This window comes from Choloepus didactylus, chromosome 1, assembly GCF_015220235.1.
Source record: "Choloepus didactylus isolate mChoDid1 chromosome 1, mChoDid1.pri, whole genome shotgun sequence".
Lineage (NCBI taxonomy): Eukaryota > Metazoa > Chordata > Mammalia > Pilosa > Megalonychidae > Choloepus > Choloepus didactylus.
In genome coordinates this window covers 192,271,977-192,806,875 of record NC_051307.1, presented here as the reverse complement: position 1 = coordinate 192,806,875, position 534,899 = coordinate 192,271,977, and the positions used below count along the sequence as shown (strand labels likewise).

The following is a 534,899-nucleotide window of genomic DNA, read 5'->3' as shown; positions in this document are numbered from 1 at the left end:
AATTTGTTGGGAGTAGAGTTCCCTATATATCCATTGTATCAAGCTTATTAATTGTGTCATTCACTTATTTTACAGTTTTAGAAAGTTCTTGTCAGCTGGATCCATCACATTCTGGGAGAGGGGTGTCATAATCTCCCATTATAACAGTCTATTTGTCATTATCTCCTTGTGACTTCTGTGATGTTTTCTTTATATACTTGAACCTATGTTAGACATGTATAAGTTATTGTATCTTCCCAGGGAATTGTTCTTTTTATCATTAATCAATGCTTCTCTTTACTCCTAATAATGATTTTGGCTGTACAGTCCATTTCGTCAGACATGAACACTGCCACACCAATCTCCTTCTGTTTAGAATGCTCCTGGATTCCCTGGAGACTGGTTTGACTACCTTTGCCCACCATAGACATTGTCTGTCCTCTTCCCCACTGTGGCCTGGGAAGGGGGCGGGCTTGCCCTCGGACTGCAGCATCCAGGCTTTCTTGCTTGCTGCCTCGTGGTCAGGTTGGCTGATGGGAAGCAGGAGATGGGGGTGGGAGTGGGGGGACAGAGAAGAGAGAGGCTGGGTATTTCTTGCCCTCCACCCCTCACTGTGAGCTGCATTGCCTGCGAGGCTGCCTGCCTCCATGACTGGACTCCTGCCCATCGCTTCTCCTGCAGAGCTCCCTCTGGGCTCTGTCACAAGCATTCTCCCCTTGTCCCCCCACCCCCCCCCACCCCAGCTCAAGAGTGGCAACAGCGTCCCTCTGTTTCTTGAGGGAGGCCAACATCCCTGTGTTATTTTCTTACCCCACCTCACATCAGTGGGTACTCCCTAAAGTCTTTTGAGCCACCTGATCTAGATTCTGTTAGGACCTAGACTGATCCACTTGGTAGATTTTTTTCCCATCCTTTTACTTCAACCTTGCTGGGTCATTAGGTTTTATGTGCCTCTTAAATCCTCTCCATCTTTTAAAGTGAATTTGTGATTACTGATACAGTTGCACTTGTTTTTCTATCATCTAATTGTGTGATCTTTATTTACTGTGCTTTATCTTGCTTCCTTTTTCTTCTTCTTTGCCTTCCACTACATTTCATTGAGTTTTCTTTATTCCCTTGTTTTTTTATCCAGCAGTTTTGAATGTATACATTCTATTTTCATTCTTTTATTGGTTTCTGTAGGTTTTTAACTTGTATGCTGGATATAACAAAGACTTAACATGGACACTTGAAAAAAATCAGTATCCTTATTTTATTCCCAAGCAATGTAAGGTCTATAGAATGCTTTCCCTCTGATCCCCAATCCCATTTCTCATTTTTGTTTCTAAATATCTGTATATTTATCTAGTGTACTCTCAGGACACTTTTTAAAAAAAATAATTATTCCTGAGATCAGATCCATCTCCAATGATTTTGATTTAAGTGATCTGGAGTCAGTATTGCTATTACTTCAATTTTATACATTTTTTTAACTTCCTCAGAAACAGTTATTAATTTTTAAAATAACCTTTTAATTTTAGAATAGTTTTAAATTTACAGAAAAATTGCAGATTTTCCCCCTTTTTACCTAATGTCCTTTTTCTGTTCCAGGATCTCACTTAGGATACCATATTACATTTGGTTGTCCAATCTCCTTTAGTTCCTCTTGGCTGTGACAGTTTCTCAGAATTTTCTTGTTTGGGATGACCTTGATAGTTTTGAGGTATTTTGTAGAATATCCTTCAGTTTGGGCTTGTCTGATGTCTTTTCTTTTCTTTTTTTTTTTTTTTTTTAATGTTTAGAAGGGATTGTGGGCTTTGGGGGAGGAAAAAAATGGATGCACTAAACTATTGAATTGATTTCTAAAAGCTATGTGTCTGTGGTGGTTTGAAGCTGTGTGTACCCCAGAAAAACATGTTCTGAAATTTATTTCATTCCTGTGGGTGTGAACCCATCGTGAGTAGGACATTTTGATAAGGTTGCTGCAGTTAAGGTGTGGCCCAGCCCCATCAGGATGAGTCTAAATTCTATTACTGGAGTCCATTATAAGCAGAGTGAAATTCAGACAGACAGACAGAGACAGCCACAAGAAGCAAGAGGCTGGACATCAATGGAACCTGGAAGAGAAGGGAGAGACCAGGAAATGCCACCATGTTCCTTGCTGTGGGACAGAGGAGCCAAGGATCACTGGCAACCAGTTCCAGAATGCTGGTCTTTGGGAAGAGAGCATCACCTTGATGACGTCTTGATTTGGCCTTTCCTTTAACCTCAAAACCGAAATCTAATAAATTTCCATTGTTTAACTTGGCTCAATTTCACGGTATTTGCTTGAGTAGCCCAGGAAACTAAAACAGTGTCTTACTTTACCTGAGCTGATATGCCAAATACCACACAATGGGTATTATTTGCTGAAATAATAAGTATTTATTGGCTTACAGTTTGAAAGCTAGATGTCAGACATCAAAGTCTTGACAGACCATGCTTTCTCCCCAAAGTCTGTAGTCTTCTGGTGCTGGCTTGCTTCAGTCTTTGGGTTTCCTTGACTTACATCTCAACTTCCATCACATAGTCTCCTCCTATGGCTTTCCTTGACTTCTGGCTTCTATGTCTTCTGGCTTTTCCATTTTCTGATGTTCATTGATTGACTGCATCTGAATTTCCTCTCTTTATAAGGCCTCCAGTAATACAGCTTAAGACCCACCCTGATTCAATTTGGCCACACCTTAACTAATAACAACATCTTCAAAAGGTCCAAGTAGGTTCAAACCCACAGGAGCACAGATTAAGAATGTGTCATTTGTTGGAGTACATGATTCAATCTACCACACTAGGTGTGCCGGTTTGGATGTATTATCTTTGACACAATCTTGTGGAGGTAGATGTATGAGTGTTGATTAGGTTGGAACCTATTGATTGAGTGTTTCCATGGAAATGTGACTCAATCAACTATGGGCAAGACCTTTGATTGGACAATTTCCATGGAGGTGTTACCCCACCCATTCAGGGTGGGTGTTAATTGGATCACTGGAGTCATATAAAGGAGTTCATGGACAGAAGAACCTCAGTGAAGCTGTGAGTGACAATTTGGAGAGAGCAATTGAGAGTGCAAAATGCCCCAAGAGCAACATTTTGGAGAACGCTATTTTGAAATGCAATCTGGGATCAAGCAGACACCAGCCACACACCTTCTGAGCTAACAGAGCTTTTCTGGATGCCAATGGGCATCCTTCAGTGAAGGTACCCTATTGTTGATGCCTTACCTTGGACACTTAATGGCCTTAAGACTGTAACTTTGTAACCAAATAAACCCCCTTTATAAAAGTCAATCCATTTCTGATATTTTGCATAATGACATGATTAGCAAACCACAACACTAGGCAATCATTAGTTTCTTTCTTTCTAAAATTAACATGTTTCTAGAAGGAAGAAAACAGGAATTTAATGGAAGGAGAAAGCATCCCTTCTCTTAACCCCTCAAGGCCTGGCTTTACCCCCTCCAACTCCCAAAAGATCTAAATGTCATCACTAGGAGGATTTATAAGCCCTTGTAAGGTTCCTCTTTCCTGTAGCATGTGGAATGAGACAATAAAAGTCAGTTTTGCCCCTTTGGAGAAAACAGCTTTGCTTTCTGTTTTCATTTTGGTTCATTACTTTTTTTTTTTTTTAATTCAGTTTTATTGAAATATATTCACATACCATGCAATCATCCATAGTATACAATCAGCTGTTCACAGTATGATCGTATAGTTATGCATTCATCACCACAATCTATTTCTGAATATTTTCCTTACATCAGAAAGAATCAGAGTAAGAATAAAAAATAAAAGTAATAACAAGAACACTCAAACCATCCCCCCATCCCACCCTATTTGTCATTTAATTTTTGTCCCCATTTTTCTACTCATCCATCCATACACTAGATAAAGGGGGTGTGATCCACAAGGTCTTCACAATCACACTGTCACCCCTTGTAATCTACATTATTATATAGTTGTCTTCAGGAGTCCAGACTGCTGGGTTGGAGTTTGGTAGTTTCAGGTATTTACTTCTAGCTATTCCAATACATTAAAACCTAAGATGTGTTATCTATATAGTGCATAAGAATGTCCACCAGAGTGACCTCTCGACTCCATTTGAAATCTCTCAGCCACTAAAACTATGTTGTCTCATTTTGCATCCCCCTTTTGGTCAAGAAGATATTCTCAATCCTATGATGCCAGGTCCAGATTCATCCCTGGGAGTCATATCCTGCGTTCCAGGGAGATTTACAACCCTGGGAGTTGGGTCCCACATGGGGGGAGGGCAGTGAGTTCACCTGCCAAGGTGGTTCAGTTAGAGAGAGAGAGGGCCACATCTGAGCAACAAAGAGGTACTCACAGGGAGACTCTTAGGCACAATTATGTGCAAGTTTAGCCTCTCCTTTGTAGTAATAAGCTTCATAAGGGCAAGTCCCACGATCGAGGCTTGGCACATCAAACCACCAGTCCCAATGTTTGTGACAACATCAACACCAGTCCAGGTGAGGAAGTCCAACACTTCTGCACCTTCCCCCAGCTCCTCAGGGCGGGGTGGGGGGAGGCTGTAAATATATTTTTTATTCTCTGTCCAAATTACTTTGGGATGTGTCACTATTTCACTCTAACCTATACTAACCTACCATATCTCACTTACTATTCAAAGTTCCATGTCATTGTAGTGTTTGAACAAACCGACTGTAGAGTTATACTGTTTGGAAAATATAGATCCTGCACCAAATAGACATCTCTTCCCTTGGTCTCACATGGAAGTTGAAGTTTTAAAACACAGTCAGTTTCGACCTTTACCCTTTGGCCCGGTTTGCCCTAGTCTTAACCAGATCTGCTTCATTCATATCACTAATTGAAGTCTGGGCTCTTTTTCAGCTTTTTTTTTAACAGATGCTGTATGCACTAATACTGACATTCATATCTGCTGAGCTCTAGCTCTGAGTTTCAGGTGTCTTAGAGATACACATTGTTCCAGAGACCAATCAGGTTATACACTAAGGAACCAGCATCTCAAAGTTTAGAGATAGGCATTGCAATTCAGGAATAGAGTTGATACTGCTGTAAGAGCTTACAGTCTAGGGACCATTACAATAGTCATGTCCACGTTAGGCTATGTTGTAAGAATCAATTCTGAGTTTACACATTGTAGTTAGTCCATATTGGTGAGGCATTATAGTGTTTGCCTTTATTTCTGGCATACTTCACTCAAATACTGTGTACAGGATCCATTCACCTTGTTGTGTGTCTCACAGCTTCACTCCTTCTCGTAGTTGCTCAATGTTCAATTGTATGCATACGCCACAGTTCACCATTCTGTTCCTCAGTCTATATACGTTTAGGTCACCTCTACCCATTGCAAATCATGATTACTGTTTCCATGAACAACAGTTTGCAAATGTCCATTCATGTCTCTGCTCTCAGATCTTCAAATGACATACCCCATAATGAGGTTGCAGGACCTTATGGTCCCCACATACTTAACTTTTTGTGGAACCACCACACAGACCTTCAGAAAGGCTACACCATTCTACCTGCTCATCGACAGTAGACAGGTACATCCCTCTCACCATATTTTCTCCAATACTTTTACTCTTATATATATTTTTTTCTACAATTTTATAGAGTTATATTCACATACGATACATTTATCCACAGTGTACAATCAGTTGTTCATGGTATCATCATAAAGTTGTACATTTATCACCACAATCAGCCCTTGAACGTATTGATTACTACAAGAAAAATCATTTTTTTTTTAGCAATAATAAAAAAGATGATAAAAAGAAAAATAACATGTCATACAATACAATATAATAGTAAGGACAGAAAATAACACCACTACCAAGAGTCCCATATTCTTCCCCTATATCCCCCTCTCATATACACTTAGCATTGGCATATTGCCTTTGTTACATTTAATGGAGTTATATTACAATGTTACTGTTGACCATAGACTCCAGTTTGCTTTATGTTTTAAAAAAATTTTTTTTAAATATTTGGATTTTAGAAACTTTTCATTTCTAATTTACCAGATAGTTAGGGGATTGGGAAGTTTTGCAAAAAGTTTGCAAAAAAAAATGGATTTAATTTTTCTGATGCTTTACAAGTTAAAAAATGCAGACATTGATGAGTTCTTGTATGATAAGTGCTCAGTCCTTTGTCCAACTTTTCTGGGCAACCTTAGAGTATTTTGCTCCTCAAAGTCCCCAATAAATCACAGTTAGAGGTTTCAACAGTCAAATAATAATACTATTATCAGCAAATAAAATGGAATGTGTGACACTAACCACAACTCAGTTCAGGAGTCAGCCCCACCCCAGTACAATTTCACACCTGCAGCCCCATGGGTGCCCAAGAGCACAAAAGGGTGAGATTTCCCGGGTTATTATTGAATAAGGGTGTTTATTTATTTCTATATTTTTTCTGTAGATGAATGGGACACTCAGATAGGGCTGAAACAAAGTCCCACCACAGTGATGGGCTCTGTTCCTTTGAGAAATCACCAGGTGGAAGGCTGACGCAGCCAAGATAAGGCTCTGAGAGAGGTTCTCCTCCTGGACAAGGCTGCACAGTCTGACATAGATCCTGCACAGCACAACTTCAGGGGGCATCATTCACAAAAACCACAGCCCTGGAGTTGTGCAGTGTCCACCCTACACAATCAAACACAGTGGCCCTCATGTTGGCCAGACCCACGGGCTTCCAGAGCAGCAGGGCTCTCCACACTCCCCACTTCTCACCTTTTTGCCTGGATAACTTCTGTAGAGTCAGTTCCTAAGCTTGGGGTCCCGGGTCTCTACCCATATGTTCCCTTCCCCAGACATCTCTGGAACTCTTTTAAGATTAAGTTCTTCTTACCTTCAGTTAACACTGAGCCAGTTTTTGGATGCTAATGATTTTGTCTGCAAAATAACCATCAAGGGTTATTATATTAAAATATATACATATATAAATACTTACATACACACATACATATATACACACACACTTATATATGTGTATATATATACATATGTACACACACACATATATGTGTATATATATACATATATACACACATGTATGTATGAATGACTAGAGCATAGAGTTTTCTGTGTTTTGGACTAAAGGGGGTATAAGGAATACCTGGAGATAGGGACAGTGACTAGACCCTTTTTTTATGGATGTGGAAGTTGGGGCTTAGAGAGATTAAGTGAATTGTCCTGGTTTGTGTCACCACAGTGTGATGGAATCATATACTACCTGATTATTGACTTTTGGGGCAGATGGGGAGATAAGTAAGTTTATGCAGTCAAGTGCACAAATCTTAAGTGTTTAGTTCAATGAATTTTTAATATGTAGACACCTGTGGAAACACCCAGTTCAACATCTGAAACATTTCCAACACTCTAGAATGTTCCTTTTCCAAGGGCAACTATTATTCCGCTATCACCACAGTTAAGTTTTGCCTGTTCTTGAACTTCATATAAGTGGAATCCCACCATACGTGCTCTTGAGTCTGGCTTCTCACTCTAGGTAATGGCACATACATGTTAGCACATGCTTGCATGCTGCTGGGTCTTATTTGCCCTTCTTGGTGATACACTTCATACAAAACCAGACATTAGCAACATGCACTGTGACTGGACGTGCTGAGTCATGAGTATTTTGCAGAGCTCTAATTGCCAGATTTGTTTCTGGCACTGTAATGAAAATCGTTGCCTTGGTGAAATGTTTTTGTTTGTTTAATAAATCCTGTTCTTTAATTACATTAGATGTTCATTTGGAAAAAAAAAAAGTTCCATTGGAACAGCCCTAGTTTAGTAACTGCTTCATCCCATTGTATCAGAATTCAGACAGTGGTGGGTCTTGCAATCTCAAGCTTTTAGAGGATGAGGACCATCTCCTATCTCTCCTCTCTCTTTATAGCACTGGGGCAGAAACACCCAGAAGAAAAGGAGAGCTCCTCACTAAGGTCTTGAATTGGCAGATAGAGTCTTTGCTTTTCTTCTCTTTTTTCTCCTCTTTCATTATTGTTGCCATAAATGTTGGTACAGGCAGAAAAGAGAGCTCCATGGGTTGTTTTATCATCCTTCATGCCTTCAAGGAAGTGAAACTATGTGGTACAAACTCAGCATTGCCATTTATGAGTTGTGTGACTTAGGGCAGGTTACAACCTTTCTGTGGCTCCGTTTCCTCAGCTGAAGAAGGGGGATGGGAACAGTACCTATGTCACAGGGTTTTTGTTAAAAGTAAACATATTAGGGTTCTCTAGGGAAACAGAACCAACAGGAGAAATCTGTAAATATGAGATTTTATAAAAGTCTCTCATGCAATGTGGGGATGCATGAGTTCAAATTCCGTAGGGCAGGCTGCAAACTGGCAACTCCGGTTAAGATTTTAGATAAATTCCTCCGGAGAGGCTGGCTGGCTCAAGTAGAGAAGGAAATTCTCTCTTCTGACTTCTGAAGTAATCACTTCTCCCTTTAAAGCCTCCAACTGATTGGGTTAAAGTTTTCTCACTGTGGAAGACACTCCCCTTAGTTGAGTGTAGATGAAATCAGCCATAAATGCAATCCCTTACTGATGATTTAAGCCCACGAAATGTCCTCACAGTAGCAGCAGGCCAGTGCTTGCTTGACCAGATAACTGGGCACCATCACCTGACCAAGTTGACACATGAATACAACCATCACAGTAAATGAGTGGCCAATTTATGTACATATAGAAAGCAACTAAAACAGTGCCTGGAACATAAGTTTTCAGTAAATGCATACCATTAAAATGATAGACAGTGCTCAGGGTTTATGAGCTCTTCATAAAAATATTAGAGACCCTAAAACACATTTATTGGCTCCAAAACCAAAAAGTAAAACTGCAAAATATAACTTGATACATGTTAAATAAGTTTTGCCGCAAGGATATTTACTGCTCACAAACATCCCTGGAATCTCCTGCATTTCCCAGTCCCCCTGTAGTCAGGCAGGGCCGTGTGGCTTGTTCCAGCCAGTGGTGTGAGCGGAAGTGGGCTTTGTCACTTCTAGTGTGAAGTGCATGATTCTCCAGCTTATTCCTCTTGTGCATAGAGACTGACGAGGTCATCTGTTTCCATTGGTGCAGCTACAAGCTGGTGATGCCTTCTGAAAGCTGGGTTCCTGAGTGACTGCATGGAGCAGAGCACTTCATCAGCCTACACTGGACTTGGAGTGTGAGTCAGAAATAGATTTTGTGATGTCACTGGGATTTTTGAGTTTGTCTGTAACCACAGCATAGTCTAGCCTGCCCTGACCAATACAAGTGTCTAACTAATGTGTCAACCATTCAATTATACTCAATTCAACCGAATTCTTCCTCAGTTGAATATTAATTATATAAAATCAAGACCCCCACAAAGGTAGGGGTCTTAGTTTTGTTCACTAATGCAGCCCAACTGCCTAGAATGATGCCTGGGACAAAGTAGATGCTCAGTACATATTTATGATATGGGTACATTTTAACAAATTTGATAAGAATATGGGTGGGGCTTTCAAAGATAAGAATGCTTAGGACCTATAAAAGGCTTAAAATATTGCAAATGGATTTGGATACAATTAGGGAAGCTGGTTATGTTGCCTGTTGATGAAAGGGAACTCTAATTTTTCAGGGTCTCACCCTAAAGTCCAGTTGATGGCATGAAGGAGACAATTCATGTTCTTCTATTTTTAAATTCCTCTATTTCCTATTGATCTTTACAGAGAAGAGGAAAGAGCAAAATACATTCCTCTGAATAATGTAATTTAAAAATTACTCCAGAGCAGTCAGAAGAGGCAGTAGTCTGTGAAGTGGTTGTAAAGATGTTATATGGAGCTTGCTAGCCTATATTTTAACATTTAAAACTTTAGTTTTAATCGTGAAATATTATACTGTTTTTAAATATAGAAATGTTAAGCTTTAAAACCATCACCATAAGATGACATCAGTAATTACACTGACAGTCACAGATAATAGAGTGAATTCAATGCCCAAAATAAATCAGACCATGGACAATGGGAATCATTATGGGAAATGAGAAAACAGGCAGTGGATCTAAAGAAGAGATTATATTTTGGTTCTTCTTTCTTTGAGTTAGGCTTTACTTTGAAATTGTGAGCCTACCCCAAACTTGCTCAGCAAGTTTTGAATTCTCTCAAAAGGTATGACACAGGCTTGATAGGGATCATAAAGGAATTTTGGGGATCTTTTGCAGAAATGGTCTAAAGGAGAGGGGAGGTCCAAGTCTAAAATAGGGTCTGCTGGTCAACCCATTTTTTGTGACCAAAGCCTTCTATGGCTTCCTCACAGGACATTAGAGATGGTGACATGAGGATCACCTAGAAACAGCCTTCACTCTGGAAGTCTCATTTGGATGATTTATTTGGTGCCTGGTGGTGCCTTTGAAGACTTCTGCTCCCAGCTGAATGATGAGGTTTGTGTTTTCATTATTCCCAGAAGAGTGTTTAGCGTTCCCGGGTTCCCATAAACTGGGTAAACTTGGTGGTGCCTGGACCATGGTGGGGGGTGGGAGTAGAGGGTGCACAGCAGCCTGGGAGGACTTGAGAATCAAGCTAGTTTGCCTCACTGGATGCCACACACACACTTCCTTCCACCCCACCCCAGGTCATCCCTGGGGGTTCCAGTTCCTGTAGAAGATGGTGTGAGGCTTGGGGCTGAAAAGGGGGATAAACTGAAAGTGTGTTTTCAGAGTGATTAGAACCTCTAGCCCCATTCTCTCCAGTCCTGCACAGCCAAGCCACTGGAGAAGAAAAGCTTATTCTCTGGAGAAGTCAAATCTGAGGGGCCTAAGACTTGGCGTCACCTTGCACAGTGGAACGCATGGTGAGGCACTGGGCTGAAAATGGGAAAACTGACAGATTAGGTAAAATTTTGCATACTGAATTATGGGACTCTCGGGTCCCTTTTGCTGGCCTGGTCCTAGAATATGGGCAGCCAAATTTACACCCCACTTCCACCACCCATGCCCCACCATGACCAGGAAACAATGGGGATTTGGATAAACTGGCACCAGAGAGACCCACATACTGGGATTTTGGGATTTCCCAACAAAAAAGCCAATTACCTTGCAGTAAAGCCCAGTAGTTGACAATTTTTTCTTTTACACACATAAATCTTAAACATGATCCCATAGGCAAGGCTAAGCAGAGGAAAGCCACCAACATGAATGACAGAGGTAGAGAAAACAACAACAGCAACACAAATCTGCAATAACAAGAAAGAAACAGAAAAAAGGAACTCAAAGAAAACTAAGACAATGCAGGCAGTAAAAGAAAAGATAAAGAAACAAAAGCAAAAACAAAAACCTGCAATCATTAAGCTCTTCAGGGAGAAGAGAAGTTACTATATCCAGTAAGCAAGAAAGAAATGCTATGAAATAAACTATTAGAGTGCACTAAACACTCTTGGGCATTAAAAACGTAGCAGCTCAACTGAAGAAATCAATAAACAGTTGGAAGATAAAGACAAGGAAATCCATTAGGATTTATTATAGAAAGATAAAGATATGGAAAATGAGAGAGAAATGATAAGAAAATTAGATCAACATAGGAAGCACAGCACCCAATAAAAATTTCCAGAAATAGAAAAGAGATGATGGAGGGAAAAAAAATTGCCAAAGTAGTACCAGAAAAACATACAGAATTAGAGAAAAAAAATCTTTATCCTTAAAGTGCTAAACTGAGTGCCCAGCCCAATGGAAGCTAAAAGAGCCAACCAAGACACATCACTGTGAAACGTCAAAACATTGATGATGGAAAGAATACTGAGTTTCCAGAGGGGAAAAAAAACAGATCACTTTTCATGGAATGGAAATAAAATTAGCATTAGACTTCTTAACAGCAACCCTGGATACTAGAATATGGTGAAATGATGCTTTAAAATTCTGGAGGATTACTCCTTCCATGGCCAAATAAAATGATGATGATGGTAATTAACAATAATTGTAATATACAAACAATAGCTAATATTTATTAACAGTTTACCAAGTGTCAGGAACCAGGCTAAATTCTTCACATTGATCTTCTCAATGCTCACAACAATTTTATAGGATAATGTTTATTATTATCATTTATTATCATTTTACATATGAAGAAACTGAGGTACAAGAAGATTAATCGACTTGGTGAAGGTCATTCAGAGAGTAAACTTTGAAAGCAAAATGAGTTCCCAAAAAATTATAATACCTAGATTATGCAGTGGGATGTTAATATCTGGCATCCAGGGTAAGAGAATAAAGAGATAGAAGAACAAAAGGGGAAGAATTTTGCAGAGGTTACTACATTTAAGATGTGAAAGAACTATCAATCAGAGATGGAAAAGGAAAAAGACCGTCAGCTTTAGTAGCCCTTATTCATTGTTCACCTCCTTGTTTTCTTAGATCAGCCAGACTGCATTCTTTGACCTTAGGAACATGTCAGATCCTTTCCATCCCTTATTATACCAGACACATAAATAAATACTTATTTGCTAGTTAAGCAAAATTGCTAAGTTGAAATGTGTTCTGGTGGTGAATGAAGTGTGTTTACACCTTGAGGTCCACTTACCTTGTGAAGCAAGAGAGAGAGTTCAAGTGAAGAATATTCAGGGTGTTTTAGCACACCCTGGCAAGGCGGGCGTACCCCTTGAGGAAATAAAATTTAATTTATCTTTTTTCAAAGGTAACAGAGTCATGACTAAAAGCCAGTGTGAACAAAGGAGACTTTTGGGAAGTCTTCTTTGTGAGTCACTGTGGATACTGCAGCAGATAAACAGGATAGATAATCTCAGGATGACCAGATTTAAAAGAAAAAAAAAATTCTGGAGGAAATCTGATGTATTTGGACACTGGGAAAAATTATTGCTAGACATGTAACAGATCTATTAGATCACTTGAAAAACTGCTAAAGAAAATTAAACAAATAAAAAGTGAGAAAAAATAGAAAATTACAAGAGAAAGGAAGCAAATCATAGAACTACTTGACTCACCAGTGCACAATATTTACATTGGCTATTTGTTAAACCAAAAAATAAAACAAAAAACAAACAAACCAAAAAAAAACCACTATTATATAATCATATTGCAAAGATGAAGAAGGGGAAGCAGGTAGTCATGGTGTGTAAGAGAACTAAACTGTCAAATACTATAATTGGAAATCAACAGATACTCTCTGAAACCAATAAATCTAAAAGTGGTAATAAACACATCCTATTTAGAAATGTGGGGTAAGGACTATAAATAGCAGTGAGAAGAACTGTAAGTAGATGCTTCTGAAGAAGGAGGAGTAGGGGGTAGGAATAGGTAGGACAGAGGATTCTCTTTTAATACTATGGATTATTAAATTATATGCCTATATTTTTAATTATTCATTTTGTACAATTAAAGTATTTCATATGTTTCAAAATTCAAAAGATACAGTAAAAAGTCCACTTCCCTCCTTGCTCTCTGCCACCCAGTTCTCCTCTGCAACGGCAAGCAATGTTGTTGGTTTCTTGTGTTCCAAAGATAACTTACTTCTATTGTTCTCAGAAAATAAAAATTAACTTAAAAGGAGGAGTTAAGGCAAAAAGAAAATCTGCTGAGGTGTGTCGTTTTCATGGTCCCGTAAAATAAATTTAATATCAATGCAATGATGCAGCTCTTGTGGAAAGTGAATATAATGTCATAATTCCATACACCATCAATAGTCATTTGTATCATTGCTTTAATAACAGTTTTTCTGGAAAAGATAATCAGGTCCTTAAAATTTTAAAACACCAACAAATTCATAAAAACTACAACTTCCTTTTCTTTCTCAGGGGCATGGACCCCAACTTTTTTTTTTAATTCATATTTATTGAGATATATTCACATACCATGCAGTCATACAAAACAAAGCGTACATTCAATTGTTTACAGTACCATTATATAGTTGTGCATTCATCACCAAAATTAATTTTTGACATTTTCATTACCACACACACAAAAACAATAAGAAGAATTAAAGTGAAAAAGAACAATTAAAGTAAAAAGGAACACTGGGTGCCTTTTTTTTTTTTTTGCCCCCATTTTTCTACTCATCCATCCATACACTGGACAAAGGGGAGTGTGGTCCACATGGCTTTCCCAATCACGTTGTCACCCCTCATAAGCTACATTGTTATACAATCGTCTTCAAGACTCAAGGGTTCTGGGTTGTAGTTTGATAGTTTCAAGTATTTACTGCTAGCTATTCCAACTCATTAGAACCTAAAAAGGGTTGTCTATATTGTGCGTAAGTGTGCCCACCAGAGTGACCTCTTGGCTCCTTTTGGAATCTCTCTGCCACTGAAGCTTATTTCATTTCCTTTCACATCCCCCTTTCGGTCAAGAAGCTGTTCTCCATCCCAGCATGCCAGGACCCCAACTTTTAATCCTCTTGTATTTGTTGCCACTTTTAGAATGGGACACTGTTGAGTTCCAGCCAAATGTTCTCCCTCCAACTTAACAATAGACTCCTCTCCCAGAGCTAATGTGAGTTTGGCTGCTGGTTTATGTAAAAGGCAATTACAGCTATTGGTAAAGACAGGATGCAATTTTTTGGCAGCTACCTTGTTATTAAGAATGATGTGTTTCATCCAGTGCTTGGTAAGCGCTTTTCCCCAGAGCTCCCAGGATTCGTTCCCAAGTGTGATAGCTAGAGGCCAGAGGCTAGAGGAGACCCTGAGGTCCAGAAGTGGGGCAAAGGGCTGGGACTGAGGAAGAAGAGCAGCATCTCAAAGGCTGCCCTGTTTAATGACAGAGGGAGACCAAAGAAGCCTGGACCTTCTAACTCCTTGGCCATCATGTCATTTACTACATCCACAACAAAGTGGGCTCCAGAAAGTCTGTTAAATTCTGCCATGCATTCATTTTTTCATTCACCCAAACATTAATTTTTTTTTAAATTCAGTTTTATTGAGATACATTCACACACCACACAGTCATCCATGGTGCACAATCAACTGTCCACAGCACTATACCACAGCTGTGCATTCATCACCCCAATCCATCCCTGAACATTTTCCTTACACCAGAAAGAACCAGAACCAGAATAAAAAATAAAAATAAAAAAAAGAACACCCAAATCACACACCCCCCATCCCACCCCTCCTTCCATCTAGGCTCTGTCCCCATTTTTCTACCCATCCGTCCATACACTGGCCAGAGGGAGTACGATCCACGGGGTTTTCACAACCACACTGTCCCCCCTTGCAAGCTACATTGTTACACAATAGTCTTCAAGAGTCAAGGCTCCTGGGTTGGAGTTTGATAGTTTCAGGTATTTACTTCTAGCTATTCCAATACATTAAAACCTAAAAAATGTTATCTATATAGCACGTAAGAATGTCCACCAGAGTGACCCCTCTACTCCATTTGAAATCTCTCAGCCACTGAAGCTTTATTTCATTTCATTTTGCATCTCCCTTTCAGTCAAGAAGATGTTCCTAATCCTGTGATGCTGTGTCCAGATCCATCCCTGGGAGTCACATCCTGCATTGCCAGGGAGATCCACACCCCCCAGGAGTCAGGTCCCATGCACGGGGGAGGGCAGCGAGATCACCCGCCAAGGTGACTTTGTTAGAGAGAGAGGGCCACATCTGAGCAACAAAGAGGCACTCAGGGGGAGACTCTTAGGCACAATTATAAGCAGGTTTAGCCTCTCCTTGCAGCAACAAGCTTCATAGGGGCCAGCCCCAAGACAGAGGGCTCAGCACATCAAGCTGCCAGTCCCCAGTGTCTGTGAGAACATCAGCAACAATCCAGGCGAGGAAGCCCAACACCTCTGCATCCTCCCCCAGCTCTTCAGGGGTACCCAAATATATTTTATTCTCCACCTAAATTACCGTAGGCTGTTTTGCCATTTCATTCCAATCTATACAGACCTACCATAGCTCACCTCCTATTCAAAGTTCCATGCAATCGTAGTGATCCAAACATCAAATTTTATTGAACGCCTACCATGTGTCAGTTCTAGGCTCTCTATGTTCAGGGACTATAGAGATAAGTGAGGCAGATGGGGGCTCAGTGGCAAGCTGATCTTTATTTGTTTTAATAAACCTTGGAGCTGGAAACTATCTTGAAGTTGTCTTTCCAGCTGGAACCCAGAGATGTTAAGCAACTGGCCCCAGGTCTCATTGGTGTTTGCAGAACTGAGATGAGAACTATCTTCCAATCTGGTTGGAGTCTATGCAGATTATTAAAGTATAAAAGAGCAGTAGACAATGAAATTCTGCAACTCCTTTTACAATAGGGTTCTTGAAAACAGACAGTTAGAGCTCCCCAATTCACTGAACAGCTGTACCAAGTACAAGGAAACTGCCCACTCAGGAACCTCCCTGACCCTCTGGGCCAGCTGAAACGACTGTGCAAGTGGACATGACAATAGGCAGGCTGGGAGGTGACCATGGCAATACAACCTCAAGAAGTGAGGGATAGACAGTGGAAACTGCCAGAGGAGAGACACAGAAATGCAACAACCTGAAACAAAGTTAAAAAAAAAAAAAAAAAAAAAAGGCCACAGTGACATCCATAGACAAGGTAGAAAAAAGGGGAAGTGGAGGGATATGTGGAAAGAAGGGAGACCTAAAGACTGTCATCACTTAAGGCACTCCGCACTAACCTCTGGGTGCGAGGTCTCCATGAGAATGAAAAGCATTGTCCCCAGGTGAAAAGTGTATACTTTGGTATATTCAAGTCAAGAACTGGAAACCTACTACCTTGTCAAGAGCTTCTGATCCATGGGGAATAAACAATCAGGCATTTTTTAGAAGTAAACTAACTGAATTACACTTTTCTTTTCTTTGAGACAGCAAGAAATAAACACATTTCACACAACTTTCAGACGTAAGAATTAGGAAAACCTGAAATACTAACATATGCTATTAACAGTAGAATATATTTATTAGCTCAGTATTGATGCTAATTTAGTCACAGGGATCAAGGGGAGAGGAAACAATAGGAAGAGGAAGAAATTCAAAGAGGGATTTAGACAGGGCTTAGACAGAATTAGAGAAGGAAAAGGGTGGCTAGAGGCACAAAGAGAAAGAAAAGGAAAGCTAGAAAAATAGACATGCTCCGGAGAGACAGGCGACATTTCTAAGGAATAGCATGAAGATTCTGCATGTCTGCCATCACCCCTTCTCCACTGCCCCCAGCAGCTGTGGAGTCGGAGGTTTCTAGCTCCACCATCATCCATTCAGACAAACCAAGTTCCCACCAGTTCCAGTGGGCAAGCCCAGCCTCTATGCTTGTTTTCTTCAGTTGGCACCCACTGCCCAGCCTTTTACTGCAGTTATCTTCAAGTTCTTCTGCCTAAAGAATATTGTAAGTCTATGTATTCTTTGCACATTTTGAAGTTAACGTCTACTTTTTTCATCTTAATATTAAATGACAAAGGACACGATTCCCAGTTTACATACATTATATATGAGCCTTAAACACATTTTTGTCAAAACAATGTTGCTGCAGATTTAGCTCATTCAATTTATGGAAATGTCTGCCATATAATCTAATTGGCAAATCCAGTCTTCAAAGTCAAAACCATCTGCCAAACCAGGCATCCTTTTTCTCAGAAGAGGTCTGATTGCACTCTTAAATTCAAATAAATATGCTAATACCTGCTCCTTGACAACCACATCACTATGTGGAAAAGATAGGGCCAGAGTCTCTACTTGTCCAGATACCCCAGGGGGTTTTATGCTCCAAGACCATTCCTTTGGAAGCACTGGGAGAGGCTAGTGGTAAGGTTTTTCTTGGCATAGTGGGTGAAGGAGAAATGGAAAACTGCAGGCTCCTTCTCCTCCTCAGACAGATCGGTGTGCAGAAGGGGGACATATGGAAGCTGAGGATCTGGAAACCCACATGTGGCCCTGATAGCTCTCAGTACCTCCCAGGAACACAAGCAGCCCAAACAAAGATGATCATTCTCTTGTCCCACAGCTCTGTCATATTCTACTCCTCTTTGCTCTGGATGCAGCTCCCACTCTTCTCCATTTCCCCAAATCCAGTCACTTCTGGGAATGTTCCCCCATATCCTTGCCTTTCAAAACTTGCTTTCCCCCTACTTTCTACAGCCCTCCCCAAAAGTGACTTTTCTCAGAACCCAGAGTGGAGATGTAATTATTACTTTTTCACCCTGTCCTCTTGTAAAAACCTCTTCTCTGTCACTGGGGAAATAAACATTGGGACAATTTCTGTACCAAAACTGCAAATGCGGATATCTCTGACCCAGAAATCTGCTTCCTGGCATTTATCCTACAAATACATTCACATACGTACAAAATGATAAGTATATGAAGCTTATTAACTGCAGCACTGCTGGTCATAGCAACAGTGTGGAAATAATTCTCTCAGTAGAGCAACAGTTGAACAAATTTATGATATATTTATCCAATGTGATGCTTTTTTAGCCAGAAAAATGAGGAAGTTTTTTATGTACCAATGTAGAACAGTATATTGCTGAAGAGCAAAACCTGTGTATATTACCATTGTATTAAAATACACACACACACACACACACACACACACACACACACATATATACAAATATGTATACAAATTTGCTTGCAAAATGCATAGATTAGCTCTAGGAAGATACCCAAGAAGCTGATAATATTGTCTCTGAGGAGGGCAACCAGGTGGCTAGAGGATGAGTTGGGAGAGAGGCTTTTCACTCTTTGCCTTTTAATATCTTTTGAATTTTGAAGAATGAAACATTTTATCTACTAATAAATTAACTTAAAATTTAAAAATCAAAAAGCAAAAGCCCGTATTCTTTGAGGGCCACCTCTGTTTATGCCTCTTCCCCGTCTTGTTGGCTGCAGATTCTTGGAAGGTTGAGGTTATCAGGTTAAAGGAGTTTCCTTTCATTCCTATTTTGCTAGGAGATGCTTTTTTTTCTCTTTAAATTTAATTAATATAAGAATAGATGTTGAATTTTATCAAATTTTTTTTTGGCATCTAGTGAGATGATTTTTTTTTTCCTTTAATCTGTTAATTTACTGAATTATAATAATAGATACCTTAATGTGGTGTCATTTTTTCATTCCTGGAATAAACCAATGATATATTATTCTTTTACTTTACTGCTGGATTTAATTTGCTAGGAATTTATTAGGATTTTTTTTCATCTGTATTCTTAAGTAGAATCAATTGATTACTTTTCATTTATAAATTTGATATCAGACTCATAAATCAGTTGAGGAGATGTGCATCTTTTTCTATGCTGTAGAACAATTTATGTAACACAAATTCTCTGGGCTTTTATTATCATTTAGCCCCAGGTGACTTGTTTAGGGGTAGATCTTTGACTGCATTTTTGTTTCTGGTTGTTTTCTTTCTCTTAAACCAATTTTGATAATCCATCTTATCATAGAAAATTATCCATCTCCTCTAGATTTCTCAAATTTATTGGGAAAAAGTTTCACATAATTGTATTATCTTTAATAAAAAAACCTCTTCCATTTGCAATTGTTTCTCCTCTTCTAATATTGTTTTGAGTGTGTATGTCTTTTCTCTTTTTCTTGTTGAGACTTGACAAAAAGTTGTCTATTTACAGAACAATCATATATAAAATACAGAATTGCCATATACCACCTCAACACCAACACCTTGCGTTAGTATGCAAGATATTTGTATTTGTATTTGTTAAAATTGATGATAGCACATTTTAAAAATTGTACTATTAATTAAAGTCCATGGTTTAACTTAGGGTTCACTGTTTGTGTAGTGAAGTTCCACGAATTTTTAAAATTATTTTTATTCTATTACCATATATACAATCTGACATGTCCTATTTTAATCATATTCAGATATATATTTCATTGCTGCTAACTGCATTCACAATGTTTTGCTACCATCACCACCATCAATTACCAAAACATTTCCATCATTCCAAATAAGAAACCCGTACATTTTAAGCCTTAACTACCCATTCTAAATCCCACCCTGTTCCCTGGTAACCTATAACCTAGATTCTGACTCTATGAATTTGCTTATTCCAATTGTTTCAATTCTGTGAGATCATACGATATTTGTCCTTTAGTGTCTGGTTTATTTTGCTCAACTTGATGTCTTCAAGGTTCATCCATGTTGTCGCATGTATCAGGACTTCATTACTTTTTATGCTGAATAAGATTCCATTGTATGCATATACTACATTTTATTTATCCATTCATCAATTGATGGACACTTGGGTTGCTTCCATCTTTTGGCAATTATGAATAATGCTGCTATGAACGCTGATGTGCAAATATCTGTTTGAGTCCCTGTTTTCAATTCTTTTAGGTATACACCTAGTAGCAGGACTGCCGGGTCATATGTTAATTCTATACTTAGCTTTCTGAGGAATCACCAAACTAAACTGTCTTCCAGAGTAGCTGCACCATTTTAATTTTACATTGCCATCAGCAATGAATGAGTGTTTCTATTTCTCTGCATCCTCTCCAACTCTTATTTTCCATTTTTTTTAATAGCAACCATTCTAATGGGTGTGAAATGGTATCTCATTGTGGTTTTGATTTGCATTTCCCTGATGGCTAACGATGTTGAGCATCTTTTCTTGTGCTTTCTGGCCATTTGTGTATCTGCTCTGGAGAGATGTCTGTCCAAGTCTTTTGCCTACTTTTTAAAATTTGGTTGTTTGCTTTGTTTTTAAGTTGAACAATTTCTTTATACATACTGGATATTATCCTTTATCAGATATGTGGTTTCCAAATATTTTCTCTCATTGTGTAGGTTGTTGTTTTACTTTCATGAAAAAGTCCTTTGAGGAAAAAATATTTTTATTTTTCATGAGGTCCCATTTATCTATTTTTTCTTTTGTGGCTTGTGCTTCTGTTATAAGGTCTTAAGAAAACATTGCCTAACACAAGGTCCTGAAGATGCTTCTCTACATTTCTAGCTCATATATTTAAGTCTTTGATCCATTTTCAGTTGGCTTTTGTATATGGTGTGAGGTAGGGGTTATCCTTTTTTTTTTTTTTTTTTTTTTTGCAAATGGAGATAACAGTTTTCCCAGCACCATTTGTTGAAGAGACTGTTCTTTCAATTGAGTAGTTTTTGTCACTGTGTCAAAAATCAGTTGGCCATAAATGTGAGGGTTGATTTCTGAGCGTTCAGTTCTATTCCATTGGTCTATACGTCTGTCCTTGTGCCAATACCATGCTGTTTTGATGACTGTGGCTTTGTAAGAAGTTTTAAGATTGGGACGCATGAGTCCTCCAACTTCATTCTTCTTTTTCCAAGATGGCTTTACCTATTCAGATCCCCTTACCCTTCCATATAAATTTGATGGCTGGTTTTTCCATTTCTGCAAAGAAGGCTATTGGAATTTTGATTGGGATTGCATTGAATCTATAAATTGCTTTGGGTAGTATTGACATCTTAATGATATGTATTCCAATCCATGAACACAGAATATCCTTCTATTTATTTCAGTCTTCTTTAATTTCTTTTAGTAATGTTTTGTAGTTTCTGTGTACAAGTACTTTACATCTTTGGTTAGATTTATTCCTAGATATTCTATTCTTTTAGTTGTATTGTGAGTGGAATTTTTTTCCTGAGTTCTTGTTCCGATAATTCATTGCTTGTCTATAGAAACACTACTGATTTTTGGGGTGTTGATCTTGTACCATGCCACTTTGCTGAATTCATTTATTAGCTCTAGGAGCTTTGTTGTGGATTTTTCAGGATGTTTTGTATATAGGATCATATCATCTGTAAGTAGGAAAAGTTTTACATCTTCCTTTCCAATTTGGATGCCTTTTATTTCTTTCTTTTTTTTTTTTTTTTTTTTTTTTTTTGCCAAATTGCTTTCCAAGAACTTCCAGTACAATGTTGAATAACAGTGCTACCAGTGGGCATCCTTGTCTTATTCCTGATCTTAAAGGGAAAGCTTTCAGTCTTTCACCATAAAGTAGGATGCTAGCTGTGGGCTTTTCATATATTTCATTTTTTATCATGTCGAGGAAGTTTCCATCTATTCCTAGTGTTCTAAATGTTTTTATCAGGAAACAGTGCTGGGTTTTGTCAAATGCCTTTTCTGCATTGATTGATATGATCATATGTTTTTTCCCCTTCATTCTGTTAATATGATGTTTTTGTGTTGAACCAAACTTACATACCGGTGATAAATACCACTTGATCATGGTGTATAATTCTTTTAATATGCTGTGGGATTCAGTTTGTTAGCATTTTGTTGAGGATTTTCACATCTATATTCATAAGAGTTATTGGTCTGTAGTTTTCTTTTCTTGTAGTATCTTTACCAGCTTTGGTATGATGGTGATGTTGATCTTGTAGAATGAGTTAGAAAGTGTGTCTGTCTCTTCAATTTTTGTGGAAGAATTTGGGCAGAATTGGCATTGTCTTCTTGGAATGTTTGGTAGAATTCCTCTGCAAAACAAGCTGTATTAGTCAGGATTCTCCAGGGAAACAGAACCAATAGGAGATGTCTGTAAATATGAGATTTTATAAACATGTCACATGTAACTAGGGGGATACATAAGTCCAAATTCCATAGGGCAGTCTGCAAGCTGGCAACTCTCGTGAAGGTTTTCAATGAATTCCCCAGGAGAGGCTGGTTGACTGAAGTAGAGACGAAAATTCTCTCTTCTGACTTCTGAAGTCATTACTTCTCCTTTTAAAGCCTTCAAATGATTGGATTAAACATCTCTTATTGTGGAAGACACTCCCCTTAGTTGATTGTAGATGTAATCAGCCATATATGCAATCAACTTACTGATGATTTAGGTCCACAAAATATCCTCACAGTAGCAGTTAGGCCAGTGCTTACTTGACCAGACAACAACTGGGCACCATTACCTGGCAAAGTAGACACATGAACCTAACTATCACAACATCATCTGGACCTGGACTTTTCTTTGTTGGGTCTTTTTTTTTTTTTTTTTTTTTTTTTACTACTGATTCAATCTGTTTACTAGTAGTTGGTGTATTGAGATCCTCTCTTTCTTTTTGAGTCAATGTTGGTAGTTTGTATGTTTCTAAGAATTTGTCCATTTCATCTAGGTTATCTGATATATTGGCATACAGGTGTTCATAGTATCCAGTTGTAATCCTTTTTATTTCAGTGAGGTTGGTAGTAACATCTCCCTTTTCATTTCTGATTTTCATTATTTTCATCCTCTTTTTATTCTTTGTCAGTCTAGCTAAAGGTTTGTCAATTTTGTTGATCTTTTCAAAGAACCAACTTTTGATTTTGTTGATTCTATTGGTTTTTATTTTCCTGTTTCATTTATCTCTGCTCTAATCTTTGTTACTTCCTTCCTTCTGCTTGTTTTGGGTTTAATTTGCTCTTCCTTTTCTAGTTCTTCCAGTTTTGAGATTACATTTCTGACTTGAAGACTTTCTTCTTTTTTAATATAAGCTTTGAGAGCTATAAATTTGCCTTTCAGCACTGCCCTCACTGCATACCATAAATTTTGGTTTGTTGTATTTTCATTTTCATTCACCACAAGATATTTCCTAATTTTGCTTCTGATTTGCTCTTTAACTCATTGGCTGTTTAAGAGTATGTGTTTAATTTCTTTATATTTGTAAATTTTCCCTTTCTCCTGCTGTTATTGATTTCTAGCTTCATTATGCTGTGGTTGGAGAATATATATTGTAGGATTTAAATATTTTTGAATTTATTGAGACTTATTTTGTGACCCAACATACAATCTATCCTGAAGAATGACCCATGTGCACTTGAGAAGAATGTGTATTCTGTTTTTGTTAGTTGCACTGTTCTATATATACCTGTTAAGTCTAGTTGGTTTAGTACATCACTGAAGTCTGCACTTCCTTATTGATCTTCTGATTAGATGTTCTATCCATCAATGAGAGTGGTATGTTAAAGTATCCTACTATTAATGTCAATTTCTCCCTTCAAATCTGTTAGTATTTGTTTCATGTATTTTGGGACTCTGCTTTTGGGTGCATATATATCTATAATTGTTATTTCTTCCTGTTGAATTGTCCCATTTATCAGAATGTAATGACCATCATTGTCCCTCAAAAAACAAAAATTGTTTTTGTCTTAAAGTCTATTTTATCCCATATTAGTATAGCCACCCAACTCTCTTTGGGTTACTGCTTGCATGATATATATTTTTGCATCCTTTTGCCATCAACTTACTTGCATTTTTTGACTTTAAGGTGAGTCTCTTGCAGACAGAATATTATTTTATTGCATTGTTTGGTATGTTTTTTTCCACTCTGCCAATCTCTGACTTTGGACTGGAGAGTTTAACCATTTACATTTAACACCACTAGTGGTAATATAGGTGTTTCTTCTGCCATTTTGCTAGTTAGCCTTTGTAAGTCTTATACTTTTTTTGTCCCTCACTTCCATTAAAGCCTACTTTTATATTTATTGCTTTCTTGTGTTGTACCATATAGAGTGCCTTCTCATTTCTATCTGGATATATTTTTCATCTGTTTTCCTTGTGGCTACTGTAGGATTAAAATTTAACATCCTAAATATATAACAATTGGTTTGATACCAACTTAACTTCAGTAGCATGCACATATAATTTTCCTATGCCCTTCTGTCCCCTCAACATTTTTTTTGTTCTTGTTACCACTTATATTCTTGTACATTGTATGTCCAAAAACCTAAATTTGTTGTTACTTTTTATGTCTTTGTATTTTAGCACCTGCAGGAAGTAAGAAGTGGAGTTACATACCAAACAATACAATACAATAATACAGAATTTATAATTACTCAAATGGTTACCTTTATTGCAGGTCTTTATTTTTTTTACATTGCTTTGAACCACTGTAATAGTATTCTTTCATTTCAGTCTGAAGACCTCCCTCAGATTATGTGGTTATGTACTCCCTCACTCAGCTTTTGTTTATCTGCGAATGTCTTAATCCTGTCATTTTTGAAAGAAAGTCTCACCATATATAAAATTCCTTGTTAGCAATTGTTTGTTTCAGCACTTTAAGTATTTCAAGCCACTGCCTTCATGCCTCCATGGCTTCTGATGACAAGTTGGTCCTTAATCTAATTGGAACTCCCTTGTACTTAACACGGTGCTTTTCTCTAGCAGTTTTCAGAACTGTCTCCTTGTCCTCTGCATCAACAGTTTGATCAATATGTGATGGGGTATATTTTTCTTCATGTTAATCCTGTTTGGTGTTTTTTTGAGCTTCTTGGATGTGCTTATTCATGTTGTTTGCTAAGTTTGGGAAGTTGTCTGTCATTATTTCTTTGACTATTCCTTCTGCCCCTTTCTCTCCTTCTTCTCCTTCTGAGACTCCCATTATGCATATATTGGCGTGCTTATTGGTGTCCCACAGCTGTCTTAGGCAATTTTCACTTTTAATATTTCTTTTTTCTTTCTGCAACTCAGTGTGACTCATTTCAAGTGTCTTGTTTTCGAGTTCACTGATTTTTTTTCTTCTTCCAGCTCCATTCTGCTCTTGAAACCCTCCTGGACACTTTTCATTTCAGTTATTGTTGTCTTCAACTTCAGTAGTTCTTTTCATTCCTTTTTAAATTTCTGTCTCTTTACTTAGACTCTCATAGTGTTCACTCATTATTTTCCTGATATCCTGTAGTTTTTTCTCTGAACTTCCCTTCATCTTCTTTAGCATTTTAAAGATCATTTTTAAAGGCTTTGTTTGGTATGTCCACATTCTCATCTTGTTCATTGGTGTTTTCTGTATTTTTATCCTCTTACTTTGGATAGGCCATCATTTCTTGTTTGTTTGTTTGTCTTGTACTCTTTTGTTACATGATGTGCATTTTAATATTTTAAAATGTTAATTCTGGGATTGACTCCCTGGGATGTCTGTTTCTTGGTTTTATAACCAGCTGGTGATAAGACACAGATTTTCTTGAGCGTCAGCCCTCTTGTCGGGAAGTCTGTCCAAGGTGAACTTCCTGTGCAGGTTTTAGCCTGCTTTACTGGCCCTCTGTCTTGCCCTGGGATTTTGCTTGTTAGTTGTTTTGGAGTTCCCCTGTTTACAGGGTTTGGTTGTCCCCTCTGTTTCCCAGGGGACAGATCTCCCTCTCCTGGATATCTGAAGCAGGCCTTTGTCCCAGACTGTCCACCTCTATAGTTTTTACACTCCTTTCATTGTCTTATGCTGCTTTTGCCTGGAGGGCAAATTTTGGGAGGAAGGTCACCCTGGGGAGGACTTTCCCATTTCAGTCTTTCTCAGACAAAATTGGGCCAGGTACCCATGAAAGGGGCACAGCTTGGCTCCAAAGTGCCCTGTAGAGGGGGTCAGGAAGGGTGACAAAAACCTCTCCAACAGAACCCAAAAGCTGAAATTTCCCAACCTGCCCAGCACATGTAGCCCTTCAGCTAGCTTACCCCTGCAGTCCTGAGGAAGCCCTGTATTTTTAAACATCCACCTCCTCTGCCCCTGTCCAAGGAGGATCGAAACTATAGCTGCAGTTTCTCTTGTCTGGGATGGGGTGGAAACAATGGCTGCCTCTGCCTGTGTCCCAGATGAGTTGGAACAATAGCTGCCCTCAGAGCTGGGACCCAGAGATCTGAATTTGCTAATCAAAAGCCATGATCAGTGAATGTTCTAGTTTGCTAATGCTGCCAGAATGCAAAACTCCAGAAATGGATTGGCTTTGATAAAGGGGGCTTATTTGATTACATAGTTACAGTCTTAAGGCCATAAAGTGTCCAAAGTAATGCATCAACAATCGGGTACCTTCACTGGAGGATGGCCAATGGTGTCTGGAAAACCTGTTAGCTGGGAAGTCACATGGCTGGTGTCTGTTCCAAGCTCTGGTTTCAGAATGGCTTTCTCCCAGGACATTCCTCTCTAGGCTGCAGCTCCTCAAAAATGTCACTCTTAGTTGCTCTTGGGGTGTTTGTCCTCTCTTAGCTTCTCTGGAGCAGGAGTCTACTTTCAACAGCTGTCTTCAAACTGTCTCTCATCTGTAGCTCCTCTCTCAGCTCCTGTGCCTTCTTCAAAGTGTCCCTCTTGGCTGTAGCAAGATCGCTCCTTCTGTCTGAGCTTATGTAGGGCTCTAGTAAACTAATCAAGGCCCATGCTGAATGGGCGGGGCCACAGCTCATGGTAATTATCCAATCAGTTATCACCTACAGTTGGGTGGGTCACATCTCCATGGAAACACTCAAAGAATTACAATCTAATCAACACTGATATGTCAGCCCACACAAGATTACATCAAAGATAATGGCGTTTTGGGGACATAATACATCCAAACCAGCACAGTGAATGACCATGCCCGCCTCTGTTCTTGTGGAAGAGGATTTTTAGGTCCCTTTCTGTGAGCAGCAGTTAGCCAGGGACTGACCCCACAGTGGTCTGCGGCAAGAATGGGGGATGGGTGCCAGTAGTCACCACACACAGAGAGCAACTTACAGTCCTTTACCATAATTTATTAGCCTCTTCCCCCTGCCCTTCCCTGGATGCTGAGTTTCAAAATAGTTATTTCAGACAATTCCTGACTCTATAATAGTTGTTTTGGTGGAAGAACTAGGTCCTGGAGCTCCCTACTCCAGCACCTTCCCTGGACGTACTGCCAAAGTACTTTTTAAACATAATTTATGTTTTATATTTTAATTTTTGTGGAGCTGTTGCTGTCAGGAAACAACAGCTGGCACACTCAAATTGGATAATTTGAGGAGAGTTTAATAAAGGGACTCTTCACACAGATGTGGAGAGGGTGTAGGGGAATGCAAGATTAGTAATATGGGCATCCTCAGCCCGAGACCTGAATGGGCAGGAGACAGCAGGGACCAAAATTTGGAAAGGGAGAGTCATGGAGAGGGCCTTCTTGAGAGGAGCTCAGCCCTGAGGATGAGAGACACAGGCAGACACAGCCTGCAGAGAGGAGACAAGGAGTGGAGGGTGGAGTCTGACTCTCTTCTCTCCCTCACAGCTCCAGCTGGTGCTCCCCACAGGCTAAACCCAATTGACAGAGATCCTCCTCCTATGATACAGTGCAGGGTGGAGACGGTGAAGGCACTAAGGGACCAAATGGAAGCTACCCAGTGCAGGATGCTTTTTTCAAAGAACAAGCATTTGATTTTATTGATGTTCTATCCTTTTTTTTTTTTAATTTCTAGTTCATCTTTCTTTTGGCCTTTATGTTTATTAATTCCTTTTCTGTAATTTTTTTGCTTTGACTTAATTGTTTTTTATAGATTGAGTTTATTTTCAATCTGCTTTTTGAAATGTGTTGAGTTTCCCTTTGTGACCCAATACTTGGTCAAAATTTGGTGATGTTCCATGTTAACATGGGAAAATGAATATTCATTCAGAAATGTTTATTGAGCATCTACTGTGCACCAAGAACTGTTCTGGGTTCTTAGGATCCATCAGAGAAGAAAAGAAAAATCCCTCCCCTTGTGGAACTTTCATTTTAGTGGGAGGAGGGAGATGATAATCAATACTTGTAATAAATAAGCACATTATAGAGCAATATTAGATGTTCTATGGAAAGTGATACATATTTTCAAAAATAGTGGAGCAGGATAAATGGGACCAGGAGTGCAGAGTGGGGGTACAGATTTCAATTTAATATAGGATGGTTGGGGCAGGTATCATTGAAAAGATGACATGGGGATGAGCGGACGGGAGGGGTGTGCGTGTGTGTGCATGTGTGTGTGCAATTCTTGCAGGGCCTATTAGAACTCTGTAGGACTTTTAAGACTTTGACTTTAACTCCCAGAGAAATGTTTTTGTGTGTGTATGTGTGTGTCCAGAGTTTTTATTGGGGTTCAATCACACAAACCATTTGGCTGCCCACTTAGCTGACCTCAATCCTCAGCCCCTTAGGAAGTTGAACAAAATGATATGACCCAAAACCCCCACCCTAAATCACATTGTTAGACTCTCCAGTGACCCAAGATCCCCAGACAAACAAAGCGTTCCTATTAGGTGTGAAACTCCAAGAGCTTAGAGAGTGCTCCTCAATCTGAGAATAAAGGCAAGACCTCTTTTGGGGCAAGGTTAAATTCTTTACTCTACATCTTCCTAAGTGAGTACTTAATGGCTCCACATTTCTTTAATGCCTATAAAATAGTTATAGTCAATGAAGCAGCAATTTTCAATGAGCAGAGTCATCTTAAAATAGAAGAAGGCATACAATTTCAAACAAACCTCTTATTGTTCATCTGCAATGGTTGTCCCAATAGACATCACCTTTTTTCCATTATTTACAAATTAGATTTGACGTTTTCGACTCTCATTTTTTTCGGTTATAAGCTTTCAGTTACAAATGATTAAAGGCTATAATTGTCCTGATTTCATCATACAGTGCTTCCATTTTAGGAAGCAAAGATTTCCTGTAGGCATGGCGCTCCCCAGCTGTCCAGCACAGTTCTCAGTATTCAGTCTCATTCCCTTAATTCTTCTTGCAAACCTTACAAACCTTACAAGAATTACAATGTAATTCTTCTTACATTGTTGAGAAAGACTCAGCTTACAATGATGCTTTGATTTATGTTATATATATATTTACCAAAAATGACCTCCAAGTTCCTTCAGAAGCCTTAAAAAGAGTTTTAATTCATCTCATTTTTTATTTTTTATTTTTTATTTTTGGTAGTATTATTGCTGCTTGCTCTCCGGTCATAGCATGTAACTAATTGAATAATAATTGAATTAAAGCTGCTATCCAATACACAGATAGGCTTTACACATTGCATAATGAAAATTGTAACTGACATCGTCCTCCTGGTGTCCTTCCCAGATGCCTCCCCAGGGCAGTGGACCATATCAGCTGCTGGAAGTGTTAGCAGCTAATGGCTCACAGCTGCCCACCTCAGAGACTTTCCCTGGCAGAAAAGGACCACTGACATGGAGGATTAAACCTCCAACCCACCCAGGGCAGACCCCAACCCATGGTTGACTGACATGGGGATACAAAAGGCTGGGATCAACTCTGTGGTACAATTCATGCTCCTGAGCTCTCCATGGAAGCAAGATGAAGCCAACTCCAGCTGAGACCACTTTCTTACTCAGCTCTTTCCCTTGCCCCATCTTGTTTCCCTCCCTCCCCTTTCTCCTGAGAACACTCCCTCCGTAAATCATATGTCTTTAAATACGTCTCAGGCTCTGCCTGGAGGCAACCTGGCTGCAACACTCTCTCCACCAGCTGTTCTGCCTTGTTCCATGAAGAAAGGAACCAGTCTGGCTGAAGTCATAGGAAAGTACATTGATCTTAAAATGCAAACTCCATGGGAGAAGAGAGAATGTCCATTTTGCTCTTCATGTATTCCCAGCACTTAGCACAATCGCCACCACACAGAAGATGCTAAAGGCATCCTGGGATCAGGCAACGTGGTTTTTCTCAGGGCGAGTGTCATGGAGTTACTTTTTAAAAGATACACAGGAAATGCCCTGTGGTGGAATCTTTTGTTTTAGACTAATCTAAAATCGTGACTTTTATTTTAGAGAACTACCCCTCTCTGTCTTTTGGTTCAGGTGGGGCTGGCCTCACCCCAGTCACTGCCGAACTGTGATGACACCACCAAAGAAGGCAAAATTTATAACCTAGTTGGAGCTTTCAGATTCAGTTGTGACTGAAGAACCTATAACTTTAAATCCTCAGTCTAATGAACCAATAAATTGTCTTTTTATGCTTAAGTTAATTTGTGTTGTGTTTCTGGCACATGTAACCCAAACAGTCTGGATTAATAATATATGCCCCTGTTTACATTGCAAAATATCTTCCCTTTCAACCTACCCCATCCCTGTAACAGCTTACATCTCCAGCAGGTGGTGGGATGGACGACAGGAGAAAGCTTACCTATGAAACCTTCTGATCTTTGCTGCCAATTCGAAGATGCTCATCCAAGGAAGGTATTTGTCCTTAGGCATCTTATCTGATAATCTCTATTATCTTTGATCAGCACTTGAAAACTCCCATCTAGATCAAAACACTCTATCTGACCTCTTGGGGCCAGAAAATATTGCATAGAATCCTAAAGTGACCTTCCTAGTGTCTACTTCAGAGAAGGAGAGTTAGTAGTCATATTTAACATATCCAGATAATTTTGGCTTAAATTGTTCAATTGATCAGGAAGAAACAAACAACAAAACCTAGAACTGGTCAGTGAGATTTGGCCAAAAATATGTTTTCACTATTAAGCTTTAGTGAACTTGTTCTCCCTAAAACAAAACAGCAGAGTCAACTGTATTTAGCCCTCCTTGGAGTAGGTCTTAGAAGGAAATAAGTAAATGAGCCATAAGCCCTTAATTCTGATGTCTCAGTCACAGCCCCATCAAGTTTCCCATGGATCCAACAATTGAAAATGAAGAATAGGGTGGCAGCAGTTTAATTATAGTTAAATCACATCTACCATGTACTACCATCACATGTTATGAGAGGCCTGTGTTTGAGGTTAGGGGTGGGAAAATGGGCTGAGTAGAGAGAGTTCTTTGGCCTCTTTGTTCTGACACTCAAATGACTGACTTCTCTTTTTAGTTGAGAGCTCAATTTATCAAGCCACAAGAAAGGACAAAGGGGAGTTTTTGTAACCACTTCTCCAGCTAAATCAGAAATGCCTCCTAGAACTCTATGATTTGAGAGGATCCAAGATGGCGGCTTAGAGAGGAGTGGAAGCTAAGTAGTCCCCCTGGAACAACGAAAAAAAAAAAACCAGAAACAACTAGTAAATTATCCGGAATAACTGCAGGGCGACAAACATGACCATCCACTCATTATACACTAACCTGAATTGGGAGTAATGCCAGAGATCACAGCATAAAATCTGTAAGTAAGAACTGCAGATCCAAATCGGGAGACCCCCTCCCCCACAGCCCGAGCTACAAAGCCTCATGGTGCCAGAGAGAAGCTTTCTCCCAGAGAGTGAATATAGCTCAGCTGAGCTCCAACTGGGGTTTTAATTAGCAAGTGTGAACTGCTCACTACGAGGTACGAATCCCCAATAAGTAGACAGAGGCTTTGGGTGACGACTGACCTTGGACGGCCGGAGGATCGCCTTGGACTAGCTCTGTTCCTTTTTCAACTCAGTGGAGAAAGCCTCAGCCATTTTCAGTTCCCAGTTCTGTGACCCAGACAAGGGTGTGGCACAGGCAGAGAGAGACCACTGAAATGCTAATGACCTCCCCCTAAGGTGTCTATCTTCTCTAAGAGGAAAGGGGTGGGGCCCAGGTCTACTACCTGCCTTTCATTCAGAACTTACACCAGTCAAGAATTATAGGCTAATCTTTGCATCAGGCAGAGAGCGCCCCTGCATGGCCCGGTGGCCCGGGGCTTCCCTTGAGGAGCGTCACGCACTAGTGACATAGCACAGCCTTCCTTCAGCAGAGGTCCTGGAAGATCACAGCAGAGAAGGGGGGCCCGCTCAGAAAACCCAGGGATGCTACATCAATGCCGGTGGTTTGTGGGTCAGCAACAGAGAAAATCTGGGGCAAAACTGAAATGAAGGCTTAGACTATTGCAAAAAGCCTTGAATCTCTGGGAACACCTGGGAGGTTTGAATATTAAAGCTGCCCTGCCTGCCTAACCACCCAGACACACGCCCCACATTCAGAGCAGACAGCACCAAAAACACACCCAAACTGAGTTCTCCAACTGAACCCCACAAAAATCATTTCCCCACGCACCACAGAGACAGAGTTGGGGAGAACTGACTTGAGGGGTATAGGTGACTCACAGACACCAACTGCTGGTTAGTTGGAGAAAGTATAAGCCACCAACTTGTATTTCTGAAAAATTAGATTGGTATTTTTTTTTTACAACTTGAAAGAACCCTATCAAGCAAAGCAAATGCCAAGAGGCCAAAAACAACAGAAAATTTTAATTCATATGATAAAACCAGATGATATGGAGAAGCCAATCCCAAACACCCAAATCAAAATATCAGAAGAGACACAGTACTTGGCACAATTAATCAAACAATTACAATCGAGGAACGAAAACATGGCACAGGTTATAAAAGACATGAAGAAGACCATGGAACAGGATAAAAGGGACATAAAGAAGACCCTAGAAGAGCATAAAGAAGAAATTGCAAAATTAAATAAAAAAATAGAAGATCTTATGGAAATAAAAGAAATTGTAGGCCAAATTAAAAAGACTCTGGATACTCATAATACAAGATTAGAGGAAGTTGAACAATGACTCAGTGTCCTAGAGGCCTACGGAACAGAAAAGGAAAGAACAAAAGAAAGAATGGAGAAAAAAATCAAACAAATTGAAAAGGATCTCAGGGATACTATAGATAAAATAAAACATCCAAATTTAAGACTCATTGGTGTCCCAGAAGGGAAAGAGAAGGGTAAAGGTCTAGAAAGAGTATTCAAAGAAATTGTTGGGGAAAACTTCCCAAACCTTCTACACAATATAAATACACAAAGCATAAATGCCCAGCGAACTCCAAATAGAATAAATCCAAATAAACACACTCCAAGACATATTCTGATCAGACTCTCAAATACTGAAGAGAAGGAGCAAGTTCGGAAAGCAGCAAGAGAAAAGCAATTCACCACATACAAAGGAAACAACATAATACTAAGTTGTAACTACTCAGTGGCCACCATGGAGGCGAGAAGGCAGTGGCATGACATATTTAAAACTCTGAGAGAGAAAAATTTCCAACCAAGAATACTTTATCCAGCAAAACTCTCCTTCAAATTTGAGGGAGAGCATAAAATTTTCACAGACAAACAACTGCTGAGAGATTTTGCCAATAAAAGACCTGCCCTACTTCAGATACTAAAGGGAGCCCTACCAACAGAGAAACAAAGAAAGGAGAAAGAGATATAGACAATTTTAACAGACATGTATAGAACATTACATCCCAAATCACCAGGACACTCATTTTTCTCTAGTGATCATGGATCTTTCTCCAGAATGGACCATATGCTGGGACATAAAACAAGCCTCAATAAATTAAAACAAACAAACAAACAAACAAAAGCAATTGAACATATTCAAAGCACAATCTCTGACCACAATGGAATACAAATAGAAGTCAATAATTTTTGAATTGTAACTCCACTGTTTACTTCCTACGTGATATAAAATACACAAACTTTAATGACAAATCAGTGGTTTTGAACTCAATGTAAAATATGTAATTTTTGACAAGAACTATATAAAGTTGGGGGAATGGAGGAGTATAGGTACATAGTTTATGGGTCCTATTGAAATTAAGTTGGTATCAAAGAAAAACAAGATTGTTATGGATTTAAGAGTTTAATTTTAAGCCCCACAGTAAACACCAAGAAATTATCAGAAAATATGACCATAGAGATGAAAAGTAGAGTATGGGTTAAAAGAAATGGGGGAAGGGGAAATGGGGAGTTAAGAAATGAGTTTTGGGTTGCAGTTTGAGGTGAAGAGAAATTTCTGGTAATGGATGGTGGGAAGGTGATAGCTTACAGCATTCTAAATGTGATTAATTCCACTAATGGAATGCTAGGGAGGGGGTGGAATGAGAAGATTTAGGCTGTATATATGTCTCCATAATTGAGGAAAAAAAAAAAAAGACAGTCTAAATAGATGACAATTGAATGCCAAGGATGACCCTGGATGGGATCTGAGGATGGAGGACAGGAGGCTCAAAGGGACACAGTTGAGACATAAGGAAAAGGAAATATAGAATGTAAGCCTTGTATCATTGTTGAATCTCTTGTACTTCTTAGCTGCGCTTAATGGGATTGCATAAAAGAATGTTCTTGTTCCTGGGAATTGTATATGTGAATTATAGTGTTTGTTCAGGGATGTGTGCAGCTAGCTCTCATATGTTCAGAAGACAGAGCAATAGATGATGGATGATAGACAGGGAGAGAGGGAGGGACGTAGGGAGGGAGGGAGGGAAAGAAATAGTGGTGTGACAACATGTTAAAGTTAGTGGATTGGGGTATTAGGGTGGGGGTCAGGGAATGCTGGAGTTCTGTGTATGGGGTTTGTATTGTTTTTGCAACTGTTCCTATAACTTTGAATTTATTTCAAAATAAAATGTAAAAAAAAAAGAGTAAAGGTCAGCAAAAGAAAGTTGAGGGAAACATTGGGGACTGATGGCTTGGTATGCTGAGCCCTATCTCTTGGGGCTTGCCCTTATGAAGCTCCTTACTGCAAAGGAGAGGTTAAACCTGCTTACAATTGTGCCTAAGAGTCTCCCCCTGAGTACCTCTTTGTTGCTCAGATGTGCCCCTCTCCCCCAGCTAAGCCAACTCAGCAGGTGATCTCACTGCCCTCCCCTCTATGTGGGACCTGACTCCCAGGGGTGTAAATCTCCCTGGCAACGCAGGACGTGACTCCCGGGGATGAATCTGGACCCAGCATCATGGGATTGAGAACATCTTGACCAAAAGGGGGATGCAAAATGAAATGAAATAAAGTTTCACTGGCTGAGAGATTCCAAATGGAGTCGAGAGGTCACTCTGGTGGGCATTCTTATGCACTATATGGATACCCTTTTTAGGTTTTAGTGAATTGGAATAGCTAGAAGTAAATACCTGAACTATCAAACTCCAACCCAGTAGCCTTGACTCTTGAAGATGATTGTATAGCAATGTAGCTTACAAGGGGTGGCAGTGTGATTGTGAAAACCTGTGGATCACACTCCCTTTATCCAGTGTATGGATGGATGAATAGAAAAATGGGGACAAAAACTAAATAAAAATAGTGTGGGATGGGGGGATGATTTGGATGATCTTTCTTACTTTTATTTTTTATTCTTATTCTTTCTGGTGTAAGGAAAATGTTCAAAAATAGATTGGAGTGATGAATACACAACTATAGGATGGTACTATAAGCAGTTGATTGTACACCATGGATGACTGTACACCATGGATGGTATGTGAATATATCTCAATAAAACTGAATTTAATTTAAAAAGAAAAGAAAAGAAAGTTAAAGGATGATGTGGGGTCCTTGAGGAGACACAACCATTCTTCATGAACACAAGGTGGACCATGAACAAGAGAGAGGGTAAGCTTTTGTCTTCTGAGAAAGAAGGAGGAGAAGGATGGGCAAGGATAGCCATAAGCGTGTGGGGAGAGAGTCAGGAAGTCGATTGAAACACTACCTGATGACCTTGGTTTTCTCAATAAGGGAGGAGGCTCTAAGAGAGGACTGAAGGTGGTGAATTGACCAATCTTTCTGTCCAGGATTCCCTGATGGCCTTCATACTGGTCATAGTATACTGGTGATACCAGATCCCACTATCACACTACCTTCTGTAGACTTACATTTAAAAAGGTCAGTCCTCCTTGGATTCCACCTGAAAGAGCATAGTTATTTAAAGTGTTGATTGCTTTTAGGAGGGCTCAGGGGTATGCAGGTTTTTAACATCCATTTTTTTCCTGTTTTTAACTGGGGCATAACATACAGTAAAGTGCATTAATCAAGTACACTAATCTTAAGCTCAGTGAAATCTTATACATGTATACACCCATGTAACCACCATGCAGGTCAAAATGTAAAACATTTCCAGCACCCCAGAAGGTTTTCTCGTGCCCTGCCCCAATTTATACCCCACCCCACACAGGTAACCACTATTTGACTTGTTATCATCCATGATTATTTTTATGTTTTTGAGCTTCATATAAATGGAATCATAGATTATTGTCTCTGATATTTTGCTCAATTTAATGTCTATGAGATTCATCCATTTTATGACATGTATCAGTAGTGTGTTCTCTTTTTCTTTTTTCTTTTTGCTGTGTTATATTCCATTGTATGAGCAGATCCTAATTTATTTATCCATTCTCCTGTTGATGAACATTTGCATTGTTTCCAGTTTGGAGCTACTAACTATGAATAAAGTTGCTAAAACAACAACAACAAAAAAAAGAACACTATGATTTGCCTCAACTCCATTTGAATAACTTTTTAAAGCTTGTCCTCTCAAAAAATATTTTGAGTTCCTCTATAGTTGCCTGATAGACTGTATGGAAAGATTTTAATTTTGTTTAGAATGGAAGAAATTGATTCTAAGTCAAGTTAAAGGAGGGCTTGAAATTTTTTCAATGTGATTTTATTGAAATATATTCACATACCATACAATCATCCAAAGTGCACAATTGTTCATAGTATCATCATATAGTTGTGCATTCATCACCAAAATTTTTGAACATTTTCACTATTCCAAAAAAGAAAAAGAAAAAGAACACCCAAGACATCCCATACCCTTCCTCCTCCTATTATTCATTTACTTTTGTCCCCATTTTTCTACTCATTTGTCCATACGGTTTTCACAATTACACAGTCACACCATGCAAGCTATATAGTTACACGATCGTCTTCAAGAATCAAGGATACTGAATTGCAGTTCAACAGTTTCAGGTATTTCCTTCTAGCTATTCCAATACACTAAAATCTAAAAAGTAATACCTATATAATGCATAAGAGTTATCTCCAGAATGACCTCTTGACTCCATTTGAAATCTCTCAGCCACAGAAACTTTATTTTCTTTCATTTCTCTTCCCCCTTTTGGTCAAGAAGACTTTCTCAATCCCATGATGCTGGATCCAGGCTCATCCCTGGGAGTCAAGTCCCATGTTGCCAGGGAGATTTACACCCCTGGGAGTCATGTCCCACATAGAGGAGAGGACAGTGAGTTTACCTGCCTAGTTGGCTTAGAGAGAGAGAACACATCTGAGCAACAAAAGAGGTTCTCTGGGGATGACTCTCAGGCACAATTATAAGTAGGCTTAGCTTCTCCTTTTCAGTAACAAGCTTTATAAGGTGAAGCCCCAAGATCAAGGGCTCAGCCTACTAAACTGGTAGTCCCTGTGCCAGTTTGAATGCATTGTGTCCCCCAAATGCCATTATCTTTGTAGTTTTGTGGGGCAGAAGTTTTGGTGCTGGTTAGATTTGCTTGGAATGTGCCCCACCCAGCTGTGGGTAATGATTTTGATGAGATGTTCCCATGGAGGCGTGGCCCCGCCCATTCGAGATGGGCCTTGATCAGTGGAGCTATATAAATGAGCTGACTCAGAGAGAGAAAACTCACGGAGTGCAGCTGGGAGTGATGTTTTGAAGAGGAGCAAGCTTGCTAGAGAGGAACGTCCTGGGAGAAAGCAGTTTTGAGGCCGGAGCTTTGGAGCAGACGCCAGCTGCCTTCCTAGCTAGCAGAGGTTTTCCGGACGCCACTGGCCGTCCTCCGGTGAAGGTACCCGATTGCTGAGGTGTTACCTTGGATGCTTTGTGGCCTTAAGACTGTAACTGTGTAGCGAAATAAACCCCCGTTTTATAAAAGCCTATCCATCTCTGGTGTTTTGCATTCTGCAGCATTAGCAAACTGGAACAGTTCCCAATGCTTGCAAGAATATCAGGAATTCCCCAGCTGGGGAAGTTTAATAATTCTACATTTTCCTCCAGTCCCTCAAGGGGGCATTGCAAACACTTTTTATTCTCTGCCCAAATAACTCTGGGTTGTATCGGGGCTTCACACTAACCTGTACAAACCAACTAGTTCTCAACCCTATTCAAGTTTTCTTATAATTATGGTGTTTGAGTAAATTGACAATACAAGTTAAATTATATACTGTGCTACATAAAATATAGATTTTGCCCCAAATAAATATCTTTTCCTTTGGTCCCACACAGAAGTTGGAGTTTTAAAACACAGTTAAAATCATCTTCTACCCTTTAGTCTGATTTACTCCAATCTCTAATGCTGCCAGAATGGATTGGCTTTTATAAAAGGAGGTTTATTTGATTACACAGTTACAGTCTTAAGGCCATAAAGTGTCCAAGATAATGCATCAGCAATCGGGTACCTTGACTGGAGGATGGCCGATGGCGTCTGGAAAACCTCTGTTAGCTGGGAAGACATGTGCTGGCATCTGCTCCAAGTTCTGGTTTCAAAATGGCTTTCTCCCAGGATGTTCCTCCCTAGGCTTCAGCTCCTCAAAAATGTCATTCTTAGTTGCTCTTGGGACGTTTGTCCTCTCTTAGCTTTTCCAGAGCAAGAGTCTGCTTTCAAAGGCCATCTCCAAAATGTCTCCCATCTGCAGCTCCTGTGCTTTCTTCATATTGTCCCTCTTGGCTGTAGCAAGCTTGCTCCTTCTGTCTGAGCTTATATAGTGCTCCAATAAACTAATCAAGGCCCATGCTGAATGGGCGGGGCCACACCTCCATGGAAACTATCCAATCAGAGTCATCACCCACAGTTGGGTGGGGCACATCTCCATGGAAACACTCAAAGAATTACAATCTAATTAACACTGATAAGTATGCCCACAAAAGATTACATCAAAGATAATGGCTGTGGGAAACAGGGTCTGAAGTTTCTCCTCTCCTTCCCACATGCTTGAGGTGGGGGCCTGGAACACTAGGCCCCTGCTGAGACAGAACACTGTCAAGGCACACCTTGTTAAAGTATGCAGGGATGTGAGAATGCAGCTTGGGAACTGTTGTCTGTTATTGTCCTTGAGATTAAGATAAGACCCATTTTGCAGACAGATGTAAACAACCATGTGAAAATGTCTACGTGCACAGAAAAGCATTTCTCTACCCTAAAAGCATAATAAATAAGGGTCTCAGGAACAGGACGCACACACTCGCCCAACAGGCAGTGTGTCCCCTGCTCCCAGTCTCCAAAAGATATTTTTGTCTCTAATCTTAATTTCTGCATCACCCCTGGCAACAAATGGCATTTGGGGGGATATAATACATTCAAACTGGCACATCAACCAAGTTCATTTAATTCAAATCTCCAATCAAATCTGATCTCCTTTTCAGCCTCTTTAACAATTGCTACACTGGACAATGCTGACAGTCACAGCTGCTGAACCCTGGCTCCGAGCCCCAGGTGCCACACTGACACTCGAAGCTCCAGGGACTGACCAGGTAACACACAAACAGCTCTGCATCTCAGAATTTAGAAATAACTGTTCTAGCTCTTGAATAGATGTGACTGCTGTAGGAACTTACAGTCTAGGAACCTTTACAGTAAGCCTTCCCCTGATAACTCATGCTCCCAGATTCCATTCTCAGAGTTTGCACATTATTGTTAGTCCATATAGTGAGGTATTATAATGTTTGTCTTCTCATTTCTGGCTTATTTCACTGAACATACTTTCCTCAAGGTCCATTCACCTAGTTGCTTGCCTCACAACTTTATTCCTTCTTGCTCTTGCCACTGCTCAATATTCCATTGTATGTATGCTTTCACACACTCTCATACACTCGTAGTGGGAATATAAATGGACTCAGTCATTCTAGGGAGCAATTTAGCATTGTGTTTCCAAACCTTTACAGTGATCATATCTTTGGGCCAGTTGTTGCACTTCTATAATTTATTCTTAGGAAAGAAATGGTTAATTAGGCAAATAATCAGCTATATGGAAGTTCAGTACAGTGTTATTTACAATAGCAAAAAATTGGAGACAACATGAAAGCCCCTGAATAGGGAATTATGATATATCCATGCAGTGCAATACTGCATTAGCTCTCTAACAAATAATGATTTATTATCTCTCAAGGTTTCTGTCAGATAAGACAGAGTAGGGATGACTTATCTCTGCTCTGTGATGTCTGGGACCTCAGCTTAAAGGCTGGAACGTCTGAAGGCTTGTCTGCTCCCATGTTGGCAGTTGATATAGGTGTCAGTTAATGGTCTAACTGGTCTGTTAGCTGAAACACACACATGTGGTCTTTCCACGTACCCTGGACTTCCTCGTAATACAGTGGCATAGTTCCAAAGGCAAAAAGAAAGAGAAAGCCAGGCAGAAGCCGTGCTGCCTCAGAAGTCATATGGTGTCACCTATGCTACTTTCTACTGATTGTGACAGTTACAAAAGTCTGACCAGGTTCAAAGGGAGGGCTATAACTAATCCTATTTTAGAAGAATATTTAATGGCATGGGAAAATGTTCATGATATATTATCAAGTAAAATGATCAGATTACAGAACAGTATAATCTCAGTTTGGAGGAAAATGGTATAGATGCTAAATATTAACAATGGATATCGTTAGATTGTGGGATTAAAGGAAATTTTTGCTGTTTTCTTTATGCTTTTCTGTATTTTCCAGTTTTCACAATAAGCATACCATCAATTTTGTAATTAGATAATAAAAGTAATATAATAATAATAATAACAAAAACCTAATAAATGTTATTTTAAATGGAATGAGCCACTCTTCCTTGGGGAACTACAGAACATCTTTACCTTATGTTGTCACATATTCACCCTCTCCTATCAAAGAATTCTGGGCTTTCCTCGTGTTGAAGGCCAACCCCACTGCTAGCATTCTTGAGTCCATTCTCACCTTTTTTTGAGGGATGTCACTCAATTAGCTATCCCTTTTCTCTCCTGTCTCTTCAACTACTTCTTCATTACTAAATCTTTCCTCTCTCTTTGCAAATATTCTCATGTGTCCAAACCTTAAAAATTAAAATGTTTCTTTGACTTCAATAGGTACTATTCCATGTCAATTCTGAAAGAACCAGTTTCTTACCTCCAATTCTTTTCTCAACTCTCCACAATACGGTTTCTTGCCTATTTAAGATGCTCTGCAGGAGGTCATCAGTGGCTGCCTGATGGACAAATGCGATGGAACCAGAGGTCACAACCAGAGGACTGTAGGTAGTCTCTGGTCCACGGATAGGTTTCTTCTGGGATTCGTAGCACTTCTAAAATTTCGAATGGATTCCAGCACTTAAAAATTGGGAAAGTTCATATAAAAATGCAGATTTCCAATCTGTTAAAAATGGAAACATCTGGCAATATTGGCTCCCTCTTCTTGCGTGGTGCTAGCAGGCTCTCCAGGACTTCTGAGGCTCCACTTGGATTCTTCACTGGTTGGCCTGTAGATACTTGAGCTTTTAGTAAAGCGACATTGAAAATGTCGTAATTACTGAATGTTATGGGTTGAATCCTGTCCCCCACAAACACATGTGCAGGTCTTAACCCACAGTCCTTAGTGGGTGTGAACCCATTTGTAAATTGATCTTTGAAGATGTTATTAGTTAAGGAGAGGCCAAACTGAAGTGGGCGGGCCTTAGTCTAATGTGACTGGAGTCCTCATAAGCAAAGGAAATTGGAAAAAGGAGCACTAGGAGCCGGGAAGAGGCAGTTGGGGAGAGAGACAGCCACGCGACAGAGGCAGAGGCTGAGCTATGGACAGCTCGCCAGCCGCCACCAGAACCCTGCAGTCTTCAGAGAAAGGATAGCCCTGCCAACACCTTGATTTTGGACTTCCAGCCTCCAAAACGGTGGGAACATGAGTTCCTGTTGCTTAAGTAAATTAGCCTATGGTACTTTGCTATAGCAGCCCTGGAAGCTAAGACACCGAGGTTAAGCTAAAATGTATATTAGTTTGAATTCCCCCAAAGAAGACCCTGAGACTAGCTTTGGGTGCAAGTAATTTATTTGAAAAGTGACCCCAGAAAGCGTGGTATGGGAGAGAGGAAGTGAGTGAGAGAAAGAGGAGCGCCAATAAAAGGTGCATTAATGAGCAGGATGCGGCTTTGGGCAACTGGGTTCTGCCCCTCTGGAGACTTCTGGGAGACTAAGTTGAACGGAAGGTGAGGAAGTGGGGGTTTACCCACCAGCTCCTGTCCCTCACTGCACCCCTCCAGGGGGCATTTACCCAGGGGACTTCTGCACCGTCCTGTTCCCCCAGCGAGTGAACGCCCCAGTCAGGCGGAGGCAGCTGTGCAAGGTAGGAAGCCGTGTGCACGTGTGGGGACCACAGGTGACCTCCAGGTCCCGAGACTGGCAGTGCCATTTCCCCCACAGTGCCTGGCACCAAGTTAGCGCTCAATACCTGTGGAAGGAGTGAGTGGCTGCAAGCTCTTGTGTTTCTCATCCTCATCCTGCTGGTTGACTTCCCACTAGAAATTAAAGGAATTTAAACCAGTAATTGTGTAACCTAAACTGTCTGTTCAAATCTAGGGTTGGGGGAGAGAGAGGGGAGTCGCTGAAAGCATCTGTTCCCTCCCCTTGGGCAGGCCACGGCTCCCTTTGGAAGTGCTTTCATTGGCTCCCCATGTGGAGTGTTGGATTTAATAGGAAAATCTATTTTTACTTGGTGATGCCTCTGGGTGTCCTTCTGCAAGGCCCTGGCCTGGGTCCAGGTTGCTGTGGAGCAGATTCCCATTAGCATGTGACCGTTGGGACAAGGCATGGGTGAATTAAAGCTTAATTAAAGGTGAAACCTCAGTGTGCATAAAGTTGCTTCCTCCAGGGTAGTTGGTGGTAGCTGAGGGTTTGAAAGGGCAGCAAAAGAGTCCTGGGTGACATGTAACCTTCCTCCTAGGCATGTGGGTAATGATCAGCCCCCACCAGGCGTTTTTGTGGGACACATTTCTTTCTCCCTTGCAAAGGGGACAAAAAGATGTTGAGGAATAGGGTAGTAAGAATAAAGACAGCCAGTGGGGAGGTATGGAATAGAAAATGCAGAGTGGCTTCTCATAGATTTATGATTAAGTTGGCACTCTGTTCCCATGATTTCCAGGCTCCAAGTCTCTTAAAGCAGTGACATGAGTTAAATCTTGGGCCTCTCAAGCAGCCGTCTTTGAAAAAGTATACAGACAAGAATTTGGGTGGATGGAACCGACTTCCATAGGCATCAGTGAGACTTTGCCCAGGGCCCTCCCTGCTGCAGGGGTAGTGGTATGGAGTCTGGGGTGGTTGATGCCTGCAGCTTCTGTCTCCCACAGCAGGTGCATTCAGTTTCTGCTACTTTGGACTTCCATGGCCAGGTCGTCCTGAGCACAGCCATGCTATGCTGCCCTCACTCACAAACCACTTAAAGCCAACCGAATTATTTACAGTGGGAAACGCAATTGACAAAAGGACCAACAGGAAGGGTTCCTTGGTAAGTCAAATTAAGAAAGGAAGGCACCTTGATGAATATACAGAAACAAAACAAAGAAGGCACCACGGGGTGACCATCCAAGCCTCTGAGTGCAGAGGTCAGCAGAACCCAGCACCCCCTTCCCCAGCCCACATTTTCTCCCCCTCTTCCCCAACAAGACTCCAAGCATGGCCATGGAAGGTGTTGCGGATTGAATCATGTCCCCTATAAAGACATGTTCAAGTCTTAACCCTGGGTCCTGTGGGTGTGAACCCATTTGTAAACAGGATCTTTGAAGATCCTATTAAGATGAGGCTAAATGGAACCAGGGTGGGCCTTAATCCTATATAAATTTTCCTTAAGCCAAGGAAATTTGGACACAGAAGTAGAAGCCAAAGGAGAAGACAGAAGGAGGTAGATGGTCAGCAAGCCATCACCCAAACATTACAGACTTCAGAAGAGGATGGCCCTGCCAACCCCTTGATTTTGGTCTTCTAGCCCCAAAACTGTTGTTTAAGCCAACCAGTGTGTGGTATTTGTCATAGCAGCCCTGGAAAACGAAGGAGACCTCTGCTTCTGGGAGACATCCTTTTCTGAGTTACTTTGTATCCATAATCAGGGAACATAGACTTCCCCCTCCACTTCTCTCAACCCTCAGTTACTGGAGAAGCAATATAGTTACAGAGAAAACTACTCAATACTTTTAATGGAGACTGATAATCTGGCTTTTACATTCACTGCCAAGCTGATTTAACTTCTCAGGCAAAATTCACTGGAAGATCGGAAGAGCCACGTTCCAGTCCTGGTGTCAGCCTCATCACATACTGGCTGTGAAACTATGTGCAAGGCCCAGAAGCTCCCAAACCATAGTTTCTTCATCCGAAATAGGGGTGAGGGCACCTGCCATAGCCACCTCACAGGACAGACTGGAGGCTCAAGGCCTGCAGAGTTAGGCCCTTTTCACAGCAAGATGGGAGTACATCATAAAAATATTATAGAGCAATGAAGACGACAGATTTTCACAGAAATTTGCAAAAGAAACCTTAGTCCAGCTGGGTCTGAGAGTGGCTGGACCTGGATGGACGGCAACAAAAGGTCCTCAGCAAATGGAGTTCGCAGATCTTGACAATAACTTCAACCATTGCAACAACACTGATGATAATAACAAAGTTTCGCAAGCGCTGACTCTGAACCTAGCCCATGCTCAGACCTTTGTTCATATAGCCTCATGTTCTCCTCACCGCAACCCCATGAGCATTTTCACCTTTGTGTTGGAGAAATTACGACTTCTCCTAACCCAGCCTAGTAAACTTCGGCTTGCCTACTGCTCCTGCTTCCTCACGGCCTCTCTCAATGCTTCCTCTCCTTCTAACTGCTTACTTCCCTATTTCCCTACTCCAACTTCTGAGAGGAAGAAAGCCCCTGGTGTGTAGGGAACTGATGTTTATGAAATTTTAGGGACCCTCTGTGAGAAAGGAATAAAAACACGTGAAGGCAAAACGAGGTACAGGGACTTGGAAGGATATGGACAAGTGGGAGACTTGGAGCTCACAGCACATCGTCTCAGGGTAAATCAGCCTCTGCTGAGCTCCAACAGGTTTTGGTTTTGGTGGCTTTGGGGGAGGTGACATCCTATAGTGCCAAACCTGATGGTTGAAAGTTGGTGCATTTGAGCATGGTCATTTCTGATGTTATCCTCTCAACCACACAGGGAAACCTGGTCTTCTTGGGGCAGACTTGACCATTGTGCCATCTCATGAATCCCACTTATCTTCTCCCAGAAGCTGGACTTCAAAGAAGTCTAAAGCCTGCACTCCCCAAGGATGTGCAGTGAGAGCTGCAGGCACCGGGTGGTGCAGGTATAAGGCGGGTGATGGTCAAGTGGTCATTTGGTGTCCTGCGTGTTCCTTGTTCCTTGTGTGTGCAGCTCCTTCAGGGATAATGTGGGGATAAAGGATGGTTGGACCCAGTCAAGGTGGGCTTTTAGAGGGCGCATGGATAGATAACATATTAAAACTATCACAGTCTTTCCATAGTTCCTAACACCCAGCTCTGTTTTTCCTTGGATAAATGCCTGGAAGTGAAAAGTTCTGAACATTTTAAGGCCCTTGACACACACTTTCACTTAAATGAAATTCGCTCAAATTTCATTCCAGAAAGTTGTATTAATTTACACTTCCATCAAATTGGATGAATGTGCCCATTTTACATCATTCTTATCAACAATAGATGCTATAATCTAAAACAATTGTATTGTATTTGTATTTCTTTCCATACAAAAGTAATAACAATGTTCTTTATAAAAATTCAAATGTGACGGAAACATACAATGGAGAAAATGAAAGCCCACCACAGTCCAACCATCCAGAGATAACTACCATGACTAACTTGATGAATATTCATCCAGATTTTTTGGTGCATATACTAAGATGTAGTTTTTGTTGTTGTTTTTAAAGCAAAAAAGGATGTCATACCAGATATACTGCTTCTAAACTAGCATTTTTTGGTGTTCTGGAATGATTATTTTCTGGGCCCTCTTCTCAATAAATTCTCCCCCTAAACAATCTCACACACTCCTGTGGCCTTAAGAATATTCTATGGACTGACGTTTCCCGAATTTTGTCATCTCTAAGGTCTAGACTTATGTATTAGTTAGGATTCTCTAGGGAAACAGAACCAACAAGAGATATCTGTAAATATAAGATTTTATAAAAGTATCTCACACAACTGTAGGTATGCACGAGTCCAAATTCCATAGAGCAGGGAGTGAACTGGCAACTCCAATGAAAGTATCTGATGAACTCCTCAGGAAACACTTCGCTGGCTAGCCGAAGAAGTGAAGGTCCTCTATCTGTCTCACTTATAAGTCTGCAGCTGACTGGATTAAATCCAGCTGATTGAAATCTCTCATTGTGGAAGACATGCCCTTCGTTGATATAATCAGTCACAGCTGCAGCCAATTGACTGCTCATTTACTAAACCAGCCTTCTGGTTTATTAACCAGCCACAAATGTCCTTGCAGTAACAGTTAGGCCAGTGCTTGCTTGACCAGACACCTGGGCACTGTCACACGGCCAAGTTGACACATGAACCCAACCATCATAACTTATAAATCCAGCTACTTGCTTGACATGTCTAATCGGATGTCTCTTAGGCATCTTAAACTTAACATATCCAAGACATCATTCTTGTTTCCTCTCCTGTCCCTCTACCCTAGTCTTCCTCCTTTCAGTAACATGACGCCCAGCCACCCAGCACTGAAGATTGGAACCTGGGAGTCATCTTTTCCTTGCCCCTTAGATTCAATATATCAGCAAATCCTGTTCTTTCATCAGAAGAAGTCTCTGATCCACCCTCTCTGCATCTTTTCTGCCATCGTCTCACCTGGACTATTGCAGTAGCCTCGAGTTGGTTTCCACACCCCCACTCCTGCCAGCCCTCCACTCCCCTCTCTGCGACCAGCTTCTTAGAATAAGTCACATCATGCCACTCCCCTGCTTAGAAACTGTCAAGGCCTTCCATCGATGTAGGATAGAAGTGGTCTATGAGGCCTGTCTGATCTGCCCACCTCTCTAACTTCACGCCTCTCTCTCCTTGCTGCCCTGTTCTCTAACGCTGGTCAGCTTCTCTTCTTGAAGCTTGCCACCTTCCATTCTTTGCCTGCCTGAGTCCTTCTCAGTTTTAATTTATTTAAACACTCAGTCTCCTATTGGTTGCTTCCTATTTTTTGGTGGTATAAATAATAGTGCTTCGAATATCTGAGTCCATTCAACTGTGTCACATTGTCTGATTCTTTCCTTGGTATAAATTCCCAGAAGTGAAATTGCTAGTGAGGGGAAGGAATACTTATGTTAAATTTTGATGTGAGAATGACAAAACACCCTTTACAAAGTTGTAATAGCTCCACAATCCTGCTGATTTTCCCCCATTTACGTCCTCATGAAGAAGCAGCAGACCGGAGACAAGGATTGTGACAGTGGTTTCTGCTGTTGCCAAGCAGGGAGTCATAGTGATACTAGGCGTAATTATCCTTAACTTACTGTTGAGGAAACGGAGGCTCTGAGAGCTTAACTGGCTAGCGCAGGCCACACAGCTGGAAAGTGGTGGATCCTGGATTTGAACTCAGGGCTTCTAATTCCAAATTGTGAGTCTTCTCTGAAGCCATTAAATTGATTCCTGTTGTTATGCCACTGCCACAAACCCTTGCTACCCAAAAGTGTGGTTGGCAGAACAGCATCACCAGCATCACCTGGGAGCTTGTTAGAAACGCAGAGTCTTGGGCCCACTCAGACCTCCTGAGTCAGAAGCTGCAAGTTAATAAAATCATCAGGTGATTGTCATTCACATTAAAGCTTGTGCAGTGCTCAGGAAGCTGTGGAGGGGTTCAAGTAGAGGTCACCTGTGAGAGTGTGTGTGTGTGCGTGCGCACGTGTGTGAAATGTGTCACTTGGAAAGGTATAACAGTTAAAAGATGCCACGTCCTTTCTCAGGTACCATTAACTATTTCCTCATACACCAGCCTGTTTTTCTGGTGGAGAATCATTCCCATCTAGTGACTCTAAACTTTTTAACTCTTGAAAGTCAGGTTTGGGAGAAAGGACCACTCATTTGTGATCCAAAAAGTCAGCCAGGTGGTTGAGCAAAGGAAAGCATCTCCAGGGAAGGTTGAGCAGCTCGCCCCGATGTAGGGAGGCAAACACTTCTTTCTTCTGCAAAGTCTCTGGACCTGTGGAAAAAGAGATCCTCAGAGGTGGCAATGCTGGACTTTTCACCTTTTAAACCAAAGCTTTTATGTTTTGTTTTCCCTTGAATGCCTGAAGCATCTGAGAGTTTAGCTGGTATCATATAATCTCTGTATCACTTCTGACTCTTGGCTCTCCTATAAAACAAACTCAAAAGCAAGCAAACAAATAAGCACATGAGAAATTAACTCGAAAAGGTTACTCGTAATTTAAGGGCCGGTCGTAAAAACAGGTCAATGTTGCCATCTCGTGACGACATATGAGTACTGCAACTACTCATTTTTCAACTAGTACAATTTAAAAATACAACAGGGCAATTGTGAATTACGCCACTATGAACGTTGGTTTGCATGTATCTGTTCAAGTCACTGCTTTCAATCTTTTTGAGTATATACCTAGAAATGGATTGCCAGGTCATATGGTAATTCCCAGGTGTCCATCAACAGATGAATGGATAAACAAAATGTTATATATAACTATATATGTTATATAAACATGTATATATCTATATATCTATATCTATATATATCTATATAAAAACAATGGAAAAGTACTTGACCTTAAAAAGGAATGAAGTTCTGATGCATGCTACAACATGGATGAATCTTGAAGACATAATATAGAGTGAAATAAGCCAGAAACAAAAGAAAAAATATTTCTTTATCTCACTGATATGAAATATTAGAATATGCAAATTTGTAAAGTCAGAAACTAGAACACAGGTTTACAGGGGCTGGGGTGGGTGGGAAATGGAGAGTTAATGTTTAATTGATACAGACTTTCTTTTTGGGATGATGGAAAAATTTTGGCAATGGAAAATGGCAATAGAGGCACAAATTTGTGAATGTAATTAGCCACCACTGAACTGTATATTGAAAGTGGATAAAATGGGAAATTTTAGGTTGCAAAGAAGTTACATAGAACTGTACTATATAACACAAACAGTGAGCCCTAATGTAAACTGTGGACTATAGTTAATAATATAACTATGATAATAAAGTTCCATCAATTGTAACAAACTTACCACATTCATGAGAAATGTCAATAAGGAAAACTGAGCATGAGGTGGGGGCATATGGGAACTCTGTACTTTCTACATGAGATTTCTGTAAACCTACACCTGCTCTAATAAAAAAAAAAGAAAAAGTACAATGTGGGATTTGTGGTTATTTTAGGCAGAGTAAAGATATCTCTGACACGCTTTCCTTTATGTAACAAAAACAACAAAGAGAACAAGAAATGCTAAGGAAATTCTGTCTTCAAGGAAATCAGTTAACAGCTGATATCCCCAAATACAATTATTGAAGAGAGTTTGCTAAGAGCAGGGGAGTGAACCAGGTTGAGGAGCATGTCAAGAGCAGGTGCATACTTCTGTAGATTTTGAGTAGAATGGGTAGAACACAGAGTTCCCCCATGAACATTCATTATTTAATGGAAATTAGAAAATATTTTGAAGTGAATAATAATGAAAATACTAAATATCGAAACCTCTAAGCATCTAGCTTTAGAAGTTAAAAAAAGAATATGACAAAGAAAGTGTAGGAAGGAGATAAAGAAAAGGATAGTAAATAGTGAAGCAGAAAGCAAACACATACTAGGGAGGATCAAGAGTGCTAAAAACTTTGTTCTTTGAAAAAATTAAAAACTGACAAGCCCCTAGCAATTCTGATCAAGGAAAAAAGAAACGTAGATAAGAATAAAACAGGCGTCATAACCACAATTCAGCAGCTCAAGGAGGTTAAAGCTCACTCTTTGTTCTCTAAAGGTAAACCAGGGGCTGCTGTACCTGGCCACAAGACTAATTAGTTCATTTTGTCCTTAGGCCAGTGTGTTGGTTTGAATGTATTATGTCCCCCAGAAAAAGCAATATTCTTTGATGCAATCTTGTGGGGCAGACATATTAGTGGGGATTAAGTTGGAACATTTGAATTAGGTTAATTGCATGGAAATGTACCCCATCCAACTGTAGGTGATAACTCTGATGAGATAGTTCCATGGAGGTGTGGCCCCACCCATTCAGGTGGGCCTTGATCAGTGGAGCCATATAAATGAGCTGACAAACAGAAGGAACTCAGTGCAGCTGTGAGTGACATTTTGAAGAGGCGCTACAGCCAAGAGGGACACTTTGAAGAATGCACTGGAACTGAGAGAGGAGCTTCAGCTTACAGAGACATTTTGGAGCTGGACTTTGAAGCAGACTTTTGCTCTGGCGAAGCTGAGAGAGGACAAATGCCCCAACAGCAACTAAGAGTGACAGTTTTGAGGAGCTGAAGCCTAGAGAGGAATGTCCTGGGAGAAAGCCATTTTGAAAACAGAACTTGAAGCAGACACTGGCCACGTGCCTTCCCAGCTAACAGAGGTTTTCCGAATGCCATTGGCCATCCTCCAGTGAAGGTACCCAATTGTTGATGCATTGCCTTGGACACTTTATGGCCTTAAGACTGTAACTGTGTAACCAAATAAACCCCCTTTTATAAAAGCCAATCCATTTCTGGTGTTTTGCATTCTGGCAGCATTAGCAAACTAGAATAGCCAGAAACAAGTCTTGTCTCATAAAAAGCCAATTGAAATTTCATTTTAGATTTCACCCTTTTAAATTTTTACATCTTTACCTTTTTATTTCCATAAAGTCAACATTTTCTCCTCTATTTTATACCTAATAAGTTAGCATTTATTATATAAATGCTAATTATGTGTCAAGCCCTGTGCAAAGTAATCTCCTTGGTGAGTCCCTGGGTTATTATCTTCATGTCCATTTCATAGATAAGGAAACTAAAGTTTGATAGACACAATAACCTGCAGCCAGAATGAGGTGGCACCATCGAGAAGTCAGGCCTTGGAGAAGGTCCCAGAGGGAACTGACAGCAGACTCAGGATTGAATCCAGGTCTTCTGACAAAACGTCCTAGTTGTATCCATCCTGCCTTGTGCCAAAAAGGCCACACTGAATGCTGTTCTTTTTTTCCCTCTCCTTTTCCAAATGGAGTATGAATATGCTTTGTGACTCGATGAATCCATGGATGCAACTTTGTTCCTTAGACCCAGGTACTAACACAGTCTGACTGCCCACAAGAAGGTCCCAAAGGCCTTTGTGGCCAAGTGGCCTCTAACTGAGGTCACCCTCTCTTGCCTGTTTTGGCAATGTTTATTTGAATAGGGCAAACATATTTTTACAGGTTTTAGATAAAACCAGATGCCACCTTAAGGGGAACTGTAGTTCTGCAAATGCCATTTTAATCAGAATAGGCTGTTCAACCAAACATTCTTGGTACACTGTGTGGTTTCTTCAAATGCAGTGATTCCCTATGTCATATTAAATCAGACAGACAATAGAGAAAATATTTAAACACCTTTAAACACCTTTTTTTAAAAAAATTTTATTTTGAAACAAATTCAAACTTACAGGAACAGTTGCAAAAACAATACAAACCCCATACACAGAACTCCAGCATACCCTGAACCCCCTCTCGATACCCCGATCCACTGACTTTAACATCCTGTCACACCATTTCTTTCTTTCCCTCCCTCCTTCCCTCCCTATCATCCATCATCTATTGCTCTGTCTTCTGAACATATGAGAGCAAGCTGCACACATCCTTGAACAAACAATATAATTCACATATACATTTCCCATGAACAAGAACATTCTTTTATGCAATCCCATTAAGCACAGCTAAGAAGTTCAAGAAATTCAACATTGATACAAAGCTTACATTCTATATTTCCTTTTTTTTTTCTTATGTCCCATCTGTGTCCCTTTGAGCCTCCTGTCCTCCATCCTCAGATCCCATCCAGGATCATCCTTGGCATTTAATTGTCATCTATTTAGACTGTCTTTTTTTTTTCAATTGTGGAAACACATAAACAGCCTAAATCTTCCCATTCCAGTCCCTCCCTAGCATTCCATTAGTGGGATTAATCACATTTAGAATGTTGCAATGCTATCACCTTCCCACCATCCATTACTAGAAATTTCCCTTCACCCAGACAGAAACCCTACACTCATTTCTTAACTCCCCATTGCCCCTTCCCCCACTTCTCATAACCCTACTCTACTTTTCATCTCTATGGTCACATTTTTGTATACTTTCTTTGTGTTTACCGTGGGGCTTAAATTTAACCTCTTAAGTCTACAACAATCTTGTTTATCTTTGATACACCAATTTAACTTCAATATGACTCATAAACAATATGACTCCATTCCCCCACCCTTATGTAGTTCTTGTCAAAAATTACATATTTTACATTGAGTCCAAAACCACTGATTTATCATTACAGTTTATGTATTTTAGATCCTGTAGGAAGTAAATAATGGAGTTAAAAATAAAAAATACAGTAGTATTGGTATTTATATTTACCATGTGATCTTTACTGGAAATCTTTATTTCTTTATTTCTTCATGTGGTTTCAGTCAATTGTTTAGTGTCCCTTCCTTTCAGCCTACTTAACTCCCATTAGCATTTCTTATAGGGCTGATCTACTGGTGATGAAGTCCCTCAGCTTTTGATTATCTGGGAATGTTTTCATCTCCCCCTCATTTTACCCTCCAGGTGTTTGTGAATTCTCCAGCTCTCTGATGGTTATTGGCTTCTATTTGCATTCCATTGTGGTCAGAGATTTTTAAATTTATTGAGGCTTGTTTATGTCCCAGCATACGGTCCATTCTGGAGAAAGATCCATGATCACTAGAGAAGAATGTGTGTCCTGGTGACCTGGGATGTAATGTTCTATATATGACTGTTAAATTTCTCTGTATCTCTCTCTCCTTTCTTTGTTTCTCTGTTGGTAGGGCTCCCTTTAGTATCTGAAGTAGGGCAGGTCTTTTATTAGCAAAATCTCTCAGCATTTGTTTGTCTCCCTCAAATTTGAAGGAGAGTTTTGCTGGATAAAGTATTTTTTGTTGGAAATTTTTCTCCCTCAGAATTTTAAATATGTCATGCCACTGCCTTCTTGCCTCCATGATGGCTGCTGAGTAGTCACTACTTAGTCTTATGTTATTTCCTTTGTATGTGGTGAATTGTTTTTCTCTTGCTGCTTTCAGAACTTGCTCCTTCTCTTCAGTACTTGACAGTCTGATCAGAATATGTCTTGGAGTGGATTTATTTGGATTTATTCTATTTGGAGTTTGCTAGGCATTTATGCTTTGTGTATTTATATTGTGTAGAAGGTTTGGGAAGTTTTCCCCAACAATTTCTTTGAATACTCTTTCTAGACCTTTACCCTTCTCTTCCCCTTCTGGGACACCAATGATTCTTAAATTTGGATGTTTTATTTTATCTGTCATATCCCTGAGATCCATTTTGATTTTTTCAATTTTTTTTCCCATTCTTTCTTTTGTTCTTTCATTTTCCATTCTGTGGTCCTCGAAGATGCTGAGTCATTGTTCAACTTCCTCTTATCTTGTATTATGAGTATCCAGAGTCTTTTTAATTTGACCAACAGTTTCTTTTATTTCCATAAGATCTTCTATTTTTTTAATTTACTCTTTCAATTTCTTCTTTATGCTCTTCTAGGGTCTTCTTTATGTCCTTTATATCCTGTGCCATGCTCTTCCTCGTGTCCTTTATATCCTGTTCCATGCTCTCATTGTCTGTCTTTAGTTCTTTGATTAATTGCGCCAAGTACTGCGTCTCTTCTGATCTTTTGATTTGGGTGTTTGGGATTGGGTTCTCCATATCATCTGTTTTTTTAATAGTTTAAGATTTTCTGTTGTTTCTGGCCTCTTGGCATTTGCTTTACTTGATAGGGTTCTTTCAGGTTATAAAAAATACCAATCTCTAATTTGTCAGATCTACAGCTTGGTGGCATACGCTTTCTCTAACTAACCAGCAGATGGTGTCCACGAGTCACCTATTCCCCTCAAGTCAGTTCTCCCCAACTTTGTCTTTGTGGTGTGTGGAGATCTGATTCTTGTGGGGTTCAATTGGTGCACTAAGTTTGGGTGTGTTGGTGGTGCTGTCCACCCTGAATGTGGGGCATGTGTCTGGGTGGTTAGGGAGGCAGGGCACCTTTAAAAATCAAAGCTCCCAGGTGTCCGCAGAGATTTAAGGCTGTTGCAAGAGTCTAAGCCTTCATTTCAGTCTTGCCACAGATTGTCTGCCACTGACCCACAAGTCCTTGGTATTGGCGTAGGGTCCCTGGGATTTCTGAGTGGGTCCCCCTTCTCAGCCGTGCTCTTCCAGGACCTCTGCTGAGGGAAGGCTGTGCCACATCACAAGTGTGCACTGGCCCTCCAGGGAAGTCCTGGGCCACCAGGCCGTGCAGGGAGTGTTCCCAGCCTGATGTAAAAATGGTTGAATGGGGCATGTTAATTTCCCCTTTTTCACACAGCTCCACCTTCCTAGCTCTGGGACAGTTAGCTGTGGGTGCACTAAAGGCTACCGTCCATGGCCGATATTGTGGCATGTGTGTGTGGTGCTGTGGGAAACACTCTCCGTCATACTGGGTTTCTTGGGGCAGCTCTGAGCTGTGGGTCCAGCCCTGGGCAGGAGTGTCCCCAGCCCACTGGAGAGATGGCTGCAAGGGGCGCAGTTTCTTTCTCATTTTGGCTCCCCTCTGCCCCCCTGGCCCTGAGACAATCAGCAATGGATATGGGAAGGGCTATCCTCCACGCCAGACACCAAGGCGTTGGTACAGCCCGCTCCGACCATGCTTCACTGCGCAGTTCTCCCTGTCGTATCCGCAGCTGCTCCCGGGGTTTTTTTTTTAAAAAAGAACTAGTCCATCTCCAAACGCCAACCTATGGTTTCCCCACACTGTAGCATGGCCGTCAGACTTTCAGCCAGCTCACTCACTCGTTTCAGAATGCAGACTCCCGGTTTCACCAAATGCACAGTCCCTGTGGATTTAACTGACCTCGTCCGGCTGGTGCATTGCTGGAACTGGTGTTCTGGGTCACTTTCTGGTTCTTATCTAGTATTTTTCACGGAGGTATTTTTTTTTTGCCCTGTCTCACCTAGCCACCATCTTAGGTTCCTCTCTAAACACCTTTAAACATTCATTCCTAGAAGATATGGCCTAATTAATGATCTAGAATGTGACCAATCACACTCTTGGAGGTGGTGAGAATAAGGGCAGGGCTAAGCAAAAGGGCAGGGAGGGGCATTGAACTCTTCCTACTAGAGGCCAGTGTAAAGTTCTAGAACTCTGAGCAAAGGGGAGCATGGACAATGGCCTGGGCTGAATGGTTTCAGGAACCCCAGGGGCAAACAGGGCATACAGGGATGTAAAACCAGGCCTAAAGGAAATAAGGAAATAGTCAGCCACAGTTCTATAGGACACCTGGCAGGAACATTCCCAGAGCAAAAATCATCCCCTTCAAAAATGTATATGCATTAGTAAGTTTAAATGTATCAATAAGTTCAAATATATCATCAATGTTCTCAATGAGACTATTTTGATAAATATGACTTCTTTTGTTAAAAATGAAAATAACTTTAATTTCAAAAGTTAGAGGTACTTGTGAAACACTCAGTACAGACGTGTATAAAGTTAAAATCTACTTGCAACCTCCTTCTTTCTTATTTGATAAAGCCCTTTAAGGACCACCAGCATCTCTGCTGCAGCACTGAGTTCCTTCTGTTTGTCAGCTCTTTTATATGGCTCCAGTGATTTAATTAGGACCCACCCTGAATGGGTGGGGTAACACCTCCATAGAAATTAACCAGTCAAAGGTCTTGCCCACAGTCAATTGGGTCACATCTTCATGAAAACATTCAATCAAAAGGTTCCAACCTAATCAACCCTAATACATCTGACCCTACAAGATTTCATCAAAGAGCATGGCATTTGGGGGGACATAATACATTCAAACCAGCACATGACCATTGCTTCCACGTCCCTCTCTCCTAACCACAACCAATGAAACTCAGAAGGAATGCAGGGGAGACAGTGGGGTGACTGACTTTGTATATTTAGCCAACAATGTAGTGTTTAAGGTATTAAGCATCTTACATGAATGATATCCTTTAATTCTCATGGGCGCTCTGGGAAAGAGGGACTATTTATTATACCCTAAGCTTCAGATGAGCAATTAACACTCTGAGCGGTTCGGTGACTTGTACCCGGTCTCACAGCTCTGAGTGACATCTGGAATTCAAACTTGGGTCTGCCTGGTTCCAGTTTGACTTCTCCAAACTGCAAGGGATATATCCCTACTCTCCCTGCCTAAACAGGCTGAGTCTGGAGGCAGGGTCTTGGGAAGTAGGGGCTATCAACCACTTTAGGAAGAATAATTAATGACATGGGAAATCGTTAATGAGAGTGAAAAATCAGCAAAATGGGTTATGAAATATACTGAACAGATTGATCCTACTTTCTTTATAAAACTAATGCACGAGGAAAAGACTATAAGGCTATAACACTAAAATGATAACAAAGGTTTCCTTGCAACCTCCTTCTTTCCTATTTGATAAAGCCCTTTAAGTCCATGGACCACCAGCATCCCTGCTATAGATAATTTTCATTCTTGTGAGTTTTTATGTATTTTTTGTTTTCCAAAAGGTCTGCAATAAAGACACACTACAGAGATAATCATAAAAAAGTTTGTCTTCTAATGATTTGTACGTCTAAGATCCAATATATAAAGCTGTCCCCTTCAAAGTGTAGCTAATGGATATTTATTTTCTTCTTCTATTTTTTTGAAGGGCTGATTTGTACATGCTTTTCAAAAATTGATTTGTAAGAAAGGACAGAACCCTTAGATATATATTGAAAATATTTCTTCCCTTATTTTGACTTTCAACTTTGTTTACTATCATTGTTTTAGATTTTATTTATATATTTTCACAAAACTAAAATTAAAAGTTTTTGCCAAATCAATTAATTTTTAAAGGTGGACACCACTGAACATTTAGGAAATGGGGGGGGGGGGGCAAGGAGGGAGACCCTCCCATAAGCATTAGGGAAAATAAAGTCATCCTTAAGTATAAAAGTCTTTCTTGATGATTTTTAAGTGTCTCTCATGTATTCTAGAATCAAGCTCAAAACTTTTTGTTGGTTTTAAGCTTTGTAATATCTTCTCTCGTCTATTAACTTTGCCTAGTGTGTATTTCATATAACAGAAGTCTTCAATTTTAATGAAGTTCAAAACATCAACTTGTTGCCTTATAGTTTGTGGTTTGGGGATCCTGCTTAAAAACTTCCTTTCCACCCAAAATTCACATAACATTATATTAGATTTTTTTGATTAGCTCTATATTTTTGCCTTTCACAGTCAGGTTGTTAATAAGCCTGGAATCCACCATTATTTATGGTGTAAAATAGGGACCCAACTTTTTCTGCATTTAGCCAAATTTCCCAACACCTTCAGATAAATAATCCATTCTTTCCCCCATGGACGCCACTTGCACATGTAGAAGGACTGTAATATGAAGATAACTAAGTCTCATCCAGCATCTAGGCAGGCTGGGGGGCACTAGGAAAATATCAGCCAATGGCCAAGGGACCTAGACCCCAGATCTTTCCAAGGCCCAGGTAGAATGTCAGGCATTTATCAGTTTTCTTTCTCTGGAACTGAGCTCTTCCCTCCTTCCCCCACTCCAGGGAGATGGTGGATAAGATGGAAGAGGTTAGCAGATTGCCAGTAATAGTTGAACTGAAACACTCCTATGACAAAAACCCAAACCATTTCCCATTTTAAGGGTAGATGCACAGGTTCCAAATGCCTTCAAAATTGAAAAGAACCCCAAACAACTTTATGTGATAATTAGACTGGAATTCCCCAAATGGTTAGTAGAGGTCAGAGAGAGGGAGATGTAGTCATTTGTTCAACAAATATTTATTGAGCATTTACTGTGTTTTAAGCACTGGGGGTGAGAGATAACAGAAGTATCTAAGGTTGGGTTTCTGTAGAGGGAGGCCCTAGATAAGATATACAGACAAATGGAATAGAATTGAGATCAAGAAATTAACCCATACATCTATGGCCAATTAATTTTAAAAAAAAATTTTTAATTAGTTTTATTTATTAAATAAAAAAACATTTTTTAATAAGGGTGCCAAGTCTATTCAATAGGAAAAAAAATAGTCTCTTCAACACAGGATGCTGGGAAAATTGGATATCCACATGCAAAAGAATGACATTCTTGACTGTTCGGATTACTGTGCATTTTAGTAACTTTTGAAATTGGTAAGTGTGAGACCTCCAACTTTGTTTTTCTTTTTCAAGATGGTTTTGGCTATTTGGAGCCCCTTTAATTCCATATGAATTTGAGGCTTGGCTTTTACATTTCTGCAAAACAGGCTGTTGGACTTTTGAAAGGGATTGTGTTGAATCTGTAGATCACTCTGGGTAGTACTGACATCTTAACAATATTAAGTCTTCCAATCCATGAACATGGGAAGCCTTTCCATTTATTTAGATCTTCTTCAGTTTCTTTCAGCAATGTTTTGTAGTTTTCAGTGTACAAGTCTTTCACCTTCTTGGCCTAAATTTATTCCCTAGATATTTTATTCTTTTAGACACTATTGTAAATTGATATATAGAAGATTTCTGTATGTTCATCTTGTACCCTGTAACTTGACTGAATTTGTTTATTAGTTTTGGTGGCTTTCATGTGGATTATTTTTGGACTTTCATGTTATTTCCAAATATAGTTTAATTCTTCCTTTCCAATTTTGATGCCTTTTATTTCTTTTTCTTGCCTAACTGCTCTGGCTATAGCTTCCAGTATAATGTTGAACAGTAGTGGTGAAAGTGGGCATCCTTGTCTTGTTCCTGATCCCAGAGGTAAAACTTTCACTCTTTCATCATTGAGTCTGATGTTTTCATATGTGTCTTTTATCATGTTGAAGTAAGTCCTTTCTATTCCTAGTTTCCTGAATATTTTTATTATGAAAGTGTGCTGGGTTTTGTCAAATGCCTTCCGTATGTCAAGTGAGATGATCATGTGGCATTTTTTCCATCATTCTATTAATGTGATATCTTACACTGATTGATTTTTGTATGTTGAGCCACCCCTGCAGGCAGAATAAATCCCACTCAGTTGAGGTTCATAATTCTTTTTTATTTTTTTCCCCAATTATTGATGCAGCCCAGCTTGGCCAGTATCATACCTGGGCCCACTTTGCTCTCCAGCTGGAAGGAGAGACCTGCTCTTGGCAGAGTAAGGAGTTAAGGCCCTGTCCCTCCCATGGTACCCGTGTCCTGACCCAGGCCCTCCACAACTTACAGACACCAGTCAGTCCTCCCCTTGTCCCCTTGGACTCCATTCAGACCCCACCCACAGACTGAGGTCAAGTTCCACCTTGAAGACAATTTTGCCAGTTAGAGAATTCTTCGTTAACAATTTTACCTTTTAGCCCTTTAGATGTCATCCCATTTCATCCCATTGCCTTCAGCCCCTAATGGTATCTGATGAGAAACTGGCTGTTAATCTTACTGAGAATGTGATGTGTCTCTTTTCTATTGCTGTTTTCAAAATTCTCTCTTTGACTTCATTTGTAATTTGTCTTGATATGGATATCTTTGAGCTTATCCTATTTGGAATTCACTGAGCTCCATGGATATGTAGATTCATGCCTTTTGTCATATTTGGCAAGTTTTTGACCATTATTTCCTAAAATGTTCTTTCTGGCCCCTTCTCTTTTCTCCTTCTGGGACTCCCATATGCATATGTTGGTTTGCTTGATGGTGTCCCAGTGGTCCCTCAGACTTTGTTCATTTGTCTTCATTATCATTTTGAGCATATTTAAGACAGTTGTCTGAAAAGTCTTTGTCTAGTAAATTCAATGTCTGGGATTCCTCAGGGATAGTTTCTTTCACCTAATTTTGTTCTTTTGAGTTGGCCATCATTTTCCATTTCTTTGTGTGCCTTGTGAATTTTCATGAAATCTGGATATTTGAATATTATAGTATGCTAACTCTGGAAATCAAATTCTACCCCTTCCCCAGGAATTTCTCTCTCTCTCTCTCTTTCTCTCTGACTATTGAAGTCTGTAGTGGTCTGTTCAATTTTTGCCAAGACTGTATTCTGTGTTGTGTGTGGTCACAGAAGTCTCCATTTCTTTAGCTTGTCTTCAGCTAATTTTTTAACAGAGATTTCCTTGAATTCCTGAAGCATTTTTAAGTTGCCTTTTTCCCAATTCAGTATTTCTTGATTTCTATAAACCTTTGATTGTTTTCCAGAGTTCTGGGAAAGTTGGTTCTGACAGTTTCTGCTTATTTTTCTGTTTCTTTGGGGTTACAGGAGTTTGGAACTGCCTATTCCACCATTTTGATGACCCATAATGAGGGGCTGATTTTGATGGAGCAAGTACACTTCATCCAGTATAAACTGGAAGACAGAGAGAATGCACCATTGGCTTAGATGGGTGGATCTGGAGTTGAAAATGTGAGGGAGCTTCAAAAATCTCAATGATGGATGAGGCAAAGCCTACAGCTACACAAGGTAGAACATGGAGGGTGAAGGTTAAAGGAGAAAAACCACTGTTTATTTCTCTAGCCACCATCAGCTGTTCTATGCAGATGTGTAGTAGTCATATGGTTGGATTTAACCAGGGTGGGGTTTTGACAAATGAGTACAAAGGAAGGAGAGGGAATCAAGAGAGATGAAGGTGTGTGCAAGGGGGAAATAGTGATGGTAAGTCAGGCTATTTCTGCTGGGTCATGAAGTCTGTGAAGAGAATTTTATAAGCTGATGCATGTAAAGCACTCACAGCAGGGAAGATCTAAGATACAAGTGTTGCGAAGAGGTTAGCAATTTTTATTACTATTGCAGGGAAGTGAGAAAATGAGGGGGCAATACTTGGTTAAAAAAAATGGAGAAGGGTGAAAAGATCAGCTGTTATGTAAGTTTTCTAAGGTAATACCTCTCCAGAGGGAATTTCCTGACCAGGAGCTCATCCAATGATGCCATCATTGATTCATGTAGAACCAAACCAAATCAAATTCCTAATGTACCATTTCCAGCTTACCACTAAGGTTTCATTAGCCATTCCCTACCTGTGGAAGTGAGATTTGCCAGAGACTCTCCCAGATTGATCTTCCAAGTGAGTACTATTCTGGGTTCTTCGGGCCTAATGGAATGGCATCATGTATTGTGCCTTAAGGACTTTTAGGGGATCCCAATCACTACTTTTCCCAGACAGTTGCTGAAAGTGACCCTACCAATGGGTGTGCCTCCAGTAGCCAAAAAGGTATACTAGCCTAGGTATTGGTCTAAGACAGAAGTTTAAATTGAGAACATTGTATATTTAGGTTATGTGTGTAGGTGTGTGTTTGTAGAAATTCCAGATTGTAATTCTTCAACAGGTGACATCTTAGGAAGTGACTTGTTTTCTAGCTTAATCACTCATTTTCTGGAGGCTTTAAACAGATGTCTCTGTTTACATTCAAATTTAATTCCTTCTAACAACACCGTGATAGACAGTAGTTGAAGTGACTTGATATATAACCAGGGTAAGACCATGAAAATTTTTTTTTCTCTCTCCAAGGTAAAAAGCAAATTGCAGTATTTTTATGAATTGTAATAATAAAGGATTGGCTAGATCGATTTCTGCACAACATCTGAGGAATGACAAAATTAAATCTGTTAGCTGGTGCTTTAGTGATAAGAGCAACAATTTAAATCTCCATAATTTATTGTGCCAAGAGCCAACAAGTATTTTAAAATTGGCCACAAGGGGGTGTTAAAGGACTACATATGTGCCCTAATCATCCTCTCCTCCCCACCCAGTCCTCCATTCCTCCACTCCAGTTCAATTCCTTACTTCCTGAATAATATCATTTCCTGGCAGCCTATGTTGTTTCTTATCACCAAATCTTGGTCCACCAACCAGGACACTAGGGGCTTACATTCAGTGTGCCTGACAACTCATGCAATGTTCTTCCTGATATTGGTATTCTGATTATCAGACTAATGTTTCCTGTGGTTTTTTTTTTTTCCCCATGTTTTTAACAAGTCGGTGACAATAAAGCCCTCAAGAGCGGACAGTTGTAACCGGGGAGTGGATGGGCCTCCTTTTCCTATTTGAAGAGATTATACCTTTAAAATTTGTCATGGTTGATATGGATTAAAATAATTTTGATTCTTTAATACATCCATCTCCAACATAGAGACAAACCTGTAGGCATGGAGGACCTTCAAAACCCTTCAGGCTAGAGCACAGGGTTGCAGCTGAAGCCTAACTTTGAGACTGGGTTCACTTAGATTCCCTGTATAGAATGGGGCTTCGAATTTTAGTCCCCTTTTGTGGCTTGAATGAATGGTGGCTACCTCTATATAATTGCTTTTTTGCATGAAAAGACAGTTCATTAATTTGGGATGAAGGTGCCATGATTCAGCATCATGCCCTCACAGGGAACAGAGCTACAGATCTACTGTTTCCTCTGCAATGCTCAGATTAGACTTATGAGCCACCTGATCCACACTGGCCTCCTCAGGAGCCAACACTGAATTTAAATTGTTGCTTTTAGATACTTTGTTTAGGTCAGATAATTCCACGGACTACATGTCATCTAAAAAACAATAATGCCTGGATTAGTAACATTCAAGGATGGTTTGGTATTCCCTCCTCTTACCAGAAATAATTTCACTGATTGGTTTTCTAGGAGGAAATGCAGCCATTCCATTGATTTGTGACTTTTCCCCCCTCCATGCTTCCACTATCCCCAAAAAACGGAGTATGTGCCCACACAACCACATGAAGGGGGTTGTCAATACTGAGGGTCCCTTATATGGGATTGCTCCTGCTCAATTCTAGTTGATTCACTGATCCCAGACAAGCACCATGTTGCCTGGCTCCTACCTGCCAGTCAGGTGAGAACTTGTTGCAATCTGCTGCAAATGAAGAATCCCCTGGTTTAGTTACAGCAGGACCACAACTCCCTCATTTCCTTCCCATGTGAATTTCTGACTAGTTCCTTAACTAGCCCACTCATAGGCCCACTGGAAAGAGGTCTGTTTGGGTGATTAGAGGTTGATTTTTCCTCAGCTGTATCCATCCATTCCTTTATGAGAGTTTCTAAGCAGGTAGAGCAGAGTGCTTCCTCAGGGTTTCTTCTGCCTTGGGGTGGGGGTTGTTGGCATGTTGGGAAGACAGAAAGTAGAGGACAATGACAATGCTGCCAATAGCCTTTTAATCCTGCTGGTCTCAATATAAAATTTCCTAAGGGCTTCTCCCCCCAAATCCTTGCCAAGTATAGAGGTTCAGGGACAAATTTACTTGTCCTCTACTTATTATTTTTCCATTTTGCACTCCAAAGCACTGGCAACTAAGAAAACTACAGAAAATTGTCCCAGATAGAAGGCACAGGAGGTAACCCAGTTTGTTACTTTTGCAGCATCTTTAAGACTATATTCCCTCCTTAAGTTATCCAATGCTTCCTAATATCTTTTCCTCTTAAGCCGGACAAGAACAGTTAACTTTACTTCCATGTTCTCAGGAACCTCAGAGGATCCTCTCATGGCTTTTCCACATGTATGGAGATCCCAAGTTTATTCTTTGACTAGTTTCAGTAAAACTGCAGAAATCTGTAGATATCCTTAATTATATCCTCTATTTCTATTGCACTGCTTAAAGGAAGAAGATAAGGGTACATGATCTGTTCTTGCCCTAAGAATAGGACTACCCTATAGGTGACAAGCCCAATCAGGTCTTTGGGATGCATAACCTAAAAGGAGAGTCAGGAGAAGAGTGTCTCATAAAATCCAAAGATTTTCATCCCATTCCTGGGTGAGGCCTGACACATGAAGTGGCAAGCAGTAGTTTTATTGGACAATGCCCAAGAGGTCTTTTTCTCCCCTTCTACAAGGCCTCCATGTCCGCTACCTCCTTTGTACAACAAATCACATCTTAACAGATAATTTTTTTCCTGGGCACTAGCTCAGCTCTTAACAGAAGTATTTAGGCAACATCTGAATATGCATATTAATGTAACTTTCTGCTTTATAATTTCCATAAAATATTTACTTTATCCATAGCACCTCTCAATTAGAGGTGGAATCACTAAATGCTACATGTAGAAAAATGGAGGGTTCTAATAAGTTAGAAAATTCTCCCAAACCTCCCGACCTAGATCAAATTTCATTGATGTTTTCCAGAAATGAGTTTACCAAATTTGGCACTATATTCTAGTGTACTCACCTCTTACAGTCCCAGTCTTTCTTGATTTGGGGTAAGATGCAGTGAAGAACGTTAAGAAAATCTATTACTTAACGCCTTTAAGAAGCAAACTATTTGGGGGCTGTTTTTGTTTTCCCAAAAGCAGTATCATCAAAATGTGGGGAAGGGCTCAGGTGGTACAGAATGTAGTGACCCAAGTGATGGACCTTCTTTTACACTATAATCATCCTACTGCATTAAGCTAAAAAGTATGAATTTGTGGGTGCATTTCTTTTTACTGTGGCTAACTGGTTTTAAGGGCCTACATAATTGAACAAACTAACTCCTGTTCAATGAAGACTAGAAGCTTGGAACCTAAGACGAGTTGCAGAAAGCTCATAATTAAGAACTACAAATTGTTACTTTTCCCATGTATTGTCACATGTGGCTCTCCTACCACTTCCCTTTGATGAAACACATACTAAAACCCATGTTACAGAGACCAAACATGGTTTTTCTGTCTGGAAGCCCTGGATTGGCACCCCAATTTTCTAGCACTTCCAGGGAAGTTAACCTGAACCCCCAAGTCTTCCATAATTCTGTATTTGCAAAGCTGTGTGCCTATGACTACACATACTTTAAGAGCCTATTGTAGTATTTGGAATTCAGAGATTTATGATGGCAGCACAGTAACATAATAAAAACACATAAAAGAAGTCTATCTGCAAATTTTAAAGTGTAAGCTATACTTTATACTCTTTTTAAAAATTTAACACTGCATTCTATGACAACTGCTAGAGGCTTGCAAAGAGCAGCAGCTCTGGCTGAGTTTATACTACTTTTCTTATTCTTCAGTCAGTAAATTTAAGGACACAAGCTTTGGAAGTTTAATACAATAAAGGTTCTCTTCTATCTTTGGATTTAACAGCAGCTAAAGCTAATTAGAAAGAATACTTTGCATAACAAAAATTCCAATTATGAAAGGCAAAATATAGGCATGTCTTGCTTAGATTTGGGAGCATAACTGCTCACAAAAGGATTCACAGACTTTTTTTATTGTTAAGCTGCAACATACATGGTTTAATACAACAAAAAATATTTAATCAAGTGAAAAGTAATAAACCAAACAATAAACACACAAAACAAAATATTTTCCATTGGAAACACGTTAAGATGAATACGGGGCTTCATTACCATCTTACTGCAATTTTCTTATGTGTTACTAAGCTACATACCCCATGTTTTCTGTAATCATGCAGATATGAATGGAAGTTTGAATGATTAAATAAATGAAAAGTCCATTTACTGCAGAGAATCATTTCACAAGGCAGCCAAACTGGATCTAGAGAACAAAAATCATTCAAGAAATTCTCCACGTATTTGGGTTCATTTTAGAATCCATGAACCTTAAGCTGTTCCTCCTTGACAATGCCAACCTGTAAAATAGAATCTAGTTTAGCAGAATCACTCTAAGGAATATATAAATTCACCTCTAAAATAGCATGGAGAAGTCATTAGAAAGCATCATTGTTACCAGCTTAAAGCAACAGTTACTTGCGGCATATATTGTTAGTAACAACGTGATACACATTTGAGAACCCTTCTGCATAGACCATTCTAATGTTGAAATAAACTGGATAAAGGTCCAGTTTAATAAATAGCAAATAGGTATTAAATATATATTTCACTCAATTAATTGATTTACTTCATTCACATGATTTTTAATAAGTAGGAAGCAAATTCACATTGCCTTTAAATATAACTTTAGAAGAAACCTCAAGGTTGCAGATAAATCACCCAATCACTCACCTCCAACAGAAACTGGCAAATATTTTTTCTTTGGTCACCTTGAAGCTGAATAACCTCTCCGTATTCAGGATGCTCAATCACAGTACCATTACAGGCAAATTTCTGGAGAAATATATAAATGTACAACGTAACTGAGCTGAATACAATGAATTTTGAGTTCTACCATACAACTAAAATTAACTATTTCAGTAGGCTTGAGTCTATATACATTTAAGAAACAGGTTTTGTCACCTGTAGTCCCCAAATTAAGTTAATTTGAAAATGATTCAGCAGATCCCACAAAACTAAAGGAAATGATTTCATGTGGAACATTAAGAACTAAGCATTTCACATGTTATGAGATTTTAACTGTTTATCTTGGAGGCCATGTAAATCTTAGATAGCAGACCAAACTGGGAGAATAACCAAATATATTGAGTGTTAATTTCAAGAAAGAACACAACTTTCCAGTCATTTTCACCCACACTGATATATTTATGTAAATGTGAAAACCATATTCAAATTCAAAGGTGTGAATCAATAACTAAACTTTAATCTTTCCTTCCTTATACCTTTACCTTTTTGAAAGCTTTCACAAGTTTCTTTTTGTCATAATCATCTGCAATGCCCTGAACAGTAGTCAATGTCTTTCTGCCGTTCCGTTGCTGGATTCTTATATGAATGTAATCCTCAGTCCCTGCCGGGAGTAAGTCGTCACCCTTAGTTGCATCAGCAAAGGGGTCTGCAAAGGGATACAAAAAAATTCAAGGAAGAAAAATATCTTTCCAGAAGTAATTTCCAGAAATATGATACACTACAAATCTAGACAGTAAGCAAAGAAGGTTTTAGTGCCTATGCTTTTTTTGTGGGTGGGGATGAGAGTGAGGCATCAATAAAACCTCAGAGGTACCCTACAAAAAGAAACATTTAAAGAAATATGTCCCTTGTAACTTGAATATTAATAAAATTTACAGGTGGATAATGTTTCGTTGAACATGGTCCTCTAATGAGGGAAAAGAGACTTTAAAACCTTAATTTTATAGCGACTATAAAAACGTGCGTCATCGTGATTACATTCTGATGTCAACAGAAACATTAAAATGAATCCAGCCTGATCATTTAGTAACTTCTTGCAAAACAATCAAATTAAAATATATATATTGCAAGAGATGTAATTTTACAAACTACTACGCAAGTACGTAAGACTGGACCACTGCCCTGTGACAGATCAGAGGCCTGTATCAGCATCTTTTACTTTACGTTCCCAAGAGCTGCTCAGAAACTGCTCTGACCCCGAATGGATGCTGATCCCCTAAACCCCTACACTAGCCTGGCATCCCCCTTCCGAGGGGCAGCGCACGTCCAGGAGGGTCGCTGAGATGTCAAGGATCCGGGGCGGAGGCGGGAGCCGCGTCAAGGCGGGGATAGGGCAGCGTGGGGTCTCCAGCCGGATCACCGGGAGGAGGGGTCGGGGTCGGGCGGCCGTCCTTGGGGCAGGGGTCTGAGACACCGAGGGTCAGGGTAGCCAAGGGCCCAGTCGCCATTTTCTGGGCGCCGAGACAAAGCCCCACTCGGGGTGCGGGGAGGACAGACAGGGGAGGGGACCCTTCCGGACGGTGGTCGGGGATGAGCGGCCCCGGGGAGGACAGGAAGGAGAGGCCAAGAAGCGAGCAGAGGAAGGGAGGGGGGCGGCGGCGATCAGATCTTACCGAAAGATTGGAGGTTCTGGATAGTGGACATGCGATACTAGTGTGAGGCCGGTGAGGGGATAAAATTCCTGCGGGGCCCGCCCGGATCACCGTGTCAGGAGCCTGTCTGACCAGAAAACGGAAATAAATAAGGAGATGCTTCGCCCGGGGGCTGGGATTCGACTGAAGTGGCTACGGCGGCGGAAGCCGGGAGGCGGCAGGAAGAGGCGACGGAGGAGGCGGAGGAGGCGGAGGAAGAGGCGGCGGCGTCGGCTACTGGGAAGCGAGAGAAGAGGCGGCGCTGCGGCTTCTCCCACAAAATGGCCGAAGGAGACTATTTAGCCGCGCCCGCTGCCTTCCCACGTGACGCTCCCGCGCCACGCATTCTGGGACTTGTAGTTTTCCATAGGTAGCAGGGCTCGGAAAATCTGGGGCGCGTGGATTTCTGAGACCGCAATTCCCAACAAGGAGTGCGGTCGCCGGCGCTGGGCGGCAGAGGAGGCACGGTATGGCGGGGTACAGTCTGGGGAGCTGCAGATGCGGCAAGAAGTAGCAAGTGTGGAGCTTGGTTCGTCACGCGCCGGCAGAATACTTTTGGACTCCCTTTCGGTCTTCCTTTTCTCCGTCCCGCGTACAGCGGCAGCTCCGACGGTTGGGGACTGGGGGGTGGGGAGGAGAGTATCCGTTAGTCAACTTGGAAAGTCCTGGTAGTGTAAGTAAAATCAGAGTGCCTAGTAGGCACTTGCAGATGCAAAACAAGCCTGTAGCTCCGGCTTTCTACTCGCCGGCCGCCCCCCGCATTCCTGCTTCGAAATTCCAGCTCCCTATTGCTGGAGCCATGTTGGTCCCCATAAAGGTTCGAGGTGGGAGTCTTTCCCCCCCGTTTACTCCGACCTTTGATTCCCTAATGCTGTGGTTCTCAAACTCCAGCGTTCATATCTGAGAGAGCTTGTTGAAACAGATTGCTAGACCTCAACCGCAGAGTTTCTGTTTGAGGAAGTCTGGTTGCGGGCCGGGAATTTGCTATTATAACATATCCCAGGTGATGCTGATGCTACTGGTCCCGAACCAAGGCTGAGGACCACTACCTGAACGTCTCCAGGGGTCTGGCATCTAGTGGGGGCCAGGTGTGTGTCAGCTGAACCTCTCGTCTTATATGCTTCATAAGGTCAAACATAGAGCCTTGAACAGGGTGGGTACCAGATATAAATTAAGGGTGAGCTCAACAAATACGTTAATTAGTAAAACCCCGGGTGTCAGAACTGTAATGTCTTCATATCAAGTCATACACATTCGCACTCAGAAAAACAAACCTGAGACTTTGCGAGTGGGTTCACCAGGCAGATATGCAGTCGTCAGACTTGGGTGGATTTCTGGAAGCAAAGGAAAGACTAAAATTTAGTGATTCTTAACCTTTTTTGTGTGTGCTGAAGCAGTCTTGTGAAACCTGTGGACACCAGTCCAAGAATAATGTTTTTAAGTGCATAAAATAAAGCATATAGTATTACAAGGGAAACCAATTATATTAAAATTAAAAACATTACATTCAATATGCAATTGTGTAAAGGCCAGGAACCACATGATCATTTGTCTGATAGAGGGAATGAAAAAGTGTACCACCAAACCCATAAATTATAATATGTTAGAAAGTATAACTCAGGAGGATAAAGAAAACCCTGCTCTATATCGTAGGCTGGTGAAAGCTATGAAAAAGTACAGCCAGGTAGACCCTGATTCCCCAGAGGGGCCAATGATGCTTAAAACCAATTTTATTGGTCAATTAGTTCCTGATTTAAGGAGGAAACTCCAGAAACTGGCCACAGAGCCACAGATCCCTGTAAATGATCTCATGAACACCACTTTTTCTGTCTTTAATAACTGGGACAGGGCTGCAGAGGAAGAAAAGGTAAGGAGGGACAGGAACAAAGCTCAGCTCATAGCGCTTGCCAAGAATGGCAAATAGGCTGCCTCAGGGCCACTCGGGGTCGAAGTCAGCCAGAACCTGCTATAAGTGCAAAATAATGGGGCACAGGAAGAAGGAGTGTCCTCAGGGATGCCAAGAGCTTCCGGGGCTTTGCCCTAGGTGTGGGAAAGCTGGACATTGGGCCCAGGAGTGTGTTGAGTTCCAGAGGGGAGTCGAAGCCCTCCCAAAAGCCTTGATGACCACTCCTGACCTAGACTGAGGAGGCCCAGGGGCCATTAGTGGCTTCCTGGACATCACCAAAGAATATCAGTTTTGACACACCCCGAGTGACCTGTGATGTGGCAAGTAGGACAGTTGATTTCTTAGTTGATACTGGAGCTGCTTAATCTGTTTTGACCTGTCACTCAGGCCCGTTGTCCCCGTGAACCTGTCCTATAGTAGGGGTAGATAAGAAGCCTAAATCAAGAACCTTTTACTCAACCTCTTCTTTGTTGAATTGGCTGTGTATTTTTAAATCACTAGTTCCTGGTGGTGCCAGAGTGCCCTACCCCTCTTCTAGGAAGGGTCTTGCCACAGGCATTGGGCACGCAAATCAACTAATAGGCTGCTTGTCCCCCCAAAGTCCTGAGGACCTTGGAGAAGAACCTGTAACCATGTGTCTGGCTTTTGCTGGAGCCAGAAACCCAGACAAGCTCATCCTTCCTGAATTAATCAAATCAATCCAGTAGTATGGGAAATGGAAATACCCAGGAGGGCCACTCATATCTCCCCAATCATAACGGTTATAAACAGGACCAACCCTTCCCCAAGAAAACTGAAGATATAATGGGTATCAAGCTCCTTATCCAAAAGTTCCTAAAAGTTGGCCTCCTAGTTCCTTGTCAGTCTTCCTGTAATATCCCCATCCTGCCTGTGAAGAAGCCGAATGGGACATCTGGTTGGTGCAGGACCTTAGGACTGTGAACAGCTTTGTCATTCCCCTTCATCCTGTAGTTCCCAACCCTTACACCCTTCTTAACAAAATCCCTAGCTCTGTCCTGTGGTACTCAGTCCTCGATTTAAAAGATGCCTTCTTCTGGATACCCCTATACTCAAACTCCCAAGTTTTGTTTGTCTTTGAGTGGCAAGGGCCGAGGAATACTACCCTGACCAAGCTTACTTGGACAGTTTTACCTCAAGGGTTTAGAGATAGCCCTCATCTTTTTGGAAATGCCTTAGCACAGGTTTTAGCTCATCTACACCTGGAATCTTCAGTATGTTAGATGATTTACCAGTATGCAGCCACACTTGGGACACCATCACCACACTTCATTTTTTGACTGAACAAGGATATCGGGTTTCAGCTTCCAAGGCTCAAGTTGCCTTACAAAATGTTCTTTATCTCGGGTTTGTCCTTACTGCAGGGGAACATTCTTTGTCATCCCAGAGAGTCCAGGCCATACTCTCAGTGTCTCTCCCTGGAACCAAGAAGTATATAAGAACCTTCTTAGGAATGGTGGGGTATTTCAGAATCTGGATACCTTGATTCAGGGAAATAGTACGACCCTCATATGAAGCCTCTGGGGGCTAGATAGTGCCCCCTTGGAATGGGAAGTGGAGCAAGCTGCTGCCTTCACTGGCCTTAAAAGGGCCCTTACCTGCCCACCTGCCTTAGGCCTGCCAAACGTGGAGAAGCCCTTTTACCTGTATGTTGTTGAGAAAAACGGAATAGCTCTAGGAGTTTTAGTACAAAAACTAGGGAATGTCTCTTGACCAGTAGCATATTTTTCAAAACTGTTAAACACCACAGCCCAGGGTGGCCACCATTCCTCCGAGCAGTGGATGCCACCACCCTACTTATAGAGCAAGCCACCAAGCTGATGTGGGGACAGACCCTAATAGTATGCACACCCCACCAAGTCAGACATTCTAGAGGCAAGAGGACATCAATGACTTTTAAACAGTAGACTCCTAAAATATCAAACCCAACTATTAAACACCCCCGAAGTCCAAGTGCAAGTCTTTACTACCCTAAATCCAGCCACCCTGTTGCCCATAGGCCCAAGCCAAGAGAATGCACCTCTTGAGCACTCAGATACAGAAACCTTAGCCCAAAATCACTCTAGTCGACCAGACCTAAAAGATCAACCCCTGCCCAATCCAGAGTTAGAAAGGTTTACAGATGGGAGTAGTTTCATGAGAGAAGGAATCAGGAGAGCAGGGTAAGGATATACTGTAGTATCCTTGCATGAGGTTATTGAAGCAAAGCCTCTACCTTCTGGGACCTTGGCACAAAAGGCCAAGTTTGTAGCACTTGCCTGTGAACTAACACTAGCAGCTGGGAAAAGTCAATCTTTATACCAACTCTTAGTTTGCTTTCCTAGTGTTACATGCTCACTCTGCCATCTGGAAAGAAAGGGGTCTGCTCACTAATGATAAGACCGCTATCAAGCAAAAGCAAGAAATTCTCCACTTGCTGGAAGCTATATTGTTTCTTCAGAAGGTTGCAGTAATCTACTATCAAGGGCACCAAAAGTCTGACTCCCTTGTTGCTAAAAGAAATGCCAAGGTAGACAGGGTTTCCAAAGCAGCCTCAGAAGGTATGACCCCCATAAAGACATTAATACCTAATATTTCTCTCCCACCTACACCCTCTGCTTACACACAGGAAGAGGAAAAACTAGCAAATAGGTATGGGTGTGCACAAGAGGTGGGTGGATGGCCTACTAAGGAAGGAAAAATTTTCCTACCTAGTGAGATTCAGTTTCTTAGGATGATGTGTTTAGCACTGAGGAAACCTCTTCAATTCGGTCTCTTTGAAATGATGTATGGGAGGCCATTCTTGATCGAAGACCTAGTGTTAGATCCAGAAAGCCATCATTTAACCATATACTTTACCTCATTAGGAACAACTCAAAAGTTTGTTCAGTACCTAGGAGCTCCATTCCTCCCAGCTCCAAGCCCCAATTTACCTCTACCTAAAATAAAACCTGGACAGTCTGTCCTAATTAAGACCTGGCATAAAAGTGAGCTGGACTCCCAACTCAAACCTAAATGGAAGGGGCCTTATTCTGTAATTCTTATCACCTCTACAGCAGTCAAGGTTAGTGGAATCTCCAGCTGGGTGCATCTATCCAGAGTCAAGCCTGCCTGTGAAAAGCTCCTCGACTCTCCAGTACAGAAGTCTTTTGAGTACCAACCGCTAAGGACTAAAACTTTTGTTTAAAAAACAAAGCTAAGTATACCTCTTTGCACCATGCTCCCTAAATCAAGCCTCCTTTTCATTCTTTTAAGCAGCCTCTCCATAACTGCTTCTGAACACGCCTTAAAAACCCACCAACTAAACCTGTCCAATTGCTCGATCTGCATGCACCAATATTTGGCTACTGTAGCATGGCCTGCTAACAGTACTTACTGGGGAACTGCAAATCTTACCATTTCCCCAACTCTACAACATACAAAACCATGGTCGCATTATACATGGGATCCTTTAGCTAACTTTCCAGGGGCACTTTCCTACCTTCTAGAGCAACTGAAAGTTCATCAACCTGCAACACCTCCTGTTACAGGAGTATACTCCAAAGTAATAATAGCCCCCAATTCTACCTTCCCTTTTTGTGTCAAATCCAATTCCACAAATGGTCCATACCTGGGGGAAATACCACCTAATCTGTGCAAGTCCATAATATACATCTGTCCAAATGGTCGCACGTGGGAACTTGAAGTAGCAAGCTCGGGCACCAAAACCCAAGCCCAAGGACACCCCCGGTCAGGAAGTCCTGCCTTCTGTCGCAGTCCCCACTATTTTCTTACTGCCAGGTTAGACGAGGCGGCAGCTATTTTTTTAAACCAGTCCTTAATTAATTGCCAGGACAAAACACAATTTTGTCAAAATAGACCCAATCCAAAGTTTTTTCTGAAAACTACTACTCAACAGGAGGAATGCTGCAAAGTAGATCCCAGTATAACTGGCCCCTTTGTTAATATGACCTGGCAAAATAAGAAGCCACCCGGCATTCTTTTTCATGATCACCCTGAAGCACCATCACCCCCTCTTTCCCCCTTAATTGCCATTCGTATGAGCCTCTCCAAAATACGCCTCCTCGCCCCAGAGGCCGACCCTAACCAACGTACTTGTGGAGTAGGAAGAGGTAGAGGCTGCATTACCTCAGTCTGTGGACATCTTGCTACCCTGTTCTTTGATGTCACCCTCAAAACAGAAGAGGGGCTGTTTTTTGTCTGTGGAAATAATACATACCTAACCCTGCCCAGCAACTGGACAGGCTCTTGCACTTTAGCCTATGTAAGCCCCAGCTCTACTACCTAGATGGTTCTACCCAAGTACCTCTCCCTGCCTTTCACTCGTTTTCTCGTCAAAAAAGAGCAAGCAATCCCCATCTTAATACCCCTTTTTGCTTCAGCATTCAGAACTGGTTTGGGAATTGGGGGTTTAGTCACTAGCCATCAGTTTCATCACAATGTTTCTCTTGAATGATCTCACAGTTTGCTACCCATGGCACAGGCCTTAGGTCTCCTTTGAACCCAAGTAGAGTCCCTAGTCCCAGTAGTTCTTCAGGATAGATGTGCCTGAGACCTGCTCACAGCAGCCCAAGGAGGAACCTGTCTCTCTTTAAAGGAAGAATGCTGTTTTTATGTAAATCAATCAAGACAATTCCAACAAAATATCAAACACCTAATAGACCAATCAACACGTCTCTGTGAAAATGCGGAAACAGATTGGGAGCAGCTTTCTTCCCTCCCTGGTCTGTTATCTTGATTCTTTCCTTTCTGGGACCTCTAATACCTTTGCTCACTCTCCTCTTATTCAGACCATGCATCTTTAACCTTCTTGTCAAATTTGTCTCCACCAGGTTACAAGCCATTCACAGTAAACTCATGCTGACTCATGGGTTCTGCCAACGCTGACTAAGGGCCTCCCGTCTCTAGCCCATCTAGAGTAGCTAGAGAGTTCTACACCCTGTCAGGCAGGGACTACGACCCCTGGTCAGCAGGAAGAAGCTCCAGAAGATAGACCGCCGCCCCTCAAGTACCCCATAAGAATAAGGGTGTATAACTCTCTCAGGGGGAAGTTGAGGCAGGTTAGACACAGAAAAAAGGCCTACAGCAGACCTTGAGGTGCCTTTGGGTTCAGCAGCAGGGTAGAAGCATCTGGAGATAACAGTTAAGTTCCTGAAACCCAGAGCTCAACCACAAGTGACAGACAACAACCTCTTGGAAACAATTGGTTGCTTAAGATAAAACAAGGATGGGAAAAAAGGGGTGGGGGGGCAGGAATGGAAAATTCCAGTCCCCAAACTGTACAGCTTGCCCATAAAAACCCATGTGCCAAACAACCTGGGGTGCATCTCTCCCGTGAGCATGCCCGCACTCACCCCTTGAACATGTAGTCTCTTTTCTTTAATAAATTTTATCGTTCCCTCATACCTGCTCATCTCAACTTTGAATTCCTTCTTGTGTGGAGACATTGAGCCTGGAACAGGGCTCTGGTGACACAGGAGCTCCAGTAACAGGTGTGGCCCGAGAATTTGCTATTATAACATGCTCCCAGGTGATGCTGATACTACTGGTCCCAAACCAAGCCTGAGAACCACTGCCTGAATGTCTCCAGGGGTCAGGCATCTGGGGGGGCCAGGTGTGTGTCAGCTGAACATCTTATTTTCCTGATATGGTCAAACATAGAGCTTTGAACAGGGTGGGTACCAGATATAAATTAAGGATGATTTCAACAGATAGGTTAATTAGTAAAACCCTGGGTATCAGAATTGTAATGTCTTCATATCAGGTCATACACATTCACACTCAGATAAACAAACGTAGAGACTGGGAATAGGTTCACTAGGCAGATGTTCAGTTGTCCAACTTGGGTGGATATCTGGAAGCAAAGAGATAGATGAAAATTTAGTGATTCTTAACCTTTTTTGTGTGTGCTGTAGCAGTCTTGGGAAGCCTGTGGACCCCAGTTTAAGAATAATGTTTTTAAGTGCATAAAATAAAACACATAGGATTACAAGGGCAGCCAATAATATTAAAATTAGAAACATTTCATTTAATACTAAAAGTATGCTTCTTAATGCATTAATTAACAAGATCTAGCAGCAGGTCTAATAACTGTTATTTCAAAAAGGTGATAAACATAAAAGACATTTTGAGATGTTTGCAGCATGAGAAATGGAATATGAAAATATTTGTAACTTCTATTGGTGCAAAGTGACAGGTCCTTCTAATACTACTGTACTGTTGCCTACATTCATAGTGTAAGGAAATGTTAAATGTTTTCCCATCCAATTTTAGGATCTTCCCCAATTTTATCCATGGACTAAGGGATCTGTAGACTTATGCCGGTTTGAATGTATTGTGTCCCCCAACTGCCATTATCTTTGTGGTCCTATGGGGCAGACATTTTGGTGATGGTTAGATTTGCTTGGAATGTGCCCCACTCAGCTGTGGGTGATGATTTTGATGAGCTGTTCCCATGGAGGCGTGGCCCCACCCATTCGGGGTGGGCCTTGATCAGTGGAGCTATATAAATGAGCTGACTCAAAGAGAGGAAACTGAGTGCAGCTGGGAGTGATGTTTTGAAGAGGAGCAAGCTTGCTAGAGAGGAACGTTCTGGGAGAAAGCCGTTTTGAGGCCAGAGCTTTGGAGCAGACGCCAGCTGCCTTCCCAGCTAGCAGAGGTTTTCCAGACGCCATTGGCCATCCTCCGGTGAAGGTACCCGATTGCTGAGGTGTTACCTTGGACGTTTTGTGGCCTTAAGACTGTAATTGTGTAGTGAAATAAACCCCCGTTTTATAAAAGCCTATCCATCTCTGGTGTTTTGCATTCTGCAGCATTAGCAAACTAGAACAAGACTCAAGGTTAAACATACCTGCATGTGATAGTCTTTTGTGATTAACGATGCTAAATTGTACCATTTATTGCAGGTTTACTATTTCTCTATCATAAGGCTTAAATACCGTGTTATTAATCTTCATAGTTACTCTGTGAGGTAGCTGCTAATCCATTTAGCAGTTGTAGAAATGGAGGCTTGTCTAAGTTAAATAACTTACCCCCCAGAAATCAAACTTTTAGGGATCTAAGTACATTTTTGGTCTTCTAGCCCTAATTTTCAAATGAAAAACACTTGTTATCCAAATTAAGGTGTAATGTTCTAGAGCTGGTTCCAAAACAAGGAAAGTTAAAAAAAAAATGCTGTTCATTTGTTGATTTCAGATACAGTGGTTTCTGTTTGTTCTTATACCTTCATTAAGTGTGTTTTAAAGTAAATTTTAAAACAGCTCTAGATGAAGTGCAGAATAAATAAAATACCTATTTCCTTTTTCATTTTTTTTACTAGATACCTATAAATATTTTGCATTACATTGTTTCTCAGAAGGAGCCAAGGGTGGTCCAATAAAGAAAAAGAAACATACATAAGTTAAAAGAAAAAAAAAATCCAGAAATCTTAGGGTTTTCCTGGCCATGCTCATCAGAACTCATTCTTTTTTAGACCTAGTGTTTGCATCAGAAACCCACAAGCTAAAAATCTTCGCTCAAAGCCAACTGTAAATACTGGTTGGATACAATTGTGCGTACTATCTTAAAGGCTTTTCTGAATCTGGTCATTCATAGCTTTTGTGTTTAAGACTGTGCTGTACAACTTAAAGTGCCTCTAGTCACATGTGGCCATTGAGTACTTGAAATGTGGCTAGTGCAAATTGAGGTGTGCTGTAAGTCTAAAATGCATATTAGCCTTTCAAAGACTTAAATTGGAGAGATGAAAGAAGACGGTGGCATAGAGAGGAGTGGAAGTTAGTTTAGCCCCCCGGAACAACTAATAAACAACCAGGAACAACTAGTAAATCTGCAATAACTGCTGGGGGACAACCGTGACTGTCCACACATCATACACCAATTTGGATTGGGAGGAATGCCTGAGATCGCAGCATAAAATCTATAAGTAAAAACTGTGGACTCAAGCTGGGAGCCCCTTCCCTCCATGGCAGCTGGAACTGCAAAACCTCACTGTGATAGAGAGCAGCACTCTCTGAACAAGCAAATATAGCTCAGCTGAGCTCCAACTGGGGTTTTAATTAACAAATGTGGACTGCTCGATACAAGCTACAAATCCCCAACAAGCAGACAGTGGGTTTTAGTGACAACTGACCTTAAAGAGCCAGATGACTTCTCTGTCCTGGGAGGGGGTTGCCAAGAGGACCAGGTGCTATCTCTGGCCGACCGGTGAAACTGGGGGGGGAGGAGGGGAGGGCATGGACTGGCCTGAAAGGGGGCTTTCTGTCCCTTTTTCTCTCTCTCAACCTGAGCAGCTCAGTGGAGAAAGCCTCAGCCATTTTCAGTTCCCAGTGCTCTGACTCAGATAAGGGTGGAGTAACAGAGTCAGAGAGACAAAGAACATATTTAAATGCAGATGATAACTCCCTAGGGGGTGTATCTTCCCTAAAAGGAAGGAGATGTTGCCCAGCTCTACTTCTCACCTTGCATTCAGAACCAAACCCCAGAGCCTGGGGGAAAATAGCCAAAACAGAAACTAAGTGGGCCACACCTCCTTACACCAGTCAAGAGTGACAGGCTGACAGGCACAGGAAACGCACAGTGGCTTGAGGCCTCACAGGGTATGTCAGTCTTCTAAGACACACCCTCAGGGAAACCTGATACTAAACATTTTCCCCTTCTGAGACCTGAGCCCATTCTGGAATGGGAAAACCCGACAGGGTTAACCAAGGAAACCAGATGCCTAGACAACAGAAAACTACAACCTACAGTAAGAAAAACAAAGTTTTGGCCCAGTCAAAGGAACAAACTTACACTTCAACTGAGGTACAGGAATTGAAACAACTAATTCTAAATCACTTCAAAAAGTTTAGGGAAGATATGGCAAAAGAGACGAAACATATAATGAAACACTGGGCATATGTAAGGTAGAAATCGAAAGTTTGAAAATACAACTGGCAGAATCTATTGAAATTAAAGGCACAACACAAGAGATGAAAGACACAGTGGAGACATACAACAGCAGGTCTCAAGAGGCAGAAGAAAACACTCAGGAACTGGAGAACAAGACATCTGAAATCCTACACACAAAAGAAAAGATAGGGAAAAGAATGGAAAAATATGAGCAACGTCTCAGGGAATTGAATGACAGCATGAAATACATGGATGTACATGTCATGGGTGTCCCAGAAGGAGAAGGGAAAAGGGGCAGAAGCAATAATAGAGGAAATAATCAATGAAAATTTCTTATCTCTTATGAAAGACATAAAATTACGGATGCAAGAAGTGCAGTGTACCCGAAACACAAAAGATCTGAATAGGCCTATGCCAAGACACTTAATAATCAGATTATCAAACGTCAAAGACAAACAGAGAACCCTGAAAGCAGCAAGAGAACAGTGATCCATCACATACGAAGGAAGCTTGAGAAGACTATGTGCGACTTCTCAGTAGAAACCATGGAGGCAAGAAGGAAGTGGGGTGATATATTTAAGATACTGAAAGAGAAAAACCGCCAACCAAGAATCCTATATCCGGCAAAACTGTCCTTCAAATATGAGGGAGAGCTTAAAATGTTCTCTGGCAAACAGACAGTGACAGAGTTTGTGAACGAGATACCTGCTCTACACGGAATACTAAAGGGAGCACTACAGACAGATAGGAAAAAACAGGAGTGAGAGGTTTGGAACACAATTTTGGGTTGGTAGTACAGCAATGTAAGCACACTGAAAAAAGATGACTGTGAGTATGGTTGAAAGAGGAAGGTTAGGAGCATGTGGGACACCAGAAGGAAAGAGAAAAGACAAAGACTGGGACTGTGTAACTCAGTGAAACCTATAGTGCTCAACAAGTGTGATAAAGTGTACAAATATATTTTTACGTGAGGGGGAACAAATGAAGGTCAACCTTGCAAGGTATTAAAAATAGGGTGGGATTGGGGGAAAAATACAGTCAATGCAAACTAGAGACTAATTAACAGAAACATTGTATTATGCTTCCTTTAATGTAACAAAGGCAATATACCAAAGCCAAATGTATATAAGAGGGGGACATAAGGGAGGGGTATGGGACTCTTGGCATTGGTGATGTTTTCTGACTCTTTATTCTACTTTGGTTTAATGTTCTCTCTTATTGTTGCTTCCTAGCTGCCATGTTTTTTTTTTCTTTTTTTTCCTCTTTATTTTTTCTTTTTCTTTTGTCTCTCTACCTTCTTGGACTCTTCCTCCTTCTTTGTAGAAGAAATGGAGATGTCCTTATATAGATAGTGGTGGTGGTGGTGAATATATAAATATGTGACTATACAGGGAACCATCAATTGTTTACTTAGGATGGAATGTATGGTGTGTGAACAAAACCGTCTTTAAAAAATGGGTGGATGAAGAAACCTTGAGGTCACTATATTGAGTGAAATACGTCAGACACGTAAGGACAAATATTGCAGGGTCTCACTGATATGAACTAATTATAATATGTAAACTCATAGACATGAAATGTTAAGTTATCAGGATATAGAACAACGCTAAAGAATGGGGAGCAGTTGCTTATTATGAGCAGAACATTCAACTAGGGTGAACTTATATGTTTGTAAATGGACAGAGGTGATGGTAGCACATTTTGAGAACAACTAAGAGTGATGAATGGTGTGTGAATGTGGTGGAAAGGGGAAGCTCAGAGTCACGTATGTCACCAGAAGGAAAGTTGCAGATTAAAAGATGGGTATGTATAAAACAATGAATCTTATGGTGGACAATGTCTGTGATTTAGTGTACAAATATTAGAAATCTCTCTCATGAACTACAACAAATGTATGACTGTGATGGTTAGGTTCATGTATCAACTTGGCCAGTTGATGGTACCCAGCAGTCTGGTCAAGCAAGCACTGGCCTAACCATTGCTGTGAGAACATTTGTGGCTGGTTAATAACCCAGCAGGCTGGTTTATTAAATTATCAGTTGGCTGCAGCTGTGACTGATGACTCAGTGAAGGGCATGTCTTCCACAATGAGAGAATGCAGTTGGCTGGATTTAATCCAGTCAATCAGTTGAAGACTTTTAAGTGAGACAGATAGAGGACCTTCACTTCTTCTTCGGCTGACCAGCGAAGCGTTTCCTGAGGGGTTCATTGAAGTTGACAGTTCGTTTCCTGAGTTCATGGAACATCTTCATTGGAGTTGCTAGTTTGCTGGCTACCTTACAGAATTTGGACTTATGCATACCCACAGTTGCATGGGACACTTTTATAAATCTTATATTCATAGATATCTCTCATTGATTCTGTTTCCCTAGGGAACCCTAACTAATACAGTGACACTATAACTAGAAGTTAATAATAGAGGGGCATATAGGAAAAAAAATAACTATTGCAAACTGTATACACAGTTAGTAGGATGTTAACATTTTTTCATCAACAGTAGCAAATGTACTATACCAATACTATGAGTCAGTAGTGGAGGGGGGATGGTTAGGGGTATGAAGGATTTGAGTTTCCTTTTTTTTTGTCTTTATTTCTTTTCGGGAGTAATGAAAGTGTTCTAAAAATTGTAGTGATGGATGCACAGCTGTATGATGGTACTGTGGGCAATTGATTTTACACTGTAGATCTTTGGATAATTGTATGGTATGTGAACAATCTCAAAAAAAAAAGACAAATCATCTTAATTTCACCTTTTTTTAAAAAATTTTATTTTGAAATAAATCCAAAGTTATAGGAAAAGTTGCAAAAACAATACAAACCCCATACACAGAACTCCAGCATACCCTTACCCCCCTCCCCCAATACCCTGATCCACCAACTTTAACATGCTGTCACACCACCGTTTCTCTTTCCCTCCCTCCCTCCCTCCCTCCCTATCATCCATCATCTATTGCTCTGTCTTCTGAACATATAAGAGCAAGCTGCACACATCCTTGAACAAACATTATAATTCACATATACAATTCCCATGAACAAGAACATTCTTTTATGCAATCCCATTAAGCACAGCTAAGAAGTTCAAGAAATTCAACAATGATACAAAGCTTACATTCTATATTTCCTTTTTTTTTCTTATGTCTCAACTGTGTCCCTTTGAGCCTCCTGTCCTCCATCCTCAGATCCCATCCAGGATCATCCTTGGCATTTAATTGTCAGTATCTATTTAGACTGTCTTTTTTTTTTTTTTTTTTCAGTTGTGGAAACATATATACGGCCTAAATCTTTCCATTTCACCCCCTCCCTAGCATTCCAATAGTGGGTTTAATCACATTTAGAATGTTGTAATGCTATCACCTTCCCACCATCCATTACTAGAAATTTTACTTCACCTCAAACAGCAACCCTACACTCATTTCTTAACTCCCCATTGCCCCTTCCCCCACTTCTCGTAACCCATACTCCACTTTTCATCTCTATGGTCATATTCTCTGATAATTTCTTTGTGTTTACTGTGGGGCTTAAAATTAACCTCTTAAATCCATAACAATCTTATTTTTCTTTGATACCAACTTAACTTCAATAGGACACATAAGCTATGTTCCTATACTCCTCCATTCCCCCTCCTTTATATAGTTCTTGTCAAAAATTACATATATTACATTGAGTCCAAAACCACTGATTTATCATTAGAGTTTGTGTATTTTATATCATGTAGGAAGTAAATAGTGGAGTTACAAATAAAAAATTATTGACTTCTATTTGTATTCCATTGTGGTCAGAGAATGTGCTTTGAATATATTCAATTGTGGTTTTTTTTTTTGTTTGTTTGTTTTTGTTTGTTTTTAATTTATTGAGGCTTGTTTTATGTCCCAGCATATGGTCAATTCTGGAGAAAGATCTGTGATCACTAGAGAAGATGTGTGTCCTGGTGATTTGGGATGTAAGGTTCTATATATGTCTGTTAAATTTCTCTATGTCTCTCTGTCCTTTCTTTGTTTCTCTGTCAGTAGGGCTCCCTTTAGTATCTGAAGTAGGGCAGGTCTTTTATTAGCAAAATCTTTCAGCATTTGTTTGTCTGTGAAAAATTTAAGCTCTCCCTCAAATTTGAAGGAGAGTTTTGCTGGATAAAGTATTCTCGGCTGGAAATTTTTCTCTCTCAGAATTTGAAGTATGTCATGCCACTGCCTTCTCGCCTCCATGGTGGCCGCTGAGTAGTCACTACTTAGTCTTATGTTGTTTCCTTTGTAGGTGGTGAATTGCTTTTCTCTTGCTGCTTTCAGAACTTGCTTCTTCTCTTCAGTATTTGACAGTCTGATCAGAATATGTCTTGGAGTGTGTTTATTTGGATTTATTCTATTTGGAGTTCGCTGGGCATTTATGCTTTGTGTATTTATATTGTGTAGAAGGTTGGGGAAGTTTTCCCCAACAATTTCTTTGAATACTCTTTCTAGACCTTTACCCTTCTCTTCCCCTTCTGGGACACCAATGAGTCTTAAGTTTGGACCTTTTATTTTATCTATCGTATCCCTGAGATCCATTTCAATTTTTTCGATTTTTTTCTCCATTCTTTCTTTTGTTCTTTCATTTTCTGTTCTGTGGTTCTCTAGGATGCTGAGTCATTGTTCAACTTCCTCTAATCTTGTATTATGAGTATCCAGAGTTTTTTTTAATTTGACCAACAGTTTCTTTTATTTCCATAAGATCTATTTTTTTATTTACTCTTGCAATTTCTTCTTTATGCTCTTCTAGGGTCTTCTTTATGTCCTTTATATCCTGTGCCATGTTCTTCTTCATGTCCTTTATATCCTGTGCCATGCTCTCATTCTTTGATTGTAGTCCTTTGATTAATTGCGCCAAGTACTGTGTCTCCTCTGATATTTTTGATTTGGGTATCTGGAATTGGGTTCTCTGTATCATCTGGTTTTATCAGATGCTTTAAGATTTTCTGTTGTTTTTGGCCTCTTGGCATTTGCTTTGCTTGATAGGGTTATTTCAAGTTGTAAAAAATTCCAATCTCATTTTTCAGAACTACAACTTGGTGGCGTACACTTTCTCTAACCAACCAGCAGATGGCATCTGCAAGTCACGGATTCCCCTCAAGTCAGTTCTTCTCAACTTTGTCTTTGTGGTGTGTGGAGAAATGATTCTTGTGGGGTTCAATTGGTGAACTCAGTTTGGGTGTGTTGTTGGTGCTGTCCGCCCTGAATGTGGGGCGTGCGTCTGGGTGGTTAGAGAGGCAGGGCAGCTTTAATATTCAAACCTCCCAGGTGTTCCTGGAGATTTAAGGCTGTTGCAAGAGTATAAGCCTTCATTTCAGTTTTGCCACAGATTTTCTCTGCCTCTGACCCGCAAGTCGCCGGCATTGATGTAGCGTCCCTAGGTTTTCCGAGCGGGCCCCCCTTCTCAGCTGTGATCTTCCAGGACCTCTGCTGAGGGAAGACTGTGCTATGTCACAAGTGTGCACTGTCCCTCAAGGGAAGCCCCAGGCCTCCGGGCCGTGCAGGGGCACTCCCAGCCTGATGCAAAGATGGCTGAACGGGCCATCTCCACCCCCCCCCCTTTTCGCACAGCTCCGCCTTCCCAGCTCCGGGACTACTAGCTGTGTATGCACCCAAGGCCACTGTCCACGGCTGATATTGTGGCATGTGCGTGGTGCCGTGGGATACATTCCCCGTCACACTGCGTTTCCTGGCATGGCTCTGGGCTGTGGGTACGGCCCCCGGCAGGAGCGTCTCCAGCCTGCCAGGGAGCTGGCTGCAAGCAGCGTGGTTTCTTTCTCCTTTTAGCTTTCGCCTCTGCCCCCCTGGCCTGAGGGAATCAGCAGCGGTCTCTCCTCCACTCTAGACACCGAGAGGTTGGCACAGCCCGCTCCTGCCATACTTCACTGCCTGGTTCTCACTGCCGTAACTGCAGCCGCTCTTGGGTTTTTTTGTTTTTTTTTGTTTTTAAAAAAGAACTAGTCCATCTCCAAACGCCAATCCCTGGTTTCCCCACACTGCAGCGCGGCCGCGGGACTTTCAGCTGGCTTACTCACTCGTTTCAGAATGCAGACTCCTGGTTTCACCAAGTGGTCCCTGTGGTTTTAGCAGAACTTTCCAGCTGGTGCATCGCTGAAACTGGTGTTCTGGGTCACTTTCTGGTTTTTATCTAGTATTTTTCACAGAGGTGTTTTTTTTTTGCCCTGTCTCACTTACCTGCCATCTTAGATCTCACCTTTTCTTTTTAATTACCTTTTTTAGTGTGGACAAGAAAACTTAAAATTACATGTGGTTTTCATTCTATTTTTATTAGCACTGGTTTAGAATGAAAAGATTTGACCCATATCTAAAGTCATCACAAAAGAAACAAACTGAAGCATTTAAAATTTAGTATTTTTAGTTCTGAGTTTAAAAGGAGATTAAAAGCCTAGTTTAAAAGGAGATTATTTCCTGTCTTATTTTAGAAAGGAGTTTAAATCACTTGTAGAGAACAGAAATACTGGCAAAAGAAATCATGGAAGATAAAATAAAAGTAGAATACTTGAAAAATAAAAGCCTCAAAAACTGGTGGTAGATCCCATCTGTGGCTCTGAACTTCCCAGCCATCAAGACAGAGGAGAACAGCTAGAAAAGCTATCTGTGTACAATATGAAAACATACCAGTTGAACAGGAGGAATGACTTTTCCTGGCCCTGAGCCACAAGACAGGTTTTTCTTGGGCCTTCCTGAAGAGGATACTGTGATGCAGTAGAGAGTATCCTTAGCAGTTTATCTACAATGAATATGATGGTGGGTTTTATGCAACTATTTCTTACATCTGCTATTCATGAAGAGGTGCTACCTGGTTAGAATCTTGGCTCCTCATCCATCCATAACTTGTTTACTACAGTGGGCATATAAATGCACCACTCAATGTTGCTTGCTGCAAACACAACCCTGAAAAACGGCCTGGGTAAAGAGTGGTCAGGCCCTTGCATTCTTGGCATACCCAGCAAGAACACGCAGGCACTCTCAGGGCCCATGAATGGGTTGCCTCTCCCAAAATTTGTTACTCTCCTTACTCTCCTTGCTTGAGGGAGAGCTGCTAATATGAGTGATCAGCTGTTGGGACATTAGATTGTCCATGTTTGCTAGTGGACAGCGCCGTTGTGTATTGAAAGGTCAGGCACCTGGATCTGTCTCACTTTTTCTCCTCTTTTCTCAAATGCCTGGGAGTGACAAGGGGCAGACCTAGCAATCTTCCTTCTCCCTTTTCTCTCCCGTGTCCTTGCACTCTCTCATCTCTTCAGATTCCTGCTTCCCATAGATCCAGCTGGTTCTGTGCGTTGTGTTTGGGGGAAAGGGAGGGAGATGGCCCCATAGGCCTCCAGCCTTTGCTTTCATAGTCCAGCTCAGCTTATCTAACAGCTCGCTGTTGGGGTTTCACAAACTTGGCTAACAAGAATGGTATTTTTCTTTTTGTCACTGACTCTTGAGAATATATCTTCCTGTGAATTTCTGGGGAAGTCAAGTGTATAGTTTGAATATACCTGGATCTAATGTATTATTTATGATGTAGAATTTAAGGATCTAGATTTAAGAGTTAGAGCTGCCATCTATCACTGTTCAGCATAACTAGCTGTGTACACTTTACCTTTCTAAATCTCAGTTTTCTATGAAAAAGGTCATAATAATTTCTACCTCATAGTGTTTTTAATTATTGCATCAAAAATCGTGTAATAAGCACTTGCTATAGTGCCTGGAACAGAAACCAAAGCTTTAGTTGTCCAGCACATTATTTGTCCAATGTATTTTCTGGTAGTTGTACGAAATGAGAATGCTTGGAGATTATTTCTGATATGTTGCTAAGGTGGTTGATAGAGCTTTATACATTGTCCTGCAAAAAATATATATATTTCTCTTTTCATTTCCAGAAATTCTGTGCTCTCTTGAAATTTCATTACAGCCACATTCACTTTGGCTTTTAGAATAAAATTTTGCTTGGAATGGTGGTAGTCCATTTATGCAACCTGATTACATTGGAACAGGCCAGGAAAGGAGTCTATATCTACAGAAATAAAACCCGTTTTGTGGGTATAGTTTGTGGCTATAAACTTCCAACATAGGAAAGGACAAAACACGCATTGTGAGGTGCCTGAAGTAAAAAGGCCCACCCTTTCTATGTTCAGGGAGACACTGGACAGCACATTCTGTTTTTCCCCAAAGGTTATTTTGTGCCTATTCCTCAATCAGACATGACCTTAGCATTGCCAGATCCATTCCTAGCAATACATGCTACTTTCTATTTAAAAATATATGCTCTTGGAATCATATTTGTTTACATAAAAAGTGTTTAAGTCTTTAGTTAAATAATTTTATTAATTGTAGGGATTTGTTATGAATGAACATGGATGACTGCCGATTTGGTCTTGATTGTAATCTCAGTTGAGCTGGAAATGGAATCATCTTAGTCCTTTATTTGGACCATAGAAATAGCTTTAATGGTAATATGTAGAAATATTCTTTTTCCACAAGCATATAATTACTTATCATTCAAACAAAGTGGCATCTTCTGTCATTTTTTCCATAATACATTTCCAGTGTAGAATTGAAACATTTAAAAGAAGGTTACTTTAAACAAGATGTCCTGCCTTGCAGTTTTTCTGCTAGTCACTTCAAGCAAAAAAGCCGATTAAGCTTCCTGAGAGACAGTAGGAGTAAATGTCTCAAGGAAGGGGATTAAGTTGTTTCCATCACTGTGACTAGTGCCTAACAGTGTTTGTCCATGGCCATTGTGGATTGCCCGGAATACCACCTGGGTATCTTTGCTGAAGGAATTTGATTTGCACATCCTCTTGCTATAGATTTAGAGAAGGCACTATGGATGCTTTTTTACATTTGCTTTAGCTGTGAGCTTCCTGAAAGTCAAGGGAAAAATAAAAGAAATGGGATAGACTGACTTTGGATATTGAAACTAGATGTTATGGAACGATGTCGTGAAACATATGACAACATGGATGAACCTTGAAGACTTAATGCTGAGCGAAATAAGCCAGGCACAAAAAGAGAAAAATTATATGCTACCACTAATGTGAACTTTGAAAAATGTAAAACAAATGGTTTATAATGTAGAATGTAGGGGAACTAGTGATAGAGAGCAGTTAAGGAAGGGGGAACAATAATCCAAGAAGAACAGATAAGCTATCATGGATAAATTTAACGTTCTGGGAATGCCCAGGAATGACTATGGTCTGTTAATTTCTGATGGGTATAGTAGGAACAAATTCACAGAAATGTTGCTATATTAGGTTACTTCCTTGGGGTAGAGTAGGAACATGTTGGAAGTAAAGTAGTTATCTTAGGTTAGTTGTCTTTTTCTTATTCCCTTGTTATGGTCTCTTTGAAATGTTCTTTTATTGTATGTTTTTTGAAATTTTTTGAAATTTTTTTTTATTTTTCATACAGTTGATTTAGGAAAAAAAAAACAAGGAAAAAAATATGTAGAGCGCCCTTGAGCAGCTGGTGGAGAATGCAGGGGTATTGGCCTGCCCTACCTCGATGGTTGCTAACATGCCCACAGACATAGGGGACTGGTGGTTTGATGGATTGAGCCGTTTACCATGGGATTTCCCCTTGGGAAGACTGTTGCTGCAAAGGAGAGGCTAGGCCTCCCTATAATTGTGCCTAAGAGCCTCCTCCCGAATGCCTCTTTGTTGCTCAGATGTGGCCCTCTCTCTCTAGCTAAGCCAACTTGAAAGGTGAAATCACTGCCCTCCCTGCTACGTGGGATCAGACACCCAGGGGAGTGAATCTCCCTGGCAACGTGGAATATGACTCCTGGGGAGGAATGTAGACCCGGCATCATGGGATGGAGAACATCTTCTTGACTAAAAGGGGGATGTGAAAGAAAATGAAATAAGCTTCAGTGGCAGAGAGATTCCAAAAGGAGCCGAGGGGTCACTGGTGGGCACTCTTATGCACAATATAGACAACCCTTTTTATGTTCTAATGAATTGGGGTACCTGGTGGTAGATACCTGAAACTATCAAACTACAACCCAGAACCCATGAATCTTGAAGACAATTGTATAAAAATGTGACTTATGAGGGGGGATAGTGGGATTGGGGGGGCCATGGGGATCACATTCCCCTTTGTCTAGTTTGTGGATGGATGAGTGGAAAGGTGGGGGAAGGAAACAAACAAACAAACAGACAAGGGCGCCCAGTGTTCTTTTTTACTTTAGTTGCTCTTTTTCACTTTAATTATTATTCTGGTTATTTTTGTGTGTGTGGTAATGAGGGTGTCAGGGATTGGTTTTGGTGATGTATGTACAACTATGTAATGGTACTGTGAACAATCAAATGTATGTTTTGTATGACTGCGTGGTATGTGAATATATCTCAATAAAATGAATATTAAAAACAAGCAAACAAAAAAAACACTGGATGTTAAGAGGACAGTGTTAATCAGAGAGGTCTTTCAGAAAAGTAATCTGTAGAAGGAGGGAAAGGTATCAAGATCAGTAGAAAGAAAATTAGTTAATTTGGTAAATAAAGGTATTTAGGAAGATAGATGAATGGATGGTTGATAGCTGAAAAAAAGAAAGAGAGAGAGAGAGAGAGTAGAAGAGCCAGAGAGAAAGGAGAGAGAAAGAGAGGAAGGGAGAGAAAAGAAGGAACAAAGAGGAAGGCAGCCAAGATTTTCCATGGAAAGGATTGCATCCACAAAAGGGAGGTGAGCCAAAGCACAGTGGATACATAACAAGTCGAGTTCAGGTCTTGGTCAAGGCTGATGTGTCAATACTTCACTCATGATTGCACAGGTGTACAACTTCGCCTTATGTTAATGGATTATGACGAGAAAAACTACCAATGAATTCAGTCAGCGGTAGTTAGAGGTGGAACCAAATGTGGTCTAGATTGTGCCACCTCGGGACATTTTGGGAAGAGTTAGTTCCAAGTAAAATGGTGAAGTCGTAAAGGAAAGAATTTAAATTTTGTATTAAAAAAAAGAGTTAAATTGTACCATTTTGCTCAAGAGAGCATCTGGTGCTTCTGAACTTTGGTTCACCTGCCTTGGGTTGGGGCCAGTGTAGGAAATAAACCATGTAGTTGCAATTGTTTGTTTTGCTGTTCTAGTCACTGGAATTTGTGGCATGGATTGTTGGTTGCTACTTAATAACTATTCTCCCTACAAGAAAAGTAAAACAGAATCCCAGTTTTATTCTGGGTTGCAGTGTGCCCAGCTAAAAGATTGTTCCACCTTTCCCAGCTTTCTTTGCTAGATGTTGCCAATGGGAGTAGGCTGAAGTGTTGGGTGGGATTTCCAAAAGGATCACTTAAAAGAAACTGACTCCGTTAGGAAAAGTTCCCCTTTTGCTTTTCTTTCTTCTCCCCTCCTGCTGCAGGGAGTACAGGCATGATATTGTAAATCCAACAGCCATCTTTGACCATGAAGTGACTGTGCCTACATGGATGTGCTGCAGCTGCTGGCGCAGAATGATTGAAGAAACATGGGGCCTTGGACTGTCTGTCTCTGGACTTGTCATGTGAGAGAGAAGTAATCCCACGTTTAAGCTTCTGGTATTTTGGGTTTTCATTTAAATGAAGCTGAACCTAACCTTAGCCTGAAGAGCATTGCCACCTGAATGGAACCCAGGACTCTGAAAGCTGAACTTGCACTCTCCCAGTGCCCTGTTGGAGTTGGCTGTGGCTTGGATTGTGCTCCCTATCCTAACCATCGTCCAGGAGAGTTGGGCCAGCTTAATGTGGGTTGTAGGAGGACACACTAGAAACAAACTGACTTAGTACATTGTGTCTCAGCAAACTTCAGAGGCCACATGGCAGGGCAGATGTCCTTTAACTATCTTGGGCTCAGCACATCTTTTCAATAAGCAATGATGACAGTATTTTAAAGGGAAGAATTAATCAAATTCAGCCTTGTTTATTACTTGCCTTGCAAGCAACACAAGCAATGCACCTGAACTGTCACCATGAAACTAGCAGTAGAGTCCCTGAAAGTTTTTTTTTTTATAAATCTCAAATTAAATAATCATTCTTTGATTTTTTATAAAACTTTGGTTTAATGTTGGAGATAGGCAAAGTTGACAACAAGAGCTGATGCAAACTGCTGTATCCCTACCAGATGTTAAATTATTAAAATACTTGCATACTGGATGGCAAATAGCTACTGCTCAACCTCCTCAACACCTGGCTTCTCCCTTTCAACCTGCCAAACTTCTCTGTGAATCAGCAACTAAAAGGTTAATGCCTGGCAGCCACGCAGTCACTACTCACTTGCAAAACTAGGCATTTGAGTCCACACAGCTACCCAATGTTTGTCTATGGTTTGATTGAAAACAGTACAGAGGAGATTTTGCTCTAGATAGTCAAAAATCCACCTCTGGGTCCAGTCAGGTCAGCATAAAAACTGAGAAGGTCAATCGCATTTCAGTTAGCCCCTGCTACCTTATGCCCTCTGGGGAACTGTTCTAACCAAACTTTGCGTTGGGTGACGTCATCAATCCAGAAGACAGGGGAAGAAACGGTACAAATGACACCCATCACTCCTGTCTTATAGGGATGTTGTTAAGAATATGTTTATTATATCACATTTTCTATTTGTAAGTATCCTTAGAAATCTGTTTATAAAGTGCCAGTTTTCCCTTCTCCCTATCTTTGTAAGTAGATTTACTCCAATTCTAGAATGTAGCAGAGAACAAATAAATGAATAAACAAACATATCACTTTTAAATATAATCATGAAAAAATCAAAGCATACAATCAAAGGAAACTAAATACGCAGGAACTTTGAATTCTTTTTCCTTAGGGGAATTACAATAGTATATTGAATTATAATTATGAAACTCAATTTTCAAAGCTGTGAAATAAAAACAATAACTTGTTACTGAAGAGAATTTTCTCTGTAAATTTTCAATTCCACAGACTTCTAAGATCTTCCTTTTTTACTACCATGTAATTGCAAATAAATACCTCAGGAAAGGAAAGTCCTTGAAGAATAAAATTTGGAAACTTTGCCTTAATTCTAAGATAGACAAAATAAATGCATATATTCATAAAAATGTTTTCATAGGCTTTGTTCTGATTTGCCTCTTACCAAATATGGGGAAAGAGTCTCTGTTCTTCATAATTTTCATAAATATGTAATCTGGGCATATTCAAGTATTTTATCTTCTGGGATTACATTTTCCTTTTTTCCTTTTCTTATTAAATGGATTCAACTCTCATGCATTGTAACTCTGAGATATTCTGTGCCTCTCCTAAGATTTCTAAGGATTCCCCAAGGGCTTACATTCTCATGGTCATCTCCTACTCTAGGTTCTTACTCTGGTTGAATTCTTTGTCCCAAATTATTTTCCAAAACACTACTAACAAGAGTTTTTATGTCTACCACTTTTATGGGAAAATTGGAGATAACTGAGGAGGCTATAGCATTGCACAGAAGGGAAAACAAAATTCAGTATTAGGCAATGGCTATTTCCATTACAGGGAAAAAGTTTTCTTCCTCCTGAGACCCCTTCCTGCCATCATGTTGCAGGTCCCCTCCTCTTTTCCATGTGTTTTGGGCAGCAAACCCACTCACCAGGAAAGATTAAAATGTTGTTACTTTGCAGGGCAATTTCATTTTCTCCCTCGTCCCTCTGTCCATCCCAGAATAGTGGTATATGCTGATGTCCCTGCCTTTAGCAATACTAAATAGTGGCCATGTGTGCTGGTTTGTATATATTATGTCCCCCAGAAAAAGCCATATTCTTTAATGCAATCTTGTGGGGGCAGATGTATTAGTGTTGATTAAGTTGGAGCCTTTGGATTAGGTTGTTTCCATGGAGATGTGACCCACCCAGTTGTAGGTGATAACTCTGATTAGATAATTTCCATGGAGGTGTGGCCCCACTCATTCAGCGTGGGCCTTGATTAGTTTACTAGAGCACTATAGAAGCTCAGACAGAAGGAGCTTGCTGCTGCAACTTACAGAGATGTTTTGAAGATGGCCATTGAAAGCAGAGTTTTGCTGACACTTTGGAGGTACTCCCCAGAGTTTGCCCTGAGAAGCTGACACAGAGACATTTTAGAGAATGCCATTTTGAAATACAACCTGGGAGCAAGCAGACGCCAGGCACGTGCCTTCCCATCTAACGGAGGTTTTCCAGATGCCAATAGCCTTTCTCCAGTGAAGGTACCCTATCGTTGATGCCTTACCTTGGACACTTTATGGCCTTAAGACTGTAACTTTGTAATCAAATAAACCCCCTTTATAAAAGCCAACCCATTTCTGGTGTTTTGCAAAACAGCAGCATTAGCAAACCAGAACACCATATTTTTGCGGTTAATTTTAATGACCGGCATTCTAAATATGTAACTTCACTGGAGCAATATGTGAAATGGAGAAGCTGAGTGACCTGTGGATTGTCCTGAAAATGAGTTGCCTTTTCCCAGATACAAATAGCAACCTTTCCAGTTTCCAGTTTAAGAAGTAAGCTTGGTTCCAGTTATAAATTAAGATGTGATGTTTGACCTGGCAATGCCATGTCCCCCAAATAAAAACAACTTTTATTTCTTATACCATATATGTAATTTAGCTTCCAATATTTAAGACTCTAATGGTGCTGTCTATACAGCCATTCTGGTTAAAATTTTCCAAACAAGTGTTTTAATATATATTATTTCATTTAATGAAGGTAAATATGGTAAGTGATAGTATTATTATCATTATTATCATCATCTTTTTTTTACATAGAAGGAAGGTGAGGCTGAGAGGGATAAGGACATTGTTTAGGCTCATGCAGCTTGTGATAAGTGGTTGTGCTGAGACTGAATGCGGGGCTTTTGATTCCAAATCTCATAATGTCTCCAACTAAACTCTTTGGATGACAGAAATTGTATAAATATGTTTCGTGATTCACAGAACTGGAGCAAACAGTAGACATAATTTACTGGGTGTTTGAAAAGTCAAGAAATGTTGGGATAAATTCATTTTTAAAAGTGTGTTAATTACATTTTCAAATAATGTGCTCATTATGATTTTCTTCAACCTCCAGAAACCTTTTCAGGTGAAATACCTCTAAATTTAAAGCAACAGGTCCAATTTTATTTTGAAAAAATACAATAAATTTGCTGTTTGTGTTTCTTAACTTTTGGACACACTGTAGTCTCCAGGTCAGTTAGAAAATATCAGTGAAAATCTCAACATATTATCATGAACACTTGATTGCCATGTTTATAATTTATATTAGCAATGTGTGATATAAATAAAATACTAATTGAAACATTATAAGGTAAGAAGATTTAAATGCTTATCATTCAGCATAGTCTAATTCTGTTACAGCAAAATTCATTATTAGGAAAATTTGCCTAGGCCAAAAGTAAAATCATGTCTTAAGACCTACCTACCTACTGTGGGAACTTGAGTGATAGTTCATTAAAAGCAACAGAAATATAAAGATTTATACTGTTTTTTTTTTTATCATTTTTTTATTGTGGAATATAACACATATACATGAAAGTGATAACTTTCCAAGTACAATTTAACAAGTCACTAGAGAGCAAATTTCAAAGAATATTATGGGTTACATTTCCCCAGTTTCAGTTATTTTCTTATTGTGAAATATAACATATATAAAAAAGGCCATAACTTTCAAATTACAATTTAACAAGTAGCTATTTAACAACTTTCAAGGAATGTTATGGGTTACAATTCCACCATTTCAGTTCTTTCCTTCTAGCTATTCTAATACCCTAGCAACTAAGAAAAAGAAAATTATATAGAGATTTAGTATTCATAATCCTTTGTTAAATTCTGTCTTGTCTGTTGCCACCCCTTCCTCTAGTTTAATCACTTTCCCGATCTTCAGGGATGTCTAGGCAGTGACCACCCTAACTTGTTCATGTTGAAAGGGGGTGTTGACATTATGGGAAAAGGGGATACATTTGATTGAGATTCTTGAAGAATTGTCTCTGGATTTGGGGACTTAGCTGGCATAGGAGCTCTCTAGAGGATTTAAGTTTCTGAAGAATAATCTTAGTGAGTAAAACTTTTATAGTGTCTCAGATGGGGACCTGGGTATTCTTTAGGGTTTAGAGGACTACTTTTGACTTGGACTTACCATACTATGGCCATTTGGCATTCTAGCTGAAGCTTGCATAGGCGTAACCTCCAGGAGAGCCTCTTGACTCTATTTGAAATATCTTAGCCACTGAAACCATATTTGTGTTGCCTTTGTTTGCCCCCTGTTGGTCAAAAAGGCATTCTCAACCCCTCAATGCCAGACTCAGTCTCATTTCTGGAATCTGTGTCCCACGTTACCAGGGAAACTCACTCACCCGGGGCGGGGGGCTGTCCCATGTTGTGGGGAGGGTGATGAATTTATTTGCAGAGTTGGGCTTAGAGAGAGACAAGCCACACCCATCTCCTTAAATAAATATATAAACATATATTTTTAGATGCTAGAGAGAGAAAGTCCACATTTGAGCAACAAAAGAGGTTCTATGGAGGTGACTCCTAGACATGATTGTAGGTAGACTACAATTTATGGCCCTTTATAACCATAAATTTCACGAGAGCAAGCCTCAAGATCAAGGGCTTGACTTATAAAGTAGGGGGTTCCTAATTTCACATAGCATATGTTCTGTCCATGATAATCAATCAATATCTCACATTATCATCACTTAGTTGTACAATCCTTATTGCTCTCCATTTTAAACAATTCTCATGACCTGAAACACCCCATAGTTCTTTTCAACTCTTAATTATTTGTCCCTAGTATTTGTGTGGTACTAATAAGGTATTCTTATTAATTATAGTCCCTAGTATGCAATAGGTAGATTTTTCCCATATACCTCTCTGTTGCCAACTCTCTGTACCATATACTGTCTTTTAGGAGAAGAGAATGGTGATTGGCTCATGATGACAAACTAAGCATCTTCACCATCAAAAATCCCTAATGGAATATATAATGGTACAACCAGTGTGGAAGACAGTTTGGTGGTTCTTCAGAAAACTAGATATTGAGTTACTTTATGATAATTTCACTTCTCAGTGTATATCCATAAGATCTGAAAGCAGTGACACAAACGAACATTTGCACACTGATGTTCACAGCAATATTGTTCACAATTGCCAAGAGATGGAAACAATCCAAGTGTCCTTCAACAGATTGAGTGGATAAACAAAATGTGGTATATGCATACGATGGAATACTATGCAACAGTAAGAAGGAAGGAGCTCCTGAAACATATGACAACAGGGATGAACCTTGAAGGCATAATGCTGAGTGAAGTAAGTCAGACATAAAAGGAGAGGTATTGTGTGTTACCAATAATGTGAACTCCCTGAACAATGTAAACTCAATGTCTTATATTGTAGAATATATGAGACCTAGAGATAGACAGAAGCTAGTGACAGGGGAATGATAACCTAACATGTACAGACATGATAATAAGGGTGAACTTAAAGGTATGGGAATGGACAGGCTGATGATTGTTCATTAATGGGATTTTAAGTATCAATGCCATGTTGAAAGCAGACATGATTGAAAGTGATTGTATAAAGGCAGGTATCCTACAGATTAGTGTTACAAATGTAAGTGTTTGCATGATATACTTCTAAGTTATGACACTGGTACAAAGAGTTTACAACAAAGTGGTATATGCGAAAACTACCCATTGTATATTATAGACTATATTTAACAGGAATACCTTACCAGTACTACACTAATACTAGAGATGAATAATTAGGGGTTGATAAGAGCTTTGGGATGTTCTGTGTTATGATAATTGTTTAAAATGGAGAGTGATGATGATTGTACAACCAAGTGAAGATAATGTGAGATACTGATTGTTTATCTTGGACAGAACACAGGTTATGTGAAATTAGGAACCCCCTACTTAATAAGTCAAGCCCTCGATCTTGAGGCTTGCTCTTGTGAAATTTATGTCTGTAAAAGGGAGGCTAAGCCTTACTATAGTTATGCCTAAGAGACACCTCCAGAGAACATCTTTTGTTGCTCAGATGTGGCCTTTCTCTCTCTAAGCCAAACTCTGCAAATAAATTCATTACCCTCCCTCCTTGGGACATGACTTCCAGGGGAGTGAACTTCCCTGGTGACACAGGACATGACTCCCAAGAATGAGCATGGCCCTGGCATTGAGGGATTGAAAATGCCTTCTTGACCAGAAGGGGGAAAAGAAAGGTAACAAAGTAAGGTTACAGGAGCTAAGAGATTTTAAATAGTGTTGAGAGGCTATCCTGGAGGTTACTCTTATGCAAGCTCCAGCTAATCATCCCAAATGGCCACAGTATGCCAAGCCCTATCCATCAGAAGTCCCAAAATACTTGGGTCCCTGTCTGAGACTCTATTAAATTTTCACTCACCAAGTTTATCTTTCAGAAACTTAAATTCACTGGAACATTCCTATGCCAGATAAGTCCTGAAACCCAGAGGCAATAGTTTCTTTAAGAACATCAACCAGATGCAATCCCCTTCCCCATAATGTCAACACACCTTTTCAATATGAACAAGTTAGGATGATCACTGCCTAGACACCCCTGAAGATTGAGAAAGTGATTAAATGAGAGGAAGGAGTAGCAATAGACAAGATAGGATTTAACAAAGGATCACGAATACTGAATCTTTGTATAAATATTTTTTTAGATGCTAGGGTTTTAGAATAGCTAGAAGGAAAGAACTGAAATGGCGGAACTGTAACCCATAACAGCCTTTGAAATTTGCTCTCCAACTATTTGTTAAATTATACTTTGAAAGTTATCACTGTTCTGTATATATGTTAAATTTCACAATAAAAAATGTATTAAAATAAATTTTAAAATATCCCCAATAATGTCAGAGACTTATATATTTGGAAAGAATAATTCCAGTGCAGGATAGCAAGATGTACCATCAATGGATTAGACATTTCCTTCCTCTTGAAAGGAAAAAACAGAAACAGGAATCAGTTGATTGAGGAAACCATATCCCTAAACACTTTCATCACTGAATTCTTGAAGAACATAGAGTAGGGAAGATGATTTTGAACCTGAAATCCTATATTCAGGCAAACTAACATGCAGAAAGGAAGACAAAAAAACACACATTTACAAAACATGCAAGGACTCAGAAAGTTTACTTCTCCATATGATCTGTGATGTTTATTCCCACAGACAGTAATGTGGAAGAACTCCAGAAGAATAGAAAATAAACCCAAGGAAGAAGAAGACATGGGATAAAAGAAATACAGGTGTATGAAGAAACTGGTAAAATTGTGGTTATGTCTAAATCTAAAATTATATGTAATGCAGGTGAAATATATTATGCATAATTTCTAGAACAGAAATTTCATGTCTATTTCAACTTAACAAAAGGCAGGAAACGGGAAAAAAGCAACAAGAAAGCATATAAATTAAAAGCACTAAATCATAATAAAGAAGTAAAAAGTCCACAAATACTAATATTCACAAAAAATGAGAATACGTTGTGAATTTCTATTAAAAGTCACGAATTGAGTTAAAAACTGTCTTGAAATTTGACAGTTAAGGTCAAATGACAGATTTTAAGAGGAATTGAAAGGGACATACTAAGCAACTGCTAATTGAAAAGTAGGGTGTAATGATCAGGAAAATGGTTTCAAGGAAAATCACATTAAAGAGGATAAAGAATATTTTATGTAGATCGAAATTAAGCCACACCAAGAATGTGAGTCATGAACTTTCATATTCCTAATGGCTCAACAAAAGTACATATAAAACAAAAAGGGAGAGAAATATAAGGAGAAATTGACAAATATGCATGTGACAGGTGTTTCAGAAATGGACAGGTAAACAGCAATTAAATAAAAACATAGATTTTTAAAGAATACAGTTAACATATTTGGTCTAATAGATATATATAAAACTTTGACCAAATGCAAATCATACCAGTTATTTTCAAACATCCATTACAAGTTTACAGAAAATGATTATGTGTTATTTCATAAACAGTCTCTACAAAATTTTTAATGTGGAAATCATATGGGACATATTTTCTGATAAAAATTCAATAAATTACTTATTGACAAAAGAATGCCTAAACAAACTATCTACTTGGAAATGTTTTAAAAGCCCTTCTAATTAATTCTTAGATTAAATAGGAACTCAAAATTGAAATTTTAAACTATAATAATATGATGTTTCTAATGCTTTGAATAAAATCTTGGTAAAAGGTCAAAGAAAAAAAACATTAATTTTAAAACTAGGACACTACACATTCTTACTTAGGAGATGCAGCCAAAGCAGTATTAAAGGGAAATGTGTAACATTACTTGTACTTATGAGAAAATATGGAGCATTTTCAACTATCTTTTCAATTCCAGAGCTAGAAAAAGAAGAGCAAAATAAGTCCAAAGAATGTGTAAAAACTAAAATAATAAAAAAACAAAGTTAATAAGTTATGAAAAATAAGAGTAGTGATTAATACAATATATTGATAAATGAACTAAATTTTGTTCTTTTAAAAAACTTAAAATAGACAATCCTTTGGTAGTTGTGATCAAGAAAAAGGCTGATAAAACTAACCTTGATAATAAGGAGAAGACATAACTGTAGACACAGATGAATTTTTTTTGATAATGAGGATTTTTATGATTTTAGGAATACATTTGAAAGCATAGATGCAAATTATGGCTTTTGATGAATTCTTGTAGTTAACTTACAAGGCAATAGAAAGTAGGAAAAGATCCTGTCCTAAAAAGGAACCTGGTCCAAACAGTTTTACAGTCAAGTTCATCAAATGTCAAGGATCCCAGTTTTGTATAATGTTACAAAGCATAGACAAGGCGGAAAACCTCCCAATTTATTTTATGATTCCAGTACAAAAGATGATATAAAAGAAATAGTTTACAAAAGCATGAAAATGAAAAACTAAGGAATAAATTTAACAAAAGAAGTGCAAAACTTATACTCTGAAAACTACATAACATTCTTGAAAGAAATTAGATAAATGGAAAGACATCCCATGATCATGGATTAGAAGACTTGATATTGTCAAAATGGTAATTCTCCCCAAATGGATCTACAGATTCACCATTGTCTCCATCAGAATCTCAGCTGGCTTCTTTGCAGAAGTTAACAGTCTGATCCTTGAATTCATTTGAAAATAAAAGGACTCAGAATAGCCAAAAGAGTCTTGAAAAAGAAGTTGGATTTCAAATATTACTACAAAGCTACAGTAACCAAGACAGTGTGGTATGGACACAAATATAGACATCTAGATCAATAGAATAGAACTGAGAAATGAACTCATATTTATGGTCAATTGGCTTTTTGGTATGGACACAAATATAGACATCTAGATCAATAGAATAGAACTCATATATATGAACTCATATTTATCGTCAATTGGCTTTTGACAAGGGTGACAATGAAGAATGAATAGTCTTTTCAACAAATGGTGCAGGGACAATTGGATATTCAGATACAAAAAGTGAAGTTATATGCCTACTCACACCATACACAAAAAATAACTCAAAGTGGATCATAGACCTAAATATAAGAGCTAAAATTATAAAACTCTTAGAAGAAAATATAGGTATAAATATTTGTGACTTTGGGTCCTGCAATGTTTCTTAGATATGACACCAAAAGCACAAAGAAAAAAAGAGTAGATAGATTGGCCTTCATCAAAATTGAAAACTTTTGCACTTCAAAGGACAACATAAAGAAAGTGAAAAGAATCTACAGAACGGGAGAAAATATTTGTAAGTCAAATATCTGGTAAGAGACTTGTATCTAGGATATGTAAATAATTTTACAATGCAATAATAAAAAACAACCCAATTAAAAAATAGGCCAAGTTTGAGTAGACATTTATCCAAAGAAGATACATAAATGGCCCATAAGCACTTGAAAAGATGCTCAATATGCTCAATATCATTAGCCATGAAGGAAATGCAAATCAAAACCATAATGAGGTTCCACTCAGATAGCTATAGTGAAAAAGACAGATAATAAATGTTGGCAAGGATGTGGAGAAATTGGAACTATCATACACTGCTGGTGGAAATATAAAATGATACAGCCCTTTTGGAAAATAGTCTGGCAGTTCCTCAAAAGGTTAAACATAGGTTTACCATATGATCTAGCAATTCCACTCCTAGGAATGAAATGAAAACCTAAGTCCACACAAAAATTTATACATGAATGTTTATTACAACATTATTCATAATAGCTGAAAATTGGTAACAATCCATATGTCCAACAGCTGATAAATAATAAACAGATAAATTGTGGTCTATCCATACAATAGAAGATTATTTGACCATAAAAAGGAAGGTAGTACAGATACATGCCATGATATGGATGAACTTTGAAAACATGTCAAGTGAAAGAGGCCAGTCACAAAAGATCACATATTGTATGAATCTGTTTATGTGAAATATCTAGATAGGAAAATCTATAGAGATAGAAAGTAGTTTAGTGATTGTCTATGGCTGGGGGTGTGTTGGGGGGGAATGAGGAGTGATTGCGTTTGGGGGTGAGAGTGTTCTAAAAACTGATTGTGGTGATGTTTGTACAAACCTGTGAATATACTTTAAACCATTGAATTGTACACTTTAAATGGTGAACTGTATGGCATGTGAATTACATATCAATAAAGCTGTTGCAAAAAAGTAAACAAAAATTAAAGGCCAGTTCCAGTTATTCACTGTCAATATATTAAATAAAATATTAGCCAATCAAATCAGCAGTGTATCAGAAAGTATCATTAACACAGAAGTGTCAGGATAATGGACCATTAGTAAGTATATCATCATAATTGTAGTAAAAGAAATTAGTATACAAGCGAGTCCACTTCCTAGAGTTGCCTTTCAATCAGTTCAGTTGGCGAGGCCTTGGGACTCTCAGAAGGGGAATGGAGGCCTGGTGACCTGTGAGTGGATGAGATAGAGACCTTGTATCTTTCATGTGGAGGAAATGAGTGCCCTTGACAGTGTGGACGAGAAAAGTTGACATCATAGTCATAAGTCAGCAAACTGCCAAAAGGCAGTCTGAATGGGGTACTGATAATATACATTTGGAAAGTCTCTTAGTATCATTTTGTTGAGACTTTGATGTTTCTGTTTACAGATATGAAGCACTATCATGTTGCTTTATACTGTAATTGTATCATTACATTGACAACTTAAAGGACCCAAGCTGTGTGACCATCTCAAGAGATGCAAAAGAGCATTTGATTTAAATAAATCACCTAGTTCTGCTCTCCAAGGTGCCCTCCTCCCACTCCTTTTTTCCCCAGTGAGGGAAGGGCCAAGGGCCACAGTGTAGGCTTAAGGCTGCCTGTCATCTTATCTCATACAATTTCTGGAAGTGGGATGACACAAGAGGTTGCTGCGTCTCATTTCAGGGATAGAGCAGTGACCTTTCCAAGTCTCAAATGTTTGCTGATAATTTCAATGTAATAAGAGCTTCCCTGAATTCTTTTCTTAGTTTACTTGCTATAAAAGCTAATTGATTCTGATTCTATTACTCTTGTTAAACAAGCCCTCAATATTTTTTTATATGTGATATACCGGCTTTGACCTCCATATTTCAATTCAGTGCCATTTCACTATTCTTTTTTTTTTTTTTTTTTTAATCTCACTTGCCCTTCCTATAGCATTTCACAAAGCTAACTACTCCCTTCTCTGTCACCACCCTTTACTGTGTTTTTTTCCCATATCACAGAGCACACTATTTCCAACTCCTTTGCTGGCTCCTTTGCTCAACCTGTGCTAGTGTCATCATTGGGACTGGAGGAAAACCAGGAGAGGATGGAAGTGTCCACATCCCCCCTGGGGTGAAGTGAAGACCCTCACCCTCTTAGAACTTGTGCATCAGTCAAAACTACCCAATCACAAAAAAAAAAACAACACAAATCTAGCATATCAAAGTAAACACATTATTTTCTACTTAATTGCTATAATTAGCTGTAAGGACATCATTAACCCATTAGCAGAATAAACAGATGGAATGAGATTTGTCTTCATGCATGAGTTAAGATGTGAAAATATTATAAATTGTTAGCCATAAACTCACTCACCATGCTGTATAGGTAGGGCACTAAGTTAGAAATAGTGGCAGAAATGGTTATCACCGGTCTATAACCTCTCTTAGTTACACAGAATGATACCTTTAGGTATCTCTCAGGGTAGCTAATTAAAAAGTGTGGAGATTGCAAAATCATTTCAAGTAAACAGCTGAGCAAAACTGAGTGCAAAAGGAAGTACCACTATTCCTCAGACCAGTTCCCCCATTTCAGCTAATAGAGCTGCCATTGACTCAGCAGCCCCAGGGGGAAACCTGGCTGCCTCTCCACACCCATTGCCCCCCTCACCACTCTGCTTCATCTGTCAGTCCAGTTTCAACCACTACATACCTACCTTCAGCCTCACCATTGCCCTGGGCCTGGGTGAGGAGATGGTTAGGGAATAGGGTTGTATGAAATATTAAGATTTTGGAAGGAACATGAGGGCTGTCATTTGTATTCTTAAAAAGCACCCCAGAGGATTCCGATTCTCCCCTATTTCCACACAGTTTAGCATCTTGAGGTATTACATAGAATCTCACATCTTCATAACAAGAGTAGACTTGCCAAACACCCAAATTCGAGAGAAATAAAGGAGCAAAAAGGCACATTGAAGGAGACATGAAAGATTGTGAAAGAATTTAGGGCAAGCCAGAGATGTGGTTTTGAGATACTTGACCTCCTGAACCTGTCTCTGAGTGATATGACTGCCAAGTCTGAAGGACATGACAACATTAGTGAAGTCTGTCTTAGTTCCCTTCCTGAATAGCAAGCTCCCAGAAGTCAAGATTGTATTTTTCTTTTTCTACGTATCTAGTGCCAAGTACCATGCCTGGCAATGGAGAGACATGTAGCACCTGTTGCTGAATTCAGTGAATGAATGTAGGTCTGTAATCTACATATGGATATTTTCATCAAGATGTTGCAGAAGCACTTTAAAATCAATGTGACCCAAAATTTATCTTTTTGTCTAGATTCTTCCATTTCCCATATTAATTAGTGGAATCCAGTCACACAATCAGAGCCCTTGATGTTTTCTAGTCTTCTTACTGCTTGACCTCTCAGTAGCCACTCACTCACTTCCTTCTTAAACTTCCCTGTTTCCTGAGGCATTACTCTCTTCTGGCTTTCCTTCTACCTTTGTGACTTCCCTTTCTCTGCAATGCAGTTCCACAGGTCCAGGACCCTTGGTGAGGGTGAGCTCATTTACGTACAGTTTCCAGTGCCATCCATATCTCAATAACTCCCAGATCTCTAACTCCAGCTCTGATATTTCCAAATGTAGATTCACCTACCTCCTAGACTCTCCACTTGGCCAACATCTCAAATTGAACATATCTAAAACGGAATCAGTATTCCTTGACTGTCCCCCAGCTCAATGAATAGGACCAATGTTTTCCATATTGTTCCAGTCACACCTGAGGCATCTTTCATACCTCAATCTTTCCCACCACCCATATTCTACCAATCCTCAAATCCTGTTTTTCACCTTCAAAATGTCTCTTGAATCCATCAAATTCTTCTTCTCTCCTGCCAAAGTTTAAGCCACCTTGATTCCTTTCTGGACTCTACAGGAAATCTCCTAATTAGTCTACTCACCATCACTTTGCCTGGCTCCAGTGAATTCTTTACACAAAAAATCAGAGGGATTAAAAGAAGTAAACCCACAAATAGGATCAGGTCATGTCCCATCTCAACTTTTGACTGGCTTACCATTAATCATAGATTAAAGATAAAATGTACTATCAATCCAGACATGTATGTGCAGTAAAGTGTTAACTTACTAGGTTTGGGATGCTCAAGCCCTGCATGTTCCAAAGAAAGGACTGGCCCTTGACAGCTCCTAGGAGGGAACTTCCAGGTTCTTTAAATAATGTGCCTGCTAAGAATGTCTTTGTATACCTGGAGCCTTCAGTTATGCTAGATAGCTTATACCAACAATGTGATTTATGGTGGGAGCCTTGGTTCACACTGTGTTAGTTTAATTTTTGGAGGTTCTAGAGACTGAGTAAATGAGGTCAGTCACACAGGTGCTGAATGACCCCCAATAAAAATCCTAGACTCCAAGGCTCAGGCAACCTTCCCTGGTTGGCAATACTTTGTAAGTGTTGTCACACCTTTTCTGGGAGAATTTAGCACTGTCCGTATGACTCCTCTGGGAACGGACAACTGGAAACTTGTACCTGGTCTTTCCTGGACTCTGCCCTATATGCCTTTATCTTGATTTTAATCTGTAACCTTTCACGGTGAACAGCTTTTCTTACTCTTGTGAGTCCTAGTGAATCATCAAACCTGAGGGTGGTCTTGGGGAACCCCTGACACAAATCAGGTCGCTTCCCTTCTGAACTTTTCAGTAGGTTACTATTAGTAATAGGTTAAAGTCAAAATGCTGTGTATCCATCCAGACATGCACATAAATGCACATAAGTGATACACTATGGTAAACAGGGTGATGATGGAGGAACACACAAAATGCTCTGCAGACGAAGGAGTGATTTACGCAGCTAGGTGGATAATGATGTCTTAAATAGTAGGTTCCAGCCCTCTGCTCAGGTGGAGAACTGTTTCTGGGCAAATGCCTTGGTAAGTGCTTAGCATGGAAAGTGGGATGCCAATGCTCCGAGTTTTCAGTGGAGCCACGGCTTCAGGGTGCCTTGAGGAGTTGGCCAAGCAATCCTGGAAGTCAGCGAGGAGGATGCAGGGCACTGCAGGAGTTTGGGTCTGTATGGAGATCCCACGATTGGGAGGGCAAAGAAGACTTTTGAAGAACAGGAATGTCTAAATTGGATTTTCAGCTGTTAGGTGATATGCTATGTATTCCACCCCACCCCCTGCCAGCTTCTGATCTGACTGCCAATCCACTCTTCAGTGAGGTCTACTATTAGAGGTAGTTGATGTTTTTTTCTTGTTGTTTTAAGTGAAAATGGTGAAGGGGTTGAATTTCATGCTAGGATTGTTTTGTTGCAGAGGCTACACACAAAGGAACAAAAGAGCAAAAACCATTGGTATCCATGGGCAGAAATTCACAGGTTTGGGAAAGGCGTCACAGGGAATAGAATTAGGGGTTTGAACCAGTGTGGGTTTGGACCTAGATTTTGTGCGGCATGGAGGCTTTCCCCCACCCCAGTCATTTAGTTACACTAGGATTCTCCTGGGCAGAGACCATCACAGAGGAGGTAACATTTGAGCTGAACTTTCTTAAAGTTCTAATTCTCTGATTTTCAAGTCAGAGGACGCAGTAGAGAGGACTCAACATAAAGTGGAAAGACAGAGTGGAGAGAGATTCTAGCTTGTTCAAAAGCCTGTTTTGAACAGAATGGTTTGTGAACCACAGAGGATAATTGGAACCCTTCTAGGATCAGTGGTCCAGAATTCCTGTAGGGTTACAGCCCAGCTCTCACCATGTCTGGAAAAGGCTTTCCAACCACATTTAAATTTGTCTTTTTAGTATGAGCCAAGAAGTCCATTTCCCTTAGCAATCAGGGACAGAGTGGAGGCCAAGAGAGCAGCATCCCATTTTGAGTCAAGATGACTCCTTCGTCACCAGTCATTTCAACAGTTGATGGGCACCAAGCTGACATCTGGCCAAGTGACATCAGCAGAGCTGTTGTGCCCCAGACAGTCAGCAGCATTTCAAAGGCCAGAGTCACTAGGAAAAATTGCTACAGGATACAGGAAAGACATTAAGAGTGTCATTTAAAGACAAAGAAGAACCTCTGTTTTGCCAGACCAAAGAAGATCTATTCAACACCAGGATAGTTCTACAAAGACCTAAGTTACAGATGGGATGGAAATGCTCCTTCATAAAGTCTGTTCTCAGTGGCGCGTTCATTGAATATTGTCTATGTTTGTTAGGACAAAAAATGCTTGCCCAGCCTTCCTCAGAGATGAGCATCTTTCACTGACTTCCCAGTGAGTTTGTCATGAAAACGAATGAAATAGTAGAGTAGAATAAATCTGAAAGGACAGGCTCTGAAAGTGCAAATTATTGTTGTTCCCAGGAAACAGGAGAAGGCATGTTGAAGACAGAAGTGCAATAGGAAACATTCATCAGCACCACTGCCTGCTAATAGCCTTTTCATCTTCAATTAAGTAATTACCACAGTGCCTAGTGAGTGGGGACAGCAATTACCTGCCTTTTCATTATGTCACTTCAGCCCCTAATGCCTCACGGTTGTGACACATTTACGGCTTTAACAGCATTGTCGCCTTTACACTCTCAGTCCTGTCTCCTCAGACCTCCGTGAGCAAGTTCAAGGCTGAAAACTTGGCAAGCTTGGTGGGGCTGTTTGGGAAGCACTGAGGGCATACACCCCAAGTTGCTCTCCTGGACCCGTGGAAAATTTTTAAGAGTTGACAGATGTGTGGGATACTCAGTGCACTTTTCCTGCCCAAGATGACTGCAGAGATTCTCAGGTGGCTTGACCTATAAACTTGCTGCCACCACCTGGCTGCTGGCTTTGGGCACCATGAACATGGGGGTGGGGGAGGCAGAGTGGGATGGGAGAGGAGGCTTTTACCTGGTTCACCAGCTGCACAATGCCATGGCAAGATTGAAGTTTAGCTCCTGACAGAGAGCCGCCAGGGTATTTGACGGAAATCCTTACACCTCAAGGGAGTCCATTGGATTGTTTATGGGCAACAGTAGTCTGATATCTTTCAAGAACTTTGGTTAATGTAGCTGAGTAAATAGATAGTCTGTTGCTGGGCTGGGGAGGGGAGACCAGGGAAGACAGACAAGACTGACAGAAAGCTTTTCTCCAGAGGGATGGAATGACACTCATCCAAGGGCCCTAATCCTTTTCTAAGGGTCACTAAGGAGGTTGGGACTCACTGGATTACCTCCTGACCTCTGTCCTTCTTTTAGCTGCCCTTTAAGCATTTAGTCAGATCTAGAGAGTTAGCACTGCTCCTGGTAAGGGTGAGGGTGGAGACTAGTCATATGGTGATTCTGAGTCATTAGAGGCTAGCTAGGTTTTCTAACAGGTAAATGGTCTCCAAATTTTTTGATCACATACTCCATTAGTAAAAACTGTTTGACAGTGCTCCACCAAAAGATGAATATATTCATTCATAAATTATTTACATATATACTCATCTATCCTTACACTGAATATCAAAAAAAGTTTTCAGATAAAAGTAAATATGAATAGACACTCTAATATTTCTTTCATCTATCTCAACTGGCTACCTTGTACAGCCCATATGCAGTCTGTACCACTTTGAAAACCACTGTTCTAACCTTTGGGCTTCCTGAGTCTCAGCTTTCTATGGGCAAAGGAAGGAGGGGAGGGCTCCACCCAGAGAGGAGATGGGTCATGGCTGGACATATGGGCTGTGTTAAAAAAAATCAGTTTTTAAAAAAGGGTGAACTCTTCTTTGGTTTACCAATGATGGCAGGATAGGGTGATGGCATTCAAGAACTTGGCATTAACTCTTGCTCAGTCCAGACATAACTTTTTTTTTTTTTTTTTTTTTTTTTTTTAATCATCATTTTATTGAGATATATTCACATACCACGCAGTCATACAAAACAAATTGTACTTTCGATTGTTTACAGTACCATTACATAGTTGTACATTCATCACCTAAATCAATCCCTGACACCTTCATTAGCACACACACAAAAATAACAAGAATAATAATTAAAGTGAAAAAGAGCAATTGAAGTAAAAAAGAACACTAGGTACCTTTGTCTGTTTGTTTGCTTCCCCTACTTTTCTACACATCGATCCATAAACTAGACAAAGTGGAGTTTGGTCCTTATGGCATTCCCAATCCCACTGTCACCCCTCATAAGCTACATTTTTATACAACTGTCTTCGAGATTCATGGGTTCTGGGTTGTAGTTTAATAGTTTCAGGTATCCACCACCAGCTACCCCAATTCTTTAGAACCTAAAAAAGGTTGTCTAAAGTGTGCGTAAGAGTGCCCACCAGAGTGATCTCTCGGCTCGTTTTGGAATCTCTCTGCCACTGAAGCTTATTTCATTTCCTTTCACATCCCCCTTTTGGTCAAGAAGATGTTCTCCATCCCACGATGCCGGGTCTACATTCCTCCCCGGGAGTCATATTCCACGTTGCCAGGGAGATTCACTTCCCTGGGTGTCTGATCCCACGTAGGGGGGAGGGCAGTGATTTCACCTTTCAAGTTGGCTTAGCCAGAGAGAGAGGGCCACATCTGAGCAACAAAGAGGCATTCAGGAGGAGACTCTTAGGCACAAATACAGGGAGGCCTAGCCTCTCCTTTGCAGCAACCGTCTTCCCAAGGGTGAAACTTATGGTAGAGGGCTCAACCCATCAAACCACCAGTCCCCTATGTCTGTGGTCATGTTAGCAACCATGGAGGTGGGGTAGGCGAATACCCCTGCATTCTCCACAGGCTCCTCAAGGGGGCACTACATCGTTTTTTTTTTTTTTTTTTTTTTTTTTTTATCCTTGTTTGTCTTTTTTCTTTTTTTTTTTTTTTTAACTTTCCCTTCTTTTTTCAAATCAACTGTATGAAAAAAAAAGTTAAAAAGAAAACAAACATACAATAAAAGAACATTTCAAAGAGACCATAGCAAGGGAGTAAGAAAAAGACAACTAACCTAAGATAACTGCTTAACTTCCAACATGTTCCTACTTTACCCCAAGAAAGTTACATACTATAGCAACATTTCAGTGAACTTGTTCCTACTACATCCATCAGAAATTAACAGACCATAGTCATTTCTGGGCATCCCCAGAACGTTAAATAGCTTATCTGTTCTTCTTGGATTATTGTTCCCCCTTCCTTAATTGCTCTCTACTGCTAGTTCCCCTACATTCTACATTATAAACCATTTGTTTTACATTTTTCAAAGTTCACATTAGTGGTAGCATATAATATTTCTCTTTTTGTGCCTGGCTTATTTCGCTCAGCATTATGTCTTCAAGGTTCATCCATGTTGTCATATGTTTCACCAGATCGTTCCTTCTTACTGCCGCGTAGTATTCCATCGTGTGTATATACCACATTTTATTTATCCACTCATCTGTTGATGGGCATTTGGGTTGTTTCCATCTCTTGGCAATTGTGAATAATGCTGCTATGAACATTGGCGTGCAGATATCTGTTCGTGTCACTGCTTTCCGATCTTCCGGGTATATCCCGAGAAGTGCAATCGCTGGATCGAATGGTAGCTCTATATCTAGTTTTCTAAGGAACTGCCAGACTGACTTCCAGAGTGGCTGAACCATTACGCAGTCCCACCAACAATGAATAAGAGTTCCAATTTCTCCACATCCCCTCCAGCATTTGTAGTTTCCTGTTTGTTTAATGGCAGCCATTCTAACCGGTGTTAGATGGTATCTCATTGTGGTCTTAATTTGCATCTCTCTAATAGCTAGTGAAGCTGAACATTTTTTCATGTGTTTCTTGGCCATTTGTATTTCCTCTTCAGAGAACTGTCTTTTCATATCTTTTGCCCATTTTATAATTGGGCTGTCTGTGCTATTGTCATTGAGTTGTAGGATTTCTTTGTATATGCAAGATATCAGTCTTTTGTCAGATACATGGTTTCCAAAAATTTTTTCCCATTGAGTTGGCTGCCTCTTTACCTTTTTGAGAAATTCCTTTGAGGTGCAGAAACTTCTAAGCTTGAGGAGTTCCCATTTATCTATTTTCTCTTTTGTTGCTTGTGCTTTGGGTGTAAAGTCTAGGAAGTGGCCTCCTAATACAAGGTCTTGAAGATGTTTTCCTACATTATCTTCTAGGAGTTTAATGGTACTTTCTTTTATATTGAGATCTTTGGTCCATTTTGAGTTAATTTTTGTGTAGGGGGTGAGGTAGGGGTCCTCTTTCATTCTTTTGGATATGGATATCCAACTCTCCCAGCCCCATTTGTTGAAAAGACCATTATGGCTCAGTTCGGTGACTTTGGGGGCCTTATCAAAGATCAGTCGGCCATAGATCTGAGGGTCTATCTCTGAATTCTCAATTCGATTCCATTGATCTATATGTCTATCTTTGTGCCAGTACCATGCTGTTTTGGCAACTGTGGCTTTATAATAAGCTTCAAAGTCAGGGAGTGTAAGTCCTCCCACTTCGTTTTTCTTTTTTAAAGTGTCTTTAGCAATTCGAGGCATCTTCCCTTTCCAAATAAATTTGATAACTAGCTTTTCCAAGTCTGCAAAGTAGGTTGTTGGAATTTTGATTGGGATTGCATTGAATCTGTAGATGAGTTTGGGTAGAATTGACATCTTAATGACATTTAGCCTTCCTATCCATGAACATGGAATATTTTTCCATCTTTTAAGGTCCCCTTCTATTTCTTTTAGTAGAGTTATGTAGTTTTCTTTGTATAGGTCTTTTACATCTTTGGTTAAGTTTATTCCTAGGTACTTGATTTTTTTAGTTGCTATTGAAAATGGTATCTTTTTCTTGAGTGTCTCTTCAGTTTGTTCATTTCTAGCATATAGAAACATTACTGACTTATGTGCATTAATCTTGTATCCCGCTACTTTGCTAAATTTGTTTATTAGCTCTAGTAGGTGTATCGTTGATTTCTCAGGGTTTTCTAGATATAAGATCATATCATCTGCAAACAATGACAGTTTTACTTCTTCTTTTCCAATTTGGATGCCTTTTATTTCTTTGTCTTGCCGGATTGCCCTGGCTAGCACTTCCAGCACAATGTTGAATAACAGTGGTGACAGCGGGCATCCTTGTCTTGTTCCTGATCTTAGAGGGAAGGCTTTCAGTCTCTCACCATTGAGTACTATGCTGGCTGTGGGTTTTTCATATATGCTCTTTATCATGTTGAGGAAGTTTCCTTCAATTCCTACCTTTTGAAGTGTTTTTATCAAAACGGATGTTGGATTTTGTCAAATGCTTTTTCAGCATCTATTGAGATGATCAATTGATTTTTCCCTTTTGAGTTTTTAATGTGTTGTAATACATTGATTGTTTTTCTTATGTTGAACCATCCTTGCATGCCTGGAATGAACCCCACTTGGTCATGGTGTATGATTTTTTTAATGTGTCTTTGGATTCGATTTGCAAGTATTTTGTTGAGGATTTTTGCATCTATATTCATTAGGGAGATTGGCCGGTAGTTTTCCTTTTTTGTAGCATCTTTGCCTGGTTTTGGTATTAGATTGATGTTAGCTTCATAAAATGAATTAGGTAGTGTTCCATTTTTTTCAATGTTTTGAAAGAGTTTGAGTAAGATTGGTGTCAGTTCTTTCTGGAAAGTTTGGTAGAATTCCCCTGTGAAGCCATCTGGCCCTGGGCATTTATTTGTGGGAAGATTTTTGATGACTGATTGGATCTCTTTGCTTGTGATGGGTTGGTTGAGGTCTTCTATTTCTTCTCTGGTCAGTCTAGGTTGTTCATATGTTTCCAGGAAATTGTCCATTTCTTCTACATTATCCAGTTTGTTGCCATACAGTTGTTCATAATATCCTCTTATAATTTTTTTAATTTCTTCAGGATCTGCAGTTATGTCACCTTTTTCATTCATTATTTTGTTTATATGGGTCTTCTCTCTTTTTGATTTTGTCAGTCTAGCTAGGGGCTTGTCAATCTTGTTGATCTTCTCAAAGAACCAACTTTTGGTGATATTTATCCTTTCTATTGTTTTTTTGTTCTCTATTTCATTTATTTCTGCTTTAATCCTTGTTATTTCTTTTCTTGTACTTGGTTTAGGATTGGTTTGCTGTTCATTTTCTAGCTTCTTCAGTTGATCCATTAGTTCTTTGATTTTGGCTCTTTCTTGCTTTTTAATATATGCGTTTAGTGCTATAAATTTCCCCCTTAGCACTGCTTTTGCTGCATCCCATAGGTTTTGGTATGTTGTGTTCTCATTTTCATTCATCTCTATATATTTAGCAATTTCTCTTGCTATTTCTTCTTTAACCCACTGATTGTTTAGGAGTGTGTTGTTTAACCTCCAGGTATTTGTGAATTTTCTAAGTCTCTGATGGTTATTGACTTCTAATTGTATTCCATTGTGGTCAGAGAATGTGCTTTGAATAATTTCAATCTTTTTAAATTTATTGAGGCTTGTTTTATGTCCCAGCATATGATCTATTCTGGAGAAAGTTCCGTGAGCACTAGAAAAGTATGTGTATCCTGGTGATTTGGGATGTAATGTCCTGTAGATGTCTGTTAAATCTAATTCATTTATCAGATTGTTTAGGTTTTCAATTTCCTTATTGGTCTTCTGTCTGGTTGATCTATCTATAGGAGAGAGTGATGTGTTGAAGTCTCCCACAATTATTGTGGAAACATCAATTGCTTCCTTTAGTTTTGCCAATGTTTCTCTCATGTATTTTGTGGCACCTTGATTGGGTGCATAGACATTTACGATTGTTATTTCTTCTTGCTGAATAGCCCCTTTTATTAGTATGTAGTGGCCTTCTTTGTCTCTCAAAACATCCCTGCATTTGAAGTCTATTTTATCTGAGATTAATATTGCTACACCTGCTTTCTTTTGGCTGTAGCTTGCATGAAATATTTTTTTCCATCCTTTCACTTTCAGTTTCTTTGTGTCCCTGTGTCTAAGATGAGTCTCTTGTATGCAACATATTGATGGTTCATTTTTTTTGATCCATTCTGCGAATCTATATCTTTTAATTGGGGAGTTTAATCCATTTACATTCAACGTTAAAACCGTGAAGGCATTTCTTGAATCGGCCATCTTATCCTTTGGATTATGTTTGCCATATTTTTCCCTCTCTCTATTAATATCCTTTATTGTACCCATACCGAATCTCTTTAGTACTGAACCTTTCTCCAAGTCTCTCTGTCCTGTCTTTGTTTCTCTGTCTGTAGGGCTCCCTTTAGTATCTCCAGTAGGGCAGGTCTCTTGTTAGCAAATTCTCTCAGCATTTCTTTGTCTGTGAAAAATTTAAGCTCTCCCTCAAATTTGAAGGAGAGCTTTGCTGGATAAAGTATTCTTGGCTGGAAATTCCTCTCACTCAGAATTTTAAATATATCGTGCCACTGCCTTCTCGCCTCCATGGTGGCTGCTGAGTAGTCACTACTTAGTCTTATGCTGTTTCCTTTGTATGTGGTGAATTGCTTTTCTCTTGCTGCTTTCAGAACTTGCTCCTTCTCTTCTATGTTTGACAGTGTGATCAGTATATGTCTCGGAGTGGGTTTTTTTGGATTTATTCTATTTGGAGTTCGCTGAGCATTTATGATTTGTGTATTTATGTTGTTTAGAAGATTTGGGAAGTTTTCCCCAACAATTTCTTTGAATACTCTTCCTAGACCTTTACCCTTTTCTTCCCCTTCTGGGACACCAATGAGTCTTATATTCGGACGTTTCATATTATCTATCATATCCCTGAGGTCCATTTCGAGTTTTTCAATTTTTTTCCCCATTCTTTCTTTTATGTTTTCATTTTCCATTCTGTCATCTTCCAGGTCACTGATTCGTTGTTCAACTTCCTCTAGTCTTGTACTATGAGTGTCCAGAATCTTTTTAATTTGGTCAACAGTTTCTTTAATTTCCATAAGATCATCCATTTTTTTATTTAGTCTTGCAATGTCTTCTTTATGCTCTTCTAGGGTCTTCTTGATTTCCTTCATATCCCGTACTAGGGTCTCATTGTTCATCTTTAGTTCTTTGAGTAGCTGCTCTAGGTGTGTCTCTTCTGGTCTTTTGATTTGGGTGCTTGGGCTTGGGTTATCCATATCGTCTGGTTTTTTCATATGCTTTATAATTTTCTGTTGTTTTTGGCCTCGTGGCATTTGCTGACCTTGATAGGGTTCTTTTAGGGTTTGTAGACCAGTTGAAGTCCTTATCTCTAATTTATCAGATCTACAGCTTCGTGGAGTACACTTTCTCTAACTAACCAGCAGGTGGCGTCCACGAGCCACCTGTTCTCCACAAGCCAGATCTCCCCTGCTTAGCCTTTTTGGTGAGTGGGGGAGTGAGTCTTGTGGGGCCCAATTGGTGTCCCAAGCTTGCGTGTGTAGTTGGTGTTGCCTGCCCTGTATGTGGGGCGTGTTTCTGGGCAGTCGGGGAGGGGGGGTGGCCCTAACAATCAAATCTCCCTGATGATCCTAGAGTTTTAAAGCTACTGCAATAGTCTAATCCTTCAGTTCAGTCCTGCCACAGTTTGTCTCTGCCACTGACCCACAAGTCTTTGGTATTGGCGTATGGCTCCTGAGACTTGCAAGTGGGCCCCTCTTCCAGGCTGTGCACCCCGGGTCCTCTGTTGAGGGATGACTGTGCTATGTCGCAGGTGAGTGCCGTCCCCCCAGGGCAGTTCTGGGCTGCTGGGCTGTGTTGGGAGGCTCCCAGTCTGCTCAAATGATGGCTGAATGGGGCTCTGTTAATTCACACTGCTCCCCCTTCCCAGCTCTGGGACATTCAGCTGAGGTTGCAGGGAAGGCTAATGTCCACGCCCAGTTTTGTGGTGTGTGCCTGTTATTTGAAGCACTTCCGTCACACTGGGTTGTCTGGGGCAGCTCTGGGCTATGGGGCTGGCGATGGGCAGGAGTGTTTCCTGTCCACCAGGATGGTGGCTGTGAGCGGACACCCCCCTTTTCTTGGGAAGTTGTGTTGTTTAGTGAATTTTCTCAGCCACTGGATTATTGCCTTTTGTCTCAGAGCTCTCTTAGTTCTGCTCTTGACTTGATGTGCCCAAATTTCATTTCTTTGAAGCTTTCTGTATTGAGCTTCTTAGAGTAATTGTTTTAGAAAAAGCAAAAAGGATTTAAAAAAAAAAAAAAAAAAAAAAAAACGGCCCTCCTCAGAGATCTAATGGGTTATTGAAATGCTAATAGACAAAGCAACCAGGGCCATTAAGGAAAAGTGCCCAGGGCAGAGAGATCAGCCTTGCTTCGGGATTTGCATATGCGCCTCAAGGCCTGATCTCCGCCCTTCCCCTTTCTGTGTTCACCAGAACTCCAAAAATCCTCTGCTTTTATTTTGGAGTTTTTCGTGTTGTTTTTTTTCTATGCCTGTCTCCTCTCTGCTGGGCTGGCTGCTCTCAGAGTCTCTGGTGTCTGGCCTCAGTCTATCTATGGTTGGAGTTTGAATCAGTAGAATGAGTTTCCGGTAAGAGCAGCCACTGCAATTCTCCCTTCTCCTTCCTGGAGCTGACAGCCCCTCCTTCCCCGGGACTGAGCCTGGCAGGGAGGGGCGCGGGTCCCCTGGCCGCAAAAACTTACAGATTTCGCTGATCTCAGCAGTTCCACGTTTTCATGAGTGTTGTATGAAGTATGCCCAAAGACAGATTGCTCTGTGGTGTCCAGTCCACGCAGTTCCTGCCTTTTTACCTACTTTCCTGGAGGAGTAACTAAAACATACAGCTCACCAGTCTGCCATCTTGCCCCGCCTCCCCAGACATAACTTTTTAAATGCCATGGCTAAACTTTGGCTAAACCAAAGTTGCTGGTGTATCTCATGGGGCTCACTGGGTATAAGAGTCTGTGGATACAAGGGTTTGTGCTTTTAGACTTTGAGGGAGCAGACACCTGGACTTTTCATTCTCTAGAAGAGGGGCAGGTGGAGTAGAGGTTTTGTGGAGTCTCCTTCTCTCCCACCTTGATGTTGGGATTCCCCCCATACCCTTCAATTTTTGGGGGATACTCACCCCACCCCTGGGATGGACAGGAGAGGGATTGCTCCCAAATTGTGTAGGATGTTCAGTTTGGTCCCATGAGCATGGGGAAGCCACAGCCCAGAGCCAGGACAACTACTGCCACCCAAGGTGAACCAAACATGTTTCAAGCATGTGCTCTGTGCAAGGCTCTGTGCAGGAGAAACATAATCCAGTTCCTAAAGAAGCATAGAGGCCACTGCAGGAGAAAGATGTGCAAACACATGCATGCAGTGGAGGGGATGTCTTGGTTTGGGTTTTCCTAAAAGCAGACCCTGAGTCAAGCAGTTTATTTGGGAGGTGATTTCAGGATACATGCTGAAGATGTAGGAACGTGAGAGAGTGGAGGAAGAAAAGTCCACAGAAGAGGTACAAATGAGCCTCTGTGGGTATCTGGGCCTCAATTCCACAGAAAACCCTTTGAGAGACTGTGTTAAACCTCACTACTCAAGGTGTGGTCCAGCAGCACTGGTCTCACCCGGGAGCTTGTTATAAATGCAGTATCTTGGGCCTCACTCCGGACCTGCTGAATCAGAATTAAAGTTCGAGAAGCTCTGCCTTAAATCTTTCATCCTTACCAAACATGTCAACTTTGATATAAAATATGTTTTGGTATATTTTAGGATTTTGGATCCTTATGAATCATTCCTTTAAGGTTTCTGATGTTTGAAATAAATATAAAGTTTCCCAGCACCTTAGAAAGCTCTTTAAAATGCATCTCCATTTACCTGCACTTTATCATAATTATAACTCAATTGTGGAGACAGAAGGCTCACTCAACCAAATGTTCTGTAAAATGCAAATTTTGTATGGGAACTACTTTCCCTGGAGAAAACAGAGCGGCTGTCATGCAAGAAGATATTTCTAAAGGAACACACCAAATGTCTCCTGTTACTTGAGCAAAAATTTCCATGAATATAGGGCCCTTTGGAAAGGGCAACACACACACACATTAAGAGAGAGAGAGAGATCCTCTCAAAGATGTACCAGGAGTTTCATTATAGATTATAAAATGTCAAAAACAAGTAGCTGGATAGTTTGCTTATACTTCCTTTTTACTGATATGTGACTTTGCTTTTGCTATTGACTAATCATCTCTTCAGCCCTAACACAAGGCTTAACGAAAGGCGCTAAAATTAATTTTCCAGGTAGTGTATTTGCTATGACCACCATAATGCTGCGTACTAAACCATCCGAAAGTTCAGTGGTTTAAAACGGCAATCATTTATTCTTGCTCATGTGTCTTCAGGGTGGATGGGGTGGCTCTGCTGGTCACGGCTGGGCTCTGCTGAGGTTGGACCAGCGGGCTACCTGTAGCATGTTCTCATAGTGAATGGCAAAGCGTTTTGGATAAGGGCAACTCTGAAAAACACATTTTCAGCCTCTTATTTATCTCTTCTTCTAATGTCCCATTGGCCAAAGCAAGTCACATGGCCATGCCCAAGGTTAAGGGTTGGAGAAGTATGCTTCACCCAGTGTGAGGCCAAAGCAAGTCACATGGCCAAGCCCAACTTCAAGGGGGAGGGGAGACCACCCCTCCCATAGAGTTGGGTGATAAAGGAAGTGAATGTTTGCAGAACAATAATCTTTTCTACCATGAGCAAGAAAATTGAGACAGTGTTTCACTTGATAAGACATGGTGCTGATATTCAAATGATTTCATTATTCCAAGAGAAAAAGGAGGAAAGCGATCATCTAGTACCTATAATTACCAAACATTTTGCTGAAGATTTTCTCATGTGTTATTTCATTTAACCTTTTAACAAAACCATGAGGAAGATATCTGTAACCCATTTTACAGATGAGGTAAGAGGCCATAGAGCTGGTAAATGGCAAGTCAAAGAACTGAGCCTGTTTTTTTTTTTTTTTTTTTTTTTTTCTGGCAGCCTACAAATGTTTTAAATATTTGGTTACCTTTTTTTTTTTTTTTTTTTGTCGTGGCAAATCAAGCACTTATTGCCTAGGGAAAAACATTATCTTCACCCATTTATTCCAGAAGCTAGAAGAGCTGTAGATTTTCTCTGAATATAGCTGACTGTCAACCCCTAGTCTCTTGATACAGAGATTGTTGATACGGAGATTTTTGAGGCACATGCTTTGTGGGTTTCTGGGTTTTGGAAGCTGAATGCTCATATAACTTGGGTTATGGAGGCTGAATGCTCACGTAACTTCACTGTCTCACATGTCTTGCTATCCCATAGGGTTGTAGGTGTGGGTTGTGGGGATGGGGAAATGAGGAGTTTTGGCCAGGAAATGCCTGTCTGGAGAGGATTTCAGATGGATCTATTGATGCTCTTCTCTCTCTGCACTCCCATCTGAAATCTAAATGCTGGCTGGTTTGTTATTAATGTTCAGCAAACATTACTGTGTATCCTCTCTGTGGCAGACACAGTAATGCTAATGTAGAGGAAGGGAGATTAGTGACTGAGGATGACCAGATTCCTCCCATGAATCTTGCTTTCCCATTACAAAAGCAAAATCTTACATATTACTCCAGAAAGGAGAGAATATTGGGAATAAGAAGAGCCATTAGGAGAACATTTTCCTGATCCACCTTAAAGTTTATGTTAGGAAATAGTTTAAATAGAAGGCTGAGGGGTTGGGATGGGGCCAGACTCTCTGCAATGTCTAGGGCACAGGCTCTACCCTCTCCGAGCACCAGGGCAAACTCACCCTTTCCACACATATGGGTGGGCTAGCTCTTTTGGTCCAAGAAGACGTCTTTGGTCCAGTCCTCAGCTTCCATGATTCTGCCCTTGAAGAGAGTTTTTCCTTCAATTTGTCCCTTCTCTGTTCCTTTTAGTTCAGGCTGGCAATGGTTCCATCCATACAAATTACACAAAAAAACTTGCTGGTTTTGTATGTAGATTACAGGGGTTCAAACCATTAGACAAAAGAACTTCCCACAGATCCTTCCTGGATAATGCATTTCTAATACTTACTTCCATGGAAATTGCTGATAGGTTCCATGTTCAGTTAAACGCTCATGTGGATCACTGTTCTCTGGGACTTGCTTTCCAGAAACTTTGAATTTTCCAAACCATCAATTTATGTTTTTTTGTGTGTGTGTGTCCAGGAGTTCAATTCTCAGCTTATCCCTTGCGTCTCTCATTTTACTATAAGCTGCAAGGAGAAACCAGGCTGCACTTTCCACACTTAGCTCAGAAATCATCTCAGCTAAATAAATAAGTACATCGCTCTCAAGTTCTGCCTTCCATCTTACATCAGAACTCAATTTTGACAAGTACTCTGCCACTTTAAAACAAGGATCACCTTTCCTCTAGTTTCCAACAACACATCTATTATTTCTGTCTAAGGTCTCACTGGAAGTACCTTTAGCATCCACATTTCTACCAACAGTCTCTTCAAAGCAATCTAGGCCTTTTTTATCAAGCACCTCACTGTTCTTCCAGCCTGTACCCATTACCCAATTCCAAAGCCGTTTCCACATTTTTGGTATGCGTCATAGCAGCACCCCACTTCTGGTACCAATATCTGCTCAAGTAAATACCATGAAATAGTTTGGGTTAAACAATGGGAATTTATTTGCTCATGATTTTGAGGCTAAAAGAAAGTCCAAATCAAGGTGTCATCAAGGCAATGGTTTCTTCCAAAAGGCTGAGGCGTTCTGGGCTGGCTGCTGGCTATCCTTGGTCCTTGGCTCCTCTATCATGTGGCCATGCACATGGCGGCCTCTACTCGCCTCTCTGTTCTCTTCTGTGTTCTGTTGGATTTCAGCCTCTGGCTGCTCCTTATGACTTTCTCTCTCTGTGTCTGAATTTCACTCCATTTATAAAGGACTCCAGTAATAGGATTAAGACCCATCTTGATAGAGGTGGAACACACATTCTTAACTGAAGTAACCTCACAAAAAGGTCCTACTTAGAATGGGTTCACATTCACAGGAATGGAATAAAGAACATGTTTTTCTGGGGTACATACATATTCAGACCACCACAGTTAGGTGGAACACATTGCTAGGGTCCAGCAAGATAAGTGAAATATGACTGATGGATTTAGCAACATAAAGTTGTTGGTGACCTGGCAAGAGTAGTTTCAGTGAAGCAGTTGGGGAAGAAATAAGAAGGGGCAGAAGATGGGTTTTAAAATTAGTGAGAGAAAACAAAAGGAACAAAATTAGTGGGAGATCAGAAAGTGGTAGTCAGTAATATGCACAAGTTGTCAATAGGCTTAGCTGTGATGAGGGGAGGGAGATAATTGCAGGTTGAGAGAAGTCTTGGAGTGGGTGTATGATGGATCCAGAAGACTGGTTTGTTCACTCTGTTTGGATCTTCTGAACTACCTGGAGAAGGGTTCATGGTAAAGATGAGAAGAAATAACACTTCTTGAGCACCACCATATACTGAGAATCAAGGTAGGTGCTATGCTTAATTTCATTTAATTCTCACAAGAGCCCTATTTTAATCCACATTGAAAAAGATATAGAAATGGAGACTAATAAGGTTATTTGTCCAAGGCACTGCTGCCTATAACTTCATCCTCAGACTGGTAACAAGATGGCTGTGGAGATTTCAGGCATTACCTCCAGACCTAGAAAATTAAGAAATAACATTTCTTTATTTATTAGGAGCAAGGTAACATTTTCCAGAAGCCCCTAGAAGACTTCCCCTAAGTATCACTGTCCAGAATTGGTAGCATTCACTGACATACATCCCATCAGCATGGAGATGGGTCAACCATAACCTGTTTGACAAATTCAGATCTACAACTTGGAGTTGGGAATGGTGACAGCTTTCTCTGAAGCATTTGGCTTAATAGGGGAGAAGTGGTGTCTTAGTTTCCTAGGGCAGCTGTAGCAGAGTACCATGAAGGGAGTGGCTTAAAACAACAGAAATTTATTTTCTCACAGTTCTGGAGGCTGGAAGTCTGGATCATGGTGTTGGCAGGGCCATGCTTCCTCCGAAGTCCGTAGGGTTCTGGTGGTGGATTGCTGTCAATCTATGGTGTTTTTTGGCTTGTGGAATAACTTAATCTCTGCCTCTGTCACATGGCTGTCTTTTCTCTGTCTGTGTACAAATTTCCTCTCCTTATGAGGACACCAGCCAAATTGGATTAGGGCCCACCATAATCTAGTTTGGCCTCATCTTAATAACATCTTCAAAGATCCTATTTCCAAGAGGATCACGTTCATAAGACCAGGGATTAGGACTTCAACATATCCTTTTGGTTGACACAGTAATAGGTGGATAATAAAGCAAACTTGGGTTTCTTTTAGGAAAGAGGAGGGGGTTGGGAGGACATTGGATAGAGCAACAGTGTATCCCATCACAAGGCATTATGAACTTGAGCAGCATGATCAGATGTTTCAGAAAGATAATTGAGGCTGCAGCGTGAGGGGTCAAGATTGAGGGTGGTCAAGGTTAGAAGCCATGAATGCAATCTAGGAGAGAAAAATGATGTGGGATTGAACCAGGGCATGAGGGATTGGGATTCAGAGGAGGCAAAGGGTTTCAAAAGTATTTAGGAGAAGGCAATGAAGTCGACAGGAGTTGTTGATTGATACAATGAGGTGGGTAAAAATTAGAGAGGGTAATTAGATCTTGCAGGAGGAGCTAGTGGGAACAAAGGGTGCTGATTCTGGTTTCGGACTAGTTGAGTTTTAAAAGTCTATAGGTAGACAAACTCCAACCCAGAAGTCTGGACTCCTGAAGACAATTATATAATAATGTAGATTACAAGAGGTGACAGTGTGATTGTGAAGACCTTGTGGATCACACCCCCTTTATCTAGTGTATGGATGAGTAGAAAAATGGGGATGGAAACTGGAGGACAAATGGGGTGGAATGGGGGGATGATTTGGATGTTCTTTTTTCACTTTTATTTTTTGTTCTTGTTCTGGTTCTTTCTGATGTAGGGAAAGTGTTCAGAGATAGATCGTGGTGATGAACGCATAACTGTGTTATCATACTGTGGATGGTGGATTGTGTACCATGGATGATTGTACGGTGTGTGAATGTATTTCAATAAAACTGAATTTAATTAAAAAAAATTGCTGTGTAGAGTGGGTGGAGAAGGCGCATACATGAAAGAAATGGACTCATTCTCCCATGCAACTTCTCCCATGAATTAGAATATCTACAAGATCATATCCTTATGATTGAATAAGCTTCTCATCTCTGCATCTTTGGCCAGATTTATTCAACACACTAGAATAATTGCAGCCCCAGCATATGAAAGATGAAGATGTTTTTAAGGATTTAGACTGTTCTTGGGACAGAAGAGGGAATTAATTTGTCTCTATGGTCCTTTGAATAAATATGGAATTTTCACTTTACCCTAAAAAAAAAAAAAGTCTATAGGTAGAGATTGCAGCTACTATCCAGCAGACAGTTGTGTGTACAATTTGGAAGCTTGGGATAAAAATCCAGTGTCTGTGATTTCTAATTTACTGCTCCTTGCACCACATAGCCTGGGTTTTAGTTATGTTCAAAATGATTCACGCTATTAGCATTCTTGAAATATGAAGTCACTCTGTTGTTGGTTTGGGATAGCCAAATTAGAGTGGGCCAGCTAGGCAAGTGCAAGGAATGCCAAACTACAGTGGGCACTAACACATCACAGGAACTACAACTAACTGGAAAAACTTGTAGGTACCAGAACTCCTTCCAAAGAAGGTCCTGACAGGTGGGGAGGAATATAATAATAAGCTGCTGGAAGTAAGGGTGGAATAGTGAACCACCCAGGACCTCTATCACTAATGGGCATGCAAAAATAACCTTACATGTTGCTCTACTGCGTTCACAAGTGCAGAGGGACATCCCCCACTCCCACCCCCCAAAAGCGCCATGTGACTTTGAGGCCAAAGGTGATTTTCTTGGGAAAAGAGACGGTAAATGCTGCTGCCAGGGCCCACTTCTCCTCTATCCTTGCCCTTTGTGGACTCTGCTTCTCTTCTAAATGAACACAGAATGAATATTTAAAGAATATCCATATGGAGGGATGTACAATTATTAGCTTGTCTGGACACCCACAGATTTGGTTGATTGGCCTGAAGAAGTCAGGATAAATTCCACCTACCATATTTCCAGGACATTTAATTATCCTCCCTCCCTTAGCCTGATGTCTATCAAAGAAGTGCTACATTCCACTTTTGTGCTGTGAGGGGCCGGCTATGTGTGTATGCAAATCTTGGTCTACAATCCCACATCAATTTCATTCAGATTTATCGTGGTAGAGTAAGTCAATTAGAGATAAGGTAATCACAGAATAATTTTGTTTGATTTTGTGTTACCCTGAAGTACATATAATAATTGTAACTTGGAAAACCACACATTTTCTTGCTGGGGGCCTTATAGAATTTTCTTTTATGAATAGATAGGGATGATTTGTGGTTAGTGTACCAGTTATTTTATGCACATTGTGGCATCCCCATCCACTGTAATGAGTCCCTTGTTCTTTAATAAAATAAAGATACTGTAATGGTTGAAGCAACTACATATTTTTTCAGTCCTTAGACTTGTTGAGGATCAAGAATATTTCTTTTTCTTTTTTTCTATTTCTTTTAAAAATTCATTTGAAAATGCTGACTAAAAAAATATATATTTAACAGGCAATAGGTAATATAGTTCCTAGTGGTCAAAGAGCAAATGGCACAAAAGGGAATACAGTGACAAATTTCGCTCCCACTCCAAGCCACCCAGTGCCCCTCTCTGGAGGCAACCAGTATTACTGTGTTTTGTTTTGCATAACCTTAGGACTTTTCTTTATATTAAATTATGTTTCAGAAAAAGTCCCATCTCAACCAGACATAATATAGCTTTACTATATCCTCAGGAAAACTTGGTTCTGGGGCTTTGATTTTCTCAGGTGTAAAATGGGGTTGCAACAATCCTCAGAGGAATGGATGCATGGCACAAGGATGCGCAGTGCCTGGCACATAGCAGGAATTTATTAAGGAAGATTGCCTTTCTTTCCTTGCCATGTTAACAAATGGAATGTTTTCCCAGCTTTGTGCTGGATCTCTAATTTGAATCCGGGCATTCCAGCTGCTTTTGCTTGACTGATTTCTGCATCCCACTGTCTTTTGGTATTCAGCCGAGAAGCTGCCCAGGGGTTGGTGGTACCCGCCTGCATTGCGCCTCCACTCTGCGCTGCTTGCCTGCCGCAATATCTGCAGCCTGACACTTCATAGATGAACATTTTCAACCACATCCTATCACTTCTCCCCCTGCTGCTAGACACAATTAAAACATATTTTTACCTCGGACCACATGACACTGCTGGCTGTGGTCCACCATGTGCCTGAACACTCTGGTTATTCTAGAAGCTGTCTGAGTGAAATATTACTTGGAATACGGTGGGGAGAAGGTGCAGTAGCTAGGGTTTGGTTGGGTTGTCGCTCACTGAAGGACATGTTCTGTCTCAAATTCCTCTTTGCCCAGCAGCCCAGTTAGAGACAGCCTTTCTCATGAATGGGAAGGAAAGGGCTGGTTTCCAGGATCTGAAGGAGCTTGGTTTGAATTCCAGTCCCCCCCGGCTTCCTAGCTCTGTGGCCCAGGACAATTATTTTAACTTCTTCAGGCATCAGTTTCCCTTTCTGATATGGGGAATTGGATGGGTGGCCCTCTCATATGGGACAGAGAAATTTTCCATTTTCACTGTCCTCCTTAGATCTGGAGTATCCCAGGTGTAGGTGAAGGTCTTAAAATAAGTTGATTCCTTTTCCCTTTCTCCTAGGTCCGAGGTTCTCAAAGTGTGGCCCTTGGACCAGCAGCATCAGCCTTACCTGAGAGCCTGTTAGAGATGCAACTATCTGAGCAGCAATTCAGGCCCACAGAGTGAGAAACTTGTGTGGGGTCCAGCAATCTATAGGTTTAACAAGCCCTCCAGGTGATTCTGAGGCACACTCAAGTTTGAGAACTACCATGTCAGGCCACCAGGCAGAGCAGGCTCTTGACTTCTGTTAGTATTTTCATTCACTCATTCATTTCAGGTTAGTGGAGTGTCCTTATTCCTATTTGGGGATGGCAGGGGCCAGGGTCTTGCTTGAGTGCTGTGGGTAGGCCACTTCAGAAGCCCAGCAACTTCCACTGAGCCTGCAAAACACTCTGGGAGAGTAACTGTCCTCCTTCCTGCTCAGTTACTGAATCCTCTTGGGGGTTGGCAGGGGCTTCTCCATGGATGTCCAGGTTTACCTCCAGAGTCTAACATAGGGTTTCTCAATCTCAGCACTATGGACATTTTGGGCTGGATAGTTCTTTATTGAGAGAGGCTGTCTTGTGCATTGTAGGATGCTTATTTAGCAGCATCCCTGGTCTCTACCCATTAGATGCCGGCTCCTACTCCCAACCTCCCAGTTGTTACAATGAAAAATGTCTCCAGACATTACCAAATATCTCCTAGGGGGCAAAATCACACCCCTCCCCACCATGAGGACCTAGGTTTCTTCCTGAGTTACCACCCTAGTGGCATTGGTCACTGGAGGAGTCTTATGTCTTGGGAGACTCTGCAATGGAGAGGTGAGTGGTACAACTGGAAGGAGCATGGGTGTGGGGCAACAGTGACTTTGAATCTTGGCCCCTCCAATTACTAGCCATGTGACCTCTTTCCCTATTCCCTCCTCACTCCCAGTCTTCTCTAAATAGAAAGTCACAAACATGCAAACTTTATTTTCATAAATGACTTTTACTTCTTTATCATTTCTCTTGACAGTAATTTTTGGCAATGTGCATATAACATGAAGGCAAGCATAACTTTCAGAAGTCATCAAAGATAGTGCTCTATTGTCCTCATTTTCTTAAACCATTAAAATATTTCATTTATAAAAATTAATCTAAATATAAATATTGACACTAAAGATCAAAATCACTTGATGACAAAATAATTCTTCTGGAGCTATAACATATGCTTATGGTTTTTAATAGTAAAGTAAATCTTTGCACTTATTTGGCACAAGGAAACCTTTATAAAAATTCAAAAATGCCATAGAGCAGGCTTCTTCAGTTTTTTTTGCAAGGCTTACACAGTACACATTTGTCAAAGAAAACCAAATATTTTAACACTAACACACCAATTGTTGCTTTTCATGCCACTTAAAGAAAACACTCTATTTGGAACTCAGATCTTTTTGTTGTTGTTGTGTTTTTAAAATTTGTTTTGCTCTGAATCACACCAACAGAACAAAAAGCCAAAGATTTACTTAATTTCAAATGAGTCATTTCTGTTGGAGAACACGTACACAGCATTAGCAAGGCTCATAACACACATGTGGGGCAGCAACTCAAACGTCTAGAAATGTGCATAGCAGCAAAAGAACACAGACATTGACAACAGCACAAGGTGAGGCTTTGTATGGCATTCCAATTGTGATTAGCCTAGAGGTGTGACTTGGGGCAAACAAATCTCTCTGGCCCTCAGCTTCCACATCTGAAAAATGGGGATGCCTACTGAAGAGGCTTGCGATAAAGATTAAAATGAGGGGGGTACGCTGCTTCCTATAGAGCAGGCACTCCACAAACATCAGTCATTCCATTCCCTTGCCTCCCGCCTTTTGCCTCCTTCTGCAGATTCAGAATATCTCAGGGTGAGCGTAATAAAACATTGCCAATGCCCAATTAAATGAGTGCAATTCCAGTTCCATTTGCTTTTATAAACATACTCTAAATAGTCATGCATTCGAGATGGGTATAAACAGACTAGAACCTTCTGGAGCCAACTTGTGTCCATTACATCACATTTTGCCCTCACTCTATTCATACCTGTAAGGCTATTCTGTAACCATATTTATCTTTAAGATCATTTTGCTACTTTGATGAATATTTATTTATTGGGAAATAAATTTTGGAGGACAAAGACTTTCTCATGTCATCTTCTGTGATAATCCATTTACCTAAACCTCATTCAGATATATATGGTCACTGATAAATCATCCTGTGTTGGTTTTGGACAGTGCCCTAAAATTGAACCAATGGTGACCTTTCTCTAGCCTTTAGAGTAGAGAAACTCTCAGGAAGTCCAGCGAACAACCATACTGGTGCATTCTCAAAGACATGTTGTTTCAGATAGACCTGGGGCTGGGAGCAAGTATGTGGTAACTTCTAGGCATGGCATGGGTAAGTCACAGCATTCCATTCTGTGATTTGTGATTGAAAAGCAATGGAAATGACAGGTAGTGTGGTGGGCTGGGAGCTTAGAAGTAAGGAGGTGACTGAAGGGAGACCTGATTGTTGAGTACTCCCCAAATTAGACTGTCCCTAGGACTCACTACAGGGGCATTTTTGTTTTTTATTTTTTCCTTAACATTTGCAAGACAAAGATGCTTGTGAGAGATTAATAAGCACTGATGATGAATTAAGTGGTAATTCCCACCTCCCTTCCCCCACCCTCCAATAATTTTCCTTTGGATGAATTGTTGACTTGTAATTGTAGTTGAATCAAAAGGATCAAAGGGAAAAACATAAGATCTTAAAAAGACAACACACACAGTAGCAAAGCGAACAGGGAAAAGATGCATCTGTTGAACATGGAGCTCTGCTGTTGGAAGCCAGCATCTCGGTTTTCTGTCTTGGATTCCCCTGGGAGCCTAAGGCAGAGAGCAGGCAAGCCCGCAAAGCTCAAGTCTGGGCCTGCTTTCGGGGTGAGGTATCAGGGCGGCCCTGTGCGATGGTGCACCGTGGCTTCCCCAGGCCCTCTCCTTGGCTGGAAATCCACACAGTATTCGATGGCTGTTGGGTCAAGGCACTGTCGTGTACGGCCGGAGGCAGTGGGTCACTGGCAGTGGAGCTCCCTGGCACTAATACAGCAGAGTGGGCTCCTGCGGTGAGACATTGAGTGCAGTCATCAGCCACTAGCAAAAGGAGACTAGGCCATTAAAAGCAATGTTTCTGCTTTTAATATCAAAAAAGGAATTCATGCTCATTGACCAGCTAAATATTTCACAGCAATTAAAAAGTGATGTCAGTTTGTACCTGGACTTCTTAATCCATCTGAAATTTCTTTTGAATATGGCAATAAATAATTATTTAATTTGATTTCCTTCCCATTCACCACCCCATTGCCAATCTCCCAGTATAGTTTTTTTTTTAAATAATCCATACCTTCCCAACTAGTTTCTAATGTTTTTTCCCTTTGAATTGTAGGTTTACAGAACAATCATGCTCTAATTCTTTTTTTTTTAAAACCATACAACACATTCTTACATGGGCTTGTACCTACTCTGAGCTTTCTATCCTATTTCATTAATCTGTGAATTTCTTTCTTACAGCATTTTCTTTGTTTTAAAATCTGGCAAGAAATCACTTTAATTTTGTAAAATGCTTTTACCTATTCTTGCCTACTTATTCATATCTGAACTTTAGATCAAAGTAAATTCCACTGAGATTGGGATGAAAATTGGATTAAACCATAAATTAATTTGGGAAGAAACAGATTTTCTTATTAACTGTTGATGTGATTTATTAATCAATATCCCAGTATTAAATGTATCCTTGCATTTCTATAAAATCTACCTGGTGATTTATTGTTTAATGTACTGCTGGGTTTAATTTAGTAATACTTTATTTAATCAGTTTCATCCCCCTAAAGAAGTAGGCTTGGCCTGTGGTTTGTGTGTGTCTGTGCGTGCCTTTGTGTGCCTTGGCGTATGTGTGTGGGTGTGGAGCATGTGTACATGCTTACCAGCCATGGGAGGTTTTCGAAGTTGTGGGTTATGATGGCTTTACAACATGAGTTTTTTATTTTTTTATTTTTTTCATGCTTTGGAATATTTTACATAGCACAGGAATGAACTCTTTCTTAAAAGTTTATCAGCAAAGCTGTCTGATCACAGAATCTGTTTTTGAAGATTTAATAAATTTTTCAATTTATTTTAATTTCTTATGTCACTTTTTACTAATATTCTGATTTCTGATTCCAATTTTATTAGAATTAAGATCTTAAAATTTATTAGCATGTTTTATATCTCATTGTATATTTAAATAAAAATTTATATCTCTGTCATGGTCTTTAATTTTTTCTTGATTTGACTTACAAAAAATTTCTATTTTAATTTTTCCAAAGAAAAAACAATAGGGCAACACAATTTATAATGCCATGGTAGGGAGGTAGGCCAGAAATAAAATATGAATTAGAGAATTTGAATAATATAATTATTAATATTTAATTAAGATGTTTATCTAACTTTATACCTTACAGAGGATTCACTTTCATTCCATATATCAAAGGACCTTTTCCACAAATTGATTTTACTGCAGTTCACAAAGAAAAATCTCATTAAATTCCAAAAAGTAGAGAGACTAAAGTTACATTCTGTGACCTCAATGTCAAAAATGGTCTAGAACAGTGCTGTCCAATAGAACTTTCTGGGATAATGGAAATCTTCCGCCTCTGCACTGCCCAGTGTGGCGGCCAGCTAAGCATGTGTAACTGTTGAGCACTTGAGATGCAGCTACTGGGTCAGAGGAACTACTTTTAAAATTTTACTTAATTTTAAATTTAAATAGCTACATCCCATTTGTCTTGATGTATGCAATGTCTTCATTTTCTAATTACTCAGTGGATTTGCACACTCTCACACTCACATTGCCCAGGGACTACTGAATTAAAGAAAAAAGCAAATCCATAGAGGACTTAGAAAATGAAATACTGCATATATCAAAACACAATGGATACACATTAAACAACACAGAGTCAAATTCATAATATCAAATATTTCCTTGTTAGTAAAGAAGGAAGAAGCAAAACAAATGAGCTAGATATTGAATTCAAGATAGAAAAGATAAATGCAGGAGCTAATTAAAACAGAAAACTTATAGAAATAATCATAAGTCTAAGAGTTGGTTCTTCGGAAAAAAGAGGGATGCATACAAGACAGCTGAATAATCTGCGTTTGCGTCATTCTTAATCTAGACGTGGCCTGCCTTTAGCATAACTATTATCACTGAAGCAGCTTCCCTGGATCATCATTTTCTAGCATCAAGTGTTTGCCAAAATTCTGCAGCTGTTTAGGCAAACAATCCATTAGCCCTCTTTATATGACCTCCAGAGTTTGTGCAAATTATCTACTGCCCATTGCTTTGCCACATTTAGGGGCAGCTGCTGACTGTGATCAGAAACACAGCGAGTAATTAATGGCTCACAAGAAATTTAAGGAAGAGTAAATATGGATTGAGAACAGAATAAGAACTCTTATACCTCAACCAGATCTTACACTCCTGAGGACATAATTTGATTTCTCGTATATCGAACCGGGTTCCTACGAGGAGCTGGAGTTAAGAGTTGAGAGGGTGTATCACATAGCAAAGGGCATTCTCTTAGCCTCCCCACTCTCCAAATGGACCACAAGACCATGAAGGCTTCTGATGGGGAACCTACAGAGGTAAGGGCTACAGGATGGAGGTGTAATCAACAGGGAAAATAATGGTCATTAAGACAATGATGACATTTACCATCAAATCCTTGGTGGTACTTTTCTTTTCTTTAGTCCTGTCTCTTGAGGAGCCTTGGAAAATGAAGTTGCGGTTAAATGTTTTGATGGTGGTCACTGAAGATGCTTCAGTTTTTTCAGCTAAGAGGAAACAAATGGAAACGAGTGTTACCTAGAAGCTGGACTGATTGAGGACCAGCTGGCCAGACTGCCTGGGTTTTTTTTCTAGATTTGGAATCTCATTGCTGTGCACAGGTCTGACTGTAGAATCATTCTATTTTGTGTTTGTTTATATGATGGATCATATAAGTCAAGGCCTTGTTGGCCACTTTCTGGGAAAAGTTAACTCAGAGATAATCTAATACAGTCCATAAATCCTTATTTGCAACTCTGAACTAAATAGGGCTCTAAAATTTACAAATCTTCATAACTCTGGAGCCAAAATTCATCTGATGGCAAAACCTGACCTTAACTGACATGTGGCCATTTAAAGTCCTTGTCTACCCTACTGTGAACATTTTTATGCTTTGCTGTGGAACATTAATGTGTTTGATTATCAGATGCTGCTCCAGACACCATGGGGGGGTGTTATGAAATATATAGTACATGTACCATATTACCTTTTTAAAATTCAAGAAATTAAGAAATCTGAAACACATATGGACCCAAGGTTTTAAATAAGGGATTGTGGACTTTGTATAGAGTTTTATAGAATAAAAAGTAAAATACAAAGTTAGGCACTCAGTAAATTTTTTTTTTTCTAGAACATCTTAAATTTTTAATCCTTTCTTTACAGGTACCTAGACCACTTTTGATTAAGAAAACTGTAGAAAGTTAGTAACTCCCACGAACGGGACACCAGGCGGTGGCACGTGTCAATTCTCCACAGAGTCCTGCTTTGTGGGCTGTCTGACTGCAAGGCTCGCGGTCTCTGCTCACCCTGGCTGGAGTCAGTCGCGGCAGGTTTCAGTCCACATATTTCTTTGTAAACTCTTCTGCGTTCTTACAGAATTTTTTATGGTCCTTACGAGTATTCTCCGGCTAGTATTCTCCAAAGCAGGTGCTCGGGCTGGGGGTCGTTCACCAGTGCAATGAGGGACTGCATGACTTGGTGGGTTTTGGTGGCTGGCTTCCAGTTTTCAGCACTAATTACCGGCAGACAGACCTGCCCCTTTTCATCGATGTTTGGGTGGTAGATCTTTGTTTTAAATGTGATCTTCGGTGGTTTGAATGGGTACTCTGCTGGAAAGTGGATTTTGATTCTGAAGGCCCCCTTATCATATGGAGGGTTGTCAGGAACAATAAGCCCTTGCCAAGTCAATATAGCTTCATCAACCTGGATGTTACGGAAGTTTTTCATCCCACATTTGCAGATTTCTTCAAGCTCCTTCATCAGCCTCCTGCTGGCTGCCATCTTGGATCTCAGTAAATTTCGTTGAATGATAACTGGCAGCACCAATACTCAAAATACTCCTCTGACTTTATTCTCTAATTTGTAAATCTAAATTTCTTTTTTTGGAATCATTACTGCCTGGCTCCTGAATCTGGGGAAATTGTTGAAAATGTCCAGCAGATGAGGGTGACACCACTGGCACTGCTGGATTCCCTGCTAGGTGGGGCACTGTGACAGACGCTTTCGGTGTCCTGCCCACATATCCCTGGCAGTCACGGTTCCAGCACATTCTGGCAGCAGCCCACTGCAAGCACCGTCAGCTCTCTGGTTGAGGGTTTCCCCTGGTCCCACGCACAGGTCAGGTCGGAAGGACCAGGGAGTTAAGGCCTCAGGAGTAACTCTCAGTTGATGATGGGGGAGTTGAAGGCCAAATGCCCCAGCTTCCTACCTTTTGAGCAGGAAACTCTGTGTAGCCAACACAGTCCCCCAGAGGTCCCCAGCAGGACTGAGCCTCAGAGGCCCATAGAAGTCCTCTACTAATTAAAGCACCTTGTATTGGCCTACTTTCCTTCCCTGAATAATTTCTCTCCTCCTCTACCAGAGCTTCCTGGAATCACCTCCCAAATAAACTACTTGCACTCACATCCTTATTCCAGGGTCCACTTCTGGGAGGGGACCCAAATCGTGACTAGATTCTCCACAAGAGCCATTCTGGATGAGCCTCCCTATTTGCTCAGGTCCTTAAACCCAGATCTCTGAGTTCCTCAAAGGAAATGATTCAGGCTTAATTCTTGGGTAGCTTTGTTGATTTTAATGTAAACATACCTTTCAGTGGTGGGGCAGGCAGTTTTCTCCTTTGCTGCCTTGATGTGTCTATGGTTTGTACCTGTAAACAGAACACAGTGATCAGCGCACCCTTAAAAAGCCAAAAGGTATTTTACCTTCTGAGTTTCCCAGGGAGTGAGGGAGTGAAGGGTAAATGCACCTGGTTCCTTTGCTTCTGTTCCCGTTTTCTTGTGAGGCGCCCGCACGGAGCTATGTTTAATCCTGCAATGGTCAGGGCTGAAATCCGGCTCTCGATATCGGAAATCTTAATGCAGCAGAAAGAGAAAAAACAGAAGGGGAGAATCTTTATTAAAAGTATTATGAACCTACTAAAAACAAATCTGCTTCAATATATGCTCATTCACGCATTCATTCAACTTCTACCAAGCACTTCTCTATTTAGTACTGTAGAAAATAAAACATAGGCCTTTCTTTGTAAACTTAAATTTCTAGTGTGCCAGCTCTAGAGCATGTCAGTAACCCTGTGAGTGCGCCCAGGGATAAATGGTACACTTTGGGTACCATAGCCCGGGGCCACCTCAGAGCAGGGACGGCCTGGGAAGGTGGCCAGGGGAGGTGTCCAAAGGACACAATAATGGAATCGAGCTTTAAAGGGCAATAGCTCCTGGTTCTTCCACAACTCCATGGATCCCAAACCACACTGTCAGGTTTTAGAACAGAGGTCCAACAGTCCCTGGTTCAAGTCCATCTCACCATTAAGAGGCCTTGAGAAACTCCTTCCCCTCTCTGGGCATCATTTTCTTATCTATACCATGGGAAGGTTAGAGGAGAGCTCAGATTTCCTACCAACAGCGTCTGAAGGCAGATATAGACAGTAAGAGCCTGCTCTTTGCCAGGAAAGGACCCTGGTCCTCCCCTGTCCCAGGGATAAAGAGGACACAGGCCCTGCTCTTAAAAAAGGGAGTTACTACATGCTAAACACCATGCTAAGCATTTTAAATACATGCACTCATTTATCTCTCAAAATAATACTATGAAGTAAGTACTATTCCCCTGGTTTTACAGATGAAGAAACTGTGACTCAGACGGTTAAGTGGTGTACTCAATATCTTACAGCCAGTCTGGGGCACAGCTTGGAGTTAACCCCAGTGCCCAAGTACTTGTTGCAATGCTACATTCTCAGAAGTCTTGGCAGGGCAAAACATGAGGACACTGAAACTGGCTGGAAAAATCCAGCCCGGTGGAGGGAAGAGGTATGGATCACAGCTGTCCTGTTGAGACAGCACAGCCTGAGCATTGCTGGGGCAACAAACCTGTCACCTGAAGGTGGCCCAATGGCCTGTGTACCTACCCTAGGTTCTCCCTGCCTCCACTATCCCCTCAACTGTTTTGTGCTGCATAAGACAAATCCTAATTCTACTGTCACTTACTGAGGGCTTCTTTGGACAAAGGTGGTATGGTGGATGTAGAGAGAAGGGGGTTGAAGGGTCAGCAAATATAGGAGATGCTCACCCCTACCCCAGGGCTGGCAGTCTTGGTCAGAAAAAGAGAGGAGGGAGGTGAAAGCCAAGTCTGTGGCAGCTGGTGAAAAAACAGACTGAAGTTTGGCCCCAAGAAGGGGCAACTGCGCAGCCCCAAGTCCCAGATGTCTTTCTATTCTGACTCTGTAAGTTTCACATTGAGAGTTGTATTCCTTTGGTTTGTAGACCAATAAATTGCACAAGTCTGAGAAAGGTTACAGGCTAAACTTTTATCAGTCAATTGTGGAATCAGATGCCCACATTCTTTCCTGGGAGCAATTTTGCAAGCAATTTTGCTCAGAGGACCCTGGGAGACAGGTCAAAGGCAAAGCAAATTGCTGACCTCCTGATTTTGTTGTCTATAGAAGTATCAGTGAACCAAGGATCTTGTACTGAGCTTATGTTGCAGAGACCAGTGTTTTTCAAACTTGAGTAACATATGGGCTCCTTTAAAAGGAAAAAATTATCATGGTCCCCTGAGTATATGTCTGCAGACACCAGTTTGAGAATTAGTGGCTTAGTCCATGATCAGATCTGATCCACAAAGTCAGAGGCCAAAGTAAGATCCATGAAAACTATAAACCAGTGACTTCACAAGTTGTGGAAAATATATGGTCCAGTTCTGAAATAGCCAGATCTAAATCCTGCTTGCTCCGCATGCAAATATTGGCCTGAGAAATCTATGCTTCCAACTGCATTCATTCACTGAACCCATTTTTTATCAAGAGCCAAACCTGTTCCAGGTATTGTGCTAGGCACTGGGGTTACTGTAATAAACAATACTGCTATAGTCCTGCTCTCATGGAGCTTTTAGTCTATTTTGGGGGGGTGGCATGGCACTAAATAATTCATCAACAGTGTGATAAAGGCTCAAGAAGGTGGTCTTGGGTGGAAAGGGAACGCACACAGCAAGGAGCCCTCCTATAGGTCAGGGAAATTGTCAAAGAGGAAACTGACGTAAGGTTTTAAAGGGAAGTCCAATATATTAGCAAGACTTGCTATTTGGAATAGAAGATGACTGCACTTTAAAAAGAGGGGATTCATTGGATCCACATAGAAAGGCCATAGCCATGTAAGCATGGTGGAGATGACAGGAACTGACAGACACATGGCCTTGAAAAATGATTCTTGTGGAAGCTGGGCTCCCTCTCCTTTTGCCCAGTGGCTCCCCATCTGGGTGGAGAGGAGAGTTCTCACCTGGAGCTCAGCATGGTGGACCTGGGCTGCCGCTGTGGCCACCTGGTCCTCCAGAGCTGTCAGTTCTGTCTCGTCAGTGCCACTGTGGATGCTGCGGGCAGTGTCCTCCAGCTCATTCAGCTGGCCCTCCAGTCCGTACACAGTGCCTGCCGCCAGGTACACCTGCAGAGAAGGGCACAGTCTTCTTTGAGCTCAGGTCTGTGGACTCGGGACTAGTGGGCCTCTTCAGGGCACCCTGGTAATTCCGGGTAGTGACAGAAAATGGGGCTCAAAATTGGGGGAAAAAGACGAGGATCCCCAATTTCCCAATTTATAAACATTCTTCACACTTACATGGTAGCATGAGGTCTTGCCACCCCTCTCACTGTCAACCACACTCCCCTCCCAACTTCTCTGCAAGGGAAAGCAATTTGTACATTTTGAAAATATAATAAAACAGTACAAAATACATGGCATCTGCTACATAGATTGTGAATTTTATTTGTCTATGCAAACCATAATGTCAAGACAGAAAAAACAGAGGGGAACCTCATGATTTGGTTTTTCCAACAAAAATTTCAATTGGTACTTAGTAATTGAGAAAAATTCAGGAAACATGAAAGAAGTGAAATTAATGTAAAATAATTACAAATTTTGGGTGAATTATCTCTGAGTAATTATCTTCTGCTTGCTTGAAACAGGTTAAGGGAATTAAAATGAATCTGAAATTTGTAGTAGAAAAATACTTTATTTCTTAAAGAAATAAGTAAGATGAAATAAAATAAGAGGCATATCAAATCAGTTTATCTATCAGGACAATTTTGTTGAGTTATTGAAAATTAGAGAGCAAGTCAGGTAAAGGAAAAGAAATATTTTCACTTATGAGTTTATAAGAGGATTCACATAAAAATGAGCAAACAGACAGTAAAATCACTGAAAAGTTCAGACACAGGGATGCTGGCCAGAGTGAATGAAACAAATGCTTCCTCGGTCTAATCAACAATGTGATGAAACAACCAACAACACAAGGAAGGAGACTTATCTAAAAGGAGATTTGTCCTAAAGAGAGGTTTTGAGGTTTAATCAATGTATAGAAAGTTCTAAAGACATAATTGCAGCAATTCAGAGTTGATTTGAATGAAACACATGGCCAGGCCTTTCACAGTTCCTCTAACTTGAGTTAAAAATGGAACAGAGTTGGAATGAGAGAATCGAAGATGAGCCAAGGGCTTACGCACACGTTATGCACATCTTTTTGCACTGGGTGATGGCTGAGTGTTGATGAGGAGGGGAAAGTGCCCTGAGCTGCTCTGACTCTGTCACTGTCTTGGCATGATTCACGGATCTGTGTTAAAACTGATGAGTTTACAGAACATTTCCAAGTGGAGTAAAGGCAGCAGCAGGAAGCTATACAGTTTGATGAAAACAAATTTGACTGTGCATCACCAGGCACAATTAGCTGAGCTGCAGGAGGTTCCAGCAGTGACTGACACAGTGGACACCGCGTTAAATGCCTCCTTGACCATATAGGGGGCCAAAAATCAAACGTTGGCTGGAAATTGCCATTTTTCAGATTGCCTTTTGTTTTACTTTTTTTTTTTTTAACAGATGCATTTATCATTTAAAGAAATACTGTTTCTAAAAGATCTTCACAATTTTACTGTATCCTTTGTCTTCAAAATGAGAAACAACTTTTTAATGTTTGTCATATGAGATAAATGATGAATATTGCAAAGCTATTTGAGTAGATAAATTATTCAAATAAATTAGGTCTAAAAAGTTTGCAGTTGAAAAATTTTCCTTCAGAGGGGAAGAAAATTGGGGAGTGGGGGGAGAGGAGAGAAAGAGAGAGAGAGATAGAGAGACAGAGAGGGAGGGAGGGAGAGACGAAGAGAGGAAGAGAGAAGAAGACAACAATTTGGAGTTTGGTTACTTTGCTTTTCCCTGTCCACACCAAAAAAAGGTAAAATTATTTTCATAAGATAATTTAAAATATAAACTTACAGTTTTATACCATGAAACAAAATTGGAATTACTATTTGTAAATGAAAAGTTGAAGTGTGGAAATAGTTAAACATAATGTAACTTTGGTCTTGGAACCTGATTTTACCAGAAACATGCAAAGTTCAATGTCATCACACTCTATGGCTGTATGATCCTACTAACATCTTGCTATTTACAACTTCAACATGGTCATCTGCTAATTCCTTGTTTTTTTTCTGCCAAGACAAGACAATATGAAACAACTCCAAGCCCTCAGCAAGGCCAGAATATTCATCTTTTACTTTTTGTTCCCCAACACCCTATTTTCCTGGTGCCAGAGGGAAAGGGAGATTCAGTGGTTTGGCACTAGAACCTGCTGAATAGGAAATTATGGCCAAACTGATCGTGACTAAAGGACTGCAAGTGGATGGGTAGGTGGAGGATGATGGTGACAACGGTGGTGATGCTAACACTTATTTATGGTTCCAGGCATTGAGCCAAGGGTTTTATGTGGCTCATCTCATTTAATGCTCACGGAAACCCTTCAGGAGGTATCATTATAATCACTGTGGTAAAGATGAGGACCTTCTGACACAAGGGGGTTCCCTCAGCTGGGAAACGGTGGAGCCTGGATTTGAGCTCGGGACGGTGATGCCAGATCCCACACTTTTATCTGCTCTGCCCTCTGATGCTGTGATACTTAATCTCAGTTGGACTGTTATGATATTTTACATATCAAACTTTAGCTTATAGTTACAAGAGTTCTTGTGGTCATAGATGGTCATGGCATTGGCTCTGTTGCTGGGTGGAAATAGCAAACGTTAATATGCTATTTAATGAAAATGTTATTCCAGCCTTAAAAGATAACTCATTTGAAAATATTAACCTGGAATTGCTTGCTTCGTGAGTCCACTCTTGGAAGGACTCATGGTTACCATGTCTGAATAATCTGTCTTCTCCAAACACTAGTCCGCAGCAACTGGCCTCTATTTCAACAAACCTTTCTCAAAGAGGTTTGAGGGATGAGAATAGGTGTTTCGTTAAATAAATACTTTGTGATCATACACACTAAGATAAATAGTATTAAGCACATTACTGTGGGACTACTCAGAGCCTTTAATGTGCTAATATGTATCTCAATTTTCCTAGAGAGCATATGCAGATTTTCCAAATTTATTTGACTTTAGAGTGTCTCGTTGGACTTGGGTTCCATGAAATGTGCTTTAGGGAACTAAGGTTAGACAATAACTGATAGTATTTCTTTTCTTTCTCTCTGAGGGCAGAGAGGCCACCTAAATAACCATGACCATATCCACAAGTTCTACTGTCACTTCTCTCTTGTGCTGTGGGGTTGTAGAAGAGCCTGGAGAAGGAGGACAAATATCTTCTGCCAGGTCCTGAAGTTGGTGGCAGAGTGGGGCTCCCTGTGGGCCGATCCACGGTGTCTGCTGCTGCAAGTGTATATCATTTGGGCAAAGCCTTTGATGTTGCTGAGGATTATGGAGCAGGGCTAAAAGGAAGTTGGGACTGTCCCTCCACTGTCTCTGGGGAGTGGGGATTAGGGAGTGCAGCATGCTTTCTCTGTCAATTAGCAAAGATGAGAATGAGGGGGTCCCTCAGATGGGGCTGGGGAGAGAGAAGGAGCCAACCTGTCCCTCCCACTCACAACCCTGCATAACTCCACACAGTGGCCTCCCTACTACTCATGCCTCAGGTCTGAGAGGGGGGATGCTAGTTATTCTTTGTCCATACCCAGATCCATTTTCCACCCCTCTGTCCTGTTCTGTTCCATGTGCGGCCACCTGTAGGAACTTCAACACCAGGGCTCCCTGGCTGGCTGGGCTAGAGACACCTGCAGCAGGAGAAAGGCAGGAGAAGAAGAAAGCTAGACTATTTCTTCTCTTGCTTTCCTCCTGCCAGGGCATCAGGGTTCCAGTTGGCCATGATTACAGGTCCTGCTGACTGGCCCTCATCCAGACTCCAGCCTCCTCAGGGGCATCCTTTCTTTAGGGGAGACACGAGCTGATTTCATGCTGCTAATACCAGGCTATGGGTGAGAAGTGCCAAAGCTGAGAGACAAAGGGGATTCTAAAATTCTAGTGCCATCTCCTCTCCTTTGCTGTGGGGAGTGGACAGCCTTGAAAAGGAGGACAATCCCCTAATTAAGTAGATTAACAGGGCAGTTTATGAAGATAAGAGATTCAACATATGAATATGACATTTATCTTTATCTTACAAAGCTCTGCAACCTTCAGAAGTATTTTTAAAAGGGAACATTCTCAATCAATTGTTCTCCTTTATCTCATTGTCTTGGTCTATGCTATGGTAGCCAGTGTTTCCGAAGGCAAGAATAAGTTTTGCTGAGAGGCAGCTGAGGAATGAGGGAGAGCTCTTTATAGCACAGACCAAAAGAAGCCACAATTTAATTAAATCCACTGCATCCAGAGACCAGTTTAGAACCAACCCGGCCCTTCTCCCGCTGCCCCTCTGAATTCCATCCTGGAAAGGGCAGAATCGAGCAAGGTGCCCTTGGCTCTGTGATCTGGGAAATTAAAGAGATGAAGAAAAGAGCCTTCTCTTTTCTGGCTCAAAAACCTACAGAATTCAAAGCCCCAGGAATATTTACCGAGCTCCTTCTGAGATGAAATTGAAAAGCTGGGGGTAGGGGAAGCCAGGAGGAGGGAAGGAAGGGAAGGCAGTTAACTCTCTGGGAGCAGGAGAGGCAGCGGAGAGGGTGCCGGGCAGGGGGGGAGTCAACTGCAACATCTGGCCTCTCCAGCCATGTGTCCCTGCTGGGGTTTCTGACATCTTGAATGAGTGGGTAAGTGGATGTGTTTAGAACTGAAACTGTTAATGAACCCAAGAAAAGAAACATAATGTGCAAACAAAAGGATTTCATAAAACAAAAACTCTGAACAAGGTCATTGCATTTTTCAACATTCTCCTTGGAGAATGTTTTGTTTTGTTTTGTTGGGTGTGCCATGAGAACTGACCATTGCCATTTAAATCTGGATATATTCATACGGGAGCCTAGCTGTAAGTTTTTTGATGGCACACGTTGTAAAAAATACATTCCTTTCCTGGTGAACCATATCTTTACTTTAATGTTTCCAATTTTGTGTGCCCAAGATTAGGGCTGTCTAAGGACCACCAACCCTGAAAGAATTGTATTATAGACACATTTAGAGAACAGAGATCCTGAACATCAGAGGTAAAGCATTTCTGTGTGTGTGTGTGTGTCCTATTGTCTCATGTGATGAGATACAATGTCATCAGCTTCTTTGCATATGTTCGTCCTAGACAGGGTATGTCCACACCCTCTTACGTTTTCCTCCAGGGAAGTCAGCTGCTCATCCAGTCTCATTTGGTCCGTCCCAAGAGGAAACGTCCCCTTCTCTCTGTCAGGAGGGACTGATGAGAACTCCAAGGGTCCTGTAGTCTCTGCTATCAATTCCTCTGTGGCATTGATGACTTTCAGGACTTTTGTGGAGATGTTGCAGAGAGAAACAGCAGAAAACTTCTGTTTGGTCCAATAACAGAAGGGGACAAAAGACAAGAACAACACATTAACGATGACATGGAAATTTCCTCGTTATCATGGTACTTGCCTTTATGGACTGAGTCCATCACAATACACATGTGTGCCACTATGCTGAAGAAATGAGAAGATAAAAACTCTACTCAGTCTCTAAGCCAACACTGCAAATAAACTCACTACCCTTCCCCCTACATGGGACATGGCTTCCAGGAGTGTAAGTCTCCCTGGCAAGGTGGGACATGACGCCCAGGGATGAGACTGGTCCTGGCATTGTGGGATTGAGAAAGCCTTCTTGACCAAAAGGGGAAAAAGAAATAAACAAAATAAAGTTTCAGTGGTTAAGAGATTTCAGATAGAGTTAAGAGGTCATTCTGGAGGTTACTCTTATGCAAGCTTCAGCCAGATATTGCAGATTGCCAGAGTATGCCAAGCCCCAACCAACAGTATTCCTGAACACCCTAAAGAATACTCTGGGCTCTAAGACTCTATAAATGTATTACTTAATAAGTGTAATTTTTTCAGAAACTTAAGGCCTCCAGATTGTTCTTCTGCCAGATAAGCCCTGAAACCCAGAGGTACCAGTCTCTCTAAGAACATCAACCAATTTCATTCCTCTACCCCATAAGGTCGACACCCACTTCCAGCACAAAGAAGCTAAAATGGTCATTGCCCAGATATCACTGAAGATTGAGAGAATGATCAAATGAGAGGGAGGAGGTATAAATACGAAATTAGGTTTTAACAAATGATTATGACTACCTACTCCTTATACAGATATTTCATTTTAGTTTCTAGTGTATCAGAATAGCCAGAAGGAAACATCTGAAATTGTTAAACTGTAATCCAGTAGCCTTGATCTTTGATAATGACTGTATAACTATATACCTTTTATCATGTAACCATGTGATTGCAAAAACCATGCAACTAACACTCTATATCCAGTGTACGGGTAGATGAGTAATAAAATAAAGACATGCATAAAAAAATAATAGGTTGGGAATATGGGGAAAATTACCCTTATGTAAATTATGGGCAATAGTTATAGTACTACTTTAATAAATCTTTCCTCAATTGTAACAAATGTAACTACTGTTAAAAAATAGAATTAAAAAAACATGCTATCATCAATTGTGACAAATTTTCCATGCCAATGCAGGTATTGGTGGTGGGGTGGTGTATAGGAATCCTTTATTTTATGTATGATTGTTCTGTAAACTCACAACTTCTCTAATAAAAAAATTAAAAAACAAAACAAAACAAAACTCTACTCAGGAGAAGGGAACTTGGATGAGGCCTGACTGGACCTGACCTAAATTCCAAGACTCACAATGAATAATTTCAGATTCTTGTGGGGGGCAGAGGGAGGGATGGGGGAGCACTGAAGTGGAAGCTATTACATCTTCTGCCCACCACTGACAGTTTTATATCTATCACCTTATTTACCAGATAATATTGTATTTCCCCAACATATCTTCAGTCAAACTGTCCATGCTATATGGCCCAGTGGATAGCTTTCTGGACTGGGAGTTAGGAGATCTGGACTCTAACTTCATCTAGTCGTGGGGTTGTGGTCTAGTTACTTCCCATTTCGGGAACTCTAATTTATCACCCGTGCAATGAAGTGTATGGAAAGAGTTTCTTTGTAGTCTTTTGGCAGACACTGTGTGTTAGCTCACACAAACCTTTTCTCAAGTCCCTTCTCCCTTGTTTCCTCTACCATAGGGGTTGAACAGATAAATACTCCATTTCCCAGCCTCCCTTGCAGCTAGGGGTAGCCATGTCACACACTTCTGACCAGTGAGCCTGAAGGGGAAAAATACTGTGGGGATTTCTACAAAAGTTTTGTTTTGTAAATCAGGGAAACTGGTATAGCTGATGCCACTCCTCCCCCACTTCCTTCTGACTTGAATATACATGTGCAACTGTGAGCCAACAAGAGTAAGGATGAATGCCAAGACACGGAGTAAGGTGGAACAGAAAGATTGAAAGAGTCTGGGTCCCAGCAGCACTGGATCAGCAGAACCTCTGTGAGTCACTGTCTGCCTCTGAACAACCTGTTACATGAGAAAAATAAATCCCTATTTATTGAAGCCATTGTTGGTCAGATTTTCTGTTACTTGTGGCCCAAATATTAATGATGGCCATGGCTTGATTTTGCAAGTTTGTTCTTCCGAGGGGATTCTACTGCAGTTTTTGTCTTACTAGAGGAGGTTTTTCGATAGCATCCCACCTCACTGGAGAATTAGAAGGGAAGAGGGGATTAAAGGATGAGTTAGTGGCTGAGTTCATAGTCGAGAAGCTGGCTCCAGGCTTCTACGCTGTGAGGCACATGTGGTCTCTTACCTGTCAACCCATCCTAGAGTTGGGACACGTGCTCACAGGGCTCCTTCCTAGCCTGTCTGGTCCACAACAGGGGTGGGATAGAAAAACAGTCATGTTCCTTTGTGCTTCAAGGGTCTTTGCTGCATACCAAAAGAATTTTGTTTCAAGTGTCAGGGGACTTGGACAGAGGGAAAGTGGCACAGATTCCTCAGAATGGGAAGGCTCTTCCTCTGTTATCCAGGACCCTGTAAGTTGGCATGGCAGATTTGGGGCATGAATTGGACTCCAAATTACTCTGGCATGAACTAGCTGCCACTGTTTGCTTAAATCCATTTTAGAAAAGGCAATTTTGTATATATGCAAGCATATTTTTCACCCTTCTAGTATCAATAAAGCATGTATTTGGCCCTTATTTGCTATAAGTGGTGCCTTTGCATGTCTTTTGGAAAGAAACAAATGTGACTAAGGGTTTCAGAAAAAAGAAAGTTAGACCAGAAAGTGTGAAACATTACACTAATCTCCTGTCAGTCCAGGGTCATTAATGGGCCAAGGTCATTAAAGAGAACGGCTTAAGAGGTGCTGAAACACAAACAGTTATCTCATTCTGACTCCAGCTGAGCATGTTTAATAATGGAATAAGTTGTGCACCACTGTCGCTTGGAAGTCATTGTTCTACTCCATCCCTAAACACCTTGTTTATTCAATCACAGGAGTTGCAAGTTGGAAGCCAAATACTGTCTGCAGGCATGCTTTTTTGACCACAGTGCCTTCTGTGAGATATGCACTTCCCAGACCCTGCCTTTTATTCAACATATTATATTGAGGCCCTATGGTGGGCCAGGTGGGGATTGGTGTTGGGATAAAGCAGTAGACAAGATGAATGAAATCCCTGCCCTCCAGGCCCGCCTTTGGCCCTGCTGGAGCCACTTGACATGCTGACAACCTTTCCTGGCCCATGAAGGCATTTGCATTTACCAGTAAGTCAGTGAGGAGTCCAGAAGCTGGCCTGAGGGGAGCATCACAGTGTCACCTGGAAGGTCTGTGGTGGAAGACCTGGAACCCCTTCAGGAGGGAAACTAGCTTCTAGCTGGGGGAAGTGACTGAGAGAAAAATTAAATGAAAACTGGACAAAATCTCTGGTTGGCTGGTGTCCCAGTTTTGCTCTCCACTGGGAAGTACAATCTGGAATTCACAAGCAATGTCCCACCAGTAGGGAATCAAGTGTTTCTTGTCTGTTATACAGGAGTGGCTGTTTGCTTGGACGTGTGGGTGGGAATGGACACTGCATGTGTTGGAAGTTAAGATAACTGGGATTTAATTATCTGTATGACACTGAATAGGGCACTCAACCTCCTGATTCATTACTTTACTCACTGGCCCCCAAAAAGAGAGATTAGATGATTTGTTACAGGGCTAGCACTGACTTGTTGTGTAAATGTCTCATTCCCTGCCCAGGCTAGATTTATAAGTAGACAGAACTGTCTACAACTATGTTAAATAAAACTATATTTAGAACTGGATAGGGTTTTGTTCAGATTAAAAGCCGGTGTGGATTCACAGGTGGCTGGCAGGGAGCCCTGCGTGTAGGAGAAATGAAAAGCTATAGAATCCTTTCTGCTTCTATTGTTGACAGCTCCAGAGAGAAGAGCCGAACGTCACAAAGTGTGATTTGAGAGCCCAGGGAGCACTCCATCAGAGTAGCTGACATTCCTTCTGATATTAATTATAAGATGTACCAAATGTGACATTTTCGTGGTAGCAAATAACACAATGGTGAAAGTGTGGAGAAAATCAACTGACAGAATAGGAGGCAAATGCAGAATAAGAAGGTTGGCCTCAAATATACAGATGATGGAATGAAAATGGACAGTGAATCCATGCAACAAGTTGTGATGGTTAAGTTCACATGTCAACTTGGTTAGGTTATGGTGTTCAGTTGTTTGGTCAAAGTAAGCACTGTCCTGACTGATTCTGTGAGGGTGTGTTATGTACGGAAATTATTAGTCAGTTGATTGCATCTATGGCTGATTATGTCTACAACAACAAAGGAGACTGCCTTCAGCAATGAGAGAAGTCTCATTCAATCATTTGAAGACCTTAAAGGAAGAACTGATGATTTCAGCAGTCAGAAAAAAGAATTTCTATCTTTATATCAGTCAGCCAGCTTCTCCTGGGGAATTCATTGAAACTCTCACTGGAGTTCCCAACTTGTGACCTGCCTTATGGAATCTGAACTTGCCCATTTCCACAGCTGCATGAGCCAATTCCTATAATAAATCTCTTAACATTTACATATCCTGTCGGTTCTGTTTCTCCACTGAACCCTGAATAATACACAAGTCAACCTTCTAGTGATCAAAGGAATACAAATTAAATAACAATTTATTAAGTGCTGGATACATGCATGACTTCCTTTAAAAATGCCAAGTGTGTGTCAATATTTTGTTGAGCAGGTCGACACATACTTTGAGTTGTTGGTCCACCATGGGATGTGTTTGTTCCGATACACCCACACTCTCCCATCCAGTTTTCTGATGACCGATGGTCACCTTTGACAGCCTAAGGGTCCACTTTTAGAGGTTAGCCTGTGTCACAACCCCAAGTGGAACATCAAATCCATAATGCCAACAACACAACCACCAGGGCCAAAACAGATGGTCTATGATTCAGGGTACAGAATGTGATAGGAATCATTCCACTGTTGAAAGCCTACAATAGAACCACATACCACACAAAGACAGAAAGCTCAGATGCTCTGACTCCTTTCAGTCAAAGGCAGAGTTTGGTCAATCACTCATTAATGAGGTAATGAAACAAGCTTCAATCTTAAGACTCATACTTGCTGCTTGACTCATAACTGGTAATAGGACCAATGCCGATCTTACTGTTCTAAGGTTGAGGCCCAGCCACCATGGCCATTTCAACCGACTCAAGAAAGGAAACAATTACATCAAGAACCGTGTCTTAAATCCCAGCTGTATCATTTATTTTCTTTCTAGGGACTGTAGGGCAAGGCTTATTTTCTTTTTGTCTCACTATCCGTAAACTTTAGCCTTAGCAAGCTTTCTATTCTGTTCCTTGCACTTTCTCTTCGTATACAACATGTTCCTACAAACAGAAATTCTTACTTAATTTACCACTCCTTATAAACTGTTTCCCAAAGACATGTGGAATGCAAGGTGTCACCAGAGGAGAAGAGTTTCTGAGCCTATGGAATTCTAAAATCCTAATGTTTCCAATCCTAAATACTAGATATACCTGCTTATCAGCAATCCTTGCAAACTCCCCTGAGATTTTTGCAGCATCATCATTTACTTCAAAGCTTTATGTTGGACAAAGAAATGCAAACTTATTTTGAGCTAGAATCAATGGAAATGCTCCTTACCAGAATACTTCAAGCTTGTGAACATGTGAGCAGTTTGAGCATGTTCCAAATAGACACTTGAAAGAGACGACTTTGGAATCAAAGATGGCTGATTCCAGTTCCAACTCTACCCTTGCACTTCGTGTGTCTGTCCATCTCAGCTGGCCCAAAACTGAGATTCTGTTTCTGGTTGTGTATAATGAAGAGGGGCTCTGCCAGAGGTTCTAGATATCTGTTTATGTGATTTGATGTAAGGTGGGAAAGGAAGCTTTGAGGATTAAGTGATTAGTACAGCTATCTATGGCAGAAGAAGGAGACAAGGAATTTTCTAGCTCAACCATGGTGACTGTTCTAGTACCCATAACAGGAGCAAAAAAGCAAACAGGTAGAAGCAGAAGGGGCATCGACACTAGGGCATTTGTGAGATACCGAAGCAAGCAGTATGCTTTGGGGTCTGTGGGGGAAATCTGTGAAATGGGGAGTGGTAGTCGTGAGGGGTTGCCATTTCAGCAGGGTCTTTGCAAACGGTCCCCTTGCCCATTAGTTACAGTAGGCATAGTGACTAGGGCCCACCATACATTTAGGGGCCCATGGAAATGTTTTCGTTTCTTTCGAAACCAGAAGGAAAAAAATGAATATAATGTTGACATATTCATCTTTATACCAACACAGTTGTAAAATACGATTTTTAATGTTTTTTATGAAAGAAGGAGCCAATGATGGCAAAAGTGCCTGAGCCCATGCAAATCATAAAGCATCCCTGGGTTTGTTGATCTGGAAGCCTGGTTCTTACATTGGATCTGGGCAGCAGTGGTCTGGGGTGGTCCAGCATTTGGGTGCTGTGATGGCCCCAGACATCAATGAGGGCTCTGAGTGGGCCGCTATAAGAGGACCATTCATGAGCATGTAGGAGTGTTTGGGTCCTGGGCATTCAGTCACCCACCAAAACCCTCCCTCTTAACCTGCAGGCTATTTCCTGGCTCTAGGTGGGCCAGGTGGCTTAGATACCTCTCATTATGTTCAGGGCTCTTCAAACATCTTTCCTTGCCTACTTGGTATTTTAAAGAACGCTTTTTACTGACTTTACCAAAAAAAAAAAAAAAAAAAAAAAAGTTCAACTTTGCTGTTCTTTGTTTCCCAGTTTTAATGAGAGTAACAAGAGACAAAGAAACATGCCTTTCCCCTTTACTGGGAGCAGACTGAACCATGCATCCTGAAACACAACAAAAACAAGATACTCATTACCTAGTTCAGAAACAGAACAAACTAGGCCAGGCCCTCAAACATCATCGACCGTTTCTCATCATTACTAATCTGATTCAAGCCTTTGGGAAGTGTCTGCTCTATGCCAGGACCCTGCGGGGGACACTGAGATGAGTAAGCCAGGTAGGTTCCTGTCCTCAGAGAGCTACCACCTAGAGAGAAGGGCAGGAAGGCCAGTAGCAGGTAGCAGAAGACAAGCCCTACCCTGCAGAGGGGACAATCAGGTTCCACTAAGCACGTGACTTTGGGATTAGTAACTCCTTGTTAGGGACTGAATCATGTACCCCACAAAGACATGTTCAAGTCTTAATCTGCAATCTTGCATGTGTGAATCCATTTGTAAATAGGGCCTCTGAAGATGTTATTATTAGTTAAGATGTGAATTTCTGAATAGAATCTCTCAAAGATCCTGTGTAGATAAGGCCAAATTGAATCAGGGTGGGCCTTAATCTATATTACTGGAGGCCTTATATAGAGAGAGGAAATTTGGATGCAGTCAGTCAGAGAAAGCCAAAGGAGAAGACCAAAGGAAATCATCCTGTGATGGAGGCAGACATGAATGCCGAGGAACCCCAAGGGTTGTGGCAAACCAGCACCAGAACACTAGAGACTCTGAGGGACAGTGTAGCCTGTTGAGACCTTGATTTTGGACTTCTAGTCCTCCAAAACCATGAGACTGTAACTTCCTGTTGCTTAGCCAACCCATGTGTGGCAAACAAAGACAGTCTCAAAGCATGAGGATGTTGGGAACACAGAAGATGCAAAAAGTGTAATTCAGGCTGAAGGATGCAAGGAGACTGGTGTTGGAGATGTGAAGCCATGGAGTGTATAATTAATGGTACTGCAGCCAGGGGCGTGAAGTGGGAGACAAATGGGAAAAGGGAGGTAGGGGTTGGGTCTTCTAGCACCCTAAAAGTCAAGCCAGGAGTCTGGGTTCTATACAACTGCTAATAAGGTGCCACTGCAAGTTCTTGTTGCTCCTATCAACAGTTGTCATTAACTGAGCACTTACTATGTGCCAGACTCAGGGATAAACACTTTATTTGCACTGCCTCATTTAACCCTCAACCACTCTATGATGCAGGCACTATGATCACTCCACTTCACAGATGAGGAAATGGGGCTTAGAGAAGTGGCACGATTTGACCTGATGGAGTGGGGATTTGCATCCAGGCCTGCCTGATTTTAAAGCCCAGGCTCTTAACAGGCCAGCATGAGCAGAACTGTGCTTTAGAAAGCTAATTCTGGCTGCCAGAGGAGGAACAGATTTAGAGCTGGGAAAATCAGAGGCATAGAGAAAGTGTAGGAAACGATGACTGCAGCTCAAAATAAAGGTCATAAAGGCCTGAGGTGGAGCAGCTGCAGTGGGGATAAAAGTGCAGGGTACAATATTCTGGAAAGAGAACTGAGGGAATGCTGTGGCTGTTGAGGGAAGAAGGGGGAGAAGGCAAGGTATTGCTGTGCTTTCCAGCTGGCTGATCTGAAAGGTACTGATACCACTGAAGGAGATTTAAACTCCAGGAGGGAAAGAAGGGCTCATTTGGAAAAAGATAGTATTTCAAAGCTGCTTCTCCCACAACCCAAGAGACTGAGTGAATGCAAGATGCCCAAATGGAATAATCTCCAAGTTATTTGATTAGATTTGATTTTAAATTCATTATTTTCAAAGTCAAGTTTCTTGGGCAGGGGATGGGGGGAGAATACAGTCTTTATAGTTGGCTTTAGTAAAAATGAGAAATTGGTGAAATGTGGGGCCTTCAGCCTCCTTTCAGCCCTGTGATAACTGAGTGCACCTTAGGGTGCTAATACAGGACAGTGGGCATCCCAAGTAACAGAGGTAACTTTATTAGGGGCTTTCTAAAGCCATGTTCCCACAAGGGAGTGGCTCTCATGCAAGAATTACAGGAAGTGTGGAAAGGCCTTTCAGCAGTTCAAGCTGCATGAAATAAATATGGGTGACCTTCTCCCCATGCCCAGTGTTGTTCCTGAGAGACTCTTCCAGGGGGAAAGAGAAGGAGAAAGAAGAAGGTGAATTCATAGTTAATGTGGGTTCATCTGAGTCAGGTATGATTCTAGCTTTCTCATTATTTCACTTAACACTCACGACAACTCTACATAGCTGCTATTTTAATTCAGTCTTCAGAGAGGAAGCAACTGTGGCTCAGTAAAAAAGATGCAGAGCTGGGAGTCGAGCCCACAGACTTTGGTACTGGGTTGAATAATGTCCCCCCAAAATCCACGTCTACCCGGAACCACAGAATGTGACCTTGTTTGGAAACAGGGTCTTTGCAGATGTAATTAGTTAAGTTAAGATGAGGTTACACTGGGTTAGGGTAGGCCCCACCTCAATGCTGGTGTCCTTATAAGAAGAAAAGACAGATACAGAGACACACAGGGAGAATGCCATGTGACAACAGAGGCACATATTGGAGTGAAGCATCTACAAGCTAAGGAATTCCAAGGACTGCTGGCCACCTCCACAGGGAACCTACGTCATGCTGCAGCCTCCACCAACCTGCCACTGACCAGGAAAAGCTCATCTATTTGGCACACCATAGACTAAGTCACAATCACAGAGCTGTGAGAACTACTGAGTGATGAGCTCCCATCTGAGACTCACAAAGCCTACCTAGGTTGAGCAGCCAAGGCAAATCAGAGCCAAAAGGATTGCACTCTATCTGCTTCAAGTGTAAACCAGACTTCAAAGTCCGCTCTTTAGTTTTCTGTCCTCATATTACAAATGCTGTCTTGGCTTCATGAAATGCTTTCCATCAAACTCCTAGAACAAACAAGAAAATTCATCCAAATGCCCTGATTTTATGTATTCCTCCTTTTCAAAGGTAAGAAAAGAAACTCCATATGTCCTCCTAAATAGCTGACAGAGATCTGCTCGAAAAATTCAATGCAGACATGATTCAGTTCTCATGAAACATAAGGCACTCTGGCAATGCCTCTAAAACCTGTCAAAGTATATTCTTCACGAACAGACTCATGCCCATGAGGAGTGAATCAATGAAAGAGGGTGACATAGAACTGTGGAAAGAAATTGGAGCATGGACTTAATAAATTAGTATATGTAATAAACGGAATCAATTAAACATAACAGAAGTTAGAGGAGAACTGACCTCTAGGAAGGTTTTGGGTTCTTAAATCATCCAGATCTTGATGGCCAAGGCCATTTATGAAAGAAAATTTTATTTTATTTTTGAAATGGTGATTAAAGAAATGAATTTAAAAAAATGTTACCGTCTGCAGTTGTTTCAGAATTAAACCAAATGATCTGTATATGCTTCCTTAAGGTCATTTTCATACCCCTCCTTGGTAGAGTCCACTGCTGTTTGGTGCATGCCACCAGCCCGAGGGTGACAGAGGAGGGGACTCCTGGGGGCCACTACCTTTGACCAAAGTCTGCCCTGGTAGGTGTAGAGCAGGCAGGAGTTCCTTTCCTGGCAAAGGAGGTGATCATGCTTTTTTATACTGGCTGCTCCTCAGAATAAACTTCCTGCTATCAATTGGAAACACTTTCCCACTGCTGGCCAGTACACTTTAGGGCATGTGCTTGACCCTGAAGAAGCCCAGTGAGATATGAAATCACTGACCAAGTTCCCTCGGGAAGGAGGTGGTACATGGCAACCAGGGCGATCTTGATATATGTGAAGTCCTCCTTGTTAACTTTTCTGCTTAAACTTTCCCATTTCACCCAGAGCACAAACCAAAACTTCCTTCAAGGCTCACAAGTTCCTGCCAGCTCTGGCCCCTAGTCCTCACCCCACCCACCCCTCTCCCCATCAGCCATGTTGCTGCAGCTACCCTGGCTCTTGATCTCGTCCTTGAACTTCCCAAAGTCATTTCTACCTTAGAGCCTTGCACGGGAAAGGCCTTCCTTTAGATCTCTGCCTGACTTTTCCCTTCTTGTCCTTTAGGTCTCAGCCCAGAAGACACTTGGTTGGAGAGGTCCCAAACATGCAGGACTCCCTGTCTCACTTAAATCTTAAAGCCAAGTGTTTATTATTTTTCAGATGTATGTGCATGTTATTTTGATGAACGAAATACACATTTATACAGAAGCTTTCCCAAATTCATAACTCTTTGTCATAGTTTTTTTAATTAATAGAAAAATATTATGGTGTCCATGATGTTTTTGATATTCAAATGAATTATTAGGAAAAAAAACATTCTAGGGTTTCACTGTGGTAAAATGGATATTCTGAGATGGATATTCTTCATGTTACAGAATTATCTTTCTTTTCCTTGTCCACTGAGCGTTTTTTTCCTTTCTATTTTTTAAAATGGAATATGTGTTGAATGTTTCCAAGGGCCATTCTGGCAATGGCTGAGATTATCATGTGCTTTTAAAAAACAGTACTGACTAAATGATTTATTATAACAGTGGAGTTTCCCGTTATTAACTTCGTTTTGAATTCTCAGAATAAAACCTATTAGTTATGGCATGTGATTCTCTTAATATTGCAAAATTCAGGTTGCAAGTACTTTATTTAGGATTTTGGCATATAGTTCCTTCCTCCCTCCTTCTTCTCCTTCCTCCATGTGTTTTTATATTCTCTCTATCCAGAAATGTTCTCCAAGGGCTCAATCCTGTTTAATGTGCCGTGCTTCAGCCCCAGTATCTTCCTGCCCTCTCTCTCCTGGCATTTTCCATGATCCTGTCTCCCCCTCTTGAGGGCTTCTGTGGGGCCTCCTTTTCTAGGCCCTTCTACTCACAACCTTCCAGAGCACTCTGCCTTTTTCTCACTAAACCACATCTGTCCTGTGTCCCATCCTACTGCTGTGACTGAGACAACATCTGTTTTCCCTTAATAATGGTCTCTCAGATAATACCTGCATTTTAACAGAGCCCTTAGGGAATCTTTGCATTGGAATTCTGGGTGGTCTCTTTCGAACCCTCAGCTCAGCTTTTGTCTAGAGAGGAAGATGTTCGGCTGAAGCCCCAGTGATCCAGGAGAGGACATGGAACTCTTATTTTCTCATCCAGGCAGGTCCTTCCCTAACACACACACACACACACACACACACACACACAGGACATGAGCTGTAGGAACGAGTAATGACAATGACAACATGAGTGAAATGAAGCCTCACCTGTTCAAGCACTGTGGATAAGAGCTGTAGCTCTAAGTGGACAGCTAAAGCTTCTCTTTTTTCCTAGGCCAGCAGTTAAACAGAAAGTTAGAAAAGAAGTGTTAATTCCTAAAGAGGCATAAGACCTACTGAGATCAGTGTAGCTTTAAAGATACACATTGGTATCTAACACTATAATTGCTGAAGCACCAAGTGAAGATGCAGACACTTTTCTGGAATAAAATGCTACCGGGGATGAAGCATATTGTATCCTCCTGTGAATGGTGAGGGATTTTAGGGGGGTGAGACACACATGAACTCTCTTTTATGTTCACACCATGATACCAACAAAAAATGTTTCACAAGCACATTAAACTTGAAAAACACAACTTAATATATCTGTCTCCTAGACCACTGATTGGAACTGTGCTTCCATGTAGCTTGACTCTTGTAAACAGGTAGTGGCCATTAGAAGATACAAAAGTTGCTTTCTTGTTTGGATACAAAGGCATTTATTATCCTGGGTAATTCTATGAAACTTTAAATAGTCACTGTCTGTGACTCCTTTGTGAAAATAAAGCCCAATGACTCAGTTACTTGTGATAATTGGTAAACAAAAAACCATTTAATAAAAATGCTTTCAGGGCACTGGACTTTCTAACTTGGCTATAATCCAGGAATTTATTAACTTGAGTCTTCAACAAATACTCATGTTCCAAAAGTGTGACATGGAGGAATCTTTCACACTAGAAACAATGTTATAAATGATACTTAGGAAACAACAACCTATTTAATCCATTACATATCTAGAATCACAGAATTTCGGAGCCAGAAGAGACCTTGGGGAGCATTGCTCCAGACCTGGAAAAATTGGGAGGATTTCTTAGAGATGCAGCCCCTGAATGTAGTCTCCAGACTCCAGGCTACAAGTTCTTTCAGGAGTGCAGCACCTGCATCCCCACAGGCAAAGTGGTTCTTGGAACTATGTGGACCAAGACTTTCTTCCAGAACCACTGGTATGGCCACCAGGTGGTCAAAAAGCAAGTGCTCATTTCTGGGCTCTGACGGCCAAACAGCTTGGAGAGCTGAGGTTTGATGGAAACCACACAGTAACTTAAAGAAAAACCATGACCCTTTGGAAAACCAGCTCACAAGAGGTTTTTGGGCTAGTCCCAAGCTCTATAAGTTTGTTCATTAGTTAGCTGAAATTCAGATGGCGATGGCAATGACCACCCTGATTCATCACTGGGTCCTCAACACCCAGCCAAAGCAAGACATCTAAGCCAACTGGAGGGACAAGTCTGCCCATAGCAAACGGCCGACTCCAATCAAGAAAATTAGTTTCTAAAATGACTCTACTGTTGCTGGACAGGGCCCTGAAGTCCCAGTTCCTAGATGAAACATCATAATAAGGGCGCCAAATTGCCACTGATGACACTATTGCCATGGAAACATGCACAGTCCTCTCCTTTGCTCCCAGGAAGTAGGGACAGTGGTGGGGGCAGGAGAGACACATGGAGTCTGGATAAAGCTCTCTCTCTGTACAAGGCAAGGCTCCTCTGGTCAAAGAAGAGCAATTAGCAGCCAGTTGGGCACTCGAATGTCCTCACTGCCATTTACAATACCGAAGTGAGTGTTTGTGAATTGGGGACTTCACATTTTCTCCTGTTTGGTTTCTGTCTTAGTCTGCTTTCCCCCAGAAGCAGGTTGTGAGACAAGGATTTGTGCACCTATAGTTTATTTGGGAGGTGATTTAGGAAACTGTGGAGGAGTGGGGAGGTGAAGCAGGGAAGGGAAGGGAGCCAAAAAAGAACACCTCTTTAAGAAGTTTATCACTGTGGGGGCCTAGAGCTAACTGTGCTAGGGATCTCTGGGAGTCAATGCGTGGGTCATGCTCAGAGTCGCCCCCTTCTTCCTAGGGAGCAAAGAAGATGGAGTATTGACACACTCTTCCCATTGGTCATTGGTTGAGGGCTGCTCTGGGGGGAGTGTTATTTCTCTAGCACTTCCGTCCTGCCTTCTGCTCAGGACCAGGAACTCCTGCTGCCAGGAAAGCCCCCAAGGAGCTGGACTTCGGGCCAGTGTACACTGACAAGGCAAAGAGATAAGGGCTGAGCATTGAAATCTTCTGGAATAGTTAGGTTAGCCCAGATCCACCCTTCAAATATGCTGTGTGTGTGTTTATGGGTGTGTTATGCAAACTAATTGTGGTTGGATCACAGGGGAAGTCACAGCTACTCTGATCCTGAAGCTGGAGACCTGGGATTCTGATGCTGTGTTTTCCCCACTTATTCTCTGCATAGCATTAAGAAATGCCAAATGTGGTTACAGAGCTACAGGTTGACACTGCAAGTGTTGATTGGAATTTGGCACTAAGCCGTTCCTTCAGTGCCAGCAGACGGATGTTATTTCATGACAGTGAAGTTTATTTTCCATGAGGTTGTTAAAAGGAATATGATAATTAACATTTGCTGGGCTCTTGCTATGTGCTAAACCCTACATTGTATAATTCAATCCTCACGACTCTCTAACGTGGGATGATTATCCCCACCTTACAGATGAGGCCAAGATGTGTTGATCCCATCAACAGTGAAGACCTGTCTGGGTCCTAGGGATCCATTAAAAAACAAGACAGACATGGGACGGTAGGCATGCTGGGGGCAAATACTAGGACTGCAGGCAGCTCAAGCTGCAGAGTGGAGAAAGGACTGGAGGGTCCAAGAAGGGCCTGGAGAATCAAGGAGACTGGGTAGGAGATGGGGCATAGGAACTAGGAAACAAACAACATTGGCTTGTTCTAAGCAGTGCCAGTGAGTTAAGAAATTAACCAAGGTCCACAGAATTTGCAAATTGCATGGCTGTGTTTCAAACTCAGTCTAATCCTATTTCTCTGCTATTCTATCTCTAAATAATATTTAATGTGTAAGCTTGTATTTCTGTTTGCCTTTAACCAGAGTAGCCCATGCCTGATGGAGGAAATATATTATCTTTTTTTGTTTGCTATATGGGTTGTTATGCATAGAGGGTGATATCTGGTTGACTATCTAATTCATCGATTCATGGTAGCTTGGGGGATGACTTAAACATTGAGAAGTTGACACACTTGGGGATTTGAAAAAAAGTGAATCTCCTAATTTCTTGCCTACTAAGTAAGGCCATGGGACAGGAGGGGGAGCTTGTCCAAGTCCCTAGGATTCCCCCTTCCCCTGCCCCCGGGTGGCTCTTCCTTTCCCTGTTCACACTGCACCCAGGAAAGCACAGTTCACGTTGGGGCTGTGCACCCGGGAGGCGAGGCCTGCAGGCTGATGGGGGCGGGTGGGTGGGAGGGAAAGTGTGGGACTCGGCACGGCCTGGCATTGCTGCTGGTGTGGAGTGAAATGTGGAGCCTGGGCAACATTAGGCAGCAAAGCCAGAAGGACGCAGGGTCATTGTAAGAAATAACGTGATATTCTTCAGTTTCCATCTGGCTTTCAGCCCCTGCAGACAAATTTGGCATTGGTTCAAATAACAGAGAGGGTCAGAACCCTTTACCATCGATGAAGCAATGGGTTGGAGCCCACTGCCCTGTGAGGAGCTGCTGAGGGCTGCCTGTGGAGGCCAAGCTTGGCTCTCTAACCCACAGACTCTGCAGGGGAAAGGTGTGCATGCTGTCCACAGATGGGGCGCCCAGCAGATTCGTGGGTGAAGACTTGATGGTTACGAGGGTGGGGTGGCAGTGAGTGTAAGCAGAGTCTGAGGAGTTGGAGGGTCAGGAGCTCAGCCAGGGGATGGTCCCCACTTCCCTCTGGGCCTGCTTGTGGCCACTTATGGTCATTCTTGGGTTGGCCGGGCTCCCCCACAGGACCCCAGCTCTGCTACTGAGCAGACAAAGAGGACTCATCCTCCCATGTGTGGGTGTTACCAGCAACTTGTCAGTGTATGCGGCATGTTCTCAGAGTAGGGAGAAAAACCTGGGCGATTTTTCTCCACCAGAATCATCGCTCTAAAGATGAAACAGAATCTTTCATGTTTAGAGTGTCACAGGCACAAAGAAATCTAGATGTTCTCAGACAAAACCATATCTGATAAATAGGAGGCAGTTTTCTGTAAGGGAAGGAGCCTGTGATTGGAAGCTAAGCAGGCTGGTGTTCCAGCCCCAGCTCCAAAACTTACTAGCTATGGGCTTTCGACAAGTACCTTCATGACTCAACTTCAGTTTCCTCATCTGCAAAAAGGTGTTGCATCTACTTGAAAGGGTTATTATTAAATGAGCTAACTAACATATGCAAAACATCAGGTACATAGGAGGCAATCAACAAATATGAGAGATTATGGGCACTAAACTATATACTCAAAACTGAAGGGCAGTCTTGAAGGATCTTGGTAGGATACGAGAGGCCTTGGACAACTTCTGTAGGACTGTTTCCCTGCTTGTACCACTCACACTGATCAAGAAGGGCCCTCTCAGGCACTCCCAAGTGTACAGGGATGGGCATTTTAGAGAGAGCTCTTTGGGACCCAGTACATCTCTGCACAAATATAGAACCTTTCCCCAATACCCCGGCTGAGGAAACACAAACTGTCTGAAGGTGGTTTCACAGCCCTTACCTTCTTCAGCTCTTCCTGCATGCTCTGGCTGTTGTCTTCAGAGGACACACTTTCCTTCTGGGTCTCAGATTCTGTCTTGGGCTCAGACTCCTGATCTTCTCCTGAAGAAGCCTCCTTCTCACTCATTTTCATTGCTAACTCGTAAAACTTGTTTCTCAGTTTCTCCTCCATGATGTTTGTGCTGGTCCTGGGGTGCTGAGTCTCACTGCTGATGTCGCTCTCTGATAAATCACCCAACACCTAGATGAAAGCCAGTATGATGAGATGGGACTGCTCTGCTACAGGCCTGTTGCATTTGGTTCCCAATAATCCCTGAAGGAACAGACGGTTCAGGAAATAACTGCTCTCTTACCTGATATGCTTTCTATAGATGGGGCTTTTATTTTTACCCTTGCTTATTCAAATATGTGCATCTTAGCAGTCTGTTAAAGGGTTCAGGCAGGTGAGCATCCGTGTTCAGAAAAGTGTTTGAATTCATTCAATTTTTTCACTCACAAAATACTCACTGAGCATCTTAAGGGCAGCTCTGCCAAGCAATACTGAGCAAACCTGGTCAGCCTCTGCCCCCGTGGACTAAGGGTCCAGGGAAGGAGACACACACTCATTATGTGATTTTGCATGCTAACTGGCATGGCGGAAACTTTACATACTAACCAGCATGGTGCCTGGTGCAGAGAAGTCAGGGAGCTCCCGGAGCCCATGAAGGGGCACTTGATGGGAGAGGCTGTGGGTTGGAGAATGTGTCCCTGTGGAGATGAACTTTGAGTTGAGACTTGAGGTGTGAATAACAATAACTCAACTAAAAGAGCGAGAGGGAAGAACAGTATTCTAGACAAAGGGCAATGATTTTGAGATATACAAAGACCTTGCTCACTTATAAGGAATTCTATGTGACAGTCCCTTAGTAATTTCAGTTCCAGTTTATTAATTATATCTCCTGCTCCCAGCTATCCAGTCAGTGAATATGTCCTAAGTTCTTTCAGTGAGCAAAGCCTTTACCAGGCCTAAGGAACTCTGGGAAGACATAGAGATTGTGACTTTTATTTGTACAGATGTGTATGGAATTTTAAAAGGTAACCCTCAGCACACCATTAGAGTTCACTGGACCCAATTTTAGCTTTTGAGTTTCCTCTTTAAGTCATTCTATTTGTAAGACTTGATATTTCATGGCTTTTATTCTTTCTTAGAGATCTTCCAAAGAACAAAGAGAAAATTTACTTATTTTTAAGAATAGAATAAAACTCATTCTATCTTGCTAGGTTCCCTGGACCTTTTATAAATCTAAGATACATGATGAAATCTTTGTGATTTTATTTTTCCTATCTCTTTAAATATTTTACTATTTCATCATGCTGGGAATTACTTCGCCATTATTCATCCATTATTCCTAACTATGGTAAAAGAGATTGAAATAATAAGAAAACAGAAGAATGATAGAATTGCCTAGAAGAATGATTCAATAGTGGAAATAAATCATCACTACTTTGAGTCTGCTTTTAGCTTTCATTGCACACAGTTGAGAATTCAAAATTTTTCATAATGGCAAAGAGAAGAAATCTGACAGGGAATGTTTCACAGAAAATAAATGTAAAGAGAAGGAGAGCAGTTCTCTAGATTCTAACAATGATGGTGAAATTTTCCACAAAGTGCAATCTCAGACTAAGAGCCTTCAGCTGACAGTGTGTTAGATGAATTTTCTCAAACCCAGGAATTGATGCGTGAACAAACATTACTAAGGACAAAAAAGGAAATATGGTATTTTCATCCATTTAGTCATTCAACAGGAAGGACTTACTTCATCATGCAATATATGTAACAAGAACCAGGACTATCCTGTTTTTCTAAAAGGATGTGTGACAGATTATTTGACCCTTTATGATGTTTGTACATCAAATTTACTGGATACATTTTGGAAGTGGACAAATGCTGAAGGCAGATGTCTATACAAAGGTGATTAGAAGAAAACAGATGATGCAGAAATGAAAAAAAAAGTCATGGGATTGATAACAGAAAAAAATGGAAATTACTGTTTTTCTCTCATCTTGAGAGGGAATCAATGATGAGGGCCTCATGAGAGATGCCTGGTGCTCCCAAGCATGCTTGAGAAGAAGGAATTCCTTTACTGGGGCTGGGGGCTGGGGGTGGGAGGTGCTGGGAAGTTCCACAGGAACTTGAAAGATGAGAAAAATCATAATATATAGAGATGATGGCAAACATTCTTGATGAAGCAGCAAGACCAGGTAGACCCAGAGTGCATGCAACTGCTTGGTATGGTTAGAGGAATAAAGCTCAGAGCATGAAAAAGACAGGACTGGGTCAGACTGCAGAGGGTTAAATGTCAGCCTAAGGAATCTGGCTTTATGTATCAAACATTTTTATGGCTGCTGTCATGTAATGCATTGAATTAGCCAGGAAGCTGGCAACTGGCTATAAAATCATACTTGGTAACCCTCCCTTATCATCTCTTCTCAACAGATTTAACACACTGACCTGTCAATTCATGTTAACTTTGATTTCCTTTTTTTAGCATTGGCCTAATTATTCCTCGGACACACAGACAATGAAACACTAATTTGCAAGGCTAAAGTAGTTCATTCTAAAGAGGAGGACAGCTTAGCACTATTAGTTCATATTTCATGTCTGTTTCTTTATCACATGATAACTTTGAAAGAAATAGTCAGCTGTGGTTTCATCCACATTCAGCAAGCATGTATTGAGCATCTGCTATGTGCTGGCCACTGGGGTTAAAGGTGAGTGTGACACTGTCGGGTACACAGTGTGGCGGGGAGAGGAACACCTCACCAAGTCTTCTAGTTCCTTATTGCACTTCTGTCTTCATGGAATATTGAAAGGGGTGTATATAAATCTCCTACTATTAATGTAGAAATGTCAATTTCTCCCTTCAAATCTGTCAATATTTGCTTCATATATTTTGGGTCTCTGTCATTTGATGAACATATATTTATAATTGTGTGTCTTTTTTGCTATATTGTCCCCTTTATCATTATATAGTATCTTTTTTTGTCCCTTGTAACAGTTTTTGACTTAAAGTCTATTTTATCTAGTGGTATAGCCACCCCAACTCTCTTTCAGTTAAATTTGCATGGAATATTTTTTTCCCAATCTTTCACTTTCAACCTATTTGTATCTTTGAATATAAGGTGAGTCTTTTGTAAGCAGCATATAGCTGGTCATGCTTTGTTATCCTTTCTGCCAATCTCTGCCTTTTGACTGGAGAGGTTAGTCTATTTACATTTAAAGTAGCTACTGACAAAGCACAGCTTTCTCCAATCATTTTGCTATTTGGTCATTGTAAGTCTTATACCATTTTGTCCCTCAATTCTTCTATTAATGCCTACTTCAGTATTTATTTGTTGTTGTTGTTGTTGTTTTTGGTAGTGTACCATTTTGTGAAACTTCTCATTTCTATCTGTATCTATTGTTTCAGATATTTTCTTCCTAGTTAGCACAGGGCTAAAACATAATAACCTAAATCTGCAACAATCAGATTTGATTTGAAACTTAACTTCAATAGCCTACACAAACACTGTTCCTATACCACTCCACCTCCACTTTTTTGTTGTACTTGTTACAAATTGTATCTTTATACATCATAAATCCCAAATCATAGACTTATCATTACTTTTTATGCATTTACATTTCCGAACCTGTAAGAAGTAAAAAATGGAGTTACATATTAAAAAATACAATACAATAGTCCTGGCATTTATAATTACCCATATGGTTGGTTACCTTTACTGGAGATCTTCATTTCTTTATGCCACTTTGATCCTCAGTCTAGCTTTTTCTTTTCATTCTGAAGAACTACTCTTAGCATTGCATAAAGAGCAGGTCTAATGATGATGAATTCCCTCAGCTCCTGTTAATTGTGGAAGGTCTTAATCTTTCCCTCATTTTGATAGACAGTGTTGCCAGATATGAAATTCTTGGTTGGCAATTGTTTTCTTTCAGCATTTAAAATATTTTGTTCCACTGCCTTCTTGCCTCCATGGTTTCTGATGGAAATTGGTACTTAATATTAGTGGGGCTCCCTTGTACCTAATATGTTGCTGTTCTCTTGCAGCTCTCAATACTCTCCTTGCTCTTGGCTTTTGACAGTTTCACTACTTTATGACTAGGGGTGGTTCTCTTTGAGTTTATCCTGTTTGGGGTTTGTTGGGATCTTGAATGTGTATATTCCTGTTTTTGTTAAATGGGAAGCTTTCTGCCATTATTTCTTTGATTATTCCTTCTGCCTCTTTCTCTCTTTCTTCTCCTGGGACTCACATATTGCATATACTGGTATACTTGATGGTGTCCCACAGGTCGCCTGGGCTTGGTTCACCTTTTTTCTTTCTATTCCTCAGCCTGAATCATTTCAATTGTCTTGTCTTCAACTTCACTGATTCTTTCTTCTGTCACCTCCAATCTGCTGTTGAAACCCTCTAGGGAATTTATTTCAGCTATTATGGTCTTCAAGTCTCACAATTCTGTTTGGTTCCTTTTAAAAATTTCTATCTCTTTTGAGGTTCTCATATTGTTCTTCATCATGTTCCTGATATCCTTAAGTTCTTTCTCCATGTTGTCCCTTATCTCTTTGAGCATACTGAAAATCATTTTCTAAAAAAAGTTTTTGTCTGGTGCATCCAGATTCTGGACTTCTTCATTGATGGTTTATGAATTTTTATCTTGTTCCTTTGGATGGGCCATCATTTCCTGTTTCGTTGTTGTCTTGTAACCTTTTTTGTGCATTGTACATTTTAATATTTTAAAGTTTTAACTCTGGGATTTAGTCTCTGAACTGTCTATTCCTTAAGTTGTGTCCAGATAGTGATATGATAGAATTCTCCTTGAGTGCCAGGAGGTAACAAAAAGAAACAAACCAAGGAAAAAACCACCTTTCACAGTCTTTGCAAATTGCATTGGCTGGTGCTATACTTCAGAGTTTAGCCCTTTTATCAGGAAGCTCAGCCTAAGGTGAAAGTTAAGTGTGGGGTCCTTTCCATCTTTTCTAAGTCTGTGTCTTGTCCTGGGCTTGCGCTAGCTTGTGGCCTTAGGAATTTCCCTGTTTACAGGAATCCACTTATCCCCTCTACTTCCCATGACATATGCTTTCTCCACTCCCAGGTGTTCTACTGAATGTCTTAAAGGTAATCCTTTGCCTTAGGCTGCTTTGATTTAATTGTTTCTTACATTGCTTTAGCTATCTCTTCCTGCAGGGCAATTTTTGGAGGGTGAGCAAGAGATGAATGTTATGGTTCAGTCTTTCAGGCTGTCATCTGGTAGGTTAGCAGTGGCACTGACATACAGGCACCCAAGTAGGCACTTAGTAGCTACTCTGCTGCCTCTGGAACAGGGCCAGGGACCCACAATGGTAGTGCAGGCTGGTTCCACACTGTGCTAAGGAGAGGATGGAGGATGCGCCAGCTGCAGGCACCAGGAGTTACTGTTTTTAATGTTGCATTTTCTTGATTCATCTCTTTTCCAGTTACTGCAACTCTTTAACTGTTTTGCAGAGTTTTGAGAAAGATGGCCCTACCAGTTTTTGCTAGTTGTTCAAAGATTCTGCAAGGGAACAGAATTTCTGGAGCATCTTATGCTACCATCTTGGTTGACCAGAAGCTGGCAAGTATATATTTTAAAATTAAAGATCCTCATAGTTCTTAACTCAGCAATTCCACTTCTTACACTGTATAGTTTTGCACAATGATATTCTGTGCAGCATTATTTTAATATCAAAACAATGAATAAGTGTTTAAATATCCATCATTATGGGAACTGTTGAGTGGTGTTTCCTCCTCACCATGAACAGTGGTGATCCAAGGAGTGCAGGCAGGGCCTTGGGAGCAGCCTGCCAGTGGGAGGACACATTATTTAGAATTGTCCATGCATGGTGCAAGGTGATAAAAGTTGGATTTTATTATTTTAAAATTCTCTAGAGATAATGCACCCTCTTACTGCCTGCATGCTAGGGCACCCCCACTCTTGACTTTGGCACCCCATTGTTAGATAATCTTTTGCAGGTACTGCATTAATCAGGGTTGTCTAGGGAAACAAAATCGACAGAATATACACACACACACATATATATAAATATATGTAATATAAATATTAGGAGATTTATTATAGGAATTAGCTTACATGACTGGGCAAGTCCAAATTCCATGGGGCAAGCTGCTAGCTGGGAACTCAGATGAAGATTTTCAATGAATTCCCCAGGAGAAGCTGGCTGGCAGGAATAGAGATGGAAATTCTTTCTGACTGCTGAAACCATCAGTGCTCCTTTTAAGGCCTTCTATGGATTGGATGAGATGACTCTCCTTGCTGAAGGCAATCTCCTTAGTTGATTGCAGATGTAATCAGCCATAGATGCAATCAACTGATCGGTGATTTAAATCCACACAATACCCTCATAGTAACAATAAGGCCAGTGCTTTCTTGATCAAACAACCGGACACCATAACCTGGCTAAGCTGACTCATGAACTTCACCATAACGTTACTATGCATAGATCTCCATGCATTGACATCTCTATGGCATATTGCCAAGAAAAAGTGGCAACAGAAGATGGAGGGAGTGATACCAATTTTGCTAAAACACTAATATTTATGGAATCCGATTCTTAAATGTACTACGTGTACATGAATGCACACAGATCTGGATGGATTCACACAACTGTAGTCATTTGGGGAAATGACAGGCATTATGAGTGCTATGGCCAAGGAGGACTATATCTGAATGTTTTAACATTTTTGACATTATATTCATTTACTTATATAATTAAAAAGTAAACAAACATCTAAAAAAAATATTTTTAAACAGCGCTGCTGCAGTAAACTAAACAGAAGGGAAGACATGAGGGTGTGGGTTTTGAAGTCTCCAGAAGCGCGATGCCGTCTCCATCTAGCGGGGAAGAGAGGATGCTGCCACCTGCTCCAGGCCACTCCCAGCAGGGCAGAGGCAACGCTGGGCCCAGTGCCTTTTTGCTGGCCAGTGTTTTCTTCCTATTAATACTTTTCAAAGATCAAAGTCAGAAGACAATTTTCAAGCCACTTTAGAATAAACAGGCAAAGATTCAGGCACCCAACTGTGGTAAAGAGGTGGCATTTTATACCTGCAAGCTGATCATGTGGACAGCCCTCGTGAATACACCACGAGGGAGTCACGCAAAGTCTCTGGACTACGGTCTCCCCTTGAGCTAGGTAATCATGACTCACATTTGAATAGAACTTCGTATTTTTACTCTATGATCACAACCACTTCACGAGACAGATTTTTGATGAGCTTCTGTTTTACAGTGGAGAAAATGAGAGCTTGGATCAAATAAAGGACTTTTTCTAGGCAATACAATGGCAGGTGAAGCCCAAAGTCTGTCACGTGAGGACCTCTGAATCCTCAACTACTTCTATGGGGGCCTGGGGCCAGGGATCGGGCTATTGCGCTCAATAGACGGCCACTGTACCAGACCCGGTGATGTCCCTGCCCATATCCCCTAGATCCACATGATTTGCCTGCAGCAATGGGGTGTTTCTGGCCCAATGAGAACTTCCCATCTCAAACCTGGCTCTCTTTCTTCTTCATCTGAGGGATTTCTCAGGCACTAATCGTGCAATCCTAGCTGTGTATAGAATTAATGCCCATCTTGAGTAGGGGCAACCCTCCACCAGTTGGAGATGGGAGCCTGTGGATAAAGCTCCAGTCTGCCTGTACTCTGATGGGAGAATTCTGAGCCATGTCCCACATGGCTTCTCAGAGGGTACCCAGTGGGACAGAGCCCCAGTTCTTTGTAGCCTACTTTAATTGGCTTTTCTTCTTCCCTTGTATCATCTTTGTGCTTCCTGGGATCACCTTCCACATAAATTACCTGCACCCAAATCCTTTACTCAGGGCTTTTGGTGGAACCCAAACAAGGCTTGGTAACTGGGTACTCTGTAGGATGTAAAGACATTCAGGAAGTGAGTGTGGTTTTTCTAGGAACTGAAAAAGTCAACATGATAGCAATGTGTTAAAGGTTATGTTCCTAAAGAAGTCAGTGGCAACATAATTAGGTTTTCTATGAGACTCTAAGTTCCAAATATTGCTAATCCATTGCTTCCATGAGGTTATTCAAACGTTCCAGCTTTTGAGTTTAGGAAATACTGCTATGGAGAGGGCTGAGTGGGATCCACAAGGTTTGGTAATTGGTCCCCAGTGATGTGCAGGGCTTCATGAGGCAGAGGAGGGAGCTGGGAATGAGCAGGATGCATTTAGAGAGTATAAGATCATCAAGTTGGAGGGTCCGTGAATTACTTGAAATTGTAAGCAAAATGTGTGTGCGCATACAGATGGATTTTTCCAAAGAGAGAATCCATAGCTTTAGTCACCTTCTCCAAGGGAGGTTCATGAACTAACCCACTGGGTGTACGATGTGGATTATGGAATCACAGAATGTTAGTGTACGGTGCCCTGAATGGTCATACTGAAATAACATTTACTGAGCCCTCGTGCTGTGTTGAGGACAGGGTTTAGCTCTTCACAAACATTACCTCATTCAATCATCACCACCATCCTTTGAGGTGGGGTCTAACATTATCTCCATTTGACAGATGAGGAAACTGAGACCTAGAGAGGTCATACCCAAGGTCACCAGCTGCATTTGAGCCCAGGCAGGCTGACTCTAGACACCACACCCTTCATCCTAAACCAGGGGCTCTCAAATTTTGGTGCACAGCAGAATCACCAAGGGGGCTGGTTAAAATAAATCACTAGGCTTGAATTTCGGCAGGTCTGGGGCAGGACTCAAGAATCTGCATTTCTAACACGTGCCCAGGTGGTGCTGATGCTGCTGGTCTGGAGACTACTTTGTGAACCACATTTTGAACTCTAAACTACCATCTCCAGAAAGGAGAACGGGGAGTCCCAGAGAGCATTGATGGTACCTGTCAAGTGTCACTCAGCTATCTAGGTAGCAGCAAAACCAAGATTAGAATTCCAATTCTAAATCTGGGTCTGTGAATTCTAAACCTGGGATGCTCTAGGCCACTCATGCATGGATAAGGGCATATACCACTTAAAAAATGTGTGTGACTGTACGAGCACAACGGTATTACCTGATGAGTGTCCAGATCCTGGGGATGAGTGTTGAGGGAAGATGGTTCCTTGCTTGTCTCCTGTGAGCCCACTCGGACCCTTCGCCACCTCCTGGCCCGACGGTCTGTGGAGTGGAGGGCGTCCTCAGGCTCGCTGCTGTCTGAGGTCTCCCTGCTGGCCACCTGGGGGTTGAAGTTCACATCCAGCTGGCCATGTAGGCGCATCTTCTCTGCTGCAGGGTTCCTGGGAGGCCTCCCCTGCAGCCAGGACAGTCTGGCCCAGTGCCCGGCTTCCCGGGAGGAGCCCGCAGAGGAGGTCTCTGAGTCGGAGCACATGGCCTCAGGGTTGGGGGAGAGCCCCGAGGAGGGAGAGGCAGCTGAGGGGCCTGGGCTGGAACTGTGGGTCTGTGTGGGCTGAGGCTGGGGGTTCTGGAGCAGGTCCTGGGGTCGTGGGCGCAGCTTGCTCAAGGCCTCACTCCAGTCGAAGTCCTCCTCGCTGTCGGAGCCCATCTCCTCGTAGGCAGACACCATGCTGGACGCCATCTCCAGCGACTGAAACATCCCGCTCTTCGGTTTGGCCAGCAGACGAGTGGGGGGTAGAGGGCCATCCTTCAGGGCCACCCAGTTCCCGTCCGGGCTCTGCAAAACCAGAGCCAGGTCTGCAGGTAGGTGGGAGAGAGAAGCCAGAGAGCGGCTTGTTATCACCTTGGGCAAGGACAGAGTCCCACTTTTCACGTTCCTGGTGACTGGCTTGTGGGAGTGTTGGGGTACAGCTGCCTCTAGGGGGGCAGAGTTTAAAGGTTTCCAGGGAGCTCCTTGAGGCTTTGTGGAGGGAGGGGAACTGGGAGATCGGCTCCTATTTCATGTCTTCCTGGGGAGACGGCGACCTCAGTGTTCCCAGAATTGCCCTGCTCCTGCCCTAGGCCGGCCTGGATGTGAAAGGGGAGGGGAGAGAGCTGGTGTTTGCAGCCCCAGGTTCTAGTTCTTTGATTGCAGGCCATGTACTTTGGATCATCAGTTCCCCTTTCTCTAATAGGGGATGACCCTCTCCTGCCCTTCCTACCCCTCAGGGTCACGTTCCCATCAGGAAGGCAGGGAGGCTTGGCACTTTTACAGACTTCAAGCTTAAGAGCCTTGTGAGATGGCCATGTCGATTTATTTTTAACTCAAGGCATGCACCTCATACTGGAAAGGATTTGAAGCAGAAAGGTTGGTATTTCCAATCTCATTTTAGAGATGGGGGGAGGGTAAGTGAGTGACATCTCAAAGGTTGCAGAGCCCGTAAGCGGTGGAGTCGGGGCAGCCACATCCTCAGTTTGACTCCAAGGTGGCTCTTGGTTATAGACTGCACCACGAGAGGCCCTGGCTTGCTGGAAAGCTACTGCGCTGGGGCAGCCGGTGGGGGTCCCACTCTGGGACCATGGTTCTGGATTGCCCTAAATGGGGCTCAGGTCACTAAAAGCATCTGCAATGACTGGGTTGATCTGCAAGGTGGGTATAAAAATTGCTTTCCTTTGTTTTTGCTGAAGAAAACAGGAAAATGTTTTCTGCCCCTGCACCTGGTACAGGGAGTAAGACGGTGTGGTGTCTCTTTTAGCTATGGGTACCTGGCCCAGGCCTGGGGCACCGCAGTTGCCAGCAGAAGCTATTTTTTACCAGGAGCCCTGCAGGTTGCCTGGGAGGTGGATGAGGAAGGCTCCAGGGCTTTGGTGGGGACCATTTCCCCACTGGTGTGCGGACACAGCTCTGCTCTGGTGGAAACCTGAGGCAGGAGGCTGCTTAAAACACAGTCAAGTTTGCTGCCAACTAAACTGTAACTGCTTCATATAATGAAATTACAGTTATCAGTATTTCAGTGTTGTCTACAGAGCACTGTACTTGCCAGGACTCTTTCAGAACTACATCCTTAGGGGCATTCAGATGTTAGCTGAGCAAAGGTTTTCAACTCAGCGACCAAGTTCCACGTCAACTGCCTGCGGCAGCCCAGACTGGCAGGATATCTGAGTCCCCTTTCTTGCGTGGGTCAGGAACTAGGGCTTCCTCTTCTCCTGGAGGATGGCAGGTCCCAGCCATGGGCTGAATTAAGCGTGGTCCTCCTGGAGACCTGAGGGGGTGTCCTGTTTTGCTCCCTGCTTCCTCTATGTTCAGTGTCCATCTCTACCATCTCCATTTGGCCCTTCCCAGGGGCCCCTCAAAGCTCTCATCTCAGCAATTCTTCCCAGAGCCCATTCTCACCTCCCTGCCCACACATTGCCTTGCCTCCTCTGAGCTCTCCTGGAAAGTCAGCCATTCGTGCTGTGCCCCCTTGTATTCTAGCTGATCACAGACACGGCTGATCCCTCCTCTCAGATGACACGCTCTGAGGCAGGGTCTGGATCTCAGGCATCTCTTTATTCCTGAGAGCAGTTAGGCTGCTTCTGAATCAGATCCTGTTTGTGCAGTGGAGAGCTACAGGTGGGGAAGTCTGAGGGTCCGGGGCAGGAACCCTGCTTGGCTGCTTAGTAGCTCTGGGCTTTTTTGAGCCTTTGTGTCCCCAGCGGTGAAAAGGGCACAGTGAATACCTCACACATTTTGTGAACTTGCCTGCTCAGAGCAGATCAATTTTTACAGGGTTCTTTCCCCTCATCCCTGAATGAGGCTACTTTGGTGCAGAGGAAAGAACAAGAACTTTGGATTCAGTCTGATCCAGGATTTGCAAGTTCTTTTGCTCACCAGCAGGTGACCTTGGTTGGAGAGTATCTCTGAGACTTTCTCCACCATGGGAAAGCATAACCTTCCTTGGCCATTGTGAGCATTTTTATGAAGCAATCTATTTGAAGCATCTGTCCTGGTGACTGCCAGATAAAGCTCGCTTAGCTATTTTTATATCTGTTGAATTGATTAAAGTATTAGCACCTGATTATGGATCGGCACCCATGTTCTTTATATATGAATGTCTGTATAAACAAACACATACATACATATATAACATATATTTATATCCCCTATATATCCCATAATCACTATTCAGCATCATGCATTAATATCTATGCAGCAACATTATTTCACTATGTAAACATTAAGAAGAGTGGATGACTAGGCTTGTTATTGCCATTTATTTTTATGAGCTATAGTTGCTGAGATGCTAATAGTAGGTTTTCTGAGGAAAAGGTTTCTATTTTGTAGCACTTTCCCGATGCCTGTCTCAGGATGACCAGTCAGGTGACATGGGAGGTGGGGACTAAAGAGCCCATCTCTGGGTTTCTCCAGGAACTCCCAGATTCCTAGTGAAGCTATCAACAGCCAGTAAGTGACAGTATTGATTCTCCTGGCAGCAGACCCTGTGGGTGCCCCACCCACAAACCTGGCCCCTTCCTCCCCACTTGGGTTATACCAGCTGGGCTTCCACCTGTCAGCACCTGCTGTACTTTGCCGAGACTTGCTCTGGCAACCAGAGCCTGCATTGTCTGTTGCAGGGACAGAGCAAAAATGTCAGGAAATCAGGGCCTCTGGGGAGTGAAGCAATGACTGAGGGGAGCTGGTGGAGAAGCACTCCAGCTCTCTCAACTCTCAGAAGGTGCATATTCTATTCAGGCTCCCAGTGTCCCTCAGCAGGGATAAATTCCAAGAACCCACAGTGGTAACCTGCTAGGTGACAAGCCGTTTATTGCCAGCCTTCCCTACTCTGCTTCATGTCTCCACTCCCCTCCCTGTGTTTCCTGAGCTCACCTCCCAAATAAACTACAGGTCACCAGATCCTAATAGGCTGTGCTTCTGGGAAAAGCCAACAAAGGCACCCACAGGATGCAGGGCAGACTCAGCCCGCAGCTGTGGAGTCTGCTCTCCAAGCAGAAAGGTGTTTCCTCTGGGCCTTACAACTGAGTGTGCTCTCTGAACCATCTTCCAACTCTAACACTGCTCTTCAGTGAGGACATCATTGGCCTTACTTCCTCCAAGGATCTAGCTACTCTCTCCTCTAAGCTTTACCAAAAAGCTTTCATTTGAACTAAATTATTGTTTATTTTCTTGGTTGTCTATTCCCTCACCTGTATCCTGACTGTGAGCTCCTTGAGGGCAGGGCATGTCTTCTTTGGCACCATACCTCCAGCCCCTGGGCAGCTCTGGGCCCCCCATAAGGTCTCCTTGTTAATGAACACAGGCACTGACTCGCTGGAGGGGCAAGACTGGGTTCTTGATGTGCGGCTCTTGTTGCCATATAGCCTCCAGCTCCAGGGTTCACCATGTTGTAAATGTGACTCCTGGATCTACCTCCAACACCCAGTCCAAGCTGGGCTGGGATTCGGCCCAATCGGCAGCTCCTCTCCTCTCCTGCCTCCCACAATCCCAGGTTGCCATGTTCTTCTGGGGCAGCTAGAGGTTGGTCAACTTCCATCTCAGCCCAGTGGGCAAATCCAGGGGGACCCTGCTCTCCCCATGCCCTCCTTTCTCCAAATTCCTGCTCTTTCATCATTCTGCAGACAACTCTCAGTGAGCAACTCAACAGCGGGGCCTAAACTGCTCTTTATTTCCCCATCACTGAGCAGGTGCTGCACACATACTAGATGCTCAGTCAAGGTCCATAATGTGAGAATGGGTTTTGGGGAAATCCACTGACTGCTGTAAGCACTGTCAAGACAGAAAATGGAGCTTCCGTGGTTTCTTTGACCCACAGTGTCCCAAAGGCTGACCACAGCTGTGGACTAAGAGGCTCCCAAACCAATGTCTCCCCTGAGGCATAAACAGAATTGCTAAAAACAGCCCAGCAGATATTAACCTTCTAAGATGACCCCTGACTCTGGGGCTGCCTCTGTTCCACATTTCCTTTCTGCTGGGATTAAGAAATGGCCCCAGGGATAATTTGCTTCCTGCTAAACATAGCAGACATCCCCCAGGACCTTCGGGGTTGGCATGGGTACTTTACCAGGTCCAGGGCCAAGCATTCCTCAGAAAAACAGAAGTTTTCTCTTTGAGTGCTTATTTTTAATTTCAGATCTATATCCTGAGAGATGCATGGATTTCTGAACAGATTGTGAAGTCTTGTTTTGTGTGTGATGCTGTTGAACAGTTTTATGTTTATATACAATTGATAAGTTACACATAGGTGCCTAATTAGACAGAAAATTATGCACAAAACCATGTTTTGAAAACCTAAATCCTTTGCAAATTTATTTGGAATGCTCATAATCCAGTGGGAACCATTTTGTGAAATCAAGTATCTTTTAGAAATTGTTATAATATCCTCCAAATATATCAGTTTGCCAAGTTTGCATTTTGATGTGCTTTTTGTGTTCTGTTTTATGGTGGGAGACATCTGTTTTCATGCAGTAGTGGAAAAGGCATGGAGATCAGAGTCACGAGGTTTAGGTTTGAGAAGCAGCTCAGCTCACATTAGCTGTGGGAACTTGGACAAGTCACTGAGCCTCCCTGTCCCTCATTACTTCCTTATCTGCCAGGATGACAGCAGCACTTGGCAACAATGCCGGGGGAATCAATAACACGGTGCGAGCATATGGACTCTGTATGTTGTAAACCGATTTTAAAAAGCTAGTCATTGTTCATTGAAGATCTATCATATGATGTTCTTGCATGTTCTGTAGAATATCACAGTCCCTTCTCTGTGGGAATTTGAGAGCCATGGAGGGGGTGGAGGGTAAGTGACTATGAATATGCTGGGCAGCAGGGGGAAAGAAAGGTATGTCTATAAAGGAAAAATGTGCTTAAAAGACAAAATCCCCAACCATGTACAAAAATAGAGAAAATTTCACTGCTCACGGAATCTCCGCAATGCCATGCACTCTGCAGATTCTACTGATACACTGGAAGGTTAACATGGAAGTATTTTTTTGGAAACTCTTTAGGATAACTGTTTAAACAATTGGGTATTTTTTGATTCTTTGAACTGTGATAACAACCGATTTTGCTTATATAGCCATTAGTTAAATCTTTTCTCTTATAGATATGATAGCACAATCTTTAAAAGCATATTTCTAAACATGGACATTTTACTGCTAATCTTTTTTTTGTCGGTCAGGAAAGGGGTTTAGATCTGACGTACAACAAGGATTGAGAATACTGTTAACAATTTCTTCAGGTGAGGATGTGTGTCTGGCTCCCATTGTTCAGTGTGTTTATCTAGGGGAGGAAACAGCAGAGCTGTGCTGGGGGTGGGCAGCCCTTACTCTTGCAGTCGTAGGGTCCAAGAGACCTGCATGGCCTGATCACGGGGGCTTCACAGCCCACCCGCTGTGACCCAAGTGGTTGTAGGCATCTCACAGCCTGTTGACGTGTTTGACTTTGGGCAAGTGACTCAGCTCATCTGGGCCTCCTCATTTTGAGAAATTATGTGACATGGCAGCTTTATAAAGGACTATGCCTGCGTAGAAGTTGAAGACTCTCAGGAGAGGCAAGTTCATCTGTTCTATGTAGAGGCAGGATATGCTAAGAGAAGGATGCAGAAGGGTAAAGGCATAGGCAAATAGCAATGCCATCCTAGGTGTAGGAGAGATGGACAGCTGCCTATCAAAGACTTGCGTACCCCTTCCATGGGAGGGTAATGCTGCTGGGATGGATTTGCCTAACCAGGACATTTCCCAACCCCCTTGCACCTAGGTGGGGCGATGAGACTAGTTCTTGACTATGGGATGTGTGTGAAAGTGGTGTGTGTCATTTACATGCTGACGTGTGGTTAGGGAGCAGGGGCTCCGTCTCTATTCTCTCTTTCTCCATCTGCTGGCAGATTGTGGACATCCAGCAGAGGACTTGGAAGTTCTAGAGGATGGCAGAGCCACAAGACAGAAGGAGTCTTGGGCCTCTGGGGGCCTCACACAGCCTAGGAGCACCGGCACTGGACTGCTGTTTGAGTTAGAAATAAAACTATTATGTCAAGCCACTTAAATGTTTGTGCCTACTTGCTATAGCAATGAGCATAATCCTAACTAATATACCTGGTATCAGAAAGGAAGACCACTTTCTGGTTTTCTGGCCTATAAGGGCACATTTTCTTAGTTCATATAGAATCAGACCACTTCCTTGGTCTCAGGTTTGCGACTGAATTTGCTGGACTGAGACAAAGTTCTGGAACCTTAAGGCCTTGATCAGCCTAGTTGCAAGATGCAGTTGGGACCCAACTTAGAAAGCTGAAATGCCCTGCTAAGTTGGATTGGTGTTTGTGGCCTACATAAGGACACATTCTCTTAGTTTATGCAGAACAGGCAGCTGACGTGGGGCTGTGGAGCTGAGAGGTTTTAATCTGCTTGTCCAGAAACCCCCACTGTCCCAGAGATCTCAGCAGAGCACAGGGAATACTGATGACATGTCAAGAAGCGAATTTTGCCACAGCAACTAGGGAAACCGCCCGGGTGGAAAATGTGACCTTATTATATATTGTGTCCTGTGCTCAAGGCCTGGTGACTTGGTGGCTCAGCTGCCCCAAATGGGCTCACACCAATTCAGACACAGGGGAGGGAGAGCTGAGGGGCCATGCAACAGCAGCACTTTGAAAACCCGCAGACCTACTACTACATGCCGCTTAAAACAGTTACTTGTTTCGTCCAACTTGTCCACACTCCTCCAGCTGGGCAGGGCAGACTCCTCCCTCGGCTGCTGGCCCTGATCCCTCGGCTGCCTCCACGCTGCCTCCAGGGATGAAGTCTTCGGGGCATCCTCCCCAGTGACCGACAATGCAGACTGGGACCGCTGTGGAAATAAAAGAGGGAAAGGGGTGAATGGGACAGGGATGAATGCATAAGGCACAATCACTGGGAGGAATGCCTTCAGCTTTCAGGGTAGTCAGTGTGGAGTGTGCAGAAAATATGCTTAGTGGTTTTGATGCTGAAAATCAGTACATAACACCTGGTAACGGCACAGACAGTTCTCTGCTTGTTCCATTGCAAGCTGGCCAGGCCCACCAGAAAGCGTGAGATGCAGAGGAATCTGATACAGCCAGCTCTGTCTCATTAGACTCTCTTCTTAGGGCCAGTTGGGTGTGAAGAACTTTTCTAGGGGATGCAAAAATAAAAAGATCTTCCACTTGAAGACCTTTCTATCTAGCAGTGTAAATAGAAAGTTATCGCGCAACATAAAGCTATAATAGATAAATGAGCAAAGTATGGTCAGTCCACAAAACAGAACTATTAAAACCTATTTCAATCTAGCCCTTGAATTAAAGGAAGGAAAACAAACTCTAATAAAAGGAGAAATGGCACAAATGGGAATTCAAATAATGGACAAGGAATATTTTTGAGTACTATAATATAGATTATGAAACTCAAATGTAATAAGAAACCAAAAGAGACCAATCTTTTCCCTATGTCACTTAATGAAATAAATAACTTTTATTGGTTATTTATTTTGCCTTTTTTTAATTTTGATAAGCTGAGGAAAGGGTATACTTGCAAAACATCGAAAGCATTGACTCTTCATATTAAAAAAATCCTAATCTATGATTCAGGCCTCCTAAGCAGTCTGTCTCCACCTGCTGGCAGACCTCATCGCCAACAGCCCTGCTCCCTTCTATTCCAGTGAGAAATATGCACATCTATGCAATGTTCTTCCTCTCCCACCATAGGTGCTCAGAACAGGAGATCAAAGGAGTGCTTGCTTGGAGAGCCTGTGGGCAGGACAGTGCAGTGGTTTGGAGTTGAACTCAAGATTGAGCTGTTCCTGGGCTCCAATGCCATCTGCTTTCAATGCCTTGTGCAAGTGACTTAATTTCTTGAGAGAAGTGGAAACTTAACACTGCCTGGCAAACAGTAAATGCATAATATATGCATAACAATGCATAATAATAAAATAATAATGCATAATAATGGTGGTTTAAAAAAAAGGTTTGAGAATAACAAAAAAAGAGTCAGCAAAAACTAGCAGCATGATATTTGGGTGACAATGTTGCACTTTCTCAGGGGAGTTTGGGAAGAGGAGAATGGTTTCAGTAGCCTCTCTCCACTGAGGATCCTTTAGTAGTTTGAGAAAAGACACAGAGCACAGGTGAGGCAAGGGACCAGGCCTCTGCTACCCTTTGTTGGAGGGTGTGGTCAGCCAGTTCTGCTTCAGAGAGTCATTGGAAACCTCTTCTACTTCCCCCCACAAGACCTTGAGGCTAATACAGGAGGAAGACTGGATTATAGAACAAGTATGGAACCCTCTAAGTTGCCAAATGTACCAAGGTCACGACCTGCCACCTATCCCTTTGAATACATGAGAGAGAGCAGGATGGGCCCTGAGATGTGCCTTTCAATGCAGTGATGGCAGGTTAGTGCAGCAGGAGGGCTGCTGAGCTCTCCCCATCTTACAACCCAGGTAAAAGACTGCGTGCACTCAGCTCAAGCCACTGCCCCAGGCTGGGCTGGGGGTCCTGGACTTTCTCTGTTTATTTAGCTTTTCTGAGCTCCATTGCAAATACCTGTTTTCTTGCCCAGGGTCCCCACTAGACTGTGAGCAATTTGAGGGCAGGGAAATGGTCCTGTTAAAGGCCACATCCCAGCTTCTGGCACAGTAACTAGTACAGAATTGGAAATTAATGAATGTTTGTGGTGGAGTGAATGTGATTCGGAGTTGGCGACAGGAAGGATTTTCAGATTTTCTGATTTTCATTAATCTATTTATTTATTTTTACCAACTTCTTGGATAAAATTGCAAAGTAAAGAAAGAAATAAAAAAGCAGCCCACCATCATGCCCACTCACATCATGGTGGGCAAGGTCTCACTTGGAGGAGAGCCAAGTTCACACATATGTCAAGTAGCTCGGCCATGCAGCCTGACAACAGCCAAGGTTTCACAGGGTTGGGCATTCAGGAGGCCACCTATGTTCTGCTAAATTCTTGACAGATAACGAGTGGTTATTAGAGAGGACAGAGACCAAGGCTATTACCCAATTGGCAAGTGAAGTAACTAAGAATGAAAGAAAAACATTCTATGCAAATCCCCCATATATTATCACTCCCATACATCTCACCCTGGAATGGCCAGGGTGTTCATTCTGAAACACCTTTTGATCTCTGTGTTCACAAGGATCTTTCCCACTCTCCGTTCTAATTGTCCATTGACTTGTCAGCTCTTGCATAGACTGTGAGCTCCCTGAAGGCAGGGATAATCTCTTGGGTACGATCCTTGGTTCATATCTGTGACTGAATTTGCAGGACTGAAGACACACCCCTCTGGCCCTTGAGGGGCTCCCAGTCTAGTTGCTAGGTGTAGCACTGCTGCAGTCTCACATAGGCCATTTTCTATTCCCTGGCCTTCCTTTTCATACCTGCACGCTTCTCACTGTAAATCACCGAGCACATGTTTAAAAAGGGGGAACAAATGACATTTCATATTCATTTTGCAGTGGCCCACACTGTATTTTATGTGTGTACGTGTGTGTGTCCCCCCCACCCCACCCCCACAGAGAAGCCGAGACCGACAAATGGTCCCAACGAGAAAGCAGGGTTCTGGGTTTTTCATGAGAGAGTTGGGGATGTTTTTATAATCTATTCCAGACAAACCACTGATTTGCACTGGAAATCAAACCACAAACCAACAATCATAAAAGGCTCAAAAGAACTGTCTCCAACTGGTCCCAGGATGTTGGAGAACCAACTGGACTGGAAGCCAGACTGGAAAACCAACAGTTCTGAGAATCAGACCTGTTTTGCCACAAACTTGTTGCAATGAGGACACTGCCCAGTAGATGGCGCCACGACAATGCTTTTACTCAGCTGCTAGTTCAACCACAGGCTTGAGTCCATTATTTGTTCATTATCCCAGCTGAGCCTTCTGTGCCTGACCTTACTTTCCCATCTGCACCCTCTGCTTTTCCTACCTTCCTTGTAACCACCCTTGAGCCCATGAAATGTCAGGAGGGGCTGACCTGAGTCACAGTGCTTGCACATCTATGCGAGAGTGGCTGAGAATGGTTGGAACAGTCTGTGTGTCTAGAAATGTTAGCATGTCAGCAAAGCCTTGAAAAGAGGACTTGGGCATTTGAGCTTTCAAACAGACTTTGCCTTTTAATTCTTAACCAATGTGCCACATGTTAGGTAGTGGTCAGTGCCAGTTTCCTTCTTGCTATCTGTGGGATCTTGGCGGGAATTACTCAATTATTCTAAGCTTCAGTTCCTTCATGTAAAAGGATTATTGTCATGCCTGCTACAACATAGAAAGTACACAATAACTATTAGCTAAAATAATAGCATTTATCAAGCCCCCCCCACAGCACCAGTGCAATGTATTCATTCTCTCACCCAATCATCTCTCACCTGATTGGGTGAGGGAATCATTATCTGACTGGGTACATATGAGTAAATTGAGGCCCAGAGAGGTTGAATAACTTGCCCAAGGCATGCTCCAAGGGCAGAGCAGGTTTCAACTTGGGTCCATGTGGCTCCAAGCCAATGCTCCTCCATGCCCTCTAGGTGCTGTGCCTTCCAGCCTTTGCTAAAAGCTGGGAACAATGCACTCCTGGCTGCCGGTGCTCCAACCCAGCAGGACTCACCATCAGGACCAGCTGGCTCAGAAGCTTTGGGTGAAACAGGCAGTGTGATAATAGGCAGTGCATTATACCCTCCTCTGCAGCTACTGCACCCCCGGGGTTGGCAGCAGCAACAGTTTCCTATCGATACTTCTTGGAATGACATACTGTTGCAATGATTATCATTATCACACACAGGCTCTCTGAGGCATTGACCATGGCTTCAAAATAGGGTCTTGGCTCTCAACGAGTGCATGATATAAAATAAGCATCAAGGGTGTTGGGGCAAAGAGGGTAGTAATGGATTGTCATTGAATAAATGACCAAGACATAGTTATGCTTTGTATTTTCAGGGTCAGACTTAGCCATTAAATTCAGTCCAACAATGACAACAATAAATGATAAAAAATACTTTAGTTCTTTGCTGCAGGCATTCAAGGGAGAGAGAGAATGTGAGGGAGAAAATGATAAGAACACCAAGAGAAAGGGCTCAGGGAAATAGAAAGAGATAAAAGACAGAGTAGAGATAGAGTCAGAGACTCATCTTAGTTGCCGGGCAGATAGTGAGTACCTGGCCCCTGCTGTTACCATCATTATCATCAATGACATCAATGTATTACTACAGAGATGGCTTTTTACATACACACATCCAAAGAGACAGGCATTAAATGAAAAACCACCCCCATGCCAGTGACTTTTAGGATACCGCCTTTCAAGGCTGTAAAAGCTGGGTGACACTGACCTCCCTTCCCCTTACTTGCAGAGAACCACACAATAAGGCAGGAAATTAAAAAGGGAACAATCACACTGTACTTTCCACCAACAGAAAAGATCAGAAATTCTGTCTGAAGGGGGGTGATTAAGTTTGGGTTTTGTGGTTAAGCCTGAGTAGTGGGTTCTTCAGGGTTCTGAGATTCTGTATTGTTATTCCTTGAGCCAGACGTGTCCAGGTCAAAGAAGACAGGAAGAGAAAGGAAGAAGCAATGTCAGAAGGCCACAGGTGTAGGCTCCTCAAGGTCTGTAGGTTGGGGAGCCCTTCTTTTCTCCTGATATCAGGAGGCCATCCTTAAACTTGGCAGGCTGTTGGCATCACCTGGGGAGCTTCTGATAAGAATACAGATGCTCAGGCTCATGCCAGTCCCCTTGAGTCAGAACCTTCTAAGTGAGTCTCAGGCTGGTGATGCTGATGAACATCCAGGGCGGAGAACACCTGGTGGAAAGGTGAGTGAGCTACCTTCTCTGAAGTCCCCGAGAACCAAGACTCTGCTTGCTGGTTAGTGTCCAGACTTATTTCTGCTTTTATGCCCTCTGTATATTTCTTCTTCTTATCTAAACCCCTAGACCAGTGCTGTGCAATAAACTTTCTGAGCTGATAGGAATGTTCTCTATCTGTACTGTCTGATACAGCAGCCACTAGCCACAGGAAGCTACTGTGCACTTGAAACGTGGGAGAGGCCCTTCTAAATAAGCCAAGAATCAAGAAATCAGTGCATTCTTATCACCAAGGGTGGGTAACGAGCCACCTCTCCTTCCAGATAATGCTTTTTGAAAGCTCTAATCACAATGCTTGTCTTTAAACCAAACCAGGACCTAAAAATGGACACTTACAAGGATGTGGATCCCAGGGGCTTCTCTGTGACCTTAATCAATATGTTTTTCTTCCTTCACAGGCATCCTCGCTTGAGGGGAAACATCAAAGTCCAGGACCTGATTAAATCCCCACAAACAGACGTATTTTGCTGCCATTTGGCCACGGACCTGTATCTGTGGGATGCCTACCACACACTCAGTGCTGAGCTGTGGAAAAGACAGAACATACATGACCACTGACACACAGGAATGTTTAGTAATATGGGTGGCCTAAAAGGGTAAGTTGTGCTAGGAACCCAGTCGGATGCATGAGAGATTTCTCCTGATCCTCACGTTCAGGTGGCTTTGCTCAGGGCAGCTTTCCACTGAGGACAAGTGAGGATGAGGAAAGACAAAGCATGCACTTCTTCCTCGCTGATATTGCTTACCACCATGGATGGTAAAAACACATAGACTGAGGGCAGGAGAGGTCTTTCTTGGTCAAATATCCAAGGTGAGGGTGAAGGTTGTGGTAATAGGAGCCAATGACCTTGCCCCTTCTGTAAGGTCCCCGCGCCCCCTGCCAGACCATGTGATATTGGTGGTTAAAGTTTACATTGGAAGGAATGCTCCCCCAAGGGGGTATAGTAAAAGCCTTACAGCAGAACTGTTCAAACTACAAGCCCAAGTTTTTCTCCTACTCCCCTCCCACTAAGGTGGATTCAAGCCCAGGGAAGGTGGGCTTGAAAAGCTTTGCACATCAAGAGATTCAAAAACCAATTTAGAATCAGGGAGGGACTTCCATTAGGCTTTATTCCTATATTCAAATCTAGAAATAAATCATATTCTTCTAATTGCCTCATGAGAAAAACAGTCAGAAATGCCCAAGTCCTCTCTACATTGGCGTTGAAGCTAGAGCAATGCAGTTCTGCTGTGCAGGAGGCAGGCATTTGGCAAGCTAGATTTTCTGACTAGGGAATACAATCCTGGGAGGTATTTGTTTTAGCAAACCAAATGGGAATCCTGTGGAACAGACTGATGCCTCTAAACTGATGCCCATCCACCTCAGTGAGCACAGCCCACGGCCATGATTGCAATGAGGTGCACTGAGTTCGTTCCAGCGAGCCTGAGGAGCAGCAGGGGAGATCCCCCCTGGGGAGTGCCAATGCTGTTTGTATTAAGCTGCTTTTGGTCAGTTTTTGACTGAGGAACGTGGGTAAAGCACCTCTGCTGTCCTGCTGTCGAGAGGGGAACACTGCAGGAGGTAACTGCTGCTGAACCCATTGTACTGACTCATGGTACCAGAGCCTATGGCTCCACATCTCTAGTGACACGCAGAGAGTGTCACCAGTCTCTATGAGGTAGGACGAATGCCATTTCCAACCTTAATTGTATGCATGATGAGAACTGGTGAATGGTGGGAAAGCAGGCATTTTGCAGCCAGCATGTCCCAATCAAACAGGAGACAGACAGCAAAGTGTGGGAAAATGCTTGGAACCAGGAGACCCGGGATCCAGTCTGGAACTGCTGCTCAGATGCAGTGGCTCAGGGTAGCCGGTCCTCAGTTTACTCCTCTGAAAAATGGGGATAATACAGAGTGCTCTCACAGAGATCTAATGAAATAAACTGTGTGAACGTCCTTTGCACATAAAGTGCTGTATAAAGGGAAGGTATTGGTTGTGTGTTATTTTTTCTACAGATGCTTGACAATTCCTCTATTATTGCTATTATTCCTTCAGGTTTCTAGGATGACACCCTGGCCTCCTTGGTCATTTAGGGTTTTCAGTGAGAACTTCAGTTACTGTGCAGGGCTGCAGTCAGCTGATGTCAGTAGGGCAATCAGGAAGAGTCTGTTTCTGGGTGAGCGAGGTCTCTTCAGCACAAGGGGAAATGGGGCAGGGTCTGGGAAGGAGTTTTGGCCTCCGGTGAAGAAAGAACAGCACAGTCCAAAGATGTGGGAAGTGAACAGACACTTTCCAGGTGGTGAGTTGGGACGTGGAAGAGAAGCCAGATGATGCCATGTGACTGTGTGTGGGAGGGCCAGGCTGAGGAGAGGGCACCCGTGAGCACAGCAGGGGGGCCGGGCTGATGGGGGTCAGGGTTGCCCATGAATCATAGAGGTGGGTCAGTGATCCACAAATGGCTGCTGCTCCCTGGGCCTGGGGCCCAGCTGACCAAAACACGGTGACAGCCAGCTCCTAACACAGATGGGGCACCTTAATAATACAGTAACCTTGATTTTGAACTGTAAAAATAAGGCAATGATAGTAAGAACAATAACTCTCATTTAGGGGATGAAGCTTATGTGCTAAGTGGCCTATATCCATTTCTCATTTAATCACCTGCCATTCTGCCCCTTAGTCACCATTTTCCAACCACATGATCGCCACTGTGTTCCTTGAACACACCAAGTTCCTTCCTGCTCAGAGCCTGCATGCCTTCTGTTCCCTCTGGGAATTCTCTTCCTCTCATGTGCCCAAGGTTCTCATCTTTCAAGTCTTGGTTTAATGTTCCCTCCTAGGGAAGGCTTTCCCTGACTGACCCCCGACCAAGCTTTCACCCACCCCCTAGTCACTCTCTCCCTCTCCATCCTCGTGGTTTCTTTAGATAACAATGATTGGAATTGGTGACTATGTGCTTCCTTGTTGTTTGTCACGGTCTGTCTCCCCTTCTAGATTATGAAGTCTACTGTCTTTGCAGGGACCCCTGTTTCTGCAGCCCCTAGCATAGGAGCTCAATAAATACTGTGTGGATTGCATGAGGAATCCTCAGAGCCATGCTTTGGGGCAGGTCTTATTATCCCATTTTACAGAAAGGAAACTAATGATTGCTCAAGGTCACAGAGCTAGTTAAGGGCAAATCCAGAATCTCACCCCCAGGAGTGCCTTTGCCTCTAATCCCTCAGCTCATAGATGAATGTGGGGTGCTGTGGTGATTTCCACATCCTTGAGCCCCCAAAACTTAACTTGGCCTTTTCAGTTTGCAGAAAATACTAGAGAATCACAAAATACAGCACTATGTCATGAATGCAGCCCAAGCCCAGGAACAGCAGCCTGACTGCATGACAGGCTAACTTGAAGGGCATTTGTCCCACTGCCACACGCAATGGGAGGCCTTCCCCCCTCCACTGCCTGAAGGGATCCTCCCTTCTCTGAATTCCTGTTCCATTTCCAGCCTCAACCTTTCAACCGAGTACCCAATTATGAATTGTTTCATGTCATCCCCTTTTTACCAGTCTTAACTGTATCCCCTCTTGCCTTGCTAACCAGATTATAAAGACCTGGAGGGCGGGGACCGAGTCTTCTATTTCTTTTGTTCTCCTTGGTGCAGAGTGCACAGCAACCGGCAGTGAAGCCAGCTGATAGCATGTTGACGAGGGAAGTTTCCGCCATAAATCAATGAAGTTAAAACTCTGATAAAGCCATAAAGATAGTCCTTGTTATCCGCATGCACCTGACAGCTGGTGAGTACGTGGGGAGAGTTCATGCAGGCGAGGCTACTCATCATCATTTCTGGAACTGCAGGTCTACCACATACCACATGGCTCCTCTGCACACCTTTTTTTCTAATCTGCTCATGTAGGGGAAAAATGCCTCTGGATCCCCAGTAGGAGCAGGACAAGCACCAGGCACTGGTTTTCTCGTTCTGGCTTTCTGGTTTTACATTGCACCTGCTTGTTGCCCTGTCACTTGCCCCATGATGGCGAGGAGGCTTTCACGGTTGACAGAACATAGCCCTGACAGCCAGTCCCTCGGGGTCTGCATTCCCCGGGGTCTCAGCCTGTAGTCAGCTCCATTCCCAGCACTCTGAACATCCTCTGCTGGGCTTTACTTAAACAAATGACAAAGGATTTTATGGACTCAGTGCCCCTAACAGAGCTTTGGGGCACAGGCTGAGCTTTGTGCCACTGTGCTTTGTAATTCAGCCCTTGGCTTAATTTCAGGGTGACAGACAAAAATGGTGACTCCACATCACAACTTCCTGACCATGCCCATTTTGGTGGCTAAAATGGCGGGGGCAATTCTCTCGGGGTCACTCCTTGGTTTCAGTAAATCAAGTGATCTAATTTGTAAAAATACACATGGCCCTCAGAAAGCTGTTTTTTTTTCATAGCCTCAGTAAAACTCTTCAGAATGAATAAAAAAATGCAGCCTATGGCCATTTTTATTTTCCTAACTTGGTCTCTGTGTAGAAGCCCACCTCCATGTTCTTCAGTAGTCCATTTCGTTCGTTCTCTCTCTCACCTCTCCCCCTCACATACATAGTCTCTCAGAGTCTCACCACCTGCCCTTTGGGAACTTCTATGCTGTCCAGTAGGCAGAAGAGTCACCTATGGATGGTTAAATGTGGTGTCCCCCGTTTCCATGGGGAGAATGAACGGTTGTGCCCTGCACCTGCCCAGGACATCTGTGTGGGGTCGGCAGGGCGTGGGGACTCACCCACAGCGTGGCGGGGGCTTGGTGCCCTTCCAGGGAGGCAGCAGACCCTGCGCCGGCCACCTTCACACCACAACTCTGGGGCTGTGGCCACTCCAGCTCTTCTTCTGCTTGCTGCTCGCTTTTGCTCTTCTGTTTCCATATGATCTGGGGAAGGGGGTGGTGACAACAGGGGGCAAGTTATTGCAGAGGCCTCCTGAGGACTATCTTTGGGATTTTTTCAGCCACTTTCAGAGCTTAGTTTCAACACCCTACCAGCATGTTTCAAATCTGCCTTATGACAAAACAGCACAAATGCAGCTGCAAGCATATCTATAGCACTTTAAAGTTGATAAATTGTCCTCACGTTTATGTTAACTTCTATTTACTGAGTGCCTCATGCATGGCAGATTTAAGGCTAGGCACTATATATTGGTTACCTCATTTAACCCTCAAAATAATTCTAAGAGGTACATACTATACTCTCCTCATTTTAAGGATGAAGAAATGGGTGCAGAGAGGTTAAGATACTGGTTAAGGTCGTAACACAGCTCACAAACGGTGGAGCTGGGTCTCAAACCCAGAGTTTCTGGATCTAAATCCTGACATTAGGAAGCATCTGGAAACTAACAAGGGGGGCAGGTACCCAGACTCACCAGGGAGGCCTAAGCTCACATGTACCACTTGCTATGTTGGGCATGGTCCCTTGGATTTCTCGAGTCCATTTGTACAAAGGTCTCTGGGCTCCCAACTCCCTATGGGAAGGAAGCAATGGGGAAAACTGCTGAGCCACCAAGATGGGCATATTCTCTGGTGAAGTTTTAGACCAGACAGTCCAAGAAAGGGATGGCCCAAGAGCCGAGGAACTCAATGACCCGAGGGGGCCATGCCCAGGGATCAGCCCTGGAGCCTAATCCAGGGGATCTGGCCATGTGTGCCCAGGGCGATTTCAGGACTTTGTGGACAGTGACCTCCTGGGCCTCCCATTCCTCACCTTTGAAGGTGGGTGCAATTAGAGCTGCTTTCCTGTCCCTATTCCAATGTGGGGACAGATGAGTTGTCTGTTCACTTCATAGGTTCCAAGCTGAAGAGGAGCAGCATCTGAACAGAATGTACTTTGAGCTGCGACTGGATAAGACATCTGGGAGTGTCAGATTCCACTTGGATGTGGAAGGGAATGAATTATTGCTGAATTATCAGTTCAACTTTTTCAGCGCTCCTTGTATCCAGCCCTTTGCCATGTGACTTGCAGTCCCTCCCAGCACAGGGGGGATATATGTCTGACCCCTTGGCTTTGGGTTCGACCATGTATCTTGCTTTGGCCTATGAAATGTGAGCAGGGAGTCAGTGACAGCGTGTCAGCACTGAGCACAGGCCTTAAAAGGCATCACTTCCTTCCTCTTGCTCTCTTTGGGCTCTGTCATGGCCACGAGCAGCTGACATGTCCTCGGTTCACTCAATCAGGCCCCAGAGTGAACACCATGCAGCAGACTTGATCTCAACCACAGCCAAAGCACAGCCACCCAACCGACCCCAGCCTAGATCAGCTCTGCAGATTCATGCGCAAGAAAAAAATGGGGTGGCTAGTCATCCATCAGTAATTAACTGAAATATCATGTAAAGGACAGCTTGCAGCATGGGTAACAGGGGTGGCTGCAAAGGCTCTTCAGTAAGAGACGTTCCAAGACATATGGGAAGGGGACACTTCCTAACAGACAGACACACACACGTCACAAGGTCTAGGAAACAGGAAGCTGATGAGTAGCTTGGTCAGTGCTGAACTCCTAGCTCCTCAGCCACTAGCTCAATCTCTAAAGGTAACCACATTCAAACTGTTTAGAGATGCCCTCTGCCCTGGCCCCCAGAGCACAAAAGGCAAAAGTGAGAAAGCACAGAAGAAATGCTGCCTGAGTCACTCCCTATGTTTGCTCTTTAGCTTGCTAGAGGTCTTGGCTGGGGCCAGGGCAACGAGCTGCAGCCATACAGACTGCCCCGGCCCACCTACCTTCTGCAGGATAATCATAGCGAGTTCCTCGGTCAGCTCGTCCTTGTGGTCCCGCAGGTAACTGGCCTCATTCTGCTTGTCCTGCAGAGGGGACAGAATGGCCATGTGCTGTGGGAGGGTTGGAGGAGACTTGGCGGTCATCCTCCTGGGAGAGTCCTGACCACAATCACAGGGGCAGGTTGGGTTCTCCTCCATTTAAGGACATCTGCTGTGACACTGATTTCCTGACAACCTGCCCTTTCTCCTGGTGGCCAGAATCCCAGCCCACACCTTCCCCCCGAGAGAAGCGAGAGCCTACCAGGCTGTCCCCATAGGCTTCTGCTTTGGTAATTGCTTCTTCGATGGCCTCTTCGGCCACCCGTAAGGCGACGGTCAAGGTGTCCATCATGCTATGCCCTAGGCAGGAAACAGAACAGAGGCTACTTTCTGAAAGGAAGGGAAAGGAAAATGGTTGCTCCACTTAAAGCTCTTCTGCTTCAATTCTTCAGTAGCTCCAGGATAAATCCCAAATTGCTTACCCTGGTCTGTGGGCCCCTTGCCCTTCTCCCTGCCTCACTGCCTCCCACTTGCCATTCATACCCCCTGCCTCAGCCACAACAAATTATTTGCTCCTCTTTGAAAGCCATGATGACTCTGTTGCCTTGTTCCTCCATTCTCTGGTTTACTGCTCCATATCTGGGCTGGTTCCTTCTCTGTTTTTTTCCCTTCCTTGGCTGAATGTCCCTCCAAAGTGCTCTCACAGCCACTGTGCTTGCTTCCAGAAAGGCTCCATCTCCCTCCCCCTTCCTGCAGGTCACCCTCAGACAGCAAGACTTGATCATGTCCGCTGTGGTACCCCAACGCCAAGCCCAACTCCCAGCACAGAGTGGCTTACAAGGTGACTGGACAAAGAACTTAATGCAAGGGGCTGGTGCATTCTTCATCCACCTTCTCAGATAAGGATTGTGTTTTATTATGTACATATAGTATACCAGTGTGATGATGCAGATGAAAGTTATTAAATGTTCTAAGGGTACTGGGATCTGCATATGCTTTAATACAAATTCAAAATTCATTGAAGAATACTTTAGACACTAAACTAATCAACAACGACCACACTGGCCAACCACACTGAGCCCAATCATTTGCCAAGCCCTGGGTTGAGAGTTTCACACACAAGATCATAGAGAATCCTTATTCTGGGAAGTAGGTATCATGAAGCACAGGGAAGTTAACTAACTTGCCCAAGGTTACATAACAAGACTAGGAGAGGTGAGACTTGAATTCAGGACTTTCTGTCTTCAAAACCCATTATTTTAACCACAAAAGTGAGATAAACACAGCTAGCCCATGATTTTTTAAAAAAAGTGCCATCATATTTTTATCGAACAACTTTTCATATAGGGCAACAAATGGGAGGAAGGATCCCCCAAATCAAAGGGCTTCCACAGGCAACAAAATACTTTTTGGAGCTAAGTCTTGCAAGAGTTCTGCTTCTCTTGAGGCACTAGATTTTTGCTTCTTACTTGTGAGTGAGAATCTCCACCATCCCTCTCTTTGTTTGTCAAGAAGCCAGAGTCATATCAGGTGCAGGAGTGCAGGTCCACGAGGGCTGCATGTTTAGGACTTTTTCCCCAGCTTCAACCTCCTGCCTCCATTATAATCTCCTGGCCATGCATTAGTTAGCACATGCAAATCTCCTGTAAGCTGCCTCAAATTCTTTGTGAAATGAGACAGTGTAAATATATCAATTCATTAGTTCATCAGTCCTTCACTTAAATAGATAAGTTTCAAGTTTGTTAGACTCCTAAAGACAGAAAGTGGCATTTAGCAAACATTAAAACATCTCTCAAACCAAACCAGTTAAGGTCAAAGTGATCTGGCCAGCTGGTGAGTAGGGTAAGGCCAGCTGTGAGAGTCATCATACAGCTACGTAGGGGCAGCCCAGCCCAGGGCTCTGCACACCATGGGATGGCTGACTGAACAGTATTCCCAAAGTATAAAGAAATAGGTGTTTCGATAAGTGGAGCTTACATTGTCGTCACACTAAGTGCTCCCTGGAGATAGATACCCATATCTCCCATCGATGTATTTGTCACAGAAAAGGTGCCCTAGAATTTCTCACTGAATCAAACAAATGTTTACCTAGTACCTCCTGTGTGCTAGGCTCTGTGGTGGCCCCGGTGATGCCCTGACGAACAAGCCAAGTCTGTGATCTCAGGTGCTTTTCAAGCTATTGGGCAACCAGGCACATAAGTAACTGCTGAGGCAGAGCAGTAGATCTGTGATGGGATTATTTAACAAGTTCCACAGGTCCCTGGCAAGTAAGAGCTTAGAGCCGTAAACAGAAAGGTTTGGATGCCAGGCTCATGATTTTTTTGATGAGGACGATGTGGAACACTGGAGCTGTTTTGGCTGAAAAGTGAAAGCTCAGGTCAGTGTTTCAGAGAGAAAAGCTGGCAGGGTATTGACGAGGAAGGGTCAGAAGGCAGAATGACCAAATGCAGAAGACCAGTGAGAGGGTACTGAAATGAACCCAGGAGAGTTGTGTGTCAGGGGGAAGAGGGAAGCTTTCAGAATGGAAAGAAGGAGATGGGACTGGAAATAAAGCTGACAGGAAGTTGGGTGCCAGGATGGAAGCAGGAAGGGGGCTTGAGGGAAAGATGACTTTTGCTGATAGACTTAAGTGGCCAAAGAGCTTGATAAGGACATGCTGTGATTAAGGTCTCTGTAGGGTGGACAGGTCCTGATGGCCAAGACTTAGAAATTTGAGTCTGGAACTGTGGGCCAAGCTCAGGGCTGGGCATTTTAGGGTCACCCAAGACTGGAAGAGCACTGTGGCCATATGAAGGTGTGTGGTTACCCACGGAGAAGCCGAAGGCAATGAGGATGACGGGATTGAAACCTTCATGAGAAAGCACCCAGAAAGAGTGCAGAAAAGCCAGGGGGACTCCAGAGGAGGGAGGTTCCAGGCACTTTAGAGAAGGAGTTGGACTGATGGAGAAGAAATTAGAGGTTTGTTTTGTTTTTAACCCCTACTTTAAGGGACCATTATATTGGTATAAAAGAAGTGGAAGTTAATCAGTAACTGCTATTTCATTTTAGCATTTTAGAATGTTTTAATACACGTGCAAGTGAAGGGATTGGTTGTTATATTCCAAGTACAGAAGAACACACACTAGTTAACTACAAAGTACCAAGTGGTTGGGGAAGCACTTCTCTAGACCATACCTTTTCATATGCTCACCTATTTTGGTGATGAAATACCGTGACAATAACAAGAAGACTTGTGAAGACTCCCACACAGCAACAAATAGTTGCATCCAGGAGTTACAATGCAACTGGGAGACCCTGATAATGTTGGAAAATACCTGAAGGTGTTTCTATTCCTTCAACTTCCATTAACCATAAACTCTTAAGCAACCTTACCTTCTGCTTGCCTATAGAATGCTGAATCACTGCCCGAAATGCTTCCTTCATTCTCTGCGTTTGTCTCAAAAAAGCTTCCTCCTAGAAGAGAGAGAGTGGAGAGCAGAGAGGAGAGAGGAAAGAAGAGAGAGGAGAGAGCAAATGAGTATGAGAGGTCTTCAATGAGCATTAGTGCCCTGTGTCACTGAGTCACCAAACCACCATAATCTACTCACAAAGAGCTTTAGGGAATCACTGGATCCCTGGGTCCCAGAATAATGCCACAATTTTTGACTCATCACATTTTGTCCTCTCACACTGGTCCCTACTGTAGCATTGTTGCCACTTCCAACCTTATTCCAACACCTTCTCTGAAGGCAATATGGAGTCGAGGACAGAACAAGGATTTGGAGTCACAGAGATCTGAGTTCATTTCCTGGTTCTGCAAATTACTAATTGTGTGACCTTGAGCAAGTTATGCAACCTCTCCGGGTCTCAGTTTCCTTACTAGGAAAACAGGAGTAGCAACAGAATGATGTGATGAGACTTTGCATATCTGGTGTTTAGCTACTATCCATAGCATCAATCCAAACAGTTGCCTTTAGCTAATGATTTTACGGTCACTGTTCCCTTCTGGAGAAGACAGTCCATGAAAACAAACCCAGAGTAGGTAAGGGAAGTCACAGTATTCTATTTTTTAAGGCCCACTGCCTTTTCTTTGTTCTCCTGATTGAAGACACAACCCCAGTCTTAGTTCCAGGTCTCGAAGGAGCAGTTGGCTAAGCAAAAATAGTCTTAAGCTCCTACTTACGTTGAGGGCTTTTACTGTGTTTACATATTAATTCATCAAATGAAATCTTCGAAGGTGGGGATGGTGGTTCTTTTCCCCTCACCATGGCTCTAGTGCCCAAGATGGTGCCTGGAGAGAGCAAATGGCTCAAAAATATTATTAAATTGGATGCTAGTTGAAGACATTATTTGCTAGAACCAAGAAAATAAATATGAATCTATGTTCTTTAACTCAAAAATGGGGCAAATGCCACTGATGCCAAGTAAAACTCAGCGATAGTCCACTATGTATAATACACCCTGTGCTTTCCTGGATGGGCTATCATGGAGACTCCTATGTGGGAACTCTAAACGTATTTGCTGTATGTACTTGTAGAGGTTTAGTAGGATCCTGCATTTATAGAAATAAGTCAATGGTTCGTGGTATCCCTGCGTAATCTGCCTGACAACATGCCCCTCTGTGTTTGTGTCTTCTAAGTGGGATGTCAAAAGGCCTGAAGTCCACTTATTCTAGCTCTGTGACCCTGTGTCTCAGTTTCCTCAATTATAAAATGAGGCTTTAGGATAAGGCTTCTTCTCAGTTCCCAGTCTATACATCTAAGTGCAAACATTTCACTTTGTGGGCCATATCCAGTATTCATTCGTCCATCCAACAAATATTCCAATGGCACCTGCCACACGCCTGGCTCTGGGCTAGGTTGGGTGTTGGGGGTATATTGTTGAGCAAAGCCAGAAACCATCCCTGCTCTGCCAAACTTGACAATGTAGTGGGGGAGAATTTACTAATGTAAGACTTATATATATAAATATATAATTATAGATGTGTTGGTGCTCTGATGTGGTGGTTTACATCCTAGTGAAAATACTCAGTAGGGAAGATGGAGTAAACAGCCAAGGGGAGGAGGGGATGTGGGAGAGAATCCAGGGCAGAGGAGAGAGTGTGCACAGATGCTGGTGGGGTGGGGAAACTAAGATAGAGCAGCATGGCCAGGCTGCAGAGAGGAGAGGGAGCACAGGGCGAGATGATTCTGGGGACAAAGACCACGCAGGCTGTGACAAGCCACCTCAGCATTTGGGCTTTAGCCATAGCCATGTGAAGCCACTGAAGATGAGGTTCATGTAGGTGATCTGGTCAGATCTGTGAGTCTAAAAGTGTGCTTTGGCTGCTGTGCAGAGGACATACTAGAAGGGGTGAAGGTGATGTAGCCTGGAGGGTGCAGGGAGAGCAAGGGCAGGAAATGGAAGCTGTGAGTGCAGCCCACTCTCTGGAGTTTACCTGTAACGGGCAAGAGAAGGCAGGGCAGCAATTTGAGAGAAATATGTGGTCAAGGAAGGATTTAGGAACTGGGCGAGACTTGGGCATGTTTATAAATCAATAGTAAGGAACGAGCTAAATGTGAGGTTAAATAGGCAGGCAGGAAGGAATAAGTGACCTTGAGACTTTCTTGGAGGGTGCACAGGGATTTGATGCAAAGAGCAAGGGGAGGGGTAAGCAGCGGGATGGGGTGGGGGGCAGCGCCTCCACCTTAGCAGTGCAGACAGCAAGAGGTTTATGTATCTGTAAGGGGCAAGAGGAGGAAGTGGCAAGTGAAGGAGGAGGTGAGGTCATCTGCGGAGAGAATGGGGAGGGGGATGAGACTATGAGGCGGGAGAAGATCTGAAAAAGTCTTTGGGAAACTGAGTTGACCAGAGGCAAAGCTCTGGTTTTGCATGACTTTAAATCTAGTACAACACCTCTCCCTCAGTTCTCCTTTATATTTATGGGTGAGAGCTTCAGTGACATTTTGGATGATGTGATTTTTCCAAGGGCAGAAAGCAGTTGTTCTGAAGAACAATGATGCAGCAGCCCGAACACATCAAGCCACTGCTCTTCGTGAATCGAAGGACCCTCTGATTCCACGCAGCTCAGCATTTTCAAAAGATCATATTTGTCAATCAGATCCCAGAAGAAAAGCATAATAGACCTTTCCAGGAAGCACATCAAAAAACAGATAAATAATGATAATGAATGAAAGCAGAGTTTATTTTTCCCATTTTATTAATCTAGTAGTGAATAAAAGCATGTTTTATTTATCCAATTGTCTGCAGATGAAGTTTATTAACAAAGGCTGCTTTTTATCTTCTCAAGGAGTGCTTTATTATTAGGGTAAATGTTAAAAATGTTACGCTGGTTCTGTCAGATAAGCCATGTGAGCACTCCTTACTATCTGTCATTATATTATGTATAAATTTGTTTCCTTATTTATCTGGCTTCTCCACTGGAATGTTGGCTCTAAGATCTCAGGCTCTCCCCTGTCTTGTCACGGAGGATTCTCCAACTCTTAAACCAGGCAGGCAGAAAGTAGGTGTTCAATCAATGATTACTGAAGGAATTAATGTATGTTAGATTCTGGCCAAACTAGTGGCTGTCATTTTAGGCCTAACCTCGTCCCTGGTGCGGGCAGCGGGGGAAAGAGTAAGGCTGGCTTGAGAGAGTGGGGAAGGAGTGAGTGATGGCAGTGTAAGGTGTGCATGCGATGGGCAGCCCCCAAGATTCTGGGAACTAAATGAATTCTCCGTGGACTGAGGATTTTTATAGCAAACGGCACTGGTCCAGCAAGCAGTGGAGACATTTAGGTGAGAGGGGTTTGACACTTAAGGTCCTGGTGCAGAGCATGGGTCTATAACACTGTAGATGTTGCCCATTAGGTTCTGACAATCAAAATTCTGAAAACAGATTCTCTTAGATGAAGTTCAAGATGGAACCATCTTATTCAGAACTCTGATGAACTAATTATAGGGAAGTTCTAGCTGAGGTTCTCAGCCTTGACAGGAGCTTAAAATAACCCAGGGTGATTAAAAAAATATCTATGCAGGGCTCTACCTGCAAAGGTTCAGAAGCAATCAGTTGGGGGTGGAGGACGGACCTAGGCATGGAAATTTTTTTCAAAGCTCCCTCGGTGATTCTAATGTGTAGACAGGACTGAGGGTGACAGATGAAAACCATAAAAGGGTGCCAGGTGGTACATGAAAGCTAATCAATTCTTCAGTCATCGAATATAACCAGGTGGCTATTTAAGCACTGAAAGATTTCTCCATACTTGAGGTGTAATTACATTTCCTAGACACTTTGTAGAATAAATCTCATTGTTTTATGATCACATCTTGACATGTTTCAGTACCACCTCAACTGTCTCCTGTCTGCTTGTCTTCATGTTTATCAAAAGGAAATCTTAGTGTAAATGGAGATATCAATCACATTACAGCAACTGATTTTAATACCACTATGAAATGTCTTGCTACCCACAAAATGCTTTCAAGATCTAACTAACGCAATATTGAGGATCTAAGATGTGCCAAGCTTTGAGCCTCACTTTGGGAACACAGAGATGAAAAACTGTCACCTCTGGATCACGGTCCCGGAGGACAGGCGGCTTTGAAAGTTGTCACCTGAGTGCCATGTGGTAAATGCTGTGATTGAGACACGGATGAAAGAAGTGGTAAATCTCAGAGGGCACTACGCTGAAATCTGCTTCAATCACGGCCGACACTAATTCCCAGGAAAATGATTCTCCTTTGTGAATTTCAAAGTCCTATGCTGGCCCACTTGGGATTCATGTCTGCCATCCCTAGAGAACATTTTTTAGAAAAATCAATAAGAAGATTAAAAAAATACGTGGAAACCTTCACCACAGCTCTCTTAGCTATAGACTTCTTGAGTAGTTTGAAAGACAGAGATTCTAGCAACTACCACAAAAGGCACTAATGATCCTTGGTGTTAAATTCTTTCACCCTATTTTCCTCCTTGTCTAACTGGCTGGCATATTTTTAGATAAGACATAACCAAACACTTTACTGAGAATACAACAAAGTAAAATAATGACTGTGGAAAAAAGCTCCAAATGAGATGGATGAGATTTTTTTTTTTCTTTCCTGCATTAAAAGCATTTACCTGTGTCAGCAAAGTGATGAAAAAATTGCCTCTAGACAGAATAAACAATCTTTTTGGAGGCTATGCTGTTCTTATTATGACAACCATTTCTTCCTACATATAAAGAATATGATTTCTCATTCAAATTCACTTGGTTGTATTAACTGTATAAGAACAGCATAGGTAAAATTTTTCCTTCAAGTTCTCTGGGATAAAGCTGATAATTTCTAACTCTCCTACCTTATCAAGTTCTGGTCCTGGTAAGAATAGAATTTTGGAGTAGATGGCATATCCTCTGAGTCTCTCTGCAACCAAATAAACATGACTTCCTATGTTTTAATCATTATGGGATGATGACCAAGAAACTTTAATTTAGGGGGATCTAGAATTAAAATGTCCACAATCTGCAGAGAATACTTTGGTAATCCCAGCTCCTAAAATATCAGCCTAGTGGGGGATGCTGAAACCAAAAGAGCTGAAACTTAACAGAGTGTCGAGCACTGGTCCTATTATTTCTGCTCCTCGCTAGAGCTATATATTTAAGCAAATTTCTCTGTCCCAGGTGAGTGTGCCCCAGTGTACTGGGTCTCCAAGCCAGGCCTTCTTCTATCCCATCAGCCACCAGACTCTCAGAACAGCAGGCAGCCAGATTACCTATAATGTCAAAGCATGCTCCACTCTCCAGCCGGTGTTTCCTGTACAAGTTCTTCAGGACCTTGGCACTGCCAAAGCGTTTGAAGCGGCTCTTCACGTTATTGTAGAACCATTCCAGGGACTGGGTCCTCAGAAGCCTGAGAAAAACAGAGGATTAGAAAACAAACCAAAAATCCTTAAAAGAGTAAATGGTGGCTTGCAAAAGTGGCTACAATATTTTGCAGTTCCTTCCATCAAGACATGGGTCTATTTTTCTATCCCTTGAATCTGGGCTGGTCTTGTGACTTGCTCTGACCATAGAAGGTGGTGAAAGTCATGCCATGTGAGTCCTAAGCTTGGACCTTAAGAGGCTGTGCAGGTTCTTCTTTTGCTGCTCTTGGGAATCCTCCAACTTATCGCTATGTGAATAAGCCCAGGCTAGCCTGCTGGGTGTTGAGAGACACTGGCCCAATCATCTCTGTTGCCCCAGCCAACAGTCACACAAGCACCAGGTGTGTGGATGAGGCCATCGATTGCCAGTCAGCCAGAGACCCATGAGTGACCCAAACTGAGATGAGCAGAAGAACCATCCAGCTGAGTCCAGCCCAAAGACCATAATCTACAAAACTGCAAGCTAATAAATGGTTGCCTTTTGCAACCACTAAGTTTTGGGATGGTTTATTATTATACATGGAAAACTAACTGACATTCCAGTTTAAAAGCAGATGTTATATTTGACACTCTTACACATTAACAACTTTTTCTAATTCAGCTTGGGAAAATAAAATGGACAAGTGCAACACTGGGTTTTAAGGCAAAATTCTCTGGGCTTTTACTCATTCACTCTGAAGCACTGCGAGGAAGCAGTCCCTCGTCAGTGCTATAATGGTCATTACAAGACAATCTGACAAGATTCCTCTTTTTCATGCCAGACAAAAATATATTTCTAAAGCCCTTCTATTTTAAGAATAGCTTTTATTGCCATTTTTTCTTATGAATGTAATAATACATACTCATTTTAGAAAATTCAGAAAAGCAAAATGAACACAAAGGCTGCCAAGCCAATGATGGAAGAAGTACACAGCTGCTCCTCCCTCCCAGATCCCAGTGAAATATGAGAAGAGCCCAAAGGAGAAGAAGTCTATAAAAATGAAGACATGGGGTGAGAGGAGAATCAAGAGATTTTGACAAATTTCTGGAAAATTGAACTTGAATGATAGCATAAAGGATAGAGAGAGAAAGTTGTCCTTCAAAGCAGGCAGGGACTCTTGGCTGAGACATCCAGTTTTGAGTTGGTTGGTTCAGTGAGCGGGATTAGACAACAAGAGAGTATTTATAAGGCTAATGTAATACTTGTGTAGACAGCAGTGAGGCCTCTTGACCTGTTCCCTAACAAATGGGTAATTGGTTTAAGGATGATTTTGTACTAGGCTAAAAATAGAAAGCAGTTCTCTAATGAAATGGAACAATCGACTTGAGAAGGACTAGGACTTCAACATAGGGGTTGATGCCTTGCAGGGAAGCCCTCCTTGTTTGGTACTAGAGGAGCCCATACCTGCCTGCCCACCAGATCCCACCCATGTAGCTCAAAGCAAAGCCTGCCAGTTGCCTGTCCACAGAGTTGGAGCTCCCAGTTAGTCTCTCCTTGCAAAAGAGAGGTGCACTGGGGATACTAACCTACTCAATTGCAGAGGAGGCCCATGTTGATCACCTTTATTAATGAACCAAGTTCTCTGTTAAAAAATATGAGTAGACAACCAGGGATCAACAGACATTTGAAACAATACAGTTGCAAGAGAAACAAGTTTAAGGTAAACTAATAGCAGTACGAAAGGAGGCTACTGAAAAGAACTTGAAAAATTTGAATTAATTTCTATAGAGTGATTTGAGAAGTTCTTGCATCCATACAAGGCTAGAGTGATGTGGAAAATAAGCAATTGGAAGACAAGCAACAGTTCTTGGAAACAGAAAACATGATTGGTGAAAATATTTAATAGACAATTTAAAAGTTACAATCAATATAAATTTTCCAGAATGTAGAATAAGAACTCAAAAGGATGTTACATATGAGGGAAAAGAGTCATAGAGGATCAATTCAGGGTTAGCATCTAACAGGAGTTCCATGAGAGAAAAAAGAAAATAGAGGAGAGGAAAAAACCAAAGACTTAACAGAAGAAAATTTCCTCAAGTTAAAAAGGCAAAGTTTTTAGGTTAAAGGGCCCTACGAATTACCAAGCAGAATAAATGAAAAACAAAACAAAATAGAGCAGACAAACCCACCTAGATACATCCTCAGGACAATTTATATCCTCAAAGATAAGGAAATCTTAGTGACTTCCACATAGAAGAAAGGATATTTTGCAAATTAACAGAAATAATAATGACATGAAAAGTTTGAATCAGTAACACTGTGTTGGGGATTGAATCATGCCCCCACAAAAGGCATGCTCAGGTCCCAACCCCTGGTGCTGAGGGTGTGAACCCACATGACAATAGGATCTTTGAAGGCATTGTTAGTTAAGGTGTGCCCAAATGTGGCTGAAGTCCTTAGAGGCAAAGGAAACCAGACAGGCGAGAAGCCACAGTGAGCAACTAGAAGCTGGAAGTCAACAGGACCCAGAAGAGAAAGAAGATGCCTCCATGTACATTGCCCTGTGATGGAGAAGCCAAGGATTGCCGGCAGCCAGCTCTAGAACACCAGAGTCTTCAGGAAGAAAGCATTGCCCTGCTGACACCTCAGTTTTGGACTTCTCCTAGCCTCAAAACCGTGTGCTAATAATTTCCCATTGTTTAAGCCATCTCATTGTATGTTACTTGTTTTAGCAGCTAGGAAACTAAAACATGCTGAATGCTAGAAGCCAGTGGAGCAAGGGTTTTCAAAGCCCAGGGAAGAAATGACAGGAACTTAGAATTCAACTCTCTATCCAGCTAAACTATAATCAGATAAGGGCAAAATAAAGCCATTTTCAGACATGGAAAGTCTCAAAAAGTTTATATGCTTTCTTTAAAAAAATTTCTCAGTGTGTACTCCAGGAAAACTAAAATGCCAAACAGAAAAGAGGAAACCATGGGACTCTAGGAAGAGGGGAATTCACAGACTGCAGTGGAGAGAAGTCCCAGGAGGAGAGCTGTGGGGAATTGGGTCTGGCATGGAGTTGGAAACATGAGGTTGTTTTAATTTAATATCATTCTATGCTTGAATTTCTTTTAGCGAGGTGCACACATTCCTGTAAAAGCACTGAAATATAAACAAGCCAAAGAGGATTAAAAAAAAAAAATCACCCAAAGTCTCATCATTGGAACTTGACAATTGATGAGTGTTCTTCCAGACTTCAACACAGTGTGATCCCTGATCAGACCACACAGAGATTGGGAGGAGACCCAGGAACCTGGCAGGGACTGCTGTGCATGTATGCATGGATGGGGGTGGGGAGCAAGGGGTGAGGCAGGAACACAGCGGTCAGTCAAAAGCCTGTTAGTGCAGAAAGGGCTATTTTTAAGGAGGCCCCTGAAGTTGTCTCTTCCCTGTAATGTGGTTCGGTGGACAAAGGCTGTGAGGCAGCAGTAGGCAGCCACCTGTAGTGGCCAGTAAGCAGTGACGGTGGCACTCACCTGGTTAGTGATTTCAACAAGGAGGAGAAGCAGCCATGACTAGGCTGTTCCTGAGCAGATGTGAGTGATTATTGGTTCGTGTAGTGTACACGTGATCTTTAAACAAATATAGGAACACATTGTCTTTGATTTGCTCTTCCCTCTGCCTGTAACACACTTGCTCCCAGGTAGTCTCATCACTCAATCCCTTACTGCATTTAGGTCTCTGTACAAATGTCACTGCTTTTGAGAGTCCTTGCCTGATCAGCCTGGCTAAATACACCACTAAGCCAACACATTTTGTGTCCTCCATTTCTATAGAATAATTTTCTGTATCTAATTATATATTACCTATATAATTTAATTATAAATTATCAATTATTTATATATTAATTGTCAATTAGCACTCAATTATTGTTAACTCATTTGTCTAGTATCTATTTCCTCTTCTATAATAGAACATAAGCTCATGGAAAGCATTTTTTTTCCTAGTCCTGTATCTCATGTGCCTAGACTAAAACAGTGCTCATCATAGACACACAATCCAATCTGGTAAGTGATAGATGAATCCGTTTTATAATCTGCTTTTTCTATGACTGACTTTTTCCATTTTTTAAATTAGAGAAATTGTAGATTTTAGTTAGAGAAATTGTAGATTTACAGAAAAACCATGCAGAAAATACAAAGTTCCCATATATCCACCCCTTCCCCACAGAGTTATTCCTATTATAAACACTTTGCATTAGTGTGGTACCTTTGTTAACAATTGCTGAAACAATAGTATTATAACTATACTACCAACTAGTGTCCATACTCTACATTAGGGCCCCCTGTTTATGTTGTACAGTCCAATTTTTTTTTTTAAAAATTTACAGCTAGTAATATACATACAACCTAAAATTTCCCCTTTTACCCACATTCAAATATATAATTCAGCAGTGTTAATGACATTCACAGTGTTGTCCCACCATCCCAATCATCCATTACCAATACTTTTATGTCACCCCAAACAGAAATTTTATATCAATTAAGCATTAACTCCCATTCCTTACCCCAACCATGGCCACTGGTGACCTGTATTCTACTTTCAGACTCTATGAATTTGCTTATTCTAGTTATTCCATTATCAGTGAGACTATACAATAATTGTCCTTTAGTGCCTGGCTTATTTATTTGTTAGCTGTGTTTTTTTCCATATGTATGCCCTTTATTGTGTTGACGTTTCCTTCTACTCCTAGTTTTCTGAGTGTTTTTAATCAAAAAAGAGGTGCTGGATTTTGTCAAATGCCTTTTCTGAGTCAATTGAGATGATCATGTGTTTTTTTCCTTTATAATGTAGTGTATTATGTTAATTGATTTTTTATGTTGAACTACCTTTGCATACTTGGTATAAATCCCACTTGATCATGGTGTTTAATTGTTTTTAGAATGCTGTTGCATTTGGTTTGCTAGTACTTTGTTGAGGATTTTTGCATCTATATTCATAAGGAATATTGCTTTGCAATTTTCTTTTCTTCTGGTATCTTTATCTGGCTTTGGTATGAGGGTGATGTCGGCCTCATAGAACAAGTTAGGGTGTGTTACCCACTCTTCAATTATTATTTTTTTTTTTTTGGAAGAGTTTGAGCAGAATTGGTGTTAATTCTTGGGATATTTGATAAAATTCCCCTGTGAAGCCATCTGGTCCTGAGCTTGCTTTATTGGTAGGTTTTTGATGATGATTCAATCTCTTTACTAGTAGTCGGTTTGCTGAGATCTACTTCTTCTTGAGTCAGTGGAGGTAGTTTTTGTGTTTCTAACAATATGTCCATTTAATCTGGGTTATCTAATTTGTTGGCATACAGTTGTTCATAGTATCCTCTTCCAGCCCTTTTCATTTCTGTGAGATCAGTAGTAGTGTCCAACCTTTTATATGATTTTAGCTATTTGCATACAATCTCTATTTTCCTTTGTCAGCCTAGCTAAATTTTGTCAATTTTATTGATCTTTTCAAATAATCAACTTTCAATTTCATTTATCTCCATTCTAATCTTTGCTATTTCCTTCTTTCTGCTGACTTTGGGTTTCATTTGTTTCTCTTTTCATATATCTTCAAGCTGTGAGGTTAGGTCTATGTTTGAGATCATTCTTTCCTTTTAATATAAGCATTTAGTGCTACACACTTCCCTCTCAGAACTGGCTTTGCTCTATCTCATAAGTTTTGGTAATTTTTGTTTTCATTTTCATTTGCTTCAAGATATTTCCTAATTTCCCTTGTGATTTCTTCTTTGAACCACTGGTTGTTTAAGAGTGCATTAATTTCCACATATTTGTGAATTTTCCAGTTCTCCCTCTGTTATTGATTTCTAGCTTCATTCCATTGTGGTTAGAGAAAATACATTGTACGATTTCAATATTTTTTATTTTATTGAAACTTGTTTTGTGACCTAACATATGTTGTATCCTGGGGAATGATCCCTGTGCACTACAGAAGAATGTGTAAACTGCTATTGTTGGGTGACGTATTCTCAATATGTCTGTTAAGGCTAGTTGGCTGATAGTATCATTCAAGTCTTCTATTTTTTTTTTTTTGTCTTGGGCACTGTGCTAAAAGCTTTACTCAAATTATCTTATTTAATCCTCACAGTGATTAAGAGAATCAGTGTGGGGGTTGGTTTGGAGTGGCCCAGACTCTGACATTTACTACCTGTGTGGTCTTGCACAAATTACTTAGTTCCTTTAAACTTCTTTGGTTTTTTCATCTCTAAAATGGGGATGATGACAGCAATCACTTTATAAGGCTGTTTTAAGGATTCAATGAGATAAAAGAAGCAAGAATGTGTCTGGTACAACATAAGGTCTCAGTAATTTCTAATAACAACTTTACAAAAGTGAGTTCCACCATTATAGATGTGCAAACTGAGATGTAGCAAGATTATCTTGCCCAAAGTAGCAAGAGGTTGATTAGGGATTAAAAATGGGAGTCCTCAACCATGTACTAGTGCAGGAAAGATGGATGCCCAATGTATACAGTGACCCCTTCTCTTCAGGGTATTTTCCTATAGCATTTAAGTATATTACAATAAGCATGTATCTTTTTTTATAAAGGAATACCATAAAGCTATTTTCAGAATTTAGAATAATATAGAGAAAGGAGAAAAAAATACAGAGGACCTTGTCCTTGGGAATCATAATCTCTGATCTTATGATTTATTTGGCATATTTGAAAGCACAAAAGAAATGAAATTCCATAACAGAAATATTCTCCAGGCTGCCTCACCTCCCAACTTAGTCTTGTTCTGGAAAAGGTGGCCCTACCTCGTGGCCACATGACTCAGACCTGCCAATCAGGACGAGGGAGGAGGCTTTTATTGGAGCGCTTAGAAAGAGGTGCTCCCTTTCTGCTGGGTTGGCTCCCTGGAAGAATGAAAGCCTGGAGATCCTGGGAATATTGTTCCCATAACTTGGGGATAACTGTGGTTTTCTGAACAAAAGCAGATCTGACAGTGTGAAGGGGGAGAATCCTGTTGACATACTTTGAACATTTGGATCTACTCATGCCTGCGGTCAACCCCTAGATTTCCATTACATGAACCAATAAATTACCTCTTTTGTTTAAGTCATTTTGAGTTGAGTTTCTATTATTTGCAACCAAGACTCCTAAAAATGTGTTCTAAGTTCTAGACAGCCCTAAAAAACTTCAAGTACATCATCAGAAGAGCCCTCCATTCACTTGTTAACCTCAAACTCTGACATTCAGAAGCATTTTCAGGGACTCTAAAATGGAAGACTTCAGCTTGCTCAAGTCATGGGAGTGGAATCATGGCACCACCATGGGGCTGATAGCTGGTGGGAAGACAGCAAAGAATCCTTGGGGGATGATGGGCAAAACCACAGCCTGAGTGCAGAAAACTTTTCCTTAAGAAGTGATGCATTACAGATTATGTTTTGACTTAGAGTTAATGTGGAGAGCTTTTCTGGCAGCCCAAGGGAAGGCTCATTCATGATTACCTTCATTTGCTATTTCACTTATTTAAAAATACATGGTTCAGAGGAAACTCTCAGGTGGCATGTGGTTCCTGGTGCAGAGGTGTGGGGAGAGGGCTGTGAGGACGCCAACACCTAGGGCGGACTGGCAAAATGTGCTGCAGGGCTCCCATGGCCTACCCTCCCCAGCGTCCGACTGAACACGTACAACTCATGTATGACTTCTGGCAAGGACAGGTGAGAAAGGAGGAGCCTTTGTGTCAGCATCCTGTTGGAAGAGAAGGCAGAGTAGAATCCTTCATGTTTTAGTTTCCTGGATGCTAACACAAACATACAGTAGGCTGGCTTACCAACAGAAATTTATTGGCTCATGGTTTTGAGGCTAGGAGAGGTAGAGAACTGAGGGGTCAGCAAGGCGATGCTTTCTCCCAGATGACTGTGGCATTATGAGGCTGGCTGCCGGCAATCCTTGGGGATCCTTGGCTTTTCCATCACATGGCAATGCACATGGAGGCATCTTCTCCTTTCTCTTCTGGGTTCCATTGACTTCCAGCTTCTGGTTGCTCACTGTGGCTTCTCTCCCACATCCAATTTCCTTTGCTCATAAGGACTTCAGCCACATTGGATTAAGGCCCTCTCTCTTTCAGTTTGGGCACACCTTAACTAACAATACCTTCAAAGGTCCTATTTACAAATGGGTTCACACTGATAGGAACAGGATTGGGATCTGAACATGCCTTTTGTCAGGGACATGATTCAATTCCCAATACAGTGTTTGTGCATGGATTGATTCATTTGTTCACTTATTCATTCCTTCATTTCCTCATTACTTGCTGAGTGCCAGGCACTGGCTAGGGATATAAAGGGTGACAAAACAGATGAAGCCTCTGCCCTACAGTGCTGCCAGGCTAATCTCTCCCAAGCATGCCAGATGAGGCATGAGAAGGAATCCAAAGCCAAGCCAAAGAGACATCTCAGGAATGGTTGGGCAGTCTGTGTTCCACAGGCCTTGGGTTCAGAATCATTCCTAAAGACACGTGAAAAACCAGAAGCAATCAGCCTGCTCTCTGTCTCAGGCATTTTCTCTACGATGCCCGAACTGCAGCTTCTCAGCTAGGTTAATAAGAGAGGTGGATATGGATCCACTTTCCTGGTGAGGATACTTGCTGTAAAAGGCTTTCCATCTTGGAACTATCCAGAGGGATCCTGCTTGATTTCTCTAGGCTTATTCTTTTAAATGACTTCAACTTTTCCTTAGGATGTTCACACGAAGATTCTGAGCTCCAGGTAGTTTCATAACCTCAAGCATGGTAATTTCTTTAAATACCAAAGCTTGGCAAAAATCAACAGAAATCGTCAAAATTCACCATTTGCAACAGAGTCAGAACTGATTACTTTTTAGTTTTTGGAGTTATAGTATCATCAACTGAAAAATGGGATGGGAAGCCACCTTACAGGGCTGAGAAGAGGGTTGGATGTGATAATTCAGCTTAGACAACCAGAGTAAGGTCAGACCCTTACACCCATTGGGGATCCCAGCTGAATCTGAATGTGAGTGAACAGGTCTTTCCCGCATGGCTTCCATGTGCCTACCCTGCACTCAATGATGCAAATGAGGGATTCTGGGGCTTGTACCTTGATAGGGGCTACAGCATAATCTCTTGGTCAGTGGGCTTTTCCCCAAATACACATGTTCTTGGAGGTTCTGACGACTTTCTTATGGCACTCCCATCCTTCCACCTTACTCAAGTTTCCCTCTGGGGAATAAGTATAACCATGAGGGATATTAATGATAAAAGCTTGGGGAATCAGGAAACCAGACTCTGAACGACTGACTGCTAATAAATAGTTATGTGACACAGATGGATAGCTGATCTGCCGTCCGAGAGCTCATACGACTGCCAGGACCACAACAAGGTGCCCTAAGAGCCAGAGGCAAGAGGCTGGTATGTGGCCGTTACTCCTGAAGCTGCCCCCTAAGGATGGAGTGAGTGAGTGATGGGTTCCAGAACAGGCTGGGCAAGCCCTTTGAATCACACAGGGAAAGCACAGTGCTACCCCTGGGGTCAGAGAGAAAAAGAGTTCAAGGTCAGCTCTCTCACTTTCTTGAAGTGCCATGTCAGACACATAACATAATCTCTTGGTATCTCAGTGTCCTCTGCAAAATGGAAACAATCATGGCCCCTGCTCCTGTTAAATAGTTATGAAGGTTAAATGATAAGTGGGAGATAAAGCATATAGCAGAGTCTGGCACAAAGCCACTGTTCAATTTGAAATACACATTTTCACATTATTAGTAGTATCATCATCCCAGCATGGTGGTTAATAGCACAGGTTCTGGGCCTGGGTTCCAAAACTAGCTCAGCTGCTTGTTAGCTGGGTAACCTTGAGTGAGTCACTTAGCCACACTGTGCCTCTGTTTCCTCACCTGTAAAACAGGGAAAATAACAGCACCATAGGGTTTTATGAGTCGTTGATGGGCGAGTCCAAGCAAAGTGCTCAGCCCTGCCTACAATGAGAGTAATCACTAGAAAAGTTTATGTAGTTGGGAAGGGTCAGGTGAGCCACTCTGAGAGTGTCTAAGGAAGTAGGGGACAAAAGAGCTGGAACTGTACATTGGGAAGGAAGACAAGTGGGGATCCTTGTTCCAGCTGGACAAACACCAGGAGGCGAGATTGCATGCCCCCTCCCATCAAAAATAAGGCATACTTGTCCCACATTCCCATGTTGAAGACCTTCCCTTCCTCATTGTCCCCAAGTGTCTGTTACCTATATGTAGAGAGATTTACGCTTTACAAGTGCTCATGGGAAATGCATATACCCTACGGTCTGGCAATTCCATTCCTGGAATCTCCACAGAGAAGCACTCACAAGGGTCCCCAAGGATGCTCTCTGCAACATTGGTAGTAATAGAAATAAATGTAAACAGCCCTTGTTCATTCATTCATTCATTCACTTATTCTTTGTTCACTCAGTCACTCATTCATCAAACATATATTGAACACCCACCACATGCCAGGAACTGATGTGGACACTGAGTACACAGCAGTGGAAAAAATGATCAAGACTCCCAGTCTCAAGGTGCTTACATTCAGTCCAAGACGCAGGAGGCTGACTCGATATAACTAGGTATTGTCTTTGTCAGGTATAGTAAGTGCCATGAGATGAAATGCAGCAGGGTGAAGGGAGAGAAAGAGACTGGAATTCTGCAGCCATAGAGAAACAATAGCATATTTTCTAAATTCTGTGAGGTTTACTTTTCCCCCCAAAGCCTTGTTTTGTTACCTGGTGGCAAAATGTTCTCACTAACTCCCAGGCTCAGGGAAGACATTTGGAAGAAAACTGATGATTCCATAAGCATTAAATAACTTGATCTCTTAAAAAATGGCCTAAGTACACCTTAGATTCATTTCACTATCATTTACTGACAACCTCCTCTATCCAAGTTTCTTCAAACTGAATCTTTCTGCATGGAAATAATTCTTGTTTCTGTGTTTAGAAACCCAGGCTGGGTCTCCAACAAGGCAGGAGGGATGGAGAGAAGTTCTCATTTTTAAAAATTAGGGATACTTGTCTAGCTAAGAGCAGTTTTGAAAAAAAAAGGGGGGTGGTGGTGAAGAGAAATGTATATAATTGAAACAGTGTTGTATATTAAAAAAGGTAGCTATTAATAGGGAACAGAAACCTGGAAGGAAATGTGCCAAAATAAAACTGCTGTTACCCCTGAATAGTGGTGTTACAGGTCACTTTAATGTTTCAAACTGTATAAATAAAGACATAATATTTTATAAACAGAAAAAATGTGACTGTGTCTTTGATGATATTTTCTAAATGAAAGAAAGAAAGTTTACAGCTCCCTAAAATGTATGAGGAAGGCCTTGTGGCCTAGGGGAGGAGAAGGGTGGCACTCCAGTCTCATCTCTTACTTGTGTGTGATATCGGGAAAGCCACTTGCTTTCTTTGAACCTCAGTCTCCTTCTTAAAATAATGGTGTTTACAAATTCTATCTTACTGGTTGTGACACAAACAACGTCTCCAAGTGCCTGTGATGATGCTGTTCACAGTAGGTAGAAATGTATCCAAGGTGAAGGGAGATAGGCTACAAGAAATGAGGTAAGAAAGGACACCAGCGACTCCTCCAGGAAAGTAGGTAAAAAGCCAGGAACTGCGTGGACTGGACACCACAGAGCAATCTGTCTTTGGGCATACTTCATACAACACTCATGAAAACGTGGAACTGCTGAGATCAGCGAAATCTGTAAGTTTTTGCGGCCAGGGGACCCGCGCCCCTCCCTGCCAGGCTCAGTCCCGGGGGAGGAGGGGCTGTCAGCTCCAGGAAGGAGAAGGGAGAATTGCAGTGGCTGCTCTTACCGGAAACTCATTCTACTGATTCAAACTCCAACCATAGATAGACTGAGGCCAGACACCAGAGACTCTGAGAGCAGCCAGCCCAGCAGAGAGGAGACAGGCATAGAAAAAAAACAACACGAAAAACTCCAAAATAAAAGCAGAGGATTTTTGGAGTTCTGGTGAACACAGAAAGGGGAAGGGCGGAGATCAGGCCTTGAGGCGCATATGCAAATCCCGAAGCAAAGCTGATCTCTCTGCCCTGGGCACTTTTCCTTAATGGCCCTGGTTGCTTTGTCTATTAGCATTTCAATAACCCATTAGATCTCTGAGGAGGGCCGTTTTTTTTTTTTTTTTTTAAATCCTTTTTGCTTTTTCTAAAACAATTACTCTAAGAAGCTCAATACAGAAAGCTTCAAAGAATTGAAATTTGGGCACGTCAAGTCAAGAGCAGAACTAAGAGAGCTCTGAGACAAAAGGCAATAATCCAGTGGCTGAGAAAATTCACTAAACAACACAACTTCCCAAGAAAAGGGGGGTATCCGCTCACAGCCACCATCCTGGTGGACAGGAAACACTCCTGCCCATCGCCAGCCCCATAGCCCAGAGCTGCCCCAGACAGCCCAGTGTGACGGAAGTGCTTCAAATAACAGGCACACACCACAAAACTGGGCGTGGACATTAGCCTTCCCTGCAACCTCAGCTGAATGTCCCAGAGCTGGGAAGGGGGAGCAGTGTGAATTAACAGAGCCCCATTCAGCCATCATTTGAGCAGACTGGGAGCCTCCCAACACAGCCCAGCAGCCCAGAACTGCCCTGGGGGGACGGCACTCACCTGCGACATAGCACAGTCATCCCTCAACAGAGGACCCGGGGTGCACAGCCTGGAAGAGGGGCCCACTTGCAAGTCTCAGGAGCCATACGCCAATACCAAAGACTTGTGGGTCAGTGGCAGAGACAAACTGTGGCAGGACTGAACTGAAGGATTAGACTATTGCAGTAGCTTTAAAACTCTAGGATCATCAGGGAGATTTGATTGTTAGGGCCACCCCCCCTCCCCGACTGCCCAGAAACACGCCCCACATACAGGGCAGGCAACACCAACTACACACGCAAGCTTGGGACACCAATTGGGCCCCACAAGACTCACTCCCCCACTCACCAAAAAGGCTAAGCAGGGGAGATCTGGCTTGTGGAGAACAGGTGTCTCGTGGACGCCACCTGCTGGTTAGTTAGAGAAAGTGTACTCCACGAAGCTGTAGATCTGATAAATTAGAGATAAGGACTTCAACTGGTCTACAAACCCTAAAAGAACCCTATCAAGGTCAGCAAATGCCACGAGGCCAAAAACAACAGAAAATTATAAAGCATATGAAAAAACCAGACGATATGGATAACCCAAGCCCAAGCACCCAAATCAAAAGACCAGAAGAGACACACCTAGAGCAGCTACTCAAAGAACTAAAGATGAACAATGAGACCCTAGTACGGGATATGAAGGAAATCAAGAAGACCCTAGAAGAGCATAAAGAAGACATTGCAAGACTAAATAAAAAAATGGATGATCTTATGGAAATTAAAGAAACTGTTGACCAAATTAAAAAGATTCTGGACACTCATAGTACAAGACTAGAGGAAGTTGAACAACGAATCAGTGACCTGGAAGATGACAGAATGGAAAATGAAAACATAAAAGAAAGAATGGGGAAAAAAATTGAAAAACTCGAAATGGACCTCAGGGATATGATAGATAATATGAAACGTCCAAATATAAGACTCATTGGTGTCCCAGAAGGGGAAGAAAAGGGTAAAGGTCTAGGAAGAGTATTCAAAGAAATTGTTGGGGAAAACTTCCCAAATCTTCTAAACAACATAAATACACAAATCATAAATGCTCAGCGAACTCCAAATAGAATAAATCCAAAAAAACCCACTCCGAGACATATACTGATCACACTGTCAAACATAGAAGAGAAGGAGCAAGTTCTGAAAGCAGCAAGAGAAAAGCAATTCACCACATACAAAGGAAACAGCATAAGACTAAGTAGTGACTACTCAGCAGCCACCATGGAGGCGAGAAGGCAGTGGCACGATATATTTAAAATTCTGAGTGAGAGGAATTTCCAGCCAAGAATACTTTATCCAGCAAAGCTCTCCTTCAAATTTGAGGGAGAGCTTAAATTTTTCACAGACAAAGAAATGCTGAGAGAATTTGCTAACAAGAGACCTGCCCTACTGGAGATACTAAAGGGAGCCCTACAGACAGAGAAACAAAGACAGGACAGAGAGACTTGGAGAAAGGTTCAGTACTAAAGAGATTCGGTATGGGTACAATAAAGGATATTAATAGAGAGAGGGAAAAATATGGCAAACATAATCCAAAGGATAAGATGGCCGATTCAAGAAATGCCTTCACGGTTTTAACGTTGAATGTAAATGGATTAAACTCCCCAATTAAAAGATATAGATTCGCAGAATGGATCAAAAAAAATGAACCATCAATATGTTGCATACAAGAGACTCATCTTAGACACAGGGACACAAAGAAACTGAAAGTGAAAGGATGGAAAAAAATATTTCATGCAAGCTACAGCCAAAAGAAAGCAGGGGTAGCAATATTAATCTCAGATAAAATAGACTTCAAATGCAGGGATGTTTTGAGAGACAAAGAAGGCCACTACATACTAATAAAAGGGGAAATTCAGCAAGAAGAAATAACAATCGTAAATGTCTATGCACCCAATCAAGGTGCCACAAAATACATGAGAGAAACATTGGCAAAACTAAAGGAAGAAATTGATGTTTCCACAATAATTGTGGGAGACTTCAACACATCACTCTCTCCTATAGATAGATCAACCAGACAGAAGACCAATAAGGAAATTGAAAACCTAAACAATCTGATAAATGAATTAGATTTAACAGACATCTACAGGACATTACATCCCAAATCACCAGGATACACATACTTTTCTAGTGCTCACGGAACTTTCTCCAGAATAGATCATATGCTGGGACATAAAACAAGCCTCAATAAATTTAAAAAGATTGAAATTATTCAAAGCACATTCTCTGACCACAATGGAATACAATTAGAAGTCAATAACCATCAGAGACTTAGAAAATTCACAAATACCTGGAGGTTAAACAACACACTCCTAAACAATCAGTGGGTTAAAGAAGAAATAGCAAGAGAAATTGCTAAATATATAGAGACGAATGAAAATGAGAACACAACATACCAAAACCTATGGGATGCAGCAAAAGCAGTGCTAAGGGGGAAATTTATAGCACTAAACGCATATATTAAAAAGGAAGAAAGAGCCAAAATCAAAGAACTAATGGATCAACTGAAGAAGCTAGAAAATGAACAGCAAACCAATCCTAAACCAAGTACAAGAAAAGAAATAACAAGGATTAAAGCAGAAATAAATGACATAGAGAACAAAAAAACAATAGAAAGGATAAATATCACCAAAAGTTGGTTCTTTGAGAAGATCAACAAGATTGACAAGCCCCTAGCTAGACTGACAAAATCAAAAAGAGAGAAGACCCATATAAACAAAATAATGAATGAAAAAGGTGACATAACTGCAGATCCTGAAGAAATTAAAAAAATTATAAGAGGATATTATGAACAACTGTATGGCAACAAACTGGATAATGTAGAAGAAATGGACAATTTCCTGGAAACATATGAACAACCTAGACTGACCAGAGAAGAAATAGAAGACCTCAACCAACCCATCACAAGCAAAGAGATCCAATCAGTCATCAAAAATCTTCCCACAAATAAATGCCCAGGGCCAGATGGCTTCACAGGGGAATTCTACCAAACTTTCCAGAAAGAACTGACACCAATCTTACTCAAACTCTTTCAAAACATTGAAAAAAATGGAACACTACCTAATTCATTTTATGAAGCTAACATCAATCTAATACCAAAACCAGGCAAAGATGCTACAAAAAAGGAAAACTACCGGCCAATCTCCCTAATGAATATAGATGCAAAAATCCTCAACAAAATACTTGCAAATCGAATCCAAAGACACATTAAAAAAATCATACACCATGACCAAGTGGGGTTCATTCCAGGCATGCAAGGATGGTTCAACATAAGAAAAACAATCAATGTATTACAACACATTAAAAACTCGAAAGGGAAAAATCAATTGATCATCTCAATAGATGCTGAAAAAGCATTTGACAAAATCCAACATCCGTTTTTGATAAAAACACTTCAAAAGGTAGGAATTGAAGGAAACTTCCTCAACATGATAAAGAGCATATATGAAAAACCCACAGCCAGCATAGTACTCAATGGTGAGAGACTGAAAGCCTTCCCTCTAAGATCAGGAACAAGACAAGGATGCCCGCTGTCACCACTGTTATTCAACATTGTGCTGGAAGTGCTAGCCAGGGCAATCCGGCAAGACAAAGAAATAAAAGGCATCCAAATTGGAAAAGAAGAAGTAAAACTGTCATTGTTTGCAGATGATATGATCTTATATCTAGAAAACCCTGAGAAATCAACGATACACCTACTAGAGCTAATAAACAAATTTAGCAAAGTAGCGGGATACAAGATTAATGCACATAAGTCAGTAATGTTTCTATATGCTAGAAATGAACAAACTGAAGAGACACTCAAGAAAAAGATACCATTTTCAATAGCAACTAAAAAAATCAAGTACCTAGGAATAAACTTAACCAAAGATGTAAAAGACCTATACAAAGAAAACTACATAACTCTACTAAAAGAAATAGAAGGGGACCTTAAAAGATGGAAAAATATTCCATGTTCATGGATAGGAAGGCTAAATGTCATTAAGATGTCAATTCTACCCAAACTCATCTACAGATTCAATGCAATCCCAATCAAAATTCCAACAACCTACTTTGCAGACTTGGAAAAGCTAGTTATCAAATTTATTTGGAAAGGGAAGATGCCTCGAATTGCTAAAGACACTCTAAAAAAGAAAAACGAAGTGGGAGGACTTACACTCCCTGACTTTGAAGCTTATTATAAAGCCACAGTTGCCAAAACAGCATGGTACTGGCACAAAGATAGACATATAGATCAATGGAATCGAATTGAGAATTCAGAGATAGACCCTCAGATCTATGGCCGACTGATCTTTGATAAGGCCCCCAAAGTCACCGAACTGAGCCATAATGGTCTTTTCAACAAATGGGGCTGGGAGAGTTGGATATCCATATCCAAAAGAATGAAAGAGGACCCCTACCTCACCCCCTACACAAAAATTAACTCAAAATGGACCAAAGATCTCAATATAAAAGAAAGTACCATTAAACTCCTAGAAGATAATGTAGGAAAACATCTTCAAGACCTTGTATTAGGAGGCCACTTCCTAGACTTTACACCCAAAGCACAAGCAACAAAAGAGAAAATAGATAAATGGGAACTCCTCAAGCTTAGAAGTTTCTGCACCTCAAAGGAATTTCTCAAAAAGGTCAAGAGGCAGCCAACTCAATGGGAAAAAATTTTTGGAAACCATGTATCTGACAAAAGACTGATATCTTGCATATACAAAGAAATCCTACAACTCAATGACAATAGTACAGACAGCCCAATTATAAAATGGGCAAAAGATATGAAAAGACAGTTCTCTGAAGAGGAAATACAAATGGCCAAGAAACACATGAAAAAATGTTCAGCTTCACTAGCTATTAGAGAGATGCAAATTAAGACCACAATGAGATACCATCTAACACCGGTTAGAATGGCTGCCATTAAACAAACAGGAAACTACAAATGCTGGAGGGGATGTGGAGAAATTGGAACTCTTATTCATTGTTGGTGGGACTGTATAATGGTTCAGCCACTCTGGAAGTCAGTCTGGCAGTTCCTTAGAAAACTAGAGATAGAGCTACCATTCGATCCAGCGATTGCACTTCTCGGGATATACCCGGAAGATCGGAAAGCAGTGACACGAACAGATATCTGCACGCCAATGTTCATAGCAGCATTATTCACAATTGCCAAGAGATGGAAACAACCCAAATGTCCATCAACAGATGAGTGGACAAATAAAATGTGGTATATACACACGATGGAATACTACGCGGCAGTAAGAAGGAACGATCTGGTGAAACATATGACAACATGGATGAACCTTGAAGACATAATGCTGAGCGAAATAAGCCAGGCACAAAAAGAGAAATATTATATGCTACCACTAATGTGAACTTTGAAAAATGTAAAACAAATGGTTTATAATGTAGAATGTAGGGGAACTAGCAGTAGAGAGCAATTAAGGAAGGGGGAACAATAATCCAAGAAGAACAGATAAGCTATTTAACGTTCTGGGGATGCCCAGAAATGACTATGGTCTGTTAATTTCTGATGGATGTAGTAGGAACAAGTTCACTGAAATGTTGCTATAGTATGTAACTTTCTTGGGGTAAAGTAGGAACATGTTGGAAGTTAAGCAGTTATCTTAGGTTAGTTGTCTTTTTCTTACTCCCTTGCTATGGTCTCTTTGAAATGTTCTTTTATTGTATGTTTGTTTTCTTTTTAACTTTTTTTTTCATACAGTTGATTTGAAAAAAGAAGGGAAAGTAAAAAAAAAAAAAAAAAAAAAAAAAAGAAAGGACACCAGCAACTACATAGATGAAGCTAGATACTGATTGATGCAGAATTTAAACGTAAGAATTTAAAAAAATACCAAGCTTTGCTCATATGGAGTTACATTCATTCATGGGTGTTTACTTTATGCCCTGGCAATAGAAATCATTGCCAAAAAAAAAAAAACAAAACAGTTGTATTCACCCTTTTTTGGGGGTGGGGAGGGTTACAATTCTTCACAATGGCAATTCTTCATAATTCTCAAAAATAATTTCAGGATCTTAAAGGACCATTCCATTTTTAGGGAGTTTATCTCAATTCAGATGCATTATTTTTGAGCATTTGTTGTGTTGAGTCCAGTGCAAGATATTGCGGCTATAAAGGTTAATGAGACATAACTGCAGCCCTCAAAGAGTTCCAGTTTAATAGGGAATAACACCTTCGGGCTTGGATGAGTGGGGCATGGATGGTCACACAACCAACCAGGAGAAGGGATATAGGAGGAGGAATGTAGCAAGTTCATTTCAAACACCTGAATTTGAGGTGGTAATGCCTGGTGGGTATTTGGACATGACAGCTGGGGCCAGGGAAGATAGAAATCTGGATTTGAAATATAGATTTGGGAGTCCTGCATCTTTAGGTAGTATTAAAACCCGTAATGGTATATTGGATTATCTCTATTTTACTGCCAAAAAATGGAAACAAGTTAAGTAATTTGACTTGTCACTGACTGAACCGGAAACAAATGTGTGAAAAGACCGTAGACCTCATTTTTGGGTCAGTGCCTTGACATCCCATCAGGTTGCTTTCTTCCTAGTTAGTATTCTTGTTGCACATTAGGGCTTTTACTTCAAAGTTGAAGTACATAAAAGGCCCCCTGAATCAGGGAGTAACAAGAAAATATAAAACATATCTAAAATCATTGTACCGTGTCCCAAAAAAGCCTACTTAACACCAACACTGCGAATACTAATCATTTCAAGTCACTTGTTGTGCCAACAGTTTTCTAATTTTTTTCCCTATGACATGAGTGAATTCATAAACATGATGTATTGCCATTAGAAGACAAACTGGAATCACATAATTCAATTCAAGAACAGCACTGAAATTACAACCACATTAAAGTTTTGCCCAGGAATGCCAGACTGATTTTGGTTCATTAGATGAAAACAATACAATTTTGAGAAGGGAGGAACTGCCTACATAAAGCACTGCTCAGCTCCTGGCTGCTAGTGACAAAGCACGGCTTCCGCAGGTCTCCACCCTAGTGTGGCAGAGTTGCATGAACTCGGTGCAAACTCAGAGTTCACTGTGGGGAGACGCCATGAGACCCTGTGGACCTCGCCGCCTGCAGTGTGGTCCTCCACGAGCAGGACAGGCACTACCTGGAAGCCTGAGAGAGATGTGGAACCTCAGCCACCCACATTACCTCCACCCTAGACCAGCTGAATCAGAATCCACATTTTAACAAGAATCCCAAGTGATTTCCATGGGCATCAAAGCTCGATAAGCACCGGGCTAGCAAAATTAGCTGCACGTTTTCTGAGGTGGTGTGCTTTTTCTCCTGCTTCAAATTTTGACCATACTCCACTTAGGAAGGACAAGAAATACTGCATCTGACTAGCTTCACCCATTCTCACTTTCCAAGGAAAAAGAACTGAACTGGGTAATCAAAAGTTTTGAAGAAGAATAGAATAATTAAAACAGTACCCCCAAATTTAGGGGGAAATTTAGGTGCATTAGTTACAAGAAAACAAAATGTCAAAAATACTGTTAATATAAATTCAAACCATGTATAGCAGGGCTCAACAAAAAATTCATAACAAACTAAGATGATGAAGATAAAGCTAACATTAATTTGTTGTAGCAATGAATATCAACAGCAATTAAAATCCATGGCCAACTCAAGATGACATTGATAAAGCATCCCTCTTAAAAATTGCAAGAATGCCCTGGATCTGTGAGCATCAGTTTGTGTAGATCATAGAATGAGAAGATTCAGCAAACACCAAAAACACACTGAACCGAGGGGGTCCAGGCAGTTCTTCAAGTAGAAGGACATTAATACAGACAATTGGCTATTTTAAATGATGAAACTGCTGAGACTCCAAAGAGAAGACAGTGGGCATTGTAGAGACTAACAACAGGGGGAAGCTGTTACTCTCCAGGGCCAGAGGGACAAGGGAGGAGGTGGTTTTACCAGGAGTGGTCTGGCAGGCATGCTAAATTTAACTTATGAACACCAGTTGTTAGTATCCTTTAATAACTCACTTAACAGGTTATTAGTAAGCGCCTTATTTTAAGTAAACATCTAAGGCTGCAGAATTGTGAACCATTTGCCGCAAGAAGGGAAGAAAGGAGCTATGCTAGGGGATCATAAGAAGCATCCCTGTGGCCCCGGAACATAGTTTGGGAGTTACTGCTGTGGGGCAGATGATGGGCTGGGGGTTAGACTGTACTTTACCACTTACCACCTGTGTGACCAAGGGCAAGTTACTAACCTCTCGTCATTTTCTCATCTGCAAAATGGGGGCACTAATGTTTATCTGGCAGAGGCACTGCTGACTTAATGTTTAAGCCTCTAATATATAACTTGAATATAAAAGGCACTAAAAATATGGAAGTTATTGAATCTCAGAAAAACAAAATATTCATTACATTTAAGTCCTATTATAAGAGAGTTCTTTTCCTCTAAAGAAGTAAAACAAAAGAGTGACTCTCCTACAAGGACCATCATATGGGGTCAGTAGGAGGCCCCAGGTTTATCCCTTAGGGTCAATAATTAACCTCAATGTGGGAGTCAGTGGCTTGTTACATGTCTTCAGAGAGAAGCTGTGCAGACACAATCTCCCTTAATGACAGGGTGAGCTGTTTTCCTGCCAGCAGAGGCCTGCGGAGCCCGGAACTCTCCAACCTGGGTCTGGCACCCTGCTGATGGCAGCTCATCTAATTTACTGCGTGGCCTTGCTACAAAGTCACTCAATCCTATTTTGCTTGGTGAGATTCAACTCCTAGGAAGTATTTCTAAATAGCTCCATGGATACAGAAATAAACTCAAGGCATGATTATCCAATTTACAAATAAATAACACCTTTTGTTCATCCCCCCAATTTGATCCTAGGCAAATATTTAACCCAGATGCTTTGTTTCCCTACATGCAAATGGAGATGATAAATAATTTCCACGTCTTTTTATAAAGGTTAAATGACAAATGCATGGGAAGCACTCAGCACACAGCCTAGCTCAGGGTAAATTTTCAGTACATGTTATTCTTATTATCGTTAATCTTAGTGTTTATCCCAAGCCCTCTTCACTTCTTTTTGGAAGGATATGGGGGTAATCAGTAAATAAATAATAAAAACTAGACTTGGCAAGAAATGTGTTCAATTCTTATATTTCATCTTAACAAAAAGTTACCATTTTGGGTTAAGATGGTTTTTAATCTTTAGTGCAGCTTAAATTTGTGTGTTTATCAGGATTGCCTGGAGGGTTTGTGAAAGCCCAGCTTGCTGGGTGCCCCTTCCAGTTTCTGATTCAGTAGGTCTGGGAGGGACCCGAGAATTGGCATTTCTAACAGGTTCCCTGGTGTTCCGGTTTGCTAATGCCGCTGGAATGCAAAACACCAGAAATGGATCAGCTTTTATAAAGGGGGTTTATTTGGTTACAAAGTTATAGTCTTAAGACCATACGTCATCAACAATCAGGTACCTTCACTGAGGATGGTCAATGGCTTCTGGAAAACCTCTGTTAGCTGGGGAGGCACGTGGCTGGCATCTGTTCCAGAGTTCTGGTTTCAAAATGGCTTTCCCAGGACATTCCTCTTTCAGTCCTGTGCATTCTTCAAAGTGTCCCTCTTGGCTATAGCAAGCTCGCTCCTTCTGTCTGAGCTTATATAGTGCTCCAGTGAACTAATCAAGGCCTATGCTGAATGGGTAGGGCCACACATCCACGGAAATTATCCAATGAAAGATCTCACCCACAGTTGAGTGATCACATCTCCACGGAAACATCCAATCAAAAGTTTCAAACCCAAACAACACCAATACGTTTCCTGCCCACACAAGACTGCATCAAAGATAATGGCATTTTGGGGGACAGAATACATCCAAAACAGCACACTGGGTGATGTGATACGGCTGGTCCGAAGACAGTGCTCTGATAACAAAGGAGCTTGGGGATATATTTGGTATGTCGCAAAGAGTCCAGAGATGATAGTACTGGTTCAAAGCCATGAGGAAAGCAGCAGAATGACAGGTGTTTGGAAAATCAGCACCCTTCAGCCCTGATCGCATGAAGGCCCTTGATCCCCCAGTCAGAGCAATAGGTTTTGAACCATTGAGAGAAACCTAGAGGGTACATGGAAAAGAACAGCCCTCATGCTGGGACCCCTGAGTGTGTCACCGGGAATTTGCAGACAGACTTGGCCAGGAAACTGAGTGTCACATTCAGTTGATACATGGCAACTGCCATTACTGTGAAGTCTCTTGCTACAGGGGAGAAATGAGTTGATAAATAATGAGGAAGAAAGGCCATGAGAAGTGAGGAGACATCCATGTAACATGCCTGTTTCTGCTAACTCTCAGAGCAATTAGAGGTAGACAGATGAGGAAACAAAGACTGAAGGAGGTTCAAGTCACCCAAGGTCACATAGCAAAGTGGCAGGGCTGGGATTTGAACCCAGCTCTGTCCAGTCCCAAAAGTTTTGTATCTCTACTGGACCACATGTACCATGGGCGTAATGTGACAACACGCACTCTGCACTTCTCAGGTGCCAGGCACTGTTATATGCATTTCATGCAAACTTACTTATTTAATCTTCACACCAACCTATGTGGTAGCATTGGAGACCGACTCATGTCCCCACAAAAGACATGTTCAAATCTTAATCTCCATTTCTAAAGAGAACCTTGGAAGATGCTTTTTATTAGTTAGGGTGTGGGCTCATTTATGAATGAGGTCTTCAAAGATCCTATTTAGATGAAGCCAAATGGAATCAGGGTGGGCCTTAATCCATATGTCTGGAGGCCTTATAGAGGAAATCCAGACACTGTTAGTCAGGGAAGCCGGAAGTCAGAAGTCCGAAGTCAGCGGAAACCAGAAGAGCAGACACTAGGAGGGAGAGACTGCTGTGTGACAGAGGATGGCCGGAATGCTAGCCCCGGGGAAAGACTCCCTGCCAAAACCTCCATGATGGATTTCTAGCTTCCCAAACCATGAGACAATGAAGGCCTGTTGTTTAAGCTCACCCATTGTGAGGCATTTGTCATAGCAGCCCCGACAAATTATAACAGACAGCTCTCTTATTAGTTCCCATTTCTCAGAGGAGGAAAAGCAGAGCTTCCATAAGCTGATGACTTTCAGCCAGTGCGAGGCAGAGCCAGGATTTGGGCCTGGTGATCTAGCTGCAGAGTCTGTGCCCTTCACCCCTGAGCTACACTGCCGCCCCTGAGTCAGGGACAGGGTTCAAAAGAGAAGGGAAATTAGCCAGCAGAGGTGTGTGGCTGGTACAAAGTTAAGGAGGAGATGAGGGTCCGAATGCCAGACAAAAAAGGACAAATATCGTATGATTTCACTAATATGAACTAAGTATAATAGGCAAACTCATAAAGCTAGAATCTAGAATATAGGTTACCAGGAGTAGAATGGGGGTAGAGAATGGGAGCTAATGCTTAATTTGTGTGGAATTTCTATTTAGGTTGATTGCAAATGTTTGGAAATGGATAGAGATGATGGTAACATATTACTGGGAGTATAAGTAACAGTGCTGATTATGTGTGTGAATGTAGATGAAAGGGGTAGTTTTAGGTTGTGTATGTTACTAGAAGGAAAGCTAGAGGATAAAACATGGACTGTTTAATACAGTGAACCCTATGGTGGATGATGTCTGTGATGAATAGTAAAATATAAGAATGTTCTTTCAAGAACTACAACAAATGTATATCACCATTACAAGGTGTTAATAATAGGGTGATATATGGGAAAAATACACTTAATGCAAACTATGGACTATAGTTAATGGTAATATTTTAATATTCTTCAAATATAAATAAATCTATAGAAACAATTAAATTAGTGGCTATATAGAGCTGGGGAAGGATAGAAGGATTGATAGGTGACTGCTAAAAAGTATGGGGTTTTTCTTTTTGGAGTAATGAAAATGTTCTAAAATTGTTTGTGGTGATGAATGCACAATTCTGTGAATATACTAAAAGCCATTGATTGTACACCTTGGATGGATTGTATAGTATATGAATATTGCAATAAAACTGCCAAAAAATATATTAAGAATATATATATGAACACACATTTTTTTCTTTTGCCTCAGGCTCCAATATAGCTTGGCATGGTACTTTTAGATCTTGTGTCTATTTAAAATATTGTATTTTGTCCATTATGAATTTTTAAAATTAATTTTTATTTTTAAAAATACTGTACTGAAATATTATCTCTCTTGATTAATAAGTATTTTTACACCCACCTCACCCTACTCTTGGTCCTGACAGACACAATTGGCACCTTTGTCTCTAGTGTTGAGGGGCAGCAGTGGAGTGCCGGGAGGGGAACGGCTAGGCCAATGGAAAGGGCAGTATTGTTCCATGTAGCAGCGAATTCCAAGTGGAGAAGGTAGTGCCTGAAGAATGTAGTGGTGGTACCTGGGGGTATCACAATGGTAAATGGATGTGGCAGTACCGAGAACATACCGAGGATGGGAAAGCAGCAGAAGAAAGTGGTGGAAAGAAAATCCACAGATGTCATGAGTTAGTTGGCGAGACTTGCTCTTGAACCTGGTGAGTATCCTTAGAGACCACCAGAAATCCATGGGGATAGGGTGGGGAGAAGAGTCTTGTGGAATGCTGGGTCCTGCTTTAGGAGTTAGGCACAAAACTCAATGAAACACTATTGCCCAAGTAAGTTCTTTGTGAGTATATGTTTCTGAACTGGTCTAGTGGTGGGTGTGTCAGAGGACTTCCATCCCTTTTGGGGCTTTCCTGTCCTATGTGTCATCCCATCCTCTCTGCAACCACTCTGGCCTCTGTAGGACCTGCTCAGCTGTCCCCATCTGGCCCTGAAGGGGCCCTCCCCAATCTTGAGGCCACTGGCACTAACCCTCCCTGAACATTTCCATCTCTCAGGTGTTCTTCATGGCTCTTGGCTCCACCCCTCCCCTGACGTTTTCTTCTTTGTCTGGTCCAGTGAGTTTGACTCATAGTCAAGGCTGGGTGATGTGGAATGAAATGGTTTCTTTTAGCATCGGCTGTTTGGAGGTAGGAATAGATATCATTTGAATATGGCCTCTTTTTTTGCCTTCTTATTTATGAAGCTGTTTGGGACTTACATCTTTTACAAGCTGTTTCAGAATCAACTTGAAGTGAGAGAATTTAGCTGCTTATCTGAAGAACTGCTGTTCTTGATCTAGCTGTGGTAATTTGCACTCCAAGGCAATGTGGACCAGGAGCCAATATTTTCCAGGAGGGAAATCTTGCATCCTCCTTGTGCTAATTTGTATGATCTGGGGACCAAAATAGCATATAGCAAACAGTCAGCACATATTGATTCTTTCCCCAACCACATCACTCACTGTGTTGTCTTAAAGACATCAATTTATCTTTCTGTATATCACCTTCCTCATCCTAAGAATAAAAATGATAACTCACTCCAGTCAAATTCCCAGGGATTCATGGGGCCTGCATCTGATACTGCCTCATCTCTGATGTCCTGACAGATTGATGTGTGCCAGTTTTACTGAAAATACCTTCACATTCATATTAAAAAAAGTGTGCAATTCCCATTTTGTTTTGACTTCATCTATTTGACTAATGGTAACATTATATTTTATAGTGAAGTATCTTCTGTTTAAATTAAGTTCCTAACTGGTTGTTTGAACAAGGAGAAAATGATCTGATATTAACCAATTCTGGACCTTAGCTATAATATACACAAAATGTATCACTGTGAAAATTAAAAGGCAGGAACCTTGCTGCATTAGGTGAGCGAAGATTTCATAAAAATATCACTGTTAGTACAGAGTAAAATACTTAGACAGAAGTTGTTGGAACTGCATTATAATTAATTAATAGTATCTGCCTCTTCCTGAACACCTACTATGAGCCTGCCATTGAGCTCGGTATGTGTAGTCCTGAAAACAAAACTATGAGATAGGCATTATTTTGAGAAAACAAAGGCTATGCCTAGCTGGTCAATGGTGGAACCGATATTCTTGTTGGTAGCTTTTTTTGTATGCTAATATTTAAAAATAATAAAATAATTTAATAGAAGGTTTGTAAGACTTAAAACTTAAAACTCTCCCACCCATTCATGTTCATCAGCCACCCAATTCCCTTGCCTGGAGGCAAACAATGTTATCAATTTCTTGTACATCTATATACATGCAAGAAAAATACTTACAAAAATATTTCTCTCCCCCTTTTTTCTACACAAGACACAGCATGCTGTTATACATGGCTCTGCGCTTTGCTGTTTTCTTAAGAACACATTCTGGAGATCATTCCATATCAGCTAATAAAGACCTTCCTCATTCCTGTTTGGGTGTGCAGAAGTGGTTCACTTTACGACCAAACCATAAGTTACTTAACCTGTGCCCTATTGATAGGCATTCAGATTGTTTCCTCTTCTGCTATTACATCAGTGCTGCAGGGAATGACACGTGCACCTGTCCTTTGCAAACATGTGGATGTAGCTTCAAGATAAATTCCTAGAGGTGGAATCCAGGCTGAAAGGTATATGCATCTGTAATTTGACAGATATATAAAATTGCCTTCCATAGGGGTTATCCCAATTTATTTCCTGGTAACAAATGAAGTGTGCCTGTTTCCCCGCATCTTTCCCAATGTGGTGCATTATTGAGTTTTTTGATCTTTGCCAGTCTAATAGGTGAACACTGGTATGCCACTGTAGTTTTAACTTGCATTTATCATATTATGAGGGAGAATAAATGTTGTTTCATTTATTTAAGAGAAAAGAGTTTCATTTTCTAAAAACTCTGTTCACTTTCCTTGTCCCTTTATCTATTAAGTTGAACTTTTTCTTGGACTTGAAGGAGTCTTTACATGTTAGGAAAATTAGCTTTGGCGATATAAATTATAAAAACTTCCCCTAATTTTTGTTTGTCATTTGTTTTACCCTAATTTTTGTTTGTCATTTGATTTAGTTAATGGTGGTTTTTGCCACTCAGGGATTGAGTTATTTCTATGGAGTTTCTGGTTTGGGGCCACACTTAGTAAAGCCTCCCATGATTTTTCCTTGTTCTCTGGTGATTTTGCATTTTACACTAAAATCTTTGGTCCAATTGAGGTGAATTTTGATATCAGGTAGATGGTAAGGATCCAAATTCATTTTCCCAGATGGAGTTATGATTTGAACCCAGGTCTGGCTCCAGAGCTGCCTCCTGTTATATCGCAAGGCCCACTGTTATTCTCCTGCCTCTAAGCTGACAGACTGCACCAAGAAATCAACACACTGTATTGATGGTAAGAGATGATTTTTTCTTCAGATGCACTGGTATTACCCTTGAGGAAAGAAATGATGCCAAGGTATACGAGGATACTGGACATGGAGAATGAAATAAAGGCATTTAAATTTGGAAATCTAAAAGCTAAGCACACAGAAGTGGGAATAATCTGAAAAAAAGGAAAACCTTGGTGGACAAAAGCAAATCAACCAAAGGTTACCTTAAGAAGTGGAAGATAACAGAAAAAAAGCATGGAAATTATGTTATGATGTTAATGGAATTTAACTTGTATAAACACAACAAAAAGAATATGTCTTTGTGAAATCACATGTTATGGTTTGAAGTCCTTAGTTGTTTCTGATTTCCAGTCCCCAGAATCATTGTTTTACTCCTCTTCAACTTTTACATATTGTATGTTTTTCCAGGCCCTTAGAGCAACACATTTAGACTGAGTAGGTAATATTTCCATTAATTTAATTAACAAATTTTCCTAAACTGACCACCAAAAGGTGGTACTTTAGCTACACAAATGCCAAAATAATAAACTTTTACCTTATAAAGGAAAAAAAAAAAAGTATTGAAAGACACATGTGTTGTTCCTGGATGATACAGTAATGTTGACAGCAATCTGCAAAGAGGCCCTGGCTGTAGGCACAGCTACATGCACAAGACTGTGTGGTTGAGATGGGAGAGAAACGAGAACACAATAGAAGAAAAATTACCATAGGCCTGGCTTCAACTCATTCTGAATTTACGAAACTATGGAAGGGGGAATAGGTTGACATATATTTTGGCATGATTCATAAGAAAAGGGCTTCACAGGCAAAATAATAATTTAACTGAGATTGAAGAGACATGCTTTAACTTCTTTAAGCCAACAAATGATTTTAAAGTTTTTTTTTAAGTTATGCTTGTCTATTGATTTGTGGCCAACTAAGAACTTGTGATGTTTACAAAGCATGTTCTATTCTGTTCTCCAGCCCTGTGAGCATTCTCTGCAGTCCATTCAAAATCAAGATGTCATATTCTAAACTTGTAGGTTCAAAATGGCACCTCCCAACCCGAGACAAAGATGCAGACAGACAGGCCAGTGCCTCCTACTCTGGACCAGACAAAACGGTGTTGAGCCAAAGATCACGGGATTTATAGAAAATAAAATGTTAGAAGCAATGAACCTTCTCCCTGCTCTACTCCTAGGGAGAAGGAAAACCATGAAAGATGCCTCTATGCAATTTTTTTGTCTGGAGGGAAATTCCTTAGAGTAAGGAGCTGGATTCCATCTACAAGTTTCTGAAGATGGCAGTACCAGAGATGTGTCCTGTTCTACCAGGTGGTGGGGAGGGCAGTACACGTTGTTCCTTGGGGAATTTGAGACCATCTCCTACTTTCCCAGGGTCTACAAATGGTGCAGAGAGGGTGTGAAATGTTCCTGCTAGTCTAAAGTTGGATGAAAGTTAAGGGTGCCATGAGATCTCAGGACCAAGAAATACACACCAGCAGGATGCGATTGTGCCCCATTCAGGGATCGGGAGGAGGATGTGGCTGGGAACGCAGAGGGATGGTCAGCTCCAGGGAGCACGTGGGGCCATGAACACTGCTGCCAGACTTTTCACTATTGCATATCATTTTTTTTTCTTCTGTGTCACAAAATCTTGATTGTGCTGTGAAGTTGTTCCTTTTACTGGCACAGACAGTCTCTATGGGAGAGTGAAGAGACAGGAGGTTGCAGACTCAGAGCCCATTTTTTGTGCTCCATAGGTGCTCCTCGTGGAGGCCACGTGGGGAAGCTGATACTCTCCGGAATAAAATAGCCAAATAATTCCCACAGCGGAAAGCATCACAAAGATGAAGGAACCATGAACAGGGGATTAGGAAATCTTCAAGTTTGTTCCTGAGTTGACTTGTTGAGTGACCTTGGACTTTGTAAGCCTTGGGTTCTTCTGCAAACCAAGAGCATGGAAATACAAAATCTTGGTTCTTAGATTATAGCTCTAGATATACAGCTTAAAATACAAATTTTATTTTATATAAAATCTGTAATACATACAAAATGGTAGTGGGAAAGAGACTCTTCTTTCTTTGGATGTCCAATCACACCAGGGGCAATCACTGTTTCTTGGGTGTCCTTTCAGAAAATGTCTAGGCATGTACAAGCATAGATAAATATATTATCATATTTAGATTTCCATATAAGCACATATAAAAATCTTATTCTTCTTTACATCACTGTGAATACTCTAGTTGTGTTCTATAACGTTATGCACTGAATGAGGTAAGTTTCTTATGTTTTGCTATTACAAACAAATTGCAATGAATATTTTTAGGCATATGTATATTTCTGCACCATCAATTCCTAGAAATGGAGCTGTTAACTCAAAGGCTGTGTGAATTTGTAATTTTGATAGCTATTGACAAACTATCCTCAAAAAAGCCATGCCAATTTACATTCCCACCAAGGGCATAGGAGAGTACTGCTTCCTCACATATGTCAGGCATTATACTAGCAAAGCCCTTGATGTTTGCTAATTGGATAAAATTGGAAACTGTTTGTTTGTTTGTTTAATGAGCATTTACTTATGAGAGAGGCTAAACATTTTTTCAGATATTTTCCTCTCTTTTCTCTGAACCTTGCTTCTTTTTTCCTTTCTTGGCTTGATGGCCTTTGATTTATGAGAATTCTTAATGCACTAAGCCTTGGCCTCTTGCTTCCAGGCTAGACCTACTTCAAACTGGACATTTCTCCATGTGCTGGAGGGGCCATCTTCTCTAACAAGGCAATGCTCTCAGTTTTGCTCAAAAGAACAGGCTAGTTTCTGGGCAAAGTAATTTGCAAATGGTTACAAAGGTGCCCTTTGCAAGGAGAAAGCCCAGATAAGAGGGACTTTCAATGTCAAATCTCTTGGTTTCTCAAGGCCGTCTCCTCCTTCAGTCCTGCCTGAAGGCTCTGTTCCCATGAGTCTGGCAGGATCTTGTTGCGAAAGGCCCAGGCTCAGGTGGGCAGAAGTGGGTAAGAAATGTGGAAATGCGCTCTAGAGCTGGCTGCATTCTCCTTGTCAGCTCCCTCATCACCCTTATCAGAGTCCCCCTTTTATCTCTCCATGCACCTGCCCTCTATTACAGGGGAGTTCTCTAGGCAGGGACTGTGTCCTATTCAACTCTGTGTACAGAGGGTGCTCCTTAATGCTCACTGGATTGACTAACCATCATCACTTTCACTGAGTATCCAACAGATGCTGGGCACTGGGGACATGAGCCGACTAAGACAGAGGCCCTCACTGTCTCCCTGCAGTAGGGTGGACAGGATATATCCACAAAGCACAAAGACAACTCATGGTAACATTTACTGGTGTCCAATGCATGGCTCTGGCCAAGACCTAGAAGTGTGCAGAGCTGAAATGGTCATTATGGGCTGGTGAAGAGGAGACTATGAGATACGGTGGCGAAGGGTTTAAGCTACAACAAAGGTTTTAAACCAAGAGGTAGGGTTTATTTCTAACCAGGGACCTCTTCTGCAGGTTTGTGAGCATGTTCCTCCTGAGAACAATCTCTGTCAGGCCAAGCCAGCCCTCTCCCTGAGAGGTCATAACTCTGGTACCATCTGCTCCCATTTCTCAGGATCTTTGTCCCAAATACCTTCTCTCCTCTCTCTCACTCAACTGGCACCTTCCCATCAGTATCTGAATACCCTCTGTCTCTCTCACAAACAAAACACACAAAATCCCAAGTCCTGTCAGACACTACATTCCCTCTTCCCTTAACAGCCAGCAGACTTATTGCTTACAGTTTTAACCTTCCACCTCCTACTCACTCCTCAAACAATCTAGCGTCCATTCCACTGAAATCACCCTCCCCATGTTTCAAGGGCCTCCGTGCTAAGTCCAATGGTCACCTCACCCAACTCAGCTCCTGTGCCATTTCAGCCCATAGTTCATGTGTTTGAGACCTTCATCATCTCTGGATTCTGTACTATACTGACTTCTACAATGCTGGCTTCCCTTCTGTCTCTATCGTTCCTTCTCAATCTTAGCTCTTTCTAAAGACTTTCCCTCCTCTACCCACTCCTGAAGGCCAGCACTCTCAGACCCCATCTCTGCACTTAGGAGGAGGCGAGTGAACCCAGGGACCTCATGGCTTCAGCTGGCATCCTGTGATGCCTATCTGCTACACTCCAGACCCTCCTAGCAGCACTGCTCACTGGAGGTCTCCTCCTACGTATCCTTCAAACTTACTGTGCTTCAAATTCAACACACTGTTGGGCAGGAATGCCTGGAATTGGAGGTGGTGAGGCTGAGTCCTAGAGGAGATGACATGGCTGTGGAAGTGATGCCAAGTCATTATGCAACTTTCTGGTGCGGGGAGGGTGCTGAAGATGTGGGGCCGCTCAGCTGCAGGCCACCTTCAGTGCCACGGGATGTAGTGCCAGGGACCCTGGGCCCAGCAGAGCCCGCCAACCTGGCGTATCTACCATCACAGGGAAATCATTGCCCCTGAGGCTGGGAGACCCCAACCTTACCCTGAGCTGAAGCTTCAGGGTATTGAGGTACCAGTCAGATGTCTTCTCACAAAGGATCTGTGGTGGTACCAGGCAATGGGGCTCCTGCCAGTAACAGAGAAACTGACATGGTGGAACTGACTGAACTGGGACCTCTGCTAGAAGAGGAGGGCAAATGGACAATCACCAATCCAACCAAAGCTGAAGAAGAACAAACAGGTCAAGTGTCCCAGCAAGAGGAGGAGGTGTGGGTACTGATATTTCCCCTGCAAGCCCAACATGCCATGGAGAAGATGGAGGAGTTTGTATATAAGGTCTGGGAAGGACTTGGAGGGTCATCCCATATGATGTGCTCCCTGATTGGCTAAGGACAGTGATTACATGCTACATGGCCACAGACCACCCAGCCTTCTTTTTGGGCTTGCTTCAAGAGATCTTCTGCATTCATACAAAAGATGGCAATATCTGGACCCATCTGCTTGGTTTGTGCTGTTTCTCTTTTTGGGAATCTTGACCACGTTCAGACAAATATGTACTTCACAGCTCTGCTACAGAAGAAGGTGGTTTTGGGGATGTTCTTTTTTGGGTGCAGGTTCTGCCTCAGTTTCTCTTGCTTCTTGCACACCATCTATTGTCATTCAGAGAAAGTCTCTTGGACTTTTTCCAAACTGGATTATTCAGAGATTGCTCTACTGGTTATGGGGAGCTTTGTCTCCTGGTTCTATTACTCCTTCTACTGCTCCCCACAGCCACAGGTAGACGAGCTCCATAGTCTGTGTCCTGGGGATTTCTGCCATCATTACGGCAGTGGGACCAGTTTGCCACTCCTAAGCACCAGCAGATGGGAGCAGGAGTGTTCCTGGCACTTGGCTTGAGTGGTGTTGTGCCCACCATGCACTTAACTATTATCGAGGGCTTTGTCGAGGCCACCTCAGGGGGTCAGGTGGGCTGCTTCTTCCTCACGGCTGTGACGTATGTCACCAGAGCTTGCCTTTATGCTGCTAGAATGCCTCAGCACTTCTTTCCTGGGAAATTTGACATATGGTTCCAAGCTCATCAGATTTTTCATGTCCCACTGGTTGTAGCTCCCTTTGTACACTATCTATGGCGTCTCCAATCTTTAGGAATTCTCTTATGCCCTAGAAGGTGGCTGTTCTGATGACTCCCTTCACTGAGCACTCCCACCAGAGGGGAGCCAGAGGAACTTCCTGAGAACTTTTAAAAACAACTTTTTTTGCTGAAATGAGAGGAAGAGTCTGAGTTGTCTGTTTCTAGAAGAAATCCCTTAGAGAATTCTGTACCATTGATGCTTCAGCCCACTTTCACACTCACTGGGTAATAAGCTTTCCATTTCCATCTCCCTAGGTAGGGAGGGAGGGGATGGTCCAACTTAGCCAAAGGGACAGTATTTTGAAGCTCACGCTAAGATATTAACTCCTCCTCAAACCATTTTGGGAAAAAATGATGGACTGGGTCTCTTCAGAAATTCTATTTCTGAAAGAAAACATTTCTTCCTTACCCCCATCCTTACTTTGTAACCGGGCTTATAACAGGCCATCCATTTTTGCAGCACACTTCTCAAAAACAGTTATAAACTGGCTGCATCTTTCTAGGACATGGATCTGCATACATAGCAGCAAAAGCAAAGCCACCCACTTTTACATAGCCTGGCTCATCATGGAAGTATGTCCAGGCTTCAAACAACTTGAGTTTTAATTTTTTTTTCTTGGCAGACTAGCATAAACATAAAATGGGAAAAGGTATTTAATACCAATCCTTAAAAAGAAACCTACTATCATTGCTATGTATCTTGATGCAAATCTATGACGATAATAAAAGAAAGTATATATATATATATTTTAACTTTATAAAAAAATTAAAAAAAACAATAAAGAAAAAAAGAAAGTATAGAAGAAAAAAATTCAACATACTGTCTTTTTCACATAAACCAGTGGTGGTCCTACATCCTTTACCTTAGTGACATCACAGCACCCGGATCATTTATCACTCACTCCTTCCTCTCACATCACCGTAAACTAATTACTAAGTCCTGTAGCTTTTCCGTCCTGCTTGTCGGCAGAAGCCATATCATTACTGCATCCCTTCTGCTAACATGTTCATTCCTGCTGCCATCTTCTCCCAGCTGGATAGCCATGCAAAGCCTTCTCACTTGTCTGTTCAACTCAGTCTCTCCCCTCCCTCCCCTAAGGTAAGCTCCGTGCTGAAGCCAACATGTCTATTATCAACTGTGGACAAATGCAAATGGCCAGTTTTGCATTTTAGAAAGATGGTTCCCCATTAGCTCAGGATAAAGGCAGAATATTTTATGACACATTCCAGGCCCTTCGCAATCTACCCTTCAGCCTCTCCTCCCATTGCCTGGGCATAAGACCTGGCGTAAAGCTCTGTCAATTCTAGAAGGGGCTTTCAGCATGACTTAAAATGTAGACAGTCAGTGGGTTTCACATCAGGTACAGATATCTGAAATGTTTTGGGGATCCATGCCCCTAATAGTATACTACTTTAGATTATAATTCATCTGACTGTATTGCTTTTCAGTTTGTTTTGTTCAGGGACACCTATAATTTCTGCTCTGGTCACAGACATCATGCTCTCTAACCACCTGGGCTTACGGTTTCCTCTGCCTCCTCCACTCTGCTAGGCTGACTCCTATACCCTGTCAATTTCAGCCCAGTGTGGTAAGCCCTGTCCAGAAGGCCTTCCCACACGGGGTGAGAAACCTTCCCTCTGTACTTGCACAGTCCCCTCCACTGATTTCCATAAGGGCATTCGTCACTCCAAACAGAAATTTCCTGTTTTCAGTCTCCCACACAACTTTATGTTATAGGCAGGACTAGCCACATAATCTGTGGGGCCCATGAAAATCAAAATGCAGGCCCCTTGTTAAAAAATTACTAAGATTTTCAAGACAGCAACAGCAGAGCATTAAGCCAAGTGCAGGGCCATGAAGCAACTGCGTGCTCACAAAACCAGCCCTGATCATCCGTCATGTTCTCTGTGGTATCCCCAGCACCTGGCCTGGTTCCTGGCACCCAGCAGGTATTCAATAACTCTCTGCAGATTTAATGGATGGCAAGATAATGTGGGCATCACAATTAATTGTCACCTCTCCCACCCTCCCCCCAAAGTCAGTTTGTGGGCTGTAATGGCAGCAAAACATCTTGACAAAGCATATCAAAGATAATAAACATATCGGCTATCAAAATTTATGTGAATAGGCTTAACCTGCTTTTAACAGGCAGCTGTTTGGAAAAATAAAAAACTCAAAATCCAATTATCTGTTGTTGACAAGAAACATATATACAGATTGTCACGGAGATTAAAAATGAAGAAACAGGCCAGAGAGGACCAGGGGAACACAAAGTCAAAAGTGGGATAGCAAATCAGACAAAATGAAATTCAAGAGAAGCCCATTAAATAAGACAGATGGATATTTTTCCGTTTATAAAAGGGATAATCCATAATGAAGATATAATAGGCCAAACAGTAACATAGGCATATATAAAACAAAATCTGTTAGAAAAACCAAGAGAATTAAAAAAATATCATAGTGAAAGACTTTAAAGATTCTCACTCTTTGACAGATCACAGACAAGGTAAAGAACAGAAAGGAAGTGGATGTGATCAGCTTGGTTGGATACACACACACACACACATTCATACATACACACACATAGAAATAAGTAAAAAAAATTCAGTATCTTTGAAATAGAAAGGGCACATTTTCCCCCCAAACGTACAAGGAAGATTCATGAAAATGAATCACATCCCAGTCATAAATAAACTCTTGGTAAATCATGCAAAGCAGACAATGTTCAGGCAAAATTCTGTACTGCAATAGAAGTAAGCATTAATAGCAAACATAGAAACATGAAATTGAAACTACTTGCAAATTAGAGCTCCCACATCCCCTGCACTCCAGATCCTCTTAAATAACTTTTGTCCAAAAAAATATTAGAAATCTAATTGCATTGCTGTTTCCAGCTGTTTTGTACTTTGTCACACACGGATGAGACAGGGCTTAGGGTACCTGTTTCTCAGCATGGTTTGAAGTATGGAGTGGCTGTTTCACATCCAGTCCAGCTACCTGGAATGTTTATGTACTCCTCGACTCCCAAGAGTACACTACTTTCAGACTGTTATTCTTCTAACCTTGACCCTGTTCAGTTAGCATTGTTCAGGAATACCTAGAGAAAGTGGTAAAACTAAAGAAAATGATGATTAACATAGTAGCTAAGCAAGAGGAAGGGGGTTGTGACTTGGAAGGTGCAGAAAGGGACTCCTCAGGGACTGTGGTAAGGTTGTTTTACTTAAACTGGGTGTGGATACCTGGATAGTCACTTTTTTATTCTCTAAATTGTACAAATACATGTTCTATACTCTTCGGTATGTATGACCCATTTCATAATTTTTTAAAAATTAAAAATTACAGAAAAACAATAACCACTGCATAGTACAAAGCTCAGGGGGGAAAAGCATTTGTAAAGTTATAATAATGTTTACACTGAATTATGACGTGGCTTTGATGAAAAGTAGGGACAAGAGGGGAAGGGGTTGGGGTAGAAGAGGCTAAGTCTTCATGTTCCATGGTGGGAAGTAACACAGATACACACACTGCCTAGAACTGTAAGACTAAGAAGGAACGATGCATAGGGAGAGGAAAATAAGTTAAAGAATTGAAAGTGGTTACTCTGGGGTAGGGATGGGGAAAAGGGCAATGAAGAAAAGTTGAAAGACACTTAGAAGGAGCTGACTCTTTAAACTTTGTGCATATACATCTTTAATAAGAGTAAAAGCTTTAGAGTAATTTGTTTCATTGTGGAGAGGAATAATATACACCTTCAGGATTTATGTAAAAACTAATATCAAGAAATTGTGCCTTTGTGGCTTGGGTTAAAATTCCTTATGTGGATTCAAAATAACTCAGAAGGCAGTGCAGATGCTGTGCCAGGGAAAATCATGCTGTATGACTCACAGTGGCTCTGATGATGAGAATGCTGACATTGAAAATACACACAAAGACTTTCAGTGAGATTGGTTCATGAAATGAGAGAGGAAAAAAACAATAGCTCCAAATTAATCTATGATTCCATATAATGACTGATTTTAAAGGTGTACATGCCTCAATACCAATAAATTCCTTTTATAAGTAGACATTTGATTATTTAATCTATAGCCCTAAAAGTTTATATATCAAAGATAGACAAAGGGATTCCACTTTTGTTCTTTTTCTCATTGGAAAAATGGGAAATGGCATTTTGTTTGGGGAAACTTTATAGTCAAGGAAAAGTGCTCTAAGTTTTGGGTTTTTCAATGACCTTTCTAAGTACAATAGTAAATGCATGAAACATAAAGGGAATGATTGCTAGATCATCCCTTACTAAAATTCAAAATTGCCAGAGAAATTAAAAAAAAAAAAAATTGCACTACCTAGAACGGGCCCAAAAGTCTTTCCCACTGAGCATGGGAATCTGACTTGGTTCTTTTCTGACAGTGAACCTACAGAATAGGTCAGCTGAAGTTCGATTGGTACTTAAGACCAAAACATGAAGCAGGCTACTCCATATAGCAATATAGTAACAGTTTATTAGGGAACTTACAGACCAGGAAGCTGGTCCTGGGCGGCTGCAGAAAGTTCAGAGCAATGCTCCATGCTGCCTAGTGAGTTACAGACGGTTTTACAGGGCAAGAACAGAGAAGGCACAGAGCCAAGTCAGAATCTGCAAGATCACAAATATGTTTCTTTTACATTACAGGAGTAGTTTACTACACATAGCTATAGTGCTTAGGCATGTGCAAGTGCATTTTATGATGTACTTACAGAGGAGGTTTTTTGGTCTTATCTAGGAATTTATGGCTTCTCTGGTTTATGGCCTCACTGTTCTTCCTTTCTGGAGAAGGATCTGACAGCATATACCAAATCCAGTCAAAGTACTTACAGGCATTTAGACTTATGGACAAAGATGTGCATCTATTTATTAGTATTAGTATTATTAGATATTTAATATTAGATATTAGAATTTAATACTGCTTAATACTGCTTAATAAATTACAGTATCTCTGTAATGTCATATTATGTCATTATTAAGCATTATGTTCTAGAAGAAAATTTTTTCATAGAAAATATTTCTGACATATATTGCTAGATAATATCTAGACTGATAACCCAATTTGATATCAAAATGAGACAAAGAAAAAACCAAGAAAACCCATAGCCATATATGCATTGAGAAAAAATGGGAAGGATGAATACCAGAATGTTAAACTGCAATTATCTCCAGGTGGTAGGATTACACTTGATACCATATTTTCTCTTTGGTGTTTGTCTAGTTTTCTAACTCCTCTTCTATGACCACAGTTTGGCTTTGTAATAGAAATGAAAAATATACTTGTCCTTTCTGAGCCCCAAGATTCTTGGGATTCTGAGTGTGTGCATTAGGGAAAGGGTCCCTCTCATCTTGATCTTAATGGGTGTGTAGAACTCTCCTGGATGCAAGCAGTGGTGTGAGGGTATTCAGGCAGAAAAAGCACAGTCAGAAAAGACACTGTGGGACTGAAGTGCATGGCGGGTTGGGGGCAGAAAGCATGCTGCAATTGCTGCTGAGAGAAGCATAGGCAAGGAGATACACTGTGCCATGCGTTTCGACAGACAAGTTGAAGGTAGGTGCTTAGGGCCTTGAATGTGATGTTCAGGGGTTGATGAGAAGTTTTACAGCAGGAGGATGATAATGGGGGGACAGCAGCAGGAGAACAGGAGTGATCTCAAGTGGCTAGTGCTTTTAAAACTTCTGGTTATGACCCATCCATGGGTCAAGATCACCATTAAAAAACCTAAAATAAAATAGAAATATCAGAGTATTCTACCTGTAGCAAGGGTAAGTATTGTTTTGCCAAACCTATGTTTCTATATATAGGACTTTTATAAATAGGAGTGTGTACATATCTACCTCCTAGATTGTGAGAGTAAACTGAACTTAATGTGGGTCAAAATAAGTTTATAAGCCACTGTTGTATCCCCTATCTGGCCTCCCCCAGCACTGCCTTCCTCCAGGGTGGATATGCTGAGCTCTGAGATATCAGAGGTGACTTTTCTGGCTGCTGGATGGAAATGACACTTAGCACCACCTTTAGAACCTCTGAGACTGGTGTGGTGGTTTCTTGAGGATATCCCCATCTGCCCCAAATGCCACGAATGGATACGGGAGTCGAGGATCGGGGCTTACAGGAAAGAGGCAAATTAAACCTGTGTGTTCATCTTTGCTCTCTCCTAATGGAGAATACAAGATACAAAATCCATAAGTCCTAAAGCAACAACATCTGGGAGGTTGGAAAGAAGATGAAGCAGAAGTAAATGATTCCGTACCCTGGAAAAGCTGAACCCTAAGGCGGTACTGGGGAAGCCCATTCATATAAAGAACCCCATCACGGTTCAGGAATCACAAGCATCAGTTACCTGTGGAAGTGGAAGTGCAGGTGGTTGAAGCAAGTCCCCCTTTACACTCTGTTCTGCAAAGCAACTGCCCTTGTCCATCTCAGTAGAAGACCTGAAGTTTACTCTCTAGAAAGGCTGATGCAGAGGGATTCTGAGATCAGAGTTGCAGGCATATCAAGGGGAGGGGCATGCACAGAAAACAGATGGGCCAAGTGAAAGCCCCGCTGCTGACTGCTGAGCCTGACCTACCCCCCTCTGCCACTGAGCTTCCCAAAACTGACAGTCGGACTTATATGCTCAGCAGGAGACTGGAGATTTCCTCTCTGGAGAAACCTGAACCAATTCCAAAGAAAAAACATACTGACAGTTCCCCTAGATCACCCTAGGCTGTAGCCTACCAGTTAATAAACCCTTCTTACACCCAATGACTCTTTGAATCGGCTTTCAGTTTGTCACTGTTAAGGAGAAACTTACTGTCCTGGGTCATCAGATATTTGAGCAAAGTCTCCATCATTAAAGAAAAATACCCAAACAAACAGAATAAAGAAACTCAAAAGAGAAGAAAACTTTAAAAAGTATTAACAAAGGATATATTGTGACTATGAAGCAACAACACTATACTATAAAAAGAAACAGAGAAACCAAAAATAACTCTTAGGAATAAAAATACAATTGTAGAAATTAACAACCTAATAGAAAGGATGGGTGATAAAGTTAGGAATTCTTCCAGAAAATAGAATAAAACATTAAAGAGAATTCGGGAGAAAAAAAAAAAAAAAGAGAATTAATATAGGACGCCTTATATCTTTGTTCCCTGAAGGAAAAAAGCAAATGGAAGGAAGAAAATAATCAAATAAGTAATTCAAGAAACTGTTCCAGGCCTGAAAGATCTGAGTTCCCAAAGTGAAATGGTTCTCCAAATGCCCAGAAAAAGACACAAAGAAAAGCATATCACTGTGACATTTTGTAATGCTGGTGCTAAAGAGAAGATCCTACAAACTTTTTGAGAGAGGAAAAAAGCCACATACAAAGGATAAATATCAGGATGACTTTGGACCACTCAACAATAACAATGGAAAGCTATTTTTCACAGTCCTAATAAAACACTGAAAACTGATCTAAGGAGAATGGAGGGAAAGGGGGATGTGAATGTGTGGGAGAGTAGGTTGGATGTATAAGAGAATAAAACCACTGCACAATAGGGTATGAAGAGATAACAATCTAAAAAAAAATAGCAGTGTAAACATGTTATTTAGAAATACGTAAATACCAAAAGGTAAATACCAAACAAAAGCTAAGAGTTGACAATGGTTGTGTTTAGGAAACAGGTAGGAACAAGTGACTATCTGTTTTTGCGATAAATCAAAAGAACAATTTAAAGTTTTCAAGTATATACATATGACTTTGATTAAAATACAATATAATGAATAAATAAAATTAAATGTCAGAAAAGATCTGAGGGTTTAGTTGTTAGCGTTAGGATTCTGAGCAGCCTCTTAACTTCCATCCTGGGCGATGGGTGTAGGATCACCCTGTGGCTGCTCTGTGAAAACCTAAGCATAACAATGAAGCCCCCGAGAACATACATGTTGCATCCGTTCCTGCTCAAAAAGACACTTCTGTAGGTAGAGATTGGGACAAGCTGGTGTCTTTAAACTCAGCAGTGACGTTCCCGCTGCCTGAGGAAATAAACCACGGAGTCCAGCTGTGGACTCAAGGAGGCCTGTCTGTGGCAAAGGCAGCCACCACCACACTCTCTCCACATCAGATTTCTGTTTTATCATCAGGAGAACAACCTTCTATCTGTTTTTGTATAGCAGTCAATCAAGAAAGAAGAAACATTTCTTTTTTTCATATTTTCAAAATATAACCAATATTCAAAATGCCCTTATAATTCATTTCTTAACATATGCATAGACATTGGTAGGCAAAACGCTAAAAATCTATGTACCCAATAGGGAAAAAAAAAAGCATCAAAACAGGTCTGCTGGAAAATATCGATAACGAGGCAGCCTCTAATAAAAGGATTTTTTCTTTTTGTAACCAATAATAAATTGTTACCTGTGAAAAAAAGGAAAGTCAATATTGTTTCATTATTAAAATTACCAGAACTGATGGTTGTTTTTCTGCCAAGTTCTTCTGCCCAGATCTTGCTCAAGTGTCTGAAAAAACGATTAAACACCAGGTCACACGTGAGGGAGCCCCAAAATCTTCATTCTGTGTCCTTATGACCAGAAAGCCAAAAACAGAGGGGGAACCAGGAATCCTCCTTAGGAAAAGATGCGAGGCTCCGGGTGGAGAATAAACCCTGAGTGAAGGGACTGCAGCAGTGCTGCTGCCTGTTTCTATTACCGGCTTCAGAAGGGAGGTGGCAGAGAGCTGTGAAATCTCAGACAACCAAGCTGAGAAAAACCCATCAACACATGTGCAACAGGGAGGGAGAGTACCCAAGCTCATTTAAAGCTGCCCAGTTTAATAAACCTTTACAGAGAAAATGTCACGTGAATTTTAAAGTTAAATCTTTTTTGTTTTCTGGTGTTGCAAATTCAAGATCCTGCAATACAGAAACACCCAAGACATGTGGTTTCATCTTGTCCTTTCTCGTCAGTCACTGACTACAGGGTTTGCTTTACTAAGTGTTCTAAACACAAACGTGTTTCATTTGGCAGCAAGAGATTGGACAGAGCAAAAGGAATGACTGGAAGAGAAATCTCAGGGGCTGTTTTTGGGAAGGCGAAGTGACTACACTTTCCCTGTGATACAGAGAAAAAACATAAAAATGTGTGTACATGTTTTACCCCATTCATGTTGACTCCAGTGCAAGTGTGAACATAGCTACAGTGTGATGAAGTGGACATGACCACTCATCAGTTCTGTGATCACAGGCTACTTATTTTGCTTCCATGAGCCTCAATTTCCTCATTTGTAAAATGGGCATCATCCCTGCCCCTCATGCCAGTCTTGTAAGTTTGTTGAAAGGATCAAAAGAGATCATGTTTGTAATGCACCAAATCACAGTGCTTGGCATGTAACAGTGTTTAAATATTAGTACCCTCTTGTCTGCAAAGTCTTATTACTAATAAGCATGGACAATGTTTTTCTCAGACCACACAAATTTTGAAGGGGCTATCTCAGAACAGGAAGAAACCTATTATGTGTAACCCCAAGCACTTGCTTGAAATGTGTCCCCTGCAACTCTCTCCTGTTCCTGTGTGAGTCTCCTCCCTACTACATAGGCAGGACAGATTCATGCAGTTACGAGAAAAGCAAGTTCTGCAAGGAAAGCTGCCTAACTGCCTGGTGACATTCCCAATGCCAGTTCACAGCTGGGCTAAGCTAATCTCTGTGCGAAACCAGTGCACGCTCTTCAGGTGAGATTTCATTCTGGTGCTGAATGAAACACTACTTGGTGACTCAAAATTCCTGCTTAAACATCCACACGCATGTGCTCAATACATGCCCAGAGATTGGACAGTTCTCTTTTCATTTTTGCAAATGACTGCAAAATGTCAACAATAATCTCAGATATTGCAATAGGTCATTTTACTTCTGAGCTATAAGAGAACTCCTCACCCAATCCTTCCAAAACACACAGAGGAGAAGGGTGGCAAAACACTTCAGAGGAAAGAATTGAGAAAGGTTCTCTCTAAAGGATCTACAATATTTTGAGCAATGTGCATAGGTGCATATCCCTTTATTTGAAGAAGTAGGCAGAATATTCTGGAAGTCACGTTACTAGCTCCTGTCTATGTGTGTCTAGGTGTACATGATTCAGAATATTCATGAAGAACCAAGGCACTCTGTTTACAGTGTGTCATTGTTTATAAAGAACTTAGAAATGAATGTGCACATAAACTGAGGGTATTGAGGGAAGAAAGAAATTCTCTCCTTTTTGCCCACTGTCAAATGACTGCAATCTCTACCAATGGGTCCTTTTCTTCCAGATGAATTCATATGTGCAAAATTCTGCTCACACTTTTATGTATTGCATTTGGAATTTTCTTTGCATACGCAGGATATAAATACAGATTTTAAAAAGAAGCATGCCTTACTAATTTTCACACGAAAATTAATGGCCCCTTCTTACAAAATGGAAACAAATTTATACAATGCAAATAAAACCCAAAGTTAATGCATTTTTGTTCAAATGTAAATCTCAAAAAAAGGCTACTGTTGTTTGACTTAAAAAAAAAATCAATTGAAATTTTGTTGTAGTCTTCAGTGCGGCCAAACACAAGTCATCTGATCTGTCTGCCTATTTTGACTTTTCATTTTGGGGGTGAAAGTGCTAAGAATTCTGATCAGAATTTCCATGATTGCCCTGATAGATGAGAGCCAATGAAGAGCACCACAATTCTCTAATGCCCATCCGGGTTCCAGGCACAGGACATCTGTGCAGCACTTCCTTCTTTATGTCACCAAGCCTATCATCGGACAGGCCTGCATCACTCCTGTCATCATATCATCCCTAAAGGGTCACACATTACCCTTCAGAGTTCAGCTCATCTGAATAGAAGGGACCTCAAAGTGAGTTCTGCGGTGCTTCCAGGCCTCTGCAGATTTCTGCCTACAGAGAAAACTCAGAAGACTGAGGTCTCCGAGTGCCAGAATGAAGGACACTTCCTACAGGGATGGAAATCGGGCACATATGCTTCCAATCCCCACCTCCAGGGTGGGAGCCTGGCCAAAGATCTTGTATGTGTAGGTGGTGGTGGTGGTAGTGGCTTTTTATTTTATTTTTTAGCATTATCCACCATGGTGGACTTCAGGGCTTTGGCAAACAGAAAGATTTACTCCATCTGTATGTAGCCAAAAATATCTCCCAAGAGAAGCCTTGAATAAAGCGCTTTGAGAGGGGGCTTTTTTCCCTTGCCAAAATGGAAACCACTGATCAGGATTCAACCAAGCACCTAAGAAAGCATTGATAAGAAAGACTGTAGAGCTCTGATTTCTTGAGAGCATTGTGGAGCACACAATAAGGACGTCCACTCTGGAGCCAGCCTGCTTGGGTATGTATCCAGACTTTTGGCAAGTCACTTGACCTCTCTTTTCTTAGTTTTCTCATCTGTAAAATGGGTTAAGTACACCTGTCTTATGGCATTGTTATAAGAGTAACAGGAAAAAAAAAAAAAGAGTAACAGAGTACTTGAAACAGTAATCAGTCAAGAATAAATTCCCAATATTATTAGCTATTCTAGAGAAAGGTAATTTTCTATTCCTGTAGCATTTTCTTTCTTTGTTTTTGCTTTATTTTTTGGTGGTGAGGGTGGTAGGGATCTATTTGTAAAGGCACTGATTCAAGGCCCAGGTTCGGAAGAAGTTGAAAGCTTCCATGGCAACAGATGAGCCTTTTTCTGGGTTGTTGGCAGGACCACTGATCCCAAGCCACGCTGATGCAGAAAGCAAGGAGTTAGGAAGATCGGTGGAGTGTTTTATCTCACTCCAACTGTAAACCAGGGTCTCTGCCAAGCAACACAGATGCTGAATGTCAGAGTGCCCAGATTTTTCTTACAGTTGTCATTTTGCCCAACAAAGAAAGTTTTCATCGTGTCAAAGATGTTGATGCTTTAGCCTCATGCCTCATTCTTGCAAATGGCTTTAAAGTTGCTGGGAACTTGTACATAAATCTTTTAGGCAATTTCCTTTCCCCCGTCAAAGGTGAGGAAACATGGGACCCCAGAATGAGTGAGGAAGCTCAGACATTATAAGGAAAAGCATTTGGAGGCTCTCTGTCCAGGGCTTCTTCCCATTCTGCAAGGGCTAGTGAGTGTTGGGTGTATTTATTTTATTCTTGTTTTTGTTTTTTAGAAAAGTGAATTATCAGTAAATGGCTTAGCATTTTAAACAAAAACTATTAGATACTCTTATTTTAAAAAAAGAGGTTCTGGGGGAATCTGCTGGGCAAACTCAACTTCCCAGGCTGCTCACAGCAGCTCACCCAGGGCTGGCCCAGCCACCTCATCCTTCAGGGCAGCCTGTCAGCACTAGATCACACAGAAATTCTGGCCTGGGGTGACTCATCCCTGTGTCCAGAGCTGAGACAGACCCTTTAAAACGATATTCTATTTCCTTGATCACTTGAATGAGGGTTTTATGGGAGGAGAGTTAATCTCATGGGCTCAAATCATCTCCAAATCTGTCTATTGCACCTTTGAAATATGCTAGATTTGATCTCATCCTCAGTGTCTCACTTTCTGCAGTGAGGATTCAGGACATGGGAGATATACTTTAAGTCAGAAGAGAGTCATGGGAAATACCAGTCTAAAGGATCAGAGAGCTGAGACCCATCCTCCAGCCTCTGTTCCAGGGTGGCTCCGTGACTATGCTCGGACCACTCCCCTTCTCTGAACAATGATTTCTCATCTGTGTTACTCATCTGTGTTACGAGAGCATGAGTTCAATCTTTGGAGTTGGAACATCAGTTTAGGGTTTCTCTGCCATTTGGGGTATATCCATACCACACATGGAATGACCTGAGAAAATTCACGGAGGTCAGCCTTTGAATGGATGGCAGTTACAGCCATGGTACAAAGGCTCGTGGCTGGTGTGTGTGTGTGTGTATGTGTGTGTGTGTGCGTGTGTATGTGTTGGGGGTTGGGGTGAGGGAGGGAGGGGCAGGGTGTTATGTTGGACAGAGTATATATGTGTGAGAGAAAAGAGGAGTGTGTGTGTATGAGAGAGAAAGAGACTCTGTCATGTATATGTGTTTGAGAGAAAGGAGAGTGTGTTTGTGAGGAAGGAAGGAGAGAGAAGAGGGAGAGTGAAGCAGTGGGGGAGGGAAAAGAGGAGAGGAAAAGAGAGAGAGGCAGAAAGGCACGAGGGAAGCAGGAAAAAAGGAGGAGGAGAGAAGAGGGACTATGGAGTGTGTGAGAAATACAATGTGTGAGGGCATATGTGTATCTTAGAGAGAGAGAGAGAGGAGAGAGAGACAAGGGACAGACAGAAAAGATGAAAAGAACGAGAGGAGGAAGGGAGGGAGAGAGGCTGAGAGATAGTATTTGTGATGTGTGTGTCTGTGTCTGTGTCTTTGTGTTGAGAGAGAGAGAGAGAGAGGGAGAGGGGGAGGAAGAGAGAGAGGAAGGAGGAGTGGGTACACTGTAGCCAATGGCTGAAGTAGCACACATTGCCTCTGCCTACACATTTCTCAAAAATCTCCCCAAGCACAGTTGGGGGCTTTGGGGAATTCTCCCCTCTAACTATCTTTAAAACAAGGCTACGTTCTCCAAGACTGAAGTGATGGTGGGGCACCAGGAGGTCCCCAGAGTGCAGCTCCTCTTGCCAGGGCCTGATTTCTTAGCTCTGGGTGGCTGCAAGTCTGATTCTGAGCATGGATGGAATGGCCTTCACTTGGGAGACACTCACATTAGCTGGGGGTTCTCAGAGCAGCACAACCTTGGAGACAGCAGGGAGGGAGGATGTGAGTTTCTGTTTACAGTTCCAGGCCTGAAGGGATGTGAGGATAAGGAGTCAGAGTCCATCCTTGTGATGGACCCTAACTGTGCTGGTCTAGTCAAGCTGACTTGGTCATGTCCAGCATGGTCAGTTTGGGAAACTGGAGAAGGATGTCGTAGGGGAAACCCTGCTTTCAAGGCCTGGTATCTATTCATCTTCCTCATGGTAAAACAATGCCCCAACTGTTTGGGAGCTGCCTCACCCCTCTTTGAGCCCTGGTGTTTGGTGGGGCTAACCCCACTCTCAGCTATGAGAGTGGGTCTTACTCTTACCAGATTGTCTCACCTCTGTCCCCCCAGCCACAGTGACTGGGCTGGGGAGGGACAGATGACTCCAAATTGGGCCAGTGTGAGCCATGCCTAGGGCCTTTGTTCAGACCTTGGGAGTGGTGTCCTTTCTGACCAGGATGCATGGTTGAGAGAAGGGATAGGCTGGAACTCTGGTTGCCATCTTGCTATTGTGAAAAGTTTGAGAATGCAGTCCATTAGCAGAAGCAATGAAGAGAAACTGAGTCCTGATGGTATAGATTGACCTCTGCATCCAGCTGTACTTGAAGCAGCCTCCCTTCGAACTTCTTTAAACCAGGTTGGTAATCCTGCCACTGGTAATCCATAGAGCCCTGGCTGAAACAGGCGAATGGGATTCCAAACACCTACTGAGCATCCAGAATGCACTGGGTGGGCACAGTGATAGTGACAGGAAGGAGGTGACTAAACACAAGGCTCCTGCCCCCAGGGGACTCCCAGTCATCAGGGAAGGCAGATGTCTGAATAAGGAACCAAAGTCCTGGTAACAGAAGTCTTTGTGCTACAAAGCAGAGGCAGGTGGAAAGCATTATTCAGAAAGCCAAGATGGGGAGGCCAACAAGATGGTGGGAAGTTGGGGCATGCGGCTTTTACTGGGTAATGAATATCAGCTTTAGAGACAGACAGACCAAGCCTCAAATCCCAGCACTACCTCTCTAAGTGTCCATGTCCTCACCTGCAACAAAGAGAATAACAAGAGTCTGAGCTCAAGGGACATTTGTAAGGATTAAATATTTAATCAGTCATTCAAGAAATATTAATTGAGTACCTACTATGTGCCACAAATTGTGGCCAACATGGTAGACAACAACAGCCAGGGGAGTTTACAATCTATGGGATAAACATCAACAAATAGATACAAACTTGCTTGATGACAACAAACATGTGATAGTGGGGCTGTGGCCATGGAGATGGGGTCTGAAAGCAGAAAAAGAATTAAATAGGTGAAGAGGAAGGTACTGGGGGGCATTTCAGGCAGAGGAAACACCACGTGCAAAGGCCTCATGGTAGGAGGAAGTGGGGGAGTGGGAAGGACTGGGAGAGAGACAGAGGGACCAGACAGGCAGAAGAGCAGGCGAGCCAGACCTCAGTCAGTCTGTTCAAGAGTTCTGTCTTTATCTTAAGAGCAAAGGAAAACACAGATCAGTTGCCTCCAGAAAATTAGGAGTCTGTAGCAAATTGTCTTCATCGGGTTTGTACTCAATTGCAATGATGTGGCTAAGAGCAGAGAGAAGCAAACTGTGACAAGCCCAGTGCACCTCCCCTTCTCTGTTTGAGCAAGATGGAGCCAAGGGTGGGCTGCAACGGTGAAGACGTGCTGCCACTCCAGTGCTGGAGCAGGAGCTGCCAGCAGGGGAAGGCAGACTTGTTCACCTGGCCTCCTCAGAAGGCCTGTGGCTATGGGCATAGGCCTCAGATCCATGCGGGATTCTGGGAAGGGCATCATCACCAACAACAAAGCTATCATGTACAGAGGGGTCCAGACCTTCTGGAACAGAAAGCCCATTAGCAAACTAAACTACCTGGGGTAGGAGCACTGGAGGCAGGTTTGCCTGTGGGAACTGGTGGTGGTGGGCTTCGGCCGCCAGGTATGCATAGTGACATAGTGGAAAGATGATGGGTTTCATCTCCCTTTAGACTGGGTTCTAAATCCAGGTTCAGTGCTTTTTATTAGTTGTGTGATTTTTGGGCAGGTCACTAACCTCTCTTTTGGGCAGGTCATTAACCTCTCTGAGCCCATCTCCTACCCTGTAAATCAACCCTTTGCAGGGTTTTTGAGGATTTGGTGAGTTAACAGATACAACGTGCCTAGCACCCAGGAGATGTACCATGAATTTCAGTTGCCTTCTTTTCCTTCACAGGGTTCTAGGTGACCAACCTCAGTCACATGGGAGAAAAGGGAGGCAAGAAACCCCCGAGCACCCCCGGAGCATCCTAGCTACGGGTGCTTTGAGAATGCCCGTCCATCAGCTTAAAGATTTGCCTTGTGAAAATAACATTCACCTGGAAGAGGGATTGGGAAGGCTGACTACAGGGTTTGCTTTACTAAGTGTTCTAAACACAAACATGTTTCATTTGGCACAAGAGATCGGACAGAGCAAAAGGAATGACTGGAAGAGAAATTTCAGGGGCTCTTTTTGGGAAGGCTTACTCACCCGTTACTCATCCCTGATGGGAGGGATGAGTGCCTTTCTCAGTCTAAGGAAAAAGGGAGAGAGAGAGCTCAGGAAGGATGCAAAACAGCTGGAGGAGACATCTTTGGAGACTTTGGGGTGCTGACCGTGAACAAGCATCGAATACCCAAGTAGGGTCTTGGACGGAGAGTTGGTAGCTGTTTCAAAACCTTCCTGAGAAGGAGAACTGAAGCCCCAGATGCATCCCCCTTTGCAGTCACATGGTGGGAGCAGCTCCTTAGAATGAGCCAGGAAGCCCTTCAGCACAGACTGGCAGGTCAGCAAAGGGAATAAAAAACATACATGGCATGAAAGACCATCTCATGGCTTACAGAGCCTCCAATGAGCAATTTATAGCTTCTGAAATGCCTTCTTACATGTCTCTTTGCAATGTCATCTCTTTCCTTGCAAATTTCATACCTGGAACCATTAACCAGGATGAGACTGGAAAATGAAGACTTTCACTGGGCAATTTTAGTATGAAATGTTCCTTCTGGGAGATTCAGGGATGAGGAAGAGAGAGTGGAGACAGAGTCTTTATCTTGTCTTGAATTCCCCTACCCTAGTCAGCCCTGAAGTAGCTCAGACAAGAAGTCTGCAGTCTAATTTGTAGATCAAGTCCATTATTAAATGTGAGAATTAGAAGTGACAAGCAAAATACCCCATGTCATGATGCTAATACTCATTAAACTCATTCTTGTCTATTATTTCAGATAAAATGCAAGTGGACTAAAAATATATGCTCAGCAACTGTCTGCTAAAATTTGTGCCTAGTGATTTAAATCAGGAAATAAGGGGAGGACTGGGCTGTCCCTGAATTGTCACATTGCTGTTAAAATTACTGTTGCACAGAGATACTATATTCCTTAATTTAAAAGGAAGTGCTTGGCACTGGAAGGAGGTTTACTGGGATGAAGTAGTTGGACCAGAAAACACAAACTCTTGGGTATTGGAGGGGACCCGTTAGCCACACCCTCACCTACCCTGGCCTCTTGGTTAGTGGCAGACCCCCTTCAGTAGCCCATTTGCAGAGAGCCTCAGGAGAGAAGGATAACAAGCTTCATGAAGATTGGAATTAAGGCTCTAGAGTCTCAAATAAGAGGAGAACACAGAGCGGAGCATTCTAGCACACAAGCCTGTGTCCTGCTAAGCGCTGCCAGCCTCCAAGTGGTGGATGCCATGTGCGCTCGGCTCACCTGGGAGCACACAGATCCCTTGAAGCCCACTCCCAAGAAACCATGACTAAACAAAGAGGAATCCTCTTCACTGCTTCCTCCAGACCCACCTCTGCTTCACCTGCATATATGAAAACCTACTCAAGGCTCCACAGGCCCACCACACTAGAATACTTCTCAACATTGTACGTCCTCAGTATTCATACAAGAAACAAATACACCAAGAAGTGGGATAGGGACACTGAACTGAGGAAAGAAAGGCCCAGATATAGGTGATGAATAAGATGTAACCTTTTACTTCTGAAAGACATTTCTGAAATGGCCCCAGGCAAAAAAATGCTTAAGCCAGCAGGTTTGACAGATAAGTTAAGAATGAATGAAGCTGGTCACATGAGTTAGGTTTTTCTTTCTCATGATTGAAACCCTATCCTGTAATGCTTTTGGTTGACTTGCTCCTGGAGAGCAGAAACCATTGCTCAGCAGAAATGGTGAGAGGAGAAGGTCCAGCTCGTTGGCAAAGAGTGGGGGCCCTCTTCAAGGTCTTCACACCTGACACCAGGTAGGTCACTCTTATCATATGCAAAGGCAAACTCCTGCTGCCCCTTCCCTTCCTGTTTTCCCTAAACATCGTGGGTAGTGACACTGCTCTCCAAACCCAAGGGCTCCTGCTGCCTGAACACAATCACCGCCCTTTACAACATCCGTAAATCCCAGAGAGCATCTGTTCAGGTGCTCTGAGGAATGTGCCACAGGCGCCTGATCAATGTCATCCTTACAGGGGAGGACCAGAAAAGTCAGGGACTTTGCACAAGGTCTCAAAGCTCACCAATGAGAAAAAAGTCTGACTAGAAACACACATGAATATGTTGATTTTTCTTGATAAAATTTTGAATGCCACAAGTATTCATGGAGTGTTTTTCAGCACACAGCTACACCATGCTAGGATTTTTTAATAATAAACTCTTACAAGATATTTTCTCAAGGTCAAAAATAAAAGTATCAGGAGAACCTAAGATGGCGGCTAGGTGAGACAGGGCAAAAACACACCTCCATGAAAAATACTAGATAAAAGCCAGAAAGTGACCCAGAACACCAGTTCCAGCAATGTACCAGCCGGACAAGGTCTGCTAAATCCACAGGGACCATGCATTTGGTGAAACCGGGAGTCTGCATTCCTAAACGAGTGAGTGAGCCGGCTGAAAGTCCGGTGGCCACGCTGCGGTGTGGGGAAACTGTGGGTTGGCATTTGGAGATGGACTAGTTCTTTTTAAAAAAAAAAGAAACAAAAAACCCAGGAGTGGCTGCAGATATGGCGGCAAGAACCACGCAGTGAAGCGTGGTAGGAATGGGCTGTGCCAACGCATCAATATCTGGCATGGAAGATAGCCCTTCCCACACCCACTGCTAATTGACTTGGAGCCAGGAGGGCAGAGGGGAGCCAAAAGGAGAAGAAACCGTGCCTCTTGCAGCCATCTTCCCAGTGGGCTGGGGACGCTCCTGCCCGGGGCCGGTTCCACAGCCCAGAGCCACGCCAAGCGTTCCAGTGTGATGGGGAGTGTTTCCCGCAGCACCGCGCACATGCCACAAAATCAGCTGTGGACAGCGGCCTTTAGTGCATCGACAGCTAATTGTCCCAGAGCTGGGAAGGTGGGGCTGTGCAAACGGGGGGAAATTAACATGCCCCATTCAGCCATCTTTACAGCAGGCTGGGAACACCCCTGCATGGCCCGGAAGCCCAGGCCTTCCCTGGAGGGCCGGTGTGCACTTGTGATGTGGCACAGCCTTTCCTCAGCATAGATCCTGGAAGAGCATGGCTGAGAAGGGGAACCTGCTCGGAAATCCCAGGGACCCTACGCCAATACCAAGGACTTATGGGTCAGTGGCAGAGACAATCTGTGGCAAGACTGAAATGAAGGCTTAGACTCTTGCAACAGCCGTAAATCTCCAGGAACACCTGGGAGGTTTGATTATTTTTTTTTTTTTTTTTTTTTTTTAGGTTTGATTATTAAAGCTGCCCTGCCTCCCTAACTGCTCAGACACATGCCCCTCATTCAGGGCGGACTGCACCAACAACACACCCAAACTTGGTGCACCAGATGAACCCCACAAGAATCAGATCCCCACACACCACAAAGACAAAGTTGGGGAGAAGTGACTTGAGGGGAACAGGTGACTTGTGGACGCCATCTACTGGTTAGTTAGAGAAAGTGTATGCCACCAAGCTGTAAATCTGACAAATTAGAGATTGGTGTTTTCATATTCTGAAAGAACCCTATCAAGTAAAGCAAATGCCAAGAGGCCAAAAATAGCAGAAAATTTTAAAGCAATGATAAAACCAGGCAATATGGAGAACCCAAACCCAAACACCCAAATCAAAAGATCAGAAGAGAACAGTACTTGGGGCAATTAATCAAAGAACTAAAGACAAACAATGAGAGCACGGCACAGGACATAAAGGACATGAAGATCCTAGAAGAGCATAAAGATGAACCTTCAAGACTAAATAAAAAAAAATAGATCATCTTAGGGAAATAAAAGAAACTGATGACCAAATTAAAAAGATTCTGGATTCTCATAGTACAAGACTAGAGGAAGCTGAACAACAACTCAGCATCCTCAAGGACTACAGAAAGTAAAATGAAAGAACAAAAGAAAGAATGGGGAAAAAAATCGAAATGGATCTCAGGGATATGACAGATAAAATAAAATGTCCAAATTTAAGACTCATTGGAGTCCCAGAAGGGGAAGAGAAGGGTAAAGGTCTAGAAAGCGAATTCAAAGAAATTGTTGGGGAAAACTTCCCAAACCTTCTACACAATATAAATACACAAAGCATAAATGCCCAGTGAAGTCCAAATAGAATAAATCCAAATAAACCCACTCCAAGACATATTTTGATCAGACTGTCAAATACTGAAGAGAAGGAACAAGTTCTGAAAGCAGCAAGGAAAAAGCAATTCACCACATACAAAGGAAACAACATAAGACTAGTAGTGACTACTCAGCGGCCACCATGGAGGCGAGAAGGCAGTGGCATGACATATTTAAAATTCTGAGAGAGAGAAATTTCCAACCAAGAATACTTTATGCAGCAAAACTCTCCTTCAAATTTGAGGGAGAGCTTAAATTTTTCACAGACAAACAAATGCTGAGAGATTTTGCTAATAAAAGACCTGCCCTACTTCAGATACTAAAGGGAGCCCTACCGACAGAGAAACAAAGAAAGGAGAGAGAGATACAGAGACATTTAACAGACATATATTGAACATTACATCCCAGGTCACCAGGATACACATTCTTCTCTAGTGATCATGGATCTTTCTCTGGAATAGACCATATGCTGGGACATAAAACAAGCCTCAATAAATTTTAAAAAATTGAAATTATCCAAAGCACATTCTCTGACCACAATGGAATACAAATAGAAGTCAATAACCATCAGAGACTTAGAAATTCACAAACACCTGGAGGTTAAAAATGAGGGGGAGATGAAAACATTCCCTGATAATCAAAAGCTGAGGGAATTTATCACCAGTAGATCAGTCCCATAAGAAATGCTAAAGGGAACTGTGCAGGCTGAAAGGAAGGGACACTAAACATTTGACTGAAACCACATGAAGAAATAAAGATTTCCAGTAAAGATCACATGGTAAATATAAATACCAATACTACTGTATTTTTGATTTGTAACTCCACTATTTACTTCCTACAGGATCTAAAATACATAAACTGTAATGATAAATCAGTGGTTTTGGACTCAATGTAAAATATGTAATTTTTGACAAGAACTACATAAAGGTGGGGGGATGGAGGAGTATAGGAACATAGTTTATGTGTCCTGTTGAAGTTAAGTTGGCACCAAAGAAAAACAAGATTGTTATAGATTTAAGAGGTTAAATTTAAGCCCCACGGTAAACACAAAGAAAGTACCAGAGAATATGACCATAGAGATGATAAGTGGAGTATGGGTTACGAGAAGTGGGGGAAGGGGCAATGGGGAGTTAAGAAATGAGTGTAGGGTTTCTGTTTTGGGTGAAGGGAAATTTCTAGTAATGGATGGTGGGAAAGAGCATTACAACATTCTAAATGTGATTAATCCCACTAATGGAATGCTAAGGAGGGACTGGAATGGGAAGATTTAGGCTGTATATATGTTTCCACAATTAAAAAAAAAAAAAAAAAAAGAAGTCTAAATAGATACTGACAATTAAATGCCAAGGATGATCCTGGAGGGGATCTGAGGATGGAGGACAGGAGGCTCAAAGGGACACAGTTGGAACAGAAGAAAAAAAGAAAGGAAATACAGAATGTAAGCTTTGTATCAATATTGTATTTCTTGAACTTCTTAGCTGTGCTTAATGGGACTGCATAAAACAATGTTCTTGTTCATGGGAAATGTATATGTGAATTATATTGTTTGTTCAAGGATGTGTGCAGCCTGCTCTCATGTGTTCAGAAGACAGAGCAGTATGATGATGGATGGCAGGGAGGCAGGGAGGGAGGGAGGAAAAGAAAGAAATGGTGGTGTGACAGGATGTTAAAGTTGGTGGATTGGGTTATTGGGGGAGGGGGGTCGGGGTATGCTGGAGTTCTGTGTATGGAGTTTGTATTGTTTTTGCAACTGTTCCTGTAAGTTTGAATTTATTTCAAAATAAAATTAAAAATAAATAAATAAAAGTATCAAGAAAAGCACGTTTATGTTAATACTAAAGGTGCATACAGTGTAGGAGGGTGACTTCCCTTGACCTTTTTCCACTGATTTACATTCACATGCTCTCTCACATACATACACAACTTGGCCAGAAGATCCTGTACATAATTTTAGAGAGGAAGAAAACAGAAATCTACAGAAGTGGTTTTTAAGGAAGCAAATGCAGTTCTGCATAAATAATCCATTGCCAAGGCCACTGTATTATAAGTCAGTAACATCTGACAAAGACAGATACTTCCCAGGAATGATGACTACATTCCTGAAAACTGCAGAAAAACATTCTGTAAGCTCTCATGCCTGCTTTTGGGTTTTGTGTGTTTGTTTTTGGCTCTTGTTTGAATTGATTTTTTTGAGCCCCAGATATTCATGTGGAGTAGGCCTTTGATCTAGGATCAATATTTTATAGCTAAGTGAACAGATTCCTATCTCAGGCCCAGAGAGCAGCCCGGAGCCATAGGGCTTTGCCTGGAGAGCCAACCAAGCTCAAAGATGGTTTTGCCAGCTGCAAGTGAAAAAAGAATGATGCTCTAACAGCCTCTCTCAGCACCAACTTCTTTGGTCATAAAATTGGAATATTGGGCCCACATACTTCACTGGAGGGTTAAGAGGTTAAAACAACATAATGAAAATGCAAAATTCCTATTAAAATTAAGTGCTAAGTAAGCATGGCTGCATACTTCTGAACAACCTGGTGTCTGGTTTTGGATTCAGGCTTTCAGGTGCTGATGTCTTCCATTTGTCTGGCCCCCCTCCCACCCCAGCATAGACGCCTACCCTGGGGTGACCTCAGACCCTCATGCTCATTGCCCTCCCTGCCAGATGCTTCTTTCCTGGGCTGCCTCCAGAAGTGGCACCAGCATCCATCCAGGTGCCATGCTGAAATCGCAGCATCACCCCTGATCCTCCCTCTCCCTCACCGTCCACGTGCAACCACTGCCTAGATCTGCATCTTTCCATCCCCTCGGCCACTGCTGAGTCCAGGCTACCATCCTTTCCTGTCTCTTCTCCACACAGCATCTAGAGGCATCATCTTAAAACATGAACCTGAGTGTGCCACACCTCTGCCCAAACATCGATGGCTGTCCTTTGCTTTCAGAACATGAACTCCTTAAAGCAGCTGAGAAGGCCCTGTGCACTCCATCCTAGCCCCAACCGAGCCTCTTCCCTCTGCTGCAAAATGAGGGACGCTCTCTGGTTCCCTCAGTCACACCTCAGGGCCTCTGCACTACCTTCCAGGTGCCCTCCCAGCACCACTACTAACTCTATGTGGTCAGAATTGGTACGTTCCTGTCTCCCATACTAGACTCTGAGATCTCAGAGGGAGGAGCCTCACCCGTTCAGGGCTGAGTCTCCAGCTCGTGCGTGGTTCCTAGCACAGAACAGACACAGCCAATGTTAGCTGAATGAGGGAATGATAATTGGTGAATACTTGGGGTCTATTATAGTAACAATTCCTGGTTTTCAGATAATGGAGCACTCCTCAGTTCTGTTGCTCAGTTGCATCCACTGATGTTCTTCAGCCTGTGCTTTCTGGTCCTGCTCCAGGTTCTGAGTAAAACAACTGCAGTTGATTAGCAGTCACAACCATATGAGCAACAGTGAAAAAAATTCTGAGGCCTGGAATCTAGTAAAGACTGATTGGTCCCAGTGTCTGCCCTGGGTCCTCCCACCCCCACCTGCTTGTTGCCAAGTACACCCACAGTCTTCCCACAGCCTCACAACCTAGGCCCTGGGCCTGTGCCTTGTGCTCCAAGGCTGCCAACCTTGATCTGCACAGGGCCTGACGCTTCACCAGCCCCCTTCCCGAGGCTGTCCTGCTTCTTCTACCTTTCAGAGCATCGGGCATCCTGCCAGCCTCCACCAATAGACAAGACCACAGAGTAGTGATGCAAAAGCATCAGTGATGGTCCTGCAAGGCACCCTTGTGTGCTAGCTGGTTACAGAAAAAATGACAAAGTCCTCTTTGTAGTCTCTCAACTGAATCTTTCTGATGATTCTAGGAAATACCAACTCCATCCCAGTCGGTGGGTAATGCTGGACCTGGCTCGGGGGAGCTGGCTGTGCACATCTCTTCCCAACTCTATTCAGTGATGAGAGGAGGGCAGCTTGAAAACATAAATGGTGGAAGTATTTACACCATGGAAACTGGCACTACAAATGAAGCTTTGCTTTTTACCTGGAGGGCTGGTAGTTTAATACTTCCCAACACACCACTGGCCCCAGCCCAGCCCTCTTGCCTTGGCTTTTTTTCTTCTTTTTGAACGCAATTTTTTTTTTTTTATTAGAGAAGTTGTAGATTTACAGAAACATCATGGAAAATGTACAGTTACCATATGCCACCCACCCCAACACACAATCACATGGTTTTCCGTGTTAACATTTCACTTCAGTGTGGTACCTTAGTTACAACTGATGAAGCAATGTTATTATAATTATACTATTAATTATTGACTATGGCTTACATTAAAGTGCAATGTAGTGTACAATCCTATGGCTTTTAAAAGTATTATTCTAGTGTGTGTGTATATATATATTTACACACACACATATACACAACATAAAATTTCCTCTATTAACCACATTTAAATTCAGTGGTGTTATGACATTCACAATGTTGAGCTATTATCACCACCATCCATTACCAAAACTTCTTCATCACCCCAAACAGAGACTCCGTACAAATTAAGCATTAACTCCCCATTCCCTCCCCCTACCTTGGATGTTGGTAACCTGTATTCTAGTTTCTGACTCTATAAATTTGCTTTTTCTAATTATTTCATATCAGCGAGATCACACAATATTTGTCCTTTTGTGCCTGCTTTACTTCACTCAGCAAGATGTCCTCAAGGTTCATCCATGTTGCAGCATGTATCAGAACTTCATTCCATTTTACACTGAAAAATAATATTCCATTGTAGGCGAACAGAATATTTTGTTTATACATTCATCTATTGATGACTACCTGGGTTGATTCCATCTTTTAGCAATTGTGAATAATGCTACTATGGACATCAGTGTGCAAATATGAGTCCCTGCTTTTAATTCTTTTGGGTATATACCTAGAAGTGGGACTGCTGGATCATATCATAATTCTATACTTACTTTCTGAAGAACTGCCAAACTATTTGCCACAGAGGCTGTATCATTTTACCCTCCCCCCACCCCCCAAAATGAATGAGAGTTCCTCTCTCCAAATCCTCTCCAATACTTGCCCCCTGCCTTTTTTAAAAATAGTATTCATTCTATTGGATGGGAAACGGTATTTCATGGAGGTTTGGGTTTGCATTCCCCTAATGGCTAATGATGTTGAACATCTTTTCATGTGCTTATTAGCCATTTGTATATCTTTTTTGGAGAAATGTCTATTTAAGTCTTTTGCCCATTAAAAAAATTGGGTTGTTTTGTCTTTTTGTTATAGAGTTGTGGAATTTCTTTGTATATGCTCAATATTAAAACCTTACTGGATATGTGGTTTCAAAATATTTTCTCCAGTTGTGTAGACTGTCTTTTTTACTTAAATGATAAAGCTCTTTGATGAAAAGAGGTTTTTTAATTTTGATGAGATCCCCTTTTATCTATTTTTTTCTTTTGTTTCTCATGCTTTTGGTGAAAAGTCCAAGAAAAAATTGCCTAACACTACGTCCTAAAGATGCTTCCTTATCTTTTCTTCTAGGAGATTTATAGTTTTGGATGTTCTATTTAGGTCTTTGATCCATTTTGAGTTGATTTTTATATATGGTGTAATGTGGGGATCCATCTTCATTTTTTTGCTTATGGATATACAGTTTTCCCAGTACCAGCTGATAAAAGAGACTACATGTTCCACATTGAGTGGGCTTGGCACCATTGCCAAAAATTAATTGCCCATAGATGTGAGGGTTTATTCCTGAAACCTCAATTTGATTCCATTGGTCTATATGTTTGTTCTTGTCCCAGTCCCATGTTATTTTGATTACTGTAGCTTTGTAATAAGTTTTAAAATCAGAAAGTGTGAGTCCTCGAACTTCATTTTACTTTTTCAAGATGGTTTTGACTATCCAATCCCCTTATCTTTCCATATAAATTTGATGATTGGTTCTCCATTTCACCAAAGAAGGCTGTTGGAATTTTGATTAGGATTGCATTGAATCTGTAAATTGTTTTAGGTAGAATTGATATCTTAACAATATTTAGTCTTCTAATCCATGGAAGAATGTCCTTCCATTTATTTTGGCATCTTTAACTTCCTTCAGCAATGTTTTGTAGTGCACGAGTCCTTTACATCCTGGTTAAATTTATTCCTAGATATTTCAATCTTTTGGTTGTTTTTCGAAATTGAATTGTTTTCTTTATTTCCTCTTTAGATTGTTCACTACTAGTGTATAGGAACACTACTGATTCTTACATACTGATCTTGTACTCTGCCACCTTGCTGACTTGGTTTATTAGATCTAACGGCTCTGTTGTGGATTTTTCAGCATTTTCTAGAAAGGATCATGTCATCTGCAAAAGTGAGAGCATTATTTCTTCATTTCTAACATGGTGTTCTAGTTTGCTAATGCTGCCAGAATGCAAAACACCAGAGATGGATTGGCTCTTATAAAAGGGGGTTTATTTCGTTACAGTTACATTCTTAAGGCCATAAAGTGTCCAAGGTAACACATCAGCAATCGGGTACCTTCACTAGAAGATGGTCAATGGCATCCAGAAAACCTCTGTTAGCTGGGAAGGTACATGGCTGGTGTCTGCTCCAAAGTTCTGGTTTCAAAATGGCTTTCTCCCAGGACGTTCCTTTCTAGGCTGCAGTTCCTCAAAAATGTCACTCTTAGTTGCTCTTGGGGCATTTTTCCTCTCACAGCTTCTCCGGAGCAAAAGTCTGCTTTCAACGGCTGTCTTCAAACTGTCCCATCATCTGCAGCTCCTCTCTCAGTTCCTGTGCATTCTTCAAAGTGTCCCTCTTGACTGTAGCTCTTCTTCAAAATGTCACTCACAGCTGCACTGAGTTCCCTCTGCCTGTCAGCTCATTTATATGGCTCCACTGATCAAGGCCCACCCTAAATGGGTGGGGCCACACCTCCATGGAAATATCCAATCAGTGTCATCACCCACAGCTGGGTGGGGCGCAGCTCCAAAGAAACACTCAAAGAAATCTAATCAAAACTGATAATGCCTGCCCACACAAGATTACATCAAAGATAATGGCATTTGGGGGACACAATACATTCAAACTGGCACACATGGATACCTTCTATTTCTTTTCCCTTCCTATTGCTCTGGGCTAGAACTTCCAGTACAATGCTGAACAACAGTGGTGACAGTGGATATCCTCGTTTTCCTGATTTAGAAAGAAAGTTACCAGTCTTTCACCACTGAGTATGGTGGTAGCTATGGGGTTTCCCCGTATGCCTTTTATCATGATGAGGAAGTTTCCTTCTATTCTAGTTTTCTAGGTGTTTTTATTAACAAGGAATTCTGGATTTTGACAAATGCCTGTAATGCATCAATTGAAATGATTATGTTTTTTTCCTTTGTTCTACTAATGTGGTGGATTACATTGACTGATTTTCTTATGTTGAACCACCCTTGCATAGTTGGGATAAAACCCATTTAATCATGGTGTATTGTCCTTTTTTGTGCTGTTGGATTTGGTTTGCTAGTAGTTTGTTGAGGATTTTTTCATTTATATTCATAAGGGATATTGCTCTAGTTTTCTTTTCTTATGGTATCTTTATTTGGCTTTAGTATTAGGGAGAAATTGGCCCCATAGAATGAGTTAGGAAGTGTTCCCTCCTCTTCAATTTTTTTTGAAGGGATTAAGCAGGCTTGGTGTTAATTCTTGGAATGTCTGATAAAATTCCCCTGTGAAACCATCTGGTCCTGGGCTTTTCTTTGTTGAGTGGTTTTTGATGACTGATTCAATCTCTTTATTAGTTATTGGTTTATTGAGATCTTCTATTTCTTCTTGAGTCAGCATAGGTAGTTTGTGAGTATCTAAGAATTTGTCCATTTCATCTAGGTAATCTAATTTGTTGGCATACGGTTGTTCATAGCATCCTCTTATAATCCTTTTTATTCCTGTGGGGGTTGGTAGTAATGCCAACCATTTTATTTCTGATTTGCATCCTCTTTTTTTTTTTTTGTCAGTCTAGCTAGAGGTTTGTTGAGATTTATGTTTTCAAAGAACCAACTTTTGGTTTTATTGATTCTCCCTATGTTTTTTTAATTCTCAATTTCATTTATATTTTCTCTAACCTTTGTGATTTCCTTCCTTCTGCTTACTTGGGTTCAGTTTGCTCTTTTTCCTCCAGGTCCTGCAATTGTGAGACTAGGTCTCTGATTTGAGATCTTTCTGCTTTTTTAATGCAAGCATTTAGAACTATAAATTTCCCTCTCAGCACTGCCTTTGCATCTCATTAGTTTTGGTATGCTGTAGTTTTGTTTTCATTTGCCTCAATATATTTCCTAATTTCCCTCATGATTTGTTCTTTGACCCATTGATTGTTTATGAGTGTGTTGTTTAATTTCCTCATAGTTGTGAACATTCCAGTTCCCCGACTGTTATTTATTTCCAGCTTCATTCCATTGTGGTCAGAAAAGATGCATTGTATGATTTCAGTATTTTAAAATTTATTGACATTGGTTTTATGACCCAACATATAGCTTAACCTGGAGAATGAATGTGCTTTCTGCTGTTGTTGGGTAAAGTGTTCTATATATGTCTGCTAGGTCTGGTTGGTTTATATAATCATTTAAGTGTTCTATTTCCTTAATGATCTTTTGTCTAGATATTCTACTCATTCCTTAAAGTAATGCATTGAAGCCTCCTGTTAATTTAGAATCATCTACTTCCTCCCTTCAAATCTGTGAACATTTGTTTATAAATTTTGGAGCTCTGCCATTAGGTTCATATATATTTATAATTGTTATGTCTTTTTGTTGAATTGACTCCTTTATCAGTACATAGTGACGTTTTTTGTCCCTCAAAACAGTTTTTGACTCAAAGCCTATTTTATCAGATGTGATAGCTATCCCAACTTTCTTTTGGTTTTTATTTGCATGGTATATTTCTTCCCATCCTTTCACTTTCAACCTACTTGTGTACTTGAATTTAAGGGGAGTCTCTTGGAAACAGCATATAGTTGGGTCATTATTTTTTCTCATTCTGCCAATCATTGCCTTTTGACTGGAAAGTTTGAACCATTTACATTTACAATAACTATTGATAATGCAGGACTTTCTTTTGACATTTTGCTATTTGATATTTGTAAGTCTTATACCTTTCCTGACCCTCAATTCTTCCATTAATATCTACTTTCATATTTATCTGATTTTTGTAGTATACCATTTTAAGTCCCTTCTCATTTCTTTCTGTATATGTTTTTTTTTTTCAGGTATTTTCTTTGTAGTTACCATGGGACTTAAATTTAATATCCTGAATATATAACAATCATTTTTGATTTGATATAAACTTAACTTCAATAGCATGCACATATACCACTCCTATACTCCACTGTCCCCGCCCCCCACCTTTTTTGGTACTTGTTACAAGTTATATCTTTGTACATTGTATGTCCAAAACCATCAATTTATCATTACTCTTTATGCATTTACACTTTAGCATCTGAAAGAAGTAAGAAGTGGAGTTACATACCAAGATAGACAATACAATAATACTGGCATTTACAATTACCCAAACGGTTACCTTTATTGGAGGTCTTTATGCCAGTTTGATCCAAAGTTCAGTGTCCTTTCCTTTCAGTCTGAAGAACACCCTTTAGTGTTGCTTGTAGGACAGGTCTTGTGGTGATGAACTCCCTCAGCGTTTGTTTATCTGGAATTCTCATTTTTGAAAGAACATCTCACCAGATAAAACATTCTTGGTTGGCAATTATTTCCCTCAGTTCTTCAGGTACTTCAACTTAATTAGATAATGTGTCCAATGAGGAATCAGAACTTAGTCTTATCGGGACTCCCTTGTACATAATGTTTTCTCCTGAAGTGTGTAGAACTCTCTCCTTGACGTCTATATTTGACAACCTGACCACCATGTGACTTGATTGGGCATATTTCTCTTCATGTTTATCCTGTTTGCTGTTCACTACGCTCACAGATGTGCATATCCATGTCTTTTGCCAAGTTTGGGAAGTTTTATGTCATCATTTCTTTGAATATTCTTTCTGTTCCTTTCCTTCTTCTCCATTTGGGACTTCCAATAATGCATATATTGGTATGCTTGACGGTGTTTGTATTAGTCAGGGTTCTCTTAGGCTCAGTTCATTCTTTTTTCCTTCTGCTCCTCAGCCTGAATCATTTCACCTCTTTGAGATCACTGATTTTCCTCTGCTACCTCCAATCTGCTGGGCATTTTTCATGTCAGTTATTGTGTTCTTCAACTCCAGTATTTCTGTTTGGTTCCTATTCAGCATCTCAAAGAGATTCCCATATTGTTCATTCAATGTTTTCCTCACATGCGTTACTTATTTCTCCATATTCCCTTTATCTCCTCAAGCAACGGAGGATCTTCTTTTTTTTTTTAGTTTTTATTGAGATTTATACAACCATCCAAAGATCCAAAGTGTACAACTGCTCATGGTACCATCATACTGTGCATCCATCACAACAATTTATTTTTTTCAATTCTTAGAACATTTTCATTACTCCAGAAAAGAAATAAAGACAAAAAAAGGAAACTCAAATCCTCCCATACCCCTAACCACCCCCCTCCTCCATTATTGATTCATAGTTTTGGTATAGTACATTTGTTACTGTTGAAGAAAGAATTTTAAAATACTACTAACTGTAGTATATAGTTTGCAATAGGTATATATTTTTTTTCCTATATGCCCCTCTATTATTAACTTCTAATTATAGTGTCATACACTTGTTCTAGTTCATGAGAGGAATTTCTAATATTTGTACAGTTAATCACAGACACTGTCCACCACAAGATTCACTGTTTTATACATTCCCATCTTTTAACCTCCAACTTTCCTTCTGGTGACATACGTGACTGTGAGCTTACCTTTCCCACCGCCTTCACACATCATTCAGCACTGTTAAGTTATTCTCACAACGTGCTACCATCACCGCTGTCCATTTCCAAATGTTTAAGTTCACCTTAGTTGAACATTCTGCTCATAAAAAGCAACTGCTCCCCATTCTTTAGCCTCGTTCTATATCCTGGTAACTTACATTTCATGTCTATGAGTTCACATATTATAATTAATTCATATCAGTGAGACCCTGCAATAGCTGTCCTTACGTGTCTGTCTTATTTCACTCAGTATAGTACCTTCAAGGTTTCTTCATTAACCCACTTTTTTTAATAAGACGGTTTTGTTCACACACCATACATTCCATCCTCAGCAAACAATTGTTGGTTCCCTGTATAGTCACGTATTTATGTATTCAGCACCATCACCATTATCTATGTAAGGACATCTTCATTTCTTCCACAAAGAAGGAGGAACAGTCAAAGAAGGTAGAGAGACAAAAGAAAAAGAAAAAAGAAAGAGAGAGAAAAAACATGACAGCTAGAAAGCAACAAAAGGAAAGATAGCATTAAACTAAAATAGAATAAAGGGTCAGACAACGTCACCAATGCCAGGAGTCCCATACCCTTCCCCTATGTCCTCCCCACTCCATATGCATTTAGCTTTGGTATATTGCCTTTGTTATATTAAAGGAAGCATAATACAATGTTTCTGTTAATTATAGTCTCTAGTTTGCATTGATTGTATTTTCCCCTCAATCCCACCCTATTTTTAACACCTTGCAATGTTGACATTCATTTGTTCTAACTCATGTAAAAACATATTTGTACCTTTTATCACAATTGAGCACCCTAGGTTTCACTGAGTTATACAGTCCCAGTATTTTCTTTCGTCTTTTGTTTTGGTGTCCCACATGTCCCAACCTTCCTCTTTCAACTATACTCACAGTCATGTTTGTTCAGTGTACTTACATTGCTATGCTATCTCCCAAAACTGTTCTCCAAACATCTCACTCCTGTCTTTTCCTTTCTGTCTGCAGTGCTTCCTTTAGTGTTTCCTGTAGAACAGGTTTCTTGTTCACGAACTCTGTCACTGCCTGTTTGTCAGAGAATATTTTAAGCTCTCCCTCATATTTGAAGCACAGTTTTGCTGGATATAGGATTCTTGGTTGGTGGTTTTTCTCGTTCAGTGTAACACCCCACTTCCTTCTTCCCTCCATGGTTTCTATCGAGAAATCTGCACAGTCTTACCAAATTTCTTTTGTAGGTGATGGATCACTTTTCTCTTGCTGCTTTCGGGATTCTCTCTTTATCTTTGACATTTGATAATCTGACTATTAAGTGTCTTGGCGTAGGCCTATTCAGATCTATTCTGTTTGGGGTACACTGCACTTCTTGGATCCGTAATTTTATGTCTTTCATAAGAGATAGGAATTATCATTGATTATTTCCTCTATCATTGCTTCTGCCCCCTTTCCCTTCTCTTCTCCTTCTGGGACGCCAATGACACATATATTCCTACATTTTATTTTGTCCTTAAGTTCCCAGAGACGTTGCTCATATTTTTCCATTCTTTTCTCTATCTGTTCTTTTTGTGTGCAGGCTTTCAGGTGCCTTACTCTCCAGTTCCTGAGTGTTTTCTTCTGCCTCTTGAGATCTGCTGTTGCATGTTTCCATTGTGTCTTTCATCTCTTGTGTTGTGCCTTTCATTTCCATAGATTCTGCCAGTTGTTTTTTGAACTTTCGATTTCTTTTTTATATATGCCCGGTGTTTTCATTATACAGTTCATCTCTTTTGCCATATCTTCCCTAAACTTTTTGAATTTGACTTAGTATTAGTTGTTTACATTCCTGTATCTCAGTTGAACTGTAAGTTTGTCCCTTTGACTGGGCCATAACTTTGTTTTATTAGTGTAGGTTGTAGTTTTCTGTTGTCTAGGCATCTGATTTTTTTGGTTACACCAATCAGGTTTTCCCAGAGCAGAACGGGCTCAGGTCTCAGAAGGAGGCAATAGTATCATGGCTCTCTGAGGGTGTCTTAGAAGATTGGTACACCCCGTGAGGCCTCAAGTCACTTGTGCTTTTCTGCCCAGCAGGTGGTGCCTGTCAGCCTGTCACTCCAGACTGGTGTAGGGAGGTGTGGCCCATGGCTGTTTTTCCCCTGGGCTCTGGGGTCTGGTTCTGAATGGTAGGCAGGTAGTAGAGCTTGGCACCATCTTTTTCCTCTTAGGGAAAATACATCCCCTTCAAGGCGAGGTCATTTACATTTGAATAGACTCTCTGCCTATGCTATCTCCACCTTTGTCTGGTCAGAGTGCTGGGACCTGAAAATGGCTGAGGCTTTCTCCACTGAACTGAAAAAGGGACAGGAAGCCCTCTTCAGGGCCTGTCTTTGGCCACCCTCTGGATCTCCAAGGTCAGTCATCACCAAAAGTCTCTTCTGCTTCTTGGGGATTCATAACTTGTATTGAGCAGTCCATGTTTGTTAATTAAAACCCCAGTCTGAGCTCAGCTGAGCTGTACTAACTTGCTGGGAGAGAGCTTCTCTCTAGCACCGCGAGGTTTTGCAGTTTGGGCCATGGGGGGAAGGGGGTTCCAGCTTGGATCCACAGTTTTTACTTACAGATTTTATGCTGCGATCTCGGGCACTCCTCCCAATTCTGGTTGGTGCATGATGAGTGGACGGTCATGTTTGTGCCCCCACAGTTATTCCAGATTATTTACTAGTTGTTCCTGGTTGTTTATTAGTTGTTCTAGGGGGACAAACTAGCTTTCACTGCTCTCTATGCCACCATCTTCTTCCATCTCTGGATCATTTTTAAAAAGTGTTTTTCTGGCATGGGTGCTGTCAAGGGACCAGGTGAAGTCATAAATCAGGAGATAAATAGGAAGAGATAAGATAAAAGGGAACAAAGTCTGGTTGTGGGTTCTAGAAATTGCATCTCTGAAGCAAGCTGCTTGGGGTAGCTTTTTATGATGTACCCTGTAGGAGGTGGTAACTCTGCCCCTGGCTTTCAAGGTGTAACCCAGGTCTGGTATCTAGGGAGCCCAAAATGCAAGTTTACTTTTCTGATATTTCAGCACCTTCTCTTCCTTTGTTTTTATTTGTTTGTTTTCTTATTACCAAATTTACTATGCTCTTTTATTGCTGAGGATGGAAATCCAGAGGAAGAGAAGGGAAAAAAATGAAGATAAAAATAAGGAAGGAAGCAATCTAGGCTACATCTGACCCTTTCTGGAATGTGCTTCCTCCTTCTCCTGCCCCCATTGCCCAATCTGCCTTTGTCTGACCAATTCCCACCAACCTTCAAGAGAAGCTGAAATATTACAGCCTGATCCCTACTGTCCAGAATTGAACCTACACACAAGCACTGCATCTTTCTCTTTCAGTATTTACCTGCCTGGAATCAACAGAGCAATTGACTACTCTTTTTCTAGGCCATGAGCTCCATGAACATAGAGCCTATGTCCAGTTCACTTCTGAATATAAAATCCCTTGGCTCTAGGAATAAAAAGTAACTTCCTTATTCTAGAAAGGGGCATTCAAAACTCCTTACAGCCAATACCACACTAGTGAAACATTAAGAGCATTTCTCTATGATCAGGAGCTGTCCAAGGTTGCTGGGGATCATTTTTGTTATTTAACTTTTCCCGGAGGAAAAATATCAGTAGAATGAGTTCCCCTACTAGCTTCTATCTATTCTTTCTGTTGTTTTTTTTTTTTTTTTTAACTGCCAAATTAGGAAATTTAGACCTTTCTCCTAGTAATAGTCCTTTCACATTGCTTAACTTCACCTCCAGGGTTAAAGAGGTCCAACTGATATGGAAATGAAGTAAAACTGGAGAACTGAGAGGCAATGGAGGGAGGTGGTGAGCTCACCAGTCTCTGAGCACATCCTGCCTTCCATAAGAACTCCAAATCATATTTCAAAAGGTGGAAGTTCCAGCATTACCACATCTCCTTCAGCAGAATGGACAGTCTGTAGCATCTCTTAAAATAGGGTTCTTCTCTCCAGAGCACAAGCCAATTCTTGGCAGAACAACCTGCCTGCCACAACACAAGAAGCCAATCCACAAGTGCTAATGTGGGAGGCTTGGGAACCAGGAAGGGAAAGGAGAATGTTGAAGATTTTCTCACCAGCTTCTGAGGAACCCTCCGGGTGGCCTGTCCATATATAAACCCACAGAGCAAGAGGGGTCTTGAATTCAGCTGTATCTTGAGAAATGTGTTATTTAAAGTTCTAAACTGCATTTTAAAATGTGGTATCAAAATCTCTACACAAAGGCTCATGATTTTGTTTCACCCTCTGATTGAAATGAGAAAGTCATACAACAGTGCACTGTAATCTGTCACATGCAATATAAAAGGGGTTATCTATATTAATACAATCACCTTTACACTGTCTTCTGCATTGTATCAGTGGCTAATGCGATACCATCTCCCTACCTATTATCAGTGCCTCAGTTCTGAATGTCATTGTAGACAGCTGCCTTAAAGTAAATTTAGTTCATAGTAATATATCTCATTTTCATAAGTTAAGAACTGTATATTTATTTCACAGAACTCAAAAGAAACTGTGCTTTTTTTCCAGCTTAAAAATAACATTGAAATTTGGGCACACAGACAGACAGACAGGAGAATTCCACGTGGAGATAGAGGCAGTGATGCACCTGCAAGCCAAGGACCTCCAAGGATCACTGACAAACACCTGAAGCTAGAAGAGGGAAGGAAGGATTCTTCCCTATAGATTTCAGATGGAGCATGGCCCTGCCAGCACCTTAATTTCAGACTTCTATCCTCTAGTACTGTGAAAGAATACATTTACGTTGTTTTAAGCTAAAAAAATTTGGCACTTCTGAAATACAGAAAACTATGAAGAAATAATTGGGCCAAATTCCTATCCTCTAGACAATCCTTGTTGTTATTTTTTGGAAGGAAATACTTTCTCTTGGTTTATGTCATGGAGAGTGCTAAGATGGCCCCCAAAATCCCTTCTCCCCTTCTTCCCTGATAACTGAACTTTAGTCAGGCATGTGACTGCCAGCCCCTCTTGAACTAAGTGTAGGTCATGTGACAATGCTCATGACAATGGAATAGGTGCACACGTGATGTGTGCCTCTTTTGGGCCAGGCCCTAAACACGGCTCTCCTCCCCTTCCCAGAGACTGGGAAGCTCATTTGGCATTAAGCCCATTTGAACCAATTGGATGATATGGCCCAAGGGCACTTGGTTGTATATTGGAATCATCTGGGATGCTGTAAAAAAAATAATGATGCCTGTGTTGTACCCCAGTGGTTCTGATTTAATTGATATGGACTGTGGCTTGGGCATCATGATTTTTAAAAAACTCTCCAGATGATTCTAACATGTAGTCAAGTTTGAGAACTGTTGCCCCTCAAGAGATGGCAGAGCCCTGAGGCCTTGAATGACTCTATGCAGCAGACTGCTGGCCAACCTGAAACACTCACCTTAGGCTGTTCTGCAAGAGAGAAATTCCTCTGTTCTTTGAATCATGACATTTTTGGAGTTTCTTTGTTATAATAATAGCTTATCCTTCCTAACAATACACTTGGGCATTTCAAGCTACATATATATATATATATATATATATATATAATATATATATATATATATATAATATATATATATTATATATATATAAATTTGTACATGAATGTTCATAGCAACATTATTAGCAATATCCAAGTGGGAACAACTTAAATGTCCATCAACTGATGAATGGATAAATATGTATTTGTAAATCCACACAATGAAATATTATTCAGCAATAAAAAGCAAAGAAGTTCTAATACATGCTACAACATAGATGAACCTATAAAAAATATGCAAAATGAAAGAAATCAGTCCTGAAAGCCCACATATTGTGTGATTCCATTTATATGAAATGGCCAGAAAAGGGAAATCCATAGACAGAAAGTAGATTAGTGGTTGCCTAGGGCTGAGCGGGGGTGAGGGAAAAGGGTAGTGACCGTTAATTGGCCTGAGGTTTCTTTATGGGGTGATGAAAATGTTCTAAAATTATATTGTGATTATGGTCACACAACTCTGTGAATACACTAAAAACAATTAAATTGTACACTTTGGGTGAGCTGTTTGTCATGTGAATTGTATCTCAATAAAGCTATTTTTAAAATACAGTATTAGATATGTATATATCGTATTAAAATACAACAGCAATAACATAGGAATCAAGAGGGGATTTAAAAAGTTAAAATGTCGTAAAATACTTGCCTGTATGTCTAGGAGATGGATATAGGCAAAGATTAATATTAGACTTTGATAAGTCAAGGATGTATGTAATCCCTAGGGTGACCACCAAAAATGCTGTAAAAGAGAGTATACCTCTCTGCTGGTAGACAGGGAAAATAGAATGATTAAAAATTACTAGTTCAATCTAAAAGAATTCAAGAAAGAAGTATAATATATCAGTATAATTCTAAATGTTAATAGGCTATATATCACAGTTAAATAAAATGTAACAAATTAAATGAAAAACAAAAAACAAGATAACAATAATAAACTAAAACTGCAACATATTCTGCTTAGAAGAGAGACATCTAAAACATGATAAAGTGTACAAGAAAAAGGATACAAAAAATATACACCATGCAAATACTATCCAAAAGAAATCTGTTGTAGTTATAGAAATATCAGACAAAGTAGGTCTTAGAGAAAAAAAATTACTAGACACAAAGAGGAATATTTCAAAATGATAGTTTACCAGAGAGAGAGAACATTTCTAAACACGTATGCATCCAATGACAGAGGCTCAAACATATAAAGCAAATAAAGCAGAAACTGACAGAATAACCAGAGAAACAGACCCATAATCATACTGGAATACTTTTAGTACAATTTATTAAAAATTGAGGAAGTAGATTAAAAATTACAGAAGGGTTTAATATAATTAATAAACTTTGCCTAAAGACTGCACCCAAAAAACACATAATACTCACATAATACTCATTTTTTTCTAATCATATCCACAACATTTACAAAAATTTACCATATTCTGGGCCACAAAGCAAGTCTCAAAAAATTTCACGGGACTGAAATCATAAGAGGAGTTCTGTGAAATCAATTCAATTAAGTTAGAAATATATAATAGAAATACAATTAAGATTAATATAATTAAGATTAAGTGTTTGGAAATCCTTAAAAAGAAAACACTTCTAAGTAATCCATGGGTTTACTTAGAAGTACTTAATACTTTGGGAAGAAATCACAATAGAAATTTGAAAATATTTTGAACTCAATCACTACGAAAATACTATAAAACAAAAATTATAGATGTGGCAAAACAGTATTTAGCAAAACTTTTACTATTTTAAATATATATAATAGAACAGAATAAGGATTGAAATTTAACAAACTAAGTGCCTATCTTGATACTTTCCCCAGATGAGTCCTACAATCTGCCTTCTGCGTGCCAGCCAGAGGCACTGAACATGCTGCAGAAAAATCACACAACCAAGCTGGTGGTTTCCTATGAAATCAGAGTGACAGACTTCAAATGGGCATGCTGTTCTGATCAGTAATCCTGTGTTTCTGTAACAGACTCACTTCCTCATTTCCCAAGGCAACTATTCTATATGCCCTCATCCTCAGTCCTTCCAGGTGATGCCCTTGCCTCTTTCCTCGGTGAGAAAAAGAAGCACCAGTGGGAGTCCTGCATCTTCCCACCTCAAGCCCCCAGCATCTGCACCCCTCTCCCCATCCTCCAACAGTGAGAATGCCCCTCCTATCAAGAGCCAGTCCCTCACTTACGCTCTGGATGCCACCTCACCCAATTATCCCTTGTGCTCTAATCACCAATTTCTCCCTCTCTATTGGAGCATTACATATATTCTAATATCACCCACATTAAATGGAGAGACAGTCTCCCCACTCCTTGACTCCACATCTCTTCTAGCTTTCACCCCCATCCTTTATGGCCAAATTCCTGAAAAGAGCTGTCTAGATGGGCTTTTACATTTCTATATGTCCTGTTTTCAATCCACCTGTCTTCAGTCCTAACCCTGTATCCCTTCCAACCACTCACTGTTCTGCCCACATTATTGTCTGAGTTGTCCCCTGGTCCTGCTATCTCTCTGTTGACCCATGCTGTGGCTCTAACAAGATCCATGTCCTACCTGAGGGACTTTTATACCCAGGAAACTACAGTAGGGAACAAGTCAGGTCAGAAGAGCTGAGAGATGACTCCTAATACAGGATTAGAAAGATGAAATAATTCTCTGCCTCCTGGACTTTTCTCCTAGCCACAGATTCTTATGTCAAAAAGGCAAATGCATATTGCTTTGGCTATGCCTGACAATTTTTCTTTGACCCATTCCATGTGGATGGGGAGGCATCACCTGGGCAGGGAGAGACACCAATCCCATCACCTGATGATCTGTGCTTTAAGGTCTAGGGCGCTCACTATAAATTGCTACACAGAATGCCCTTGCCAGGAAAGATACCCATCAGCTGCCCAACATTTAACAAAAGCCCAACTGGAGAAAATGATATTTAAGGACATTAAAAGACATGAAATTCTAGCCCCTGAATCAGATCAAAAGCACTGTAACCTTACTGAGGGTAAGAACAGTGCCTCATCTGCTTGTGTAGCCTCTACGCTCATTGGTGACTTGGTGAAATTTTAAGTGACCATATAAACAAATCCTGTCCATTTAAGCCATGGTGTCTTGTCTCCACTCATAAGGCTTTTTTCAGAGTCTGCTGTGGCACTCTGCCTTTGGCCAACACACTAGAGGTTCATGGAGGAGCAGTCTTATGAAACACTATGTGGTCATTATCAAGGTGAGGGTCCCCCACTTCAATGCTTCTCATGGCTTTCTTGGAAAGAATAAAGGGGAGAAAAGTCTTCCAGAATTAAAGTGCCCCGAAACAAGTGCTTTGCTTGGAAGCCGTGTAGTTTCTCTAACAATGTGTAATTGCTTAAGTTTTGCTTTCTGCTTTGGCCATCAAGGAACCAAAAGCCAAATGTGTGTTCAAACATCAGCAGTTGTGTCATTCACTACAGGATGCATTTCTGCATTATAATTACCTTACATTTTCTTGCTACTAATTTTAAAATAATTTCTACGCTTTTATTTTTGGGAATGTCTTTTTGTAAGATATTGCAAACCACTTTAGACATAAGTTTGGGTAAAAATGAAAAGGTTTAAAAATGTACCTGTTGAGATTTGGCCTTGGAGGTAGGCGGGATTAGAAAATATTGTGAATTTTTATTTAGGTGAAAGAAGCAAATAAAAAGTGCCTGAAGAGTCACAGTAAATGTAATGGCAGTAGGGATGAAAAGTGGGTGGTGGTGAGTGGCTTCAGGGCATCTGGTGCCAAGATATGGGGGAGAAGAAGAAATATCCAGGGGCACCTCTGAAACATGTGATAAAGTTGTGTTCTTCCAAGGGAAGCCATGTCACCCAACCCACTACTCATCTCTAATGTTTCTGCACCAGGGGTGCCAGCTACCCAGACACTCACTTATTCAAAACGCAGGAATACATTACTGTAACATTCACAGGGTTTGTCTCTCAGATTATTTTTTAACTTCTGATTCCACCTGCCTCTCAGATTTCTCTTCATATACCAAGGGGGTGGGGTGAACATGGGCTGTGCCTAGAGCTCAGTGCTTTCAAATGGATCATCCGCCAAGGCTTGACGCACTGTGGCCTTCCAGACAGTGCACAGCAGAAATGAACACTCTCCTGCTACCGTCAGTACAAGCCTGAAACAGGACTTTCCACATGAAAGTGTAAAGACCACATGATAAAACATTAATGAAAACCAGCAAAGGGTTTGCAACTAAAGCCGGAGATGACGACTGTTTTTCTGTGGCTTACCCCTCACCTCAGTGAGTCACCGCCACCCACAGAGGCTGAAACCAGGGGACGTTGCCCACAGAATTGTAAGTGACTTGAATGTCACATCCTCAATCAATATGTATTTAATTCCATTTCCTATATCCCCAAAGTGGTGAAAGGATAATGAATACAATGTTTTGTACAGAGTTGCTGTCTGGCTTTCAGGGCTAAATAATCTTGCTGGGAGAAAATCCTATACAATATGTCCTCAACAATAACCCTGGGTTTCAGCTTCACAGATCTGAAACTATATTCCCAACCATCTTAAGGGGCTAATAGAATCTATCTTTTTTTAAAAAATTCATTTTTATTTAGATATATTCACATACCATACAATCATCCAAAGTATACAATTAATTGTTTACAGTACCATGTTTTCTGAACACCCAAATCATCCCCCGCACCCTATTTTTCATTTAGTTTTTTGTCGCCATTTTTCTACTCATCCATCCATACGCTGGATAAAGGGAGTGCAACCCACAAGGTTTTCACAATCACACTGTCACCCCTTGTAAGCTGCACTGCTGTACAATCGTCTTCAAGAGTCAAGGCTACTGGGTTGTAGTTTGATAGTTTAAGGTATTTATTTCTAGCTATTTCACTGCACTAAAACCTAAAAAGGATTATCTATATAGTGCATAAGAATGCCCACTAGAGTGACCTCTTGACTCCATTTGAAATCTCTCAGCCACTGAAGCTTTATTTTGTTTCATTTCACATCCCCCTTTTGGTCAAGAAGATGTTCTCAATCTCATGATGTCGGGTCCATAGTCATCCCCGGGAGTCATATCCCATGTTGCCAGGGAGATTTATACCCCTGGAGTCAGGTCCCACGTAGCGGGGAAGGCAGTGAGTTCACCTGCCAAGGTGACTTACTTAGAGAGAGAGGGCCACATCTGAGCAACAAAGAGGTACTCAGGGAGAGACTCTTAGGCACAATTATAAGCAGGTTTAGCCTCTCCTTTGCAGTAATGAGCCTCATAAGGCCAAGTGCCGTGATAGAGGGCGTTGCATATCAAACCATCAGTCTTCAATGTTTGTGAGAACATCAGCAACAATCCAGGTGAGGAAGCCCAACCTCTGCATTTTCCCCCAGCTCCTCAGGGGGTCCCTGCATATATATTTTTATTCTCTGCCCAAATTACTTTGGGAGTGTCACTATTTCACACTAACCTGTGCAAACCTACCTGGTCTCACTTCCTACTAAATTTCCATGTAATTATGGTATTTGAGCAAACTGTAGGAGTTAAATTGTTTCTGCAATATAGCTCTTGCACCAACTAGCCATCTCTTCCCTTGGTCTCATATGGAATTTAAGTTTTAAAACACAGTCAGTATTGTCCTTTACCTTCTGGCCAGATTTGCCCTAGTCCTAACCACATCTGCTTCACTCATATCTCTATTTGAAGTCTGGACTCTTTTCCAGCTTTTTTTTTAAAACAGTTGCTATATGTTCTAATACTGACATTCACATCTGCCAAGTACTAGCTCTGAGTTTCAGGTGTCACACAGATACCCAAAGTTCCAGAGACCGATCAGGTTATACACCAAGGGATCAGCATCTCAGAGTTTGGAGACAGCCATTACAATTCAGGAATAGATTTGACTGCTGTAAGAGCTTACAATCTAGGGACCATTACAATAATCGTTCCCCTGTTAGGCTGTGCTCTAAGATTCAATTCTGAGTTTACACATTGTAGTTAGTCCATATTGGTGAGGCATTATAGTGTCTGCCTTTGTTTCTGGCATAGTTTACCCAAAATGCCTAACAGAATCTTTTAAGGAAACCAGAGGAAAACATTCAAAGCCATTGATATATTTAGCTGTGCTATAGCAAAATACTGTTTTACTCCTACCAAAACAGAGTTTTAAAAATGAGAGAACCTGATATTGGTGAGGCTGTGTTGAAACTGATGTTTATTGCTGGTGGCAGAATCAGTTCATACAATTCTGTGAGAGAGCAACATGGTGTGTTTAAGAAGAGTCAAAAATATATAACTAGTCTTTGAACCAATAGTTCTACTTCTATTTTAAGAGTTTAAGAAAAGCTCTTAAGAAAATAATCAGAAGCCAAAGACATATGTATAAAGATGTTCATGGGAGCATAGTCTATAATTACAAAATAAAAACGGGAAAAGAACACCAGTGCTTAAAACCATAAAAATGTGTTAATATATTTTGTGGTACAGCTTTATGAGACTACTAAATAGGCACTCACATGATTATGAATATTGTATAGAACATAGATAAAAGTTGATGTATTTAAGTAAAATAGCAGTACATAAAAAGTAGGAATTACCATGATGGTCACAATGTAAAATATAGATTTATATGGATGATAACATGGAGGGATGAAAACAATTCTATTAAAGTGACAGTATCATGGGCAATTTGTTCATTTAAAAAATATCCATCTCATAAAAAATGATTTTAAAAACTTTGTTTTCAGTGAAATAATGATAGAAACGCCCACAGAATCATTTCTACATCATATCTCATTCAGCAATTAAATGTTACAATACTCAAAATACACAGACATCATTCAGCATAGGCCAATTTATCCCAGAAGTTTACACTTTGGGTAAATAACTTGACATGGTTTGTTTACCCTTAAGTTGAATTATTTTTAAAAGCTTAGGATTTTGATGTACTGAAGCCATGGCTTTGTTAAATATAAAAACCTGGAAGGATTCAAGGAGGGAATATAAAAAGAGAGGGTCTTGTCACACTAAATGCCAGTCCCAGTCTGACACCTGAGGTCCCAGCTTTGAGAGGTACAGGCTGCAAGACTGACATCAACATTCACCAAATACACTGATGAATGGAAGTATTAAAGGAACACAGAAACTCTTAACAGGGTTAATGTAACTCATCTGTAGGGAATACTGCCTAACCAAGGACCACAGTTGTGTAGTGGTCAGTCTTAGGGATACGCCTTTGATACTTCTACTGTTCTCTACTGGTTGCTTTAAACAGGGTGAGAAATTAAGTCATTTGATCACTTTTCATAATCAAGATCAGCAAATACTTTTGTGGAGCTTAGCAGCTGTTGCTAATGAAGCCAAAGAAACAAACCATTAGCTCCAGGAACAGCAACGTCAACTAACCTGGGCATCCCAGGACCTCCACGGTTTGAGGACACCTGTCTTGCTCTAGAGCAATGTTTCAGAATCTTGTTTTTTTTTTTTTTTTTCCCACTATTGCCTCCCTTAGGAGTCTTTTTAGACATTTTTTTCCAAATCGCCTCCAATCCCTGCCCCATGAAATTTTAATACCACAGTTATACAGTCTGTATATGTTCTGTGTATGGGTAGCTGTGCTTTATCCATAAAAAGAGTAAGATTTTTTTTTTTTTTTTCTGCACTCCCCACCCTGGGACTAATTTTTGTCCCTTGGGCATTGGGTTGGTTGGAGGGGTAGAGTTCTGTTGAGAATGCATGCTCTACAGGCAAAGATCTGCATTATGGATCCAGCTCTCATTCTTATTGGAAGGTGACCTTGGACAAGTTACTGCCTCGGTGAACTCAGTATCTGCAACTCTAAAAGGGATTGCTATCCATATTACAGGACTAGAAACAATAACGTACAACTGATTCTCCTGCACTTTCAACTCTGTGCCCAGCCTGCCTTTTCCTCCTATCTCTTAAAAGCCCAGCTCACACATCTCTTCCTCTGGGACACTTTTCCTGCTGTTGCATTAGCCACGTGCTCCCCTAGCATTTTGCTGTCTCCAGCAGTGCCCTTTTCACTCATTCATAACCGTTCATGCACAGATCTGTCTCCAGGTTACCACATAAGCTGTAATCAGTGTGTACTGTAATCTATTTGTCTCTGTAACCTTGGCCATTGATGCAGACCTGGAAACCTGCCGAAAGAGTGAACCAAAATGTCAGGCTGGACCCTGCCCCACACATACATGCCACTCTAAGAAGAATGGGAAACACCCTACAGAAACCATCATGTGACTCATCCAATGATGCTTCAAGAAGAAAAGACAAAAGGAATTATAGTGGTTTGAAGCTGTATAGACCCCAGAAAAACACGTTCCTGAACCTAATTCATTCCTGTGGGAGTGAACCCATTGCAAGTAGAACCTTTTGGCTAGGCTATTTCAGTCAAGATGAGTCCTAATCCTATTACTGGAGTCCTTTATAAGAGAATGAAAGTCAGACACAGAGAGAGAAAACCACAAAAGTAAGAAGTTGGAATCAATGAAATCTGGAAGAGAACGGAGAGACCAGAAGATTCTGCCATGTGCCTTGCCATGTGGCAGAGAAGCCCAGGATCACCGGCAGCTGGTTTTTGGGAAGAAACCATCGTCTTGATGATGCCCTGATTTGGACATTTTCCTTGACTCAAAAACTGTAAGCTAATAATTTCCCATTGTTTAAGCCATTAGCTGGAGCAGAGTAGGAAACTCAAACAGGAACTTTACAAACAAAAGTCAGACAAAGAATTTGTTCTAAAAAACTGTTACCATGCAGATGAAAATTTGAACAAATGATTCTCCAGAAAGTCAATTTTGAGCAGTAACCAGCTGATTGCTTTAGCACAAGCCTCCTGTGTAGGCTGAGCTCAGGAAGCATTTATGGAGGAAATAAATGAAAAATATGTTGCTTAACCACTAGATACATCAGTGTATATTTCCAGGAACAAGGCCACTTGCTTACATAACTATGTACAATGATCAAAACCAGAAAATTTAAAATTATACAATACTTGTCCCGAAGTCCCTTTTAGCTATTTTTCCCTCATGTTAGAAGCCAATCTAAGATCAGGCATTTCATTTAGTTGTCGTGTTGCTTTAGCCTTCTTTATTCTGCACAGTTCCTCGGTCTTTCTTTGTTTTCAGTGACATCCAGATATGGAAAAATTCAAGCCAATTATTTTGTACAATGACCCTCAGTATGTATTTGATGTTTTCTCAAGACTAGATTTATTCCAAATTTTGTACAAGTAGATTGTCTCTCACAGGGCAAGAACTGAACTTCATATCAACCTCTTCTAATTTGCTTTCCTTCATATTCTTCTCCTAGTCAAGATAGTTGGCATTTTATAGCTTTTACACTGAATGGCCCTGTGTAACACCGGGTTTTCCAAGTACACAGTAACTTTTCTTTGATTTGCTACCTCATGGTACAATCTCTAGAAAGACATGTTAATAGCTAATATTCCAATGTAAGTTAAATAAAAAATGGCACATGGTGCTCCCAAGACAAATGACTCAATTGAGATGATCATTTATAAAACAGATACCTTCTATATAAAGCTAAGTTTGTAAGTGAACAGGTAACAATAATTTAAATTTATTCTTTCCCTGGTGCCAGGCAAGTTCAGTTTGCTGTTGTTTTTAAGACACATCTTGATTTCAGGAACATTAAAATGTAGAAACACAGGCATATAATCAAGATAACATAGTATCTAGAGTAAATTTTATCTGATAAGTCAAGATTCTGGTGCCCAGAGATTCTGTATAGATTTCCTACACATTGCTATACTCTACTATACACATTGCTATATATACTAGAATTTATATTTATTTTGAATCAAAATATATTTGGTATAATTTTTGTGCTAAATAATGTTTTAAAATCCTTTTATATTGTCTTTCTCATTTCCACAAAAAGTAGGACTTAAAAATGCAGGATAAAATGGGGCTTTTAATCAAAGAAATCTATAGCAACATCAATACACATCTCCTATTGGATGATTATGAAAGTACATCCCATTCAACTGTGGAAACTGAGACATCTTTGTTTTGTTTAATACAAAAACCCAATACCCAAATCCTTAATGTTTCCCCAAATGTTACCATGGCCCTCTAAAATATTCAAGTATAACTATGCATATTTAGGTCTTATTTGCAAAATAATCATGAGCAGGACATACACTTCTTGTCAATGTTACTTTCTTGAGATATGGAAAAATAAGAAAAAGTTTTGAGTATATACAGAACATAGTCTACAAATTATAAGTAGCAGAACTCTCTGGGCTCATCACTATCATTTAAAAAGAGGCATCAGGACAAGAGGTTTCTGGTTTAAAAATAATAGAGTAAAGGCATCATTGCCCTGAAGCCATCCCAGAACAGCCATAGTTCTCAGGAAAAATGATCAGAGCACAGAGTTCTCCAAACAGGAGATAACTGCAAGGGGCAAAACTAATGACACCTGGTATAAGGAGAAAGTCTCCATTTCTGATGTTTGATGACCAACAGCTTTGAAGCCCCATCTCTGCTGCTTGCCCCTTTGTCCCCCATCTGGGCAATCCTATAAGCCTATAAAAAAGTTCATACACTTAACCCATGTAAACCTCAGACTACCTGTGGGAATCCTCACCCCTGACCTATTCCACAGCTACTATAAGTTCCCAACCTACTCTCTTTGCTTCATTTGCCACCTGGACTAGCTTGTGTCTTCCCTGCCCTACCTTGAGAGTCCCACTATGTGACCAATAAACCTTTTCAGATCCTCTTGGTGCATGTGGCATCATCAGTCTCAATAAATTTTGGTTGAGGTTTGATACTGACCTGTACAAGGCAACCACAAAACACCTGGCTTGGACTAGCAAGGTAAAGGTGGATGTGGGCTATGAGAGCCTCCTCAAACCCTGATTTACAGCATGAAGTAGCAGGACAGAAACAGCCAAATAAGGGGAGCTATGTTTGAAAGAAGCAGGCAGTCACCATGGCAGGATGGAGGAGAAAGTGTAGGTGACAAGCTGTCCCAAATACTCTGGTTTCAGACAGCTGGAGAAGCAATCATTGACACCTCATAAACACACATACACCCTCCTGGGGCATGTGGGGTTCAGTGTAAGGAGGGATGGCTATTGCTAGCCATTGAGAAAGGGATCTGTGGGAAAAGATAAAAATTTCAGGCTAACTGCTAATCCACTTCGACTTTGCAGGGTACTTACCCACTGAAAATTCTACAAAGGGCTGACACAGGAAGAATGATCATTATTCAAAAATGAAAAATATCCCAAAGAAACCATCACATGATTTTTGCAAAGACACTTCAAGAAAAAAGAAACTCTATGAATAATATTCAGACAAAAATAAACATATCAGAAAAATTATGTGTTCGGTCTGCTAATGCTGCCGTTATGCAAAATACCAGAAATGGATTGGCTTTTATAAAGGGGAATTATTTGGTTACAAATTTACAGTTCTAAAGCCATAAAGTGTCCAAACTAAGGCATCAACAAGAAGCTACCTTTACTGAAGAACAGCCAATGGCATCCGGAACACCTCTGTCAGCTGGGAAGGTATGTAGCTGGTGTCTGCTGGTCCTTTGCTCCCACGTTGTGTTTCAAAATGTCTTTTCTAAAATGTCTCTGGGCTTTGTCTTAGCTTCTCTCTCAGCCCCTGTGCGTCCTTGCTTCTTTCTCCCAGGACGTTTCTCTCTAAGCATTTGGGGGTCTCTCTTAGCTTCTCTAGGGCAAACTCTGGGCTTCATCTCTTAGCTTATCGTCTCCAAACGTCCTTCTGTCTGCAACTCCAAGCATTTCTCAGCATCAGCAAGCATCTGTGTTGGCTCTTGAGTTCTCTTAAGTAATCCAGTGAACCAATCAAGACCCACCCTGAGTGGGTGGAGTTCACACCTCCATGGAAATACTTTAATCAGAGATTCCACCCTAATCAACAGACTAATCAGTCTGCCCCTATAAGATTGCATTAAAGAAGACAGCTTTTCTCGGGGACATAATATATCCAAACAGGCACATTATGACACATAAAAATTTGGAGAAACAATTCTAAAGAAGAGAATATGAAGCAACAGAAATAGATAAAATGTGAGAACAAGAACTAGGAAAAGAAATAGAAGGGAAAAAATACAGAAAGGCACATTAGAAGTGAAAACAAGAAGAAGAAACATTCCTGACTATATCCCTGTTAGGGATATAGAGTTAGAGAGACCAGATAGTGGATATTGACGACATAAAGAAGGCCTAAGATTTACATAAATTGGTGTCCCTGAAAAAGAGAAAAATTAAAGCATCAGAAAATCAATATTTAATGATATAATAGAACAGTGGTTCTCAAGGTGGGATCCTCGGCCCAACATTATCACCTAGGAACTTGTTAGGAATGAAAATTTTAGACCTACAGAATCAGAAACTCTGGACTACAGTCCAACAATTTGTGTTTTAACAATCCCTTCAGGTGATTCTGATGCACATGCAAGTATGAGATTTGCCATAAAAGAACAAGTTTTCCCCAAATAAAGGAAGACCTGAATTACAGGTTAAAGGATATAATGATTTTAAGAAAATCATGTACCAATCAATACCAAGACACGTCTATAGGCATCCAGGCCCAAAACAAAACAACAAAACTAAGAAAAAAAAAATAAGAGAAAAAAAAGTCAGGATAGCTTTATATTTCCCACTGCTGTATTTAATGACAGCAAACAGAGAAAGAGATACTCATATTTTTTAATTAATCAAATGGAGAACCAGGTCTCAAAACAAGGATTAGTGATATTAAAACTAGTTCTCTTTTCTCTCACCACATCACTTCTCAAAAGAAATATATTCACACTTCTGGATGTAATTAACAATCTTATTTTGTGGTAGGTACTAATTTGCTTTTCTTAAGCCCTTTTCTCCTTAGGTGGCATGCCTTTTGGGCATTTCACTGTTCTTTATCAGCCCCAAACACGTGGGTGCATGAAAAAGAGAGCGCATGAAACAACTCTGTCAAGGATCCAGCAGCTCGATATGCTCAAAGACAGACTCACAGAGCCAAAGAGTACAATCAAGATCAATAATGACCTCCTCAGGAAGGTCTTCCCAGCCCTCCTCTCTAAAAGACACACTACCCCTAAATTCTCTGCTGCTTTTTCACGCCTTACTTTTCTTTATTAAATTTATCCACATCCAATGTATTTATATTTGTTTATTGTCTGTCTTTGTTTACTTTCGGTCTTCCTCCAGAATATAAGGTCTATGAGAGATAGGGCTTGGCCTATTTTGTTTGCTTTTGTATCCTCAGTTCCTAGCACGATTCCTTGCATGTAGTAGATGGTCAATACATTTGTTGAGTGACTTCGCTGAGACCCACCATTAGAGATAAGAAGCCCAAGATTCCAAGTGGAGAAAGGAAATATCTTAAAGAACATTCTGTTGATATTAAATTGATATAAATATACAGGTAATTTCTATGTTTAGTATTAAATGTGCTAATAGTCACTGGATGGGAACCCTAGGGAAAAGTTCCCAGCTGTGACAAGAGGATTTCAGAATCCTAGTGCAGCAGGGAGATTCATCAGGGCCCACTGCTAAACACCTGTGCTAAATATGGGGATATGATCTAAAACTTGAGAGGCAATGCCCCTTCCTACCAACAGAAAAAGATATACTGCTGTTTAGGGGAAATGAAACTTGGTACAGGAAGATGAACTGAAATCTCAGCAGATAGGCACATCAGTCAGTGATAAGCGCAGCCTTGGAGGTTCTACCCTCTCTATGCTTCCAGGCCACAAATGTAGGTGGATCATGCAAAACTCCAGCCTAACTCCAGCCTGACTCCAGCCTAGAGGGGAAGACAGGCTGGTTTCAGATATGTTGTTGAGGGAGTGTCATGGAAAATCCAAACATACTATATTAGATAAAACAAGATTTGGCCAGAACTGCCTATATTACATTTGGTCATGGTGAAGAGAATCAGGATTGTAACTGTGCAAACACAAACAGAAAGAAAAAAAGAAAAGAAAGAAAAGAACAGGAACCAATAGCACGGAAGGATGGAAAAGAAAGGGAGGAAGGTAGGGAAAAATAGTATATAAAAAGTAGATGAAAAACCCAGTCTGGAAGTCTCTCAGTATGGAGAACCCAAGGAAAAGAAGAAAATTCCCCTTGAGGGTTTTATACAACACAGAATAGGAAAATGAACTCAACAAGGTAAGAACTAAAGAACTCAAAGACAAAATAATTCAACAACAGAATAGGATGAAAGGAAGATCACAGAGCTAAAAGAACAAATTGAGGATAAAATACCGTCACCACAGAACTAATAAATAAATTAGAAACATCAAAGAACAGAGTACATAAGACTGAAAATCAAATTGTGGCCATAAATAAAGCAAATTAAATAATCAATGAACGAAAAGGAAAAGGACTTTAAAAATTAAATAGAATATAATAAATATGCAAGACAAATGAAACATATTCAACATAAGGATAACTGCTGTTCATAGTTCAATAAGCAACAAACGGAAAAAATATGTATTCAGAGATACAATAGCAGAAAACTTCTTTGAAGTGAATGAAAAATTGAGTTTGAATATTCAAAAGGTACACCATATTTCAATGACAACTCTTGGGAAAATACCCACATTAAGACTGATGTTGGTTAAGCCATAAACCTTTAAGTACAAAGAAAGAACTCTTTAAGCAACCAGACAGAAAACTGCTTGAGACCTAAAAGGGGAAAAAGCCAGCTTGGCTTGAGATTTCTCCACAGCAACATTCAATGCTGATTATGGGGCAAGCTCTGCAAGTTCTAAGGGGAAGAAAGTGTGATCCAAAGATAAACCCTGGCAAATTAGTGCCATGAATGTCAAAAGGCATCAAAGAGACATTCTCAAATCTGAAAAAAAACTCAGTACTCATGAATCTTTTTGGAAAAAATTACAACTACTGGATAACAGAATCCAGCCAACAAAAAGATGGCTGGAGACATCTTGGTTAAAGGACAAGTGCAAACCCAGCACCAGAAGATGTGGATCAGTGTGTCAGTCGTACAGACTAGATATTGGAGCAAACAACCTTCACCTCTCAGTGGCTTCAGTCCTCAAACATTTATTTCCTGATCACGCCTCTCTAGGACACCCGCCTTCCATCCAAAGGCTCAGCATCATACTACCACATCAACATGTGCTTCCACAATTGTAGGAAAAGGGAGGAGAGCTCCTGGGAGTCCTGCAAGGGGAAAGGAATGCTTCCACTCAGAAGTGACACATCGGTCACTTCCACTCATATTTTATCAGCCAGGGAAAGTCATATGACCACAACTAGCCTCAAGAGATGAAGAAGAACCATCTTTTCATGTGTCTGGAAGGAGAAGCACTAGAAATAAAGGTGAGCAGTGCAAATTTCTACCAAAAACAATGGTCTGAGAATTAAAGTGTGATCACATAATTTTAAACAATGCCAACTTTTTCTTTGACTATAAAGGTAATGAATATTCTCAAGTGATGCTAAAAAAATACAGTGAATACAATATAGCACATGTGAAATTTTCTTAAAAAAAACCACACACACCAAAAGATTAAAAATCAAAATAATATTGAATACTGTACAATTTAAAAATCAGTCCTAGTCATATACCCTAGAAAACCTCTTGCATATGTATATAAAAGTATAAGAATGTCTTGTTAAGATTATTTGTTACAGCTAAAAATGAGAAACAACTTAAATGTCCATTAACAGGAGAACAGAAATTGTGGTGCAGTCACACAATGGAATACGATACAGGAGTGTGAATGAACCATATTATTCAGAATAGGATAAGCTTTAACATATAAACCTCTAAATCTCAGTCGACTTAAAAATCACAAGAGGATTATTTCTTGCTCACATTGCATGTTTAATGTGAGATGGCAGGAGACTTTGTTCCACACAGTCACTCAGAGACCCAGGCTAATGAAGACTTTGCCATCTTAAAGCCACACAGTTTGGACTCAAGTTCTTCAAGGTTGTCACAGAAAGGAAAAGACAAAGGCATCCCGGTTAACTGCCTTGACTTTAACATGACACATGCCAGAACCAATCACATGGCTCCAACCTACCTGCAAAGGAAACTGGGAAATGCAGGGGAGTGCATGGAATATTTGGTGAGCACGGTTTTGGACACATACATGAACTACGCATGTCAATGTGGATCAATATCATGACAAAGTTGAGCAAAGAAATCAGGATGTAGAATAATATATCTATTACAATACCAATTATATAAAGATAACAAGCAAAATAATACTATGTATTATTTAGGGATTTGTACATTTATAATAAAAATATGAAGAAATAAATGAATACAACAAATACCATGTTCAAAACAGTTACCTCTAGGGGAAGAGAGAAAATGTAATTAAAGAAAGATATTCAGGGGCTTCCAAAGGATGAGTAATGGATCACAATCTGGGTGACAGATCCATAAGTACTTGCCATTTTATTCTTAATTCTTTTTGTATATACCTATTAATAAATTTAAAAACATTGGATATTACAGATATCCATACATTCATGCTGCCAAGTTAAAAAATAAATGTAAATATTAACTTAGCCTGATGATTAAAATTTTTATTTGAGCAAAAAGAAATGCAATGTATATTATGATATATTACAAATAATTTTCACCTGATATTTGCACTGAAGCTATAGTCTGCTGTGTACATTTTAGTTCCGAGAGAAACTAAAATTTGAGGTTGCTAAATGATGATTTGTATCTTAATATCCTTAAATGTTCACTGAGCAATCCTATGAAATCTTTCAGAAGGTGTCCAAGTCTCCTCATGTGTTGATTCTCAAGTGGTGCTATCCTTAACTGCCTTGGGTTGATGCTAGGAGAGAAACTATGGGAAATAACTATAAAAACTAAATTATTTTGGCTGTGCTGTAAAAGAAAAAGTACAATTTGAAAAAATGCCTTCATGTTCATAGGTACCAATGCTATACTTAATATTTTATACAGTAAAGGAAATACTTAGCAACCTTAAAATGAAAACGATATAATAATAGTTACCAGTTATTGTGGCTTAAGCATTGCTAAGTGATTTACATGCATTATCTCTCTTTTTATCTACAACAATCTTTTTTGAAGAAAGTATTGTTAGTCCCAAACTCAGAAAAGCTGAATTACTTGTGTAGGATCACACTGCAAATAAGTAGCCAATGGAAACCCAGATCTGTTTGATGCAGAGCACAGGGACTTAATTACAGAATTATGGTATATGATGGAAAAGAACCTCCAAAGATCACCAAACCCATCCCCTTTCTCTGGGAGGCACTGACAACAGAGGAAAGTTCTGGGCTTTCCATTAACAAGTCTCCAGTGAAGAGGATCACCACCTTTTTGATAACACACTGCAGGCTCCACCATTCCACGTGTGCACCACTGTGCTAGGGAAGGCCTGAGCTCTGGGAGAACATGGTGTGAGAGGAACCCCTGGGGTCCCTATGCTCATGGGCTGGCCAACTGACCAATGACACACACAGTCTGTCTAGATTAACATGGACAGCTGCTCAGTGCTGTTCCTTTCCACTCAAGGGCTCTGAATGAGACACTTTTCAACTATCCTTCTATGAACTTCAGCCCCTTTGAAAGACCAGCCTGCCTTAGCCCAAAAATGCAATCCCAGTAACAAGCCGGTTTGGATTAGAAAATGTAAAGAACACACCAGCTTGAGGCAGCCTTTGTCACAAGACTTTAGGCTTCTCCAAAATCTTAATTGAGACTCTTTCTGTACATCTGGAGCTTGCAGGAATCCAGTAGTCAAGGAGGCAGATGTGGGAGAGTGGGAAGGAGAGAACAGAAGGGTGGAGAGCAGAGAGCTGGAGTAGGGGTCAATACCAGTGTGGTCCACAAGCACGAAGCGGGCTGCTCTTCAGGTCCCTGGAATATCAACACTAGCATCATGAGATCAACAACAGCAATAATAATTATAGTGACTGACATTCACCAAACATCTAAATGTCAGGCACTGGAGTAGGTTCCCTCAATTTAATTCCCACAACAACTCCTGGGGTGGGTATTATTAGCCCTACCCTTTGCACAATGAGTGGTGGATTTGAACCCAGGAATGTAATTCCAGAGTCTGTGCTATTTCCAACACACTGCACAGACTGCCTAATTTCAGTAAGGCACCCAAACTGCTTAATTTCATGATGTCCTTTTTTTAGTCAATCCAATCTCATCTATTGGACCAAAGCTCTTTAATTTAATCAAACATATTTAACCTAAGCCATTTAACCACTCTGTGCTTCAGCTTCCCTATATGTAAAATGAGAACATAGTAGTACCTAACTCATAGTACTAATATGAATATTAAATGAGTTAATATTTATAATGCTCCTAGAGCAGTGTGTAACACATAGTAAGTGTGATATGAGTGCTTATTAAATGAAGCACTCTCTAAATAAAGCCTGCTCCTATGGCATCTGGGATAATGGCTACATGTACCAGGGGAGAAAAAATGAGCACAGAGGAGTAGAGGTCCACGAAAGACTCAGGACAGACAACAAAGAAAATTGTTCTTGCTGTGCTTAGGGATGCCAAGAAGGGAGGCATAGAAGTTTTAGTGGCTGAGAGATCTTAAATGGAGTTGAGATGTCAGTCTGGAGGTTATTCTTATGCATTATATAGATATCTCTTTTTAGTTTTTAGTGTATTGGAATAGCTAGAAGGAAATATCTGAAACAGAGGAAATGCAACCCAGTAACCTTTTATTCTTTTGAAGATGATTGCTTAACTATGTAGCTGATATGGTCTGACAGTGTGATTCTGGAAACCTTGTGGCTCACACTCTCTTTATCCAGTGTACAGACAGATGAGTAGAAAAATGGGGACAAAAATTAAATGAAAAATAGGGTGGGAAGGGGGAGGGGATGATTTGGGTGTTCTTTTTTATTTTTATTTTTATTCTTATTTTTGTTTTCTTTTTGGAGTAAAGAAAATGATCAAACATTGATTGTGGTGATGAATGCACTACTATATGATTGATGGTACTGTGAACAGTTGGCTGTATACTATAGATGATTGTACGGTATGTGAATATCTCAATAAAACTGAATTAAAAAAAAAATAAGGCAGGCAATACGTGACCTGCTTAGAGTTCACATGAAAAGATGTCAGAATAAAATGAGACCAGATGATTCACAAAGACATTTAAAAAAAAAGAAGACGGGAGGCACAGACCTACAGCTGGAAGTCTGGTGGCAACAGGTACTAGAACTGAAAAGCAAGCCTGAGAGTTGTCCTATCTTTTCTACCAGGAAAACTGTAGTGAAATTGGTAATTGAAGAATAGACACTGTTAGGAGGGACATGTGTGGTAACGGTAGGGGAGATCACTGCCCTCACTTACTTTCATGAAGAATTATATCTCAGGAACAGGAAAAATGCCTGGGTGTAGTTCCAGAAGCACTTCTGGTGATCTCCAAAGAACCACGGCCTGGCTTCCTGCCTCTTGTCACCGCCCTCCCACGACACCTCCTCCTGCACCCTGAACTCGAGTTACACTGAATCACTTTTGGTTTCTTCAACTCCCCAAAGGCTTTCAAGCTTCTGTCCCACCCTATCTAGAACACCAATGAGCAAACCACAGTCTTACTGACTTCGGGATAGTTCCAAGACCTAATTTAAAACCCGAGAAACCAATGCTGATAAATCATGATTGCACTTATGACTCAGACCCTTCCCTGCAAAAGCCCTTCCCAAGCAGCCACTCCCTCCAGCACCGAGGCTGGGACTTGACCCACTGCCCACTCCTGGTCTGCAAAAGGACAGGGGCTGAGGACCACATTACCTACAACTTGGGCAGGTGGTGTAGACAGATCAGAGGGTTCTGCCCTCACCCTCACTACCCTCTCTGGAGAAGTAAGGACCAATAAAATGTCCTTCTAGCCATTCCACAGTCAATAGGATAGTGAAAGGAGCAGGAAGGCATTTGTTTGCAGTGTGTAACATCCTGATTCTGCTACCTCCAGCCCCCACTCCACATTGCCATTGCTCTCCGTCACTCTTTCAGATATTCTCCCACCCAACTGGCAGCTTTCCATTTGCTTTCCTGGGCTGTAGCACAACTCTAGTGCCAAAGTGCCTCTCTATCCCTAAATCCCTCAAACCTCTCTCCCTGGCATCACCAGGTCTTACCTTACTCAAAACGCATCTAGTGCCGAAGTGAGACAGACAGTGCTGTTCACGCTTGTAGTAGTCTTTGAAATGTCAACCACAGCCCTATCACTGTTCCTCCATAAAAAAATGAATAAATGAAAGGAAATTTTCACTTAGCAATAATAAAAGAATGCTCAAGTACAGTTGTAGAGATTATGTTCCTTTATTGAAAATAATTTGAAAGAACTGTGTAGGTATTTTGCTTTTCCTTGATTGGCTCTTATGCAAAAAGAATGGATTCACTGTGGTCTGGAATGTTCCCCCCACCCTGGCCCACCATGCAGTCTTTTTGATGATCTCCTTATCCTCCAAGACCTTCTTTAAGTGTTTTGCTCTCAGTTACACTTTAACTACACACTTAAAAGAGTTTTTGTGCCCTCCCATTCCAAATATTCAATTGTGAATTCCTTGAGGTCAAAAACTATGTATTATTTATTTTTATATCATCAGTATAAAACATAGTTTTATACTTGGCAAAAATAATGGACATTTAACAAATGTATTTGGAATGAATGTTTTCAAATGGAAATTCCCAAATGCTGTCCTGCCTCTCCTTGATGATCTGATTCCCAGGTGTGCTTCAAAGCTTCTCTAGTAACTGCTCCAATAACTACAGTTAATCCTTCACTGCCTCATTCCCAGTGGTGTGATGCTTCCAAAGAAAACTAACCTCTGACAATTTCTCATTGCACAGCTTGGGAATGAGTACTGGTTGAGGGATTCTGGGGATTCAGGGATGGAGTTTTCATTCTTTCGTGATTTCATTCACCATCAGCTGATGGACTACTATGTGCCAGTGCTGGATCCTGGAATTTAGAGAGTTTCTAGTTTCTAGGGGCTCACAGTGGCCACTAAGCATTCTTCGAAAATCCAGCAAATGCGTGCACTTGGGAAAGTTCCTCAACCGTCTCAGCCTCAATCTCCTTGTTCATAAAATGGGAAATAACACTTTCTGTCTATTTCTGCAAGAATCAAATAAGATAATGCATTTTCAATTTCACTCACCCTAGAAACTGTTCACATCCCTAAACAAAAAGTCCAAGCTAAGCTCTAGTGCTACTGAAAAGCAAAAAATACAGGGTGCTTATGGAGAGCATGCAGTGCAGAGCACCAGAAGGCACTTTCAGGAACTAGGCAGGGTCAACCGACAGGGAATGCAGGCAAGCTCAGGGAGTCAGGGACTCGAGCAGATGCCAGTAAGAGAAGCAAGGGTGCCTGGAGCTCTTGAATCATTGGTCAAAGATGCTCTCCTTATACCGTAAAATCTGAGAAACTACAGAAAAGACTGAGGTCTTTGCAATTAACATGAAATCCTGGAATAAAGAAATGATCATTCTTGTGCATGTAGGCAAGGGTTGGGGAGAAACTGGGCAAGATGGAGAACCAAGACGATGAATGGTGACAAGGATGGAGACTGGGACAAGAAGGCTTCTTGTAACTCCTAGGCTAAGCTTTCGCCACTTCCACTGTACATTATTTTATATTTGTTATATTATGCTCATGTTTATGGGAATGCTAATAGGTCGTATATGTTTAGATTATAGTATGGCTTCAGCCATTCTCAATGAACTCTTCCTTTTTTCTGTATTAAGATTCAAGTTAAACAAAACCTCCAGGTAATGTTAAAATTGGTATCTGTATTAGTTAGGGTTCTCCTTGGAAACAGAATCAATGAGAGATGTCTCTTATTATCAAATTGTAAAAGTGACTCACGCAACTGCGGGAGCGCACGAGTCCAAATTCTGCAGAGCCGTCAACAAGCTGTCAACTCCAAGGAAGACATCCAACGAACTCCTCGGGAAACCAACCGACAACTTGGACGAACTCCTCAGGAAACGAACCGGCAACTTTGAAGAACTCCTCAGGAAACGAACCGACAACTTTGACGAACTCCTCAGGAAACGAACTGGCAACTTCGACGAGCTCCCCAGGAAAAGCTTCACTGAGCAGCTGAAGAAGAAGTGAAGGTTCTCTAACCGTCCGGCTTATAAGCCTCCAACTGATCACCCAGACCAAATCCAGCCAATTGCATTCTCTCACTGTGGAAGCACACCCCTTGATGAGTCATCAGTCAGCTGCAGTCAATTGACTGATGATCCGACAAACCAACCAGCCTCAAATAGCCTCACAGGAATCGTCAGGCCAGTGCCCGCTTGACCAGACAGCTAGGCCACCTAGCCAAGTTGACACATGAACCCAACCATCACAGTATCTATTCTGGGGAACTTCCAGCTGATACTTGCTGCCTAGATCCTGCCTAGGACTGACCCAAGCAGAGGAGCTGTTTCTCTTAACAAAACGCATTTAACAAGGCCTGTGAGGCCTGGGTGTAACCCCTCAACAAAGACGTTTGGAAACAGGGACGCAGCATGGAGGAACAAAGCATGATTTTAATGGGGATTATCTTCTTTAAGGCCTCTTTGTGCCCTTGGTATTGTATGGCTAGGCAACGGGAGGCAAACCAGGGAGAGAGTCATGGAACATCTGAGGCACAGGGCCTTTTTACACTTTGGCTGATTTTTTTTCCCTCCTCAAATGATGACAGGATGTTCTACTGTTGGCTCAATTTTAAAGAAAAGAGCATTTTCTATTTCTTTCTTTCGTAATGTAAAGAAATCATCAGTGAGGGGCTAAATGAGGAACACCCTCTGTGACAATAGTTTGCTTTCAATTTGATGGTCCCTTGATTTCAGCCTTTGACCAAAAGACAAAATTTCCCATTTTTTAATTTATTTTCTCTAGAACCAAAAAGCATACTGGTGGCATATCCAATGTACAAGATTTTTATATTTTCTGGAGTTATCTTATCATAATGTGACCAAAATATACCATGCACTGAATGGTGGGTATGGACTTTACTATATGCGAAAAAGGTGATGCTGGGGGATATCGTAACGGCCTCAAGGTTGAGTACAAAATTTTAAATACCCGAGTTTGAAGCACTTAAAAATTTGACAGTTTTTCCTACCATGTCAATGAGCAAAGTTGATGATGCCATCTGCTAGACTGGCAACTGTTATAAGAAAATGGATATAAGGATCCATGGTTTCTTAAGCTCCCTCATTGTCCCAAGGCCAAAAAGCATGGCAGTCTCTGCAGGGCTCCTGGGAACCCAGCTCTGTAGTTGGTTAACAAGCTTGAGGTGGCAGCCCATGTGTGGCCTTCGTTAGCTGTTAAAATCTCCACTTATTTCAAAATATGCAGACTCCATTGGTTGCCATCGAATTCATTCCCCACTTCATCCTAGTGAAGGTACAGCAGCATGTTCAGAATTGAAATGTGCTGACATCCAGGAGATGGGCCATGACCGGTATAAGCCAGAGGCCAGGAAACTTTTTCTATAAAGGGTCAGACAGGATATACCTTTGGGTCTGCAGGCATTATGGTCCCCACTGCAATTACTCAACTCTACTGTTGTAGCATGAAAGCAGCCAGAGACAGTGTATAGGCAAATGGATGTGGCTGTGTTCCAGTAAAGCTTTTTTTATAAAAAACAGGTAGCAGGATGGATTCAGCCTGTGGGCCAGAGTTTGCTGCCCCCTTCTATAACAGCTGGAAAAATTAGCATTTTCTTTTTTTCCTCTTCAAACAGGTACTTCTGTCCTAATATACTCCCCTTATGGAATTTTATTTTAATGTCATATATTTTTATGCTTGTCTTTAATTTATCACTGTTATCATTCTTTGTCATAGAAATATGAGTAATAAATAGAACTTTTTTGAGCCATGAGGCTTAAGTGTCAAAATATTTATTTTGGATCGAGTTATCAATTCTGATTATTATTAAGACACAATTGGTCAAAACATAATCACACTAAATTTCTGATGAATAATGACAAAACACAAATGTATACTTTTAGAGGAAATGCATCTGTCGATGAGATGGCTTTTTTTTAATTAGTTCCTTCAGAATAAATGAATATTATTATTGCTTAAAAGATGGTGTTCACCATCAGCCATCCTCCAGTGAAGGTACCCTTTGTTGATGGACACTTCATGGCCTTAAGACTGTAACTGTGTAACCAAAATAACCCCCTTTAAAAAAGCCAAAAAGAAAAAGAAAAAAAAAAAAAAAGATGGTGTTCAGCACTATCTTTATTGTAAGCCCTGAGATGGGAATGGAAGTAGGTTTTTCTTATAGTAATGTCCTTCAACTTTGAAGTTCATTTGAGTTATATGCCAAAAATCACACAGTAATCTATAATCCAATATTACGTTTAATAGTCATTTAGTTCCACCTTTTTGTTGAAAGCAAAGAATCAGAAATCACGTGGGGTACAAAGGGTATAACTACCCAGTTGTTAGAGCTCTTCACTTCCTAGACACCAACACCATTTTTGAATTAACCATTTGGTGCACTTTGGAGGTTCTATCCTGTGACACTGAGTCATGGTTAGATAACTGATGAGTGAGGGCTGAGTTTTCCGTTTGTAAAGGAGGAGAAGGGTGACCTAGGGCAGATCAGTCTTGGAAAGGACATGTATGGAAGCTGAGGATTTGGAAACGGATTCCATTACAGTTATCCACATGCTTCATGAAGGCCATGGGAAGTCCACGTAGCTCAGGTTGAAAACTACCGATCCAGAGGAAAGCAAGCTGACTGTTCCTTGGTCTACGTGGGACATGTCTCAAAAGATTTATCAGGGCCAAAGCAAATCTATGACAATAATACTGAAGCCAGTGGTGATCAGGCAAGTCAGCACTGGCTTGCACAGTTACCTGAAGCACAGTCACCTTTATGCCTGGGCGAGCTCTGAGAACCAAGGCAGCTGGCACCCATTTGGAGACGCTCTCACTGTTAGTTTGTGTATTACCACTACAGGCCTCCACACTATTGGCCTCCAGCCAAATATCACTCCCATCCCTATCCCTCCACTTCCTTCCAATCTCTTTTCTTTGTATCTCTTCTCTACATTTAATTAGTAAGGTAGCTGAAGTCCTTTCTGTTTACTATGCACCAGAGATTTTAGATAATTTGGAACTTATGAAATAAACTTTTTTCTTGCAGGTTATCATGTAATTATTGGCTAGGCCTGCCAATTTTAAGACACATTACAATTTGACATTCATGGCTTTTTGGGGGGTATTTTATGTACATTCAGGGATGGCCTTGTGTGCCGGAGGGAGAAGTGGCAAATATACAATTGGGTTTAGCAGACAATAAATGTACTATTTCCCATAACTATCTTTATTATCTGCCTCACTACAGAGCTTTAAACCAAGACACTATTTAATTCTTAAGGTTAGAGCATTGAAGATCACTACTAACATGTAAATTCAACCCAGGAAAACAGGCTATACATGCGATATTTTTTCCTTTCCTTTATTAACCAGCTATCAGCTATTTATTCAAATTAATTTGGAGATATCAGCAAAAACAGGACCTAGAACCCATCTAACTAATGACGACATCTTAGGCATGTCCTGGACAAGGCTAAATCTACTTATCTGAAAAATAGGGAAAACAGCATTTTCCCTACCCTCTGCTCCTCCCACTCATTCCTCATTCCTGCTCTGCACATGAGCTGCCCAGCCCCAGCCTCCCACTGTGCCTCTCACTCCAACCCCACCCATTTCCCTCTGGAAAAACTCCCTGATATCTTCAACCGTCCTTGAGCATGGCCACCACTTCCTTGGCTTAACTGAGATCTGGCTCCTCCAAACACTTCTCCCTTCAGTGAAGGAGAATCGCTTCCTCTGAGAAGTCTGTCTTAGCTCCCACTTGCATTCATTTGGTTGCTAAGATCTGAAAAGAATCAATTTCAAAAGGAACATTCATTCAGATACCCTATCTACACAGTTATGAATCTAGGCTGATAGAAATTTTTGTAACTGGTCTCTCTAAGAAGGTGAAAATTTAAGTATATATCCAGAAAATGTGTGTAAAATATAATTTCAATTACCTATTTAGTTTTTTAGGAATAGGATTGTTGCACTGGAGTCCAGCATATGGTTTGCCATATGTTGAAATCCTAGCCTTAGAGAATTCTTTTTTAAGAATTAACATATGAAAGAAAAAGGAAATTTAGGCAGGACTTTCATAGGCTAATGCTGTAATTTCCTTCAAAACACAGACTTCTAAGGACAATGGCTACAGGGCCAACACATTACCTGTGGTCCAGACAAGATAAATGTTAGAGTTAAAAGGTCTCAGGTCAGATGAATAATCAGGAGCCCAGAGTCCAGAGGGAGGGAAGAGCCAACCTGGGACATTGTGGCACGTGCCATGCTGAGCCTCCCTTCCCAAGGTCCACTGCTCCTAAGTATATCCATGGACACACAGCTATCTACCACTCCACGGACTTAAAAATAGGGTCCAGGGGGCAGGACACAGGTTATCTGCTCCAGAGGCTCGAGTAACAGACTCCTGAACTTGGAACTGACGAGCTGACATTGGTCAAGCCCCACAGTCATTTTGAGCTTCAGATTCCCCCGGCTCTAAAATGGGGGCTAATATCTTGCCCCCAGCAGGATTTTATGAGGATTAGGTGAAATAATTCATCTGAAAAAGCAAGTTCAGTTCCATACCTATAGCAGGCACTCTCAATATATTTATTTGCAATTTAATCTACCAATACTAAATAATTAGTGAACCAAAAATAGGTGCTAAGCTTTCACTGGGGGCAATTTGAATTGTAAAGAATTCCCATCTGCCTCATGATCCAAGTCACCCAGAGAGCCATTATTAGATTGAATCCAATGGTCACAGTCTCTAGGGAGCTCTGCTATAGACAGGGTGGTATCTCCAAGCAAGATTGAAACTGGCATTTCAAAATACAAATGCCCTCTCATGGCTCCACTTTCCTGGGGAAGCTGAGTGGTTTCGGCGCCCTGTGGCTTAACCTGGTGGGGTTGTTGGTTACGAGCTACACTGGGATGATAGGAGAGATGGTTTTAGCATGGGAGGAGAAGGAGCAAGTTATACATTTCTTTATATTTCTTTTATTTATACCTGTTATGAAAGCATACATGCAAAACATGGAAAATTTGGAAACTAAATGGAAAATAGAGGTAAGGAAAGAATCATCCACAAACCTACCTCCCCCCAAATTATTACTGATAACAGCTTGGTTGTGTATTTCTTTTCATTCTTTTTTCCATGTGTTTTCCTTACATACTGATATTATATATACATTTTGTATTTTATTTTTTAACCTAAACATTTTAGTATAAGAATTTACCCATGCTAATAAAATATACACATTCTTTTAAAAGCCTCATAATATTCTGACAAGTTGCATGTACCTTAATTTACTTATCTACTCTTGTATTCTTGGGCATTTAGATTACTTCTAATTTCTTTAATACTACAAATAATTCAGTACAACTCATTTTTGTACATTTTTCCTTATATTAAATTATTTCTTTAGTTACAGATTTTCAAGAGTGAAATTCCTGGGTAAAACGCTCAGATATGCAAAAGGCTCTCGATTCATGCTGCAAAAAGGTTATGCCCATTTAGACTTCACCAGAAATTGATGACTGTGCCTTTTCAATCTACCCTGACCAATACTGAGTAAGATGATTTAAGCAAAATAGCATCACTAATTTAGTGAGGGAAAAGTGCTACTCAAAGCATAAATTTCTATTCCCTTGCTACGCTGGTTTGAAACTGTAATGAACCCCATAAAAGACTATGTGCTTTTAATCCACTCTTGTGGGGGAAGACAAACTGTGGGTAGGACCTTTTGATTAGATTGTTTCCATGGAGATGTGACCCCAACCATTCAAGGTGGGTCTTAATCATCTTTACTGGTGTTCTCTATGAGAGGATAAAAGGCAGAGATATTTTGAAGAGAGTTCAGAGAAGCTAAGAGAGACATTTTGAGAGAGAAACTAAGATATATAATCCAGAGTTTGTCCCCAGGAGAAGCTAAGAGAGAAGCTGAGACAGAAGCCCAGAGACATTTTGCAGAAAGCCACAGAAACCAGAAGCTAAACCCAGGAAAAAAGGTTCAACAGACTTTGGCCATGTGCTTTTCCATGTGACACAGGAACCCTAGACGGAATCAGCCTTTCTTCAGAGAACGTATTGTCCTGTTGATGCTTAATTGGGACATTTTCATGGCCATAGAAGTGTAAATTTGGGAACTAACAAACCCCCATGGTAAAAGCCAATCTATTTCTGGTATATTGCATTTCAGCAGCTTTAGCAAACCAGAATGCTTATTTTCTAGTGTTAGATATTTCCCCATATATTTGTTAACCTGTGAATGTCCTTAGCCCATGTGATAATTGTTTAAAATTACACCTTATTTAGGAATATTATGTTGACGTATCTCTAATAAATGCTGTGGGATTGATGCTGTGCCAGATATATTATGTCCCCCAGAAAACACCACGTTCTTTCATGCAATCTTGTGGGGGCAGATGTATTACTATTGATGAGCCTTTGGATTAGGTTGTTTCCATGGAGATGTGACCCACCCAACTGTAGGTGATGACCCTGATTAGATAATTTCCATGGAGATGTGGCCCCGCCCACTCAGCGTGGGCCTTGATTAGTTCACTGGAGCTCTATAAAAGCTCAGACAGAAGGTGCTCACTGCTAGCTGCATGCAGCTAAGAGAGGACAAAACCCCCCAAGCGCAACTGAGAGTGACATTTTGAAGAGGAGCTACAGTTGAGGGACCCATTTTGAAGATGGCCATTGAAAGCTGACACTGACATTTTGGAGAACGCAATTTTGGAATGCAACCTGGGAGCAAGCAGATGCCAGCCACATGCCTTCCCAGCTAACAGAGGTTTACCGGATGCCATCAGCCATCATTCAGTGGAGGTACCCTATTGTCGATGCCTTATGTTGGACACTTTATGGCCTTAAGACTGTAACTTTGTAACCAAATAAACCCTCTTAATAAAAGCCAGTCCAATTTCTAGTGTTTTGCAAAATGGCAGCATTAGCAAACCAGAACAGATGCCAAAAAAGGGCAGCATGTTATTTTATGAACACCAAGTAATAAGTGATCAGATACAAGTAAAGGATATTAAATTCCAAGTGAAAATAAATGAAGTGTTAAGTTTTCTCAGAAAAACCAAAGCAAACGCCTCAGGCATAATGAGATGTGTTTTTATTTCAGTGTCAAGGATAATTTTTCCTCTCATTCCATGAAAACAATCTCCCAATTTGGTTTGTGTAAAAGGTAATAGCACAAAATGACAAAAATCAGACAGCAATTTTTATAATGAAGCGAAGAGCTAGGAAGTCAATTTATTCCTAAAGAAAGTAGAAACGTGATTACTGAACCAATTTGACTGCAAATGATAATGGCTGAAATGGATGGGCTGGGTCACTCTGCAAAGTTTTGCTTCCTGCAGAAGACCTTAAAATGCAACTTCCATATGCCTCTTTTTTTTTTAAACAAGGTCTGAATGAATCTACACAATAAATTGTCAAGAAGATAGATTTATATATAATAGAATAATGGCAAAGCAAATGATTTGGTTCTATCTCATTTGCTACGTAACTTCAAAAATAAGAAATCTATTTTCATTCCATAATAAATTCATCTGATGTTTATTAAGGTTAAAAGTTAAAAATTTAAAAACTAACACTGACAACATAAATACATTTTAATGCAAAACACTTGGAGCAAAAGGACTGATGAAGAACTAACCATATGACCACAATTACAGTTATGATCATTAAATGTAAATTTTCATTTAAAATTCTTAAAATGCTTTTACTGAACCAAATAATCAAACATAACACTAGGACATGTAGACTCTTTATCACTGAGGTAAAAATAAGAAAGTTAAAGTTATAGATTACCACTGTTTTTTTGGTGACTTGACACCCCTGTCTGGGTCCTTTCATGGTGAAACCCATATCTCTAATGTGGGTCACTTGTTTAGAACTATGCCATAGACAGTCCCACATGCTTGATACGGTTATTTACCTTTGACACTTTGTTAATATTGTTGCATGAATGTTTACCCTCTGCTCCTAGCTCCTTAATTTTTTCTGAAAAAGGTTTGTTATTATTATAATTATTCATAGCCCCCATAGTATCTCAAAAAACAAAACAAAACAAACAAAAAAAAACCCATATGTATTGGATAGCCACTGGATAAATAGCTGGAAATCAAATCAATACAACACAAGTGTGATTAAGTTACATAAGGCAAGTAAAAGTACATCGTGGGCAGTGCACGAAGTGAAATACAGATCTGAATGTGTCTTCACAAAAGTGGTCAGCTCAAATTTTACAGAACTGCTATCAACTATTTTTACTGAGATTTCCCGCACAGAAAATGAGTTCTTCGTGGGACAATGTGCTCTACAAATGCTAGTAGAAGCAAAGATTTAAGAATTCCAAGGAACAAATACCAGATCTCATGATGAGATCAACTTGGATATCATGGGTTTGTGTAAAAGGTAATAGTACAAAATGACAAAAATCAGACATCAATTTTTATAATGAAGCAAAGAGCTAAATCCCACAGCAAGTGTACTTAACAGGGACACAGATACACAGACACACAGAGGGGGAGGCCATGTGAAGAGGGGGGCAAAGAATGGATTATGCCAGAAACAGAACAAGCCATCTAATTTGTCACGGCAGCCCTAAGAAATGAATACTGGCATGTTATCACCATATACCTGGATCAACACATTTCCCATCAGCTTCCTGAGCCTCTGAGCCACAAGCAATCTGCCTAACTCACCATGTTTCCCGTACCCAGCAGATTTCCTTAGAATTCCACAAATATTTGTGGAACGAATGAATGAAAGGATGAGACTAGATGAGAAATGTCAAAAGGATGGATGGTGCATGTGGGGAGCTTTCTTTTCAATTCCAAGACTGCCCACACCTCTTCTTTCTGCTTGGACCCAGGTGCTGCTCCCTTGCAGTCCCCTCTCAGCCTCTCTGTGAAGGTCAGTAGATATCACCTCTGTAATCTCTTTATTGCAGTCAACAGTCTGTGTTGATAAATCAATTGCTACTAGTCCTACCTGGTTGAAGGAAGGGATGGGTGCCTCCAGCTGAGACCCAAGACTGGGCCTGGCCACTCACCTTACTTGCTGGCAGATGCAGCAGATCCAGACCTTCTCGGGCTTCTGATAGGAACAGCAGTTCTTACAGACGTTGAACTTACACTCCCCACACTGGCGCTTGGTGTTGACGAGGAAAGTGAAGGGCGAGCAGCAGCGCATGCAGCAGTGTTCCACGAACTTCTGGTGCTTTGAAAGAATGCTGCACTTGCTGCCTTCCTCATCCAACTTCTGCTTTATCTCGCTGGGAAACCAGGGAGGGGGAAGGTATGAGGAGAAGAGAAACAGCAGGTCAGGTCAGGGGCTCTCTGCTACCCTGGCCCTCACGCAGGCCAAGCTGCCATGCAGAATCTTCCTGTAAAACCCCAAAACTTGGGAATATCAACTGCTTGACATAATATCCAGAGAGGAATGCTAACGGTGGATTAATTTTATGCACTCCTAAAAGTCAGATTTTCTATGAAAAAAGCACGCCAATCTTATTATTTCTATTTCAGAGACTAGATTGAGATATAAATTATCATAAAACTAAGCACATCCTTGAAAAATAAAATGCTTAACTTAGTTAATGCCTTTTTAAAGGAGCAGAGATCATTTATGTTAAAACATTAATCCTCACAAGAGCCCTGCGGGGAATATGATAAATGCAGTCCTGGCCCTATTTAACATCCCTGGAAACTGAAGCACCCCAGGATCTTAAAAGCTTCTAAGTCAATTTGAGTCAGTAAGGATTCTCTGGGTGATGGGCAAATTCTCGGCTCTGGTGGTTCAGAGTTGGATAAAAGACAGTCCTTCCTCTCCCAAGGAGCTCATAGTCGTATCGGGCCAACAGCCAGTCATATTAATACAAAACATGAGATTCTATACACTCCTCTCAGCACACAGTGGCAAGGAAAGAAGAAACTCTGAGAGTGAGAGATAGGATAACCCCCCAAGGGGACTCAGTTACCTTGGAAAAAACTACCTAGATGTAACCATGCTTGCCCTGCTACAAAAATGGGGGCCAACAAAAAGTAAAAGAAAAATAATTTGTTTTTCAGTACCTAGCTTGTGATTGTGCACATCATACCAGGTACATCTATGATGTATGTGGCAACTATTTTCTCCCAGTCTGCTTTGTCTTTTAACTTTGCTTATGTCCTCTTTCATCATTAAGAAGTGCATACTTTGTAGCTAAGTCTGTCAGTCTTTCCTTTGTGGCTTCTGGGTTTTATATCTTGCTTAGGAAGTTTCTACTACCTATCAGTTTTTATAAAAACTCAAATAGCTCCATTAAAAAAATAATTATCTTCTCTCAATACTTTCTCCTCATCTAGTTACCACACTATAACCCTCCTCCCTCTTTTTTTCTTCTTTGAATGAGGTGCCTCTTCCCTCTTATGATTAAAATTCTTGCAGAAACTTCCTGGCAATCTATCTATGCCCATTCTGAGTCAACTCCCATCTGGCGTTTGTTCCTTTCCCTTAAAGGAAACAAAAGCTCTGCTCAAGTTCTCCAGTGACCTCCATGTTGCTTAAAGCCAAAAGGAACTTTCAAGTCTTCATCATACTTGACCACTCAATCATTCTTGAAATGTTGTCTTCCCTTCCCTTCCCTATTACACTCGGTTTCCTCATTCCTTCTCTGTTTCCTTTGAAAGTTCATCCCCCTATTCTGAGTTTTTACATGGCAGACAAGTTTTTTAGGGCATAATAAAAACACTTATTCATTGATAAAGATTACTTTCAATAATTCATCTCAACATTTTACTATTTGGTTGGTTGAGGTATGGTCATTATGCAATTACAGGTGGTTGTTCCCTCCCCTCCCCAAGAATGGACAAACCCCTCCGTTGTTCACCGAAGCAGCCCAGTCTCAAGGTGTTCTGTGTGACGGATCTTTATTATGAAGGTTTCAGGGTAATGGAAGCTGATGGAACGCATCCCAGCTCCAGACAAAACAGAAAACATCTCCACGTGGAGCACTGGTCTTTGCTGCAGTCAAAGCCTCTCAGCTACGTCTAACTTTGGGATTCTCCCCAAGGCCCGGAAACTGACCATGTTGCTGCCCCATCTCGGCCTGCCCAGGCTCCCTCCTGCCCTCCTGCTTCTTCTCACTTTCTGGGGCCTCCAAGACCCTTCCCGTGGAAAATCCTCAAAATCCATGACCTAATGGTAAACAGCAGCTACAGAGGAGTCACCCTTGCTTAACACACTAGGCATAGGAGTACTTAAATTAGGACACTGGTAGGCAAAAAAAGGAAGCAGGTTAGATTCCTACCACAGGGAGTTATGCATCCATCCTCTCTCTGCCCCAAGTGTCTCTCCCTCTCTGTCTTATACCCTCCCACTCCCTTCCCTACTCTATATTAAAAAAAATAGAACCAAACTAATTATACTGTTTTGATTTTGAAGGCTAGAAAATTATTTTTGAATAGCCATTCAAGCATGTTGGTATAAAGTAGCTCACAGTTTTCTCTTCTGATTTTTAAGATCTCTGTATATCTATAATTAAGTGCACCTTTTCTTTCTGAATGGTGTTTATTTGAGCCTCAGCTTCACTCCCCCTTGAAGTTTATTTCATTAAATTTAATGAACAACTAGCTTTTGGGTGTGTTGATCATTCCCTATAATATTTCTTTGTTTTCTATTGCAATAAAGTCTATTCTTACTTTACTTCTTTCTTCTGCTTATTTTTACTTTGCTATATTCATTTTCCAACTTTTTAAAGGTAAAATATACTTACTTTCAATCTTTTCTCTTTTCTAACATGTATTTAAGGCTACAAAACTCTCAATTTAGCACTTTAGCTACTACACTCCAGAGGCTTCAAATTAAATCATTTTTATTGCAATTCAGGCTTATATATTTTATAATTCTCAAGATTTTAAACTTTTCAAATATATGATTTTTGTTATTGATTTTAATTTTTTTTATTTTGCTCAGATAATAGGGTCTAGAAGACATTAATTCTTTGGTATTTCTTGAGACTTGCATTACAGTCAAGTTCATGATCAATGTTTGTAAATGTCTCATGATGCTTGAAAAGAACATTACTGTCTACCAATTGTAGTACAGTAAAATCTCCCAGTACAATTATGGATTTGTCTATTTCTCTTCATGTTAATTTTTACTTATTATTTTTTAAGATGTTATATATACCTGGTGAATAATTTCTTTTGTGATTACATATCTGTCTTTATCCCTGCTTTTTCCCTTAAAGTCTAGTTGTCTGATATTTATAGTCTATATTAATTTTTAAAAATTATGTTACTAGGAGGCGGGGCAAGATGGCAGACTGGTGAGCTGTATGTTTTAGTTACTCCTCCAGGAAAGTAGGTAGAAAGCCAGGAACTGCGTGGACTGGACACCACAGAGCAATCTGTCTTTGGGCATACTTCATACAACACTCATGAAAATGTCGAACTGCTGAGATCAGCGAAATCTGTAAGTTTTTGCGACCACGGGACCCGCGCCCCTCCCTGCCAGGCTCAGTCCCGTGGGAGGAGGGGCTGTCAGCTCCGGGAAGGAGAAGGGAGAACTGCAGTGGCAGCCCTTATCGGAAACTCATTCTGCTGATCCAAACTCCAACCATAGACAGACTGAGACCAGACACCAGAGAATCTGAGAGCTGCCAGCCCAGCAGAGAGAAGACAGGCATAGAAAAAAAAACAACACGAAAAACTCCAAAATAAAAGCGGAGGATTTTTGGAGTTCTAGTGAACATAGAAAGGGGAAGGGCAGAGCTCAGGCCCGAGCTCAGGTCCTGAGGTGCATATGCAAATCCCGAAGAAAAGCTGATCTCTCTGCCCTGTGGACCTTTCCTTAATGGCCCTGGTTGCTTTGTCTCTTAGCATTTCAATAACCCATTAGATCTCTGAGGAGGGCACTTTTTTTTTTTTTTTTTTTTTAATCCTTTTTTCTTTTTCTAAAACAATTACTCTAAGAAGCCCAATACAGAAAGCTTCAGAGACTTTCAATTTGGGCATGTCAAGTCAAGAGCAGAACTAAGAGAGCTCTGAGACAAAAGGCAATATTCCAGTGGCTGAGAAAATTCACTAAACACCACAACTTCCCAAGAAAAGGGGGGTGTACGCTCACAGCCACCATCCTGGTGGACAGGAAACACTCCTGCCCATCGCCAGCCCCATAGCCCAGAGCTGCCCCAGACAACCCAGTGTGACGGAAGTGCTTCAAATAACAGGCACACACCAGAAAACTGGGCGTGGACATTAGCCTTCCCTGCAACCTCAGCTGATTGTCCCAGAGTTGGGAAGGTGGAGCAGTGTGAATTACCAAAGCCCCACTCAGCCATCATTTGAGCAGACTGGGAGCCTCCCTCCCCCCCCCAGCAGCCCAGAACGGCCCTGGGGGGACGGCACTCACCTGTGACATAGCACAGTCATCCCTCAACAGAGGACCCGGGGTGCACAGCCTGGAAGAGGGCCCACTTCAAGTCTCAGGAGCCATACGCCAATACCAAGGACTTGTGGGTCAGTAGCACAGACAAACTGTGGCAGGACTGAACTGAAGGATTAGACTATTGCAGCAGCTTTAAAACTCTAGGATCACCAGGGAGATTTGATTGTTAGGGCCACCCCCCCTCCCTGACTGCCCAGAAACATGCCCCATATACAGGGCAGGCAACACCAACTACACACGCAAGCTTGGTACACCAATTGGGCCCCACAAGACTCACTCCCCCACTCACCAAAAAGGCTAAGCAGGGGAGAACTGGCTTGTGGAGAACAGGTGGCTCGTGGACGCCACCTGCTGGTTAGTTAGAGAAAGTGTACTCCACGAAGCTGTAGATCTGATAAATTAGAGATAAGGACTTCAATAGGTCTACAAACCCTAAAAGAACCCTATCAAGTTCAGCAAATGCCACGTGGCCAAAAACAACAGAAAATTATAAAGCATATGAAAAAACCAGACGATATGGATAACCCAAGCCCAAGCACCCAAATCAAAACCAGAAGAGACACAGCACCTAGAGCAGCTACTCAAAGAACTAAAGATGAACAATGAGACCATAGTACGGGATATAAAGGAAATCAAGAAGACTCTAGAAGAGCATAAAGAAGACATTGCAACTAATAAAAATGGATGATCTTATGGAAATTAAAGAAACTGTTGAGACCAAATTAAAGAAATTCTGGACACTCATAGTACAAGACTAGAGAAGTTGAACACAACTCAGTGACCTGGAAGATGACAGAAGGAAATGAAAGCATAAAAGAAAGAATGGGCAAAAAATGAAAAAATCGAAATGAGCCTCAGGGATATTATATATGATATAACCGTCCAAATATAGACTCATTGTGTCCCACAAGGGGAAAAAGGGTAAGAGGACTAGAATATTCAAAGAAATTGTTGGGGAAAACTTCCAAATCTTCTAAACCATAATACACAAATCATAAATGCTCAGCGAACTCCAATAGAATAAATCCTAAAACCCCTCCGAGACATATACTGATCACACTGTCAAACACAGAAGGGAGGCAGCAGTTCTGCAAGCAGCAAAAGCAGATTCACCCATACAAAGGAAACAGCATAAGACTAAGTAACACTCAGCACCACCATGGAGGCAAGAAGGCAGTGGCACGATATATTTAAAATTCTGAGTGAGAAAAATTCCAGCCAAGAATACTTTATCCAGCAAAGCTCTCCTTCAAATTTGAGGGAGAGCTTAAATTTTTCACAGACAAACAAATGCTGAGAGAATTTGCTAACAAGAGACCTGCCCTACTGGAGATACTCAAGGGAGCCCTACAGACAGAGAAACAAAGACAGGACAGAGAGAGACTTGGAGAAAGGTTCAGTACTAAAGAGATTCGGTATGGGTACAATAAAGGATAATAGAGAGAGGGAAAATATGGCAAACATAAACCAAAGGATAAGATGGCCGATTCAAGAAATGCCTTCACGGTTATAACGTTGAATGTAAATGGATTAAACTCCCCAATTAAAAGATATAGATTCGCAGAATGGATCCAAAAAAATGAACCATCAATATGTTGCATACAAGAGACTCATCTTAGACACAGGGACACAAAGAAACTGAAAGTGAAAGGATGGAAAAAATATTTCATGCAAGCTACAGCCAAAAGAAAGCAGGTGTAGCAATATTAATCTCAGATAAAATAGACTTCAAATGCAGGGATGTTTGAGAGACAAAGAAGGCCACTACATACTAATAAAGGGGCAATTCAGCAAGAAGAAATAACAATTGTAAATGTCTATGCACCCAATCAAGTGCCACAAAATACATGAGAGAAACACTGGCAAAACTAAAGGAAGCAATTGATGTTTCCACAATAATTGTGGGAGACTTCAACACATCACTCTCTCCTATAGATAGATCAACCAGACAGAAGACCAATAAGGAAATTGAAAACCTAAACAATCTGATAAATGAATTAGATTTAACAGACATATACAGGACATTACATCCCAAATCACCAGGATACCCATACTTTTCTAGTGCTCACGGAACTTTCTCCAGAATAGATCTTATGCTGGGACATAAAACAAGCCTCAATAAATTTAAAAAGATTGAAATTATTCAAAGCACATTCTCTGACCACAATGGAATACAATTAGAAGTCAATAACCATCAGAGACTTAGAAAATTCACAAATACCTGGAGGTTAAACAACACACTCCTAAACAATCAGTGGGTTAAAGAAGAAATAGCAAGAGAAATTGCTAAATATAGAGACGAATGAAATGAGAACACAACATACCAAAATCTATTGGATGCAGCAAAAGCAGTGCTAAGGGGGAAATTTATAGCACTAAACGCATATATTAAAAAGGAAGAAAGAGCCAAAATCAAAGAACTAATGGATCAACTGAAGAAGCTAGAAAATGAACAGCAAACCAATCCTAAAGCAAGTACAAGAAAAGAAATAACAAGGATTAAAGCAGAAATAAATGACATAGAGAACAAAAAAACAATAGAGAGGATAAATATCACCAAAAGTTGGTTCTTTGAGAAGATCAACAAGATTGACAAGCCCCTAGCTAGACTGACAAAATCAAAAAAGAGAAGACCCATATAAACCAAATAATGAATGAAAAAGGTGACATAACTGCAGATCCTGAAGAAATTAAAAAAATTATAAGAGGATATTATGAACAACTGTATGGCAACAAACTGGACAATGTAGAAGAAATGGACAATTGCCTGGAAACATATGAACAACCTAGACTGACCAGAGAAGAAATAGAAGACCTCAACCAACCCATCACAAGCAAAGAGATCCAATCAGTCATCAAAAAGCTTCCCACAAATAAATGCCCAGGGCCAGATGGCTTCACAGGGGAATTCTACCAAACTTTCCAGAAAGAACTGACAGCAATCTTACTCAAACTCTTTCAAAACATTGAAGAAAAGGGAACACTACCTAACTCATTTTATGAAGCTAACATCAATCTAATACCAAAACCAGGCAAAGATGCTACAAAAAAGGAAAACTACCGGCCAATCTCCCTAATGAATATAGATGCAAAAATCCTCAACAAAATACTTGCAAATCGAATCCAAAGACACATTAAAAAAATCATACACCATGACCAAGTGGGGTTCATTCCAGGCATGCAAGGATGGTTCAACATAAGAAAAACAATCAATGTATTACAACACATTAAAAACTCAAAAGGGAAAAATCAATTGATCATCTCAATAGATGATGAAAAAACATTTGACAAAATCCAACATCCCTTTTTGATAAAAACACTTCAAAAGGTAGGAATTGAAGGAAACTTCCTCAACATGATAAAGAGCATATATGAAAAACCCACAGCCAGCATAGTACTCAATGGTGAGAGACTGAAAGCCTTCCCTCTAAGATCAGGAAAAGACAAGGATGCCCTGCTGTCACCACTGTTATTCAACATTGTGCTGGAAGTGCTAGCCAGGGCAATCCGGCAAGACAAAGAAATAAAAGGCATCCAAATTGGAAAAGAAGAAGTAAAACTGTCATTGTTTGCAGATGATATGATCTTATATCTAGAAAACCCTGAGAAATCGACGATACAGCTACTAGAGCTAATAAACAAATTTAGCAAAGTAGCGGGATACAATTAATGCACATAAGTCAGTAATGTTTCTATATGCTAGAAATGAACAAACTGAAGAGACACTCAAGAAAAAGATACCATTTTCAATAGCAACTAAAAAAATCAAGTACCTAGGAATAAACTTAACCAAAGATGTAAAGACTATACAAAGAAAACTACATAACTCTACTAAAAGAAATAGAAGGGGACCTTAAAAGATGGAAAAATTTCCATGTTCATGGATAGAAGGCTAATTCCATTAAGATGTCAATTCTACCCAAACTCATCTACAGATTCAATGCAATCCCAATCAAAATTCCAACAACCTACTTTGCAGACTTGGAAAAGCTAGTTATCAAATTTATTTGGAAAGGGAAGATGCCTCGAATTGCTAAAGACACTCTAAAAAAGAAAAACGAAGTGGGAGGACTTACACTCCCTGACTTTGAAGCTTATTATAAAGCCACAGTTTCCAAAACAGCATGGTACTGGCACAAAGATAGACATATAGATCAATGGAATCGAATTGAGAATTCAGAGATAGACCCTCAGATCTATGGCCGACTGATCTTTGATAAGGCCCCCAAAGTCACTGAACTGAGCCATAATGGTCTTTTCAACAAATGGGGCTGGGAGAGTTGGATATCCATATCCAAAAGAATGAAAGACGACCCCTACCTCACCCCCTACACAAAAATTAACTCAAAATGGACCAAAGATCTCAATATAAAAGAAAGTACCATAAAACTCCTAGAAGATAATGTAGGAAAACATCTTCAAGACCTTGTATTAGGCGGCCACTTCCTAGACTTTACACCCAAAGCACAAGCAACAAAAGAGAAAACAGATAAATGGGAACTCCTCAAGCTTAGAAGTTTCTGCACCTCAAAGGAATTTCTCAAAAAGGTAAAGAGGCAGCCAACTCAATGGGAAAAAATTTTTGGAAACCATGTATCTGACAAAAGACTGATATCTTGCATATACAAAGAAATCCTACAACTCAATGACAATAGTACAGACACCCCAATTATAAAATGGGCAAAAGATATGAAAAGACAGTTCTCTGAAGAGGAAATACAAATGGCCAAGAAACACATGAAAAAATGTTCAGCTTCACTAGCTATTAGAGAGATCCAAATTAAAACCACAATGAGATACCATCTAACACCGGTTAGAATGGCTGCCATTAAACAAACATGAAACTACAAATGCTGGAGGGGATGTGGAGAAATTGGAACTCTTATTCATTGTTGGTGGGACTGTATAATGGTTCAGCCACTCTGGAAGTCAGTCTGGCAGTTCCTTAGAAAACTAGGTATAGAGCTACCATTCGATCCAGCGATCGCACTTCTCGGTATATACCCGGAAGATTGGAAAGCAGTGACACGAACAGATATCTGCACGCCAATGTTCATAGCAGCATTATTCACAATTGCCAAGAGATGGAAACAACCCAAATGTCCTTCAACAGATGAGTGGATAAATAAAATGTGGTATATACACACGATGGAATACTACGCAGCAGTAAGAAGGAACGATCTCGTGAAACATATGACAACATGGATGAACCTTGAAGACATAATGCTGAGCGAAATAAGCCAGGCACAAAAAGAGAAATATTATATGCTACCACTAATGTGAACTTTGAAAAATGTAAAACAAATGGTTTACAATGTAGAATGTAGGGGAACTAGCAGTAGAGAGCAATTAAGGAAGGGGAACAATAATCCAAGAAGAACAGATAAGCTATTTAACGTTCTGGGGATGCTTAGAAATGACTATGGTCTGTTAAATTCTGATGGATATAGTAGGAACAAGTTCACAGAAATGTTGCTATATTATGTAACTTTCTTGGGGTAAAGTAGGAACATGTTGGAAGTTAAGCAGTTATCTTAGGTTAGTTGTCTTTTTCTTACTCCCTTGTTATGGTCTCTTTGAAATGTTCTTTTATTGTATGTTTGTTTTCTTTTTAACTTTTTTTTTCATACAGTTGATTTAAAAAAGAAGGGAAAGTTAAAAAAAAAAAAAAAAAAGAAAAACAAGGAAAAAAAAAAGATGTAGTGCCCCCTTGAGGAGCCTGTGGAGAGTGCAGGGGTATTCGCCTAACCCACCTCCATGGTTGCTAACATGACCACAGACATAGGGGACTGGTGGTTTGATGGGTTGAGCCCTCTACCATAAGTTTTACCCTTGGGAAGATGGTTGCTGCAAAGGAGAGGCTAGGCCTCCCTATGGTTGTGCCTAAGAGCCTCCTCCCGAATGCCTCTTTGTTGCTCAGATGTGGCCCTCTCTCTCTGGCTAAGCCAACTTGAAAGGTGAAATCACTGCCCTCCCCCCTACGTGGGATCAGACACCCAGGGGAGTGAATCTCCCTGGCAACGTAGAATATGACTCCCGGGGAGGAATGTAGACCCGGCATCGTGGGACGGAGAACATCTTCTTGACCAAGAGGGGGATGTGAAAGGAAATGAAATAAGCTTCAGTGGCAGAGAGATTCCAAAACGAGCCGAGAGGTCACTCTGGTGGGCACTCTTACGCACACTTTAGACAACCCTTTTTAGGTTCTAAAGAATTGGGGTAGCTGGTGGTGGATACCTGAAACTATCAAACTACAACCCAGAACCCATGAATCTCGAAGACAGTTGGATAAAAATGTAGCTTATGAGGGGTGACAATGGGATTGGGAAAGCCATAAGGACCACACTCCACTTTGTCTAGTGTATGGATGGATGAGTAGAAAAATAGGGGAAGGAAACAAACAGACAAAGGTACCCAGTGTTCTTTTTTACTTCAATTGCTCTTTTTCACTCTAATTATTATTCTTGTTATTTTTGTGTGTGGGCTAATGAAGGTGTCAGGGATTGATTTAGGTGATGAATGTACAACTATGTAATGGTACTGTAAACAATCGAAAGTACGATTTGTTTAGTATGACTGCGTGGTATGTGAATATATCTCAATAAAATGATGATTAAAAAAAAATTATGTTACTATCTGCCTGGGTATATCTTTTTATACCCCTTCACTTTCAACATTTGCTGAAAATGTCTATTTCACACTTATATTTGAATGATAATTTGGAGAGGTAAAGAATTCTAAGTTGGGAATTCTTTTCTAAAAGCACCTTGAAGATACTATTTCTATTTTTCACTTCCTGGTATCAAACGTCGTAATGTGAAGTCTGCTGTCAGTCTAACTGTTCCTTTGTAGGGAATCTAACTTTTCTTCTGATTACTTTTAAGACATTTTCTTTGCTTTTAGTGTTCTGCAGTTTCACTATGAAGTTCTAATGGTGGATTCATTTGCATTTTTTCTGCTTGGGACTCCTGGTGAGTTTTCAGGATTTTCAATCATTCTAAAAGAAAAAAAAAACTCTCCAGCTATTATTACTTTGAATACTGTCTCTTATTCCATTTGCTTTTGATGAAACTTTGGACTTAGAGGATACTGAAAAGGCTTATGGCTTTTGAGATGGGGTGCATGCATTTTGCATGTGGGGAGAACATGTCTGTTTGGGGTCCAGAGGGCAGAGTATTGGGGGTTAAATATGTACCCCACAAAAGTCATGTTCATGTTTTTAATCCACAGTCCTATGGGTGTGAACCCATTTGTAAATAGGGCCTTTAAAGGTGCTATTACTGGTTAAGGTGTGGACTCATTTGTGAATAAAATCTTTGAAGAGCCTTTTTAGATGAGGCCAAGTGGATCAGGTACCTTCTTACATATGACTGGAGGTTTCATAAAGAGAGGAAATTCAGAGGTAAGCAGGAGAAGTCAGGAGAAACCAGAGAAGGAGCAAATTGCCATGTGACAGAGGCAGAGATGCGAGTCAAGGAACCCCAAAGACTGTGGTAAGCCAGCATGAGAATGCTACACACTCGGGGAAAAAGCACGGTCTGTCAAGACCTTGATTTTGGACTTCCAGCCTCCAAAACTGTGAGACAATAAATTCCCATTTTTAAGCCAACCAGTGCATGTTATTTGTCACAGCAGCCCTGGAAAACTAAGATGGGGCTCTTGGGAATTTTTCAGAATTTTCATGAATTCTAAAAAAACTCTCCAGTCATTATTATTTGGATTACTGTCTCCTTCTTTACTTTCTTTATTCTCTTCTTCTGGAATTCCAAATGTACACCAAACATTCTCTGTTCTTCCATGCCACCTACTCTTTTTTCATCTCTTTGTATCTCTAGGATATATTCTAGGTAAGTTCTTTAGTTCTAGCTTCCAGTTTTATAATTCTTTCTTCATCTGTGTTTTCTGTACTGTTCAATCCTTTTGAAATTTTACTCACTTTATTTCTCATTGCCAGAAGTTCTTTTGATTTGTTTCTACCTAAATCTGCCTGTCCTATCTATCTATCTATCTATCTATCTATCTATCTATCTATCTATCTATCTATCTATCATCTATTTATGCTGTAACTTCCTGGTGGTTCCTTTTCATTCTTTTACTTTTTAAATTATTTCAAATCTATTTCTTTTATACTCTTCTTCCTCATATGATCTGAAGTTCTAAAGGTGGTGCTCATCTTCCTATTAGTTGTGTCTGTTAACTCTTGTTCAATGTAGAGCCTTTCCTTGTGGGTAATTTTGACTGAGGTCATCTCCAGCCAAGATTTGTTTTCTGTAAATGCACTTTTTCTGTGAAAGCATTGCAGCAGCTATGCATTTGCTTTCACAAAACTCCACAGAGAGTTCATCAGTACAGGACTATTTTATATTTGTTTCTCAGCTTGAGGAAGCATGTACCACATGAGTAATAAGATTTTGATCTTCGGTCCCTTGTTGGGTGGAAGCTTGTGGTTTTGATTTCTCATGGGAGACTTCTCTTCCCCAGTCCAGAATTCTTTGTATCTCCCCTAACTCAGTGACTGTAAATTTTCTAGTCCTGCTTTCACTAAGATATAAACGTCAAAGCAGAACTTCATGCAGGCATCTTATTTCCAGCTGTTTGTCTTATAAGGGCTCAGGGCCATATCTCCTACCTCCATGCAGAAATTAAAATTGCAGCCAGTAGCCAGCATAGTTTACAGTCCCTTGTTTCCTCACTTGATTTGGCTGATTACTCAGGTTTTGGACTCCCTCTTCATTTCTACCCCCTTGGAATTTCTCCTTTTTTTTTTTTTTTTCTGACTCAAAAAAATTCAGATAAAATCCTCCACAGGGCATAAAATTTACCCTTTAAAAATGCACTATGCAGTGGTTGTGCAGAACCTTGTGGAAAGCCACTGCACAGAACTGTACAGGAAAACTTTTAGTGGCTGATTGCAGAATCAACCAAGAATCATGTAAGACCAGGCACCTGAGGTGAACAGTCAGCCACTTGGGAAAAAATGATGGGTTGAGAGTCAGATGCTAGAGTGCAAAGCTGGACTCAGTCACTTACCAAAAAACTCCCCACCCTTCTGGGCCTCTGCTTTCTGAATGATAAAAAGGCAGCAATAGTAATTCCTACTTGACAGGCTTGCTAGATTTTAAATGAGTAAAGTAATAATAAGCAAATACTAGTTATTCATTTTAGATTATCAAGAAACCCAGTGGACTGACATCCCTAACATTTGATTGCACTGGTTTTTATGTCAGGAAGGCTTTTGTGACAGTCTCTGGGCAAGACCTCCCAATACTAATTTGTTGTTAATGGGTATGAACTGATATCTCATTATGTTTTTTTTCTCTGAAGGCAAAGAGAACGGAAGAGGTTAACTATCAAATGACTTTAATGTAGTTTAAATTAAACAAACCATTGGGTGAAACCCTTTGGCCTCCAGAACTGTTTAAAGTCTATTCTAATTGGTGGGCCTTGAATCCTCACCAAGTTGTTTATAAAGTGTTTAACTTTATGAATATAATGTCAATGAAATGGACTTAAACATAGTTTACCTCCAAAGGTTTTCAACCAGAGCTGTGCTTCTTAAAGTTGCTTTGCACAGATATCCAGGACCCATCCCAGATCTACTGAATCAGAATCCTAGGGGTTGAGGTAACAGTGAGTCTACTATCTATCCCAGCTTCCCAGCTTGATCACTGTTCTTCCTAGGCTCAAAAAAGGAATCGCACCTTCCTCAAAACTCTAGATTCTTATATAGACTATGAGTTAACTTGTAAGTATTCAACTCTAGCTCCTGGATACTGAATTCGTATGAAACCTGCATTTTAACACTACTGTTACAGTTAACAGAAACTGCCTCCTGTCAAAAGAGATGTTTCTATAGCATAAACAGTGCCACTATAGTTTGACAATTTATAGTGCACTGTATTATGAGGCCCCACTCCCAAGAGTGACATTGCAGATTTGCATATTTATTATGACAGATTTCTGGCAGATGCAAATAAAGTAACTTGAGGGAGAGGCATCTTTCTAATTTATATGATGGTGCTATATGAGCTAGCTAGGGTCCTTGAAAATTGAACAGCAATGTTTTCTGCATAGCCACCTCCTTTTTTTTTTTTAATTCAGCTTATTGAGAAATATTCACATACCATACAATCATCCATGGTGTACAATCAACTGTTCACAGTACCATCTTATAGCTGTGCATTCATCACCCCAATCTATTTTTGAACATTTTCCTTGCACCAGAAAGAATCACAGTAAGAATAAACAATAAAAACAAAAACAAAAAAAGAACCCCCCCACTCCAATCCCACCCTATTTTTCATTTAAGTATTGTCCACATTTTTCTACTCATTCATCCATACATAAAGGGAGTGCGATCCACAGGGTTTTCACAATCACACTGTCACCCCTTGTAAGCTACATTGTTATTCAATTGCCTTCAAGAGTCAAGGCTACTGGGCTGGAGTTTGGCAGTTTCAGATATTTACTTCTAGCTATTCCAATATATTAAAATCTAAAAAGTGCTATCTATATAATGCTTAAGAATGACCTCCAGAGTGACCTCTTGACTCCATTTGGAATCCCTCAGCCACTGAAACTTTATTTTGTTTCATTTCACATCCCCCTTTGGTCAAGAAGATGTTCTCAATCCCATGATGCCGGGTCCAGATTCCTCCCCGGGAGTCATATCCTGCATTGCCAGAGAGATTTACATCCCTGGGAGTCAGGTCCCATGTAGGGGGGAGGGCAGTGAGATCACCTGCCAAGGTTAGCCACCTCCTTTTAATTTAACTTCCTGAATTGTCTGGCTGATCTCAGCCTCCTAAGGTAATGCCTTGTAGGGAAGCAGAATTGTGTAATAAATCTAGAAATGGTCAAATTGCATTCTTCATGGCTTTTCTCCTGGACCTTCAATTGGTGCCAGTAATCTGACAAAAGTTTCAACTGGATTTTGTAAACAGGTAGTGACAATCTGTCTCATACGAAGTATGTATCAAAAATCTGAGAGACTCGGGAATTGGCATTTGCTTGTATTTCTGCCCTAGAAGTTCAAATGCAAATGATCGTGAAATATTTATAGTCACTGTAGTACTATAGACTGATGGTAAATCTACAAAAAAGCTAAGGATATTTGTCAGCTTCCAGTAAAAAAAAAAAAAAACACAAAACCATAAAAGCCCGCGACCTTCATTTAAAATTGAACTAGAACTGTCATGATTTTTGGCTTCCTTGAAGACATCTTTGTAGAAGAGCGAGTGTGCCTGCATCTACCCGTTAAAGCAATCCTTAAGGAGGAAGATGCTGCCTCTTCCAATCAGATCGGTCTTCAGTCAAGTCTTCTTATTCATTACCTGCTGTTTCAGTTCTTGCTTCCTGCATCCTGCTCCTTGTTGATTTTTCATACCTCTCCATAGTCAGCTCATGGATTTCTCAAAACTTTTTATATCATCCCTTCCTGCAATCCTGCCCTTTTGATTACAGAGTAAATCCAATTATTGGTTTAAGTATCTCCCTTCCACACCTCTTCTTACCACACACTATTTTGAATCATTTTTCCATGCAGGCTAATGATTAATACTAATTAGAAGTATAGACAATCCAGGAGCAATGAGGGAGGTGACAGTGGGGACTAGGACATGTAGGGCATTCCACGTAATCTGGGGCTGGGGCCTGGGAGCCTTGTTTCAGAGGTCATCGTGTCCTTCTTATCCAACCGGCAAATCTCCTTAACGTGATACAGGGCTTCCTACACTTCATGGCCTTTTGCAACCACATTATTCCCACCACTTATTTTTTTTAAAATTAATTTTTAGTTACAAACACTCATCACCACCAGCAAAAACTCTCTCTTCCCCCTCCCTTTCCTCTGGTAGCCGCCTCAATTTACTTTCTATTCTCTGCAAATTTTCTATTTCTGTTATCGCATATATGGGACATCATGAAATATTTTCCTACATGTCTGCTTGTTTCATTCATCAACATTTTTGAAGTTTGTCCACTTGCAGCCTGTCTCAGAACTTCATTCCTTTTATGGCTGAATAATATTCCCTATGTGTGTGTATATCACATTTTTTTTTTTTTTCCTCCATTTTTTTATTGTACACGGGTTGTTTCCAACTTTTCGGCTAGTGTGAATATGCTGCTATGAACATATGTACAAGTATTTGTTTGAGTGTCTGTTTTATTTTCTTTGGGTATATACTAAATAGAATTGCCAGGTCACTTGGTAATATTTTACTTAACTTTTTTGAGAAACTGCGCATATTACTTTCCACATTCCCACCACAAAGGCACTAGAAGCTCCATTTCCCTGCATCCTCTCCAATGCTGCTTTAAAAAAAATTAGCCATAATTGTGGTGCCAAAGTGGCATCTCTCGTAGTTTTGATTTGCATTTCCTTAATGGTAATGGGTGTTAAGTACGTTTAGTCTGGTCTTTACCACTGTCTTCCACATTAGACCTAATCTCACCTGATTCATCATTCTGGAGTGGACTTTTGGAAAGCCTATTAAAATTTCTTGGTTTGTGGTCCATCATCATGTCGACTCTTATTGGCCAGTAGTATGTGTGAAACGTTGCACAAGGCTACAATAGAACTAGAGGGTGTTACTATGAGTTAGCAGTCTGCATGGGTGTACAGATGGCATGTGTGTCATTAGTCTGCTCTCCTTCAACCACTTTATCAAAGAGGCAGTAATTTTGATCCACAGCAATGAGCCACCACTTCTTGGTCCTAGGAACTTACTGCTTAGATTGTGAAACGTTCTCTCAATTCACACGTACTGAGCACCTACTATTTCAGACATGACACGGGCACTGGGGATAAAAAGAAAACAAGATGCAATCACTCCTTTCATGAAACATGTATTCCAGTGAGGATCTAGATGATGAAAAACTAATAAGTTGTGAGGCATTCTGTTACAGAATAAGCAAGGCACTGAGACTGAGAATAGATGGGGTAGTGAGAGAAAGCTTCTCTGGGAGGTGACATTTAAGTTAAGATTATGAGATGATACAGAGTTTCTGTTTGGGGTGACGAAAAAATTTTGGTAATGGATGGTGGTGATAGCAGCACAATATTGTGAATGTAATTAATATCACTGAATTGGGCACATGAAAGTGGTTAAAACGGGAAATTTTGTGTTGTATAAATGTTATCAAAATGAAAAATTTTTTTAAAAATGATCATGGGATGAGAAGGAACGAGCCCAATGGGAGAAATAGCATTCCAGGCAGAGGAACAGCAGAGGAAACGAGCTTAATAGTGAGGAAAAGGGGAGCAGCCCAAGATGCAGGCCCTGGAAAGGAGTTTAGATTTTAAGTGCAATAAAGTTATTGAGGATTGTGAGCAGGAAAAGAGCAGGATCCAATTTCCATTTTATTATCACTTGCTGTCATGTTAAGACTGACTTGCAAGTTTGGATGGGAGCAGAGGAGATGGAGAGAAGTGGACTGATGCATACTTTCTAAAGCACACTTTGGAAAGAGAACAGGCACCTGCTGATGGATTTCATATGGGGGCTGACAGAAAGAATGAACCAAGAATGATCCCCAGGATTCTGGCTTGTGTAGCTGGTAAAGCTGTTCAATCTTCTAGGGAAGAATAGTGTGGGTAGGAGCAGGTTTTAGTGATATCTGTGAGGCATCTGCAAAGATATGTGTTTCAGCAGCTCAGAGGAAGGATCTGGGCCAAGTATGTAAATTTGTGGGTCATCTTTGCAAACAGCTTCATAAATACAGGAATAGGTGAGCCACCCTAGGGTAGAGCATGTAGCCACATGAAAAAAAAGTGGGTCTTGGAAAAATCCAGGAAAACCCCAAATGTTCATAGTCAGACAGAAAAGTTGAAGAGGTGAAGACAGACAGAGACAGAAAAAGAGGCCAAAGGAAGAGGATGTTTCAAGGTGTGAGTAGCTGACTTTGTCAGCCATGAGGACAGAGAAGCATCCATTGGATTTGGCAACACGGAGGTCAGAAGTGACCCGGACATGAACAATTTCAGTAGGGGAGTAGGGCAGGAGCTGGACTGCTGTGGACTGAACAATGAACGCACGGTGAGGAAGTGGATTGATCATGGAATACTTCCAGCAGTGTTACAAATGCATCTAAAAGCCAGGCTCCAAAGGATGAACCTGATTTACAGGGTAATATTAATCGTGATAATTTAAAAGTGTATTTTATTTTTAGTATGTCAGGGGTAATATCACTCTCTCACTGTGTAATGTCAGGCAGAGTCATTTTGCTGTCCCTTGATGATGTTATAAAAATTCAGCCAAGGCTATTAGAGCTCAGTAAACCACAGATTTATGAGGAAAGAGAACAAGCATTTAAATATTCCCTCTAAATGTTAGAGTTAATAGAAGCACACCAAATACACTGTGTGGTTACCGCCCTAAATGGAGGAAGACAACTTAAATGGACACATGTGAAAGTGTCTTTAGCCCTGCACGTGAAGCATGCACTGTGGTCCTGCACATTCCCACGGAGTGTGGTCTGATAAGGTGTGACAGGAACATCCTCACCCCTGAAATTCTGCAGGTGGCTTAGTAAACAACGGATGCTGGAGAGAGAATGAGGAACGCTGGTGCTGCTCCGTACAGACGCAAGGTAATCAGCTCTTTGAAGCCTCAGTTTCTTTATTTGTAAAAGGATATCAGCAGGCTCCCTTAAATGTTTGTTTCAGAATTAATGAGAAAATGTAGGTAAGTTGCCCATCAGGTGCCTAGGAAGTAAAAGTGATTCCACAGAAGTCGAGTAGTATTTTGATTCCAACCAGCTAGGCTTCCATGCGGGAGTGGGTGCTCAAAAAAGGCCCTCTCCTCCCTACTGGATCTTCTGGAATATGTGGCCAAAAGCCATCTGTCAGGGTGCAGTTTAGCCAATATCAAGTCAGCTCACTAGGTAACTTGACTGAAAGGATGGTTTGGTCAAAAATTAATATTCTAATCACTTTTTTCAAGGACTAGTGATTGTTGTTCAAGTTTCCCAGGGGGTGAGAGTGGGAGTGGCTATAACCCTTTCTGTATCTTGAAACATTTTGTTAGTTTTCCTTTTTTATTTTAACCATCTCATTAAGAAGAATAATGCGCTGGGCTCAGTCACTTACCAAAAAGCTCTCCAACCCTTCTGGGCTTCTGCTTCCTGAGCTATAAAATGGCAGCAGTAGTAATTCCTACTTCACAAAGTTGTTAGAGATTTTTAATGAACAAAGCAACAATAAACAAATAGTAGCTATGTGTCTGGATTAGCAAGACACCCAGTGGTCTTCGAGTGTCCCTAACATTTGACTGCCCTTGTTTATATGTCACCTCGTGTTCTCTCCAAATTAATTTATGCCTAATTATGTCTTGTCCAAAGTTTGTTCCTTAGTTCTCGTCTTTCCTTGTCCTACATGCCCCCACTGAGGAATTGTAACCATATATGTGTCATAAACCATTTTATATGTGCTAGTGGGACTTACATCTTCGGTCCCACAGGCTCTCCTAAGTTTCAGACTAGGGTTTGGAACTGCCGATATCTTCTCCATGTCACTATATTATTTGAAACTGAACTCAACATGTCTAAAACTATACTTAATATTTCCATGCCTATATCTTTCCCTAAAGAGCACAATTCCTATCCAAAGGCACCTTTGGAATCTTAAGAGTCATCCTCAACTCTTCCCTTTTTCTGACTTCTGCTTTTAATCTTCCAAATCCTATCCATTTTACCTCTAAAATATACCTAACACATCTCCCCTGCTCCTGCTCTGCCATTGCCTGAGCTCAGACCAGCCTGCACTGCTGCATTGTCCTCTTTATCCCCAGCCACCTTCAACAAGGAGAGCAGATGACCTTCCTTAGAAGCGTACATGGCCACTTTCTGCCATTACTTAGAAACTACACCAAACCATGTGGAGATCCCTCAAGTTGTAAAGAGCTTACTGTCCCTGTGATTGCCTGCGATCTTCACTCCACAGGCTCTGCCCTTCCCTAAGTGGCAAATTGCTCCCCTTTTTCTTTCAAGACCCACAACAAATACTACTTTCTCTACCAATGATGCCAGTCCTGCCATGTATAGTTAGCACTTTGTACCTAACTTTATTATAGCACTCATCACACTGAATTTCAATCATTTGTTCATGTGCGTTTGACAGGACAATGAACTCATGTGCCTGTTTGGATATGCTATGTCCCCTCAAAAGCCATATTCTTTAATGCAATCTTATGGGGCCAACTGATTAGTCTTTTGATTGGGATAGAAAAGTTTGATTAAATTATTTCCATGGAGGTATGGCCCTGTCCACTCAGGGTGGGTCTTAATTAAATCACTGTAGTCCTAGAAGAGAGTTCACAGACAGAAGGAGCTCAGAGCGGCTGAGAGAGACTTTTGGAGAGACGCTTGGAGATGCAGACAGAAGGATGTTTGGAGATGCTAAGCTAAGAGATGAAGCCCAGAGTTTGCCCCAGAGAAACTAAGAGAGGACACCCAGATGCTTAGAGAGAAGCCACTGGAATCAGAAGCTGAAAGCAATGCAAACTGGGAGCAGAGGACCAGCAGATGCCAGCCATGTGCCTTCCAAGCTAACAGTTGTTCCAGACACCATCGGCCATTATTCAGTAAAGGTATCCTTTGGTTGATGCCTTAGTTTGGGCACTTTTATGGCTTTAGGACTGCGAATTTATAACCAAACAAACCCCCTTTATAAAAGCCAATCCATTTCTGGTATTTTGCATGATGGTAGCATTAGCAAATGAGAACAACTCTTTAAAGAGAAGGACAATGATGACGTCCTTTGTCCCTAGTGTAGAACTGACCTGGATCATATGGCTAGGTGGTGTTCCCCTTTTCTCCAAACATTCAGCCAATGGGAAACGGAATATAGAAACATGAGTACTGGTCAGATAAAATTAAACTTTCTAAACAATTCATTGATTTTGCTTAGTTTTCTAATATTTTGGAAAATATGTAAGGCAAAAAAATAATTATTTGACCAAATCTTACTTTGTATCTGTAAGTTTTTATCATGCATATAGCAAGACATTCTATCTTCTGGCTGCTTATAATATACCCAAAATAAAGCACCATAGAGAAGTTAAAACAGGATATTTAGATACGTATAATAGGAGGAACCTGACAAAGGGGCAGGGTTCTTTTTTTATTTCTGCATAAAAGGTATGTGTAATTTTTCAGAATTCAAAATGTTTGTATTCCTCATTCACATACTATATACACAAATAAAAGCTTCTGTAGTCCAAATCTGTGGCTGAGTACAGGCACCACCTCCAGACTTGGTCAAAACCTACATCAGATGGTATCCACAGAAACAGAGGTTTTAGCCCTAGAGAATTTTCTTCCTATTGTTGGGCTTATTCATGTGGATCTGACCTTGAGCATGAAAATTATCTCTCAAAAAGAAATGCAACTGTCATTGCTCTCTAGACTGTTATAAACAAAACAGAAATGTTCCAGCCTTCATTCTTTCACCTATACGGGATGAACGCTGGCTCAGAGAGCTGTACAGCTCAGGGTATCACACATTTTTTTGACATTTAATGCCTCATGCATTGCATGTGAGCTCTTATTTCAATTTTATGAATATTTGATTTCTCCATCTAGAAGAGGTCACTGTAAAAGGTAAATGTCAGCTTCTGGAGAGATGCCAAATTTCACTGGCAAAGCACTCTAGTTCTTAAGTCAGTTAATCCTTGAATATCAATCCACAGCTGACCCTCCTCACTGGGAATACCCCTTCTTACTCTACAGTGAACTACCTTCTCCAAATCTGGGTACAGAAAGGAAATAATTGAAACACCTACAGAACAGTTTTAAAAGTCTCTTAAAATATTATGCTTCTTTGACATCTCCCTTTCCAGAAGCAAAAGGGAGGGGAAGACTTTCCTTCCTTACTCACACTTTCATAAAATTGAATGGCATTTGGAAAAATTAATCTCAACAAAACCCTCTAAGACAGAAGATGAGCATCTCAGAGAGGCCACATGTATGCCCAAGGACATATATATAGCAGAGGAGGAGACAGGATCTAGATCCAAACTGTGCAGACTCCAAGGCCAATGTTGCATTTTTATTCAACCCTGTCACACCATACTGCCCTCTTAAGCATTTAGAAAATTCACTAAACCCATAGGGTGTTGATTTAGCTACTACGTTTTCTTTTTCTTTTTATACAAATGTTTCCATTGTTTGGATGCCATACAAATCAAATCATAACTCTTACCATATCCACTGCCCACAGGCTCTGAGGTTGGGGGCATGCAAAAGCCATGTTTTGTGCAATATGATTCCATCCTTCCATTGGCCATACTTTCCATTGTCCAGGTGTGGACAACTGACCCAAGGCAGCCAACCCATAGGATTGCCAGCAATCAGTAACCTGCCCTGGTGCAAAGAGGTCTGTCCTGAGGTACTAGTGGAGACAACTGGACCTCCTTCACCACCTTCACCATCTGGTAGGGTTGCCAGATTTAGCAAACAAAAACACAGAACACTCAGCTAAATGTGAATTTCAGATACATGAATTATTTTTTTAGTATAAGCATTTGGGACATGCTTGCATTAAAAAAATTACTTGCTGTTTATCTAAAATTCAAATTTAACTGAGTGTCTGTATTTTACTGGGCAACTCTATTCTCTAGAGAATCTGATAGAGGAAATAGAGTGATCGTAAGGGGTTGTCAGGGGCAGGAGAGGGAACACACACAGCAAAGAGGATCCGAACACCTGTCTAATAATGAGGAGCATGGCCTTGGGTTCCAAGCTGCTTTCCATTTGTCTCTGCACCCCTCAGCTCAACAGCAATTCTTGTTCTTCTCCATGGCCTGAGTGCTAGATTTACCTTCATGTGGATCCTGAAAATAAATCCTTGTTATCTGAGATCATCTGAATGAGTCCAAGAGCCCAGCATGGCCAGGCACTGTGCTAGAAGGTGTAGCCAATACCCAATACTGAGAAATGCCTAAATTTCCAAGGAACTTGGCACTGGCCACTTTCAGAAAGTTCTTGGGTATTTTCCTCTTGCTTTTTGTAGGGTACCTGCATTTGGGGGAGTCCCCATGGATTGGGAACACTGCTTGTTCACTTAACCTCAATGTACTTGAGCATCTACTATGCGCTGGGCATCATTAGGGAAATGGACAAAAGGTAACTTATTTTCCCCCTCCTCAGAGGGTCACAACCTTGCAGGCAAAGGATGGGCTCCCACACTTTTCTCAGCTTGCCTTCTGGAGGAGTTCACATGTGGCTATATTCTGTATTTGGATGATGGGCAGCCTGTGGGCATGGGTGAAATCCCATTGCTCCTACAACATTGAGAACCATAGCTTGTTGACAATGTAAGCACTTGATGACAATGGGGTGGCTACAGTGGTGTTGGGGAGGTATACACACAACCAGTTGTGAGAATACAATGTACAAACTGCAAAATTACAAATTAGAAAAGGTGGCCCTGGAAGAGTGATTATAGACTTTACATATAAAGTATATAATGTGATATACCCACAGTTTTTTTATGAATGCATCTACCATACTTGCAACTGATATTCTACATCCAGAAAATTTGAGCTCAAGGAAAACCTAATGATTTCCTAGTGCAGCTCTCCTCATCCCAGACAAGTAATCAGGCACAAAATAACATATGCAAGATCACACAGCTGATTACTTATCTGCTCGTGTCTCTAATGTTCGTCCTCACTTGAAACTTAAATGCTGTTTGATAGGATTTGTCACACAAGGGCAGTCACTAACAATAGGTAGCCTTGGAAGGCAAGCTGAATTACAAAAATCAAAAGGTATAAGTAATGAAGCACAAATTTTATTTTTAGAAATAAATGCAATTCAGTAATTTTAAACAGTTGCCACAATTTGATGAATATATCATGTGTATGGAAGTTAATAATAGATAAGAATAAATTGGTGTTAAAGACAAATATATTGAAACAAATACTGAAGTTACTTGAAAAAAGTCTTAAAAGATGTCAGTTCAAAATATGTATCCTTATCACCTACCAGAGACATCAATTGTTGTCTTGACTAACTCCATTTGAATGTTCACAAAGTTTTCCTCACCAAAAAAGGATATCTCTAATTAATCTAAATTGCTTAACATAATGCTTCTCCTAACTCTCACTCTAAAAATACCCTTTGCATGTGTTCTCCAACAATAAAAAAAGATTGAATCGGTTCATTCATTCATCTGTTAATTCATTCGTCTAACACTATTAAGCTCCTATTCAGTGCCAGGTTCTTTTTTCCAAGCACTGGGGGACAAAAGACAAGCAAATGGAAGCACACAGCCTGTGGGAGGAGACAAACATGTAAGGACATACTTAAAGAACAATATTCGAGGTCTACAGAGAGGTCTATAAAATGTCAGGTAGCCAAAGTGGCAGATCATGGAGTGGTATAGTGTGGCTTACAGAAGCAGTGGTGCTGGAGCTCTGTCTAGAAGGATGTGCAGGTGTTTATCAGCAGGAAAATAGAGGAAGATATTGTGGGTAGTGGAAAACCTTGTGCAAAAGTGCAGATAAATAACTGAACATGTTTTGAGACGGGATGAGTGGTAGGTTCAATGGTTGGAGTCTGTGAAATGGAGGAGGAGGTTGTGGCTGGTCCTAAAAGACCCTGGATGCCACACCAAGGAATTTTTAAAAGATGATGATGAGAGGACAACAATGTAATGACACTGTTACATTTATTTTGAAAAAGGGAACTCCTGACATAAGAAAATGGATTAGAAAGTGCCAACTAGATTAGAAGAGTGAAACTAATGAAGACCTTTTGTAACTGTGATCATTACTGAGGCTGAGGCCAAAGGGAAAAGAAAAACAAACAAAAAAAAAGACCAGAGCAATGGAAATGAAGAGGAAAAAACTGATTTGAGAGATCTTTGAGAAGGAGGCTTAATAAAAACACTGGGATTCAGAGTAATGAGGAGATAAAGATGGCGGTAGGGTTATAGCATGGGCCATTAGGTGATGTGTATTATTTGAAATAATATTCTTCTGGTCTTTTCCTCAGGCTTATTTTTTTTATAACTGCTGAATTAATATATAATACACACACGATCCAATTCACCCATTTAAGGTATACAATTCGATTGTTTTCTGCACATTCATGGAGATATGCAACCATCCCCACAATTGATTTTAGAATCTTTTCATCACCTCAAAAGAAACCCCACACCCATTAGCAGTTACTCCCCAATACCCTCTTATGTCCCCTTCCCCAACCTCTGGCTCCAAGCAATCACTAGTCTACTTTCTATCTCTACACATTTGCCTATTCTGGCCATCTCGTATAAATAGAATCATATAATATGTGGTCTTTTGTAACTGGCTTCTTTCACTTAGCACGATGTTTTCAAGGGTGAGCCATTTTGTAGCAGGTACCTACCTGTACTTCATCCCTTTTTATGGCTGAATAATATTCCAGTATGTGTTTAGACCACATTTTGGTTTATTCATTCATTTGTTGGTGGACATTTGGGTTGTTTTCACCTTTTGGCTATTATGAATAATGCTGCTATGAATATCTGTGTACAAGTTTTTGTGTGAACTTATGTGGAATTGCTGGGTCAAATGGTAACTCCATTTTACTTTTTGAGGAACTGCGAAACTGTTTTCCAAAATGGCTGTACCATTTTACATTACCACTAGCAGTGTTAAGAGGTTTGATTTCTCCACATCCTCACCCACAGTTGTTATTATTTGACTTTTTGACTACAGCCATCCCAGTGGCTGTGAGTGCTATCTCAGGTGGTTTTGATTTCCATTTCCCAGATAGCTAACGATGTCATCATCTTTTCATGTACTTACTGGCCGATAGTATAACTTTGGAAAAATGTCTATTCAGATCCTTTGCCCATCTTTAATTCGGTTATTTGTCTGTTTATTATTGAGTCTTAAGAGTTTTTAATACATTCTAGATACAAGTTCCTTATCAAATAGATGATTTGAAAATATTTTCTTCCCTCCTGTGGCTTGTCTTTTCACTGTCTTGATGGTGTATTCTGAAGCACGAAAAATTTAAATTGTTATAAGGTTTTTTTCTTACGCTTGTTTTTGCAAGGCTAAGGTTTCATATTCTGCTTTGTACAATGGCATAATCTTCCAACATTATCCCCTCAATACCCCCCCCAACCCCACCCCAGTTTTTAGAATATCCATTTAGTTTGTTTGGTTGATTTTTTCTTAACTTTTTATTTTGAAATAATTATAGAATCACAGTAAGTTGCAAAGATAGTACAGGCAGGTCCCATGTACCCTTCACCCACTAGCTCCATGGTTACATCTTGCCTAGCTATAGTATAATATCAAAACCAGGCAACTGACATGGATGCAATGTGTGTATGTAGTTCTGTCATTTCATTACATGTGCAGATATGTGTGCCCAGCACTGCATTCAGGATATAAAACTATTTCATCCACCCAAAGATTTCCCTGTGATACCCTTTTACCGTCATACCCACTTCCCCACCACCAATGATCCCTAAACCCTGCAACCACTAATTTGTTTCCATCGTCTATAATTTTTCATTTTGAGAATGTAATATTAAGACAGTCTTTTTTTCCCCCCTCAGCGTTATGCTCTGAGATCCATCCAGGTTGTTATGTGTATCAATAGTCAGTTCCTTTTTATTAATAAGTAGAATTTCTTGGTATGGATGTACCACAGTTTGTTTAACCATTCACCGATTGAGGGACATTTGGTTGTTTCCAGCTTTTGGCTATTACAAATAAAGCTGCAATGAACATTCATGTACAAGTTTTTATGTGGAGAGAAGTTTTTACTTCTCTGGGCTAAATGCCCAGGAGTGCAATTGCTGGTTTGTATGGTTAAATATATGTTTAGTTGTTTAAAGAAACACTCAAATGATTTCCACAGTAGCTGTACCATTTTACATTCCCACCAGCCATGTATGACTGATTTGGTTTCTCCACATCCTCACCAACATTTTGTACTTCACTATTTTATATTTTAGCTGTGCTAATGGGTGTATAGTGATATCTCAATGTATCTTGATTTGCAATTCCATGATGGTTTATGATGTTGAGCAGCCTTTCATGTGCTTATTTGCCATCTGTATATCTTCTTTGATAAAATGTCTCTTCATGTCTTTTTTTGCCCATTTGATAATTGGACTGTTTGGTTTTTGTTTCTATTGAGTTTTGCAAGTTCTTTATATACTCTAGAAATAAGTCCATTTTCAGAAGGTGATTTGCAAATATTTTCTCCCAGTCTGTAGCTTGTCTTTTCCTCTATTAGGGTCTTTTCCAGAAAAAAAAAAAACAAAAACTGTTAATTTTCACGAAGCCAAATTTGTCATCTTTTTTATGGATTGCACTTTTGGTGTAATGTTTAAGAACACTTCACTAACCCTAGATTCTAACAATTTTCTCCTATGTTATATTCTAAAAGTTTTCTAGTTTTACATTTTCCATTTAATCATTGATAAATTTTGCATTAACTGTTTTATGAGGTCTGAGGTTTAGATTGAGGTCGTTTTGTTTTGCCTGTGTAGGTCTAATTGCTCTGGCATGATTTGTTGAAAAAGCTTTCCCTCTGTTGAACTGCTTTTGCACCTTTGTCTTTGTGTGGGGCTATTTTTGGGCTCTCTGTTCTGTTCCATCAATATGTGTCTATCCCTTTGCCAATACCACACCATTCTTGATCTCTGTAGCAGCTATGCAGTAAGTACTGAAATTGGGTACAGTGATTCCCGTCACTTTCTTCTTCTTTTTTAGAATTATTTTAGCTTTTCTACTTCCTTCACTTTCCATATAAATTTTAGAATTATTTTGCCCATATCTTCAAAAAAATTTTGCTGGGATGTTATGGTAGACAGAAAAATGGCACCCCCAAAATGACTGTATCCTAATTCATTGAACTAGTGAATATGTTATTTTATATAGCAAAGAGGAATTAAGGTTGCAGAAGGAATTAAAGTTGCTAATCATCTGACTTTAATATAGGGAATTAATCCTGGATTATCCAGGTGGGCCCAAGTAATCCCAAGAGTGCCTAAAAGTGGAAGAGGGAGGCAGAGGAGAGGCAGGGGGAGACACGACTATGGAAGAATGGTCACGGAGGTGCAGTGTGCTGGCTTCAGGGATGGAGGAAGGCGCTACAAGCCAAGGAGTATGGATGGCCTCTAGAGGCTGGAGAAGACAAGGAAACGGACTCTACTCTAGACTCTCCAAGGAAGGAATGCAGTCCTGCCAACAACTTGATTTTAGCCCAGCGAGACCATGCGGGACTTGTGACCTACAGAAAGAACAGGGGCTTCTCATTCCTGCTGGGTGCGGATGCGGTTCTGGCTCCCCACTAGGCTTCTGCTCACACCACCTGGCTGGGAGAGGGAGGAATGCCTAGAAACTGCTCCCGTCATGGCCTCCACTGACACCACAGGTGGTAGCTTCGTTACCACTGGGCAATGGTAAAAGTCCTTATTCTCTACCATGTCTCCTCTGACACTACCCCAGAAGGGAGGGGCAGGGGTGCTTTGTTACTGCCAGGTGGAGACTGAAGCCCTGATAGAAGGGAAATGGGGCACCTCGTTACAGCTTGAGGAGTATAGAAGTCTATCTAGACTTGCCACTCAACCTCTGCTGGTGGGTTTGGAGTTGCGGCCACAGTTTTTCTGAGGTGTTTGGCAGGAGAAGAGCCAAAAGAGTTATACTTTTGAGTTTCTGGCTTCTCCAGTATTCAGTCTACAATATATGAAGCAAAAGGAAAATCCAGGGAACTCACCATCGTGTTGTTCTTTGGGTTCTAATTTCCTTAGCCTGTCTGCCACCTTCTCTCCACCTTTCAGAGTATTGCAGATTGAATCATGTGCCCCACAAAAGGCATGTTGAGGTCTCAACCCCTGGTCCTGTGAGTGCAATCCCATTTGTAAATAAGACCTCTGAAGACGTTATTAGTTAAGGTGTGCCCAAATGAATGAGGGTGGGCCTTAATCCAATATGGCTGAAGTCCTTATAAGCAAAGGAAACTGGACACAGGAAGAGAAACCACAGGAAGAGCCAGAAACTGGAAGTCAATGGAATCTGGAGGAGAATGGAGAACATGCCATCATATGCATTGCCATGTGACAGAAAAGCCAAGGACTGAGGATCACTGACAGCCAGCCCCAGAATGCCGCAGTGTTTGGGAAGAAAGCATCACCTTGCTGATGCCTTGATTTTGGACTTCTCTTAGCCTCAAAACTGTGAGTCAATAAATTCCCATTGTTTAAGCCAACCCACTGTATGGTATTTATTTTAGCAGCTGGGAAACTAAAACACAGTCTTCTTGTGTTTGTTTTTTAATATAATGTCCAGAGTTTTTAGCTGTACTTAGCAGAAGAAAGAGGGAGAAGTATGTCTACTCCATCTTCCTAGAAGTGGAAGTCTCTGACATCTTTTGAAGGCATCATCTTTGAAGGGGGTTCAGCATTTGATTGTGCCATAATGCTAAAAGCACCGTACATGCAAATGAACTCCTTTTTGGAGTGTAATGTGAGGGCAATCTGTGAAGTACAATAATTAACCAGGCCTGTGGGAGGTGTGAGAGCTGTGAGAGGAGGAGGACAGAGGACCAGTCTTGTCCAAATCTGGAACAGAGAGGTGGTGGTGAAATTAGAAAGGGTGATATGGGTTTGAGTGACATTCTGATGAAAGCAGTTGAGAGGACTTGGTACTAGAATGACAGGAAAAAGGAAACTGGAGAGTCAAAGACCACTGACATCTTCAGTTTGCATGACTCATCAGACAAAAAGGATCATGCTGAGCACAGGAAGAACAAAATCAGAATGAGGAGAAAGTAAGCATATGGTGAGTTTAAGTCTGACTCACTGAACTCAAAGTGATGAATGGAATGCCAAATGGATGTATTTAGCAGGCGACAGGAAAGCAGACTGGGGCTCTAGAGAAAGATGCAGGCACTAGGTCTTACCCCAAGGTCATCATTCTTATAAAAGTAGGCGCTGAAGCTCTGGAAGTAAGTAAATTTATGAGGGTGACATGGCAAAGAGAGCATGCTAAGAACTGAATATTGGGGAACACCAACAGTAAAGGAACAAAATAAAAATCATAAACATTTACAAAACTAAGAAATCAGAGTATTGAAGAAGAGACCAAGAAAATGCAGTAATGTGGTAGCCAAACAAAGAGGTGTCCTCAAGGAAGAGATTGGTAGTGGTTGGCAATGGTCATCTGAAGAATTGTTTAAAGAGGGATTCTGAGGGGAGGGCACATCTAGATACACTGGGAGAGTGGCATGTTTGATCAGTGATGTCTGCCCTGGATCTTGGCTCTGCTCTTGGTTGTGGTAGGGAGTGGGAGCACGTGTGACTTATATTTGCCTTTGCTTATTATATAATCTCTAAGTTCCCTTTCAGTTTCCAAGTTTTATGTTCTATGAATGTATGTCCAAAAATCTGTGAAGTTGTTCTTGATAGTAAGTTCCAAAAGGAAGAAACAACATCTCTGTAATTATATCAATGAAGGGAACTGCATTTGGAGTTCAAGAATCCATTTCAGCATTTCACTTTGTACGTATCTGCTTTGTATGTAGGTATTCACTTCGTAGTATGTATCTTTCTCATCTGGAGGAGAAGCTAATAAGTGGCCTTGCCCACCAACCTGGGAGAGTGCTTCACAAGAAATACCACTGGGCCATGAAATACAGTAATTTGTAACTTGAATAAGGCACAAATTATAACTGGGTGCTCTCAAGGTTTGCATATATTAAGACACTTGGAGGGGGTTTTAGATACAGCAATTTTGAGATGTCAATATATTTTTCTTAGATCAGGTTCTAGAAGCAGAGCCTAAGATGGGGATTCTCTTGAAATCAAGGATAAGGGAATTCAGGGAAACAGGATGGAACAAGAGGAAGGAGAAGGAGCCAAGAAAAGATGTGGTCTCAGCTGGAGTCCTTGTCAGCCTGACCCCACGGGGAGCTCTGGGGCACGAATTGCGCCTTGGAGTTGTCCCCACTCGGTGGCAAGGGGCCCGAGCTTTCATGCTTATGTCAGTCAGTCACTGGCAGAGATCTTCCTCTGGGGTGTTGGGTAGGGGCATAACAAGAGGCAGATCCTGTTGGATGGAGGGTAACTCTTTGAAGAAGGGGCTATCACAACTTACAGCTGCCAAACATTCATACACCCAGCAGGGAAGGGGATTTGGGCAGGGCACCAAGAGCAGTTATTAAAATATTGAAGCAGAGATGTGTAACAGGCAAGAGTATATGTATTTTGATCTTTGGAATTCTGGAAATGTTTACAAATCACTCATGGATTTTGCTCTTCTGGGTACAAATGGTAAAAGATGCATTTAATTAAATGAGAATCTTAAAACATCACAGTTTCACAGAAAAGCAAGCACAAAAAACAGTTCCTTATAAATATCCTTCCAAACATCAGCATCTAAAGAATGCCCTAAAAGGTTTGTGTTTTCCTCTTTTTATGAAAATGAGGTTACAGTTATGAATAAATTTAATGCTTATGTTACATCAATAGATTTAGTCCTTCTGGCATTGGGACCAAATACAATAGGAGCTGTGTTCAGAATATGAACCATACAAGGATGAGGGAAGAGGCAAAAATTTAAGCACTTTACGTTTGTAAACTAATAAAATGCTCACAGAGTTTCAAATTTGCTCACATGCCTAAAATTACAAAGTGCAACTTCCACAAGTTACAAAGAACTTTCACAAATGTGGACAATTTAATTGCAAAGCAACCAAGCTTGGTGGAGAAAGGCAGCTATCATTTCCCCCATTACAGATCAGGAAACCACGGCACAGAGAAGTTATGAAATTTGCTCAGTCTCACAAAGCTACTGAGTGGATGGAGCCTGAGCTTGCTTCAAGGTATCCCCCTCCAAAGGTTCTTTCCATGTCGGGCCACCTTGATGGCTGGTGAGGTGCCATGGAAAACAACGAAGTTTCTTTCCATTAAGTAGTCGCTGGCCAAGGACCCACATTCTAATCTCAGGAATAGATATCAGACATGTCAGAATGTGAATCCATCGGTCTTGAACCTGCAAAGCTACACACAGCTCAGGCTCCTAAGAGCTGTCTCTTAGGAGTTCTTTCTCCAAAGAGCTCCATTGTCTTTCTCTTTCCATATGAATAAAAGTTTTCCACTTTGCACCTTTATTTCTCCAGACCAACCACAGAGCCAGATACTGTTAGGAGAGTAATGAATGAAGGTGATTCCTGCTGTTAACTCCGTGTCCCACCTATCCAGACCTCCGCAAAGAACAATCAATGGAGGAAGGAGTGAGGAAGGGAACAAGGGGACACTAGGCAGAAGCTGCACAGGCTGAAAAATAGAGAAAGGAGGAATGCACCAAATAGCAACAGTCTCAGGCAGGGAAGTGCAGATAAGACACATCTTGAGAAGTGATGGTAGGGCAGATCAGGAAGAAAAGGAAGGGGAATGTGATACAGGGAACTTTGTTGAGACAAAAATATAAGTCATTACTCTAGGTGGTATTTCTATGGATTGCCATATTCCAGGAATTCCATGACGGTTGAGTTTTATTTCTTTTTAAAAAATTTCTATTGTGGTACAAATATACAACAAAATTTCCCATTTAACCACTTTTCAGTGTATAATGCAATGATGTTAATTACATTCACAATGTGATGCCAGGATCACCACCATCTATTAACCAAACCTTTTCATCACCCCAAATAGAAACTATTCATTAAGCACTTATCCCCCTTTCCTCACTGCCAACCTCTGCCCCTGGTAACCTGGTATTTTCTGTATCTATATTTTCTATAAATGAAATCATATAACATTTGTCCTTTTTTGCCTTATTTCACTCAGCATGATGTCAAGTTTCATCAATATTGTAGCATGTATTAGAATTTCATTCCTTTTTATAACTGAATAAAATTTTGGTGTGTGTCTGTGTGTGTATGTATGTATGTACAGATATATACATTTTTTATACTTTCATTCATTGTTGGACACATGAATTGCTTCCATCTTTTGGCAATTGTGAATAATGCTACTATTAACATTGTGTGCAAATATGTTTGAGACCCTGCTTTCAGTTCTTCTCTGTATAAACCTAGAAGTGGAATTTCTGAGTCATATAGCAATTCCATATTACTAACTCTCTGAGGAACTGGCAAACTATTTTCCACAATGGCTGCACTATTCTATATCTCACCAACAACGTACGAGGGTTCCTATTTCTCAACATCCTCCCAAGGACTTATTTTCTGCATTTTTTTTTTTTTTTTTACACAATAGCCATACTTGTGAGTATAAAGTGCTATCTCATTGTAGTTTTGATTTGCATTTCCAAAATGGCTAATTATGTGGAGCATCTTCTCAAATGCTTATTGACCATTCATTTATCTTTTTTCGAGAAATGTCTATTCAAGTTACAGGAGGGCTTTTTATATTCTAGATATTAAGCCCTTATCAGATATAAGGCTTCCAAATATCTTCCCCTCTTCTTTAGGTTGCCTTTTCACTTTCTTGATAATATTCTTAGCACAAAAGTTTTAAATTTAGATGAAGTCTAATGTGTCTATTTTTGTGGTGTCTGTTCATGCTTTTTGTGTAAGTCTTAGAATTCACTGCCTAACACAAGATCCGGAAGACATTTCTCTATGTTTTCTAGTTTCCCCCCTATGTTTTTATAGTTTCAGCTCTTATATTTAGGTAATTGATCTATTTTCAGTTAATTCTGTATATGGTGTGAGGTATTGGTCTACTCTATTCTTTTGCAGATGTAGATATCCAGTTTTCTCTACACCGTTTGTTCAGAGACTATTTTTTTATCCATTGGATGGACTTAGAACCCTTGTCAAAAATCAATTGGCCATAGATGTGAGGGTTTCTTTCTCAACTCTCAATGTGATTCCATTGGTCTATATGTCTGTCCTTGTGCCAGTAACACACTCTTTTGATTATTATAGCTTTGTAATAAGCTTTGAAATTAGAGAGTGTGGGTCCTCTAACTTTGCTCTTCTTTTTCAAGACGGTTTTGACACTTGGAGGCTCCTTGCCCTTCAATATGAATTTGATGAAGAGCATTTATACTTCTGCAAAGAAGGCTGTTGAAAGTTTGGGTTTGTTATTTTTAATATTTGAATGTGTTAATGCTGGAGTATAGTCACTATAGTGCCTGTTTCTAAAGCTTGTATACAGTTACCGTTATGACAGAGATTTCCTTGAATGCCAGGAGCTAACAAAAAGAAGAAAGTGAAGGAGGAGGATGAGCAGTGGGAGGAGAAGGAGGAGAAGGAAGAGAAGGAAGAGAAGCAGGAGAAGGCAAAATAAAAAAAAGAAAACAGCTTTCCCAGTCTTTGCAGATTGGCTCTGTGTGAGTGCCTTCCTTCAGAGGTTACCTGGCCTTAGACTATAGGGTTATAACTCTAACCTGAAGTCTAAGGAACAGCCCAAGATAAAAGCATAGGCTCCCCTCTAGTCGCTTCAGAGCATGCACTTGTCCTGAAGTCACGGGCATGGCCTCATGAATTCCCCCATTTACACAGACACTTTCTAAAAGCCCCTTTTCCCCAGAAGATTCAAGGTCTTTCTCCCAAGCCTGGGTGCTCTATTGTATGTTTTAAAGCTTGTAATCCTTTGCCTGGGCAGCTACCATTTCATTATTTTCTTATAGCATTTTAGCTGCCCTGCAAGCCACTTCTACATCCAAGTAAGTTCTGGGACAAACCAGAGAAGAGCATCCTGGTTCAGCCCTTCAGGCTGTCACAAGTCAGTCTAGTACAGACATGCATTCACCCCAGTGAATTCACCCTGCTCCTTCTGGAACCAGGACTTGGGACACGCACTAGGTATGTGGCTGGCTCCGTACCAAGCTGGGGAGGTAGGGGAAGAGCCAGCAAAGGTGCCATGACGTTTCTTGCCATTTTTATCTTGCCTTTTTCTTGATTTGGAGCTCTGAGAAAGACGGTTTTGCAAGTTTTCGCTTGTTCAAAAATTCTTTGGGGGGGGACAGAACTAGGGAGAGTCTCACTCTACCATCTTGGTGACATCACTTGGGTTTATTTCATTTGTAATGCATTAACCATGAAGGTGTAAGAAAAAAGAAACATGCACATTCAAACATGTTATGTACAACATTTTAATATTTTGAAGCCATCCGTGGGTTAACCTGGGCCGTCTGGGTCATTCACCTCTGTGTGCTGGGCAAGCTCAGAGGAAAGCTGCTCCTACCACCTCCACTAGCCTGAGGAGCATAACTGAAGTTGTGACATGCGCTGTAACCACTTAGCTACGTGTGCCCAGTTCTTCATATTATAAGACCAAACAAAAAACACATACAGAAATAAACTGGATTTTAACATGGTTATAAAACCGACAGCTATCATCTATAAATCCTGATTTCAAAGTTACTTTTATTAATACGGCTTCATTTTATTGTTTAGTTGACTGAATTTATAAGTAAATATTACACATTTGAATGTATAAAGTAAATTCACAGAAATAAAATACCACTTTTATGTCTTTTACGTATTGGGAACTGGCCTGAGATTTTATTTTTAAGATGGATTCCTCTACTTAGATTAAAACTCATAGCACTAGGATATCTTGAGGCTCTGTGCTTTTGCAGTTTTCCATTTTGAATATTTACTTATTTATTTTTTGTTTGCTTAAAAGCGCTCCTAAAGATGGAGTGGGGAGTTATTAATCTTTGATGAACCCCCCGGGATCTCTACTTTCCTGCATCTAATTACCTGCAAAGATTGGCTCATAAAACATAAAAGGAGAAAGGACTCAGGACAGGACCTGCATCTGTCTTCAGCTGCTGTAATGTAGTGTAGTGTAGTGTAGTGCTGTCTTCAGCTCCCACGAGTTTAACCACAATGTGGCAGGTATCTGGGTCCCACGCAATTGGCTTGGGAAACAGTTACACTATGCTGGAAGAAGAGGATCAAGCTCAAAGTCTGGCTATGATTTTGGTACTAAGTTAAGGTTAGACATATTAATTTTTTTCCATACTCAGGCAGCCTAAGATACTGAATCCAGAAAGAAAAACCAAACCATGACTGGGGTGAGCTTAAGTCATTGCAGAGGAGGAGGCAAAGGCAGAAATACTCTCTTTCCTTCTTCCTTGATGACAGAACCCTGATTTTCAGCTGGGCCATTTGTTTCACAAAAGAGACACCATATTTTCCAGCATCTCTTATAGCTAGATGTGGCCATGTGACTGAGTTCTGACCAGTGAGATAAAAGTTGAAGAGGTATATGGGACCTAGGATGCTTACAGGGAGCACTAAGCGAGGAGGGTTGCCTTTTGTCTTTCTGCAACACCCCCTCCCCCCCCAATCTCACTCTGTTCATGAAGCCTCAAACTCCAGCTGCCATCTTGATTTTACCTTGGGAAGCTGTGTGGATCAGAATGATGGAACACGGGTTCCTCAATGACGTGGAGGAGCCACCACACTAGCTTTGACCCTACCCCTGAATTTACTCCATGTGGGAGAGAAAGAAATTTCCATCATGTTTAAGTCATTGTTATTTGGGGGTTTTTTCTCTTGTATGCAGATCCAACCTATGCCTGATTCAGAACAGCAGTGCTGAGTGTCAAGTGGAGTGGGCTCCAGGTGAGGACAGAAAGGGAAAGCTGAGTGATGAGGCAGAGAGTGGCTCAGAGCAAGATGGAAAAGGAAGGGCAGAAGGGCTGGCACAGCAGTCCAGATTTGAGACTGTTCATTCCAAAATGTGGTGCCTGTAATATGGGGCAGTATGTCAGCTTAAAGCACCATGCTGGACTGGAAAACAATGCAAAGCACAGTGTAGTATGTAGAAACATACTAAACCCACCACAGAGTGAGTGGGGCATGAGGTGAGTTCACCTTGAGGGAGACCTAAAAAGAACCTTGTCCTAAGCCATCTTCCCTTATATAGGCCTCTGGAGTCCCCTAGCATCATACCAAAAGTCTGGTTCAGTATGACTGCTCTGTTCTCTTGAAACCAGAAGAACAAGTAGGTTTGTCTTTCAGGTGCTGTCATTTCACAAATCTGTAGGGTTTGGAAATGGTCACCACTACTCGTCATCTCTGGGGCTCCCTTCTACCAGAGTATCTGGGGGGCTGGGACTCCTCGGCCTTTTCTCCTACCCTCCAGACACTGGAAGCCAGAGGAAGCTCTGTCTGTCCCCTGGGATGCCACACTGAGGCCACCTTTCCATGAGCTTCTGGCAGCACTAATTCCTCCAATCTTGGCACTGCTCTTTCTCCTTGGCTTTGGTGTCCAGTAGAATTTTCAGGAATCTCCTGACTCTGTGCTTCAAAACTAGGAGCACTGTCCCATTCCCTCTGGCTCGTCCATGCTTACATATATAGCTCCCTGTTTGGCTTGCCCTTGAATGGGTGACCAATTTCTCAGGGGTCTCTCACTTTGCTGCCATTGCCTCTGAGTTCTCAGGACAGCACTCCTCTCCCTTGGCTCACCCACTTTTAGAGGAGAAAGGAAAATAATCTCCATTGCGAAAGTGTTGCACGAAGAGCACAGGCCTTGGTATTAGGAAGACCTGGGTGAGAACCATAACATGGCGAGTTATTTCAGGTCCCTGACCTCAGTTTCCTCATTAATATGAAGGCAATAATGTTTACTTTTTAGAGCTGTTGGAAGGACTAGAAATGAAGTATGGAAAGGGACTTGTCTTCTCAGTACCTATACATCACAGGAATGTGACAAAATCATTGTTTTTATAATTGCAATAGTATTAGTAGCATCAGTGTGACAGCTTAATGGAAACATCAAGATGTGCAGACTCTCTGTAGGACATAGCATGCCCAGTGATATGAGGGGTTTATGACCCTAGGAGGCAGCCGTGCCTGTCCAGAAGGCAGGTGTTCCCTTGAAGGCCACCTGAGCCTCCGCACTGGAAAGCAGCAGTCATCTACACATCTACTGTGGTGTCTCTGCCCAGGACTCCGCCTCAACAGTGACAGTCCATGCATCTGGTCCATGCAACTATGGGTTCCCTCTGTGCCAGTCATAGCTCCCCGCCCTGCTGGAAGCCTCACTTTAGCAGGGAGCCCCCCATGTTGCTACTACTTTCCCACCCCTGCTCCTCCATTTGCCTTAACTTTCCTGACAGTGAGTCAAGGCAGGCAAGGGCAGGCAGGAAGAACTTGAAACAAGGAAATTCAGAAGGACACAGAGAAAGCAGACTAATTCAGAAATGTCATCTGTTGTCTGCATCCTAGAGGTTGCCTTGGCCTAGTCTAAACACAAGAAATGAGAAAACAAGAGGGAAAACTGACTGTATAGAACCTGAAATTTTATAGACTTCTTATACCTTTAGCAATGTTCCTCTGGGGGGTTGATTGGAACAGTGTGCTCTCCAGCTTTGACAACTGTCAGGCCTACTGGGGATAAGTGTCCACATGGAGAGCTATGATGTTAGGAACCCTGCAGCGTTCTGCTTTAATTACCAATATCACTGAAGAGTTATTCTGCCTTAGCTTGGGCTTCCAGCTCACACTCCTCTGTGTCTGAGTGGTCTCTTTATCCTGGAATCACAGAGTGACAGTGCAGTACCCTCTCCCCATACCACACTCTTCTGTTTCCCTGGAAAAAGAACTGGGACCAAAGAGGGAACTTACAGCCTGCCTAAGCCAGAGAACATGGTCTGAGTTTAATACAGAAAAGCCCACTTGGGAAAGAAGGGTAGCATCAGATTAATGGCCTTCATGGGCTTTGATTACATATTTTTATTTTAATCTTATATGTGTCCTGAAGCCTATATCTAAATTTATTCCTTGATTTAAATTCTTAATGAATAAATTTAAAGCTTATTGAAATTTCTGTCTATCTTTTGATTGTATAAATGGATCCTACATAATTTATGTGGTCCTTTATTAGATAAACATATATGAAAATCTTATTTTGTGACACAGAGTGTTCTGAGTGCTGGGAGTCCAGAGACCAAAAAAAAAAAAGAGTCATGGGAGGCAAGTACTATGAAGCAAAAAGATTCTACGCTAGAGACCTTTCCAGGGGGTGCTGGTGTACCCAGGAGGCATGTTAAACTGAGCCAGGGAGGGCTGGATAAATCTAAAAGGCATTTTAGAGAACCTGCTGTGGGCCAGGAGCCTCATCTGACACTAGGTGCACACCGCCAGCATGTGCAGGTGAAGAAACTGAGGTTCACATAGGGTAGGTCAATCCTCTCTCATCGGTGAGGAGGGAGGGAGGATTTAACCCAGGCTGTGTGCACTGAACGAAAGGATGCCTGAGCTAAGGCTGGGAGCGTTCATGTGCCTTAGCTTTTCTGTTTCCTTTCCTCTCATAACATCCTTATTGGATCTATTATTTTAAAAACACCTCTCTATGTATATTTTTATATATTTAAACAAACGCAAAATTAGTGAACAGCCTGCTCTGTAGTTCATAGGACAATGAGGAATGGTCAAGTCCTCAGGGCTATTGTCTCAATGTGACTTGTCCCTTGATAACAGATCAGGGCTATTTTGAAACTGCTTTCTCTGTGGCTGGATGCATTAGCCCGAAACAGAGTTCTGACAAAAATAGAGGCTGCCTTTGGCTCAAGGTGAGACTGAAGACTAAATCGATATATAGTTACTTGTCCAAATCAAAGAGATTTTCCCCAAGCATCTGCGGAGGACATCACTCACATGCAAAAATTAAAACTGGCCTTCACAACATGTCTGCATTCAATGTGGCTAATTAAGAGAAACACAGGCTCTCTGCTCTTCCCTATTTGACAGAGAGTGGCAACTTTTCATGCAGTAGCAGCTGCATCCCTGAGACACAATGGTGAACATCAGAATAAACGGATTTGGCCCTGTCGGGCACTTGGTCACCAGGGCTGCTGTAAACTCCAGAAGAGTGCACATTGTTGCTCTCAGTGACCCCTTCATTGACCTCAACTACATGGTCTACATGTTCCAATATGATTCCACCCATGGCAAGTTCAAAGGCACTGTCAAGGCTGAGAACGGGAAGCTTGTCATCAATGAGAATCCACCACTATCTTCCAAGAGCAAGATCTTGCCAACATCAAAGGGGGCAATGTTGGTGCTGAATGTGTTGTGGAGTTCACTGGTGTCTTCACAACCCTCGAGAAGGCTGGGGCTCACTCAAAGAGTGGTACCAAGAGTCATCATCTCCGTCCCTTTGGCTTATGTCCCCATGTTTGTGATAGGTGTCAGCCGTAAGTATGATGACACCTCAAGATAGTCAGTAATGCTTCCTGCACCACCAAATGCCTGGCCTCCCTGGCCACAGCCATCCTTGAAAACTTTGGCATCATGGAGGGACTCATATCAACCATTCACACCATTACTGCCACTCAGAAGACTGTGGTGGATGGACCCTCCAGGAAAATGCAATGTGACAGACTTGGGGCTGCCCAGAACATCATCCCTGCATCTACCAGCACTACCAAAGCAGTGGGCAAGGTCATCTCAAAGCTGAATGGGAAGCTCATTGGCATGGCCTTCTGCGTCCCCACCCCCAATTTGTCTGTTGTGGATCTGCTGCCTGGAGAAAGCCGCCAAATATAGTGACATTGAGAATATGAAGGAGGCATCAGAGGGCCCCCTAAAGGGCATCCTGGCAACATGGAGGACTAGGTTGTCTCCTGAGACTTTAACAGTGACACCCATTCTTTTGATACTGGGGCTGGCAATGACCAGTTGGTTAAGCTCATTTCCTGGTATGAAAATGAATTTGGCTGTAACAACAGGGTGGTAGGCCTCATGGCCCACATCACCTCCAAGGAGTCAGTCCCCTCGACCACCAGCCTGAGCAACAGCATGAGAGTAAGAGAGATGCCGTCAGCTGCTGGAGGGTCCTAGCCCCAACTCATTCCCCCAGCACTGAGAATCACCCATCCTCCACAGCTTCCATCCCTGAGCCCCTGAAGATGGGGAGGGGCTCAGAGGGCCCTACTTTGACATGTACCATCAATAAAGTACACTATACTCAGAAAAAGAAAGAGAGAGAGAGAGAGAGAGAGAGAGAGAGAGAGAGAGAGAGAGAGAGAAAGAAAGAAAGAAAGGAAGAAAGAAAAAGACAAACACCATAGTAATTTTCCATTAAAACCAGTAGTTATTCTCATATTTTGAATAGTACCTAAAGTAAGTACAAATTCTAGACAATGTATACTGCAAATACAAAATATTCTGGAATAACTGTATTAGTCTTTATCCATCCATCCAATTGCTAAAGCCAGAAGTCTTAGAACTTTTTCTTGATCTTGCCCCTCTTTACCTGTCATAGTCATGATCTAGCTCTTAAATATAATATATCTGGGATCCAGCCATTTGTCTCCATCTTTGCTGTTACTCCCCTAGTCTGACCCAGCCTCATCTCACCTGCTGACTTTTCCCCTCCCAAACAACAAAGGTTTGGAAAACACACTGGCACCTGACTTAAGAAGGACAGAAATCTAGAATCTCCTACCTACTACCTTGACTTCTGTTTATCCTGCTGTTTTGTCCCTTCTATTCAGCCCCAACCTAGATTCCCCAGGAAAGCTCAGGGCCTCCTGGCTTTAACCTCAGCCTGTGCCTCCACTCCCCAGGATTCAGGGACTGTCTCTCAGACATGAGCCCTTGGGAACATAGCTAGTTCCAGTTTAGATCACTTCCCTGTCTATGTGGGGAACCAACAATTGTATCATGCTCCCTAGTGGCTGGAGGGCTCTGTAATGATCTCAGGTTGTCCAAACATGAGGAGGGAAACTCTGGCCTTTCCTTGGTGTCCTTTTCCTAGGGCCCAGGGAAGCCAGACCAATGCCTCCTCTTCACCCATCCTGCTTCATTCAGTTCGTCCACAGCCATCACTGTAGTATGTCCTTTCCAGCCTATACCTAGAGTAAACTAAATTCCATACACTGGTCTACAGGTCTAAAGTTGTTCTGAACCAGTAAAATCCTGTTGTCAAGAGACCCAACTTATTTATGTACAGGCCCTCATCACCTCTGTCATTTCTGGAGATACCCAAAGAGAGTCTCACTCATAAGTCTGTTTTCTTTCTTCCACTCCATCCCCACCTGAACATGTCCACTCTCTAGGGAACCCCTGAAGACATCTCACGGGCTGTCATTCAGAGACAGGGCACCAATTACCACGCCCAGCCAGCCAAAAATGCAGGTGAAGATTATTGGCTGATTTTATATCTTGATGGGTCATCCTAAACCCCATTACCTTAATCATTGTTTCTTTCTTACCTTTTCTGCCCCATTCCTGCTGGTCATCCTCTTTCTGATTCTACTCTTCCTTGCACATTCTCTGGCTTCAAAATGTCATCAACCTGTGATAAAACTTTCTAGCCATTCACCACAGTTCACCACAAATTACATTTGCAACCCTCCTCCCCCAATCTTCTCCCTCATCTCTCCCCCACTTTCACTGGTTTGATTTTCGCATGTAGTTGAGGTCTAGACACTAGAGTTGGAAAGTTCACACCCTCAAAGTTTCAAAAATCCTCCAGGGAAAAGAAAAACAAACAAATATTTTGGTTGTGTCTTCTCATATTTATCAACTGACACATTTGGAAAGAACAATTCTGAGTCACCCCCAAAGTCCCCAACTCTAGTCCAATAAACGAGGTCTCTCCAGCCTATGGGACCACTCCTTGGCCATGTGTGGCTTCATTCACCCAGGGAGTTTGGGAGCCACACAGTCCCACCTTCATCCTGCACTCCATCACTGTAGGACACTGCAGCAGCTCCCCTGCCAGCTCAGGGCAGGACAGGGTGGGTGGAGGAAGTTCCTGCCTGACAGTTTCCTGTACATTTAGTCCCACCCAAATACTTCAGGCAGGAGTCCCCAAGTATAAGTCAAATTCTTATCACTGAATCCCTTTTCCAGGAAACTTGGTCTGACAAAGAACCCAAAGTCCCAACTGACAATAATCTATCAAGCATGACTTACTGCAGTGAGATGCATAGGTAGCCAAAGATTGTGAAGAATCTCATAAATATTAAGTAACAAAAACTGAACCCAAGTTCTTTCACTTTAGAGTGGGCTAGTTACCTCATGTTCATTATTTTAACCAACATCCTGTTCATGAGGCTGGTACAAGAGACAAACTAGTGTCTTTATACCATGATGTGTGTCTAGTGAAGCCAACCTCAGTCACCAAAGCAGCATCACATGGGTGTGGACAGGGGTTTCCACACTGATGGAGCTCTCATGGCAATTCTAGTTCTGATAGTTTAGTTCTAATTCTCAAGTATACAGGTGGGCTTTCAATAGGTGAAGCTGAACCATGGAATCCACTTCCCAATATATGACAAAATCAACAACAAAAAATGTAAAAACCACATCAAAATCCTTGCAGCAATGAAGTAGAAAGGAGCAGAGAGTTTATGCTATAAACTTCAAAAGGAGACAGCCAAGGAAAGAACCAGAAGATGCTGGTAGAGCTACCTAGCCCTTAATTCATGTCTACCCCTAGAAAACATTTCAGGTAACTCACCACAAACCTGGAAATGGGGGGGAGTAGACTGGGGGAGGGGAAGGCAGTTTCCTGCTAAATGCCAGGTAATATTCTAAGCACAGGGATGAACAAAAAAAGACAGTGTGTTTGATCTCAAGAAGTTTAAAAGATAGATGAAGAGCAAAAGACTAAACATGCAAATAAATCATTATGAGTATAAATACCAATAAATATTTCAAAGGAAAAAAAATGAAATGGAGCAGGTGTAAACGAGAATCTAAGAATTAACAAATGATCATAATTATTAAATCACTATATAGATATTTCTTTTTACTTCATAAGTGTATTAGAATAGTCAGAAGAAAATACCTGAAATTGTTAAATTGGAATCTAGTCACCTTGGTCTTCGATTGTATAGCCTTTATCTTGTGCCCTTGTGATTGTAAAAAAACTTGTGACTAACCTTCACTTGTACCCATTTATCCAGTTTTTCTATTTTAGAGGCTTATGCTCACTAAAGACAGCCCCTAATGTTTATTAATGAAGGATCTTGGGTCAGCCAAGAACTAACCCACCCCAAGTTCAAAGTTATCTTGATAACCAAAGCTGGATCTAACCAAAATGGGCCTGCCTGACATGTGCAGTAGCTTAGACTTTAACCTACAAGTCACCTACACCTCATTATAATACTAAAAATTACACCCATCATCATATTAAGGCTGCCATTTTCTCACATACATTCTGTGATCAAGCATGTAATCAACCTGCACATACTCAATAATTAGATCACTTCTAATTACATCATCTACGGCCACTGTGCTCATTATCCTAAAATCTGCCCATCTTTTGATACTATAAAACTATAAGAATTACTGCAGTTCAGGGAAACAGAGTTTGCACTGATAGGCCATCTGCTCTCCTGCTTCACACCAGCAATAAAACTCTTGCTCTCTTTGAAACCCAGGTGTCTCAGGAATTGGTCATTTGAGCACATCAGGGAAAGAATCCGCCGCCTTGGTCCGGTAACAATAGGAGAGGAGAAAAATCTGAGTAGAAGTTCTGCAACAAAATTACAGGCTCCAGGATGCTGTGCTGAGTGAAGGCATTACCCAAATCATATGAGGACAAGACATGTGACTCACTCCCAACATTACACACCATACAGAGCAAATCCCAATGGAAGCAAGCATAACATACAGAGGTGAAAAGCTGATATACTTACATAGAAAAGAAGCTTGAGATCACCATAGAGAATACAGAGGAGAAAGACAAAAATTAGAGTACACAGAAAATAGATGAGGATAAAATTAGAAAACCCAATAAACAGAAGGTAAAAACAATTCAAAGATAAAGGAAAATTTCTCTGATATGAAGAAATTATTCTGCGGATTGAAATATTAGGATTTGTAGAAATATTTTCTCAGACATGAAACAAGCAAGTGAATGCAATAATTCAGCTACTGAGGCATTACTGGAATGAGCAGACTGATATCATTGCAAAGCATTTGTCCTGACAGTACCTGGCAAGATGTGCATGAGAGCATCACCCAGGCTGCCGGTGTCCCTATTGTGAAAGGACTCACCTTGCAGAATTTTGCAGTCAGCATACCAAAAATGTGTTTGGAACAACTCAGAATTTTAGAGAAATAACAGAATTTCCAGTCGGGAGTATGTAAACTATGAGACAGTGTTATCAACTAGTAACGTGCTAGTTTAGAAGTGCTCATTTAAATGATAAATATACACATGAAAGTGGAATGCATGGACTTGGGGGTGAAGGGTAAGTTGTAGAGGAGGCAGGAAAGGAAAGGAAGGAAAAAGGCTGACAGCAGTGCTCATGGTGCATTGCCCATGGGTCAGGGAATGATCCCAGCTCATCACATTAACTCATGTAATCCCACAGAAATCCTCTGAAGAAGAACTGCTATGTTTCCATTTTACAGATCGTTACAAATGAAAACAAATCAAAAACTACCAAGATAGAGACTCTCTTGGACCCAGCACCTGCTCTCTTCACCGTTACTCTATCCTGCCTCTCACTTGGGATGCAGGGGCAGGAGGGTCTGATCAGCCCTTGACCATGTCTTCAACAGGAGGTAGTAGAGCACTGGGTTCAAACACATGGGCTTTGGCTTGAAACACCCCCAGATATGAACCCTACTGCTACCATACACAAGTCATGTGACCAGCGTCTCTAGGCCTCATTTTTATTACCTAAAACATGGTGATAAGAATAGTAGCTGTTCTATAGATTTATTGTTAGGACTTCCTGAGAGAATTCTTTAAGAGAGCTCAGCACAGTGCCTGACACGTGGTAACCACTCAACAGGATTAATATTATCCTAACAATAATAAAAGCAGTGTCTTGACTTTGGGTACTCAGTTGACACGTTCTGAATGTTAATGATATATAGAGAGAGATTCTAGTGAGGGAGCGTCCTACAGTGCTCTCTCAGCCCCAGAATGGTCATAATGACCCAGATGTGCTCATTTTTTTTTTAGTATTTCCTCTCCAAAGCCAACTGGAGAAGTTTTTAGTGGAACCATATTTTTCATTACGTCACTATTTCTTTTATTAGTCTGTTTTGAAAGATTAGTTTTATTTCAAAACAGAGGTTCATATTTCAGAACCATAGGCTGCTAGAGGCTTCTCAGGGAGGAATGGAGGAACTTTCTCTTCCAAGAATAGGCTGGGCCTCATCACTAACTGAATTTGATTTTGCTCCCTCTTCCCTAATCCTCATTTACATGTTTGACCCAATCCTATATCTTCCCTAACTATGAATCAAGGGTAATGTTAATTTTTTAAAAATTAAGTTTACAGGATTACTTGACAGTTCTGGATATGGAGCCCTGAGCTTTTTGAAGATAAATGCTGTATACAATATCACTGGATATAATCAATCACTCATGTTCACACATACACATAGACATGTACCTTTAAAAATATACTTTTATCTTTCCAAATGGCAATGCTAAAACGTTTCGCTTGCCTGAAGTTATTGTAAATCAATTAATATTGATGTAAGTCAATCAACCTGGATAACTTACATAGATTAATGGGAAAATCCTGCCTATATTCTGTCAGCCAGTAATTGTTAGAATTTAGGTTTATGGTGCCATACATACATATATTTAGGCTGACACTGACTTGGTGTCAATCTCCCTCTATTACCTCCAGATCACCTTAAACCACTTAATTAGCTAGTCTTAGCTCTACTTATGTCAATGAACATGTTCCTATGTCCCTGAAAATTATAACTGAAATGCAGAAGCTTTAACATTTTCCTAGGAATTCATATTCAGAGTGGAAGAAAGAAGGTTACCTTTTCTGTTTCTAATATAAGAGCATCATTAAGAAAAACAAACAAGCCTAAATAATTTCCACTTATAAAACCTCGCAGGGGATGAGAGTCACCAGGACGGTGAGCTCCCCTGGGCCATCTGTGGGGATGACCAAATACACAAGTGGGTTTACACCCATCTCAGCATTCTTGGCTTACGTTCTGGCCTTTACCTCACATAATAAGGACTCACAAAATACTAGGGAAGGAAAAGAAAGCAAGTTCCAGATAATGAAGTCCAAGTACCTAATTATCTCCTAGGTATGAGGTTGTATAAAAATACAGCACACATTTTCCCATAACATGGCCAGAAAACCAGTTCTGGACTTTTCGTGAGTCCTGTGGGTAATTTAAAGGATTTGGGGGGCAAGTCTGTGTCAGTTTTTGATTTACAACTTAAGACACAAGTCTGCTATGCCAAGGGAAGGAAGCTTTACCAGGAAGAGCAGATGCTCCTGCAGCACTTCTCCACAAGCTCCTGGTTATATTGCTGGAGCTTTGGAATGTTGACAGCAATTTAATTAGAAACATTCAGAATTGTCTTTAGGGAAGACAGCATCTCAGACTGAAGTACCCAAGTGGTATACACTTATTTATAACATTTTAAAGTTTACATCCATAATAAGTTCTTTTTAAAGTTTATATTTATAAGTTTCTGTGTAATTGGGACTCCATCTTGTTTGAGAAGAAGTGTTTAGACTTTAAGTTATTAGCCATTTTGCAGGCAAATTAAAATCAGGTGGCCACATGACTGAAAATGTCATTATTTAATTGAAATCATAGAAAAGAGAGGAAGTGGAAGGTCAACAGTCTTGGAAGGCTAGGAAGGTTGGCCCGGGGTAAAAGTCTTATAAGACAAGGGTCAGGGCTGCTGTGCCGGTTCCTGTCAGGCCCTGAAGTGCTGGGGATAACTGCATCTGCCCCCAGATCAGTCAGTCCTACTCATGCACAACATTTAGTCGTCTGCTCTATTGGGAAGGAAGCCAGAGCAGCAGATTCAGTGGTGGGAAGATGAGGCACTTTGTTTCCGATTGCCTTTATTTCTCAGTGGATTAAGAAAAGATGTAATTAGCTGAGAGTGAGGCGGCAGCAGCGGTGAGGAGGGTTGAGGAGAGAAGAGAAGGTGTAACAGTCATCTTGCAGAGTGGGAGAAGGACTGACTAGGGAAATGATTTAGGATTGCCTGGCAGGGCTTAGGGCCACTGACCTTCATGGTCATAAATTCAAAGGAGATTCAGTTATCAAGATGGTACATTTGCCTCCATCCACAATCAGCTGCACAGGTGCATGGAGAGGTACAGATGGGGCCTGGAGGTTACTCAGGGGCTGGGGTTGATCAGGTGAGTACCAGTGCAGGAGCAAAGGCAAAAGGACTGAAGGTGAATGCAAACAAAGAAAGATACTGATGGATTATGGGGTCCAACCTAAGTAAGGATGAAGTAAATACAAGAGGGAGTCCTTGACAACAAAAAAAGTGGAAGTCACTAGATTGCTGGTGGAGTGGGGCCACTAGAAGAAAGAAGTGGTTGTCAAAGAGTCGATGCTTGCAGTCAACAATTTGGGAGTTCAGGCACTGTTGAGGATGAAAGGACTAGAGAATGGCGGTGGAGGGGAAGGTTAAGGGAAGACAAAGAATTGAGGGACCAGGATGCTGGATGGGTTACTGCAGGGATGCTGAAGTCACCAAAGAGGAGTGGAAGAGTCATAGGAACAGAGACTAAGACAGTGATCAAGGAATACAATGTTCTGTGAAAGAGCGAATATCTACAAAGCTGAGAGATGGCTGGAACAAGGAGGGGTGGTGGCAGTATCTTCTGGTGGCAAGCACTTCAAAGGACTTGGGGTTCTGGTCTGGAGTAGCAATGAGGAATAGCCCCAGAATTACAGTGGGGTAAGAAATAAATAGCCACCATTTGAGAAAGCTGCAGGGTAGGGCTGTCCTGGCAGAGAGGCAGACTTCAGATCAAGCAAGCTGGCAAATCTCAGAGAGGAGGCTGAGGGAAAAAATCATCTACTGCTGATGACAGTGAGCAGCAAAGGGCGAGTAGAAGTGCTTGGGGGTGAGAGTGGGGGAGATGGAATCGGAGAAGAGGTTGAATTGCGCTGCATGGAAAGAAGAGTCCGTGGATGGAGGATGTTTGGATTTATAAAGATGAGTGAAGTAAAGGGGGATGAGAGACTTAATGGGATAGGTCCTCATGCCCCTTTAGGGGACAGGGATAAATGGTTTTATTTCAGCCTCTCTCTTGAGACTGGTCTCTTGACTAATTGTGATGATGACCCAGGGTGACAGGCAGTGATAAGGCAGCAGTGGTGTGGTCTTTCATGGAGCATAGAATATTTGTTCTTTCTCTCCTCCACCTTCACAGAGTTGTACCTGCACCCCAGAGCAAGTAGCCCTTCCATTAGGTGACACGTTCTTTTTGGAAGGTTAATTAATTCAATGAATACTCACTGAGTCCCTATTATATGCCATGCACCAATGTTCTAGGCACATGGACTACATAAGCGAACAAAACAAACAAAGATATCCACTTTTAGGATACTTAAATTCATTATATTGCATAATGAATAAGTAAAATCTACAGTATGACAGAAGGTGGTAAGTGCTATAAAAAACAAAAAGTAGAACAGAGGAAGGGAAGATCTGTAATGCTGCTGGTGAGGACCTGCAATATGAAATAGAGTGAGAAGGTGACATTTGAGCAAGGACTGGAAAATAATGTGGGGAAGAGCATGCCAAAACAAACAAAACAAAACAAACAAACAAACAAAAAGAATAATAACCAGTGCAAAATTCCTGGACTAGAAAAGCTTGCCTCTTGTGTTGGAGAAACAGCAAGAGAGCAGTGTGGTTAGAGCAGAATGAGCAAGGGGAAGACTAACAGGAAGGTAGTATATAGTTAAGAATAAAGATGATTAAATAAGTGTAAACTATTCCTAGAGAAAGAATCCATGCTCATGAGAACAGCAGCTCTGAGTTGGAAGCTGGGACTTAGGAAGGTTTAGAACTCAATTCTCAGTCAGCGTGGGACAGTGAACAAGTTACTTCACTTCTCTGAATTCTGAGTTTTTCCTCTGTAAAGGAGGGGTTGGAGCAGAGATCTCTCTAAGTTTCTCTAAAACCCAAGCCTTAGGGAAATAGGGACATAAGTTCTGAAGAAACCGGTTCCAGGGGTTTGTCTCTGAAGGCTGCTAAAAGTTTGCTGACACTGAAGCTTGGATAGATCAATCTTTACAAAGTTGCCATTTATTCACAGTCCATTAGGGTCCTGCACTAAGAAACTGGAAAAAGTCCACCACTTAGCTATGGGAATGTGTGTCATCTACTGGAACATGATGACTAGAGCAATCAGAATGAATACCAAGACACTCTGAAATGCTTTCAATTAGTTTCTCAACATTTCTCAAATATTTCTGAAGTGTGGCCTAAAATAATAATTAACAACAGTAAGTACCAGTTCTTAAATACCTGCTTTTTAAGGCTTTCTGAACACTGCATAATTTCACTTAAGCTTCAAAATAATTCTATGAGTGATTAATCATCTTTACTTTATGGATACGAGAAGAGAGGCCCAAAGAATGCAGCTTGAAACATGGATTCCTGTGCACATGAGCTATTGCAGGAGTGCTCTTAGGAGAAGGGGAGTAAAGAAGGCAGGATAGGAAAGGGGAGGCAGTCTAAGATAAGGAAGGAAGTGGTCTCAGCTGGAGGCAGCTTCACCTGATCCCACAGTGAGCTCAGGAGTATGAATTAGACTACAGAGTTGGTCCCATCAGCAAGGGGATGATCTTTTGCACTTTTGTATTAGTTAGTAAAGTTCATGGGAAGTCCCCCTTTCCCACCCAAAGGATTGTCATCTCCAGGGAGGAAAATTCCCCAGAGATGGGAAAAGTTTAAGCCATCAGCAGCCAACACTCGGAGTCACTGGGATATGGGTACGCTGGCCTGGTAAAGGGGATTTTGGTGGGCATCACAGCTTTGATACCAAGTATCTTGACCAAAGATGCTGCTGATTGGTATCGGAGCAAGGATTTAAACACAGTTCTGCTTGCCTATCACTCCTTAGGTTCTCAGGGTAGTCCAGAGAGATTTGTTTGCAGTTATCTCCAATTTTTCATATGCAAATGTATAAATATAATAGAATCGATAAACTAAGAAAATAGTAACAAAGAGAAGAGATAACAGAAGCAGGAATCAAGTATACCCAGAATGAAGCTGACCCCTTTGGAACATCTGCTCTAGCTCTATGGCCAGCCTCACACTTGGATGCATCCCAAAAGTGCAAATCCAATTCCCAAAAAACATTCTTGAGTAATGCCAATTTTACTTACAGTTTTGTGCAGAAGTGGAGGTATGGGTTATATTGCACATCATACTGTGAGTTTTAAACTCCCATTAAAATACCTCTGCTCTGGCCTGAAAAACCTCTGGTCTGTCTAGTCTGGACCCACCTGCCACAGAACCACCCAGTGTTATTCAAGTAAACCCCTGGAGTAGGGGTTGGGGAACCTGAGGTGGTGTTTAGCTCATCTGATGCACAAATATACTAGCCAGAAAAGATACTGTAATGTTTTCATTGAGCAAAGTTTTCTCTGAGCTTCGTGACAGCCAGAGCAAAAAAGGGAAACTGAATAAATTACATATTTTTCAGTTTCACAAAGGAAGGAAGTTCACTAGTGCCTCACCATATATATATTTTCCTGGCATCTACTTCTAATTAAATTCCACATGTGGGTGCTTATATACAGGAATCAAATGACATAAAGGGTTAATGTCTTCAATTACTTTAAAAAACGTTTCCCCATTAAAGCCTATTGCAGAGCTTCTTTATTTTCTTCCCAGCCTTTAACATAATCTGTAATTAATGACTTTATATATATATTCATTTGCTCACTGACTGTCTCTTCCACTAGAATGTCATAAGGCAGGGGCCTTGCTGAGTGGCTCGTCACTGCATCCCCAGCCTTCCCACAAGACCCAGTAGCAGGCACGCAGCTATCTGTTGAATAAATAAGCAAACGGAATAGATCAGTTATTATGGTGATACGATGTGCAGAAGACAATTTAGGAACTAAAATCAGCATGGAGAAAACAATTCAGCATAACTATCAAGCATAGAAATTTGTGATGGAGAATATTTCCAACCAGTAACCCATGTTACTCTGACTTTGGGGTTAAAAAGTTATGTTACACAGCAAAGAGTCATAAATATACATACACATATAGCTGATACCCAGAGGAGACTGTTTTGATCAAGAAGACCAATCTTACCTTCTGTTTTGTTTTATTTTAAGATGTACTTTTCTCTACTGCAGTGCTATTTCACATTCACCTGACTTGATGTATAATGTAGAGCCCCATATATTGCCCAGGCACTGGGAGGGATAAAGGAACTAGATCGAAGAAAGGATGAAATCTAATCCAGGTCAACCTTTGAAAATATCAGAAACCTGTATTTCAGGTTTATATTTGGCAATGGTATTTGGTTATGGATTAAGTCTCATCAAAAGTAAAATTTCAAGAAGATTTCTGATGAAATAAGTGTCTATGATTGCTTTAGGTTATAAATATTTCTAATTTGGGGTGAAGCACTTAATGCCCATTCATCATCAGCATAAATGCTTTTCTTTCTATGATATGTCAGAAGTAGTATTATTCAAGGTACTCAAACTTACGGAAAATGGAGTAGACATCTATTCACATCTGGGTAAATGACTCTCTGGAAGTGTTTTTGCCAAAGCGCCATGATATGTTCTTGCCTCAGAGACCAGAAAGTGTTTTCAAGACCCCATTTTCAAGGGAAACATGGTCTAGTAATTAGGATCCTGTTTCAGGCATCAAGAAAATTTGATTGTAGGGCAGATACTGAAAAGACTATCCCCCACCTTCAAAAATATTTTTTTAAGATTAACAATATTTGCTGGTTAGTTTTCATACTAGATATTTTATGATGTTGAAGTTACTAATTTTGTTATGAAAATATTTTGTATAGTTCCTAAGAGACTTGGCAGGCCCTAAGCTTCTGCAAAGCAATGATTAGCAATTATTGTTTTATGCCATAATCAAGGCCATCAAGTATTTGTAAATACTGTTTGAAAGGCAGCTTTTAAGTGGTTCCTTTGGTAGTTTCCTTTGGTAATAAAACTGCCAATTCCATTATCTATTTAAGGGGATCAAACCTATCTACAGGGGTTCAGTTTCTCATCCTACCTAAATGCATTTGGTGCCACCAATAGACACAAGTGTTGCTGCCAACAGACTGAATGGGTAGCCCCCAAAAGTCTTGTTCAACTTGTATTCACCTCCTCTATTTTCTAGGGTATACCTACCAACCCACAATTCTATACAGAGCCAATTATTTTCCCCCCATTCTGTGTACATCTCTAATAAATAGTGCTCTAATGCTGTTACTTTCATCATTCTATTAAGAATTTTATGCATATCATTTCATTTAATACTCTCAAAAACCCAATAAGAAAGGTCTTGTCCCTAGTTTATAGGTGAGGAAATGGAGGCATGTTACAGTTGACTGTCACCATATGTAGTCATATCTACTTCCTCTTCTCAGAGTTGGGGTTCTTCAAAACTGTTTTCTTTTCCTCCCGTTTGTTCATTCTTCAATCTAGCCAGTTCACTTTTATTCAACCTATATATATTTCCTGAGCTCCTCCTATGTGCCAGAGGCTTTCCCCTTGAATGGCACACAGTAGGCCCTCCATAACCATTTGCTGATGTATTCCAACCTCCCATGCTAAATCAGCCCTTAGGGGTATGTCTTACAAGTAACTCACATTCCTGCAATCGGAGCAAATTGCCAGATAAAATGATCTCTTCAGAAACTTGGCAGTGTTTCAGATCTAGCAGCCAGGCTGACAATGAAAATGATTCAAGATGTCTAGAAGGAAGAGATCACAATGTCATCAACAGAAGGCCTTTCTGCTCCTAGACCCCAACAGCATGAACAGGGAGAAATGGTTTCCTGCAGCAACAAGTGATGCATAAGGTTTTAACAAAGAACAAGATTCTGATATGCTGCCTTGATTTGCTATGTAATGAAAACAGAGGGCTAAAATAGAACTCAGAAGGGTGAAGGCTGAAAGGAGAAAAAATAACGGATGGCAAATAATAAAAAGTATTAATTAAAAAAAAAAAAAAAGTTGTGAAAAAAACCCAGACAGCAGAGAACTAAGAGACAAACCTAAACATGGAAAAATAGGCAGATGTGATAGGTAAGGACACAAGAATAAAGATGCCTACCATATCTATTAATCTTTTTGTGTAAAATGAAAAAAAGAAAGAAGTTTAACCTCAAAGAATCTCTCTTTTTTTATATCTTTCTCTCTGGGCCACTTTCAGATGGAGACAGTAATTCTGATGTTTGGTGAAAGAGAAAAGATCTTTCTGGAGCCAGAAAAGTAACAACAACATATGTCAAGTTTTAATATAAAGTAAAATTCTGGCACACTTATAGATCTCTGGAATACAAATGTAAGGCAACAATGCCAGGTGCCTCAACACAAACTGACGAAAACGTGAAATCACATTCAAAATATATGTTGCTGCTTAAATACAAAAGATAAATGAAAATTACGCTCGAACAAGGTAACCAGAGCTATAATGAGTATTATACTGAGCAATGATCATTGATCCAAAGACATCCATGAGAAGAGATCAGAGTGAGGTCCAGGTCCCACAGACCTTCGCTGAACTTTCCAGGAGCTTATTCTGAGTGACATGAGAAGCCACTGGAGGGTTCTGAACAAAGGCAAGCTGGATTATATGCTCTCTTAGCATCTCTAGGGGATGCTGATGGTGCCTCACCCATACCCTTACAACTAGCTGCACCCATCTCCTCAGTTGCTTCCCCCCTTCTTTGGAAAATAGACCTTGGCCTAATGGGAGTCCCCATGCCTAAGAGGCCACACACCCCCATCCCAGGGAAGACTTGGGATGGACATGGCGGAGAAGGGGGCGGCCTCAAGGTAAAACAAACTCAGTGGTGCAATTCACACTTGAGAGCTCCCTGTGGGATCAGTCCTGCTGAGACCACACACTGCCTCCCTCACCCTGATTCTGACAGTCTCCTCCTCCTGAGAGCTCTCCCCCAGTAAATCTTATACATCGGAATCCCTGTCTCAGGCTCTGCCTCAAGGGAAATCAACCTAAGATGGCATTACATCCTTCTTCATAGCCTGGGTTCCAGTTGTTACACTTACTTCTGTGGTTCTTTAACTTCTGCCTCCCCAACGGAGTAAACTCCAATGCTCTGCCGTTTCTTCAGCACCAACCACTGTGATTGGCTTTCACTGAATTCTTTAAACATATTGTAAACATCTTTTCACCACTGACTTTATTTTTCATTGCAAAAGTATCATGATGATGCTAATTAAAGGTGGCAAAGTATTTATGTGGTAACTGTATTCATTTGAAAATAAAATCAATTGCCAATTTACTTGCATTTTAAAATTACCTAATAAATGCCATGAAATCAAACGTTGCCTGCATCCTCTAGCAAAATGTGTGGCAAAAAGTTGTTCATCTGACCATATTTGACAAGCTAGCTGCCTAGTATTAATTATTAAACATTGTAAATCCCAGGGGGACAAACTCATGAAAAATCTGGGTTGAGGGCTCCAAAAAGCTCTAGTGTATGAAAAACTTGAGACCTTAAGAATTCCTGAGCTATTGAGTTTGTTGTTTTCATTCAGCAGTTTGTTGTTTTCATTGAGCAGTTAACACTCAATGGCCAATTAACCCATCAGCAATTCCTATATAGGGGCTCCCCCTCCCCTTGCATGATTTATGGTTTCTTCCTATTTTATGCCATTTTTCAAAAGTGGGGTAATATGAAAATCCTGCATCAGAGTTCATGGTGAAAGCAGAAAAATGCTACTAAGAATATAAAAGATGCTGGGGATCAAGGTGACATACATGAGGATTCCAGTCACATTTCTGAAAAATCAATCCAAAACCCAATAAAACATACAAATAAATTATGAAGCAGTTTCCTTCTAAATAAATGTCTTTAATAAGATCATGGAGCTGTCCACCTAAAAGATGAGAGCATTCAATTCAACTTCAGTGATTGGATTACAGCTGGGGTCTGAATTGATTCCTTAGCGATCTCTATGAAGTCCTGCTCCCAATCAGCACAGGGCCAGGCTTGGGCCAAATTTCTGGGAAGACAGTGTCAACACAAACATAAGGCACTGGGGAATCAGAATCCTAGACAGAACATAGAGTCCACAGCTATTTTTATAATGTAAAAGAGACAGGATACATTTAATCAGGGAAGGGCTGTAACTCACTGTGCACAGCCCTAAGGGTACCTAATGACAGGCAGATAAAAGAGACTGTGGGAGACACCAGCCTCACTGTCCACACTGCTTGCCATCCATGGATAATCCTGATATCCCAAACCAAGATGCTACCTCTTCAATGACTTTATACCAACACCCTTATCAGGACAAATAAAAACTCCAGCATCACATGGATCTCATATACATCAACATACAAAAGACATCTTGTCTGTGTTTCTCTTTTGATAGCTGAAGAGCAGACACATATGGCCAATTTCATGGATGCAGTGTATGTTATCCCAGGCTCAGCTTAAGGGCATCAATTAGTACCAGCCCCTATTACACCAAAATGTTACCAAGCCTAGGTCTAGAGACACACCTAGAAGACTAACATTTGCAGTTCTAACTACACCATGAACTCTTCTTTAAGGTTTCTTGTTGAGATGGAGAGACTTTCTGTTAACAAATGGAGATTACTTCCATGTTCCTAGGAGGACACCTACCTTGCCCAAAATCTTGAATATATACAATAAGAGCTCCATAGACATTGATCAATGAATGAAGGAATCCCCATGCAAACACAAAGGAGGGGAAAGCCAGAGCCTACATCACACGGTGATGACCAACACTGAGCCTCTGGGAAGTAGGAGGAAAAGATGTTTCTATAAGAGTCCTGGGAAGGTCTGCTCTGAAGAAAGCACAAATTGAGAAGTTAGGAGGTACAAAGAATAGAAGAATAAAAGTTGACCTGGAAATTAAATAAGTCTAATGATCTGTGGGTTTTATTCTCTCCATTTCGATAGATTTTATGGGAGCATTTTACAAGGCTAGCTTTATACCCAGTCACATTTAACCAAAAGTTCCCGTGCCAAACACTTTAACAGAGGCAGTTCTATCCTTCCTGTGGGATGGATACCAAAGGCAGCCAGCCCGTAACAATGAGCCCTATCCTGGCTCTGTATGCACTGAACAAACACCAGGTCAGGATCTAGTAGGGGAGAAAATGTACCAGTCAGGTGTGGAGGCATCCCCACCCAAGGCCCATGCGTTCTGCCCACCTGTTTCTGGGGGCCTGGTTTAGGTGAGTTCACCACCCTCCCCCTGATATATATGCTCTTAGCGAGCTGACTAAGCTGTGAGCTTGGCCTAAAGGGCTACCACCCTCAAGCTCTCGCGGTCCTTGGCATGGACTTGCCCTCATTGTACAACTGCTCTTTCAAACTTCTTTTCATTGGCTGTGCTCCTTAGAGGATAAGCTGAGAAAGGGAGTGAGCACTTTCACTTACTACCACTTTCTTTTTTTTAAGAACCTATTTTTATGACTAAAGGAAATTTAGAAAATAAAGCACAAAAGAGAAAACAAACAAAAAAAATCACTCAGTGGTCATTGTTTTTAATATTTAGGAGTATTCCCTACAGACTTTTTTTTTGTCATTAAAAAGTACAAACATACATATACACATTCTCTATTTATTTACAAAATTAGGGTCTTACTACAGATGTATTTTATTGTCTTTATTTTCAAAATACAAAATCAGTCCAATAAACAGAATCACATTGCTCAAGACACTTGAAAGGAGAGAACAAATCAAGACCTCGAGGACATGGATTTTTTTCCTGATCCAAAGGCAATGCTTGCCAAAAGAATCTAGCTCCATTGCTGCTATGAAGGAAAAAAAAAGTCCATTCTCTCCTATCAGAAGAGACAACTGAGGGGAGGAAAGAGAAGCAGCTGGCAGGTTAGTGGCAAGCCCCAGGGTACCGTGTGTCTGAAGTCTGTAGGACACACTTCTCCATTTCTTAAGCCACTTGTGCAAGCTTCCAGTGCATTCTCACTTCTAGCTACCAAAGGGTGATGAGAACATGTCCCTACATCAAAAAAGGTTGAGAGAGAATATTCAAAACAAAAATACCAAAATAAGAGATGTCTGCTTGGGATTTGATATTTTTAAAAGTATATTTATTTCCTCATTTTGTCTAGCATGATCAGAATGTCATAAAAGCAGCATTTGTGATTTTTCAAAGAAACTCAGATTAAATTAACAGTTAAAGTTTAACTCCATATTAAAACCATTTTGTGCCACAGATACTTTAAAATCCTATCACTCTGCTAATATTGTATTGCTTTTACCCAATAAAAAGGAATTAAGCTGGGAAGATGGCGGCATAGAAAGAAGTGGAAGACTTAGTCTCCCCTAGAACAATTCATAAATGAACAAAAAACCAGTAAATAACCTGGAATGGTAGCGGGAAGACAAACGTGACAGTACACTCAACTTCCACCGACATGAATTGGGAGGAATGCCCGAGATCACAGCATAAAATCTGTAAGTAAAATTGCGAACCCGCGCTGAGAGCCGAGAACCTAGAGCCAGAAGCCGCGCCGTGCACTTTCTCAGCCCAGTTCCAAGTGAGGTTTTAATAATAACTGCTCAATACAGACAGCGAATCCTCAACAAGCAGACAGAGGCTTTTGGTGACAACTGACCTTGGGAGAATCAGGGGAAATATTCTGTCTCTCGCTCTCTCTCTGTGGAGAAAACCTCAGCTGCTCTCAGCCCACAAGGCGTTGCAGTAAAGACAGCCTCACACATTCTGTATTCTGAAACGAGCTGAGAGCCCCACGGCACAGCCAAGAGGCCCAGGGCTTCCCTAGAGGGACGGCGCACACTGATGACGTAGCACGGCATCCCCCTCGGCTGAGGGAGGATCGCGGCTGGGAGAGGGGATCCGCTCGGAGAACCCAGGGGCACTACACCAAGTCCGGTGGTTTAGGGGACACGGAGATCTGCCCTTCCTCCCTGGCCACCCGTGCGTGCGCCCCACATTCAGGGCGGGCGACTCCAGTGGCGTGCCCAGGCTGAACTCTCCAACTGAACACACAAGAATCATTTCCCCTCACTACGCGAGAACTGACTGGAGGGATATAGATGGCTCACAGACGCTATCTGCTGGTTACTTAGAGAAAGTGTACGTCACCAAATTGTATCTCTGAAAAATTAGATCGCTATCTTTTTTTCTTTTTGATACAACTTGAAAGAACCCTATCAAGCAAAACAAATGCCAAGAGGCCAAAAATAACAGAAAATCTTAATGCATATGATAAAACCAGATGATATGGAAAATCCAGCTCCAAACACACAAATCAAGACTTCGGAAGAAACATTATTCCTCGCAAATTTAATTAAAGAACTACAATCAAAGAACGAAAACATGGCAAAGGATTTAAAGGACATCAAGAGGACCACGGCCCAGGATATAAGCACCATAAAAAAGACACGAGAAGAGCATAAAGAAGACATTGCAAGAGTAAATAAAAAAAATAGAAGATCTTATGGAAATAAAAGAAAGTGTTGGCCAAATTAAAAAGACTCTGGATATTCACAATACAAGACTAGAGGAAGCTGAACAACATCTCAGTGTCCTAGCAATCCACAGAACAGAAAATGAAAGAACAAAAGAAAGAATGGAGGAAAAAATTGAAAAAATCGCAATGGATCTCAGGGATACGATAGATAAAATAAAACGTCCAAACTTAAGACTCACTGGTGTCTCAGAAGGGGAAGAGAAGAGTAAATGTCTAGAAAAAGCATTCAAAGAAATTGTTGGGGAAAACTTCCCCAACCTTCTACACAATATAAATACACAAAGCATAAATGCCCAGTGAACTCCAAATAGAATAAATCCAAGTAAACCCACCCCAAGACATATTCTGATCAGAGTCTCAAATACTGAAGAGAAGGAGCAAGTTCTGAAAGCAGCAAGAGAAAAGCAATTCACCACATACAAAGGAAACAATACAAGACTAAGTAGTGACTACTCAGTGGCCACTATGGAGGCGAGAAGGCAGTGGCATGACATACTTAAAATTCTGGGAGAGAAAAATTTCCAGCCAAGAATACCTTATCCAGCAAAACTCTCCTTCAAATTTGAGGGAGAGCTTAAATTTTGCACAGACAAACAAATGCTGAGAGACTTTGCCAATAAAAGACCTGCCCTACTTCAGATTCTAAAGGAAGCCCTACCAACAGAGAGACAAACAAAGGAGAAAGAGATACAGAGAATTTTAACAGACATATATAGTACCTTACATCCCAAATCATCAGGACACTCATTTTTCTCTAGTGATTACAGATCTTTCTCCAGAAGGGACCATAAGCTGGGACATAAAACAAGCCTCAAGAAATTAAAAAAAAAAAAATTGAATATACTCAAAGAACATTCTCCAAACACAATGGAATACAAATAGAAGTCAATAATTTTTTAACTATAACTCCACTATTTACTTCCTACATGATAAAAAAATACACAAACTCTAAGGACAAATCAATGGTTTTGAACTCAATGTAAAATATGTAATTTTAGACAACTATATAAAGGTGGGGGAATGAAGGAGTATAGGAACATAGTTTATGTGCCCTATTGAAGTGAAGGAGGTATCAAAGAAAAACAAGATTGATAGGGATTTAAGAGGTTAATTTTAAGCCCCACAGTAAACACAAAGAAATTATCAGAGAATATACCACAGAGATGAAATTAGAGTTTGGGTTAAGAGCAATGGGGGAAGGGGCAACGGGAAGCTCAGAAAGGAGTGTAGGGTTGCTGTTTGAGGTGAAGGGAAATTTCTAGCAATGGATGGTGGGAAAGAGCATAACATCATTCTAAATGTGATTAATCCCACTAATGGAAGGCTAGGGAGGGGGTGGAATGGGAAGATTTAGGCTGTATATATGTTTCCACAATTGAAAAAAGGAAAAAAAAAAAAAAAGACAGTCTAACTAGATGACAATTGAATGCTAAGGATGAACTTGGATGGGATTGGAGGGTGGAGGACAGGTGGCTCGAAGGGACACAGTTGAGACATAAGGAAAAGGAAATATAGAATGTAAGCATTGTATCATTGTTGAATCTCATACTTCTTAGCTGTGCTTAATGGAATTACATAAAACAATGTTCTTGTTCATGGGAAGTACATACGTGAATTATAGTGTATGTTCAAGGATGTGTGCAGCTAACTCATATATTCAGAAGACAGAGAAATATAGGATGGATGATAGGGAGGGAGAGAGGGAAAGAAATAGTGATGTGACAGCATGTTAAAGTTGGTAGATTGAGCTATCAGGGGAGGGGGGTCAGGGTATGATGAAATTCTGTGTATGGGGCTAGTATTGTTTTTGCAACTATTCATGTAACTTTGAATTTATTTCAAAATAAAATTAAAAAAAAGAGGGAAAAAAAGGAGTTAATATGCAAATAATTGCACACTAGGGAAGTCAGAGGTAATAATAATAATCACATCTTCAGTACACTCTGAATAAGAACTAAACTGCCAAAAATTACTACCTTAGAGAAGAACTTAACATTGTTAATAATTATTGCCATTGCAAGAGAAAATTCCAGGGTGAATATCCGTATTTATTCCAAATTGTCTTTGTGAGTCATTATTTAAGTCTTTCCATGTGAATATAAGATATAAAAAATAATTGAAGTTTAACGTATTGCCAACATTTTGTAGCTGATAGTCATAGAAATGCAGATACCCGATACTGTGCTTTTAGGTGATTAATGCTTAGGAATAGTGAAGACCCATAACTGTCAGTTATATTTTTACTGGCATTTGATTGCTCAGGAAAGTTGTAAATGCCAATGCTGCTTTACCTGAGGAAATGGAAATCATGCATTTATTAGCATTCCTTAACTGGCTTTGTGGTCAACAGATGGCACATGAATCATTCATGGGTATAATTTGATAAACTGTAGCAAAACTCCGACCTGGTTTTATTCACAGCCAGGAGTCTCATCCATGCAGAAGGCACGGAGCACTTGTCATAAGGAACCAGTAAGAATTTCTTTCAAAATCTGCAGGCTACTGCAGATGTCCCCAGGACCTCGAAGGTACAGGTTTATTTCTTGCAAAGACAACACAGATACCCTTTGGGCCTTCTCTCAGATGAATTGTTAAGAAGTGCTTCCATCAGGCTCTCTATGTGATTTATGACCTAAATCATAGTTTTAAATAGAGTATGGTAAATCCTCCCTTATAACCCTAAATATTATAGAGAAGAGAAATTACAAATGTAGGCATATTTATTATATCACAATGTTATTACCTGCCAAATACTCAGCTTTTATGAAAACAAATCAAATTAATAGAGAAGCCATGCAGCATTTGTTAGTCTCAATTTCTCACTGCTGATTCCAAATCTTTTGGCCATTTTGCCTTTCATTAATTTCTCCACCATGAGATAGATAGGAGGGAAATGGAACTCAATTTGGTGTAGTTTACTAATCCTCTTTTATGCTTCTCTTTTCTGAGTGCTATACGGAGAAGGGGAGTGTCAGAATCAGAATGGGGCGAGCAACAATGTGGTCTTAAGCTGGACTGAGGGAAAGGTAGAAATGTATGGCCATAGGGGAGCATCTGGAGGAAATGAAGTTTTTGTCTCATTCATGATCAGAGCCTGGGTTAAAATATATGTATATATGTGTATATATATATATATACATATATATATATATACATATATATATATACACACACACACACACACACACACACATATACATATGGTTTTTTTTTTTTCCCCTTTTAAGTGCATGTGAACCTCATATCTATTTTATGAGTTAAAGGTAATTTACATACAGTCTCTTCCCACAGCCTGGGGATGATAATGGCTACAGGGTACTGCAAAATCATTTGGGTTTCCCTAGAGCCTGCCCTTTTAAAAATAGGCCTTTTTATTAACCCCTCTTGGAATTATTCTCATTTGAGTGTACTGTTTCCTGCTGGGACCCTAACTGATAATGCTCTTCACTATCACATGCTCTGAGGCTATAATGACAGACTGTGCCTTCAAGCTTTTATTCTTAGAGATGGAGCAGAAGCAAACAAATTTAATGGTTGTCAATGTTTTCAAATACCCAGCATCCCTAATCCCCTTTTCTGGAAACTTTTGGGGAACTGCTCTTCCACCATCACATCTTGGTAAAGCTCAGGGTACCCTCCTTTGGCTACCAAAACCACTGTTTAAGCCTGGCTGTTTCAGATAATCATTCAGTCAGACACACATGCTGAGAAGCAAGGGAAGGTCCTCTCTATTTATTAAAGCCCTTCAGAAAAGCTAGTTGTTGGGGGTTGGGAAAAATCAGAATATACTAGGATGGTCTTACTCCGAACTCCATGCCCTTTCCTTTAGCTGAGCTAGGAGGGATCTGAACATTTATTTACTTTCTAACAATGTGCATCTCATTCCAACAGTAAAGAAACAACTGGAGCCAACTGACAGGAAAGAAACAGTTATGTGTCTCAATTAGTTTTGTTGAATTTGAAATGTTTTGCATTTAAATATTGTGATGGTCTGTTTTATTTGTCAACGGTTTTATTTGTCAACTTGGCTAGGCTACAGGCTCCTAGTTATTCAGTCAAACACTAATCTAGGTGTATCTGTGAATGTATTTTGTAGATGTGATTAAAGTTCATAATCAACTGATTTATAGGGAGGATACCCTAGATAATATGGTTGGGCCTCATTCAATCAGTTGACAGTTAAGAGCTGAACTGAGGTTTCCTGGAAGAACAAGAAATTCTGCCTGTGGACTGCAGCATCCATTCCTGCCCAACAATTTGAGCCTGCCCTATCTGGCTGTCTGAACTACAGATTTTGGCCTTACCGTCTCAGCTCCAACAATCGCATAAACCCATTACTTGCAATAAATCTCTTAACATATATTACCTACTGGTTCTGTTTCTTTGGTTGAACTCTGACTGGCACAAACATCTACTAGGAAAAGCATAGAGTTGAGATTAAAATTGCTCTAATTAAGTAAAAATTAAAGTATATTGATTCAGGGGCAGGAAATGAAACAGCAAATCATTAAGTAGCTCCAAATAAGAAGAATGCAAAGTTTAAATTGCAATTAATCACACTTAGTTTTATAAAATGCTTTTTAAAAAAAATAACAATTCAGAGTTATGTGAGAATCAGAAAGAGGTCTTAAGGAATGTACACTAAATCATAGAAATAAGTGCACCAGGGGCTTCTGGGATTCTCAAATCTGTACGTAAAGCTAATTAAATCCAATTGGGTAATAATATTAATCAATTCAATGAAAAAATGTTTCAATATATAAGACATCCACTTAGGAGATTTACGGGAAGACATGAAAAATTTGTAAACAATAATTTTCTGCTAACTTTATACTTGTACACAAAATACTTTATCAAACTTATTCTATGCCTCAGACTTAGTTGCAAATACAAATTTAATTACAAATTTAAGCACATAGTGTTTCAAAACATATAGTGTTAAAAAGTTACGTGCTTAGACTTACTTTTATTACCGCTTTTAGCAAAGACATTTGTTCTTTTCCCTGTAAAACCAGAAAATGTTCGTATCAAAATGACTCAAGATGTTCATTTTTGTCCTCTCTTTTCAAGCAGTTGCAATAATCAGATGAATATAAATAGTAATTAAAGATTATAGGAAAAGGTTTAAGCTTCTTCAAAAATTGTCATCTTCCGTAAAAACTACGATGAAATTCTCCTGTAGTCTAAAGAATGCTCCAATGCAGTCTATAATTCCAAGTTCTTCCTGGAACAATTTATTAAAAGGCTAGAAGCTCTTCTGAATGATGTTTGCCTGTAACCTGACCCTTAAGCAAGGGTTTCCCAGACAGCACCAACCAAATCAGCCAGGCTTGAGTGTCTTTGTCACTGAGTATAGCATCTAAACAAGACTTCACCAGATCAAAATCAATGTGCATCCAGTTTTTAATGAAGGGAACTCAAGACCTGGAGCAGATGTTAGGTATTTATCTATAACAACTTGACTCATAGGTTGTATATATGTTACAGAATAAAAATTACAAAAAAACCCCACATAGGATTGTACAGCACAAACAGCAAATCCTAATATAAAGTATGGACTATAGTTAATAATATAATTATAATTATATTCTTTCATCAATTGTAACAAAGATCCCATACCTATGCAAAATATTAGTAACAGAGAAAACTGAGTATGTGAAGGAGGTATATGGGAACTCTGTATTTTCTGCATTATTTTTCTGTAAATCCACAACTTCTCTAATAAAAACACAAACAAACAAAACAAAAACACCCGCCTCTCAGGCAAGTGAGTGGAGAAAAAAAATCAAATAGGAAAAAATCACCCATAATCCTTCTACTCTAACACAGAGACAGTTTCCAACTCAAGTAACTTTTGGCTTCTAGACTCAACATCTTGGCCACAAACAGCCAGGCAAAGACTCTTCCATCATCCTACACAGTGATTCTAAGTCACGGCCACACTCAGAAACTTGGGGATCTAAAACACAAAGTCCCGATTCCCTGAGGCTTAGGGATCCCTTTGTCCCCTCATCTGAGCACTGGAAAGCCCTGGATGGGGGGAAGCTCTGAACCACCATTCCCTGTAGGGATAACTACAGTCCTTGAACCTGCCATAGTCCTTGAACCTGCTCCTTTTGCAGTGATATTGAGGCCTTTGAAAAAAGGGACATAACTTACCAAGGCCTTATAGCTTAGTAAATTACTAAGCCAAAAATCAGTGTTGGTATATAAATTATATTTTCTCAACTGAAATTAGCATTAAGTAAAAATAAAACATTTTTCATTCATTTAAGCATGCTTTCTGAGACTACTTCACACTTTAAAGTGAAAGTAGTGAACTTTCTCAAGTGAGAATTACAAGAAATTAATAATGGTGGTGATAATTTGATGGTATGTTTCAGCATCAACATACTTTTCCATACTTGCCACAGAATCTTCTAATAAGCAAATCTGTCCTTAAATTGCATGAAATTTTACCAAACAGCTTAAAGAGGTTAGAAATTACTAAAACACAAAATTTTGCTATAGCAATATTGTATGAATATTATAATTTTTTAAAAATCCTGATATTCCATTTTTTTCAAAGTTTAGATTTTAAGGTTGGTTGACACAGTCAATGAAAGTACTTCTCATAACCATTCAATGAATTAGTTTAAAGTAGGATTCCAGAGAGATTGGATCCAATGACATTCATAATTATTTTCTCTTTTAGCTATAAGACCATTCCATCACCTTTGTCTCCTTTATGACCTGGATCAGGAAAGACCTAAGTCATAGAGCCACATGGAAAAAATACAAAAATGACAAAGACAGTGAGGTCTAGAATACATTAATAGGGTGCTTATTGCCACATGGCAGCTTGCAGGAGAACTGGGATTCTGGCTTGTATCTGGATAAACAAATGAGTGCCCTTTTACCCTCAGAGAATTTTCATATCAGAATAGACCTTACAGATCCTTCATTCCCACCCCCACCCTCTTGTCCCCCTATTCAACAGGCGTGACTTAGTTTCTCATCTGTCAAGATAAATACCATAAACGCGTTGGCTTAAACAATGGCAATTTACTGGCTCATGGTTTTCAGACTAGAAGAAGTCCAAAATCAAGGTGTCAGAGAGGTGGCAAGATGGCAGCATAGAGAAGAGTGGAAGTTAGTTAGTCCCCCTGGATAATCACATGGTATGCGAACAATCTCAGTAAAATAAAAAAATAAAAAAAATCAATTAAAAAAAAAAAAGACAACTCAATTAAAAAATGGGCCAAGGATTTGACTAGACATTTCTCCAAAGATGTTATTCAAATGAACAATAAGTATATGAAAAGATGCTCAACATCATTAGCCATTAGAGAAATGCAAATAAAAACTATGAGATACCACTTCTCACCCACTGGGATAGCTATTATTAAAAAAAGTGAAAATAACAAGTGTAGGTGAGAAAGCGGAGAAATAGGAACCCTCATACATTGTTGGTGGTTCCTCACAAAACTAAACATACATGACCTGGCAACTCTACTTGTAGGTATATACCAAAAAGAATTGAAAGCAGGGACCTAGATAGATAGATATTTATAGCAGCACTACTCACAATAGTCAAAAGGTAGAAGCAATCTTTAAGTGTCTATCAAAAGATGGAAGAATAAACAAAATGTGGTATAGCCATACAACTGAATATTTTTCCGTCTTAAAAAGAAGCAAACTGCTAGTATATGCTACAACATAGCTAACCTTGAAGACATCATGTTGAGTTAAACAAACCAAGCAGATAAGGTCAAATATTGTATGATTTCTCTTATATGAAATACTTAGAATAAGCAAGTTCATAGAGATAGAAAGCAGCATCATGGTTACCAAGGGCAGTAGGAGGGGAAAATGGGAAATTATTGGTAAATGCACATGAATTTTGGTTTAGGATGATGAAAACAGTCTGGAAATAGATAGTGGTGAAAGTTACACAGTGTTGTCAATTTACTCAATGTCAAAGAATTGTCCACTTAAAATGGCTACAATGATTTTGATATTATGTATATTTTGCCACAATTAAAAATAAATGAATTTTTTAAAAAGCAACCCCCCCCAAAAAAAAAAAAAAAATCAAGGTTTCAATCAGATGATGCTTTCTCCCACAAAGACTGGCATTCTGGGGCTGGCTGCTGGTGGTACTTGGCTTTTCTGTCACACGGCAATGCACATAGCAGAATCTTCTCCATTCTCTTCCAGGATCCGTTGACTTCCAGCTTCTGGCTCTTCCCATGTCTTTCTCTCTGTGGCCTTTCCTATAAGACCGCCAATAATAGGACTAAGACCCTCCTTGATTCAGCTGGGTCACACCTTAACTAAAATTACATCTTCAGAAGTTCTTATTTTCAATGGGTTCACACCTACAGGAATGGAATAACATGTTTTTCTGGGGTACATAATTCAATCTACCATAAGGTGAAAAAAACTGTAGCCCAGACAAATGTAGCCATTTCTGGGTCCTTCCTCATCTCCAAATTATTTCACAGAAAATTTACAGGCAATTTTATTTCTTTTAATAGTTACGCAGTTCCTCAAACAATGAAAATGCAGAGTTACAATACAACAACAACAACAGGTTCAAGAGTTTAGACACAATAACCACTAATATCTACTAAGGGATTGCCATGTGCCCAGTGATACACAATGTTTTTTCTGTGTATAATCCTACCTGGGCCTCAAATAACCCTGAGATAGGTGATATCATCATAGCCATTTTACAGTTGGGAAAACTGAGGCTCAAAAAAATTAAGTCACTTGGGAAAGGACATACCACTTAAAAATGTGGATCTACAATTTAAACCCAGATGTACTAGGAGGATTAGATATGAGGTATCTTAATTACTCTGCTTACGAACTGGTCTTGTGAAATCTTTCAGGAAAGTCCATTCATCTTCTGGCATGAAAGAGAATCAGATGGGGATAATTTTAACCCTGCTGTCCGTCCATGTAACTGGCCACCAAACGCTCTGGGCCCTGGGCCTATCTGAAACATTTCCCTTTAACTCCCCACTTGACCTATATCCTCGTTTCTCTGGGTTATAGGACAAGACATGTGTCTGAATGCTTTAATGAGAAGCAGATATCTCACAAGAGAATAAGAAAATGTACCTTGTTTAAAGAGCTAACTCCACAACGACAGATGGCGGGACATGATGGAATAAGACTAAAAGATGCAGTTTTTGGCCCCTCAGCTAGGAATGGAACCTGCATCTACAGAGAGCGCGGCTAGGAAATGAGGACACTGTGGCTGATCTAGTCCTCCAAAGTCAGTGCCTTTCCCGTGGGCCCCACCCTTCCAGACTCGGCACTTTGTCTTGCCTTACTCCAAACTTTCCTGGTTGGGATCCCAGAGTATTAGAAGAAAAGGGGACAGGAATGGTAGAAATCTCCATGATTTACTTTAGGGTAAGGTCAGCTGATCTCTTCTTGTTTCTCTGTTCTTATTTCCCATTGCCCTGTCTCTTCCAGTTGAACTGTGATTTTATCAGTAAGCAACTTCAAATACTTTCAGAAGTAAAGTTAAGGTAAAAATGAAAAAAGTATTTATCACTGCTTTCTGGGCTTCCTGCTACTGTTTCCTCCTTCACGTACAAGCACCATTCTAGGTTTTCAGCAAAACACTCAAGGAAAATTGCCTGGAAAACAACACACATGGGAAACATGGTCCCTGATTTCAATCCAGGATGGAATGTTCTAAGATGTTTTTGAAAGCTAGATTTCCTTTCCAGAATTCAACTTGCATAGGTCTGCCAGATAAAGGTTTTGGATTCAAACAGTAGTTAGGGAAACATATGTATGCTTAGATTTAAATCAGAAGAGGAAACTGCTGTGGTTGAGAGATTGTAAAGTGCCACTCCATTCAGCATGACATTAAAGTGCAGCAACAATCAAAGTTACACTTCTCCTCACCGTGAGGCTCCTGCCCACACAGCGTACCCCTTGTGAGGGGAAAGTCTTCGGTTTTAACCAGTGAGATCCAGTGTACAACTTTACTTCTAAGAAATGCAATTGTTTAAAAATGAGCACTGACTAACGTGGCTTATGTAAGCTCACATTTAAGGCAACGTCTGCCTGTGTCTTGGTTCTTTCATTGGCAACCTGTTATGGCCAAACCACCACATGGTGCCCTAGAATACTCAATTCTTTTTAGTTGTAACTTTGCCAGAAGAAATGCACAATAAATGCACATGTTGTCAAAAACATTACTCCTGTATATAAGCTAGTTGTACTAATTTAACTGTAGTTACAGTGCTGTCTTTATATAATAATGTTCCTATGCAAAGCTGTATGGATTTCTTAAAGTTCTGTTTGGTGAATGGGGAAAACCTGTAAATGAACTACAAATGTTTTGATTGGGGAAAGGGAGGAAAAAGAACAATCTCAAAACTGTCACTGAGAATGAGCACAAAAATAATTTCATGATATTACTTTGCCTCTCTAAATAAAATTAAACAACTGCTTTATTAACTGAGCCCATGCTCTTAACAAGAGGGTTTTGGGAATAAACGCTCAATGGGAATTGATTCCCACTTCTGATACGATTTGCATTGAAACAATTTGCATTGGCTTCTGTTAAATACCCAGCTTTGAGTGTATGGAGGTCAAAATGTTAAGAGAATTTTTAAAATTTTAGTTCCAAAATTTTATTTATACATCATTTTCCGCTTGATTTAAAATATAATGTTTCTCATGTACTAAATCTCAGCTTTCAGTAAAATCATATATATACTTGAACATATCTCTGGATTTTGTTGGTCAGTATTATGTGTTTTGCCAGTGACACTGCATTGGCTTTAATTTTCAAGCTTTAGAACATGTTTCCCCTCTCGCTTTTTTTTTCCTTTGCATTCAATGGGGCAAATCCTCCTAATTATATTTCCTTTACAAGATACCCCTGGGCTGTATTTGCACATTTATTTTCCAGATGAATTATAAAAACAGATAATCATGTTGAAAAAGAAAGAAAGAAAGAAGACTGGAATTTGGGGATTTGAAAAGAACTCTCTTTTAAGTATAAATAAATCTTAGGAGAATTGCCATATTTTAATATTGAGATTTGTCACCCTAAAACATGGATTACTTCTTCAAATTATAAAATTCTTTAAAATTTTCCTGAGAGATTTATAATTATATGTTTAGAATGATATAGTTATATATATTTAGACAAATATATGTGTGTGTATGTATGTGCATACGTTTGTGGGTTTATTACCAAATATTGGATTTATTTCCAAATATTTTGAGCTTTTGTTGCCATTGTGAATGGAATATTTTTCCATTTTATTTAGCTTTTCATTGTTGATGAATACCATAAAGCTAATTATTTTTAAACTTAATTTTGTTTTACAAATATAACTCCTAATTTGTTTTTAGTAGTTTTTAGTTGATTTTATTTGGTTTCCCAAATAGACAACTGCATTTCTTATACAAAAAATGACAACCATGTGCCCTCTTTTCTAATGGTCTTACTTCTAATAGTTACTTTGTTTTCTGGTTTAATTGCACAGACCAATATCTAGCAGTGCTTTATGATAGTGGGAACAAGAGATAACCTTGTCACATTCTTGAATTAAAGAGACAGTCAGTTTCTTTGGGAATATTAAATAGTTTTCAGGCCAATTTGTGTTTTCATGGTCAAAGGTGGGAAAATGAAGGAGGAGATGCCAGATACATATTACCCATATTCTAATATTCCAATTAAAGAATGATCTAGGTTTTTGGTTTGTGTAAGATAATATTTATCATGTTAATAAAGTATCTTATTAATCCTACTTTACTAAAAGATTTATCAGGAATTAATCCGTATGTTATTAAATGTCCTTTGGCATATTTGAACTTATTAAATAATTAAGTATATTAAGAGACTTGTTAATATTGAATTATCCTTGCATTTAAAAAATAGAACTTGTGGGTATTACTTTTTGTATATAATCAGACTTGTTTGCTAAAGACTTACTTAGGGTATGAATATTTATGTTTAGAGTAATGACTGATTTATACTTTCTGTGCTGTCTTTGTCAGGTTGAATATCAAGATATGTGCTGACTTCATAAAAGAATTGTGACCTTCTCTCTCTTTTTTCACACTTTGCAATATGTTAAATAGCACAGCATATAATGTTCTTTGAAGATCTGAATCTCAGTTGTGGAGCTGTAGGAATCTTGCTTTGGGGGAGGTTATTTGACATTTTTTAGGTTGTTCTGTGATTGGTGGTCTATTCAGATGATCTATCACATTTTCAGTTAACTTTTCCCCCAGAAAAACAGTATTTTTCTAGAAATGTGTCCATTTCATTGATACTTTTAAATTTATTTGCATAGGCTAATTTAGAGCAGTAGCTCTCAGCTTTGGCTACACATTAAACTGGGCAGCTCTCAAAAGTCCTGATGCCCACGTCAGTTAAATCAGAATCTCTGGGAGTATTTTTTTATGGCTATGCAAGTGATTCAAGAATCACTGATGTAGAGCAATGCTACTCAAACTTTAATGTGCACATGAATCATCCAGGTATCTTAACAAAATACAGATTATGAATCAGGAGGTCTGGGGTGGGGCCTGAAACTCTCTATTCCTAATAAGCTCCTACCTGAAGCCACTGCTGCTGGTCAGGGGACCAAACTTCGAGTATCAAGTATTTAAACTATTTTTCTCTTGTAAATTTTCATCTCCTTTGCATCAGTGATTACATTCCCCCTTCTCATTCCTAATGTTCTATAGTTGTTCTTTATTCTTCCTCTCCTTGAATAGTCATGTCAGGAGGGTTTTATTTTCCATTTTATTCATTTATTTTTTCAGAAAAATAAAACCAGTGGGAATTTTTTTTAATTTGCTAATGCAACTCCTTTACTTCTTATCTTCTAATTCATTGATTTTTGCTTCTATTCTTATCAATTCTCTTTTCTTATTGCCCTGAGCTTCCTTTTGTTCCTCTTTTCTTTTCCAGCTTACTAAGCTGAACCCTGAGTTTAATAATTTCTGTGCCTTCTTGTTTAATAATGAAATTCCTGAAAGGAAAGGCTCTTCCTCTTACAGCTCTGGCTCCGTGCCACAGAGCATAATCATCATCACTGATATTTCTAAAGAATGCGCCACTGCAGAGTTATTCAGAAGAGAATGTCTTTTATTTTTATGTTTGTGATTAATTTTCAGTTCCATTATTTGGTGATCCAAGAAAATAGACAGCACAATTCCTACATTAAGTAACTTAAATGAGTTTTTTTGTTGTTGTTGTTAATTTTTGGCCTAATATATAACCAAATTCTTAAACATTTCATGGAATTTGGGGAGAAAAAGAAGGTCTGTATATTCTCTGTAGATCATAAAATGCCATTTATTTCTATTATGTTATATTTGTGGGGCCAGTGACATCAGCTATGTTTGAGTATGTGCTCCTGGGTCAAACTCATTCTGCCCCCTGCCCTGTGCAGTCTAACCTTCACCTACTGAGGAATACAGGGGCTTGAGGGCAGGATTAACTTTAATAGGGGTGCTCTGGTACTGGAAGCAGCAGCAGTAAAACATGAGGTTCAAGACAGCTTCTTGTGTGCAGGTCACTTTCCCATCTGGAGGGAGCAGATTTAGTCACTGGGCTCACACCCGGGGAGGGGCTTGACAGGACTGAGCCCAGGAGTCTGAATTGGGATTTTGGGAATCTCACAGTCTCAGAGATTCTGCTGGCTCCCATAGGAATGGCCAGCTCAGTCTAGGGATAAGGCAAGCACGGGAATCATTCTGAGTCCAGAGACTGCTGCCCTTTTCCATGTCTTTGGAAGTGGCAAGTAGAGTGTAGGTTTACAGGTCTGCCCACAGTGGCTGCACCCAGAGAACAGTCATCCAGCCCAAGCGCATCCTCCAGACAAGACTTATTAATCTGACCATAAAGTATCATCACAGCCCTACTTTACATCTGCTTCATCTGTTGGGCTGTTACAGGAGTGCCAATGTCTCCCACCAAGCATCTATTAATCTTAGTATCTACAACACTTTATTAAAAGTAGAAACCAAAGCTACCTTAATCATATAATGTTGTTCAATTTTATATATCTAGAGATTATTCCTTTTTAAATTAAAAAGCCTACTTTGTTCCATTTAATGCCTGTCTTGAATTATTGTCTTGGCATTATTAGCATCATGCCAACCCTCCTCTTGTACAGAATACAATATATGTATGTAATATATATATCTGTATTCATTTTCTATCACTGTGTAACAAATCATCACAAACATAGCAGCTTAAAACACACAAATGCATTATCTGGTTCATGAGTCTGGCACATTTTCACTGAGTCCTCTCTGTTCAGGGTCTCATTAGGTTGAAGTCAAGGTGTTGATCAGTTGCATCCTCACCTAGGAGCTCAACTAGGGAAATGTCTGCTCCTGAGCTCCCTGCTGTCAGAATTCATTTCCTTATAGTTGTAGGACTGAGGTTCTTATTGTCTTGTTAGCTGCCAGCGGGGTCTGCTCTAAGCAACTTGTCACATGATCCTCTCCATCTCAGCAATGGAGAATCTCCATGCCAAATCCCTCTGAGGTTTCTCATCTCTCTGACTTTCCCTTCTGCTACCAGCCAGAGAAAACTCTGCCTTTAAAGGTCAGGCTATCCTGATAAGCTCTGCCATATAACCAATGAAACCACAAGAGTAAATGCATCAGATTCACAGTGCTGGGGATTATGTAGAGCGTGGACACTGGGGTGGGAGTAGGGGCTGGGCTGGATCTGTGGGGGCATCTTAGAACTCTGCCTACCACCATGTTCTTTTCTTCATTTTCATCTTTTCTAATCACTTTGGGTTTTTTGTTTTGTTTTTGCTGTTTTATTAAATCTGATGGTCATTATTGTCTAATAAATGAGTTTGACAAATTTATATTTACCAGGATAATATATTAAATATTCTTCTGCCATTTTATTTTGTGCTTTCTTGCTGCTACCTGTATGTTCCTCTCCGCAACATCTTTTCTTCTAGGGATCAAAACTTTGATCTTTTTTTCTCTGTCGCTGATTACTTAGAAGTAAATGTATTCTCTTACTTTTTTTCTTTTTTAGCAATTTCCTGCATATTTTTAAATCTATTTAATCCTATCTTCTTCCTATACTACACTATAAAGAATAAAACAGTATCTAATGATCCCCTATGTAATTTTCCCTTCTCCATTTCTCTCCCATCAAGTAAAAGATTTATAGCCTTTATATCCAGATTACTAATGCTTTTTATACTTTCTTCACTTTCAAGAATTATTTTTGACATCATATTAAGTTGTATAATCATATGAACAATTTTTAAACATTTTTTAACATTAAGTCAAATTTTCAAGCTTTCATTACTCATCATTTATATTTCATTTCATCTTAACCTGATCTCTCTTTTCATTAATTCTTTAATTGGCTGAACAATTCTGTTAAATAATTCTGAGTTCTTGCATGTCTGAGAGTCCTTTTGGCTGAGGATTGGAAGGGACTTCCCTGATTGTTTCTGGTTCATTGATGAAACTCTTATTATTTTTATGGGTATATGGAACGAAGTTAAATGCATGGGCGTAATTGTGATTTCTTGGACCAAAGATATGTGTTTAACGCAACCAAATATAACATAAAACCAGCCAGATATTCCTGACCAGCTGTGGACCTTAAACACGTCCTTTAACTTCTCTGGGCTGTCCTTCCTCATGGGTAAAACGGAGCTCAACCAAGCCATCTCGGAGACTCTTTCCAGATGCACCAGTCAAGATTTTACAAAACTACTAAAAATATTAATACTTTATCTACATACTACCCCATGAAATAGAAATTATGTTTCACAAAATTTTTAACGAGTTTACTGTATATGCATAAAGTTTCAAGATCCTACAGTAATGGGCAAGAAATATAAAAATGAATATTTCCCTTAGTGCTTTGCTTGAAAGGAAAAGTAGAAACTCATATGAACAATATTTCTATCAAATGTATGTACAGTCGCATTATTAAAGTCTAGGGAAAAGGAAATAAACTTTTGTTGAACCCTTATTCGTCCAGCAATATCATACAAAAAATTACAACACTTTTTAAGGCTCCATTTACAAAATTTTTGACTATGGTTTAGAGTGACATAGTTCAAAACTCAGAAAATACACAAACATTTACAATGAAAGGGCTGCCCTTAATTCTGTCCTCTAGCTATCCAATTCTCCCCATGGTCAGTGTAAGTTCTGTGTTTCACAAGGCTCCCTGTGGTATTTTATATCTCCCTCCCTCCTCCACATCTCCTCTACCTCTTTTCTTATGTCCCCTCATGTGTATTTTTGTCCCTTTTTAAATAAGTTGTAGCATTTCTCTGTCCTGAACCTTGTTTTTACACTTACCATAACTTTTAGAGATTTTTATATTACAGTAGAGAATGCTTCTTCACTCTTTTTTATGACATAGCATTCCATTGATAACTGGTTAGATTAAAAAATACTCAATATAATCTTTTAGTTGGAAAATGCTTAGTATACTCTTCAGTAGCTAGAAAACCATTTATTATGATCACTTCACTTAAGCAGCCTTGAGTTATTTTAAGTACAAATAGCCCTTGTTGGAATAACTTGCTGTTAGTCTAATCTAAAAAAAACTTACTTTCTGTTCCCAGAAACTCTCCCAGGGTTGCTTGCAGAATGATGCAAAAGAAAACACTGACAACTGGCCTCTCCTTGAAAAACAGGCCTGAATGAAGGGAGGGCCTCTAAGAGTCCAAATAGCTTTTCCTCTTCTATTTTTTTTCCATCCTTTCTTTTTCTTTTTTTCCCCTTCTGCTTTCCTCTAGATCCTGGACATTCCTTTGTCTCTTTGGGGTTATAAAAGCCCAAATCACCCTCTTCACTCCAAACTGATCTTGGAAAAACTTTCCTCCAGTTTCTTACATGTGCCCCATAATAAAGTACACCTTCTCACCAAACAAAGGGAATTGTTTCTCTATTTGATGTGCGATCAGGTGAGCCTAACTACTGAAGATGGTGTTTTCTGACAGTCACATCATCTGGATACACCATAGTTTATTTACCCAATACCTACCTGAGTACAGTTTAAACAATGTTATGATTATAACCAATAGCATATCTCATTTCACATTTGTGAAGTATTTTGTAGGATAATTCTTAAAGTTGAAATTGTTAGGTTATAAGCTATCCACTTTTGTAATTCTAATAGTTACAGCCAAATTGCTCTCCTGAGGGGGAATACCAATTTATACTCCTATATTGCAATGTATGCGCCTACTATAGCATGACTTTTAGTGGGTCCAAAGCACACTATGTGGTACTTTCAAATTCCTGCCCTCAATTTCTTTTTTGTTTGGTTTCATGAGGCTGGGTGGAATGGGAGCATGAACAGTTAGTTGGGCCCTGGTTTATGCTCCAAACCATCCTGGCTCTTCTTTCTTTTCTCTAAAACACACGAAGACCACAAAATACACCCTATTGCTACCAAGCTTCAAAAATGTAAGACATATTGAAACAATTTGGGTTCAGAGAACACTAAGTTTCAGTGTTTCTAAAAAGCCCATCTGAATGCTAAACTGTACCATAGCAGCAGCATAAAGCTGATGAACTGCAGGCCCTATGAATCAATGTCTAATGAGAACTGATTTAACAGAGCTCCAAGGGACCTTATCTTATTGCTAAAAAAAAAAAAAAAAAATCTCATCCGGCACTTTCCTACAGTGCTTAGATATTATATAGGGCTTATGATGATTAAGTGCTGGAAAAATTAATTAAGAGGGAATTCCAGGGGAATGTACTGATCTCATAGGACAATGGTCTTCTTCTGGATAGCTTAAGGAAAGGAGACAGGAAGGCAGTTATCGAAATTCAAGCACCAGGCAAAGGTATCACAACACGCAGAGTCATGATACCCCAAACCCACCCTGACTCTGCTATCATCCACCAAGAGCTTTCTCCCAAAGTAGAAGGGATACTCATTTCCACTTCATCCCTAAGGACCCACTTTAAAAACAGGGCTCCTGCATGGTAATAAAAACACAAAACAACTGTGAGGTATTTTCCATTTGTTTTTTCCCATTGGATGAGGTGTGACAGTTTGGATGTATTATGTCCCCCAAAATGACATGTTCTTTAATGCAATCTTTTGGGGGCCGATGTATTAGTGTTGATTAGGTTGGAATCCTTTGATTGAGTGTTTCCAAGGAGATGTGACTCAATCAACTGTGGGCAAGACCTCTGATTAGATAATTTCCATGGAGGTGTTACCCCATTCAGGATGGGTCTTAATTAAATCACTGGAGTCCTATAAAAGAGTCACAGACAGAAGGAGCTCAGAGCAGCTGAGAGTGACATTTTGGAGAGCAGCTGCAGCCAAGAGAGACATCTGGAGATGGCCATTGAAAGTAGACTTTTGCTAGCCCAGAGTTTGCCTGGGAGAAACTAAGAGAACACCCCCAGATGCCTAGAGAGAACCATCCTGGGAGAAAGCCATTTTGAAACCAGAACCGTGGAGCAGATGCCAGCCATGTGCCTGTGCCTTCCCAGCTGACAGGGATTTTCAGGATGCCATCAGTGTTCTTCAATGAAGGCACCCTACTGTTGATGCCTTTATTTGTATACTTTTATGGCCTTAGGAGTATAACTTTGTAACCAAATAAACCCCCTTTACAAAAGCCAAAACATTTCTGGTATTTTGCATAATGACAGCATTAACAAACCAGAACACGAGGCGCCATAAAACTTTAAAAATATTTAACTAAAGGGTGAGGTTTATAAAAATGTGGAACAAAAGTGACTATTATCATAACTTATGGTTATGAAACATTGAGATTGCTTTGTATCCCTACACGTGGTCTCAGTCACAGCTGCCAGAGAGAAATGTTGCGACAAGCACTCCTATTATCATGTCCACAGCTGGAAAGCTGTTTCGTAGCAAACAAGTACCTTATTTAATTTTTTAAAAACAACTTGTCTTTCTTGGTTAAATTGATGTTTCTACAATACAAGGAATATTTGCTAATTCCTATTTCTATAAAACCCAGGGATATGCTATATTGGGCCTAAACAATCCAGGCTAATTCTTAGGAGATACATAAAACATGGGGTTCAGCCTGGCTCACAAAACATTTTCATTCTGGCACAAAGTCTCAAGAGTTAATTGTTTCTTAGAAAGTTAGCAATAGTCCTTTCTGCCTTCCACACCTGACACACAATAAGATCAAAGGAAACCCCATGTTTTGTTATTCTGACCTGCCTTCGGCACACGTTTCCTACTGTGAATGTACAAAGAGGTACTCAGTCCATAGAGCTACTGACATTATGAGGTACATGGAAGTCAGACTGGTCTTGGGCTATCTGTTTAATCAATGATAAACAGAGGGCCCTTGGCAAACACCACTTGCCATAAAGAACTCTTGAGTGCTGTCTACAAAGTCTTTGTAATGGAAGTTTCAGAAGGATCAAACACAAAATGTTTCACCAGTGAGCAAACACACTGCCAGTGGGTGGGGTAAGCCAGATCAACCCTGGAAACCAATCGGGGATGAGTCTCAGTAGCCTGGAAAAGTTTTATTTGAGCCAGTATATTAGTTTCCTAGGGCTTCCATAGAAAATTACCACAAACTGGAAGGCTTAAAACAACACAAATTTATTCTCTCACAGTTCTGATGGTTAGAAATTTAAAATGAAGGTGTCGGCAGGGCCACCCTCTCTCTGGAGGCTCTTGCTAGTTTCTAGTGGTTCCCGGCAGTCCTCGGTGTTCCTTGGCTTGTAGCTGCATCACACCAGTCTCTTCCTTCATTGTCACATGGCCTTGTTGTCACATGACCTGCTGCCTTGTGTCTCTGTGTCTCCTCTCCTCTTCTTATAAGGACACCAATCATACTGGATTTAAGACTCACCCTAATCCACTATTGTGGGTCTTAATAAATACCCATTATAGACAATAATTAGTAATAAATGCTTAATATCCAGAAGGAAATTTACCACTGCTTTTGTAACGGTTATTCTAAAGTGTGAAATTATGTATAATTTTTCTTTTCCTTACACTTCTAATGTCCCTTTCAGAGTTTTCTATATTGTCATGTGTTTATAATTAGAAAACATTTTTAAAGATATGAATCTTAATGAACCAAGTTACACTTATTTGCTTTCATATGAATTCTTAGTTCATTGTTCAGTTTAATAAATACGTAAGTAAAAATAATGACTAATGTCTCACTATCCACCCAAGAACATTACAAAGTAATCATGGACCAATCAAAAAGTAAATTTTTAATTTTCTCTGTTAGACAAATAAAATAAATGGGGGCTACCAAACCCATAAATCTGATGGAAAATAAAACACACCAATGAAAAGAGAACAAAGCAAAAAATATATATATTCTCATTATTAGCAGAAGATACGGATAACATTTGGAATTCTTTCACTACAAGAATGAAACTCCCTTTGAAAACAAAAGGAGTTGTGGTTTGAATAACCATAATAAAAATAACAGCAATATCTTTCTGCAATGCTCTCTTTTCCTTCCCAGCATCCTTGCCTACCTTACCAAAAGGGACTTTATGTCTTTTCCATCAAAATCTAGCATGTAGGCAGGGCAAGATGGTGGCATAGAGAGGTGTGGAATTTTGTTAGTCCTCTAGATCAACTAGTAAATAGCCAGGAACAACTATTAAATAGTCTGGAACAACTGCTAGGGGACAACCGTGACTGTCCACACATCATACACCAGCCTAGAATGGGTGGAATGGCTGGGATCGCAGCATAAAAGCTGTAAGTAGAAACTGCACAACTGCACTGGGAGCTCCCTCCCCCCATGGCAGGCTGAGCTGCAAAACCTCACTGTGGGAGAAAGCAGCAGTCCCTGCCAGTAGCAACTAAATATAGCTCAACCTAGCTCCAACTGGGGTTTTAATTAACAAATGTGGACTGTGGAATACAAGCTACAGACACAAACAAACCCCTAACAAGCAGCAAAGTACCCTGAAGTCACACCCAGTGGAGAAGAGGTTGTGCAGAAAAAAATATATATATACAGAGGCTTTTGGAGATGGCTGGCCTTAGAATACTGTAAACCACCTGTGTCCGAAGAAGAGGAGCACAGAAGACAGGCTACAATCTCTGGATGACAGGTGAAACTGGGGGGCCGGAGAATGACTCTGAAAAGGGACTTTCTTTCCCCTTGTTTTTAATCTGAGTGGCTCAGTGGAGAAAGCATCAGGCATTTTCAGTTCTCCTCGTGCTGACCGAGGTAGGGGTGGAGTTAACAGAGTCAGAGAAACAAAAGAGTAATTCAAGTGCAGAAGATAACTCCCTAGGGGGTGTATCTTCCCTAAAAGGAGGGAGGTGGGGGCCAGTTGAAGAGCATGCCCTCCCTTGAGAACTCAGACCCCAGGGCCTGGGGGAAAACAATCAAACCAGAAACAACTTAAACTGAGAATTAAAGGGACCACACTCTTTACACCAGCGGGGAGCGACAGGCTGACAGGCACCACCTGCTGGGTAGGTTAGGAAATGCACAGCGGCTAGAGGCCTCACAGGGAAGTCTGCCAAACTTCAAAGACACACCCTCAGGAAAACCTGATACTGAATATGGCCCCCTCCTGAGAACTGAGCTCATTCTGGTCTGGGAAAATCTGATTGGGGTAATCAAGAAAATCAGATACCTAGAAACAGAAAACTACAAATCACACTAGGAAAAACAAAGACATGGCCCAGTCAAAGGAACAAACTTACACTTCAACTGAGATACAGGAATTGAAACAACTAATTAAAGATCTTCAAATAAATATGCTAAATCAATTCAATGAGTTCAGAGAAGCTATGGCAAAAGAGATGAAGGATATAAAGAAAACATTGGGCAAACATAAGGAAGAACTTGAAAGTTTGAAAAACTGGCAGAACCTATGGAAATGAAAGGCACAACACAAGAGGTGAAAAACACAATGGACACATACAACAGCAGATTTCAAGAGACAGAAGAAAAACTTCAGGAACTGGAGAACAAGATAGCTGAAATCCTACTCACAAAAGAACAGAAAAGGAAAAGAATGGAAAAATATGAGCAACGTCTCAGGGAAGTGAATGACAACATGAAGCACATGAATGTACATGTCATGGGGGTCCCAGAAGGAGAAGAGAAGGGGAAAAGGGCAAAAGCAATAATAGAGGAAATTATCAATGAAAATTTCCTATCTCTTATGAAAGACATAAAATTACAGCTCCAAGAAGCACAGCACACACCAAACAGAATAGATCTGAATAGACATACACCAAGACACTTAATAATCAGATTATCAAATGTCAACAACAAAGAGAGAATCCTCAAAGCAGCAAGAGAAAAGTGATCCATCACATACAAGGGAAGCTTGATAAGACTATGTGCATATGGAGGCAAGAAGGCAGTAGTGTGATATATTTATTTAAGATACTGAAAGAGAAAAACCTCCAACCAAGAATTTTATATCTGGCAAAACTGTCCTTCAAATATGAGGGAGAGTTTCAAACATTCTCTAACAGACAATGAGAGCATTTGTGAACAAGATACCTGCTCTACAGGAAATACTAAAGGGAGTGCTACAGACAGATAGGAAAAGACAGGAGTGAGAGGTTTGAAGCACAATTTTGGGTGATGGCAGCACAATAATGTAAGTACACTGAACAAAGATGACTGTATGGTTGAAAGAGGAAGCTTAGGGGCATATGTGGGACACCAGAAGGAAAGAGGAAAGATAAAGACTGGATTGCATAACTTAGTGAAACCTAGAGTGGTCAACCATTGTGGTGAAATGTACAAATATGTTTTTGCAGGAGGGAAAACAAATGAATGTCAACCTTGCAAGGTGTCATAAATGGGATGGAATTGGGAAAAAATACAATCAATGCAAACTAGAGTCTATAGTTGACAGAAACATTGTATTATGCTTCCTTTAATATAACAAAGGCAGTATACCAAGGCTGAATGCTTATGGGAGGTGGATGTAGGGGAGGGGTATGGGATTCTTGGCATTGGTGAAGTCTGATTTTATTGTACTTTATTTTATTTTTCTTTTGTTGCTTCTTAGCTGTCATTTTTTTTCTTTTTCTTTTGCCTTTCTACTATTTTTTAACTCTTCCTCTTTCTTTGTGGAAGAAATGGAGGTGTTGTTGTAAAGATAGTGGTGGTGGTAGTGAATGCATGGCTGTGAGATAATATAGGGAACCACTGATTATTTACTTAGGATGGAATGTATGGTGCATGAACAAAACCATCTTAAAAAAAATGGGTTTATGGATAAACCTTAAGGACATTATGTTGAGTGAAATAAGTCAGACACAAAAGGACAAATATTGTATAATCTCACTGACATGAACTAATTATAATATGTAAATGCATAGACATGAAATATAGGTTACCAGAATATAGAATGAAGCTAAAGAATGGGGAGTGGTTGCTTATTATGAGTAGAAAGTTTAACTAGTATGAACTGAAACATTTGGAAATGGATAGAGGTGACGGTAGCATGTTATTGTGGCAGCATGTTATTGTGAGAATAACTAACAGTGCTGAATGGTGTCTGAATGTGGTAGAAAGGGAAAGTTTAGAGCATGTAATGTCACCAGAAGGAAAGTCGGAGGTTAAAACATGGGAATGTATAACACAGTGAATCTTGTGGTGGATGATGATTGTGATTGTACAAATATTAGAAACCTCTTTCATGAACCAGATCAAATGTATGACACTACAACTAGAAATTAATAATAGAGGGGTATATAGGGGAAAATGTACCTACTGCAAACTATGTATTGCAGTTAGTAATATTTTAATATTCTTCCAATAGCGGTAACAAATATACTATACCAACACTATGAGTCAATAATGGAGGGGGACTTAGGGGTATGGGAGGATTTGAGTTTTCTTTTTTATTTTTATTTCTTTTCTGGAGTAATGAAAATGTTCTAAAATTGAAAAAAAAATTAATTGTGGTGATGAATGCACAACTATATAATGGTACCATGTACAACTGATTGTACACTATGGATGATTGTATAGTATGTGAAGAATCTCAATAAAATTGAATTTAAAAATTACTAGCATGTGGGAACTTTGAACAGGAAGTGAGATCTGGTTCGTTTGTACAGGTTAGTGTGAAATTCCAATACATCCCAAAGTAATTTGGGCAGAGAATAAAAACGTATTTGCAGGGCCCCCTGAGGAACTGAGGAAAAATGCAGAAATATTCACCTTCCATATGGAGAATTTCTGATATTCTCACAAGCACTGGGGACACCAATTTAGTAGGCCGAGCCCTCAATCTTGGGGCTTTCCCTTATGAAGCTTGCTACTACAAAGGAGAAGCTAAGTGTACTTACAATTGTGCCTAAAAGTCTCCTCCAGAGAACCTCTTTTCTTGTCCACATGTGGCCTCTCTCTCTCTAAGCCCATTTGGCTGGTAAACTCATTGCCCTACCCCCTACATGGGACCTGACTCCCAGGGGTAGAAATCTCCCTGGCAACATGGGACATGACTCCTGGTGATGACCCTGGACCCGGCATTGTGGGATTGAGAACAACTTCTTGACCAAAAGGGGGAAGCAAAATGAAACAAAATAAAGTTTCAGTGGCTGAGAGATTTCAAATGGAGTCGAGCGGTCACTCTGGAGGGCATTCTTATGTGTCATATAGAGATTCCTTTTTAGTTTTGAGTGTATTGGAATAGCTAACTGCAACCCAGTAGCCCTGATTCTTGAAGATGATTGTATAATTATGCAGCTTACATGATGTGACTATGTGATTGTGAAAACCTTGTGGCTTACATTCCCTTTATCCAGTGTATGGACAGATGAGTTGAAAAAATGGGAACAAAAATTAAATGAAAAATATGGGGTGATGTGGGGGGTTGGGATGTTTTAGGTGTTCTTTTTTACTTTTATTTTTATACTTATTTTTTCTTTTGGAGTAATGAAAATGTTCAAAAATTGATTGTGGTGATGAATGCACAACTATATGATGGTACTGAGAACAACTGGTTGTATATCATGGGTGACTGTATGATATGTGAATATATCTCAATAAAACAATTTTAAAAATACTAGCATGTCTTCCGTATTAAAAATTCTGAACATACCATACTATAAAGTGTAAAGGAAAACTTGTTATTCATAATACCATCACCAAACATAACTAATTACATCATTCTCGTGTCTTTTCATTTACCAAGTACTAGTTAACCGCGTCAAAACAAACACACAAATAAAATGTGTACTTATGTGTTATATTTTATTTAATATCTATCTCTCCATAAAATATACATGTGCCTATCTTATATACATACATATCAATACAAACATATATACACATACACTTTATACTCTCCTTCCCTAATCTAATTCTGGAACAGGGGCAATTTTATTAATACAGGGTGTGTGTTAATAGAGACACTGGCTGTTAACTACTCATTTTATCATTAATTATTACATTAAAAATCATTGCTAATGATTTTTAAATATAGTAATTCCACAGCCTCAAAATGATTGCAATTCTAAGTTATTATTTCCCCAAATATAGGCAGCAAAAACACAGAAATAAAAATAACTTTTTAGAAATTAAAAAATTATGCTTTTTCTTTAAAAAATTAACATAGGCATTTTGCAAAACTTCTGCAAACACAAAAGGGGCTGTAAACCCCTCTATGATCTTATCAACCTGACAATCACTATTAGCCCTTTGCTTTCTCTTTCCTAACCCATGTCCCTTTTTCAGGTACGTGTGTGTGTATTACTAGATGTAATTACAGTGGTCATAACATTTTATAGCCTGCTTTATTTTTTTTTTAACTCACTACTATTCCTTGTACATTTTTCCATACAGCTACACAGTCTTCATGAGAATCCTTTCCAAGGGCTTCAGAAAGGATCAGGTCATTCTAGAATATTGCCCTCTCTGGCTATTTTCCTGTTAGAAGGCTCTGCCTGTTCTATCTCCTCCTCTCTGATGGAACTGGCCTCTTCTCTCAGGTATTGGCCAGGAAAGGACAAACAGATGGACCCAAAATGAGCTGATTTTGTGGCTCATTATGAAATTCATTAATGGGATTTAAAGCTTCTGGGCAGCCTGCAGTTTTCCCGGGTCCAGAAATGCCATTTGAAATTTGATTCAACAATTTAATTGCTTATGTTTGAGGTTTGCTTAAAATATTGGACACAAGGTTCTATAGAGGCTAAGCTATCACTGTTGTAGACAGAAGAATGGACAGGGCTAGACAACACAGGTCACCACTCAGGAAATGGAGCATTTCCTAGAAGGAAGAAAGGATAAGATGGTGGAAAGAGCATGGCCCCCAGAGCAGGCCATAAGGATTCAAATCCCAGCTTCACCACTTATAAGATACAGACTATTAGAAACCTCCTCTCTATTATACTAGTACCTAATAAACATGAGTGTAGCTAAAATGCAAAAGATAGAAAATACCAAGCTTTGGTGAGGATCTAGAACAACTGGAACTTTCATACACTGCTGTTGGGGGCATAAACTGGTACAACCAGTCTGGAAAAGTGGCAATATCTGTTACAGCTAAATACATGCATGACCAATGACCCAGCAATCATATTCCCAGACTATATACACAATAGAAATGTGTCCATATGGTCATTGGAAGACAGAATGCTCATAGCAGAAGTATCTTTAACAGGCTCAAATTACAAGCAATACAGATGCCCAACAACAGTGGAATGGATCAATACATTAAATACTGTATGCCATGGGAATGAATAATCTATAACTACATGTAATTGTGTGGAAAAATCTCACAAACAATACTGAACAAAAGAAGCCAGACTCGAAAGAGGATATACTATATAATTCCATTTAAAGTTCAAAAATAGGCAAATTAATTTATGCCACTAGAAATCACGATTGGCATTATTCTTGGGAAGCAGTGACCAGAAGGGAGCACAGAGCAGCTTCTGGGAGTGCTCATGTTCCGCTTCTTGACCTGGGTGCTGGTTGTCACATGGGTGTGTTCAGTTTCATGGCTGGTGCCAAGCATCCCTGCCTTCTCCTGGGCAGGAAGACTATAGTTTAGCTAAAGCTGGTTGCTGTTGCTTCTCTGGACTCTCGTCCTTCTCTCTCCAATTGAATCCCACTCTCTCTACCTTTACAATTCTGCCTATAATTTAATTCACTACAGTTCTAAATTATCCCTCTTGTTCCATAAAAGCACCAACCTTACACACACACACACACACAAACACACACACACAAAAGAGGGTTAATTCTCCCCTGGTTATAATTTAGGGAAACTAAAAGCTCTCTTAGTACCACTAAACAAAATTAACTCTTGCTGTGAAAGTTGAAGTCAGCAGTAGCCATAATTTAGCAATAACTAATCATTACTGGTTTTCATTTTCCTTATTAAATCACAACTTTCAGGCCTCTGGCCATTTTGGAGCTCTTGCCTGAGTCCCTTCTTATTTGGGTTCATGCATGGAAGCCTTTTTCCAATTTCTCTGATTGGTGACCTGAGCCCCAGGTGGCCCGTATCACAGGGATGTGGCCTGACCTGAAGGTAAAGAGGATGACTGTACCTGAACCCCCAGCTATAGGTTTTACCCCAGCCTGAAATGCTCTTTAGGAGAGTCCCTGGTACAGAGAAGACACTCCACAAATATTCATACCCTTTTCCTTCTCAAAACTGGGGAGACAAAGGGCATGAGCAAAAGGCCCTGGATCTTCACCTCACAAGTCATGGTGAAGAGAAACTATCAAAAATGCTGACTTGTAGGAAAACATTATTTTTTCATTTAGCATAATAACTCATAAGGAAAACCCTTGCTGTTGTCCTGGCAAACAAGCATCTTACCCCCAAATATGATGAAGGCAGCTCTGTCTTTGGAGGAAGCAGCCAGATTCATGCACCTGACTTTAAATGTCCCTGGCTGAATGAAGCACAGAGCATCTGTGTGGGGAAGAAGGAATCCTCAACATGGGCATGCTAGAACACAATCACAGTTATCACTCTGAACAATGAGCTATGAAGAAAATGGCAGGAATAAAGGACAGTCAGGTCTGCAATGACCTTCTCAAATTATGTTTCTCCCTTAAGTTCAACTGTTCATTCTTAATGGTGAAAAGTTAAAAGCTAAGAGGAGAGCAGCATGGTTTGACACAAAAAAATCACAAGACTCTACTTTCTCCTTTATATTTTACTCCTTGACTTTGGATAAGACACATGTAAAATGCTAATGTCTCAGGGAGCTCATCTCTAATATGGGGATTAAAAACATCTGGCCTGTAGGAAGGCACGGGATGGGCCACTCACAATCTCCTGAAGGCCCTTCCAACTCTATGACCTAGGATTCAATAATTTGAAGCACAAAATGATTGAAACTGAGCTGGAGCATGGTGGTCAAGTATCAAGGCCTGGAGGGGAAGGCAAATGCGGGCTTGAACACCAGCTTGGCCTCTGTCAGGCTGGATGACCTTGGGTCAGTGACCTCACCTCACTGAATCTCTGAGTCTTCAGCTGAAAATTGGAGATAATAATGCATATCTTACCAAATTAATGTGAGGTTTAAATAAGACAAAGTCTATGAAGTACTGAACCAAGCCAGACCACAAAGGCAGGTGGGTTCCAAATTTGAGAACCTGAAGAATGACAGCTTGGACTTGGCCAGTTATATCACTTCAATGCAAAGGAAATATACACATTATAAACATAAAAATTATATACAAATCACAAGGGCTCAAAAATATTGTTAGAGCCTTGGGATGAATCTGCAAGATGAATGAAATGAGAACCTTTTGGGTGAGGTGGGGAGTCCTCATCCATTCTGATGTAAACACATTTCTGCTTAAACACTGTCCATCTTCTGGTTCTTCCTCTGTTATGTATTTCCTAGAGTCTCAGGGCAACACACCTGGTGTGTACTCAACACGGGCCAGTGGGAGCTTTCCCAGAGAGCCAACATTGCTGAAGAACTAGCTTCCTGGAGACACTGGGGCTCTCAGGTTATAAGCACACAGCTAAGTCATCCAGTCAGCCTTTGGTGGCCCTTCTCTCATTCCCATCTCCATCCAACTCCATAAATCCCCCACCACTGCTCTGGTGAGGTTGCACTGGCCACACTGTGGTTCTGGCTCCTCCCTTGAAGGGACTGCAGCCAACACTAGTGTTTCAAATTCACTATGCATATGAATCTTTAGAATGAGAAACCAGAATTTCTGTAAATTCTTGGGAATTCCCGAAATCATAAGTTATTCTTAAAATACTTTTAACAGTCTTCATACCCTTTACTTGTCCTGATAATTAACTGAAACTATGTTTAACAAAAAGAAATATTCAGTTTAGTACTAGTCACAAAGAACTGTAGCCTACAGTGAATATTCAAACATGGGGGTTGGGGCAAACATTATTTGGTACTATTAGAATGTGATATTCAGATCTCCTACCAAGGTTCACAGCACTATACACAACTACATGTTGAAATTGCCAATTTAAAGACTTATTCTGTTTCCAAAACCTGCTGCATCTTGAAATACCACTCATAGGATTTGTATAAAGTATAACTACACCTATAAACTCACTAATATTTATTTTATTTACAAAAGTGACTCATTTACAAAAGTGACTCTTGTTAGCAGCAAATGGGGCCATAAACACACACTTATAATACAGCGATAGCTTTAAGCAAGATTAAATTGGTGTTTGCTTTTCTCCTAAGCGCTCCTCTTCTGGTTCCTAGAAATGTTGACTTTAAACCTCTGACTCCACGCGTCAGTGTTTCCTGCTTTTGCCTGATATTCAACCAATAAGTCTCTATGTTGACTATTAAGCTTTAATTCTCACAGGAAAATTATGATGCTTTTTTTCACTTTCATGATTTCTCTACTGATTTTTCTTGGGATTTGGGAAAACATGTAAATTTCCTGCATGGAAACAGGAGCAGAAAACAGAACCACATGAGGAGGGATTTTTAGTAACAAAGGGCTGTGAAAGCCTGAACTTACAGTGGTCCTTTGTAGTCTGATTTACTAAGGAAGTCTTCTGAATGATTTTATGACTCTAATACAGGGGTTGGCAAACATTTCCTGGTAAGGTCCAGATAGTGAATATTTTGGCTTCCCAAGCCAGAAATTCTCTGTCACATTCAACTCTTCTTTTGTAGTGCCAAAGCGTCTATAGATAACATGTAAACAAATGGGGGGAGGGTGGCTGCTTTATGTTCCAACAAAACTTTATTTTCAAATCAGGTGACAGGCCGTATCTGGTCTGCAATGCAGGACTGCAGTTTGCCAACCCCTGTTCTAAAAGTTTCTTAATGCTGAGCCAAAAACCTTGAAATGATGAGTGAATAGGTAAGAAGTCAAAAAGCTAAGAGACTTTTGCCCAAATTGCTGTTTCTACATTCATCTAGTTAATCAGAGGGTCATTTATTTTAGAGCAAGTTCTAGAGATGTTGTGCGTTCTGTCCTTGTTTAAACTCTTGTCCACATATTATTAGAGTCAACACCATTTAGAGGGCATATTTGTGTGGGTCTATTTCTGGATTATCTATTCTGTTCCATTGCTTTATGTGTCTCTGTCAATGACACAGTCTCGATTATTGTAGCTCTATAATGAGTCTTGGAATCTGATAGACTAATTCCTACCACTTTATTCTTCTTTTACAAAATTATTTTTGCTATCTAATTCCTTTGTCTCTCCATCAACATTTTAGAATATTCAGGTCTGTTATCTACAAAAATTCTTACTGGAATTTTGATAGAAATTGCATTAAAACTTGTATATAAAGTTGGGGAAAATTGAGATCTTTACTATGTTGAGTCCTTCAATTCATGAACGTGGTATATCTCTCAATTTATTTAGCTATTCTTTGATTTCTTTCAACAGCACGGTATACTTTTCAACCTACAAATCTTGTACATGTTTTGTTAGATTTACACCTACATTTTCGTTTGTTTCTTTTGAATGATTGTAAATGGTGTTGTATTTTTAATTTCAGAGTCCACATATTAATCATAAGTATAAGGAAATACAACTGATTTTTGTATATTTAGCCTGTATCCTGTGAACCTGCTGAATTCACTTATTAGTTTTAGGAGTTTCTGATAGATTCCTCGGGATTTTCCACATAGGCAATCATGTCATCTGCAAATAAGGACAGTCTCACATTTTCTTTTCTGATCTACATATGTTTTATTATTATTATTATTATTATTTTGCCTTCTTGCAAAGGCTAGAACTTCCAGTACTATGTTGAATAAGAGGGGTGAGAGTGGATATTCTTAATCTTGGGGGGAAAACGTTCAGTCTTACCAATAAGTACAGTGGTAGTTGTAAGCTATTTGTAGATGCTCTTTCTCAAGTTGAGGAAGATCCCTCTATTACTATATTTGAGAGTTTTTATCTTGAATGGGTACTGAATTTTGTCAAATGCGTTTTTCTGCATTGATTGATCTGACCAGGTGACTTTTCTTCTTTACTCCATTAATATTGTGAATTATACTGATTGCTTTAAAGTACTGAACAAGCCTTGCATCTCTGGAATAAACTCCACTTAGTCATGTTATATAATTCTTTTTTTATTTTCCTAAATCTATTTTTTAGTATTTTGTTCAGGGTGTGTGCATCTATATTCATAAGGCATATTGGTGCATAATCTTTTTTGTACTGTCTTTGTGTGTTTTTTTATAATGATAATAGAATAGGTTGGCAAGTATTCTCTTGTCTTCTATTTTCTGGAAGAGATTGTGTAGACAGTCATTAATTCTTCTTTACTCATTTTGTAGAATTTTCCAGTGAAACCATCTGGCCTAGAGATTTTTTTTTTAGAGAGGTTTTTGTTTTTGAATTCAATTTCCTTAAAAGACATGGGAATATCGAAATTGTCTATTTCACATTGGGTGAATTGGTAGTTTGTACTTTGCAAGTAATTCATCCATTCCATCTAAGTTGTCAAATTTGTGTAGTTATTCATAGTACCCCTTTATTACCTTTTTGATGCTTGCAGGGTCTGTATTGATAGCCCCTGTTTCATTCCTAATATTGGTAATTTATGTCTTCTCTTTTTCTTTGTCAGTCTTGCTAATGATTTTTCAACTTTTATTGATTTTCTAAAAGAAAAACAGCTTTTGTTTCATTGATTTTCCCTATTGTTTTTCTCTTTTCAATTTCATTGATTTTTTTTTTCTGGTTTTTATTATTTCCTTCCTCTGCTTGCTTTGGGTTTATTTTGTTATCCTTTTTCTAGTTTCTCAAGGTGGGAGCTTACATTACTGAATTGAGACTTTTCTGTTTTTTATATAAGAAAATAGTCCTATAAAGATCACTCTCAGTACTACTTTAGTTATTACTCAAAAATTTGATAAGCTATATTTTCATTTTCATTTAGTTCAATGTATTTTTGATTTCTCTTAAGACTTCCTCTTTGACCAAAGGATTATTCAGAGGTGTGCTGTTCAGTTTTGATGTATTTGGAGATTTTCCTGATATCTTTCTGTTAATGATTTCTAGTTTGAGTCTACTGGGGTTGGACAACAAACTCTGTATGATTTCAAGTCTCCTAAAAGTACTGAGGTTTGTTTTATGGCCCCAGATATGGTATATCTCAGCAAATGTTCTGTAGGCATTTGAATATAATGTTTATTCTCCTGTTTTGGGTGGGGTGTTCCATAAATGTCAATTAAATCCTTTTGGTTGATAGTGTTGAGTTCTTTATTCTTGCTGATTTTCTGACTAGTTGTTCTATTAATTGTTGAGAGAAATTATTGAAGTCTCCTTATATAATTAGGTCTATTAGTTTTTGTTTCATATAAATTCAAGCTCTACTGTTTGGTGCATACATATTTAGGTTTGCTATGTCTTCTTGGTGGACTGACCCTTTTACATTATGTTATGTCCCTGTCTATCTCTGGTAATTTTCTTGGCTCCAAATCTACTTATCTGATATTAGTATAGCCCCTCCTGTTTTTTTTTTTTTTAATTAATTTTTGTGTGATAACCCTTTTACCATATTTTTACTTTTAACCTGCCTTTATTATTGTATTTCAGGTGAGTTTCTTGTAGACAGCATATAGTTGAGTCATGTCTTTTTATCCACTCAGCCAATCTGTGCCTGTAAGTGGTGTATTCAGACCATTTACATTTAATGTAATTGTTTTAGTTTCTCAGCAGCTGTGGATTATGCCATAATCATAGCTACTATACATTGATTTGGTTTAACAACAGGAATTTATTGGCTCACAGTTTCAAAAGCTATAAAGGTTGTTTTCTCCCAGGGCTAGGCAACTTTTGGTTGGCTGGCAATCTTTGTGGTCCCTTGGCTTTTCTGTCAAATGAAAATGCACATGGCAGAGTCTTCTCATTTTTCCTCTAGGTATGGTTGATTTCCCACTTCTGGTTGCTCCCTGTGGCTTCTCTTCCTTCCATGTCCAATTTCCTTTGCTCATAAGGACTTCTGCCATATAGGATTAAAGTCGACACTCATTCAGTTTGGGCACACCTTAACTAATATCTTCAATGGTCCTAACTCCAAAGGGTTCAGACCCATGGGACCAGGGCTTATGACCTGAACATGCCTTTTGTGGAGGACATGATTCAATCCCCCTGTGGACAATCTGCCCTCTGGACACCAAAAAGACATGTTCTTCCCACTTGCAAAATATATTCATTCAATTACAACATCCCAAAAGTCTTGAGCCATTTTAGAATAATACTAAGTGCAAACTCTATTCAAAATCAGTTATAGGTGTGGTCCATCCTTGGGTGAAATTCAATAATAGAGTGCAAGGCCCACCCCCTCTGAGCTCCATGGCAGATGCCCTGTCCCCTCCCAAGGAGATCTTTTTGGTCTAGACCTTTGCTTTACTAGTGTAATAAGTTTTGAATATCTATAATGCCATACCTATCAATCATATGAAAACTCTACAAAGAGATACACTCCAAAACACTATAGATAAGTCAAAACAGAATTCTAAAAAATGTTCAAGTAACCCACAGGAAGGCAGAAAAAAAAATACAAACCCAGAGAAATGAGAAACAGAATAAACTGAAAAGCACAAAAATAAAATGGAGGTCTTAAGCCCTAAAATATCAATATTTTCTGAAAGGGATAGAGAGAGGATGAATTAAAAGAATGGCTTCAAGAGCAGAACCATGGAAGCAAAGGTCTGGACCAAAAAGATCTCCTCAGGCCAAGAGAGCAGGTCCACCCCTGTACTTGGAGGGGACAGGGCATCTGCCATGGAGCTCAGAGGGGGTGGGCCTTGCACCCTATCGTTCAGGGAAAAGTGATGCCACCCAAATGCTCAGAGATGGTGGGGCTTCTCTTTATGTCTTTTAACTATACCTCATTTGTAATATAATTGCCTTAAATATTTCTTCCACATACATCAGCCAGTGTTATACCTTTTTGCTTCAATCATCAAACATAATTTAAAGAACATAATTTGGAAAACAGAATTTAGAAGAGAATAAGGCAAGTCTATTATTTTTGCCCATGTTTTTGCTTTCTATATTCATTCTCCATTCCTGATATAACTGAGATTCATCCTTTTATCATTTCTCTTCTTTTTAGAGAATTTTCTTTATTCCTTTAAGGTAGGTGACAAATTTTCTTAGTTTTCCTTCATCTGAGAATGTCTTTATGCCCCCTTCATCCTGGAGGATATTTTCACTGAGTATGGGATTCTGGGTTGACAGTTCTTTACTTCCAGCAACTGAAAAATACTATGCCATTTCTTTCTTGGTCTCTGCGGTCTTTGATGAGACATCCACTGTCATTCTAGTTGTTTTTCTCCTAAAGGAAAGGGTCATTTTCTCTGGCAGTTTTCAAGATTTTTTTTTTCCTTTAGTTTTCATAAGTTTAATTATGATGTATCTTGGTGTGGATTTCTTTGGGTTTGGGGTTCACTCAGTTTCTTGAATCTGTACATTTTTATGTCTCTTGCCAAATTGGAAGCTTCAGCCATTATTTCTTTAAGTGACTTTTCAGCCTTCCCCTCTTTCTCTTCTCCTTCTGGCACTCTATGCAAATGTTAGCTCTTACGTTATAGACCATAGGTCTCTGAGGCTCTAGTCTTCCCCCCAACCTAGTCTATTTTCTTTCTGTTGTTCAGACTGGGTAATTTCTATTCTTCTCTCTTCCAGTACACTGATTCTTTCCTTTGTCCCTTCCATTCAACTGTGGAGCCCATCCACTGAGCGTTATATTTGGTTACTGAATTTCTCAGTTCTAAAAATTCCCATTTGGTTCTTCCTAATGGTTTCTATTCCTTCACTGAGACTTTCTAGTTCTTTGTTGAGGCTTCCTAATTTTTTCATTTGTTTCTAGCATGTTTGAAATGCTCAAAGAAACATTTTTACCATGGCTGCTTTAAAACCTTTGTCAGATAATTCTAACATCTTTATCAACTCACTGTTGGCATCTATTGATTGAGTTTTGGGATTTTTTTCATTGGGTTTGAGATCTTCCTGGTTCTCAGTATCATGAGTAAATTTTATTGAAACCTGGATGTTTCTGTATTATGTTCTAAGACTTTAAACCTTCTGTTTAGCTGGCTTTTTCTGATACAACCCTGGCATAGCTACTGGCAAGTGAAGGTAGAAGCCTATGTTCCCTATTTGCCCTCTGTTGATACTGGCAGAGGGGACCCCTTATTGCTGCTGGGCAGGTGTTGTCTGTTCTGGCTCCCCATGTGGGCTTGTTACCACTGGGCAAGGATAAAAGTTTTGACCCTCCCCAAGGCTCCTAGACACCACCTCAGCAGAGAGAGGGAGGGGTAATTTGTTTCTGCCAGGTGGGTGTGGAAGTTCAGGCTTTCCACATGGCCTCAGATTTTTCTGTGGTATTCATAAAGAGTAAGGCAGTTACTGTCTAAAGTTTTCTGTCTTGCTAGGCTGTCCCTTTCCTGGTCCTTTGGCTATAGAGAACAGGCTTTTGTGGGAGCTTCTTTTGTCTGCTCTCATAGGCATTTCCAGGTAGCCAGCTTCTTTACCTCCAAGTTTGGCACATTTGACACAAAAAGAAAACCCAGCAAACTCACAACCATATCATTCCTTAGTTCCTAAGGTCTGGAGCCAGTCTGCATTCTTCTCCCAACCTTTCAGAGTCTTCTTATGTTTGCTTTTGACATAATGTTCAGGAATTTTTTGGTGCACTTAGTAGGAAAAAATAGGGAAAGTTACATCTAATCCATCTTCCTGGATGCGGAAGTCAGTGGCTGTCAGTATTTTACAATCTACCTATGAAATCTCACCTGCATATATGAATTTCCTAACAGGAGATGTAAATTCATTTCTCAATTTTCAAGATTCACAACCCTCAAACAAACTTACTATAAATGATTGCTATTTGCATTTAAGTAATATGGTGGGTTTAAATATTCCCTTAAAAATAGCTGAGAGGGGAACAAAAAGATCTTCTGACATTTAACTGAATACTTAAGTACATCGGACACAAAAACTAAATAAAAGACATACCGTCACAGTTGAGTAAACAGGACAAGCTCTCCAGTACTCACTCACTGTGTCAGTTTTTGCAATGTGCTTAACTCTGGGGGTTTAGACTCCTCATTTATAAAATGATCAAGCTGCACCTGAATGGATGACTGATTCCTAATTTCTGCTTTATCAGAATACTCTCTCTCTACTTCAGAGAGGAAACTAAGGTTTGATCATGTTAATTCTAGGAGCAGGCTTCCGAAAGCTAAAGCAGGGGCATGAAGTTCAATTAGAGCTCTTACCACCAGACATATCCTTTGCCATTCTCAATAACGCCAACAGTTGACCAGAATCACCTCTGTGTTGGGTGATCTTTTGAGCACTTCAGCAATAACAAGGTCTTTAATTACCTACTAGAGCAGAGTGACTTCAAAGTAAATGGACAGAGGGTGAGAAATGACACAGTATGATTCCTGAAGAACCATCCTAAGATGGAGGCTCTGCCTAATTGTGGGACTATCAGATGCAAGCCTTTGGAAAATGCCTTCAAGGCAAAAACGTTTCTCCAGGAGAAAACAAATATACTCTCAATAGCTGCGTCTTGGGCCAATTAGTCTGCTGGGTTGCCTGCATGCGCTCAGAGCTCTGCATCTTCTTCTCTTTTGCATTTAAACTATCAAAAAGTACAATTTTCTCAGAAAGTCGCTGTTCATTTGCCCACAGACCCACTTTTCTATTTCATATAGAAAAGCATTGTGTTTTAATTAGAAAGAAACTGAAGCCACTGAACACTTCCCATACAAAGTATGGAGAAAACTGCTCCCTAAATAAATGTATCAGAGCCTCCAATTCTATGGGGAAAACACTCCTGGGAGCTAAGGGCCACAATGAGTCAGCACATGAATGAATGTACAAAATGAAGAGTGGCATCAAAGGTCAATAATTAAGCACTGGCTGTAAAACAAACATTGGCATTTCTTTCTGCCTGTAGAGAATCATCCAATGTCAACAACAAAACAAAGAGAAAGTAAGGTGCTTTAGGAAAAGTCAAACCATAAAAACATCCGAAATTACTAAACAGATATGAAAATATAAATGTCACTATAAATTAAATAATTAAATTTAATTATTATTTAATTAAATAATTCATGGACCAGTTAAACCATCCAGGAGTAAGCCACTAACCACTTCACCCTGAGTTCCCGAGCCTTCACTAAGTGCCAGGGGCTGTCCAAAGAAACTTCCATGTACAAATACAGGGAAACCCTCACAACACTCCCAGTCAGGTACTACCACCACCCTCACTGGAGGACGATGGTGGGAATGATGGAGACACAAAAAGATGAAGTAACCTGACCAAGGTCACACATCAGGTGAAGCTACAAAACAAATTTGCAGCAATGAATTTCAGTAAGACAGGCAGTGCAAGCAAGCATCTGGCATTAACTATTACCCCCATGCCTTCCCTCTGAAGTTCATGTAAAATGAATAAATACTGTATGAAAGAAGGAGGTTTGAAAATATAGTCCACAATGAATCTTAGTGTCTCTCTCCCCCTCTCTCTTTTACATGCACAGACACACCCCCCAAAGCACAGCAGAGGGTGAAGGCCATCATGCGTCTACTTTAGGACCACACAAAGCTGTTTATTCTCACAGCAATATAAGACACATGGAAGCTTCTAGGATGTGGTTCTGGATCGACCCAGTTGGTTAAACCTGGTGCAGGGGAGTCTACCCAGGAAAGGGAGAAGATGGAGGCAGGAAAGGAAGGGCAATAGCAGAACATGGCAGGGTGAGGCTACACAGCAAAAGCCCAGGGCCTGGGGAAATGCACGTCCCTGGAATCTGCCACCTCCCCTTGAAGCTCAGAAATATAGTGCAAGGAGGGAGACAGGCCACAGGCATCAGGTAGTCTGACCTGGGAACTTGCCTGAGCCTTGATCTGGGATCTGTCACAAGCATTTCAGGTTGGCTTCAGCACTGGCAAGTGGGGGAGTGGGTAGCTTATATGTGACTCTGGGAGCAACACAGAACCATATCCCTTCAACTACGGTCCAGGACCAGCCCTGGAAAGTGAGGAAGCCCAGGCTCCTGGTATATTACTGGCATGAAATGGGGCCAAGTCACAGCTCAGGCCATCTTATCCTGGAGGTAGAACGGGCCTTGCTGGCTATGAGATGCTCGGCCTAGAAGATGTAACAGGCAAACTAAGCTTTCAAGGTAGGAGACAACAAGGGGTAGCAGTCACAGCCATAGAGGCTGACCACTTATGAACATTTGGGGGGGCCTAGCAGAAGGCCTAGGGGGCACATATTTCCAGCACTAATTCCAGAGGTGGTCAAAACCAAAGACTCTGTCAGCCTACTAGGCAGGTTCCCACATTTGGAAACACAAACTCAGATGGGACACACAGGAACTAAGCACTCCTGGCTGCAGTCTGAGGCATGGGAAGGGGCTTGAATCCCAGGCTCACACTCATCCATAAAGGAGAAGCAGCTGATGCAGAATGGGAGCCTGTGAGTCAGACAGCTAGGGACCGGGAAACTGCAAAGGGCAGGAACTTAGGGTGCACCTGGGGGGCTGGCTCTTCTAGGGATTTAAGCTCAATCTGGTTTCCAGCAAAGGAATCTCTAGGCTAGGTAGGAATCTTCCTGTCTGGGAGAAGAAGCTCATTATAAGTCACTCTAAAAGTCAGGAAGTATCAGCTTAGGAACAGGACCAGGAGATGGGCCGGTCAGCTTCCAAAGCTGGGTAAGGAGGTAAAGGCAGGTGCTAGTTACTGAGGCAGAGGCCTGTTTCCAGAAACTAGAGAATCTCATAGGAATGAGGACCCTGTCAACAGCACAGCAAAGGGGCAAGGAAGAAGGTGAAACCTCCACTCTCCACCCTGTCCATCTGTGCTCACCTGCTCTGTGGTTTCAGACCACTTCTGGCTAAATGTGTGTGTACATGCCTGAATTACTGAAGTTAAAGAAGCTGCTTTAACAATGACCTTGGAGAGTTTCTCCTCATTCCTTTTCAAGTCCTGACTTCTATACACACAATGCAAAGAAATGCATTCTGTGGCCAGAGCTCTGAGGATTGAAGGTCAAGCCAAGAAACAGTGCCACACAGAAGCTTTATCAGAGCCCAGCAGAGCTGAACCTCTGACATTTGCATTGGAAAAGTAAATAAGATCAGGACCTTAAGAATGACAAATGCAACCTAGTAGAAAATTGTTGTTAAAGAATACGGTACTATGGAGAAAATGTATCCAGAATCTACAGATTAGTAACTGTATACCATTGAAAAGCTAAAATTTAAAAGCATTAGCATGATTCCTCCTTTCTAGCTTATGAACACATTAGTGGCATCAAACTCTCCTGGCCCTACCTAAAGGTAGGAATAAGGCAAACTCCCACAGGAAAGGGGGTGATAACTGACAACTTGGTAGTGCCAGAGACATTATGCAAATCATGAATGAGACCAGGCCACTCTAAAGTCACATTATTTCAAAGATCATGACGTCCACTTAGTCAACAGTTAACTTCAGAGAAACATCCCGAGATGCACAAACCCTCCTTTGTGAATATGGCATAAATACAATGTACTTTCCTTTTAAACTGCACAATGAAGCCCTCCCCAGGGCATTACCTGGAGGTCACCTCCACATGAGAGAGAGATGACAGACAGTATTTAATAGCAAATGCCAACATATGAGTATTAGCTAAGATTTTAGCTGGATTCTACAGACAGTTTAAAATCTTGGATGGAAGGGAGAGAGGGAGGGAGGAAGGAAGGAAGGGAGGAAGGAAGGAAGGAAGGAAGAAAGGAAGGAAGTAAGGAAAGAAGGAAGGAAGAAAGGAAGGGTGGGTCAGACTAGCCCTTAACAAAGGTGGGGAAGAAAGCTTACTTTTGGTTCTATAAAGTCCACACTGCTTAATCTGGAATTCCAGATTATGCCAATACATGTCCAATAAAAATATAATGTGAGCCAGATGTAATTTTAATTTTTCTAGTAAACACATTAAAAAGAACAAAAAGAAACAGGTGAAATTAATTTTACTAATACATTTTATTTAACTCAACATATGCAAAATGTAACTGTGGATCCATTTCAATGCATAATCAATGAGATATTTTACTGCACCCTTTATTCCTCTTTGAAATCCAGCATGTACTTTACACTCAGAGCATATCTCAACTGAGCACAGCTCAATGCCACATGCAGCTGGTGGCTACTGCATTGTCCCAACTGCCTCTTCTTCATATTGAGACTCAAACCCTCCTACTTCCACATGCCAGAACTCACCACAAGCTTTAGAAAACCTTGGCACCAGATCTTCCAAGAAGGTCCTAATTTCACCCACTCTGTTCCATAACACCCGAGTTTCCTTGTTCTCAGTACCAGGGACAGCATGATGTCATGGTTTCTGCCCAGGCTCTGGGTCTAGAAGGAGTGGGCTTGAATCCACCTCTTGCTTTGTGCAACCTGGGCAACTCATTTAACATCCCTCTAGAGCCTCAGGTTCCTCACTTTGGAAACAGGTAAGAAAGAGTGTTTTTTCCAGGGTTTTTGGAAATAAGATGAGTCGATGTTCAATGATACTTGTAACAGAATTAGAACTATCAGCAGAGCAGACTCCTCCTCCCCCATCCCACCAGGAATCTTTTTTTGGGGTTGGGAGAACATGCCCCCTTTGCCGTCCTTATTACTTTATCCAGGATGCCTCCTGACGCCCAGACCTTTGTTTCAACCCTCTGAAAAATTACGTCCATGTTCAAGGACTCAAATCAAATGCCAACTCTCCTTCAGGAACTTTTTCCTTTATCCTACATTTCATGGCACTTCTTGGGTCTGTCTTAATGTTTTCATTTCTCACCTTCTGTCGCATTATAATTATTCATATCTGACTTGGCTCACCTTCTGAACGCTCCCTCAAGGGTTAAGACCTTTAATAACTTTGTGATCCTATCTCCCTCTCCCCTTTCATCCTCTCCATTCCCCCAAGAGGCTCTTGACATTCAATACAGTGTATGATTTTGGAAAAATGAATGAATATCCAACAGCTTTGCTTTTATATATTTGACCTTTTCATCATTACGACAAGACCACTAATAAGTAAAATGTAGAGTTAAAAAAAAATCTCATGAGGTTGCTTCCAGCTTTGAGATTCATTACTCTCCCCTCCTCCCTACATCTGCCCTCCTTAAGTCTCCAGGCTCTCTCTCAGCATCTCCTAAACTCTCTTACTGGGCCTCTCATCAACACACAGTGACTCTCAAACAGAACTGCATCAAACATCCCTCTCCACCATAAAATGCACCTGCTCCGGGTTCTGTTATTTCAGGGCCCTGCCAGGTAACCGGCTGGCTAACACAATCAGCTAATGCAGAAGAAGGAATTACTGCCTTGCAGCATCATCCCTCTGAGAAAAGAAGGTTCATTCACTGGATGTGTTAATGCTACAATGTTAGGGTAGGAGCTTAAGAGCTATGCAAGGCCAGCCAAGGAGATTTGGGCAGGTGCACTCTATGCATACCCAGTTATTTCATAAGCTGTAAGGCATGTTTATTCCAACTATACACTCCATGCATACCCAGTTATTTCATAAACTGTAAGACATGTTTATTCCAACTGAATAAAGACAAAACAATCCAACTTCCTGCTTGAGAGAGGATATACAATGGGGGGTATTTGTTAATTTGTTAGATCAAAGTAAGTGTCCAAATAAAGGACACTGAGAACAAAGGAATTTTGCTTTTTGAAACAGAAACTTCTTGAAAACATTAAGTTCTTATAATTAAATTTTAATTTGCTTAAAATCAAAATGAATTTTAAATGAAGAGAGATCACTAACCCCTTTTATTAAAAACACCATGTTCTTTCAACTTTAAAAAATGTTTATTAATCCTCAATGGAGTTTCTGTATAATAAACTAGAAACACAATAGTTTCTAATTTTGAGAGATGCTTTGCCTTCCCTGCAGTGGTTCTTCACAGACCTTGGCAGCTCTTATTTATTTCCTCACAGCACTTAGACCTCACTGATTGCGGGGTGGAAGACTGCCCCCAGGGGTGGCGAAGGGGGTACAGGCCAGGTCGGCAAGTAGGCAATTGATACCATTAGGGCAACAGAAGCGGATCTCCAATTGCATTTATTTTCCCTTCCTTAACACAGGCAAAAGGAAGAGGTGTTTAAACACTACAGTTAGTGGGCTGTGGCGGCCAAGCCTCTCAGCAGGCACTAGGCAGGAAGTGCTCTCTCTCTCACACTCACCCACCCATCCCCTCGCTTCCTTCCCTTGGCTCTTTTCTAGCCTGGACCCTCAGTCCTTGGCAGGCCTGAGTGCACTGTCAGTTCAGCAAACCCTGACGATTAATGGTTAGTTGCAGTTACGGGAAAGAATTTCCTCCAAGTTAACCTCTGTTATGCCACACACCGAGTCCATTAGAACAGCAACAAATCTCTGGGAGTTATCCAGAGGCTAACTAGCTTCTGGCAAGCACATATTAAATGAGAAACTGTAAAGGCTGAGCCTATTTCATTAATGTCTCCAAGACTCAGTTTAAATACTAGAGTACAACGCAATTAACAGACATTTTTAAAACCACTATGTAAATGTTCCTGACAAGGTAAAATCACAGACTGTGACTCCAGTGTAAGTCTGGAGGTCTTTCTACAGGTGTCTTCTACTACATGAGTGGCAGGATGGCAGAAGACAGAGAGCCCTGGCATCAGGAATGTAAAGTCCAGGCCAGACTTCCGCCACTAACTGCCTGTGTATCCTCTGAGCCTGTTTATCTGCAAAGCCAAGATTGGGGCATAACAAGTTCTCAGGTCCCTTTTGGCTGTCACAGACTTCACTGTAGTCAGAGTAATACCAGGTTGTGCTGCTGTAGCAAATAAACCCCAAAGCCTTAGTGACTTAACCCAAGTTTATTTCTTACTCACACAAAGTACCCTGCTGGCCATAAGAAATTCTCCTCTATCCAGTGTCTCAGAGACCAGGGTCCCTCCATCTAGTGATGCCATATCTCAACGTGAGGCCTCCAGGGTCCCCACAGCAGGCAGGGAGAGAGGTGAAGGAGGCACACTGGCTTTTAAATGCCTTGGCCTGGAATGACCCAGGTCCTTCCTTTCTCTCACAGCCTATTGGCTAGACCTTATCACATGGCCTCACCCTTACTGCAAGGGCAGCAGGGAAATGTGCAGAAGCACCTGAAATATTTGTTAAGCACTGTTTATTTCTGTCACACATATGGCATTCTATTTACTCATTCACATCATTAATCTATTTATCAGAACAGATATTAACAGAAAATCACAATATGCTACATTGCAGAAGACAAGACAAAGAAGTTCTTAAAATTATATCTGCCAGATACAGAGAAAGGCAGATGGAGAAGAGGGAACATGGTCTTTGAGAAAGAACACCAAATCAAATACCCAATATCCACGCAACACAGTCCATGGAGTACTTAGTACTAGAATCATATGGAAGCCAGAGGCTGTGCCCTCTGTGAGTTACCACAGGGAGACAACTGTGCTCAACTGGATATCCGGCCTCCCACGTCTGAGTCCCACAGGAAGCACTCAGAGTCCAATGGAGAGGAAAACAAGGCTTAACCACTTCCATTCCTTATCACACCAGACTGTGATGGTCTGTCTACTGACTATTTATGGCCTAGGAATGTGGATTAAGCATGTCCTCCACCTATCAGGGCCCCTTTCACCCTCGGTAAGATTTATTCCTGCTGGAAACCATCATCAAAAACCTGCTTGGCCAAAAGGCGTCCACAGGTGCCTGGTCCCAGGCTCAGAGCTGGTATAGACACCACAATGATCTCAGCTTTGGCTTTCATGCTCCTGCTGTTCCCCAGAAACTTGAATTCTAGAAGAAATAGTTCGGTAAGACTTCTGGAACACCATGGCCTTAAACATGCCTAGTTAATGTTCTCTATTATAAAAAGATTTTTCAAGCATTGTACAATTGAGAAAAGAAAAGTCGGCAAAACTTCATATGCTGATGACATGCTCACATGGTCTTTGTTCCTAGGAGAGCACAACCGCTAAAGGCAGAACTGAAGATACTGTATGTTCATACCAATTACTTCATTATTCTTAACGTGATAGATACAGAGCGGCATTCTACGCTCTCTACTTTCACGTATTGCCCCCAAACCCAGCAATTCTACTTCTAAATATTTGCCCAAAAGAAATGAAAGCATAGTCCATGCAAAGACGTGTACAAGAATGTTTATAGAAACTTTACGCATAACAGCTAAAAATGGGAAACAACACAAGTGTCTATCAGCAGGAAAATGGTTAAACAAACAGTGGTACATCATACCATGGAATACTATGCAGCAATATAGAGGGAAAAAGTACTGGAGCATGCAACAACACAGATGAATCTCACAAGCGTAATGCTGAGCAAAAGAAGCTAGACACCAAAGCCAGTACCTACTGTAGTACAGAAATCAAAACAGCGGCTACTTCTGAGGAGCGGGAATTAACTGGCAGCAGGCAACACTGGGGGGCAATGGAAACATTTCCTATCTTGACTGGAGTGCTGGCTACACAGGTGATTACATTTGTCAAAATTCAACTCTACATTTAAGATATACGCATTTAATTTCACCTTAAAAAAAGAAAAAGGTAAATATCCACAAAAATTAAGAACAATGGTCGATTTGAGTACTCAATCGAAAATGAAAAACCTGGCCTGACTCTATGTTCTTCACAATTCAGGCTGGCCCAAGAAGAAGCACTTGACTCTGGACTTTGGAGAGAAGAGGCACCAAGGGTTCACAATTCGACAGAGGGCCACAGTCAAAGCAGACACCTTGGATGTGGAAAGCAAGATCACCTGCCAATGGTAAGGCATGAGTAACACACACATGAGCCAGAAACAATTACAGATATTAATTTGCAATTATTAATCTTCTATCTCAAGATTTTACAGAATAGGGAATAGAGGCTATTGGAAGTCAAGGGCTCCTGACATCTTTCATAAAGCTCCAAACTTAATCATGCTACTCAGAGTCCCAGAGAATTGCTGAGAGGGGCAGATGGCCTCTGAGGAGAGATTTCCATCAGACCAGGAAGAGACTGGAGTCAGTAGGCTTTGTGTGGCAGAGACCTCTCTATTGCTCCAAGGCAGCCCAGTGGGGAGATGGCCACCACAGGGGCCTGGACTGGAAGCAGCAGCAGAGCAATCCAACCAACAGGACTACGTGGGCCAGGGTAACAGGCATCAAAGAGGAAAACTATGTGTGCTATGCACAAACACAGGATCTTTGCAGAATCTTGGAGGACAGGGAACCCTAATAGTTTCTGAGTCCTCTACCAGTCCATCAGGATGGGGCTTAGAGTTGAATATAAGTTCATTTAAAGAGAATGGAGAGCGTTTCAGGCCAGAGGGAATGGTGTTTGGAGCCTCAGGGGTGATGCAACCAGGACTTAGGCGATGGGCTTCACCTCTTCAGACACCAGGCCTACAATCCAGACTTTGAAGAATAAGGGGGTAAAGACTCAATAGTGTCACATTCCTCAGGAATGTGTTATCACTTATGACATCATGACTGGCTGGAATCTAGTTTGACTCTATGAACAGTTACTGCAGAAGGAAAAAGAGTTGCCTGATGAATAATGGATGAGTTATGAAGAACAGCATCTTCTTGATGAACTCTATATAACAAAACAAAGGCTGAGGGAAATAGAAGAATGGTTACACGGATTCAAGGCATCATCTATGACCAAACACCTGCCTTAAAATTTAAGGTTAAGAATTTCTTCTGTATAGGATCCCCACTAGCTGTTTTTGCTTTGTTTTGTTTTGTTTTCGCATTGCATGGCATCCTTCCAGGAAACACTGGAAGTCAAAACCATATTTTGCCCAGAGATATTTGTAACTGGTTACTAAATATTTTTTATCCAACAGATCCAGTGGCCTATATATTAGAACTGTTAATACTGAAACACTACAGCAACATTTCACCTGTTCAGTTCCACTGGTACAATACTTCAAATCCTCTGCCTTATGAGCATATGAAGACAAGCTTTCTCAACCCAGCAGAAGAACCTATCTCAGTTTCAGAAAATGAAGGTGTTCCAACGATATAAAGCCCAGCGACCTCACCAGTCTTATCTTGCTTACACTACAGGGAATCTACAACAAATATAGACAAAGCAAGCATTTAGGAGTTGCCAGTATTGGAAAGGGACTTGTAGGAATGTGTTTTTCAAGATTTGAATGTTCATCTACATCACCCCCATCTGACATTAAAAGACCCAATAGAAGATGAGAATAAGCCAGTTGCCTCACCTCCTACTGTGGCAACACAGACCCTTCCACACAGCAGTTCTGGCTTTCTTGATTCTGCACTGGAATTAGATCACAGGATTGATTTCAAACTTCAGAGAAGGTCTTGTGGAGAGACATTATTGGTCAGCAGTCACCTCATATACAGCCTATTGGTCGTCCTTGGACGTTGCACTCTTTCTTTTAACCTTCATGTACAAATATGAGCACAATAATGATGCAAAACCCAATTTAGATCCAATCTGAACACTTGAAGGACAATAATGGCCCCCAAAATAATTTTTTTCTGGTTAAAATATGTGTGTCAAGACACAGAGATTTCAGGTTTAAGTACATTTTCATATGGTTAGGGAAAGAAATACCTGAATTTAAAAGCACTTTATTTTGTTTGAAAAACAAAACTTTTTTCATTCCTAAAGAAGTTATTTGCCTCTCTCCCACCTCCCACTAGGTCCCTAAGGAAACACAGACAAGATGAACCCAATTTTTAGCCACTTGGCTCAGCTTGCTCCAGGGAACATGTCCTGTAATGCCACACCAGGAACAACTTAAAAGTCCTGTCACTCCTGGATATATCCCACTCATTTCCTCACTCCTAATCTCATTCTTGTGTCTAGAGCACTTTGCATACCCCAGAGTACACATTCTAAAGGCTTCTTGGAATGGGCATGCTCAGCTACACCACCTTCCTCTCAAGGCGGCAGGGGGGGCTTGGAGAATGGGAGTCTGAGCACACACTCCAAAGGTGCCCCCAATCCATCCATTACCCTCTTACCTGGTTCATTCCTCATCTCCCTTCAGGCCTTGGCATGATATCTTATCACCTATATCTAACCAGTTCTTCTACTTATACATTCACAAAGAACCTCTGAAGGTTTTCCTTCAGAGAACCTTTCATAATTGAAGTTATAAAGCCATCTGTAATATTATTTGTTTCATATTTATCTTTCCCTCTATCCTGCATACAGAGAGGGGCTATAACTTTTCTTGACCTTCTACACTCACTACCTACCCCAATGTCTGGCACACAGTACACATCTGTTAAACATTACTTCCCCAGAACCCACAAGCATCTTAACCTGGTAATAAGCTGAGAATCTACCCATAATTTTCATTTAAAATGTGGCATTATTAGCAGAAAAAGTCTGTCCAGAACACACTAAATCACTTGGGGTCTGAATACTGCCAGGTGTGACTATGGGATTCCTGAAGACCCCACAGAGGCCTGCCCCTCTTCCTGCTGAAAGTTCACTGGCGCTGGCAAGCCAGCAAATCTACAAGGTCAGGCCAGTGCCCACAATGCCCCATCCAGACTCAGGAGGCACCATTTGGACATGGCAGTCTGAGATGCCTGTGGGATGACTGGAGACAAGCATTCAGAAGGCTCAGACTCCCATTCTGGCCTGAACTCAGGGGAGAGGTCTTGACTGGAGGCACAAATGGGGCAAAGCCTTACCTCTCCACCACTTTAGCTCATGAGGATGCTTGTCCTGACTCTCCATTCTCGAAGGCTTCCCAAAGTCATGGTGCTTCCAGCTATGAGTCCATATTTTCCCCATATGTGTGTCAATTATCACCATTTACCATCATGTGCCTTTAACAATTTATACAGCACTTTCAAGTATATCACTTATTTTAGTATTTATAACAATGTAGCAGAACAGATAGTGCAGGCAATGTTATTCCCCATTTACAGAGGAGGAAGTTATGCTAACAGGTTAAGTAATCTTTAGAAGTTTGGGGCTTGTGCTAAGGACCTGAACTTCACATTTTCAGACTCTAAAACCTACACTATCTCTGGAGGGAGGGGGGTAGGGATGCAGGGAGGAGAAGGAAAGAAGGAAAAGGAAAGGAAGGAAGGAAAGAGAGAGGGAGGGAGGAGAGAGAGAGAGAGAGAGGGAGAGAAGGAGGGGAGGGGAAGAGAGGGGAAGGAAGGGAAGAAGATAGAGGGGGAAGGGAGGAAGAAGCATGAAAAAGAAGAGAGAATTTGGGAAAGAGAATCCCGGCTCAACCCCTGGTTAACCGTGTTCTGTAAATGGTGCCCTCCCTGACAGGGACTGCACTGAAGAATCAGTAAGAATGGCGCAGAGTGCCCAGGGCAGTGCTGGTTCACACTGGCTGCTCACAGCTTCACACCTTTTCATTCTTTTTCTGTGAACTCATTTAAATGACCTAATTGTGCTGAATCCTTCAGTGCCCCACTCTCTCTCTTTACCTTACCATGTTATATTGTGAGGACATTTAATTCACATCTCAATCACCTATATATTTACTATACTTTATGTCAGCACTGATGAACAGATTGCTATAAACACCAGATAACCTCTTTGCGCAAGACCTCACAAACCTAACCAAAGTAGGTCAATAAAGAGCAGTTGGTAAGAAGGAAATAAAAATAATTTAATTTGAAAGAACTATAAAATAAAAATCTTTCATTCAAGTTTTAGATTCATTAAAGCAAATGTTAAAGAATTCAAAATACTTTAAGTACTTTCCATGATACAACTTTCCAGACTCTTCCATGTTCCCTACACCCAAGCAATATGGAAAAGCGAGGCAAATGTTTGACTATTTCAGTAGTTTTGAGGTAGTGTTGTTTCAATGTCTCCTTATCCTATAGTAAGTTTCTTTGCTGAAATCACACAGAGCGTAATCTCCTTTTGCCAGGCACCCACCAAGGCACATCAGCTAAGCCATTAGAAGAAAGACAACAGTGACTTTTTCTTCAGAGAAAAACTGTCCAATTCCCAGATCAAGAGCTGCTGTGGTCAGTGGTCACTCCTCTATGGACACGGCCAGTTTCAATCGGCATTCTTTAACCAGCACAAGCAGATGCCCACAACCATGCACTGGCACTGAACTGCAGTTGCGCTACTGACTGCTGTCCAGTGAGACCACACGACCTCACCAGAAAGGTGGTGCCCACCTTGTCGAACCCACTGCAGTGGATCAAACTGTAAAGCTGCTCTTCCGTGCAGACTGGCTCCTAACTGCAGTGGCACTAAGGCAAATCTCCATGATCAGAAGAGGGCACCCAACAAGGCTTTGGCTTACTCACATTTGAGTTTCCAGGAAGCATAGTGTGGTACTCAGATGGTCTTCATGATTCAAACAAACATTAAGACCAATGCTTCAAGCCACACAGGAGGCTGGCCACAAGGACTGACAGAGAATCTACATTTATTCCATTCCACAGATACTTAGGGCACACCTACTATATGCCAGACCCTGTGCCCAGAGCTTAGGGACAAAAAAACAGAATAAAACCAGGTCCCTGTCCTTGTGAAGCCATGGTCAACCAGAAGAAAGAAGCTGAACAATGCAGGAGAAGCAAACACCACCAAGCTGAGACCGATGTCAGTGTAAATTAGGGACCACATACTTCAGGTCTCAGTGTAGCCTGGTGACTGAACTCCTTTATGAGAGGATAAAAGACAGAAAAAGCCCAGAGAGTCCAGAGAAGCCCCCAAGAAGCTAAGAGAAAATGACACACCCACAGAAGCTGAGCGAGGAAGTCCCTGAAGCCAGAAGCTGAAGGCAATGAAACCCAGGAGAGAAGGACCAGCAGACACCGGCCATGTGCCTTCCCATGTGACAGAGGTGTCCCAGATGCTGGGAACTTTCTTCAGAGAAGGTATCATCCTGTTGGTGCCTTACTTTGGACATTTTCATGGCCTCAGAATTGTAAATGTCTAAGCTAATAAATTCCCATGGTAAAAGCCAATCCATTTCTGGTATATTGCATTCCAGCAGCTTTAGCAAACCAAAACAGATGCCTAAGAGAGAACTCACAGTTTAACTTTACCTGACTACCACTAACCTCACTCTTCTTTGTCTTCTCCAACTTATTTCTCTGCTTCTTCTCTTGCCTTTCTACACTTACTTCCCCACAGAATAGCCAGAGTGATCCTGTTAAAACTAATGTCAGATCATGTCACTCCAGGCTCTAGAACACTCAGTGGTGCCTCATTTCAGGAATACTTGCAGGCTTTACCACATATTTACTACCATATGCTTTGGGCTCAGGATATTTCTTGGACTTTATTTGAATATTAAGCCACCCCTTCTTTATTCCTTCCCATCTCCCCTCTAGGAACACAGAAGGCATATTTGGATCAGGAATATGGCATCTGCTGCACTCTGTGCCTTGATGGATTTTATCCAAGATAGCAGCGCCTCTCTCTCCCTCACTTCATTCAGGTCTCTGCTCAAATCTCAGCTCACCAGGGAAGCCTTCTCTTAGCAGCAGTTGTAAAAATTAGCATCTTTCCTAACACAGGTCCAGCTCTGTCCCCCTTTCCCTGCCTTTTCTTTTTTTTTTCCTTCACAGTTCTTATCACCACCTAATACATATATGTTTATTCGCTCATTTACTTTCTATCTCCTACCTATAGGGTAGCACGTTACAGAAATATAATATGTTCCACACACGTAATTTTAAATTTTCTAGTAGTCAAACTAAAAAAGTAAAAGCAGAGAAAATTAATTTTAATAATATTATTCCTTTTACATCATATATACAAAACATTAGCATTTCAACACACAATCAATATTGAATTTAACACTGAAATAGTTTACATTTTATGTACTAAGTTTTTGAAAACTGGCATGTTTTATCCCTTAACACCAATCTCAATTTTGGACGAGCCACTTTCAAGTGCTCAGTAGCCAATGTGGCTAGTGGCTGTGGTATTAGCCAGGGAGCTCTAGGACTTCTCGGAGCACAGACTTGTTATGCTCACTGTTATATACCCAACAGCTACAAGTGCCTGGTAGATGGCTTTTAAAGTCAATTAATTATTTAATTAACAGATTCCTTGACTTCTATCAAACAAGCACCTATTGAATACATACTATATGTGAAGAAAAAAAACAAAACATAGTGGAAATAAAGATGATTACAATAGGGTGCTTACAGTTTGGCAAAAGAGGTAATATTCTAAAGAAATGGAAAGTCTTTGGTGCCCTGAGAAGGAAAAGGAAAAGTGACTCATTTTTGGAGGCAGGAAAGATTTGCCAGTTTTAAGCAAAGTGGGAAAGGGAGGAGTAGAGCTGAGACGTGGCATACTCCTGATATCAGCAGCCTATTTGAGGGGTGGTGCATGTAGTGGAGGCGGGACGACCAGAAAGAACATTACTGTCATGACAAGGATGCACAAACAGTGAAAGCAGGACCAGGACAGCGGTGGGAAGGGTTGCTGAAGAGGCAGAATCAGCAAAGCTTTGCACTTCCCTAGATGTGAAGACAAGGCAAGGAAGGTGTTATAAAGACTGAGGTTTCAAGCCTAGTGTCCAGGAGGAAGATGGCGCCACGAATAAGCCTTTGGAATCCTGAGAAACAAGTTTACAGACAAGGGGAGTTACCAGTAAGCTACCATCAGGTGCCAAGACACCAGGCCCAACACATGGCCTCATTTCTAGCACTCTGACTTCTTCCAAATGTAGGTATTTCTGTGTGACTGAGCTGCAACAGTATCTCCAAGAGGGACCCACAGAGGAAATATCAACCACAGGGGGGTCAAGAGACTCTCTCCCTGAGCCTCAGTTTCCTCCTCCGTAAAAGGAAGGTGGTGATGCTGGGCCAGGTGGTCCTTCCTAGCCTGATGGTTAATTTCCTTGTATTAGGACTTCACAGCCCTTTTCCTGTAGTAGGGTAGCTTACATTTTTAACAGAAGATTCTACATATCAGAGGCTACTTCTAACATTTGTTCACATAAAGTTTGGGTATTCTTCATTAGCACCTGCTGATAGGAAAACTAAAGCCAGGAGCACCACCTCCACCCCAAACTCCACCCATCCTACAGCTAGTAACAACTTACAGGGTGAGCAGCCCCAACGAAACCTTGACTGAGAGTGTGAACAGTCACATTTCCAGCATGGCCCTTTCCACAAAAGCCTGGGCATTCATCTCATCATCCTAAGTGTGTGTTATATATCCTAAATATGCTCATACTCAGGACCAGCAGCAGGGAACACTGAGTAAAGCTGTTTCCCTTGTGCACATATGGTTCACTAGAGCCAGTCAGGCAATAGAAGCATCTCACCTGAGTCGTTCTTCTTCTTTTTTGCGCAGATTGAAGTCTCGCTGAACCACCTGGAGGACATGCTCTGTTTCATCATCGGTCAAACCAGACAGGTCCAGCTTCCTCCCCATGATTTAATACCAAAGACAGTACAAACACCTGGGAAATCAAAAGACAAACCACAAATTGAGTGCAAGATAAAAGCTCAGTATGGACAAAATCAATCTATTTTGTTATTAAAACAGAATTAAATATATGTTTATGTTTATATGTAAAGTGTTTATCTAATATAGTATCTTTCTCTACTCTCATACCCAGAAAATATTTACAGGCAACTTCAGCAATGTTCCAGAGAAAAAGAGAAGATAACTGATCATCTGACAATTTCATTCATCCCAAATCTTAGAGTAACAACAAATAAATTATATTTTTCAACAAAATGTACCATACAGGAAACCTAGTATGAATTTTCACAAAGCATCAAAAGGCAGTATCCAAATATTCTAAATTTCTGTGATTTGAAGTTTTAAATTCTAAGTACAATATATAATTGCAAAACAAATTATAATACTTCTTTAAAAAAGCAATATCCTATACTCATCACACTATATCCCTTAAAATAATCACATGACTATGAAATATAAACTAGAAATCAAGAAACTCTCTTCCATAAAGTGAAAAAAAAGAGTGAAAAAGCCATTTTTTAGCAGTAGAAAAGATGTTCTTTCAGAGAAACACCTCCCAGCAGTGCACATCTAAAAATTATGGGAAACTGTATTTTTAAAAATAATTTTTAATGAACTGTTAGGCCTAGGGTTCAAACCAAACAATGTCAGAAAGTTTCCCAGAACTGAAAGGCATCTTAAATATGGATGCAGAAATCCTCAGCAATATATTAGTGAACACAATCCATCATTACATAAAAAGAATTACATACTGTGACCAAGTGGGATTTATCTGAGTGATGCAAAGTTGGCTCAACATTCCAAAATCAATCAGTGGGGGCAAGATGGCAGACTGGTGAGCTGTATGTTTTAGTTACTCCTCCAGGAAAGTAGGTAAAAAGCCAGGAACTGCATGGACTGGACACCACAGAGCAATCTGTCTTTGGGCATACTTCATACAACACTCATGAAAACGTGGAACTGCTGAGATCAGCGAAATCTGTAAGTTTTTGCGGCCAGGGGACCCGCACCCCTCCCTGCCAGGCTCAGTCCCGGGGGAGGAGGGGCTGTCAGCTCCGGGAAGGAGAAGGGAGAATTGCAGTGGCAGCTCTTATCGGAAACTCATTCTACTGATTCAAACTCCAACCATAGATAGACTGAGACCAGACACCAGAGACTCTGAGAGCAGCCAGCCCAGCAGAGAGGAGACAGGCATAGAAAAAAAACAACACGAAAAACTCCAAAATAAAAGCAGAGGATTTTTGGAGTTCTGGTGAACACAGAAAGGGGAAGGGCGGAGATCAGGCCTTGAGGCGCATATGCAAATCCCGAAGCAAAGCTGATCTCTCTGCCCTGTGCACCTTTCCTTAATGGCCCTGGTTGCTTTGTCTATTAGCATTTCAATAACCCATTAGATCTCTGAGGAGGGCCGTTTTTTTTTTTTTTTTTTTTTTAAATCCTTTTTGCTTTTTCTAAAACAATTACTCTAAGAAGCTCAATACAGAAAGTTTCAAAGAATTGAAATTTGGGCACGTCAAGTCAAGAGCAGAACTAAGAGAGCTCTGAGACAAAAGGCAATAATCCAGTGGCTGAGAAAATTCACTAAACAACACAACTTCCCAAGAAAAGGGGGGTGTCCGCTCACAGCCACCATCCTGGTGGACAGGAAACACTCCTGCCCATCGCCAGCCCCATAGCCCAGAGCTGCCCCAGACAACCCAGTGTGACGGAAGTGCTTCAAATAACAGGCACACACCACAAAACTGGGCGTGGACATTAGCCTTCCCTGCAACCTCAGCTGAATGTCCCAGAGCTGGGAAGGGGGAGCAGTGTGAATTAACAGAGCCCCATTCAGCCATCATTTGAGCAGACTGGGAGCCTCCCAACACAGCCCAGCAGCCCAGAACTGCCCTGGGGGGACGGCACTCACCTGTGACATAGCACAGTCATCCCTCAACAGAGGACCCGGGGTGCACAGCCTGGAAGAGGGGCCCACTTGCAAGTCTCAGGAGCCATACGCCAATACCAAAGACTTGTGGGTCAGTGGCAGAGACAAACTGTGGCAGGAATGAACTGAAGGATTAGACTATTGCAGCAGCTTTAAAACTCTAGGATCATCAGGGAGATTTGATTGTTAGGGCCACCCCCCCTCCCCGACTGCCCAGAAACACGCCCCACATACAGGGCAGGCAACACCAACTACACACGCAAGCTTGGTACACCAATTGGGCCCCACAAGACTCACTCCCCCACTCACCAAAAAGGCGAAGCAGGGGAGATCTGGCTTGTGGAGAACAGGTGGCTCGTGGACGCCACCTGCTGGTTAGTTAAAGTGTACTCCACGAAGCTGTAGATCTGATAAATTAGAGATAAGGACTTCAACTGGTCTACAAACCCTAAAAGAACCCTATCAAGTTTAGCAAATGCCACGAGGCCAAAAACAACAGAAAATTATAAAGCATATGAAAAAAACAGACGATATGGATAACCCAAGCCCAAGCACCCAAATCAAAAGACCAGAAGAGACACAGCACCTAGAGCAGCTACTCAAAGAACTAAAGATGAACAATGAGACCATAGTACGGGATATGAAGGAAATCAAGAAGACCCTAGAAGAGCATAAAGAAGACATTGCAAGACTAAATAAAAAAATGGATGATCTTATGGAAATTAAAGAAACTGTTGACCAAATTAAAAAGATTCTGGACACTCATAGTACAAGACTAGAGGAAGTTGAACAACGAATCAGTGACCTGGAAGATGACAGAATGGAAAATGAAAGCATAAAAGAAAGAATGGGGAAAAAAATTGAAAAACTCGAAATGGACCTCAGGGATATGATAGATAATATGAAACGTCCGAATATAAGACTCATTGGTGTCCCAGAAGGGGAAGAAAAGGGTAAAGGTCTAGGAAGAGTATTCAAAGAAATTGTTGGGGAAAACTTCCCAAATCTTCTAAACAACATAAATACACAAATCATAAATGCTCAGCGAACTCCAAATAGAATAAATCCAAAAAAACCCACTCCGAGACATATACTGATCACACTGTCAAACATAGAAGAGAAGGAGCAAGTTCTGAAAGCAGCAAGAGAAAAGCAATTCACCACATACAAAGGAAACAGCATAAGACTAAGTAGTGACTACTCAGCAGCCACCATGGAGGCAAGAAGGCAGTGGCACGATATATTTAAAATTCTGAGTGAGAGGAATTTCCAGCCAAGAATACTTTATCCAGCAAAGCTCTCCTTCAAATTTGAGGGTGAGCTTAAATTTTTCACAGACAAAGAAATGCTGAGAGAATTTGCTAACAAGAGACCTGCCCTACTGGAGATACTAAAGGGAGCCCTACAGACAGAGAAACAAAGACAGGACAGAGAGACCTGGAGAAAGGTTCAGTACTAAAGAGATTCGGTATGGGTACAATAAAGGATATTAATAGAGAGAGGGAAAAATATGGCAAACATAATCCAAAGGATAAGATGGCCGATTCAAGAAATGCCTTCACGGTTTTAACGTTGAATGTAAATGGATTAAACTCCCCAATTAAAAGATATAGATTCGCAGAATGGATCAAAAAAAATGAACCATCAATATGTTGCATACAAGAGACTCATCTTAGACACAGGGACACAAAGAAACTGAAAGTGAAAGGATGGAAAAAAATATTTCATGCAAGCTACAGCCAAAAGAAAGCAGGTGTAGCAATATTAATCTCAGATAAAATAGACTTCAAATGCAGGGATGTTTTGAGAGACAAAGAAGGCCACTACATACTAATAAAAGGAGCAATTCAGCAAGAAGAAATAACAATCGTAAATGTCTATGCACCCAATCAAGGTGCCACAAAATACATGAGAGAAACACTGGCAAAACTAAAGGAAGCAATTGATGTTTCCACAATAATTGTGGGAGACTTCAACACATCACTCTCTCCTATAGATAGATCAACCAGACAGAAGACCAATAAGGAAATTGAAAACCTAAACAATCTGATAAATGAATTAGATATAACAGACATCTACAGGACATTACATCCCAAATCACCAGGATACCCATACTTTTCTAGTGCTCACGGAACTTTCTCCAGAATAGATCTTATGCTGGGACATAAAACAAGCCTCAATAAATTTAAAAAGATTGAAATTATTCAAAGCACATTCTCTGACCACAATGGAATACAATTAGAAGTCAATAACCATCCGAGACTTAGAAAATTCACAAATACCTGGAGGTTAAACAACACACTCCTAAACAATCAGTGGGTTAAAGAAGAAATAGCAAGAGAAATTGCTAAATATATAGAGACGAATGAAAATGAGAACACAACATACCAAAACCTATGGGATGCAGCAAAAGCAGTGCTAAGGGGGAAATTTATAGCACTAAACGCATATATTAAAAAGGAAGAAAGAGCCAAAATCAAAGAACTAATGGATCAACTGAAGAAGCTAGAAAATGAACAGCAAACCAATCCTAAACCAAGTACAAGAAAAGAAATAACAAGGATTAAAGCACAAATAAATGACATAGAGAACAAAAAAACAATAGAAAGGATAAATATCACCAAAAGTTGGTTCTTTGAGAAGATCAACAAGATTGACAAGCCCCTAGCTAGACTGACAAAATCAAAAAGAGAGAAGACCCATATAAACAAAATAATGAATGAAAAAGGTGACATAACTGCAGATCCTGAAGAAATTAAAAAAATTATAAGAGGATATTATGAACAACTGTATGGCAACAAACTGGATAATGTAGAAGAAATGGACAATTTCCTGGAAACATATGAACAACCTAGACTGACCAGAGAAGAAATAGAAGACCTCAACCAACCCATCACAAGCAAAGAGATCCAATCAGTCATCAAAAATCTTCCCACAAATAAATGCCCAGGGCCAGATGGCTTCACAGGGGAATTCTACCAAACTTTCCAGAAAGAACTGACACCAATCTTACTCAAACTCTTTCAAAACATTGAAAAAAATGGAACACTACCTAACTCATTTTATGAAGCTAACATCAATCTAATACCAAAACCAGGCAAAGATGCTACAAAAAAGGAAAACTACCGGCCAATCTCCCTAATGAATATAGATGCAAAAATCCTCAACAAAATACTTGCAAATCGAATCCAAAGACACATTAAAAAAATCATACACCATGACCAAGTGGGGTTCATTCCAGGCATGCAAGGATGGTTCAACATAAGAAAAACAATCAATGTATTACAACACATTAAAAACTCGAAAGGGAAAAATCAATTGATCATCTCAATAGATGCTGAAAAAGCATTTGACAAAATCCAACATCCCTTTTTGATAAAAACACTTCAAAAGGTAGGAATTGAAGGAAACTTCCTCAACATGATAAAGAGCATATATGAAAAACCCACAGCCAGCATAGTACTCAATGGTGAGAGACTGAAAGCCTTCCCTCTAAGATCAGGAACAAGACAAGGATGCCCGCTGTCACCACTGTTATTCAACATTGTGCTGGAAGTGCTAGCCAGGGCAGTCCGGCAAGACAAAGAAATAAAAGGCATCCAAATTGGAAAAGAAGAAGTAAAACTGTCATTGTTTGCAGATGATATGATCTTATATCTAGAAAACCCTGAGAAATCGACGATACACCTACTAGAGCTAATAAACAAATTTAGCAAAGTAGCGGGATACAAGATTAATGCACATAAGTCAGTAATGTTTCTATATGCTAGAAATGAACAAACTGAAGAGACACTCAAGAAAAAGATACCATTTTCAATAGCAACTAAAAAAATCAAGTACCTAGGAATAAACTTAACCAAAGATGTAAAAGACCTATACAAAGAAAACTACATAACTCTACTAAAAGAAATAGAAGGGGACCTTAAAAGATGGAAAAATATTCCATGTTCATGGATAGGAAGGCTAAATGTCATTAAGATGTCAATTCTACCCAAACTCATCTACAGATTCAATGCAATCCCAATCAAAATTCCAACAACCTACTTTGCAGACTTGGAAAAGCTAGTTATCAAATTTATTTGGAAAGGGAAGATGCCTCGAATTGCTAAAGACACTCTAAAAAAGAAAAACGATGTGGGAGGACTTACACTCCCTGACTTTGAAGCTTATTATAAAGCCACAGTTGCCAAAACAGCATGGTACTGGCACAAAGATAGACATATAGATCAATGGAATCGAACTGAGAATTCAGAGATAGACCCTCAGATCTATGGCCGACTGATCTTTGATAAGGCCCCCAAAGTCACCGAACTGAGCCATAATGGTCTTTTCAACAAATGGGGCTGGGAGAGTTGGATATCCATATCCAAAAGAATGAAAGAGGACCCCTACCTCACCCCCTACACAAAAATTAACTCAAAATGGACCAAAGATCTCAATATAAAAGAAAGTACCATAAAACTCCTAGAAGATAATGTAGGAAAACATCTTCAAGACCTTGTATTAGGAGGCCACTTCCTAGACTTTACACCCAAAGCACAAGCAACAAAAGAGAAAATAGATAAATGGGAACTCCTCAAGCTTAGAAGTTTCTGCACCTCAAAGGAATTTCTCAAAAAGGTAAAGAGGCAGCCAACTCAATGGGAAAAAATTTTTGGAAACCATGTATCTGACAAAAGACTGATATCTTGCATATACAAAGAAATCCTACAACTCAATGACAATAGTACAGACAGCCCAATTATAAAATGGGCAAAAGATATGAAAAGACAGTTCTCTGAAGAGGAAATACAAATGGCCAAGAAACACATGAAAAAATGTTCAGCTTCACTAGCTATTAGAGAGATGCAAATTAAGACCACAATGAGATACCATCTAACACCGGTTAGAATGGCTGCCATTAAACAAACAGGAAACTACAAATGCTGGAGGGGATGTGGAGAAATTGGAACTCTTATTCATTGTTGGTGGGACTGTATAATGGTTCAGCCACTCTGGAAGTCAGTCTGGCAGTTCCTTAGAAAACTAGATATAGAGCTACCATTCGATCCAGCGATTGCACTTCTCGGTATATACCCGGAAGATCGGAAAGCAGTGACACGAACAGATATCTGCACGCCAATGTTCATAGCAGCATTATTCACAATTGCCAAGAGATGGAAACAACCCAAATGTCCTTCAACAGATGAGTGGATAAATAAAATGTGGTATATACACACGATGGAATACTACGTGGCAGTAAGAAGGAACGATCTGGTGAAACATATGACAACATGGATGAACCTTGAAGACATAATGCTGAGTGAAATAAGCCAGGCACAAAAAGAGAAATATTATATGCTACCACTAATGTGAACTTTGAAAAATGTAAAACAAATGGTTTATAATGTAGAATGTAGGGGAACTAGCAGTAGAGAGCAATTAAGGAAGGGGGAACAATAATCCAAGAAGAACAGATAAGCTATTTAACGTTCTGGGGATGCCCAGAAATGACTATGGTCTGTTAATTTCTGATGGATGTAGTAGGAACAAGTTCACTGAAATGTTGCTATAGTATGTAACTTTCTTGGGGTAAAGTAGGAACATGTTGGAAGTTAAGCAGTTATCTTAGGTTAGTTGTCTTTTTCTTACTCCCTTGTTATGGTCTCTTTGAAATGTTCTTTTATTGTATGTTTGTTTTCTTTTTAACTTTTTTTTTCATACAGTTGATTTAAAAAAGAAGGGAAAGTTAAAAAAAAAAAAAAGAAAAAAGAAAAAAGACAAACAAGGAAAAAAAAAAAAAAAAGATGTAGTGCCCCCTTGAGGAGCCTGTGGAGAATGCAGGGGTATTCGCCTACCCCACCTCCATGGTTGCTAACATGACCACAGACATAGGGGACTGGTGGTTTGATGGGTTGAGCCCTCTACCATAAGTTTTACCCTTGGGAAGACGGTTGCTGCAAAGAGAGGCTAGGCCTCCCTGTATTTGTGCCTAAGAGTCTCCTCCTGAATGCCTCTTTGTTGCTCAGATGTGGCCCTCTCTCTCTGGCTAAGCCAACTTGAAAGGTGAAATCACTGCCCTCCCCCCTACGTGGGATCAGACACCCAGGGAAGTGAATCTCCCTGGCAACGTGGAATATGACTCCCGGGGAGGAATGTAGACCCGGCATCGTGGGATGGAGAACATCTTCTTGACCAAAAGGGGGATGTGAAAGGAAATGAAATAAGCTTCAGTGGCAGAGAGATTCCAAAACGAGCCGAGAGATCACTCTGGTGGGCACTCTTACGCACACTTTAGACAACCTTTTTTAGGTTCTAAAGAATTGGGGTAGCTGGTGGTGGATACCTGAAACTATTAAACTACAACCCAGAACCCATGAATCTCGAAGACAGTTGTATAAAAATGTAGCTTATGAGGGGTGACAGTGGGATTGGGAATGCCATAAGGACCAACTCCACTTTGTCTAGTTTATGGATGGATGTGTAGAAAAGTAGGGGAAGCAAACAAACAGACAAAGGTACCCAGTGTTCTTTTCTACTTCAATTGCTCTTTTTCACTCTAATTATTATTCTTGTTATTTTTGTGTGTGTGCTAATGAAGGTGTCAGGGATTGATTTAGGTAATGAATGTACAACTATGTAATGGTACTGTAAACAATCGAAAGTACAATTTGTTTTGTATGACTGCGTGGTATGTGAATATATCTCAATAAAATGATGATTAAAAAAAAAAATCAATCAGTGTAATTCACCACATTAACAGAATAAAGAGATAAATCATATAATCCCTTCAATAGATGCAGAGAAATCATCTGACAAAATTCAATACCCATTCATAATAGAAACAGTCTGCAAACTAAGAAAAGAAGGCAACTTCCTATTCATATAAAGGGTATTTACAAAAAATAAAAAAACAAAAACTGTAACTAACACCATACTTGCTAAGAGACTGAATGCTTTCCCTTAAATCAGGAAAAGGCAAGGATGGCCACTCTCACTCCCTCTGGTCAATACTGAAGGTCCTTATTATAAAGCGACTTTAACCAAGACAGAGTGGTACTGTCATAAAGGCAGGCATACAGAACAATGAAATACAGAGTGCAGAAAAAGGTCCCACATACCAATTAGCTCTACAAAGACGCCCACGTAGATGAGTGGAGAAAGGGTAATAGTTTCAACAAATGATGCTGGAACACCAGGATATCCACCTAGAAAAACAAAATGATCATGGACCCCTACATCAAGTCATACTCAAAAAATTATTTCAAAATTGATCATAAACAGAAAATCTGAAGCTATGAAACTTCTAGAAGAAAACAGAAGAGAAAATCTTAAACTTTGGGTAAGTAAAGATTTCTTAGCTAGGACACAAAAAGAACTAATCAGAAAGAAAAACTTAATGAATTTAACTTCATCAGAAGTAAAACCTTCTGCTCATCAAAAGATACCATTAAAAAATTAAAAGGCAAGCCTATTTGCAATAAATGAATCTAACAAAGAACTTGTATCCCGAATACAAAAAGAACTCTGCCAACAATAGGAAGTCAATTAAAAGTGGGCAAAAGACTTGAACAGCTACTTTACAAAAGAAGATATGCAAGAAGTCAAGAAGCACATGAAAAGATATTCAACATAGAGTAAAGCCAAATTAATCAGATAAAAGGAATAAAAACCACAGAGGGTAGGAGTGGGGAAAGGGGACAGCTGGTTTTTATAACCTATAAAACAACTCTGCATGTAGAACTGTGAGAAAAATTAGAACAAAAAAGGTGGAAAATATTATGAAAAACCTTGTGCTAACAGATTTGAAAGTTTGAAGGAAAAGGACAAATTCCTAGAAAAAAACATAATTTAGTAACACCAATTTGAGAAGAACTAGAATATCAAAATAGCCTTGTAACCATTAAATAACAAACATCTCCCTCCCCAAAAAAATCAGAATCAAATGGTTTTACCAAAACAAATTCAACCACATTTTTAAGAAAACAAAACATTGCATAAAAAAATTCCTCAACTCATTTTGTGAAGCTCATTTAACCTTAATATCAAAAAAAACAGGAATAAAATGAAATAACAAATAAAAGGCCAATTTTATTCAAATCTGTTTTTTAAAGAGTTGTAAACAAAATATTGGCAAATCAAACATATCAATGAATATAAAAGATAGTATATCACAGCCATTGATTACTGTAATGAGCTTATTCTAATAATACAAAGTTGATTCAACATGAAATACTGATTTTTCCAATTCACTTCATTACCTGATTAAACAAGGAAGGTATATGATTACGTAAATTGGTGCCGGAAATGAAGTTTATGATGAAAACACTTACCAAACTACAAATAGAAAGGAACTCCCTTAATATGATGGAAAATGTCTATCACACTTAACAGGGAAAATCAAGGCACTGGCAGGACCATACTTTCCCCCCAAGTCTATACAGTTATCTCTTCCACATCGCGACTTAGTGGTTTCGGTACCTCGTGGTTCAGCATAAGAAATTAAACGGGAATTTTGGGGGAGTTTTGTGGAAGTCACAAAATGCAGATGAAACGCAAAGGCCAGCAGAGATGTACCACAGGCTGATGATGAGTAGCAGTAGAAAATGTCAAAGGTTATTTTTTTTAATGTCTTTTGTTATACATGCAGCATGTTCAGTATTATTCTCCTCAAATTTTTCATTTTTTAAAAAATTTCGTATTATTTAATTTCTAAAAATCTCTCTTTTGTACAGTATTTTTACTTAACATTGACCTACATATAGTCTATCACCAAATACTTAACCAAATTTTAGAATAAGGTACTGTAAACACCCCATAAGAGAGAAAGAAAAAATTCAAACTTCTCCGATGCAAAGGGAGGGCCAAAGAATTTTATGTGGATTTTCCAGATTGCCAGGGCGCCATGATGCAGAAGAGATACCTAAAGTTCTGGCGCTGGCTCGCTGCAGTCCTCGGGCTTCTTGCCTTGCATCCCTGCCTTCCATCACATGGGCACCTCTCTCCAGCGTCTGGCGCTTCCGGTTTCGGCGACTTCTGGATTCTGGCTCCTCCCTGCGGCTCTCTCTCACTCCTGGCTTCCGGTTTTTCCCCTTTGTAAAACCTCCAGTAATACGGATTAAAACCCACCCTGACTCAGTTCGCCACACCTTAACTAAAAATAACATCTCCAAAGGTCCTATTTACAAATGGTTTCACACCAACAAGAATATGGATAAAGATTAAGAGCATATTTTTGTTGTGGTTCATAATTCAATCTACCACAATAATGTAATCTATCACATCATAATTATTACATCATAATTTGAAACACTGTTCAAGGACTATGCTAAGGATTCTAATAAAAAACTATAATGATAATGATGTGAGTTTGATCTACCATTATGGACTGAACATTTCTGATGTTCCAGAGGCTTCAGCTTTTCTCATACATATATGAATATATATATATATACACACACACATACACACACACACACACATATATATATATTACATTTAATATCCTTTTTCTCATACATATATGAATATATATATATATATATATACACATACACACACACACATATATATATATTACATTTAATATTTTTAACTCCCACAAAATCCTACAGGCAATCACAACCACTGCCATTTACTGATGAGAAAAAAAGTCCTCAGAAAAAAGTTACAAACTCTAAGAGGAATGACAAACCTAGGATTTGAATGTCTTGGTCTGATTCAGTCATTGTCCTTTACACCATGTAAATGCCTTCCTAAAAGATGCAGAAGGAAACTCTGGCCTTTGGTTTTATGATTTGAGGTCCAGAGTTCCCTGTGCCCTCTTTCCAGCATGTAACAGCTAAGAACAGGAAATCTCATTACTTGGTTGCTATTCAGACAAAGGTGGCCCGCCCTTTTAGTTTCCAAATAATGCCAACAACATAGAGAACAGAACAGTTTCAGTCCTTAAAAAGTCTTTTGTTAAATGGTTTAAAACCTCATGACTGTATAATGTGAGCTAATCTCAAGATTTAGCCAGAAAATCAGAACAGGAATTCCAACTATTAAAAAAGAATTTTTCACATGCCTTCCCAGCTAACAGAGGTTTTCAAGATGCCAATGGCCTTTCTCCAATGAAAGTACCCTATGGTTGATGCCTTACCTTGGACACTTGATGGTCTTAAGACTGTAACTGTGTAACCAAATAAACCCCCTTTACAAAAGCCCCCCAAAATTTTTTTTTCATTCCAGTAATATTACTTGTCAAAAAAAAAAAAAACACAACACTTTGGTCCACTTTGCCCAATGAGGCTGGGGGGTGGGGAGAAAACCTAGTGCAGATGGTCCACAGAGTAGTAAATTAGAAGCCCCATCCTCAGGATGCAAAGAGAAGTGGGAAAGCTTCATAAACTCCCATCTTCTAGTCTCTTGATGAGCAGGAAGAAACAGATTAGAAGGCACAATGAAAAATGCAGGCTGATTTCTTCCTTTAACACATGATTAAAGGTAATAATGGTACTTTGGGGTTTCCCAGGAGGTAACAAGTCTTTCCCCTTAATTTCACTAGCCTTGGTTTCCTAGAATTCTAAAGGAAATTCTAAGACATCCATTAGTGAAAGACAGAATCACATCAAATCTAAAAAGAATGATCAGGACTCAAGAGGGATAAATGGTTTCCTTAAAGAAATAAGTAAAGTAACTATAAATGGACAAGATACAGAAAAATTAGAAAAACTAACTGTGAAATGGTAAAAGCATCTTCCTTTTTCTACAATCAACACAATTTGATTCCTTGTACAAGAGAAATACAGAATCGTGGAGCTAGAGAAGCTCATAGTCCACGAGTCAGAAATCACTTTAGCTTGTCCCTCTCATTTAAAAAATGAGAAAGTTCAAGCCCAGAAGAGATATTGGAATCCCAAGGACACATAGCCAGTACAAGTGCTCCTGACTTCTAGACCAGACGTCCTGCCCCGTGATTTCTCTGGCTTATAACCAAGCAAGATAGCAACAGAAATTACATTTTAAAATTAATAATGAGAAGATTAATACAACTTCAACATTTCATTACATCACCATTTCCCAAGGTATGTTTCTCAGGTTACTGTTCCCACAAGCAGTGAGAAAAGGGGCTCTGTGTTGAAATAAATTTAAGAAATGCTTCCATATGCACTGCCCTCTTGGGGATGCAATTGCATATTAGTTTAACAAAGCTTCTCAGAAGCCTGACACTAAAGAACCAGTTTAATTTGGTTTAATCTCGCATTTTTTGAATGTACTTGTCTGCAGATACCTCCTTCTTTGATAATATCTACCTTTTCACATCCAAAGAAATGACTATCTAGGAAGCACTACACTGAGTCAATCCTATGATGACAAACTCCAGCAGCTATTCTAACATAATTACTGAATACTTTTAGCTGTGTTCTTGAATGTAATTATCAAAAGAAGCTACAGAGATGAGATGAGCTTTAGGAGAAGCTGATGACTTAAAAAGAACAGCAAATGGATACAACTTCAAAGGTGGAAGACCAAAAACAAAGGTAGAAATGTCTGAACTTTTACTGGCTAGAAGAACTAACAGAAGGAAGGACACAGGCATTTTTGCCAGAAACTAGTTAGCACAAACCTTGCAAATGTCAAGAACAGGGATTCCAAGGTTACCAAATATATATATAATGGGAGGTTCATCATCAATGGTGAATGTCTATGCAAACAATGTTCTGGGAAGGTACCTAGAAAAGAAAGGTCAAGGACAAAAACATACATGGGATCTTTGCAAACCCACTGTAAGGTTTTTTCAACAATGTGCCAAGACAGAAAGGTGAAAAGATTAAGTTAGACTATCCAAAGTTCCAAAAGCTATGAAGGTTAAATGTTGCTGGGGCATCCCTCTTTGACCATGGCTAGCTCCTGACTAGAACTGAAAAGAAACTTCTTATTCCTATAGAAGAATTTAAATATCAGGACTCGCCCATGTAAGGCACATGCTATCAGAGCCAAAAAAGAAAAGAACTTAACCTGGGAAGGAAATACACACACACACACACACACACACACACACACACACACACACACAAATGATCAAAGACAAGCTTTTACTCTGTTCTCTGGATTAAGTGGTGGTTGGGTATACGGCTCACTGACCTTCAACACTTTCAGGGCTGTTGTCCTTGCCTTGCACTGTCTCCTTCTCTGAGACTCACCCCTGACCGACACACAGGAGTGGGCCCAGCATAGGCATGGTTACATCCCCAGGGCACAGCTGACTAGACCAGGGGAATCACCTGATCCATGCTGGATGTCAGATTCAGCAGGAGTGTCTGAGCCTCAGTGGTCCACTGCACTCCTGCCTGAAAATGCCACTGCATTAGTTGGGGTTCTCTAGGGAAACAGAATCAATGAGAGATATCTATAAATATAAGATTTATAAAAGTGTCTCAGGCAACTGTGGGTAAGCATGAGTCCAAATTCCATAGGGCAGGCAGCAAACTGGCAACTCCAAAGAAGATGTTTGATGAACTCCTCAGGAAACGAACTGGCAACTTCAACGAACTCCTCAGGAAACGCTTCACTGGGCAGTTGAAGAAGAAGTGAAGGTCCTCTATCTCACTTAAAAGTCTTCAACTGATTGGATTAAATCCAGCTGACTACATTCTCTCATTGTGGAAGACACGCCCTTTGTTGACGTCATTAGTCACAGCTGCAGCCAATTGACTGATGATTTAATAAACCAGCCGGATGGTTTATTAACCAGCTACAAAGGTCCTCGCAGCATATATATAGTAACGGGACTGCCAGATCATATGGTAGTTCTATACTTAGCTTCCTGAGCAACCACCAAACTGTCATCCACAAAAGTTGTACTATTCTACATTCCCACCAGCAGTGAATAAGTGTTTCTATTTCTCCACATCCTCTCCAGCACTTGTAGTTCTCTGTTTTGTTTTGTTTTGTTTTGTTGATAATGGCCATTTTAGTAGGTGTGAAATGATACTGTGGTTTTGATTTGCATATCTCTAACAGCTAGTGATGTCAAGCATCTTTTCATGTGCTTTTTAGCCATTTGTATTTCCTCATTGGAAAAATGTCTATTCAAGTCTTTTTCCCAGTTTTAAAATGGATTGTTTGTCTTTTTATTATTAAGTTGTCAGATTTCTTTATATATTCTTGAAATTAAACCTTTACCAGCTCTGTGGTTTCCAAATATTTTTCTCCCATTGAGTAGGTCACCTTTTCACTTTCTTGACAAAGTCCACCGAAGCACAAAAATATTCAATTTTGAGGAGATCCCACTTATTTATTTTTAATTTCATTGCTTTTGCTTTGGGTGTAAGATCTGCAATACCACCACCAACACCTCTTTGGGTTTTGAGATGTTCTTGGAGAGCTGAGTATAAGAGTTTGTTTTGGTTCCTATCTCAGTCGATGTAATCAAACTTGGCCAAACACATGGAATTAAAACACAATTCAATCTTGAGTGAGTTATACGGCTTCATAAATAAAACCCAAAGACTCTTTTGAAGGTGGGTTTTCTGTTCTTCAAGTTTCTGTGAATTGTACTATTTACAGATGACCTCAGTTTGAACTGTATGACTTGATTTATTGACATATCCTGATTAGAAGGATTTATCTATAGTTGCCTTAACTACATTTAGATCTCCAATTATCCTTTGCTTATGCCCAGGATTTTGAACATTTTCCAGGTCTTGAGATATAAATATCCTTTGGTTCTTGGGAACATAAAAGGAACCTGAGTTGATTGATAGTAGTTTATTCATCAGTTAATGCTAATAAAGAGAAAGTATACATTAGACCTATTTCAGACCCTTGACATAAAATGAAAATTTTTAGTAATTGGTATTGTAACATTTCTTGTGTTATGGTCTCTGCAGGTATAAATTGATGTGAAATCAATTATAATTCAGTAAAGACCAGTTCGTAACATGGTAACATTACGTTTCTTCCACCCTCTAGTTATTGTGATCCTCTGTTGTAATGACAAGGCCATTTATTATTGTTAGTCTTATAACGATTATTGCTAGCCTTTATTATTTAAAACAACATTTATTATTTTTCATTAAGTAAGTTATAGGTGTTGATTGGGAGAAAATTGGAGAACATAAATAAGCAAAAATAATAAGTATTTAAAAATTACAAGAAATCTACCACCGAGATAACCACTCTGAATAGTTGGTGTATAATTCAATTTATTTCAATGTAAATACACACATGTACATTTCTAGAAAACGAAATTGAGATCATTTTGTATATAGGTTTTAATCTGTAATTTTCACTCATAAATATGCCACTATGAACATGGGTGAGCAAATAAAAGAGCTTTCAGTTCTTCTGAGTATATATATATAGGAAATCCCTAAGTACAACATGATATGTATTTGTCTGTATAAAAATTCAAAATGATATACCATCCCATCAATGGTCAGGGTAACATAAATTAAAACAGAGATATCACTACCCTTACCCCTTGAATTAGCACAATACAGTAAGACTATACCAAGGAGATGGGCAAATCAGCTCTTTCATCCACTGCTAATGGGAGGATGAAATGACATAATTTTTTTAAAAGTAGTCCACAATTATTTAAATGAAATACTTTAATCCAATAATAGCAATTTTGGAAAGTGATCTTAGAAAAGTCAAAGCACATTAGTCTAAAGGTATATGTAAATCAATGTTTACTGCAACACTATCTACAGTTGCAAAAAACCGGAAATAATATCGAAATCTATCAAAAAGGAATGGATGAATGGTTGAATAAAATTTGATATATCCATTCCCTGGAATATCAAACAGCTCATGTTCTTATATTTATTATAAAAAATGAGCTAGGTGTATTTTCATTGACATAGAGGTATGCTCATGACACACAGGTAACAGACACAACAACTGCTAAGCAATATGAATATCACACATTTTTTATACAATAAAGTCTATAGAAATGGTTTACAAAAAAAACTATACATGTGAGTTTATAAAGATAACCAAACACGACATTTGCATGCCTTTGAATATTTTTGTATAAAAAGATGTTAATGGAAATATGGCAAATGTTAATACTAGGTATTTCAAGAAGCCAATTTGGAGTTTGGCAAGAGAAGATTATGAAAAGTTTCTTCATACTATTCTGCATTCTTTGGCTTGTTAAAATAAATATTTATTTTGAGGTTATTGCAGCTTTTAAAAAACCTAACCTGATTTCTAGCTTGAATTTGATGGTATAAAGCCAGTATTTCTCCATTCTCATCCTGGAAATCATCCAAAAAGTAACAAAAAAAAAAAAGAGAGACAAAAATGCAATTACACTTCTGGTTAAACCAGGAGACAATTAAAACCACAGAACCCAAATATAAGTGTAAAGTCATGGAGGGCATGGAGAGGGAGGAAGAGGAGATACAAGGTTGCAGAGAAGAGTTTCCTTTAGCTATAAGCATCAGCAAATCACAATAAAATCATCCTTCTCAAAGGCAAGGGACACAACTTCAGGCGCCAACACTGATTTCAAATAGTGGATGTATTGGTTTGAATCTGTATGTACCCCAGAAAAACATGTTCTTAAATCTAATCCATTCCTATAGGTGTGAACCTATTGGAAATAGGACCTTTTGTTGAGGTTACTTCAGTTAAGGTGTAGCCCACCTCAGTCAGGATAGGTCTTAATCCTATTAATGTAGTCCTTTAAAAAAGAATGAAATTCAGACAAAATAAAAAGAAGAAGAAAAGAAAGAAGAAAAGAAAGTCACGGACAGAGCAGCCGGAAGACAAACTCAGTGGAACCCAGACGAGTAGAGAAAGACCAGGAGACGCCACCACGTACCCTGCCATATAACAAGCTAAGGTCACCAGCAACCCGTCCCAGAACACCACAGTCTTTTGAGGGAAAGCATCACCTGGATGATGCCTTGATTTGGACATTTCCTGGACTTGAAACCATAAGCTAATAAATTCCCATTGTTTAAGCCAAACCATTTCATGGTATGTGCTTAAGCATCCCAGGAAACTGAAACAGTGGGTGTGGGAGTAGACCAGCTGGCTCATTACGTAGGCCTGGGATTTTTGTTCTCTTCCCTACCAAAAAAAAAAAAAAGAAAGAAAAAAAAAAGAAACGGCAACAGTATATAAGGAATCACACACAGAGAAGACATGTTTACTGGAAGCAATCTGTTTTTTGTGCAGGAGAGGAAACAACAATCTTTTCATTTCAAATTTAAAATCAAAACAAAACAAAACAAAACAACCTTCCTTTCTCCATTGATTTTGGTGAAATAATGGTCAAGCGTAAGAAAAATTCTACCCAACCTGGACCACACCTCCCAATCCCCAGGAACCTTCTACAGATAGTTATTCAGGGAAAAATCCAACTCCCTCCTGAAATGACAGTAATAAAAAAGAAACTCAGGACATATGAAAACATACTAGAAAATAAAAGTAAATGAGCAAGAAGGCAAATGGCAGATGAAAATCTTGTTTTAAGACATTCTAGGGAACAAAGGAAATAGTGACCAAATATTTTTAAGAAATTAAAAACTTAATGATATAATCACATCTATGAAAAAAGAAATAGGAATATATCAGAACAAGGAGAAATGATGAAATGTGAGTTGACAGAATTCAGGAAAGGAGTGCTGAAAATTATAACAAATGTAGAAACTATGCCAAAAAGGCCAACAAGGGAATCAAGAAACAACTGGAACAAAATAAGAGACATAGGGGACAGCCATGGAGGTCCAAATGAAATTGAAATAGTAAAAAAGATTGAAGAGATTATTATAGATATGGAGGAAAGATAGAGGAGACTCCAAAGAAGGAAATGTAAACACTGGAACAAATGAAAAACAATTCATGAAAAATTTAAGGATACCTTGTGTTCCAAAGAAAACTGGTGTTTTAATTTTTAAGCTATAAAAACAATGAGCAATGTAACCATACTTCACACTCCACACCAAAATAATTTAAAAATAGATCAATAACTTACAGGTAAAAAAAGGAAACTATGAATTTTAGGTAATAGAAGAAAAATGATTTTTATCTGAATTTATCCAGATCCTTTTGTAGCCTCAGAGTGATGGGGAAAAAAAGCATTTCTAAATGTTATACAAAATTCAGAAGCCATTAAAAACACTGGATAAATTCAACATAAACTTTAAATGTCTACATAATTTAAAAGACAACATCATAAGCAAAGCCTTAACACCAGGGCCCTTGGTGATCTTACCCTGTCCTGCCTACCCCTCTTGCCTTGACCCTCTCCTTTTCCCTAGAACTCGATGATCCAGCCACACTGAGTTACCTGCAAGTATTAGAACACAAGCTATCCTCTTGCTGCTAGCCTTTAAAAGTGCTGGCTCTTTCACTATTGCCCTACAGGAACCTGAGGCTCTGTTCAGTTATGTTTCCTTCCTGGGGTACCCCCTGTCTGTGGGTGACGGAGCATGCTTCTTGCTCCAGGTGTTTGTTTTGGCAGGATGGCCCTTGCTGCTGCCACCCAGCTACTGGGTTTCCCTTTGTTGGGGAGGGAACTTCAGGTCTTTCAAGAAAGAAGAGCACTTCCACTAGCCACTTATTGTCAGTGGGGCTCCCAACAGATCCCTCGCCAGAGGTGCCATCCTCATGCAGATCTTTGGCAGGACCCCTGTTCAGTTGGGGAAGGAATGAACCTACTTTGGCCACCTTCTGTTGTTAGGCTGGGATTTGGGAAACACTGACCCCGAGTCATTCCCTGCTGTTGGGTGGGGTTTGTAAGATGCCTTGCCTCTATGTTCTGCATCCATTCCTAGGAGCTCAAATCAGTTGTCTTCCTCTTTCCACCCTTTAGTGTTCTCCTTTGGTTGTATCTTGCATTATTTCCAGGGTTTATAGTTGAATGAATCAATGAGTATGGAGAAACAAGTCTATGATATCTTGTCTGGTCTGTGGCTTCTCACCTTCATTTTTGAAGAATGTTTTCACTGGTTATAGAATTCTAGGTTGACAATTGTTTCGTTTAGCACTTTAAGAATATCACCTTTGGCTATTACATTGTTTCTGGTGAGACATCAGCTACAACCCATTGCCTGCCTTTTGTTCCGTGGCTGCTTTTAAGGACTTACATTTGGTTTTCAAGAGTTTTAATGTCATGTGCCTAGAGTTTGTTTTGTTTTGTTTGTCCTGCTTGTTGTATATAGAAAGAGCTTCTTGCATCTATAGCCTTCTTAGACCTATATCAGTATTAGAAAATTTTCAGGAATTTTTTCTTCAAATAACATTCCTTTTTTTCTCTTTTTTCTTTCTGGGACTCCAATTGCACACGTTGGTTAGATCTTCTCAATGCATCCCTCATGTCTCATATTCTCTCTTCTGATTTTGCATCCTCTTGTTTCTCCAGACTTTATTCTGACTATTTTTCTGACCTAAGTCAGACAATCTCCAATTATTTACTCATTTTCTCTTCATCTATGCTTAATCTGCTATTAAATTCTCTATTTAAACTTGGTAATTGAATTTTCAATTCTAAATTTTCCATTCCATTCTTTCTTAGTTGTTCTGGTTTCTATGTCTAAATTCTCAATCTTTATCTCCTTGAGTATAGTAAACATGGTTATTTTAAAAACATATGTCTGATAATTCAATATCTGGGGATCCTATGATCTGTTTATATTTTCCATTTTTTTCTGCTGGTTTATATTCATCTCATCTCATCTCCTTTTATTCCCAGTTATTTTACGCACACTGGATTTATAAAATTGCAAAAATAATTTGAGGCCTATGATGAAGTTACTTTCTTCTAGAAAGGATTCAAGTTTGTTTCTGTCAGGTGCCGGTAGCACCAGCAAGCCAGAATTGCATTACCAATTTTAGGACTGTAACAACTTGAAGCTGAGCTGCTGTTCCTGCATAGCTTTTGTAATCCCAGTTCACCCTTATTTCCAAGGTAAAACCTTTTGGGATCTCAACCCAAAATGAGGGGTTTTCAATAGGTTCTCTTCCCTAGTCAGGCTCTGTCTTCCAATTCCCATCTCCCTAGCCCAAGAGATTGTCAAAACCATTGCTCATCTTCAAGAATTGGGAAGTACCCCAGGGGAAAGCTGGCCTAAAATGTTGGGTTTATCTCCCTGGGCTAATCAACCTCTGACCACTGATTCTTCACCTTCTCGATAGTTCTCTAATGCCTTTAGGCAGATACCCGTGTTTTCTTTCCCCACAATTGCTATTCAGCTTTTTAGTTGTACTCAGTGGGAGGGTGGAACTCAATTGCCTGATGTCATTAACAAACATACTCTTCTGCTATCTTAAGTGGGGGAAAAAAAGAGAATTATACAATTATGATGTTTGGTTTACCTAACCCTGTGTTCCTGATTCAAAGTACATAATAACAAACGATTATATCACAATTACTAGAAGCCAGGCATTGCTTTAAGCACTTTGCATGTATTAATTAGCGTATTCCTCACAACACCACTAAGAAGTGGGTATGATTACTATCCTCATTTTACAGGTGAGAAAACTGAGGCAAAGCAAAAGTAAATAACTTGCCCAAGGTCATCCAGCTTATAACTGGCTCTCAAGTCTGTGCTCTTAGCAACAAACAAAGCTGCCTCTCCTAATTCAAATTATTCAAAATCATATTAATCACATAGCCAGAAATCGTCCATTATTTTATTCTAGCAAAAGAACAGAAAAATTAAAATAATATTTAAAAATGCATTTAAATGTCATTCTAGGGTTCTTGATTTTCGTTTTGATATCCACCCCTTGCAGACTGTCTTAAGACTAATTGTAGGGTTTAACACGTCCAGTTGGACATGCAAAATAGTTCATCGCACAGGAAGGGATACTTCTGGACAGCATCAAATCTGCTCTGAGCATCTAAACTGAAACAGGAGCCACAGGGAAAAAGAAATTAGCATGGTAATTTCAACCTCTGTGTAATGGAAAGGACAACTTCACTCTATCATTCTTGATATAGTGTTTACTAGAAAAAAGCTAATAATAAAAAAGGGAGGATGCTTAGATATCATGTTTAATACTTACAAATCAGACAAAATATTGTAACAGAAAGGATTCAATTTAATAATAATGCTTCTAGTTAATGTTTTGGATTGAAACATTCATTGTTCTATACTGTCTCTCCAAGTACTACTAAAATGATGGAAAAGGACTTCTAAAAAGATTTTTTTAAAAACATGGGGACAAAGAAACAACAGAGGAGAAGAGAAGCAGATAAGTGATGCTAATAAAATTTTGGAAGATGGAAAGTACATAGATATGCAATAACTGACTTGTCAGAGTAAAGAAAACTAAGATCCAAGCTTGCAGAGGGAAAAGTCAACAAGAGAAAGAAAAGGATAAAAATAAAATAAAATAAAATCAGGGGCAGCAAGCACCTTCAAAGATGAGGATGGAGAGTGGGGCTGAAAGCAGAAGAGAAGTGACTTCTTCTCAGGAGAGAATGAGCTGGAGAAACACTGGATTCAGAGGCTGTGGGCACAGGGGAGGGTGCGAGGAAGAGCCACACTGAAAACAGGAGGATTCATTAAAAATCAGCAAGACGTCAAGGTCACCCACCCACTTCCCCCAGAATGGAGTATTCAGGCTTATTACTAAGGAGGAGACTGGGGGAGTCCTCTGGGGAGAAACTCATATTCTCAAATGGAAAGTCCTGGAATACAAGTTGGGAGATTTTCCAATTTGAGGGCAATAGGGAAACAGCTTGCTTTCCCCTACAGTGAATCCTACTAGTCAGAGAGACTTCCCCACATATACAGAGTTTCCAATCTGCATGTTATTGTTTATTCTTAAATATGAGTTAACAGCCTGTGATGATCAAATATCTGAGGAAACCTCCAATATGAAAGACAAAAACTAAAACCAACAAAAAAGAATACCTCAGAAGAAATAGATATAATGCTCAAGGGTTGAAGAAAACTTAAAAAAATATACTGTGATATCATAAGGTTTCTGGAAAGAGATATGCATTTCATCAACGAAAAAAAAAAAGGAAGATAAATTAAAAACAAACATTTAGTGAATAAGAATAATTTATGTAAGTTGAAAACATGATAGTGACAAGAAAGAATTCAGCAGAAAGGCTGAAAGACAAAATTAAGGCACTTTCCCAGAAAATAGAACAAACATAAAAAGAGATAGAAAATTCAAGAGAAAAAAGAAGAAAATTAAAGGAAAACACAGAAAGAGGTGACAGAAAAAACTGGAGAGAAATAAATTATCAAAAAATTTATGCAAAAAGTTCCTGTAACGGAAGCATATTCATTTCAAAATTAAGAGTACCCACTTAGTATTCACCATAAGGAATGAAAAATGACCTGTATCAAGCTACATCAGAACAAAATTTCAGAACACCTGGGATAAATAACTGATAACAATAACAAAATTTCCTAACATTTACTGTGTTCTACATCAATCCTTTTAATCTTCACAGAACCCTAGGAAACAGAAATTATTATTATAGCTGTTTTGCAGTTGAGTAAACAGAGGTGAAGAAAGGCTAAATAACTTGTTCAAAGTCACATTTCCAAAAAGCAGGAGATGGACAATATGAAATGAAACAAGATGTCTGGTTCCAGAGCAGACCTATTAGCTGCAGCATTGTTTTAACTGGCAAAAAATATAGGAACAAAGCCAAATTTTCCACAATTAGGAAATGGCTGAATAAATTTGGGAACACTATTTCTTGGAAAATTATACAGCTATTAAAATTGAGTTATTCCAAGTAAGTTCCAGTAACAGAGGAGGAGACTGTATCAGACTAATCCTCTTACAGATAACAATTATAAACTCTGGGAAAAAAAAACAAAAAATAACTCCATGAAGGTACCAGAGAACAACCAAAAGAAGGCAGAAATTCAAGGTGATTTGACCCTTGAAAGAAAGGAACTGCAGTCACTGGGTAACATCCACATAAATAAGGCTTTTCCAATGAGAAGTCACTAGTCTGTGTGACGCAGGATGAATCAAACTCATGACAAATCGGGGTGGCCAGTCAGCTGGGAGAGAGAGGTAACAAAAAGGAGGGAGCTCCAAAATCTACTTATAAACTCCCCTCAAACTTATGGCTGAGCCCAGAACATTGTAGGTATGGGGGAGATTCCAATGAACCCCAGTTTAAAGCAATACAAAGAAGTTTGAAAGGCGGAGCAGAGATGTCAGGTGCTGCCCTCCACAGCGAAGAAGAATTTGGAGTTTGAGTCCCGCCAAATTAGAGGGACTTGGTTAATACCTCAAACTTCCCTTTGAAACCAAAGAACGGCCACATCTTAGGGATAAAAACCATATTCTAGTATTAAGGAATTCACCTTAGGACATAGGGCAAAACCTGAAGGAGATCCCTACTAATAAAAGGTAAAACCAAGTTCCATAAAATCAACGATCAGCCAGTTTTCTACTTTGCTAATGCTGCGGAATGCAAAACACCAGAGATGGACTGGCTTTTATAAAAAGGGGGTTTATTTGGCTATACAGTTACAGTCTTAAGGCCATAAAGTGTCCAAGGTAAAACATCAGTAATCAAGTACCTTCACTGGAGGATGGCCGATGGCGTCCGGAAAACCTCTGTTAGCTGGGAAGGCATGTGGCTGGCGTCTGCTCCAGAGTTCTGGTTTCAAAATGGCTTTCTCCCAGGACGTTCCTCTCTAGGCTGCAATTCCTCAAAAATGTCACTCTTAGTTGCTCTTGGGGCGTTTTTCCTCTCTTAGCTTCTCTGAAGCAAAAGTCTGCTTTCAACAGCCATCTTCAAACTGTCACTCATCTGCAGCTCCTCTCTTCTCAGCTCCTATGTGTGCTTCAAAAGTGTCCCTCTTGGCTGTATCAAGCTTGGTCCTTCTGTCTGAGCTTTTATAGGGCTCCAGTGAACTAAGCAAGGTCCACACTGAATGGGCAGGGTCACACCTCCATGGAAATTATCTTATCAGAGTTATCACCCACAGTTGGTTGGGTCACATCTCCATGGAAACTCTCAATGAAAGAATTACACTCTAATCAACACTAATACATCTGCCCACACAAGGTTGCATCAAAGAACGTGGCGTTTCCAGGGACATAACACATCCAAACTGGCATAGCCAGTAATTTCACTGTCTTAAAGAAGAAAACAACACTCTTCAGAAGACTACAAAACCAGTCTCTGCAACATACCATCTACAATGTTCAAAATACAATTAGTGATTGCTAGACATGTGAAGTATAGAAAAAAGTCACCCAAAGTCAAGTGAAAGAGGAAACAGATATTGAAATGACCCAGATGTTAAAATAAGCAGACAGATAAAAATAAGGTGACAACAGACCAATACGAAATTTATAATAGCTATATATGAGACAAAATCACTTTTTAAAAAAGAGACCCTCAAACTGGGTTTGAAAAAACAAACAAACCTAACTTTACATTCTATATAAGACACATTTAAAACAAAAGGACCCAGAAGGTAAAAGTAAGACTATGCAAAAATTATATCAAACAATATTTTAGAAGAAGTTGTAACTGTTGTCAGTCAATTTGCTACAATTAATCTAAATTGCCTGATAAACTTTAAGGAAAAGAATTTGGTATATCTACATACACTGATATAGAAATATCTCCTGTTATACTGATTAGTAAAAAGGATTTAGAAAACACATGTAGTATAAAGACAGGTGTGTAAGTGTATATATGTGTATATATGTGTGTGTGTATATATCAAACCCAAATGTCATTAAGCACCTTCTCTGTAAGTACCAGGTGCTGAGATCTCAGACCAAGGTGTGTAGACAGAGAGCTGGAATTATTAAGAAGTAATATTCTTACATTCCTCTCTATAAATATCTATTAACTTTATAGAAAAAATACATACCATTCATTTTGAAAACCATAGTAAATGAAAATATGATTTCTGAAAAATAAAATTGGGCCATGAGAGAAAAATTGATATTTATAAATACACATAAAATATGTATTTTTAACAAATGAACATCCAGGGCCAAGTACACAAAGAGATACAAATATATCTAATAATAGCTGTAGAACATCCATGGTATATGACAGTTGCAGATAACTACAAGACATATAGCAGCTTGTACCGGGTTCAGTTACTTCTATACATTTTGTAAAATATTAGATCTTTCATAATGCTTGGCATTTAATAAACATGTTTTTATTAATATTCTTTCTATTATTCTGCCAATAACCCTTGACATTTTTTTTGTTTTCAGCCATTTATTACAAAAGGTTCCTAAAAGACTCTTTAAAATTCAATTTTATTGAGATATAGTAAAAAAACATACAATCATCCACAGTGTACAATCAATTGTTCACAGCACCATTATGTAGTTGTGCATTCATCACAATCAATTTTTGAACATTTTCATTACCACACAAGGAAGAATAAAAATAAAAATTAAAGTAAAAAAGAATACCCAAAACATCACATACCCCTCATCCCTCCCTATTATTCCTTAACTTTTTGTCCTCATTTTTCTACTTATCTGTCCATACACTGCATAAAGGGAGTGGGAGCCACAGGTTTTTACCATCACAAGGTCACACACTACTTTAAGCTATCCAGTTATACAATCATCTTCAAGAATCAAGAATACTGGATTGCAGTTCAACAGTTTCAGGTATTTCCTTTTAGCTATCCTTACAAACTAAAAACCAAAAAGGGATATCTATATAATACATAAGAATAACCTCCAGAATGACCTCTCGACTCTACTTGAAATCTCTCAGCCACAGAAACTTTATTTTGTTTCATTTCTCTTCCCCATTTTGGTCAAGAAGACTTTCTCAATCCCACGATGCCAGATCCAGGCTCATCCCCAAGAGTCACATTCCACATTGCCAGAGAGATTTACACCCCTGGCAGTCATGTCCCACGTAGTGGAGACAGCAGTGAGTTTACCTGCTGAGTGGCTTAGAGAGAGAGGCCACATCTGAGCAACAAAAGAGGTTCTCTGGGGTGACTCTAAGGCACAATTTTAAGTAAGTTTAGCCTCTCCTTTGCAGTAACAAACTCCACAAGGGCAAGCCCCAAGATCAAGGGATCAGCCTTCTAAATTGGTAGCCCCCAATGCTTGTGAAAATATCAGTAATTCCCTAGGTGGGGAAGTTTAATATTTCCACATTTTCCCCCAGTTCCTCAAGGGGGCTTTGCAAATGCTTTTTTATTCTCTTTAAGGGCTTCACACTAACCTGTATAAACTAACCAGATTTCACTCCCTATTCAAAGTTCCAGGTAATTATGGTGTTTGAATAAATTGACCATCCAAGTTAAATTATGTAGGTTGCTACAAAAAAATACAGATTTTGACCTAATAAACATCTCTTCCTTTGGTCTCACACAGAAGTTAAAGTTTTAAAACAGCGTCAATATCATCCTTTACTCTTTAATTTGATTTACCTTGGTCCTAACCAAGGCCATTTCATTCATAACTCTAATTGAAGTCTGATCTCCTTTTCAGACTCTTTTAACATTTGCTGTATGGAGTAATGCTGACATTCATAGCTCCAGACTCTGGCCCTGAGTCTCAGGTGTCACACAGATACCCAAAGTTCCAGAGAGAGACCATGTTATACACAAAAAGCTCAGCACCTCAGAATTTAGAAATATCCATTACAACTCAGGAATAGATGAGCTGCTGTAAGAGCTTACAATCTAGGAATCTTTACAAAAAGCCTTCTCCTGATAAGGTAAGCTCTCAGATTTAATTCTCAGGGTTTGCACATTATACTTAGTCCATATTAGTGAGGCATTATAATGTTTGTCTTTCCATATCTGGTTTATTTCACTCAACATACTGTCCTCAATGTCCATTCACCTAGTTGCATACTTCACAACTTCATTTCTTCTTATAGCAGCTCAATACTGCACTGTATGTATACATCACAGTTCACCATTCTGTTTTGCAGTCAATGTACCTTTACGCCACCTCCATCCACTGCAAATCATGAATACTGCCACCAGAAACCCCACTGTGCAAATGTCCATTCGTGTCCCTCTCTTCAGTTCTTCCAAGTATTTACCCAATAACTGGGTTGCAGGACCATATGGCAACCCTATGCTTGGCTTCCTGTGGAACAACCACACTGTCCTCCAGATGGGCTGCACCACTCTACTTCCCCAATGGAAGTGATTAGGTACATCCTCCTCTCCACATTTTCTCCAGCACCTGTATCCCTCTGTTTATTTTTTAGACAGTTTTATTCACACACCATATATTCCCTCCTAAGTAAACAATCAATGGTTCCCTGTATAATCACATAGTTATGCATTCACCACCACTATCAACATGAGGACATTTCCGTTTCTTCCACAAAGAAAGAGGAAGAGGTGAAAAAAAGAAAAAGAAAGAAAAAATAAAATTAAAATAAAGTAAAATACAATAAAAAGGTCAGGCAACAACACCAATGTCAAGAATCCCATAACCCTCCCTTATATCCCCCTCTTAAAGACCTTTAGCTTTGGTATATTGCATTTGTTACAATTAATGGAAGCATATTACAATGTTACCATTAACTATAGACTCTAGTTTCCATTGATTGTACTTTTCCCCAATACCATCCCATTTTCAACACCTTGCAATGTTGACATTCATTTGTTCTTCCTCATTTAAAAACATTCTTATATATGTACATTTAATCACAATCATTAACCACTCTAGGTTTTACTAAGTTATACCATCCCAGTGTTTATCTTCTATCTTTCCTTCTGGTGTCCTGCATGCCCCTAACCTTCCTCTTTCAACCATACTCACCTTCATCTTTGTTTAGAGTACTTACTATATTGTGCTACCATCACCCAGTATTGTTCTATCCATTTCTGGATCTATACAATCAATCCTGTTGAACACTCTGTAGTCCTTAAACATCAAATGCCCCATCTTTACCCTCTTTCCATCTCCTGGTATCTTCATTTCTACACTCTTCTCCAAATCTCTCTCTCTTCTGTCTTTCCCTGTCTGTAGCACTCCCTTTAGCATTTCTTGTAGAGGAAGTCTCCTGTTCACAAACTCTCTCAGTGTCTGTCTATCTGCAAATATTTTAAACTCTCCCTCACTTTTGAAGGATGGTTTTGCCAGATATAGAATTCTTGGCTGGCAGTTTTCCTCTTTCAATATCTTAAATATATCATACCACTGCCCTCTCGTCTCCATGGTTCCTACTGAGAAATTCACACTTAATCTTATTGAGCTTCCCTTGTTATGTGATGGATTGCTTTCCTCTTGCTGCTTTCAGAATTCTCTCTTTGTCTTTCACATTTGACAACCTGATTAGTAAGTGTCTTGAAGTAGGTCTATTTGTAGCAATTCTGTTTGGGGTACGCTGCACTTCTTGGACTTATAATTTTATGTCTTTCATAAGAGTTGGGAAATTTTTGTTGATTATTTCCTCTTTATTCTTTCTAGCTCTTTTTCCTCCTCTTCTCTTTCTGGGACACATATAACATGTATATTCACATGCTTCATGTTGTCATTCAGTTCCCTGAGCCCCTGATCATATTTTTCCATTCTTTTCCCTATCTGTTCTTTTGTGTGTAGGATTTCAGATGTCCTATCCTCTAGTTCAGTAATCCTTTCTTCTGCCTCTCCAAGTCTGCTGTTGTATGCCTTCATGGTGTTTTTTATCTCTTCTATTGTGTCTTGCATTCCCATAAATTCTGCCATTTGTTTTTTCAAGCTTATGAAATCTTCCTTTTGGTCACTCAGTGTCTTCCTTATATCCTTCATTTCTTCCAACTTATTGATTTGATTTAGAGGATTTATTTGAACATCTTTAATTAGTTATTTCAACTCCTGGATCTCAGTTGAAGTGTTAGTTTATTCCTTTGACTCGGCCATATCTTCATGTTTCCTGGTGTGGCTTGTGATTTTTTGCTGTCTAGGCATCTGATTTTGTTGACTAGAGTATTCTGAAGGTTGTTTTCTCTCCTTTGCCTTGGTTTTTCTTGTTTGTTTCCTTTGATCTCTATATTTCTTTGTTTCTCTCACAGGTCAGTTGTCAGATTGGCTCTTCCCTCCCAAGTCTTCCCCCAAAATCAAGCACTCACTGTAGTCTGCTGCAGGGATGGGAGGTAGGCACTGAGCATCCCAGCAAGTTCACTGTGTGTAGTAATATAGATCTGCTTGATTCCAGTGGTGCTGTTTTCTGCCAGTCAGCAAGACCTGGGTTTGTTTTAGAGCCCTACTTTGACATTGAGTTGTCTGTATTTCTCAGCCAAAACCCTACTTGGTTTCTATTCAGGGCACATAGAGCAGCTCCTGTGCTCCTAATAAAGGATCTGGAGCATCTTTTTAAGTGTTTCTATTCCCTTGCACTTTCTGGACTGTCCAGCAGATGACACTTTTCAATAACTTAGTTGACCTCAAAGGCTGCTTTGCCTCTGAGCACAGGCTGCATCCATACAGGTGAGCTGAAACTGGGATTTGTATGTCCTCACTTTGCCAGCCAAAATCCATGTGGGGCTACATCTATCGCAGAGTGTTCCCTCAGCTGACCCAGTACTCCAGCCGTCCCAAAGGCAAGGAAATGGCAGCTGGCTGCTTCTTCCCTCAAGGTTGGGTTAAGGGTTTTCAGACCCAGAGCTGGAAATGCAGTCTCTGTCCACATTTTCTCAATGTCTTTGTCCCTCATTGACCTTGGCCTTGAAATGTCCTCCTCTGTCCCCCAGGTCTTCAAACGGTGGAGGTATGTCTTACTGCTGTGAGATATTTTAAAGTCTGTGTCTGTGGTGGGAGGGGTCCTGTCTGCTGGTTCTGTGCCTTTCCCACACTGAGACTGAGTGAGGGGGAGGGGAGAGGACTGGCTGGTCTGGGATGGAAGATTTCTACCTGATATTTCTTCTCTTTTTTCAATTCGGCATCTGCACAGTCCTTCTCCAGTCTATATCCTCTTCCAGAGTTTCAAACAATTCAGAATTGTCCTTTTTTCGTTGCATCTCTGGAGAAGAGTTTTCAGTAGCTGTTTACGTCACCATGTTGATGATCAACATTGATTTTTAATCATTAAAAAATGATTCCAGATAACTCAGATATAATTTTACACCTTTTACACATCCTCTGAAAACACTATCTCCATCGCCCAAACCTACAGGTCTAGAGATGTTAATGGTGATAAACATTAATTAATAATAATAATAATAGTGGCTAATATTTTTTATTGAATGTGGTGTTTGTGCCAAGCTCAGTCCTAAAGTTTCTCAAGAATCTTTTTGTTGTTATTATAATTCCTATTCTTTAATTGAAGGAGATTAACACAGAGATAGTTAAATAAGTCACCCACTGTCACTGGACTGGTAAGTGGGCATTTCAAGCTGAGACTTAATTCTTGAACCTGTGCTCCTATCCTGTCTGCCAACCTACTCTGCTGCTCAGAGGATCATTACAAGAAACAATCACTCTGACCAAAACTTTCCCTCCATGCATATGAAAATTTTAAAAGGATATTCCTAAAGTCCATGCCGTTTTCAAATTTGAACTCAGATCAAGAGCCTACATTTATTTAAAATTTAAATGACTGACATTCTGACTTGCAGTTGTATACACTTGAAGTCCTTGGGTAAGCCAAAAGATCTAACGTAACTGGCATATACTCAAACATCGTATTCTACGATCTCCCTACTTGTGGGTTCTCACAGCACAATGCACCTTCACCAAAGGCATCTGCTTCTCAAATAAGAGTAATCCTCCCTGGCTTCCAACATGTGATGCACCCTCAGAAGACTGGAAGGTCTCAGTGGCACACGTCATCACTGTCTCCCAGTAAATCTCCAGCAGGTCTGACACAAGGTAAGTGGACAGGAGAGAATAAAATCCTCAGCTGGTACGAACTTTTTCGTTGCTTTGTCAGGAATTAATATCAGAAAACCCAAAGTCTTTTCACCCTAAAAGACTTATCAGTCAATATCTCACCCCTGTGCCCAAGGAACTGATGAAAGATCTGCTGAAGTTAACTTCATATATAAAGGCTGCTTGAACTTTGGATTTTCAATGGAAAAAAATGCAAGTTAACTGGGGAGGAGGTGGGGGATTAAAACAAAAACAGAGATTTTTCTTAAACTACCTAGAATGTGCAAACAAGGTTATATTTTGGTTCCCTTTGGTTTCTTTTATTTATAAAATTTGGGAGAAAGACATGAATATTGAATGGAAACGCTCTTTTAAATAATTATTTTCTAGAAAAGACAGAAAATTTTAAAACAACACAAAAGATAAGCTCTTTACTAATCTTAAGGCAGCTCTGTGGACAGAGGGAACACCTACTATTAACTCAGGCTTAGCTCTGGCTAAATGAAAACACTCTTCTATCTACATCATTTAAGAATTCTGCATCATGGCAGCTGTTAATGTGGAAAGGAATAATGATGCTTGTCACAACATGATACAGCCATTCCTGATCTCTATCCTTGTCTATTATTCAGTCTGCACCAGTTATTTGCTCCCTCCCCCTTTCAGGACAGAGTAAAGATACCTAGAAGGATCGTCCTCAGCTAAAGAGGTTTCCCAAGGCCTTAAGGGAAAAGGCCAAATTTGCTGGTTTGAGATCCTAAACTCTTCCAATCCTGGCATTCCCTGCCCAGCTCTCCAGCCTTGCCCTTGCCTCTGCCCCCGGGCTTGACTGCACTGCAGTCATGCCAAACCACCTGCAGCTCCCTCCAAGCGCTGGGTTCTTCAGGCCTCGCTCCAGACACAGAACGGCCCTCCCCTTCTCACCTTTTCACCTAAGCAACTACCCCCAGTTCAGGACCCATCTCTACAATAGAAAAGTTCCCCTGACTAGGTTAGGTGCCCTCCTTTTCTACTCCCAAAGATCCTGCCCACATCCCTGCCTTGGTACATCTCATGCTGCCGGCCTGCATCCATCTGCTTATGACTGAGAGTTCCTCGAGAAACCATACACTGTTCGTCTTTGTTTACCCAGTACCTGGTCAAGAAGATACTTAATAGATGTTTTTTGAGGGTAGTGAAGAGTTGAACTGGGGGAGTAGGGTGGGTGGGATAAGTACCTTAGGTTTACCAGATATTGTTCTAGGTGTTATAGATAATAACATTTAATGCTCATAAACCTATGAAGGGTGGAAACACAGTCCCAGCTTACAGACTATAAAACTGATCTCATGTGATTAAACAATTTGCCCAACATAACACAGCTGGAAGTCAAAGAGATGGAGTCAAATCCAGGTTGAATTTGGGCTCTAGGCCCTCTCTCTTCTACTTTGAGGACTAAATCCCTAAATAATTCCTGATAAACAAACATCATAAACCTGCTAGATCCTTAGGCCATCTTCCAGCTGACACAACTTTTGCCAACCTGTCCACTACTTTATAAAAATGTGCCAGTTAAATGTCCAAACATCAGCCAAACATTGGAAAAGATTTAGAGGGTGAGGAGAGGGTTCTCATAGCCCCTACATTAAAAGTACAGTGTTTATTCTACTCACATAAAAGTGACTTCTGCCTACCAAGCTTTGATCAATTCAGGTGGTCTCTATGAAGTTATACTTCTTGAGTAGATATATGATCTTCTTTCTGCCTGCCCAATGTCCACACCCAACGATTTGGTAACAACACCCCACTTCATTCTTGGGACTATCCACTCCTGCATTTGTATGGTTTTAGTGAAACCATTCATATAGAAGCTTTGTCTCTCCAGGCAAAATATAGGCAAACAACACACAGTAGGCCAATGAGATTTTCTCTCTCCAAATTTGAATCCTGTACCAAGTAACCCAAAGATGGTTTACATTTGGAGCTGAGTAATTATGATGGCCCCTTAAGAAGAGGTTCTCCATCTGTTTCTGCTACCAAGTGCCAAGATCCATGGAGCCAACCCAGTTCCTGTCTCTTAGAAGCCTCCAAGTCTCCTTCCAAAAAATTCTTTGTTCTGCTTGAATAAACTAAAGGTTCTTCCTGTCTCTTGCATCAAAAAGCTCTGATGGATACAACCACATGTATGAATGATGGGACTCTTGCTTTCTCTTCTGAAGGGGAGCTGAAATCACCTTCTAGGCATGTGAAAGTAAAGATTTAAAATATAAGCTGCCATTGTGTACAAAAGTTTTTAGAAATAACCATATTAAAATCAATTAGGCAATATTGAGGATTATAAAACACAGGGAAGATGCAAAATGCTGTGATATAAATTTGTGTGTGTGAAAGATAAATATTCCAAGTAAAAGGGGAGATGACAGTGATAAAGCTGACACTCAATTTTCACAAAAACAAAGGACAGTCAATAACTGCATCTATATCACTCCTTCCCTAACTAAGCAATAGATATTGTCAGTGTTATTCTCCCCAGGAGGAAAACAAATGCTTGAAGAAAGTGAATAACTTCAAGTTACTTAAATACAAATCTAGTAATTCAAATACATGTTGCCTTCACTCCAAAGTCAATATCCTTCCACTGTGAGACCCTGTCTCTAAGAAGCATAACTCAGGTGAACTCAACCCAAAGTCTCAAACATCATCTAAACCATTTCTTAGGCTCCTTGTCCACCAATGCAGTAATTTACATGACCCAAGATCAGCAGAATTTGCTGAAGTAGATCCTATCCCACCTCTGTCCCTGAATCCCTCTATGGCTGATAACAAGTATACAGACTTATAGGTATGAGGATTGCTTCATGAAGGAAGAGGACACAGATCCAAAGGACTGGGACAATCATAAACTGGTCCATCACCCTTGGATAATCAAGAGAGTTTCAGCTTATAGGATTCAATATTACCCTTTAAAATATATTGCTTTGTTTCTAAAAGCAAAAGTCAATTTCTTATCACATCCACTTGGTCAGGCCCCACTAAGGAAGGTGAAGCAGGGTGTCATCTGCCACATGCCCCAATGGACAGATCTTCACCTCCAAGCATATAATGTCAAGTTTTCAGAAACAGATATGACCTGTTCTGGACAGACAGGTCAGCTCTGTTGTAACTGAAGCCAGCAGCCTTGTCAAGCCAACAGCAGGAATCAGAGGGCACTCAGTACATTTCACAAACACAAAGAACTCCAATGCTTCAAGTGCTTTCCTGATAATTGAGAGATTGCAAAGAAAGGCTCATCTAACAAAGATTTCCTATTTTAAGTACCAAATAAGAGACTTAAATGCAAAATGGTAAATGCCATATTGTAAGGAACTTTCTTATATACACAGTCCATTTGTACCACAAATATTTTGGAACATATTATTCACCTTCTGATGCAAAAAGAAAGAAAGATACCAATCCTGGTTCTCCACAAACATCACAATCTACTGGGACAAACATGAAAATCAACAGATTCTACCACATAGAAAGTGAGACATAGTCTGGGAAGTGCACAGGGTTCTACGAAGTTAGAGTGCAAGGAAGGGGTCTCAGAAAAGGCTTTTGGAGTGGATCAACCACCAAATACTGTAACATTTTCTCTTAAGATGGATGCTTATTAATAATTCACCATCTACTTCATCAAGACTTCTCATCCACTCTCCAGCCACACACAGATAGCTTTTCTTCATTTTTAAGACAATGTAAAAATTACTATAATTATATATTATATGATATAAAATATAATTCAGAAGTCACAGAAAATTGACTTCAAGGTATACATTTTGCTATAAGAGACCTACTTTCCTGTTGGAATCTTGCCAGATGGAAAGTATTATAAATATGATCAAATAACTCAAGAAAACCATGTGTAAAGGATTAAAGGAAAGTATGAGAATGATGTCTCACCAAATAGAGAAAATTGATAAAGAGATAGAAATTATAAAAAAAAAAAACAAATGAAAATTCTGGAGTTGAAAAAGAGAATAACTGAAATGGAAAAAAAAAAATCACTAGACGAGCTTAAAAGCAGATTTAAACTGGTGGAAGAATCAGTGAACTTGAAGGCAGGTCAACTTAAGATTATCCAGTTCGAGGAACAGAAAGAAAAAAGAATGAAGGAAATGAAGGAAAATGAAGAGAGACTTTTTCTTTCTTTCTTTCTTTCTCTTTCTTCCCACTTCTCCCTTCTTTCTTTCTATTAGAGAAGTAATGGATTTACAGAACAATCATGCATAAAATACAGGACTCCCATATACCACCCCACCACAAATATCTTGCATTGGTATGGATCATTTGCTACAATAGATGATAGCATATTTTTATAATTGTACTATTAATTAAATCCCATGGTTTAATCAGGGTTCCCTGTTTGTGTACTGTAGCTCCATGAATTTTTTAAATTTTTTATTCTGTTACCATATATACAATCTAACATTTCCTCTTTAAATCATATTCAGATATATATTTCAGTGCTGTTAATTGCATTCACAATGTTGTGCTACCATTACCACCATCCATTATCTAAACATTTCCATCATTCCAAGTAGGAACCCTGGACATTTTAAGCCTCAACTTGCCATTCCCTATCCCCATCCCATCCCCTGGTAATCTACATTCTAAATTCTGATTTTATGAGTTTGCTTATTCTAATTATTTCAAATCAGTCAGATAATACAATACTTGACCTTTGGTGTCTGATTTATTTCATTCAAATGTTGTCGTCAGGACTCATCCATGTTGTTGCATGTATCAGGACTTCATTCCTTTTTACAACTGAATAATATTCCACTGTATGTATATACCACATTTTATTTATCCATCCACCAGTTGATGGACACTTGGGTTGCTTTTTATTTTGTTCTTAACCCTTTTCTTCTCCTCGCTGATTTAAAAAACAACTGTATTAAGAAAAAACTATAAAACTGTGTTGATGGGCTTATAATGTATTAAGATGTATTTTCTATACAATAATGGTACATAAGAGCTATATAGGAGCAAAGTATTATAAACTATTGAAATTAAGTTAGTATTAATCCAAACTAAATGTTTTAAGTTAAGATGCAAACGGTAATCCCCAGGGTAACCAGCAAGGAAATAACTCAAAATCATATGGCAAAGGAAACAAGAGTATTAAAATGGCATATTAGAAAATATCTATTTAACACAAAAATAGTAATGGAGGAATATGGAAGAACAAAAACAACATGCAACATAAAGAAATAGCAAAATAAATCTTTCCGTATCAATAATTACATTAAATTTAGATGAGACACCCAATCAAAAGGAAGAGATTAGAAGAATGGATTTTTAAAAGCATGATACAACTGTATGTTTTCTAGAAGAGACAAACTTTTGGTTCAAAAATACAAATAAGCTGAACACAAAAGAATGGAAAAAAAACATACCATAAAAACAACACTCAAAATAGAGCTAAAGTGGCTACACTTCTATGAAATGCAATATAAACTTCATGACAAAATTTTTACTAGAGAAAAATAAGGATTTTTATGATGATATAAGGGTCAGTCTATAAGGAAGACAAGACAATTCTAAACAAATACATACCTAATAGGGCCTAAAAATACATGAAGCAAAAACTGAAAGAATTAAAGGACAATTCAACAATAAAGGTTGGAGACTTCAATACACATCTTTTAATAATAGACAGAACAACTAGGCAAGAGATCGACATGGATAGAAGACATCAACAACATTATAAATCAATTATACCTAAAGACATCTATAAAACACTCCACACAACTGAGCACATATTCTTCTCAGGTACATGTGGAACATTCTCCAGATTGACCATGTGTTAGGACATAAAACAATAAATTTATCTCAATAAATTTAAAAGGATAGAAATCTTAAAAAGTATGCTCACTAACTACAATAGAATGAATTTTGAAAGAAATAACAGAAAGAAATCTGGAAAATTCATAAATATACTGGATATTTAAAAACATAGTCCTAAATAAACAGAGTCAAACAAAATCACAAGATAAATTAGTAAATACTTTGCAATGAATGAAAATGAAAACACTACATATCAAAACTTATGGATGTAGCTAAAGAAGTACTTAGAGGTAAATTTATAGCTGTGAACACCTATTTTAAGAAAGAAAAATCCCAAATCAGTAACATAATCTTCTACATTAAGAAACTAGAAAAAGAGGAGCAAACAAAACCCAAAGCAAGTAGAAAGGAAGAAAATCATAAAGACTAGAGCAGAAATAAATGCAATAGGGAAAAGAAAAACAGAGGAAATCAATGAAACCAAAAGCCAGTTTTTTGGGAAAAAAGCAAAAAATCAGCAAAATAGACAAACCTTAAGCTAGACTGACAAAGAAAAAAGAAGACACAAATAACTAAAACCAGAAATGTAAGTGGGGACATTACTATCAACCTTACAAAATAAAAAGGATTATAAGAGAATACTATGAACAATTTTATGCCAATAAATTGGATAACTTAGATTAAATTTAAAAATTCCTAGAAAGACACAAACTACCAAAACTGTCTCAAGAAGAAATAGAAAATCTGAATAGACCTATAACATGTAAAGAGATTGAATTCGTAATCTAAAATCTACCCACAAAGAAAAGCCCAAACCCAAATGTCTTCACTGCTGAATTCGACCAAACATTTAAAGAAGAATTAATGCTAATTCTTCATAAACTCTTTCAAAAATAGAAGAGTAGGGAATCTTCTCAACTCATATTATGAGGCCAGTATTACCCTGACACCAAAACCACAAAGACATCATAAGGAAAGAAAACTACAAACAATTTATTTTAAGACTATGAATGCCAAATTAGCAAGGGTTGGCAAGGATGTGGAGAAATTGGAACCTTTGTTCATGGCTAACGAGAATGTAAAATGATGCAGCTGGTTTGGAAAACAGTCTGGTAATTCCTCGAAAAGTTAAACGTAGAGTACCATATGACCTAGCCATTCTACTCGATTCTACTCTGAATATACACCCAAAAGAACTGAAAACACGTATCTCTGCAAAAATGTATACATAAATGTTCTTAGCAGCATTATTCATAACAGCTCATAAGTGAAAACAACCCAGATTCAACTAATGAATGGATAAACAACATGTGGAGTATTATTATCCACATAAAGGAATGAAGTTCTGATACATGCTACAATACGGATAAATGTTAACAACATTATGCTAAGTCAAAGAAGCCAGACACAAAAAGTTAAATATTGCATGATTCCATTTATATGAAATGTCCAGAATAGACAAATCCATAAAAAGACAAAAAGTAGATCCTTGGTTATGAAGGGTTGGGGAGAGGGGAGAATGGGTAGTGATTTCTAATGGGTGTGGGGCTTCTTTGGGGGTGATCAAACTATTCTGGAATTAGACAGTGGTGATGGTAACTCTGTATCTATACTATAAACCAATGAATTGTACACTTTAAAGGGGTGAATGCTATGGTATGTGAATTATAACTCAATAGAGCTTTTACTTTAAAAAAAAAATCAAAAGTAACATCTCTGTAAAGACCTTAGTAAAGTATCTGGCATGCATGCTGTGTCCTATATATGTCAGTAATATACATGCTGGGCAGGTATGTAATAGGCGCATCTCCAGAGTCACCATGACTCTTCCTACAAGATTTCTCTTACTCTCAGGGTAAAGTATTCCATCCACTGTACTTCTTATTACTCTTTAATCATTATCCCATCACTCTTGATTACTTTTTAATACACATTTTTCTTCCAACAAAACTTTAAATTCCTTGATGGAAAGGGACCCTATTTTATCATTTTATATCCTCAGGATGAATCATATTATCTAACATATAATAGGTGTTCAATAAAAGTCAAGAGGTAGGAAAGGCCAGCCAGGGCAGCAGAACCCAGAAAACCCTAGATATCAGGAACTGCCTCTTAACAAACAAAGCCAAGAAGATCATTGGATGGGTGCTGCAGGAGAGAAGGAAAACCTGATGAAAGCTACAGCAGAAGCCTCAGGGGACGCCCAAAGAAATTCTCCTTTGGGAACTCTCAATACCATAGGACCCTCATAAAAAGTCACATAGAGAGAGCCTTGTAAAGGATTCACAGAATCCAGGTACACTCCTAGCACAAGACCCACCACATTTATAGATCTCTCATGGGCTGCCTGGCCCAGATCTTGAGACAACAGGACAGGGTCACTATTCTCCACCCTCTGCTCTCAGGCACTCTCCCTATGACCATCTCCAGTCCTGCATCATGCAGGGCCCAAAATGGTGGGCTACGCATGGCTCCAGGCCTTAGCCCAGGGTCCTTCCTCACTTGGGAGTTATCCCCTGACCTACACTTTCACACACACACACACACACAGAAAGAGAACACCCTCCACCTCTTTGGGGACTTACTTCAGGCTCAAGCCCTTGCTTTGCAGAGCCTTTCAAGAGCCCTCCTAAACCCCTGACCATTCCTTCCTTCTTTGTGCCCCCACTGAATCTTGAACATAATACCAGCAGAGCATCTCAAACACTTTGCACTTGTACTCTTTCACAAGCCTATTTCTTGAAATGATCTATCCTCAGGACTTTGTCCAATGCCTGGTTCATACTGGGTGTTGACTAAATGACTGATGGCTAATTGAAAAAAGAACGAACAAAGAGTTCTGTGGCCCATTACTGGCTGTCCCCAGATACTCTTTGCAGACCCACATTCCACCAGGGACCCTGTACGCAGAGGCGAGCCTGACCACCTCCAAGCCCAGCTGTGCAGTGAACTCATCGCTTCCTACAGGTTGGATGCCGTCACCCCGAAACTGCCGGGCACCAGCTCCTATAGCCCCTGGGACTTTCATGTGAACCACACCTCCTGATACCCCCTGGAGCCTCCAAGCTCACGCTGTTTAGGCAAAACTTCCTCCTCCATCAAACAGTGGTGATACTATGATTTTATTTCTGGCAAGTGAGAACAGTCTAGCAGACTATTGGCAAATAAATGACCTGTTTCATAAACCCTGATTTCATTTTTCGGGCTTCATCCTCAAAGACTGAACTTAGAGAAAACAAAAAAGCCCAGTGTCTGTGTTAGAACCCAGTGCATTTTCCTGCCCTCCTGGCATCAGCACGACGGATACAACTCCCTGCTTTTGTTTCTTGACTCTCTGGACACAGTGGAGGCCCAGTGTGACGCCTACCCTGCCTTTTTGGGTTTTCTCTTTGTCTGCTTCCCATCCTTTGAATATTTTACTGTTGATCCCCTGCACAGAGAGCCACTAATGAGCACGCTATAAAAATGTAAAAATACACTGCTCTTCAGCGCACTAATAGCTTCCTCTTCAGCTTCAACTGGGTAACGACACTCTTTGCTTCCTCTACCGTATAAAAGTCTGGTGCGTTTCTTCTGTCTGTGATGAAAATGCTCGAGTGTCGATATAGAAATTACATTTCGAACACATAATTATACTGGAGAACAGAAGACCATAAAAACATCAGACTTCACCAATTCTGAATTTGTGATCAACGCAGTAAGAGAAAATTTACTAATCCATTGGTTCTCACAAGAAAGGAATTAAGGCAATTAACAGTAAATGAGAAAAGGAGAATATTTACCTTCCAAAGAAAACATATTATTAGGTACTAATTTAGAAGGATTAACTTATATGTAAACACCACAATTACAGTGCAAGCAAATAACAGCTGCAGAGCCTGGGCTTTTAACACACCAACCTCAGGGAGTTCTCCCCCAGTCACACACACTGGGACTTAGGCTGGGATGGTGCGTGAGTCCTGTTTGTTCACACCTTCACCAGGTACAGCCTGGGACAGCAGGCAATAAAGGACTACCAGGCACAGGGTGGTTAAGGGCTACCTGAGGAAGGGGCTGGAGCCAGGAGGGCACGTGGGCTGGCCCTCAGAGAGGCAGGAGGAGGACGGGGGCCAGAGACGGGGAGGCTTCCTGGAGGTGAGGCCTGGGCCAAGACCCCAAGAAGGGCATCCAGGCTGAGGGAAGAGCACAAATGAGACATCCCTTAGCGAAGCACATAGCATCATTCCACGTATCTGCTGCATGGTCGGGGAACGGGCCTGTGAAATCATGCTAAAGAGCTTGGACTTCATCACAGGGCCCTGGGAGCCTATGAGGGTTTTAAACAGGTGAGTGACTGCAGGTACAGCATTTGTACTTTCCTTGGCCCACTCAGGTAGCAGCAGGGCGCATGGGGAGAAAGCGAACAAGGACGGAGACAGGTATGTGGAGACCACTGATCAGTGTGAGTTGCTCGAAGGGGATGGGGAAGCAGAAATCTCATTTAAACTGCCTCCTCCTGGAAAATGTCCAGGCACTTCACAGTTCAGCTCCCCAGTGGGGCTACTCCTTCCTTCTCCTCCTCCTTCCCAAGATGACATCTGGCCATAGCAGAAGCCTTCCCTGCTCTCATGGCAACAAGGGAAGGGGTGACCAGTCCACACAGAGGCTTTCTCAGCCCGGCCTTGCATGGTGGGCTGGTCTGGTGTCTGGATCTGTGTCTATCAAGGAGTAACCAATCTCATTTGTCCTTTTCCACGAATGGCACACTCGGCAGCTGACCGCTGATCCCTCCACGACCTGTGATCATCAGGGTCTCTGCTCTGAGCCCCAGGCCTACGCAGGTCCAGACTTCCTCACAGCTCCTCCACATCCCCCGCAGGGTGCACGGGAACTCCTGGCTCCCTGCAGGCCATACACAGGATATGGGGCCTACTTTGGTAGACCGCTCCCCCAGCTAACACTCCACACAGCTGTTCCTGGGCCACGATGGGTGTGGTTACAAACAGGGATTCCTAGAGAGGCTTGCAGCTTCTCCCAAATCAGCCCAGCCCACCACGTTCTCAGACTCCCCTGGAGCTTCCGGTGAGCGTTTCCACTCTGCCCTTCATCGGACACACACTGAGGCCCTTTGACTCCCTCCTCCAGGAAGAGGAGAGTGAGGACACACGCCCTGACTCTTTGCCTTCCTCTCCTTCTCTGCTGCTTCCCACACTTCTTGGATGAAAAAGATCAGGCATTCTTCTTTTGTCCTCCCTGGGTTTCATCCTCCGCAACCTCACTGCTCCATCTTACGAGTAGAAGAGGCATCTTCTCTGCCCAGTAGTTGGATTCTCACCTGAGTCAGACTGTCCTGGCTGCAGGAAAACTTGAGAACCAGGGACCACCAAGAACAAAAAACCCTTTGGTTTACTATCCCAGAAATGTCCTCCCTCTAACAAACTTAAAACAATTAAGAAGCTTCATCACTTGAACGTTACCAGGACAATCGCCATGAACTGCCTGCGGCCACAGTGAACCATATCACCATTTCCACAACGGACTGGACTGGCCTCTGTCCACCATGGCCCATCACTACATCCCACACATTAGGGAAAACCACTTGCCAGGATACCCTGACACAGTTTTTCAAGGGGATAATCAATTAAAAACACCTCTTAATTGTAGCTGTTTTGATAGCTTTAGTATTTAGACTCAAATAAATGATGAGTAGGGATGTGGTTTTTATCTATTTTTATCCAACTTCTGACCACACAAAGCATCCTGGGAAAATCTCTTTCCTTCTCCCACCATCCTCTGGTGCTGGAATACGGGTGCCTACCTCAACACTGGGTATCAGTGCAGTTGTGGAAAGTGCATGAAGCAAGTTGTAGCAAATCATTCTGGGCTCTTGTTCTTTTGAATGGCTGCTTAATCTGCCATTGAGTGACTGTACCATACTCACCTAAACATGGAAAGTTGTTTTTTTAATTTTCTTTGGATTGGAAAGAATAAAAGCCTTACATTTGACAAGTTTACCTAAATACCAAGTTTTTTACCCCTTGTTAATAGTTATACCTGTACATGTTTAAGAATATATATATAGGCATCTCATTTGTAAAGAAGGCTCAAATATTTAAGAGCCCTTATGAGCTTCCACTTTCAGATGGTAAATATTTAAGGATGAAATGAAAGCAAAGTATGTTAGCAATGCATATGAACTTTGTAAACATATTATATACTTAACATTAATTTCCCATCTTTCAAAATCCCAGTAGTGGACTAGTCAACACTTTTTCTTGTTCTTAAAGTTAAATCTATAAAGATTGTAATTCCCAATTGGTACCAACTCTTCCCTAAAAGTATTGCTAAATTTTTATACCAAAAGAGAAGGTGGCACCATGAGTTTCAGCAAGAATTTACAACTCTACAGTAGAAGGGAGTTGGAAAGAGAAAGGGCAGACCTGGGAAAAATGAGCCCAGGGTTGCTCAACCTCCCTATCAAATGCACACAGGATTTATTCGCAAAGAAGGAAATTAATCATTTTTAAGTATGCCTTTTTCCAGTTCTGTGAGTTTATGGGAGAATTCCTCATTCTATGAAACATATTCCTAGGACAAAGAAGGAACTCTATCCCTACAGATAAATCATAGCATCAAAGTAGGAGCAGTAGAAAAGGACAAAGGATTCTGAGTGATGTACTACAACCTGCGTTACCCTCTTTCCACACCGCAACTGCCCACATGCTCAATACCACCCCATCCTGAAGTAGGCCCCCATTTCCAAGTACCTGGCAGCCTACAACACTGGAAGGTTGATAACTGGTTCTTCCCACTCCACCCCTACTCCCAGCCAGAAAAATGGTAAAGCAGAGGGGACTAAATGGCTTCTGGTCCTAACAGAAACCTCCCTACCCATGGCAGGCCCACTGGACACCAGCAACCCCAGGAGGTTAGAGGGAGCTCCCACAACACCTCTGACCCTCGAAGGTATTACAGCTTTGGGGGCAGCAAGATGCTTAGCATGGGCAAGGTTGGGTCTGGGTAGAAAAGTCAAGAGTAGCTCTTCAGGATTTCTGCAGCCTCCAACGGGCCCAGGTTTGCTCCTAAACAGAATGAAAGACTGAGAGAGAGACTCCGGGAACTCAGGGAAATCTTTGGGGGGTAATAAGGGGAATGATCCTGTATAGAAACTCCTGAGGTAGCAAATACTACAGTGTGCTCAGGCCAGAGAGGTCCAGGGATGGCACGTATGGAAACATTTACACAAATGAATGAGTTTCCAGCAACACGGTAGATGAGGACAAGGTCACCGGAGAGAGGAGGCCAAAGAGGATGATCTCCATAGGCATCAAAATCACCAAGAACTACCCAGAGGCAGTGTCACCAAGAGCTGCAGGGAGCCCCATGCTAAAATCTTAAAGGAATTAGAAGACAGGGCTCAGGCATCTGCAGCAGAGTGCAACACGCAGGGGAGGTCGGTAGCAGAGTCTGAGGATGCAGTTTGTGTCCGGTGGCAGCCAGAACAACCTCAAAGAAATAGTGAGGAAGGAGGGCACATCTACCTCTTCCAGGTAGCACAAAGAGCCCCTACTTGAGAGGGCTACAAAGGAAGAAGGAAAAGGGACCCCATCCGAGAAGAAGAGGATGGCACCATGGACAGTGCTGAGGACTAACCATCACAGACCCTCGGGATGCAGGGTGGTGGCGGGGGCGGGTGGGCAGGGTCAGGTGAGGGAATATGGAGAGTGGGGGAAGGGGGTCAGAGTCCAAGGGATACTGAGATCCAGGACACCCGGACTTCTCGGGACTGATGAACTGGGAATGAAGGAATGATGAGGCTGGCCCTGATGGTCCCCAGGCTGACAGCAGCTCTGAGCTTTGGTGGCTGGATTGGGAGAGAGGGAACAAGGCTTTGCCAGGAGCAGGCAGAGTTGCGGGGACCCCGTCCTTGGTTCCTGCTCAACATGGCGGGAATCCTTTCAACCTCTGTGCTGGTTACAGCCCATGTTGCCATTGTAGACATTTCAAAACAACATTTCTAAACTATCCACCCACTTCATTTTTCTTCTACGCCTTTTAGAAGGCAGAGAACTTCTATTTGACCTGCGTGTTCTAGAATCATTCTGTGACTGCAGAAAGTTGTCTTGTTTTGCAGTTAAGTAATTTAAATCTGATCTCAGATTTTTAAATTGTTCATTCAGATTCAGGAGACTAATAGAAGTATAGATTTCTTTTTGAGAGGTTCTGTATAATGGAATTGGTACTACAGAACAACTCCTGCTCAGAAGCGTTGAATGGCAAAGACCTGGCTAGAGCAGGGCATCTGGGCTTAGAAGAAACATGGGTGATAATTCCCTCAGCACCTTAAGCCACCTCCTCCACTCAATTTCTTATGGGCTAGTGACATTTACTTAAGAGCAAAGTGATAATGAGATGAAAGGGTAAGTAAGGAAGGTATAAAATTCCTCATATGGGACTAATTAAAAATAACTCTTGCCAAATTTCACCAAACCTGCCCCAAGTGCTATTACTAAGACCATGCCAACTATTCTGTTATTCAAATAAGATCTTCTAAAATGCCTGAAAGGTGCCTAAAACTCAATACCTGACTTTAAAATTCAGAGATACATTCTACATATAAATAGGAAAGAAAATAACCCCAAGCACAGCCCTCCCAACAAGCTAATGAAAAACATAGAAATACAGATAACAATCTTAAAGAGAGAAAAATTAAATGTATGGAAATAGTAAATTCCCAATTAAGGATAACTTTCAAATACGTGATAAAAGGTCAACTTCTAAACCAACTTCCACTGTATTTCAAGCCAAGCTTTCCAAAGCCAACATCTGTACACAAAGGAAATGACAGCTGCCAACAGTCTAGAGGTTCGTCACCCAGCCCTCAGCCACAACCACCAGGGTTTAGTCCATTGTTGCTTTAATGGATTGTCCTAGATCATCTAGGGCTGTTGCTTTTACTATTACTTTTATAATCATCATCATCATTTAGGCTTCCTGTAATAGAGAAGTTCAGAGTTTGGAGCTTTTTTGGATTTTGGAGATGACAGATACTGCATGTGAGCATCCTCCTTTGACCTGCTAAGCAAGAAAACTATGAGGCAGCCTGTTTGAGTGGGGCCCAGAGCAAGAGAAGGCTCTGCAGCAAATCCAGGCTGCAGTGCAAGCTGTTCTGTCCCTCAGATTATGCATGACCCAACAGATCCAGTGTTATGCAATGTACCCGCAACAAACAGAGATGCCCCACAGCACCTCCAGGGAGCTCTAGGAAAAGCACTGCAAAAGCCCCTAGGGTGTCAGCGCTGAGCCATCCCCTCTTCTACAGGTAACCGTTTTCCGTTTGAGAAAACATGCTTGCTACTGTCCCTGGTACTGAATGTCTGACTCTGGGATACCAAGTGATCATGTGACCAGCTGAACTAGATCACTTGGCCCACCAAGCTTTGAGACTGTCCTTAGGTTAGGTGTCTGCAGTAGGCATCCACTGTCAAGCAAGAGTGATATATAACAAATCAAGCCCAAGCAGTTCCAGAAGGTGTAAGTTGCATGGGCAAGTGACTCAAGCACTTTTGTCTTCTATGCCTATTGCTTTCTCTCCTCTCCCTCAATCCATACCTATGTCTTTGTGGAAAGTTTCTTATGACCCACCACTAGGAGAGGAAAAAACTTAGGCCTCATTTAAAGATTTTTCTGTAAGATATAACTGGCACCAACCAGAAGTGGACACCTGTAGCATTACAGGCCCACTCAGGGATGGCTCTGAAGGATAATAATGAGGGGAAATCCTTCTGAGGGGAAGAATTTCAGGCAGTATATTTGATTTCCCACATTGTCTGGGCTGAGAGATGTCCAGAAGAATGGATCTGCATCAATTAGCAGTAGCTAACAGGATGGCAGGAGAGGAAAGAAAAGGACTGTGACAAGGGGGTCTAGGGAGGAGGTATGTGAATGGAAATCTCAGAATGGCCACAGAGTGTGATGATATTTGATTATATGTGTGGATGCTCGAACACACCCTCTGCAAAGAAAAATCTCACTAATCAGGTGGACAAAATGACACAACCCATGGATATCAGTCGGCCTCTTTCCCCAGTGCTTACACAATGAGCTCTTATACAAAATAGACATGACATCGGGTTCAATTCTCATGGGCTTCCCTCTCTAGGCCTAATCTGGCTATCACTGCTGCTAAGGACCTATCTTCCCAATAGCAGGGCCAGTGCTGAGCTCTCCCATGGGTGTGAAAGGGGAGGAAACCAGTCAACCACACAGCAGTAGTGACAACACTAGACCCCTTCCATCGTGGAGGGGGTTGTGATTCCTCCCTGAAATACACATATAGATTTGCCACCTCTCCCATAAATGCTCCTGCCACACCCCATCCAGCACTTACAGAATACTTAATTGACTGTCATGGTCTCCCCTACCTCATCACAGATGACCAAGGAACTCATTTTATAGCTAAAGAAGTATGGCCACAGACTCACATCCATGGAATTCATGAATCTCACCAATGTACAGCATCACCTGCAAAGAGCAATTCCAGTGAAATGGTGGAATGACCCACTGACAATTTTAGTCCATCAGTTTTCCAAAGTGCCTTTCTGTTCTGATTCTTTTCATGCTGTGCTTTCTTCAATGATCGAAGGCCCTAGTGCAATAAATAAGCTTCTTTTATTTTTTTGAAGCCTTAATATAGTGAAAGTTGAAATAAATGTTTGAACTAGACCGCAGTGTCCATTTTCAAAAGGAAAACAGTTTCAAATAGAAAAGCGTACACCAAGGTGGTGTGCTCAGGTAGACCTTTCAAACTGTGTTTATATTTAAAGAAATAAAAGCAGTAACATTATAAAGAGATTTGATCCTAGAAAATGCCATATTGGATAGATACCAAAGAGGAGAGAAAAGGTGCTTTAGCCAATTAAACAAACAAACAAACAAACAAACAAACCAAAAAAAAACCTCCAGGCCAGTACCATGGCAGGAGGGAAACTGTTTTAATGATCTTTAACATTAGCCTGATCCACTGTGGGTTTCACAAACCCAGTAATGCATCTTCCATCAGCAGGAGGTTCAGACACACACTTTAATTAAAGTTAACTACTTCAAGGATAATTAGAGGTATGTTACAGAATTCTAGAGACAAGATCACAGCACTCTTAAGCATAACCTAACCAATATAGCTACAGCTTTATTTTAAATATATTGATTCAGTAATTTGAGGGAGACTGCAGAAGACTGAGAAAGGTTGTTTTGTATTGAGCAGTAATGTCCACGCATATTTAATTCAAATTGGACGGAAATGAAAACCAAACTTTTTTTCATTTTTTCTCAAAATCTGAAGGCAAAACTCTAAAAGCATCACATAAGTATACTATGTAGCCAATGAAATTTACTACAGTCTCTTCCCATTGGCTGAAATGTCAATAAACACTGCTTTAATATCTCCTTGTATTCCAGACACTGGAGAACCCAGAAATAAAGCACTGAGCCCTAATCCACAGATTAGGGGTGGGAGACAACTCCCCAACAATGTTTTCCCCTGTTGGCCGGGATGGGTCATCTTTCCTGTTTCATCTCTTTTCTGTGACTTTCTTATGGAGTCTCAATTCTACAAAACAGTTGTTAAAAGGGAATTCCTTTTAGTACCTTACCAGAAGGGGCCATGAAAAGTTCTCCGCCTCACTCATTCTTCTGAGTTTTTCTTTTAGAGCTATTGTGAGGGTTTCAGTGTCCCCAAAAATGTCCATTTAAGAAAACTCTGAAGATATGATATGTTGTAAAAAAATAATTAATTAATATCAACCTGACACCAGCAAACACCCACTGCCAGCACACTGGTTCATTTAAGTCTCATTTCTCCCACTTTGTAGGTTGTCTTTCTGTTGCCCTATTGTACACAGAATTGTGTATCCTTTTTCAATGCAACATTTCTCTCAAGTGTATTTTCCATGTCATTACAATTACTTTTAACCATCACTGCTAATGTCTGCACTATATTCCATCAAGTGAACATAACATAATTTACTGACCTATCTCCTAGTGTTACACATCTGGGTTGATTCCAACTCTGCTATTTCAGAGGGCCATGATAAATATCTTTGTGTGTAAAGAGTATTCCACATTAAGGATTTTTTTTTCCCTAAGCTAGAAATAAAATTCTGATTGTGCCAGAATATTATGGCTCCTGAGCCACATTTTCAGATATTTGTGTAAAGGGCAACATAGAAACCATGAAGCCACTTAAACCAGTAAATTTGACATAGATAACAATCCTCCTACTGCTGTCCTGTCTGATTTGTGCGTTGGAGGCACTGCCTTACACTAAAATGAAGTCTCTGCTTCTGCAATGAACCCAAAACAATTTTACAGAGCCTTAAAAAAACCTTTAAAAATGTTTTCACTGCTAACTAGAAGATTTTCAGTAATTCCAGCTAAGAAATGATTGCTTTATGCTCCAAACTTCCTATCCTATAAATTAATGGCATTTTCTTAAAATTCTTCCCCTTATCAGATCTGATATAAATATTAAGCACTTCTTCTGGTGGAATTAAAAACATTCCAATAAGTTCTACAGTATCTTTCAAGGAGGTAAATGCTACAAGAGAAAAAAAAGGTTCAAGTAACTGGGACTGCCAGCTGGAGGAGGGGGAGTGGTCAATTTCAAATATGGCAAACAGAATAGGTCTAATGAAAAGGTGATATTTGAGGCAAAAACTGAAAGAAGTGATGGAGAACCCCTCTCGGCAGAGGAAAGAGCCAGTGAAAAGGCCTGAAGCTGAATGGGCCTGAAAGTGGTCAAAGAACAGCAAACATGGCTGTGGCCACAGTGGACGGAACAAGGACGAAAGCAGAAAGAAAAGAGGTTAGAGAGGTACTATGGGGCCAGATCTTGCAAGGGCTTGTAGGCCACTGTAAGGGACTTTGTCTTTTACTTTGAATGAGATGAGAAGTATGGGGACTTTGAGTTTGAATCTGAATGAGATAGAAGGCTTTCGGAGGGTTTGAGAGCAAAAGAATAGCATAATATGACTTTTGTTTTAACAAGAGTGTCCTAACTGCTGTGTTGAAAACAGGCTGTAGGGAGATAAGGGCAGAAGCAGTGAGATCAGTTGGGCAGCAATTGCAGTGGAGATGATGAAAAGTCTCAGATTCTGTATACATTTTGAAGAGACAGCAAAGAGATTTTCCAATGATTTAGATCTATGATGTAAGAAGAGAGGAATCAAGGATGTCTCCAAGGTTTAGGACCTAAGCAAAGATGAGAAAACTGCAGGTGGAACAAGTTTTAGGGAGAAAATTGGGGGATTAGCTTCCAAAAGTTGATGTGGAGATGTTTATTGCACATCCAAGGAGAGATGTCGAGTACGTAGTTCAAGGTGGTGGAAGAGCGTTCCGGCCTAGATGTAGAGGTTAGGAGATCATTGGCAGAGATGGTACCAAAATCTGTGAAATAAGATGAAGTCTCTTAGATAAAAAGATAGATAGTAGATAAATAGATTAAAAGGACTGAGCCATGGGGCACTCTAACATTAAGAGGTCAAGCAAAAGAAGAAGAACCAGCAAGAGACTAAAAACAACTACCAGGGAGTTAGAAGGAAAACCAAGGGAGTGCAACTTCAAGGCCAAGGGAAGAAAGTATATCAAGGAGAAGGGACTGACTGGCTCAGTCAAACACTGCTGAAGAGGTCAAGCAGGATGGGGACTGAGAGTCCACCACTGCATTCAACAAGGTGGTCGTCAGTGGTAATCTCCATGTTTCCTGTGGGTAGCAGGGACAAAAGCCCAACAGGATGTGCTGACAGTGAGTCTAGACAACTCTTTTAAGCTGTTTCACTGCACAGGGAAGCAGAGGAATGGAGCCATAACTGGCAGTGGAAGTGCTTCTTTCCAAGAAGAGAGAAATAACAACATGTTTGTGAGCCAATGTGAATTATTTGGAAGACAGGGAGAAACTGATGATACAGAGGGTAGAAGGGAAAGTCACTGGAGTGATATCCCGGAGTATCTGAAGATAGACTCCAAAGCCTGAGTGGGGGTGATGGCTATGGATACCAGAACAGACACTTCATCTTCACATAACAGAAGGCAGAGTATAATGGCAACAGATTCGGGCAGGTGGGCAGACGGGTAGAGCAAGTCTGGGGAAATTCCCCTCTGATGGCTTTCATTTTCTCAGTGAAAGAGGAAGCAAGGGCACAGTGTAAGAGTGAGGACAGAGTGGTGGAGATCTGGGGAAATGGGAGAGAATGTGAAACAGTCATGAAGAGAAGAGGAGCGTGAAAGGAGTAAGGGAATATCAGGCAGCATTAAGGACCCACGTGAGGTTCACAGTCATGTGAAAACAGCCAATTGTTTGCAGGTTTTTCTCCCACCAGCCACCCACAGTGGCACAAAAACAGGTGGAGTAGGCAGAGGTTAGGATTTAACCAGTTGTGGTTCTGCCAAGTACATAAGGTGCTGCCAGAGAGTAAGTGAACAGAGATTGTACAAAGCACTGATTATAGTGCAGACCATGAAATGTAAGCTAGAAAAGGCAGAAGTAAAGGACTTCAAGTGTCAGGGATAATGGCCTGGAAGTCAGGGGCATGAAGGGACTGCTAGTGTTGGGAGTTGTTAGAGGATTAGAAGATAACAAGTGGTTGTCAGAGAACAAGATGTGTGAAATTGAGGTTATGAAGGGTCAGAAGTTACTGGGAAGAAAAAAGGTTTATGCTATGACTGTGGAAGTGAGTGGCAGGGATCAGGTGGAGGAGAAAATTAGAGCAGAGGAGGTCAAGGCTCTGAGAGGCTGGGTGTTAGAAGGATCACGTTTATATTAAAACTGCCAAGACCAATGCAGGAGCAGTGCTGGAGAGACTGAGAGCACCTAGAGTAAAAGCCATCAAAATATGAGGGGAAACGGCCTTGGGAACTGTGGCACTGACAAACAGGGAAAGAAGGCATAATGAGGTGAGTCCCAGCCACTCAAGACAAGGGGTGGTGGAGCAGTGAGTGAGGAGGGGAAGGAGGACTGGTCAATGGAGAGCAGCAGGCCAGAGTTGACCTGATCTTTAACCAAGTGTGAGGGACTTATTTTTGACCTTTGTCGTGGAAAGGCAGACTTACTCAAAGTGGGAAGGGCATCCTTTGGCCCTTAGTGATTGGGTTGAGGATACTTGAGAAAGACCAGATTTACTCAAGTTCACAAACACTTCTTGCCTCTTGTGATGGGGATGAGTAGATGATCTGGGTAAGGGTGATCTTCATCCCAGGGCTCAGGTCCCTACCTGACTCCTGGTTTTTCTTTCACTTTATTCAATGTTAATAAAGAATTCAGAACTAGAATGACTGACAGTCTTCTCTGATTGCTAAATCCTGTAGATAATGAATTTTTTATTACCAACATCAAATAAGTATGCTTAATGTGGCTAAAGAAGTAAGAGTTTATCAAAGTAGAACTAAGGAACAACAAACTACAAAAATTACCAAACAGCTTTGAAAAGGAACCATACAGAACTTCTAGAAACAACAAATGATAATTAATGGAAACTCAGTGTTCTAGTTTGCTAATACTGCCGGAATGCAAAACACCAGAAATGAATTGGCTTTTATAAAGAGGGTTTACTTGGTTACACAGTTACAGTCTTAAGGCCTTAAAGTGTCCAAGGTAAGTCATCAACAAAGGGTACCTTCACTGGAGGATGGCCAATGGTGTCCAGAAAATCTCTGTTAGCTGGGAAGGCACCTGGCTGGCGTCTGCTCCAAAGTTCTGGTTTCAAAATGGCTTTCTCCCAGGACATTCCTCTCTAGGCTGCAGTTCCTCAAAAATATCACTCTTAGTTGCTCTTGGGGTGTTTGTCCTCTCTTGGCTTCTCCGGAGCAAGAGTCTGCTTTCAACGGCCATCTTCAAACTGCCTCTCATCTGCAGCTACTCTCTCAGCTTCTGTGCATTCTTCAAAGTGTCCCTCTTGTCTGTAGTTCCTCTTCAAAATGTCACTCACAGCTGCACTGAGTTCCTTTTGTTTGTCAGCTCATTTATATGGCTCCAGTGATTTAATCCAGACCCACCCTGAATGAGCAGGCCAATACCTCCATGGAAATTATCCAATCAGAGTCATCACCCACAGTTGGGTGGGGCATATCTCCATGGAAACACTCAGAGAATTATAATCTAATTAACACTGATAGGTCTGCCCACACAAGATTACATCGAAGATAACAGCATTTGGGGGGACAAAATACATTCAAACAGGCACACTCAGTGGACAGATTAAAGAACAGATTAGATGCAGCAAAGGAGAGAATCAATGAATTAGTAGAACTGAAATAATAACCCATAATGCAGCACTAAGAAGGAAGTAAAAAATGAAAGAGAAGTTAAAGGACAGATGATACAGGAATAAGGTCCAACATGTATCAGATCAGAATATCAAGAGGGGATAGTAAAGAGTGGGGAAGAAGCAGTATTGAAAGAAATAACAGCTAAGACTTTTTCAGAACACTGATTACACATCAATCCTCAAAATTTAAGAAGTCTGGTGATTTGTGAGCAGGAGAATCAAAAAGAAAGCAATAACTATTGACAGCTAAGTGACCCTCAGAACTCAGTGACATAGAGATATTATTAGAATCAGCCAGAAAGAAAAGACAGATTACAACAAAAGAATAATAATCAGATTATTAATTGAATTCTCAAAATGAAACAATGCAAGCTGGAAGACAGGGCAAAAATATTGTCAAAGAATTGCATACCAGGTGGAAAAAAAATAATAAAAATTTAGAAAACATGAAGTTTAAAAAAGTGTGACCTAAAATACAGGACTACGTTAAGATGTACATTGTTAGCGGGCTATGAGTTAAAGCAAAATTATGTCCTCGAATTGCTCAGGAAGACAGAAACAACTCTGATTCAGCTGAGATTTTGTGAAGGTAAATCTGTATGATAAAATCACACATTTTTCTAGTAAATGCTAGAAAACAGAAACAGAGTGTAAAGCTTTTGAGAGAATGTAGAGAAGTAAAATGTAATACTGGCATGGAAAAGGGTATCTATATCAATCCAAAAAGCAGCAAGAGAAAGTAACCATGTATATAAAAAGCAGAACAAGGAGGGAGGGGCAAGTTGGCAGCATAGGGAGGTGTGAAATTTAGTTAGTCCTCTAGGGCAACTAGTAAATAGCCAGGAATAACTAGTAAACCTCTGGAACAACTGTGGAGAACACCCATGACCAGACACACATAGCAGACCAGTCTGGAATGGGTGGAACGGCTGAGACTGCAGCACAGAACTATAAGTAAAGCGGAGCTGGAACCCCTCCCCCACTGGCCTGGCAGACTGAGTTGGAAGACAACCCTGTGGAAAAAGGAAGCAGTCTACTAGGAGCAAGGGAAAGTAACTCAACCAAGCTCCAACTGTGGTTTTAATTACCAAATTTGGACTACTGAATACAGCTATGAGCAAGCAGGAAAGGAACACTGAGATCTCTCCCAACAGAGAGGAGGTGGGACTGATGGAAAAAAGTAATAAATAAAACAGAGGCTTTTGGAGATGGTTGTGTCCGAAGAAAAGGGGCACATAGAACCAGGTACCAACTCTGTTCGACTGGTGAAACTGGGCAGCTGGGGACTGGTTCTGAAAAGGGGATGTATTTCTTTTTTCTTTTCTTTCTCCCACTCTCAGTAGCTCATAAGAGAAAGCCTTAGGCATTTTCAATTGTCAGCACTGACCCAGGCAAAGGTGGAGATAAGAGAGTCAGAGAGACAACGAAGTCAAGTACAGGAGATAATTCCCTAAAGGGAGTATCTTTCCTAAGAAAGGGGGGGGGCAACTCAAGTGGCAGCCCACCCTCAGAGAATGCAGACCTCAGGGACTGGGATTAAAAAAAAAAAACAGAAACAACTTAAGCCTGACTTCTGACACCATCGGCCACTGGCCAGAACAGGATCTGCTGAGAATTAAAGGCATCATACCTCCTTACACCTGTGGGGAGCTGTGGGCTGACAATTACCACCTGTTGGGCAGGAGAGGAAAAGCACAGAGTCTAGAGGCCACAGAGAAAAGTATGACAATCTGCTGGGTCTCATCCTCAGGGAAACTTGATACCAATTACACCCTCCTCCTGAGACCTGGGACTGTCCATCTGGGAAAATCTGATTGGGATAATCAAGGAAACCAGATGCCTAAACAACAAAAACTTACAAGTCACATTAGGAAAAACAAATATATGGCCCAGTCAAGAAACAAACTTCCACTTCAAATGAGATACAGAAGTTGCAACAATTAATTAAAGATCTTCAAAACAATCTTCTAAATCAAATCAACAAGCTAAAGGAAAATGTGTCAAAAGGGATGAAAGATATAAAGACAACACTTGATAACCATAAAGAAGAATTTGTAAGCTTGGAAAAACAAATGGCAGAACTTATGGAAATGAAAGGCACAATAGAAGAGATGAAAAACACAGTGGAGACATACAACAGCAGATTTGAAGAGACAGAAGAAAGGATTCCTGAACTGGAGGACAAGATATCTGAAATCCTACACACACAAAAAAAAGAACAGATAGGGAAAACAATGGAAAAATATGACCAATGTCTCAGGGACTTGAATGACAACATGAAGCAAATGAATATACATGTCATGGGTGTCCCAGAAGGAGAAGAGAAGGGAAAAGGGGCAGAAACACTAATGGAGGAAATAATCACTGAAAATTTCCCATCTCTTAAGAAAGACATAAAATTACAGACCTGAGAAGTGCAGCATACTCCAAAGAGAATAGATCAAAATAGACCTACTCCAAGACAATTAATAATCAGATTATCAATTGTCAAAGACAAAGAGAGAATTCTGAAAGTAGCAAGAGAAAAGCAATCCATCACATACAAGAAAAGCACGATAAGACCGTGTGCGGTTTTCTCAGTAGAAACCATGGAGGTGAGAAGGCACCAGGTATGATATATTTAAGACATGAAAACAGAAAAACTGTCAACCAAGAATTATGTATCTGGCAAAACTGTCCTTCAAATATGAGGGAGAGTTTAAAATATTTTCAGATAAACAGACACTGAGAGAGTTTGTGTACAAGATACATGCTCTACAAGAAATACTAAAGAGAGCACTACAGACAGACAGGAAAAGACAGAAGAGAGGTTCAGAGAAGAGTGCAGAAATGAAGACTATCACAAAGGGTAAAAAGAGGGAGAGAGAGAAAAATAAAAATAAAATAAGATATGACATAAAAGACAAAATGGTAGACAGTAGACATTGCATTGAGTGAAATTAGCCAGAAACAAAAGGACAAATACTGTATGGTCTCACTAATATGAACTAACATTAATGAGCAAACCTTGAAAGTTAAACTTGAGAATACAGGTTATCAGGAGATAGAGGGTAGAGATCAGGCATCTTATGCTGAAGGAATACAGAATGTTCAACAGGATTGATTGTATAGACCCAGAAATAGATCTCACAATACTTCGTGATGGTAGCACAATATTGTAAGTACTCTGAACAAAGATGAGTGTGAGTATGGGTGAAAGAGGAAGGATGGGGGCATGAATGATACCAGAAAGAACAACAGAGGATAAAGATTGGTACTATATAACTTAGTGAAACCTAGAGTGGTCAATGATGGTGATTAAGTGTGCTAATATAAGAATGTTTTTGCATGAGGGAGAATAAATGAATGTCAACTTTGCAAAGTATTGGAAACCAGATGGTATAGGGGAAAAATACAATCAGTGCAAACTAGAGTCTATAGTTAACAGTAACATTGTAATATGCTTCCATTAATTGTAACCAAGGCAATATACAATATACAAAGCTAAATGTCTATAAGAAGGGGATATAAGAGAGTGGTATGGGACTCTTTGTGGTTTTGTTGTATGAGCTTTTCATTGTATTTTATTTTATTTTATTTTTCTTCTGTTTTTAGTCTTCATTTTTTTTCCTCCTCTCCCTCTTTCATTGTGGAAGAAACAGAAATGTTCTCAGAGAGATTGTGATGGTAAATGCATAACAATGTGATTATGCTGGGAATCACTGATTGCTTACTTAGCATGGATTGTATGGTGTTTGAATAAAGCTGTTTAAAAAATAAACAGAGGGATACAAGTGCTGGAGAAAATGCAGAGAGAGGTATATAACTATTCACTGTTGGTGGGGAAGTAGAATGGTGCAGCCCATTTGGAGGGCAGCATGGTGGTTTCACAGGAAGCTAACTATGAGGTTGCCATATGGTCCTGCAACCCTGTTATCGGGTATATTCTTGGAGGAACTGAGAGCGGAGACATGAGTGGACATTTGCACACTGTTGTTTGTGGTGGCAGTAGTCATAATTTGCAACAGATATAGGTGGTTTAAGGATACATCAACTGATAAACCAAATGGTGAACTATGGTGTATACATACAGTGGATTATTGAGTGGTGACAAGAGGAACGAAGTTGTGAGGTATGCAACTACATAATGGACCTTGAAGACAGTATGTTGAGTGAAATAAGCTAGAAATACAAAGACAAACATTACAACGCTTCACTAATATGGACTAACTATAATGTGCACTCTGAGAATTGAATCTGAGAGCATAGTTTATCAGAGGAAGGCTTATCTAAAGGTTCCTAGATCGTAAACTCTTACAACAGTCACATCTATTTATGAGTTGTAACAGTTATTTCTAAATTCTGAGATGCTGAGCTGTTCATGTGTAACCTGGTTGGTCTCTGGAGCTTCGAGTGTCTGTGTAGCACCCATGACTCAGAGCCAGAGTTTAGCAGCTGTGAGTGTCGGCACTGCCCCATGCAGCAGCTGTTAAAGAAGCTGAAAAGGAGATTAGACTTTGATTGGAGATATAAAAGAAATGGATTTGGTTGAGATTGGGGTAGATCAAACTAAAGGATAGAAGATAATAGTAACTGTGTTTTACAACTTCAGCTTCTGTGTGGGACCAAAGGAAGAGATGTTAATTTGGTGCAAAATCTATATTTTCTGTAGCACTCTATATTTTTAACTTGTATGGTCAGTTTACTCAAACACCATAATTACGAGGAACCTTGAATAAGGAGCGAGAGCTGATTGGTTTGTACAGGTTAGCAAGAAGCCCCAATACATCCCAGAGCAATTTGGGCAGAGAATAAAAATGCATTTGCAAAGCCCCCTTGAGGGAGTGGGGGAAAAGGTGGAAATAGTAAACTTCCCCACTTGGGGAATTACTGATATTCTCATAAGCATTGAGGACTACCAGTTTAGAAGGCCAAGCCCTCGATCTTGGGTCTTGCCCTTATGAAGTCTGTCACTGCAAAGGAGAGGCTAAGCCTACTTATAATTGTGCCTAAAAGTCACCCCCAGAGAACCTCTTTTGTTGCTCAGATGTGGTCTCTCTCCCTATGCCAACTCTGCAGATGAACTCACTGCCCTCCCCACCTATATATGGGACATGACTCCCAGGGGTGTAAATCTCCCTGGCAATGTGGGACGTGACTCCTGGGAGTGAGCCTGGACCCATCGTAGGATTGAGAAAGCTCTCTGGACCAAAAGGGGGAAGAGAAATGAAACAAAATAAAGTTTCAGTGGTTGAGAGATTTCAAAATGGAGTCGAGAAATCACTCTGGAGGCCATTCTTATGCACTACATAGATATCCCTTCTTAGTTTTTAGTGTATTGGAATAGCTAGAAAGAAATACCTGAAACAGAGGAAATGCAACCTAGTAGCCTTGACTCTTGAAGACAACTGCATAACTATGTAGCTTACTTGGTGTGACTGTGTGATTGTGAAAACCTTGTGGCTCACACTCCCTTTACCTAGTGTATGGACAAATGGGTAGAAAAATGGGGACAAAAAGTAAATGAATAATGGGGGTGGGGGATGGGATGTTTTAGGTATTTTTTCTTACCTTTATTTTTTTTCTTATTTTTATTTTTTTTCTTGGAGTATTGAAAATGTTCTAAAATTGATTTTGGTGATGAATGCACAACTATATGATTGTACAGTGAACAACTGTTGTACAGTTTGGATGATTGCATGGTATGTGAATACATTTCAATAAAATTGCGTTAAAAAATGAAATAAATTAAAAATTTTAAAAAAAAAGTAGGACAAGGAGACAGAATAAAGATGGTAAAATAAAGTCAAATACATTAATAATAGCACCGTAAATGAACATAATTCTGTCACCAACGAGAGGCCTCACCTTTGAGAAGTGGTCTTGATGAAACACATAGAGCATATTCTATGCGTCCTCCACATAGCCCTGCTTGATCTCACTGCTTCTAGCATCTTGGGCAGTTCTGCCACCTTTTTTGAGAATCAACCATCTCCCAAATTAGCCAACAATGGCACTGGGCTTTTTGTTGCAACTTCTCCTTGTTACTTTTGGATCATTTACAGAAAAGAAGGGGAATGTGAGCCTTGTATCACCATTCTCTATCAGCAACAGCCCGAGGGGAGGAAGCCCGGCAGGAAATGGATGGTGGCCACTGTGGAAAGAGCATCAGGCCCCTGGGACCTGTGGGAGGAAGGGACCTGGAGTGCAAGGCACCGTGAGGGGCACTGGGCAGCTCTCAGGAGCCAGGTCACAAGAGCTGCAGGCCTGGGAGAGGCACCTGACTTTTACTGGACCACAGAGCTGAAAAACCAACAGGCGAATTCTAGAAGATTTTAAACAAGGATCTGACTAAAACAGCGTTTCTGATTTTTCTTCCAGTTTGCCAAAAAAGAAAGAGATTAATCTAGAATACTCTGCTCACAGGTCACTCTAGTAAATCAAAGTCTCTTATGATTAATAAATTGTTTTTCAAAAACCCAAATCAACAAAACAGCATATAACACAAACACAAAAACCTGCCATGTTTTCTAAAGCTGGGGCTATGTAGATAAAATGAAACGATGCTAGAGACAAAGATTTTCAAGTGGAGATGAGAAAGAGGTTTAGAACTGAAAGCACTGCTTACACAGATTAGGCAGTCTTCAGAAAAAACCACAATGTAAAGAGGCTTGGGTTGTTTTGTTTTTTTCCCAGTGACTCCAACAGAACCCTGATTTCTAGGTTTCCAAGCCTAGAAAATGATCCACTTACAGACAGATACATTTCACACCGAAAAGGAGGAACTGTATCATGCAACACAGTTACGTGAGCCACCATGATTTTTGAGGAGATATATCTGAACAGCCCAGGACTTCGGCACAATAGATTTCCAGGGCCCTGGGCACCTCTATCTTCCGGGCATCCCCTCTCCGAGCATATCTTGCATTCTTTTCCTAACTGTCTGTTCAATCAGATTAGATCATCAGCCATAGAACGGATTTGTGCATCCCAGTTGCAGATCACACATGTCTCCTCAGTGACATTATACTATAAATCATGGCTACAAAATAATGTTCACACAGAGCTTTTCCTGCCCCCAGTGATGATACATAAACATACACAAAAAAATTAACTTGTAATTACCTAAGGGAGGTAATGGAAGGAGACAACACAAGGTTAAATAAAAAAAACTAAGAGTAAATTATAAAAAGTATTTAGGCACACAGTTGCATAAGCTCTTTTACTCTCCTTAGATAAATACAGGAGTGATTCTCAGGGTAAGTTTCAAGTGGGTGAGGTTTCTCTTAGCGAAGCATCCAGCTCGCACTCCCCTACCCTCAACCACGTCCATCTCTCAGCCTTTTCCTCACTAGCCTTCTGGTGGTTTCATACTGTTCGGGTCCCCCAGTCACTAACAACTGATCACACTAATTCATTCGCACAATGTTATTTCACAGTTACCCTTAGAGGGTTGAATGGTAGTTCCCCAAAAGATACAACCACCCTAAAGTTGTGAATGTGACTTTACTTGGAAAAATGGTAAGGATCTCTAGGTGAGAGCATCCTAGCTTAGGGGGAGCCCTAAATCAGTAAGTATCCTTGTAACAGACCGACACAGAGAAGAGACAGACGCAGAGGGGCCAGTGGAGGCGGCCATTGGAGTTATGCTGCCACAAGGCAAGGAGCCCCAAGGCTGCCAGCAGCCATGGAGCCAGAAGACAAGCATGAAACGGATTCTCCCTCAGGGCCTCCAGAAGAAGCCAACACTGTAGGCATCCTGATTTCAGACTTCTGGCCTCCAAAACGATGAGATAATACATTTCTGCTGTTTTAAGCCATCAAGTCTATGGTACTTTGTTACAACAGCACTAAAAAACTAATACATACCACAACCAAGATCATCTAAATTTTGAAGAAGAGCTGATGAAAAGGACTAATTCTCCAGCGACGAAGCCCATCCATGGGGACACGAGGCACAGAGGTGGGCAGAGGGGCTTTCTTGATTCTCCTTAACAGGTGCTCGCCTCCTCGCAGCCTGCCGTGATTAAATAGCTGGCCACTTAAACTCTTAGCAATTCTTCCAAACTAGGCAAATACTTACATGGTGTTTATGAGTTATAGTTATATATAGATATATATTTATATGATGCAAAATTCAAAAGGAAAAGGTCAAAAACTTCTGAGCTTTCGAAATGAACTTTAGGATATTATATATACACAAACATGCATACATATATACTTTTCCAATAAAATAATCTAAAAAGAAGATCTAATAGAGATAGACCATTTCTATGGATGGGATATATCAATAATATAAAGATGAGAAGTCTCCCCAAATTAACCTATGGATTCATTGTAAATTATAGCAGTACTTTACATGGAAATGAAAAGATCTTAAAATTCATTTCAAAGCCTAAAGGGCACAGAATAGCAAAGAAAATTTTGAAGAAAAAAAATAAGAGGGAAAGATTTTATTATAAAGCTTTAATAATTAAAAGAAACAGTATTAGCTCAGAAATCACAAAGAGATGAATGGAACAGAACAGGGAATTAAGAAGCAGATCCAAAAATATAACAGAATTTGGTATATGGCAGTGATAGAAACAAAATCAATGAGAACATAATTAATAATTCATTAAGTGATTGATAATGGGATACATGGTTTCCCATATGGAAAATAGTTTGGTCCCTGCCTCCCACAATACAGTAATAAAAATCCCAGATGGACTTAAAGACCCAAACATGAAAAACCAAACTTCCAGTAAAAAAAAAAAAAAAAAAAAAAAAAAAAAATTGGCAATGCATGAGAAAGAAAACCTGAAAACCTGAAAGCCAAAATATATTAAAAAGGGGACCTCTGTGGGAAATGCAAAGTAAAAGAGCAACAGAATTCATGGCATGTCTACCAGACTGACCAAAACTAAATCATCTGATTAATACCAGCCATAGTTCAAGACACAAGGATACAAGGACCCCTAATATATTGCTTGTGGGAATATAAATTGAGACAACTGCTTCAGAAAGTTCAGAAATTACCTGGTTATTCAATTTCCAGGGATATATACCTTAAAGACACTCCTATGAATATCTAATCAAGGATGTTGCCTGTATATGTTTTTTTTTCTTTTTTTATGATAGCAAAAAGTAGAAACATCTCACTGGGGAATGTTTAAATTCTGGTCTATCAAACAAATGAATACTATGTTAAAATGAATCAACTAGATCTACAATTATCAACATATCACATGTAAAAAACAATGTTGGGTGAAAAAAAGGCAAATCACAAAAACAGAAAAGACAGGCCCCCATTTACATAAAATTTTAAACACAAAATAAGACTACATGCTCTTATAGGCACATACTCAGTCTCAATGTTACAGGATGCAAGGACTTGACCCCAGTTTCTTATCTTTCACTGTTTTTTCCCTCATACTCACAGGAGAATTCCCTATTTCCAGATATTCCATTCTTAGACTTAAGTAGCTACTGGAAGTCAAGTGCTGCACTAGGTGCCAGGAAGGGCAAAACACTCTGCAAGACTCCTCCCACCCTGCAGGAGGATACAACTCAGGGAAGTTGCCTGAGAGACTTGGCTTTCAATCCTCCCTCTGGCTCCAGAGTGTAGAAACGTGGAAAGAATGCTTAACTGTCAAGGCCCAATTCCTTCATCTATAAAGTGAGAAAGCCACTCTCCACCTATTGTGAAGATCACATGAGTAAATATGCATAGTGTCCAGCAGCACATGGCAAAGAGTACTCAGAATTCATAGGCACAGCAGCCAGCACGTGAGTACAATTTTCTAAGCAGCGTCTCTGAATCACGCTGGCAGCAAGAGGAAAAGGTGATGGGCGGGAGGGGGCTGGATGGTCCACGAAGCCCTCCCCCGCAGCCTGATCCACCAGCCCCGCCTCCCTCTGGTTTCCCTCCTCGCGGGCTCCCACCCTGCGGGGTGCAGGGGCATTTCATCCAGCCGCAATTTGGCTACACCGGGGCCTTTTTATACTTCAGAGTTTGCTACGGACAGTGCTGCCTCAGGAAAGGGAACTCCTCTCATAACTTCTGGGTTTTCTAGGGTGAGATGAGATCAAAAGGATCATAACACACCTTAGCGTGCTTCCCAGTTGACCCTCTTTAAAATCCCAAGGACATACAACAGCTCCTTATTGCTAAGGAGAAGGCATCTGTGACTCTGAGAGCTGAGTGACTCTACTCCACACATACATCCCCAGCCCCCCAACACACATAAATGCCTGCCTCCCACCAAGCAATCTTTCTAAAGAACGGGGATTGAGTTCCATCCACGGATTTAGTAGCAGGGGCCAGAGAGAAGGTCTGTTATGCCAGATACTAGAAAAACCCATAGCATTTGGAAATCATTTTTGGAAATAATGAAATGTTGACTTTTGTTCCTGGGATTTTTTCCTGGAGCTGGGAAGGAAAGTGATTCCGTTCTCTGGCTAATGTGGTGCCACCATGTGGCAACAGCAGGGATAATTCATAAAATCCCTAAATTGAAAAGCTTTGAAATTCTGATTCTCCACCAATTTTGTTAACTTTAAGGAATTCAGAAATCTCCATTTTTTTTTGCTTCAAATGAGACTTTATTCATATTTTTTCATTCATATTTTCATATAACACTATTTCAGATTTGCATTATTCAAATTCACAACATGAAAAAGCCCTGTGGGAAATAAACCAGCCTCCATTTATTTACCAATGTCAGCACTGTTACACCCGGGATCGGGCTTGTTACACCACCAGAAAACTAATGATCAGGGTGTGGTGGGAATAACAAGCTCATCTTCCACCCAGATCTTTAAACCAAATTCCTCCTTTTAGCTTTCTGGATTCACTTAGGTATAACTACCCTTGGTTTGCATTCTTTAAATACAAAGTAGAAAATCAAGGAGTCTCAAATTAGATCGGGAACTGAGAAGATAAAATAAATAATAATAGTAATAACATTAAAACTCACCTGACAAAACTAATCAGGATGGTGACTACCCTTGGGTGGTGGAGAGCAAGTGCCTAGAGCAGTTGTAGAGACATTGAGACTATCCTAGGTCTTAAATTGGGCACTGGTAACACAACTGTATGCAGTTTATGAAAATCCATTGAGTGTATGCTCTGGACATGTGCAATTTTCTGTGATTATATTATACTTCAATATATTAAAACATTCACCAAGTTCTCACCAGTCATTTCTCCTTACCTTGCCACTGGAGACAAAAGGCTGTGCAAACACAGTAATAACCAGGGAGGTGAAAACAGTTCTCTAAGTGGTACTTTCAGCCAGTGTAGATCAATTGCTCCAAGGCCAAGGCCACAGGTGAGAGCCCTCCTTCTGTCCCTTTGGGTAGGGAGGAAGGAGACAGGACACAACCTATACATGCCACTGATAGCTTAAATTACTGAGTGGGCTAAAATTTCACTTTCTCAAAAGTGAATAGATCTTGGAACCTGACAACTATCCCCCCCAGACACACACAGAACCCTGCCACAAAGAATCACCACCATGACCACAGAGACAACCTCCAGCCCCAGAGAGAGCCCCAGGCCCACAAAGTCAGCCCCCAGCCCACAGAGATACCCCACAGAAGTGCAGAGGATTAATAGGGAGAGTTGCAGTTGCCAATGGCCAGGCAGAGGAACACCAACAGGAAGATGGAAAGAAGTATTTTCAAAGTCTTAGCAAACCAAATTTCTCTACAAAGGATTTTTAGATCTGCAAATAGAATTACTGGGCTGTAAACTTATTTAAATCAGGTCCACTTCCACCCACAGCCCCAAATCCTCTTGGAACATCAGTCTTCTACTTTCAAACATAACAGCCAAAGCTTTTTCACATCTATCACATCCTCTGAACCCCAACTGCCTTGGGAAGACCGCAAGGTAGGAGCTGTTCCATTTTATACACGAAAATACTGAGGCTCAAAGACACTTGCCAGGCATCAGAAGACTAAGTAGTCATCGCATCATTGAGTTTCAGAGTTGAGGCAGGGAAGCTGAGTTGGAGGGAGAGAGGAATGATGGCATGAAAGGTGAGGCGACCCTCTCCCCAGCCCAGAGCTCTGGGAACCGCCCGCAGCTGCAGACTGTCCCCCAAGGAGCCACCTGGAAGGATCCGGAGTGAACGACTCACATCCGGCAGCGTTTACACATCCTGGGACTGGACCCCACCCTCCCCTGGGAAAGAGTAAAGCAAATCAACAAATCCAGATCAAGAGGGATGAGGGCAGAAATGAAGCCAGAACTCAAGGCATTTTCTAGGAGCAGAGGGCAGCCAACGTTAGCGAAGCCAACCCCACACCGTTACCCTCTCTTAGGAAGTCCCTGGCCCTAAACTGGTATTTGGATACTCACCCTCGGGGATAGAGCTTATTTAGGGAAAGAAAACCGGGCAGGATGGATCTCTTTGCAAACACATAGCAAATTCCCCTACCCTGCCAAGACATTATTAAATTCGGTGACTGGGGAGGGAAGATTTGCTCCAAATCCCTCAGTTTCAAAGGGTTCCTACCGAGGAATCGCGGGGCCGGGAGTCCGCTCCGCGCTCACCCAGAAGGTCCCCCGCAGTCACCCCCAAACCTCTGCGGGGTCCCTTGGGCTGGTTCCCGACCGCTCCAAACCCTGCGGCGTTGGAGGAAAAGAGATATGAGGAAAAGACGGGAGAACGAAGCTGAGATGAGGACCCGAAGAGCGCGCCCCGCCCCAGCAGCCCAGTGGCGAAGGCCAAATATGATCGATCCCGGTTCTAACTCAGCGCCCCGACCGTGACCTTGAAAGACTTCCTGACTAGCCCCATTTTACAGAAATCAAGAGTCTTAAAGAGTCAAGTCAGTGGCGCTGAGCTACCGGGGGCGCTTACGGGATGGTTTAAAGCGCCCCGCAAGTGCGCCTGTAGCGTAGTAGGTGAGCTGTGAACCGCAGCCCAAGCGCTACGTGGCCAGCTGCGATCCGAAAACGCGAGGGAAACGCAGAGGCGAGCTCCGGCCCCGGCAGCAGGAGAAAGGGGCGGTTCCGACTCTGCGACGATCCTCTACCAAGTTCAAGTACCCCCACACCCACAGAGCCCCTTCGCAGAAAGAGACTGGCCGTGGCCACGGACCTAGCCCGGGGCGCGGGGGACGTGAGAGACATCTCGCACCCACCCTTGAAGTTGCGGCAACGTCGAGGGATGGGGGAAGGATAGTGCAAACCGCCGGAGGGGAGGGGGCGATACTCACGCGAGGTGATCCTGCTGGAGCAAGTCCGCGTCCGGGGTCATCGATGGCGGCCGGACTCAGATCACCGCGCGTCGGGATGCCCAAGCACCTGCCGCAGCGCCTCGGGTGAATTAGGAAGCTCCGGGCAGCTAGGCAGGGGCGCGGGACAGTCCGCGCGCCAGAGCTGGGCTGCGGCGTCGCGGGAGTTCGGACGCCAGAACCGCAGCCGCAGCAGGAGCCCGGGAGCTGGCGGGAGGCGGGAACGCGGCGGCGGCAGCGGCGGCGAGGGAGGTGCCCGCGCCGCAGGCAGCCAGGGCCAGCCTGGCCGCAGCCACCGCTGATACCTGCGGCCCGGCCCGCGGCCAATCAGAGGCGCTCGGGGCGGGGGCGCGTGCGGATCGCCCAGCGGGAGTGATGGCGCGCGTTCGCGCCTGCGCTGGGGCAGGAGGTGCCTTGCCCGGCCAGATCCTCGGGAGCTCCCTGGGCGCGCGGGCGGCACGCGCCGGGAGGGGCGGGGCGCACCGGTAGGAGGCGGGGCTGGGGTTTGCGCGCGCCCGGGACTGGGACCTGAGGCCCTCCCGGAGCTCTTGCCCGCGGCGCAGTGCAGTGTTGGGGCCACGGTCCGGGAGCCTCCAAGCGCGACTTCGCTCATTTCCAGCTTTAAATCAAGGCTTTTCCTGTCCCCTACCCCTGAGCCCTGGGCCTTCCTGACTAAAGAGTGACGGATCACCGGAATCCGTGGCTGGCCTGGGTGCGTGAACCCCTCTGCCCGGGGACCGGAATGTGGGCGCCCGCCCAGCAGAGGCTCGCGGGGCTGGCGCTGTGCCCTTACACCGACAGCTTCCTTTCTTCTCAGTCCCTGGGTATTTAAAGTCACCGAGGTGACCCATCCCTTAATCTTTATTACTTTAGTTTTCTCTTGAATTTGCTGTGCTAGCGAAACTCATACCTTCAACCCACATTGGGTTCGCGCTTGGCGAAGGCTAAGCGCCCCACCACTGCTGAACAGCGGGATTAGTGGGCCCGCGCTGTCAGAAGGACGCCCCAAGACTGCTTTAAGTGAGGACAGCACAGGAGTTCTTGTTAGGTATTCCAAGTTCTGCAAAGATGACTGAAAATTCAAGGAGTCCACACCAGGCCAGGGCTTCATTCGCATTTGCCTCCATCAGGCACGTGGCCTGGGACCCTGCAACAGCCCTCTTAAAACGGCCTGCCTCGGCCCCAACAACTCAGCTGTTAAAAACGCGTTGGTAATTTTAGCGGCAGAGTGGAAGTTGTTCGATCAGACTAAAGCGTTTGTGGAGTCACTTTGGCAATTTCTAAAACGCCAGGAATCCTCTCCTAGGCCGGTGGGTTGAGGCATTTCTTTCAGTATAGATTTGCACAGAAGAGGAAGGATGGTTCGTTTGCTGATCAGCCAGCAGGAGCATAAAACAGCCTTTCAGAGGGAAACGTGGAAGATAAAGGAGTTGATTAAAGATCCAGTTGCTTTCCTTAAAAGGATTTTAATGTCCATGACTGGTAAAGTGAAAGAAACTCTGTGCTTTATTTTTATTTTATTTGCGTTCAATTTTGATTTGATTTATCTATGCTTGGTTAGATTAGCATTCACGTGGTACGCAATTCCAAAAGCGCAAATGGGTACACAGTTAAAAAGACTCCCTCCCACCCTTGGCTCCCAGCCTCTCAATTCCTCTCGCCGGAGGCAACTAGTGTTATCAGGTTCTTGTGTACACTCCTAGAGAAAATCAACATATATACAAGCAAGCATTTTATGTGTATGTATGTGTGTATAGAGAGAGAGAGTCTTATTTTTTTACCTTTTGTTATACAAAATAGTATCATGTGTTATGCAAACTATGCACAAACGTTCTGCTCTTTGTTCTTTAACAAAATATCCTACAGTCATTCCATATCATTACTAAAAGTTTTCTTGTTCTCTTTTACATCTGAATGGTATTCCATTGAATATGATATGTCATCATTTAAATTAGAGGGCTCAATTATGAGTATTTGGATTGTCTCCAATCTACAATATTAATAAGAATGCTGGGATGAATAATTTTGTTCTTATACAACTATGTGCATATGGAAGTACATATGAATACCAAAGCTCTATAATTGGAGTTGTGCAATCAAAGGCTATATGCATTTATAATTTGGACACTGTCAAAATGCCCTTCATAGAGATGCCAGCACATGACTTCAGAGAGATTGCTTGTATACACACACACACCCCTCTGGAGATTCTGAGGTTTTTTGCCGTCAGATCCATTCCTAACCCTTCCTTCTCCTGTGTGTGTGTGTGTGTTTGGGGGTGGGGGTTAAGGCTGACCTCCCCAGGCTCCACTATCAGCTGGCTACTTGCTGCTTCTCCCTATGGGAGGCAGTCATAGGAAAATGGAGGGTAGGAGGAAGGGAGAAGCCAGGGCATTTCTCACACTTCTCCTTTTGCCTGGGGGGTAGGGAAAGAGAGGTTTTCCAGGGCAGTGGCTCCCCCTCCTCAGTGGCTCCAAATCCTGTAGGACAGGCCCACTGAGGGCCCAGCTCCCTTGGCTCTGACAAGAGCATCTCTTCCTTTTGTCCCCCAGCCTACAGGTGAGAGGGCATCCCACAGTTGCTCATCTCCAGCGGCGTCACTGTCTCCTGGGAGCCTCTCAGCCTCTTACATCATCTGTATAACCAATTCCATGGCTTAAATTCCCTCGATTTTAAATACTCAAAGTGGTTTCTGTTTTTTCTAATTGTATCTTGACTGATTCGCCCCTCAACACAGCATGCTATCCAACCTTCTGATATCTGAAATCTGCTAGGTGAAAAGGTCTCCGTAGTTTAACTTGCATTTACCTTATTAAAAGTGAGGTAAAATATTTTTATATTTGTTTAAAAACCATTTGTATTTCCTTTGTATTTTAATTGTGTGTTCATACCCTTTGCACTTTTTTTGTTTGCCTTGTCAGACCAGTAGATTCTTAATGGAGAAACCAAGTCCTGCCAATGAAACTTTCATGAAAACGTTTGAAACTAGTGGTTTTGAAACTGGTGGTTTCACCGCAGGGAGCAGTGTCTAGTCAAAACCTGTACTGAGGGCATGTTTATCAAGATAGGAAAAGAAACACACACATACACACACAGAGAGAGAATAAGAGTGTTTGGGAATTGATAATCCACCAGGAAAGACAAAATAAGCTTATGTTAAACAATGCACATTGTGTTTATTGTAAACAGGTGCAAATTAAAATAACATAAGATAAATGGTCTTTTCCTTAAGCAATGTATCATGGAGTCAATCCCTATCTTTACGAAGAGTTTGCTTTATTTTGTATTTAAGTTGTATGGTATTCCATTGAATAGGATATGTCATAGAGTGAAAGAAACCCAACTCAATTGGACTTGGACATTAAAAGAAACGTATAAACTCATTCAAATGCAAAGTCCAGGTGTTGGTCTAATTTTGGGCACAACTAGATTCAGGGGCTCACGTGATATCAACGGAAGCAGAACTGGAGATTCTCTCTCTCTGTCCTCTTTCTCTCTCTCTCCTTGCCCTGCCTTCTCTCTCTCTTTTTTGACTTCATTGTTAAGCTGACTTATTTCACATAATGGCACCTGGTACCCCCAGGATTATCTTCTCCTTGGTCAGGATCCAAAAATGAGGCAAGTCTTCTCTTTCCCAGGGGGCACAATAAGCCCCTCGAGAAAATGCATTTGCACTACTTCAATCAGGAGTCCATCTCTTGAGCAGTCTAAGGAATGGGGTATTCTGATTGTCAGATCTGGGTTTGTGGGTAAGCAAGTGAGATAGATGCAGTTGTTGGAGTAAAACAGCCGAAATGTTTACCAGTAGTTCATGAACTTTCCTACACATGCCTCATAAATGATAAAGATGATCATGTGTTCAATTATGTCTAGACATTGTGAATACCTCAGCTTCGGCAGCCAGATCCCAGGCCTACAGGGTAAAGATTTGACTGTAGATTGTAAAAGGGTTAACTTCCACATGTGGCCTGACAGTGGCTGCATCATGACAAGAATGGGGGCTGGTTCAAAGGTTATTTGACATCATGCAAATGTTTGCAATAATGTCTCAATACGTAAGTCTGCCTCCATATAGAATCTTTCAGAATCAAGATCTAACATCTTCCCTAAGTAGAAAACATTTTAAAACAAAGACAAATAAATACAAAGTAGTTAAATAATTTGGGCAAGGTTACAAATAAGACAGGAAGAAAGTACCGATGGAAACCCAAAAACATGAATGAAAAAGAGCTCCAATTCCAATTTTCTATTTGTAGTCTTTTACGTCAGAAACAGGTACCACTTCAAATCTTCCACCAGAGCAATTATTAATTTTTTGTAATGTTTCCATGAAAGGTTTGGCATTTGAAGATGGTTTGGGTAACTGAGACTGACAAGTATATGACCTCAAATGTCACCTCCTTGAATACCCCATCCTGGGCTGTCATCCAGCGAAATGTTGCTGAATTCCAGCAATACCCATCCCCCCTTCTGCCCTTTGTAACTCACAGGCAGCACTTGCTTTTCCATTTGCTGCATGGTCTTGACCACTGTGAGAGTTTTAATGGCTTCTCTCCATTAATCCTTTATCAAGAAGAACTCACGACCACAAGGAATTGTATCAACTCTTCTTTTAAAACAGAGATCAGATGGTCCATTTCACAGCCAGAAGACTGACGAGTTTATACTGGCAGGAAAAGGACATGTCTTGGAAGGATTCCGGGTAGAATTAAAAGAGCATTAATCACAAGTCTTGGATGTCAATGTGAGCTCACCACTTCCTGGCTGTGTGACCTTGAGCAAGTTACTTAATTCCTCTGAGTCTTAGATTCTCTAAATATAAAATACGTGCAATCCTGTCCACCACCCTGTGGGATTGTTATTAACTGATATGGTATATGTGAAAGTGCTTTGGACATAATGAGATTTACTGTATGTCAGTTACCTAAAACTTATAATTTTTAACCTGCAACAAATGAGTTTATAAAGGTAGTTAATGTACCAGCTTGTGGTATTCTGTAGCATAGAGGTGATAAATGAAAACTTCACCCACTACTTCTCTATCAGCAAAAATATCTGACTTTCTAAAAACTGCATCACTTTCTCTTCCATACCATTTAGAAAATGCTATATAATATTATTAGTTATTTGGCTACATCTCCAATTCTCCCAACTAGACTGAAAGTAACTTAAAGTCGGGGCCATGTCACACCTTTGATTCCTACAGGGTGCCTAGAACATTTTCTCACTATTTGTAGATATCCAATAATTATTTGCTGAATGAGAAGTGAGTGGAAGGAAAAATTGATAAATTAGACTTTGTATTAGTCAGAGTTCTCTAAGGAAACAAAACTGACAACATCTCTCTATATAGTGTAAATACTATGATATTTTTTATAAGCATTGGCTCACATGACTGTGGGGATGGGCAAGTCCAAATTCTGTAGGGCAGGCTGCAAACTGGAAACTCCAAAGAAGGTTTTTGGATGAATTCCCCAGAAGAAGCTGACTGGCTGAAGTAAAGATGGAAATTCTCTTCTAACTGCTGAAATCATCACTTCTTTTAAGGCCGTGAACTGAGTGGATTAGAATCCTCCTAGTGTTGAAGGCAATCTCATCAGCTGATTGTAGATATAATCAACCATAGATGCAATCAATTTATTGATGAGTTAAATCCATGAAATATCCTCACAGTAACAATCAAGCCAGTGCTTGCTTGAACAAATAACTCTATACCAAAACCTGGCCAAGTTGACAGATGAACTTAACCATCATAGACTTCATCAAAATTGAAAACTTTTGCTCTAGGAAACCCTGTTGAGAGAATGAAAAGAAAATCACGTATTCTGGAAGAAAATATTTTCAAATCACATATCTGACAAATGACTTGTATCAAGAATAGATAAAGAATTCTCAGTACTCAGCAGTAAAAAAACCAACAGCAATCCAATTAGAAAATTGGTGAAAGGCCTGAAGAGACATTTCATAAATAGTATATGCAGCTGGCAAACAATCACTTGAAGAGATATTTAACATCATTCACCATCAGGGAAATGCAAATTAAGACCATGATGAGATATCAATACACACTATTCATAATGGCTAAAATAAAAAATAACGACAACATTTAAATTCTGGCAAGAAGGTAGAGCAATTGGATTACTCATACCTTACTGGTGGTAATGTAAAATGGTACAACCACTCAGGGAAATAGTTTGGCAGTTTCTTTTAAAACTAATACCAGACTTACCATAAGTCCCAGCAATTGCACTCTTAGGTATTTATCCCAGAGAAATGAAAACTTATGTTCATACAGAACTATGTACAAGAATATATAGCAGCTTTATTCATAATAGCCAAAAACTAGAAATTACCCAAATGAGGTTAACAGTTATCTATACCATTTAATGGAAGTAGAATCATAGTAAAATGGAATATATTTTGATACATGCAACAACTTGATGGATCTCAAGGACATTGTGCTGAGTAGGAAAAAAAAACAATTTCGAAAGGTTACATACTCTACGGTTCCATTTATATAACCTTCTTGAAATAACAAAATAATAAAATTATAGAGGTGGAGAACAGATTAGCAGTTTCAAAGGTTGGAGATGGGGAACCTGGGACATAGTTGTGGCTATAAAAGGGTAGTAGCCCTGGGGAGCTTTGTAATAATGGTTTATGTTTGTATCTTGATTGTCGTATAGTTACATAAAATTTCATATGTGATAAAATTGCATAGAACTATGTACAGACACACTGATGAGTGCCTGTATAACTGTTGAACTCTGAATAAGCTCTGTGGACTATTTCAATGCGAATTTCTTGGCTTTGATATTTACTACAGTTAGGCGAGATGTTGACATTGGAGGAAGCTGAGTGAAGGATGAGTGGGGCCTCTCTGTACATTTCTTTGCAACTTCCTGTGACTCTATAATTATTTCAAAATAAAAAGCTTTAAAAAAGAGTGTGAGTAAATGAATGAATAAATTTCTCCACTTTAAAGAGCCATATCAGCATTATAACAATGTAGCATATTGTAAATTTTATAATATTGTACTCAAGTCTGCAATTTGGAACTTCCTTATAGTAAGAGAGATCTTCAGCTGGTATTTGGGGAAGAAGATGTTTCAGATTCTGATCTCACATATGCAAAAAGTATGTCATGCACAGAAAGAGCCACTAATATTGTGACAAATATAATACAGTAAAGACTGGATATTGAGATATGTGTTTTCTCCTGCAGAACAAGACAAGTCCCAGGGTTCAGAGTACAAGCAGATCTGTGTGTGGCTCCTGATGTCCTCCTGGGCAGGCTACTTCCTGACTACTATTTAAAGTCTAGATAAGATCCCTGCAAATTTCATTGTTCTTTCTCTACCAACCTGCAGCTCTTAGGGCAGATTTGGGCCTTACATAACCTCAATATGGCACCCCATCATAGCTTTTTTACACGTAAATCTATTAATGTTTTTAATGAGGCTAAAAAAATTGAGTTGGTGTGAAATGAAACATTAGATTTTTAATGCAAGTATGCTATTTTATTTTTTAAAAATCATAACTTTTTTAGGGCTGTTCTGAAATTTGGGATGTCCTGATTTTTTTGTGGGTATGAAATGACAGGATTTTCCACACACAGAGAAACGGCTTCTGACTTTCATATCAGATGCTGCTCTGAGCCCATGCATTTATATCACTGCATGTGCTAAGTCAGGTTCCCTAGAGCCTGGAACAGGAGTTCAGGGGCATGTGATTTATTGAGGAGGTGCTCAAAGGAGAAAGGGAGTGAGGGAAACTTCATAGGAAAGAAACTAAGCGAGAAAGGGATCTCAGATGGAGACCAACTTCAGCCTGATCCCATTGGGAGTTCTGAAGCCTGAATTGCACCACAGAGTTGTCCCACCTTGAGACAAAGGGGGCTCTTCTGTAACCCCATGTCACTCATCATGGGCTGAGGCAGCATTATCTCCCAAGCAGGATGGCTTCTGTTGGGCTGAGATCAATTCTCAGGGTGCACAAGCCCCGTAAAGGGTCCACTACACCACCCTCCCTAAATCCCAGGGAAACAATAAAAATATATAAAAATAAAAATAAATTCATAGCAGCACTGGAGGTCAAGAATGGATGCCATGTATAACCTGAGAATTTGAGGAGCTTCAGGTAGTATCAACTTGACTGAACAGCCAATTTAAAAAGGGCAAGGAATATGACTAGCCCATACACAGAAGAAACACAGGTAGCCCACAAACATGGAAAGATGCTCAACTGAGCCAATAATAAACAAAGTAAAAATTAAAGCAACAATAGATACCAATTTTGTTCATTATATTTTCAGAAGGTAAAAATAAAGATCGAAAATATTACACATTGGTAAGAATGTGAGGACTTGGGTACCCTCAAACCTTCTTGGTGAAAACTTTTTGGAGGTCAATTTGATCTAAAATATACAAATGCTTGAGCCTGAAATTGTACTTCTAGGAGTCTGTGCTATCCAAATATTAGCATAAGATGCAGAGATGTTTGCAGATGGCTGTCTTTGCATAATTTATAATACCAAAGAAAGGGAAACATCCTCAAGTCTATGAATTGGCAACAGGTTAAAATAAAGACTTCTATACAGTCATTAGAAAAGAATGAGGTAAATCTGTGTATCCTGACATGGAAAGTTGTCCACAACCTAACAACAAAGTTGGTAGGTTGGGAGAGTTTGGTGGGTAAATTATAATACAACATATACTATGAACTCATGTTTGTGAGGAAAGGCAAATGTGTATGTGTGCATATGTGTGTGTAACAAAAGACTCATAGAGTCAGAATCTAGAATATAGGATACCCAGGGTTGGGGTGAGGATAGGGTATGGGAAATTAAAGCTTAAAATGTCTAGGGTTCTTATTTGGAATGATGGAAATGTTTTGGTAACAGATGGAGGTGATGGTAGCGCAAGGTTGTGAATGCAATCAACAGCACTGAAATATACATCTGAATATGATTAAAAGGGGAATGTTAGATAGTATATATGGTAGCAATAAATTTTTTAAAAATCCATGGAACTGCACTGCACAGTGAACCCTAAGTTAAACCATGGACTTTAATTATTGTACAATTATAAAACTATACTAATCATCAGTTAACAAATGTTCCACACCAATGCAAGGTGTTGGTGGTGGTGTGGTGTATGGGAATTCTGTACTTTATGCATTATTGTTCTGTAAACACACAACTTCTCTATTAAAGGAAATTTTATAAAATGAGAGAGAAGGGGAATGATGGGAACAGGAAGCAGTAGGGAAGGTGCTAAGCAAGGATCTGGTCCTTGCTCCAGATCCCACAAGGTGCTCCCGAGCATGTATTGCACTGTAGAATTGGTCCCATCCTGAAGCAAGGGGTCCAGTTTCCTGCATCCCCACACCATTCATCGACTGCAGTCTGCAGTGGGCAGGATGAGATGCTCCTGGGCAAAGTAACTCTCTTCTCCCAAGGATAATCCTCCAAAGAAGAGGACCACTGAGGGCCATTAACAGACAACACTCACAGCATCTGGGGGCTGGGTGCACCTGCCTGATAAAGGGGATCTGGGAAGGGCACCATTAGGGCACTTTTTTTATGCTAAAAGTAAGGTGAGTAGGACCTCACTGTGTTTCACTCTTGTGAGTGGAGGTAAAAGGGGCAAGAGGTCACACATACCCAATCCTACTCCCTGATTTGAAAACTGATTCCTGAAGAGGAGATGGATCAATTCATGGTAGGAATAGATAGATACCCTAATCCTTGCTCCCTGAAATTTAAAGGTAGAAAAGCCAGCTGGGGAGAACAGGATGAATCCAATTAGGGCTCCCCAACTGGCACTTCTGTATGGACCAGGGCTAATTCGCCCTCTGGGTGAATGTTGTATTAGTCAGGGTTCTCCAGGGAAACAGAACTGACAGGAGATATCTGTAAATATTATGAAATCTTTATAAGAACTGTCTCATGGGTCTATGGGGATGCACAAGTCCAAATTCCATTGGGCAGGCTGCAAGCTAAGAACTCCAACGAAGGTCCTCAATGAATTCCCCAGGAGAAGCTGACTGGCTGAAGTAGAAATAGAAATTCTCCCTTCTGACTGCTGAAATCATCATTTCTCCTTTTAAAGCCTTCAGGTGATTGGAAGACACTTCTGTGATTGTTGAAGGCAGTCTCCTCAGTTGATTATAGTTATAATCAGCTATAGACACAATCAATTTACTGATGATTTAAGTCCATGAGATGTCCTCACAGTAGCAATCAGGCAATGCTTCTTTGACCAAATGTATACCAAAACCTGGCCAAGTTGACACATGAACTTTACCATCACAGATGTATTAGAAACTGGTAGGCTTAACCCAAGGCTAGGACTTGGCAAGTGGAAGATGGGCTGGATTTTACCCTCATCTTTTCCCCCCAGCCATGACACCTTTATGCCTTACATAATCACACAACTGCCCAGAGTGACCCTGATCCCAAAAAAGGTTCAGTGCATGGAGGAGCAAGGATGCCACTAAAGTAAAATTACTTTGTGAAATAAGGTGGCTAAGTGTGAATAGGCTCAACACAAGGACCCAAGTGTTTGTGGTTGGAGTGGGAAGTGTGGCAGCCAGATCCTGTGAATATCACTGGAAGCTCCCCTGGAACCAGCCTCCCAGGAAGAGTGGTTGAGCATGGGGATGCAAACAAACAGAGCTGTAACTTTGGCCCTCAACAAAGGGATCCACTGTATTCTCGACTGGCAAGAGAGAAAGCTCTGAAACCAAACCAGGCAGGACCAGTCCTCAACAGCCACACCGTGAGACAGCAAGAGAGCAAGGCAGCAGGGGAGCACCAAACACAGGCCAGTTCATTCTGCTTCATGTGTGAAGAGACAGGATGGACCCCACCAGACTAAGGGAGCCCTCACAGGGGTGGGAGGCTTCAAAAGGGAAATCCTGAATTTTTTGCTTTTCAGCAGTAATTAATAAAAAAATTAAAAGACATGAGACCATATGTGTATCTTGAGTTGATGAAGCAGATCATATTGGACTAAACAGAGATGCAGAGAAAAAATTATTGTTTCTGGTAAGTACAGTATTTTTTTCTGAGGTATTTTTAGAACAATTAATATTTTATTATACAGCCATTTGTTCCCTACCAAATAATGGCTTTTAAAAAGCTTTGCTGTTTTCTTTAGAAAAGTTGATTTTATTTTGGAAAAACAATGCAGATATAATAATAGAACCTAGTAATTCACTGACCAGAGTATCCAGTAAGGGATTGTATTAGTTAGGGTTCTCTAGGGAAACAGAATCAATGAGAGATAGCTATGAATATAACATTTATAAAAGTGTCTCATGCAACTGTGGGTACACACGAGTCCAAATTCTGTAGGGCAGGCAACAAACTAGCAACTCCAATGAAGATGTTTGATGAACTCCTCAGGAAATGAACTGGGATCTTCAACGAACTCCTCAGGAAATGCTTCGCCGGTCAGCCGAAGAAGAAGTGAAGGTTCTTTATCTGTCTCACTTAAAAGTCTTCAACTGATTAATTGGATTAAATCCAGCCAATTGCATTCTCTCATTGTAGAAGGCACGCCCTTTGGTGAGTCATCAGTCATAGCTGCAGTCAATTGACTGATGGTTTAATAAACCAGCCTGTTGGTTTATTAACCAGCCACAAACGTCCTCACAGCAACAGTTAGGCCAGTGCTTGCTTGACCAGACAGCTTGGTACCATCACCTGGCCAAGTTGACACATGAACCTAACCATCACAGGGATGATGATGTTGCTGAAAGGTGCAGATAACATCATTATTTTACAGGTTTACAGATGAGTACTGAGTTATGGAGTCTTGATTTTTGATTCTCTCCTTTAATAACTTTTCTGATTGTGAATCACTTCCCTACAATAAAGCCCAGACCTGGGTTAATAACCTCCATAGCCAATCAGACACAATGCTTCCCTGAATCCTGACCCAACAAGCAACACCGAGGAGCAGATTTAAGTTGAGATCCATGGCAGTTGGCTCAGACTGCATCTGTACTGAAGATGATTAAAATTGGCAGTAATGCCCAGAAAACTTAGCCAGAGCCCTGTGTGTGAGTGTGCGTCTCCTTCATAACAATACTCAAACCCTGCAGGATGGTTTAATTGTCAGGATCATATTCATTGAGGCTTATCAATAAAGTTGCTATTGAATTGGAAAGACCAGGCATCACTAAAGAAAAGGAGATAGCAGCGCAGATGAAACCCCCCTACCCTGCTCTCCTGAACCTCTACCCTGTTCTACATTTTCTTTATTCCTTAGCACTTGTCCCCCTTTAACACACCATATGTACTTACTTATTCCGGTTACTGTCTGTTGTTTGTCTTCCCCACTGGAATGTAGGCTGCATGAGGGCAGGAATCCTTGTTTTGTTCACAGACATCTCCAAATGCCTTGAAAAGAGCCTAGCATGAAGTAAGTGCTCAACAAAAATTTGCTGAATGAATAAGGATGCCAGAAAAACTGTTCATCCACCAATGTTTACAATTCAAAGATGTTCAGAGGTTTTTGTGCGTACTGGATGTTCACGTTGATATTTTTTGAGTCAGGTGACCTTAATTGTCAAGTATTTTAAAGTTCCTTGGAGAGGTAGAGATCTGAATACTGGTTGCAATGTTACCAGTTTACTGAGGATATTTCTCCACTGAGTGATTCCCCCTACCCACCTACCTCCACCACCACCTTTAAGGTAGAGCCAGAGGATAGAAAATTGGATACTACCTGGAACAAAGAAATCCAAGGGTAGGAAAGAAAGAGAATACAATGTGGGGGAAGTTTCTAATATATTGAGGGGGAAAAAGAGAAGCATTCTTTTATTAAGTAAAATAAAATGGCCACCTGCATTGGGCATTGCCAGGAAGGACCCTTTACTGAGAATGGCTTTTCTAATGGACAAAACAATTGGCCTGCAGGGACTTTCTGAGAAAATGGAACAATGGAACACACCCTGTGGAACCAAAGATAAGCAACATCTGCTGATAGACCAGTTTTGGTCCAGAAGAGAGATCCTATCCAATTGGACAAGCATACCATACTAATCAACGTATACCCAATCCCCACTTTGTAAGACCCCTCTATCTAAAATGGAAACTTAATGTCAGTCTGTCAGAACATTTCCTCACTTGCTTCCATGTTCACCATATATGAATTTCTACTTTCCACTCCCTCAGTGGAGTTCCCTTCTACTTTCTGAATGGGATGCTGCCTGATTCAGGAATCACTCAATAAAGGTGTGTGACAATTTTATGTTGTTGCAAATTTTTTCTTTTAACACTTTTCCAGGAAAGCAAGAGAATAATTTAGAAGAAATGTGAATCAAAAACAGACATTACTTGGTTCTACAAGGATCCAGAACCTATTCGTTCTTGGCTCCCATGGGACCCAGAATGGGAAACATTCAGGGTGTGGGGGTGGTGAGTCAACAGCTGAAAAACAAATGGAATTGGAGACAGACACTGAATGCAGACAGAATTAGTAGAGTTGAGTTCCAAAGAAACTGAATATACAAAGGGACACTGGCCAGACCATATATGACAATAGAACTCTGTCCCACAACCCAACCTCTGCACAGACAGCCCAGGAAGCCAAACCACAGCAGTCAGCCCTCAACAATCAGTATTTGCTCACCGACTGCCAGCTTCCATATGTAAGTATGTATGTGTGTGTGTGTATGTATTGTCTTGACTTCCAACTTAGGACCAGCAAGAGAATGCCAAAGACATTCCCAGACTAATCACAAAACATATCCCATTTCTAGTTAACGTGTCTCCAGCTTCCCCACAGCAACCTCCAATCGGAACAAAGCTGAAATCTTCTCTTTTTTACTGTAAAGTTTTCCCATTCCCCTCCCTGCCTTTGAGTTTCTGTCAAACACAAGTGATGGTGGCTGACTTCCTTGCAATAGCAAGCTCTGAGTAGAAACCCTTGATTTGTTCTCCTTTGGGTAGTCTTCATTTATTTTCACAATTTTCCAGGAGGTCCCACCAAGACACAGTCTGCACTGGCCATCCCTGCAGACCCAAGCCTTCAACCAGGTGTGATTTGCACAGAGGCCCTTGTGCCTTGCTGGTTGTGGCTGGATATCTTGAGCCAGCACCAGGTCTGAACTCCACTCTTTGTGTTGAGTTTTTCAACTATTTATTCTCAGTTTTGTTTCTGTGTTTTGTTATTGGTTCTTCTTTGTCTGACACCCTTGGTGGAATCAGGCGTTTCCTTTTCATCCTTTTTGGGCTTCCTTTTTGTTTAGTGCTGTCTAAAAGTGTTGTCTGTAATAAGGAGAATTACAGGGTAGAACACAGGCATAGGCTATGTAAGTCCGTTGTTAGAGCTGACTTCACAGATGGGAGAGTTTGCGATTCTCATTAAAACAGTATCCATTTGTGCAAACTTTGCAGAGTCACCAATAAACAAGAGAAGATTTCCCTTCTATCTCGATTTTTTTGTTCTGAGAACTTGGCTTTGATCCAGAGAGAACAAGCTCTCTGGTTTTCTGCCTGCTAAGGGTGGCTTGGAGGAGGGGTGCAGATTTTCAGGTCTGTGTTCAAAGGCGGCCAACTGTTAGGTTGTGTTCAAGACACAAAGTGCACAAGCATGGGTTTCAACTGACCATTGCCTGCTGTCATGGGGTCATCTAAGTCTAAATCCTCTCCTCCTCTAGGAGAAACTCCTGCTTTCTATAGGTACTCTCATTACCATCTTAATGTTTGTATCTATCTCTCTAAGTGGTATAACTTCACCAAGGTGATTTGGACCTTCATTGGCCTCTCTGGGGAACATTTGACCTGAATAAAATTGCTCATTTGAGAGCTGCCTTAGAAAAGAGAGTGAGGTTTCTCAGGCCCAATGGGGGGCAATTTTTGAATGACATGCAGAGCCCTCCAAATGAAGTTCTGATTCAAAGTTTCCCTCCCTAAAAGATTCTTTGGCCAAAGCTAATAAATAATAAACAATTTGATAAACTTAAGCAACAACAAACTAGTCCCATTTCCTTAGCAAATCTTATCATTCCTTGCCTTCCAGTTGCCTCTCTATATTCATCTCTCCCTCTTCCGCCTTATGCTTTCGATCTCTCTCCTTCCTCACTTCCATCAACTTCTTCCTCTTCTTCTCCTTGTCCAATCCCCTATCTTTTCCCATCAACTCTCTTAAAACCCCAAAATACCAGTTACCTTTAAAGATCCCTCTCTCTCATTAGCCAAATATGTATGTAGGTAATTGTATAATTTAAATCCCAGACCTGAGCTGTTTTATGAGCTACAATTCAGGATTTTCCTAAACCTGGAAAGAGTCAGTTACTATTGACTGAAGTTACATTTTGTTTGTGTGCCTGTGTCCAAGGATTGTCTGAATTATAACAACATATATATATATATATTTTAGTTGAAATCTCAGATGCTAAATCTTGTATTAGAAAAACTAATTGGGCTGAGAAACAAATCTACCGCATGCTCTTTCTAAATAAAACTTAGTCATGGAAAAAGCCCAAAAGATTGGACAAAGTCTCCTAAAAGGCATAAACCATACATTTCCAATAAAAATTGATTGGACCATAATTCAATCATGCCCACAGAGAAAACATGAAACTGTGGGAGATTGTGGCTGTACGGTCCACTCCTTCAGGGACATATCAGTTAGCTTCCCACAACATGGTAACTGGAAGGTCCATTCATTAGGGATTTCATTTTTGATACTCTGCCCTGCTGCATGCACACATGGCAAAATAATTGCAAGGCACTCATGGACTTGCATACCCAAACCTATGACTAAGCGATTAAGGCCACTTCCCCACAACATCTTCCTAAACAGCCTCTTCATAATCTTTAACTAGGAAGTTTCATCTACTGGAAGAGATATCAGAGAAAGATTACTCTTGAATATCATTGGAAGGTACCTTATCAGGTACTGTTAAACATAAACACAGCAGTGACCTGGGGCTAGATGGTGGTATAGGGAGGTGCAGAATTTAGTTAGTCCTCTGGAAAAACTAGCATATAGCCAGGAACAACTAGTAAATAGTCTGGAACATCTGCTGGGGGACATCTGTGACCAGACTAATATCATACACCAGTGTGGAATGGGAGAAACAGCTGAGATCACAGCATAAGAACTGTGGGGAGCTGTGGCTGACAAGCGCCACCTGCTGGGCAGGGTAGGAAAAGCACAGCATCTAGAGGCCTCACAGGAAAGTCCAACAACTTTCTGGGTTCCATCCTCGGGCAAACCTGATACTGAATACACCCTCTTCCTGAGACATGGGCCTATCTGGTCTGGGAAATTTGGATGGGGGTAATCAAGGAAACCAGATGCCTAGACAAAAAAAAAAAAAAAAAAAAAAATATGAATCACACTAGAAAAAATAAAGATATGGCCCAAAGGAACAAACTTACACTTCAAATGAGATACAGGAGTTGAAACAACTAATTAAAGATCTTCAAACAAATGAGCTAAATCAATTCAAAAGTCAAATCAATGAGGTGAGGGAAAATATGGCAAAAGAGATGAAGGATATAAAGAAGACATTGGGCAAACATAAGGAAGAACTTGAAAGCTTGAAAAACAATTGGCAGAACTTATGGGAATGAAAGGCACAATAGAAGAGATGAAAAAACACAATGATGACATACAACAGCAGATTTGAAGAGGCAGAAGAAAGGATTCAGGAAATAGAGGGAAGCACATCACAAATCCTATACAAAAAAAAGGATAAGGAAAAGAATGGAAAAATATGAGCAGGATCTCAGGGAAATGAATGACAACATGAAGCACATGAATTTATAAGTCATGGGTGTCCCAGAAGGAGAAGAAAAGGGAAAGGGGGCAGAAAAAAAATGGAAGAAATAATCACTGAAATTTTCTCATCTCCTGAAAGATATAAAATTGCAGATCCAAGAAGCATAGTGTACCTCAGACAGAATAGATCTGAATAGACCTACTGCAAGACAACATAACAATCAGATTATCAAATGTCAAAGACACAGAGAGAAATCTGAAAGCATCAAGAGAAATGCAATCCATCATATACAAAGGAAGCTCGATAAGACTATGTGTGGATTTCTTATGAGAAACCATGGAGGTGAGAAGGCAGTGGCATGATATATTTAAGATACTGAAAGAGAAAAATTGCCAAACAAGAATTATATATCTGGCAAAACTGTACTTCAAAAATGAGGGAGAGTTTAAAATATTTTCAGACAAACAGACAATCAAAGAGTTTGTGAACAAGAGACCTGCTGTACAAGAAACACTAAAGGGACAACTACAGGCAGATAGGAAAAGGCAGAGGAGAGGGGTTTGGAGAAGAGAGTAGAAATGAAGACCATCAGTAAGAGTAAAAAGAGAGAGAGAACTGAAAATAAGATATGACATATGAAATCCAAAAGACCAAATAGTAGACAGTAGACATTACATTGAGTGAAATTAGCCAGAAACAAAAGGACAGATACTCTATGGACTCACTAATATGAACTAACATTGATGAGCTAAATTCGAGAGTTAAAGTTGAGAACACAGATTGTCATGAGATAGAAAGAAATTAGAAAATGGACATTTGATGCTGAAGGAGTACATAAAGTTCAACAGGATTGATTGTATAGATCCAGAAATGGATATCATAATACTGTGTGATGGTAACACAATATTGTAAGTACGTTGGACAAAGATGAGTGTGATTATGGTTGAAAGCGGAAGGCTAGGGGCATGTATGACACCAGAAGGAAAGATAGAAGATAAAGACTCAGATTGTATAACTTAACAAAACCTAGAATGGTCAATGATGGTGATTAAATCTACAAATATAAGATTGTTTTTAAAAGAGGGAGAACAAATGAATGTCAAATTGCAAGGAGTTGAAAATTGGATGGAAAAAATACAATCAATACAAACTAGAATTTATAGTTAATGGTAACATTGTAAGATGCTTCCATTAATTGTAACAAAGGCAGTATACCAAAGCTAAATATGTCTACAAGAGGGGAAATAAGGGAGTGATATGGGATTCTTGGTGGTGGTATTGTCTGACCTTTTCATTTTATTTTTATTTTTCTTCTATCTTTTATGTTTTTATTCTTCATTTTATTTCCCTCCTTTTCATCTTTCTTTGTGGAAGAAATGGAAATGTCCTTGTATAGATTGCAGTGGTAAATGCATAATTATGTGATTATACTGAGCATCATAGATTGTTTACTTAGAATGGATTGTATTGTGTGTGAATAAAACTGTTTAAAAAGTAAGCAGAGGGATACAAGTGCTGGAGAAAATGTGGATAGAGGGATGTACCTATTCACTGTTGGTAAGGAAGTAGAATGGGGCAGCCCATCTGGCACAAGTGTGGTAGTTCCACAGGAACTATGGGGTTCTAAGCTAAGTATGGGGTTGCCAAATGGTCCTGCAATCCTGTTACTGGGTATATACATGGAATAACAGAGCAGGGACATGATGGACATTGCACACTGGTGTTTATGGTGGCAGTGTTCATGATTTGCAATGAATGGAGGTGATCTAAGGGTACATTGACCAATAAACAGAATGATGAAGTGTGGTGTATACATAGAATGGAATATTGAGTGGCAGCAAGAAAAAATGAAGTTGTAAGGTATGCAACTAGGTGAATGGACCTTGAGGACAGTATATTGAGTGAAATAAGCCAGAATTAAAAAGATAAACATTACAACACTTCACTAATATGGACTAACTATAATGTGCAAACTCTGAGAATTGAATCTGAGAGCATAGGTTATCAGGGGAAGGCTTATGGTAAAGTTTCCTACATTGTAAACTCTTATAGCAGTCACATCTATTCATGAGTTGTAATGGTTATTTCTAAATCATGAGATGAGCTGTTTGTGTATAACCTGATTGGTCCCTGGAACTTTGGGTATCTGTGTGACACCTGAGACTCAGAGCCAGAGTTCGGTAGCTATGAATGTCAGCATTACCATATAGCAAAATTTAAAGAAGCTGAGAAAAAGATCAGATGTTAATTAGAGATATGAACAAAATGGACTTGCATAGGACTAAGGTAAATCAGACTAAAGGGAAAAGGATGATACTGACTTCGACTTCTGTGTGAGACCAAAGGAAGAGATGTTTATTTGTTGAAATATCTGTATTTTCTGTAGCATGCTATATAGTGTAATTTGTATGGTCAGTTTACTCAAACACCGTAATTACATGCAAACTTGAATAGGGGGTGAGATCTGGTTGGTTTGTACAGGTTAGCATGAAACCCTGATACATGCCAGAGTAATTTGGACCAAGAACAAAATGTATTTACAAAGTCCCCTTGAGGGACTGGGGAAAAATTGGAAATATTAAACATCCTCATCTAGGGAATTACTGATATTCTCACAAGCATTGGGGACTACCATTGTAGTAGGCCAATCCCTCTATCTTGGAGCTTGCCCTTATGAAGCTTGTTACTACAAAGGAGAGGCTAAGCTTACTTATAATTGCGCCTAAGAGTCTCCCCCAGAGAACCTCTTTTGTTGCTCAGATGTGGCCTCTATCTCTAAGCCAGCTCTGCAGGTAAACTCACTGCCCTCCCCGCTTCATGTAACATGACTCCCAGGGGTATAAATCTCCCTGGCAATGTGGGATATGCCTCCCAGAGCTGAGCCTGGACCTGACATCATGGGATTGAGAAAGACTTCTTGACCAAAAGGGGGAAGAGAAATGAAACAAAATAAAGTTTCAGTGGCTGAGAGATTTCAAATGGAGTCTAAAGGTCATTCTGGAGGTAACTCTAATGCATTGTATAGATATCCCTTTTTAGTTTTTAGTGTATTCGAATAGTTAGAAGGAATACCTGAAACTGTTGAACTGCAATCCAGTATCCTTGATTCTTCAAGATGATCATATAACTATATAGCTTATATGGTGTGACTATGTGATTGTGAAAACTTTGTGGCCCACACTCCCTTTATTTGGTGTATGGACAGATGAATAGGAAAAAGGGGGACAAAAAGTAAATGAATAATGGAGGGTGGGGAGGAGTATGAGATGTTTTAGGTGTTCTTTTTTACTTTTATTTTTAATTCCTATTTTTAATATTATTTGTTGGAGTAATGAAAATGTCCAAAAAATTGATTGTGGTGATGAATGTACAACTATATGATGATACTGTGGGCAACTGATTGTATACTTTGGATGATTTTATGGTATGTGAATATATCTCAATAAAATTGCATTAAAAATAATAAATAAATAAATAAGTACAGCAGTGAAATTCAAAGAAGTCAATCCTTGGGTTCATGCCTCAGAACTAAAGAAGCAATTCCAAATTCCACAGAGTAGGAAGTCTATTCAGGTAGGGGACCATAAGATTCTGGTGGCAACAAATCATCAGAAATAGACAGCTGACCCAAGATCTTGGGTCTTGGTCTTGATAAGGTCTTGGTTCTGACCTCCTCTTGTAAGCAACTCCTTTTCTCCTGGATCTCCAAGTACACCTACTAGATACTACTTCCTTCAAGGGCAGGATGCCTGGTTCTGTTTGCCTCAGACTAACATCCCATGTACTTTAGGAATAACATTCTGACATACACACACACACACACACACACACACACACACACACACACACAAAATCACAAATATACCAGGACTGATAATTCCAACTCAGATGCAAGCTCCAAAGTGAGGCCACCCTTGATTATTCAGGCACTGTACTTAGGGGAATTATTGACTCACTGCTCATGTGAAAAATCAGAGCAATATTCCAATGGTAGAATCATCCAAATAGAAAATATTATAGGAAACTTATCACTAACTTTGGCAGAAGTTATTAACAATACCACCTTTGCCTTAGATGAACTACAGATCAAGCTCAACTTGGCATGAGTAGGGTTGGTAGTGAATTTCTCTAGATTTCTTGTTGGCTAGAACTGATAGTGTCTGTGCCATTGCTAATACTCCTTGCTGTACTTGGATTAATGAAACCAGCAAGATAGAACAGGCTATACCTTCAGGAAAAAGCTACTTGGTTCTTTAAGGTAGATGCTCATGGAATATGGGATTTCTTTACTTGACCTGGGTTGGGTGTTTTGGGTTCCTGGTTCCAAAGCATCTGACAGAGACTGTTAAGAGCTCTTGTTTTTGTCATAGTGGCATGATGCTGTCCCTTTGCATTCTATCCAGCTACTATGCAGCTGCTCTCTCATCAGATGACTGCCGTAATAATACAACAAAAAACTCAAGAATATCCTGTGATACAGTTGACTGTGGAGATAACTGAACAATCCCTAAGGAGTGAAGATCTGGATCTCTAGCTTTCCCTGAATTAGTCAACCTTTTGCAAGTGATAGAATGTCCAAAATAGGGACTGAAAGATTGAAAATATGAAAGGGCAATGGCCAGACCATAGAAAACAGCACAACTCTGATCCACAACCTCTGCATCAATTGGCCCAGAACAATCAGCACTTGGTCAATGACTGCCAGCTTCACTATTTTGGGCCCTATTCCCAACTAAGGACCAAGCAGAGAAAGCCAAATATGCTCCCCAAACCAATCACAGAAGATGCCCTACTTCTAGTTAGCTTGCATCCAGGTTTCCTATGCCAACAACCTCTAATCAGAGCATACCCAAAGACTTCGTCTTTGTATTTTAAAGCTTTCCTACCACCTTGCATGCCTTTGAGTCACTACCAAATTCAAGCAATAGTGGCTGACTCCTTGCTGCAGCAAGCTCTGAATAATGTCCTCTGTTTGTTCTCATTTGCATGGTCTTCATTTATCTACACATCCCATTTGGAACACAGGAAGAAGACATCCTCTCATGGCTCTCAAGTGGTGACACTGAGCAGCTGCAGCCAAGAATGAAACTGGTAAATTTAAGCTAAGAAAGAACAGGAGGTGTCACCCTGGTACACCCTAGGCTCTTACAGCATCAAATGAGTCTATAAATCCCCATATACTTCATACGGAGTGGAAGGTACCAAGAGTTGAGATCCAACAAGCCTGCAGGGGCCCCTGCTGGGAGGGGCAAGGTGCTACTGTTACAGGGGATATGAGGTGGTTTGCCTAGGCCAGGGAACTGATGTAGGATTTGTCTGAGACTCAGAGGCTCTACTAAGATATTAAGAGCCAAAGAGGGATCTGATCATGAAGAGAAAGACTCCAAATCCTCACCATATGAGAACGCTGTATCAGTTAGGTTTTGCTATGTAACAAAACACCCCCAAAGTTAGCAACCTAAGACAGCAAGCATTTGTTTAGCTCATGATTCTTTGGGTTGGTTGGGTAGTTCTTCTGAACTGGACTGGCTCAGATGATCTTGCTGGGCTGAGTAGGTACCTTCAATTAGGTAGCATGCTAGTTCATGACTGGATGATCTTGGACAGCCTTCTTCACATGAAGGGAATGAGTTGTAATTAAGAGATCATCTTTGTTTATCAGTGGACACCTAAGACACCTGAGATGTTAAAAATGCACTGAAGGCTAGAAGAAAATGGAAATGATATAGAGTACCATTATTTGAGAACAGTGTTTCCCTTACTTTTTTCCACAGAACATTAACTTGGGGAGATATTGGAAAGTGCTCCATGTAAAAAAAGTTTTTGTTCTTGAATGAAGTCAGGAGATGGTGCACACTATATCCCTCCAGAGACTAAATTGTACATGAGCATAATGAAGGCTCTGAGAAGCACTACAACAAACTTCTATCTAACCTAGCAATTCCCAAGCTTATGAAAGCATGGGACCCTTTATCTTAGCACACAGCCAATAACTTATGGATAAGCATGATGTGAAATATCAACCTAGTCACCTGAATTATATTCCATCTCTTGCAAAAGACAACCCATTAGGCAGTGATCGTTCTGGGGTCTCTTCTTTCCCACTTCCCCCTTTAGTTTCTATGTGTTAGATGCTATCTTCAAATTTTAAGTAGAATTCCTCCATCAACAGACCCAACATACCCAACACACAAAGTTATGTGATAACACAAGAAACTTTCCCATGCAAAATTAATCTTTCAGTGGCAGTTCACACTATTCATACCTTGAGGAATTAGGGAAATCATTCTTTTCTGGTATTATATATTTTGTTAGCATGACTTTCTATGTGGTGCTACAATAGTTATTTGATGCATTTTACATTTTTGCTTCTATTTTTCTAATTACAAAAGTAACTCATTCTAATGCTGTGAACCTGGAAAACATAAAGAAGCACTGGAAGAAAATGTACTCAAATTATTTGTCTTTGTTTTGAGAACCAGAGAAAACTCCTGGTAATATTTTATGATATTATAATTTATAAAATATAATTTATGAAAATTATGACAATGAATTTCTATATATATTTTTCACTAAGCAATATTTATGTATACTTTTCCATGTCAATTAATATTCCTTATAAACATTATTTTAACAGCTACAGATTACTTCATCCCATCAATGTATTATAATTCATTTTTTTCATCCTAAATGGTTACTAGGATGATTTGGTCAATTGCTGATCACAAAACCAGTGTTTGAACGAACCTTCATCTTCATCTACACATTTTTCATCTGCTGAAAGATTATTCGTCAGCCCTGTCAGTTATTTTCACCAGATTTCCAATTTATACACAATGTCCATCTCTTAGTCTTCATTATTTATGAGGATAAGTGAATTCAAGTCAAGCACATCCACAAGTCAGCCAGGCAGCCAGAGAAAATCAAAAGCTAGAAGACAGTACTTATTAAGAAAGATTAAAGGAAATAGTATTCCTTTGTCCATTATTTGTCAATTCTCTCTGCATTTATTATTCGAATTCATTAAGATCTCTCTTTTTATCTTTTGCTTAGTGCCCTTCTACTTCCTGTAAAAACAGGAGTATTTTCTCTAATGTGTGTTATTCTATAATACATCAGAGCATAAAATTAGTCTACATATTCTTTCTCACCTTTCTCTCATCTTCTTCCCCTTCAGGAGACAGGAGCTTTGGGGTGTGCATCAAGGATAAAATAAGTTATCTGTAAATCTAAACAGTAAAGCCTCTAAAATACCAAATTTATTCTAAATGGATTTTTTCCCTAGTGATCATCCATGTTTTAAATCAAGCAAGTAGAATAATTAATGGATGATTTGCTCTCATGCCTATGGTGATGATGGGATCTACAAAGCACCAAATGACCAATACTGCAACAGTTGAATTCTCATATTAGAGGCAGTGAGATGCAGGAAATAGTGTGCATTGCATATCTATTTTTTCAACTTCTGCAATTCATCAGTTTTTCACAGTCCACCCCATTATCCCAGCTTCTGGTAAGGACCCAGGTGTAGCTACCAGAGCATCCAAACTCCTGGCAACGGTGGTTGCTTCAGGGATACTTGAGCTAGATTGCTGAGATCTAGTTCAGAGATTTTCACTAAACAATTGAGAAAGAGAGGATATTAGTAAAACTAGATGACACAAATAGAATAAGTGCTGGAGCTGCTTGCTGTTGTTGTGTCTGATAAAACTGCATCAGTTTGTTTCTGCTGTATAACAAATTACCCTAGATTATTTAATTCATGGTGCTGTGGGTTGCCAGTTTGAATTGGGCTTCACTGGATGGTGGTTTTCTGGTCTTGAAGGGACTTAACTTCATATATCTATGGGCAACTCTTGGGTTATCCGGGTCTGATTGGTCTAGGATGGCCTCACCTGGGATGTTTTGTGGTCTCTGTCCAGCAGACTACTCCAGGCTTATTAACATGACAGGGTCAGGGTTCCAAGAAAGTGAACAGAAGCTCGGTCCAGGTTCAGAACTGCCATGGTATCACTTCCTCCACATTCTATTAGTCAAAGCAAGTTACAAGCCCAGTCCATATTTAAGGGTTGAGAAATATACTTTATCTCCATATGGCAGGAGCTGCCAAGCCACATTGCATAAAGGTCTAATGATAGGGAAGGAAGTAACTATGGACATTTTTATAAATGATCTATTATGTCCATCCTCAGGCCTCAATTATTCATGTCCCTCCAACATGAAAAATACACTTACCTCCTTCCAAGACCTTCTTCCATCTAGAGGAATTTTGGACCTACCTCATACCCACATGTGGCATTTCTTGTTTGGAGTCTTATGGGCTAAAAAGACAAGCTATGTGCCCCCAACATACCTGACACACAAAGTTGTGTGATAACCACAAGAGACTTTTCCATTCAAAATTAATCTTTCAATGAGAATTCACGCTATAAAAACCTGTAAATTTTATAAACCAAAGGACCTCACCACAGAGCAGGAGATAGTGCCAATATGCATACTGAAAAGGAAAGTATCAACAAGAGACAGTGGGCGGCACTGATTTGCATTTTTAACATAGGTGTTGCGCTGTCTTCTCTTTTAGTTTCTTCAGAAAGTGTACTGGTTTGTATGTATTGTAGCCCCCAGAAAAAGTCATGTTCTTTGATGCAATCTTGTGGGGGCAGATTGTATAACTGTTGATTAAGTTGGAACGTTTGGATTGTGTTGTATCCATGGAGATGTGCCCCACCCAACTATAGGTAATAACTCTGATTGGATAATATACATGGAAGTGTGGCCCCGCCCATTTAGCACAGGCTTTGATGCGTTCACTGGAGCTCTATAAAAGCTCAGACAGAAGGAGCGATCTTGCTACAGCCAAGAGGGACACTTTGAAGAATGCTTGGAAGCTAAGAGAGGAGCTAAGAGAGGAGCTAAGAGAGGAGCTAAGAGAGGAGCTGAAACTTACAGAGACATTTTGGAGATGGTCTTTGAAAGCAGACTTTTGCTCCAGAGAAGCTAAGAGAGGACAAACGCCCCAAGAGCAACTAAGAGTGACATTTTGGAGAGAAGCTGAAGCCTAGAGAGGAACATCCTGGGAGAAAACCATTTTGAAACCAGAACTCCAGAGCAGACGCCAGCCACGTGACTTCCCATCTAACAGAGGTTTTCCGACGCCATTGGCCTTCCTCCAGTGAAGGTACCCGATTGTTGATGCATTACCGTGGACACTTTACGGCCTTAAGACTGTAACTGTGTAACCAAATAAACCTCCTTTTATAAAAGCCAATCCGTTTCTGGTGTTTGCATTCCAGCAGCATTAGCAAACTAGAACAGAAGGTGACAGAACAATTTTGATTCTAAGTGACTTGGCCACATTCCTATCTACGGATCAGCAAGGATATTCTGGTAAATAAAACACTCATGCATTTTTTTGTTAGTGCACCATACTTTTTGGAAGTTGTTGTCATTTTAAAGCATTAGTATGTACACTAAATCCCAATATTCAGTGCAAGATTTGATGAGTGAAATATTTATATTGCATTTTGTCACTAAACTTTTAGGGTTTTCTATAATGTCATTTTTTTCTCCTATTTTCTGCCAAGTCTAGATGACTCTGGTCAATGTAAACGATGAGGACTACTTAATGCATTCTTTAACTGAGTTCCAGATATATATATTTTAATTTTTGGGGGGATTGTTCAGATACCATACAATTATCCAAAGATCCAAAGTGTGCAATCACTTGCCCCTGGGTACCCTCATATAGCTGTGCATCCATCACCGCACTTAATTTTTGTTCAATTTTTAGAACCTTTTCATTACTCCAGTCAAGAAATAAAGTGAAAGATGTAAAAAGATAAAAAAAAAAAGAAAAGAAAAGGAAACTCGAATCCTCCCATATCCCTAACCAACTCCCCTCAATTGTTGACTCGTAGTGTTGGTATAGTACATTTGTTACTGTTTATGAAAGAATGTTGAAATGCTACTAACTGTAGTATACAGTTTGCAATAGGTATATATTTCTTCTCTATATGCCCCTCTATTATTAACTTCTAGTTGTATTGTCATACATTTGTTCTGGTTCATGGAAGAGTTTTCTAATATTTGTACAGTTAATCATGGACATTGCGCACCATAAGATTCAGTTTCATACAGTCCCATCTTTTGACCTCCAACGTTCTTCTGGTGACATATATGACTCTGAGCTTCCCCTTTCTAACTCATTCACGCACCATTCGGCACTGTTAGTTATTCTCACATCTTGCTACCAACACCCCTGTTCATTTCCAAACATTTAGGTTCATCCTAGTTGAACATTCTGCTCATACTAAGCAACCGCTCGCCATTCTTAAGCCTCGTCCTATATTAAGATATACCTTATATTTCATGTCTATGAGTTTACGTATTATAACTAGTTCTTATCAGTGAGACCCTGCAATACCTGTCCTTATGTGTCTGGCTTATTTCACTCAGTATACTGCCCTTGAAGTTTTGTCATCAACCTATTTTTTTTTTTTTAAGATGGTTTTGTTCACACACCATACATTCCATCCTAATAAACAATCAATGGTTCTCTGTATGCTCACATGTTTATGTGTTCACCATCTTCACCACTATCTATATAAGGGCATCTACATTTCTTCCACAAGGCAGGAGGGAGAGTGAAAGAAGGTAGAGAGGCAAAAGTAAGAGGAAAAAAAATGACAGCTAGGAAGTCGCAAAAGGAAAAGTAACCTTAAATCAAAGTAAAGAGTCAGACAACACCACCAATGTCAAGTGTCTAAAATGCCTCCCCATCCCCCAACCCTTATCTGCATTTACCTTGGTATATTGCCTTTGTTACATTAAAGGAAGTGTGATACAATGATTCTGTTAGCTACAGTCTCTAGTTTACGTTGATTGCATGCCTCCCCATTTTTAACACCTTGCAAGGTTGACATTTGCTTGTTCTCTCTCGTAAAAGAACATGTTTGTACATTTTATCACAATTGTTGAACACTCTAGATTTCACCAAGTTACACAGTCCCATTCTTTACCTTTCTTCCTTTCTTCTGGTGTCTCACATGCTCCCAACCTTCCTCTCTCAAACGTATTCATAGTTATCTTTGTTCAGTGTACTTACATTGCTGTGCTACCATCTCCCAAAATTGTGTTCCAGACCATGCACTCCTGTCTCCTCCTATCACTCTGTAGTGCTCCCTTTAGTATTTCCTGTAGGGCGGGTGTCTTGTTCACAAAGTCTCTCATTGTCTGTTTGTCAGAAAATATTTTGAGCTCTCCCTCATATATGAAGGACAGCTTTGCTGGATATAGGATTCTTGGTTGGCGGTTTTTCTCTTTCAGTATCTTAAATATATCACACCACTTCCTTCTTGCCTCCATGGTTTTTGCTGAGAGATCTGCACATAGTCTTATTAAGCTTCCTTTGTATGTGATGGATTGCTTTTCTCTTGCTGCTTTCAGGATTCTCTCTTTGTCTTTGACATTTGAAAATCTGAATATTAAGTGTCTTGGCGTAGGCCTTTTCATATGTCTTCTGTTTGGAGTACGCTGCGCTTCTTGGATCTGTAATTTTATGTCTTTCATAAGAGATGGGAAATTTTCATTGATTATTTCCTCTATTATTGCCTCTGCCCCTCTTCTCTTCCCTTCTCCTTCTGGGACACCAATGATATGTACATTCTTGTACTTTGTTTCATCCTAAGTTCCTGGAGATGTTGCTCATATTTTTTCATTCTTTTCTCCATCTGCTCCTTTGTGTGTAGGCTTTCAGGTGTTTTGTTCTCCAGTTCTTGAGTGTTTTCTTCTGCCTCTTGAGATCTGCTGTTGTCTGTTTCCATTGTGTCTTTCATCTCTTGTGTTGTGCCTTTCATTTCCATAGATTCTACTAGTTGTTTTTTTGAACTTTCGATTTCTGCCTTATGTATGTCCAGTGTTTTCTTTACAGCCTCTATCTCTTTTGCGAAATCTTCTCTAAACTTTTTTAATTGATTTAGCATTAGTTGTTTAAATTCCTGTATCTCAGATGAAGTCGATGTTTGTTCCTTTGACTGGGCCATAGCTTCGTTTTTCTTGGTGTAGGTTGTAGTTTTCTGTTGTCTAGGCATCTGACCTCCTAGGCCACCCCAATCAGGTTTTCCCAGATGAGAACAGGCTCAGGTCACAGAAGGAGGTAATATTCAGTATCTGGTTTCCCTGATGGTTTTTCTTAGAGGATTGAGACACCTGTGCTTTTCTACCCGTCAGGTGCACCTGTCAGCCTGTCACCGGATGGTGTAAGAGGGTGTGGCCTGTGGCTCTCCTCCCCCAGGCTTTGGGGTCTGGTTCCGGAAAGGTGGGCAGTAGAGCTGGGCCCCTCTCTTTCCTTTGGGAAGCTATGCCCCCTCCAGATAGGTCATCTGCATATCAATAAGTTCTTTGTTTCTCTGACTCTGCTGATCAAAGTGTTTTGATTTTAAAATGGCAGAGGCTGTCTTTACTGCAAAGCGCTGTGGGCTGAAAATGGCTGAGTTTACTCCGCAGAGAGAGAAAGGGACAGAAAAACTCCCAGGTTCACCCATCAGGCAGAGATAACACCTGAGCCTCTGGGCTCCCCGTCCTGAGACAGATATGTCCCCCAACTCTCCCAAGGTCAGTTGTCACCAAAAGCCTCTGTCTGCTTGTTGAGGATTCGCTGTCTGTATTGAGCAGTTGACATTAAAACCCCAGTTGGAGCTGGGCTTAGAGAGTGCTGCCTCTAGCACCATACAGCTTCCATGAGGGAGGGGCTCTCGGCTCTCAGCACAGGTCCGCAGTTTTACTTACAGATTTTATGCTGTAATCTCGAGCATTCCTCCCAATTCAGGTTGGTGGATGATGAGTGAACAGTCACGTTTGTCTCTCTGCAGTTATTCCAGGTTATTTACTAGTTTTTTGGTCATTTATGAATTGTTCCAGGGAGGGACTAACAGTCTTCCACTCCTCTCTGTGCCACCATCTTAGCTCCTCCAGATATGTTTTTATTAAATAAAGGTTTTCTAAAACACAGGTAGCTTTTTAACATTTTAAAAACTTTTATTGAAGAATAAAAATGTACACTGTGGTGGTTTGACACTGCATGTATCCCAGGAAATCAAGTTCTCAAAGCTAATCCATTCCTGTGGGTGTAAGTCTATTGTAAGTAGGACCTTTTGATGACTTTACTTCATTTAAGGCATGGCCGAGGTGGGTCTTAATTCTCTTACTGGAGTCCTTCAAAAATGGGATGAATAAAGAGAGAAAGAGAGAGAGAGAAAGCCACAGAAGCAAGAAATTGAAAGCAATGAAACCTGGAAGAGAAGGGAGAGACCAGCAGATGCCACCATGTGCCTTGCCATGTGACAGAGAACCCAAGGATCGTCAGCAGCTGGTCTTTGGGAAGAAAGCCTCACTTTGATGATTACTTGATTTGGACATTTTTCTCAGCCTAAGAAGTGTAAGCTGATAAATTCCCCTTGTTTAGCCAACCCAGTTCATGGTACCTGCTTTCAGCAGCCTAGTAACCTAAAACATATATGTATCATTAATGTCCAGTTTTATGAATTTTCTGATTGAATGCACTTGTGTAATCAGCATACTCATCAAGCAACAGAATTTTACCATCCTCCAAAAGTTCCCTCATGCCCACTTTCAGCCAATATCCTCACAATTTCTCAACTTTAGCACTATGGACATTGGGTCAGACAGTTCTTTGCTGCCCTGTGCTTTGTAGGGTATTTAGTAGCATCTCTGGCCTCTACCCATTAGGTACCACTGGCACCCCCTATCCCAGCATGACAACCAAAAATGTCTATAGACATTGCCAGATATCCTCTGAGGGGCAAAATCTTCCCTGGTTGAGAACCACTGTCTCCAAGATAACCAATATCCTGATTTCCCATAGCATAGATTAATTTAGCCAGTTTTTATATTTTATCCAAATGGCCTCATACACTGTACTGTTTTGTATCTGGCTTCATTCTTTTAATGTTATACTTATGAGATTCATTCATATTTTTGTGTGTGGTTGTAGATTTTTCGTTCTTGTTGCTGTATAGTATTTTGCTGTATGACTGACTATATGACAACTTATTTATTTGTTCAATTATTGAAGGGCATTTGGATAATTTCCAGTTTTGGCTAATACATACAGTTTTAAAACTCACTTATTTCTTATCACAGTTTATATCCCAAGTTACATAGCATAACTTACTTCTTAAAAGTAAGTCTTCTAAACTTCGGAAATTTCATTAATCTGGAAGAAATCACATGCTAGACATTATGGGTAAAATATTTTTTCTGGTAGTTTCATAAGAAACCTACAAAAGGGGCCACTGAACCTGAGAAAGAAGTTGGGAGGGGATAGGGGAGAGAGATCAAAGGTCATTGCAACCAATATTCATTGAACCTCTGTGACTGACTGCCAGGCACTATTGCTGTTCTGGAAATGTGAAGATGAATAAGACAAATTCTGTGCCTTTGAGACGTCTGTAAGTCTCTTCCTTCCTCTTAGTGCTGCCAGTTTTTCTCTCCTGGGGCTGATACAATCTGACGATACCTCCCACTGGGAAGATAGCCTCCGATTAGAAGATCTGGGCAGTACACGGGGAAGGGACATGGGATGTGTAGCTGAAGCTGCATCAGCTCTAGGTCTTTTTCAAGAAAGATAAAAGTGGGTGGCCTGGAGTTTGCCTGTGGTTGTAACCCAGCTCATCAGGATAAGGAAACAGGGACAGGATTAGAGCAGAAAATTTGGCTAAGGATAGGCAGGGTACAAGCCGCAGGAGGAAATGTGTCCTGTCCCCTACAGTTTTAATCCCAGGAAAGACTAGATGGGGCCATGGAGGAGAGGGGGTGGGCAGAGCCTCCAGCTAACTGAGAGGACTGAAAGGCTTAGTAACATACCGTGAATCACTTCATAACTAAGTCTGAAACATTCTTTTACATTCAGAACACACATCCTACTAGACAAAGGAGAGTATGAGCCTAAAGAAAGAATGATTATGCCAGCCTTCTGTTCTTTAAAAATAGGCTAATTTGGTCTTTAATAGGCATTAACCAAATTTGGTGACTGCCCTTTTACAAGAAGAGTTTCAATACCAGCATTCTGTAAAGCATGTCTGTCTGATTTATCTTTGCTATTCTAGTATTTCATTAGCTATCTTTAACAATAGAAAGCAATGACTAGTGTAACTGGTGTCAGCCTTCCCATTATTCAACATTCTAAAGCTTCTGAGGCTTTCACTTCTTTTCCTCAATTTATGCTTTGCTCATTATGACTACATGCTCTTTAAAGTTAGTGCTATTTAATTAATTCAACCATACTATTACATTGCAAGTTTATTTTGGAATTAACCTTTCAATCAAGGTCTCATTATAATGATCAAATTATAAATTAAAAAATAAAGAATTTCAACCCAATATGGGAAAGCTGCTAAATTTTCTCTGAAATAAGTCAATAAGAATTAGAGTAATATTTTAATTTTTATTGTCCATTGTTTAATAGATCATTAAAATAAACCCAGGCTTTATTTCCAAGAAAATTTTAGATGAAATGATATTTCAACTACGTTACTGGACAATCCTTTAGGTCTCTAGCCTATTTTATTAGAAAATCAAAACTAAACGAAACAAAACATAAGCAAACTTTTAATGGTGTGGTAGTTTGAAGCTGAATGGACCCTAGAAGATCATGTTTAAAGCCAATCCATTCCTATGGGTGAAAATCTTTTGTGAGTAGGACCTTTTGACTAGGTTATTTCTGTTGAAGGTGTGCCCCAGGTGGGTCTTAATCCTCTTACTGGAGTCCTTTATAAACAGGATGAATACAGAGAGATAGAGAAAAAGAAGCAGAAACTCAGAGAGAAAGGCACTGAGAAAGCCCTGGAAGCCAGAAGCTGAAAGCAACGACACCCAGGAGAGAAGGAAGAGACCAGCAGATGCCGCCGCATGCCTTCTCATGAGACAGAGGAGTCCAGGATCGCGAGCAGTTGGTTTTCAGGAAGAAGGTATCATCTTGATGGTGCCAAGATTTGAATATTTTCAAGGCCCCAGAACTGTAAGCTTGTAAGCTAATAAATCCCCATTGTTAATAGACTGCCCATGTCTGATACATTGCTCTTCAGCAGCCTAGCAGATAAAACAAATGGTAATGTACTAGCAATTATATGCCCATCCTGCCCAATAACACTCCCTACTTGCTCCCAACAATTTGACCCATTATAGAAAAATGAGACATTTTGTCAGTGATTGTCAGATCCTTAATATTTTAAAGTTAACTCTTTGTTTTTGTTTCATATCTAGCAGGAAAATCCCACAAGCACACATTTTTCATTGTATTTATCCATCACATGTTAAAATAACCCAGGAACCAATGTACAAGACTTTCCATTGAACTTCTTGTGCCTTCCCATTAATCTGTCTCAGAAAAAACATTCACTGCAAAGGATTTGTAATGGACTGTCACCTGATAACAGAAGGGTTTTTCTCTTTCAAATTCTCACTTACTTGTGAGCCCAATACTAAAAATTATTGTTTAAATAAGTATGCTTATCATTTAAAGGAAGCTTGGGCATCTTTTTGTAAAGCAAAATGTGTATATATATACTCTAAAACATTATCTACACACAAATGTATGGGTGTGTCTACTCACACATAGAAGTACATATCTATGTATATATCAGATATTTACACATATGCACATGTATTGTATATAGTATGTATGTACATATGTACTTGCATGCATATATCCATATATATACCTACAAGTAATGGTGAAGAGCATGGTTTCTGGAGCCAGTGTGCTGGGGGTTAAATTCCAGATCCATACAGTAATAATGGCAAGTTCCTAACCTTTAAGTGCCTCACATAGCTCATTCTAAAGTGAGAATAATATTAGTATCTATTTCATAGGGTTGCTATCAGGGCAAAATGAGTGAATATATATCCAGTTCTACACAGTGCTTAGAACAGTGCCAGACCCATGATAAAGGCTACGTAAATCTCTGCCTGTAATTACTCGGTGTGTATTTGTATACAATACAGGTGTAAATAATTATCCACTCCTGTAGACACATTTCATACATTTGGATTTTTGTATACTAGATGTTTCTCAATGTGAAATATATGTATACACTTAAAGATAGTCAGAAAATTACTAAGTCTGCTTCTCCAGATTAAATAAATCTAACTTCTGACTTTTGCCTCATATATCTTATATTCCCAATTCCTCAAATCTTTTCACCTATTCTTTTCTTGAACCTTTTCTTGTTGACATGATCACACAACTGTGAAGTCCTCGCAATGGCTGTGAGTTCTTCAAGGGCTGAAACTGACTCCAGCTCCCTTGTCTCACCACTGAGGGCCTCAGTTTAGGCCCTGCCCACTCCTGGGAGTGCATGCTCCTTCAGTGCTACTGTGGTGCTCACACCCCAAGGATGATAGACCAGCGGTTTGCCACCTGATTGCAAGTTGAAATCGCCAGGGAAGCTTCCACGCAGTACTAATATATAGACTCACCCAGATCAATTAACTCAGAATTTCTGGGTGTGTGGCTGGATGCTGTTATTTTGGATTTAACTTATTATTTTCTAATCATTTCAAACTTACAGGAAAGTTGCAAAAAGAAGACAGAAACAAACAGAACTCCACAGATATCTAGATTTAACAACTATTAGCACTTTGCCACATTCATTACCCATCATCAATCGTTACCATCAGAAAACACGGTCTTCAATAGTTAGGCATGCCTGATCCTGCATCAAACAAACAAGTCTCTTTGCTTGGTTAGAAGGTGAGTTTTATTACAGGAGCACTTTAAGGACCTGGAGGAATGTTTTTCCAAGTCCAGTTCAGAGTGAGGAGGGTGATTTGGGCTTTTATAATCCCAAACAGACAAAGAGATGTCCAAGATCCAGAAGAAAGCAGAAGTAAAAAGAGAAAAAGAAAGGATGAGGAAAGAATAGAAGAGGAAAAGCTGTTTGGTATTTTGGAGGTCCTCCCCTCATTCAGGCTTGTTTTTCAAAGAGAGGCCGGTTATCGGTGTTTTCTTTTGCATCGTCCTGCAGCAACGCTGGGAGGGTTTCTGGCAACAGAAAATTAGTTCTTTTTAGATTAGATTAACAGCCAGCTATTTCAACAAGGGCTTTTTTATGCTTAAAATAAGTCAAGGCTGCTTGAGTGAAGTGATCATAACAAACAGTTCTCTAGCTACTGAAGACTATACTAAGTAAGCATTTTCCAGCTAAATGATTATATTGAGTATTTTTTTAATCTATCTAGCTATCACATCTATCATCCATCTATCTATCTATCTATCTATCTATCTATCTATCTATCTATGTATGCATCTGTATCTATCTTTCTTTATCTATCTAATCTATCTACATCTATCTAATCTATGTATCTATCAATGTGTGTATGTATGTATGTATGCATATATCTATCTATCTACCTATCTAATCTATGTATCTATGTATCTATGTGTCTATCTATGTATCTATGTATGTATGTATGTATGTATGTATCTATCTATCTGTCTAATCTATCTATCTATCTATCTATCTATCTATCTATCTATCTAATCTATGTATCTATGTGCCTGTCTATCTATCTATCTACTTATGTATGTATCTATCTACCTATCTAATCTATCTATATATCTATGTATATGTGTCTGTATGTCTGTATGTCTGTATGTATGTATGTATCTATCTGTCTATCTATCTATCTATCTGTCTGTCTATCTGGTCTATGTATCTATGTGTCTACCTATGTATGTATGTATGTATCTATCTATCTATCTATCTATCTATCTACTTACCTACCTACCTACCAACCTACCTACCTACCTACCTACCTTTATTTTCTGATCGTTTGAGAGTAAGTTCCACACATCATGCTCCTCTCACACTTAACACTGCCTTGTTTATTTCCTCAGAACAAAGACACTCACTTATGTAACCACTTTAAGAATGGCTATCATGGGAGCTGAGAGAGTAGCTGCAGATGAGAGACAGTTTGAAGACGGCCATTGAAAGCAGACTTTTGCTCCAGAGAAGCTAAGAGAGGAAAAACACCCCGAGAGCAACTAAGAGTGACATTTTTGAGGAACTGCAGCCTAGAGAGGAACTTCCTGGGAGAAAGCCATTTTGAAACCAGAACTCTGGAGCAGACGCCAGCCACGTGCCTTCCCAGCTAACAGAGGTTTCCGGACACCACTGGCCATCCTCCAGTGAAGGTACCCTATTGTTGATGCATTACCTTGGACATTTGATGGCCTTAAGACTGTAACTGTGTAACCAAATAAACCCCCTTTTATAAAAGCCAAAAGGAAAAAAAAAAAAAAAAAGAATGGCTATCAAGTTCAAGAAATTTAACTTTGAGATAAAGCATCCAGTACATATTCCAAATTTTTCATTTGTCTCAATAATGCCCTTTTGGGCATTTTATCCTCCATTATTAGATGCAGTCCAAGATCATGCATTGCTTTTAATTTTCATTTTCTCTATAGTATCTCTTCCTTTTTAAAAATTGTGATAACATATATAGGACATAAAGTTTCCCATCTCAACCACTCGTAAGCATACAATTCAGGGTCATTGATCACATTCATAATGTTGTGCTACCACCACCATCATCCATTACCAGAACTCTCCCATCACCTCAAACAACCCTAAAGCCATTAAACATTAATTCTCCATTCCCTCTCTCTCCCCCTACCCCTCACCTGGTAAACTGTAATCTACTTTCTGGTTCACTTAATTTACATATTCTAGTTATTTCATATAAGTGGAATCTGAACACTGTTATTTCTTTAAAGCCCCCATGTGAGTCTAAAGTGTAGTCAGCGTTGACAATAGTGCCAGATCGAGAGGACATCAGCTAACAGTTGGGAAATACCTTCTGATCCAAAGCCCCCCTCCAGATTTCCATCTTTGTTCTGCTGCAGGTAAGGGGCTAGCAGTGTGCATTCCTCAGTAAAAGTGGGAGGCAACATCTTCCCAACTCTTTCTCAAAGAAAGGCAGTGGACAGCTTGAGTCCATGCTCCTTGCCTTATCACCCATGCCTCGATAAAAATATCTGCACAGTGAGGAGAGAAACTGTGTTTTAGAGCAATGCCCTCAAACTTTTCTTCTCTCACTACACATATGATAGACGATATTCAATGAGCATGACACTCTCCTGCTGTGATACCCAGGGTGAGGCTCAATCCACAGCTGTAATTCTATTTAAAGAAGCTTTTTAAAATTCAAGTTAGTGACAGTAACATTATTATAGGCACAATTTGGGCTGTTATTAAACAAAGAAAATAATTTACAAACGTAAGTAGTACTTTAGTTACTCTTCATCTACTCAACAAATATTTATTGAAGGTTTACTCTCTCTGGACACTATTCTAGGTGCTGGATATACAGTAGTTTAAAAGAAAAAGACAAATTTCTTCTATCTTTGAAATTCCATGTTAGGGTAATTACATTTTAGAGGAGGAGACAGATAATAAACAGACAAACAATCAAATGGATGTGTGTATATGTGTGGTGTGTGCATGATTTTGGATGTGTCATGAAGAAAAATGAAGAAGAAAGTAAGACAGTGACGTGAGTTATTTTCAATAGGGTAATCAGGAAAGACCACTACTAGGGAAGGGTATTTGAATATAGAGAGATCTGAAGGAAGCAAGCCTTCTGGATACGTGGGGGAAGAGTGGTCCAAGCAGTTGCAAAGGCCCCGGGGTGGGGAGTTCTGCTGTGTGAGCTCAGTGAACATCAAGGACGCCAAAGTAACTGTGGTGGGATAAAGAAGAGGAGAGTGACAGGAGATGACGTCAGAGGAATAACAGGAGGTCTGGAATCTGTAGGGCCTGGCAGGCCCTGTAAGATCCCTGGGTTTAATTGTGAATATAATAGGAGGCCTGATGGGTTTGAGCTGGGGAATGCTCTGATTTACTTAGTGAAAGCATTGCCCAGACTACCATGTAGGGTACTTAACTGAAGTAGAGGGATGAAAGAGGGAGTAGGGGACCCATCAGGTGGCACAGAGCAGTCCAAATGAGAGATGTTGGTGACTTTGCAGAGCTGTAGCAGAGGAGGTGGAAAGAAGTGGCAATATTTTAGATTTGTTTTGAAAGTAGAGTTAGCAGATTTGCTGACAGACTGGAAGTAGGGTATGAGAAAAAGAGAGGATATAAGTGGACTGCCATTTATTGAGATGGAGGACACTGGGAAAAAGGGGAGTTACAGAGTTGTGTTTTGGATATGTTAAATTTAAGTTGCATATTAGACATTCAAGTGGAGATGTTGAACAGTCAGATATATGAGCTGCAGTCAAAGGGAGAGATTGGAACTTGCAATATCATTTTTGGTAATCATTGTTATGATGTAAGATTATTTATTTATCTGTTTATCTAATTTGGTCTTGTTTTCTCACCCAAGAATGTAAGTTTTATGAGGACAGAAAATTAATCTGATTTGTTCTTTACTGTATCTCTAACTCCCAGGACATACAGAAAGTGCTCAATAAATATTGTTAAATGTATGAGAAATTAAATAACAGATCAAAGCAATATAAAATTAAATGAAGAAAATAGCTGGACATAGTAAGTGCTAAAGTATAACACTGTACATGAGTTGAGACTGGAGAGTGATCAGTGTGGTTTACAATGGTCAGGAAAGAAGTCTTAGAGGAGACGGGTCTTCACTGGATTTTAAAGAATGGGTGGGCCTATAGGTATGAGATGTGGGAGACAGGAAGAGATGTCAGGTTTGGGGGAGAATGCTGAATTTGTTTTAGGATTTGTTGACTGTGAGGTAACAGAGAGAAACATTTAAATTCAGTAGAAGGACAGCTAGTTCTTTTGGTGGTTTGAGATCTGGACTTGCAGATGGTAGATGCTAGCACTCCTTTCTGAAAATGAAAACCATAAATCTACAGAAGGGTATTGAGTTATAAATGGATAGCAGGAAATTAAATTGTAAGTTTTCACTGAGACACTAAGGAACAGTGGAAAAGAGTTTCTAAAGCAGCATTCTGGAAATTTAATGTGCATAAGAATCACCTGGTGATCTTGTTAAAATGCAGATTTTGATTCAGTAGGTCTGGGGTGGAGCCTGAGATTCTGTTTCTAACAAGCTCCTGCGTGATGCCAGTGCTGCCCGTTCTTAGAGCACATTCTGAGTAGCAAGGTACTAAAGTGAAGTATTAAACCAAAATAAATATTTTCAAAGAAAATAACTAAAACACAGTAATGAGACTCTTAAACCCTCATTGACATTGAGAGTATAAAAGGGTTGGGTTGTTTGGAATTGGAGGAAGGCTTCTTTTAGATAGGACTTATCTGAAGAGAGCTCTGGCTGGGCTGTGAGATGGGAGATGTATCCCTCTGCATCTCAAGTCAAGAGAAAGGATTTCAGTGGAATCCTCAGGTAGTATGGTAAATGTTGTCTACAGTTGAAGGGACAAAGCAGACTGACGTCTGAGAAATCCAAAGGATGAACACAGGCTGATTAGCTGCTGCTGGGCAAGTTAAAGAAGTGGCTGCTTTGTAATCAGGCTGTTCACTCAGAGTTTGTTAGGGCAAAGTAAATGTGATGCTTTCCCAAGGATCAGATGGAGGTCACAAGCCACAGAACGCCAGACTGGAATTTTATTAGGTCCTATCCAATACTGCCATCTGCAGGGACAATGGGACCTCATCAGACAGAAGCTGGAGGTGGACCATCAAACTCCTAAGGAAGGAGTAAGTGATCAGCTGGAGTGGCAATATATTTAACCTTGTCAAAGCAGCTGCAAAGGAGCTTCAAAAAATGCGTGAAAGTCTTGAGAGGCCCAGAGAGTACAAAACTATCCTATGACAATGCCCATCAAGTAAGAACTTTCCTTCTCTCTATATATCTTCTTTATCCCATGCTCCAAACCCAAACAGATCAGAAACCAAGTTAGTAGGCTGAGGGAGGGATAGGATGGAAAGACAACAGAAAGCTCTAGTTAGGAAAGTAGGTAGGAGTTAACTTCACAAATTGAGTTTGGAGCCTAGATTATTATATGGGACTAGTATTTTAATTTCTGAATCAAGACTATGTTTTATTTTAAAATGATCACAGGATATTTTATTACTAAAAAGTGATCAAAAATTTTTTACTAAGTTTTCAACCAGGGCCAGAGAAAGAACACTTCCCACTGAGAAAATGTAAAACAGACAGCGGAATACAAAGTAAAATTGGTTTATGGTTACATCCATGGGTTCTGCTCATTCAATATTTTGGTGATAAGTGGATTCAAGGGAGAGGAGGAATGTCAGATTTGGATCTGTGTGTCAGCTACAATTTACCCCTTAATAGTGTTTCCACTGAGTTCCTTTTTTTTAACATAATGAGATCAGTTTCTAAGTGCTAATCCTTTCAGAAATCTCTCACAACCCATTGCTGCCAACACTGCTCCTGTAGCTCGTGCCCACAGCATCTGTTTTCTCCTGCTGTGCCCAGTTCAAAAGTGCTCCCATTGGGAGAAGGGACTCGCTAGCTCCACTTCCCTTTGGATAGCAGCAGCAGGAGCAGCCATTCCCAAGCTCTCCTAGTAGCTATAGCACTAACAGATACTTTCATATCCTGTGCACATCAGAGTGAAAGGAAAAACCGTTTGGTGCACTTGTGTGTCTTGCATTGTCATCTGTGCCCAAGGAGGCTGTGAACATGAAACACAGGTGATCCTTTGCCCAGCAGAGCATTTACACCCTGACAGAAATAGTGAGGACTTTGTTAGGCACTAAGTTTGAAACCTGACAGTTGCTGTGGGAAACAGAGGAGTCGAAGGACCCATACACCCTTCCCAACCTGCCCTTCCTGGAACCTGTTTTTTTGACTGCCAACTTACATCCCATGTGCCAGCCACACAGATATTTTTGCAGCCCTGGCACATGACGACTTCCTCCAAGACTCTACCTCAATATCCCTCTCTCTCTGAGTGCCTCTCTGCTTATCTTCCTTCAAGTAAGGTTGACCAAGCGAACCAACCCTCTGAGCTTCCACAAAACTCTCTCAGGGGTTCTCTCCCTGTGTGGTCATTCCTGTGATGGCTGGTGTGTGTGTGTATGCGAAGGAGTGGGTAACTTCTTTTATTTGGATATTAGTTTCGCTATGTGGTTAAGATATTGTTAAATTGTTCTAATGACCTGAAGGTTAAGAAAATTCTGGATGAAGAGATCCTAGGTCTGTGGCAGAGAATTACGAAGGGGTCATATTGTCAAACAGCACGTTTCTGACAGGTAGGTTAGGAAAGGAAGAAGGATCTAGAAGCCGGGGAGCCCAGGCAAGCTGCCTCCCAAGTTGCTCTAGTCCTTTGATGCTAGAATGGCAGTGTCTCGGCTTGGGTAAGCTGGAAGGCTCCATAGCTCTGGAGTTAATTTCCCTTTTCATCTTAGTATTTAGTGGTTTTAAGTAGCTCTTTTTTCCTGATTATAAAGGTCTTACATACTGATGACATTTACAGTAGCTGCTGGTTCGTCTGACACTGTCCCTGTTGGTGGCTGCTGTCCTGGTGTAATTATAGTGGCCCTGTCTTTTACTCTCAGACATATCCCTGTTTGAATGGAGCTTACATTGCCACCCTCCTGATGGCACAGGAATTGGACAGCCTCTTGCAAATAAGCGTAATGGTTGCTGCTGTAAACACCACTGACCGCAAATCATTATGTGCACATCTGATTATTTCCCTAGCATCAATTCATAAAATTAGCATTTCTGAGTCAATAGTTATAAGATAGTTCAGGCTTTCAACACATTATGCCAATTTACCTCCCAGAGAAGCTCAACCCATTTGCACTCCATCTGGCAGGAAGAGGGGGCCTGTTCCTGTGTGACATTGCCCGACCAGAGTTTGGTTATCAAAGCAGTTGCCATTGTCTCCCAATTAAAACAGGAAAATTAGCAATTCACACTTTCTCCCACTTCTGCCCCCATTTCTGATTGTTTGCAAGCATCCTCTCTGCTCTTTTTCTGGGTCATTAAAGATAAATTATTATTTTTTACATTATGTATCTTTTCACTTAAGAGTTCTACACATACATTCCATTTGTGACCAAAATTACTATAGTTTAGACTATTATGTATATATACAAATAAATATTAATTATGCATACTAATATATAATTATTTATTTAATGTTATGTTATATAAATTCGTGTTTATGCATTTTATATGGATGCATATTTATATATATTTATGCATAATATATTAAATGGAGCCAGGAACCAGGACTGTGCCCTAGTGCCACAGCTTTTGCATGGGTGAGTTCTTTTCCTTTCGCCCCCTTTCCCTTTCTTTTCTCCTTCTTCCTTGCAGTAGGTTGGGTTATACCCTGACGTAAATTCTTGAGTTAAGGAACATTGGCAATAGAGTTCCCGGCATATTTGTTCATGTGTTCCCCAGGTTTCTATAACGGATGGCCTTGGTCAGGACAGAGCCATAGATTTTCAGTTTTCTTTTAATCTGCATAAGATGGATGAAATGGAGCTTTCTGGGCAACCAGGTATGCAGCACAGATCAATTTATTGGGATACAATTTTTTGGAATGAAATAGAGCCTCTCCTATTATTTTTTCCTTCTATTGTTTCTCAAAGCAGAGAACTCCTTTAATTGGAGTTCCACAGTCATGGAGAGTTTGTCTTTTCAAATCTAATCTTGACCCTAACCATTGCTGGGTCCCCTAATTATTCAACTGGAGAGGCATTGAGGGGCAAAGCTGGGTCTCTGGTTTGTGTTCTGGGACTATCAGACAACACTGACTGCAAAGGCCTCACATGTCTGGATTGGAACAGGTGCTTTATGCCTTTAGTCCTTCCCCTCCTGACATCAAAGATGGTCAGTTAGGTCATCTTTGAATAGCCCATGGGCAGAGATGACAGTGATAGGGAAATCCAGTGGCCAAATGCCTTTGGAATTTCTTGGTTTTTCAAACGTATGTAGCTCAGATTTTTAGATTATTTTTGACCCTCCTTCAATCACAGTTGCCTGACTCCCATCTAGTTTTCTTCAGCACAGATCTCTGAACACCTTCACATGCTAGAGGATATTGAAGTATTGATTACAAATGGCTAATCAGGTAAACTGCAACTGCTAGGTATGTGTCCACATTCAAAAATATTAAAGGTTCAGTTAATAAAGCACAAAACAGGATAAAAAAGCAAAGAGTATATGATTAACATCCCTGATAGAATTTACATTCCATTTTATCTCCTTGACATCTGGTGTATAATTTTTGGTGTATGCTCTTGTTTCTTCCATGTTCTATAGATATTTTCTTCTGAGGCTGATCTAGTTCATTTTCTTTTGTAAATGACTAGCTTCTTTTCCATGTCAGCATGTTAATGTTGGTGATGCCTTCACATTGCTACCCCTTTTTAATTCCTAACATTCTTCAAGCTGAGATACCAAAAGGCTTCAACTCTCAGCGTAAGGGTAAGGAAGAAATAAATATGCTTCACAGAGAAGGACAGTAAGAATGCTTGCATGATTCAAGTCTGGCACATGGAGAAAAAGGGAAAGCAAGAATCACAAACCAAGATTTCTCTGGGATTGCTTTAAAAATTCACTCACCAGTGTGGACAAAAAATTCCTCAAGCTAACAATGAAAAATCTTCAAAGATTTATTACTGTATTACAACCATTAACCTCCTATTGGTGACTTGAAAAAAATGTTTTAAGATAATTTTCTATGGTTTAAGCATTTTCTCATATATCATCTCATTTAATTCTCAACTCTAAAGGACATATTGTCATACTCATTCTTGATATACAGACAGAAAAATCTATCTCCATGAGTGGAAAGTTACTTAGAGAAGAGCACACACCTGGAAAATGGGAGTGCCAACTCTGAATCCCAGATTTTCTACTTCTAAATTCACAGTGTTATGTTATTCCATGAGGTCCTGGGATGAAACTTTCATTCTTTAATGGAATGACTTGAAATGACCACCTCCTAAGTATCTGCTCCCTGTTCAGACCAGAAACCAAGTGGTTCCTGGAACTGTGGTGTCTGGGACCAGGACACTTAGGAAAACTGAGGGCCAGAGGGTTTCTTCAGCTCTGGATCCCTCCAGGACAAGCTGGATCATAGAAAAGAGAGATGCAGTAAGCAATCCATCTATTTAGCAATGTGACTTCTGATGAATTACATATACCAATACCACAGGATTGAAATGTAACCAGGGACGAGAAGAGGGATATTTATAATTCTTCTAAATTCAACATAAAATAGTTTGAGCATTGATCTCTAACACATATTTGTTTATGTCTGCTATCTCCAAGTGCCAAACTAAATGAGTTTCAAGTATCCTACTGTCCAGAGAAAATGGTTATTGTATTACAACTAGGAGGGATAGAGACTGTGTTATCCAGAGAAAAGTTGTGGAGGTGAAAGAAACCAGGTTCAAGCATTCTAAGGCTAAAAGCCCCAAATGATTTGTACTTCAGACAAGTGGGTTCTGGTGGTGTAGTGACAGGGGGTCTGAATGGAACTGCAAAAGGCAGGCAGATGGTATGGCATCAGGTGGTGTGGAGATTCCACAGGCTGGAATAAAGATGACTTCCTGAGCCATCGCCTGTACACTGGAGAGACAAGAATCAACCCATGGGCAAGTCCTAAAGCTTTCTTAACCCCAGATGACATCACTGAGTTCACAGATATAAATTTCTTTTCTTCTTTTTTTTTTTTTTTTTTGTATTTCATTTGTGACACAAACCTGGAAGTACTTTTTAATTCTTAGAATTTCAGGAATGCACAATATCACTGGAATTTTGGAAATACTCACCAGTTGAGACTACTTCCTGCTATTTGGCCTCCTTGTTTTTATTGCCAATGATGTGCCAGGTATTCTCTTAGGAGTTTAGTAAATATTAAGCTTATAAAAGAGTATTTTTATTGACAGTGATAGGAAGCTTTGATTCTACAACATTATTTGAACCATTAAATATGCATTTAAAACAAGAATCCCAAATAGATCACTTCTTTCTAGGAAAAAGTATGTTACAGTGACTTGGTCACCAGTTTTTGAAGGAGACAGAACTGGATTCAAATCCTGGAGTTATCACTCAGTACTTGGCAGTGTGATCTTAAGGACCCTGCTTTTCTGAGCTTTGGTTTCCTTTTCTATGATGTGGGGTTAACAAAGTCCATCTCATAAGGCTGTTATAAACAGCAGTGCTTAGTAATTATGAGGTGCTTGACATATACTAATTCTCTTATGGAGGGTAATGTGAAGAATGGATCATTTGCCTCTAGGTGGAATTTACGCCGAATTGCACCACTTTTGGAAGTTTTTGCCTCCCCGCTGAATCACATTCACTGGATTTTCATTTTATTACACGTTCCAGACGGCTTTTCTTTCAGCAAATAGGGACCATCCTTATCCATTACTACATTACCAAATTTACACTTTCCTTTAGTGCCTGGGTTCCTTCCTTTGAAATACTTAATGTTACATTTGCCTTCCTATAGTTTGTAAAATCTTCAACCCTTAAATTTTCCTGAGACATTTTCTTAGTAAACAGTCAGGAATAGGGATCTGGATCCCACAACAATGATCTACCATAAACCCTGAAATTATTTTGAGAATTTGATCAAAATACAAGTTGCTTTATTAGTATTCCACTATTTTTTTTCTCCTGGGGATAGCCACTAAGAAGTTATTAAAGAGGACCCAACAGTTCTTATGTGGCCATAATTCAGATTGAATCTCAAAAGTATCTTATCATCCCTTCAAATGCTGATCCCCTGCTTTTCTTGACAGGGTAGGTCATCCACAGGTACAGATCAGCATTTTTGTCCCAAGACTTGACATTTTGACTCATTCATTTCTCAACTTTAATTTCTACTGCTATTCTGAATCCTCTATTTTTCCAAAACCATGTGGTCCATATACACCAGTCTAGTGATTTCCGTTTGCAGTTCACACATGTATATGATTATCTCCCTGCAAATAGGTAAGAAGAGAGGAGGCAAACTACTTAAAATCCTTTATACCACAGTGTCTTAATATAATTAGTTTAACTGAATTCCTTTCCATAAAGCCTCCTTATCTTTTCTACAGGCAATACTGGATTCTGGACCCTTGGTTTACTATTGACGTCTATGAGGCACTGAACACCCCAGTGGTGTAAATTTAACATGGATTCATGGTTTTACTTTTTATTTTCTTGCAGTTTTATTGAAGTATAGATATATAATCATCCAAAGTGTATAATCAGTTGTTCACAGTTATCATATAGTAGTGTATTCATCACCATATTCAATTTTTGAAAATTTTCATTACTCAAAAAATAAAAATAAAAATGGAAGTAAAAAAGAACACTCTAAACAACCCATCTCCACCACCCTCCTCTATTATTCATTTACTTTTCATCCCCATTTTTCTACTTATCTGTCCATACACTGCATAAAGGCAGTGTGAGCTACAAGGTTTTATACAATCACATAGTCACACCATATAAGCTATATTCTTATACACTCATCTTCAAGAAACAAGGCTACTGGGTTGCAGTTCAACAGTTTCAGGTATTTCCATCTAGCTATTCTAATACACTAAAAACTAAAAAGGGATATATATATATATGATGTATAAGAATTACCTCCAGAATGACCTCTTGATTCCATTTTACTCCATTTGTGATCTCTTAGTCCCTTAATCTTTGCTTAGTTTCATTTTTCTTCCTCCTTTTGGTCAAGAAGTCTTTCTCAATCACATGATGCCAGGTCCAGGCTCATCTCCGGGAGTCATGTCCCATGTTGCCAGGGAGATTTACACCCCTGGGAGTCACATCCCATGTAGTGGGGAGGGCAGTGAGTTTACCTGCAAGGTTGGCTTAGAGAGAGAGGCCACATCTGAGCAACAAAAGGGGTTCACTGGGGTTGACTCTTAGGCACAATTATAAGTAGGTTTAGCCTCTCCTTTGCAGTAACAGGCTTCATAAGGGCAAGTCCCAAGATCAAGGGCTCAGCTTACTAAATTGGTAGTCCCCAATGCTTGTGAGACTGTAAGGAATTCCTCAGGTGGGTAAATTTAATATTTCCACATTTCCCCCCAGTCCCTCAAGGGGGCTTTTCAAATACTTCTTTATCCTCTGCCCAAATTACTCTGGGATGTATTGGGGCTTCACACTATCACAGTTCTATCTTTGAAATATTATACCAGTATTTTAATAGAGGTATAATTTACATACATTCAAGTGTACAGTGATTTTTAGTAAATTTACAGAGTTGTTGAAAACATCACCACAATTCAGTCTCGGACAATTTCCATCACCCCAAAGATCCCTCCTGTTGTTTTATAATCAATTCCATTTCCACCTCAGCCTCAGGCAGCCACTAACCTACTTTCTGTCTCTATAAATTTGAGTTTTCTGGAGATTTCATATAAATGGAATCATAGAATATGCATTTGGCTTCTTTTACTGAACATAATGCTTTTGAAGTTTACCCATGTGCCAGCAAATACTAGTGGTTGGATCCATTTTATTGCTGAATAGCATTCCTCAGTATGGTTTTCATGGCCATGTTGTTTGAACCTCTAAATGACTTGTAGGTAGAACAGAATATTTTAAACTGGGACTGGCAATGATAGTGGTTATAGATATGGTGTGAAAACACCCATTCCCCTTTCCCCCTGATAGAATTTGATACATATCTGCTCAAAAAGTTTAATGTGGCCATCCAAACAGAATCATTTGGCCAGAACAAATAAATTCACATGCCAATGCAGCTGTCATGGGTGGAGATATGCAAAAAGGAAGACAAGTATGGCAGGGGATGTGTACAGTTCTTGGATGGGTGAGTAACAGCATCTCTTTAAAACAAACACAGACACACAACACAAAACCAAATATATACATACAGACATGAATGTCAGTGTCAACAATGAATGCACACAGGGACACATACACACAAAACAATGAATATGCATGCAACACCAAATACATGCACACACAAAACAACAAATACACACACACAACACCAAACAAACAAGCAAACAAGCTTTCTTCTAGCATTACTCATTCAGAATGCAGTTTCTTGATTTCAAGTAAGATGAGAATAATGATGATATAGTCTATTTCAAGACTGATAAAGAAGACACTACTCTTCTTGGTGTTAACAAGGTTCAGATACTTATAAAGATTATTGTTATGTACAAGTTTCTCAAAGTATATAAATCTTGGCCAAATAAGTCAATCAGAAAAGTAAGTAAATTATTCAGAGCACCAATCTCCCAAATTGCACTTGTTACTTATATTTCTTAAATTACAGAAAAAATAAGCATGTTCAAGGAAAAGAAGACAGCAAAAATATATCTATCCATACATCTGTCTGTCTATCTATCTATCTATCTATCTATCTATCTATCTATCTATCTATCTTTATATCCATATCTATATCTATTTCTACTATTCCATTCCATTCCATTCCATTCCATTCCATTCCATTCCTCCTTTTCTTTCCCTATTTTTAAAAGTTGCGGGGTATTCTGTATACTCATGTACTTATTTACTTTAAATTCTCCTTTTTATGGGCATTTAGATTGTTTATAATTTTCTGAACAATAATTCAACTAGCATCCTTGTACAAATACCTCTGTGCACTATGAAAACATTTCTCTAGAATGTATTCCTAGTTGTAGAATTATTGAATAAAGAATATTCCAACTTAAAACCTTGATAGACATTGCCAAATTGCCTTTCAAAATTGTTGTACCAGTTTAGACCAGCTGTATGAGAGGTCTCATGTCGTCAAGTCCCCATTATTAGCATGTCTTTTCATTTTTTTGCTAATCTGATGTTACTCATTTTGTTGTCTTAATTTGCATTTTTCTGAATATCAGTAGTATTCAGAATGTTCTCTTAGAGCTATTGGCCATAGGTATTTCTTCCTCTGAGTTTTTTTTTTTTTTTCTAGTTCACTTACTTTGTCCAGTTTTGTACTGGGTTGTTTGCCTTTCTCGTATTGTTTTTCAGGATCTCTTTATATATATGATTAATTTTATACATTGCAGAGATATTCTTCCATTCTGTCACTTTAGTATAACCCTTTTTGTTTTATAAGTTTTTTAGTGGAGAAATTTTTTTCCAGCTAAGTTTTGTTATTAAAAAGCATTTTTATACTTTTTATTTTGAAAATGATTTTAGAATCAGAAAAGTTACAAAGATAGTATAGAGAGCTCCTGCATATTCTTCACCTATCATCTCCTAACATTGACATCTTACAAAAACATTGTACATTTATCAAAACTAAGAAATTAGCATTGATACAGTACTATTAACAAAATTACAGATTTTATTCAGATTTCACCAGTTTCCCACTAATGCCCTTTTTGTGTTTTATGATTCCATCGAGGACACCACATTGCATTTAGTGATCATGTTTCCTTTGTTTCCTTCCAATCAGTGATGTATTTTTCAGGTTTTCCATGTTGTTCATGACCTTGACACTTCTGAACGTTATTTCTTGAGCATTTTGTATAATGTCCCTCAATTTAGGTTGTTCTGATGTTTACTCATGATTAGACTGGGCTTATAGATTTTGGGGAAGAACAGCACAGAGATGAAGTGCCCTTCTCAGTGCATTATTTCAAGAGGTACATGATAGCATCATGAATTATCACTGATGATGTTAGCCTCAGTCATTGGCTAAGGTGAAATCTGCCAGATTTCCACACTGTAAAGTCACTAAATTTCCCTTTCCATTGTCTATTTATTATAAGCGAATCACTAACTCCAGCCCACACTCAAGGGGAGAGGAATTAAGTTCTACTTCTTGGAGCAGGGAGAATATCTACTTTTGTTATTTGAACCTCTTCTGTAAGGGAATTTTGTCCCTTCTCTACTTATCTATTTATTCATTCACTCATTTATTTATGTCAATATGGCTTCAAGGATATTAATTTTATTTTCTGAATTATAATCCAATTTACTAGAGAAATTTAAATTTTGGCATTTTCAAATTTATCAACCTTTCCCTTATTCTTCTGTTTTACATCTTGTTTTGGTGGGTTTTTCTCCCATCCTATTAATAATAGTGCCTTTTTTACAGTTTTCTCTTTGGCATTTAATTATTTAATCTACCAGTAATTCAATTTTGTGTATGGCATGAGGGAAGGCTTCACATTTATTTCTTCTATATTTTTATTTATTTATCCTAACATCACCTATTAACATTCTTTCCCCATTGGCTTGAACTGTCACCATTATCATACATTAAGTGCTGGACTCTTCTTCTGTGATACATCATAGACTTCTCTGTTTCTGTTAAAATTCTACATTTTTAATGCTGTAATTTTACAGTGTGTTTTAATATCTATCAAGTAAAGTTCTTCCATTTCCCTTTTTTTTCAAAAGAAGCCAGACACAAACAGTCACATTCTATATAATTCCATCTATATGAAACATCCAGAAGATCCAGAGAGACAGAAAGTTTAAGAGTGTTTGCCAGGGGCAGGAGGAAGGGCAAATGGGGAGTGGCTGCTAATGAGCATGGGATTTCTTTCTGGAGTGATGAAAATGCTCTAGAATTAGATAGCGGGGATCTATGCACAACTTTGTAAATATACTAAAAATCCTGGAATTCTACACTTTAAAGAGGTGAACTGATTGGCATGTGAATCATATCTCAATAAAGCTGTTAAAATACATTGGCAATTTTTATTGATTGTGTCATAAGATAAACTTAAAATAAACTTGGAAAACTAAAATAAATTATTTGGGGATTTTGTTTAACACTGCATTGAATTAAATCATAGATTAAGTTGGAAAGAATAGTTAACTCTATTGAGTTGTCCCTTTGGGAAACATGATGATCCATGTCCTGGATAATGGAACAGTCTCCATACAAGTCTTGCACCTATTCTAAGGTTTGTTTGTTGTTATACTTTTTGTATCCTTTGTGAATAAATCTCTTTTTCTCTTTCATTTTCTAATGGATAGAAAATGATAGCATTTTATGTTGATTGTTTTTCTGGCTACTTTATTGAATCCTCTTATTGGTTAAAATAGTTTTTTATTTGATTTTCTTGAATTTCTATGCATATAGACATATCTAGAAATAGAGTTTAACAGTTTCTTAACAATATTTGTCTCATGGCCATATTTCTCAAATTATTGCAATGATAAAGCTCTGTATTATAATCTTGAACATTAGATGTGAGACTGGCCTCTCTATCTTATTCTTCTCCTTTATTTATCTTATTTGTTCCTGCTTACTGTAGGTACCTTTCTTAAATAAGAATACCTTGCATCTCCCATTGTATGGGTACTTTTTCCCTTTGCATTTGAGAAATAATTTATGGAGAAATAATTTAAAACCTTGTGAATATCTTGTTTCCTAAGAACCCATTTTAAAAACTTTTAATTATAGTAACATATATGCTACTCAAAACCACTTTCAAGTGTATAATTCTGTAGTATTAATTACATTCACAATGATGTACTACCACTACCACCATCCATTACTAAATTATTTTAATCACCCCAAACAGAAATACCACATCTGTTAAGTAATAACTCCCCTTCCTCCACTGCCTTTCACCCCTGGCCTTGATCACCTGAACTCTTTCTATCTCTATGACTTTGCATATCCTAGGTATTTAATATAAGTGAATTCATACAATGTTTGTCCTTTTGTGGTGGCTTGTTTTATTCAACATGATGTCTTCAAGGTTCATCCATATTGTAGCATGTATCAGAACTTCATTCCTTTTTATGGCTGAATAATACTCCATTGTATTAATAAAGCATATTTTGTTTACCTATTCATTTTTTTGATGGACACTTGGCTTGCTGACACATATTGACTATTGTGAATAATGCTGCTATGAACCTTGGTATATAAATATCTGTCTGAGTCCCTGCTTTAAATTCTTTTGGATATATACCTAGAAGTGGGATTGCTGGGTCATATGGTAATTATATGTTCAACTTTATGATGAACTGCCAAACTGTTTTCCACAGAGGCTGCACCACTTCACAATCCCACCAATAATATACAAGGGTTCCAACTTCTCTGCATCCTCGACGACCTTTCTATGCATATAGAAATTAGATATCCTAGTTGGTGTGTTCTAGTTTGCTAATGCTGCCAGAATGCAAAGCATCATAAATGGATTGGCTTTTATAAAGGGTTTATTTGGTTACAAAGTTACAGTCTTAAGGCCATAAAGTGTCCAAGGTAATGCATCAACAATCAGGTTCCTTCACTGGAGTATGGCCAATGAAGTCCAGAAAACCTCTGTTAGTTGGGAAGGCACGGGGCTGGCGTTTGTTCCAGAGTTCTGGTTTCAAAATGGCTTTCTCCCAGGACATTCCTCTCTAGGCTGCAGTTACTCAAACATGTCACTTAGTTGCATTTGGGGTAATTGTCCTCTCTCAGCTTCTCTGGAGCAAGAGTCTGCTTTCAATGGCCATCTTCAAACTGTCTCTCATCTGCAGCTCCTGTGCTTTTTTCAAAGTGTCCCTCTTGGCTGTAGTAAGCTCATTCCTTCTGTCTGATCTTATATAGTGGTCAGTAATTTAATTCAGACCCACCCTGAATGGGCGGGCCAACACCTCCATGGAAATTATCCAATCAGAGTCATCACCCACAGTTGGGTGGGGCACATCTCCATGGAAACACTCAAAGAATTACAATCTAATTAACACTGATAGGTCTGCCCACCAAGATTACATCAAAGAATATGGCTTTTTCTGGGGGACATAATACAATCAAACTGGCATATGGTGTGAAATTGCATCTCACTGTGGCTTTGATTTGCATTTCCTTAGTGAGCAGTGATGTTGAACAACTTTTCATGTGTTTATTGGCCATTTGTATATCCTTTATGGGGAAGTGTCTATTTAAGCTCTTGCCCAATTTTTAAATTGGGTTGTCTTCTTGTTCTTGAGTTGTAGGAATTCTTTATGTATTCTGGATTTTAAACCCTTACCAGATAAATGGTTTCCAAATATTTCCCCCCATTCTGGAGGTTGTCTTCTCACTTTCTTGATAATGTCCTTTGGTATACAGAAGTTCTGAATTTTGATGAAGTGTATTTTATCTATTTTTTTCTCTTGTTGCCTGTGCTTTTGGTGTCATATCAAAATATCACTGCAAAATCCAAAGTCATGAAGTTTTTTCCTATGTTTTCTACTAAGAGTTTTATGGTTTTTGCTCTTATATTTAGGTCCTTGAGCCATTTTGAGTTATTTTTTGTATATGGCATGAGGTCCAACTTTATTCTTCTGCATGTGGATATCCAGTTTTCCCAGCACAATTCATTGAAAGGACCATTCTTTCCTCCTTTGAAGAGACTTGGCATCCTTTGTTGAAAATGTGAAACCCTAGATGTGTGGGTTTTATTTCTGGACTCTCAATTCTATTTCCATGGTCTATATGTCCAGCTTTTTGCCACTACCACACTGTTTCGATTACTGTGGCTTTGTAATAAGCAAGGAATTGAGAAGTGTGAGACCTCCAACTCTGTTCTTTTTTGATATTGATTTGTCTATTTTGGACCCTTTGAGATTCCATATGAATTTGGGGATCAGCTTTTCCATTTCTGCAAAAAAAGGGGGGGTTGCTGCTGGGAGTTTGGTAGGGATTGTGTTGAATCTGTAGATTGTTTTGGGTAGTATTGACATCTTGATAATATTAAGTCTTCCAATCCATGAATAAAGGATATCTTTCCATTTATTGGGAGCTTCTTTAATTTTTTTCATCACTGTTTGTAGTTTTTGGTGTACAAATCCTTCACCTTCTTGGTTAAACCTTATCTAGATATTTTATTCTTTTAGTTGCTTTTCTTTATGGAATTGTTTTCTTGATTTCCATTTCAGAATGTTCTTTGCTGGTACATAGAAACACAGCTGATTTTTGAGTGTTAATATTTTAGCTTGGAACTTTGCTGAATTCACTTGTTAGCTCTATTAGCTATCTTGTGGATTCTTTGGAATTTTCTATATAAAGAATCATGTCATCTACAAATAAAGATAGTTTTACTTCTTCCTGTCCAATTTGGATGTCATTTTTTTCTTTTTCTTGCCTAATTGCTTTGGCTAGAACTTCCAGTATAATGTTGAATAGCAGTAGTGAAAGTGGGCATCCTTGTCTTGCTCCTAATCTTAGGAGGAAAGCTTTTAGACTTTCACTGTTGAGTATGATGAAAGATGTAGGTTTTTCTTATATTCCCTTTATCATGTTGAGGAAGTTCTTTTCCATCCCTATTTTTTGGAATTTTTTTTTTTTAAATCAAGAAACAGTGTTAGATTTTGTCAAATGCCTTTTCTCTATCAATTGAAATGATCATATGATTTTCCCCTTTACTCTACTAATAGAGTTTATTACACTAATTTTCTTATGTTGAACATCTCCTGTACTTCTGGCATAAATTCCATTTGGGTCATGGTGTTCAATCCTTTTAATACATTGTTGGATTCAATTTGCTAATATTTTGAAAAGGATTTTTTCATCTATTTTCATAAGGGATTTTAGTCTGTATTTTTCTTCTCTTGTGATGTCTTTATCTAGCTTTGGCCTTACAGTGATGCTAGCCTCATAGAATGAGTTAGGAAGAGTTCCCTCCTCTTTAAATTTTTGGAAAAGTTTGAAAAAGTCTGATGAATATTTGGTAGAATTACTCAGTGAAACCATCTGGTCCTGGACTTTTCTTTGTTGGGAGGTTTTTGTTACTGATTAATTCTCTTGTTATAGGTGTTTTGAGATCTTTTATTTCTGCATGAATCACAATAGGTAAACTGTGCATGTATTAGTTAGGGTTCTCTAGGGAAACAGAATCAATGAGAGGTATCTATGACTATAGAATTTATAAAAGTGACTCATGCAACTGTGGGTATGCACAAGTCCAAATTCTGTAGCGCAGTCAGCAAACTGTCAACTCCAAGGAAGATGTCCAATGAACGCCACAGGAAATGAACCGGCAACTTCAACGAACTCCTCAGGAAATGAACTGGGATCTTCGATGAACATGTTCAATGAACTCCTCAGGAAACAAACTCCTCAGGAAATGCTTCGCTTGTCAGCTGAAGAAGTGAAGGTCCTCTATCTGTCTCGCTTATAAATCTTCAACTGATTAATTGGATTAAATCCAGCCAATTGCATTCTCTCATTGTGGAAGACATTCCCTTTGGTGAGTCATCAGTCACAGCTGCAGTCAATTGACTGACGATTTAATAAACCAGCCTGTTGGTTTATTAACCAGCCACAAACATCCTTGCAGCAATTGTTAGGCCAGTGTTTGCTTGACCAGACAGCTGGGTACTATCACCTGGCCAAGTTGCCACATGAACCTAACCATCACAGTGCAATTCTAGGAATTTTTCCTTTTCATCTAGATTATCTAATTTGTTTGTGTACAATTGTTCATGGTAGTCTCTTTTAATCCTTTTAGTTTCTATGAGATCAGTATTAGTGTCCCCAGTATGCACAAATGTTTTCCCTCCAAAAAGAGAGTTTCTCTCTGCAGCTACTTCTCCAAGGTCCTGGGAACTGTACTCTATGCTTCAAGCTCATTCTTCCACTCCAGGTGGCTATAGTCTGCTCAACTCTGCTTTATCTTGCTACATTGCTTCTCTGTCCCAAATAAATTCCAGGATAGGCAACCCAAAAGCACTTTAGTCACATTTCCAAAGAGCAGGTTGGTGCTGACACACAGCTACACCCAATTTGCTGTTGGGTGTGCTCATAAACAGTCACCAGGGACTTGCACTGGGGATGCACACAGGCTGCCAAGCCACTCTCAGTCCAACAGGCTGCAGTGCCAAGCTGAGGGAGGAGGAGTGGCCAGGGCAAGTGAAGGCTTCCTGCAACCTTCCTACCATTTTTTTTTTTTTGTTTTTCTTTTTCCTGATTCAGCATTTGATGAATTGTTGTCTATCCTCAATGATTTTCCAGAGTCTGAGAAGGTGGGTCCTGACAGATTCTGCTTACTTGCCACTGTTTCTAAGGGAAGCAATTCACCAGGGGCTACCTACTCTGCCATCTTGCTGTTGTCAGTCTCCTGTTTCCCAAGAATTTTTCACTGAATGGTGATTTATGATTCTTGCCTAAACAAATTATCACATTGCTGGTTACAAAAGTGTGATTTCCCCCTTAATTCCATTATTCCTTCTTCATCTATTAACCAGCATTTTTTGGTAAAGAAGCCCCCCACCACCACATATCTCTTTTGGGGAGGATCACTATGGATTCAAGGATTCTTATCTAATTCAGTGTGTTCTAATCCATTCCTGTCGTTTTTCCATTTGGTACTCAAATTGCCCCAATTTGGTCAGTTGTATTCTCTCAAGTTAGCTCTACGTGATTTTTTAATGTTTCCATCAGTCTTTGAGTACTCTCTTGCTTTCCTGCATAACAAAAATTTTAAGGCTTATTTTGTACTCTCCCAGCCCCAGCCCTAGAATCAGTCATTTCTCCAGGACTTCTGCTTTCTTTTAGTGGAGTAACTATTTAGAAACCAAGATCTGGGCACTGGTTGTGCTCATTGCTACTTACTGCTGCATCATAGCTTCTAGACTATTAGTGGACAGAGCTAGGGAATACATGTATATAGATGCAAGTATATACATATATCCCCTCCCCATCTCTCTCAGCTTAGTTTTCCAGGGCTGCTTTAACAAAATACCACAAACTGTTTGGTTTAAATGACAGAAATTTATTGGCTTACAGTTTGGAGGCTTTAATTCCAAAATCAAGGTAACAGCAGGCTGTGACTTCTCTGAAGTCTGTAGCATTCTGGTGGCTCACTGGCGAACAATCTCTGCCTGCATCTGATGGCTATCTGTCTCTGTCTTCTCCTGTGGCTTGTAATTCTGTGTCTAAATTTCTTTTGTTTATAAGGACTCCAGTCATGCTGGATTAAGGCCCAACTTGATTCAGTTTGGCCTCATCTAAATAGGATCTTTGAAGATCCTGTTTATGAATGGGTCCATATCCCCAGTACAGGGGTTGGGACTTGAATGTTTCTTTGTGGGGGACATGATTCAATCGAGCACTTCATCTACTCTCAGTTCTAATCTAACACCACAGATTTCATTTCAGCTTCCCCATTTTCAATGCATTTACTTATTTGCTCAATGTTAGAATGTATAGACAGTAGTTTTACAACTACTAACCCACACCACTATGAATAAACAAAACAAAAACCCAAATCCTACTAACTAGAGGTCAGTATTTGTTTGGTTTTCTAAAAATTTTAGCCTGAGAGCATGTAGTCAAAATACTATGTTACTTGGATTAGTTTTTTTTTTTTAATTTTCCCTTTCAGTTCAGTATAGTTATTCATTTGAAATATAGTTAGACATTCATTTCTGTTTGTATTCCATTTTAGGAATAATCCTTGTTCATTTTTTAACTTTATTATTTGTTTCTATAAAATGTGAACATCGTTCTAAAAGTCAAAACTTCACAATACCAATTACTAATAGAAGGGTCAGTTTTTATCCCCCACCCCTTCTAGCTTATCCCCACCAACCTCTTTTAGATAACCAGTCTCATTAGTTTTTTTTTTAATTCAGTTTTATTGAAATATATTCACATACCATACAATCATCCATGGTGTACCATCAGCTGTTCACAGTACCATCACATAGTTGTGCATCCATCTATTTTTGAACATTTTCCTTGTACCAGAAAGAATCAGAATAAGAATAAAAAATAAAAATAAAAAAGAGCATCCAAATCATCCCCCCCCATCCCACCCTATTTTTCATCTAGCTTTTGTCCCCATTTATTTACTCATTCTTCCATACACTGGATAAAGGGAGTGCAATCCACAAGGTTTTCACAATCACACTGTCACCCCTTGTAATCTACACAGTATCATTAGTTTTTGGCTTATCCTTTGTAGCTTTCTTTTTGCAAAAATAAGCAATGTATCTATAGTGTTTTATTTTGTTTTTTTCTCTTACACAAAAGATAGCATAGTAGGTATACACTCTTTTTGTACTTCCCTTTATTCACTTATCCCTTCACTACATTGTTACTAGCATATTCATTTAAAAATGAAGCCCACAAAAATGGCTCACAAAGCCAACAAGTTGAGGAACTAGAAAAATAGACTTGAACCTGATCTTTTCAATCTTTCTCCTAATGGTTTTTATTTTGTCTGTGATTAGTTTGTAGCTCCCAACATTAGAGTTGGTGGCGAAAAAGAAATTACATTTTTATTTTCTGGAAATATTACTGCTTCCAAGAAAGTAAATCCTAGCTTTGCTCAGAGAGGTTGAAATGTTTAATGAACATTTGGAGTAGTTCTAATACTTCCTGTTATGGAAAAGCTTACTTTCAATTTTTTTTTTTTGAGTTGAAAATACTCTGCAAGATTATTTGCTTCCTTACCATCCCACACTCCTTCTGTTTATTCCTACTTTAGGTTTCCTAGCTGAGATGCATAGTGCCTTCAAAATCATTACAATTTAATATAGTAGAGAGTTGACTATTACCACCAAAATCACAGCAACTGAAGCTATTATATGGTTTCCTTCTTTTTTATTTTAACAGTTGTTAAAACCATATTTTGCTCTAACCACAGAAAAGGGCAATTGTGGCAACACTGTTTTACTAACATGCAAATTCATCTAAAATATCCATCAATCACAGAAAGAGTTTGCATAATGGAGCAGTGGCCCAGTTAACTTCTGGCTGCCAGCACACCCTCTCAGCACAGTGATCAATTTTCCTGTCATGCAGCCAACTCTTCAGTGGATAGCTCTTTTCCTACAGGGCTTAGTCCCAAAGATCTGAATATAACAACATAAAGTCATCCTAAATATAAACTTTATTCTGGGAATTAAAATATGACAACATGGCTCCACAAAATTGTTCTCAGTTCTCTACGTTGGGCATACCTAGATTGTCCCACATGCAGGTGAACAAATTGGGGAAAACCAAGTGACAAAAGCAATTAAAAGAAAAGGAGACCTATCTGAGGTATCAGAACAAATGTCCCTCATGAATTTGACTTTGTCTAAGAAGCATTTTTACCACAGATACTTAGAGATATTTAAGATGAACATCATCACTTCTAAGCTAAA

At 40.5% G+C, this 534,899-nt stretch overlaps 4 protein-coding genes, 1 long non-coding RNA gene and 1 pseudogene across 10 annotated transcripts; 2 read left to right on the top strand and 4 right to left on the bottom strand.

The window, feature by feature from the left end:
* Window positions 1–65,530: 65,530 nt before the first annotated feature.
* On the bottom strand, window positions 65,531–68,289 carry EIF1B (eukaryotic translation initiation factor 1B). The gene is made up of 4 exons (XM_037828829.1): window positions 67,989–68,289; window positions 66,858–67,021; window positions 66,301–66,402; window positions 65,531–65,927 (listed from the first exon to the last, which is right to left on the bottom strand). The coding sequence occupies exons 1-4, from the start codon at window positions 68,017–68,019 to the stop codon at window positions 65,883–65,885; spliced, it is 342 nt and encodes a 113-aa protein (XP_037684757.1). The 5' UTR covers window positions 68,020–68,289; the 3' UTR covers window positions 65,531–65,882.
* Window positions 68,290–68,362: 73 nt separating this feature from the next.
* Window positions 68,363–76,352, top strand: LOC119543044 (syncytin-2-like). 2 transcript variants are annotated; one of them, XM_037847677.1, is made up of 2 exons: window positions 68,363–68,473; window positions 72,966–76,352. In XM_037847677.1, exon 2 carries the CDS (start codon window positions 73,127–73,129, stop codon window positions 74,195–74,197), a length of 1,071 nt encoding a protein of 356 aa, XP_037703605.1. In that variant the 5' UTR covers window positions 68,363–68,473; window positions 72,966–73,126; the 3' UTR covers window positions 74,198–76,352. The 2 variants fall into 2 exon arrangements, with proteins under 2 accessions (XP_037703605.1, XP_037703612.1); XM_037847684.1 differs by having other exon boundaries at window positions 68,447–68,535.
* LOC119543055 lies at window positions 68,583–72,697 on the bottom strand. The gene is made up of 3 exons (XR_005218520.1): window positions 72,621–72,697; window positions 69,281–69,340; window positions 68,583–68,626 (listed from the first exon to the last, which is right to left on the bottom strand). It is a non-coding gene; the product is annotated as an uncharacterized LOC119543055 (long non-coding RNA).
* A 43,878-nt stretch (window positions 76,353–120,230) lies between the features above and the next one.
* Window positions 120,231–476,364, bottom strand: LOC119543028 (myosin VIIA and Rab interacting protein). 5 transcript variants are annotated; one of them, XM_037847620.1, is made up of 19 exons: window positions 476,100–476,364; window positions 418,170–418,256; window positions 408,979–409,116; window positions 296,478–296,699; window positions 195,004–195,140; window positions 189,672–189,752; window positions 186,562–186,659; window positions 186,264–186,344; window positions 184,283–184,426; window positions 174,367–174,520; window positions 166,868–167,505; window positions 157,779–158,018; window positions 153,213–153,275; window positions 140,951–141,145; window positions 135,664–135,825; window positions 133,146–133,250; window positions 132,986–133,046; window positions 130,790–130,908; window positions 126,039–128,157 (listed from the first exon to the last, which is right to left on the bottom strand). In XM_037847620.1, the coding sequence occupies exons 3-19, from the start codon at window positions 409,086–409,088 to the stop codon at window positions 128,137–128,139; spliced, it is 2,631 nt and encodes an 876-aa protein (XP_037703548.1). In that variant the 5' UTR covers window positions 409,089–409,116; window positions 418,170–418,256; window positions 476,100–476,364; the 3' UTR covers window positions 126,039–128,136. The 5 variants fall into 5 exon arrangements, with proteins under 5 accessions (XP_037703566.1, XP_037703548.1, XP_037703542.1 ...); XM_037847638.1 differs by lacking the exons at window positions 126,039–128,157; window positions 418,170–418,256 and adding an exon at window positions 120,231–120,935; XM_037847614.1 differs by lacking the exon at window positions 418,170–418,256.
* LOC119543040 (ubiquitin-conjugating enzyme E2 L3-like) lies at window positions 131,762–132,523 on the bottom strand. Its single transcript, XM_037847662.1, has one exon. It carries the CDS (start codon window positions 132,179–132,181, stop codon window positions 131,792–131,794), a length of 390 nt encoding a protein of 129 aa, XP_037703590.1. The 5' UTR covers window positions 132,182–132,523; the 3' UTR covers window positions 131,762–131,791.
* LOC119510122 lies at window positions 227,496–228,611 on the top strand (annotated as a pseudogene).
* Window positions 476,365–534,899: the final 58,535 nt, after the last annotated feature.

What these genes read in the sequence shown, in the direction of transcription:
- EIF1B (XM_037828829.1), bottom strand. Translation starts at nt 68,019, where the DNA reads ATGTCCACTATCCAGAACCTCCAATCTTTCG. An exon ending in CCAGAACCTCCAATCTTTCG is followed by an intron (nt 67,022 to 67,988) that starts GTAAGATCTGAT and finishes ATCCCTTTGCAG; the next exon opens with ACCCCTTTGCTGATGCAACT. An exon ending in TTTGCCAGTTTCTGTTGGAG is followed by an intron (nt 65,928 to 66,300) that starts GTGAGTGATTGG and finishes TCTATTTTACAG; the next exon opens with GTTGGCATTGTCAAGGAGGA.
- LOC119543044 (XM_037847677.1), top strand. Translation starts at nt 73,127, where the DNA reads ATGCTCCCTAAATCAAGCCTCCTTTTCATTCTTTTAAGCAGCCTCTCC.
- LOC119543040 (XM_037847662.1), bottom strand. Translation starts at nt 132,181, where the DNA reads ATGGCAGCCAGCAGGAGGCTGATGAAGGAGCTTGAAGAAATCTGCAAA.
- LOC119543028 (XM_037847620.1), bottom strand. Translation starts at nt 409,088, where the DNA reads ATGGGGAGGAAGCTGGACCTGTCTGGTTTGACCGATGATGAAACAGAG. An exon ending in AGGATCTGGACACTCATCAG is followed by an intron (nt 158,019 to 166,867) that starts GTAATACCGTTG and finishes GCTTTCATCTAG; the next exon opens with GTGTTGGGTGATTTATCAGA. An exon ending in GCCTGCCCCACCACTGAAAG is followed by an intron (nt 130,909 to 132,985) that starts GTATGTTTACAT and finishes GTTTCCTCTTAG; the next exon opens with CTGAAAAAACTGAAGCATCT.